Below are 576,716 nucleotides of genomic sequence, written 5' to 3'. Positions count from 1 at the left end.
GATATTCCTTTCCGTATTTGAAAATTTTGTCGTATATTTGAGCACGTAAACAGAATACAGTTTTAAATATTATTGTAACGATTTCTCTTATCACACAGGTCTTCAAACTACGGCTTACATCTAAAATAAAATTAAAATTATTTTCTTGCAAACTGTACGTTGATGAAACAAAAATTCAAAATTCAAGTGCTGAAATGTTTCATTAACTCATCAGTTACTTTACTAACTCACTCATTAACTTTGTTCTATTCTCTACCAACTACTATAAAAAACATTGTTTAGAACAATACAATATAAAAATTATAATATCACCCTTTATTGTTTACAAAAATCGAAATAAGCCGCAACCATCTTTTTTATATAGGTGCTGGCGAGAGAAGATACGAGTAATAAAGTTTTTTTGTCCACTAGTTATTTTTATTTATTTTTAGTTCCATCTGCTTGAAAACTACAGAATTTACCAGGAACGTTATAAATTTTCGAACATTACAAAACGTTCAACTTCAGTGAATTATTTCGGACGTTATTATTTCTACGAGAACATTAAGTATCCTTGCTAGAAAAAGACAGCTCGTATCCGGTGTGAGGTCAGCTAAGAAAGGACTCATCAACAGCAGCATGCAACAGACAAAGTGCGCTGTTGAGATGCTATTTCATTATTCTAAATGAAAAGTTATACAAAGTGAGAAAGAAAAGATTTGTTAAACATTATTATAGGTCTTATTGTAATGTAATTTCACACAAACAATTGGGATACTTTATCTTGATCAAGATCTCATTAGAAATATTTAATCTCTTCTCTCAGCACTGTGATAAAATTGCTAACAAAATAAAAACTCGTAGAAGGAGTTAACTCCTATTATATAAAGTTTATATTTATAACATCTCAACTTCTACGTTTAGTAATATATGACAATGATTAAGCAAAGGTTTTGTTTTGTTTGTACAGATTATCACATTGGTTATTTTAAGAGTATAAGGCTGTTTAACTTTTTATCACGTAAATTCAACAAATCTTTAATAGTGCAGTGCAAGCTTAATTACCTTATTATTATTATAATTAGTATTTTTGAATTGTATTTATCTGGTTGCTTGTTTGAAATTAAGCACAAACCTACACAATGGGGTATATATTCTCTGCTCACCAAAGGTGTCGAAACCCAGTTTCTAGCGGTGTGAGTCCGCAGACATATCAGTTTTACCTAAAACTGTCAGAAATGTGTAGGTATATACAGGTGTAGTCTATATTTACTTCATGAAATTCTGGTTATATACTAATTCAAAGATCCAGTGATAAGTTACTTTAATACATTCATTACTTTGTACTGAATTACTATAATTACAAACATAAGTACTTACAGATATACTAATCACAGTAAAGGTGCTATTGTCAGGCAATCTACTATTTAAATTTAATGTTTCTGTTCTTGTTCTCACTCTCTCTATATATATAAATATATGTATATACGTGTGTATGAATAAGGAGGCTGTAATATTGTCATGTTTTGCTTAGAAATTTCGTTATTTAATCACGGTTCTCAATTAAGATCTGGGACAGTGATAAGAGCAGAAGAAAGGCAAGGCTTTCAGAATGATACAAATAGATAATTACAAAAATTAAACATAAATAACTATGTGAATTGTATGTGTGTTTCACTTTCTTGAGGCAAAATAAACAATAAGATAATACTGACATCTTCAAACTGTTTTAATACAAATGATTCGATCTCTACATGAATCAGTATGTTGACGCTTGTCCGTGATATTTAATTCAAAATCACGTTGGACAACTACTGATGATAGATGTAATATTTCATCAGCATCTTACTGATCATGGCAAAATTTTCTGGAGCACTGTAAAATTTCGAAATCTAGAAGCAATTGAAAATAAAAATAAAAAGTCTTACATTTCTGTATAATTTGATTAGTAACAGTTGTAGTAAATACTAGTAAGACAGTTTGCCGATGATTTGATGGTAATCCTCAGTTAGTAGTATTGAAGTTTTATAAATATATACTACAACACGAAAAGAATTAAGAATTTGAAAAACATTATATTTCTACTTTAACGTTGGGTTTGGTTTGTTTTGAATTTCGCGCAAAGCTACTCGAAGTCTATCTGTGCTAGTCGTCCATAATTTAGCTGTGTAAGACAAGAAGGAAAGCATTAGTTATCACCGCCAACTCTTGGGCTACTCTTTTATCAACGAATAGTGTGACATTATAAAGCCCCCACGGCTGAAAGGGCGAGCATGTTTGGTGTGACGGGGACTCTTGGATAACGAGTCGAGTGCCTTAACCACCTGGCCATGCCGGACCTTTAACGTTGGGAAAACACAAAATTATATGTGAAAGTTTTATTTTCTATAATTTGCATATATAAATGAAGCAAGTTTGTTTGAAAGTGTGAAATATCTATGCCATTTTCAAGTTTTGTAACTGTCTCAAGTATTGTGTGTGGACCATTGATTGTCTGTCATATTTTTCATTTTCGAACTATTTTTCCCACAAAACTAATCATATATTATTACATTGTTACATAGTTCTTACATGTGGTGGTAGTAGTCATGTCTGTTTTTCATTGTAAGAAAGCCATTCTCTAGAATGCAAAAGAAATTTTTGATATTCACATGTGCTTCCTTAGGACTCATATTTTCTGTAAGTTTGGAACCCTTCATGATTAAAATCCGGTTTCGCTTGACAAGTCCGTCAGAACTTGCTCCAAGACATCCATGTTCGAAGTGTACAAATAACCCACATTTTTTCCACAGAAACATTTTAGTTCGTTTTTTATAGACTTCTACAGCTAAATGTTTGCAGGCTGTAACATATTTCATACCTGATATCGGTACTGTAAAAATTGTTTTTGTTCTCATGGCCAGCTGGTTAGGGCGCTCGACTAGTAATCTTGAGACTCGTGAGTTCGAATCCCCCTCACACCAAACATGCTCGCTCTTTCATTTGTGGGGCGTTATAATGTGACGGTAAATCCCACTATGCATTGGTAAAAGAGTATCCGGAGAGCTGGCCGTGGGTGCTAAATTAGGGACGGATAGCGCAATTAGCACTTGTGTAGCTTTGCGCGAAATTCAAAACAAACAAACTTAGAGCCACAGTTGGATTATGCCTTTTTTTCACCAAATAACATTAATGATATTTCTTCGTTGGTCGTGACTTTTTTAAATAATTTATACCGTTGTTGTATGGATACATACAACTGTTTAAGTGTGTTATTCATTTAATTTGGCAATTAAACCTGGTGTTTTATATGGTTGATTATCATATTTCTTCTAATCCATATTATATATAACGAACTAGAAGTTCTAGAAAATAAATGTTCTTTTCACTTTTAAATCCCTTTGAGATATTTTTACTTCTGTAGCTGTTTCATTTCCTTTCAGTTGTGCAGCAGATATATTTTTTGTTTTATAGTGCAAGCCAAGAACATGGTAAGATCTATTTCTGAGATCTTCTCCCAAACATCTATAGTATTAATCAATTAGATAAGTATGATATGTTATAGCTTGTTTCCAACAGTATATGGTTACTTTATTCTAGGAGTTGAAACGACATGAGCATTTTCAGCATTCTCTTTGGCAATTTCTTACAAAGATGGATGCAGTAATGCACAACATGAATGGTATTTTCTAATTTCTGAACTTTATAACCGTACTTTACCTTTTCAAAATGTTTGTGCACATTAAAATAGCCAACTTTGTAGTTTCTAAGAAGTCAAACTCAATGCATTTCTTCACGTTGTCTGAATACCTTCTCTACTATATCTTCCCTCATGACTTAACTTAGATTTTGTAGCATAAGTGATCCTTCTTAATATTTCTTTATTATTAACTCCACAGCACCAGTTATTTCTCATTATTTTCCCAGTAACAACAACCAGATATTACATTGTGTCTGCGGCTGCAACTTCCCTGACTTCTCCAACCATCAACAATGGCTGTAATGACATCAGTATCAATTATATTTCCTTGCTGCTGGTTCTCTTCCTTCTTTACCTGCTGCAGGAATCTGTTGATAAAGAGTATTGCTCCAACTATATTATATTTTTGTTTCATTCTTTAGAAGTGTTTTCCAACTTATTACAAATAAGTCTGTCACAGAAATAGCTTCACTCACAACTTTATCGTGCTATTTCGTTTATATATCTCTTGCGTTTTTAGATTTCGTTGTACAACTAGTAACTGTAAATTATCCTTTAAATATTTCCTGCTATAAAGTAAAACAATTCGTTGGTATTTAGCAAATACATGGTATAATTCGTTTTAAGTAGGATATATGTTTATGATGCAATTTCCAATCCAAAATAAATATCTTTCGCTTGTTTCTTACGTCTGTAGTGAAGTATTTTTTAGGCGTCATGTTTACATTTAGCTACCAGCATGAACGATGGTTGTAGAATCAAATGTAGGATTGTTTTGACGTTCGATGAAAATATTTGAATGTTTCCTGTTGTAATACAATACAATTATTATAATGACATTACCATTATTTTTATATATATTAAAATAGATAATAGCGACATAACTGACTAAACTTGTAAAATACTTATAGTGAATCATCTTATTTCTCGACTTTAAAAGTTTTTTAACATTATAGAAATTATTCCACCTTGCAAATGGTTTGTCTTTCACAATGTTCGACATAACGCCCAATCTAAATGTACATCAGAAGAGCCTGATGAAAATGTTGTTGGAAGTTGGACTCCAATATCATCTCATGACTAATAATTCCACTCTTTCTACATGATCTCTCACATCAACTATTGAGACATCATCCAGGAAAGTCGAAGGTACGATTTTTTGCAGACTATGTTGTGCCATAAAATATACTTATATGCGTTTACATATGTGTATATGTTAGTTTAATGCATATTCCAAACCAGCTTATCCGGCATTGTGATAATTATTCCATATCGTAAAGTGTCTACACAGTGTAAATATAGTATACCAAAAATGTGCCAAGACACGTGTTTTGTTGTGTTGTTTTTTTGTATCTACATCTCTCCCTTTTCTGCCATTCTCTTGATCTAAGAGTAATCCATGAGATGTGATTTTAAACATTTATTTCATTGGACTTCTCTCATTATTTCAAGTTAATAAAAATATCACTTATGGGTAAAGAATTATTTTGCTGTTACATGTAGAAAACAATACTTTTAATTTTTTGAGAGCATTTTTCTATATTTCAATTTTATTATTTATATACTTATTACATAGAGCATAAGTTGATATTCACGTCTTTTGTCTGGGTTATAAACTTAAAAAATTGGAAGTGGATGCTTTGATATATAACACAAATATCCTAACTTTCACACTTATAACTTTATAACTTATAAAGTTATAAATACAAATATGCTAACTTTCACACTTATAACTTTATACCTTTATAAATTCCTTTATAATTTAACGAATTGTCACACCAAAAGGTTTTTTTTTATATAAGCTTTAATAACTCAGTATATTTATACTTGGAACATGGTATGCACTATATGATGGTCAGAGCGACTTTGTAGGAAAAGGAAGTGGCCAAAATAGGGGAAGTACAGGTAGTACTTTCTGTTACCATTTCAAAATTCCAGCTTTCAACGTCATTCCGCACTGTTTCATGTAATTTATTAATTGATGGTCCTTGGCTGTAGAAGTGTTTTATAGGCTGAAGTTGAAAGGTCATGGTTAAAATTACGAAGTTGGCATAACTCTAGAAATGGTTCTTGGTATCAACCTTATGGTGGCAATTAGAGCAGAAACTTTGGCTGAATTTATGTTTTATTGCAATAGTGGAGATCACTAGTGCAAACTCTGAAATATACGGGATGTTTATGTGCCCTCCTTCACACACACTGTGTTTATTTGTTTTATAGAAAGTTTAATAAAGCTTTTGGTGACATGGAATCATCTGTGAATGCAGTTAATGTTAACATATCAATTAAAATAAGCGCTAAATATCAGAAATAATAAGTTCCTTTATGCATATTTTTCACAGCTAACTTATTTCTCTTATCATTTTGCAAGTTTTATAAGCTTAAGTAATGTTTTAAGTGCTTACTATGATTAACTATCTTCACATGTTTTGAACATTTATCTACAATTTTGCATGTTTTCTGCAACTTTGTATATTTTACAAGAGAAACTACATTACCTACTAACAAGGTTCTTTTGTACATATCCAGATGTTCTCTACATGATACCTTGAGGCTACGATCAGATACAAGTCCCTGAAGATTTTTCTGCCATTAACCAATAAGAGGCTTGGTATTGTACACCTTTTAATCATCAATATAACTTTTATCTAAGATAACAAACTATTTCAAGAGTTGCAAACATTCTTTCATTTCTACTACACAATATTGGCTGATTAATATAAAAACATAGGTTTTTATGATTGTAAATTAAAAGAGTCTAGTGTGATAACGTTTCACAACGTTATGTTATTTCTGTCATTGTAATGAACTTTATTAATTTTCGTAAGTCTTAAAACAGTATAATTGGCATTTAAGCTGTATAAACTGTTCTTGGAGCTAATATGTTGCATTGTTGAAAATGAGAGCCAAGAAGTCACGCATGGTGCTTCGATAGAAACAATTCACTAATCACATATTTTAGATCATTTCGTGTGATAAGATGATGTAGTTTATGTTGAGGGGCCACAGAAATAGAATTACCAGATGAAGACGGAGAAAATGATTCATCTTCTGTTTTCCAATTCGCTGATTGATGGCGCAGTGGAAGACCATCCACATGAGGTACTGGCTTCATTGCAGATGCAATGTTTAAATATTTAGTGTATATTGTAGTTTTGCCTGGATATCTGAAAATAAGCACCTACATCTCGTTAGCTTCAGTCAGTGAAAAACAAGTTCGAAACAAAGATTTGTGAAAATACTACAGAAGTGTGCAACACATACGTGTGCTCATTGTTTCTGGCCGCGAAATTTTATCTCAAAATAGTTGTAGTAATTTACCTTTACCTAAAAGGTGAGATTTTTCATTGGTGAAAATGTAATGTATTTTCGTCAAATATGGCAAAAACTGTTTGGGAATTTTGCACTTTCGGACCTTACTTAGACTGGAAACAGTTAAATGATTTTTTTTAAATCATTTATATTTGCGTAATTAAAGTTTGATATATTTTTAAAAGAAAGCTTTGCAGAATTCGATTATATTGTAGATATGTCGCGAAGAAGAAGACCGGGCTTTGTTTTGACTGTGCACTGAGCGAGGCGAGGAAACACACTGTGTGAATGAAAGGCAACTGAAAAATCGTCATCAGGATATGTCCACTTTATTCCGAGTCGAGTAATTTCACGAATGTTCGAGCAAACTGAGCACGAGAGAATTTCGCGATTCCTAAGTTAAACAAGTGAAAGTGTAAATGAGGGAAAAGTGGAGCACTTTGCTACGAATACATCGAGAAAGGATAACATATATGAAAAATATATTTGGAATTTTAAATCAATGAATACAGTCAATATTTGAAGCTATCAAAAAATTATGGCTTTTACCCATTAAGCATTCCAAGCAAACATAATTCACATCATAAATCTATTGTACTGAGTTGATTGCATGGTAGTTCACATAGTGCTGATAAAATATTGAGATATTACAATAAATAACTCCAAATCTAGAGCTAATGGGGAAGTTCCGACTACAATTCTGAAATCAATACCATTAAATTCTTTCAGTTTTCCTCAGGAGTTAATTTTTTGTTCTGTAGTGCAATGATTACGTAACTTTCAGGCAGCAGTATCCTTTGATCTTCTTTCACCACGATGACCTCCACTAAAGTGCCTTCCTTTTGACAGTGAGAAAGCGCTCTAACTACTCGCTACTTTTTATTTTTTAAATTATTTTTGTAGAATGCATTCGTTTCTAATTCTTCAAAGTTCCATGAACAGTTCGTGGGAGATGTAGGATTATATATCAAGCAGCAAGCTTCTAAAGAGAGTTGTTTTTTGTTGTTGAAGAATTTCCCTGGAATTTCTTCAGCTTATTAGAAGAGATTAATTTTGGAAACACTTCGTATTTAATGATAATGTGGGCAGGTATATGATTGTAATAATGATATTTCTTGATAATATAGAATCTTTCAATAGGACACTATGTGTTCACAACACTTAACCTCCTCTTTCCTTCATCCTCTACTTTCCTAATGGATGATGTAGTCTTGAATATCAGAAATAGCTGCACTATATCTGCAGTTATTAAACTGGGTTTCAACTGTACAGCTTGAAGAGATGGCGGTTTCTTGCTTATAGCAAATGCGGTTACTGGCAGCTACATATATTCATTTTTCACTTTTATCTTGAAGAAGATTAGGTCAGATCTGAGAACCATGACGACCATTGAATATCGCTCAATATCGTTTAACTGCCAAAAAATAAAATGTTCTCCTCTACTGAAAGATCTACAGGTAGCCAAGCAAGTAAACAAACAACTGTAAATCCCGAGCTAGTTGAGTAAACAAGACAGCCTAGAGGATTGAGAATTTAACCTTAAACAAAGAAAGTCAAGATTAAGGCTTTCTTACAGGTTAGAAGCTCAGCTGTAAGTGTGGCTTTAATATAATATTGCAGTTAAAGTTACAATACGCTGTGAAAGCAGATCAGAGACATAAAGAACTTAAACTGAGGCTTTGCTCTAACAAGCTTTCTTTTTACTCAAATAAGCGTGCCTCTGTTTACATTGCTTGCAGAAAGTGTCTCCAAAATCAAAGTCAGCGTTTTTATCAGGTCATCCCTTATGTATCCGATTTTAGGTTCGAAAAAAAGAAAGGATTTCAAATGCTTTTAATGTTATTCAATCAATAATGTATGTTCCGTTATAATTAATTACTTCCTGCCAACAATTCACAAGCTTCTAAATGCCACTTCTATAAAATTCTTGGGGTTTGAAGGAAAAGAATGTAGAGAGGGTAGTTTTGACATCTTTATGTGTTCCAAGCTTTCTCCATCAAGATAGACAGCAAGCTTTGGAATACATGATAATCAGATGGGGCAAGGTCTGGAGAATAAGAAGAATGTGAAAGTTTTTCCCAATCTAGCTTTTCAATTTTTGTAGATGTGATCCTTGCTGTATGGGGCTGTGAATTATCCTGGTGTAAAACAATATATTTACGATTGATCAAAGCAAGCCTCTTTTCTTTCAGTGCAACATTCAAGTGCTGTAACTGTTGACAATAGAAGTCTGGTGTAATTGTTGTATTGAATGGCAGCAACACAAAGTGGATCATACCAACAATCCCACCAAACGCTTAACAAGACTTTCCTAGGGTGGAAGTCCATTTTGAGCTGTACTTTAGCCCAATTTACCTGAACTGAGCCATAGTATGCGACGCTTAACATTTTTACAATATATTCATTTTTCATCTCCAGTCATTAACCTGTCCAAAAAGGTGAGTTACGTTCACGAGAGTACAGAAAAGTGCAAACGTCTATTCTTGTTCTAAGGTTGCCTTTTGTCAAATCATGGGGGACTCACTTTCCAGGTTTTGACACTTTTCCAAGCTGTTGCAGATGACGGTGAACTGTTGAATGGGTTGAATTAAGCTTCTGTGCTTGTTCTTCAACTGTTACAGCACAATCAATCTTCACCATGTGCAACCAGCAAAAAGTCATCATTAAACTCAACAGGACGACCAGAACATGGCGCATCACTTAAGCTGTAGTTACCTGATCTGAACTTCTGAAATCACCTTTAACATTTTCTTTCATTGAAAGACTCCGCACTATAAACACCTTGAATGTTTCGTGTAGTTTCTGCTGCACTATTGTCTTTTTTAAACTTATGAAGCATTTTATGCCTAATATACTCCTCAGACACATACATCTTCATAATGGTTTATTTGGTTAATGATCTGAAACCGTAGAGTTTGGTTAGTTTCTTTTATTTATCTGAACACTTGTATACACGTCCTACTACATATTTTAGTCATTAAAGCAAAAGACAGAAATGATGATGCACTTTCTGTATTAAATTTTCGGACATTACTTATATGACGACCTAATACATTAAAAGGGTTAAACTTCTTAGAACTTGTGTAAATATTTAAAACGTTCAAATTATCAATATTGCTTAGTACATGACTAAAATTCTCAATTTAAGACCGATTAGCCATCATAAAAGGCACTCTAAATGTTTCGACGTTCATTCACGTCATTCTCAAAAATGTAAAAATAAAAACTGTGTAACCATATAAATACAAATATCGTTGATCATGTGACTACTTAGTTTACATACTTGAGAAAGATCACGCCATCTATCACACACATTTTCTAATTTTCCAACCCTTCATTCTTATTTAAGATATGATAATTATTTGGTCTGATTCATAAGCCATTGAATGAATTTACTAGAATATCAAACTAAATATGAAATCAGTTTAATATAGAAAACTTGTAATTTTAATATCTTATGTGAATGTGATTGTGTGTACGTTAGTGAACCTAGAAGAAATTTAAAACTTAGAATAAAAGAAGAGAACAAAATAAAAAACTGTGCTCCAGTTGAACATCCATTTTGTTTTACTGGGAATGCCCATCCAGTGTATTATTTTGTCTCAGCCAAATAATAAAACAGCAAGAAATGTTAGAAAAACTACAGAAATGAGGAAACTCGGTTAAAAATAATGAACATAGCTTCAGTAAGGATGGATTATTGAAAAATCAAAATGTATGTAGCTACTGTAATCGTTAAACACGTAAGCTTAGTAGTAATCACATCATAGTAAATAACGTTAAGCGTTTGAGTATTCTGATCACCCAGGGTTTGTGTGGGACACATATTTGACCAGTATACAGCTGTACTTCCCACTATACCTTTACCAACAAACTATAGATAACACAGCTCTCATTCCAAAACATAAATCTACGATGACTAGCTAGCTATTGTCGTTACAGAACAGTACTACCATCTATGTGTGAATAAATTCAACTATCCTCTCTCCGCATCATGAAATAGGTAATTACAAGCAGAATATAGTTGCGCTAGATATTTTATCTAAGATTTCTTCAACTTTTGTTAATACTCAAGCTGTCCACTACGCTAATACACATACAGACTGGAAGAAGCTAAAGATTTAACAATGAAATAAATTTACTGTTAAGAAATACCAGCCGCCAAAATACAACTGCATTTTAGAAAATCCATTAGCGTAATACTCAATATTAAAAACACCCTTTTTAATAAAAGAACGATTTTTATACATAATTCAAAAAATAAGACTATTTCTACTCTCAAAATTACAATAAAATAGTAAATAACTTATTATACAGAATAAAAGAAAACTCCAAAAGACTATAAACAATCTCATTTCACTCAACATGTTTGACGTATTTTACTGTGTTGTCCTCAGAAGTGGAATGTTTTACAAGAATAATATTTATTTATACGCTTACAGAATCACCCTCATATAATTCTCATATTAAAGAATTTCAGGCCATTTGCTGGCAAGATTTTCTTTAGATCCGTCATTTTTATTACATTTACTTTTTTTACATTTGATTATCTTAATACTTTCATTTATTTTCATTCTAATAACATGTTTTAGTTTTTCCCATTCAATTATGTGTTTAGTTGCATTAATATGATCTGTTAAAGGCAAAATAATGATAGTATTGACTTCAGTATTCATTTCGTGTTCATTAATTTTGAATTTTAAACTTTTCACATTCACATTATTTTATATATATATCATTTTTTCGCCCCCCCAGAGTCTCAGCGGTATGTCTTACAACGCTAAAACCGGGTTTCGATACCCGTGGTGGGCAGAGCTCAGATAGCCCCTATGTGTAGCTTTGTGCTTAATTCAAAACATCAACAACAATCATTTTTTCTTTAAATTAATTTTAAATTTAGTTATACTAATTATTTTGGCTAACTTGTTTATCGGTTTATGTATCGGAAGAAAATATTTATTTGTTTACAGAATTGTTTCATTATATGACAAGATAAAACAAGGTGTAAATAACAGTAATAAATATTCTTTTTTGTTTTCTCATCTATGTTTTTATATTTTCGACAGTTGTGTGAAAAATATGGAGAGATTGAAACCTCTATTTACAACTATGCACTTAATTAATAACAACTCATTACAAATATCATATTCTTTACAACCTAACTTTAGTATCCTATACACATAAGAAAAAAAAAACAGTAGTTTACTGAGATTTGATGTGGCCGATTATTACAGAGAACAGTTTTCGATAAATAGTGGTTTCCAATTTACCATTATTTTCAGAAGTTTGTAAAAAAACAGTTTTTTTACTGAAAAGTGAGTTTTTAACATTAAGCATTACACAAGCGTCAATGAATTTCATCATGAATCTAACAACGGGATATAGGTTAAAATGTTTTACTTGACAAAAGCTGAAGATAAAGAAATCATTTTAATAGCTAGTATTTTTAAGGTGTTAAAGAACTATGATAATCCCAAAGTTCATAAGATTAGTTTGTAATAACAGAAACCAGAAAGTGAGATGTCGGCTTAAGAAAACTAAAGATATTGAATATTGTGATCCGATAAAAAGATGTTTCGTAAGCTTGTAAACAAAAATTGAATGAACATTATAAGTTAGATCCATTACCAGAGAAATATAACATATATTTAAATAGCCCTAAAGCCATAAATAAATTGAAGTTTATACTAAATAATAAACAGCTAGATGCTTTAAACGGAGATTTAAATCTCTCATGCGGTCCCAAAAAGTTACAAAGAAGATATCATAACTAAAATTCAAACTAACTTAAAAAAATAAATGTTGAAAAAATGCATATTGTTAAATCCATAAATAATAACCAAAAGGATTTTTAAAAGGTTAAAGGACCAAAATATATTTATTTACAAGACTGATAAAAAAGATGAACTGAAATTTTAACGAAAAGTATTACGATTCTAAAGTTACAGAAACCTTGAAAGAAGGTCCGTATAAGAACATAAAAATTAGTCTTACAAAAAAACTTCATGTAATAGCTAAAGAAAAATTTAAGAATTTTATAACTTTAACACCTTATGAAAAACAAAGTTTGATTCCAAGTAACTTTATCTTACCTAAGTTATATGCATTGCCTAGCGGTCATAAGATTGGGAAGAACTTTAGACTTATTATATCTAATATTAATAGTTCAGCTTATAACGTAGCAAAATTTATATCAAAGGATTCTCATTTTTAAGAGATAAAAATAAATATACAGTTAAGAATTCCTTTGAATTTGTGGAAAAAATTGACATATAATTTTAGATCGAAAATATGTCTTGATGACTTTGGATGTTGCGTCAATGTTCACCGACGTATTTGTGAAAAAAAAAAAGACATTCCATGTTTTGAGAAAAATTTGAAAGAAAATAATAACTCGGTCTTAGAAATAACCTAGTTGAAGTTTGTGTTGAAATGTTTAAAGAAATTGAGTACAAAACACTTGGAACATTAGTTATGAAATTTCTGAGTGTGTGTGTGCATTTTCTTAGAGCAAAGCCACCTCATGTTATCTGATGTGTCCACCGAGATGAATCGAACGTCTGATTTTAGCGTTGTAAATACGAAGAATTACCGCTGTTCCAGCAGGGAACTATGAAATTAATCTGCAAAATTACATGATTTACATAAACATTATACATTTTTTATTCCTTTCATTTTTATATCTTGTAATATTTATATAAAAGATATAAATTTGCGGAGAAATTTTATAATTAAGTTCAAAATGTTATGTACGTAATTTTCAAATTCTGAAAAGCCACTATGTTCAAAGCTTAACTATCTGAAGATGAGCGCTACCTTGAAATGAAAACAGAAAACAAAAACGAAATATAGGTTGATGGTTTGTGATTTCCTTTTTTTAATTTCTGTATTTTTGTCTCCTATAAAGTTACCATAGTTACATTTTAAATTATTATTGCCAATATACATCACAAAAATCTGCCTTAGTGCTTGGAAAGCAAAGATCAAATAGTCACTTCAGCTTATAGGAGTATTAGAAGACCAAATATCTATTCCTATTTATGCCAAACACAAATGTTATAGACGTTATTGCATCTAATAACATCAGTTATACCATTTATATCGTAACAAAGTGGCTATCAAACAGTACAGTACATTTTAACATGAAACACCAACTGATAGCTCAAAAACAGTGTCAGAACATCTTTTTAGCTTACACATTGTAGCATTCATTGACAGTAGTTCAACCTGTTTCTGATTCAGCAATTACATATACTAACTCCAATGGTTCTAATTTTACAATAATTTAGCAACTATTACATAGTGTTACCTAGAGTTTCATTATAAAATTCTTTTTGATAGCCATGTTGTTTCAGTTACAGTAATCAGCGAGCTCCTAACTTTATAGTAATAAAGTGGCGTAATTGCATATATTATGTCATGAAATGCCACTTGATAGCTCATGAAAGTAAAAAAAGGCACTTCCTTTCAGTCGTTGGTCTTTCAATCAACAACCAGTCCTAGCTGCAAGTCTAATAGATAATTTTAACCATCAGAAGGTTGGCATCAACTTCTTGGCCGATTCTCAGAACTATCACATAAGTCCTCCAATAGCATATTTTGTTCATCTCTTCTTTTACAGCAGTTAAGTTCTTCAGATATCTTCTTCTGCGTTAGTTGAGTCGAGATCGTACATACTAAACAGTATTCTATTATCTTGTGAATTATCATGCTCAGCTTCTATTTCATGATCCAACCAGTTAATGAGAGGTTCATCATATATCTTCAGCTTTAGTTTGTCAGTGTGTTCAGTGTGCTTCAATATGCCAAATAAACATTGCAGCTTGTTCTTTCAAGTGAGTTTTCTTAAAAATAGATAAGATCCAGTAGTCAGCCAGAACCAAATCACATACCAAAACCATACCCAGTCTTCATGTTCAAAGTTTAGTCTCCTAACCTTTTATTGTATATTTTTTGTAATAGAGAAACCTTTTCTAGCTGCTGATATGCCAAGTTATGTGCATCACCTAAAACATATCTCAGCCAGTCCACATACTCTTACACTCTGTATGGCTCACCTGTTCTGGGGGCTAATCGTGTATCATATTAATAATCAGTTGTACCTTTTGATCAAGCATCAGCATGTTCAGCACACAATTAGACAACCTCAGCATTGCTGCCTGATATTTCATTATGACATACAGTGGGAGGTCGTCCAAGTTGATGTTTTTGGATTAATAAACTCTGCAAATATTTTTTAGTAAAACCTGCTGCAAAACGTTGTCACTTGTAAAAAGTACTAACTTTCTAACTAACAAAAACATTCCAAGTATAGATATTTATCCTATTTATACACTACTTTAACGTTGCCAAGCATTATATAAAATTATTTTGGTTCAACAATAATATAGTAACACTTTTATCGCTCTTCGTCAAAGAGTTTTGTATAAGCCAATTGAGCATCATGTTATTTTGCATAAGTCAAAAGTTAAAATGTAAATCATATTACAATAATTCCAGAAAAGTTCTTCACGTTTCTCATTGTTATCCTAGTTTATGATTTGCACATATGAATATACATATTTTAGTTTTAACTTAAAATCAGTCAATCAACTAACTTAGTAGGTATTTTGGTTGGAAAATCTAACAAGCCCCAAAGAGATTTGAGAGACAACCAGAGATGCTCAGGAACCGTTGTTTCTCGTCACTTAGGTTTAATTCTTTAGTAAGAATGATACTTTAGAGCTAACGTTCAGGAACTGAAAGATGAACGGGCTTAGCAAGAATTAAGATTATCCACTGCTTGGAATATCATGGAAGTTGTTTTTAATTATAAACGTGAAGTTTAGTGGTAGGCTAACTTGTGCGACTGCTTCAAAGTATCAAGAAAGTTGTGTTCATGAAGATTCAGCAAGAAAGAGAGTTTCTTGAGAACTCAGTTGTAGTGTAACTGAATAAGTGATATACATACAAAATGATAAAATCCTATAACAGGAGCGCTTTCGGAAGATGGACCTTTATTCTTCAGGGTCAAACTGAGAATGTTGGTGTAATCAAATGAGTGACGTCACGAAGGTAACCTTGTGTTTTTGTACTTTTTTTTTTTTTTAATGTAGTGCTGTTAAGTTTGTTTCATTTCCAGTGCAACACAACTGGAAAGGAGAGCGTTATATAAAAGCTGTTAGAGATATTTTGCTTCACCAATGGTAAAAAAAGCTGTAGTTAAGTGTTGTTAAAATAAATAAAGGTGACGCATAGAGACTGATCGAAAAAAAAAGTTAAGCAAATCAATTTCCAAAGACAGGCATGAAAAATAAATAAGTGTTAGAAAGGTTTGGGTCAAATATTCTCAGAAAAAGTTAGTACTTTTTATGAACTGGCAGATTTGACAACGAGTTTTATTACATGAATGACAACTATTCTTTGGTGAAGAGTATTTCTCTTTTTAATGAACAATAGTATCTTTTAGACTTCTGCTTTTCTGGAAGAACACAACAGGAACTAAAGAAAATATCTGTTTAAGGCGACCATTCGGTTGTAGGAATATTTCACAAAGTTATTTCTTGAGTAAAAATTGAAACCTTTACTAAAGAGACTGAGTTCTGCTTTAAAGACAGTTATGTCTTAAATATTACATGAACAGTGTTCGTTGTTACCTGTGAGATTAACGAAGTTATACTATCCTTATCAGATTTGTTAATTTGAGCGCATGTATCTGTATGAAGAAATAAACTGTTTTTAAACATATTTTAGAAAATGTTTATTTCGAGATAAGGATTTTTTATAGTACCTGGAAAGTGCATGATACGATGACAATTTCTTTACGATAATAACAGGTGATTGGAAAGAAGCTGTTAGAAGTGATTTTTGAGTTGGTGTTGTTGTTAAAAGACTTGTTTATGTTATTATTTTTATGAAAGAATGTATCAGTTCTCTTTGTAATTAGTGTAGTTCTACCTTTCTTCCAACGAAGATTGTATAGGTGATAACAAATAAGATCATTATTATTAAGATATTGAAAAGCTACACGAGGGCTATCTGCGCTAACCGTCCATAATTTAACAGTGTACGACTTAGAGAGAAGACAGCAAGTCATCAACACCCACTACCAACTCTTGGGTTACTCTTTTGCCAACGAATAGTAGGATTGACCGTGCCATAATAACGCCCTCACGGCTTTAAGGGCGGACATGTTTGATGTAACGGGAATTCGAGTCAACCACGACACTCTGCTTGCGAGTATAGGGTCATAACCATCTGGCAATGTCGGGCCTCACTAAGTTGTAGTATCTTGTATTCAAAATTTGATTGAATTACTTTTTCTTATGTTATACCAGGGATGGCGAACCTTTCTGACAACGTGTACTCAAATTAGGGATAATCTTCTAAAAAATTATCTAGCGTGCCCATAGTAATTTTTAGCAGCAGATTATTATTTATTATCATTCTGAATTATTTTAAATGAGAAATAAAATTAATGAATTAGTAATAATAAAAAATGAACTTTTTTAACGAGTCCTTGTGCTTATTTACGTTTATTTATTATTTTATTATTAAAAGAAAGCATTTTGTGAAATAATTAGCTTTGGTTCATATTATGTAATATAAAAAATTAAAACCAAGGAAAGGAAAAGAAGCATATTTTACTCTTAGTTGCTTTTGCTGCTACACAAACGATGACAGATATTTTATATCAAGCTTGTATTTGGTTGTTTTAAGAGCTATGCATGTAGCACTAGTTTCATCAGCAAGTTTTGTCTTATAATTACACTTTACAAAGTTCATCATTGAAAATAATGACTCGCAAAATATGTTGATGAAAATACTGTTAATATTCCCATTGTGACATTTTTCAGACACTCAGAAGTTTCAGGAATAGAAATCTAGAGTTTCAGAACCTTATTTTCTGCGTTATTCTAGTCACTAACCGATCACTTTTAATATTTTCTAGTTCAGTTCTTAAGACGACAGATTTTTGCCTACAAGTTGAGTTAGTTTGTAAATCAATCAGTTACATTTCAATATTATCCAAGTCAATTCATTGCAACATTTCCAAATTCAGTTTGTCTAACATTACACTGTCTGCATACTTCATAAATTTTGCAGTTGTTTCAAATAGCCTGAACTTATTACCTCTTATAGAAAATTGCTCAAAAGTTGAATTAATGATGCTTGAAAATTGCATTTGCAAGTTTCGAATGTATATTTTCTTATAAATTTCAAGATCATTCACGTGTTTTTTAGGTTTGGGAAATACTTAAAAGTGCCACTGTAAACATCAAGTTTAAAAATTTTGAGTTTAATTTAAAAAATTTTGTTATCAAACATAACATCAAGTGTTTTGCCAGATCCCCGAAATTTAGTGTTTAAGTAATTTAAATGTAAGGAAAAATCTGTAAAAAACATCAATCCATAAATCCACACAAAACAGATAATTTTTGACAAGAAAAATTTTCATTTGGCAAAAACAGACGAATTTCATCCAAACACTTAATAACTCGTTTAAGGACAGAACCTCTACTTAGCCAACGAACATTGCCGTAGATAAGTAGTCCCGTGTACATCGAATTCTCCTCTCTTAGTAAATTCTGCAATTGTCTTTTTTTCAAAGCAGAAATATTTCAGCTCCTGTGGTATATTCAGGTAACGTTACCAAGTTAACCAGTTCTTCACAGATTTCATCACTCATAAAATCGAGTAATAATGGCTAGCCTAGCTGATGATGTAACATCAGTGCTCTCATCAAGACGAATGGAAAGGAATTTACACAAACCAATATATTTTGTTAGCTGTTCTGCTGTGTTTGTTTCCATGTTTAATATTCTAGCTTTTATTATGTTTCTATTCACTAGCAATTCCTTAATGCGCTGAATAATTTTTATTTTTCTGAAAAATCGTCAAGAATGAAAGAAGTACATTCTAACCGTGATTCTTTGCTATACTAAGTGGTTTTCCATGTTGAACAATAATCTTTGAAATCTCAAAACTAACAGCAACTAAGTTGGAATTACCTGAAACAAATTTCATCACAACACTTGACTGCATGTTGTTGTTGCTGACTTCTCGAGAAATGTGTTCTTTTTGTTCTTGTTCACTCTTATCACAAGACCGTTTATGAACAGTTTCATAATGCTGCTTTACAGAGGAAGTCCTGCACACCACTGTTTCAGAACATAAGATGCATAATGCTTTATCACCCTTTTTGATCATTCCAAATCTTTCAATCCACGATTCTGGAAAATCTCTGCTGCTGCTCCTTCCTTTTGTATAATTTTAGTTTCTTTGCTGGTTGACTTGACATTCTGACAAGCTGAAAAAGCTAAATACAATTTTAAAATATCTCACGAATTAACTAAAATATGATAATTTAACTTACTGTAACACAACAGTTGGTGAAAATTTGTTATTGATATAAAAATAAACCTATAATTAACTAACTGATAAACAATTTACGCATGCTACGCCAAATAACGTAATTTTAACAAAATAATTCATATATTTACTGCGAAAAAATAAATTAAAAATAAAAATAAATAAAATTTACTCTTATTGTAACTAAATTTCCAGTATTCACTCACAAACAACAGAAGTAAAATGCAAGCAGATCAAAGCAAATACCAACAGTTTACTTCTATTTTTACTCAAATACTGGGTCTGCAAGGAATTCAAAACGTGTCATCCGGTGTCATATGTTCCCGCAACCGCAAAGCTGGCGCTAAGAGAGCGTGAAACGTCTCCTGTGAACATTCCTTACCGCTCCCGGGTTGGAAAAAATCATTCATTGCTGCATTTGGCAATAATGATAATCATTATATATATATATGTATTTATTTATTACGGGTTAGAGTTAGGGTTTAAAGTATCAAGAGGCGGCACTGCATGTCGCGAGCCACCTAGGGCACGCGTGCCATAGGTTCACCATCACTGTGTTATACTAATTAGAATAGCGAAAATCTTAGCTAATAACCCTTATTTTAATCGTATATAAGTTTTAAATGTTTAATTTGACAAAATAATATATATTTTTTAATCCTGAATTTCCATTATTACACATTTTCTTTTAGCATGTCGTCATTCCTATTTGTGGCGGATATGAGGTTGTCTGAAGAACTGATAATTTTTGTGGGCTCTACATTCCATGTAATTTTACACAGAATAAAATTATCAGTGGGCTCCTATTAAGATCAAGAGCCATGGGGTGAAAACCCTCTATTCCCTACCTAAAGTACGCTAGTGATCCCTATATTATCCACAACCTTCGAAAAAATACCAAAGTAAACGTATATTTCTCACTATACTCATTGCTTAGATAAATCACATTTATTATAGGCTTCAAATTTATTTAGCTACAAAACTATCAAATCGGAAACATTGCACAACAAAGTTTTTGCTTCTTGAACAGTGTTGGGTGTTCCTTATAGATTTTTGGCTGCTGATCACGAAAATCACATCCAAAATTGCCCATCACGTACCGTTTCATCGAAATCTTCAGTTTCACCAGGACATTGCTACAATGGAAAAACGATATCAGGGCAACTGGAATCCGTCAATGCTTGCTGACTACTGTTGAACACTGCAACGTGATGCACCGAACATTGAATACAAACTAAAATCAGGAGCAAAACACTTAATTATGTTGAACATAAACGCAATTAAATACGTTATTGCTGGTAAACAGTTAACTGTCTATTTCTCAGAGTTTCTACGTGATGAAGCAAAACCAAAACTATTTTTATGCATACCCACCAGGTACCTGTCACAATCAGCAATAACTTTCAGGAAGCAAAACTTTTAAAAATGATTGTTGTGCAATGAAATCAGACCCTTCTTGCTACACGCACCTGTCACATCCTTTCTTTCATAATTCGTTAATAGTTCACTATTACGTTTAATTATATATAACCTATAACTAATAAAAATCAATGTTTATATCTATGAAATGACGTTTTGCATAATGTTATGTTTGAACGATTCAATGTCAGTTTCACTCAAAATATGAACATCGTTCCCGTAAGAAATTTAACGACTAGCTTGGATGAATTTATAATAGCTATTGTCGCAAAGTTATAAAAGCAGAAAAGTATTGAGAGGTAAAGAAATTTGTCTACTTTTTCATGTTATTGGTCTATTTTGTTTAGAGCATTACTGAATTAATTGATTTTGATTAAACACAAACTGAACAATAGATTTACTCACTCGTGATAATGCAGGTTTCAAATACAACCAAACACATTCATCGTGGTTTATAACACAATAATTAGGAATCTCACTGGGGTCGTAGAATTTAGAAGGTGCTTTATACTTTTCACTTTTCAGTATTATTCCTCCCTCCCTCCTCCTTCGCAGTGGCACAGAGGTATGCCTGCGGACTTACAACGCTAGAAACAAAGTTTCAATTCCCATAGTGGGAAGATCACAGATAGCCTATTGTCCAGCTTGTGTTTAATTACAAACAAACAAACAAAATTATTCAATAATTGTAAAGTAGGGTACACATGTTTAGTATGTATTTTAATAAGCAGTGATTTTCTTATCAGCATAAGTATCAAAAATAACAAATAATAAAGATCAAAATAATAAATTGATCAAAAAGTGTCATATTAAATCTGAATTTCCGACTTTTCACACAGTTGACGATACATACTGAAAACAATGAATAAACATAATAAGGCATTGTTTAATTTTTACCAACACAAGTCAGATAAATAGATGTAGAAGGCAATAGACAGCATTACTTTCTAATCACAAACGCCTGCGATGACTTTATTGTCTTGAATTGAAGAATGTTATATTTAATGAAACATACCGATGTGAGTAATTGATACCAATTAGGTTCGTACGCGAACTATTTGAAAAGGACGCTCTGATCTGTGACATCAAAGAGCGAATCCGAAAAAGATATGAATTTTTTACTTCGTCACGTAAAAATTTGTCACAAAACATCATATGTACTTTTACATGACTGAATTATTTTCACTGAAATTGTGGCACATTTGTGTTTAAATGTTGACAACCACTGGCTATAGAGTACTCTAGAATTTAGACCAATCACGACGAGAGCGTCTTATCGATCATTTAAAACCGTCAAGAGACTGTCAGTTTATAAATGGTTAACAGGCCACACGAGGTGTCATTTCTGGGTAGTATTTGTTTTTGCGTACACTTTGATATTGTGTTTTTCTTTTCAATATTACTTATTCGTCGCTATAGAACAATGTTTTTTTTTTTTAATGACCCAAGCATATTTTGTTATATTTGATCTAAGTAAGAAATATTTCTTTCCGATTAGTCAAAACTCCTTAAGTGTTAGAAGAAAAAAAAGAATATTATTTTCGAAATACGCGTAGTTAAATTATGGAAAATCTTTTATTAAAACCAAAACAACTTTTATGAAATTTAAATTTGTAGGCCTGTGCTATTGATTAAAACGTTTAACATATATAAGATTTTCTAAATTATTTTTCGCATAATTATCATACGTATCTTCTATCATATAATAGTTTGAGTATCGTACATAAACTGTATATATGGTTATCGGGGCCCAGCATGGCCAAGCGTGTTAAGGCGTCCGACTAGTAATCTGAGGGTCGCGGGTTCGCATCCCGGTCGCGCCAAACATGCTCGCCCTTTCAGCCGTGGGGGCGTTATAATGTTACGGTCAATCCCGCTATTCGTTGGTAAAAGAGTAACCCAAGAGTTGGCGGTGGGTGTTGATGACTAGCTGCCTTCCCTTTAGTCTTACGCTGCTAAATTAGGGACGGCTAGCACAGATAGCCCTCGAGTAGCTTTGTGCGAAATTCAAAAACAAAAATATATGGTTATCGGAGAGTGCACTAATACATTCTATGCAGGAATGGCACAAACACCCGTACTCAAACAATATACTAAAACAATATGAAAGGCATCTGCATTTTTCTCTATAGGTCACGTGTGTGTGTGCTTTTTTATAGTAAAGTCATACCAGGCTATCTATAGGTCATCAGAAGCTAGGTATGCTACCTGACATAATCATTCTATCTCCAGTGAATATGCCACTTCAGCTATCAAGTTCGAAAACCGACGACTAACCAAAACCAAGATTTCTTGTTTCCGTTCATCTTCTGTCTTCAACAGACATATCGCCTACCTATTGTTAGCAGTAATTATAATTTTATTGTCATTTGATGGAGCAAAATATTTTTCACTATATTTGACTACCTACTATATTATGGAAAATATGTAAGTGATATACATGTATATGACACCTTAGTCTTCAACTGTGACAACACATTATTGTGTTATTGTATGTGAGTCGCTGTTATATGAACTTCCCTTACATTTAGATACACCTTTAATACCAAAAAAAAGTTACTAAAACTATTTTACATTTGTTTGACAATTAAAAATATTATTTTGAATGGTTTAACGTGGAATTTTCAGAAAATGTTGGAAATGGTCAGATATTACTTTTAAATATTTTGTATTTAATGCAGGTTTCATAAATTTAAATTAGGTTAAGATGAGAAATTACAATTAGTTTTCACAAGAAAAGTAAATACAAAAATTGTGTTCTACGAAACTAGAAACATGTCACTCCTGTATTGCATATTGGATTAAAATATGTTACATTTAATATTATCGATTTAAAACGAAGGACGCTTGTATGCGAAGATAGAATCATATGTGAAATGTTGAAAAATAGAAATTGCTTTGTCTTAATTGATTGTTTTAAAATGACAGCAATTATTAGACATATGCTTGAAATTATAAGGCAAATTTTTCATCTAAGTTCATTTGTTAAAAAAACTTAATCTCTATAAGCTATAAAGAAATATCATTGTCGGTTAGTTAAACTAATTAGTTCAACAACTGAACACTATTAATCTTACAAACTTGTAGACCAGGTGGCATCTTTATTGTACTAACTTCATAAAAAATACAATTATTCGATCAGAATTAATAAATGTCTTTTTTATTGTAAATATCTGTAATTATAAACTTACACAGTTAGTAAATGAAAATCAATGGACTTTTCTTGGAAAGATATTTTAAGAATCTCAGATAAATAAATAAAGTTTTGTGATTCCACTTTTCTATGTTTATATATAAAAAACGAAGGCCGAATAAAGCAAAAAAAGACTTTTTAACAACAAAAAGTTTGATGAGATGTTTGTCGATTTCAGAAGCTTCAATTTACTAGGGAAATTTAATACATTTTATATTCCGGTAACCCTAATACAATATAACGATGTGAATAATTAATACCAATCAGGTTCGTACGCAGACTGTTTGAAAAAGGAGCTCTAATTTGTGACATTAAAAGCCAAGAAATATTGTGCAAAACACAATCAACATGCAAAGTATGATAATATCAGGGGGATCTGGGGGAATGTTCCCCATAAATTTTGTTAAAAATAGATGTTATAAGATTAAATATGTTAAATATACATGACTTTTTCAGTTTAAGTTTAATATGAGAATTATGATTTGGATAATTTATATAGCACTGGTCTCCTATTTAGTTAATTTTTAGAAGCGAGAGTTTATGGCAAGTTTTTTTCTTTGTAATTGCTTATGAACCATACGTTGTGTAATGTTGTGTAATAATACGGTCAATTATTATGATTTAGCTATTTTTATGTTGTTAAGAGGGGAAAAACCTTACGATTAAATTGTTAGAGAAAATCTGACAAAATAAAAGGAGATAAGAAAATTTTTTTCCGTCTGAAAGTAGTTCTACATTAATGGAATAACCCTGAATGTACTTTGACAAAAAAAACGAAGGATATTTTGAAGAAGATAAAACAATTACTGGAAGAACAGTATACAACTACAACTGAGGTAACTCGCATGACATTTTAAGTGAATAATACACTGAATACTATTACAATAGAAATAGAGAAAGGCAGTTCGACTTACCAACTGAAATTCTAAAGACAAGAAGACTTTTGTATTTTTTACAAGAAGAAGGAAACCATATAGTGTTTATGATATCTTTATTATTTCCATAGTGTAAAGAATTTATTGTACATATGTTATACTAGTTCCGAATATATATATTACTTTGAAAACAAGTGGAGTAGGTGTGTTCATTTGTCGATGAATTTATTGCCAACAACTCATAAACACCTAATATAGAAGAATTCTAAGCCCAACATCAACAATACAGTATATATATTTATATTATCAAGAAGTGTAAGTAAAACCTTGAATTGATAGTTGACAAACTTAATATGTGACAATATATGAATTGCACATTAGTTAGCATAAACTGTTAAATTCTTAATATTAGGTCTAACAAATGTGAGAAAAGTTACGTCTAATTACAAAGGGCTTTTACATGTATTTTAAGAGATTCATTTTAATTATTAAGTTGTAGATTTTTAATCAGAAGTGTGAAAAATTCTTTTTTAGTCACAAGTCACTACCAAGAAGATTTTTTCTTTCATTATCAAAGGGGTGCTCGTTTATTGATATCTAAGATCGGGATGCCGTTTGATAGGGAGTTTTTTGCTTATTCTTTTTTTTTTTCAATCTTTGGGGCTGGATATTCATTTGTCATCCCAGATAGATATTTTTTTCTATCTTCCATTCACTTATTTTGAATCCACGATGCCTTGCTTCTGGAAATTTTAAATATCTTATACTGTAACCTCCTTGTGTTTGTCTTTTCAAGTGACCTTCACTCTTATGATTATCATGTTATGTTCACACGCACACACACAAGTACATGAAAGCTCTGATAACAGAGATGTTGATTTTTTTTAAACTGGGTTCGTGTGTGCATTATAAATCATTCCATATTTAGTCCTTTTCCTTGTTTTGTTTCAAATGCTTGCATAACCAATCAAACACGTACACAATGCTATCAAATACATTCTAAAGCTACACCTCTTTTTAGGTAGCTAATAAAAAGGTGATTACAGTAGCAGCATATGCTTCTATCATAAAGAATACGGATAAAACGTCAAGTGAACTTTCTAAGCACCGTTTGTGGATTGAAATCTGCATACTTTAATGCACTTAAAAACAAAAGATCCAACATAAATTATTGAATCTGAACATGGTAATATTTCTAAATCAAGTAAAAGAATTGACTTTTCCTCTAATTGGGTTTCATTTGTAAATTAAAATTGACATTATCAGTCTGCTAAACTACACTAACCATATGATGTGTCCAAGTTTGTCCTACTAACTTGACAAATCGCACCCTGATAATAACTCACACTTTCTTGAGTGTTCACTGGATGTTTCCTTATGATGAAATAGTAAACGTTTCGATTATTCGTAACTCTATTTTTTTAATAAATAAATATATAGGTGCTTGAACCTTCTTGTCTTAAGCGACCTCGGTAATATCTAGTAACTATAGCAATACTCTTCAAGCCACAGCCTTTTCCACCTGTAATTTCAAATATACACATTATGTTGACATCTGCTGAGAATATAATAAACGCTTTGGTAGGGAAAGGGCTGTTTTAGTATCACGTAATTGAAGTTATTATTATTATTATTATTATTTATGCCACTCGATTCCATGAAGGAACATAGGGCCGCAATCGCTTGCGGATTCATTAACAAGGTGGTTTTTTAAGTGAGCAGATTGTTAGCCTACTGCACAACCCCCAACCAGGAGGAGAAACCTGAGCCGTCCCTAATTTTGCAATGTAAGACTAGAGGGAAGGCAGTTAGTCATCACCACCCACCGCCAACTCTTGGGCTACTCTTGTACCAACGAATAATGGGATTGACCGTCACATTATAATGCCCCGCGGCTGAAAAGGCGACTGAGACGCGAACCCGCGACCCTCGGATTACGAGTCGCACGCCTAACGCCCATGCCGGGCACAATTAAAGTTTTAATATGTATAATATCTGCGATGGCGCTTTCGGATTATTAGGTGTGATAACAGATAAAAAAGTCTTAAAATAATAATTATAATAAATAGTTAAAATGCTAATACACTTTCTTGTTACTCGAAAGTCAGGAATAAAAGATAATTATGTGATTAAAGTTATTGTCACGCTCGGCATAGCCAGGTGGTTAAAGAACTCGACTCGTAATCTGAGGGTCGCGGGTTCTAATCGCCGTCACACCAAACATGCTCACCCTTTCAGCCGTGGGGCCGTTATAATGTTATGGTGAATCGCACTATTCGTTGGTACAAGAGTAGCCCAAGAGTTGGCGGTGGGTGGTGATGACTAGCTGCCTTCCCTCCAGTGTTACACTGCAAAATTAGGGACGGCTGGCGTAGATAGCTCTCGTGTAGCTTTGAACGAAATTAAAAAGAAACCATTCTTGTTGTGATATTTTAATCATTACTTTAACTAGTATCACTTGGTTATTTTTGCTTATTTATCAAAAACAAAACTTTATTATCGTTTTTTATCATCCACAAACATTCTTTATGTAGTTGTTCAATTATAACGAAATATGTTAGGTTGTACGTTTTTTTCCTTTCTGTGAGTTCTGTTCGTTTTAGTATATATCTTTATCGAGTATAATGGTTTCATTCCCACTTGTTGTCGTAATATGTTACCAATAGATGGCAATAGTGAAATAATCTACAGATATTCCGTTGTGCCACTTGGGAGCTAAACAGTTCTAATCGCAAGACGAAGTTATTTTCATGTCAAGAGATTGTCTTATCATTCCGTTTGTTTAAAGCGTTTACAGTTTAATTAAATTCTTTCTTTTTCTCTCTTTCTCATTAAGCAAAATAACTATTTTGACCATGCAGTACACACACATAAATACTTCAAATAACATCATACAAACAAACTAAGAGTATCCAAACCACATATCATAGCACACATTGCATAAAAAAAATTCTGATTTAGGGAATATTTGTTACCTATAACTTAACGCTATTTTCCTTCAGAACATATATTTCTTTTACAAAACAAAACTTTCCACTTTTATTTCATAGTTGAAATAAGCCTTCTTTATTCCTAGAAATTTTATCATTTTTTAAATATAAACTAGCTGAGAATACCCATCAAGGAAACAAAAATTACTCAAAGGACATTGTTTGATAGCTTTCCACTTTTTTTTATTATTAAATCTCTAATGATCTCATCAGATACTAACTGCATACTCTGCTTTGTAGAAGATAGTAATTGACTCATTTATGTGATTAACCAATTACGTCTTTAAATTCAAAGCCTAAAGTCTATATAAAAGAAAAGAAATGTGCACTATTTTCATGTATTTTTATTCTACTTCTCGGGTCAAAATCCTAAGCCAAGCCTCTCAGTGGCACAGCCGTATGTCTGTGGAAGCACACCGCTAGAAACCGTGATTCGATACCTGTGATGGGCAGATCACAGATAGTTCATTCTTTTGGTTTGTGCTTAATTTTAAACAATCAATCAATCCTGCAACAAAATGGTTCATGTACGCCGTCAAACAGTTTTCAGTTTTCTTGTGCAAAATTACGATAATTAACTTAGCCAATTCTTGGTTAGGAGTGCTAATATACATACACATACATACATGATGGATAATCTTTATTGTAAAAAATTCGTGATAATATAACCTCCTCAAATAATTCAAATTAAATGAGTGAGAAAACACAAGTGATTTAGTTATATCTCACACTATTAAAAATTGCAGTGGACGTTGAACGAGTCTCCGGAAAAAAATAAAATCTGCAGTAAGTCTCAAGACACATTATAGTATCTTTGTGTATAACAAGATACGTGATTGAATTAAATACACAGCAACCTTTTCACTCCATGTTTCTTTCCTTAAGACTTTCTTTACTGATTTGTTATTGTATTTTTAATTGAACTGCATACGTTTGATACAACTTAGTTAACACTTACAAAGAAAGATACAAACTTCTCCATTTCTTATCAGGCTGGCAAACATTATTTTGAAGTAATATGTTACGTGGCTTATTAAATTATTCATCATTTTTAATCATGTAGTTTTTACAGATACGACAAAATACTTAAAACTAAAATTATTGTTAAATATCATAATCCTTGTTTCACAATATATATAAAAACTAACTGAAAATCTAAATGTATCTCAAGACGGCTAGTATGAGTATTAAAACTTTTATTAAAATAAAATAGAGAACAACGTTTTGACCTTCTTAGGTCAGCTTCAGGTTAACAAAGAGAAAATACCCACACCAGCCGTCTTGAGCTACATTTTTACTTGAGGTGTTTCTCGTCATCACGAATAAGTAGAGGTTTCTTCTAGTTATCATGAGAAATTTTACATAATGAATAAATAAATGAAGATTTTGGTGGGATAGTAGCTATAAAAAGGAAATCCACTGATTAGAAAGCCATATTGAGAAATTAATTCATATTGTTACAGTTATTAAGTACATATACGTTAAGTTCGTTGTATCAAAACAATTTTGGCACATATCAACTTTGTTACAGTCCATGTCGTCACTCGTTTATTCTCTGTCTGGTAACTCTACATCGTAAGGCTGTCATGCCTAAAGTATATCTCTCCTCCCTGTGTGCTTTACTTGATGCATACGGTGTAATAGGATGACGATTTTCTATCACCTGTTTCAAAAGTCTGATGATACATAAAACTGGTATGCCTTTGTATAGAATATCAAGAAAATCTGTTTCATTCTTTAGCTGCATGAAATTTTGATGGTTGAACAAATACGGCATAGAAGCAGCTTGAGTACACAAGCATTGTATCGCTTTTCTAGACGGAAATCCTTCTTGATTACGTTGCATACTGTTATGTGGGTCCCCTGGACGACTTTTGCCTCTGTCCTTAGTGTTCGTGGGATACTCGCTTGTTTCAAGGCGCCGCACCTTACTTACTACAAATGATGTACGACTTGTTGTATGTCTCTTTCCGGGTGGTCTTGAAACCCAAGTTGATCCACATTCTTTTGTGTAAGAGTACCATTAAGTACGATATATATCCCTACCTAGAAAATTTTAAATCCTTCCGCTAAGCATACAGTTATGATCTCAGTGTATGAATTTTTTGCAAATGAAAGGGTTTTTACATATTGTTATAAAAAGTTATCAGTTTTGGGTGATATAACGCCAAACTATGTCAAATTTATAGTTCCACTTGATATCACCTCCGGAAGTCCTGTTTTTGTTGATTCACCTACTTCAAAATCATTAAGTATAATGTACTCCACCTTGTACTAATTTTCATCAGAAAAACTGATTAGACAGTCATCCAGGTAAGTGATAATATCTATATAGTAGCAAAAAAAAAACTGTCAAAAATGACGAGAAACCATTGTTGCATGAAAATTATAGAATTTAACAAAACGAATTTCTCTGTGCCTCCAAAATGCGCTTACTCTTCACTTCTTTCATCAGTCTCAAATTAATTCTTTAATCACCACATTTTTAATAAAAACTGCGCAGAAATATGAAAAATGAAAAAAGTTATTTGTGCACTCTTGAGACTTGTTAACTGTTAAAAAGAAAGCAATATTCTTTTTTGCATTAATTTAGAATTTATTGTATTCTAGTCATGAAGTAGATAACATAGTGCGGACATTTTGAACAATATTTTAGATCACTCGACTGTATATAAGGGCAAAAAGTATTTGGTAGTAATAAACGCTTATTTTTCTTTATATTTAAAACTATAGAGATAATATATGTGTTAAAATATCGAATGAATACTTATTATTTAATATTTACTCGTCACTTAAAACCTTTTAAACACTAACTCTATAATGTTAATATACAAATAGTAGGCCTATTGTAGTTTAATTTAAGTATTAGGCGCAATATACAAACATAACGTAAATCTTTGCCAAAACACTACCACGTAAATTTTACTTTGCTTTTGGCTAAATACAACCCAGTGTCATAAACTTTTGAATTAAACTATTTTTCTGTTACATCACCGATGTTATCAGAAAATAAAAAATGAAAAACAAACCTTTCTAACAAATGCACAAAAATATTGATCATTCAACAAAAACAAATTTTTTTGTTGTCTTTCAAAATTTGTAGTGTAAATCTGATGGATTCTCACGTTTTTATAAAAGGTATGAACAAATGCCCTTCACTCTCCAGAAAAATATAAGATAATATATTTTATTTAAACCAACATTTCGCCTGGCGACATCTTTAGTGTTAATATGCACAATATATTTTACTTTCAATTGAATTATACGCTTTTTATATAAGTAGATTTGAATTTTTCTTTCCATTCAGTTCTACGCTTCGTTGCTTATAAAAACTAAAAAACTTAATTTAGCAATTAGATTACCTTCTAATGTCTATTACCTCTCCACATTAGACCCTCTCACAGTCTTCAGTGTCGATGTAACTTAGACTAGTAGGAAGGAAGTCTATTGGATGTTCTGTTGGTATTTCGTTGAAAACTGATCTTGTTCTTAGGAATCAGTCGACTCACAATGTCAACTATTTCTGAATCAAAGACGCTTAGTTTTAAAGCTTTAACTTTCATATTTGCTAGTTCGATCCAGAGGCAAATAAAGAAAAAATGGCCTATTAAACTCCTGTGAGTTATCAGTCATTACTTTCTAGGCACTGACAAATTATAGTTTGAAAATACATCAACTGTTGGTTGTTCATTGTAATAGGAACTTACATAATATAATATGACAAAGAAAGCGATCTGGTTTCAGGAGATTAGCCTGCTGACAGGAAAATGGAAAGTGTTGGTTTTAAGACATGAAACTTCTTAATGTTTTCCAAAACAGTTTACATGCAAGAGGGTACAAAATTGAATTTTACACTACAGTGGACGTTTTCTTGTTAACTCCATCTTTAACGATCGTTTCTTAAGCACACAATCTTCATTGGTGGATCCGTATATATAAAAGTCAATCTTCCAGTTTTTTCCACCTTGATTTTTCTTCCTGTCTTCACACTTCTTCATATTTTATCTTATCTTACTTTTCTTCCCCTTGTATTTTAAGTTTTATTTTCACTTTCTAAATACTCTGATTATCTAAAAACTTACACTTTTCTCAAACGGATTGAAGTATAAGATTTATTCATGTTCCAATTTCTTTATCTTTCACTCATTTTACTTGTTTTTACTCACTCATTATCTTAGTATAGCAATTTTATGTTTTGTTCGTATTGAACTGATATGCTTTCTTTAACTTTTCTTATTTTGCTTTAATTTTTTTGTTGATACTTTTTTCCTTTCAAGTTAATTCAGTCAAAGTAGATATATTATTTATTTCAATTTCGGTTTCACATTTCAACTTTCTATTATTTTGCATTTCTGTTTTGTATTCTTGTTTCGATATGAAGTAATTCACATTGTGTATTGTCATCTTTATAGAAAACAAATGATTTTTAAACACAGAAGAACCTTTACTCTTCATCTGTACAAACATAAAAGTGTGTGATTAACTGAAATAAAATGAGAAGAGGAAGCTGACGTTCAAAAAGGAATCTGTAAAATATACAACAATTCCAATTTAGAACATCTGAACAAGAGAGAGATTCATGTGTTCACCGCGAGTATTGAAAACCTAACTTTTAGCATTATATGCCCTCAGACGTACACGTATACACCAGGAGCTCAAGAGTGTGTGTGTGTGTGTTTTCTTATAACAAAGCCACACCGCACTATCTTCTGAGCCCAGGAGCTCGATTTTTTGCGAGTAAAATTTAGAATTTACTAATATAATATTTTATAAATAAGTGTATGTATAGTGCAAATTTGTCTATCAATGTGCTATTAACAACAAATACATTAGTAACGGCAATATTAAATGAAATAATTATGTTGTAAGAAAATAGTTAAATTCACATTTATGTTTTCAGTACACTTAAACTAATTTTGAAGAAATATATTTATTAAGACAGTTTATTTATTTTACTTAAATGTGATGCCAATAGGCCAAGTTTTAAACTAAGACGGAGTATTTTGATCAAAATGTTTGACTGTTGAGTTTACTGCAATGGTAGTCGAGGGCTATCTATACTAGCAGTTCCTACTTTTGCATTAATAGACTAGAAGACAACTAGTCAGTACTACTCACCGCCAACTCTTTGACTACTTTGCACTAACGACTAGTGGGATTGTTAGTCACAAGGATAAGCTGAAAGGGAAAGCATGTTCAGTGAAGAGTTTCGATTGAGTAACCGTCAAAATGCCATGTAAGGCTCTGATAAAAATAAAGACATTTTGTTTTATTTCCTGAAATACTTTATTTAAAATAGTTTGTTATCTGTGCTTATGTATCTTAAATATAGTTCTCATATGAATTTGTTTGTTTTTAAATTTCGCGCAAAGTTACACGATAGCCATCTGCGCTAGCCCTCCCTAATTCAGCAATGTAAGACTAGAGGGAAGGTAGCTAGCTATCACCACCCACCGCCAACTCTTGGGCTACTCTTTTACCAACAAATAGTGGGATTTACCGTCACATTATAATGCCCCTCAGGCTGAAATGGCAAACATGTTTGATGCAACGGGAATTCGAACCCGAGACCATCAGATTACGATTCGAGCGCCTTAGCCACCTGGCCATATCGGGCCTCTCATATAACTTATATCAACGTTTTGAATAATTTCTCTTTTTCTGTTTATTTTACCCTTACCACTTTCTAATTCTCTCATCGTATTATCTCTCCATTTTCTTTCATTTTCAATTTCGCCCTTTCAGCCGTGGGGGCATTATAATGTGACGATCAATCCCACTATTCGTTGGTAAAAGAGTAGCACAAGAGTTGGCGGTGGGTGGTGATGAGTAGCTGCCTTCCCTCTAGTCTTACACTGCTAAATTAGGGACGGCTAGCGCAGATAGCCCTCGAGTACCGTTGCGCGAAATTCAAAACAAACAAATCATTTTCAATTTCAATGTTTTAAGTTATTAAAGTTGTTATATTCTTCGTTATTTGTTTTTTATTTGTTGCTCTTTTAGCTTACTGAACTGTATGTTATATTCCTTGGTGAATGCTTCAGAGCGCAAATATACAGCAGTTAACTATAAAGAAAACTTCAAAGAGAAGGAGCGCTTATTATTATTTTCGTTCATTATTTGGAATTAAGCACAAACTACGCTATGAGCTTTACCCATCATGGGTATCGACACCCGATTTTAACGGTGTGTGTCCGCAGGCATATCAATTTGCCACTGGAGAGCTATTATTTTCATTTCAGGTGAAAACAATTAAAAAACACACAAAACGAAAGTTGCATAAGGTTTGATTGAGTGCCAATATCATTTATCTAACAAGACTCATGAGAGTTGAGATCTTACTGCAGTTCACCAATGGTAATGGTATTATATTTGCTATATAATCTGTACTTGTATATTTTCACATGTTATATATAATTTTTGTGTTTTTTTCAATTGCTTTTCTCTTAAATATTTTATTTTTTCTTGTATAGTTAAAACATACTATTGTTCTTCCTATTATTTTATTCTATTTTGTCCTTATTTCTCTACAAGTGGTTCTGTATCTCTTTCAGTCACTTAAATTATTAATATTATATATTCTGTTCATCTATTAATTTTCTCTTTCTGTCTCTTTTGTAATTTTTCCTCTTCTTTACTGGTCTTTTTTTTCTGTTTCAGAAGGAACAAATCTACCATGTTTAACCGCGGTCAATGAAGTTCTTGACGGTGGAAAATTGACTCATATCAGATGTTCAGTAATGTGACGGCAAACAATTTACGTTCAACAAATCAAGACCTTATAGGTTTCCGTTTAGCAGTCAAAAAGGAGGAAGATCGTAAATGGTGTGAGCGTCGAAGGATGTTGCTATGATATGCTCTAACGACATTAAAACCTCTTACAAACCCCAAAATGTCTTGTAAACATCAAAACTTAAAACATTCACAATTATATGTTTATATTTTAGAACCTAAACAGTGTTAGATACCGCGTTTAAGTTAGAGAAAAACAAATAAATTCATTCGGCAAAATATTAGAGAAGTTATTAAGTTTATATCCTCTTTTCTAAATTCTTATGTATCAAATCTGCAATTGAAATATAACCTGTGTGAAACAATAGTGTCAACTATTTGGAACTACCGAAGACAGAGATCATTCTTTATTCAAAATTCATAAATTTACTTATTTTTATTTTCTAATCTAAGCATGCACTATTGTTTACTTTACTTACAACCCGGTACAACATCAAAGAATTATAAAATTTAAAGAATTGTAACAACAATAGGAAAAGTAACATAATACCTATGCTCATAAACACTGGATTTCCAGCAATATGTGTTTAATTTAGAGTTAATATTAAACGAAAATAAAAGTTTCACAGTGGTTCAGCGGTAAATTTACATATAATCTGACTATCTGTGGTTGACAGAGCGTCCCCAGCATTGGCAAATGGTTAAGGAGTTTGTCTCGTAATTTTAGGCTCACGGGTTTGCATCCCCGTCTCACCAAACATGCTCGCCTTTTTAGCCGTGGGGGCGTTATAATGTGAGGGTCAGTCGCACTATTCGTTGGTAAAAGAGTAGCCCAAGAGTTGTCGGTGGGTGGTGATGATTGGCTGCCTTCCCTCTAGTCTTACACTGCTAAATTAGGGACAGCTAGCACAGATAGCCCTCGAGTAGCTTAGCGCGAAATAAAAAAAACAACAACAACCTTCTTCTATTTAGTTAGACATCCTAGATTTTTTTTTTTTTTTGCAAGTACATCTCGAGAATGTATTTAACGACTTAACCCTTTTTCTACTATCAAAGTCACTTATTTAATTTCTTGGAGAAAGAGGCTATGTACTGGGACGCTGTATCTGTTGTTATGTAGTGTTTTGTTCTCTAAAGAAGCGCTGACTATTTCCTATTATTTTATGGTTCTGTTCACAGAAGTATTAGAATTGATTTCAATACATCTGCCTTCATCATCCTCGATGAGTCAAGAGAATAGCATCAATTCTCTATTAATTAGTTAATAGTTTACATGAATATCTTGTTCTTTGCAAAACTTTCAGACTTTACAGTATATGTATTGCCTCCAATAATTCGATTCGCAGAAATCTTTAGTCATTGTACAATAAGTATAAACAACTGTAATAATTTTAGTCCACCTGGTTTATTGTATAAATGGTAGAAAAAATGAATAAAGTAGCTTTGTTTTGTTTCGTTTTAGTTCTAAACTAATGACAAAACAATATTCCGTGATGTAATCTATAACAATGGGGAAAGATTACTGTAAATTATTGTTGTAGTAGCAAAACAAATTGTAGGAATTATCTTGTAGGTTGCATTTATCGAATACTTTAAATATTTTATGTCATGTTTTAGATATGGTCCAGATTATTTACAGTAAGTGTCTGTGACTTGTATGAGATAAATTTCATAAACAAACAGCACACAGTCCACTTGATTTTATATTAATTTAAGATGAAAGACCTAGATGCTGTTTGTTTAATGTAGAAAGTTATCGCCAACAAGTCACAAACATCTATTGTACAGTATCAGGCCCAAATATAAAAACTTGACATTTTATATCCCTTTAAAAGGCTCGCTAAACTTTGAGTAACTGAAAAAATGCCTTGAGAATTATTGGCAGTGTACACATACATATATATGTTTATATCATAATGAGTAATTAAAAATAAGAAATCTGACAAATATTTACAGGTATGTTAGATGAGCTGAACCTTCTAAATAATATTTTTAATCTATCAAATGTTAACGGTAGTGTTAATATTTTCTTGAAATAATTTTCATATTTCATGTAAAAAGAAAATGCATTTCTTGTGGTTATAAGAATAGAACCGTGTACCATTAACTCAGCCGGCGTCCTATTTTCATAAATAAATTATATTTCCAGTTACTCTGAAATACACCAAATGTTCTCTTCCCGAAAATCACTAAATATTAACAAACAATATTTTCCACAGAATATCTCTGATTCCAGCTAATCAGCGTGTAGACAATCAACAAGAAGTTGGCGTGAAATTTTTCCTGTTGATGTGAAAACAGGGTTGAAGTTTGTTTTTTAAACCCACGGTCCTATGATTGGTTGAGATCTGTAATCGTAAAACTGATATCAAACACTAAACATTTCAATCTGCTTTCCGATGATGTATTTGTTTGTAGTTATACTTTTATATGAGAATTATTACATGACGAAGATTTTACAAGTCGATAACGGGTAGGTGATTAAAGTTGTTTCTCCTACCAGTCACATAAGGGCGCTTTATCTCTCATAATTTCTAGCGTTATTGAAAGTATTTTTAGAAAAACCACAATTTCAAAATTATCAATACTTTTTATTGGATGATTACCTTAATTAACTGATTTAGTGTGATAACAGTAACTATTGAACTGCCTCTATTGACTGTCATCGACAGGTTTTGGCCCATCAGTAGTCACTGTGTGCTTGGTATATTACAGTACTTCAATTGCAGAGAAAGTGTGAACATATGTCCCAACAAGTGGAACTTAATGATTACGGAACGTTGGACGTTGTGGTGTAAAACTCTGATAGCAGACACTTGTGTGAGAACAGAGGCTTGACGTTCATTCTTCTTAACTGCTGACTGGCCCATCGATTGAAAAGAGCAAACCCACAATACCGAATAGGCTTTAATGGAAAGAGGGGGGGAGCTTTCATACAAAGCAGCGCATTTAAGGGAGCTCATTTTGAAAAGAAAAAATGACGTCATGAACAACCTATTCTGACTGTGTTTCGATTATACTTAAAGGTTCTTCACAAAACAGTGATTTCTTCTTCAGCTTCCAATTGATAGAAACACTTCGTTCATGTCGTCATGACCAGCTGCTTTAGTTCGCTCACCAATTTCAAGTTCTTGAGGAAAATTTATTCAACGTATTTTTCTTCAGACTTTTCTTATCTGTGCACACTTTATCATTAGATACCAGTTGAAGCGCAAAGACATTGTACTACTATTTTTACTAAAAATTAATTACTTTTGATATTCTATATCCATCTAACCGTTAGGTAACTAAAAGTATCTTCAGAATTATTCATAACATGTTTCAATCATAATTTATAATTAAAAATCAAACAATAAAAATGTAACAAACTTTTAAACTTATATATCAAAATATTGTTGATCATAAAGATTACTGCTTCAGGCAGGGCCGAATTAAGGGCAACTGACGCCCTAGCACCGTAAGTTTAAAAATTTACACCCCTTCTTCAGTCTTCTTCCAGAACAGACCCCACAACTATATTAAATAAAAACTTTTTTATTATATTTATTTAACAGATTTGGTATGGGTCAAAAGCAAACAATGACTGAGGCCTTTTATTTAGAAATGATGAGGGAAATCACTTCTTTTATTAATGATAAGTAAAAATAATTATTTATACGGTATATTTGTTTTCACTCTGAGTTAACAATTCTCACTTTGATGTTAACAAATTCACACTTTAATGTTCACAACCTCACACTTTGATGTTAATAAAAATGAAAAATTTACTCAAAGCCTTTTTATTCCAAAAATATTCTCGGCCCGACATGGCCAGGTGTGTTAAAGCTTTCGACTCGTAATCTGAGAGTCGCAGGTTTCTATCCCCATCGTACCAAACTTGCTCGCCTTTTCAGCCGTGGGGGCGTTATAATATGACGTTCAATCCCACAATTCGTTGGTAAAAGAGTAGCCCAAGAGTTGGCAGTTGGTGGTAATGACTAGCTGCCTTCCCTTTAGTCTTGCACTGCTAAATTAGGGACGGCTGGCACAAATAGCCCTTGAGTAACTTTGCGCGAAATTCAAAAACAAATAAACAAAAAATTCTCACTTTGATGTTAACAGTTTCCCACTTTGAACTTTAAACCCTATAAGCAAATTAGTTACTTCTACCTTGATATTTATTTTAATTTTAAACAGTTTTCTTATAGATTTTTTAATTGCAAAGTCCTCAAAACTAATTTCGCGTAACAAATCTGCTTCTATACTTAGCAGAGACAAGGCATCCAACCTGTCTTGTCGCATAGTTGTTTTGTTGGGAGTTTTAATATGCTTGAGTTGAGAAAATGAACGCTCAGCTGTGCAATTTGTGACTATTAATGTTAAAAATATACGCAATGAAATGCATACCTTTGGAAATGCACAGTCAATTTTGTCTTCTGAAATTATTTTATAACGTTCAGCATGACTGAATCTGGTTTTTACAGTTTTTGTTGCACTGAACTTATGGCGCAATTATGAGTGACCCTGTTGAAGATCGGCAGAGAGATTACTCTCCAAGTCCTCTGGGTAAGCATAAATTAGTTTTGGGAACACTGAGAGTACCTTTCAGTTTCAGGAGATGAAGTGATATCATTTGGCACAACACTTAGGAGATAAAATCTGTTTGCTATTTCTTTGTATACCTCTTCTCTTGTAGAAGGTGGTGATACGAAATTTATCTCCGGCATTCAGATCTAGTTCTTGTACATCTCCGTCATTGAGTACCTTCCTTCTGACACATTTGCCAGTATGAGCTGCATTGTAATCAACATCTGGTAATATTTCCTTTGCAATTGCTTCAAATCTTTCAAAGTCATCACTTAAAGAGCGTAGTTAGTCAGCTAATGGATCGTACAAATCTGCACGTTTTTAAGTTCACATCCTCATTTTGCAGAACTTGACTTGCTTTATAAACCTTTTGCAAAATCTCATCCCACCTGATTAACATAAAAACAAATTCTAGCTCTTGCATCTTATTTGCAATATTGTCTGCTTCTCTTCTAATGTCTCCCTTTTGTGACTGGTCTTCCACTAGACATTCTGAAGCTTCCAAAATCTTAAAGAAAGACTTCAAAACTGCTGTTGTTGCCAAAGCATATGGGTCCTATATGGTATCAGAGAGGGATTTAAACACACTTTCATTTCCAAGACAAGCTTTAAGAATTTTCCACCAGCTGGTTGAAACTGAAAAAAAAAATGTTTAGGGCAAATGCATTGCAGAGAAAAAAATAAGTGCTAACTCTTCAGCCTACCAGATTTGGTGAATGGGCTGCACAGGACACATATATGTTAAACTTATTTTCTTCTAAAATCATTTGCTGCATCCCCTTATAACGCCCAGGCATGTTAGCAGCATTATCGTAACACTGACCCCTATATTTTGAAAAATTAAGTTTGCAAACTTCACGTAAGTACTGCAATACCTGGTTTGCCATTTCCTCACCGGTATGGCTTTTCAGTTTCAGAAAGGTTAATAAGCGTTCAATAAGCTGACCCTGTTTTAAGTATCGAAGTACAATACGTAACTAATTTATGTGTGATAGATCTGGCGTCGAGTCAACTAACAAACTAAAATAACCAGAATAATTTACTTTATGAACAATGAACGCGTAGACCTTCTGAGCCATTAGTTCAATGAGTTCTTCACAGGTGGTTTTGGACAAGTAAGAAGGATTTCCTTTTCCAGAATTTCCATATTTCAAAATGTGTCCTGCAACAAATGGATAAAACTTACTTATGAGCTCAAGCAGCTCTAAAAATTCACATTCTGCAGTGAACCAAATTTTTCATCTGTTCGTCGTAAAGCCAGACCATGTTCAGCTAACGTATGAATAACAGCTATTACATGTTCCAAAACATGTTCCCAGTAACTGCACTCTTCATTAATTTGTGTTTCCAACTCTTGTCGCAAACCAAAACCTAGTCTGCGAGTTAAGTATGTTAGCATAGAGTCTCGGTGAGTAATGCTTCTTTCATGTTGATCAATTACAATAGTATTTTGCTAGTCACTGAACCCTTCTCTTTCAACAAAACGCGAGGAAGATTTAGGGGCAAAAAGTTTACAAACAAGCAGTAAACTGGCCCTGTTGATGGTGAATACAATGACCACTCTCTCTTGTATTGTTCATCATTACCTTTTACCCCAAAGAAATGTTTTTGCGAAGAGTATCTCGTTGGTTTGCCATAATTGAAAGTCCGACAAGATTTGTCAAATGGCCCATTGTGGTGTTGACAGTCAGTTGGTCTACAAGCAATCCAATAAGCCACATCATCAGCAAATATAGCGAACCACAACCCTGGATCTTTTGCTTTAATTTCTTAATCTTTAGTAATTTGACGCATTTTACCATAATCCAGTGGATTTTCATGTTCAGCAATTATTTCAATTTCAGACTATGTTGTAGAGCAACTTGCATCAACATTAACACTAGAGATACCAGGAGGATTTATAGGCAAAGTGAGTTCAGTTGTAAGACTTGTGCCAGTCGAGCCAACCTGCGACACTTCAGGGTCATCATGATGTTCTGACCTTGAAGTGGACAAAGTGGTACTTGTAGGTCTGGAGCTTGATTCAACTTCAATCTTGTCAGACTCAGATGCAGTACAGGTGACTTTGTTGACGGAGATGGGTTTTGATTAGGAAGCTCACGTTGTGGTAGTTGAGTGAAAAAATTAGTCAGTTTTTTAATCCTGGCCAGTAAATCCAAAGCCTTTTTTATGATCTTTTTGCCAGTTTTCTCTTTCGTGCACCACTTAATTGAATACGTTTCGTCTTGCAGTTTGAAAAATACAGAAACGAAATTTAAAAGAAAAAACACAAAATAATATGAATTATATATAGTTATAATGATTAGAAAAACACTGAAATTCATAAAGAAAAACGTTGGTAAGACAGACGAACATACTAAATTATAGTTCTACATTTAGACAAAGATTGTCAGAAAGTTATCCTAGGACCTAGGCCCATTAGCACATAAACATGAATTCATAAATACATTTATTGATTTACTGGATTCTGATTGTTGAAAACCATTCGAGACCAGTCACGTATCGACTCGAATCTGGCTTCAATCCATTTTAGGAGAATGTTCAGTCATTGCAAAAGTTTCATTAAGGTTGTTGCTATGGTAGCTGTATGCAAGAAGCAATGTCAATGGTAATATGCATTGTGAGCCAAAAAGTATTCCAAACAATTTGTGATCAACAACACATACTGTAGTAGCCTATACACACAATGCTCATTCTATACTGGTACACATACATAACATATAATCAACTGTAAATTGCACTGCATACTGAACTACTAAATACTGGGTTAGGCCTAGGCTAGAGTACCTTAATCTTAATCAAATATCTGAAGAATGAGTTGTAACCTCAAGGTTGAGCTAAGTTTTGACCTGGGGACTTTAGATGAGCTAGCAAACCATACATCAACAACATAGGCATATGTCTGAAACTTTATTGCATGCCTGGATGTGAAGGCAAATTCAAAACGACGCCTTAAACTGGGAATAGTCCACTACCTTATTCCATGCTACAGTATTACAGTATTTAGCCCTTATGTTATTGTCACTCAGTTCTCAGATAACAACACTACCGTTAGGTCTAATGCTAATACATTGCAACTGAGGCCACTAACGTTAAACCTATAGTACTCAGTACTAACCTTGTTCACATGAACTTGTTCAATTCACACACTTTTTCAAACAATCCTAAATTGATTTTGTTGATTTGTCGGTTCTTTACAGTAAGAATCATGTTGTCGTACCTGTCGAAGTCTTAAGCAATTTGACCTAAAAGGTCGAATTATCGCCTTTAGGCTGCTTTTATCAGTCAGTTGTTTTCCCAGTTTTTCAGGAATGTAATAGAACGCATTTTGATTTGAATTTATAGTCGCAAAGTCGTTGAACTTTAGTGAGAAACACACTTTTAAAAATATTACAAAACACACACGAATAATGCAATACTAACGCAAATAACACTAAAACAAACGAGACAATAACCCAAATATAAGGTACAAAAACAGAAGCAGAAAAAAAAACATGAAACTAGCCACGTTTCTGTTCACATCTGTCACCATTTCGTTTGACTTATGTTTCTGTGCTATTATACTCTTATTTTTCTGTAGACTGAGTAACGCAGTAAAATGTAAAACAAAACAGTTCTACTGTCTATAATTTATTATAAATAGCCACAACAGAAGGAATGATTGCAAAAAATTTCATCTTCAAGGTCAAACATCATAACATACGATCATTTTTACATGAATTTTTATCAACATTTTGTATTGCTCTTTACAGTAATCTTTCGCAAATCAATGACTTCTTACTTTAGATACATAGTTTAGTAGTTTCTCGGAACTTTAGTCACTCACCGAGCCAAAGAAAACATTTTGTTAACAATGTAGAGTGAAGTTGAACAAGGCAGATAAGAACAGTTACAAAAAATCAAATAAAGTTGAATGTGACAGTGAAAGAGTTAAAGGCATGATAGCTAGAGAGAAATTTCTGTGGTGCCTCCTTCCCTTGGTGCCTTAAGCACATGCTTATTTTGCTTAATGGTTAATCCAGGGCTGGCTTCTTGAATTTAATTCAGACATTGTCAAACGTGCGAATTATAGCGTTTAATTGTGGAAGTAAAACGGCTCTTTAAAAGTTATGATGAAACTACTAAAAACATTACAATATTTCACAATGCAGCCATGAAATTACTGCAATTTTCTCTCTAAAGGAAACCAGTTAGTTATAAACAAATTGTAAATTCTTGCGAAAATGTACAAAAAGATTAATATTGAATTGAAGAGTATTTCATTTCAAATCTCATGTTTAAGCATTTGCAAACAACGGAAAATTAATCCCAAGTTTCTGAACTTCTAAACTATTAACGTTACCTACAGGGTTCTAGGTTTTACCGTTTCTGTCTTTGTCAACTCCTGAATGAAGAATTAAACATTTTAAAACAAAAACAAACTAACTAAGCAGCTGTAAAAATCATACTACGAGATCATCATTTCTGTCTTTACTGTAACCACTTTCTGAATTTGATTAATAATCCTAATATAAAAATTACTCCCTATTTGAACATGTTTAAAATGTGAAACTCAACAAAATCTCTCCTGATACAACTGCGAATGATACCTAATAAACAGGCTCGGTTATAACTTTAGCGACAGCAAACTAAGTGGTCATGTTTGAACTGCACTAGCTATGGGCTTGAAAGACTGTTTATCGCCTTGAAAACTAAATATAATCAACCTCTTAATTCCATTCAAATGTACCTACAATACCCTAAAGTTCTCTCCCATATTCCACAGAAACAAGATTCAAAATTTAGAAAGTTTTATTAGAATAAAATCTTTAATAAGAGACGCTTTATCTTCTTTTCACAAATTCAACTCTCATGAAACCTCTTTGTTTCTTATCTATGATGAACTTTCTGCCTCAAAAGAAGTTGATAATGACAGGAGCAATGTTGTTATCAGACTGAACAAAAATAATGGCTTAATTATGTTAAACAAAGGATATCATACCTATATAATGAATTATATTATTGGTGACCAAACGAAATTTACACTTTTAATTTCAGACAGGCAAAATATTATTGTAATGCGCAAAAAAGCCACAACGCACTCTAAGGGGTTTCAGTGTTCCCTGATAGATGTTTTGGAGTAGGTGATTTCTCTTCGACTTAATTGTGGTTTAAAGGATTGTCGAACACGTAAAATGTAACAAAAATGAAGAGAAAATTCTAAATAGGTAAAAGAAAACCATTACACGATTCTTATTCCTGCTCTAAGTAGACTGTCAACTTTTATATAAGAATTTAAATGCCTTATACAAGAATCTAAGCTGAGATCTGTAAATCCAATGTCTGGAATCAGATGTTGTGAGGGGGTGAGAGAACGAGAGTAGTTTTATTGGTTGATCGCCCAATATGCTAGTTGGCCTAGAATGGGAGAAAATATCTTATAAGTAACGTTATTCATCTGTAAACTATGTTTGAGAAATATACACCAATTTTTAAAAACTAGACTACTGACCCGAGCACTCTTGCATAATTACACTACCTCTAACAGTTTGCACTGTCAGAATAATGTATCACGCTTCCAGGTCATAGTGTAGATTCTAAGCACCATAGAAATGGTTTTTATTAGCAAGTGAAGCAAACGGTACTTGATTTAATTCATCAAACCATAGCTTTAAAATTCTTGCATTACATATACATATAGATAGTACAGCCAGACTGACAACTCCTGGTATTGAATAAAAAATTTCATCTCTTGGGCAATTACTTGTATTAGACAAAGGATAGACCCCAGAATTTATTTCCACACACCTCGATTTGAAATTCGTAATAAGTAAATTAAGAGAAATGTGGAAAACAACAGTGCAGTCCGTTATCAACTTGATAGTTTTCCTTATAGCAGAAACTTTTGTATACTCAATCACAGATATAGAACAAAGCTTACCTAGAGACATATGTCAACAATCCAAATATCTGACGAGTTACCCCGCGCCAAAACTTAAAACCAACATATTTCTCATTTCATCAGGATTGGGGTTGTTTTCTGTTTTTGGTTAGACCATTAAACGACAACTGTAGTGTTGAAAGGAAAGCTAATTTTCACGTTATATTTTCTTCTCAACTTCAACAGCATCCGTTGGCAGACAGATCTCAGTTCTACATTTCCTGCTAACATGTACATTAGAGTTAGCGAATAACAGTTTAGAAATTCCGAGTGACTGAAAATACGTATTTAGATAAATTTCTCAGTATTTTCTATTATTTAAAACTATTTAACATTTTATATTTCAAGCCTTCTGCAACAAAAGTATCTGTATCTGCTTATATAGTATGCAAGAAAGTAAAACACATAAACAGAAATATGCTTACCGCATATTGTAGCATATATTTCGACTTTGTTTATCGGAATGTTATTCCAAGAAACGTGACTTGACTTATATAAGGATACAAAAATGTAGAAAAATTCTCTACTCTCATGAAACTTTATGATTGACTGAATCAATACATTTAAGCACAGAGAGTTCTTATTGGTATTTTTCAAATGATGTCGCATGTGCATTCTGGTTGTCAACGTGTTATTTCGGTGATATATGTTCAGCAGATAAACGTAAAGATTCTTCCAGAATCACGAGATACGAAACAAAGTTCAAGATTCGAGTAGTGAAAATTTGCAGAAAAGACAAACAACTGCACTGCGAGCAGTGTGCTGCTAAATGATATTTTAAGTGTGTGTGTGTGTTTTTCCTACAGCAAAGCCACATCAGGCTATCTGCGGAGCCAACCGAGGAGAATCGAACGTCTGATTTTGGCGTTGTAAATCCGTAGACTTACCGCTGTACTAGCGGGGGGCAATATTTTAAGTTTTGATTTGTCTGTCCAATATAAACCCTTCTACATTCATATTCAATTTTATAAATTACAACGTTTTTCCGTTAACTGTATATAACTTTTAGTATTATCTACAATTTCCATTATCTTATTTACCAATTTAAATATAAAGCAAAATAATCATAGTTTTTAAAATAATTTAAATAAAGTAAAAGTTAAACTTGGAATATATGGCAATACTAAACATTTAGTTTTAATTTTATCGTAACTTGATGTTAAGGTACTATTTTGATCTATTATTGCTACATGAGCGAATTTCTTAACTGTTCTATCTACAATAGTTGAGTTAAATAATTTAGCAACTGTATGTATTTTATTAGTAACAACTCAATTTTAATTTCTTTTCTTTTGTACGTATCTTCAGAATTCTACGAAGTCTAAAAAGAAAACATTTTTTTTTGTGACATGATTTCTGGTGTAATGAGAGTTTTCTATAAATAGGTTTGTTAGTTTCCTTGTTTGTTCCTTTTCTTAACACCACATCTAAAAACGCCATACTACTTTTCTCAGTTTCATAGTTAAATTGCATAAAAGGTTCCAAGCTATTGAAATAGTTTCAAACCTTGTTAATGCCTCATTACAATATCTCCACACCAAGAATGTATGATCTACATACTTTATCCAAATATTAGATTTACATCTTGCATAATTTATGGATTTTGCTTCGAATACATCCACGTAAAAATCAGACAACAATAATGAAAGTAGACATCCCATTGTCAACCCATAATTTTGTTTATAAAAAAGCATTGTTAACCTGAAAAAAAGTGAATTTTTCACTCACATCATTGTTACATTCATTATCTCTATAATTTCAACTACTGAAGTTTTATTTTGTAACAATGTATTTTCGAAACACATAAGTGCATTTTAGTGTACCTCGTTGGGACAGTGGTAAGTCTACCGACTTACAACGCTGAAATCAGCGGTTCGATTCTCCTAGGTGGACATAAAGATACCCTGATGTGGCTTTGCTATAAAACATATACACGCGTATTTTCCATTGAACCTTTTGTAAATAACTATATTTCCTCAAATGACACTAACAAATTTTCCTATTTAAATGTATATTTTGATTTTCTCTACTAATTCTATAACATTTTTAATTTTATATTTATTATTATTTCTCAAACAAGAAATCTTTTGAGCTATGTATTTGACCAATTTACACGATAATATACCCATAGTCAATACTATTAGTGTAAATCTGTTATTAATTTTACACATTGTTGGAAGTGTATAAAAGTTTGGAATAATATAGTTATCCGGAATAAATCTAGTCTTTTCTGTATCTGTTTGATGTTAACAAGTTTTTAACATTTGTTTTTGTTCGTTCGGGATACTTGTTTGTAAGATTGTGCTTACGTTTTTCATAAATATTGTCATTTAATATGAGAACTATGATTGCTCTTTGCCAATATTCGAGTATTTGCAGCTGATTCAAAGCTGCTTGAAAAATCCTTCTTAAGCACTTTGTACCAGATTCTCCCGTGGCCTTGATCAGTTCTGAAGCCAAACTGTTTTAGCTAACTGCCTTATTACTTGAAGCTGTTTTAAGTGTCTTTTTTACTTCTAAAAGTAGTAGACATGACTCAAGTGTTGTTTCTTTCTGTTCTATTTTGCATTCTGTTGATTCATTTAGGTTGAGCAAATCATTGAAATAATCTCTCTATATGTCGAGTGCCATTTCACTATCAAGTATGGGTTTGCCATCTTCATCATTAGTGATTTCAGTTGGGTTAAAATCTGCTTCCCGATTCTGCATTGCTTTAATTTTTTGTAGAAATTTCTGATTGCTGATCGCTTCTCTCTCGCAAGATTTTTTCTAAAATGTTCCCATGATGTTTTTTTCTCTTTGACGTTCTTTATTTCTCTGTTGCTCTATCTTCTTGATATTTTGTAGCTGATGTACTTTTCTCCAGTTTTATCTTTTAGCCATGCTTGGAAGGCCTTTTTTTATTATTTTCCTTGTTTCTTTAGCCCACCAAGGTGAGATATTTTGCCCTGTTTTCCCTTTAATTTTTGTTTCACAAATCATAATTATAGTTTTAAACATATTTCATCCCTCTTGTACTTTTACTCTTGAAGAGCATGATATTCTCCTTCGATGGTTTGTTGAAGCTGATCTTGGCTTCCTTTTTTTTTGTTAATTTTTTGTTGATTATTTTTTTAGTATCGTTCGTTTCTTTATTTCAGTTTTTGTTACTTCTTTTACAGTAAACATTACCATTTTGTGAGATATATCTATGGCAGTATTACTCTAGAATTATAAACTTTGATTTTATCACTAGTCCTTGTCAGTATGAAGTGAAGTTGGCTTCCCATTTTCAAGTAATTCCACTTCTACCGTGTATAAATGTGGGATTTTCTAAGCATGTGGAAAGTTATTGTAATAAACAGGTTATGCTGGGAGCAGACTTTGAGGATCTTTACTCCATTTTTTCTCCAGACATGGTGGAAATTCCCTACACGTTTATGACTTTCAGTCCTAATTATGGTTTTAGAGTTATCCAAATTAATTTTTATATCTGTTATTAATTCTTCCTTTTAAATACTTAATGTTTAAAGCAAACTTTAAACCTTTATTTAATACCTCCATCTGATTGTTATTAAGAGCCATATCTGACTTGTTTATTATTTTAGGATTCTTCAAGAACATTTTATATCTTGTAGGTAAATTATCCAGTTTAATCAGTTTTTCATAGTTCTTTTTGTTTATCAATTTGTTATATTTCAGATCTAATTCATACTTATATTTATCAACACCTCTCATTGCCTGTAAACCTTTTTCATGTAATTCAAGGTTCTTCATAGTTTTTTGTTGTGTTTTTGCGCTTATAAGAGTATATGATACACCACCTTTTCGAGGACGGCTATGACACTTTTCTGTTGAATCGCAGTGCGCAATACTTGTGTTTGAGTTTTTACACACAATCGTCCACTTTTTGTCTTTTGATATATTAAATTTCTCTTTATAAGTTTGGAAATAACCTTCTTTCTTTTGCATTTCACCAAAGAGTTAATTGAGATATCCATCATTTTTATTTACTTACTTGTCTTGCAAACTTCTATGCTGAGGGTCCCATTTCTAGACTCATAGATATTATTTTCTTGGCACTTGTGTATAATGTTAAAATAATAAATAAACAACACATAACATTGAAGTCGATACAGAAATAAGAATATTTCTAAAATGTGGATTCTACTTGTTTCAACGCTTTCCACGTCATCATCGTGTGAATGTGGAAATGTTTATATTACACAGATGAAACGTAATTTAAAACATCGTTTAGCGGAACATAATGGATGTGTGAAAAATGAAAGGCCTGAAAATTTGGCCATAGCAGAATACGTACAAAACATTCAATATAAGATGTTATGGTTGAAAAAAACAGTAATAATGACTCAAAAAAGGATATTAAAGCCAATGATATTCGTGAATCCTTAGAAATAATAAAGTTGAGAACAGAACATGAATTATTAGAAAGAATCGAAAGTTTGGTGAATGTCTGCTTAAGAATGTGGCGGGACCTGTACTGAGAATTAAGGAGAAATGTAAACTTACATGTAGGTCACATGATCTAGCTAAGAAGATATAAATATGACACTTAAATCGCGCAAATTCACTTCTGATGATGACATGGAAAACAACAAAGCATGCAGAAATTGTTTTAATTGTGTATCGATTTTAATCTTGTGTGTTTGTTGTTTATTATAGTTACGTAATCAACAATATTTGATAATGCTTCTATTTTTGTGAAGCATGAGCTGGTGTTCTTCGTTGTGGGTTATTCCGTAGTGGAATTATTTTTATTTATTTGTATTTTGAATTTCGCGTAAAGCTACACGAGGGCTTTATGTGCTATCCGTCCAAAATTTAGCAGTGTAAGAGTAGAGGGAAGACAGCTAGTCATCACAATCTACCGCCAACTCTTGGGCTACCCTTTTACCAACGAATAGTGGTATTGACCGGCACGTTATAACGTCCCAACGGCTGAAAGGGGGAGCATGTTTGGTGTGACGGGGATTCGAACCCGCGATCCTCAGCTTACTAGGTCAGTGCCTTAACCACCTGGCCATGCCAGGCCTCAGGAGTAGAATATTAACTGCTTGTTATATAAAGTCCATGAAGTTCTCTGAACTCTTAAATCCTGGCATTTGTGATTGTGTAAAAATGCTATTAATTATACTAACTAAAATTTAATGGTCGTTAAACTTAAATTTTTGTGTTTTTCAGTTACAAATTTAGTTTTCTTTACAAAAATTAAACATATATTCAAAACGTGTTGCTGTGTTTAAAAGTGAGAAAAATTATTGCAAAGTTATGGTATGTTTCTCTTAATTTTGAATATCTAGTGTTTTACATTCTTTTCTGTATTAATGGGAATTTCATTTTTTTGTACAATAGTGAATTCATGTACTTTCCTACTATACATATGTACACTAATCCCTTTTAAGCACTTTCTTGCCCTGAAAACTAGTGATAATTACTAAACAGATACTAAACTGGAGTTCTATTACTAAAATGCAGTGTATCACTTGAATTGTTTGTTAGTAAAATAAGACTTTACCAACCAATGTTAATTCTGATTTTTATCTAATGATAACGAATCTGTTGACTTAGAAAATTATATTCGTTCTTTGCTGAGAAGCACCAAACATGGGACGTAGAAAAGTGGAAAAAGGTTTTGTTCTCTGATGAAAAAAAATTTAAGCTGATTGTCCAAATGGCTTCCAACGTTACTAGCACGATAAGGATATCCCACCGGAGGCATTTTCTACACGACACAGTGGAGAAGGTTCCATCATGATCTGATGACTTTCTCCTTTCATGGAACAATGGAGCTTCATGTTATACAGGGGCGTCAAACAGCAGCTGGCTGCATTGGAATGTTATTATTGACTAAAGGCCCTCGCTTGTAGGGAAATGATTGTATCTTTCAGCAGGACAACGCTGCAATCCACAATGCTCGCAGGACAAAGGACTTTTTCATGGCAAATAACGTGATTCTTTTGGACCATCCAGCGTGTTCGCCCGAGCTGAACCCCATTGAAAATGTTTGGGGGTGGATGGCAAGGGAAGTCTATAGAAATGGACGTCAATTCCAAACAGTGTATGATCTTCGTGAAGCCATCTTCACCACTTGGAATAACATTCCAGTCAGCCTTCTGCAAACGATTGTGGCCTGGCATGGCCTAGCGCGTAAGGCGTGCGACTCGTAATCCGAGGGTCGCGGGTTCGTGCCCGCGTCGCGCCAAACATGCTCGCCCTCCCAGCCGTGGGGGCGTTATAATGTGACGGTCAATCCCACTATTCGTTTGTAAAAGAGTAGCCCAAGAGTTGGCGGTGGGTGGTGATGACTAGCTGCCTTCCCTCTAGTCTTACACTGCTAAATTAGGGACGGCTAGCACAGATAGCCCTCGAGTAGCTTTGTGCGAAATTCCAAAACAAACAAGCAAACGATTGTATCGACCATCCCAAAGCGAATGTTTGAAGTTATTCGCAATGACGGCCGTGCAACTCACTACTGAGATCTCTTGTTGGGCATTTCCTACCCTGTTTAGGACTTCTTTTTGGTTTGATCTTAAACTTTTGACCAGCTAGTATTTCGGCTAATTTCATTGTGTTCACATTTTCCCTATTAAATGCTAAAAAGTTTTTTATTTTTATTTTCCCTTTTCTTATTTTCATCTTTTAAAGCTCTACTCAAATAAGTGGTCGAGTCTAACAATGCAAAATCCATATTTTTTCTTTATGTTCATTGGCCTTAAGATTTTGGCCAGCAGTGTATATTCAACGTAAATATATGTCAAAGTATGAAAAACAAAAAATTATATATATGTATGCTTTATTCTTGTAACTATGTAATTTCATTAGTCTTCGTGTAACAACATAATAAAATATAATGTTTGATACAGTGTGGTTATGAGTAATTCTCCACATTGATATACAATAACTATAAAAATGTAGGGAGAACAAATATCGCTAAATACATATGTTATGTAGGACTGACAACTAAACTTGAAGCAACCAGACAAGATCGGGTATAAATGGACATATCGGCTGATCATCGCATAGCAAACTGAATGGTCTCGGCTGTATATATAGCATATAAATTCCTACATTACTGGCTTCCCCACTTTGTCTTTGTGGTGTTTGAATAGAAGTTCAGCTTTAATCATTACACTTTCATTTAGTTAACTTTAGAATGCTACTTTTATGACTCTTTTACAATAGTGTAATAATTTACGATTGCAAATTCTGTTTTTATTTATTTTGCCCCTTTAGAAGCCAGTAATGCAGGGATTTTATTCTTAGTCTAATGTTGAGACAGCTTAGTTTGCTATATGATCATTAGTCAATCAAATGATATGTATATTTACATCTCTGTCTTGTTTGGTTCAATTTTTTAAGTTTAGTAGCCAGCCCTAAATTGACTTTACGTTTAGCGATTTCTCTGCCCCTTTTTATACTTGTCTGTTTATGTTTGCATGAATAATAATAAAATGATTAGTCAAAGATCGTGAAAACTGTTTTTCTTTTTCAAATAATGATATAATTATAGTTACAGTTAGAACTAGGTAGACACTAGGTCTGATGAGGAAAGATGATGAACGACAATAAGAAATCTTGGTTTTGGATAATCGTCGATTTTCGACTTTGGAACATTCTAGATAGCTGAAAAGTGGCAAATTCACCGAAGGTATAGCGACTATTCCAGGTAGTTCTTCATATCTAGATTTTGATGACCTGCAGAGAAGAAAATGCAGATGGCTATTGTGCTGCTTTAATACGGCCATCCGTACTAACTCCACACAGAGAGTATTAGTGCACTCTCGTATACTTCAAATTAGTTGTCTTATGAAGCAATTTCGTCAGGGCTTTTATCTGCGCTAGTAACATCTTTCAACCATTGTAAGAAAAGATACATTTGGTGATAACAGAGAGGACAAATTACTATAAGTATTTATTAGTTACATATGACATCTCTACCAGAAGCGTTATCTCTATTAATAAACTTTAATATGTGTTCAAATTAAATGTACTATATATGTATACCAGAAACATTATTTCTAGCTACACGTTAATTTATATTTGTTAATCTTATGTGACATCTATACCAGAAGCGTTATTTCCATTAATACAACTTAGTATATGTTTGCTAATTAAATGTGACATCTATACCAGTGATACACTATAGTATGTATTCAGTAATTAAACGCGACATCTATGTTACGACATGGAATACAAAATACGTATTTGTTGTAGACATTCGTTCATTTTCTTTTCTTGTTTTAGACAAATATTTCCAACGCTAGATATTTCTATGTATTTTATAAATATAATATTTACTGTCTGCCATATAAAAAATATTAGGTAGGGACATGATGTCACTCAAATTTTATGATTTCGAAATCTCAATTTAAATGTTTACTCTGTTCTGCTTAAGAAGAAATATTAAAACGTAGGCACTATTCATCACTGGAACAGTTTGTATTTAAGTGATAGCTTTCTATAACGTTTCATTTCTGGATAGTTTATATTTCAAAATATCATTACTATTATCACTTTAAGGCCTAAAATAGCTCTCTGCTGATTCAATTTGTTAGACTAAAATAAAATTACAGTTACAATCGTGTGCATGTAAGTCTTGTCGTGTGACGAAGTGAACACACTCAACTTGATTGGAAAACGACATTGCTTTCACTTTGATAAGATACGTTCTAATCTTAAATGCATGTGAAAATGTATATAGACCAACTACAGGCACGGCTACTTGTAATTGAAGTGACCGTTTGCAGAAATTGGTCGATCTGGCCATTAAAGGATTACTGTCCATCGAGTTCCTCCGAATGATTGCACAAAAAAGACGGCATGCTTTCTTTTGAAACGTGAAATGTACGACCTGTTCATCTAACGTACAGGCGGTAAGCTCAGCGAACCGCTGCTTATTGAATACACTATTAATTTGAAAGCGGTGGCTTAGTGGCATTTTACACAATAAGTAATTCTAGGTAAGCGATTATTTCATATATTAATGAACATACGTTGATCACGTGTATACGGTTATCCGGTAACTGATACCATGCTAATCTTTTATCTTGTCATATAAAAGACAACAGTTGTCTCTGACTCGCTCAATACAAAATATTTAATCTTGGGTGTATTTTTCTGTGTCTTCTCTAGATAACTTAACCACTCGTATACAACTAGAGCTATTAGTTTACATTTTAGCTGATTACTTACTCTCTTTGTTTTATTTCTATCTAACTGTTTAAGAGTTGTGTATCTTTTTATCAGACTCTTATCTCATGCGTATCTTAACCGTTCATGTATTTTCTTTCAATGTCTACCTTTTAATGCTACTAATAGCCAAATTTAGTATGTGAATCAAAATTACATCTAAATTTCTTATTCTCTGTTTGTTTCCCATTTTAATAATAAGAGGTAGGCCCAGCATGGTCAGGTGGGTTAAAGTGTGTCGACTCGTAATCTGAGGGTCGCGGGTTCAAATACCCGTCGCACCAAACATACTCGCCCTTTACCCCGTGGGGAAGTTATAATGTTACGGTCAATCCCACTATTCATTGGTAAAAGAGTAGCCCAAGAGTTGGCGGTGGGTGGTAATGACTGGTTGTCTTCCCTCTAGTCTTACACTGGTAAATTATGGACGGCTAGCATAGATAGCCCTCGTGTAGCTTTACGCGAAATTCCAAACAAAAACAAAATAATAAGTGGTTCATAGGTTTTTTTAAATGCTATTTGGTGTTTCGGTATAAATGAGGATCTTAGTTTTTCTTACAAATTTTACCTCTTAAAGTATATATAAGATAATAGGTTGAGAGAATCGGTTTTTGCTCGTACATTGCATTAATTGAAAGTGAGTTACTCATTTGCCTAAAATGTTTCAAGCACAATTTTCTGGTATTGTTTGGAGCTTTTGCTCGAGTTCGACAAAAAACAAAAGTATAAATAAGTATTTCCAATTTTTCTGTTGCACTTATGAATAATTCCTTCTTTCCCAGATACTGTTTGGATCAAATTTGTATAACTGTTATAAAGTGCACTGTTAAAGCAGTGTGGTAAAACATTTGTTCATTAACAACAACTACGCATATTATTTTCTATAGGCTTAATTTGAGTTACTAATTATATTTCACTCTCCTTTTTTCAGAGTTGTTTGTTTAATATACATTATTCGAACTGAAGCTGTCTGAAACTGATTCACTCTGAGGTTTTCCATCGTATTTTTAGAGATATAGCTAGTCAAACAAATGACAAAGAAACGAAAGAAAAGACGTGAATATAAATATGAGCATGCAAACTTTCAGCTTTACACGTCTTATTAAAAGTGGAAATGCACGCTTTACCAAAAGTTTCCTGAATTAATATCGGTTTTTCATATAAGTGAAATAAAACCATATAAACCGAGCGGTTTTGAAAGCTCCATCTTTCGAAAATGCTCGTATTGTAGGGATTTTATTTCATTTCTTTGAAGACTTCTTGAACCTACGTGTTTTTCTAACACTATTGGTGTTTAATATACATTACTCGAACCAAAGCTTTCTGAAACTACTTGATTTTGGATTTTTTTTTATAGAAAATTACTTCATACCACCAGAAAACCATTGCAACCTTTTCTTCGATGAAAATGTGCACTAGGTAATTATACTCTGTTATAAAATAACAAAGTCAACTTTTGGTCAAATAAAAATATCCATAACAAATGAAGCCTTTTCTATAAATATATGTGTTTTTTACACCATACTGATGGCTATTTAGATTATAATATTGGGTTAAGAAATAATTCGTGAGCGTTTTTTCAAGTTAACAAAATATATTCATAAATGAAACGCTTTCGCAAAATATTTCATGTCATTTGGTAGATAATTTTTTGCTCTAATAGATGGTTTGTTTGATTTTCATATGTCTTTAATTTTTGCTTTCGTTTTCAGCTCATTAAATGGAATGTCAAGTAGACAAAATCGAGCATTTTCGACACCATCTGCTTTTCGCATTTAATTTCTTGCAATTTCGTTTAAAACAATGCATACTATATACCTAGGTATTACATGAAGTAAAGTATCATAATAAATGTTTTGGGTGTAATGTGTTCATGCATTGAAGTATTGTATAGTCTTGCATGTAATGCTTGAATGAAATTATTTAAAAACGCTCACGAATTATTCCTCAACCTAATAGTTGTTGTTATTGTTGAGAAAGGCAGGAAATTTTATACTATTTACACCATTCTAGTCGATATTTGTGTCTTTTTACACGTTTTTTTGTTTCATCTGTTAGATTAACAATATCTCTGAGATAAAACATCTTCCTTCTTAACTATTAATATCAGTCTTTTGCTTTTATCTTCAACTTTTTTTCCAGTTATACTTAAAAACACCATCGAACTATTTATCAAATTTAAATTCTATAGATAAACAGAGTTAAAAACATAAAAATTAAAACAGGAGCCAGACTTAATTATCTGGTGAAATAAAGAAGGGCGAAGTTCTTAATAAAACTGTATCTCAGAACTGCTGGTATGGGTATTAACAATTTTATTGGTAAGCAGAGAACAACGTTCGACTTCCTTTCAAACCTACTTGTCATATTATAACTGAAAATTATGTACTTGATTGATGGCATTATCACTAAACAAGCAAATTTCGTTTATTACAGATTATAAGCCTAAAATTACTTATATGGCATTAACTTTTCAAATACTTTTGTCTGAACTACTTATGAAACTCAACTGCTTTGTTTGTTACAGGGGCACTGATAATATATGAACACATACAAAATTTAAACAAAAACATCTTTAATATTACTCTCAGTCCAACTAGTTACTTTTGGAGTTATCTGCTTACGTATTTAGCTTTTTCTTTACACAGAGTTTTGTAAGAGCAAAACCCAGAATTACTCAGTATGATACTATATGTGAACCTTACCGATGGTTAACAATAAAATTATAGAAGGAATATGAAAGTTGAACCTTATCATTAAAATGAAATTTGATACACTTTATCCCATGTTGCTAAGCTTTCATCATTATCTATTCCATATTTCTCAGCTTTTATGATTTAAGTAAGATCGCGTAACACCTATTTCATATTCCTAAACTTTCTTCCTTAAAATAAAATTACTTATCACCTATTCTGTATTTCTGAATGTTCAATATTTTTTAGAAAATTACATATTATACATTTCTGAATGTTCAATATTTTCTAGAAAATTACATATTATACATTCCATGCTATTAAACTTTCATTATAAATGTAAAAATTCTTATGTTTTACCATGGGTTTCTTAACCTTCATAATCAGTATAAATCTTCCTATAAGCAATCTTAGATTTCTGAACAATTAACATTAAAAAAAAATATATAAAATTTAAAAAAAAATTATTGTTATCATAAAATTACGAGTCCTCTCTCATAAATTTCCAAACATTTATTAATAATATAAAGGCCCCCCGCATGTACAGCGGTATGTCTACAAATTTACAACACTAAAATCAAGGGTTCGATTCCCCTCAGTGGGTTCAGCAGATAGCCTGATGTGGTTCTGCTACAAGAAAACACACACAGAATAATATAAAACTACGTATTATTTACCTCAAAACAGCGCTCGGTGGGTTCAGCAGAGAGCCCGATGTGGCTTTGCTGTAAGAAAACACACACACACAGAATGATATAAAGCTACGTATTGTTTACCTTAATATCCTCAACCTTTCATTATTAAACTAGAATTTACTATACTTCAGATTCTTAACCCTTTATCACAGCATAACATATTGTGTATTTTGCTCCAGGTTCTTATAACTTTACACTCAGCAGAAAACTTCGTTTTCTTTAACTTAGATTTATTAACATTCATCATTAGCATGAAATATTGTATTCTTTATTCCACATTTCATAAAGGATGGTTTACAGCATAACAATCAGTTGAATGTTATTTTATAAGAACGCTGTTACAAACCCCTTAAAACTACTTTAGTCTTCTATTTGTGTTTACACTTTTATTGTACAAAGCATAGTTTATTGTAACAAACTTCTACAAAATATGACAAGATTATTCTTGGAACAAACGTAGTGAACAACTTTCCTCAGAAGTTCCATTGTACGTGATAATTAGTTTTTAACAACGAACTTTTGAATCAACCGGACCAACTATTTAGTTTTTGGTAATTCAGTAGTGTTCACACGAGGTCCGAAAATCCGAAAAGGCTGAAATAGGATATAGTGTCCTCTACGACGGGATATGAGAAATGTTTTGCTGTGGCTTTTTTAATAAATATAAAGATCCCAGCGGTTTTCTATCTCCTAAAGTGATCCAGTCTCACAGCTCTAGTAATGATTGTCCACGTCCTCCGAAAATTCTGTGAAGAAAAGAGGTCTCAGTAGATTCACATGTTTATTTTCACCCTTTTGATATCTGTATTTTATATAAGGAGCTGTAACTGAAGTTCTTCTCTCATCTCTTTTAAGGATCGTCTTCTCTGCGTCTGATATTCCGCCATGATCACATCCATATCTGTTATACTCGTAACATGTCGAATATGTTGCTACATTACGCTTGCAAGAAAGCTTTAAATCTGATGTTTCTGACATCTATCTTTTTAAATATGTGAAATCTTGACAGTAAATCTGTTAGTTGTCTTTACAATTCCCAATCATATCTGGCTTCTCAAAAATACGTTTATCAAGAAATCATTGTATTTTTATCTATCTAAAAAAGAAATCATTGTATCTTCTCATGGGTTGAGGATCATAATTTCATTCATCATACGACACATTTTATAAAATTTGAAAGTATGGAATCAAATGAAATTACTCTGAATTCATTATATTTGTTTCTTTGACCATCTTTTGTACAAAAAATCACTACCAGTTTTAAAAACACGGCTGAAACCTTGTGAACGTTTTACTTTTTGAGCCTTCGTTAACCCAAAATGTTTTTTTTTTTATTTTACTTTAGATGGTACTTGGTATGCGTGTTTCTTTTTCTTTTTTTTCATTTTCTTGAATAGCGTTAACATTTTCATCATTTAAATATCATGTTATTTGGTTATAAGTTGTTTTACAATTTTACAATCCAAATAACCTTCCTCGAAAGTTGATGTGTGTATATATTCCTTCAGTTATAGTTTTATCTGTGGAGACATTACACTGATGTAAAAACACACTACTGTTTTCGCATATACAAGTGAGTCTTCATGTTATTACACGTTTGAGAAGTATAGAATACAGATTCGTTTTAAAATATAAAAAGTATAAATTATATTTTTATATATCAAAAGATAGCCACGTTTCTGATCTCAAATTAATCACATATTTCTTTCTAGTATATCAAACGTATTTACCTCGTCTCTTCCACATAATCTGATGGAAAGTACATAAAGAACTTCCGAGTAATTTGTAATTGAGGCAAATTCCTTAGTTTTAAACATTTTGGAAAATATTAATATCAAATTCAGTGTCATTTGATAATTTATAAGCCAATTTGTTTTATTAATAGGTTTCTTGAATCCTGTTCACAGTTATTAATTAAACTGAAAATTAATGTCACTTTAGCTCTATGACTATTTTTGTAACCAATAAAAGGTGTTTGTTTGTTTGAAATTAAGTACAAAACCACACAATGGGATATCTGTGATCTGCCCACCACGGGTATCGAAACACGTTTTCTAGCAGTATGAGTCCGCAGTCACATGACTGTGTCACAGTTATTTATAATGTGACTTTTCTATATATTTAGTTCTTCTCTCTTTCATTAAGTTTTTTTCACTAATGGGATGCGATCAAGCTAAGGGTGGCTGCAGGTTCTTGGGAGTTTCTCAGCTGGATCTGCTATCTTACATTTTATTAAAGTTCTAGTTATTTTGATGATGAGTTACTATTCATTGTGTGTGCTCATATTTCTTAAGTAATATTCTATATCCTAGTTTGAACCGTTGTTTACATTTGAAGGCCATTTGCTTTGACCTAAATAATAATAATTTCAAATTTTCAGGTAGTTTTATTGCATTTATATTTAATATCATGATATAATTTTTCAAATCTACCAAATGAACTGAAAACTTCATTTATTTAATCATTTTGATAAAAGTTTCTCTCTCTCCAAACAGGTTTACTCCCAGGCCATTGACCAGAGCTAGAGATATCTGTCCTTTATGATGATGTGGTTATTGTATCACTTCTTATATATGTGTATATGTTGTATTTAATGATTAAACAAGTCCAGGCTCCCACCAGGGCGTATTTATCAACACTAATAATTGGGATAGCTGTTTCTCTTCAGCAAGTAAAAATAATTAAAAAATAGGTATGATTATAGAATTTGGCTTATGTGTGACACTTAAAGATATATATATAAAGTTTTACTGCCTCTCATTTATTTTAATACTTGCGTGATGTGACCTTTTAAATCACTTATCTAAAATAAGTGTATATTCATTCACAAATAAAACTAATATATGAGAAATAGCTTCCATAATTTAGTATTCTAAACTATACTCAGTTTTTCTACATATATTTTATTTAACATTTGATTAACTTTAAATAAAGGTAAGTTTTAAACCGTTTTCTCCTTAAAATTAGTTTTACTATTTAATACATTGAAACTCTATTTCATTCTAACAAAATTCGATAATTATTTCACAAGTTCTAAAGTGTTTTTATACTTATCGTATTTTATACAAATATTCATAACAAAAAGAAACAAAACATTGTCACACATCGTGGTGGTACCATATCATTTTAGTAGAAACCTTTAGCTGAACTCTATGAATGTCATGATATGTCCATTACGCATCACAGTTCCGGTTCTTCCTACTCTACACAAACACTTAGTCACTCTAGCTTGACGTGTGAGATTACAACGTATACTTTTTCATATCGAGTGATTTACTCGTGACTCATTCACTAGTCAAACAGATATAAAACCAGAATAAATTATCAAAATATATTTCTAAAAATTATCTAAGCTTGGTTTATTCTTAAGCACAAAACTACCTAATGAATTATCTACTCGATGTCAAACGCACAATAAGCCCGCAAACGTACATATAAGATATTAAGTGAAATTATGTAAGAATATAAACATAGTTTACTCAGTATTTACCGAAACTTAAATTAAATTATCTAGAACTACATATTAAATATTAATAAACCCAGCAGATCCAAACAAACAAAGAAACTGAAGATACTGCATAATTTAAAATCATTTCTAACGTACAGGTCATATTGTGGGATAAGATCTGCTTTATGTTTCTGGAGATGACTGATGAAGGAAGACCGACAGCCTCAACTATTTGCCAGTCTCCAATGTTGAAGAATACAAAACAAATTCCTTAATCATCATATATATATATAAATATTCATATATTTGTTTCAGAGAAAATTAATGCAGATAGGGTTAAGTAAACAAAATCAAAAGGAAGGACAGCGTTAAAAACAATAAATCCAAACCTCTGACTAATTATATTAGCTTGTTATAACCAAAACTAGAGGGTGGCATGGCCAGGTAGTTGAGGCACTCGATTTGTAATCTGAGGGTCGCGGGTTCGAATCCCTGTCACACCAAACATACTCGCATTTTAAGTCATGGGGGCGTTATATGTGCCGGTCAATCCCCACAATTCTTTGATAAAAGAGTACCCTAAAAGCTATCTGCCTTCCCTCTAGTCTTACACTGTTAAGGTATGGACGACTAGGGCAGAGAGCTCTCGTGTAGCTTTGTGCAAAATTCAAAACAAACAATCAAACCAAAAAAAAGAGACCGAAACAAAAATAAATTAAAAAATAAAAACACGCTGCACTAATTGAAAGGATTCCAGGGTACAAGCTATAATGGAGGATATAATACTTACCCTAAGTTTTGTAGATGACTGCGTAAGTAGGACCCACACTACGGTAGAGATACACCGTCTATCACTTTCAACCTGCATTCGCCAATCGCACATAAAGAAATAAAATAAAGTAAAGGAACAGCAATAGAAATAACATGAAGTAAAGGAATGGTAATGTGGGTCCTCCTTCTGCAGTAACCTCCAACACCTAGGCTACATTTTATATACCACATTATATTTTGTACCCTGGGATCCTTTCAATTAATGCAGTGTTTTTAATTTTATTTTTGTTTCGGCTTCTTTTGGTTGTAACAAACTAATATATATAGATGTGTATTTATGTTAGGAAATCTAAATATATCTCACCCTTGAGATTAGGCCCGGCATGGCCAAGCGTGTTAAGGCGTGCGACTCGTAATCTGAGGGTCGCGGGTTCGCATCCCCATCGCGCCAAACATGCTCGCCCTTTCAGCCGTGGGGGCGTTATAATGTGACGGTCAATCCCATTATTCGTTGGTAAAAGAGTAGCCCAAGAGTTGGCGGTGGGTGGTGATGACTAGCTGCCTTCCCTCTTGTCTTACACTGCTAAATTAGGGACGGCTTGCACAGATAGCTCTCGAGTAGCTTTGAGCGAAATTCAAAACAAACAACAAACAAACCCTTGAGATTATATTAAGCTTCTTTAGGTCGGTTTTTTTGTTTTTGAATTCTGCGCTAGCCGTCCCTAATTTAGTAGTGTAAGACTAGAGGGAAGGCAGCTAGTCGTTACCACCCACCGCCAACTCTTCTACCAACGAATAGTGGGATTGACCGTAACATTATAATACCCTCACGGCTGAAAGCACGAGCATGTTTAGTTCGACGGGGAATCGAACCCGTGACCCTCGGATAACGAGTCGAGGGCTTTAACCACCTGACCCTGAGGGTGATAGTATTCCCTGTTTATACATAATATAGACAATATAAAACCATCAATGAACTACATATAATAAGACTGATATGTAAATAATACTTAATTTTTCACAATAATAGCTGAGCAACAAGAAAAAAAGATAATTTGACAAATATTGTAAGCAAACTATTACTTACAATTATACTTTAATTCACAGACGTGAAGTTAATGCTAAAAGGAAACATTTAAAGATCAAAACTGTGAATGTCTTTATATTTTTTATGTTTCACAAAAATATTTGTAATTTTGAATTTGAAAGAACACTGATCATTCAAGTCAACATTGCTCATAAAATAGTGTCTTTAAGCAAAAACAAAAATGTTTGAATAGTTTCATAACAGCTCCAAAATAAAGGTGTCATAATTCGCGAAAAAATAATACTATTTTATTTTTATCTTATCAGATATTGTTATATTGTAGAGTTAGACACTGAAGTTTGAAATCATAATATTCTACAACTTAATCTACACATTTTTTTCATTAAAACGATATTTTTTATTCAAATATATTTTGTACATATATTTTAGGCTACAATTTAGATAAATTGAAAATATTTTTATTCCTGTTTCGTAAAATCAATAAAAATCAAATATGTTCAGAATTCATTTCAGGGTAGATTAAATGAAAATTTCATGGAAAGGAATGGCATACGCGATTTCTATTTATCAAAATGGTTTTGATTAGTTTTTAAATGTTATTCGTGCATGAGGTCAATACAGCAGTGTTCAATAATAAAGCATCATTTATTTTAAAAATAACTCATACTTAGAATATGAAATCCAATTATTTCTCAGAAAAAATTAAAATTTTTGAGATAATGTTTTTAAAATATTATTTCATTGTGTATGACAAATTTAAGAGAAAGGCTCAAACTGCTATATCTGTTAACACTTCAGAGTTTAGTACATTAATTGATAACACTAATAAAGTAATTTATTACACAATTAGAGAGTTTTAACTTAACTGTTATATTTATTATAATTGTGTAGCAAAGTCAGGGTCTTCAATGTATTATCATTATTCATCCATAAAAATATGCAATCTTAAATTATTTTCCCAAATTCACACAATTGCATTTATTAAACTATCTTCAAGGTAAGATTGCCAAAGGCAATTTATAAGTTTTGTTATTGAACTGTCCATAGTTTGAAATTAAACATTAAAAGTCCATCGAATATAGCCAACATATTCATAATAGTAATACTAAAAAAAAAAAGAAGCAGTATTTAACACATAAGAAATTACAATTTTCCTTACATGATTATGTTATAAATTAACTATTGATTACACGACTTATTATCTTGGATAAACGAACAATATATACTTACTCAATTTAATGGGATTATACTGTGGTATAATTAAATTTCACGTGATTAGTTAATCAAGTAATTATCATAATATTATTCAATCACTAACTGTTTCCAATAGTAGATCTACGAAATGCATTTTGGCCTCTAGTGATAACATCTAAAACTATTTGTAGTTATTCAATTCGCTTTCTCAAGGTCAAGTAATCTTAAACACTTACTTCGGGTATCTAATTGATCTCTGTAATTGTTTTTATTAATAGAAATTCTATATTCTTAAAACGTTTATTATATAGAATGTTATATACTTAATATAAGTCTTAATATGTAGAAGATATCTCTTAGAGCGCACTTAAAAACTATGTAAAGAGACCACATTTAAAAATTAAATGTAAAAAGACTATGAGAGTAATATTTTGAATTTCTATAGAGAAAGGTAATAGTAAACATATTTGAGATATGAATAGACCACTTAGGAGAGGTGTACTTGAGATATAAATGTATTTAAATTATCAATACGAAACGTATTGTGAAATATAACTTTAAGAAGCAATGACAGGAGAAATCATCGAATTTTGCGCTATCTTAACTAGCAAGCACTATGTTTTTTCAGGTATATTCATATTAACTTTTCGAATTCTTTTGTATCGAAATAGATAGATCATTGTAAATTGCTAGCACAAATAATATAAATTTGGGTTCATCTTCGAGCTTAAGCAAATGTAACATATAATCATTGTTCTCGCACCTATTTACCTCGGTTTCTGTATCATGCATTTGGAAAATGGGGTCATACGCACTTTGAGGGTGTTACAAAGACTACGAATAAATCACTGTGAATTGCAAATTTGTCTCCTTTTCACATATGTAAAAGGAATTATTGGAATTTTGGTATACCGCACGAGGGAATTTAGTCTGGCTTAACACTGTGGTATTATAGTTATTCTTGTTCTTGTCTTTGTATCTTGTTTACGAAGAAATAATTTTTCTCAGCTCTAGCAGGCAGAAGCCTTTATCAGGAACTTTGAAGCTTGTGAATAGTGGTAAAGTCCTCACTTGTGTTTTTCTTTCACTCTCCTTGCTAGTTTTGTACTTTGCATAGTATTTCTAAAACGTGGATTTATTTTTAACATATTTTTTTCGTTTAACTTTCTGTTGTTGTAAGATTTGTAAAATAGGTTAATCAGTTAAGGCCACTTTTAATACCGCATAAAACTTAAGTTGGAAACGAAGTAAGAATATAATGTGAGAATGTGATCCAAAGTAGAAAAGACACCATCCGAAACGACAATCTTTCATTGGTCATAGTATGAGGTATATTCAAATTAATGATCCATCCACCCCGCAGAAACAGTAGGTTGATAGGTAGTTAGGAGAAACCATACTGCTTCTGTGTAATGTATACTGGTTACTTCCTAACTGAAAGAGTGTAGATTAGTGATTACAAGTCATAATGAGAATGATAAACCTTAATGACTTACTGAGGTGACCTCTGAGGAACTCCAGGACATTCATTAATTCATCTAAGCATTGCCAGGTGTTGGTTTGAGCAAGAAGAATGGTGGGCATTTATCATGTGAAGCAGTCAGGATATTGATGCAATTCAATGAATCCTTGGGTGTCAGTAATAAGCCTTCCTATCTGACAAGACACATTGATGATACTCCGTTATACTCCAGACTTCATCGAAGGATGCTATATTCTTCACTATTTGTGCATCTTTTAATTTCTGGAACATGAGAACGGCTTTCCGTGAATACTAACAATATATCAGCTGTTCCATAGTAAGAAATTTAGTAGTAGACACCCAATCATTCAATTATGATGTTGAGATGAAAAGAAAAATTTGCCAGTGTTTAAAGGGATAGTATAGGAAAGGTATTTGGACCATTTTCTAAAACATTTCGAATAAGTAATTGCTTGGAAGAAATGACTCAGAAACCAGTAGTGCAATATGTAATGCGAAGTTCAGATGGCTTGCCATTGGATGCCTTAGAATGTTTGAATAAGGGATGAGTTAATGATTGATATGGTTATCAGTGTGTTGTGACTCAAATTTAACCATTTGAAGTGCTAAGAAGTGCATAGTTAAGAAATGAAAGGTAAAGACCCATGTAAACTTGATCATTTACAAAAATTAACTAAGGTGGTTGCATAGAAAGTAATTCCAGAGCATATTGATGAGACGTTGATTAACATGTTTATTGATGGGATGATGATAAAACCTATTTAGCACTACGTGGGTTTCAGAGACATATCTATGGCAAAACAGTCTAATGTAGTAAATACGAAACGTACACTGGAACAAATAAAGAAAAAGACAAATACTGCTACAGCCTGTGCTCCGATGCAAACTATGTTGTCTATAACAGCTCGCATAGCTCAAAAAAGTTTTCATTTATTAGTGGAACTAATAAATGTTGCAGTGTGTCATGTTATAAATGCCTTAATTCAAAATATGAAAACAGCGCTTTCTTGGCATATTTACAACAACCAAACCATCGATGCCAAAGATTCCAGAAGCATGAGGAAACGAGTAACTGCTTTAAATGTGGCTTCCATCTTTGCAGACCATATGCTGTTTTATGAAATACAAATAACTTCAGCCCATGTTTTAACATTTACAAAACTGAAGAGATTATTCAAAAGTTTTATAAAAATTTAAAAGTTATTCAACACTTTTAATAAACAGTGCAATAAGACTGGTTTAAAGTAAAAATTTTTAGTTTATCATATGCTTTAGTCATACCCACGGTCAATTTTGTTTCATTTCCTATCCAATTAAGTCTCTGGAAAATATTGTTTATCATTATTAGGCAATATTAGTCTCATTAATACATTAAAATTTTCCAATATAAAGTACATGAATCCTTGCAATTTCAGTAGAAAGAAAGCAAAATCCGATAAGTGGGAAAATGTTTAGAAATTATTAACATTTGGGTAAAAATATGTTTTCCTGTACCACTAGAACTAAGACAATAAAAATTATTTGGGAAGTTAATTTATATATTATTTTACTTATTATTAAACCTGTTACATATAATGACACAACAAGGATACCCAGGTGGTGACGCAACCAGAACAGAGTTTTGATTTAATTTTTAAAATGTAAACTAACATGCCTACGACTACTTATTTTTCTACTCTGCAAACGACTTTGTTTTGAAAATAAAAAAGGAATCGTTTCAGCTTTAAAGTTATGTCTTGTTTAAGATGTCAAAATTAACCAATCAATGTGATTAACCCTCAAATTGTCAGTTAATATACGGTAAGCTTCAATATGTATTAATAACGAACTAGTTGCTTTTCGTGACATATTATATAACATCCTATTTTTACTACTTTACAGACAATTTTGTTATAAATAGAAATTCTTCGACTTTAAATGTACATCTTATTTAAGATGGCTTAATCAGTATGTTATTTTTACTTATGTTGTAAATTATACAAAAATTGTTTTTGAATCAAGTAAAATCTTAAAAGGGAAAAATTACATAATAGTAAATGAATACCAAGTCAGTAATAGAAAAATAATGACTGAGACCAGTAAAATCATACATATCTGAAATAGACTAGCAAGTGTAATACCAAGTCAGTAATAGAAAAATAATGACTGAGACCCAGTGCCAGAGAATCACTAACGAAATTCTCCGTGAAGGCCTGACACAAATAACCGTGACCAGCTCATTCGATATTTAGTCATAAAATTTACAATAATACTGTGTTTACTGGGAATGTTTTTGTAAAAGGTGAAGTTTTAATAAATGGACGAAAAAGAAAGTTTTAAGTGGATACTGAGAGAAGCCACCACTTTACACAGTTAGCAGTATTCTAACATATTGTAATATTACAGGTGGAAATGGAAAAGCTCATCTTTTACTTCATTTTGACTAAATCATTCACCAAACAATGGTAATAGACACGAATGTGGACACTAATATCTTAGAGGTGGACCTGCTGAGAAAAGTATCAACCTATTTCACAGGTAAAATAGGTGAATTGCAATACCAAGCATGAGCTTGTAATGTTATATATAGTAATAGATCCAAAATACGAAGTGTACTTTTCTCTATGGAAAGCAGTTTGCACTTGCTAAAACAGTTATTTATTGGCATAATGCTATGCCTGTAGCTACAGACATTCAGTTATTTAACTCCCTGCTGGAATGTTCACTGGAAAGCTAAATGAAGCAGAAAAGGCTGAGTAGCTAGTGATGCAGTCACTGCACTTTATCTAAAAAATGAAGGTATAGCTTCCAGTGTAAATGAAATACCTACGTAAAGATTACACTAACAAATTGAGTTTGACACAAAGCCAAAACTTATAGAACTAGTGACAGTATTTGGCAATGTTTTAATGGGATGAGAGAGCTAATTGGGTTGAAAATCAATTACATGTCATTATATACGTACAACTGATGCATGTTCGATAAAATGACTGCTGTCCAGGCTTCTTTGGTGCACTAGGAATTTTTCCAATCTTAAAACTGAGCAGATGCTAAAATATGGAATAAGTAATCGACAGTATTTATTTTCGGAAAGAAGGGAAACAGTGTGTTTGAATCTTAATTGTGTAACGTCCATTAATACTTTTTTGCTGCGATTTATGAACGGATGCCAAATATGTCGTGGAGAATGAAGTTCAGGGATGACCATAGATATTTACAGGGCTGTGAAAGGACTAGATGAATTTGAGTTCATGTCATTAAATCTGTGTAATGTATCCGACTTTTTCAAGAGGAGGATAAATCTTTTACAAATAGGACTGTAATGGGAAAGGTATCTTATTTCTGTGAACGACTCTAGTGTTCTTTAACTGTTTGCTTCATGTCACTGGTAGGAATCTGAAAATTACATTCAGTGCTTATAAAGAATGCCAGTTTGAAGTTGAAACCGGGAAAGTGCGTTCATTCACATAGTAGCAGAATCAGAGTCTCCACTGACTCCCAGATCACAGTGATCATAGACTGCCTCCATTTTCAAATAAAACAATAAACCTGGAGAGCTAGTTGTAGGTTCCAAGTTATATTATTCAGTCTGTGAGCATTTTCCTCAAGAAAGCTGAACCTCTATGTGCTTATAGGTGCTTTGTGTGTATACAAGAATGTAATCGTGCATTCCAGATATTTAAAAATAATTTTGTCAAAGGACTGGTGCTGGATTATCCTTTTCAGGACTGTCCATTCATGCTGGATTCAGACAATAATGACAGTGGAAATTTGAATAGATTATCAGAGGTACATGATGGTATACATGGAATGTGTGACTGAATGTACAAGCCATAAACTAACAACTGCTAAGCAACAATATTGTGTGATTAGAACAGTATTGTTTGCAGTTATATTTGTTAAACACTACTGACTCAGCCTGTATAATAGATAGTTCACCAGTCACGTGAACTATACTTCAATTAAATGGCTTATGAGGTTCAAAAATCTGCAAAGTGAGTCTGAAACAGTACATCTTTGTTATTCAACCCACTATAGAACCATTGATGAATTATAGTTCAATTAATAAATTAATTATGGCTTTTTATTCAATGATGGATTCATAGACACTATGCAATGATCCAAGACATTGTATTAACAGTGAAAACAAATAATGAAAGAAGACACACTTCTACATTTGAGTGTAATCAGAAGCTTTAACTGAAGCAGCTGAAGGACTCAGACGAAGATTGTGTCATACTTTCCGTGTAGCAAGGTGAAGCAAAACCATCACAAACTAGTAAGTATAATAGTGATGCACTTAAAATACATCATTTAATAGTAAATAAAGACTGTAATATGACACATTTTATTATTATTAAGTAACTCAATAACTGCAAATGTTCTATAATTAAATTTGTAGGTTTCTTTATTTATATTCTACAAACTTTGAAACCAAATTCATCTTTTAGGTATGTTGTAATTATTAAAGTAACAATGTTAAATTATTTTGACCGACGCACAATACACCTTTTATAGAAAAACAACAAACACAGTTGTCTAGGTGAACATATTTATTGTGTAACTGACAAATCTACGCTATTGATCAACTTCATTGAAGTCCGATTTTTCATTAAAGCGTGTATTTTACTTATTCTGAAGTTATTTATTTATATCTTTTAGTACAAAACATGTAACATCTCCCTTTTGTATGCACAATTTGTGTTGTATAATAATTTATTTAATAAATACATAATTACGATAGTCTTAGCTAATAATTTGTGTAGTAACCCTTTTATGTGTTTCATAAATCTATGTCTTTGAAATTAGAAAAACAAAAAAACTAACGTATGTAGGTCACTTCTCCAGTATGTTCATTACTAAATAACAAACATTAACCCATCGCATACTATATTAATTTATCTTAATATATATATATATATTTTTCTTTACAGTTGTAATATATGATAAGAAATTTCTTCTAATTTTCATTCTAGGAACACTCTGAAGTTGATTTAAAGGTCATCAAAAAAACGCTTTTCTTGCGAAGATTATAACGATGCAACCATTTCAAACTTTCAATCTGATATTTGTTGTACAAAAGATCTGAATTCCGTAATATTCTGAAACACATTTCCTAAACAATGATATTCTTCCATCTTAGGTGCTAAGCTATACAATGGGTTTATCTGCATTGTATTCGCGATGTATATTAAATCCCGATTTAGCGTGATAAACTCTCAAGGTTGCTGCGTAATCACTAATAGTGAAACAAATCCGAGCAAAAAGTAAATTTTATAACATATAAACGTATTTGTTTTGTTCGTTGTTGTTTTTAGTTCAATTATCACACTGTTAAGTCTCTTTCGCAGTTTCTGAAGTGTCTATAGAAAGTAATTATATACGGACACTAACATTCTTACAACTCAAAATGTTTACACTAATAGGCTGACTAATAGTTCTCTTGGTGCACTCTTTGTTCCCACTCCGCTACTTCAGCAGAAATTCTGAAGGTTTATAATTCTAAAAATCAGGTATTGATGCTTGCAAGAAAACACAGGTAACCCATTGGGTAGCTTTGCGCTTAACAATAAACAAACAAACAAAAAAAAGACACTAATAAACGATCACTAAAAACTGTTGTACAAACAGAATCATTACGTAATATATGTATAAAAACGTGTGAATTTGTGTGTATATGTGTATTATTATATTTGAATGTTAAATGATATCTCAATAAATAAATTATAATACAAGGTTACCCATGAACGTCTTAAAAATGTCAGTTAAAAGCAGCCTAACAGTATATCGAAAACAAAATTATTGCGCTTTCCTATTTTTTGTTTCTTATAATAAGAAACTAAACTAAAAATAAAACAATTCATTTAACTAGATTTGACTAAAACGTATTATAGAATGTTACTTATGCAATCGTTTAAACTTATTAAGTGTTTTGATAAATATAAAATCACATCTTTCATGAGTTTCACGATTATTTACACACGATCTTTTGGCAGCAAATCCAGATATCAACATACAATCATACGACATATTGATTTCTAAGAAATTTCGTGTTCGGTATTGGTGTCTGCTCTGAAACTGGAAATATACATATTTTTTCTATTACCGTTTTCGAGTGGAATTTCACACTGAACACAGAAATAGTTTTGATCATTAAAACTAGCAGCTTTTAAGTAAGAAGAAAAAATAATACATCTAATTGCCACTTTTTAAACCATTACCGTCTATTGCTTAATATTACCTAGATGTATTTGGATCGATTGGGTTACATTTCCTTATATAACAGCCATTTAATAAGTGTTGTAAGTATTGTATTGTGAAGTTCTGTCTCAGTTCTTTTACTTTGGATAAGGTTTTGCTTCGCTAGCTTCGATGTTATATAACATGCCATTTCTCATTCGTTTTCCATATTATGAAAAGAATAGACAAAATTATTATGATCAAACAAGCTTATGTACTACATCATCTATAGTTTGAATCGTTGGACTTATTTAAGTACATGTTCTGGTTATTTTATTTTTGGTAAATAGTGATATCAGGAGATATTATGATAAGTAGGAAAAAAGTTACTTCATGTTATTTTTTACTTTACTTTCACTTCCAATCCAAGATATTGTTTACTGATTGTATCCCCTCAGCCACGGACAATAGAGGTACGCAAAATTAAAGCCTGGAATGGGGAAAGACGGGTACAACAGCGGAGGGCGCACAAGATCTTCCGGTCTATAAACCACTTTGTCGTCCTTCATCACGACTTTCACGGCAACCTTCTTTCCTGTCGCTATTGGAGTTGATAAATCCTGCATTTGCCGTCGTTTTGTCTTGTAGCGCCTGTTTTGGAACCATATCTTCACTTGGGTTTCGGTTAGTTTCAGTGCCTTTATGAATGTGAAATAAAACGTTAATAAAACGTTTTACACCTCGTAAAACAAATTGTTCAACTGCGTTCAATGGATAACAGGCCGATCGGCCTCATTAAATGAACACACTCATAATTATTTGATGTGTTAGAAATGTTTCAAAAGAAACTTCAAAATATCTCAAATACATGTACTATTGTATATTGTGGAACCAGCTGAAAGTTATCTGGACATAAACAATATCGAAAATTTAAACTGACTTTACTCACTGTCAATTACAATAAGTAGCATAACAAGAAATGCTTTGTTTGTTTGGGAATTTCGCACAAAGCGACTCGAGGGTCCCTAATTTAGCAGTGTAAGACTAGAGGGAAGGCAGCTAGTCATCACCACCACCCACCGCCAACTCTTGGGCTACTCTTTTACCAACGAATAGTGGGATTGATCGTCACATTATAACGCCCCCATGGCTGAAAGGGCGAGCATGTTTGGCGCGACGGGGATGCGAACCTGCGACCCTCAGATTACAAGTCGCACGCCTTAGTTTACTTTCGTTAAATAGCCTATATTTATATTCATAACTATATTCATAGTTTTTAATACATTTTTTTAGGTTTTATATATTTTCAGTTTGCAGGAATTTCAGTAAAACAATTTAAAAACTGAAGCATTTTAAAATCTTAAAAATACAAGGTTAGATTCCTGTGGTTGACACAGTAGATAGCCTAATGTGGTTTTGCTCTAAAAACGAGCAAACAAACGTTCAAAGTAAAAACCTAAACTCTTATTTAACAAATCGTGAAAACAATATCACTTCATGAAATTCATCAGATAATGAAATCTGATTTTCACAAAATAGTAAATTTAAAATTTCGTTTAGCAAATTTTGCAGACCGACGAAAAAATCTTCAACAACTAGATGGTTGCTGAGTTTTCTTTTGCTTTAAGTATTCTTAAAATAAGTGTTAAACCTTGTTATTACTCAAAGCTACAAAGAATTATCATTTAAATTAATGTATTTTCTGTATAGGAAAACATGTTTAGAAACACGTTTACTGTCAACATTTAGATGTCCAGACAGCCTTAACCTGCACTAATCTTGCACTTTCGGATTTGACACGGCTAGACAGAAATGTCTGTTCTAATATTTGAGCGGTTGTTAGAAAATCGGTAGGTTACTCTTAACAAGTTTGTGATAAGATAGTCACCCAGTTTGTTAATAAAACTTATATAAAAACATGAATAGCTTAGCATTCTAGAAGAGTTTGCAGACACTATGGTTTACAGTATTATGTTAAAAAAAAGTTGAATCTTTCAAAATTGGCAAAATGTTTTTTTATTGTGTAAATATCTTGAAATTTGTTTCTTATTTTTGTGTTAAACATAAATAATGGCAAATATCCGAGTAAAGACTTGTGTATAAATACCCGCATTAATTAGTTCACTTGTGTGAATAGCATTTGTATTTATATTCAAACCAGGTAAAAAATGTCCATGCTTTATTTGTAAAACTTTATAAGTATCCTGTTATTGTAGAACTTACCGGCTGGTTCAAGTTCTATCTGATACTAAATTATTAAGAAGTTTTGTATCATGACAAGAATTTGTCATCATGGAGTTCAAGTTTAACATGCATTTCAATATTCACGTATATTTGTGATTTAACATTAAGTTCGAAACTTTGTTGCTATAAAAATATGATTTCCACAATGATGTTGAAGAGAAAGAGATAGATACTTTCTATGACCCTTCAAGAATTTAGAAGGAACATCTTTAATTTTTTCAGGTTCACTCTTCTATAATTATACTGCTCACAACACTCGAGGTGGGTGGAAAGTCTGTGGACATTCAGCGCGTATCATATATTATCCATTTTCGAGGTGACTGATGATTTACACTACAAGGATATGAAAGAGGAAGAGATGTTTACCCTATATATATTACCTTTTAACGTAGATGAAGCATTGAGAAAGATATTTCAGGAAATAACGAAACAAGATTTGAAACTGGAGAAGGGAAAATGGGTTCTTATACGCTCACCTGTGGAATTTATTAGTCATGTTATAGGCATGAATGAAGTTTCTATTTATCATGCAAACATTTTCAGTAGCTGGTGGATGGACTCAGCCTATGAATAAAGAATTAGTCCAGAGCTTTATACACTATGTGTTCTTTTATTAGCATTTTGAAATCAAATTCTCAAATATGATTGTACTTCTACCTAACTAACCCAGGCTGGTATTTTAGATTGACTAAAAACAGTAGCAAAACATTTTCTGATTATAAAGTACTTTATAAGTCTCGCGCATTAACTCGTCCTATAAATTATCCATTCATTATGCATATAGATGCTAGTGAAAATGGAATTAGAGTTCTCTTGCCACGGATGTAGGAAGGCGTGAAGTACATAATCACAAATGTAATTCATATGGTAATGGCTCCTGAGATAACCTTCATCTTCAGTGCATGTTTACATGTATACGTTGTTGTTTTTATTCAATAATTTTGTGTTGTTATTCGCGGCTTCTAACTATTTTGTGATTCCATCTCTTCTTTTCCTTCTCTTTCCTTCTATCTTTTCGGTTGTTTGTTACAGTGCATTCACCTTTTCTTTCCTCCTCATATGGTATACGGATTCTGCTTGTCTGTTTCTTATGTTTTTGATAGTGTTGTGTTTTGTGTGGGCTATTAGCAGTATTCTTTTTAAAATACATTTAAGCGACTTCTAGTTTTCTCTCAACTTCCTTTGTCACTGACCAGGTTTTGCAATCTTACATACGTATGGGCTCACTGTAGCATTGTAAGAAATGTTTTCTTACTTTTTATATTTTATTGTTTGTAAATGCAGCGTACATGTTTTCAAAGGAGTCTGTAACAAGCATTATTATCATTTTAACTTCTTCTATGTACCTACCATCTAATAGTCTTAAATGATAAACAGTGGAAAGTTTAACAGTTGAAATGATGAACTTGTTTGGTTTTTGCCTCACCATTCGTAATGCTGAATGTTGAAGTATTATTTTTTTTTAAATTACCATACATTCTCTTTTATTGTTGTTGAAAGTCATTCCTTTTTCCGTACTTTCATCAGTAATTATATTTATCATTTCTTGAAGATCTTTCTGATTTTCAGCATTTAACACTGTACTGATGTTATGTTTTCCAACTCTGATTTTAGTCTCATCTTCTATATCTCTGAGAATCATTTCACTGTATCTTGAGAAAGGATCCGAGAAAAAACACATCTTTGCCTGATACCTCTTTTTATTTCTTGAAAAATGCTAATATAATTTATTATCTTTATAGCGGCAATGCCAATGATTCTGAGGTCTTCAACATCAAAACTAAGTTTGTCCAGTATTTTTAACATGTCCTCGTGTCTTACACTTCTAAACTTCTTAGTGCAATAACATAAATACATGTATAATATTTTGTACTTGAACTGGTCCTTTTCTCGGTGTTGTAAATATATATGTATATATAGCATTTATTGTTCTTTTAGCTTCCGCTAATTCAAACATTTTCGTCACATACTCTAGTCATAAGTATTCTTAGTGAGATTTTGGTTATGTGTCTGATAATGCTTTGTTTTGTTTTTTTTATTTATGGAGTAAGAATTGATTTTGGAATGTGCTACTACATAACAAATAAAAATACTTGTGGTTGAAATAGTTACTGAACATGCCAATCCGTATCTAGTTTAAATTTTATTTTGATTAATGTACAACTGTTGATTTGTCTTTCATGATTGAAAAGGACCATCTTCATCCTCATCCATTGATTTTGTGTATTCAGGGGTGACTGACTGGCTAGATCCTGATTTGAAGGTGTCTGGTGCAATGAAGGTAAGACAGCAGTGAGGCTGATGTGTTCTTATGGTTCATTCCAATTATTTATGTGCAACAGCACTCCTTCAGGTTGAACAACTTTGGAAAAGAGTTTCTCCGATAGTATGATCGATGTTGCAGCCCTTTAGTGCAACCATGAGTGTGTCCTCCTAGTACTTCTTCTGGTGGTGGTGGTGGGTGGTCCAGTCTGTAGTTCACCAAATAGCATGCGTTTTTGGATGCGAGTGTCTGGCATTCTGACAACTTGACCAACTCAGCAGAGTTGTGTCTTCCTCAGCATGTCATACCTGTTTAGAACCTCATAGTCAGAGACCTTGTTTTGCCATTTGATGTTCATAAGTTTGTGTAGACAACAAAGATGGAAGCTATTGAGATTTTTGGCATGCCGTTAGAATATCTATGTTTCAGATGCATATAAGAGAGTAGTAAGTGCAACCGCACTGTAGACTTTCAGCTTGGTTTTGAGTGTCAGTCCTTTTCAATCCCAAACTGATGAACTTAACATAGCCCACCAATAGCAGTGCTTACTGTTTCTATTCTAGAGTCGGTTGCGCCGTCAGTATGAACAGGATGAATTTATTTACTATTGTTAGCTTCTATTTGTTGTTAGGTTTTTTTACGATTTTCCTAGAGTTTTCACTTCAATTTTTTTTTTTTTGTGCTGGTGGTAAAGTTGAAGTTGTCAGATAAAGTGTCAAATAGGCCCATATATTGCTGCATGTCTGCTTCACTTCCGATGTTCAGGACACAGTCATCAGCAAACAAGAAATGATGCAGTCTATCAGTAATGTCATTGCAAAATTATAATTTTGTTGTGCATTAGTGTTGAAAGTAAAATGTGTTGCTACGCAATGAAAGCTCGTCTGTTTATTAAATATCTTAATCTAAAACATTGCATAGTGGTGAGTCACGGTACTTTTAGTGACGTTGAACAAACTAATTGACAAATATTACAACATGGAATGACAAATCAGAAGACTGGAAGAATAAACTGCAGAATCAAGATGTAACGTAGGCCCTACTTGTACAGCAGTATAAAACATAACCTTCATACACTAGCGGGCATAATATAAATGCACATAACCTCTGTCCATTAGATGAACAGCTGAGAGTGCAGAATGATGTGTTTTTATGCTCCAATGGCAGCTAAAATACAGTTAGTAGTTCTGAGGTTTTGGAGACTAGAAATTCTTCAGATTTTGCATAAAGCAAGGACTTAATCAGGGTTTTCATGAATTATTCCTGATATGTGAGAGATGTTTATCCATATAGCTCCCAGATATGTATCTATAGGTAGTGTAAGTATTGTACTGTATTGCTCTAAAGAAAAGCTGGTCGTTACTGGTAAAATTCAGACAGAAAACTGTTGGCTCCTTTTTGTAGAGAATAACCTTGGATATAGCCAGAGTTTCCTTAGAAACGCATCATCTGTTTGATACGTGCTTTATTAAACGTGGAGATTTACAGCTTAATTCGTGAATAAATAATAAGGAATATGTTATTTTACTGATAGTTTAAATAACTGATTAATTTGTGTATCTAACACTTAATGAAATGTTCCGAAGAAAAAGTAAATTATGTAAAAATAAAAACAATGAATCTTTTGAATAAAACTTTCGTAGAAACAAATATCATACAATGTTCAAATACCATGTCATGCGACAGTAGGTTTCTTTATTGAATTTAGTGCAAAAACTACTAAAAGGTTACTTGACCTATATATTTTAAGTCAATTTTATTATGAATTTTTGAGTGTTCTCTTTAGATTGTATTTCTGATTTTAGCTTTGTTAGCCTACTGAGTGGAAGAAACATGCTTTAAATTTGGCATTTTCAAAAACTGAAATGTGCTGCGGGTAAAATATTTGGGTTATTATAGAGTTGTAGCAGAAGATTCCAAATGAGCAAACTTTGGTGATAGTATATCAATGTGTTTCCTTTACAACCAAGCAAAGGTAATTGTGAATTTCGACCAATGACTTTTATTTTAGTGTATCAGCAGCACCAAGCATGGGGCACACGTGTACCCTATTTGATTTTATTACTCGTCATGATATCTAAATGCTTAGAGCAGCGTCGTCGTTTTGAGCAAGTATATTTTTTGTGCATTATTTAGTAAGTAATTATAGGAAAACTTAATTAACTGCATGAAACCGACATACGTCAAAATTCTATAATCATGATTCACTTTCTTTATAACGTTTCACACATGTATATTAGTAGTTATTGAGTCACTTCTGTGTAAACAAAAGGTGCAGCTTTGGATGGGAGATTATCATCTTAGTGGAGGTCAAAGTATACTGCCATAAGGTTACACAACTATTATGTAATATGCAAAAGACGCCGACACTTTAGGGTTACGTAACAGGCGCCACTGTCTTAGGGGGAGGCACGGATGACGTTCTAGTGTCAGTGTTTGTATATAACGTCACTAGCAAACTATTAGTTTATATCTGAACATATGATTAAGTCACACACATTGTAGTTTTCACTCATATGCTTATTAATATATCCTAAAACTATTTAATACTTTATAAATGAAACTAACAGTAAAATGAAAACATGATAGAAATAATTATATTTTCATTTAATAATCAATTTGCATGTATTACAAAAGTTTTGAATGCGTTTCAAGTAAAACCACCATTTAAAGCCAGTTGTGATTTTTATGATGTACGTATTAATTCAGTACACATTTAAAATAATGTAGTATGTGATTATGATTTTTGTTTTAATATTAAGATTAGATGACATGCTCTAACGGCCCGGCATGGCCAATCGTGTTAAGGCATGCGACTCGTAATCTGAGGGTCGTGGGTTCGCATCCCCATAGCGCCAAACATGCTTCCCTTTCAGCCGTGGGGGCGTTATAATGTGACGGTCAATCCCGCTATTCGTTGGTAAAAGAGTAGCCCAAGAGTTGGCGATGACTAGCTGCCTTCCCTCTAGTCTTAGACTGCTAAATTAGGGACGGCTAGCCATCGAGTAGCTTTGTGCGAAATTCAAAAGAACAAACAAAAGCACTTTCTAACTTTTTTATATGTGAAAATTTTATCAATATTGCTTGCTCATTTGTTTTATAGTTTTCGTTTCTTTAATTAATATGTTGTATAATATACTTTTACCTCTATTCACATTAAAAAGAGCATTTAATTAAACGTCTAAGTAATTTATAATATAAAATCATTTACATTTCATGTTTAGTTTCGTAAGTTAATCTATATAACTGGGCTACTAAAGATTAGCTTTAATGAATCTACCTAAATAGTTATGTTTAACCACTGCGATGGTAAAAATGAGTATTTATGGTTTTTCTTTTCATCTCATTAGGTAATTGCATAAACCTTTATGCGCATGCTGATAAATCTCTGTTAAAACGAAAAACATTTTTGCTTTTACCTTAGATTGACATTAAAATATACCATGAAAAGATCATACATACAAACACCTGACTTCTCATGGGTTTCTGCTATATTGAGCTTTAAATCCTTTGAACCCAATTCTCTTAGTAAAAGATCAATATGCCATCAGTTATGAACTTTAGCTTGACAATAGTCTTGAAGTTTGAAAGCTTAGATACATTGATTGAGATTTTAGCTTTAAGCCAAGAAACATTTAACACATAAGAGGCCATCTTTGTCAACATGCCTTCAGCTGTGATGCATCAAAATAAATAAGCTATAGGGTGAAGAGACCACTGTTTGGAGTTTGTATGTGTGATCTTTCCACAGTATATTTTAAATGTGAATCTCAGATAACAGTGAAATGCTTTAGTTTTAATACGGATCTGTTAAGCATAAGCCTAAATATTTGTGAAGCTATCTGCAGAATGGTAAGAATATCAATTTCAATTTCTTCAATAGTAATAATTAAACATAACTACTTATGTAGACCCTTTAAACCTAAACTTTAGTAGAACAATTATATAGATTAACTTATGAAACTAAACACGAGATTCAAATGATTATAGACTATAAATTATTTAGAGGCTTAAATAAATATCCTTCTCAGGGTGAACAAATGTAGAAATATACTATACAAAATATTAATTAAAGAAATAAATAAATTACTGATTTTAATAAGTGTTTTAACTAAACTACAAAAACCATGCCATGCAAGTTAAATACATAAACAAAAATTATAATCACACAATGTAATAAAAATTACCAGTGTAATGGATTTATTGTTATGTATATATTTGTTTTTATGTATATGTTTGTTTCAGTTTAATACATATTGAAAATTTAATGTAACTTATATTATTAAATGATTTTTGCAAAATTTTTGCCTCTTTACTAAATTTCTAGAAGATTCTCGAGCTTAAGAATCAACAACGTACTGTGTGTGTTTGTTAAATACTAGTGGTTGCCAGTGTTATTGTCAAATGCACATTTGAGAACCTCGCCTTAAAGTTTATAAATGGACGCTTCAAGAGACAGTTTTATATTGATGGTTTGTTGTAATTAGTATACTATTAACCTCGGTAGCTATAACTGTGAGAAATGCTTATCAATTTGCAAAAATACATATATTTGATCAGGAACGTTTATAGATGTCTAGCATTATAACCTTTTTAACTTCAGAGGATTAACTTGGAACGTTGATATATTTACAAGGACATTAGATATTTTCGTCGGTGAAAAACCTACATGTACTTAATGAAGCAACTAGCTAGCTAGTCGTTAAGGGAACCGTACTGATGTCAACTAGAAATTCATTAGCTCATCATGGACCATCGATAAAACATTGAGTTCCAGACCAGATAGAAGATTCAATAGTGTTTGTAAGTTTATAAATATTTTGTATGTAAATTATTATTTGTAATATCATCATTATAAATTGTATTTTTTAACGTAATTTTATTTCAGAAACTTGTTGATGTAGATTAGTGAAAGCATAATTTTTAAGCGCTTGTAACATCTACAGGTTTCTAATATCTGATGTTTAAAATGTTCACTTGTCATCAACAAACCTGGGCTAAATCCGCTCGCTCAGGGCCTGACAAGTAACGCTGAAGGTTGAATCTTCTTTCCAGCTCGAAAACTTGGGCGTGGGAGAAGGCGGCTCGTGAACGTTTCTTACGAGGCTTGGGATGCTCTGGTTGGCGATCCTCAGGCTGTGTGTGAGTTTGCACATCGTCTTCATTGGTCGATCCTGCAATAGAAAGGTGTTTTGATACCGAAGTTGATTCCATTGTAAGTTTTATATTATCATATTTATTATTTATTACTTCTACACATGAAAAGTGTCTAATGTCAATAATTATGATGTTATTTACTTATAAAACTACTCCTGTATCAATTAATTTTATCATGCAATACTTCTTATGGAGTATATATGGAAACGAAAATGTATACTTATCTACGTACTTCTTAAGGGATATATTGCATTACATTGTATAAACTATTAATACCTTTCCGCGAATATGTTTTACCATTATTTCAAAGAAGAACAAGTGTTTACAGCTGAGTACATGTATTTATCACTTATTACTGATCGAGTATCGTTTGTGTTTTTCACCCGTCTGTACTCTTTCCCAGAACAGTTCTACAGTCTGTTAGATGTATAGATGGTGTGGATACTACATTTCTAAAATAGAAAAATACTATTTATTTTCTCATTGGTTAAAAGCTCTTTTTACATTTCTCCATCTCTTCTCTTTAAAGATCAAACTGATTATATACAAAATTACACAAAACAGCCAAAAAGTCTTACTAGTTTATTTAGAACTTATCGTGCGAAAAATACAATGGTTTAGAAATTTGTGTGGTATCTTAAATAAATATTGTGTGATTCATAATACCCGAATTAATGTCTATAAAATCTGACGTACTACATCCTTATGTTAGTTTTTAGAAATATATTGAAAAGATAGTATTGGTTACGGATATGATAGTACCTCTAAATAACATTACAGATGTTAAAATTAGCGTCATATTAGTGTTGAAGTTAACGCCATTGACTGCTATACATGAACACTTGGTGTTGCTCTACTAAACATCCTATGTTTGAAAAATCCATCACATTGGATATAACTGAACACATTATGTTAAAAACTAAAACCATATATTAATTAAATACCATTAGTGCTATAAAGGGATGAATTTTGTCAATTCTACCATAGAAAACTTGTAACTGGAATGAATATGTTCAGGTGTTTAAGTTTAATGTATTCACTTAATATATAGCATTTCTATAAGAGCATAAAATCTAATGCAACATCGAAAAAATCAAACACAATATATTAAATATCCTTAGAATTGGGAAGATTGAAGGTTTTATCGTTCTTAGGCCCGGCATGGCCAAGCGTGTTAAGGCGTTCGACTCGTAATCCGAGCGTCGCAGGTTCAAATCCCGTCGCACCAACATGCCTGCCCTTTCAGCCGTGGTGGTGTTATAATGTGACGGTCAATCCCACTATTCGTTGGTAAAAGAGTAGCCCAAGAGTTGGCGGTGGGTGGTGATGACTAGCTGCCTTCCTTCTAGTCTTACACTACTAAATTAGGAACGGCTAGCGCAGCCCTCGAGAGCATTGCGCGAAATTCAAAACAAACAAACAAACAAATTTATAGTTCTTATAAGCAGAATGTTATACGAGTTTTACAATCTTATAAAATAGTAAAATATTAAAAAAACTAATGCATTAAGTAACATTAAAATGTTTCAGATGTAGCTTTTACGGGCTTAGAAAAATATTTGCTTTTGTGTTTGGTTATAGTTTACTTTAAATTTACATCTGTAGTATTAATCCACATGAATAGCTTACCGTCGTGATAAGCTAAATTTGACCTTCTGCAGGTTTAACTTATATATCACAAGTTTTATAAGTACATGCAAATAATGTCTATAAATTATACGGAGGACACAAAAACATATACAAATATATGTCTTTCCAGCAAATTTTATAGTACTTTCACGTGACCTTTGTCGACTTCAGCGCACTTTTGGCGTTTTCGATAATCTCTCTAATAAGCATGTGAGGTTTAAACCGAAGAGATTTTGTGCCAACCAAAACTCCAGCGCATTACGCTTGAGAAACACACGGTTTACATCAAACGTACTACGTGACCTTAGCGAAACTTTAGTATGGGTCTCACTAGTATCTCATGAACATACAAAATTTTGTTTATTTGCTGCTAAGCAAAAAGCTACTGAATATATTATCTGTGTTCTTCTCACCATGGGAACTGAAACAATTACAATGTTATAAATCTACAGACTTGCCCCTATAAGAGGCAACATGAAGCGGACTGATACTGGAACAAATACGTGTCACTAATATTGCCAGATTCCAACAACGGTCCGGTAAACATTCTCCGGCATACAAGCCTAGTGACTGAGGCGACAGTGTTGTTATATGGTTTTTCACGACAGAAAGTTTCCACTTATTAAAAAATTCCTTTGCTATCACGTAATTCAGCTATTCAATGAAATCCTTGCTTAAATGTCTTTAAGGAGTTACACGAAAACAACAGATTTAAGTTTTCATAACGTTTGTACTCTCTGTTTACGAGACCTTGATTCTTCACTTCAGCCTAAATTAACGAGATGGCATTGAATTTGAAGATTTTAAGCCAATACATTAGATATATGCATTACCACATATATTTATATTTATTCGTTTAAAAGCTTTTGCATTTAAAATTGACTAGAAAAGCATTTGTGGAGAACTTTGATGCCAAAATATACATATATGTCCAATATAGCTTTATTAATTGCTTTACACAACTATATAACATTGAATACGCAGGAATAGTAAAAGTGTTATGCATTATGGAGTGTGTTTTATAAAAAAACAACTTTACCCAACACATCAACAAAATACATTTCATTTTAGAATATATTTTAAAGTCGTTACTTTTAATTAACTTATGAAATTGTCCACAGTTTGTAAAGGTATTAATGTAAAAGAATTTGGATAAAATATTTTGTATTTAACAATTGATATACAATTTTGATTTATATTTTATCAAAGATTAATTAATTCGACATTTCATTTCTGTATTAAGGTAGTTTATGCAATAAATACTCACCCAATTTCTCCTTTGAAATATTTAAAACTGTTTCAGGACACTTCATAAACATTTCTTTACGTTCATTATTTATCATGGACTCTTCTGAGTCAATGGAATCTTTCTGATGATTTTTCATGATTTTCTTTAAGTCAGGAATGTCATCTGAAATGTTATAATGAAGATCTGCTGTACTGAAACAAGACATTTCTGTTTCGAGCAAACTTGGACCTGGGAAGTTTAGAAGAATGGTGTTTTCTCCGGTAGAAATATTAGTATTTGTTGTGCCCCTTTCAGTAGGAATCTTAGAATCTTTAAGATGTGTAAGGCAATTCGTGGCAGCTTCTTGGTAGTTTGCAAGTTTGTTGAGAAATGTGGGATGTGAAGGAGTTTTGGTCGACACATTAGGGTACAAATTATTGACAATCATGGATGATACTGACGTCGTCTTTGTTTCTGAACGAATATGTTTCGGCCTAGTTTTTGTTAAAATATTTGAAATTGAAAACGAAGTAATTGATGTTTGTGTTGATTTAATTCTATTTTCCATTTTCTATTCAATTTATAAATTAATTTACAAATTATTCTTAGAACTTTCACACTTGCTAAGTTGGTAATATTTAGAATTAAGAGCAGACAAAAAGCGAAACTGTTACACACATCTGCAGTGTTCACTTTCAAGAGGAATGTCGTAATTAAACAGTATTATGTCAGTTTCAGGTTACTTACACCATACTGCTAACAGATCTTCACAAGTTGGTCATTTAGAAATTATCATCATGGGCTGACAATGTTACTACAACTGCTAGAAAATAGTACCAGCTGTTCAACCTAAGTTTATAGTGCTAATACAACACTCTCACCAACTCATCCTGTGAATTAACAGAGTTTGCTACAGTCTATATTATCATCAACTAATCGTAGTGTTACTAGAAATTTTAAATGTTAACACCTACTGGCTATTTAGACTTGCCAAGTTCACAGGATTGCTATAACCTTTAGATATTTTAACCATCTCGTTGTTGTGAGTTGATAGTGTTGCTATAATAACGTATACGGATTATCGCCAAGTGGCTGCAACTTTCATATATTATCACCATCTTCCATCGTAAGTTGACTGTTCTGCCATAACTTTTAGATATTATCACAAACTGCCGTCGTGAGTTGATGATGTTGTCACAACCTTTAAAGGATGATACCAGTTGGTTATTTTACTTTCTGGTTGTAACTGTAATCCTTAAGCTCTATCCCTATGTCACCTTATGCAGTATTGACGTGGCTGTGTTTTTAGACAGTATCAAGAACTGACCTTTGAAAACTGTCACCAGCTGTTTTACCACAGTTTAAAGTGTTTCTGAAACCTTTAACTGTTATTAGTCCTTTTGAACTTGACACTATTTTGGCTGATTAATCAAATTGACATTGCAGTCTGAAATTATAAGAGAGAGAGCTATAGAGGTAGAGGCTTAGAAGTCACAATAACGATATCATTAGAAGATATCTTTAAACTTTAATTTTAGAAAATATATTTTAGGTAGCCGACGAAGATAAAAGAGCGTCATAACTTGATAAAAACAAACGAAAACAAAACTGTGAAGGCTGACTGATCAGAGGTGACAAGCTTAATGTTAAAAAATAAAGATAACCACAGAAACACTGCCTGACTATCTTATCTGTTGCTAAAAGTTGTTCAACGTATTGCTAAGCAGGTACGTGGCGCCGAACGTTCACCAAAAATTCGCGAACGAATTTGACGTTACTCGTGGTTATACACTTCAAGAGTAGAATGGAAAGAATCTTTCATGATCATTGGCTCAATGTTAGCTGTTCCTGTCCATCAACTTGTTAGGTTATTTTAGTTCTGCTCTTTTCAGGGGCTTATCACGTCATTCGATACGATCAAGCCCTGCCTGCGGAGGCGGGGAATTTATTTGTTCTGACGCATAGACAGTCGCAGTGGTGCCATCATTGGGGTTTCGCCCAGCATACGCGCCAAAATATTAATTTCAAAATCACTGAATTTGTTGACTCTTTCGCACAATTCATAACACGATATAAATCAGCTTTATAATTTTAGGTATATTTATACATAACTATGAAAAACACTTGGTAAACGGCAGAACTATCATAATGTTGAAAATGCATAACATCAAATATGACGCTGTATTAGATTCAAAGACAATTCAATATTCATCCGACATCTCTTTAAAAACAATCCATATTAAGATTTAAAGCAAAAATAAATAACTATTGTTTAATAAAATCTGTTTGCAATAGTCAAGACTGCTTTAAATATAAAACGAAATCACCTATTTTCTTATTAAGTGAAATCTCACTTATATTTGTTTATTTAAGCCTTAACTACGACATGCCTAAATACAATACATACGATGTTAGAAAAAAACAAATCCCAAAGTGATGTCGGTAATTTTGTTTTCTGCATTGTTTCATGAAGTATAACAAACTTTATTTTCGGTTGTATAGTCGTTCATGTTTCTTTTTTTATTATTTCACAAAGTTTGAAACACTACTTTTGAATATATGAATTTTGCAATTAGCGAATCTGTTAGTTTAATTGTTGAATGTAACTAGAAATAGAGTTTCAGGCAAGAAGCAGAAGAAACATACCATATTTATCAGATATAGTATCGCTACTTGAAAACAGCTGGAAATGTTCTTATGATTATACGAAAGGCTACATTTTCAGCTTCCTGGACTTTAAGATGTAATAATTTTATAATAATATTATGATACTGCTATCTGCGAATTCTTCAAAACTATCAATCATACTCTTACCTAATGTTTGATTAATTCTATTCCTTGAAAAAAGAAAACTGTTCTTTATATTCTAATTTCTAGACTACATAACAAGAATGAAAAGTTTTATTTTAAATTAATCGTGTTTCTGAGTTGGTAGATTTGGGTAGAATGCTGGGTCAGTCTTATCACTAAACAATGCTTAGAAGTGGTCTAAATCCTCAGAATACTAATAATAACATAATTATACAAGAGTTTAAATTCATGGACTTTGAAGTATCTTCAAGTATATCCACTAAATATGTTGACACATACTAAAGTCCTATGCATTTTAAGTAAGAAATAGGAACATATTAGTATCAACGGAGAATAATAATTACTGATGATTTGCAGAAGTAAGAAACTTCAATTTTGTATATATTGCAATCTATGGTGTCTGTTCGAGCGTTCATCTGTCTCTCGTTTGCAAAGCTGTGCACGCAGACAAAGCTCAACATTCACTTTTGAAATAACGGGAGAACAAGCACAAATAATGTTGATGCCAAATTTTACTTCGCAAACAGGATATTCTACATTAATTTGTTAGGAAGAAATCACGCTATCATTCATATTTCCAAATTTGAAGTAACTTTAACTAATAAAAATGTAAATTTGTTGTATGTTACTGTTGAGCTGCTTTCAGCATGACTAAACTGCTCAACAATTATTTCACTCAGTTTGAAATATAAATAACTCAGAATTTTGGCTCTCAGTGAAACCAAAATTGCAACATAATTAATCTAAAATAATTTAAATTGATAGATTAACTTTTTTTCCTGTCACTGGGGATGAGTACGTTTGTTATATTCACTATAAAATTTACTGCTTAGTAGAAATTGCCGAAGATAAATAATGGAAAATTAATTCAAGAACTATTTTTCTAAAAATGTTCTTTTGTTACACTTTAATTAAAAAATAACAACAATAAATCTCTAAAAGGACTATGACAAAATTAAAAGCTAAGTGTAGACCAATTTCATGTGTTTGTGTTCATGTGTTTTAAGGTGTAATCCATCTTGGTGTATTATCATGAGATAAAAGTAAGATTTTAACCCAGCTTTGATGTTGTTAAGTGAACTGATTATACTTACGAACTTCACTGGAGAATTCTGCTTAACGGGAAATTAAAAATACCTGATTATTGCTTCCTGGTTGTAACTGAAATTTTTACGTTTTATCACTAACTGATTTTCAGGGTTTTAACATGTAATAATCTTATAATAATAGTTTGATACTACTATACATAAACACTATTATCACAGAATAGTGTAGAACTGATTTCTATATTTATTACGTGTATAACCAGGTATAAACATTACCCTAACCTTAAGAATTACTGTGTGCAGCAGTATGTTCAGAGGTTGGCATTAGATATCTCCTAGCATTTAGAATGACAAACATGGCAAAATGACGAGGTAATAGTTTTCTTAACCACGTGTTATATGAAAACTTTCACATATTCAGAACATAGAATAAACATTAATGCTACAAAGGAACAGACATATACGGTATATTCATATGCAACACAAATACTTTTCTACAATGGAATGAATCAAGCAAAATATCAAACAAATATGCTTCTTCATGGTTGTATTTCCAGTGAATATATTGTAACTAATTGTCCACAATTACACTCTCATCGTTCTGCTATATCTTTTCGTTACCAGTTTTAAGGCCAAACGGATAACAGCAATTTTTATTTCAAGGTGAAAAAATATTTTGATATTTATAAAATTAACCTGATAAGAAATTATATCAGGCTCCAAAACTTTTTACTATGAGGTTCTGATATTATACATATTTGTTTCGTGTTTTGTGAAATTTCCAGATGAACAACTTTTATTTTCAGAAATATTCCTCTAAATTTCAAGCTAGACATGAAATAATCCTTCAGTCGCTTATACCGATGCAATAATTTAGATTTAAATTTTATTTTTTGTTGAACAAAGCTATGAACGATGTTTGCAACTTTATAAATGCATACAGACATCTGTTGTAACTTTGCAACTTAGTGAGAGTTCTCTATTTAAATTACATTTCCATGCAGTCGGATACTAGCACAATGTAAGACAAAAGAGGGATTGCTTTATTAAATCACAATAAAGGCGAAAGTATCGAATCAGCGTTACTGAAGTTCATGTGAAGGAGTCAGTTTTCCGATAACGTAATCAGAGACCAATGTTTTAATTACAATGTATTAATTATTTCTGCGTTTATTCAATAAGGAATTTTAAATATTACATAATCATCATATCAAACAAAGGAAGCACACTTCAAACAAAATATATGAGAGGCATATCTTGATGCTATTAGAAACAAATAATAAGTATTTCTAGGTTCTATTACACCATATATCTCGATCTCTCAAGCTTAAAACTTTCTTAGAGTTTGAATGAGGACATAACTAATAAAGGTATCGGAATATCATATGATAAACTTTTATACCATCATCGAATATCGTGCTATGTACAAATTTAAAAAATTACAAAATACAATGTGTGTGATACAAATGCTTTAACCTTATTAATGTGTTAATACTTTTGTAAATGACAAATTAAGGACTACAATGTGATAAGTCGAAAAGGCTAGTTACCATTACTGATAAATGCATGTGGTGTCTGTAGCACCTCACTATTGAGCCTTACTACGCATGAGTAAATATGATGCGTATAGCTTACACTATTCAAAGAAGGCCAAGAAAAGACGTGGGTGAATCGTGTGTCGTCTGTGACAGGAAATAGTGTGTTATTTTACAATTGGAAAACATCAAGATATTGCAGTATACTTATAATGTGCATAATCAATAGTCTTAAGTAAGACGTGCATGCTTGAATTAATAAGTGTTCTGTCCTATGTATTTACATTGTAAACATGTTCTAGATAAAACAAACAATGATAAATCGCGGGTTGGTGTACAAAAATACATTACACTAGAAATCTGCGTAAAGTATATTCACAATGAATGATGAAAAGAAAAATATGATAACACGTTTGGTATACAAAACCATACAGATTTTTAACTCTTTATTACAACGTTTCAAATAAGTGGTACGCTAGTTCGTATTAACATGTTAAAACTGAGGGTTGAATGTTTTTTTAGTGCCAGCACTTTGCGATTTGTACAGTACAAAACATCGTTTTGTTTTGGCTCTTTGATTCGACGAGGTCCACGGCTGACAATGGTTTATTTAAATTGTTCGCTTTTCATAAACCATCGTAGACTGTAAACAGCATTATTGCCTACATCTGCTTTCGTTTACACAATAACGCTGAGATATATGAAGGTTTCTTGTTGTTTTTCAGTGCTAATCAAAATTATTCAGATCGTCTCCATATAATAATTTTTTATTATTATTTGAAATCTTGTATAGATGAAGAAAACCACATAAAGATTACAGATGGTGATGAATTAAAATAAAATACTGTGTTATAGAGTTTGGTGAAAGTTGGGATCCAGAAAGGTAAGAAAACGATCGATTTTTGATCAGTCTGTAAGGGATTAAGGCATTGCATCATTTAGTGGTTAGAAAAACATTGGAAGAGCGGCCGCCTTTCTAAGCTCATCGGATTTGAAATCTTCAACAACCCTTATAATTATGGGACGTTTTAATCTTACATAAAGAAAAACGTGTGTTTGGCGTGGTTTAAAGAAATATATATAAAAGGCAAGACCAACAATGAGAAACGAGAAAGATCTGGAGAAGTGAGAATAGAAGAATAATCGGAGAGAGAGGTAAAAGAAAATATGCTGCCAGTAAAAACTAAAATTAACTCTACCCTATTTGTTTATGTGTTATTGTCATGGTAATAACAAACCAACAATTTCTGAGAGAGAGGGAGAGGTCTATGCTGAATCTTACCCTCCCTGGTCCAAAACATGGACCGAATCAAGATGATGATTAAAAGTGAAAGTGTACACATCAAAGGAAAGCACAATCTGTTTACGTGTAGAAGCACAACACTAAATTACCACTATAAAGTGTATTCACAATGTAAAATTGTAATAGAGGAAAACAAATAATGTTGGTAACACGCTAATGGTGAACAACGTACAAGCTGAGGTCATGGTGTAATTATACAAGGTTAAGGAGACACGTTATGCTAACTCCCTATCCTATACTTAAAAACGATACCAGCAGCCTATATAGCATAATTGTTGAATACACAAGTAAAAAAATCACGTCATACTAACATAATGTAGTGAACAACAATACAACAATTGCAGTCTTTTTCCTTTATATTAACAGAATAAACATGCATGATGAAGAAAACATAATATTAATATATAATATTTACCAATCTGTGCAAATTGTATTCAGAGTGTAAAGACACATACTGAAAAAAGACGCCTAGTACTATAATGAAATAAGATAGTGGAAATCTGCTTAAAATATATTCACTATGTGAAAACACTGTAAAGAAACACTATACCAAGATATTTAACTTTGTACAGTTTATTCAAAGCAAAAACGTACATGATAAAGGGAAAAAAAATAGTACTCTTAAGCTTTGTTATAAAACAGTTTACAGTTATAAAATCAATGTGTTCAAAAACAAACGTTAGGCCAAAAACCACCTTAAAAAAAAGACTTATTTTTGAAACAACACACAAACGCTTCCTTTTCAGCGGTTTAAAAACATGATATTAAGTAAAATAAGAGATTTCACGATTGTAGACAAAATCAAAATACATCCATGTGTTCATGTTGTTATTATTAATAATTAAGACTATATATTGTGTCTTCCAGTAGCACAGCGGCACATCGCTGGATTCAACCAGTTCAAAACCGGGTTTCGATACACATGGAGGCTATTTGAGTTTTCTCCCCCTCCCTATGTGTATCGAAATCCGGTTTATAGCTATGACTATAAATAAATTGCACGCAGAGGTCCTGTGTAATTTTGTGCTTAATTCCAAACAAATAAACAATACTGTGTATTGCTTCACAAGCCTACACCAAAATCTTCTGGATATTTTGTACCAAGATCTAAACAGATATACTATATGAAGAGCTGCGAATGTCCATGACCTATTTAAAGTTAACTTACTTGTACAAAATAAGTAATATATACAATATTGTTCTCAGAATCTGCTTTTGTACTTGATGCGTGTTAACATGAAACCTCAGGCACAGTTGTTAAAACACACGAAGCTTTGTTAAAAATTACGTTTTAAACGTATTTATTTTATATTAAAAGGCTTCTTTTCTACCCGTAATTTTTTTATGAGATTAGTATAGTTTGTTTCTTACTCTAGTCATACTGTGCATGAAAAAGTTACCATACAGGACAGTTAAAGATTGATAATTCAAAACCTACAAAGAGGGATTGCATGTCAAGAAACTAGACTGGATACCTACTGCAGGAAGTTTGTTTAAGCTAAAAATTCCTACTGTAACATATAACTATAAAATATAAAAAAATATAAAATTATTGCAAGCGACATCTACTGTAGTGTGGAATCACACAGGAAATTTGCAAAACTTGAGGTAATAGCTTGAAAGTTAATTCGATCTCCTTAACTTTGTCGTGCTACAAAACTATTCAACTTTTTATCATCAAAAAGTCCGTTGTTTTCCTAACGCGCACGTTCGTGTATTTTCTTGCGCATTAATTGGAAAGGTTCCCGATTTTTCTGTTGTGTATCACTACTCGAGTCGCTTCTGCTCATCCTCACTCGAGTTTGCTGCCTGTACGTGGATTTCAGCGACTATATTTCAGCAAGTTTTTACTGTTAGATTACCACTGCATATTTTTGTACTCAGAAAGCGATGTTGATTCTTTCTACTGTTTTTTATACTTTGCTGAAATTTTGATTACATATTCAGTATTTATTATTCCTGCGTATTGCAATGTTTCATATTGCTATTGCTATTTTTAAACAGTTGATGCTAAGGTAGCTGTTGTGTATGTTGTCGCTAACGGACAACTTATGCTAAATGTTTCACTCTTATCTATTTTACATGGATTATTTATGTTGCTTTATTTTAGCGAACACTTGTGCACAGCAGGCTGTTCGAGAACGAACTATTCATACTTGTCGTGTGGATCTAAGAATTTACGGATGTTTCTACGTCTTCTTACATTGTATTAATTTGAGTTGTTTATACTTAAGAAATAATACCCCAATGTTATTAGACTGTTTTGTTACTGCTCGTCTTTTTTACAATGCTCTGTGACACTAATAAAAAACAATAAATAAATCTATGATTATATAATCTTTACCTTCACAATGGTCCTTTGAGAACACTTTTACATTTTGTTTTTGTAATTGCATACTAGTACATATGTTTATTCTTTGTTATATTATACATTCGTTATTTGTCTTATGGTGGTGGTGGGTTGGCTTTTTATGGTGCAAAACAACTAGGCTATTTTGGCATTTATCTTATATAAATATACGTATTGCAAACCGTGGTGTTTCATCCAGCGTTTTTTGCCTCCTGTTTGAAAACCTGTGCAGACAAATAGACTTCAACATTCGCTTTTTTAAATGGTGGGTGAATACACATGAATAACATTGATGCCAAACTTTATTTCTCAAGAAGGATATTCTACACTAAATTGATAAGAAGTAATCACACTATCATTCGTGTTTCAAAATATGACGTAACTTACAAATTAAAAATGTAGATAAACCGTAATTATTATTGAGTGTATTTTAGCATGACTTAAATGCTCAACAATTACTTTTCGTGGTGGGCGGTATAAGTAGTTCAAAGCTATAGCTCTGAATGAAATACAAGAATGCAACAGACTTAATATTTTTAAAGTCCACAAAATTGTTAATTTAAAAGGAGGAATAATTAAGGACTTATAACTGAGATTTGTAGTTCGAAAAGATAATGCAGACACTATTTCCAGTCTCGTTCGTTTTCTTTTTGTAGAGTTCCTAGTTTTAGGCTTGAATAAATAATATTTTCATTTTGATTCGACTCGTTTCTGTTGTTTTATTTATGATCCCTTCTCCCCCTTTTTAAATTATCAATTTTTACTAATTTTATATTTCTAGAAATAAAGTATATGCAATCTTTATAAAGTGAATTTGCAATGTGAAAATATAATTTAATACATATGGTATACAGAAGCATATCATGAGCAACAATATATTATAATCTTTATGAGTAAACTTATTTAGTTAATATTTTTAATATTTGATTAGCTCTACTTATTCCAATGTTGATTTTTTTGTTTCTCTCTAAACACCTACCTTGTTCTGATTGAAAGTGAATATTAATATATATACAATATACGCTAAATTAGGCATACAATAAGGAAAAGTTTTATTACAACAGACTATATACAGGAACAAATAATAATAATAATTTACGTACAATGTATTTACAGCGTAAAATGAATACTGAAATAAAAATTGCAATCATAACAATGTTTGTAGAGAACATGACACTAAGCAACATGTTTTCATTGTTTCTACAGTGTAAGCATCTAATAAAAGAAAAACATTATGACATAAACTGTTATGTAGTGAATAACATCGCTAAACACCCTGTGTATTCACAAACGTAACACTTATAAAAATAACGTTGGCCTACTATACGATACGCTAGTTGAGTGTGGCCTAGTGGCTAATGTGTCCGAAGTTTAGGTTCCTTTCACCTTTAACACGACCCTTCACTTTGAAATGTGGGAGACTGTAAGTGCTATAAAAAGTGAAATAAAATAGGAAAAGATAAGTTTAGAAATGAGTGGTGGCTATCAGTGAACGAGAATAACAAGTACGTAAAAGTTGACCTCGCTGCTCAATATATTGTTGTGAACATAAGATATATGTTTCAAAATTATCCAGCTGCTTATGGAAAAATGAAGGTATATGTACTATCTTTCATATACCCAAAGTGATAAGATAAAAAACTCTGCATTATTTTGTTTTTATCTATATAATTCGTGTATACATTTGTTAACGTGAACCAACTGCGAGGTCTAACAGAAAGTTAGAAGTGAACGATCAGCAACGAGACGCAAGAGAGGTGCAAGCACACTTTACAGAGTGTTAAATATACGTTTCTGCCTTAAGTTTATAGCCTTAAGCTGTATTTTCGTGAACTTCTTTACGTATATATAGACAAAAACAATTAATATTTAGGAAAAAACAAACAAATCACTCTAAATCATATCAAATATGTTTTTGCTCTTTTGCAAATTAAGCCTTAAAATTGGTAGACATAGATAGAAATTTGTTCATCAGGTTTTGGTTGTCAAATAAGTATAAAATGTATTCGAATTCATGAAGTTTACTTGTGTAAGAAAACAATTGTATCACTTATCAAGAGTAAACGATCCATGATCATATCATTGTTGGTAACGGGAGTCTTCTATGTATTTGTGTGTGTGGTCTCGGTCACCAAAACATCCAGCTGATTCGTGTATTCATACTCGACATGTCGGCTTACAAGCAGTAATCCCCACAATCTAGGACGAGGGCGACAGGGGAAGAGGTATTGAGTGACTAACCCCCCTTATCGTTTTCTCTGCGGTGCACGAATCAGTGAACCAATAACATATCTATCCTTTTTAAATGTTTTCTTTCATGTACATATCGCACTGCTTAAATATTGTTATCACAAATTATTTTTAATAATTATAACTTTACTGTTATTTGCTATAAATGTCATTGAAAATACTGAAAAGGAGATTAGCTTCTGTTAAAAGAAATATAGTTTGAAGATAAACTGTTATCTTTTTCTACAGATTGCATTTGTGAAGTGTGAGTGTTTATTCACTCTTTGTCTTACATGCAGGGATTTAACATGTTAATTAATCATGTTAAAAATCTCAAAGTATTTAAAGCAAAGAAGCAAACAAAAACAATGTCTTGTATATCTTTAATATATTTCAATCGCAGTTTCAAAATTACAGTGTAATAACAATGTGAGTCAGATTCTTGAGCTGCATAATGTTTTTCTGGTACTTCCCACACAAATAATTATTTTCATGCTTACTATCAACTATTCGATTCACGTCAAAATGAGGTACTAACCTCTACACATGAAAATGATAAGACCATTAGAGGACATGAAAGAAAAAGCTCGACCTTTTCGGACATTCCTTTTCACTTATTTGTAGATATTCACTGTAAATCCTTCCAGTATTTTTCAAGATGAAAAGAATTTTATATGAAACATACGAAAAAACAAAGAAACGTGATGAGTACCTGTAATACTTAATAAAAAAGACATTGCATTAATATTTTTATACATATGTTACTTTAAACGACATACAAAGCTGAACAGTTAAGCATTCTTGTTTTACAGTGTTGTATTTACAGATACCGTAGAAATTGTTATAAACATGCTTTGTGCACTTACGGGTATGATACACATGTGTTACATAAAGTATTTAGTTTAATATAATTAACACCTAAAACATTTTAAATTTCCTTCCTTTGAATGGCAAACTAAAAATAAATTTGATTTGATATTCTGTAAATGTTTCTGCTTACGACGAAGGAAAAGAAACTATCAAAAAATTCTCAACGTGTACCCTTTTATAATTTATACTTCAATGAAGAATGAACGTCTACATTAATTTAAAACTAGGTATACAGACGGATATACAACGATAAGTAATTAACATAAAAGTAGCAGAGAATATTTTTCTTGGCAATAGATTACATTTCCCCATCACAACTGTGTAATCCGTAACATATTTCCCCATTGTTTATTTACAAATATAAATATAAATAATCGTTATGAAAAATATTTGGGGAATCGGACCACTAAAATATTATTGCTTTAAACCAAAGGACTATTACATTCTTTTTTAAACAAAATTAAAGCAAGATTTAATGTTACGTGCTACATGAATAACTTAAAATAGAACAATAGTAATCTACAGCAACATAAACAAAATATTTGGACTTTGAAACAAATATCAATCTGAGAATGGAAGGACACACACACATATATATATGTATATACATACGTATATTCAAGCAATTAAAGAGAAGAGACTGACTTGAGTACTCCTTATGCGATGAGACAATACTATTACTTCTTATAAAATGAAGCCCTCGCTACTTCAAAAATATATAATCGATTAATTTGGGTTTTGTAAACAATTCGTAATCGATACTTTGTAATGAAATCGTAATCGATTAATCGCCTTTCAAAAAGGTCTAACACAATTGGGGACATAATATATTTACTCACAATCTTAAATTTCGGGAATATTCGCGGTCAGTTTGATGATTACGGAAGTTTTGTATCGATGTGATCAACATATTTTAGTATAAAAAGCATTCTCTTAGCAATAAAACAAGACAAAAATGTGATTTTATCAACGATTTTAATAGAATCATCAGATAATCAAAACATTAGAACCTAAAACAGTCTAATGTCTTAAATAGAACTGCTACATATTTTTTAATCTTTTGCCATTTGATCTAAATAGTTATTCATGGTTTCCAGTAATTGGTAATTGTGATTCAGAAATGTCAGTTAGTCAACATTTTCTAAATCCAGACACGGCCACAACTTGGAAATAGTGAGCCTAACAGTTGAAAATTACTAGCTACCTTTGAAGAGGTCTGCCTGAAGTGACTGAAAAACTTTCTTCATCATTTTTCACCATATCAGAGGATCAGCAGTATAAATCAGCTCTGCATGGTGGGCGCTGCACTCTTTCTCTACTGGATTGACTACTCCGTTGATTGGATTGACTCCGTTGGATTGACATGTAGTCGATTTCTTGGCCAAGGTTTCATTGTAGATCTCAGGATCGAGTAGATTATCCCAAATATAGATAGGATCGTCATTTTTTGTCAGAAGTTGAGTGACTTCAACACTGACAAAATTTTCCTCGTTATTTGTCATACGTTTTCCAGTAGATCTAACATTACCCTTCCTGAAGGCTATGTTATAGCCATCAGTGTCACTCTCAATTCAAGCAATTGCTTCGCCTTCACTCAACTCGAGTTTCGTCGTGTTACAACATCTATAACGAGACTAAATATTTTTCTAACCACCTCTCATAGTGATATTCGAGGGTCTTAGTGACAACTTTAGAACGGTTGATATGGTCTACAAGACGTTTAACCACTGAAATTATCTTTATAATGTTTGTCTGTTCCAAGCCGTCAGTGATGGCGATGTGCAGTAAGAGAGAAAAACAGATGAGTCATGGCAGATCAGTCTCCGTTGGAGCAACGTTAATACTGCTAACATTGTCTGTTATAATGCATGACACACGGAATATCTTGAACTCTTTGATGAGTTTATTTATATACTGGCAGTGTATCCTTCATTGATCTTACGGGCAGAAAAAAAATCTGTTCTTCAAATTCAATCACTGATTTCATACTGGCATGTCATGGTGATGTAGCTTTCAGTTACTACACTTGTTCACTGTTCTGTTATTATAAATACAGCTTGACCTTCTCAGTCAGCGATCACATCTTGTTTTACTCATACTTAAATTCTACGTACTTCTGTGTCATGGAGAATTAGAGATCTTGAAGTCCAAACGGCATTGACACCAAAAGTTATTTAACCCCTTAACAATGACTAGGACCACATGATAGTTATCAATCCAATAATATTCTCGAAGTTTCCATGCTCCAGTGCCAGTGTAGGTTTTCTGTACTTTATCAGTGTCTTCTCACATTCAGTGAGCCCAACTTCATCTGGATTAGTCTTCTCATGGACATGTTTGAGATGATTTCTCGTATTTATTGTTTCACCAAAACAGAAGAATGAAAACTTGTAAAACATATATACTGCCCTCGTCATTAATCAAATCAAGGTTTTTCCACGCATGTTTTTTTTGTTCTTGCACATTTTTCAGGTTAAAGCATAATTGCGACAGATCAGTAAGATGCGATACCACATAACCTGAATGTTTTCGAAAAGTGGACGTTTTTATTTCAGAAACCTCTTTTTCTACTAAAGAAAAAAGGTCCATCTTTCGAAATTGCTCGCGTTATTGGATATCATGTCTTTGTATTAAACCGATTTCTCGATTATTCGTTGCAGAAAAATGATACAACTCGAACACGTGGCTTTACAAAATGTATGAAATTCAAGGAAACATTGCTTATTTTAATAGTTAGTCCTAACCAAAGTCTCATGTATCACGAATTATTACGACTTCATTTTTTTATGAAGAATGTTTATTTAGTTTAAACTGAATCAAACTACTTCGGGACCTAAGCAGCGCATTAAGTAATTTCTTTAGAACTTGTCTCCCTCCCCAGTGGCACGATATAGGTAACCCACTGTGTAGCTTTGTGCTTAATTACAAACAAGCATATGAACAAGATCTAGAACTTACTCATGTGTAATGTGCTCTTTACATGAAAAGGTGATGTTCGGTGTAAAAGAAAAGACTTTTCGTTGATTCACATGTTGTAGTTTCCACAGGAGAATAACTGAGACAAATTATTATCAAGTGACGGAAAATTAGTTGTTAGAAGAGTGTTTGGGGTGATTCAGTCTTTTTGGGCAGCAACATGCAGAAAATAACACTAAATAACACAAATTTTGTTCCTGGATAGTATGTGTTATTTGTAATTGCTTATATTGTAAAAGTACAGAAAATGGTCATTAATCCCTTCAAACTTTGCTTTTGTGACCTGGATAATAAAATTTAGAAATTAACTTTTTAGAAATAGAAATTAATTTTCTATGTAAAAAAGGGCAAATTTGCACATTTTCATTTGCATAAGATCTGAATAAAACAACATATGAATCAAGATTTACATGTATTTATAGTAAAGTTATACAAAAATGTTTAGAAGTGAGTAGTTTTTCGAGATTTGCGACTGTAATGTAAATCACATTCACGTATCAGCCCCTAAATGTAATCTCCCATCATGTTTTTGTTACATGCTCCCAGGTCACAAAAGCAAAGTTTGAAGAGAAAAATAGGTCTTTTCCATTTTCTTTGAACATAAGCAGTTGGAAAATAACACTTTCAGCCCAGGAACAAGAAGAAGTAAAAATATTGGTATATAGTGTAATGAATGAGGAGAGAAGGGTGAGTAGTTAACAGACACCAAACCAGGAACTTCATTCTTCTTAGCCTTTATATAAACGACCATATGAGTGCACAAACACAAAGAAATAAAACTGATCTTATCATAGATTAAGATTTAAAATTGTATAGAAACGGTTAATCGATTGTTGAATCAGTAATCGATTAATTGTTAGAGCCCTCTTTAAAAAAGGGCTACTGTTTTCAGTATTCCTGTTTTTAAGCAATTATAGACTAGCCTAACAAAAGTTCTACCACCTTTTAGGTGGTTAGAGTGAAGCAAGTGACACAATTTTAATTTAAGTGAATGACATCACTTTAAATGATTAAATAATTAATTTTAATTTATTTTATTTAACGCAAAGCTTGTTTGTGTGTTTGTTTGTTTTTTCGAATTTCGTGCAAACCTAAACCTACACCATGGTTATCTGCACTTGCCGTCCCTAATTTAGCAGTAAAAGACTAGAGGGAAGGCAGCCAGTCATCACCACCTACTTTTGGGCTACTCTTTTATCAACGAATAGTGGGATTGACCTTCACATTATAACGCCCTCACGGCTAAAAGGGCGAGCATGTTTGGTGGCACGGGGATTCGAATCCGCGACACTCAGATTATGTGTCGAACTCCGTAACTACCTGGCCATGCCAAACTTCACACGACCTATTTGAACATTGACTACACTGGCGAAATTCAAAACAACCCTTCCTTATTTAGCAGTGATAAACTAGATGTAAAGCAGTTAGTCATCACTACCTGCCGTCAATTGTTATTGTTATTTTTTGAATTTCGCGCCAAAGTATCCGAGCATTATCTGTACTGCTTGCCCCTTATTTCTCAGTGATAGACTAGAGGAAAGGAGGATGGTCAACGCCACCCACCGTCAACTCTTGAGCCACCCACTACTAACGAAGAGTGAAATTGACTGCTGTCACATTATAACGTCCACATGGCTGAAAGGGCAAGCATGTTCGACGATGGGTTTCTATCCTGCAAGTCGCGGATTGTGAGTCGAGCGTCCTAATTTCTAGGTCAGCAATTAATGTAGAGTTAGTAAATTATACATTTCTTTTCTTCAAGCGGCTTAAGGAAAGTAATTGATCGAGTTGGAGTGTTAAGTGTGTAAAATGTCATTGTGATTCACAAGGAAATTGTTAGGTTTTATTCGGACTTGAATGTTACAATTCTGAAACTTTTGGACTTTTTTAGTTTTGCATTGGCTCTTTCAATGATCTTAGTAAGTTTATAAAGTTCTAAGTACTAAATGAAGTAACAAATCATAACTAGCTTCTGTTCTCCTTTGGTGACACATAATACAGATGCTTTCAAAGAGCTTGTTATCTATTCGTATTAAAATTATCATACGAAGTAACAACTGAGCATTTACTAGCCCCCAGTAGAACAACGATATGTTTGCGGACTCACACCGCTAGAATCCGGGTTTTGATACCTGTGTTGGGCAGAGCACAAATAACCCAGCGTGTAGCTTTGTGCTTAATTACATACAAACAAGTATTCAGTAAACTATATACGAGTACAACGTATATTATTAAAAATCATAGAATAAAACAAAACCTAACATCACATAATAATCTAAAAAAATTCAACTTTATAACAATCCATTAGTTATCTCGCTATTTCATCAATGTAACTGTCAGTGTGCACGACGTTTTCAGCTATAAAAGAATTTCTTTGTATCAGGTTTTTAAACGACTAGATTATTTATAGTAGGTGTCTGTGGTTTGTTGGTGAAAACTTTTAACAATAAACGACGAGCATAAAATCCACTTATTTTAAAATAATATATTCAAAACAAGTCAAACGTGTGTACAGAAATTCGTGAAACTATTTTCGTATTGCACAGTTGTACGAGTATTCATAACTTTAAGTAACCGTTTATTTTCTGTCAGAGTACATACAGATGGGTTTATTTACTGTAGAACACCTTTTGACAAGATAACTTATTCTCCTCTATCTCTGTTATTACAATACAAGCTATGAAGCTCACTGTAGAAATTGCCCTTTAGAGTCAAACTGATAATCACGCAGTCTATCTTTACTTTTACTTTCACTAACTTAAATTACTCTCTCTATCTGCACATATTTATAGCAAAAGAGAGAAAAATCAACAAGCATCTAGCCCTCCAGTAAAATAATATGACACATAAAAAAAAGCTTAGAAACATACAGAAAGATGACGTAAACAGTATTACAAAAGCCTAGTAAAACATATAAACACCGTGCATAACGAAGGACTTGTACATAGATACGAAACAAAACTTGTCATAACTATCGTTTTTGAAATAACTAATTTTTAACAATCTTGTTGTGAAACCAAATAATGATTGAATATTTAGAGAAAAAACATCAATCTTCTCGTCTCAAATAAAATTATTTCGCAAAATTACACTTATTTCAACTTATTAAATCAGCAATGATTTGCTCAAACGAAATATGTTATTCTTCAAATCTTATATATATTGAATCTGGTTTATTTCTTAGAGTTTGTAAAAACATGTTAGATAACGTTATACTCAAATGCTTTTTGAATACTCTAAAACCCCAAGTAGCACAGCGGTATGTTAGTGGACTCCAGTGCTATAAACCGGGTTTCAATACCCATATTTGGCAAGACAGAGATAGCCCATTGTGTATCTTGTACTTAATCCAAATCAATAAACACTCTAAATTAGTGGGATTTGTTTATTTATTTTCAATGTAAAACAAATAAATCATTAAAGTTATGAAATCTTTAATCATCAGCGATGTCGAGAAATTAGAGAAGCCTTACTTATACAACAATTTAAGCCCAAAATAAACCAATACAAAGGAACACCTTTATATCTATATTTAAAATATTATAATAAATTATAATAAAATAAATAATATAAAATTATATATTCAAACATCTAAGTCCACCCTCCACATTCCGACACTCAGTTACACAACCCCTTTCAAACATGTGGTCAGCTTCCGGTCAGTTACCTCTTTCTTTCTTTGTGAACCTGACGATGACCGAAGAAGCTCGAAACGTTGTTCACTCCTCTACGTAAAAAAAAAAAAAAAATCTCAACCCAAACGAGCCGTTTTTACATATATAAATCTTTAATCACTAGGAAATTGTGTTCTGTCTATTATGAAGAATCGAACTCCACATTTTAACATTTTAAGTCAACAAATTTACTGCTGACCCACTAGTGAACAACCGAAACACTACTTTAAATCACTAACGTTTTCAAAATCGAACTAGGTTTTCCAGATATTTTACTTACTTTGATAAGAACCCTTGAAAAAGAAAGGGTTGCATTAAAAACGATTTAATGTTCATTTAACTTAAGCAACGCGGTTTAAGCAACATGGATTTGTGACTTTCAAGTACTTTATGAGTGTTATTCAAAAATAGTTGCTGAAGTACAAGAATTCCTAACATTGTGTTAGAGTTATATCAAATTTGTAAAGAATTTGTAGACACTGTGCTTAAACATTGGAAAGGCCTTGTGGTTAGGTGGTTCGACTTGCTATTTGTGAGTTGCAGGCTTGAATTCCATTACAAAATGTGCTCGCCCTTTTAACAATGGGTGAGATTTTATAATGTTACAGTCAATCCCACTTTCTGTTGATAAAGAGTAGCCCAAGAGGTGGCCATGAATAGTGTTGATTCTTTGCTTTCTTTCTCTTCTAAATTGGAGACGGCTAGCAAAGCTAAATTCAATAAACAAACATCCAAACTCCTTGTATAAACATAACGCAATTGTTTAACTAACTCGCCCAACTAGGCATCTTAAGTATATGTTATATCATTTGAAGTTGAACTGTTGTCATAAAGCGTTAAGTAAATGAGTATCCTCTATCAATTAAGAGAATAAATATATATCTTTACATGTCACTTTCGTAATTCTTAGTACTTTATTTCAAATTATTTTCATGCATACTTGTTGTGAGGAAACATATTGTTTACATTATAATATTGTCTTAATACTAAATGATTTGCTAAATGAAAAGTATTCAATAAACACGAGATTTGAGCACTTAAAATTGTTCACACGTCAAACATAGGACGCTCTACTTGCAATCTGAGGATCAATGGCTCTAATCCTCGTCACACTAAAGAGGCTCGCCCTTTCAGCCGTATGGGCATTATAATGTGACGTTCAATTCCACTATTCGTTGGTAAAAGAGTAGCCCAAGAGTTGGCGGTGGGTGGTGATGACTATCTGCTTTCCCTCTTGTCTTACACTGCTAAATTAAGGACGGCTAGCGCAGATAGCCCTCGTGTAGCTTTGTGCGAAATTCAAAACAAACCAAAATACTGAATGTAAATTAAATTACTAATTTAATTGAATAAAATACCAAATGTTTCTTCCATGTTTTTAACGTTCCACCGGACATTGTTTGAGAACGAGGAAGCTAGTGTGTGTTGGGGGGGGGAGAGAGATCGAAATGAAGTCGCGTGTTTTTATTCAGACACTAACTTACCTCACTTCCACCCATGCGCGTGGGTTGGCATATGGCTTTTGATTTAATAGCTTATAATGGAACTTGTCTAAATTTGTCTGCTATTTCCCAGTTGTGGAAATCGATAAAGTTCTGCTTAAAATACAATGAAGACATAGGTTTGTGGATTTTAAGGGGCCGATTCGCTGCTGAATAATTTGCCAGAAATGAAATAGCTAATGCTGAAACTTCGCTGTGCTGTAGTGCATTTTAATAAAATATATTAAACTCACTGTAAGGGAAATCGATGACTAGAACACGTGAAATAATAACAAAAATTTATTAAGAGTCATTCTCATATTCTTGTAAAATTCGAAGAGCATTATATTTTATTCATATTATAAACATTCTTATGATATCTTAAAGGTTTAACTTAACTTTAAGAAACAACTATTACAAACACTGTATGTAAGTTTTCATTCGTAAGTTCAAGAAAATATCAATAAGACAGTGAAAATAAACATTTTATTTTAAACGTTTCGGATTATATTATTTTATCTTATTACTAAGTCATATGTCCACTCCAACCACAATTATCCCATGTCTTCTTCATCGTGACTCAGTTCATGTTGTAGATCAGCGAGACTCAGGTTCAGCGAAATCCTATTGTTCTGCCTCAGGAATCGTTATTTTGTTTGCCTTCTTACTAAATCCAAAGTAATAACCCTTGTTACTTTATTCTTGCATCACTCATAGTATCTGACTATTGTCTACAACTGTAATTAATTCGTGCCATAACCAGTTTATGGGATTAATTTTATATTATATAAACATTATTTTTTATATTTTTACTAGCTTCACTTGTGTATGACCGTACTATTAGTTTATGTTCACAATATAATTCCGCTTAGCAGTCATATACACATGCATAATCCTGTTTTTATATACAAAACCCTTTTCAAAATATATCTACGTTTGTGTCTAAGATTCAGTTAGTCTAGCACTGTTTGGCCTGTAATATTTATGATATTAAAGTGGAGAAATACTTAGGGCTTGGTTCATCATGTATTATGTAGTTCTCTAGTTTCCTCATCAGTTATTTTTATTAATATTGTTTTTATAATATTGAAGCGAGTTATCCGGAAGTCTGTCTAATAGTGTTTCTTAGCAGTAAATGTACAGAAAGACTTATTCAAATACATCATTTTCCAACTACTACTTTCTGCTCATAAGTTGTGTATAAACATATGTGTGGTGATTGTACACCCACCTGCATTGCCAAGACTAAACGATATCTTGTTGTGCGAAGTCATCAAACCTAATTAGTTTCCACAAAAACTGGATCTTCACCATAAAATCTGTATAATTCCGCCATTCATAATTATATAGAAACATTAGACTTGTTATGCTTGTTATTTTGAATTTCGCGCAAAGCTACTTGAGGGCTATCTGCGCTAGCCGTCCCTAATTTAGTAGTGTAAGACTAGAGGGAAGGCAGCTAGTCATCACTACCCACCGCCAACTCTTGGGCTACTCTTTTACCAACGAATAGTGGGATTGACCCTCACATTATAACGTCCCCACGACTGAAAGGGCGAGCATGTTTTAGTGCGACCGGGATTCGAACCCGCGACCCTCGGATTACGAGTCGAACGCCTTAATAGACTTGGCCATGCCGGGTCCTATAGAATCATTAGTCCAAGAACGCAGCTAATATGTTTTAATTGTTCATTTCTCTTTAAACAGCCTTATTTCCTCTATCTTTGTTTTTTCTTCATATTGTATGTACTTGTATATTAGATGTTATTTAAATTTTCATTTCCTTTTATTGCATTAAACTTACAACTCCATTGTTATCACAAAAAAACTCTGAAAGTGAGTTATATACGGCCCGGCATGGCCAAGCGTGTTAAGGCGTGTGACTCGTAATCTGAGGGTCGCGGGTTCGCATCCCGTTCGCGCCAAACATGCTCGCCCTTTCAGCCGTGGAGGCTTTATAATGTCATGGTCAATCCCACTATTCGTTGTTTAAAGAGTAGCCCAAGAGTTGGCGGTGGATGGTGATGACTAGCTGCCTTCCCTCTAGTCTTACACTGTTAAATTGGACGGCTAGCACCGATAGCTCTCGAGTAGCTTTGTGCGAAATTCCAAAACAAACAAGTGAGTTAAACGAAAGCCGAAATGTCCAAAACAAAATGTTTATTTTCTCTATTTCTTAATCTTATATGTATGCTTAAGTTATCTCAAGAGCATTAATATAAACTTCACGTATACAAAATTGCATTAATAAATGTTATCAGCGTATATATAATTTTATAATCGTATGTACTATCGAAAAATCTATTAACGCGTTGGTGTAACTTCTTTTATTAAACATACCATTTACAAACTATAAAAATAAAGGTAGTAAAGTAATTTTGTATATTTAAGTTTATTTGATGTTCACTGTAGCATATCGGAATATCCTTACAAACGTGAAGTAAAAGCTTGTAACACTCACACTCGAAACAGTGTACTTAATTAAACTTACGTTTACTGTTGTATTTTGATATAGTTCACTAACTACAAGAACGAAGTTACGCGTGTTACATCTTATTAAGCAGTTTCGTGTTTTTACTTTTCACAATATTTCCTCTAAGGAACCGAACTAACAATCTGCGAAGTCTCGCTTTTTCTAAGAAGAATACATTGGTTACCCCAGCAGTAATTTGCGGGATGAGCTGCATTATTGATTGCATTTTCTTAATATTTTTGTGACACATAAGTTATTAGGAACCTTACAATTAATAGATTCACGAACAAACGAAAGGTCTGGTGCATAATTAGTTTAGAAAATTAGAAAAAAAAAAGTATGAGGCTGTAAAACTTTCAGTAACTCTGGGGTTGAAGTATTTCTATTGGAAACAATGGAAAGGTTCGAGTTCTGCTTAGTAATAATTTTCCTTTTTTTTTCAGGTATCTTTTTAATATGCTACTTAAATCAACGAGAACTTAGGGAACTGCGTTTCAATCAAATTAAATGAAAGAAATTCAACGAAAATGCGTTAAATCTTTTTTTAACACAACCATAAGTAGACCAGGGGTAAATCAAACACTGAGGTACGTTTTATATTTAGTCATGAAAAACTACACTACGTTCTTGTAAAGCAAGGCAGCTCGTGGCATTGCGCCAAGTCTCGCTTTGCTACTATAATGGCCTGGCATGGCCAAGCGTGTTAAGGCGTGCGCTTCGTAATCTGAGGGTCGCGGGTTCGCGCCCGAGTCGCGCCAAACATGCTCTCCCTCCCAGCCGTGGGGGCGTTATAATGTGACGGTCAATCCCACTATTCGTTGGTAAAAGAGTAGCCCAAGAGTTGGCGGTGGGTGGTGATGACTATCTGCCTTCCCTCTAGTCTTACACTGCTAAATTAGGGACGACTAGCACAGATAGCCCTCGAGTAGCTTTGTGCGAAATTCCAAAGAAACAAGTAAAAAACAATCTACTATAATTTTCTGGTTTATTATTTAATAATTCTTAGCATCTCAGCATTGTCTTTTATAAGTGACAATAAATCGTTCACCATTTCTGTTCTGAAACCAGAAAACATAAAGCAAGTACTCGTGATTCTTATAAGCCAACTGTCAATAATTAGGTGGAAGTCTAGGCTGCTCAGGAAGTTGTTTTCTATTTTTCATTTAAGCATCAATATGCCATAAAACGTTTTCTTTCATTTAAGAGTTTTAATGGAACAAAAAAATTGTGGAAGGCAATGGTATTGGAGTGATGGTGGAAAATGAACCATAGTTGTGACGACCTGTTATAAATTAGCAGAAGATCTCGAAGGGAGGAAAATGTGGAGGACAGAAAAGAGTGAAGTAATAGTTAATTGTCCTGAGATCAAATGGTACATAAGTGAATAAACTGATATGAGAAAAAAGAAACGGTGTGTTATTACTGCAGGTTCAGGAGCTTGTAAGGTTGGTGATTTTGTCTTCCGAAGTCACGAAAGAGTAGAAGATAAACGTGGCTTTCGATTGATGTTTTTTATAACAAAATGAAGCTTGCTGGTCCTGTCACAAAAATATCCAGTTACATCACTGAGAGCTTCAATCAACGCACATTTGTAAAAACAGTCAGTACACTCATTTTAAAGGCTACAAAGTAAAAACAAAATAAAAAACAATAGGTATTCGTCTTTTAAAATCTTGAATATGATTTTTAAAGAAGCAAAAATCAAATTATACCAGTAATTGTTACAAAAAGTGCAAGTAAGTAAAGCCCACGACCTTAGTAGTGTAGTGCTCTAAAGTAAGTAAAGCCCACGACCTCAGTAATGTAGTGCTCTAAAGTAAGTAAAGCCCACGACCTCAGTAGTGTAATGCTCTAATTTCACATATTCTTAGTGTGAGCTCAAAACCAGGATCTCTTACACTTCAGCTGAGGGCTCTTTCACCTGAACTAATGATTTACTCGATCCACCTTCTATAAGTAAAGTAATTTTAGCAACTCAACCTATTGCCGAATAATACTAATGATGTTGATTACTTTGTGCGAATGATGTGCCATTTAAATAACACAATGTTTTGGTTTGATTTTACTAGTATTTGTAGGCAATAATTAAGTTGTATTTGCTTGCGTTCATAAGACGTGTTTATCATTACAGGTTGTCTTCCGACAACGATCTATGTTCCAAAGTTTCTTTGTTTTTTTGTATCAAAAACCGAAAAACTCAACTCTTCAACAACCAATTGACAAAATTCTATTTAAAATTCGAGATTACAGAAATGATGATTTTGTAATCGTTTGTTTTTATTATTGTGCAAAATCACCTTTAAATAAATTTCTGCTGTTTTCTTGTTTGTTTGAAATTAAAATCAAGCACAAAGCTATACAACAATGTATTCTGTCACCTTAGGATCAATATATAAAACTTACAACACTTACATACTTCATTAATACTTATTATATATTCCTAATAATAAATGCACTTTGTTTTTAAAAACAGAAGTAACTTCAGATCCTAAGAAATGTTTACTTAATATTTTAATATTAACATCATTATTAGACACATGGACAAATGGCCGGGTAAGATATCCCCTAATTTAGAACCGTTGACAAGAATAAGAGCAACCCATAAGCAGCGTCCGTCGCCCACACGGCCATACTTAACAAAAAAATATGGTTTGTTGTCACTTTTATAACACCGCAACATCTGAAATACTCTTGGCATCCCTTACAAATTAACACATATCCTGAAAATATCCTCATAAACTTTTACTGATGAATCATTTCATAAAACAAAAAGCCCACTGCATTAGTTAAACCTGATCACATTATTAAATATATTGGTATTTTCGAAATGCAATATGATAGGACCTACTTTTTTGTTGAATGAACTTGAATAACTGCTATAATAAATATAGTTCTTTAGAGTTAGCATGGAAATGTAATTACAGTGGATCATTTCTAATTATAAAATATCTCTTAAGACTTATTTACGCTTGTTTTCTATTATTCTATAAGTACTTATATAAATCCCAATTCGCTACATTATGTGGTCAAAACACACTGTTGCTGTTTCGTTCAGAAACATTTATAACTTTTTTTTCTCAGCTTAATACAAGGATATTTGTGCTTATTTGTTTAAATGGTTTAATGTTTTTGAATATAGTCTAACTTTTGTTTTAAAATTCCTAAGTTTGGCTCAGAAAATAACTGTTTCTTAATCAATCAACCAGTCCTTGAATATGCTCCAATTTGTTTTAGTTTTACAAAAGTATGCACAACTCTGATTAAAGAATGTCTTTCAATAGCTAATATCAAGACAAATCTATTTATCAGTCTGTATTAAATACTAGTACAATAAACTATATTTCAGAATTCGGATTTCGGAGCTAAAAAGCAAGATTCATATCCATGAGATACCACCAAATATTCTCCACATTTTAAGATGTGGAAGTGTTATAAGAGTGACAGTCAATCTCTTTGCATGATTTTTTACCTGTTTCCTGATTATTAGATATACACAACTGTTTCACTTTATGTTTAATTTGAGACTTATGATCTAGAATGTTAAATTTATTGATTTTTATAAGTGATGGTTTATAGAAATTTGTTTACATAACTGTTTACGAACTATTTATTGTGTAGTTCAATAGTTATGAATTGTTCCTTGTTATATTAATGCATCATCTTTTAAGTTTTTTCTCGTTGAGTATTATTGTCTCATAATATCTGGTAGTGTGCAGAACGTTCCAGACTTCTGTCAGGGTATAAATATGCATGAAAGATTTAGTTCAATGGAAGATCAAGACTAAGCAGTTATGAGTTTCAGCCATATAGTGTGTATGGTAGCGATTCTGAAAATAAAGTTATCACAGCTTTTATTGTAATAACAAAGTAAAGAAGAAATGACTTATCAAATCGTATTCTAAAATAACTGAATCAGCCTGTGTGGACTTTGACGATAAAGAGATAATTATTTAAAACTCTGGATACAACTGCGATAACCAACAGTTATAATGATGATTTTAAAGTGAAATTATTAAAGATAACATTGTAATAACAGAACAAGAATAATAATTCGGATTGTCTCATGTTCTGAAGTAACTGGCCCAGCCAGTGTGGATTTTGACCGAAAAGACAATCATTTAAGGCTTCGGATATAACTGTGATAACTAAAAGTATAACAAACATGTAAAGCCCGGCATGGCCAAGCGTGTTAAGGCGTGCTACTTGTAATCTGAGGGTCGCAGGTTCGCATCCCCGTCGCGCCAAACATATTCGCCCTTTCAGCCGTGGGGGCGTTATAATGTGACGGTCAATCCCACTATTCGTTGGTAAAAGAGTAGCTCAAGAGTTGGCGGTGGGTGGTGATGACTAGCTGCCTTCCCTCTAGCCTTACACTGCTAAGTTAGGGACGGCTAGCACAGATAGCCCTCGAGTAGCTTTGTGCGAAATTGAAAACAAACATGTATTTTTATTTTAAAATAATTCTTTAAAACAAGTGGGCTGTATTTGTTTATTTATTTTAAATTTATCACCAACAAGTCACATACAACTACTGTGAACAATCTGGCCCATACATAAAACCTGACAGCGGCGTGCCAGTTTGACAGTAGTAAGCGGCTTTAAAAGTAGAGGCAAATAACAGCTGCAAATAGACTTATATACACACAAACACAGCTGTGGTAGTGGCAAAAATATTGTATGGAAAGGTCAAAACCATACTGTATAGCCAAATCAAATGACTTTGATAAGTGGACAGTGAGGGCTGAGTAACTTGGGCTCAAAATGGCAATCTATGAAAGTTTGTTAAACAAAGACAAGATCTAGAGAAAGAAGAGTGTGTAAAGATTAAAAGAGAAAAACATCAACATGAACATGAAATACAACTTGAGAAAAAAGAAAAAGAGAGAAAGGAGAGACTGGAAGTAGAGAGAGAAAATAAGATCATAAATTAAAATCACCCAACAAGAAAATGGAGGACTCGAGAACGACATTGTAGTCAGGGCGAGCCGATCCAAGCTGCCTAAATTTGGTGAAATGAAATATGACGTGGATGTTTTCCTGATGAGATAAGAGAGATTTGCCAAAAGTCTGAACTGGGACAAAGGTGACTGGGCAGTCTGTCTCAATCTCTTTCTCACAGGAAAATATCTACAAGTGTATGTGAACACGACATCAGAAGACGTCATAGATTATGACAAGTTAAAAACACCTCTGCTGAAATGCTATGAATTTACTGGAAGTTCAGAGAAATCAAACAGTCTCTGTAAAAAATGTTTTTCAGTTTGTGGTACGTCTACAGCGTACTTCGCAATGTGGATTGGCATGTGAAGAAAGTTTCAATAAGTGGGTAGATCTACTAATGCGTGAACTGTTTATGAGCACGTGCTCCACCGACGTAACACCGTCTCTAAAGGAGAGAGAGAACTAAAAGATGTGGATGAGATGATCAAGATAGCAGAAAAGTATATGAATGCCCAACTGGATTATAACTGGAAAATCCAAGAATAAACAGTTAAGTTGAAACCAGGGGCGACTAACCAGAAGCAAAGGTGGCAAGAAGTCAACAGACAAAAGGGAGAAATTTTATAAGCTCTTTTGTTATGTTCAAATTAGAAATGACACTGAAGGTGTAATACAAAATAATATAAATTTAAGCTACCATCATCAGCTTTGTTTTACAGGTTATTTATGGAGATACTATAAACTCCATATATAATATATATGCTCCAGAGTTTATAGTATTTTTTAGTGTTAAGAAGTATTAACTGTGATATGTTAATTGATATGACACATCAACTTAACTCTCTTAAGCGAGTTTTCAACTATACTTGTGTCACCTTCAGGGGTAAGATGAGTATAGTATCCACTGGCGGGTTTTGCAGCATGTCAGTCATAACAGTTAGTTAAATACTATAAGTTATACATTACGGATGTAAAAGCGAATTAAAGAAGCAACTGATATTTAGTCTTGTTTGTCTGATTAAATATAACTTTATTGACACATATAACAAAACACATTAGATTCCGTATTGCAATAACTCTCCAGTCAAAATTAAAATATTTTATGATTTATGCAGGTTTCAAAATCTTTGAACATTTAATATTTTACATAAAATCGTAATATTTAAATTAACAAATTTCAAAAGTTACAGAACAAAAAAAACACCTTCAATTTCTAAAACTGTGCCACTTATTGACTGTCTTGAAGAACAGATGGATTTCATACCGTTATACTTTCTTTTTTATTTTCACTCATAAGTTTTAGAATTAGGAAGTTTTTGGGTTAAACCCAACATGAACCCAATAATTATCAAAGAGTATTTAATTAGTTTCTAAATTTCTATTTTTTTTCCATTTCAGTGTTAAACTTTGTCTTTTTTAGGGGGAAGGGAGTATATTTAGAAAAAATTGCAGAGTTTATTCATTTTAAATGTTTGTTTGAAATACTTATAGCTTGTATTATGAATGTATTAATTTTATTGTTGATTTATATATATATTCTCCTTTAATTTAGAAGTTTGTTTCTGATATTACATGTTTTGTTATTTCAGTTTACACTAATATTATCAATCAGGTGGAAATACATTTAGAGCACATTTATCATTGTCTTTTAGAGACTATGTTTATATCTATCAATTATTCTTCTGACCTCCAGTGACACAGAGGTATGTCTGCGCATTTCTAACGTTAGAAGTCGGGTTTCGATACTTATCGTGAGCAGTGTACATATAACCTGTTGTGTAGATTTGTGCTTAACTACAATTAACTATCTATACCCATTTTATGTCCTAAAATAAATAAAATAGTCTGCTGGAATAGTTATTTTTTCGTTTAATAAAAAACAATAAAATAAGACAGCAACTAACCTCTTATCTAAAAAATAGGAGTCAGGAACAATATGAAAAATATCCGGCTCGCTAAAATATATGAAAGAATGTTTTATTAGGTCGTATAAAATTCATCTTCTTCTTATTTTACAACTATTTCAAGCTTTTTATTAAGATTATTTTAAGCCTATGATGTTCTTTGTTAAAAAACTTGTGAGCTTTATTAAATATACAATAGATTATTTTTCCTGTCTTAAACTATGCTTTTCTGCTTTTTAGCATAAAGTAAAACGTTGTTTCCAGTTTTAAAAATAGTTGTTTTTTTTTGCAAAGATAGTATATCATTTATTCTATAATTTAAGAGTGTATTAATAATAAAATAAAGACACATGGGCGCCAACTATCTTACACATATAGCAGAACTTTATTGAAAATGTTTCCAAAAGAAGAAAGGTTAGACGACGACGTTTCAAGTCTTCCATCTTTAAAGCAGCAGATAGCCTGATGTGGTTTTGCTATAAGAAAACACATACACACACACACACATCTTTAGGGTTTTTCTGTTTTCTTCACTGTACTCTTAGTACAGCTGTAAATAACCCATTCAACTTGTCAATAAAACTAGTTTTATTTATTCTGCAATTCGTAATATTGAAGAAGAGATAATAATAAATGTTTTGTTTAAAGTACTGGATCGAATCATTTGTTTATTGTTTTATCAAACACTTATTCAAACTGTATTTGAATATAAAGATATAAGAGATTCACCTTCTTCATCCTGGTGTATACATTGAAATATTTTGGCAATTTATGAAGATCAGTTGAACAAAAAATATGTGAAGAAATTATATTACATAAAACTAAGCGTGATTAGTAGTATGAAAATGAATTATTATCATTATACCTCGTCCCTCGCTCGTACAGCAATAAGTCTACAAATTCAAAACGCTAAAATGCGGGGTTGGGTTCCCCTCGGTGGAGTCAGCAGAGAGCCCGATGTGGTTTTGCTATAAAAACACACACATTATTATACTTTGATTGAATAACTTTTTACTTCCTTGATATATTTTTTTTATTTTTCACATTGTGATTTATTTTGTACGATTCAATAATATTTTCTATAAAATGCAGAAAGAAAGTACAAACCTTAAGTAATATTCCACACAACACATTATGTAAGTTCTCTTTCAATGTATAACAAACACTTTATAAACGGTATCGTTTTCATATGGGTTATGCACCATACACTAGTCTATCTTACCTTTGTGTAAGCGATAATCTCCTCAATTTTATTAATGGTTGTCCAGGGAAACTAATATACTCAGCTTTCGTGTGGTAAAGACATCATTTCTGTAGAGGGCGTGTCTTTCTGCAGTTTACGTTTACTGAAAGTATTGTTGCTTTTCGTGACACAGTTTCACGCATATATCTAATTTTCGAATAATTGCTTAAACGCCAAAATAGACACCATTTCTTGGACGAATACGTACCTAAGTTTTCTTTAAAACTTGGATATTTCGCTTCACTGCAAATGTAGGGGCTTGTGATGTCACGATAACGTATCCACTCATACTTTACTTTAGTCTTGATTGACAGTCAATGCACGTTTAAAATCTGGAATATCGAATAGAAATGAAAGATTTGAATTTTGCTTTTGCACTGTCAGTTATCTCGCAATTCTTGTGTCATATCAAGAAAAATTACAGTTGTTTTACTTTTACATATGCATATGACAAAGCAAATTATTTTAATCTGTAGTATACAAAACATATAGACTATATGATATGAACTAGTGTATGTACACAGACAGTATTATGTTCAAATTACAAATAAATGAATATTTGTCACATATATACTCATCTGTATAACATTTTTCCGTGACATATTTTTTTACTGGCAAAGGCAGATTAAAGTGAACGAGTATTGTTTGTTGATTATTATATATTTTCAGCTGTGTCAGATATACAGCCAATTTCAACCAATGCTGGTCGAACGAAACTGACGCGTTACTTGTTGGTAATAAAAATGCTTATTTGAATTTTCTCCTGCAGCATAATAATAAAACAGTCTAATAACGTATTTTTGAGAAATGAAATATCAGATTTTGCACACTTATTAAAAAAGGAAATTGATATGACACACTAACTTAAATCTCTTAAGCGAGTTTTTAACTATACTTGTGTCACCTTCAAGGGTAAGATGAGTATAGTACCCAGTGGCTGGTTTTGCAGCATGTCAGTCATAACAATTAGTGGAGAATAATTAAATACTATAAGTTATACAATATGGATGTGAAAGCGAATTAAAGACAGCAACTGAAATTTAGTCTTGTTCGTCTGATCGTCTGATTAAATATAACTTTATTGACACCATAAGAAAATCCCGGCATAGGCAGGTGGTTAACGCACTCGATTTGTAATCTGCGGGTTCGAATATCTATCATACCAAAAATGCTTGCTCTTTCACCTGTGGGGCGTTATAATGTCATGGTCAATCTCACTATGCGTTGGTAAAGGAGTAACCCACGAGTTGACGATGGGTGGTGATGACTAGCTGATTTTCCCCCTAGTCTTACACTGCTAAATTAGGGACCGCTAGCGCAGAAAGCCTTCGAGTAGCTTTGCGCGAAATTAAAACAAACAGAAATCTAAAGATATTCAATATTATATTTATCTGAACTTTTATGAACACCTGAATGAATGAAAGTTTTGACAGTTTTATTTAATATATTATTTATTTTGTGTAGTTATAGAAATTATTCAGAGCATAAAAAATGAAAGCTTTTAGTTTAAATTGTTTCGTCATACAATTAATAATATTGTTATTGCAGGAGTTGTCACTTGTTTCTTCGTTACAAAAGCTAGTTTGAACTATATAAACTCAATACTCTGCAAGAAAAAGTCTTATTTAGAAGAGCATTTTTGCAGCAAACATGATTTTATTGAATTAAATAAATAATAAAAGGACACACCATGTTTTCACATGTGTAATAATTTATTTCTGTAAGGTTTAAAGTTGTTTGGTTGTTTTTGAATTTCGCACAAAGCTACTCGAGGGCTATCTGTGCTAGCCGTTCCTAATTTAGCAGTGTAAGACTAGAGGGAAGGCAGATAGTCATCACCACCCACCGCCAACTCTTGGGCTACTCTTTTACCAACGAATAGTGGAATTGACTGTCACATTATAACGTCCCCACGGCTGAAAGGGCAACATGTTTAGCGCGATGGGGATGCGAACCCGAAGGTTTAAAGAAAAACATGTTTCAGTGGACAACATAATCCACCATCTTCAAGAGAGAAAGAAAGACGCGTGATTCGTGTATTCCGTAAAGGTACGTGTAGAACTGGCACATAAATCAAGTCTTTTTCATTCAGTCTTAAACAAATAAACTTCTCTGAATGTATGAAGATTGGTGTCAACATGTAATGTTTAATTTTATTGAAAGTATGAACAAAGGCTGTCATTCTAACGTATTAATCATTTTTGTTGAAGTTTTTAGAGCATTCGCCTGGTATGCAAGAAGTCTCGGGTTGGAATCCCAGCAAAGTAAATGATAAAATTTAAATTTTCACAAGGCAGCTGGTTTACCTGTAACAAATACAAACGTGATGCACTTCTACTGCCCTTCCTGCTGTAGGCTTCTTTCTCACTTACAACTTATTCGAAATTACAACTTTGAGCATCGTTATTATAGAAACCGTTTACTTGAAGATAAGAAAGCCTCTCACAATAAAGTCTTCTGGTATCTTCAAATTAAACTGACTTCCCTACAAGTTACTTTGGTAGGAGTAACATAACATAAAAATAACACAATCTAACATTAAAGAATAACAAGGGATATTTTGGTCCATGTAGGCTATCTTATCCACAAAATTAAACTAAACACTTTAAAAAGAAATTAAAGAAAACATCAAAGTCAGCTCTTATCATTCAAATATTTATTCAACTTTCAATATAAGTTCAGAAAAGTAATGTAGGTGAACTTTCCAAGTGAGAGTATTCCACTGAAGTTTAGAAGATGGTGTAAGTGAGAAAATCTGAACACTTTAAATAATATTGATTACACCACAAAAGCACAGAAGGCTGAGTACGTGTGTGCCAACGAACAGTTCTCACTCCAAGCTATGCGACCGACTATTAGCTCTGAAGTTTTCCTTCCTGCAGGATAGATTACCTTAGCGCTAAAATGCTTAATTCATTTCCAAAGCTCTTCTTTCTGCAAAACTAATACAAAGAAACCATTAGGGTTTCAAGTATCAACCTTCCATCTTTGTCCAACAAATAGCATCATCTCTTGACCTCTGTTCCCTTGCAGCAACAGGCACTGTTAGATTCAGTTGATATCATATTTTGACCAGCTAAAACTATTCCAGTTACAAGTAGTTTTAGTCCAGTTTCAACATACACTGAAATATCTTTGAGATCAAAAGACGTCATCTAACAAAAGAACAAATAGCTTAGGTGGATAGAACAAGATTTTAGACACTTTGGCCCATATATTATTGTGGTGACAATAGAAAAACTACATAATCAATAATTTAAATATATATATATATATGTATATTTATGTATATATGTATACATATATACATATACATATATATATATCTACAGTAGCCCTACAGTGAATTTGTCTAAAAACATATCCTCATAATTTAATAAACCTATTCCACAGTGTATATTCCTACGTTAGTGGGGAAACTCGTACGCATAATGATCAAGGCCCCTTAAGACCAGACTCCTCTTTCCAGCCTTGAACGCAGGTCAATAGATGGCTTTATTCTCCATTGGTTCAAAACATTGTTACAACTTTATTATTGTTTCATTCTAATCTAAAATATGATCCACACTCAAGTACTTGATAGAAGCAAGGACTGGACCATCCAAACTTAAGATCAAGCATTTCACTACTTGTTTCTGATTCCTTGTAGTAACCTGCTTGAAAGGCTAGAGGAAACCATCTGGATCCTCTTTATCTACACCTTTAAATATCAGGGAAGAGACTTGTTTAGTATTACTTACAGGAACCTGTAGTTGCAGGCTAAATATTTATTCTACAGACTCTTGGACAATACCCTGCTGAGATATTATAAACTGAAGTGGGCATAATAGAGAATCTTACAAGATCAAGGATTATGCCCTTGTCGCTGGGTGGCAAAACAATGAGTTACTAATGGAAGCTTGTTCATATGTTCTTCATAATTTCATGTCTCTCCTTAACACATGGTTATCTGGCCAGCATACATCCCATTATGAAGATCTATATAACTGTTTCGTTGATCACCATCTTAACTAGCCAATCTTTACTGCCTCTCCTTCTGTGAATCAAATTGTACCTAGTGGATATTATTCACCAGTAGGACGTCCAGTTTGACTTAGCTGGATTTGGTTGGTCTTGAACAAAGCCACTATTGAATTACACTAGGTGGTGAATGCCTGGGAGTCCTGAAGAGCCTGTCTTATTGACTCTTAAACTCATCAGATATCATGAGATTGCAATAATTCTCTTTTATATTTGTACCTCCTACATATTGAGTCTAGTTCTAAAGAGGAGAACTTAACAGTCCACTCGAATATGTGGTTGCAACTAATGAGATATCAGAGACCTACACGGCATCAACAACATTGCAGTGTCCAGAAGAAGATATTTTGAGAGCCAGTTATTCTCTTAGATAGCTATTTATTTTTAACGACTAACTTTTACTCTTGGTCATAATTTCTTTGCTTTATGAACATTTTCTTAGGAACAACTTCTTGAGCTTAATGCAACAAACTCCAAGAACAACAAATTATTTTACAATGACACCAAAAATTTCTTCTTTCCAACTACTCTAAGATATTATAAGAAACACTACCTTCCCTTAGAGTATTCAGGTAAAACTTATTGAATAGCTGGAGATTTAATAGAAAAATGTTATGCAGACTTAGACTGTATTCTTTGACTTTCATATTTGACAAGTATAACAAAAAACATTACCTATGTTAATGCTTCCAAAGTTTTTTGAAACCTAAAAACTCCTGACGATTTCAGAAGAAAATATATCCCAGACTGAAAAACAAAGCATTATATTTACATAAAAAATAAAATCGATTTTTATAAGAGTCATGGATGACATTCTTCCAGCACTCACTGATACCAAGTACCAGAACTCACTTTTTATATTGGTGCCAGTACTTGAATTTATTTGCCTGATTTGTGTTTCTTTTTTTTTACAGTTGGATTTTTCCTATGCACATTTTGTATGAACTGCAAATTGTGATATACTACACTAACCCATTGATCTAACTGACCCCTTGTACAGTGAAATTTGTCTTCCTCCATGTTTCAATAGTCAGAAAATTTGAAATGCCATAGAAAACGGACAACTAACAAAGTAAAATTATAGGCAGTATCCAATTCACAATCAGACGTTTTTAGTGTATTATTTGCTCTCATATACTGAACTTCGCGCCGCATCATAATAGCTTTGATAATACAACTCCAGTTCCACTATCATTGGCATAGTCATCCACAAAGTATGAGCAGTTTTTATATAAATAATCATACACTAAAGCCATACTTTGTGAAGTGAAATTCTTGCTCATATTTATACGAAGTGCTTACAGCCTTAATTACTGCAAACAGTTGTGAAGCTGTCGTAGAGTAATTATCACAAGCTGTTTCTAGTACAGGGTAAAGCCTACAAAGTTATGGATATTCTTACATGAGAATAGGGTTATTTCATGCCCATTGTATAGTTTAAGGATTAGTGTACACCCTGTATCTACTTGCCAGAAACACCGTTTAATATTCATTAACAATTATTTCTTTAGCTCAAATTTAATCCATCATATTTGATATACTGAAATACCATTTTCAGTGGTGACCAGAAGAAAACGATCAAAATGCCTTCCGCATTGATGAAACATTTCTGAAATATCAGATGTAAGTTCCAACAGCCTCTTGAAAGTGATGGGTGCATTACACACGTTGAGTGATATGTCACATAATCCACACTGTAGTTCCCAAACACTTAAAGTCACCCTGTTTAATTTGTTAGATAATGATATAAATTACATAAAATGTATTGATTGAATCAATGGATGCCTTCAATAATAATAAAGCCTTTATCTGTCCACAGCAAGGAAAAGGTATCAAAGCATACTATTATATTCATCTATTTAAAGTCCACTCAAAAGTGCGGCATTTATTATTTCTTCATTATCAATAGAAGAGACAACCAAGCACTCTCTTATAGTTGAATTCTTCCATCTTTAAATATCTGCCCAATCTAAGTGCTTCCCTTGCTTCTAATGCTTTAAAGAAGCCTACACAGTGGCTGTTTTGACTAACACATCTTCCTCACATTGGTGTATGATATAATATTATTAAACTTCCCAGGTGGTCATCTGCTCAAACATAAAATTCGGCAATGTGCATGAGCAATTTACTGCATTTTTGTTTCTATGTTGAAGTGAGATTGTTTTTATAATCCTTAATCTGTGAATTCAGATTCTTGGGAAACTGTGCATATAATTACCAATGCACATTCAAAGGCACTTATTTTCAACATGAACAGATGATGTCAACTGTTTTTAAGATAAATATGTTGGCTTTGAGTAGTCTATATCTACAGTGCAACAGATTATTTATTGCACAACTACAATTGTTTGACAGTTTTAACATTAGGCTTATTAGTAATATTCTAATGCCTGAACTATGATCAAAGAAAACTACCTTTGTCTGATGAGCAACAGTGCCAATATCCTGTCTGTTACAATGATCACTAAGGTATCAACCACTAAACTATATATGATCAGAAAATCATTTATACATTTATCTTGTTTAATTTATCTCGGGCGAGTCTCCGATTTATTATGTTACCTTTTACGATTTTAAATTACTGAATTCAATGTCAATACGTATCAAATTTATAATATTTGCCAACTAGATTGATACACTAGTTTTCAGATATATTTTAATATACAAATAGTAATACAATTTATAATAATGGTTATCACAAATAGTTATTACAAATAATGATTTATATACAAAAGCTTTACAAACTTACGAACAGTACTGAGTCTCCTTTATGGTCTAAAACTGAATATTTTATCGACGGTTCATGACAAGTGAATTAATTCTATGCTGATACACAGGTATACTTTATTTGAAGCTAGCTAGCTTCTTCAGTTGTGAGCTTTTCACCGATGAAAATATCTAATCCCTTCGTAGAAATATCAAAGTCTGAAGTTAATTCACTGAAGTTAAACGGTTTCTGATGTTCGAAATTTATAAACCTTCCTGATTCAATATCTGTAATTTTCCTATTAATAAACGTTTATTACAGTTAAAGATTTCGATGCTTATAGTATACTAACTGTAGCAAACCAACAATATTAAACTGAATCTTCGCGTGTTGCAATGGCCACCTTTTTAAAAGCATTAAGTGGGATTCTCGAAATTTCAGTTGGCAATAACACTGGCAATCAAATCGTACATTCTTGATGACGAAAAAACTCACTTGAAATAAAAATGTATCTCAGAAGATACCTGTTAACCTGAAGATGATCTAAACTTTGTTCTCTGCTTACCAATAAAAGTGTCCCATACCAGCCGTTCTGAAATACATCGCACATTGTTAATTCTTACGCTCAAGAATCTTTTACAAATTTGGAGAATAGGTAGGCGGGTCTTTGGCAATACACATTTAACAGTATAAGTTATATGCATTTCTAAGTATGTATTAAACTAAAACAAACATAGATACTAAAATAAATATATAACAATAAATCTGGTACAATACCATGTAACATCAGTTCAAATAGTTCAAGTTAACAACCATACGAGTGATGGTTAAGATACCAAGACCTGTTGGAGTTCTTTGCTCAAATCAATCCTCACATCATACAAAATGATGGCAATCTTCATCCAGTGAACTGATAAGCTACATTTAAAACAAGGGCTTCATTCCTCGTTCTCTGGATTTTCTCCTTACGATATATTATTCTGCTACAGTGGTAACGTAGTTATAAAAACTAGGCCTGACAAACCTTGTTATACCAGACTGTAAATAGTAGCAAACTTACTTTAATCCTCACTTCAAACTAAGTAGTGATTATTTTTCAACCTTAATTATATATTCCTCTGAAATAAAATTCTCAATTTAGAAGAACAGTGCTCATCCTACCTTTGATTAATTATTCATATTTATCCTTACAGATAAATAAAACATCTGTTCTTCACTTAGTATTAAACTATCCTCGCTGTCTTTTCTTCAGTCAGCTAAGTCAATAATTCATATTCAATTTCATCGTACATTCCCTGAGATTCTAAGTTATTGTGAATACTTTTCTTGTCTGAAAATGATCACTGAAATTGAAAAGATCACAGAATAAGCTAGTGAATGTGAAGTTTTAGTGCTAAAAAACGAGAAACGAAAGATATTTGAATCAGAAATGTTCTCAAAAAATGTTTCATTTAAAACATATTTTTCAAGTAGCTATGTTCAGTATTAATTTGTATAAAGGGAAAGCTATAATGTAAGATGTATTACAATTACTTTCAATATTCTCTGTTAAAAGCTTTAATGTTTGCTTGCCCTATATATGACAGTGCTGTGAAGTATATTTGTCTACAACAACGATAAGATATTATGATGCACAGTTGGTTCACTCTTTTATTATTTGATTGATTTTTAAATTGTGTGTTAAAGAGAGCTGACTCAGTCTGAAGACAAAGAGAATCGTTTAGTACTATAAAAATATTTTCTTTCTTTTTGCTCAAAAAGCAAAAAAGATTTAATTTATAAAACATTTGAAAAAAGTATTATTACATGCAACTGGTACACTATTCTATTTGAGGTTAACTGACTATGATATGTTGCAAGCTTATTATTACATTAGTCACATTTTGCCATAGGTCATTCCTCTTAAGTGTTACTTTCCATCAGAAGATGTTGCTAGAGAATTCTTTTGTATTGTGTTAGTACATGCTCTAGTGATTTCATTCATGTAAAGATTGAAGAATATTTAGAAGCTCTTTTATTTTACTTTCTAACTTATTTAATAACCAAATTTTATGAGTCACAAGTGAATTGCCCTACTGTAATATACATATATTCTCAGTCTTATCCAGATATTTCTACGAGTTCAAACTATCTTTATTGCCAGAGGTAGTATTGTATTTTCATTTAACGCACTCGTTTTATTTATGAAGATATGTGTGTGAATGTTATTTACATTGTCCAATCACTCCACTGCATCAATAATTCAAAGATAACTCTATAGTACATTTTTTGCAGTATCTCTAATTACTATTTTTACTATTCTTACCTGAATATGTTCAGTAAACATTAGTCTATCACATTATTACTGTTGTTTTATTCATAACATAATAGCTTACACTTAATTCAATATCAAATTTTAAAAATATAAATCCTTCATTTATGTTTCCCCGCATGTACAGCGATAAGTCTACAGATTTACAACGCTAAAATCAAGGGTTTGATTGAGTAATAAAACACCTCTGATGCCACACAATGCCTCGTGTGAACTCCTGCGTAATTTATATTTAGCGCCTGGGTAAGTGACTGGTCTAATATTGTTAAAACTTTTAACTGTAACCAATCTCGTTTTCAAAACCTGTAAAACATCAAGGCCGAGACCTGCGGAAGAGGAATTTCGAGACTTACAAACTTACAACACTATTGATTACTTGGCTGAAAAAGTTATTCATGTGAGCTGTCAGGTGTATACTTGATAAATTTATTAACATTTACTTAGCTGATTAGGATGAGCTCATAATGACATAACATGAAATTAAGCAATAGTCGCCTGGGTTTTTTTCGAATCTTTTGATATTTGGCAAGAAGTAAAACTCACAGTAGATCTAATGTGTGATCGTCCACTCATCCCAAGAGCATTACATTACACATAGGAATATGTGAAGTGGTTGCATTATGCGGTTTTTAACGTGCATAAATTCATACAACAGAAAATCAAAAGCAGCTGAAGGTAAAACAAAATTTAAGAAAACAATAAAAGAACGAAATTTCAAGCCTGTTTACTGTGTATGTTTGTAGCACATGGATACAGTACAGAAATACACAATTCTGGCTGGATTGGTTAATATCTTATCAGTTAATATCTCAATAAAGCGAATTACGAGTCCCAGCATTTGTATAATACATGTACGTGCATAACACACATAAACAATCAATGATGAGCCTTTAGAATAATGGTTTCTCCAGGAATCACAAATGGATGAGTAAGCTGGCTGATGATGAGAGTACTGTGACAAATTAACTTCTATCAGCTGATGAAGATAGAGAGATTGGTAGTACACATATTGTGTTTCTGAAATCAGATGAGAAATGACCGTGGAAAAGTCTATCTACTTTAAATCAGTGATGACGAGAAAACCCACTTGTAGAGAAAAATATATATGTAAAAATGACAGGTTTGGGTTGAGAAAATTGTTATGTAGATGAGCAAACAACGTTTCGACCTTCTTTGGTCATTGTCAGGTGAACCTACATAAAAATTTTCTCAACCCAAACCAGTCGTTTTTATATATATATCTATCTGCTTTTGATGATCAGCTGAATGTTGACAACGACCTTACTATTGTTTTGGTTGAGATTAAACTACTTAAGCAACAACTGGATGGTGATTTAATTGAAAAATAAATTACTGAAAAAAGTAATCTTAATAACTTTCTAAACTATTTAGTAGTAGTTTGAAGTAAAGTGTATCATAATAACTCAATTATTGTACAGTTAAAACGGGTCTGTTTTAAGAGTATTGTGGACTTTAATAAATTGCTTTTGATTGTTTTTACAGCCATCTTATTCTACAAATAGTACATTGAACTCTTCAATGGTCCAGCAATATATCTTCGGACTTACAACAGTAGAAACTGGATTTTGACACCCATGATTGACAAAGCACAGATAGCTCTTTGTGTAGCTTTGTGCTTAATTCCAAACAAACAGATTAGTTATATTGATTAAACAACAGTTATGTTAATAAAATTTTGATATCTAAAGAAAGTTGCTTTGTTGTTGTTATTTCACTTGCAGGGGTACTCTATCGGCTGTTTTCTTACAGTGGTATCACTACAGCAGCTAACGTGAGAAATATTCAGCGTCAAATACTTGTTCTTATATATAATCAACACATCATTGCTAATTTGTATTAGCATAGTACTTTATATAGGTATTGTTTTGGCGATTTAACCCTTTTAATGAAATTTGTATCTTACAGCCATGCTATATTGTAAGAACAGAATCAACGTTTGCGGTATTCAAGCCAACTAGTGTTCGACATGTATTTTCAAATATCCGAAAAAACTCAGAAAATTATAATGAACTTAAATAACAAATGGAAAATACATAAACACAACTGGAAAAACAAAGGAAATTCTTTTATCACAAGAACGTTTATTGTAGCTTACTGATCGGCTTCTATATGCAAAGTGATTTCATCTGGATGGTAGGGTATAAAAGCCCTTCCAGAAAAAGCCTGAAGAAGAGTGATACCGCAATTTCAAATCATATCATATGTTCTGAGTGTGATATCCCACAATCCTTAGAATATTCACGTCAAGGAATTTTCCAAATAACATAATCAAGGTAAAAAAACTTCCTTGTCTACTCATAACAATTGGTACAAGTCACCCTTTGATATGGGCTTACCTTCCTTAAGAAGTTGACACAAACACTTGCAGAATCGTTCATGGAGTGGCTATTGCCATATGTATCTTTTCACTAAGTAAAAGCTTAATTCATGTTTATGGCCTTTCTTTAACTACTTAACAATGATATGAAGAACACTTGAATATACCTTACTAAAACTTCATTTTGAAGTAGTTTTGAAACGTTGAAACTAATATTATTTGAACTGTAATAACACCTCATTTTTTGAACTGGGATGTTTTCTACATTAGAACACTAAAATTGAACTTTAATGACCAAATCAGAAAGTTAACTGCAGATCAAAAGATGTACCAATCACCTCCCACATATAACTTTCAAGACGTTATGATACCTGCAAAAATACAAATGTTCCAGCAATCAATTAAAGTAAAACGTTTGATTATTATTCGATTATTTGTAACTAAGCACAAAACTAGACATGGCATCAACACTGGTATCGAAAGTTGTTAGAGTTGTAAGTCCAAAAATACACCACTGTGTCAACTGGGAGACGAAATAAAAAGGCACTAAAATCTAATGAAGTAAACGTAAATAAAATAAAAGTTCAATAAAAACCAGATGTTCAAAATGAAAAAAAAAAGTTCAGTAAATGAAACAACAAAGACATTAAAATCAAATCAACGTTAATAAAATTAAATTACAAGGCAATTGAGAACTACTTTTCAAGTGTGTTAAGGCGTTCGACTCGTAACCTGAGGGTCGCGGGTTCGAATCCTGATCGCATCAAACATGTTCGCCCTTTCAGCCGTAGGGACGTTATAACGTGACAGTCAATCCTACTATTCGTTAGTAAAAGAGAAGCCCAAGAGTTGGCAGTGGGTGGTGATGACTATCTGCTTTCCCTCTAGTCTTGCACTGCTAACTTATGGATGGCTAGCGCAGATAGTCTTCATATAGCTTTTCGTAAAATTCAAAATATACCAGACTGACTAGAAGGAGATATTATAATATCATCGATCATTATTTCAACTGATATGAGTACCTAATATTATCCGCATTTCAAATCAAAATCTATCAAGCTATCATGCAGATTTATCTATGTGTAACTCCTTCTAAAAGGGACTCAATTATATACTTTGAAACTAGATGTAAGCATCCACTCCTCTTCCATGTTGCCATCATGTCTCCAGCGATGTAGCTCACTATAACTTAATATATTATTCAAACAGAAAAAAGTTTTACTTATTTGTGGAATATATTACCCTCTACTTTTGAGTCTTGTTTACAGTACGAGTAACAGTTAATGGCATGGCACTGTGTTTCCTTCGTTTTTTCGGGTCTTGACTTAAACAGAAAACTCACTCTCAGCCATTTTACATTATTTGCCTGTTCTAACATTGCAATGGCAATCGCATGCACACTTGACCCTCAGTGATAAAGAGTAGTTATTGGCTAGATCAATATAATCTATACCTATGGTTTTAACTACTCGCACCATTAAAAATAAGTGTGTTTACGATTTGTTTACTGTTGTAATTTGTACTGTTATGACATCAGTAAAAAAGTGCGCAAGGCAAAAACCACGAGAACAATTACGCTCTCTGTAGGCTGCAACACAACACGGCATACATACTACTAAGGCAAAAATTAACAATATTTGTTACTCCTAATTTTGGTTTTATTTACTCTTGAAACAAAGCACTTTTGGGGATCATGCCCAACTACATTTAATCATAATCATTCTTTATAATAATCAGCTTAGAAAATGCGTTCACACCGTAACAGTTATTAATAAAATAATTAATATGTTTAATAAAATATGTTCCCCGCTGGGAAAGCGGTAAGACTAAGGATTTACAATTCTAAAATCAGGAATTCGATTTTCCTCGGTTGATACAGCATGTAGTCCGATTTGGCTTTTCTATAAGAAAAACTCGCTGTTTTAATTTGTATAACTTTGCTGTTTTCGTCATTTTTACTTTTGTACATCTTTGCTTTCTTTAATTGTTGTACATTTTGCTTTGTTTAACTTGTATAATTTTGCTGTCTTTAATTTTTAAACATTTATACTTTGTTTAACTTGTATATTTTTGCTGTCTTTAATGTTTGTACATTTTGCTATATTTAACTTGTATACTGTGTTTTGCTTTTAATTTCTGCTCACTTTTGTACATTTTTCATTGTAAAGTTCACATGTTTATTAAAATTGTATCTTTTTTGTTTGACTTTAATCTACTTTGTTTAATTTTTGTGCATTTTTACTTTGTTTTTTTTTCACTTGTATAATTTTGCTGTGTTTTTCTACTTTTGTATAATTTTGCTGTGTTTTATTTACTTTGTATCTTTTTGTCATTTTGTTTTGTAATTTCTGTACATATTTCTCACTGTCACCATTTTTGTCATTATTTCATTGTACATTTTGCTTTTTGTACAGTTCCTTGTTTTTTCAATAAACACAAATGGGCTTTTCTATAAGAAAAACTCGTACACTTAATAATATACACGTGACAGATGACAGTTGCTACCTAACGGCAGTAATAAATATTATAAACAGGAGGTGTGTTGTGAAATAAAAGAAAAAGGAAAGAAGTCTTGGGATCAGTTCATATGTTTGATTTAATGTTTTGGCTATCTCTTTAACTTTTTAGTAATTTACGCCTTTACTGCTGTTATTGAATGTTGACCAGAAAAAAAAATGGTGAATAGGAAACACGTTGAGGGTTACTGTTCACTAATAAAAGAACTAGATCAACTAGGAGATGATAACTCAGTCTTTATCCTGTTTACCGGATCTAAGGGTAGCGATGGGAAAAGTTGGTGCCCTGATTGTGTGTTAGGTAGGTTTAAATTTAAAAAGTGCTTACGATTGTGTAAGTTAATATCAGTATGGTAAGAAAGAAAGTTTGGTACTTCTACAGAATTACCCCAGTAACATATCGTGTGTTAGAGACGCATCCATTTGTAGTAGTTTAGTTGATAATTCAAGGATATTACAATTTTTGATAATAATGTCAATCACAATGCCATGAACGTTATTATAGTTACACTTGTTTATGAATCAAATAACTAAAAATATTAAAAGTAAAATACTGAACCATCAACTATACTACAAATAGATGCGTCTTTAACACTTCATTTGTTACTGCGAAAATTCTGTACTCTTACCGAAAGTTCAGTATGTCACCTACCTTGAAAAGTTAAGATTCTCAACATTAATTTTGTTCTTGAAATTGATCTGATATATATATGTATATTTTTTAACACCTCATTTCTTGCCTGTTCTGTTCATTTTAGTATTTTATCACCTTGAGACGACATGATGCAGCTAGATAGTTTAGAAAAATACTGTTAATGTAAATACTTCATTTTAATATAAAAAAAAGTAATAAAATTTTCACAGCATTCACATACAATGTACTGATGATACAGTGTCTAATTTTCAAGTACTGATTTCATAAGACACAATGTTCACACCAGTGATCACTTTACCTGTAAAACTTTTGTTTTACATAAAGCAATCATTTCAGAAACAAAATTTGAGTTTGAAAAAGCAGCATCATAGCTCATGCACAGTGGCATACTGAGCAGAGGAATAACCAACACTATCATGTGTGAGTGTGTGATCTTTCAAGTGATGTATTTAAGTCTAAGTGAAAGTTGTGAAAAAAACAAAGTATTCAAAACTTCAGACTCAAGCTTTTATTTAATAAAAAAGAAGATAGTGGACTTTTTGCACTTCTTATAACATTGACTCCTTGCTGACTTTGCTCCTGTCCAGAGGATTTCTCCTATGCAACTTTAGTTATTAAAAATGTTGAGGTTTTTTTTCATAGATATCTACTTTAAAGTTGGCCATTATCCTGTAAATAAATTCAACCTAAATAATATGGTATATGAATATACCATGCATTTATATGTTATTCTAACATTATAATATTTATTTTGTTCTGTACATGTGCAGGTTACTTCAAAACAAACAGTTGAGAAAGCTGTAAAATTTTTTTGTTGTTTATTTTTTGCTACCATTGTTCTTGAAATGGATAACAAATATTCTACCAGGTAAGGATATTGCTCAATATTAGACAATGTGAAAAGGTTTCAACCTCAGTGTCCTTCAATGGATTTCAGATGATACCTAGAAGTTAAAGTCTCACCTATGTTGTCATAAGAGTGAACAAAGTACATGGGTAGTGCTGGTTGCCCTGGGTAAGATGAAAGGTTTCTTTTTTGAAAAGAAACATTACATTGAGTTAGTTTACCTGGAACATCATCTTGAGTAAGTATAACCTAGAATATTATTTGAGTTAATCTAGTTAAGATGAAAGATTTGTATTGCACTTTGTGTTCATTAACAGTGCTTCCATTGTACATTGACTCAGTAAAGGATTTAGTAATCTATATCTTGGGTGAATGTTATGGTTTTGCATATCTGTAAGATACAGCTGCAAAGTTAATTTGGTTTTGCCTGAATACACCAAATGGTGGATAGGTGGGGAAAAATTTAGTGCTATAAGTATAGGATACTATTATTGAGGAATTTGCAGTATCTGCTGAAATTTATGCCATCCTTTGCTTAATAAATCAATTAGTTAAATAAAATGTTATTATCTCTAAGTAGAAAAACATAAAACAAGAGGAAGAGTTGGTAACCATGGAATGATTGTCATTTGAAAGAGTTGTCGAGTCTTGGAGAAGTCCATGACTTCAATTGCATTACAGCTGATTACTCAGGAAGGAAAGTCATTGAATTATAATACACCCAGAATGGCTTGTAATGCTTTTCCCTTAAGGAACAATCTCAGTGTGAAGGAAAAAAAAAATGAAGGTCATTGCTGTGCTATGTTAAGTGTGGGTGAGGAGGTCATTATAGGATTCCCAGATTAATCTAGCCCTAGTAATGTAGCTTCAGTTTTGATCAAAGCTACCTGAGGATATCAGAGAAAAAGAGACTATAAGCATCATTGGTGAATGACATTCACCAACTAGTGTTATTTCACTGGCAGATGAAGTAGCAGGTGCCAAATGACAAAGTAAGTCATGGGACAGTAATGAGCCTTCCAGAGCCAGGAGATACATTACTGATGTAGAAATGATTCATGGTCAAACAGAACTGACAGGTAAGTTGCCAAGAGAAGCTCATTGTTCTTCCATTTAAGATCAGGAGCCTACTGGTTATTAGAATCTCTTAGTTCATGAGAGTCCCTACCATTGTGTGCTCTCATTGTCACAGATATGTTGGTCAGGTGATGACTAGGAAATCAGAAAAAGAGATCATTTGGCCACAGTCATGATTTCCTGTGAGTGAGGTGAAGTAAATCACTCTGCTGACATTGAAAGGCATACCAAAAAAGAATGGTACCATTTTCTAGAACATTTCAGGCAGTTAAATACTTGTAGTGTCTAGAATTTGGAACAGGCTGCAAAAAGTCTGTTTCTGGTCCAACATATTATTAAGGACTTGAATGAAAAGCAATTTTTAAAATTTAATTTGTTAAAAGAAATCTTAATTCATGTTAGGCATTTGCATGCTATCAGGCAGCAACCATCCACTTATAGGAGCATCACACAGCTCCTATCATCACTAGAACCTTCTTGTATGTGCAGTCCGTAATCACTTCTCGATTAGCAGTCCTATTGCTGTGACATGTTTTCACTAATATTTTCTGACAGAAAAATTTATTAACTGATCAGGTTTACTAATTATTTGTCTGTCCTTACTTTTTTAAAAAAAATTATGTAAAACATTTGCAGGTAACTTTTTAAGCCTGGGCTCAGTCTCTGGGACTGACTTTCTAACCATTTTGTGCTTGTTATAATTTTTATGACTTAATTTTTAAATTAGCAAGCACATGTTTATGAAATTTGGTAGATTATCAGTAAACAGTACAAGGCTTTTGTGTACAAAATATCAAGGTTTTTTTATTAAGTCTTAAGGTGTATTTATGTAAAGTTTTTCTCATGCTTTTCTTCTTTTCACATATTGTCTATTCAACATGCAAAGTAATTTTCATTTGAAGATTAAAAACAATATGTTTTACAATTTCATTGTGAAACTTGTATAACCTCCAGATTATTATCAAATGTCTTTTAAGGAAGAACATTAAATTTTATCTGCTATTTTTGCCATCAGACTTTTGTATGGACTAAAAGAATTGACCAATCTCATAACCAACATAAAAATTCAGGAAATAAATATAAATTATACTGTTTATCATTTAAGAATGATTACAAATTATAACTCAAAAACACAAATGTTGCCTAAATAGTTAAAATATCATAACATGATATATATATATATATATATATATATATATATATTTATTATATTTACTTGCCTGGCCAACATCACAAAAGTTAAAATAATGTGATGCATGTGCACTCATGTTAACCTATCCACTATTACAAAGTTACGTGTTGTGGCTGTGATTTAGTAGACTAGTATTTCATTTGTAATATGTCTGTATTATACATTATTGCTGTTTGTAAATAAGTTCTTAAACTTGTATTTCTTAAACATTAAACAGTAAATAAATAAGTGTAGAAAACAATTATATCTCTCAGTTATGACTTTTCTACTTGCTGCTTGCTGTAAGTTGCTAAGCCTTATAAACTTTTGCACAGGTAGAGTGTGAAATGAAATAATTTTTTTAAAGTTTTACATAAGCTCTTGAAATTACCAAAATGTCATAAATTAATACATCAATACCATAGAATTCCATTACAATTTATCATGCTTAGTAACTGAGTTGTACTTGGGTCTAAAAAATATAAAATTTCAAGCAGACTAAAGATTCAACTTACTAACTTGAAATCTTGTATCAAAAAAATAAGTTGATATCATAATACTTGAAAGTGGCTGAGGAAGTTGCTATAATGATATTTTGAGTTTTTGATTGGTTAGTCACATTTCACATATTGAAGTAAGTGTATATGAGGGACCAGTCCCAAAAATTGAAAGAGGCAAGTGGGGCTACTATGTTTGATTCAATACATAAGCCATATCTCAGCAAATTAAAATATCTCAAAGTTATAAAGGATTATAATAAAAAAAAAAAAAAACAGTCTTTAATATCTACACAACTTAACATTTTTCACTGGATATTTGTTTTTATCTCCTATAAAGGATGAAAACATTTGCCTAGTCAAAAATTGTATAGAATTTGTAGAAAAGTTCAAAAACATAAAATTAGAAAAGAAAATTTGCTTTTATCATTTGATATAATATCATTATTTACTAAAACCTGTGATCAGATGTTATATGAATAAATTAATAGAAAACTAAATCCCAGTAGTTGAAATTATGGCCATAATGAAAGTGACAAGAGTATATGGAGAAAATCCATTCTTCCAAGTTAACCAAAATTACTGTAAACAAAATGAGGGTTTATCTGTGGAGTCCCCCTTGTCATTGTTGTTATATAGCCTTTTCACTAATAGGTTTGAAAATGGAGGCATTGAATGATACTAAATTTAAAACAGAAGTTTGGATATGTAGATGATACATTCTTAGTATAACAACAGTAATGTATAATAATTTTCTTTTTTTAAGAGTGAAGAACAATCAATTAAATTCATATGTGAAATTGAAGAAAGTAATGGCATCAGTTTCTTACACACACTAATTAGAAATGAAACAAAAGCTAACATAGAAACATCAGTTTATACAAAATCATTTACTGTTATTATGCTGCCACACACGAATCATGTTATATAAAAACTCAAGAAATCTCTTGAGAAATCTGTATGTTTATAGAGCTTTAAAAATATGTTCAAGATTTAAATAATTAATTGTTATTAAGTATATAACTATTGATAGAGGATTTGAACCAAATATAGTAGACAAAATACTTAAGAAATTTAACAAAGGTGCAAAGACAGTTAAAAATACTATATTAAGATCTATTTACAAAATAAAAAAAGAAACTATAGATTTACTTGTGTTTCAGGTTTAACAAGTCATTTATATAAAGTATTTAAAAACCATCAGAATTTTATTCTATCTTGAAACCAATAAATGAGATAAAAGACATCATAGGGAATATTAAAGATAAAATATAATAAATAGATAAAATGTATTTACAGAATAGAATGTAAATGTAGTATTATTAATATTGTACAGACTAAAAGAAATTTAAAATACAGATTGCAAGAACATAAAGGTTATGCAAGAAATAATATGATTGAAAACCCAGCTATAGCCAAACGTATAAAAACTACTCATCCTACAATACTGTGGAAAAAAAAATAGCCTCAAATATTATAGCATGGAATATTAGAGAAACATTTGAAACAGTGAAATTTAAAAAAACGGAAAGAAGTGTAAATAGAGATGAAGGGCAAGCAAGTCAGTATGTTGATATATGGTGAGATATAAAATATAAATAAATAAAAGTAGACCAGGGAACTATGCAAGTAACAGTGAAGCAATGCAAAAAGGGGTAAAAGTATAAAATTTGTCTTTGTAACATGTTGTAAGTAACTCCTGATGAAATATATCACACTGAAACTTATGAAGTGCCATTTTAAAGCAGAGGTCTTATGGCATGAATAACATTATAAATTATGTATTATTTATTGCAATTGTAAATATTACACATTTGCTGATGATTTATGTTATAAAAGTTTTAGATAAGGTTGATGCATAATCATTTTACATATTTAATGGTAAAATCAGTAGAATTAAAAGATATAAATTTAAGATTTGCATGGTATAAATCACCTGAATGTTAGGCAATTGTATTTTTTGAACATGAGAATCAGATAATCTTGAGATGTAGGAGAGTTCAAAAGAGAGAGCTTTATGAGCAATTGGGGAATTAAGGCTGGAGAATGGTGTTTGAGAAAGCATGAGGTGCATTGTTGTCCCTTAAGTCATATAGGTGTGTGTGTGTTTATATATATATATATATATATATATATATATATATATGTTTGTTGTGTGTGTTGATCCCATCATATAAGTAGTTAAACCATCTGGTTCTATTTTCATGGCGTGAAACCTAAGATTCTGATACATTATATTACCTCCTCTTATATAACAGCTTCTCTCCTTCACTGCTGACCTATATGCACAAATTGTTTCACTCACCACTGGCCTTGAATCTCTCACCTACCTCACATTCCACATGGTTCTATTGCATCTTTGGATGCAAATAAACTTATGGTAACCCTCCACTGAAAAATTGTCATACTCTCTTCTGATGCAGGTTACTTCCCCTATATATACTATTTAGCCCACTTTTCATTTATGCAATATCATGTTCAGAAGTTGTTGAGTGGTTACCATCTTTTTGTTTTTTGCATATTTGCACACAATTTCTTTTTGTGTTGTTTCTCTAAGCAGTAATTTGAAACAGTTCAGTATTTCAGTTACACTTTGAATTGGTTGGAATAAACTTAGCTGTATTGGTTTTTCATCACTATTTAATGTGGTTAATCGGTTTCAGTTAGCTCATGAATTCAGAAATTTGTTTTACAAATACTCCTTGTATTCTATTTTGAATGTCTTTTCCCAGGCTTCAGTTTTTACACTTTTGCCTGAGAATGTCTCAGCCTTAGTTTGACAGGAGTTTCACTAATACATGAGATAACTGGATTTTTCTGAACCTGGACAGGATATTTCCTTTCCTAAAGAATCTGGTCTTGGTCATGAGGATTTGAAGAGCTTTTTCTTCCTCCTTCTTCTCATGAATGCCATAAAATCCCATATGTTACCTGTGGTTGCAACCAGGCCTCTCTTAATTTTTTGGACATGATTTGTCTCTCATTATCTTTGGACCTTTTTTCTCTGACCTATCACCAGATAGATTTCCTTTTTATAGACTTACCTGAGCCTTGATGGTCTTTGAGGTCTGAAAGATAACCAGAGGTGGTCAGAAGCCCCTACTTTTTCACCCCACTTTGCAATAAATGAATAAACATTTTTAAAAAGATTTGATTCTGTGAGCTATGAGAGTTATATCATTATTGGGTATTTGTTAACTTGTAATAATAGTAGCTGAAGCCACTGGGAAGAGCCAGGAATATATATATCAAGTTGGAAACAAGAAGCATGAAAAAAGAAGCAGCATATGTAATTGATGATATCCCATTACATGTTGACCAACTGGGTCAAAGATTTATACTGGAAGGTGATGATAGCACAATGAGGCTGGATCAAGCAAACAAGTTCTGAGTTAGAAGTAAATAAAAATATTTCTGGCTGAACTGTAAGAAGCTTTTACTAAGACAAATTCATTAATGCTGTAACATTTTAAAATTACATTTGATTTGAATTTTGATTATAATTTTATTCATTGTATCCCTAATATAATTGGTCCAGTTGGCATCTTTTTGGCTGAATACTCCCATCATACCTCCTCCATCAACTCTTTGGGAGTTTGGGATTGCAAGGAGCTGGACTAAGTGATGGGTATTATGATTGGCTAAGGTACCCCAAGAATTCTACTTGCAGGCTGTGACTTATAAGTTCTGGTTGGTTTTTGATTTGTTTAAATCATCACATATATATTTCTTTTCCTACATTCATTAGGATGCCAGGCTCCCAATTGGCTGGTATTGGTTGAGGATTTTTGCACATGCTCTGTCTAGATAGATGAAAGGTAACATCTTCCTTTCTATCTCACAAGCTTGAGCTGAAAAGGGTAAGGCCTCTCCTCCAACTGTGTAATGGATGATAAATACCCAATGCCATCTAATTTTGGACTGAACTTGACCACCAATTAATCTGACATGCCCTAGACATTCTATACAGTGGAATGCATCCATTTAGTTTTCCTCATCACTTCTGTATTTGGTTGGGAAGTCCTTCATTTTATCATCTCCTGGATGTTGATTCCTGAGTGTTTGTGTTAATTGTTGAGCTGGACCAAACAACTGTATACATTAATGGATTTTCTCTAACTAATATCTGACAAATTGTGTGGTGCTCACTGGGTGTAGAGCTTACCTAGTTATGATGGATGTCACAGAGATCATGTTCCACAGGCATTCTTTGGATGTTTTCCAAATGGTGCTAATGTAGGTAATGTTTGCACTGACCATTCTGTCTTTTTAATGTTGTTGAATTCTAGCTATTTTATGAGAATAGTTAAGATACCTGTTAGATATACAAGAGTGTTTAGTGTAAGACTTATAATTTAGTTCATTTAGTAATTTAATATTTAATTATTATATAGTTTTTTGTAACAAGAGTATTTAAAGTGAATTATTTTAAAAGTGATAGTTATTACAAGTTTCATTATGCAACCTGGTACAAGTTGTATATTATATATGCAATTTAATTATTGTACTATGCTTTAGTAATATTGTTGACATTATCTTAAGTTTTCAAGTTTTACTAGTTATGTATAATGTTGTTGCTAGGGGTCTCTTTATTATTTTGTTGTATGTTATAAATATGTGCAGATAGAAAAAAGTAAGTTAAGTGAGAGATAATTAGACAAATCTACACTGAGTAAGTGGCAGTTTAACCATGATGATTTCTTTTTAAAAGAAGTAAGAAAAAAGTCAAATTTTAAATTAGTGAAAGTGAAGTTAGACTGCATGATTGTTAGTTCACCTGTAATGGCCAATATTTTAAAGTGAGTTCCACGGTTTAACAGAGGTAAGGATAATAATTTGTTTTGTCGAAAGGTATTCTCAGGTGTTCTCAAGTAATTTAGCCTGTTTGTTTGGATTTTTATGAAAAGGAGACAATTATTTAAAATTTTGAATGTGACTATAGTAACCCATTGGAAAACATTAGTGAATTTATCACAGAGTAGTAGAGGAAAATAATTCATTCTTGTGAATTTGATTCCAAAGTATTTGAATCAGCCTGTGTGGACTTTTGACAAGAAAGAGAATTACTTAAATCTTTAGATATAGCCATGACATCCTGTAGTTTAAAGAATTTTTGTACATACATTGGACTTGTTTTTAATGTATTTTAAAACAAATGGATTGTGTACTTGTCCATTTATTGTTTGAAGTTATCACCAAAGTTGCAGATACTTACTGTAAAGAATCTGGTCTTCAAAACTTTGACAGTCCCATACTGGAAGTTAATATTTTCTTAAACTGAAAATACATTTCTGATTGGTATTTTCTCCATTTACACTTAAGTAAGGTAATTACCTACTGGAAATATATTTTCAATTTAGGAAAATATTAATTTTCCATCTGAAAACAGCTTAAACTTCCTGCTGGCATTTGCTGAATTTTTCAGCACATCTTCTTTGAACCCTTTCCAGTATGTCATTTTCCATTCTTCTAAGAAGACCTAACTTTACACTTGCTACTAATTAACACTAGAGCACTTTTGTATGTTTTTGAAAGAACTATTATAACTTCTAGCAAAATGTATTGAATCAAAACTAAAATAATGCTGTGTATTATTTGTCACCTTATTTAATTCTGTTGCAAACAAATTAACTTCCTTTACCTTTTGAAATATTATAAGATTTTTTAATTTACATGTCACCATACACTGAGGACTTCTTACAATTTACAAAAATACAGATATCTTATTGATTAAGAAAAAGAGTTTTATTTTTGCTAGAGATGTTTTGGATTTTTGCATTTACAAAGACAGATTGATATTACTAAAGTTCCACTGGAAAAAAAATCAGTGAATATAAGAGTGTATGGTGCATGTGATATTGCATGTAACTTCTTGTACTGTCATTAGTAACTGAGATTCATAATTGCTAACCTTGTTTTTCTTTTTCCTCACTTAATCTGTTTTAGCAATTTTTTTGTATTTTGCATATTTACTTGATAGAGGGGAACATATTTAAAGTTACTGTAATGTATATCCTTTAATATCTTTTCAGCTGAACCTGTTATTGAAGAAGCATTGAAAATTATTGATGAAGAGGTGGTTTTTATTGTCTGTGAAGTGGGAAGTAGAGAATAGTATGTATATGGAAATGATTTTCAAAACATTAATATTAGACAGTGCATACTGGACACCTTTTTCTAAATTTAAATGTGATTCTAACATTGAAAATTTAGTTGCTAAGTTGTAAATGAAAAATGTAGGTAAACAGTGTTTGATGGTTTTACTTAACATGTTATTTGCTCTTGCAGTTTGATGTTTTGAAGTTAGCACATTTAAGTATAGTATTTCACATAAAATATAAAAAAATCAGAAGTTACTGCAAATATTATAATTTGCAGATGTAAGCTATCTTGTGTGAAATTTTCATTTTCCAGATTTTAATTAAGATGAATAAAAGTGTTGTATATAAAACTTTGGAGATGATTTATTAGAATAATTTTGGAAGGGTGAAGGAAATGCAAAAAATTAGGGGTACAACAATAAAAAAGTGGTACAGAAAAATAAAAGAAATTTGAATCAGTGTGTACAGTGGAAAGACAAACATTGGCATATTTATGTATAAGATATTGTGTACTTCCCTGATTGGTTAATAAGTATGCAATTTATTGTAATTGTACTTTATAATTTTATGTATAATAATAAATGTGAGTGTACTTCATGAAAAGGTAGAACTTTCAGTGTCGAATTAGTTTAAAAGTACACAAATTTTTTGTTAAAAGTAAAATTGTCATGTAAAATGTGTGAATTACTTATTGCTTTGCTAACACAGGTGATATTATTTTTTTCTCATTTCTGAGTTGCTATTTCTTTCAGGGGAATATTTAAATTGTACAGTGTGGTTGAAGCTGCTTAATTTTCTTCAAACCAGCCACAACATATTTCTTCACTAATATATTAGAGATTGATGATGATTTTCATGTGAGGTTCTGAAGTGATGGACCTTGACCCTGCATTACTGGAGCTTCACAACAATATACAGTTCATTTTAAAGACTTTCATTCCAAAAAGTTCAGAATGCTACGTTATAATGATCCTTCCTATTTTGCTGTCATAAAATTAAAATATAGAACACATATCAATTATAAAGCTAATAGGTATTATGTATTATAATCTATTTTGGATGATTATTCAATTTGCTGTGTTATATACATTACATATTACTGTTTGAAATAACTGGAAATTTTAATTTTAATTTAGTAATTGGTTAAATGTTAATTTGTATTAAATTTTTTAAATGTATTAAACACAAATATATTATAATATACAAGCATAAAAACAATACAATTTATAATAAAGGTTATTACTAATAGTTATTACAAATGATAGTTTATATAGAACAGTCTTACAAAATTACAGACAATACTGAATCTTATATCCTGTCTAGAACTGAATATCTTATTGCTGGTCCAAGTCTACACCTAGCAAACAGCTTACCCCTGAAGAAGAAAGGTTCACCTTTTAAAAGTACTTGGGTTATACATTTTTTTTTCATCTATATCATTCTTGAACTTGTTTTTTTAACAGCACAAAGGTATTTTTACAACATACTTTCTGAACAACCTCATAGGGACCATGGTACCTAGCTTTGTGTAGATGTTCTACAGTGGGTAACATTATTAAAACCATGTCACAGGGATGGAATTCATGCTCTTTAGCCTTGTAGTAATAAGTGTTTTCCATTCTAACTTGGGATGACTAAGTTTTCTCAAGCTAGTTCACAAGCATTTAACAATCTGGACTGAAACTTGGAAACATAATGCAGTAAGTGAATTTCTTTCTGGTCATCTTCCAACCACTGTTCATCCTCTGCTGGTACAGCAGTAAGTCTATGGATTTACAATGCTAAAATTAGGGGTTCAATTCCCTTAGTGGACTCACCAGATAGCCCCATGTGGCTTTGCTATAAGAAAACATACCCAGCCACTGTTCCTTCATCAACTTTAAAGGACCACACACTGAATGGCCAAATACCAATTCAATTGTGCTAAACCCTAACAACTCCTGAACTGACTCAGAAACAGTAATAATAATAAATTAATTTCTTCATTCTATTCCTTCTCATTATCAAAACAGTAAGTCCAAATAATATTTTTTAAGGTAGAATGTAATTTCTCAAGAATATCTTGTGATTTGGGATGGTATGCACTATATTTTATTTGTTTAGCTCCAAGCTGGTAAGTAACCTGTTGAAGCAACCCAAACATAAAATTTGATAACTGGTCAGACTGAATTTCTTTGGGTGAGTCAACAAAAGTAAAGATATTAATCAAAGCCATAGTAATGTTTTTGGCTGAAATGTTTCTTAAGGGGATAACTTCAAGGAAGAGTGGATGCACCCATAATAGTCAACAAATACTTGTTCTCTGATTGAGTTTTGGTAAAAGCCCAATACAGTCAATAATCACATAACTGAAGGGTTCTTTAAAAACTGGTATAGTTTTCAAAGGAGCAGTGAGAATTTTCTGGTTAAGTTTTCCAACTAATTGATATGTATTACAAGTTTTACAAAACTGAGAAATATCTTGACTAATTGTTGGCCAAAAGAAATGTCTATAATTTTGTTACATGTCTTGTTGGCTCTTAAATGACCTCCCTTGGGGAGTTCATGGGCCACTTTCAATATATCAGAATGATATGCTTTTGGAACAAACATTTGATAAACTGTAACTCAGTCCTCTGAGGCTGATATACTTGGTATTCTCCATTTTCTCATGAGCATACCATTTTTGAAAAAGTAACTATTTGGAACTTTCTCCAGTTCATTTTCTGGGAGTGCATATTTATACAGTGATGAGATCTGTGGATCCTTTTCTTGCTCATTGATAAGTCTTCTTCTAAGAAATGGAACTTTACCAGGTGAACCAGATCCATCACATCCATCATTGTCACTCACCAATGAATTGCCAGTAAGATAATTATTCACAAGATCCCTGTCAGGTTAAAAAGAAATGTCTGAGGCAAATTCATGATGTTATCCTCTGAACAAATGTCTACTATTTCTTTTAGCTTAATTTATTATCCTGAGTTTGAGTCACAGGACACTAGGGAAACACTTTTGAATTTTCCTCCAAAACATCATCCTCAGATGAAACAGTGATTGGCTCACTAACCTCATAGCTGCCTCAGTATCAAGTAAAATATGTATGGGTGTGGGATTAGCAGTGTCATTACTCAGAGACACAGAACCAACAGACACAAAAGGTCTAAATTCCTCACTAACTTCATCAGCCTTTTCATCAGTAGCCAAATAAACAACATTGGGTGATCTGGCAAAACTATGTCCATATGTGGACACAAATAAACTGGGTTTTGTTTCCTTTTTCTTTTCAAACTCCAGTTGACATAACATGACAAGGCTTTGTACAGAAATAACAGACAGGCTTTGATGGTTTTGATAAAATTTTATTCCATCTGTAATAAGATTTCGAATTAGAGAAGTTAGGCTTTTTACAACAATACTGAACACTGTGTGATTGAAGAGATACACATTTTTCTCATAATGGTAGGAATTTCTTTTCATGAAAAGTAGTTTTATGTATTAAATTGTAATCATTGGAAGAGAAGCTGCTTCCTGTAGTATTTCAACTTTCTTTTCATAAGTTTTGAGGTTGTCACTTATACAGTGTTTAACTTCTTAAATTAAACATAATTCTCTTAGTTTTTTGAAACTGTTGCCACTATGCATAGAATTATACCATTGATCAAAATAAACCTCTTTTCTTTTTGTGGGAAAATTCCATGTGAGTTTGGCTATTTTGCTTGCAATAACCTCAAAATGTTTGACAATAACCTTCCAGTACTAACTCATATGCTTTGAGGATAGCTGCTTTAACCTTATTATAATTGGTGCAATCTTATAGAGAGAGAGCAGCATAAGCTTCTTGGGCTTTACCAGTCAAAACACTAACAGTAATGACCATTTTTCAATGGGTAATTCCATGGTTTGGGCAACTTTCTCAAAATGTTAGAAATATTTATCAACTTTATTTTTGTTAAATGATGGTACTTTAATATACTGATTGAGTTCAAAGTTGCCATATTGCCTTGGTCAATCAAAGTTGTCTAATTACTATTTCTTTCAGCCTGTTTTCCTTTTCAGCTTCAATATGGGCTTGCTCGGCCTTGAGATGTTTTCTTTCTCTTTCCACTTTGATACAAGTGTGCTCTTTCTTTTTTCTAACTTCAGTGTGTGTTTGCTCAGCTTCAAGACACTTGCATTCTCTTTCAGCTTTGATATGGGGTTTGATGCTGGCTTGTTCAAGCTCAATTTGTTTGAGTTTTAATTGGATTTCTAACTTATCTTTATCATTCTAGTAGAGATGCTAGAGTACTCCTCTAATACTTCCTCAGACAATAAATCATCATTTACTAATATTTCAACAATACACTTCTTTAGTTCATTTCTTCTCATTACCTTTTTAACTTGTAATTCTAACATTTCAGCAATTTCAAGTAATTCATTTTTGTTATATTTTTCTAGTTCTTCAAGGAAGAATTATTCAAGAAAACCTTGATAATCAAACATGATCAAATCTTTTTGGCACAGATAATAATAAATTGAATGATGATTTGATGCTTAATTTATTTTTAATTTTGTCTCCAATTCATATCTCGGACAGGAACCCCCAGTTTATTATGTTACGTATTATAATTTATTTCATACGAGTCTCTAATTTATTCTGTTATGCACATTGAGTATTACTATTTCAAATAACAGGAAATTTTAATTTTAATTAAGTAGGTGATTAAATATTAATATGTATTCAATTTTTATTATTTACCAATGTAATTGATACACAGTTTCCTTTTTGTAGCATAAATATATTTTAATATGCAAACATAAAATCAATACAATTTTTAATACTTATTACTAATAGTTATTACAAGTGATAGATTTATACAAAAGTTTTACAAACTTACAGACAATACCGAGTCATACTTGAAATAATTCACTGAAGTTGTACAGTTTTTAATGCTCAAAATCTATAATTTTTCTGGTCAAATCCTGTAGTTTTCCAATGAATAGGCATTAATCACAATTATAGCTTCTTAGGCTTATAGCACTCTGAACGTAGCTGTCCTACATATATTCTCCTCTCCTTTGACTTGCCACTTTTTATAGGAATCACAGGAGTTTATAGACCTTTTGACAATATTCTCATGCACTCTTGTTAAACAAGTATTGTTCATATTTACACTTTTAAGAATTCCCTACAAATTTCAAGAAAAGGTGGGTCTTGCACAATACACATTTAAGAACATACATCACTGTATGTATTAGTTTGTTAAACAGATTGCATTTAGGTTTTACATTTATATTTTAATTATTTATGTATTATTTATGTTTATAAATGCACATCTGAAAATTTTATGATTGTATACACTTAATGTAGTTTGACTTGTGCAAATGTTTAAACAAGATAGCATCCTTTGGGTGAGAAAGTATTAGTGAAAGAATTTGTGGACAACATTTTGCATATAATAAATACAGAAACAACTCAGGGTCATGTCACCATGCTTGTATCAGGAATAAAACAAATGGAAAGAAAATTTAAAAATACATTAAATTATCATGTGAGAAAAAGAAGATTACAAAATATTTTAGGAAAATTTAAAAAGTATGCACTGTACATTGATGATAATATCCAGAGTTAATGATATAATTGAGAAAACGAAAAATATTAACATTTACTTTAAAAAACATTTTATATTCATCTAAGAGGTTCTAGTGATTAAGAAAATAAAATGTGATGCATGTGCACTCATGTTACTGGGTCCAGTAACATAAAACTGACTTTTGACTTTACAAAGTGACACTGTCTTGCCTGTGTTTTAGTGGACTAATATTTTGTAATATGTAATAACTTTCATATATTATACATTATATATGTATATACATTATTACTGTTTAGAAATAAGTTATTAAATTTGTTTTTCTTAAAATATAGAGCAATAAATCAAGAAGAAAAGCAAACAATTATCTCTTCTAGCTATGACCTCTGAACTTGATTGCTGCTGGACAAGGGTTGCTAACCCTTTTAAAATTTTTGCACATGCAGGATATGAAACAAAGTGTACTTTGTTTACATTTTATATATATATAGTTGAATAACCAAACAGTCATAAATTGCTATATCATTACTATAGAATTCCACTTTAATTTATCAAGCTTAATAACTAAGTTGTATTTAGGTCTAAAAAGACATGAAACTTGGAGCAAACTAAATACACAACCTATCTCCTTTGAAATCTTGGTTCTAGAAAATGTTGTAGTCTTTTAACAGACTAAAATAGCTGAGAAAGCCACAAGGGGGAGACTGTAAGCTGTCAATTGGTTATTCATGTCATACATGAGCATATGAATATAAGGGACCATTTCCAAAATTGAAATGGGTGGTGGGGCCACTGTGTTTGATTCAGTAGGTAAGCTATGTCTCAGCAAAATAAAAAGATATGAGGTTTTTATTTTATATTCCAACCTGTCAGTATTGGTAGTTTTAGCTTCTAATTCATAGACTTAGTATTTTGATATCACAGACATGTAATTTTAACCTGTGCTGCATTCAGCATACCATGTGACTCACAGAAATGAATATAAAAGTGTGTTATTGTAATATTTATTTTTAAAGTAAGAAATTATATATCATATATTAAAGGTTGAATTATAATCTACAATTTGATACTAAATATATTGACATAGATTTGTAAAGTAGTATTTCAATAAAATATTGAATGTAAGTCAACAATTATGATGACATGGCTTTTGACCCTTGACTCGTCCTTTTAAAATAAAGGAATAAAACTTTAAGTTGTAATTCACTTGATAATAGTAATTTCATTAAAATACATTCATACTAAAGTGGCTTAATTAAATTCTAAATGTAACTCAGTAACATGTACAGAAGTGGTTTAAAAATGACATCACTGATGTGGGGTTAAAGCATATTTTCTTCTCCTGTATGTCTGTGATTGTTGATGGTCTGACTTGTTTGCTACTGACATTACATGCACACTTTACCACCACATCTATCGTTTTCTTTATTTCGATTGTTCCTTTCTTCCAAAAACTGTGTTACACAAAGGTAACTCCTCTTTGCCTATATCTCTTCTCTCTATCTTTCATCTATACCCTCATTCTGATCCAGATAAATTTCTGTGTTCAGTGCATGCCCTTTGTTGCTCACACAACTTCCTTCTATGCTTCCCATTCCTGACTCTTTATCCCATGGCAGTCTTCTTAATCTAGTGATCTATCTCCTTCTACCCTCACCAGTTGAGTTATTGTTTATTGTTTCTTTTCCACAGGAATTTGTTCATAGTAACATCTCATGAAATTCAACACCTCAACTTTTCCCTCATTCATTACATTCCTTGTCTGTTAGAAGAAATCCTACAGTTGAGCATATAGACTACATCTAACACATTCATCTCCCATTATTTACATCATATTGAGGTTTTGGCATTTTTAGGTATTCATCTTCTCTTTCACCTGTGGCTCTTCTTCAAACTTTGTAACTCTAATAATGGTTAAGTGTATATTAAAGTTCTCTATTATTTCAGGGACCCATCCATCTTATTTTCATTACATATATCCTCTTCTATTGCAAGTGGTTTCTGGCCAAATTTTCTACAGTTCAAAAGCCACATTGTACAGATGTTGATTCATGCTTTCCATTCTGTGGCTTTGCAATGATCATGTTTGAGATTGGATGTTTCACAAGATTGCTTGAAGGTGAATAACCTTGCAATGTTACTTCACAAATTTGCCTATTCCAGTCTGTACCACTCATGGGTAAAGCAGAAAAGGATAGCTGCCTATCTCTGTCATACCTTGATTGAATAAATTGGGATTGTCTACTTTTCAAAATAGGGTTTTGTGATGTCCAGTTGCATTGTCTCAGGTGATGATATTTCTCCAGGCTCTTCTACACATTGCCATCTTCCTTTATTGAAGTGAAGTATGGAACTCCTTACCACTTACCAGTTCCAAGCCACTTGAGTGGTTGAGCATGGAGATACCCTGCTGAATTCCACACAAAAAAGACAATACCATTCAGTATGGAGTATGGTTGTGATGTTCTGTTGGTGTAGCTGACATGCTATCCTCCAGTATGCATTATACAATTACTACGGAATGAGGAGTCAAATTGCAGTTCATCCCTTTGACTGGGATCCCTCATCCTACCCCTGTGTGGCTGTGGGTATCCTGTGGCTGGTTTTAGAGTGAACCAATCAGCATAAGTCCTCATGCATCTTCTTTCATTGACTGTGCTCCTCCTGTTTCATTAATCACTGCAGGGGAATGGGAACCTCTTCCGGTTCTATCCTTTAGCTATCCCATTTATGCCTTCGTTTGAAGATTTTATTGCTTATCTAATGATTTTGGTCAGTTTCATTGTTTGGGGAGTAGAATTTTTACACATAAATATCCTTTTGGTACTAGATGTCAGGTCCTTGATTGAGATACTCCTCAGATAGCATGCCATAGGATTGGAGTGTTTCCAGATGTTCTAGATTCCCTCTTGTCTCTGTGGCTTCAGGTGAAGATGGTACAATTCTCATCATACCTTATGTGAATGTTATTTTCTAACAATATGAGTTCAGTCTATCTTCCCATGGCTACTGTACACCATGAGGCTCATTCTTTGCTTATCAACTTTTCTGCTTCATGGGATGGACTTGCATTTATCTACTTAATGGTTCAGATACTTATTCTTCCTCAATTTTTTCCAACTTGGATGGGCTCCTTTTTCTGATCTTTTTCTCCACTCTTTAAAGATGGGCAAAGACTATACATGGTTAGAAGATGAGCAATTCCTCTCATCCAATCTTTTGATCTAACTCTCTTATCTATAGAGATATCTTTTGAATGCTGTCTGGGAGTTACCTTTATTCTTTCCTCACACTGGACCCTCCTCCTAATCTGAGTGTAATTTATGAAAATTATAGTACAGAATTTAAGTAATGCTAGAATAGTAATTAAATATTATTTTAAACAAAAAGTTATTTTTATTTTAGGGTTTTTATTATCAGGAAAAATAATATTTTATTAAGACAAATTTATCTTTAATATTCAGATATAAAATTATAAAAGAAACTTCTTCTGTGAAACTAACAGTTTAACTTTTAAATGCAAAAGTAGTTAGAAATAAAACCTAAAATGACTACACACAAAACTAATCTCTTTAAATACTCAGTTTTGGGGTTTAACAGTTTTCAAAATAACAGTAATTTGTTTCTGTATAATTACATAGTTTGCATAAGCTACATCAACAATGACTTACAGAAATGAAACAGTGTTAAAAATTATAAAATAGTTATTCCTTTATTTTTGTTAAAATTATTCTCATTTGTAGCAGTAGACCAGATTTAAAGAAAAAGCTACATTTGAAGATTAACTTGCCACTTTAATGGTCTCCACTAAAATTCATAGAGCCTTACTGTGCTACTGTGACACATACATAAAAAAGTGTTCTAGGGTACCCATGTTCAACTAACAATTTTAATGCAAGTCAGAATTAGATAGATCCTACTGGACACTGGTGCTTGACAAACATATTTGACTACAAGAAAGATGTTTTCAACATTCCTGGGAAGTCTACACTCCTTTCTGTGGCTGTTGAGCAGTCTGCAAATCAACCTTGCTTGCTCTTCTCTGGTAAAGAATTCATTCAAAACTAAATTGCACCTGTCTCACATTTTCTGTTGATTCCACCACTTATTTAAGTTTCCTTACCCAATACCCTGACATTCAACTTAGGTTGTTCCAAGGTTCTCACAAGACCTTGGTTCAACTGTGGCTTGATAAGCATCATAGTGACCAGTTCTCATAGCTGCCTGGGTATTCATACTCATCAAATTCAAATCCAAGGAATCCCTTATCATACTTTCCCACACTTAAACTTTTCTGCAATATACTTTATCAATAGCTGAAATTATGCTATTAACTGTCTTGCTGAGGGTAGGTTAAGATACAAATGTTACAACCTTTTAAAGAGTTGCATTCTAAATTTAAACTACTTTATAATAAATGTATATGAATAAATTTGGTATCACATTTAATTAATAAATCAAATTTTAACATTTTATTAGTAGTATGCTCTAAATTTTATGAAGAAATATCTAAAATAAATTGACAACTATGAAAATTGTGACATTTGTTCTCTAGTGCTTCTATCTTCTGTAATTAATTTACTACCCCTTGAATTACAGACTTTAATGTAAGTTACTCATTATAATTTAAAGATGAATAAGTCAAAGTCTAGTAGTTTTATAGCCTTCAATCTTACATGTTTATGGAATCATAAACTAGACGGTCAGGCCCATTTGTCACATCCTCTCTTTTCCAAATTGCCAGTATTTCTCAACAGAGTTTTTTTTTAGTTTTGTTTTTTTAATTTGAAAGCCTCTCTCAAAATGTGGAAATCAAGAAGATTTCAGAATGTTTGTAATGTTTTTATGACATAGATAGAAAGTCAGTTAAATTATGATAGTTATAGGACACAATTTGTTTTGTGCATGTTATTATTCTGAGTTCGTATGTGCATTATTTAAGTAAATAAAAATTATTTAGTGTATTAGTACCATTATTATATAAAAAGTAGATTTAAATTTTATTGGAAACTGACAGTAAAAAGCAAAAGTTCAAAGGTGAGTACTATGTCTGTGATGGGCTTCTGTAAATGTTCATTCATTTCTCTGTGTAATCTGTTTCATGTCTTCTACTTTGTCCCTCCATGATTTGTTCTCATGCTCTTGAAACTCTATGGTTTGGGTTACATTTCTCTTTACTGTACTCCTTCCTTCTTCTTGTTCTTACTTTTTGTCTGGATGTATTCTATATGGTTCTGTTATTCCTGGTGTCTTGGACTGTTGTTATACAGTTTCTGTCCTTGTTGTTTTCCCAGGATTTTTCCTCTCTGTTTCAACTGTATCTTGTACTCTTCTAGATCTGTCTACTCCTGACTTTTCCATTCTGGATTCTAGGATCTCCTCTTTTTCTTACCCTCCCTCCACCATGAATCTGGTTCATCACTCTTTGTCTGTGACTTTCATGCTCATGTTGTTGTGAGTATGTATCTCTTCTGCAATCAGCTTCACTTTTTCCTATCACTCATTTTTCCTCCTTGGTCTTTTCTTCTTCTCTTATTTTTTTTTTTTTTCACCTCTTTCCAATCTCATCTGTGGTCCTTTTTGTTCAATTTGCAGTTAATCATGGTTGATGTGATGGACATATTCCTGTACATTACTCTTAACCAGGGATGAATAAATAGTGGCAATCAGTAATTAAACACGATTATGAACATAGCAAAAAGGCTAAGTTGTCAAATACAAATACATAGGAATATATTCATGAATACTTTATCAGGTAATGTGCAATAATGATAAAACAGCAGATCATTTTATTGTATGAAGTAAACTTTAGAAACTAAACCAAATTTGATCAAATATTAACATTTTAATACTTTTATTTTTCAAAATGCAATAACACAGTTTTAGAATTAAAAAGGTATATTTTTAAAGGAAGTGTATGTATATATATATATATATAATATCACTGCCCATTGTTCTTTATGAACATCAGTCTCTTAAACGTTTTGTCTGTGAAATGGAAGCAGTGAGGTCTGAGGGTTTTACGTCTAATGCTAAACAAATGTTCGAAAAGTGCAAGGATGCTGGAACACTTGGCATTTGGCTAGTAGAGATCAAGTACAAAAGTTATTTTCATGGATCTTTTACTAATCTAGAAGGTTGCCTTTCTTGTTGTTGTTGTTTTTTGAAATTCAAAGACCACTGAGGTGGTTGTTGATCTTTGTATCCTCTGAAGATGAAGTGGCTTGTTTTTGGAGGCAGCAAATAAACTAAAAAACTTATCTGTTTGTGATGGGTGATAAACAGTCCTCTATTGGTTCTATGGTTATAGTATTATTTGTTGAAGAAACTTTCTTCACTTCTTGCTGCAGAAACAGTCAATTGGATTCATAGACCATAAGTATATTGACACACTAGTCAAGTTTAAATCTGGGTTTCAGTGCCACAGTCAAGTAGAAGACATTTTGTTGTTTGTACTGAGTCAGCCAAGAGTGAACAGATTTGTTCAATGTAGAGTTTAGATTGGAATTATACCTGGACTGCATGCTGTCAATCTCGGTCATCAGCCTATAAACACATGGCTCTATGTAACTGGAGGGAACAATGTTCTGACCCTAGCTGAAATTTGCACACACAGTTTGATTGATTGTGAAAACTTCTCCTGGGGAGCCTTCAATAAAGGCTTAGTCATTTTCATTTCTGAATTCCACTGTGTTGGTGTTACCAGCTGAACTCTGGCCTCTTCATCAAGTAGATCAGTTGCTTTTATTGATTTTCAAATGAAGGACACAATGGTTGATGCCTTGGAAATTACTTTCAGCAACAGTCCAGCTTGTTTAATGTGATTCTTGACCACAACCTGTAGCATGTGAGAAAAGCAGGGGTCATGTTCAGGAAGAAATTCAGATAAGTTAATCTTCCAAGTCACTATTAGGCGAGCAATGACTATCTTTCACGTAAGATAGTGTTTGTGGTTGAAATTATTAAGTTTTATGCATTATTGAATGCTATACATAATGCCTTATTATTGATGTCAAAGAGATTTATTATTTCATCATAAATAGATGCAATGTTAACAGATATGTGATACCCCTTGAAATACTGATATACTAGCATGACTGTTTCCATGTTTCATTTGAGCATAAAATAACCAGTGGCACCAAGAAAACTATGCATTTGTGTGCTTCTACAAATATTCACAGTGACATTGATGTTGGATAACATTGAAGTAGGAATATAGAAATGACTTTTTGTTGGACTTTATCAAACCTGCTCTTGATTGTGGATTATTGCAACTGGGAAGAATATATCAAAAAGCCAAAGCTGCTATTAGATCTTGAAAATCTTTGACTCTACCACTGAGAATGGTTGTCGTGTGTTGGCAATAAAATTGGCAAATTTGTTAGTGATGTGCTTCTGATATGGGTGCTTAGTGTTTTTACTTAGTTGAATCTGTAAAATATGGTTTATTGTATGCTAGAGCATGATTATGCTAGAAATACAATAAATAAAATAAAAATGATAAAATCATAACAAATAAATAAAAATGATGAATATTGTTCAAAACATGAGAAACTGAATTTAATTTACTATAGAATATCCGTGATGATGAGAAAACCCACTTGTAGAGAAAATTATATCTGTAAAAAATGGTTGGTATGGATAAGAGAAAGCACTATTCTCTACATTGTGCTTTATCTACCCATACTAGCCATTTTTTATATATAACTATAGAAAAGTTTATAAGAAGAATATATAATAACATATAATACTAAATAAATGAAAATAAAGTTTAACATGCATAATAAATTTAGTTTGCTTGTACTCTGTTGTATAATTTATCTATAAAGTAGTTCATATTACCAAAAATAATGAAAAAGGCTTACCTTTAGATATGTCAGCAGGTTAGAAATTGTTTTTCCTTAAGTAGAAATAGTCCACTGACCTTGATGTGACCAGATCTAGCAGTAGAAGTGTTCATGTATCACTGAAGGCAGTTTAGTAATAATATGAAATTATTTAATGTGACTTAACTGGATTAATAACTGTGTAGTACAATAAATTTTTAAGATAATTGGAGAGTTTTGAACTCATTTAATCCTTTTGCCATGATCATTCTTTATTGTTCATGTCATGATGTTTTTAGTAAGTTACTTTCAAAACTTAAACTATTTTTTGTTAATATTATACCAATTAATATAGGATAAAATTTTAGGTAATAGTATATATCTTAATAGTTTGTAAATTTAAGCCCTTAACATTGTAAGGCAATATTAAAAATGAAAATTTATGGATCTGTCCTAATGTGGGAAATGTGACTTTTTCTAAGTACCACCTATTCTCTAATTTATTTTTCACCCCTTCATGAAGTTCAAAATTTAATGTAAATTATTCAGTATAATGTTGTGATTTCTCAGGTAAAACATAATTTTCATTGCCTTCAATATTGTTTGGTTACATAGCCATAAAATAGAAAATTAAATCCCTCTTAAAACATCCACCTTTCACATCCTCTATTTCAGAATTTATCAATAGGTTTCTCTGATTTCTAATGGTATAGCTTTTATAATCAATAGAAACTCTAAGATTTTATCTATAAAATGATGTATCATATTATGTTGTTTTCTGTGCAAACTTCATTCCCACAGGAAAGTTTTCCATGAAAGAAAATCTTATACTGAAAGTGAAAATAATGTGCTGCAGAGGTAGTAATGACAGTTTAGAAATGTGATGAGTACAAAAGTTGACATTTACAATATTAAGTATTCACTAAATCATCCACTGGCTACAAATACTATGCCATTGAAATTTGAATATGAATATTTTAAGTTTTCTTACCTTCTATTCAAATACAAGTATGAATACTCCCAAAGCTCTGTTTTAATGTATTTAGATACTTCATGTCTACTCTTGATCTGTTCTCCATTGTTTCCCATGTTTCATCCATTTTTTCTAATCTTCTCTTCTCTTGCTTTTGACTTCAAATTAGTAATGACACCTTTTCTATTCATTGATATTGTAAGGACCTTTATTTGCCATGTTCATAGCCTAGGGATAAAATTCATTTTTAAGAATAATTTCTTCTGTTTTTGTCAGGTTTTTATATATGCACATTTTGGCAAGATTTTTGACAGTAGGTGATTGTGATTTCTTTGCAATAAATAGACAGTGCACAATCCATTTGTCTTAGAATAATATACTCAAAGCAAGTCAAATGTATGTACAAATATTCAATATGCTATTAATTATAACAGTTGTATCTAGATCTTTAAATAATTCTCTCTTTTACATCAGAGTCCACACATGTGGGTTCAGTTACTTTCTAATAGTTGCTACTATATGCTGTTTATTGGTAAACTTACAATCTCACACTTAAACTTCATTTTTGTTAACTTACTTTTTTGCAGTAACTTGATCACATATGTATTGTTTGATTGAAGCCTAAAACTATCTAGAAATAATGAGAAATTATGATAAAACAGTACTCAACAAAACAAGAGGAAAAACTTAGAAGGTTCTAGTTACATGACTGTTAGGGTTTTAGTATAAGTAGATTTGAAACTTTATAATAGGTGTCTATGACTTGTTGGTGATTAATTCAAACAGTACATGGAAGCACACAATCCATTAGTTTCAGAGTAACATATTCAAAACAAATCAAACATGCATACAAAAAATTTTTACACTACAGGATATCACATTTGTATATAAAACTCTAAATAATCCTCTTTTCTTGTTGAATGCCCACACAGACTGATTCAATTGTTAGAATCCAATTGATAAGACAAATTATTTCTCTCTACTGTTTCTTACTACACAATCTGCAAAAAAATTCACCTGTGTGTAATGGATTTACTATTATATATTTACATACAAAACTTTATTGAATCTCTTACAAATCAGAATATTGATGTGTTTGTATTGTACATGTTAATTCTAATTGGTAAGATATTTTAAGAGGAAAGATTGAGTTATTTTTTAATTATTGTGAAGATAATTTGTTGTTAATGCATTTACATTATTGTTGGTATAAAACTGATATTAGTTGTGGCTTTTTTTTGTTACAGTTCATCATAAGATGATGAAGTTATTTAAAATGGCTAGTATGATTTTTTTTAGCTTAAAAATCTCATTGAGTGAAACATTTCATATGCTTTAGTTGTTTGAAAGTTATCATTACATAGTTTATATTTTGTAAGGTATTTTATTTATAAAAGGTTTGATGTTTTCTATACATATGTTTGATTGGAGTTATTTGGCCAGTGAGTGAACTAACCTTTGGAAACTGTTAGCCATATTTTTAAATTCATTTAATATTTCTTAGTTGAAATACGTATGTGTTCTTCTTACCAAATTAATTCATCTGTTCTGGTGGACATGAGAAAGTTTGGCTACCTGGATTTGTTTAAGAAAATGCAGTAGAATTTTCATGGCTTACCTGCCTTAAGTTTTTATGATAATAAATAATGGTTCCATTTATAGGTTGTGTATTATCTTTATTATTGTTGTTATAAGTTTGTTAAATATCAGAACTCTTGTGTAAACTTTCAGCTGGAAAAATTTACAAAATGATTTCCGCATGGATGATAGATTAAAGATAAAGTGTGTGCCAACTGTGATCAAGTGGAAAACAGTAAGTACTACATATCTTATACCTGTTTTTTTCTAGGATTTACAGAACATGATGTTGTCAATTGAACTGGTCATTATTACTTGTGTTAATATCTTAGTAGGATAGATGTACATAATGCTGTCATCTTTTTATGAAAGTTATAACTGACATTGTGTATTTAAATAATACACCAATATAGAAAAATAAACAAATATATAACTCATACAAATATGCAATATTTTAAATCTTTAAGATATTTACCAGAAAACCTATTTTGTATTTACTTTAATGTTTAAAAAATAAAGTTACTGCCACTAAATTTTATGCTATTAAAAAAGAGTAAAATGAATTAAACTTGTTGCAAAGAGTTCAAATAAAGAATCTTTAAGGTAAAAAAATTATTACAGAAATTAAGTAGAATATATTTTTTATTGAAATGTGAAGTCATATATCCTAAATAAAGTATCAAAAGACTTCATGGTGCTTGTAAGATTCAAATTTATCTGTCAGTATCCAGATAGTTCATTAATAGCTGATGTATCCATTTAACATTTAGAGATCAGATACAACACTGACCTTCCACCCAACCCATGCCACTCATGGGAAAGGGGTTTCTGAAACTGTATGCTGTGATTACTGACAGTAAATCAGAAGTTTTCCAGTTATATGTGGACACATAGTCTTTTATCAAATAATGGTTTAGATTATTCTGTTTTCTTTGAGCAAACCTCTGATCAAAGTGGTGCCTCTAACTTATTAAAGACTTAGTTTTTGTGATACAGTAAGTGTCCATCCAGTGCCTTCTTGCAAGATAGTCTTACTTTTTTAATTCTTAGACAATGTCCTTTATTGCATTGTTATCTTAGTGTCTTTTTTAAGTGTATTATAGACTAAATAAACATGGAATTTATTTTTTGTATTATAACTTTTTGAATTTGTTTTTTTTACATGTTTATTTATATATTTTTTACAGCTATACACTTTCATCTGTTTATTGTTAAGCTTTCTTATTGGATCAAAGAAAAATACACCTAAGTTTCCAGTTTTATGACTAACACTTTTTTTGCCCCTTCTAACTATGAATATTTTTTCTTTCACATTTTTATTCTTGCACCTAAAAATTCCAGTTTTGTAGTTTCCTTTAAATTATTCACTGCCTCTGTGGAAATGGTACAATGGTAAGTCTACAGATTTGCAACACTAAAATTAGGGGTTTGATTCTTCTCAGTGAACTCAGTAGGTAGCTCAGTTGGCTTTGCTATAAGAAAACACACATGCTGACTTAAAGAGCAGTATTTGAGATACCTGTGTTTTTTGTCTTGGATTTTATATCTGTATAGAGACTTGTCTTTTGCATTCTTTTGGATGTCTCAACTATGATTCTGTCCGGGTGTCTCTAATATAGTGTCTGTTAATTTAATCTGTTGTAATTCTACCTTCATGAACTTACTAATCTTTAATTTTGCATTTAGTTATTGTCTTATCTCTGGATAGTAAATGTATTATGTCACCTGTTGAGTTTGCAGTACTTATACAAATTTACAGTGCTAAGATCCATAATTCAATTCTCTCTCTCTTGTGTACAGAGTGAAGATACTGCTTTGTGTAGCTTTACATGAGGAAGGGAATTGAGGTGTAACAGAGCGATTATGCTAAAATTCTTAAACTTCAAATTAAAAGAATTTATAAGCATACATTGTCCAATATTGAATATTTTGCTATGTGGAACTCACTTTTTTAGCTTAAAGATTTCAGAATATGGTACATATACAATTTATTCAGCCTTCTTAACTATATGTGTTGTTTGCTTTTAATAATTTAAACTGCATAAGCAATTTATAAGTATAAAATAATGTTCTATGTCACTTGGTACTCTTTAACTTTTAACCTTTTAGTATGTATGTGATTGAAAATTTTCCAGTTGCTGAGTTCACTCATTAACTCTTTTGCTGCCAAATTCAACTGTAGTTGATCCTGCAGCTGTAGTAGAATTTTTATCGTGTCTTCCTTATTCAATAGATAACATCACTTCAAGGACAAATGCAAAGCTCCCACTTAATATTCATGAGCCTTAGATGTTTATCTTGAACAGTTTACCTATCTGTGAACCTGATCACATGATTAATATTGTTTTCGGGACGAGATAAAAGGGAAGAATTTTGTCAACAGAGTTTCCAAGATGGTTTTGCACAAGTGTTCATCATTCACTGCAGCTCAAGTTTTAGAAATAATTCAGCAAGATTCAGACTAGGGGAGTAACCATTTTGAGTATGAAAGCTCAGAAGAAGACTCGGGAGACAGGACTGGCTACCTGACTATGTACATTCCAAACAAACTCTGAAAATTTCATGTTTATATATTTATTTGCACTCAAGTTATAAAATTTTTATGTAATGCACCACATTTGGTACTAACAGGCAAAACTTATGTGGCAATCATCTTTAGTTAAAAATAATAACTTTGCAGTGACAGAGTTAAAGAGAACAAATGTCTGATAGAGCCATTTACTTAAGAGGAAGCTGAACCATATATGTGGCAAGTGCAGTACAGTGTGGATATAGGAGGTTTTCCAACATCCTGAATTGTCCAATAAATTAACCGTAATGAAATAAGCCTCGTCATACACAATAACTGGAAAGTATATAAGTACAAACTTCAAAATTGTATTATAAGTACTGTATATGAACTTTAATAAGCATCTTGGAAATGATCATAGAATATGTTGAGATTTATTTGCCCTGCACATTATACATATTAAGATCTACTCTATTGGATATTTTGTTTTTTAGAATTTTGCTTGAAAGAGAGAAAGTCAACTTTGTAAAACTTTTTTTAAGTAGTACATCTGTCTGTTTATTTTTTATAGCAAGAACGGCTGGAAGAAGCTCAGTGCCAGGATCCTAACATGCTGGAAATATTATTTGAAGATTGTTTTAAGGGAATGTAAGATAAGAATATAAAGAATAATATTCATGAAGTATCCTAATCATGTTTCATTTTGGTAAAAGGTGATAGAATTAAATTATTTAGGAAAAGAAGGGCTATCTATGCATTTGCAAATTGTTGGATTTGCTACACACTTTGGTAATGTACTTAAAGTTGAGAAAATAAAAGGTGATCTCTCAAAATTTTAATGTCATGAAGTGAAGTTTGTCAAAAAAAAAAAAATGTATGTCCTGAGAGATACCACATAAATACAAATAGCCTACTTCTCACAATATGTACAGCACCAATCATTTATGAAATATATCTGAAATCAGACTTTGATAATGTATTTATAACAGGGTTATGTGTAAATGCAGATTTGTTAAACATTCATACATGTTCATTGCTCTAAATTTATGCAGTTCAACATTTTTATTAAGAGGCAAACCTGTCAACCCTTATGATTTAGGTGTAATTCTTTTGATTTTTTTTCATTTTATACCTGTACAAATAGTTATTTTACAATTTTAAGAAACATTCTGGAACTTTCTTTCTGATCTATTTTTCTACTAATAATTTTCCAGAAATAATTCACTGCTCCCTGCATTGATTCTCAATTTACAAACACCTGAAACTGTTAAAAAAAAATGTGTAAGGAGTAAGTATTTACTGTGTGCTGATAAGTTTTTGGAGGAAAGTAATGGAAAAATATTTTTCTGCTTTGTCCCTAACAACTTCAATAAAGAAAAACATTTATAGTGAGCAGAAGTATAAGCATGAGTATTCAAAGAAATTTAATGATCTTGTATTATCTATCCTCAAAGCATATCAATCATGTGAGATTTACAGTTGCAGATGGAGGTGAAAATGACATCAAAAAACCATCTGAACACAAGTAAACACCAGCAAAATAATTAGAGAGCTTCTGGAATTAATAAATTAGACTCATTTTTATCATAAAATACAATTATGAGGTTTATACTACATTAATTGTAGCAAACAAACTATATATACACACACACACACACACACACACACACACACTTCTGGACAAAATCTTAAGGCCGATGAACATAAAGAAAAAATATGCATTTTGCGTTGTTAGACTCAACCACATATTTGAGTAGAGCTTGGAAAGGGGAAAATAAGAAAAGGGAAAATAAAATAAAAACCTTTTTAGCATTTAATAGGGAAAATGTGAACACTATGAAATTAGCATAAATACTAGTTGGTCAAAAGTTTAAGACCATACCAAAATGAAGTCCTAAACAGGGTAGGAAATGCCCAACAAGAGGTCTCAGTAGTGAGGTGCACGGCCATTACTGCAAATAACTTCAAACATTTGCTTTAGCATGGTTGATATAAGCGTTTGCAGAAGGTTGGCTTGAATGTTATTTAAAGTGGTGAAGATGGCTTCACAAAGATCATGCACTGTTTGGAATTGACGTCCATTTTTATAGACTTCCCTTGCCACCCACCCCCAAACATTTTCAATGGGATTCAGTTCGGGTGAACATGAAGGATGGTCCAAAAGAATCGTATTATTCACCATGAAAAAGTCCTTTGTCGTGCAGGCATTGTGGATTGCAGCATTGTCCTGCTAAAAGATCCAGTCATTTCCACACAAGCGAGGGCCTTCAGTCAATAAGGATGCTCTCTCCAACATGCCAATGTAGCCAGCTGCTGTTTGACACCCCTGTATAACCTGAAGCTCCATTGTTCCATGGAAGGAGAAATCACCCCAGATCATGATAGAACCTCCTTCACTATGTCGTATAGAAAATGTCTCTGGTGGGATATCCTTATCATGCCAGTAACTTTGGAAGCCATCTGGAACATTCAGGTCAAATGTTTTCTCATCAGAGAACAAAACCTTCTTCCACTTTTCTACGTCCCATGTTTAGTGCTTCTCAGCAAAGTTTAACCGAGCTGTTTCATGGTGTGGAAGGAGGCATGGACTTTACAATTTTTTAAAGCTTTTCTCTTGTAGGTGCCATCTTATTGTTCTTGAGCTGCATTCTGCATCCATAAAGGCTTTAATCTGGTTTGATGATCAGCTGGTGTCTTGCCTGACAACCCATCGAAATTTTCTTCAGCTGACCACTTAAAATTCTCATTCTGATCTGTCAGGGTCTTTAAAGAAATTTCCAACAGCAGTTTTACTATGCCCAATCTCACCAGCAATGGCACGTTAAGAGAGACCTTGCTTCTGCCACGTTCAAACTCTGTCAAATTTTTAGCCTTTACTATGTTTTTACCCAATGTAACACAGGAGATGTCAGTGGGAGATGTTGAAAATGCTAATGATTGAACACAAATGACTAAATTTTGTTATGTGTTAACCAGTTAACGCTTCTTTTTGATTTAGTCCTAAACTATCAACCAGCTAGTATTCAGACTAATTTTATAGTGTTCACATTTTCCCTATTAAATACTAAATTTTATTTTTATTTTCCCTCTACTCAAATAAGTGGTTGAGTCTAACAATGCAAAATGCATATTTTTTCCTTATGTTCATTGGCCTTGAGATCCTGGCCAACAGTGTATATTCTGAAAACTGTCTCTTGGTATATCGATTTATAAACTTTAAGCAAGGTTGTCAAAAATTCACTTGGCAACAGTGTAAAACATATATTGTTGATTTTTACATTTGGAAATCTTCTACAAAATTTAGAGAACAAGCAAGGCTTCCATTACACATTTAATCATACAAGTTATATGCATTTCTAAATATATATTAAAATGTAAAAACTTTGACATTAAATTCAGTATATAAGGTTAAATCCATTACAGAAGCATGTGTACACACACACTGGCTATCTCTTGTCAAATTTGAGAAGTTATTTGAGCAGTGGAGAACTTTACAGTCAAGCATGATGAAGAAGAAAAAAAAAGAATAAAAACCAAAAATCCATGTGAAAGTAAAGTCTGTTCCATTATGGATTAAGAGTGTCAGTGGACAAAGAGAGTGATTGTGTGGAAAAAATGCATAGACAAAGCTTCCAAGCAGAGGTAAATTATTTGTATGTTCCCTGAGCAGAGATCTGGATTTTTTATGGATGGTTTTTCTCAGAAAATAGCAGACAAACTTGCAAGAGCAAATAAGAAGGTACAAAACACACCTGACACTAAATCACCAGGAAATGTGTATTTGCATAAGGAGAGAATTTTCATGTTACTTAACTTAATGCAAACTCACTCAACCATTGCTTGCAGAGAATCCTGCTTGTTCTATTCAAGGATCTATTCAGCAGACTTGTGACACCTCATGCAATTTCACATTCTTCAAATATTTTGAATTTGAATTTAAAATATATAAATTTTCAGTTACAAAGCTCTCTTTCTATGAAGATATAAAAAATTACTATGAAGATGTATGAAACTGCATTGAAATATGTAAAGTTCCCACTTCAGGACAACTTTGAAACATGCAAGAGTAGCAGACATATCTGTTAAGAAAAGTTCTTTGGAGTTTGTAGAATATTTATTAGAAAATACAAGCAATTCATTCCATGAATGCATCTTGGGCTAGTATTTTGAAGTGTTTTCAGCAGCAATTTCTCACTTACCTTGACTGGAGTAGATTTCAGTGAATTAGTAGACAAGCATTAGCTGAGTATTGAAAAAATTAAAATGAGCTGGATAACTTTTAACTGAAACATTAATTTTTCAGGCTGATTCCCAGAAAGTGTCAATTATCTACCAAAACGTAGTACACAGTAATTAGTAAGTATTAAGTAAAACATTATTAGTAGAGAAACTATTTCAGTTTACATGTTTTGTTGTTTTCCCTTGTTCTGGTATGGATTACTGTTTCTCAAAATTTACTGTTGGTAGGTCTGAAGAGGTATAGTGATGGACCTGACAAACCAAAATACATTCCTTCTGATTAAAAAAATGTATGTTGTGAGTTTGAAGAACACTTGTAGATAAGGAAATGAAACAAGTGACAAAACTGAAACATCATAAACACACATAAAGTAATAGCATCCTAATACAAATATAAATAGTGGTTTATGTTGGAGTTAAAGGAAAATTTGACCACCAGCAAAATGTTTAAATCTGTTGTAAACATTGAAAACACATAAATGAATTTCATTAGTTAAAATAAAATCGCTATATCCAACATGTAAGTTTTTCAAGTGAACTGAATGAAACTGTTTTCTGTCTTAAAATGATTTTTAGGATTTATATAGGTTTTGGAAAGCTTGGAAATTTTTGAAACTTGTAAATTCATTTTTCAAGCTCTGAAATTCCTTGAAATATGATTATACCAAGGGCCATAGAAAAGTAAAATACCTTGATTAAAATGGTTTTAATCAGTAATTTGAAACTGTCAGTGTATATACATTTCTATTTTCATTAATCTCTTACAACTTGCCAGAACAGAAATGTATCCAATGTAATGTCCTTTGCTCTAAATTCAAATATTGTTAAAAAATAAGTAACTTATCATAGGCTACAAAGATTAGTCATTAAAAGAGTTTAAGTATATGTGACACACTACTTTACCGAATGGATATGCATGCCACAAAATACAATGGTAAAAAATAAATTGCATTATTTATCCTTGCATATATTAATAGCTAATAAGTTACTTAATAATGTAACACTTATACACCTATATGTTGAGAGTGTTGATGCATTTTGTACAAAAGTTGTTGATGCTTACAATATTGCTACTAAGTGCAAAATCTGTCAAGAAATAGTTCTATTAGTTATACTGTATAGAAAATATACATCTTATCTTATGTAATTCAATGTAGTAATAATGAGCTTGGATTAAATAACTGAATGGTTAAACTGTGATGAATAAATGACAATTAAAAACACTATACACAGAATATACAGTCTCACTGTAAGGAACCAAGTCTTATTTTTTTTCTTTTTTAACTTACCATTGTACATGATTACTATGATGTGTAGAATTTCTCAAAATTGGTATAATTCTGACTGGTTTCATTAGTGTTAAAGGCCTGGTGGTTAAGGCATTGATTTACAGTGTCAGTCCAATGATCAAATCCCATCACCAAACATGCACGTCCATTCATTTGCAAGGCCATTATAGCATGTCAATCAATCTTATTAGTCATTGATAAAGGGAAGATTAATAATTGGTGATGGGTGGTGTTAACTAGTTATCCCCTATCTAGTCTATCAACATAAGGGACAGCTAGTGAAAATGGCCTATAAGCAGGTGTTGTAAAATGTAACAAACAGCTTGTCAGGGATTTAAATATGTTTGGGCTGGGGTTCTTCTACAGTAGATGTCTGTGACTTGTTGGTAGTAATAAGCTTGAGTAATAAATGGACAGCATAAAATCTACTTGTTTTAAAATAATATATTCAAAACGTGTGACATTCAAAAAATGCATGGCAAACTTTCTTTACACTGTAGGATATCATAGTTGTATCTAAAACTCTAAATAATTCTATTTCTTGTAAAAAGTCCATACAGGTTGATTCAACTTTATTCTGAACTTTATCTGATGGAACTTTACATTTTCTCTGCTTGTACTTGCATGGCTGTTTATATTTTTATGTTGTTTAATAAGACCTCGAGCTATGTATAAACTATGCAGTTGATGATATAACAATACTCATATAAAGTAATGAGAAAAATACCAAATATTGGAGTAACTTGGCATCAACGGAACAACCACAATTGAACAACACATACAGTGTATGACTCTTATCAAATTATAAAACCATATTTGCCATCACTATCACCTTTAAAATAATTACTTTTAACTCTTTTGTTAAGAAAAGGAAATATTACTTTAATATTAGGTTGCTAAATAAACTATATAACTTTTACAATAAATTAACTTTTATATCCAACACAGTTGTTCAGTTTGTAGTTGATCTATCACTTGTACAGATCAGAAAATCTATCTATTTAGTCAATGCAAATGATGAGAGAGAAGATAGTGTAAATAGCATATAATGTTTTTATAGGGCTTCTCAGATTAAAAAAAAAGCTGAAGTTTTTAGTTTTGATAAATTTTTATATATTTATTTTTTGATAAACATCATTTGAAGTTAAATTTGATTTAGAACAAGACTAAAGTTGCATCATGTAACTTATAAATTGGCTTTAATAACTTACTATAAAAAAAGAATATATATACACACACATGCACATAAAATAAACAAAAAACCAAAGACAATGTTGGAGAAAGAATAAAGTCTTGTTATGATGGGGTAATAACATCTTTGAAAACTTTAATGTGACACAAAGTTTTGGGCCTAAACCATTTCTCATGGGATATTTGTTAAAGTGTGATCTCAAAGCACATTTGAATGACACTGAAAAAAAAAGGAACAATAAGAAAACATGTGAAACATAGCTTGAAGTGTGGTGTAATTACAGCCAAATCAATTGTTATAAAGAAATGACAAATGAAAGAGAAGTAGTAAAGAACAGTTAATTGACAGATTTAATGTCTCTACAAATTATTCTGTCATGATCTTCACAAATGACATCTTTTTACATTATTATTCCTTAAATGTGTTCTTAGTGTGGATATATGGAAAATCAGTTGTTTTTTTTCCAGTTTTGGAAAGAAAATTTTCAATTTGTACACCAGGTAAGTCAATGACATTCTCAGCATGTGTATTGTTAACAGTGCTGAACTTGACAACTATTTAAAATTCTTTTTCAGTCTTTTAACCCATCTTTAAATTTCATCTGGCAACTTTATACTAGCAATCTGCCATTTTTGACATAGGAATAATCACTGTAGATAACAAATTGATCACTACTGTTGTTATAAGCATACAAACTCTTATTCTTACTTATTTATGTTTTGATTAATCTCATCCACTACTTTACAGTCAATCCCTTTCTACTTATGTTGCATTTGTTGTGAAAATGATGATTTCCTCTTCAAGTCTCAAGAATTGATTAATTTCTTTACCTCTCAAAACTATCCTAAACAAATCAAAGACTTTCTTCAAAACTAGTCATAAGTCTCATAAGAATACTTTAGAGACATTGTTGCAAAAGACAGAATGTAATAAATTTACTTTAACTATTCCTTATCACCTTATTATGTCTCCTCAAATGAAAATATTCAGGGAAAACTTTCACATTCTTCAAGCCAATACCAACAGCAAGAGTATTTTCATTGAGGAACCTGTTATTGCTTTTAAACATAACAAACACCTTCAATATACCCTTGTTCATGCTAAATTTACTAATTATCCTCATCCCAACCCTCCTACTACTTATTTATCCTGCAAACGATAAAGGTTGTGTGAAATATCAACACATTGACCATCAGATGTGAATGAAGTTTCAAAAAATTAATTTTTATCTTAAAAGTACCTTTACCTGTTTATCAGAATTCATCATACACTGCACTGTTTATGATCTTAGTAACTTGCTGTACATTAATGAAGCTGGTTCCAAATCGATGATTTTGAAACATGGATGACACATTAAACTGTAATCTTGAGTTACCAGTCTCAACACACTTCAAATTACAAACATGACTTCTCACATTTTAGACTTCTTTCAAGATTTACACTAACGAACCATAATTCACGTGAACACAATGAATGCAGCCTATTTGTACTCTGGGTACAATTTCTGCATTTGGTCTAAATGACAAATCGTTTATTTTGTAGCTTTTGACATTTTCAAACTTTTCCCATTGTTAGTCCTCACATATCAGCTTTGTAATTATTTGTACCTTTTTTCTCTTCTTCTCTTTTACTTTCTTTATAGTAGTTGATTTGCCAGTATTGTAAGTCACACTTTGAACCATGTTTTTCAGCATCCTTTCTTATTGTTACCTTTTTTTAGTGATATTTGAATGTGCTTTGTATATACAGTTTTACCAAGCATCACCTGAAAAGGGGGTTTAGGCCCAAATGTTCTGTCAGGTTAAAGTTTTCTAAAATTTTATTGCATCATGTCTAGTATTTCTTCTTTCTTAAATTCCTGTATGTGGTGACAGGACCTCCTAGGAAAGGTTCTGTTCTTTCTGTTTACCTCCTCTGGGATCTAAACATCCACCCACGTGTTTGCCGTGCGTGGCGACCCGTGAAGGGAAGGAGAGGATCCTGGTGGTTGAGGGGTCTAACCACTTTGGCCTTGAATTCCTGTAGACGGGCGGCCTTTTGATGGCCCCCCTTGTGTCAATCGGCTGGTCCACTTGGGCTAGAGTCAACCAAGTACCAGTGTTGGAAGTTCTCAACAGGTGTTTTGGACATTGTGTCTGATGCTGATGTTTGGGTATAGTGCTCACGAAACCCTGGTGTTGCTGCAATGTCCTTGCATGACATTGTAGTGCGTCCCCTCGTAGGGCTCCATGGTGGGTGGGGTCAGTGGGTACCAAAATTTTCCTTTTTTCCTATGGATCCTCCAAAATGTAAATAAAATAGTGAAAAAACAGTCAACAGGTAAACGACCACGTCTTGAAGACTGTGAGCAGCAATCTTCAACATCTGTAACACCTGTACCTCATTTTCTTATATTACATTCTCTTTCAGAAAAAACTTTAGGGCAAACGTCCCCATTTTTTATTCGGAAGGGACTAGAGGAATTTGCTGGCTCTCCAAAATCTGTAAAGAAACTTTGATCTGGAAACATATTGGTTGAAACATCCACATCCCAACACAGTGAACTCCTCTTGAATTCAAAGGCAATTGGGGATGTACCTATTGAGGTTACCCCTCATGCTACCCTGAATTCATCACGAGGAGTTATTGTTGAGAGGGATTTGAAGAACGTCCCCGAGTCAGAGATTCTCCCTGGTCTCCCCACTTAAGGAGTTTCTGCAGTGAGGCGCATCTCCACTCGCAAAGATGGAGTTACACTGCCGACAGATATCCTTGTTTTGACATTTACATCACCACGTGCACCTGCCACCATCAAGACAGGTTATCTAATTTGCAGGGTACGACCGTACATTCCAAACCCTCTCCGATGTTTCCAATGTCAGAGGTTCAGCCACTCAAAGACATCATGTCGTGGTTCCCTGACATGTGCTCGTTGTGGTGGCAAGGACAACGATGCCTATGAGTATGACATGGACCCACATTGTGTCAACTGCAATAGTCCCCACCCTTCCTACTTTCGTTCTTGCCCAAAATTGTTGGAGGAAAAAGAAGTGCAGCATTTGAAAACGACTCATAACATTAGTTATCCTGAGGCTCGGAAATTGCTGTCTGCCACTCCATCTCGGACATATGCTGCTGCACTTCGTTCCACAACTACAGTGGTAGTGCAGACAGGTCTCTCTGTACCTCCAAGAAAGTCATTTTCAAAACAAATGAAAAGCCTTTTGACCTCCATGGTTAAAAAAGGTTGATGAATCAACTTCTACACCCATCTCTGTTCCTCCCATACATTCCAACAAACCTCAAAATCCACATCCTTCGGTTTCAAATACAGGCATTTCTTCTGATACATCTTTTTCTCCCACCCCACGATGCAAAACAATCATTCGTTCGCATCCTCAGTCACTGGAATCCCCTTCCAACAACAAAGACCTGCCCAATCGACCCAGGGCAGGATCCATGGAGATCGACAGACCTTCCTTGAATAAGGACAGTGAAGAAAAAAGGCGTGGTCATAAACAGAAGGGTTCTCCACCCAATTTGCCTACACGTCATTAAAAATGGCCACCTTGATACAATGGAACTATCAAGGTTTATGTTCTAATCTGGATGACATCAAAACACTGATTGCTTCCTACCATCCTGTATACCTTTCCTTTCTGAAACCTGCTGATTCAGTCACCTTTCAGCAGTTTTCTTCGTACAGAAATGACAAGCTGTGTGATGGACAAATGCATGGAGGGGTGGCACTGTTGGTTGAACAGCGTGTGCCCATCCTGTCTTTGCCACTCAATACACACTTGGAGGCCATAGTCATCCGTGTTTCCTTGGGTCATACTATCACTGTTTGTTCTCTCTACCTGTCCCCTGGAGAGACATATGATCAATCAGACCTTGATGCTCTCGTTGAACAGTTGCTGTCTCCCTTTCTAATCCTGAGGGACTTTAATGGACATCATTTCCTCTGGGGAAGTGCTGTTATTGATAGGAGGGGTCGCTCTGTAGAGCGTATGCTCTCTGATCACAATCTTTCTCTTTTCAACACTGGTTTTTCCACTTATTTTCACACACCTAGTCAGTCCTTTACCACTATTGATCTCTCGGTTTGCTCCCCTTCATTATTTTCCCATTTTTCATGGAGGGTTGACAATAATCCACTAGGCAGTGATCATTTTCCTATACTTTTGAGAGAGACTGGCCGTGGTCGATGCCACCCTACCCGCGTGCCCCGGTGGAAGCTGGATCAGGCAGACTGGTCCACTTTCACAGCTCTCACAGAACTTGGTACTGCCATCGTGAATCAGCCATCAATAGACGACTGTGTGGCAATGGTAACTGACTGTATTATACAAGCAGCTGCTCAGTGTATTCCTAAAACCTCGACACGTTTTCCACGATATCCTCGTCCGTGGTGGAATCTTGCTTGCCACTTGGCACGGAAAGCTCAAAAACGGGCCTGGGATACTTTCTGTAGATATCCCACACTTTTGAACCGCATCGCTTCTACCACCAGTTCCAAGGTCATATGGGACAGTGTTAGAAAGTTCAGTGGGCACTACAATTCTGTCCCCTCTCGATCTTACTCTCTGGTGGCCAAGAGGTAGCTGATATCCGGAGCATCACCGATACTCTAGGTGAAAGCTTTTGCCAGGTATCTAGCACTTCTGCTTGTTCCTCCACCTTCTTGGCCCTCGAGACTCGGGCAGAGTGTTCACCTCTTTCATTTCGACCTGACTGTCTCTTTTTCTATAATTGTCCCTTTACACTGGTGGAACTGAAAATGGCCCTTCATCGGTCTGGCAGTACATCTGTTGGACCTGACGATGTACACTACGACATGCTGCTTTATCTCTCTCCTGCTTCTCTTGATATTCTTCTAATTGTTTTAACCGGATCTGGCAGGAGAATGTTTTTCCTGATACCTGGCGCCAGGCTATTATCTTACCTTTCTCTAAACCTGGGTTAGATCCCAAGATTCTTTGAAACTACCGTCCAATTGCTTTGACCTGCTGTCTCTGTAAGACCTTAAAGAGGATGGTTAATGCTCGTCTTGTTTGGTTCCTCAAATCAAACAACCTCCTCTCACCCACCCAGTGTGGGTTCTGACGACAGCACTCCACCATGGACCACCTTATTCGACTTGAAACATCAATCAGAGAAGCCTTTCTCAAATGCCAACATCTTGTATCAATATTATTTGACATTGAGAAGGCTTATGACACAACATGGAGGTAAGGCATTTTGCGAAACCTCCATATATATGGGTTACGTGGTCATTTACCCATGTTTATTTAAAAAAAATTTTAATGGACAGGAGATCATCATGTGGGTTCGACACTTTCCCGTTCTTTTGTACAGGAACTTGGGGTCCCTCAGGGCTGTGTTGTGAGTGTCACACTTTTCAGTATAAAGATAAATGCCATCACTGAACAACTCCCTCTCACTGTTGCAAACGGGCTTAATGTCGACGACTTTCACATCTCGTGTCAGTCGTCAAACATGAGATATATTGAGCGGCAACTACAAACTGCCCTCAGTTGTGTACTGAAGTGGACTATAGAGAACGGCTTTAATTTTTCTCTCTCTAAAACCATTTGCATGCACTTTTGCTGCCAACAGGGTATTCACCCTGATCCTCAACTCCGTATTGGTGAAGTTTCACTGCCAGTGGTCCCTGAGACCAAGTTCTTGAGGCTTATCTTTGACCGTAAGCTGACCTTTATACCACACTTAAAGGAGCTACGGGTCAAATGTACAAGAGCACTGAACATCCTCCGTGTCCTCTCTACCGCCAGTTGGGGAGCAGATCGATGTTCTTTGTTAAAGATATATCGTGCTCTTATTCGTTCAAAACTCGACTATGAATCAATGGTCTATGGCTCTACCAGACCCTCGGCCTTAAAGATGCTGGACCCCATTCATCATCAAGGACTTCGACTCTGCACTGGGGCTTTCCACATCTCCCCAGTTCAAAGCTTATAGGTAGAATCTCATGTACCTTCTTTGCACTATCGTCGTTTGCAACTGTCTTTACTATATTCTTCGAAACTTTGTTCCCTACCAAAGCATCTCACCTAGGGATGTGTTTTCCTTCCTCAGTGGGCTTTACTTTCTCAGAACAGATGATCTGCCATTGCTCCTTTTGACCTTCGCATCCAGGCGCAATTGGATGAATTGGGTCTGTCCTTGGATAACATTGCAGAATCCACTGGTCAGCCCATCCCCCCATGGCTTATTACAGCCCCCAAATGTGACCTTTCTTTAAATCATCTGAAAAAGGCAGATACTCCCGATTGGAAGTACCGTCTTTTATTTACTGAACATCTTTCGAACAATCATTCCATTCCAATTTATATGGATGGTTCCAAATCAGGTAATTCTGTGGGCTCTGCCATGGTTTGTTGCAGTTCAGTGGTTGTGCACAGAATCTCCTCTACAGCTTCTGTGTTCACTGCTGAACTGTATGCCATATCCCTTGCCCTGGATCATATTGAAGCTGAGCAGTACTCCAACTGCACTATTTATACTGACTCGCTTAGTTCTCTACTGGCCTTGGAATCACTTCACGTTGGCTCACAGCCTGTTCTCGCTGATATTCAAAACCGACTGGCCCATTTCTCATTAACATCTACTTCTATCCAGTTTTTCTGGATACCAGGCCACGTTGGTATTCACGGGAATGAGCTTGCAGACACAGCAGCTAAATCTATCTGCTCTGGCACTATCACCACTGTGCCTATTCCGTTCATGGACTATGGTCCTGTATTCAAGGCTCGGCTCCATGCCAGCTGGCAGTCCACTTGGAGTGAGCAACGCAACAACAATCTTTTTCAAATAAAACCCTATATTGGGCTTTGGCCGTCTAGCTTCCGTAAGGTTCGAAAGGAGGAAGTTGTTCTAACTAGACTACGCATTGGTCACAGTTTTTTAACTCATCATTTTCTTTTATCTGGAACTGATGCACCAGTGTGTAGTTTGTGTAACACTCAAATCACTGTAAGCCACGTTTTACTTTCTTGCCATCGTTACGACTCTCAATGACGGCACTATTTTAAACATGTTCTGTCCCAGGGTTTGTCTGTAACATTGGACAGTGTTATTGGTGATTGTGACACTGTCCACCTTGATAAAGTTTTTTAGTTTTTTAATGGCCATTAATCTTTTTAATCTCATTTAAGTGTTGGATATTTGTTAATTATACCTTTTTAATTGTGGTTCCCTTTTCAGAGTCTCAATCTCTCTAGTTCAATTTGAAATTGGAAAATGGCCAGAACATTAAATAACTTGACACCAGGACTGGAAAGGCCAACTTCAGGTGACTAACGCTGCTGTTTGAACTATCCGTTTGAACTACGCTTTAGACGTCCTGGCGAGTTGTTATTACAATTTTGCTGCATGTCTTTTAACACTTTTATTACTTTACCTTTTGGTACTGGCCATAATGACACATAACCTGGAACCAGGACTGGAAAGACCAACTTCAGGTGACTGACGGTGGTTCTTGTACTTACCTGTTAGTCTTCCTGGTGGGTTATGATCATTACCATTTTGCTAGAGAAAGTCCTTTACAACTTCTCTTACTCTGCTTTCTCTCTTAACATTGTAGACTAGGTGTCAACATTGATTTTTTGCTTTTTCTATTTTTCAATGATGTTTTGTTTTACCTTCATTTCCTTTTATGTATTTTACTACATTTAATTTATTTTTACCTTTTTTACTGGACGTTTGGTGCAGATAGCCTAGCTGCTTTGTGTTATAAAACACTAAACCAATTAATCAATCTTTCTTAAACGTTAATGATTCACTGTTAACTATGGCCCAACTGCTTACAGAAAATATTTTAAGAGTAAGATTTTTGAACCAATTTTCACTGTTTGAACAGGTAACTTTATTCAAGTGGAACACCAGCTGGCTCAGCAGTTAGTTTGAAGACTTATAATGCTAAAAATCAAGTTTTGATACTCACAGTAAGCATAGTACAGACAGTTCATTGTGTATTTTTGTACCTAACAAGGCACCAATATACTTCAGAAGTAGTAATGGTGAGAACAGCCTTTGAAACTTGAATTTGTTATTAGTCTGTGACATGTAGGATTATCATATATTTTTTAACTGTTTTAGTTACACATAAATATTTAAGTTATCTTGATTATTTAGTTTTCTTGTAATATTAGCAAAATGTGTTCCAGACAGTTATGAAGGTTATCTTATTCTAGTTATTTTGTTTCTTTAATATGTCTTGTAGGTAATTTTTTTACTACCTGAGAGGATATTGCATTCATGTTGAAAGGATTAATACAATAATATTTTATGCTGGTCAGGTTAATGTTGAATGAATAAAGAAACTGAGATCAACCTTTGATTTCAATCATGCTTTTGTTTAGCCAGTTATGCTATGAGGTTAACAAGGGAAGACTTACTTGAAGGCTGTTGAGTTTAACTCTACAGAAAGCAAATTTGACAAATAAATTTGTGGTGTTAAATGTACTTCAGTAAAATCAAACTGGCATTAGCATTATGCCTGTGCATGTACAAACACTTTGTTCCTTGTTTATCTGTGATAATAAATATTTTGTTTAACATTAAAGAAACTCTGCCAAATTATATACTACAGAATACTTCCCTTATTTCTTAATTAAATATTTTATTTGTAGAATTTCTTATTTGATACATTTTTGGAAATTGTTTTTTTATCAAAGTTCCACAAGTAGATATGAGAAAGAAATTTTGGTGCTATACCATTAGAACTTATTTCAGTTTTTGCAACAGTACCATGAGTACTAGCCCTTCTATGAACTCTAAAGCTTGCAAAGTTTTAAGAAATGCTTCTTAACAGTGGCATTTTCTGGATATATAAATACACAAGAGTGAGAAGAAAAGTTTACTAATGAAAAGAAATAGTTGTACAAATGAGACAATGAGTTCAGAAGTCCTCTCCTAGACATAAACTTTTACTGATGTTCCAAAGATCTTTTATATCTAATGGATGATTTATTTCAGTTAGAGTTGTCTCCCTAACAGGTGAGGCAAAGGACACCTACAGATAAAGACTATAATCCATGGGGCAAGGTACTTTTCAAGATTGATAGTTTCTCTGTTACTTTGATGGTCACTTGTGACCAGAGACTGACTATCCTTACTGAGTGGCTTTCATTTATAACTGAGGTCATCAGTAGGATAATGAGATACACAGGGTTCAATGGATGTGGCCAAGCAGTTCACACTAGCAATGTTCAAGGGGACAGCAAGAAGGGACATGGATCAGTTTCTGAAACGTTTTAAGGCAGATGACTGCCTGGAATGGAAGGACTGATTAATAGGTTATGCAACATCTAGTCTTGAGTTTATATGATCCGGCCATTGACACTGATCAAAATTTAAATAAAGAGCAGCAAGTCAAATAGAAAATTGTCATTTATTAGCTGCCTTACCAATTTGACCTAGTAGAGAATCAAGAAGTTCATCAGGCCAAATTTAATGCTTAGAAATAGATTGTCACTGGTCAAGTATGTGGATGATCTAAATCATTTGCAAATAAAGGCATATCTAGCAATAGCTTGTACAGTTTGTGAGGAATGTCCTAATTGATGAATTCATTGAGGAATTTCCCAATGAGCTTATGCATAAGACTTCACTTTCCCAGTAGTTGTACTGATTATGGCATGCTCTTAAGTGATAGTTACCTCAAACTGATCATTGGAGAGGAATAAGTGGCAGCTTAGTGGCATTTCCACTGATGGATGGTACCACTTGGATACTATTAGGTGTGGTGGGTGATATGCAAGTGGAAAGTTAAAAGTCATGCATATCCACTGTATGTAAATTTAAGGTAGCCACCTCATCTTCAAAGGATGAATAGAACCATACAGCTACTACAGTGGGAGATATATCACGGAATATTTGCAGCAGCAAGGTCTGCTCATATGGTATGTTCCATCACAAGAGTACCTCCAATCATGAAGTTCATCCATGGGATATATACTGCATCCTGGACATCATTTAGGATTGGAAAAGTGAAGCATCTACTTCACCCACGAATATGTGGGAAACTGGTGAAGGAACCGCTCTTACATTGCAGCACAGCAACCAACAACAACAACACTTTGTCAAGTAACAAAGTATGTTAGGGCCACAATCAACAATTATTACATTTTGTGGCAAATGCTCTAATAAACTTACAGACCCTGAGTTAAAAGTTAGCTATGAGTTTGGAGTAGCACAATGGACAATTTCATTCAAAAGGTTTTTTGGTAAGCCCAACTTCATAAGGATTGGTCAATGAGAGCACTGTGGCAAGAGGTTAAGTTTCTGGTTGACAAGATAATGGCAAAAACCTTAATGGATATCATAATCTTTCAAATCCTTGGAGTAAGAACACTATGACTGAGAGTGAATACAGACTTCATTTTAACAAATAGCAGTAGAATAAGAGAAATGAATTTCTGCTTTGGTATAAGAATGAAAGTTACATACCTTTGACCTAAGATTTAGGACTGGAATCTTCAGGTGGACATACTGTATAGATTAACAGCCATTTTTTCCTGTGCAGTGAATGAGCTGACGTTTCATGGAGAAGTCATCCAGTGCCACCTAAATTAAGCCAGGAAGAGCAGTGAAATGCATGGGTTTATGTAGTAATGGGAATAATAGTAATTCCTGATAAAATCTAGGTTAAAATGTACTTTTAGTGAGGATATCAGCCAAGATGTACAACTTATTTTCAGATTGTTCAAGTAAGAGAAGTTTGAGTTTTTTTAGTAGAGTTGCAGAGGTGGAAAGGGAGAAATGAAAATTACTTGAAGTGGAAGTGGTGGGACTTAATGAAGAACTTAAAGCTTCTACACACAAAGGGTACAGTCGACAAACAGGATTTTAAGGGAGCTAGGAAAGGAAACAGGGCTAAAAGCTTGTAAAATAATGCATTTAGGAGCAAAGATGGGCTTGGGTTTAGGTTAAGTAACCAGTTTCAAGCACTTGCTAGAGTTGAGGGGGAGCAGGTAACAGAAACAGATGCGATCACAATGGATGATAGTGATGTAAAGGATATGGAAATTATAGTTGTAGGTGACTGTCCAGTTTAACATGTAGATGAGTAGTTTGTGAAATAAATAGGAACAAAAGAGTATGGTTATGTTATCCAGGAGTAGGGGTATAGAATATAATTGATAGAACCAGAGAGATAGTTAAGCAATGCAGTTTTTGTGGTACATGTTGGAGTTGATGATATAGAAAAGAATGACCAGGGGAGCTTATTGATATGTACAAAATATTGATAAAGACATTTAAGGAAAGGCATCGTAGCTTGATTTTATCTGAAATATTGCCAAGAATAAATTGAGGGGATGAGACACTAAGTAGGTTACTAGGACTGAATGCCAGGTTTACTTCAGTATGTAAGAATGAGTAAATAGATAGTTGGATTTCTGGGGTAATTTTAAGGGAAAGTTAGCCTTTTTTGGAATAGATAGCTTACACATAAATTTAAGCTGAGGCTAGCATGTTAGCAAGAGCTATTAACTCAACTGTAGTGATGAATTTAAATTAGGGCTAGAGAAAGGTGACGTCTATGGTATCAGAAAAATAATTAACAGGAAAACATACACAACAGGCATAAATTATGAACATAATTTAAAATTATGATTAACTGTCACTGGTTTAAATTTTAGATGTACAGATTTTTAATCTCAATTTTAACAATACTGAGAGATTATAGGAATATAACTAAACAATTAAAACTGAAGAAAAGACTTTTCAAGATCTTCTGTAAATGTAATTCTACAAAAATGCATATTCTAACTGAGGAAAAAGTTAGGACACCCCCACATTTATTCCCACTTAAAATGGCTCAACTCACACACAGGTATATCAAGCCAGGTGCACATGATTAGTAGATCGTTACTCAGCATTTTGAATGAGGCTTGCCCTATTTAAACCTCAGACATTTAGTTTGGTGTGCTCCTGACTGTTGAAGTGAGAGTGAGCACCATGGTGAGAGCAAAAGAGCTGTCTGAGGCCTTCAGAAAGACAATTGTAGTAGCTTATGACTCTCATAAGGGATTTAAAAAGATTCCAAAAGATTTTGAAATCAGTGATTCCACTGTCCAAAAAATAGTCAACAAGTGGAGAGCTTTCAAAACAACTGCCAACATGCCCAGGTCTGGTCATCCAAGCAAGTTCACCCCGAGAGCAGACCACAAGATGCTAAAGAGGTCTCCAAAAACCCTAACATTTCATCACAGGACCTACAGCAGACTCTGGGTACTGAAAGGTGTGCAAAGAGGAAATCTTTGCTCTCTAAGAGAAACATCAAGGCCAGACTGAAGTTTGCCAGAGAGAATGTAGACAATGACCAGGACGTCTGGAATAATGTTCTTTGGACAGATGAGTCCAAAATTGAATTATTTGGACACCAGAACAGAGGACATGTTTGGCATAAACCAAATACAGCATTCCAGGAAAAGAACCTCATACCAACTGTGAAGCATGGAGGTGGAAGTGTCATGGTTTGGGGCTGCTTTGCTGTAGCAGGACCTGGACAGCTCACAATCATAGAATCCACCATGAATTCTACTGTGTATCAGAGTGTGCTTGAGAATCATGTGAAACCATCTGTAAGAAAATTAAAGCTGAAGCAGAACTGGACCCTGCAACACGACAATGACCCAAAACATACCAGTAAATCCACCAAGGACTGGCTGAAAACTAAGAAATGGAAAGTCCTGGAATGGCCGAGTCAAAGCCCAGATCTTAATCCCATTGAGATGCTGTGGGGTGACTTGAAATGGGCTGTGCATGCAAGAAACCCCTCAAACATTTCACAACTGACAGAATTCTGCAATGAAGAGTGGGTCAAACTTTCTTCAGACTGATGTCAGAGACTGGTAGATGGCTACAAGAAGCATCTCACTGCAGTTATTTCAGCTAAAGGGGGGAACACTAGCTATTAGGGGGTAGGGTGTCCTAACTTTTCCTCAGTTAGAATATGCATTTTTGTAGAATTACATTTACAGAAGATCTTGAAAAGTCTTTTCTTCAGTTTTAATTGTTTAGTTTTAGTCTATAATCTCTCAGTATTGTTGAAATTGAGATTAAATATCTATATATCCAAAAATACACAAATACACAGGCTTTCATAGGGTGTCCTAACTTTTTCACATGACTGTAGCTTTGCATGAAATTCAAAAAATAAACAAACTATCAGATCAGAATGTGGAAGTTATTGAAAAACTGTATAATAATATCAGAATGGTAGCTCAAAAAGATGTTAACATGGGAGGTTTTAATTTCAGGCATTTTGATTGAGAAAATTTCAAGTCTTACAGTAAGGGGGATAGGTTTTTGGAAATTGTTCAAGAAATTTTATACACCAACTGGTGATGGAAGCTACAATAGAAGAAGCTATATTAGATTTAATATTAGCATCCAATGAGGATAGGATAGGCAGAGTTTTGGTTGATGAGAATTTAAGCACAAGTGATCATTGCACTATTAGGCTTGGGATTATACTACATTTAGAATTGAATAATAATAATACCTTGATTTCAAATTTCAGAAATGCCCATTTTGATGGAATGAGACATGAGCTGCTTCTGTACATTGGACAAAAGAGTTTGGAGGAGATCTTGAACAGATGTGAGAAGTATTCATGGAACTTTTGATATGCATACAGGACATACATATTCCTTATTCCCTACAGAAAGGAAAAGGGTGACAGAATGGAACAAGCCACTATGGTTTAGTAAAGGTTTAAGAGCTGATTTTTAAGGATAAACACAATAAATTCAAGAAATTTAAATTTACTAAAAATAATAAGGACTTTGAGGACTATAGAATATTAAGAAAGCTGATTAAAGAGGAAGTTAAAAGGGCAAAAACTGTATATGAAAGGAGGTTTATTAAGAGTTACATCAACCAATAAGGAATTATTTAGATATATTATGGTTAAGCGAAATTTCAGGATGGAGATTTGGTCTCTAAAAAATGATAGTGGAAAGCTGATCTCAGAAGAATACGAGATAGTAAGTTTATTGAATTATATGTTCTCTTCAATTTTTACAAAGGAAGCTGCAAGTAATATGCCTCCATCACATAAAAGATGGGGAAAATATTCATGTAAAAATATCATTTTAAGGCAAAAGTTGAGAAACTGAAAAATTATTGTTCCCTGTCCCAATATTTAAAGAAGTTGATAAACATTATCCAAGCAATCAAGGCCAGATTAAGGGTTTTATTAGTGCTGGGCTTTTCAACTTATAGACAGAACTTCTACATGCAATAAATTTATAATCATAGCTATAAAATGGGTTTTGATATCCATGGGGGGCAGAACACAGATAGCCCCTTGTGTAGGCTTGTGAAGCAATATATAGAATTGTTTGTTCGTTTGGAATTAAGCACAAAGTTGCATAAGTCATAGCTTGAGTTTCCCTAATTAGTGTGAGGTCCTGGACTTCAGCATGATAAGCACATGCCTTAATCTGGGGTTGCAGGCACTTATAAGCCAGTTAGTCTTACAAGAGTATTTGGAAAGGTTTTAAAGAGTGTGATCAAAGATGCACTGCAGAGTCATTTAAAGCAGTTCAATATGGTGTCAAAGAGCAGGCATGATTTCACTGAGAGAGAATCTTGTTTAATACATTTTCTGACATTCTCTGAAAAAGTTACTGCAAAGGGTTTGTGAAGAAAATACTGTGGATTTGGTTTATCTTGATTTTCAGAAAACATTTGAGAAGATGCTTCACAAAAGACTTGTTATAAAAATGAAAACTGTGGGTATGCAGGAAATATTATTAAAATGAATAGAAATTTGGCTGAAGAGTGAAAAGCCAAATGAATGGAATTAGATCTTACTTAACTACATTACTAATAATGTGCCTTGGGGCTCTTTGCTAGGCCTTCTGCTGTTTGTGTTTTATATGTATGGTATTTATTCTGGAATGACTAACAAAATATTGGAGTTTGTCAATGACATTAATGTTTTTGGGGTGGCTAATTGTATCAAAGATAGTACAGACTTACAAAGAGATTTAGATTATATGATGTTTTGGGTCAATACGTAACAGATGATGTTTAACTATCCATAATATAAGGTGATGTAGGATGAAGGAATGATAGCATGTTGGATAACCATATTGCAAGAATAAGATTATCAATGTTAATTGCCTAGACTTGAAACACAGAAACATGGATAAATTGCCTTGCTACCCTATCTGTTCATAGAATGTCCTAACCCTTAATACAATATGACAAAATAGCATAATCTGACCATAAATGAGATAATTCTCCCAATGGATCAATGGCAAACGTCAAGCTTCTTGTGCTTCAAGACAAGCAACTGAAGGACTCTGGTGTAGCATTTGTGCTCTTTGCTATTAAGAAAGGTCAAACCAGACTAGCGTTAGTACAGGAGTGTAATGTGAACAAGTATAACCCGTGGCTTGTAGGTATGAACAATTACAAATGCAACATGTGCTGTACCACTGCTCTTAATCCACAAGGCATGGTGCTTTAACAGTGTTGCAGTTAGAGTTCTTGAGAGCTGTACAGCAAGAAATACTCTGGACTTTGTGTGACACAAAGACTGAAGTGCAGCAAGGTATTAACCCACACTTGTTGTTACATTTGATGGTAGTGACTCTGACCAAGAATGAGTCAAGAGGTTCAGTACTGGTGTAATTGTTGTATAGTGCATACTGCTTAAAAACATAATTGGGCAAAACAGGGTAAACTCCAACAGTGAATTATTGATTCTCTCCTGCATAAAATTTCTTTGGTTCATTCCTATGGACCACAGGAGGTCATTGCTTCATACTCATCAAAAGTGTACCAAATTTTATACATTGGTCACTACCCTAGTACATGCCATTGTGGATGTGTTAGCCAGAAATGGGATGCACAAACAATATCACAGTTAGCAAGTTAACTTCCAGAGCCAACTGTTTACCAAGTTGTGTAGTGTTAGGTATGGTAAAGACTTAATTTGCTTTATTAATACCAGTTTGTTGGTTTATCAGATTAAGTAATAGAGATTACCAAGCTGGGAAGTTTGCTAGTAACAAAAGAACTGAATGTAATGAGCACATATTCCCTATATAATAATGGCATATAGAAAAACAGAACACATGTTGGGACATTAAGTATTATTACTTTCTGTAGACATTATTTATGTTTTTTCTGTGACTTCAAGATATGAAGAATGGAAAATATTATGGTCTATGCTTATGAGTTCACCAAACAATCTGGGGAGATAATGCAATGACAAAAGAAGTGCTATAATCATATGATGAAATAATGGGTGTTCTAATGTAGTAGTTAGATGTGGTTGTAGCATGTGACAGCTGCATAGAAGCAACTTGCATCTGGTTGGATTAGTCCCTACTTAATAACATAACATTTTGATTTCTATTGTATGAACCTCAGCAAACAGAAGGCATAAAAAGGTGTGGAACAATTAGATAATTTATATTCATACATCACATCACATTGCACTAGCTTGACAGGGGTCTATAGAGGAAACCAGTAAGAAGGAGGAGACCATTTTGATACATTTCATCCTTCCTGATGGTGAAAGAAGGCTTTAAATAGTTATTTGGCAGCATTTGGCAAACCAAATGAAGCATCACTAGAAATGGAAGTGACTACCAGCAAATAAAATGCTAACAGTGTTTTATCAATTGATGTGTAAGAAATTAATTATTGGTAGCTAGGGCAGTCATTTGGTCAAGTGCCTCATGATTGAAATTAAGTAGAGTTACTTGATTTCTAAGTTATTGATTAGTACAGTTCAGCAGAATCCATTAATTATATTCTAACTCTACTACTCAGTCATCAAAACAGTTTTTTGGAAGATCATAAACTGAAAGGGCATCACAACCCCTTGCTTTCCAAATATTTTTGGAAGCACACTATATGCACTACATTGTGCATATACTGCTCAAGCATAAAGAAAATTCTCAGTTTGTGAAACTAATGATTGAAAGGAAATAGAATTATTAGATTTATGAGCTGTTGGGTAGTAAGGTCTAGGAGAATGCATTAACTATATTTTGCAGCTGCTACTTGATTACTGACAGGACAGCTGCTGGTCTATATGATCATGAACTGAGAAGAAGTGTCATTTCTTACTTTCCAAGTTACTGAGTGATAGTGGGAGAGGGTATATATTACATTGGAGGATTATCACTCGTAGCCTGCCAGTTAGGATGATCGTGTGATATTAAAGTACATAATAAAAACACAAACTTGGATCTTTATAAGTAGCCTTAATCCAAAATTTACCAGTGATATTTTGTTAAGTCTAAAATAACAGTTATGTTTGTTTGCCCTTAGTTGATATAGTTACAATATGTAGCTCCAAGTAACTTGAACATTATCAAAGTTGGTCATGTGATAGCTCAAGGAAGCTGTATAAACTATTGGTATACCAGCCAAAGTACAATGGCAGCATATGTATGTACTATATATGTCTAAACAAATATGCATGTCTGATATCATACAGGTATTGAAAACATTGTTTTAGGCAATGTAAAGCAAATGAAGCAACCACAAACAAAGAATAATGATAAATAATAAAATTATATAAAATAAATAAGAAAATAACGAGGGTGTTGAGACAAAGGAGTTGATACTCATTCTATGGCAAGAGAAGAAAACATGGTTTTCCCTGGGGTTTTAAATAACAGCTTTACCTTTTGTTTCTTAAAAGCATGGTACAAAGCTGTATTAGCTTCATTGAATGGATGAAATTGTCAGTAGTAGATTAAATTCAAAGATGATGGCTTAGATATAATTACAAACATATACAATGTACCCAGTGTTTTATCTGGTTGTGATAGAAATATCATTTGTCCTATGCAGATCGAGATATTTTTAAATAAAAACAAAGTTTTACCAAATATTTTAAACTTTTTCCCATGATAAAATATAGCTTGTAAGCATGAAGATTCAGGCTATACATATAACAGGAGAAGAAAAAGATGCCAACCACACATGAAACCTCTTAATTCATGTCATTACTATTACAGAAATTATGAATGGAAGAAAATCCCCAAGGAAAGACAGCAAAAGTACTGAAAGAATTATTGGTAAAATGTGAGTCATCTTGATTACATAGGACCAGAATGAACAATTTTGACCCCATTTCTTCTTTCTATCTTTCAATTCGACAGTAAATTAGGGATGAGGCCATGTCAAAGCATTTGGAATATCTGTTCACGTTGTCCAGCAGAAGTAAAAGAGGACAGTACAATGACAGTTACCTGGTAAAATGAAATCCCAGAGAAGTCTTCAAGCTCCTTGGGAATGTGTTTTATAAGAGAGGATAAACATGAATATACAATAAGCTTGTAGACATATTGCTTGAGTAGTACCAATTTCTACTACACTTGGCTGAACCTTTAACCAGTTAAAACTCATTCATCATTTGCATTTGAATTCAGGTGTTAAATATTTAAAATTAAGCTCTGGTCTAGATCAATCTTCTTCTCTCAACAATAAAGTAGTGTTCCCGAAGTTAGCCAGTGTTTCATGCTCAGCATGACAAGGTGGTTAAGGCACTCGACTCATAATATGAGGGTTACAGGTTCGAGTCCACGTCTCACCAAACATGCTTGCCCTTTCAGCTGTGGGGCATTATAATGTGATGGTCAATCCCACTATTCATTGGTAAAAAAGTTCATGGTGGTGATGACTAGCTGCCTTCCCCCTAGTCTTACACTGCTAAATTAGGGATGGCTAGCGCAGATAGCCCTCGTGTATAACACAGAATCATTATAGTAGCTTCTGATCTTGAAAAGCTTAAACCAAGCTTGTAGCCAGTAGGAGACTGGAGGTGTTTCTGTAGAACTAAATTTGCTAGTCACTATCAAACAAGAAGAGAAAGTGATAAGAGCACCATGGGATGGAGATCATGCCTTAGGAAGAAATTATGATCTTCACAAAAAGGAAAAATGATTTGTTAACACCATTAAAGGTTTCCAAGTTCAAATTCTCATCTAGCTGGGATTGTTTAAAAAATAAGTGATAAAGTGTTTAATATTGCAACAAATTGGTTTCTCAGCTTATAACAGAGGCATATATATGCAGGAATGTTGAAATCCTGGAGCATCAATTTGAGCCTCTATCTGAGATATCATTGGGATCTAAGTTATTTGTTGGTCATGTAAGTATAAAAGGTGATCTTGTCATATGTCATTGTTGGTAAGGATAGACAGTTAACTCTCATTATAGCATTAAGAATAGTAAGGGGAAACATGACAATTTCCTGTAAGTGCTGAAGCTGAACAACCCAACACCTGAATCAATTGAGCATTTCTGATATAAATACAGCTGTTTCCAGTTGCACCAATGTTTGAACATTGCACAAAAGTATATTGTTTATGTTGCCAAGTTAAAATCTTCAGAGAGAAACCCAAGAGACTTCAATTAATATTTTAGTTAATCCATACTACCTGTATGGTAACTGCAAATATTGTGCTTACTGTTATATAAATATTCATCATAGATGCACCCAATAAGATACTACAGAACTTCCATTAACAAACATTTTCTGTGGCATCGAAACTTGAGGTGATCACTCCAAACCAGTTGATTAGAGAGAAAAGTCCACACCAGTAAAAACAGTGGTTCCACCTTATTTAGAATAACCAACATTGGTGTTTGCAGTTTGGGAAACTTTACTATTCAAGAATCCACTACTGCAAGCACATCATAGTGTCTCAACACGGATACATTATGTTTCAACAAGTGCTTAAGGCTTTAGAAGACCACCATTATAGTTTAACCACAGCAGCAAGTTCATACTCTGGATAAAGAAGGGGTGAATTCAGATAAAACTGTCTTATATCAAAGATGCAATCAATTCAATTCAACTCCATATCATATGCACAAAGTGTTAAATAAAACATGGTTGCCATAACTTGGAACCATTTAACGTAATAAATTGCAGTTTAAGTTTAGCCACAAATCAATGTGGTAATCAACAAAGCATGTATATAGCTATGTAAGACTTGATAGGGAAGAAGTGAGAACAAGTTGTTGGTTAGTTTGAGAGCTCCTAGAATATCAATTGTACTGGTAGTGTTCTAGGCACTCAATAAGTCTTCATATGGTTAATAGTGGCAAGGCATAAATATAAAAGCATATTTTTGAATTAATCTTGGTTATGTCACTTACAAAACAAAGGTAATTGTCCTGGGTGTTGTTTTAGTCTTTGTTATCTTTGAGATAGAACTACTGTAGAAATTAATAACCATTTATGCTCATACTATAGGTGGACTGCAGTACTGAAGAAAACTAACCAGTACCAGCCATAAATGTCTCTTAAGGAGATAGCTTAATATTCTCATTCAACTAATGAAAACAATACACATAATAAATTGTTTCCAAAAATCAGCATTCACTTGCTTTCTTTTTTGTTGTTATTATTAACCTGAAGATGACCTAAGAAGGTTGAAATGTTGTTCTTTGCTTTATTTTGTTAAAAGTGTTAATACCCATACCAGCCGTCCTGAGGTACATTTTTACTTCAATTTAGTTTCTCGTCATCACGAATCACGTCTCTTGCTTTTCACTACGGCATGCAAAATATTTTGTGTGTATGCCCTAACGAGAGAATTAGGTACTAAACATCATTCTCGAGAATAGAAACCTTATATCGAATCATCTAAATTTAGTGTGAAAGCTCAATGGGAACACAAAGCTATCAATTCCTTTTTCCTTGCTGTGAATATTTGCTCTTTGTTTAAGAAACTTTCAAGAAATAGTAACTACTTAAGCTCTTAAATAAGTCTGGCATTTTTGAGCCACTGGGAAGAGCACCAAAGCAGTTTTGGTTTTTAAATATAATTTTTAAAGAATGAATGGAGTTTTTAGGGGAAAAAGTTATTTTTACAAACATTTGAAAACATTTTGAATAAATCTGTCATAACTCGCAAACTAGGAGCGATCGGTAGTTTTCACCATGAATTTTAAAATCAATATTGTCAAATTACCCCAAAACAGTTGCATTTCTTTTGGTACCACTGTGTTTATGTGATTGTTTAGTACAGACTTATTTTTTGTTTATTGTTCGTTTTTCTTATAGCAAAGCCACATCAGGCTATCTGCTGATCTCACCAAGGGGAATCGAACCGCTGATTTTAGTGTTGTAAATCCACAGACTTACCTCTATACTAACATGGTCTCTATTGTTATAACAAATACTTTGAAGAAAAGCTTTATGAACAAAATGGAAAATATATTCATAAATATATTTCTTGTTTCTGTCTAATCAGTCTAGAGATACAAATCTGATAAGACCATAAAAAAGTTAATAGTTTTTTTATGGGTTTGTATGGTATTTATTCCAATTAATGAATATAAATATTCCAAGAAGAATACTTAAGTGTGTGTGTTTCTTTTAGCAAATTAACATCAGACTATCTGCTGTGTCAACTGAGGAGAATAGAACCCCTAATTTTGGCATTGTAAATCCTTAGATTTACTGCTGTCCCAGCGGGAGAAAGCTATTAAAAAATATAGGAATATCATTCGCCATTTCTCCTTGTAATAAACTAAACCTTATTAAATACTCAGACAGTTAAACCTGTCTTCTAATCAAATCATTTTTTAGGATCTTAAATAGAATAACTTTTTTTCCTGAGGCATTTCATGAAACTGTCATTCTCCTAAAGTGATGTACAAAACTGAAATTTTTAATTTTACGATTATAAAGCACGCTTGCCAAAAGACAATATCAGTCGCATTTCATCACATTTATGCACAATTAATATTAGGTTTGGCATTTGTTTGCAAGTTATAAAGAATGACAGGAGTGTTGTTGCACTAGAGATGTCAAATTTTTGGTGGCATTTTTGCTGGATGTGGTCTCATGAAGGGAAACAGTGTAAAAGGGATGAAAACTACTCCAAAAATTTGTTATTCAAAAAGTGTTCAAACATTTTCAAAGTCGATTAAGCAAGGGAACAGATTGTTGTAGACTGATGAATGGATATCTACATTGCTGTCAGTGCTTTGCATATGAGGCAATAAAAACAAAAAAGAACAAATATCTTTTTGTAGGGCTGAGTATTTTTACTTTGATCAATTTGTCGTACAGTAGTGTTGCTTTTTCAGCCATTTGTAGATCAGAAGACTGTTTGCTTATTTCAAAATAACATGAAGAATGTTCCCCGTTTCACTTTTCTCAAATTCTCGATTGTCTTCTTTATACCAAACAAAACCATGTTTTGGATCCAGAACACTAGCCATGGGATAAATCATGTTGCCATAAATTTCAGTGTGAGAGCATGATGAGTGTCTTATTTTATGAAGTGTCTATCATATAAATAGCTGCAAGAGCATAGTTTCAGAGAGAATTACAGGAATGAAGCTACAACATTTCATTCCTACATTACAGGGTGTGGATGACTATTTTATTGCTATTTCTTCTCATCAAATTGTAAGGAAAAATGTTATTTTATGCTCTTGGTTTTAATAAAGGGGGATTGGCTAAAAAGTGTGTCATACAAATATATAGCTCTGTAGATACATAATACTGTCCAACATTTACTCTTGCTATGATATTATAAAAACTTCAAATGATTAATTAGATTGTATAATCATTAAACAGGTTTTTCTCTAAATATTGTTATATGAAAAAACAGTAATCATTAATTTACATGTGAAGTAGGTAACCAGAACTTTATTCTGGTAGTAATGTCAACATCAAATAGTGGATAAATTTATTCTCCCCTAAATTATGCTGTAATGTACTTAAATGTATATATCATGTATAGGGTTGAACAACATTTATTTTAGCCTTTTGATCTTGGAAAATAAAACACTTGAGTGAGGAAAGGTTTATGTAACTATGTAAAATCTATTTATTCTCTACAAACATTAATCTTAACCAAACACAATAAAATATATGTACACTATAGAAACAAAAACCATAATCCTAACATTAAAAAAAAATCAAATATACAAATAAAGTCTGACCCAAACATTGTACACTGTAAAAGGTATACGGAGTGCAAAAATTAACAATATAAATTTATTAAATTCCTTGTGGTTATATAATGCCCAAGCCTCCATCTACCTGTTCGTAATGATAGTGTTTTAATACTACTATCTGTTGGAATAAGAGATACTCTTTCAACTTCATTTGGACCTAATAAAGAGTGATACATTACCTGTCCTTACCTCTAGAACAGTGATAGGGACTACCATCAATGTCACTACCCACAGTGGCAGTGAGATAGTGAATTAAGATGTTGGATCTATGAATCTATCTTCCTACTTAACAGATATTTTAATGTGGCAAGATTCCAGGAAGATCTTGCCATAGGATGATTAATGTGGTGATCCCATATATAGTTGCCTTATATCTTGTGATTGTTACTTTATTTATCAAAACGTCCTCTAAGGGGCATTTTTTTTTCACGATGCTCCATTTTCTTGTCTTTAGACTTACTGTTAACTTAATTCATTATTAAGTAATGGTAGAGATATTTATCTGGAGCTTGGGGAAATACTAGTAACTCCAATTAACAGAATTAGACAACAGCTAAAAGGTTTAAGAAATTGATACCAAAGATGAAAGAGTAGATGACCAGAAAACATTAGTCAAGGGTGTTGGTTAACATCGCAACGTCTTCATTAAGGAAGTGATTTATCCTAAAAGTCTCTTCAGAACCAAAGTGTCAAATTATCAAAAAATATATCCATTTCAAACTTTGTGCCTACAAGCATATGTGTTCACACTTAAGACCACTACAGAACACAATCCCATATATATAATCAAATGAAATAGCTGGTATACCAGAGTTACATTTGTTCTATTATGTTCGGTGATACTGTTCATGTCATACTGGTAATTGGCTTCCATCTGTGAAAAGTGAAACTCAAGAGTGTTTTATAAGCTTTCCAAAATAAATAACTCCTAGTGTAACTTAGCCAAACAAGACTGCAAATTTACTGCTTGGAAAAGTTCCTTATCTCTGACCAGCAGGATATTGCATCATCTTACACAAGACTATCCACTTGCTTTAGTTGGCATCATAGCAAAGTATGAGCAACCCCAACAAAACAATACACATTCCATTGTACTTCAGTCATCCAATCTAATTTTTGTGAAAAGTTGAGAAATATTTCTGCTAGAAATCTTACACATATCCTGTTCAAGAGAATTACTGCTACACTGGTGAAGAAACATGATTTTCAAGAAGCACTGAACTATCATTTCTCTATGGACATTTACTTAGTTGCTCATAACACAAGGACCACAAAGCCTTTCATCTGTTGGCTTTTGACTAAACTGCTCCAGCTTGGAATTCTTGAGCTGACATTACACAAAATTCTTATCCCCACATAATATTAGACTAAAATACTCTTGATCATTCAAAAAAAAAAAAGTTCTTTCGTGATGATGGCTTCCAGATCTTGCCATCTTACTTATAGGCTACTCTACTTCAGTTCCTGCTTCAACATCAAGATTGTACAGTCTAATTCATGTTATTCAAGGTTATTTCTGTACTTTTATGAATTTTGGGTATTCACTGAGTAACAGTGCAAATTTTCACAAAAGAATCCATTGGTTGTGTCACCAAAGATTATCCTTTTCTGTATACTGTATGGTAATTTCTAGTGCACAGATTTTCCTCATAGCAATCTGTTAGGGTCCACTAACTAAAGTTTCAGAGAATGTTGAATTATGAAATATGTATTAATTGCAAACAAATAGATGGCACACAAGTAAATAAATCAAAATATTTATTTAACAAACAGTTAAAACACATAAAGGCCTGTATTTTATGAAAGGGGTGTTTGGAACTGGTAAGAGATATGTAATGAAACTTTAATATTCTTTTACAGGTTTAGTGTAAATTATCTGTAAATGAAAATAATTTCTAGTGCCGTATTTTCAAACTGTTACACAAAAAATTTAACGTAAGAATGTGTCAGAAAACAAACAAACATTGTTATCCTCCTCATTAATGGGTTTTAAAAATTAGTTTTTGGTATTAGTTTTTAAAAATTAAGCTTGGGTTTGTTCTTTAAAAGGTTTAAACAAAAAAGTAGTATTCAAGTCTAAAAAGTTTAAAAACTACTTCCCTTGTGAATACTGAAGTGAAACATTTGAAAAAAAAATATCAAAATAACAGTTCAAATTGAGTCAAAGTATCGTTTAAATCCAAGAAGTTAAATCTTTCTTTGAATTAACTACACACTTCACAGTTAAAATAAGGAAAAATCATCAAAGTTACACACAAAACCACCAATAAAGCTAGGATTACATGACCTAACCTTGTGTATTTGACCTTCATCCATTACAATCATTAAAATTGAGTTGCAACTGTGTTCAAAGTGAAATGAAAATATAAAAAAAATGTTGAAAAACATACATATTAACTAAGGGGGAAGGCAACTAATGCATGGTACAGTTATGTACTACTTTACAAAAAAAACTTTATAATGAATCATTTTTCAATGTATAAAAACAAAATAAAACAAGCAAAATGAAATTTTCTGAATAAATTGAAATGCATCATGTTACTTTTATTTTAAGAGTACATTTGTATCCAAGCATTACAGAAGCATAGTCAAGAGAAAGATTAGCAAACTGAAGAATATATGTTCACATACATAATAGGTTAGTTTAAAACAACTTACTCACAATCATTTTTTAAATGACACTCCATAATCTTTTTTTTCTATAAAGGGATGATTACTTTTAAACAAGAATCTGAGGATTGGTTAACATGGCCAATGGTGTATCAGAGTATGTTAATGATATTAAAAATAGTCAGTATCCTAACCGTATGTCATACAGCAAAGTGTCTATTGACAAAGTAAGTTTTGAGAAATTTTAGCATGGAAGACAAGCATCTAAATAATTATTAACTGTTGAGATGCTGATTGGTTAAATAAACAGTCATCAATCTATCTTGCTGTTCATATCTAATGAAAACAGTTTGATTGACTAAAATTAAACACAAAGTTACACAATGGACTATCTGTGTTCTGCCCACAATGGGTATTGAAACACAGTAGTGATAATCTGCAGGCATACCACTGTGCCATTAGGGGTACTGAAAACAGTGTGACATAGCAACTATCCTGAGTTCTTGGTAAGGCTCCAGGGATAACATGCTACATATACATGCCTGGAAAAATTGGTTTAATCTAGTAACAACAAATACTTATTATAAGATTAATAGTAATGCTTGCATTAGAAAAATATATATAAAAAGTGTAACTAAACCAAGCTAGTTAGCTACCAAACTAATTAGATAGTCAGCCAGAACCTCATGTCTATACCACAAATAATCATCACACTCATCCCCATAAATCAATTTTCTGTATGACCACAAAATATCACAATACCTTCCATTAATTCCATAGAAACTAATTTGAAATACCAATGCAGATAAATATATAAAGTGAAGTTAGAGGAGAGTTTCATATAATGGCAAACAATAATTCCTAATTCCATAATTACACAAAGCTAAGAATTAATATTCATTTGTTATTTCTTTAAGAGACTGTTTTCATGTTGTTAACGGAGTAAACAAGATCTATTTTCTTTATGTTTTATGGCTCATTCTCTACATTTATTAAGCAAACTACAAACTGATGGCCCATGTAAAATATAACAAGTGTATTTTTCTTGTATTTTAAATGAATACTATGTGTAACTGTTCATTATCCAACATTAAAACACCCTTATACAAGTTATTCTGTCAAATACTTTCATATATCCTTGTTCTGATTAAGACTGAAACTGGAACAGAATAGTCATATTAAATTATTTACTATTCAGTCAATCTACAAATAAACAGCAAAAGATATAAATTATTTTAGTCAGGATTTTTACTACTGCAATTTAAAATTATCAATGTATTACTAAAATACTGAATAGTTTACATTGACCTTTTAATGATGAAAAATATTTAAGTAGGTATTTTTCTGACACTTAAGCACGCAAATAACAAAATCAGATCAACATTTAAGAATAATTAACTTCATTTTAAAACCACAACTTGGAACAATAAGGAGTGATAAAAAAGTCTCAATTTATATCCTCTTAAACAAACACATGACATTATTATACTGCTACAAGAAGACATAAAACATACTTCAATCATCCAAGCAGTGAATATAAAACTACAACAATATTCCTTTTGTCATATGAGTTAACAATATCTTAAGAATTGTAATTCTAAACAAACATTACCTTTACACAAATTCATGAACATTAAAAGGTAACATAGAAGCTCTACACAAGATCTACTTCAACATTTTATACATGAGAATCTACCTTTACTTCAAGATTACATATAAGTCATCATTTAATTCAATATTTCAAGAACAATTAACTATAAATTTACACACATGACAATCTACAGTTTGCCAATTGAGTTTCCAAGTTACATATAATCTTGCAAATAAACTTTTAAGTAACAAAACATAAAAGGCTTTTAATATGCTAATTCCAATTTAAAGCTGACAGTGTAGCTTAAACATAATAATCAAGGAAGAAGCTACAAGTTGGGATAGAGCATACCAGATCTTCAGTAAGTGTATCAATTTGAAGTTGTACAAATACAAAATTTATACTTAAAAAAATCACAATCATCTGAATGTTCAGTGAGACTCTCACCTATTTTATAAAAAACTACTCTTTAAATGAAACTCCTAACATAACTTGCTATTGTAAATACAGTGTGTAATGCATTTATCATTTTGCCTCACAAAATGCTGATGTTGTACTTTATATATGTTCTTTTAAGCTATTTTTATGAAGAATTTTTAGATCTCAAATGATTACTGTTTTCATAAGAAGCTTATAATGTATTCAATGCACTTATGACATTTGCTATTACAAAAATAAGTTTTTTTTGCATGAAGCTCATAAGTAACTAAATAAGGTTTTTTTTATAGGTTTTCCTCTTTAATATTACATATTATCAGTAGATGGAATTTAATTCTCACACATAAACCTAAAAAAAAAAAAAAGTCATAATTCATGCTCTGTTGAACAGAAGAAATTATTATGGCAGATAACAGCAGATAGACGATGTTTGATTTGTGAGAGGTAAACAGCTAGCCACCAGGTCAATAAATGTAGCTTTCACTAGCTTCTGCACAAAGTAGAGAATCTGTTTAAAAAAAATTAATTAAGTTTAGTCACAATAGTAACAAAAAGCAGTAGTTAAAGCCACAGGCACAACACCGAGGAAAATATTATTCACATGATGTATTTATTATGTACTTTGTTTTAAAATGATTCCTTACAGTTTTAAGCATTTTTTATTTAACTCTTTTGGAAGAGGGGAGGTGGTGTTCATTACCTTGGTGAACATCAAAATACTAGTTAATAGGGGTTTGTTGAGTAAGTTCTTAATTGTGCTTGTGCATATAATATTTTATTTGTGCAAAGTATTTCGAATTTTTACCACTATTGGACCACAATAGAAAAGCAATGTATTTTTAATAAGAGAAATATCCTTCACTAGAAGAAATAACTCCTTTACCATTGTGTAACACTTCATAATAAAAACTTTACTATATTTATACAAAATGAAAAACCACAAAAAAGCACATGCATATACAGTTAACAATAGTGTTACGACAGAAAGCGTTCATACCTGTGCATCATGAGTAGTGTTTTCCTCATAACTTAAAAAGTATCACAATTAGGATAATAAAAATACAGTATATTATAAATATTAAACTAACACAAATCTACATAAATTTTTATATAAATTGAATGACAAATAAACTGTTTATAAACAAATAACCAAACATAGGAGGAACATAAAGTGTTTGTGTGTCTACTTTAATGGTCAGTTGTGTTGCCTTTCAGGTGAATTACTTGGCACAATCTCTCCTCATAGCCCTCCATGATCGTTTGACAGCACTCGACTGGTATTTTCTTCCATTCTTCTTTACAGGCCTCCAACTCTTGCAAGTTTTATGGATGATGCTGACAAAGTCTGGTCTTCAACTCATGCCAAATGTTTTTAATTGGGTTGAGATCGGGTGACTACGATGGCCACTCCAGAATGCTTATATGGTTACTCTGCAACCAGGATTGCACACATTTCGATGTGTGCTTAGGGTCATTGTTGTGCTGGAAGATCCAATGACACCAAAGCTGCAAGTTCTGAGCATCATTCTTGATATAAGTGCCTAATATATCAACGTACTCTTCTTTTTTCATGATCCTGTTATGCGGTGAAGGCTGCCTACACCAGAAGAGCTGAAGGAACCTCATAGCTTGATCAAGCCATCTCCGTGTTTAACTGCAGGGATGGTGTTCTTTGGAAGATTTTGTTCTCCCTTCTTACGGAAAATATAGCGAACATCATTGTGGCTAAAAAGCTCAATTTTAGTCTCGTCTGACCAAAGAATACTCTTCCAATAGGTAAAGGGTTTATCTACATGCTTTCTTGCATACCTCAATCGTGCTTCAATGAACAGGCTTTAAATATGGAGTTCTATGAGGATGGCATGTTTTGAACCCAAAAGAGCATAACATGTTTGTAACTGTAAAGGTGCTTACTTCAACCCAGTTTCCCTTACCAGTTTCTGTATGTCGTTACATGTTAAACGAGGGTTCTTACTATCTTCTCTGAGAACCTTCCTCTTGGTTCTTTCTGGAATTTTGGTGGGGTGTCCGGAATGAGGGAGGTTAGCAGTTGATCCTGTGAGCTTAAACTTGGCAATTATGCTTTGAACAGTAGATTTTGGCACATGAAGTTGTGTAGCAACTTGTATTTTACAATAATTCGGTTTTTTAAATCACTGGACAGTTGTTTCCTGTTCATCATGATGACCAAGCAGATAATGACAGAGATGGCACTAAATTGCCCGAAGTACATTTTTTGCCGGCTAAATTCCAATAATTATGATCCCAGTGTCTAGTTCTGGAATGGTATAATGTAGTTTATTTCCCAAACTAAACAAAATTTTTATGGAAATATCAGTTTTTTAACATGTTCTGAAATGTATGAACACTTTCTGCTCCTCCTATGTTTGGTAATTTGTTTATTTGTTGTTTAATTTACATAAAAATTTATGTATATGTGTGTTAGTATAATATTTATAATATACTATACTTTCATTATCCAAATCATGATACTTTTTATGTTATGAGGAAAAAACTACTCATGACACAGGGGTACGAACACTTTCTTTCGTAACTGTACATAGATTAAATAGTTAAACTCAATCAGGGCTCAGTTTCACACAAACTTCTTAAGATCTTTAATAAGTTCTTTTTTAATCAAACCTTAATAATTTCATAAGTTGTCTCATAAAGCTATCTTAGGAATTTCTAAGATAAAAATGATTCACGAAGCATCTCGAGAATAAGATGTAATGGAATATGTGAATCATTTAAATCAGATGTAATGGTTGGTTAAACAGAATTTGTTAAAAAAAACTCCAAAGTCATATTTATTTTTCAAAGTTTTTCAGTTGCTTGTAAAAAAGTAATAATCTAGAACACTGTGTCACTGCATACTTTTTAAAGATGCAAGGCTACCCAGTTTTGTTTAAATTAGCTATAAATAATAACTGACCACTGTAAAAAAGCAAAACAAAACAAAAACAGATTGGTTATAGCCAATAAACTGAATATCCTATTATTCAAGATCAGTTTTAATGAACAGTCAGAAGATTTACTGACATTGTCTTACATATTACTTGCATACTGTTTGACAAGACAGACTTTATTTTAAGAGTCACAGTTAACCAAAATTTCATTTTACAAAGTTTCAATATATTGATCACACTGTTCCATAATTATCAGAAAATACACAACAAATGCAATTTATTCATTTGATTATGGTACTATTAATTAATTACACTTCTTAATGTTAAGTTAAATCACAAAAACATACTTATGATACAAACAATACTACAGTTTTTAATGTTTACTATTATTATGTTTCTACTTTTTAACACATGGAAGAAACATGTTGGATGTTGTAAAATGAATAGGTCAGATATGTACTAAAGTAACTCTTTCTGATGTGCATACATGTAAAAATCTTCCAGCTTCTAACCATATGCTGCACTAAACTCAAATTTCTGACATCTATAAGAAAACTACACATTAATGAGATCATCAAGAGAATACTGCATTATTTATGCACTTACTTGGAAACTTTATTTATTAAGTTAAGCTTTCTTAAAATTATTGAAAGATTTAAAATAAAATAAACCATATACTTATCAGTCAAACACATTATGGAAAATATTTGCAGATTTTCACAAGTTGTGTTCGTTCACAAGATTGCCAGACTGTACTCAGGAATAATAAAGTTGTATATTCTAATTATACATACAAGACACTTCACACACACACACACACACACAGAATTAAACCTGCTAATAAACGTCCACACTGTTTTAAAATTGCATTATTCCATGGCCATAATGTTATAGAATCATACTCATAGAGGTGTGATATATGTCACAGATGCAAATACATTAGTTACTCCAGGTGATATTCATTTAAGTATGAAGTTTACAATCAGCTATTATGTAAACCTTTTACTAGATATATTCATATGATATTTATTTTAGCATGACCCTAGGGTTTAGGCACTATGAAAAACACACTAATATATCAATTATAATTGAATATACTAGTACCACACAATCTCTGTAATAATTCATATCTCAATTTTAAAGCACAGATTGCCTTGTTGCTTTGAACCAAAAAATTCCAACCAGCCTCATTTGTAAGATCATACCATGGTCTGAATGCCCACAGTTTCAAAACAATACAAAAATTATTAATTTAACTTTGTCAATCTGTACATTCTCATCTTTATCTACAGTCTTTATTCCTTCCTGTTCCTGGCATCTTATTTGTTACTTGACAAACACAAAGCTACCATTTATAAATCTGTTTAAGTGAGACTTTTGAAAAAATAAAATTATAGAACATACTGCCAAAGTCAGACATCAATCAAGCAAAGTGATGCGTGTTCAAGACCAATGTAATGCTGAAATCAACTGGTAAACTAACCCACAAATCATTGTAGAAATCTGGTAATATGGCCAAAATAAGTCTTTTGTTTAAAAATGCAAGTATGAGAACACACATTACTGAGTCTCACTCTCAACAAGTAAGTATTGATAACTTTGCAAACAGTAAATTTTTCTAAAATTATTAGGTAAACATTATGCATTCAAGCTATTCACTAATGCAAGTTCAGCTATTTCTAAAGTGATTCATGAATATCAAATAGTGCCATATTTTTGTAAACCCTCATATGTGCCCTATCTTTAGTTATTGTTAATGAAACATTCTATATTTTAATATTTTCTTAATCTGATTTTTTCTGAAACATGATCTTATCTACTAATTCCTAATATTGTCACCCATTTTCTGTTTTATATCTGATAATATTTACCTCCCTCTTGGAGATACAGCAATGCCTCATTTTGTATATTTTGATTTAGAACAAATTAAAACAAAATCACTGATAAATTGTTATTTTACATAATTATCATAGTTATTTTATTACCTAACTAAATGACTTCAGATACAAAAGAGAAAGAAAAACTCACCAGAATTGTGTAGATTTGTTTACCTTTGTATTTCCAGGCCTTATTAAAATAATCAAACTTTGTTTTTGTTCTTTCCTAAAAAAATATCTCAATGACTTAATACACCCAGAGTGTTATGCTTCCTTTTATCTAGTGACATTGGGACTTATTTATTAATACACTCAAATATTTAAGAATTAAATAACTTTTTAATGAAAATAGTCTATTTCCAGATGGTAATTAGTCAAAAGCTTTTATGCTGTATTAAAACGATCCTCCATGACCAAGCTTTAGGAAGATAAAATGAAGATTCTTCTAGAGCCCTTGGTAAGAATCTACATACATCTTACAGAGCTTATTATGACCATCTTCACATTCAATGACAATTAACAATAAGTAACAAAGATCAATGAAAATAAAACAATATTTCTGCATAAAGTACATATTAAATGCACTAGAATGAACTTGTGTGTAATTTTTCATTAGTGGTAATCATTTTTGTTCCATCAGTGTCCTTGAAGTATCACTGAACAGCATTAAATTCACCAACGTTTCTCAGTTTTTGCTTATAAAATGAAACTCCTGATGTTTCCTAGGCCAGAAAAGCAATGTATAAAATTTGCTAATGCTTATCTTGTTTTCCTAACCCAAGAGTATTACAGAAATTTACATCTCTGATGTTACTATTTTTGTACATACTGGTCAAGGTAAAGTTTATTCACAGTTTGTGATGACTAAAGTGCTGATCATATTTTTTGGTGGAAATACATGATAATACTGATCAACTTTTGCTGAATGAATGCTCACATTCATTAACATTGTTAATTTAACACTAAATGTATTGTGATAAAAGAGTGGAAAAGAATAATGTCTTGTCATTTGGGTTCTAATGTAACTGAATTATTTAAAGCTCTGGATTCAGCTGTGGTAATTAACTTAATCTAATTTACTTTTTTATATTTTGGTTACTTTTATAATAATAAATAAAGAATACATGCAAAACAAGAAATCAAACATCTTTTTTCTTTGTGGTCAACTGTTGATAAAACTTAACCCTACTTCTTTGTAAATGGTACTACTTCATTAAATAACTTTTATTTAATCATATAATGCATCAACGAACATACAATAATAATATGCAAGAAGCATAAATGTCTCTTAATTGTCACAGTTTTTCTAGGCTTTTTAACTATGCAACAAAAGCTGTTAAAAATTCAGCTACGCTTACTGATGTGTTTCCCTCAGGAATATAGTTTGAACTGAAAGTAAAATAGACAACCATCTGTAGAGAAAACAGCCTAATACAATGCATGATTTTATAGATTCAAACTTTGGCTTTTTATTAGTTATAAATAACATAGTATTAACTATCAGAGAGAACTACTACCAATTTGATGAAGAGGCTGATTTTTCTGGCTTATAACCAATCAAATGTGGTTAAAGGTTATAAAACTATTTTTGCCTGAGTGATGACAACATTATACTGAGTAATTTACATTAAATATCCTACTTCTTGGAGGGGTGATAAATAAATTGGAGAAGAGTGATACCTACAGAGCAAATGTCACAATTTTCATACCAGGGGAAACTGAGCTTTTGTTTTAATACTGCCTTATCAAATATAGAACTTGAACTTATCAGAGAATGCTAATATTCTCTATGTAGGGATGGCATAGACTTTTGTATTAATGCAATACAAAAAATATCATCTAGATCTTCTTATCTAAAGGTCATCAGAAGCTAGACATGAAGATATGGTACAATCATTTTATCTCTGGAGTATATGCTACTTTTTAGCAATCTAGAATGTTCCAAAGTCGAAAATCAAAGAATAACCAAAATCAGGATTTCTTATCTTCATTTATCATCATCTTTCATCAACGTGCAGAGCACCTACCTAGTTCTAGAAGCAACTATAATTGTATCACCATTTGATAGAGCAAAACACTCCTCACAATTTTTAACTACCTATATTATTATTTGATGCAAAGTTTATAATATATTCTATAACCCAGTATTCCATATGTGCCATCTTATAGAAAAATTAATCTAGAAAATACAAGTAAAAAAATTATCACTAAATAAAAAAAAATCTATGTAGGGCTGACTACTGAACTGTAAAAGGGGAACCAAACAAGACTGAGATAGAAGTGGATATATTATTTGCTCTGCAGACTATGCCATCTCAACTTCATGTGATGTGCTCATAATAGAGTGGTGGTGAATTTTTTTAAGTTTGTTGAATGATTGTTTCCACGACTGGTTCTCCAGTGAAACTCATGTTAGTTTTCAATTTATTTGTGTGGTGAATAAGCTATGTCAAAGAATGATTTTACAAAATAACAACAGCAAGAGCATAGTTCAAGAAATATTATACCTCACAAAAATATCTCAGTGTAGGCCACTTCTGAATAGATTCAATCTTAGAATGATTTGTAGGCACTACCATCTCTACTTATAAGATAGAATAAGCATCTGTTGATGGAACAATTCAGACTTAAGATTCTGCTTCAGTTTCTCTTTCAGAAATTGCTTTAGCCCATCATAAACATTATCAAAGATATTCCCATGTGAGTATAGATCCAAGTAGATGAGAATAAAGTTACACAGTAGTTCAGGCCTAGACTATTAATCTTTTATATACAACAGGTGCATTACACCAAATCCAGTTCCTGCAGTTAAATTAGTCTTCTTTCTTTCTCCCTGCTTCATTGACTTGCACTTGCAAATATTAACACTCTGCAGATACAATGCTGAAAACCACTTCAATTCAGATGGATTTCAAAGAGTCAGTCCTTGCTAGTGGGTTGGCAAATATCCACACTCTTCAGATATAATGATGAAAACCATTTCAATCCACACAGATTTCAAATAGAATCAATCCTTGCTAGTGGGTTGGCATCCTTCTTTGAGACTTCAATCCTCTCCTAGTTGTCAACACAGAACCTTATGAACCCATTCTGCTTCTTCAAATGTATAATAAGTAATGCAAAAGGACTATAACTCTATTATATTAATCCTTGTTTTCTTCTAACTTCTATTTATCAAAGTCTTAGTCTATTTGCCAAGAAATTCATCTAGGTAACTGACATATTGACACTGTATCCCCAATATCAACCTCATGAGAAATATTTTTGTTTGGCCTGAGATAAGAGATCCACTGAAAAAGGTGTCTAGATTTTCTATGCACTCCTTAGCATTCTTTAGCTATAAGTTTTGATTATTCTGCTCTTGCAGGTGAAGTGATAAGTTGCACTTATGCAAGGATGTGACACTGGACTTCTTGCATCTTTGCTTCCAAGGTAACTACTTGTGTTGTTCTGTGATGTGAAAGTACTACCTGTACAGCTCTTACAATTTCCCATCCAGATTAATTAAAGTGCATGGCTCTTGTTGGTGATCATGGAATTAAAGATGAAATTCTTATTCTTCATGTCCACAAGTGTTGTTCCAATCAATAATCCTTCAATATATGCTGAAATGTTAGTAAATGTAAATTAGTTCCTAATAAATTCAGGTTTGTGTACTTCAGTTTTTGGTTGTACAGTAATCACCATTCTTCTTGTCAATGGAATTGTAACTGTCATGTTGTGTACACTGATTTCCTGGTCATGGATTATGATAATATTAGAAGCTACTTTAACTACACATTTATGTTTTCACATAAAGTCAATTTCCAAAATAAACTATTCATCAATGTCAAATACATATGCATCATGTAGTGTAAAATTTCCTTTTTTTTTCTGGAATAAAGTCAAACAATTGTAGCCTGTAGAACAAGTGTTTATCAACATATTACAAGGAATACCTGCAATAAACTTGTAGCATCATGAACTGGTACATTTAAATAACGAATTTCATATCTCATTTAAGGCAGATGGAGTATTTTCAGTTGAGCTGCATCCATAAAGGTGGCCAATTCATGTTTCCCATTGTCTGGTCAATTCTGTTGTTACTTTGATCTGGATAGGCTCAGATATTCATGATGTCATTGTCACCTTGGTTTGAAATCAGCTGTTGATTTGTGAAAGTTCTGTCTCTAATAGTAATATTTTTCACATTTATAGCATTTCCATTTCTATGACAACCTCAGGGAATTTTTGAATATTTATAGGCCTTTGCCAGCAGTTCCTGGCTTTCCAGCTTACACTTGAAATACTTTACATTTTGTGGTTTATTTTTTTTCATTATGTGTATCTTGTTGACCAACTTGTCCTTTTATGTATTTTTAACTTGTCAGGGGAAGTTTGAGTTTCAATATTACTTGATCTGATGATACTCTATCTTCTAGATGGTACCTTTAGTTGTTTACTTGCAAATATGTGTTCAAGTTCTATCAACAACTGTTACAGATTTACATCCACTCTGCTACAACCTAATTCACATATTCTCATCTGTTATGGTATCTACAAACTGGTTATGTTCTCATGAATTCATCACTTTATATGGAGCACCAGGGTAAGATAATTGGGCAAGCCTTTACAAATCTGCATATTCAGTTAAACCTCCTTCCTTCATACTTTACTCCTGAAGTTTGTTTTGGTAACATCTTTCTGGTATGTTCCTCTGAAGTTATACTTTTCTTAAACTGAAAATATATTTCCACTCACATAAGTAACTAGAATCCCACACTGAATAGGTGGTGACACCAGTGCAAGGGGGGAAAAAAAAACAAAACATTTCTCAAATATGTCTGAAGAACACTCTAAAAGAGTAGAAACACATACTTGGGAGGCTGTACTACATTTACACCAGTGAAATGAGGTGTCACAAACATGGGCAGAAAAAGGAAGGAGCACATCCATACAGGAGACAACAATGGTGGGATATGGATCTGAAACACAACAAATCTCAATCCCACAGAGTAATGGAATGTTGGTGAAAGTAAAAGAATGTGCCATATCATTTAGAATAACTAGAATGTGACAACCCATACACAAGTCATATGCATCCAAAACCCAGCCATCAAAAACCAACATCCACATGGGGGTAGAATAAGGATCATACTATCTATATGTCAACTACAATCCAAAACCCAGTCATCTTCACCTCCAGTTCAGCAGAACAGAGGGGATGCCAATCCCTCATGTCATTTGCAGTACACATGATAGAAAAGCAATTAATTATTTAACTGACTGAGAACCCCACTTCCAAATGATCAACATAACTCTCTTTGAACCATCCAATAGGAACCTCTCCAGTACAATAACATCCTCAGGATATGTAAATATTGGGGGATAGCATATGAGGAAGAACTGTATGAATCTAGTACATATCCAGCCACTGTGACCCACAACATGAATGGGGGGGATAGTATAATTGAGTGAAGCACAGAGACACCCAGAAGAAATGTGGAGCACTTATATTTATTGGTTCAGCAATGAATTAAAAACCATGAAGGATCCAAATCAGAGATGAAATCTAATTTTGATGGCTCACTCCACAATAAAACACCCCCTCAAATAGACATACAGATATAAAGCATGAGCTTGGAAGATACCTTGTCAATTACACCACCACATCACTACCATCATATTTTCAACTGAATGAATTAACTATTTTTTTTGTATTGTATATCACTATCACATTCAGGAAGCTTACCTTCATTGTTCCATGGTTTGGAAATGGAAAGTGGTAAGCACTCCCATACTCCACTACAAGAAAAATGGGAAAGAAAATGCAGTGGAAAGTCTGGAGGAACATCAACACCAGAGACAGTGCAAAGGGAGAACATTAAAACCCTGGAAACCTTATTTGAAAAGTAGATCACTCCTGATTTATTCAATATAAGGAATGTCATAGATAGGCAGCTATCCCCTTACATAAATACAAAGAAATAAAAATCAGAGAAACTTTACTAAAAATTACTAATAATTATTTTTAGTTAAAATAAGGTCATTTACAAAATTGGCACTACTTTATGCAACTGTACACCTTGAGCTGCAAATAAAAGCATGACAGTCACAGTAAACTTAGTATACTGATATGGTTCAATGTCACGTTAATTAGCGTGTCTACCATATTGGGGGCAGGAATGCTAACTTCAAGAGGCAGGTTTTATCTTGCTTACTCCCATGTGGTAGTACCTTATTTCCTTAGATTTTATTTTTATTTTTTTCTTATTTTACCTTGAGAGAGCAGTCACCCTCCCACAATTGTTTGCAGGCAGTGAAGGGTGATATAGATGTGGGATATCATGGGCTTGAGCACCCATATCTCTCTCTTCTAATTTGTAGCCTAATTGTGTCTTTTTCTTATGTGAGACTAGCGGATTGGAGGTTAAGACTGAGAGGCAGTGTATCCCGATTACTACAGTCACCTCCAAAACTTTGGATACATTTTATAATTCCACATTGTAGCTTGTACCCTAGGATATTTTTTTAAAAATGCAGCATATTTAGTTTAATTTTAACATGTTTTGTTTGGCTTAAAAAAATTATGGTTATAATATAATTAATCAGAGGTTGGGATTTGCTGTTTCTAATGCAGTCCTTTCTCATGATTTTGTTTGCTTATTTAATTTCATTTACATCTATTTATAATTTCATTATATACACACACACACTTACCCAGTCACAATCTTACCAAAATATGAAAAATGGCTACAGAATGAAGGTAGTGAGATATGACTGTATGTAAGGTATTCCACATGTTCAACTGAAAAATTTCCTTCAAGGAAAACAGAAATGAAACTCCTGGGAAAAGGTAAGGTGCCTCATCATATGATAAGACACCCACAACAAAATATACAAAGACGAAGATAAGGGAGAGAAAGTAAATTAAATCAAAAGCCAAATCCAACTGGACAGGGTAGAAAGAGAAAGGAAACATACAGAGGATGTGTGCCAAGGAATAAATAGCCATCATAGAAGGAAGCCATATAACATACAATGAAGAGCATGGATGAAACATAGTAGCCTATATGGATCTGACCAAGGATATATGTGGGAAATGGAAGGAATGGAAATTAGCCAGAAGTAGGACTTATCTTCCTGAGCCACCACAGTTTTGAAAGGGAAAGATCAATTTGGATAAAAGAGAATATAAGTAGAATGACAAATAAAACTGACTGATGACATTTACAGGTTAATAGGAAAATTAAATAATTATTAATCGGTAAGTGAAACATTGAGCACAAGAGAGAGGTTGAAATGGAGGGAAAGTGAGGCAGTGAAGAACAACATTAACATTCCAATTTGGAAGGATTACATGCTGAAGTGGACAACAAATCCAGTAGGATTGTTTGTTTGTTTTTGAATTTCATGCAAAGCTACTCAAGAGCTATCTGCGCTAGCCAAACCTAATTTTGCAGTTTAAGACTAGAGGGAAGACAGCTATCACCACCCACTGCCAACTTTTGGGCTACTCTTTTACCAACAAATAGTGGGATTGACCATCACATTATAATGCCCCACAGCTGAAAGGGCAAACATGTTTGGTGTGATTGGGATTCATTCCTGAAACCCTGAGATTATGAGTCAAATGTCTTAACCCACCTGGCCATGCTGGGTCAATCCAGAAGGAAAGCAACAACACAGGAATGGAAGGAATAGTGAAAACTTTATGAAAAAGGAAAAAATTAAACATGTGGGGTAAGGTAGTTTTTAAATTAATGACCAAAGAGACAGAAGACTCCTGATCAAACAGCTAAGGGAGGAAATCCATAATATGAGGAGCAGTGGGTCAAGCTGGGCAGAACACTTGATCCAAAGACCAATGGAGAAAAAACATTACAATGATGTTGATAAATGCTTCTAGACAGCAGGTAACTGACCCTGCCCACTATGGAGCCCAACAAGGGGAAGCACAAGTGCAAACAAGGACACTGCAGCAATGCCAGGGTTTTGTAAGCACTATACCCAAACACCGGCATCAGATACAATGTCCACAACATCTGTTGAGAACATCCAACACTGGTACTTGGTTGACCCTAGCCCAAGTGGACCAGCCAATTGACCCTATCCTAAGGTCCACCCCAAGGCTGCTCATCTACAGGAATTCAAGGCCAAAGTGATGTGCTTCAGTTGGACCCCTCCACAGCAAACACATAGGTGGATGTTTAGATCCCAAAGGAGGTAAACTAAAATAACAGAACCTTCTCTGGGAGGTCCCCTCATCATGTACAGGAATCCACACTGAGGGTGGTCAGCTGGGAGAGAAAATCTTGTACCACCTCAGACAGACATTGACTGGTGGTAGGATCCTGAACCAATGGAAAGGAAATGGGTACTTGAGATAACAAAGGAAGAGAAAACAATGAATGAAAAATCCTTTGGATAGTATTCAAATAATCCATAAACTTGTGGCAAAAACCACCAAAGGAGAATAAATTGGTGAAGCAAGCCCCCACTGGATTCTCTGAAGTATTGTTGGTGACACATCCATCTGCACTGAATAAAATGATGAGACAAGGAATCCACAGACGTAAGGAGCTGGACAGAAAACAGTAATAGGGGCACAATCTATGTTCTGAATAAGAAAATGATCCACCAAAGAAGCAAGGGTAATTTGTTGTCACATCAATGCCACACAGACTTTCCAAGCCTCAGGAATATTATCAATAATATACTGCTGTAGAAAAGGGTTCAGATGTAAGTCCTGGAGATTAGAAGGTGGTAAAAAAAGATGGTGCAATGCAGTATCCTTCCCCAAGAGATCCCAACAACATAGAAACGACGTATGTAAGGATAAAGCAAAATAATAAAAAAAGGTCCAAAATGCCAATATGCAGGTAATTAGAAAGAGGCTATGCCTAGAAAAACCCTCAGAATCACTATGAATCTCCTCGGAAAGGAAGTGAATGGTAGAGAAGTTCCACAAAAGAGTCAATAGGGTAAGGTGGTGGTGAAAAAACTGGATATTGGATAAATGAACAGAATGATCAGGATTCACCATTCACATGGGCAAAAATTGATTCTAACTTTCGAGAATCAAGAAATGGGCATTCAGCATGATTGCATGCCAAAGCACACTGATCTGAAGCCCACGGAAGGTAAAGCAAGCTGGTTGTGAAACAAAATCCTCAGCATGAATCCAAATGTCTGGGAAAAGGGGAAAAACAAATACTGAAAGGAGGAAGTATTGTGCAACAAAAAAGGATAAGGATAATAAAAAAATTGAGGAAATTAATAAAATAGAAAATACCCAAGAAATCATGACTAAAAAAACATCAGGCTTATCCATTTCTACAGTAAGGGCACAGAAGGACACAGAAAAACTCAGGTGGAGGAAGAAGGCTGTCAAAATCCTCACCAATCCACTCAGGCTTGCAATGTTCAGGAAGAATAGGTATAGATCACAAGAAGCAGGTTGACTCGTATCAATCTCAGGCAGATAATAGCTGATAAGTCCAAAGATGAGTCATCTCCACCTGTAGCCTGTATGAATTTGTTAGTAGGAAATACAATTTCCAAAGTAGAAAACTGAACTTTGGAATTCATTGTGTAACAATGAAAAATCATACAAAAGTGTTTGATGAGGAAATATGAACAACTGGAAAAATACGTTATCTGAAAAGTCATTAACTGTTGAAAAATAAATCTTCTTCAGAATAACAAAGAAAAGAAAAAAAAGACTGAATAGCACTACAAAAATACCTTGACAGAATTATTGCAAAATGAGAAGTGATAACTTGGTTAAATCGAATAGAGGGAGTCATATGCATCAAAAGAGTGCAATGCACTCTTGCTAGTTGAGGGTTGTCACATGATGGTTTACATGCAAGATGCAGTCCGACCAGTTAATTGTAAAATACATGGAAGCTTGAAGCATGTGCCATGCAGAAAAATTTATTTTTCACTAATGAACAATAATAGCTATTTATGAGAGTGGAGGTAATGTACTGTATCAAGAACTTGTTAGATATGGCAGCCACCAATGCTTGATAGTTGCTATGGCTTTCATAGAGAAGATTGTTTAATGTCATTAAAAACTGTCCTTTTAAACTGGCAATAGGACAAATAACTTTTTGTTCATTATTACACTCACTACTGAATTTCGAAATTATTTTGAAACATGATTGATATGTTTCCCACAGTCCCTTTTCTTCACAGCCTATGGGTTTCTTGATTGGCTAATGTTGTTGAGCTGCCCAGATAAATTATGAGATTCAATTTCGTACTGTCATGGCTGAAGCAGTCCAGGTTGGTCTTGTAGTCATAGATGGTACAGTTGTACTGGTAACAAGTGTAGAATAAGAAAGTTGCACTATTCCATATTTTAAGGTAAATGATGTTTCAGGTTGGAATTTTTTAGCACATGCAAAACTCAGTGTGGCTAGTTTGATCATTATATTTACTAATATATTTTCCAAATAATCTAATTTGTCACTGATGTTCTTTTTCACTTTAATGATCTTGCTATTGGAATATTTATGTTCATCACTTTTATCTTTCTGTTCTACATCCATTGTGATGTTGTAATCCCTCCATACATTTAAAATAGCTTTACTGATCTTATCTTAGTTAGATTTATTCTTTAAATATTCGTTTTTCTTTTAATTCTTCTTTTAAATTCCTGTGACTGATCTCTTGATCTTTTAATTTTCAGAATATTTTTTCTCAGTCTTCTTTTAAAGCTGTTTCTTTCTACAGTCACCTTATTTCCAGAAAATTTACAAACTAACTTTGTGTTAATTTTGCCATCTTATGGTTTAGTCTAACTTCAGCTTTACTTTCACCAATATAATTACGTTTCTGACATTAATATAGAAATTTATTTTATTTTTTGGCATATTATTTAAGATTATTTAGTAAAAATAATGCAAATTCAGTCCACTTGAGGATAACAAACTTTTATAAGCATTTTATACATATAGGCTACATGTTATGTTTATTAGCAGGCCTAATGGCACAAGCAATGTTTAAACACAAATAATTTCTAAGTTAATGTATATATAACTCACAAATGAAGTCCAAATCATTTAGCTGAAAACGATCCTCAATAATCAATCATTGCAAATGGACTTACTAAGTCTATCAATTGTGAACATTCACAATATTTCATTGTCTAACTCACAAAAACTATTCAGTTGACAATGAACTGATTAATTAATTTTAACTTGCTCAGTCTGGCATTTTTATATTAGCCTCTTTGAATCTCAGATTTTCATGAAATAGTGTTTCATGAAATTTCAGATTCACAGAGGTTTAAAATTTCATGAAACTCATAAAATTCTAAATAATGTAAAATCTTCCTCAAGTGAATAAAATATTAAAAATATATCCTACAATAATATTACATGTTGTGATGTACAATTACATATAGAAATTATTCATTCATAAAAACTACATAATTATATTGTTTTGTATCCACTCACAAAAATGTAGAATTTTTCAAGATTTTAATTTGATTAACATTTAGTGGTGAATCTTGTATTCTTGTAATTATTTTGGCCTGATGACTGCTATTTGTTGTGTATTTATGATTAATTTGTTTTAAAGCTAAGTCACATTGTGCTAGCTGCTATGTCTACTGCAGGAAATCACACCCCAGATTTCCCTTACTGCTGTCCTACTGGGGACTTCAAGTTATAGGAAACAAAGATTATATGAAACAATAGTTACTAAACATTCATAAACATGTAAATATACATACGTATATAAAATCACTGTGGGAAATTGAAAACTACATTAATGACACATATGGGAATGGCTGAATAGAAAAAACAAAAACATTGTACTGATTACAATTTCTTGTAAACAGTAAATGTATCTTTATAGAGTTGTTATATGCAAATACTAGAAGTATTTAAAGATTTAAAAAAATAAGTGAATTATTACTTGTGTTACTTTCACTTGTTATTAAATGTGTTCAACAAAACACTTAAATTACAAAGTATTTAAAGATTTAAAAAAATAAGTGAATTATTACTTGTGTTACTTTCACTTATGTTATTAAATGTGTTCAACAAAACACTTAAATTACCTTTGATTTATGCTTCCTCATAAAGAGATTGGTGCCTGAAAACATGTGGAACAAAAGGAGAAGAAATTTTCATGACAGATTCAGCCAGGTAGCCCCACAGATCTGTGGGTAAAACAAAAAGGTGTGTTCTTAAAACTGTTATCAAACAAAATAAATAACGAAGTTAACGTAATATATATGTAAAAATGGCTGATATGGGTTAAGAAAATCTTTTATGTAGAGGAGAAAACAACGTTTCGACCTTCTTCGGTCATCATCAGGTTCACAAAGAAACCAGAGTTAACTGACCGATAGCTGACCACATGTTTGAATGGGGTTGTGTAACTGAGTGTAGGAATGTAGTGGGGGTGTTTACCTAGATGTTTGATTATATTTATTAATATAGGTATAAAGGTGTTCCTTTGTATTGGTTTAATTTGGGCTTGAGTTGTTGTATAAGTAAGGCTTCTTTAATTTTGCATTTGTTCATGTTTGTTTGTTTGTTTGTATAGTATTTGGGTGTTTTCTATGGTTATGTTGTGTATATCTGATTTGCAGTGTTCGAAAACGTGTGAAGGTGACATTTTGTGTTCTTTGAATTTCGTTTCCATTTTTCTACTTGTTTCTTCAATATAGAAGTCATGACAGTTATCACATTGTATTTTATAAATAATTTTGTGTGGTGTTTGTCAGTGTAGTTTTTACATAGTATAGACTTTAGTTTTGTGCCTGGTTTTTGAATAAATTTGATATTAACTGGAATGTCATATTTTGCTACTAGTTTTTGCCAAATGTTGGTTATTTTTCTACTGATGTTGGGAATATATGGTATGCAGCAATATATGGTTTAATGATTTTTTAATTCGTGGGATATATTTACTTTTGTTAGTTGATTTTGCTTTTTGTCTAGGTGTGTGCATATAATGTTTTCTATGGTTTGTGGAGGAAACTTATTGATGTTGATGAACTATCGTTTTAAACCAAATACAAAGGAACACCTTTATACCTATATTAATAAATATAATCAAACATCTAAGGATGCCCTCTACATTCTTACACTCAATTACACAACCCCCCTTCAAACATGTGGTCAGCTCTCGGTCATTTACCTCTTTCTTTCTTTGTGAACCTGATGATGACTGAAGGTCGAAACGTTGTTTGCTCCTCTATAAAAAGTTTTCTCTACCCATACCAGCCATTCTTACATATACATTTTTCTCCACAAGTGGGTTTCGTTGTCATCACGGATTATTAAGTTAACGTAATGTTACTTATTTCAGAAGATGAAGATATACATACAATACCACTTGTGCTTGTAATGTTCACATCTTAATTTTTGGTTTTAACTCTAATTAATGGTCTGTCCTGTTGCTATGTTAGAGCTTTAAGTAACTTCAAACCACATCTATCCCGAAAACTATAACTGAACCGTAAGTACGTTAGTTTTGAAACACTTGTAATGGTTGATATTGAAATTCTGTTAATGACATGCTACACTTATCTACAGCCTATATTTTGTTGATATTGTATGGTTCATGCTTAATAATGGTATTTGTGAGCTATGTCTACATTTTTTTTTATACTTAGCGTGTTTAGGTTAAAATGATTATACTCATGAACTCTTGATAATAACAAACCCACCTGACCTGAAGATGACCTAGAAAAGTTGAAATGTTATTAGTAAAAGTGTTAATACCCATACCAGCTGTTCTGAGATACTCATGAACTCTCTATACAGTATCTAGTTTAGTGACACTTAACATGGTTCTTATTATACTGATGAAACTAATGAATGTTGTTCACATGTAGTTTTCTGACCCTTGTGATTGTGGCTCATGTACTAAAGTAATATACTTAAAGCATTCACTATACTATAACTTACCATGTTCTTTGATGTGTTGCGCAATGTGTGAAATCCACTGAGAATGATGCTGGACTGTATTCGCAGCTAGCATAACTTCTTCAGTTAAATTTACTATTTTAAAACAAAATGAGTTGATAACGTTGAATAGCCTTGTCTCAAGCTTCGTATCCTAGGAAAAAAAATGTAGGTGAAGAAATATTATGTTAAACATCATAAAACTAACTAGATCTGTACTCATAACACTGAGGAGAATGCAGAATCAATGGAAAAATTTAGAACCAAATATAAAGCCCCAAACCCACGATATTTCAGAAAGTGTACTTTCCTTCATCAGAGGTAAATGGTTTTTGACCATTGTATGCAGTTGATTAGCTGTCTGGTAGCTGTACTGAAAATAAGACATCACAAATTTCTTCAAATATGACCAAATTTCATTTCAAAACTTTCCTTTACTCTTGTTTCCCATCATTTACACATCACCCAAAAATCTATTTCATAATTTGGGTTATGTTTTTAGCAATACTTGATGTCTCACTTGTAGTACAATGACCACTGATCAACATGCTTACTCTGGTCTTTGTGATTACCTTATGTGAAAGAAACTCTGTTTTCTGAAAGAACCTAGGTTAGTACTGGGTTTTTCTTCCAGTTTTATTGGACATCAACTGTTTTAATGCTTGCATATAAAGCTTTATTTAGAAGATATGTTATAAATAAATTACATATTTAGCACATAAAAGCTTTTCACCTATATACTTATGATAAAGACATATAATGACCAAGAGAGAAAGGAATCAAATATCACATTAAAGAGATCATATACTTTCACTAGACTACGAATACTTGATAGAGATAATCCATCCAAAAATGCTTAGATAAAAGAACAACAAAAACCCAACATTTTTCTTTAGCTCAAAATGTAGAAGACACAGCAAAATGAAAACAGCTTGGCATTACTTTCATTATAACATTCTATTCATGTGCTGTGAAATTGAATTTACTTTTTGGGTTTGGCTCCTAATTCACCAACAAGTCATCACCAAGCTATCTAAGCAAAATTTAACATGGTGAATTAGATGGTAAAAGAATGTAAATTAAGTTTTCCAGCACTAGAATACAATACAATGTGGATAATGTCAAATCACTCCATTTTGCTGCATTTATATCACATACAGTTTGAGCACAAGAAGTTTCTTTATCTCAAGTATTTTTGGACAGTTTGTATGTATTTTGTATGTTAAATCAATCCTAGATGGTTGCTTAATCTGTAATTGTTAATATTTCATGAAACCTTTAAAGGAAAGTATCTCACAAATGTAAATAATAATGAGATCAAGATATTACTAAGGCTGCACACATAACCAAGTAGATGATGTGTGAAAAAGAGCCAGCAACAGCAGTGACACTGGATGGCACTCTTATTCTACCCTGAGCTAAGAAAAATGAGCTTTTGGAGCAAGTGTGTTTATCTGTAGTTAATTACAAAGCTACACAATGAGCTATTTGTGCTCTGCCCACCATGTGTATCAAAACCAGGTCTCTCTCAATGTAGACAGGTGATGGCAGGAACAAGTGACTCAGTGAAGAGTATTTTGTTTAGTTTTATTAACCTTGTTATTATGTATAGATAGATCAAAGTGCAAATATCAGAATCATTTATATAGTTACATTCAAATTTTAATTTTGTACTATATTACTGATGTTATCCAATAAACATTGAACCAAAACCTAATTATCAAATAAAATTGTAATACTATACATATTTTATTTTATTAATTTTAATACAGAAAATACAGAAAAACCTGTCTAAGGCAGAATTACACAAGATTGTATAAAATTTCTGGCTTAAGCAGGTTTTACAGCTTAGACAGTCAATATGCATTTCCTTAAATATATATAATTTTTTAGCAAACGTTATACTTGCTTGACTCAAGTAAAGTAAAACATTTGTGAATAAAGTTATTCTACTGTTTATGCTATATTTATTAGAATAAGAACAAAAACAGACACTCAAAATATGCATAAATACACATTTTAATCAAATTTATTTGAAAAACGTGTTCAATTTCAACTGTTTCATTTTTTTAATGGGCTTTCTCATGTGGTTAAAAGAGAATGCCAATTCTACAGCCTTTTCATGAAGTTCATTTTCCCCCTTCATATTTGAATACAATTTGATAATGTTAATATAACTTAACACTTGCAATGAAGAATTTCTATTTCTTCACTATCTTTTCCATTCTCTTCATCTTCTAAATCTCTCACACTGTTACCATCTTGCAATTCTATTATAGATTTTAAATCAATTTCATCAGTTTCTGTTAAAACATTCTTGTTAATGTTCACAAAATTTTCAGCATTCACAGAATCATCTGCATCAATCTTTTCAAAGTTTGGATTTCACTAGAATTGTCCACAATCTCTGCCATTATCAATAATAAATTCACAGTTTCAAAAGTACTTTATTACACATTTGATTGAATGACTTAAAAATGCAATTTCATCTAACACATCAATTTTTATGGTCATTTCAGATGCTCTCTTACAGTCATCCATGTTTGCAATAATATGCTGAAGCATCAATTTTCTGTATTTCAATTTTATACACTGTATAATTCCATTATCTAGTGGCTGTAGAACTGATGTTGTACTTGGAGGTAGAAAGACTAAAAGAACACTTGAAAACAGAACTTTTGGGTGACAAGTTGCATTATCTAGGAAAAGTGGAATATTCATATTTTCTTGTTCCATTCTTTTGTTTAATTTGTTAAAAAATTCCTCAAATATAGCATGTCATCCACACTTTATTATTTACTTTCCATTCCACAGGAAGTTGATTCTTTCTTAAATTTTTGAAACAAAGTGAATTTTCACTTTTACTTATTACACATGGTTTCACTAGTTTTTCATCAGCAAATGCGACCAAAAGTACAGTCAGTCATTCTTTCAAATTGCAACCTCTGGAGCAATGACAGCAGTAAAAAGAACGGAATATATTTAACCAATATTTGCTGTAACAAAATGTCCAAGAATTTATTAATAAAAGATATTATAAATGAAATAAGAAATTAATATTTAATCAAAAGTATTTTTTCTGCTTTACTCAGGTTCTAATCCTACTTGTTGATAGATGAGGTAGGTGAAAGACATTTCTTCCGTCTGCGTTACTCAGGTTCCACCATATAGAGGGCCTTTCATAAAAAAAATCTTAAGGTAATGCTGCAAAATTTTGATATTTCCGACTTGTACAGGTTTCCACCCTATGCAGCTTCAGGCTTAGACAGGTTTTACTGTATTTAAGTTAATGTTCAATCTTCCCTTTTACTGTATAATTACATTTGTTTGCTCCAACTTGCTTATCCTCTGTTTTTAATAACCCCTCTTTGATGCATTGGGTTCAATGTAAACTATTCATCATAGTATAGCTATCACAAAGTCATAGTATAATTTTTATAACCTTTCAATCTTCTTTGTTTACAAAGATATCCACTACTAATTCATACTCAGTGGGTGTGGCAAGTGAGTCTGAATTTCTAATAATAATTCTCTCTCTGATATCTTTTATTACATTACATATAAAAAAGATAAAGTTTTAATTTAGCAGTTGGTATTCATGCTACCTTGTTTTCGTTCGAGATCTTTAGTTATTGTGTTTATAAACTAAAAGTTACTGTCACTGAGTTCAGGTCAAGTAGCTAAAAGAATTAAATTTTAAGATGCTTATTTCTTAGTAAGAAAGCTAGTTAAATTATAATTAGAATACTGTTTGCTTTGTGCATGTTATTATTCTATGTTGTTAAGTGCATATGTGAAATACATAGGAATTATTCAATGCACTTGTACCTTCATTACAACAAAATAGGCTTAAGTTTCACTGACAGACTGACACTAAAAAAGAAAACAAAATAAAAGATCAAACATAAGCACTACATTTTTTGTTTATGTGTATATGTTTTATTTATTTCTATGAAACTAACTAAAATGCAAACATTGGGGATGTTTATCAGATTACATAATGAAAAACAAATGATAATAATAAATTTTATCCACAAGTTATGCTTGCAAGTAGCTTGTGCATTATATAATTCAATATTATAACTAAAGCTACACCTTTTCAGTGTGATTTATAGCTTGCATTAGTTAAACATGTTTCAAAAAACAATAAAATAAAAGAACTAAATTAAGTAGAAACAGATTTAAATTATTGCAAGTCTGGGGCTGTTTAAGATAAATAAATATAAGTTTCGGTTACAACATTTATGAATTTCTACAAGTTATGCAGATGAAATTTGAAAACTATAAAATGAAAAACATGTTTTAATTTTAACATGAAAAACACCTTGTACTTAGACTAGTCAATAGTCTAATTCCACATATTCATAGACAAATTTTTAGTAAAAATTGGTTAATGAAAAAATTTAATTTTTTGGGTACAAAAGACTTTCAATATTTACTAAAAGCTTGCCAGATTTTATGAAGACAAACTCACTATATTAAAAGTTATATTGTAGATACTTTTAGGATACCTAATAGTTACTAGGTCATTTAAAATGAGAAGTCCATATTGAAGGAAATAATATTCTTCCTTATTCACCACTGATACGAAAAGCTTCTGAAAAATAAATATTTATCATTTCAAGGAAGTAAACTACCTCAACTAAGTAGATGAGGCTGAATTCACTGTTTCTTGCTGCTAGTACTAAGGTTATTATACATTGTAAAATCTGCAAGGTATATATAAAGGATATACTGGCCATACCTGATTAGTGCTCTGGTTGAAAGACTTAAGTGCAGCATTAATTACAGCACTTGACTAATTTTTGAAACTACATACCTTATTGCAGGATAAAGACAAAATATTGATTGTTTCTTAAAAACCATTTTAAAGTAGCCTTTACATTTCTTGCAGTCATACCATGCAAAAAAAGGTGTGCAGTGAATTTTCTTATTCACATTCATACCTGGTGCTTGAAATTTTGTAGACCTGTTTTCCATGTGCATAATGTTTAGAACAAAGAAAAATATTTACATTTTTTTAAATTTTGGAAAACAATAATAAGCATACATAGTTTATGAATAATAACAAAGCTAAAAAGACTAAAGAAGTTTTTGTTTCTCTTTTCCTCTTTTAGTTTTAGGCAACAAAACTATCATACTGTGCTGGTGGAAGTGAAAAGTTTAACTAAACTATAGTTTTCTCATGCTTAATAGCATGTGTGATGATGGTATTAAGAATACTTTTCAGTAAACACTTTGTTTCCTGAAACTGTAATGATGAAGTAAGTATATTGTAATAATACTATTTAAAGTTCCGATTAAATATCGGAAGGTTATGTTCTGATGATCTCAGTAATATACTGTTATTTGAGAATCAAAACCTATTACTATATATACAACAGACTTTTTCAATGCTCAAACCAAGTATGAAAGGTGTATAATCTAAAATCCTTTAGATCTAAAATACAAATTAGGTGAATAGCTTGTTCATAGCTTCAACAGTAATAATGTGAGTGTTCAGATTATACAGATATAAACTGTAATGCTTTTATATATTAAAACTGGTACCCTTTATTGAAAAAATGACATTTTTAAGGACAAGATTTTAAGTACTATATATGCAAATTACATCTATATATATATAAAAACCCTTACATACAGTTCTAGCAAAAGTTGAGCATATTACTTTTATTTCAAATTGTGTTCTATGATAAAGATTGGTTGTTACAAATACCATAGTTATTTTTCTAATTGTCTGAATCTCAAATATCCAAAGTGTGAATTTCTTTATGGAATTTTGTTTGTGGTGTCATTCAGTAGATAGCATCACATCGTATTTATCATTTTGGACACCTACAATGCCTTACAAAAGTATTCATCTCCTATCAATAGTGTCACACTTAAATGAAATGCAAATAATATAATTTTTTTAAATTGTTTTTATTCAAATTTTAATGTTCAAACTTAACATTGTTATGTGTGAAGGAGATTTAAATCCACCAAAGCCTGCAAAGAAAATACACAAACTTCAATTTGCTGAGTGCATAAGTATTCAGTACTTGATGGGAACACCTTTGGCAGGACTTACTACTGTTAATCATTTAGGAGAGGTCTCTGCCAGATTTGCACAATGGGACTGGGTAATCTTTGCCTATTCTTTCTGACAAAATTGCCCAATTCTGAAATTTGTTGCAGATTGTTGATGGACTGCAATCTTCAAGTCCCACCATACATTTTCCATTGTATTTAAGTCTGAACTTTAAATGTGCCACTCCGAACATTCACTTTCTTCTTTTGAAACCACTTCAGTGTGGTTTTGGCCTTGTGCTACAAATAACTGTCCTGTTGAAATGTGAATTTTTGGCCCCGTTTTAGATTTTCAGCTGACTCAAGCAAGTTTTCTTCTAGTATTTATCTGTACTTTGCACCATTAATTTCCTGCTTATTCCTGAAAAGCTTTTCAATCCCTGCTGATGAAAAGCATCCCCATAACATGACAATGCCACCACCATGCTTGACAGTTAGGATAGTGATGACTGGGTGATGTGTTGAAGCCAGCTGAACTTTGCATATTTTTCAAAGTCACTATTAGCTTCACAGGGGCATTCCTAACCAGTCTCCTGCCTGCCTGGCTGCTTAGTTTGGAAAGGCAGCCTGATCAGCATAGTAACTTGATGGTTTAAAGCACAATCCACTTCTCAATGATAGACTTCACTGTACTCAAAAAAGGTAATAAGTAATTTTGGAACTTTCTTGCAACCTGCTCCTGATCTGTGCTTCAATACCATTTTATTGCTGAGTTGTTTGTAAAGTTCCTTGGTCTTCATGGTTCATTTGTCATACCACCATATGAGTTATGGCTTGAACAGATAAATGTACTCCGAAGTCAAGTTAAATCTCTTTGATTACACACAGAGACCATAACACTAATTTGCTGACCTTTTAAACTAATCTTTTGCACCTGAAATGATTTTGGGTTGCTGCAGCAAAAGGGAGTTGAATACTTATACAACTGAAATTTTTTTTTTTGAAAATCTAACTTACATAATATCAGCTTTTTTTAGTTTTCTAAGTTTATGGAGGATCTTGTGTATACTCCATACATAAAGTCTAATTTGAAAGTTTCATGACAGCAAACTTAGATAACAAAATGGGGAACTTTGCAGGAATTAATATGTTTGCAAGGGACTGTACATAGATACATATATATACATGTTACATCCATTATAGTAAGAAGATGGAGGTTTATTTCACAACAGTAAACATTTAATTCTAAATTATATACATTGATGTTTCCAGAAGTGATATAAAATTAAAAATGTTTTCAAACCTTATTTACAGCCACAGTAATAGCCGGTGGCTTGCAAGAGCTATCTTCACATTTCTGCCAGAAGGCCAGTTGAAGATTTTTTAAAGAACACCAAAATGTTCTAGTTTTACTGGCATTTCCTTCATTCTAAGAAAATAAAAACATGCAATAAATGAGTTTAATACAGTATCCATAATTTTAATGAAATGAACATATAAAACAAATAGGCTTCACCAGCATTTAAACTATTCACAAGAAAAATAAACTTCTGTTACAGAATTAACAACAGTAGTTGACAGCCATTTTTTGACCTTTAACATTGGAATTTCTAATGAGATGCACATGGAAAGATTAATCCTATATGTATTGCAGGGGTCAATATACAGTCATGTGAAAACGTTAGGACATTCTATGAAAGCCTGTGTACTTTTGTAACATTTTTGGATGTACAGATTTTTAATCTCAATTTTAACAATAAGGAGAGATTATAGGAATATAACTAAAACAATTAAAACTGAAGAAAAGACTTTTCAAGATCTTCTTTAAATGTAATTCTACAAAAATGCATATTCTAACTGACAAAAAAGTTAGGACACCCCCACATTTATTCCCACTTAAAATGGCTCAACTCACACACTGGTGTATCAAACCAGGTGCACATGATTAGAAGATTGTTACTCAGCATTTTGAATGAGGCTTGCCCTATTTAAACCTCAGACATTTCGTTTGGTGTGCTCCTAACTGTTGAAGTGAGAGTGAGCACCATGGTGAAAGCAAAAGAGCTGTCTGAGGCCTTCAGAAAGAAAATTGTAGCAGCTTATGAGTCTGATAAGGGATTTAAAAAGATTCTAAAAGATTTTGAAATCAGCCATTCCACTGTCAGGAAAATAGTCAACAAATGGAGGGCTTTCAAAACAACTGCCAACAGGTCTCGTCCAAACAAGTTCACCCCAGAGCAGATCGCAAGATGCTAAAAGAGGTCTCCAAACACCCTAACATGTCATCATGGGACCTACAGCAGGCTCTGGCTACTGTTGATGTGAAAGTGCATGCCTTTACAATCAGAAAGAGACTGCACAAGTTTAACTTGCATGGGAGGTGTGCAAGGAGGAAACATTTGCTCTCTAAAAGAAACATCAAGGCCAAATTGAAGTTTGCCAGAGAGAATGTAGACAAAGACCAGGACTTCTGGAATAATGTTCTTTGGACAGATGAGTCCAAAATTGAATTATTTGGACACCAGAATAAAGGACATGTTTAGCATAAACCAAATACAGCATTCCAGGAAAAAAACCTCATACCAACTGTGAAGCATGGAGGTGGAAGTGTCATGGTTTGGTGCTGCTTTGCTGCAGCAGGACCTGGACAGCTCACAATAGTAGAATCCACCATGAATTCTACTGTGTATCAGAGTGTGCTTGAGAATCATGTGAGACCATCTGTAAAAAATTAAAGCTGAAGCAGAACTGGACCCTGCAACATGACAATGACCCAAAACATACCAATAAATCCACCAAGGACTGGCTGAAAATTAAGAAATGGAGAGTCCTGGAATGGGTGAGTCAAAGCCCAGATCTTAATCCCATTGAGATGCTGTGGGGTGACTTGAAACAGGCTGTACATGCAAGAAACCCTTCAAACATCTCACAACTGACAGAATTCTGCATTGAGGAGTGGGGCAAACTTTCTTCAGACCGATGTCAGAGACTGGTAGATGGCTGCAAGAAGCATCTCACTGCAGTTATTTCAGCCAAGGAAGGTAACACTAGCTATTAGGGGATAAGGTGTCCTAACTTTTTCCTCAGTCAGAATATGCATTTTTGTAGAATTACATTTACAGAAGATCATGAAAAGTCTTTTCTTCAGTTTTAATTGTTTAGTTATATTCCTATAATCTGTCAGTATTGTTGAAATTGAGATTAAAAATCTATATATCCAAAAATGTTACCAAAATACACAGGTTTTCATAGGGTGTCCTAACTTTTTCACATGACTGTACATATCATGTCTTAGTTTTATGTAGTAATATTCTAAATTTAATTGAATAACTTTATCAACATATGTCAATAAATGTAGCATAAAAAATTTGTAATTCAATGTTTTATATTACATAGGTTTTAATTTCTTAATTTCAAAAGAAAATACGTATACGAGTTCTTAATCTTGACTGATGTGTGTCATATTCTGTATTTCCTCTCTGATTCTCTCCATTCCTTCATAAGGTTGTCAGAGAAAGCAATTAATCAAAATGCTAAACTATAAATGTTGACAGGTCATAATATAAAATCTAAACTTTTTACCTAACCAAGAACAATGATCACTTTATTATAACCTTGCCACAGAAAGAACTATATTTATTAAACAGATTAAAACCAACTATAATACCTGTATAATATTCAGATATCCTGCAAACCTCTCCACGTTAACAAAATCAGGTTGTGCAACCAGTCTACAGCAAAAACAGCCAAACAAAGGAAGTTGGTGACATGGATCCTCTAGGTTTAGCTGAAGTAAATCATGAGTTTTTATGCTATCTGCAACATCTCTAAGTCGCAGGGTAGCATAAGCCACTAAGTCAAACCTGGGTCCACTGTTATAGAAACATTACAAATGGCTCACTGTCAGTTACTAAATAATAACAAATTAACAGAAAACTAGGAATATTGTGTCAAATTATCACTCAATAATTACACTGAAACTCAGTAAGTAAGGACAAATTTACAATTATTAAGAGTTGAGCTATATTATTATGGAACAAAATTTAATTGTAATGATTAGTCCTACTAATACAAAAGTTTGGATTAAGAATTATACACTAAAATAATGTTAAGATAAAATTTTCTAACAGTAGTGATCTTGTAACTGGGAAAAATACTTGTTAAATTTTTATTGAAATTCTCAGCTAAATTTAACATGAGCAAAACATTCTACATTTTAAAAATTAAAATGGAATTGTACTACAATTACTTCCTTACTTTCTTCAAGATACTAAAATCCCAACACTAAAACCAAAGATAGAGTGCAAAAGCAAGCTCTATCCTCATCTAGAAGAAGCTATGCAGGAAAAGATGCACACATACACAGATATGTTATTGGTCCTAATAAAAAACATTTGCTAGTTATCTACAATGTAGTTGGTGCCAGTTGAGCAGGAATGTTATTACTAAAGATTGACTAGTGTATTGCATTTATAAAAGATTAGCAACAGCAGAAAATTTATCTGCTGCTGAAAAGAACTGGCCTCCACCCTTTAGTGAGTAAAAATACATCTGGGAGGCTTGTAAAGAGCAACATACATTAGGCTATGCTCCACCTGACAGATTATTTTAATGCTAGTTAGGATCAAATAATCTCAAACCATACCATGAACATTAAGAAAAGGTGCTATATGGCAGAATACAAGTGTATCCAAAACTACTCATTGTTAATTAAAATAAAAAAGCACTGCTTAAATTATGCCTGGTGCATACATTATGAACCATGAATGGTTAGAAGCATGTGATAAAGTCTACTGACTTTGATCATATAGAGTAAGCTGTTGAAAAATTCCCACATAAAGATATATATTATATACACAACAAAATAAAGAAATACAGTCACGTAATTAGCATTATGGACATACCAAACAGTGTGGCTAGGAACAGCACATATCTAGTTATTTATTTATGTTAATGAGAGTGACTGTTCAATAAATTAATCAGTTTAAAACTAGTAAGAAGTTTCTAGTTGCTATTATACGTTAATCAGCTTGATAAACATCTTGGTCAGATGCAAATGTGAAAATACCCAGTTATTTCTATAAATTGCCAAGGATGACACTGACAAACATTTTTGTGAAGAAGTATTTGTTAATTTAATCATGAAAGACCAATTACAAAGGCCTACAATGGTTTTATTAGCTTGAAAAGTTTTACATGTTCTAAATTAATTCCTGTATGCTGAATCCAAAAATGATATCCATTTTCCTCCATTATTTACGGAAAAGAAATAATAATTTGATCCGAGTAAGAACTTTTTTTCACAATTTGTAAAAAATCCTTATGTCATACATAAAATGAATATTATTTTATAAATCTGCACAGCTAAATTATGGAAAATCCATTATTAAAACAACCATTATGAAATTTAACTTTGCAGTACTGTGTTATCAGAGTGGGTGATATATGCACAAGTAAGCTTTTGCCAATTTGGATTACTGACACAGCCATTTCAAATGTTGAAATGCTACAATTATTATGCTTCTGAACAGACCTAAACACTCAAAGTGGTAAAAGTGTTGTTATTCTTCTCCTAGTTGAAGAAACAAAACTTAATAAACAAAAGTTGCCCATACAAAAACAAAATTCCATTGGTAGATATTGCTCTAAATTATGGTTTTATAACTTTCATAAATATCATGAATTATGACAGTGATTCATAATAGGAATTTATAGAAATTTGCTAAGAGTTCTAATAAAACATTCAGGACAAAACCCTTTAAAAGCAAAACTGTCCTTAAAACACCACAGGAAACCTTCCTTTTCCATATAAAGACTACCCAAACAGTGATAATAAGCAAAATAAGTGATTTCACAAATGTACAGAAAATTAACACTTTTAAATCAAATTTACCTGTTTGTTCATATTGTTATTGTTTCACAAGACTACAATAAAACTGGCTAGCTATTTTACATCAAATTTCCTATTATGATTGCACTACATAGTTATTGTACTTAGTGTGAGATTGCACAGAAATTTTGCAAAATCTGAGAGAGTAGCTTTAAACCTAATTCAACATCTAGAATTTGTTGTGCTGCAAAATTTTCCAAGTTCTTTATTTTCCACCCTCAAAAAATCTGGTGTTTTCCTAGCATGCACATTAATTGGAAATTACAACTTGCACAATTTGTAGATCAAATGGAAACTACTGAATGAAATGTTCCTGATTTTGCTGTTACATATGTTACTTGAGTTTGCTCTCCGAGTTGATTTCTACAATTATATTTCAGCAAGATTTTACAGTGGATAATTACCATAACAGATTTTCCTACTTGGACAACAGTGGCAATTCTTTCTGTTTCTTATGCTTAACAGAAGCTTTATTGCAAATTCAGTATTTATTAACACTGCATACAGCCATACAGCACTATCTCATGTAGCTACTGTTATTTTTAAATAGTTGTTATCAAGGTAAGAATTGTAGATGCTGTCTACTTTGCTTGCATTTTTGTGTTGCCTTATTACAGCAAACACTTATGCACAGCACACTGTTGAAGAACATACATGTCATGTTGTCCTCACCAAAAAAGAAGGTTAACTGTGCTTGTTTACATTGCATTATTTTGTGTAGTATTATCTCAGTAAAAGTATTATTCTGCTGTAATGAGGTTGCTTTACCACTACTTGTTTTACTGTGTCATTGTTGAAAGCCAGCCATTAAATCTATAACGATACAATTTTTGTCTTCAAGGTGGTTTTTTTGAACAACTTTACATTTTGTTTGTTGTAGCTGCAAACCAATACAAGTCTTTATTCTTTGTTATACACATTTGTTATTTATTTTGAATCAGCTCAGTGTGGTGTTTGGATGGAAAAAGTTAATGCAGCAGTAAACTGTTAAAAAACATGCAACATTCAATTGAACACAAATGCACACATGAAGCTTAAATATTTTCCATAAGCAGACATAAAAAATTAAACAAAAATACAGAAAAACATTAAATCAAAATGCAAAGATTATTTTTTCAAGTCTACAACTAGGGACTCTAAAAAGAGTAAACAAAAAAGTAGAAAAATATCATCTACATTATTTTCTCAAGTTACAAATCCCTACTTCAGAAAATAATGTAGACACTATTTCCAACCTTGTTTGTTCATTTTTTTTAGACTCCCCAGTTGTAGACTAGAAAGTAAAATCTTGACATTTTGATTCAAACTGTTTATTTACTTTTTTGATGATCCCTATTACCCATTTGTAAATTAACAAATTTTACCAATTTTGTATCAATACTTTTTAGGAAATTTGAATTGCCCTCCAAGCTAAAATTGATAATCTTAGAGCCTTGTAGTATAAAATGCTGCATCAGTATTTACAGTTTACCTCAACAGGTGAGGTTTGAGCCCTATTTCAGGTGGAATCTAATTTCTAATTTTGTAATAATAATTGAAAAGCAATAAAAAAAAAAAGAGAGTCAAGGTTTTTCTCTAGTTTTTGTAATTTAACTTACCCACATTGGATTTGGCTCTTTATGTAATTTGACTTTTATTACATATGACATTTTTATATGGCTGACCACTTTGTAACTGAGTTGGATGATTTTATACATGTAAAATGATGTGATAAGATATAATAATGGATACATATCAGCAGAACTCTGAAATGAAATCTTTAGTAAATTCAGCATTGAATACAGAAATTAATTAATCATATAGACATAAGAGCAAACATTTGAAGAGTAAAGATGTTAACTGACTCCACTGAGGAAAGTGCTGCATGACAATTACAAATAGCTCTTGTGAAAGGATTATTAGATGAACTGTCTCATCATACATGAGAAAACCAGTATACTTTTAAAGAACTAAAATTAGAAAAATATATGATAATTTGAGATGATTAATTAAATCAGAAAGCTCACAATAAGTTGTTTATAATACCATGTTATTCGTAAGCCAGTAACTCACTAGTTAACCTTTACAGTTTTGATTTCCATTTCTGTTAATATGGAACAAAATTCTGTTTTACCATATGCAATTTATCTATTTGTCTGAAGAATATGTGGAATGCCAGACTAACTTAAAGTAATGAATTATACTAAAGAAATGTGAAATTAAGGCAAGTTATATATTTTTTAAAACTACTGTTTCATAAACTATGTATCCTGACATTCTCTCTCTTTGATTCTCATATAAACTTTGAGCTACTGATTGCATATTCCTGGTATTTAAATAAACACTACTTGTAATTTAACACTAAAATGAACTGTTACATACTGTTAGAAAACAAGTATTAAATATTAAATGTTTTAAGAACATATTGCTAGAAATTAATTAACAGGAGAGCAACAAGAACAAAAAGTACAATGTTTTTTATGTAGTTTAGAATGAACCAAGGATGTACACACTCATGATATTGTTAATTTAACAAAACCCAGGATGTTAAAAGAGAGTTCATAATGTCAAATTTGGAACAAGTTGTAGCTAAAGTAATAAAAATGTGATTATACCTGGAATTATGCAACAGAGCTAAAGGTAGTTATGATAGTAGTTGTTAGTCAAGCTGGTGTGTGTTTTAAAGATTTCTGTAATAATTAATTTATAGATATATAGTAAAAACTGTTGATTATTAATTCAAACAAGCACTGAACCCTCATTACCAATTGCAAAGTTAATAATCATATCAAGTACTTTTAGATATTCTGGGGAGAAGAGTTATAAGGATTATAATAATTTCAACTACAAAGTACTCAGTTAAACCATTAAGAAAATACATCATAGAAATTTACAGTTTGAACATTCCTTTTGGGCCTTTCAAAAGGTATACTTAGAGACAGAGAGTACAATTTAGATCGAGATTTTTCCAGAAATTATGAAAATGATATATCCATTACCAAAGATAAATTAAGCATGATATTAGAGATCTTAAATTTTAAAAAAAGTGCATTTTCCAACTTATGTGCTAATTTAGATTCATGATCAACTACAGCCATGCAATAACTACATGTTTAGTTAGCACTGCAAATCAAAAGTTAAAACACAGTAACATTAATACAACTTACAGTGATGTGTGACACACAAGTCAGAAATGGTAACTGATTCAAGTGGTATAAGAAAAACTGATTTAGAGATAATATAAAGAAAAATCAACAGTGTAATATGTGAATTTATAACATAATATAATAACACTGCAGAGAAAAATAATTCATTTTGTCAAATGTTTTCTATGCTAACTAAATCAACTGAAGCTGTGATAATCAACAGCATAATAAAGATTTGTATAACTGTAGATTTGTTTGTATATATAATTTTAAAACAAATGAACTGTGTGCTGTTTGTTTAGTAATGAAATTTATCATTAAAAAGTTACAGACACCTACTGTTAATAATCTAGCCCATACATAAAATATGCACTGAAATTCTAGGATGATGTTAAGCTAATGTTCTTTGTTCTGTATGGTTGATGTGAACACATAAAAGCTTCTAACTGTGTCGCTGACTATTAAATAACAATGTTTCAAAAATGTTTTTTAAGACGTACAATGTAAGTAAATGAATATGTAGAATTATACATGGATTCTTACCTATATTAGAAAACTTTTTATTTACAAATATTTAGCCCTCTTACCACAGCCTTCATCAGGCAACAACTTATTGAGTGATAAAAAATCTGTTTAATTGTGGAATACTGCTTTAAAACAGGTACCTAGACAACTGTTTCAAAAAATAACATTTGGTATTAGTTATTTTAACATATAGAATCATGATGAATATAGAAGACAAATCAATTACTTCAATATAATAATTATAAGTAAAATACCATTAAAGGTATTATGTGCAGAAGTAAAAATAAGAGGTTTCATACTTCAAATAATATATTGTAAAGTTAACCCTATCATGATGGATATCCTTTACTGCACAGAACACAAGGTTTCAGTGATTTACATTCAAAATTTTATAAATGAACATTTTGTTTATGTTTTGCCAATAAGAATAAAATAAAATCTTAACTATTAATTCATATTTTAACGGTACACAAGTTTTAGGTTCTTCATTTCATAAGGCAATATTTTAAAAAATTCTGAATTTCTCCTAGAATGACACATTTTCTCTAGGCATGAAATTAAATGTAAATTATTCATTATAAAATCATCATTTTTCAGACAAACCATAATTTTATAGCCTTCAATTTTATTTGGTTTATCAAATATGAAATCACCCATGTGTCATATCCTCTTTTTCAGGATTTGTTAATATTTCTCTCTAATCTCTAACTTTATATTATCTATAACCAACAGAAAGCAAAGGTTTTTACCTATCAAATGATATTTTATAATATTGTTTTTAAAAGGAAAATTTTCTATTTCAATGTTTGTTCAAGCTTCATTCCCACAAGAAAGATAATTACTAGCTTCAATCAATTTGTAATGGCTCTTGTCACAGTTTGAAAGCCAGAAAGTGTGATAATTAGAGGAAATTGTCTATCTTTTGTATGTTATTAGTCCACATAGGTACATTAATAATTAAATAAAAATTATTTGACGTATTACTACAATAAATATAAAAAGGTAAAGTGTCATCAATAATCTAAAGTAACAAAAAAAGGAGATTAAGGTATGCACTTATTTTTATTTCTTGTTTTCACATTTATTCTTTACTTATTATTACAAAAGAAACAAATTTAAAAATATGGATCTCTTTAAGTTAGATAAAATTAATAATAATATAATGAAAAATGTTTCACTATACACAGATGTAAGTAGCTCATGGGTAGTGTAAACTAATAGTGTAATGTGACCTCCATGTTCCCAAGTGATTTACAAGTTATAATGGCATAACACAGAGATGCCAACTATTTCAAATGACTGAGCGTAATGATTGTAGACAGAGCCCTTTATCATTTGTGGCTACTAGGCCTGACCAATGTCTCTAAGCTGTTTATTATATTATTATTATAACTATTATTATTTATTACTGCTATAGATTGCTCATTTATGACTGTGTTTTGTGTATTTAATAAATAAATTTAAAAAATTCTTTTGAAATCATGTCTTTTATTTAGTTCAGAGTAACAAACATACTGGTAAAACAACATTGAACATGCATAAACAGTAAGCAGAAAAAGCCTTTGTGTAAGGACTAGTTTATATCATGTTTATGACACTTATTGTAATAGTTTTGCAGCTGTTGCAGCCTTTGCTTTCATGAGAATGTCTCTGGATGGTTGGGAGTAATAACAACATTGTCCATTTGACTGCATACACATCTTGTGTGTTATAATACTGCTCAAAACTGAGGTGCTCAAGTTTGGTCTGAACGTGCTTTTGTTTTTAGTCACTAAACTAAATATCCTTTCACTGTCAGCATTAGAATGGAAGATTGTAAGAATTCCAAGCATAACCCTACACCGAATGCCATATTTCTGGTTGCTATTTCCATCCTTAAATGTAGACAGCTGAATCCAAAACTTGTCAACATTCAACTGAAGGACAGTTTCTAAGAAAGTATCAATTTGATAGTTCAAATATTGCCCTTCCAACTTGTCAATAGTGTTGTGCTCATGTGTATTGACAAGGACAGGATACCTGTCTGTGAAGAAGCGTAGAGAAGAGAAATCTTTGCTGATTTTCAATTTTGAATCAGCAACCTCTGCATGAATCAGAAGTTCATCATTTAGAGGGAAATGTTTCATCATGTAATTTGTAGCTGCAATATAGTATTTCTTGACACTGGTGTAGAAGCTGATCAGGTCCAGGTCCTTTTCATATTTAACAATGTATTCCTTGGCAGCATTTCCAATATAAACTGCCTCATCAGATTTGTGTAAGGATTCATTGTTGTAGTCAAGTTCAGTGATGTTGCCTTCAAGATATTCTGGCTTGATGTATCTGACAAGTATATTTTTAACTTGTGTAATCAGAGTTCTATGCATAATGTGTATGCAAGGTTTTTCTCTTTGCAATATCAAATTGGCTTGCTCAAATAGAGGAATTGCAGACTGAAGAATAAGACAAAATAACAAGTTCATTTTGTTATCCAAGAAAACTTTAACTTATCTAACTTGCTCTGCACATAACTTTTCTTGGTTACTTCCTTGCTATCTTTCGTTTTCTTCCTTTTTTCATTGTCTCTTCTTTAGTTCAAGGTCAGACTGCCTAAACATATATTGAGTTGTATCAAATGTTTCTTTGTCTGCTTTTGGAAACTGTTGTCTTGTGTCCCTGTGTGGCTGAGAGGATATCCTGACTGTTAAAGTCTTGCTGCCTGACTGAGCTGCATGTTTAGATCCTTTTGAATCTAGTTTTTCCTTTTCATAGTGAAAATATTTCTTCAATGGCTTCCACATGTACAATATTCTGTTAAGACACACCCCACGTGATAGCCATCTTGTGTTAACAAGTTGTAGAATTTTTTTCGTTTCTTTGTTATACAATCCTTGAAACTCTTTGAAATGTTGTTTTCTGCTAGTACTTTTGTCCAGAAAATAGTAGATATCTATCAATATATCAGAAACTGGGCAGGGCAGTTCTCTGGAAGCTTTCTGGGCAGCAATATTCATGAGGTGACAGGCACAGCCCATGAGGTAAATGCTAGGCTGTCGTCTTGAGATGTGTCCCATCACACCTTTACCTATACCAGACATAACTGAAGCATTGTCTGAAAAAAAACTAAGACAGTTTTCCCATGTAATTTTCCTCTTTGTCAGTTCGTGGTCCAAAAGCTTGAAAATATTCTCTCCTGTTGAAGCTTCTTTCTATTCCACCATTGTCAAAAGAGAACAAACAATTTTTCCAAGCAAAGGGTCAAGATATCATACAACCACTGGATACAGTTTTGAGTCATCCATGTCTGTGGATCCATCTGTGGCTAAACTGTAAACACTGTAAGTATGCTTGAAATCATTTTGTCATCTTCACAACCCAACATTTGTACAATGGCTGTAGTTTTGGTTCTAGCACAACCATATTTTTTTGCTATATCAGAGTCTGGGAACATTTTTCTGAATAGATTGTCATGATTGGCTACAGCTAGGGGTAAATTATGACAAATTGCATGAACATCACTTTTGCATTTATGGTTTCATATTCTGAATTCCTACTCATAAATGTCGTTTTCTGCATTGTTTTTGTCTTCGCCTCAGCCTTTTGTTGGTGAGATGCCAATTTTGTATGTCTGAAACAATCGTTTATCCCGCCATGCACCACAAAAAAAAATCAATGCGACAAACTGTACAAAACGCATGACTGTCACTGACTTTTGATGCAATGACCGGATATTTTGCACTACTTTTTCCTAAATTTTTGATTCACAGTTTTAGTCCTTCTAGATTTGCCAGAAACAAGACAATCTGGTGAACGATTGCATTGGTGTTTCTATGCCGCTTAGAAAACGAGAAATACCCATCCACGCGAGAGCTGATTGGCTGACAAGCACTGATGCCGTAACTATGGATTTCCCCCATGTACCCAATATGGAGAAGCACCACACTCAAATTATTGGTAGACATCGAAGATACAAATATTTTTTATTATTTCAAGCACAAACATGATTATCGCAAGTAGCCATTTGGACCATGTCTTTTATTTATTATCAAATTTAGTTTTATCTCACTAGAAATTTTCTTTTCACCCTTTTCAAGCCCTGGGGGAACAATTTATCACTTTATTGTATAAACCTATATAATATATAATAATTTGGGAATTGCAACAAGTCGTAATATTTGCCTGTATGAGCGTATAGTCGTAATGTATACACCAAAATTGTAATAATTATGCTCAAATTGTAATGGTTGGCATATCTGATAACAGTTAAACATAGCTCAAAGGGCCCCAAAAAAGTTTAATTATAAGTAGATGTATACTTTGTGAAGTTCACAATATATTAATGAAGTTTCATGTTACAATTTGAAGCTATTTTAGAAAGAAAAAAAAAAGAAAAATGGGTAAATTTAGATTTATTTCAACTTTTGTTGTTTTTTTTTTTGGTGGTTATGAGGTCAGTCAAATTGACCAATTTTTGTTATTCTACCTTTCATAATTAAGATTCAATTTTAATGAAATTTACTTATCAATAAATTGAATTGTGATCCTGTCTTATAGTTTGGTTTCTTTAGAAATTTGTATGGTTCTGTAGATTTGCTTTGCAAGATGAGCTCAAAATCCAATGACTCTTAAACATTTGCTCATATACAGTTAAGCACAAAACCACACAATGAGTTATCCATACTGTCCATAGAAACATCCAGTTTCTAGCATTATAACTCTGCATGTGCCACTGGAAATAAGCTTCACAAAAATTATCATATCCTTTTATTCAGCTGTATGAGTCAGACTGTTGAAAACTTTCATTATACTGTTATAAAGACAGCAAAGGTATGCTTCCTTTAGGAATTGAGAGTAATCCAACTAGAAGTTGAAATATTTAAGTTTCAGTGTGTGCATCAGTTTTATGTGCACATGGGAATGCTATAATCTTTGTATTCAATCACAAGACTTATTCCAAAAATATAACACAATACTTACATAATATGGAGAACAAAAATTTTGATGTAAAGCCAAAAACACCCTTCAAAATAACTCATTTAAATATAAAACTATTTCACTACTGCAAAGAAAACTTTTGAAAATAAACAAAATTATTACTCATTAAATTTTCTACTTGTATAATGATTCATTTAAATGATACATAACCTGAAACCCAAAACAATCTTTAAAAGAACATGAAGTTTTCTGAAAATCAATATACTAGTTGAACACGTTATACATACAATGATCTCATCAAATGCGTAATCTGGAAAATTACTGGTAAAGAAGGCAGTTGTATAAAGGAAGAATTAAGTAATCCAGACTAATCAGGAATGACTAACATATTACACACTAAACACCTATGAAGAATAATGGCCCAAAAATAACACTAGGAACCAAGTACATAAACATACAGACTGAAAAAAGAACATCTAACCACTATTTCATTACCTGGCAGGTTATTTTAAGTTACATCTTTCATCTGATTGCTACCCACTAACTATGCAATAAACATTAAATAATTATTTATGATAATCTTCCTATTCAGTTAGTACACAAAAGGTTGGCTTTAGCTAAGATCCTGAATAACATAATATGCTGATACGTATTTGCTAGGTATGTGTTAAATAATTACTTGACAATTAGATATCAGTCTACCTAGCATAAAATCCATTAATGACAATCATATAACTGTTTATAGTTGGTCAATTTCTAATAAAAGAAGAGAAAAAAAGTGACTCTTAAGTAGCTAAAATTTAAAAAGTGTTGTTATGTCAACATACACACACACATATATATATATTGATAAACCTAGTTTCTCTACTTTTCCCATACTTCAGCTTCCTAGAGTTTATGGAAGGATTTAATTTCAAATAAAATATTAAACACTTACATCTATTCATCTATACAAGTTTAAAATGTACTTACCTTTCTCCGTTAGTATGATTATCATTCTGAAAATCAAACAAAGCAAACGTAGAATAACATAGGAACTTAAGAATATTTTAACAAAACACAGGGTAAGCTAAAATATATCAAGTTAAAAAATAAAGTCTAGGAACACATCTCAAAACTTTCATTGCATGATTTGCAAAGACTTCAAGTTTAGCACTTCACCAGTTAAAATAGCTAAAAGTATAAGAAACTAATGTTTTATAAACTTGAATTAATGTCACCCATAAAAGTTCTAACATTTTGTTGTTGCAGTGCAATTTCTTGGGCAATTTATGAAAATTCAATTGTCAAAAATTATCACAATATATAGTGTTCTGACTCTGGCTTTAAAAAGAGGCTAAACTAAACCACTTAAAAATTTCTCTAAAGTCTCATCACAACCAAGTAATATTATCATTAAACTTTCTAACCTTACAAATACCATTAAATGTATAGGGTATGATAGAGTTCACAGCCATATGCTTCCCCACTTGAAACAAAAACCCACCAGCCAAATGCAAAACGGTGATCTATCCAATAATTTTATTAAAGCAATAAATCTTGTTCCTCATTATTGTTTAACTACAGCCTGCCATACACACAATAATATTATACTAATATGTGAAAGAAAATATATGTGATATTCACAGCTGACTGTGAATGCATTAGTAACTGGATGTCTTTGCCTACAAACATGCTACTTCTATATATCCCTGTTCAACAGTGAAACATTTTAAGCTTCTAAAAAAACCTTTGTTAGAGATTTTTCATGTAAAGATATGAAAATGGATATCTGTGCATGGATGTCCCTCATATTAATGTAGTAGACTCGGATGGAGGGGATGGGATAATCATTAGAACCCATTATTAACTCCTGTTTAATTTAACAGTGGTTTTGACCATCACCCTTATAGGAAACCCATAACCATAAAAAAATATGTTTTATTGTGTCACAGAACACGTATCAAAAACCTGTTGTTTAACAGTCAAAGCACCTTAACAGTAGTTCACACCTGGTGCAGCATTATTCACATAATATTGTACAAGTCAAAATTACAAAGGCAGTTGAGTATAAGAATATATACAACTCAGAGCTTTGTAAATTACACATATTGCTGTGATACAATAATAAGCAAAACTGTGCAATAACTTGTACAACAAACATCTAATTCTTTACTTTCTATACTAATTTAAATTTTGAAATTACTTTTCCTGCTCATAACTTTGTTATCCAAAGTCTACAACAAAGTGTAATAGTCATGACATTTTTCATGTTTGTGTATTGATAAAGAAAATTTTCCAACTGTATCTTATTGACACTTACATTTTTACTACAGTGTTAAACATCATAAAATTTAATGAAATACAGTTAACTTGTAAAATATATGAAAAATGTGTGGAAAATAAACTTATTATATTAATAATATAAATATTATATATACCTTTTAATATCATATTAACATCATAAATATGTATTAGTCAGAATATTTGAATATTTTCAGTACAGAAAATTTGAAACAACACTAATTATTTCTTGTACAAATGATAACACAGTCATTAAAATATTAATGTGTCATTCTCTCACATTTTAACATGGCAAATATTTGCAATTGAACAGATATATCTATTAAAGTTACAACAAAATGGACAGACTATATGAATTTAACATAATAGCAAGCAACAAGTGAAAAACCTATTGACATTACAGAATATTAACACACAAAACAAATCCGTGATGATGAGAAAACCCACTTGTAGAGAAAACTATATATTTAAAAACAGCTGGAATGGGTAGAGAAGGCACTAATAGAGGAGCAAACAACGTTTAAACCTTTTTTGGTCATCGTCGGGTTTATTTGTGAATCTGATGATGCCTGAAGAAGGTTAAAACGCTGTTTGCTCCTCTGTTAGTACCTTCTCTACCCATTCCAGCCATTTTTAAATACACAAAACAAAATTTATCAAATTTCTTGAACCAAGATTTCTCTAAAGAAAATCTTATTCAAACTACAATTTTCTCTCACATTATGTGCATTAAATCACATCATAAATTGCACATGAACAAATACAGCCAGCAAGTGCACACATCTTTACTGCAAATAAAGAAGAACAAATATACTAGAAACTAAATGAGTCATAAAATGAAAAAAAAAAAAGTTATTTCAAGATTTTTGTTTGAAAATAAATAATGATATTGTGTTATTCATCCTTTCTATAGTTCTTATTTATAAATGACTTCTTGTTGCTTGTTATTAAGCCCAAAGAGGTAGAAAATCATACAGGAAAAGATACAACCATTCCTAGCTGAAAGATAAGGAACAGAGAGGAAGCTTGTAACTGTGAGGTGTGGCAAAAGCACTGATGAGAGGAGTCCTCATGAGAGAACACATCTAGTAGAAAACCCATAAGTTAAGAGACCATTAAAGAATGTCAAGGGTTTAAAAACAAAGGATCCTGCACCTGGTACAACTCTGATGGATGATATAGGAAACAATCATGAAGTTATCAGAGTGAATCATAACTAAATAATCCACTAGAAGGAGTATGAAATGGAAACATGTTTGGTGTACTGCTAATAGTTACAGCAGTAATTAACTGTACTAGCAGGTTGTGTCACCCTCCTATTGGTGGAGAGCTTTCACTGCATAATAATGCCCTTATGTAGTAGCACAAGTCATAAGAAATCTAAATTTAGGTGAGAGTTGCCTAAAGGCTAGTGACATGGAAATTTCTTAACACATATGCACAAAGAAGATAGCCTCGTGTGTGAAGAAATGTTCATTGTCTCAGAAAATTATACTTTTTAACTATTTTTTCTACTACATATTTGTTGGTTAGATAATGGAATCACAGTCTTAGTACAACGTAATTTAAGTTGATATACTTGTTTTTCATCTTACAATTTTCATACTTAACTTGTGTAACCTCCATAACCACCTATATGAATAAAGTTTTTATCAGCAAAACTTTATTAATTATTTATCCTCAAAAGCCATTAACAAAAGCTTTACAAAATAATGTATATACTACTTCCATCCAAGTTTGTTTACATTTTTCAGAGTTCCTAGTTGCAGGATTAAAAATATTATCTTTGCATTTTGATTTATCTTCTTTCTGTATTTTTATAACATTCATCTTCTTTTGACATACATTGACAATAAAGTAGTTTAAATAAGTTTTGAATGTAAATATAAAAATGTTGATATATACAATTTTACCTATTCACATTCATACAGTTGTCATTATATACAGTTAGTTTGATTCTGTAACATTTTGTGCTATTAAGAAAATGAATATACTGAAGGTTACACTTGATAAGAGAAAAGAAAATTATGATCTAAACATGATGTGCAGAAAAGTATGTTAATTTGAAATTTGTATGTTCTTGAATCAGATTTGAAGCCACCTTGTAATTGTTTCAATACAACATAAACATTAAGGGCATTTATACTTAAATACATTTGAAATTTTGAAAATAAATATTCAACTTTGAACCTGAAAAGTTTAATTTAAAAAAATACAAAAAAGAGCCTAAAGTGACTTGCTGTCAACACAAATAAATTAAGATTTTTCTCTCATAGATTTATGTTGGCAAAAAAAAAAACTTACCAAAGAAACTGCCAACTTTCTACCTACAGTTCGACTGATAGATCTGGTTATCTTCCTCTTAATCTTGCATGGGGTGCTTGCAATACTAAGATCATTGTGAAGCATATGACTATACACCTCTATCCTAACCTCAAAGTCAGGAGAAACCTGACTGCTATAAAAATAAAATAAGATTAAATTTATAATTTTCATCAAAGTGTGAATAACTCTTAAAACTCCCTAAACCTAATCCTATTGCACTACCTGGAACACTTTAGTTATGATAACAAATAAATGTATGTCTAAGTAAAAACTAAAAATTTTACTCTATCAAGAACAGTACTAACCAAGTTAAAAGCATTTAATAAAAAAATGAAAAAACAACAACAAAACAATTAGACTTGGATGGTTCATGATATTTGGCAATTAGTTAATTTAGTTCACGACACTTACATCCCTCCCTCCCAAACAAGACAATAATAATAATAAAAAAATCAAAAACGTGTTATCTTCCTAATCTTTCCAACCACTGTACTATTCTAACATAATATTAACATCATTTTGGCTTTCTAAATTAATTGCCTTTGGTTTTACATAATAGACCCATTTCAAAAGTTGTTGTTAGTTGCAAATTTTGCAAAATATATTTTTTTTAATCATTATAAATTACTTTTAAAGATAATTTGGACATTTCCTATTTAGCAAATGCTTTGCTAATGTTGACTAAATACCACAATACAGTTGCCATCATACTTGTTATTAAAATAATTCTACAATGATTTTCTGTAAAATAAATAAATTGCCTATTACTGAAAAGGATAATGCTTTTATTTAGATTTAAGACATATTACAGCTGCAATTGGAAGTATTATGTAACCATTTAAACAACTTAATTATACAGATTGCCTGACACTGAATAGGATAAACATAAAATTAATTACATTACACAAAAATGTGTTAAAATTTATTAAAATTGGGATATAAAATAAATTATGCTTTTTTTTCTTTCTAGAATAACTACAGATTACAGCATGCAAACAAATGTTTAGGTCTAAATATGTTAAATTTCATAACATTATACATTTATATATATTTATCATCATCATTACACTGACCTTTCAGACACTGCTGGCTAATGTTACAGAACTGTTATCATATCCAAGAATACAAAACTGACCTTTACAAAGCAACTTGTCTTGGCTCTATTTTAGTAAACTAGTAATAGTATTTTACAAAATATATATATGCACTACTCTCCAAAATTTTAAGGCCAATGAATATAAAGACAAAATATGCATTTTGCATTGTTAGACTCAACCACTTATTTGAGTAGAGTTTCGAAAGGTGAAAATAAGAAAAGGGAAAATAAAAATAAAAAACCTTTTAGCATTTAATAGGGAAAATGTGAACACTATGAAATTAGCATAAATACTAGTTGGTTAAAAGTTTAAAACCATACCAAAAAGAAGTCTTAAACAGGGTAAGAAATGCCCAACAAGAGGTCTCAGTAGTGAGTTGCATGGCCGTCATTGCGAATAACTTCAAAAATTTGCTTTCGCATGGTCGATACAAGCATTTGCAGAAGGCTGGCTGGAATATTATTCCAAGTGGTGAAGATGTCTTCACAAAGATCATGCACTGTTTGGAATTGACGTCCATTTCTATAGGCTTCCCTTGCCATCCACCCCCAAACATTTTCAATGAGGTTTAGTTCGAGCAAACAAGCCGGATGGTCCAAAACAATCATGTTATTTGCCATGAAAAAGTCCTTTGTCCTGCGGGCATTGCGGATTGCAGCGTTGTTTTGCTGAAAGATCCAGTCATTTCCACACAAGCAAGGGCCTTCAGTCAATAAGGATGCTCTCTCCAGCATGCCAATGTAGCCAGCCAGAGTATAACCTGAAGCTCCATTGTTCCATGGAAGGAGAAAGCACCCCAGATCATGATGGAACCTCCTCCACTGTGTTGTGTGGAAATGTCTCTGGTGGGATATCCTTATCATGCCAGTAATGTTGGAAGCCATCTGGACCATCTATGTTAAATTTTTTCTTATCAGAGAACAAAACCTTCGTCCACTTTTCTACGACCCAAGTTTGTTGCTTCTCAGCAATGTTTAACTGAGCTGTTTCATGGTATGGAAGGAGGCATGGTCTTTGAAGACGTTTATGGTTTTTAAAGCCTTTCTCTCGTAGATGCCGTCTTATTGTTCTTGAGTTGCATTCTGCATCTGTATGGGCCTTAATCTTGTTCAATGATCGGCTGGTGTCTTGCTGGACAACCCATTGAATCCTCCTGCTCAACGCCAGCGGAATTTTCTTGGGCCGACCACTTGAAATTCCGTATCCCTCAGGGTCTTTTATGAAATTTGCAACAGCAGTTTTACTTCACCTAATCTCACCAGTGATGCCACGTTGAGAGAAACCTTGCTTTTGCAGCTCGACAATTCTGCCACGTTCAAACTCTGTCAACTTTTTAGCCTTTGCCATGTTTTTACCCAATGTAATACAGGAGATGACAGTAAGAGATGCTCTGATGCTTGAACACAAATGACTAAATTTCGTTATGTGTTTACCGATTGACACTTCTTTTTGGTATGGTCTTAAACTTTCGACCAGCTAGTATTTAGGCTAATTTCATAGTGTTCACATTTTCCCTATTAAATGCTAGAAAAAAATTTTTTAATTTATTTTTATCTTTCGAAGCTGCACTCAAATAAGCGATTGAGTCTAACAATGCAAAATGCATATTTTGTTTTTACGTTTATTGGCCTTAAGATTTTGGCCAGCAGTATATATATATATACACACACACACATTTACTCCATTATTGTGTAATAGCCTGATTATTATTCTACCTAATCATAATTAAACTTTTTTCACAGCTGTTTTCAATGTTATTTAATTCATAAATAGTCAAAGAACTTAACATAGCACCATAAAAAGCTTTCAACCAAGACCTGTACAAAAGCTAAGAGAAACAGTTCAAAATGAGTAATACATTCTTAGCAAAAATTGTTGCAAGTTTTACTTTCAGTGCTTTAATTTGGATGATAGATTAAACGCATGTGATGTTAGGGTCAAAAAGTTTATAGAAATATGCCTAGAGCACTTAGAATATTCTAAAGATAATGTCATAAGCATCTAGTAACTTTGACAAACATCTAGAAGTGTGACAATGTATAAATACTTGTGAGCAATTCAAGTAGTAAGCTAGCAGAGAATAAGTTTCATTTTCAGTTGGTAAAGTTCTGATCATTCACTGAAATACTTGGATCAGTGTTAATTGTCACATAAAATCAGTTTTAAAGTAGTCCTAGATTCACTGTTAAATATACATCGCTGTAACTTTAATGTGAATATCATAATTTAAATAGTTCAAGTATTGTGAAAGTATTAAATTGAGTCATTTTTAGTGGCAACTTTTTCTGAGCACATTATGATGTTTTAAGGTAGTTATTTTCAAAATTTAAACTACTTTCTTATCATAGTATACCATAAAAATATAGCAAATTGTCCATTTTATAATATTATAGGCCCGGCATGGCGAAATTGTCCATTTTATAATATTATACGTTTTAACTTCTTGATTTTGAAAACAATATTAAAAAATATTTAAATTTCACTTAGTATGAGAATTGTGACATTTTCTCTCTAGGCACTCCCCCTCTTCTCTAGTTTGCTTTACCTGAGGGTTCACAACATAATAATGAGTAATTTACATTAAATCGTGTAGTGCTTATTTAAAAAAAAAAAAAATCAGACCCTTCTCACCATACCCACCAATCTCTCTTTTTCAGAAACTGCCAATACTTTTCTCTGGCATTCAACAGTACATTTATTTATTTTTTCTGTATAATGACTTGACCAATTCTATTTCAGTTCAAGCTTTATTTGATGAACTTAGCTGAATCTTGAACAGCCGTTGTTAAATAGTTAAAAAGCAAAAAAATTGTGATGGTTAAGAAATTGTCTGCTCTTCGCATATTTTTATTTTGTGTTATTTGGGGTTTTATTTAAATAAATAAAAAAATAATTAGTGTAATAGTACCGTTAGTATAAAAATGTAGATTTAAATTTCATTGGCAGTCAAAGTAAAAATAAGAGACCAAGGTAAGTATTATATTTCTCATTTTTCATGTGTATTCTTTACTTATTATAACAAAAGTAACTAAAATGTAAAAATTAGAAACTTTGTAGGTTAAATAACATAAAATAAATAATAATAAAGCTTTTTTCACAAGTTACACTTGTGTACCTTGAGTTGTCTGTGCATTTGATAAGGTAATATGAGCTGTATGTTTGTCAAGTAATTTACTAATTTTGTGGTGCAAATATCAGCTATACACATTCAAAGGCAACGAAATAATAAAATTTATGTGAAAAAAGATGTATAATGTTACTAGTTTAAAGTTATTTAGAATAAAGAAATGTAGTTTTATATGATTATTTGAAGTGATTCAGGAAAGAAAAAGGAAAAACATTTTTTTGAGTGGTTACGAGGTTGTTGTAGAGAAAATATAAAATTTTCGTCAAAAAAAAAAAGAGAGAAATGTTTGATATGTATTTAGAAGATTTTAAAGACTTGCAAATGAAACTTGAGATTTTTCAGGTGAAGAAAAGTATTTTCAATCTTAACACGAAGACCACTTTGCACTTTTCAAACACAGAAAAATATTAAATATTTATGAACAAATGTTAATTAAATAGCTTATAGAATACAGTTGAAATTATTTGTACAATCTACATGTTACATACAGTAAACATAGTGCAAAACAAGTGATCTTTCTTAGCATATTACATGTTCAACAGGAATAAATTAAACCTTTTAATATATAATCTAAATTACCTTAGAAGTGTATAAATAATAGCATAGGTGGCATTTAAAAGTTAAATTAGTAACATGGAGACACATTAAAAAATTTAAACTTACAAAACTGAAACACTGTCAAACGAGATATCCGTCACATTACGGTCAACATTCCAAACTATTTCTGTATCAACTATCTTACTTCCAATTTTAATTAGACAGAAGACAGCAAATCTTCGGTAATCTCCTTTATTCTTGAAGTGATCACTATCTTTCCACATCAGTGGCATTCGGATATCTGTTAGAGAGAAGAACAAATATTGTCATAAAAAATGTCACAAGTGATAAAAATACACAATACTGAAGTATAACGATCAACTAAATCCTTAAACATGATAAAAATATTATGTTTCAGTTTATTCACATATCATGTTTTTATAAAAATGTTGCACATAATACCCTAGTCTGATGTATACCAATATTAATTAAAATTTATAGATAAGAGGTATTATACTTCTTATCAAGATTAATTAGGTTTGATAAAATACCAGTATTATGAATACACTGTATGATGTAGAGAGAGAGAGAGAAAGCAGAAATAAGTTGGATTTAGTAATGGTCTAACATGATGTTAAAAACTCTGCACTGATTGTGGTTCTCACTGCTGATTCTTTACAAACCAAAGACCAGGAACTTACACACAGCACTTCAATCAACCTTCAACACACATCATTTTTCAACTTCAGGTGCAATCACACATTAAGACAAAGTACAGTTGAACTGAGTTTGATTTGTTAAATATTCAGTTTAGTTAGTTCTCATGAGTGAGACAACCACTAACTAGATACTAATATAATGTTCCACTATGTTAGGAAACATGCAATTATCAAGTCTTAAATCTGACATTCTTGTCTCATAATGATAGTTTCAGGCCATTGGTCCATTATAAATAAATTACTGGGAGTTTAAGAAATCAAGCATAACTACTACACAACAGAATTATGAAATTCTTCACTAATATAAGGAGGATTTTTATATTAAAAAATTATCATCTCCTTTTAAACACAATTGCTTGATTTACTAATACACTATAGGTGTATACACTATTAGAAATAATTAAGGAAATGCATAGGTGATAAACAAACTAGAATTATAATCAGTGAATAATTGTAGCAAAGTGGCAAATTTATTATTAGAACAATATATTATAAGAAAAAATTAGAGAAGTGAAGTTGTACAATGTACTAGTATTTTATATTTGATGTATACAGAGCAGCATGCAATGATTTTTATCCATGTGCAATTGTGAAATATTGTCAAGTGTCTCACATCAATCTCCACAGTTCAGAAACTTGATTAATTGGCATTTAATCTTCTCAGTTTTCATATAAGCCTCTGCAATCTTAGTAATATTCATAATGGTAGTTCATACAAGCCAAGCTTAGCTATATTATTTTATTATTACTTTTAGGTATTGTTTCACCATAACTGTAGCATCCTTGGAATAAGTGTCTTGTAAAAGATGAGACACTGTCCATGGAAACAAGATGATGGATAAAGAAAATAAAATTACTAATTTCATAATTCTCTAATTAGTTTAAAATATATTTTTATTCAGACAAGATCACATTTTTTTAAAATTTCAATACAGTTAATTTCATGTATGTTGACTGGATGTCTAAAGGTCACAAACAGGTTAAAAAAGTTGCATGTTGTAGCCTTTGTTTTTTAAGTCTTGAGCTAATATGTTTGCATTTCTTTATGGACTTCTAAGTATACAGCTTATTTAAACAGGTACTACAGCAACCTATACAACTGTCTTGTGCCCAGAGCTGAAAAAGAAAAAAACACCAGATATAAACATATAAGCACCTTATTTATAATTATGTGTTTTATTGAGTGGTTTGTGGTTGTTGAAATATGTTATATGGTGAGATATATTTGGTAGGAGAACTGGCCAATTTGTATAATGATGCAGTTAATTTGTTTCTATATTCTACTTAAGTAATATTTGTATGCTATTTCAGTTAGCCTATCCCTAAGGGTGGGTAGATTACTGAATTTGTGTACATAGTTGACAGGTGTGTTATGTTGATAGTTTGCTTGCTGCTCTTAGTATTTTATTTTGTTGTATTTGGATCTTCTGTAGTGTGTTGTTAGTCATGTTGTATGTTGTTTGACATCCATATTCTATTAATGGGCAGATGTAAGCCTTGTATATTTTAATACAATTAAAATTTTTGGGTGAGCAGTTTGAGTGCTTGCTAGTTATGGTCAGCAAATGTGAAATGGGTTTTCTGATGGATAAATGTGTGTTGTTGACATGTTTTTTCCAAGTTAATGTGGAGTCGAATGTGATGTGCTTGCTCATGTTAATAGGCAAGTTGCTGAGTGAGATGTTTTTCTGGTGTTTTTTTTCTGTGCCTTTTTAATTTCATGTAAAAAGTGATTGCTTGTGTTTTGTGGGGTTTAAAACCACTCTCCACTTGTTGCTCCAACTCACGACAGTATTTACATCACTAACAAAAATAATATAAAGGTGTGGCAAGAGAACAGATCCTTGGGGCACTTCTGCAGTGATTTTGAAATACTTTGATAAGGTCTTGTTAACTATTATTTGAGTTGTTCTATCTGTAAGGAAGTTTGATATCCATCTGATAACAGTTTGATTTATTTTCAAGTTGGTTAATTTATACTTGAAGGTGTTGTGCCAAACACTGTCAAATGCTTTTTTAACATCTAAAAATATGCCTATGGTTACCTTATTGTTATTGAATGCTTTGTAAACTGATTCAGCGAGTCGTGTGAGGTGATCTATTGTTTGTCTATATTTCCTGGAAGCATTTTGAGGTTTGGGTAGGATGTTATTTGTTTCACAAAAATGTTAGGAGACGATTTGATATTATTTTCTCCATCAGATTGCCAAGACAACTTAACAGGCTGATGGGACAGAAGTTTTCAGTAGTAGTCCTGTTTGTTCCTTTGGAATAGTGGTGATAATAGTTTTTTTCCAAGTGTCAAAGTAATAACCTGTTGTTAGTAAGAAATTCACGATGTTTGTGAGATGTTGTAATAGGAGATTGGAGCCATTTTTAAGAATAATATTAGGCATTTGATCATGTCCAGGAGAAGAGTTTTTTCAAGTGTTAAATGTTAATTTTGAGTTCAGTGGTGTTCATTTTTCTATTAATTGAACTGGAATAGCTGTTTAGAGCATTACTGGGGAATTGTCGTGTGAAGCAAGATTTATTTGTATGTATGTAGTTGGTGTTGTGTGTCAAAGTCAAGAGAGTTTAGGTCGCTAAAGGTGGATTCATAATAGGCAGCTTTCTCTGAGTCCATCCTTGCAATTGTGTTGTTATGTGTTGGAGTAAATAATGTGTGTTTTTGTCTAAGGAAATGCTCTTATATTTTTTCCAAAATTCTTTTGGGTTATTCTCAGTTTCTCTAAGTTTTTTACAAAAGTTAAGCCAACTTATTTCTTTTGCTATTTTAATTTGTTGCTTAATTTTTGCCTTTGTTCTGTTGATTTGTGTTTTGATGGTTGGGTCGAGTATTACAAAGTGAGTTTGTCTTAGCTATTCATGTTTGATTATTAGATCGTGAATTTCTGGTGTTAAAGTCCAATGATTGGGGGAGTGTTTTTCCTTGTTTGTGGAATTGTGTTTTTAATGGCTTTGTGTATGGCTTCAGTAACTTGCTTTACATAGTTGTCTCTGTTTTATTGTTGGCATGTTCAACTAAGTGTGGTAGATGGGGAGTGTAGCATCATATGAGACAGATATAGGAAGGTCAATGTGCCTTTTCTTTCTGGGATACATAAATAAGAGATTTATATTTCTAGATGGATCCAAACATAAAGGCAATTCAGGTTTCAATACCCTTGCAGTTTACTTGAACAATTTTCATAAGAATTGAGAATTACCAGAATTCATCCACTGGACATGAGCTTAACACAACAGTTGCAAAAAACTTGTAAAGACAACAAAACAAAACCAAGTTAACTTCTCCTCTAAGGCAAAAATCAAAGCAAAAAAATAAATCCATATGCACTATTGAAAAACAAATCAAGCAGGCTTCAAATTACCAACACCCATAAGAAGTTAACTAAATGCTTCTTGTGTAATGAAGTAGTAAAATCTGAAGTACTACATCAAGCAAGTACTTTTAATTTTGACAATAAAATCAGATCAGTTGCTACCCACATTAGTTAAACTTAAGCAGGTGATGTGATTTGTATCACAATGAAAGAAACCATCTATAGTGCTTAGCATCATTATGTGACAGTGCAAAACTTTCCAGAGTCCCACTAGTCATTTCACATTTTACTTTTTTTAGGAAGAGTGTATATGTAGCCATTGTGCCCCAGCCAACAAGTGTCCTTTAAAAAGAAAACAGAGCACGACCCACTGTAATTTGGTGAAAATGTGCTGACTGCAATTGGGAAAACTTGGAATTCATAAAGGAGGATAGATTCATTCAATATGGCTGAACAGAAAGCTCTACAGGTGTGCACTTAAAGACATTCTGTTGATCTGTATTTCAGCATTAGGGTGATTTCTGTAAGAAGCTTTTGATAAACAAGAGTAATAACAGTGATATGTGTGGAGTACAACCAGTTCCTATGGCATGTAGGTTTTTTAGTGAATTATTCTGTATGAAGGTTTATTCACAGCAACCTGACAATATGTTTTTGGTCAACTAGAGAAATAATGAAGCCTACAAAAATACACAATTAGAGATATAAATTTTGATTAATTGACTTAATCATAATAAAATAAAGCTGACAGCAACTGATTATTTTTGTGACAATTGGAGACATTAATGCATACAAATGCAAACAGTGGTATTTGCTAATAGACTGATCAGCAACTTTAATAACTGATTACATTTGATTTATTTCCAAAACTTTGGTACATATAAACAGAAAAGGAAAAAAAAAGAAAAAAAAGGGGGGTTGACATGGGTGCTACTAGCCAGTCAACTTCTTTCTGTCTCTCTAGTCAGTAGTTCAAAATTAGTGATAGTGGGAAGCAGCTTTATCATAATAAATATGAGGTAAGCAAAGTTGGTGATAATATTTCAATTATTTAGAAAGTTGAAATAATTAAAAATGCTGAATTCAATTAGTTCTTTACTTTCATGATAATCTATTTAATTATAATTTGCTTTGGTTGATTGTTGGAATAAATGTAAAAAGTTGAAGACATTAATTTTGATTAATTGACTTAATCATATTCAAAACACTGCTTGCAATTAGTTTATTATTTTTGTGACAATGATTTAATTAGATACATTAATGCACATGATGCAAAAAACTTGTACAACTGGGAAGTTAGTGGTAGTTGTAACTAGATTAATCAATGACCTGATTAACTTTCAACCTAAAAATTGACTCCAAATCTTATATATTGTTAATATAGATGTTAATTAATTAATTGATGACCAAATTAATTATTACAAGTGATTAGTACAGTCTTCTTCAAACCAAGAAATGTACAAAATGAAATAGGTAGCCAACATTGCTAACCAATTACTTTCCCTCTGATAAGCAGAGAAAAAAAACAATGTTAGTAGTGGTCATTAACAGATATCTACATTCTCTCTAGTCAGTAGATAAAAGAGAAGAAAAAAGATTGATAACAAGTGTTGCTAGCCATTTACCTTCCCTTTAGTTAGTAATTAAAAGTAAAAATAATAACTACTGTTAATAATAATAAAACTTGGCAACAATTTCTGCCAGCCAATTACCTTTCTTTCACAAGCAGTTCAAAGTTAATGATAGAGACAGACAGTCTTAGCAGCTTGCCTAGCAAAAGTCAAAATTACAAACATGTTCACCAGACACCAGGAAAGCAGGTGCCAGCAGAACAGCATGAACTTGGCAGACAAAAACAGTGCACACCTTTTATCATTTGAAAGTAATGAAAGACCTGATATCACAGAATTTTTTCTGTAGTTCAACTGAGTCACTGGAAACTATAGCAAACACCATGTATAAAGAAACTATGGAGACTCTTCCTGCAAGAGCTTCTATGAACAAAAATTGTCATTTTGCCAACTTAGCATTTCCTTAGCAGGTCTGGGATCAGCAGACTCACTGTAATCAACTGCAGTGAAAAGCAGATGATGCAACATCTGCTTATTTGTCCACAACTCCAGGTCTCATGCACAGCAAAAGGCCTTACTGCAGTTAATGAACATGCAATCAGATGTGCTCAATACTGAATATAGGCCATACAGGGATAAGTGACACAAAAGGATGAGACCTGAAGAAAATAAAAGGAAACATACCTCTTGATCTGCATACCAGGAAAATATCCAGTACAGGAGAGCAATTAGAAGTATCTGCTAACAAATTAATCAGTAGCCTCATCAACTGATTACATTTGATTACTTATTGTAACAATAAAAAAACACTAAATTCAATTAGTTCTTTACTTCATTAAGAATCTATTAAATCATCATTTTCATTGATCAGTTGTTGGAATAAATCTCAAACATTATATTTAGAAACATTAATTAAGTAAACTGTAATCATAATCAAAAACACTGATTGTAATTAGTTGATTATTTTTGTTATTACAATTTAACTGTCATTTTGTTTAATTTACTGTCAATTTAACTAAAAATGCTAATTTTGATCAGTTTGTTACTTTCAGTAGAACTTAATTATAATTTTCACTAACTGATTGTTGGAATAAATACAAAAAGTAGTAATTACAAAAATGAACTTCAATTAATTGATTTAATAATAATTTAGATTAATCTATTACCTTACATGATACCAACTGATGAAACTGCTCTTCAAAAGTAAGTGATAATATTGCTCAGGTCTATGAAAACAGTATCCAGCACTAATGCCTAAAAATCATGTCATTATGCTTCATGATAGGAGTGACTGGAGTCAGGAGATACCACTCCCACTTGCAATGAAATAATGGTGTATGCATATACTACAAAATGTGATTGACTAATAACATGTTTGAACCTGATTTGCATCTCATGTGACAGAGTACTACTGAAACCTGTGTAATTGTTCAAAATAACTTGCAAGCTGAAGCTTTCACTACAGGGTCTATGGTCAATATAGATCACAATCCATCATGTACAATAAGTTTATTTCTAGCACTAGAATTTCACTGTTTCAGCACCTGAATTTGCTAAATGAGATGGGTGTGAACATCATCACTATCAAAACCAGCTCTTCAAAACATGTGAACCCTCTACCACACTTTTACATGAATGCTCCATCCCCATTTCAACACCAGCATAACATCCTCTTTCAGCTCATGAACACAAGGCAGAGATGTAAAACCAAAGAAAATAAACTTCCCTAGGAAAATTTAAAATTTCATATACATGTTCATCTGATGAAGATAAAATGCAAGACAGCTTTATACCTGCTTATGATGCTACCAGCAAGAACCACTGGGCAGTTAGTGGTACTTGTAAACAGAATACTCAATGATACCTATTAACTTTCTTTTTGTAGGCCTAGTCAATTCAATATAAAAAGTGACACCCAAATTGACCTTTAGTTTCCATATTATAATTTCTAATATGTTATGTGTATCTTCATAAATTTTACAAGCTTTCAGTTGCCACTAACATTCCTTTGTATACAAAAAAATACAAATTTTTAATGAAATATTTTTATTAACAGTTTTCAATTTGAACCTCATAACTACCACAAGAATTGGAAATAAAACTTTCATTTTTTCCTCTCTAGAATGACTTCAAATTGTAACATGAAGCTACATCTGTTTATCCTAAATAACTTTAAAACTTGTAACAGCATACACCTTTTTTCTACTTAAACTTTTATTGTTTTATTGCTCTCTGAACTGTCTCTAATATTCATGCCACACAAGTTGTAATTCACTTAGCAAATGTGTAGCTCATATTACCCTACTGAATTATATAGCACAAGGTTACTAGTGAGCATACTTCATAAAAAAAGTTTTTATTGCTATTCTTTATGTATTATAGCCTAAAAAGTTTAAAATTTTTACATTTTAGTTACTTTTATATTAAGCAATAAAAAATATATATGAAAATCAAGAAATATAGTATTTTTTACTATCAACTGTTGACTAAACTTAAATCCTACTTTCTTATACTGATGGTACTACATTCTACTAATTTTCTTTTTTTTTATGAAATAATATACCAAAGATCACAAAATAATAACATGCACAAAGCATACACTGTCCTTTAACTGTCACAATTTTTCTGGATTTCTATCTTCATGACAAAAGCTATTAAAAATTCAACTAAGCTCCTCAAAGTCTTCCCCACTGGAATAAAATTTGAACTAGACAATTCTCTGTACAGCAACCAATGTAATACACAATTTGATAGACTAACACTTTGACTTTTTATTGGTTAGAAATAACATACATATTATTAAATGTCAGAAATAACTACTGGCAATTTCTCGAGAGAGACAATGTGACAGGTGGGCATAACAAGTGGAATCTGATTTTATAGTTTATGGCTATGTAACTAAATAAAATTGTATGCTATAGCAATTATGCTTTGCTTGAATGATGCCAACATTATCAGATTAATTTATATTAAATTTCATATTTCAAACAGGTATGTTAACTAAATTAGTGAAGAGGGGATACATAAAGAGCATATGTCACAATTTTCATATGAGGTAAAGTTCAAGATTTTTTTAAAGTGCTGTCTTATAAAACTAAGAACTTAAAACTTATATAATAGTAGAAACTTGGATTACTAGCTATGTTTTATGCCAACTTTATTTATATACCATAATAAAAAAGTAGGGATATTATATGTTAAATGGAACAGAGTAAAATCTAATTACATACACCACAAAGGATGCCAAGAGTGAAAAGGTTAATTGGTTACATTTGAGTTATAGTACCTACCAGCACAAAATAATATAATGGTGGTACTTACAGTCAATAATTCAAAATTAGTTTCACTTGTAGTAGATAGCACTCGTAGTTTTTGCCATAACAAGGATGGGGCAAGAGTTTGGTGTCAACATTTCAATTATTTAGAAATGCTAATTAATCCACTAGTTTACATAACACTAATCAATGTAATCTGTGCTTATGGACAATCAATTAAATGACTTAGACCAAACAGCCAGTTTCCTAATATTTTTCTCAAAATCTCTGGTGTTTAACTACCACAATTTGGAAACTTAGTGCATTCATTTGCAATAATGCAACACTTAATGGTGATTGTATGAAATGCAGTACAATAACACTTGAATCCAGGTCAGATCCACAATTTTGTTTGTATCAAGTCACTCTATACAATACCAAAAACATTTAATAGACATGACCAAATACATTTAGTGAAGGATAAATTTGTGTTTATGTCTAGCAGTTGGCATACTATAATGGTAGCAACAAAAGCAGCTGATGTTTGCTTGGAAAGAACTGGATGACAGAACATCTTGCTCAGACTAATATTACCACAGATATGTTCATCATGTTATAGCAACCATCCTATACATCTGGTAACATCAAGCCTATGATGAATATGTTAAACAGCTACAAACTTGTGATGTATGGTGCCATGTAAAAGTAAGGTAAAAGTCCCCAGTTCAAATACCAGTCATTTACTTAATTCTGTACTAAAGTTAGCAGTCTTAATGTTTGTAAGGTCTCTGAAGTCATGCTCTAAAATATAAATTATTGTTCTCATTAATCTCATGCAATGGTTCTTCACTTTGAATCATACAAACTATTCGCAATGGCATTTAATTGAAATTGGCATGATAAATCTGAATATTGGCATTATGATTTTCCATTATTAAAATCAATTAATTCAGATCTGCTCAGCATAAATATTGTCACATCTCACAAATGTAATCAACTAATTGAAATCAGGCTTTCTGATTATTACTATTTTCAATTATTTCAACTATTCAAGCAATCAAAATACTGTATTACAATCCTCATGATTATGTTTTTATTACTTCAAATATGTTCAGCCTGGTAATGAGGGAATGATTGCCTCCAACCTTACTTGCCATTTCAGCTGTAGGGATATCATACTTATTCCTCTTGCCTACTTCAGTGTTTAATAACTTGTAAATTTAGTGTCTTATTATATTATGTTGTGTTTCTAATTTATAATTGCACAACTGTATTCATTTACATTGAATAAAGTGTAAAACCTGTTTTAACATTATGATTTATAATTTCTTTACTTTATTCTTTATTATTAAATAACTATAAATGTACTTTTTCTACACTGTTTATGTATTACATTTGCAACACTATATCTCTTACCTCTCTGAATTTGTGCTCTTGATAGAAGTTGTGACAAGTGCTGCTAGGTCTAGAATCTACAACTTTCTGATTACAGGGTAAATGATCCTGGGTCTTTATTAAAACTATCCATGAAATCAAAGAGATGAAATTCCAGCAACACCAAGCATTTATAAAATAAAAACTTGTTGAATGTATTAAGTCAACCAGGAAATTGTATAAAACTGCCAAAATATCCTGAGAATGGATGAAATGAAACAGGAACTATTTTATCTGTTCTCATAGCATGTCATCCAGATAGCTAATATGTTAGAAATTATTTAAGGTTTTTCCATACTTACATGAAAAGTGATTAAATGCATTAACAAAGGTCATGGAGTCAAATAAATCAGAAAAACTTCTTTTGCTCCAAGCTGTTACTGTTTATGACACTAAGTCCAGCTTTACTTGATTATGGTAATAAAACAGTATGGGATGTTTATATATTTTATGAAGTTCTATCTGTATTTCTATAACTGGCTGTGATCACCTGATGACGTTCTAGGTGACTGTCTGTACTGGAAATATTCATTGAGCCCTTTCATGATCGTATCAGTGGTCTGGACAAAGTAAGCATGACTTTACTATACACATTCATTCAAAGGTGAGTTTTAAAAATGAATAATACAATAACAACACATTATCATTCATTATTTTATAACTAGTAAAACTGCAGTATCTCTTTCACACAACATGTGAATGATTTCCAGAAACATCTTTTTCTTATACAGAAAGAGCCATCTAATATCATGTTCCCTCCTACCCAAGTGGCACTAGTACAACACTTGCTGAACTAGTACTTCCTGACTCTGTTTGATGGGGCTAGAAACTTTAGAGGAACATTTATTACTCTTTCTGTGCAACATTACCCAAAGCAGCAAAAAGATGCCTTGAGTTGGTCCTCTGTGATTGCAGAAAATAAAACTCCAACCTGTACAGGTGTGCAAAAACAAGGCTTCAATGCATTTCCTCTGTGCATATGATGGGCAGTGTATCACAGACGAAAAAGAAATGACTGTGAAAAGTAAAGAACACTGTAAGAACTGCAATGCAATGCAGTGACAGACTCATGATTTGCATAAAGTGACATACTAATATTCCTTAATATATATAAAATTAATTTGCTTTTTCTCACATAAGTGAAAGGTAATCTATAAATATGACCTTTTGACATTACAATAATAAATGTAATATTTTCTAAAGCTCTCATTTGATCAGACAATTTTTGCATGGTTTGTTCCATTTTGATCAAAAGAAATAGGATGGGTAAAGTCTGATGGAATATCAAGGTACATACTTTTGAAATAATTGTATATGGAATAAAATGACAGGTATTAAAGCAGTTTCACAGTTCATTATAACTACCTAGAACTATAACCTAAAATCCCAGAGGCTAAAATTTATGTGAAACAGATATCAAGCAGTGATTTTTCATTCATTCTTGTGATTGCTTTACAAGCCATTTCAACTGTTACTTTACTGACTGATGGCTGTATGATACATCTTATTTTCATGTTGACATTTTTGCCATTTTGACCCTTGAGTAATCACTAATGAAACCGTTCAAAAATCATTAAACTGGTACATTACCCATTCATGTCAACCATGAAGTGATAATATAGGCCACCAGTGGGGCTGATCAACTGCCACTATATCAGAAAGTGTTAGCTGAAGAAGTTGTATAAGTCTGGAAATTTCACATTTCCAGGAGATATGCACAATAACTGTGTTTATCTGCAAGACTGCTGCAATGGGTTTGAACTATAATGAAATAAGAATACAAAATGAACTATATGTTCTTTATATAAACAAAGAATATTTTCATACTTTAAATTATCATTTCATGTTTTATCTTCAAGGCAAGTTAGCCATAATTCACAAAACCTGTGCTAACTTCATTTGACTGTAGTATTATGACAATTTATGAGGACAACATGAATATAATTCTATATTTATTTGTAAAGCTAGACATGATTTTATTTCTGTACTTATGTTTAACTTGTACAAGGGAGCAAGTTACTATGTGCACAGACAAAGTGCACAACCTTCAAAATCAGAAGCACAGGTTACTGTAAATCAGTGAGCCTAACTTCATTTGAAAAGTAACTTCTTGTTATCTTACTTTCTCTTTTCCCTGTGGCCCAAGGCTCTGCCTCTACAACAACCAAACAATAATGGAAGAACTATCATGTGACATAGCATGGTCAGCAGTCTGATTAAGTCAGTTGCAATTATGTTGTTCTGTAAGAAGCTGTGTGGATTACACATTCACAAAAAGTGTATGAAACAATGATGTCCAGATATCACAGTGACAAATGCACTCATCATGAATAATGTAAAACACTGAACATGCACTACATATACATTCAACTGTCATTTTCCAAGAAAGGATTTGAGGTGTAAAATCATAACTACAAAGGTTGAACGAACTGGAAATTTGCAATCCTATCTTGTGAACCGATTGACAATCTACTGCACTTAAGAGAAAACAACACTAATCTACCCAACAAAGTTCTGTTGTATGCATCAAAAATGCACATCACTGCAAATGTTAACTTCTTGGAAGAGACAGCCAACAACACAATTCCAAGAATTTACCATACTAACTTTTGATGGATATTTGAACACTATTGTGAACACCATGTGTTACAAAAAAGCTGGGGTTTGACTCCCAGAATGTGAAACCTAGGCACTGACAACCATATCCAGATATAGCACTTGAACAACCCCTACAAGCTACAAGGCATCCTGTGTTTCAATACTATTTTGCATTTAATTTATTTATATATTCATTTACTTATTCCACTGTCAATTTGGAGTTCTTATAAGTTCAGATTAAATTTTTGAATGTTTTTTTACTTTTATAATTTCTGGTTTCTTTGATTTTAATGTTTTAAAATTTTATTTCTGTATGTTTTAATTTTGTTCTGAAAATTGTAACTTGCTAGTTATTGTAATTTAACTTTATTATTATTATTTTGATTTTAGAAATTATTCATATAATATCAGATGTATTCACCTTATTTTGATTTGCATTATGATTTCAGTTCATTATATGATACTTCTGAAATTCATGTGTTTGATTGTCATTTTGTTGCAATAGGAATTGATTACAACATATAATTACCTTTAGTTATCTTTGTAATTGATCAGTTAATGCTTAATTTTAATATTTGGGAAATTATGGGAAAAGGAATAGGAAGTTTTTCATAACTAGAACAATTTATAATTTCACCATTCTTTAAATACTTTAGGATAAATTTTTATTCAGGTACATTCATGTAATTTTTCTTAAAATTTCCATGCAGCTTCTGCATGTAGTTGATCCAATCCATAATGACCTGATGTTTCAGTGTTGTAAACATGTGCTAATCTTTTTACACAGATAAAGGTTGCATATGAATGTCCTTATGTCTTAAATTAGTATTACACATTTTCTTATGGAATTCTATAATTCAGCATATTTAAACAAGCACTGCAGAAACCTGCACAAATGTTCCAGGATAGCAAATAATGTATGCAAAGTATTAAATGAAATATGTAACCCATAGCTTTGAGGGATATGTTACTAAGGCTTTAACTATATATAAGAATTGGTACTTCCATAGTTCTCTTGCTTTAACTTGACATTCCACAACCAAATAACAGCCACACAGATGACAAGCTGTCAAAAGTATGGTAATGTTACAAAATATTTTGTAAACAAAGGTTTGATTTAATGTATAAAAGTGAGGAATCCAATAGTAAGCTAAATAAATACATTTTTAAACCAGCTGCAAAGGAAGAAGAAAATAAGAAAAAGTTAAGACATTTCAGGAAATCTACTTGTATGCCTACAAATATTTTCTGGTTGTGTTCTTATAGATTATTTTATAAGTATGTCTCAAATGGTGTAGTTTAATATTACAAAGGTTTTTTCATATCAAAAGTTATCACCTCAAAATAAAATCTTTATTTTGCAGAAAATTCAGAGTGGAAATATTGAGTTTAGGGGTGAACATTTATATTCTCTCATATGGAAAGAAAACCCTGACTTTTTTTCCTTTGTTGTTAGTATTCAGTATTTATTCAATTAACTATCTTGATTTTGTGTTTTTGCAGACATATTTGGCTTTTCTGTCAGATATTAGTGCACCTGAATCCCATACTTGTATCCTTCAACAGTCAGGATGCCATGAATTTTGTACAGATTTCCAAAACAGTGGCTAAGATGCAGCCCATATCTGCATTGTTACCCAGCATGTCCCACATAAGATTTACTTTCATCAAGTTACTATTCTACTTTCTGTTGTTGGATAAATTAGCACTATTTGTTGTAATAATAAAATTTGGATTAATTTGTAAAGATCATACTCCTCTCGCTGTCACCATTCCACAGTTTGAAGTCTGATGCTCCTTTGAGCTTTTGGGTTGTCTCTCATAAGCAGTGACATCTAAGTAACTAAACATCCACTGTAGAAACTTCAGGCTAATACGCATCTTACAGTAAGTTCACACCTGTACTTACATCCAGGTTATTGGAAAGACCTCTACTGGATTGCTTTTTATTTCATAAGGAGCATATTGTGATTTATAGATTATAACTTGAAGAGTTTGGATTTTCCACTTCAATTACTTCTGTTATCAAAAGTACCAATTTCATGAACACTACAGTTTTCATACAGTGCATCCTGTATTAACATGAAATTCTGTTTCAAGCTATCACATGGAATAGCAGTGTAGCTAAGACCTCTGTGTCCAAGATTGAGAACTTGTAATAGATAACACAATGAAAAATAAAGCATGAAAAATCAAAATCACACACATCCAACAAACTTTAATAACATCTTAATAGCAAATCTTTTACACACTAACCCCACAGTCTTTCTTTTAATATCTCATCCAATGAAAAAATAACAAAAACGTGAATTAATAAAAAAATAAAATAAAAGGTCAGCAATATAATATTTATGATCTTTGTAATCAAACAGGACCACAGCAGATCTATTAGAGATGTTGAATATCATATATAATCATTAATGTTTCACATAAATAAATCCACTATATGAAGTTTATAAAACAACGTATAATCTGTTAGTCTTGAATAGTGTGATAATCACAAATTCAAGCACAGGCAAAGGTTTATTGTGGTTGGTAACATAAAGATGAATAAGGAAGGCACTATAAATATCATTGCAAAGGTATAGTACCAAGGAAATTTACTAGTAGAACATCTTTAATGTTACACTGTATCTCACATGAGCTACTGTGTAATCAATATTTAGCACTTAATAATCCTGAGAAGGTGACTGGTCTAATACTGTTAACTTTTAAATTTAACCAGTCTCATTTTTAAAACCTTTAAATAATTTAAGAACAAGATCCAGAGGGTCAAGACCTTGAATAAGACTATCTTTCAGGTATCAATCAAGATCTTGGGACCTATGACACTGATGTGAAACAGCCATCACTAATCAAAACTTCAACTTCTACACATTTATCACATGGTACTTCCATTCTTAGAGCCTAAGTTTGTTTAGCACATTACCTATGTCTGTATTACTATTACTACAAGCATTATGCTACTGAACTGTCTGATTAGCCAATCACAGTTTAATCTGTTAACAGATTTCTTGGGATTAAATTTCTTCTTTTGGAATATATTTTCACTTACTGCCTTTTTCTTTGAAAATTTTATGTGTAACTTCTTCATGAATTAGAAAAAGATATGTTAACATTTTTTTTTACCTGAAAATGTATTTCATATAAATATTTATTCTTTAAAATACAAAACTAATACATTGTGCATACTGCCATGTAAATTTCTGTGAATGCCACAAGTCTTAAACAAAGATCTCACATGTCACATGTAAACATCATCAGGCTAGACTAAGGAAGGGAACATATCCTTTATATGCTCATTATTGACAATTCAATCGAAATGCACTAGAAGTGGGGAGGATGGGTAGAAGGTTATGCAAACATGTACCTGGTGGTTTGGTTGTTTGGCACTTTTTTAGGTTATCTATGCTAAAGTACGTACTGTTTAAAATCTTAAAAGTAAAATACTTTAAAATGTAAGAATAAATAAAGTTAAAAACTAAACAAAGACCAAAAATCAGGTAAAAAAACAAATAATAGAATTAAAAAGGCCTATGACCCACAAAAAACTAAACATCACAATCAAACTTAACGATGTCGTCACCACTAAAGGCACTGTCTAGAGTCACGGCAAGCCCCAAGAAAAAAACATGCCTAAAATAGTGTTGTCATTTGTAATTATAATAACAATGGCATGAAAGCAACACATAGATATTTGTGACTTGAGTGTCACAGAGTCACACATTGACAGATCTGTCCCACATAAAAGAAAATAATGGATTGATAAAGTGTGAATAAGGCATGGTCTAGTCAGAATAACTTCCTCCCATCTATTGTTACAGAAACTAGACAGTTAAACAACAACATTTGGTTTGATTTGGAAAAAGGCTGTTATGAAGTTGCTCACCTTAAGCTGGCTGTGAACTAACGAGAAGCCACGCCTTCATTACAGGACTATAGTCCATATATGGGATAAGCATGAATGTGATAGCAAGCTCATAACCATGAATACCAACATGGCCAGATATCCAGAAAAACTAGATTTAAAAGTAAGCCATTCATTTCTGAATATCAACAAGAACAAGATGAGAACTTATATTAGGCAATTCAGCACCAATATAAAGCTAAAAGAGTCAGGATAAAAAGTACAGTGAGTGTATTGCTTACCTTCTATGTGATCCAGGGCAAAACCAATGACATACAACTTGGCAGTGAACACAGAAACTAAGGAGAATACTCTGGAAGCAACAACTAAGCCACAATAAACCACAGCAGAGCCCACAAAGTCATTTGATTTTCAACCATCCATAAATATAGGAGCAGATTAATGGTTCAAAAGATGTTCAGCAAAAAAAGATGGTACTTCCAATCAGGAGTATCCACCTTCTTCAGATGACTCAAAGTAAAATCACAGGTGGGTATAATCATAATAAGCCATGGGAGGATGGGCTGACCATTGGAATCAGCATTGTCAACCAATGACAGATCAAATTTAGTCAGCTGGGGAGAAGGTGAAACCATTTGCTATGGTCCAATGTAAAAGACAACTGCTACTCAGTAAATCTCATTCTCAATGACCATCACAAAATATGGAGGTCAAATACATACAGTGTGTCTGCAACAGTAGGAGGAATTTGTTGAGTAATAACATTTAACACTGAAAAGTGCAACACTCAGGACACAGCCCTGAGAGACTCTGGTTCCTGTACAAAAGAATAGGAAAGGATTGAACCAATACAGACTTGAAAGCTACTGTCAAGGGAAAAATTACAAACAAAAATACATAAAAAACCATGCAACCTAAAGAAATGAAGATCCCCACAACTTATGTACCTCAATATAGTGTCATAAGTCTCATCAAGACTGAAGAAAACAGGCACAAGATGTACTCTCTTGAAGACTTTCCTGACTGAGGTTTCAAGTGGAATCAGGTGAAGCACTGTCAATGGAATTGATATTGAGTACTTGAGAGGAGATTGTTTGATTCAAAAAACATTAATCATCCTCTCCAAAACCTTACAGAAACATCTAGTTAAAGCATTAGGACAATAATTAGAAATAATCTTGTGATACTTCTCAGGCTTAAAAACAAGCAGAAAAATAACCTTGTGGTAAGCATATGGAAAAATGTTCTCCTGCCAAATCTGGTTAAAAGCTACCAAAAAAAGAGCAAAAGAGGCAAGACAGATGACACAGCATCTCATAGAGAGAATCATAGGGTCCAAATGATGTACTACTAGACCAATGAAGAGCAAGCTTAAATTCCATCAGTGTAAAAAAGTGATTAGTCATAGAGACAATCAGCCTAAAATAAGAGGCAATTGCTCTTCCAAAGACTTCATGGTCAAGAAAGCAAGAAAAGAAACTGAAGTGCTTTAGAGATAAGTAGAGCATTTCCCAAGAATATCAGTGATGCTATAAACATTAGGAATTTACTGCCTTTGTAGAGCAAAATAGAAAGAAGATGGGAAGCATACTTCACACTGACAATTGTTGGTGAAGAAGATATCATAAGAAAAATATCAAGATTTTATGGATTTCAAGAGCCAGTACTGAAGAGAGGAAAGTTGTGATCTGAAAGCACACACTCCACACAATGACCCACCTTACCAATATCAGCTCCACCCCAAAGTAAATTGTGCCCATTAAAATCTCCCAAGAAAACAAGAGAGACAGCAGTTGTTCTAAGAAAGTATCAAGGTCTGATTGATCATAAATCTCTCCAGGACACAGGTAGAGAGAACAAACAGTGATAGTACAACCCATAGAAATACAGATGGCTACAGTTTCCAAGAGTGTATCAAGTGGTACAGACAAGGTAACCAACAGTGCCACACCTTCATGAACTCATCCATTGCACAGCCTGTTATTCTGGTACAAAGAAAAGTGTCAAAAAGTGACAGCATCAACAAGACAAAAAAAATGTTTCCTGTAAGGAGAGACAAACAATGATGGGAATCAATCAAGGTCTTAATATATTCCAAATCAGAGGAAAACAATGACAGTTCCACAGGTTCAAAGTAGCTATTCTTATTTAGGTGGAAGAAAACTGAGTAAAGAACCCTTCTGATTCCATCAAGCCCCTTTTTTTCAATAAAAAATGGAGGCATTTGCCCTAAGGGTTTGTCAGATACAGAATGCACATGAAAAAATTAGGTATAAGTACAGAATGTTGAGAAACTGCTTATCAGTCTTTCAAATATGATTGCTTTCCTATAAACACAGTTTTTTTTTCTTGGGTCCCTGGGTGTAGGATCCAAATAAAAGAAAAAACTTTAGTGTCCACTGATCCCACTCACCATGGAACCTACCAGGGGATGCACTACAATGTTGAAGCTGAGCCTCAGAGAAACACCATGATTTCGTGGGCACTATACCCAAACACCAGTATTAGAAAAAATGTCTACAACACTCACTGAGTATACTAAACACTGGTATTTGGTTGACCCTGGTGCAACTATACCAGATAAATGGCCATGGGTAAGTCACCCCAAATCTACCTGTCTATAGGATTTCAAGGCCAAAGTGGTATGTTAATGTGTCACTAACATAAAATGACACCCTGAAATCACCAGGATTCTCTTTCTCCTGTTTTGATCCCAGAGGAGGTAAATTGAAAATACAGAAACATTCCTGGAAGATCCTCTCACCACGTACAAAATTCCTCCACGAGGAGTAGTGGTACCTATCTGAAATATATTTTTTTATGTAAGTAAAATGTTAACTTCAGGAATGCTAGTTACCATTATGCACCACAAAGAATCTCAAATAAAAAATGGTTGAGCGACAGTGCAGAGAAAGAAATCACAAAGATGAACTCCCTTCTGAAAACAGAATCTGAAAGAGAAAGCCTTAGACTGTGATATTCATAAAGTGAGGATAGCCTAGCAAGTAATGCTTAGTGGGAGACAATATCCACCTCAAGTACATAATAAATACTCTTTGGCCATAGTTACTGTGGAATCATTGTTGGGAAAAGTAGAGCAAATGAAAGTATCATAAAAACTACATACTGCTAACGTGTCACCAAGATAGACAGAATATAAGATTCACAAACTGGCTACTTTATCACAGGCAAGCAGCTGAAAATGAGTTTGTAGTAAGGCTAGGGTTAAAGTCAGGCCATGACATGTAAGAGAAATACTTACACACTTTAAGTGCACGGAAAAACATCCCAGACCTGTACCCTTAAGTGAGCTCAAAATCCATCTGATGGACTGAGCTACCAGGAGTGGCTTGCTTCATAACAGAGCCAAGTGTCCTGTATGACAATACCAAGTAAACTCCATCCCTACTTCCCAAATAAAGGGAGTGTCCGCTTGGTCTTATACAGTTGGATTACATGGCTTGATGATAAACTCATCACACCAACTTCTTTTGGGATGGTAGAAGCAAGGATACTCCCATACACAACTAGAAGAAATAGGGAGAGAGAAATTAACAGTTGGGAGACAACAACAGAGGTGCTTGTACCTTGCCATCAAGCACAATCATCTAGAATCAGGGAAAACAGTGCAATGGGTCACTGTAACTAAATTCAATAGGTGTAAGAGCCAGGTGTGATAATAGGTACACACCTAGTTCTGTCTGTCTTTTTTCTCTCCTCCTAATGAAAAAAGTTTTCCCTTTATTGCTAAGTTTTTTGTTGTTTTTTTATTACTTACCAATAAAATGAGCCAGGTATAATGATGGTGCATAAGCTTAATAATGACCTTAAAGAGTATTAAACAAAACCTTTATTTTGGATTAAACAAAACAACAGGCAATGTTTTTCAAAAAATATAGACAACTGAAAGAAAGTCAAAGTGAAGATAATTCAAAAGAAACCAAGTGATAAGTTTTTTCTTCATATTATCAAGAAATTTAAGAAATGACTACATGATAAAGAGCTACAAAAGGTTAAAGTAATAAGTGTAAAAATTCAGGGAAAATGTATGAAAAAAGAAAAACAAAAATGTCTGAAGACAAGCAGTGATAAAGAAAGAACTAGCCTTTGTTCAAATGCTATTGCTCATGAGGATTACTGCACATGGAGGATACGTCATCATGCTATTAGTTTCAAAGCTACAGTCCAATGATGATTACATCATAGATAAGAAAAATACAGATTGACATATATAATGGTAGGAGTTTCTTTTACAAGCTTGTGGCATGTTCAAGATTTAAACTGTAGAACACAGGTGTAATAACTCTTTGAGGTGCAAAGGTACCTGATAATGGCAAAACCTTGTCAAAACATCATACATTTGTTAATATATTAAACTAGTAATATATTTTCATTCGTTACCCAAAGGTCCTCTAACTTTATTCTCTTAAAGTATATTACTTTTCATCAAATTTAATTATCTTAATTCAACATAAAGTTTGATAAAAGTTACATCATATTCAGTTTCAAATTTCAATCCATATACTAATATCAAATTAATATATATTTTGAAGAAATGAAAACTATGAATAAAGGTGTGATAATCAAAAATGAAATTTTTAATGGCCAGACTTCAATACACTCTTATACAAGTTAATGTTTCAATCAACTTTTTTGTTAGTCATCTTATTTATCAATTTTTACCCATTAAATGGATTTCCATACTAAATTGTTTGGATGGAGGTATCCCTTATCTTTCTATACTGTAAAAGTTAAATATAAATCATTAGTATTTATAAATATACCACTTACATTAAAAACAAAACAGCATTTAATATTTCAGTAATAATCAGAAAAGATCTAAAGGTTTGCATGTTTTCTCAAAGCACAGTGGAAAAAATTGGGTAGTGGAGTGATGCACACATCCACTGAATTGATATCATTAGTTCTCACTTAATGCTTTATTTTACATGCTTTAATGTTTAGCATAACCAGTTATTTCTTAAGGCATTAATCTGTTAAAAATTATATTAAACAAAATTCAATATGAAAATGTATAACCCAAATTATGTCCTTCCAGGTCCACTACCTTAAACCTATAGATAATTTTTATCAGTGAACTATTGCAGAGTTTCTAATTCTATAGTTACTGTAGCACTTAAATGCAAAATTTTGAACTTTTCATTTTCATTAATTTTCATTCATTTCATTTATTTGGTTATTATTTATTACAAGTTACTCATATTTAAAATCTAAGAACGTTTCTTACCTGATACAGAAATTCTGCCCTTACTTTTCATTGCTTGCCTTACAGATCTAGAAAAGTGACAAAAAAGTTGGAGGAGATTTAATGTTACATTCGGTTACTGTAAAAACATTTTTTATGAAATTTACTAAATAAACTATCACAAAAAATCATCAACTGATCAAAATAATGTTTCTGGATATTTACTATTTTACTCCAATTATCCAAGTAAATGAAATTATACCATTATGTTTGTTGCTGTTCAACTTAAAAGTACGTCACAGGGTGGGGGATGCCTCAAGATTTGAGGCTCTCAGTTTGGTTTTCATTATTACAAAACTTGCTCCTCCTGTCATTGTCACTGAATAGCTTCTAAAATTATCTGTCACTTTCACTAATTTTGAACTGCTGACAAGGAAGTCAACTGGCTAGCAGTACCCACTGCTAAATCTCTGGTTACTTAAGTGTTAAATGATATTGGCAAAATTTACTTTGTTGTGTATTAGGGTAATAAGCTTTCTGTGGTGCAAAGGTACCTGATGATGATAAAACCTTGTCAAAAATATTGTACATCTGTTAATATGTTAAACCTGCAATACATTGTTCTTTACTGTCCCGAATTGGGTTCTATTATTTCAAATGAAAAACGTTAATTTACTTATTTATGCTACTTTAGAATTATATGGTCAATAAGGATTAATCTAAAATACAATATCTTTATTATTATTTTAGTGAAATTCTCTAGTTTTATGGAATAAATATTGAAAATTTGGTAACAGTGCTATTCAACTGTTGCACTGTTTTTTTTTCATTTTAATTGTTTAATATTTCTACTTTATACTGTGTAATTGTATTATTTAATGTTTTATAAGGTGGTACAATTCTATGGGGTTTGAGCATCTTCCATATTTTTCAGCCAAACATCCTTAAATCATCATATAGTATTAAAAAGAAATATTTAATATCAAGTGTATATATTTCATTGGGCTATTAATTACCTTTAAGTTTTTAGTGGTTTTTCTCATGTCAACACAATAATCTACAGCACTGCAGTTAAATTCAAAGTCAGAAGTTGGAATTCTCATGATAAAATATTTTTAGGTATTGTTGATGTCTAACATAAGTGAAAATACAGATAAGTTTTTACAAAATTTGTTAAAGCAAGAAAGTTGTTCAGTAATTCTATAACATTCTTTACAAATATAATAAATTATTATAACTTTAATTTCAATTAAAAGTTTAAAATGTTTGTTATTAACTATTTTATTTTCACATCATTACGAATAAAGAAAAAGGTTCTAAAATGTTTGGATTATAATCTGACTCAGCTAATCAGTTACAAAATATACTGATATTATTTTAACTTTGTTCGACTTACTTAGGCTACTTTAGAACTAAATGGTCAATAACGATTAAACTAAAACACTATACTCTAACATTGGAAGTCTCTTCTTTCATGTAAAGAATAATAAAAATTTAAAAATAGTGTTATTCAACTAACAACTAAGAAGTTAAATGATATCATGGTTTGTTTCTGAATTTTCCACAAAGCTACACAAGGGCTATCTGCACTAGTCATCCCTAATTTAACAGTGTAAAACTAGAGGGAAGGCAGCTAGTCATCCCCACCCACACCAATTTTTGAGCTACTCTTTTACCAATGAAATGTGAGACTGACCAACACATTATAATACCCCCACAGCTGAAATGGCGACCATATTTAGTGTGACAGGGATATGAACTTGCAACCCTCAGATTACGAGTCAAATGCTTTAACCATAGGGCCATGCCAGGCTAAAATGATATCATATCATCATTGTAAAAATGAAACATTACTGCAGTAGCATGAAAAGTTAAGACATTGTTATTATTAACACAATAATATTCTCATCTGAATACTTTCTAACTTCATTCTTATTCATTTCCAAATGGTTTTCAAACATGGTAACAGTTATAACTATCAAACGTGCTCTTTACTTTACACAATAAATTGATATTATTGTAATTTTTATGTTGACTTAAATTTAAGCTATTTGAAGAATATAAAAAAATTATTAGTTTTTTTTTTTTTTACTGAGAACTCATTTGACGAGTAAATAAAATAACTTATAACTACTTATTTCCTATGTTTGGTTACACAGCATATGAATAACTGTAGCTACAGACACAACACTTCAGGCCTAAACATTGTTCTATACTGAGGGTTCTAGATTTTTCTTAGTGCATTAGACATTTAAACTATAAAAAAGTTTTAACCCTTTCGGTGCTGAATAACAATGTGTAATGTTTGCCATGGTGCTGAATATATATGTTTGATACTTCAACTAATTACGGTATCAGTACTAAAAGCATGATATCTCAGCAATAACTCAACAAAAGTCCCTGAAATATTCAGTGATTGTACCCAATACTATATATGTTAAATTCAATACATAAGAATAACAGGAATAAAGGAAGGTCAGCTGCCACGCTGAGGCTTCAAATCGACTGCGGTCGCCAACCACACCGAAAGGGTTAAAATTTACACATTATGTCAATTGAAATAACAAACACAATGAAAGAATGCTATACAATTTTCTTTCTTGTACAGATAAGTTTTACTTGTATATAAAATGCAGCACATTTCTGTGAATTGTATAAATATATAAAATTATAGAAGTAACATGAAAAATAATTGCATCTAGAGTACTACACTATTTCAATCAAAAAGTGAACATTCATTATACAATTACAAAAATAATATACTAGCATAAGTTTACAAAACAGCTTGTTTGGGCCCCTGTTCACTGCACTATACCGAGCAAGATGCTTCATTTTGATATGATTTAACATCATTCTATACTAACCCTGTAACTAAGCTCTTCAAACCATACTGCATTCTTTAATTTTTTGGTCTTTCTTCATATCAAAATATACCAGACTAGGAACCAATTTATTTGTGGCTAGCTCCACATCAGTCTGTTGTTTCTGTGCAGCAGGTTATGCTGGTACCATTTCTAAAAAGTAGTTCTAATTTAAAGTGATTAAACTAATAATTAGAAATTTTTGGGTAACAAAACAACTTTACCAAAAGTTAAACAGTAACAAACATACAATGTTTGCAGAGTCACCTGATAAGAGATTGCTTAAGAATTAAGGTATTTTATTATTCATGTTTGGTAATTTGTTTATCTACAGTTTTTACATTTTTTTAGTCAATAAGCTTTGGTTTAAGTGAACAACAATATTTTTCAATAAGTTTCTTTTTCTATTTTTCTTTTTACTCACCAAATATGATTGTCGTTAACCCAGTTAACTTTATTCAACAAGCAAGGTAAGAAACTGCAAAATATTCTGTTGAAAAATCTTTATTGAATATTATTTCTATGTTTATTATTTTCAAACAATGCACATAAATAAGTTGTATAACTTGCTACGTAATTATTTTCAGCCATATAATTACGGAGGTCCAAGTGAAACAGCTATCCCTGGCACAGCCTGGAAGAGAATCCAGAACTCTAGCTGTTTTAACAAATATTTCAGAACTGCACCTGATTATAGGGTTCAAAAACACCTAATGTCAGGCTTTAGACCAGATTCTTTAAAGTAGGTGTTTGTGACTTGAGAAAAAATTTCAACAACAAACAAATATGCACAATCCATTCATTTTAAAATCATGTATTAAAACAAGTCAAATGTATATATGTATACAAATTGTCATTTCATTGGTGGTTATTACAGTTATATCTAGAAATTTAACTAACTGCCTATGTTGATTCAGTTACTTCAGAACACAATTTGAAAAGATTAATTATTCTTCCCTTCTCTGTTCTTACAATACAATCTGCAATAATTTCACTTTAAAAATTGTCACTAGACACTCTTTATGACTAAAGTCACAATTATGCAGTCTAGAACTCAGTAACTAACTAGAACAATATTTTGAATGCATATTTTAGGCCGAATTAGACCTAAAACATTCCACATGCAACAAGATATTTTGATGCAAAAATTCAAAATTAAAATGCCATCTGCTTTGGATGTTTCCTTTTCACCTAGTTGGGTTGGCCTTTCTTGGTCAAGTAAGAAAGTAGTGCAGTGACTTCAGCATATTTTGGGATGAATCTTTTATAGTATTCTGCTAACTCCAAGAAGGATCTGACTTGCTACTCAATTCTTGAACTGTTTTCATCTTCTATGGCTATTTGTTGTTTGCTCACTTTGTGCCCAACAAAGTCTAGCACAGAATAATCAATATAGCACTTAGATGGGCTGACAGTGAGACCTGCTGCCCTCACTCACTTGAAATCCCTCAAAGTTTCTTCAGATGATCTTTCCATCTGGTTAGGTAAGTCAGTGTTGTCCACATAATGCTCACTGTTGATAGTTTTGTGCTATATCTTCCTCATCATGCATTTGAATGCCACTACTGAGTTGACCAATCTAAATGGCATCTTCCTAAATTAGTAGCATCCATCTGATGTCACAAAATATATATACCTTCTAACCAGAGCACTTTCAAAAGGTGGACCTTTCTTCTTCATGGGCAAACTAGGAATGATGATGTAATCAAATAAGTGATATATAAAGGGAGCTGAGTAACATCATGAAGTGCATCTAGTCTTCCAAAAAATGTTTAGTACGTGTTTCCACACAAGTGTTCCATTTTCAATACAATGCAGCTGGCAACAAGAGTTTTGTGTGAAAAGATGTTAGAGATATTTTGCTATCAAAATGGCTGAAAAAGAAAACTATACTTAAATGTTTAAGTAAAATAAAGGTGACACATGAAAATTGCAAGAGAAAAAGATGTTAAGCTGCTTTACACAAATAAATATGTAAAATTATCTTAAATGGATAGTATTTTGAAAAAAATTAAGGTTCAAGCCACATGAAAGAAATAAACAAATTATAAAAATTATTTTTCTGACAGAGCTGAAACCAATGATCAGAAATCACTTATTCCAGGATCCAAATTGATTCTATGAGGTTGAAATGTGTTTAGATTTGTGATCCAATAAGCTTTTTTTTATCTCTATCAGCTTTAGTTTTGAGTCCTGTTTCAAAACTGCTGAGAGTAACAAAATTAATAGAATGACTGGTTGGTTCAAGTGTTGAGCAACAAGAAAAATGTTTTTAATGTTAATCTGCTAATAATCTTTAGTGAGATAAATCTTGGAAATTAACTTAGCCCCATCTGGTTTCACCATCCATGTAATTTGCCCATTGATTCAGAGTTGAACTTTGTCACAATGTTCAATTTCCAGAAACCTGTGCAGAAGCAGTTTAAACATTCATGATTACCACTAATGGAGAGTAGGCTGAATCAAAAGGCTTACTGATTTTTTGCTTCTAACATTACCTTGATTTACTGCCTGATCAGATCTCTCATCATATAGGGCATCTAGTAGAGCTTTACCTTGACTCAATCCCTGCAACTTATTGTAATAAATATCCACAAAAAAACAAAACACAGTCAACTTGTAGTAAAATAACATATTTAAACAAGTCAAAGGTATATACAAAAGTTCCTTATACTACTGGTTATTACAGTTGTATCCAGAGTTTTATATAATAATTTCATTTTCATCAAAGTCCACATAAGCTGGTTCAGTTACTTCAAAACACAATTTGACAAGACAAATTATTCTTCTAGATTCTCTTACTACAATACACTCAGTGATAATTTCACTTAAAAAATTGCCACTATATGCTCTTTAGGACTAAACTCACAATTACACAGTCTAGTTCTAACTATTTATCCAATTAACTAAGTTACTAACTCAAACTACATTTGTGATGTATATATGGAGCCAGATATATTCCTAGAATATTTCTCACACTATGACACACTTTGATGAAATAAAATAACAAGAAGTTTGAAGGTTCTAGTAACATGACACAATAATATAACACTAATCAATTTATAACTTTGAAATATATATATGTATGATTTGTTAAAGGTTATGTAAAAAACTTGCAATAAACTACTAATTTTACAAATAACAATTTAATGCTCTCAAATGTAATTTGAAACACACATGTATATCTAACACCTAGTTAGACCACTGATTATTTTAAAATTACAATTGTAATAGGTCTTAAATTCTACAATAATTTCCATTATCAGGGATAATGACACAAGTTTTTCACAATATGCCTATATTTAAAAAGAAATAAAGAAAAATCTGGTGGTGGTATTTTTCTGGCTTTAGCAATTCATTCACTGAGTAAGAAATGTCCAAAATATCTTTTAAATGAAAGATTGTGGCAAAATATTTAAAATATAAAAAATGCTTTTCACAAAATAAGAAGATGGCTACCTTCAGAAGAGGTCACTTATATAATGTTTATTTTTAAAAGCAATAGTTATGACAAATTTTGTTACTTAACTTAGTAATAGCCACATAATGTGCATGTAGCTCAATTCTAGAAAATTTGTCACATCACTTAAACCTTCTGTATTTTTATCACTGTCTTAAGTGAGTATTGTTACATCATAGTAGTTTGTAAAAGTCAGTCAGAAAATGTCAAGTTTGTGAAAGTGCAGTTAGACTGCATGATTGTCAGTTTAACTGTAATAATGGGCAACATTTAAAAAGTTTCAGGGTTTAACAGAGTTAAGGAGAATAGTTTATCTTGTCAAAGGGTGTTCTAAAGTATTTGAACCCACATGTATGGACCTTTGACAAAAAAAAATAGAATTATTCAGAGTTTTAGATATAACCATGATACCCTACACCATAAAGAATTTGTGTACATACATTTGAAATTTTTAGTACATTATTTTACAAGTGGATTTGGTGTTGCCCATTTACTGTTGACTTTTATCACCAACTGTAAAGAATCTGCAGCCCATATTCAAAACCTGTTTCACTATTTAAAAGTTTTGAATACCATACAATATTCAAAATATATAAAGGCATTTAAATGGAGCTAAATATATGTAGATGTTTGGGTTTCACTTACTTGTCAATGAAGGTCTTATCTAAAATATTTCTCTTAGAAATTACAGTTGAATAGACTTTTATGTTACATGTGCTCAAACATATACCATGAAAGACAGGTGATGACACACACACAACTGACATCATTTAAAAATTATTGATCATGAAAATGAATTGTAGCATACTTATACCTACATTATTTATAATAATTCTTTAAGATTTATAACAGAATATTGTTTAGAACACCCTAAGTGTAATTTTCCTTGAGCAAACAATATCACTTTGCCATAAAAAAGTAAAACCTAACAATAACCCTGCTCATAAGAAGAAGCTTAAGATGAAATTAAAGTGTCTTCCTTCAACATGGAAATTTTTTCCTAGAAAAGTAAATTTCTATAGACACTATCTTGAAGTCTAGAAAAAACTTAAGCATTTTTTTGTGAAATTTCTCAAACACACTATACTTTGAGCAGGGAGTGGGATATAGTTTCAAAGGAACACCTATAAAGAGGTGGTTCCAATGGGCAGCAAGAAGAATGGTTACCCACCCAAAAAATACATCTTGAAACATGGATTCAGGAGCATTAGCATGTGCAGAAACAACTAAATCTTTATCAGACTCAAAAATTATCGGTCAGGAAGCTGTCTACTGTATACAAATCCTTACTTTTGGAATGGACAAACACAGAGCTCATTTTGACCATTTTTTTAATGGGAGTAGAAAGTATGTATCTTATAGCACTTGATGAATGATGATTGATACATGGGCAGGACAATGCCAAAGAAAACTATGAAATATTCACAAAGATTCTTCATTAGGACTTAAAAAATATTAAAAAATAGTCAATAAGTTTAATCTGCATGGTTTACATTTAAGAGCTATAAAAGTGTAAAGTTATTAATTGGTAAGTAATACAAGCTTCCTGATCTAACAGATGATGTTAATGAGAAACTGCAAAATAACTTCAGGCTGTTACAAATAAGAATACTGATGTAATGATCAATAGAAATTAACAATTTTGACACTGAGTGAGTTAATATAGTCATGTAGTGAAGAAGAGAAGTTTTGAACCTTTCATGAAGATTGTCTAAATTCAAGGGCCAGTGAGTTAAACAAAGATGTCATTATTAGTTTATTGTTAATGTAATAATGATACTGTTATAAATTACAAAAGGAGAGGATATTTGGGGAACAGAGATGATTGCATAAAGAAAAACACTTTAGTTCTTAATTTTCAGAAACCTAATTCCAAGGCCAGAAGTTAAACTTTATAATTAGCAAACTGAAATAGTAATTAAAATTCCATAGCTTTTAATTCAAGACAGACATATTCCTAAAAAATAAAATGTATAATTTGAAATATTAAACTTTATTGACTTATTAAAGACATAAAGGAAGAAATCAGTGATGAATATCAAAAGTTTAAATTAACAGGTAAAAAGGAAGATTCACAAGCCTATAGGAAAACTAGGAATATGATTAAAAACAATTTGAAAATCAAAATCCATTACAAGGAAGCACTAGTTAATATTATATATTATAATTTATTACAGGTGAGTCTCTAATTTATTATATTACGTATGTTACATATTACTATTTCAAATAACAGAAAATTTGAATTTCGTAGTTCATTAAAATGTTAATATGTTTTGCATTTATATTTCCAAACAAGATTGATACACAATTCTTTTTTTTAACACAATTATATTTTAATATACAAACAAAAACACAATACAATTTATAATGACAGTTATTATTAATAATTATTACAAATGATGATTTATATACAACAGTTTTTAGAAACTTGCAGACAATACTGAGTCTTATATCCAGTCTGAAACTAAATATTTTATTGATGACCCAAGTCCACAAGATGCAAATTATGTTTAGGTTGGTATACAACTATACTTCACTTGATAGGAATGTTGTCTAGCTCTATTCTTTCTTGGCCTCACAACTTTACAAGCTGACTTTTCCCAGTAAAGATATTTAATATCCTCATAGAAGAACATCTGAAGTAATTTACTGAAGTTGAACAGTTTGTAATGTTCAAAATCTATAAATGTTCTTGATCTCTTTCTGTAGTTTTCCAGTTAATATGTGTTAATCACAACTATAGATTCCTAAGCCTATAGCATACTGACTGTAGTTGTTCAACAATAATCTTCCTCTACTGTCTCTTGGCTACAAAGCTGCTTTTATATGAATCAAGTGAGTTTCTTGAACTTTCAACTGTTCTGAAAGAGGCTACTATTTTTATAAAATAAATATTATTGATTCTTACTCACAAGAATATCCTACAAATTTTGATAACAGGCAGGACTTGCACAATACACAGCCAATAATATACATCACATGCAAAAAAGAAAATTATACTCAAACAAGTGTAGGTATAAAAATAAACGTATATTGGTAAACCTGTTATTGGTAAACATTAATAATATTAAAACTAACATGTTTTACTGGACTGTATTAATAACTATCTGTCTTTCCCCATCCAATCACACTACAATTCCATTAATTAGTCTTTCCCAGCACTTACCAATGTAACTTTTGTAGCTATTCTTGTGTATGGTACCTTACCAAAAGCTCTTTGACAATATAAATACCTGAGGTCTACATTGTTTTCAATGTTCATATAACTAGTAAAATCCTCAAAGGAAGGTAAGGTTAGTAAAGCAAAATCAAGATTTATCTTTAACAAATCCATATTTGCTTTCTTGTAGTGACATACAGATGTATGGCCATTTTGAATGTACTCTCTCATCCTTGATGCAGGAATGAATTACGTAGCAGGATCTATGGTTTTTATTAATTATTATCACCAAGTTTTGCTTAGTGCAACATGCAGGAAGGTTAAACTAGTGAATAATTTTCAGTGCAAGATTGAATCATATACTGCATATGGGTTCTACTTATGTTGGTTAAGTAGGGAGATTTTAGGTTAAGTAGACAAGTTCAAAATTTATTCATTAATATTAGCTTAATCTAAACTGATAGGATAATGAATCTTTGAAAATTGAGAATATATACACACACACACATAATTGATAGGGTAGCTATGGTCATGGAAATACATTATTCTATATTCTAAGTCTAAGAAATATGAACTTTTGAGAAAAATAAGAGTCAAATTTACAGTTAAACAGAAGAGTAAAGTATATGCTTAACTGCAATTATTATAATGTTAGAAGCATCAGGGAAAGTAATCAACTGAAATGGAAGATTATGATAAAATGAAAATTAATTTTAAATTTCAGGTTAATTATAAATTTCAAAAGATGGTGTAGGGTGGCTCTCTATATAACAGATGAATTGCAGTTTGTTAGGATTGATGATATAAATTTGGTAATCAAGAGGTTCAACCTGTATGGGTTACAGTTAATACTTTCAAGAGCAAAAGTTTTTATTTACTTTTTTATAGGCGAAGTGATCAAACAGAAAACATCAATGAAAAATTGTAGAGAGATCAGGGTTGTTAGTAAGTGGTGCAAGAAATATGAGAAATTTTTATTTCAGACATGTTGAATGGGATTACATGGAGTCAAATAGTTAGGAAACAATTCTTTAAAAAAATTCAAGATGGTTTCCTGTGTCGAATAATCAGAAAACCAACCAATCTAGATGCCACTTCAGATTTACTGTTAACCAATAATATAACTTTATGTTGAGATAAAAAATAAACTATACTTAAATCCCTAATGCAAATAAATTCAATTCCTAGGATATTAAACAAGATTTATCATTAGTAACTTGTACAATTAAAGTTGATGTGGGAAATACATTTAAAAAATTGTCTTTAATTCAAGATAGGTATGTTCCTAAAAAGAAAAATATGAAATATCAAATCTAACTGGATCACCAAAGACAAAAGGGAAAATCAGGAGTAAGTGCAACAAATCTCAATTTTAAATTCACAAATAATTTGAAAAATTTTACAAAATTTTTGGTTAAAGAAAAAAAATTATCAAAACTAGGTTTACAAAAGTAGATGACTGATGATTCTCACTTTATCAACAAGTATGTTAAAGGTAAGCAAAGCATTACAATTGGGAATGGTTCCTTAAAAGCTGCAATGATTTTCTTAAAGACAGATTGTTAAGCTTTTAAATGTTCTCTTCATTTTTACAAGCAACAATATTTACAATATTCCTGTCATAGGAGATGCATAATTATCATGATCAATTGATGGCATAATCAATTACCTATGAGAATTGATTTTGCAAACTCATGGAACTTAGCACTTTTGATTATTACTATTTTGTAATTATTGCAAGGAAGCAAGATAATGACATTATGATTTATTATTATTATTTTTATTTAATTAAAGTTTGTTCAGCTCAACAATTAAGTTGACTCATTAAATTAATAAATTAATCAATAGTAGTGTTATCACTACTGTTTTATATTATTATAAATGCCCTAGAAATCAAACTATTGCCACTATAGTATCTCATTATTATCTGATTAATTCTAGTTTTTTCAGCTTTTACCTTTATGTAAGTCTCACTCGGTGTACACATTACGAAGCTAACTTAAATGCTATTTAATCTATGATGGGTTAATGAAAAGTGACATCACTGCCTAGCCACTTTGCATGCAGAAATATGACAGTGGATGGACATGCAATGCTCCTAAAGCAATTATTCAATTTTTTTAATAACAAAACCCTATGTTATAGTTAAAAGCATTGTTTGTACTATATTATGCATTGATGTTTTTGTAATCTCAGATATGCTAATCATTATGCTGGTCAGAAAATCAAAGCAAGACAAATGCCTTATAAATTACTTCCAAAAAGGAAAAAGCAGATTGATGATCATAAACATAGATTTAAATTTTTAGAAAATGCTACACAATGTTAAAAGGACACACAACAACAAAAAATACTAAGAGCAGTAACTTCACTAAAAAAATATTCATCCATCAATTTCATATATCATAAAATGTTGACCATATCTTTTAGACATTATATCCAATATATTGTTGGGTTTGCATAGGATTATATTACACTACTTAGGTTTTATATAATAAATCTAACTGAAATATTAGGTAAGTGAACACATATGTAGATTTTTATCTTAAGTTATCAGGTTCTGCAACATTTTGTTTTTTTGCTAGGGCCTTAATACTTTGGTACCTTGTTGCAGCATTTAGGGTTTAAATCCTTAATATTTCTTTGTGAAACAAAGATATTCTTGCTCTTAAAGCAGCTATTATCTTGTTTGTTTTTTCATTTATCATCTTTCTTTGCTTTTCAGTGGTAGCTCCAAGTTCCATCACTAAAATGTTTTCATTTCAACATTTATCTCATGTCTCAATATCAGCTTCAATATGAGAACCAAAAGCAGCTGGAGAATGTATGTTATTTATGAGGTTTTTTCTTTTGCCATTTTTTACATTTTAACCACATATTTACTCAGCAACATTTCATTGTCACTTATATTTCTTGAAGTTGATGATGGCAAAGTGCTTTAATCTCCTTTTGATGCTTGCAAGATCAGTTTTAAGCCTCTTTCAAAATCATCACTACTTATGTGATCCAAACATACATGACTGATCTAACTGGATGGATCAAATATGCTCATCCTTTTGCATATATCAATCTAAGTTTTAAACAACCATTATATTCCACTGGAAATTTATGAAACCAATGTTATTATTTTTATTACAATTAGCATATCTAAAATCATCTGCAATAATGACAACTTTTTTTGTTAGCAAGGGCAAACAAAAACTAAAACATAAACAATAGCAGATTTTGATTTAATCTCAAATACAATCAACAAGGTGCATAAGATGTGATACAGCAAGTTGCCATACAGTAAGATAATATGCTGTGAGCTACAAGTCATGTAACAGAGGCTAAGAGGAAATGTTGTAATGTAATAGTTTTGGATCACAGCATTATTTTCTACTTATTTTGAAAATAAAAAATACTTTGTAGTGTGTAAACCAGTACACATTACAATAATCACCAAACACCAGACCTCCCCAAAGCAATGCATACACCAAATGCAATGACATGACAGAAATTTGTAATCTGCATGTGTATTGCATACAAGCTCTGACTGTGTGAACCAATCCAATAGCATGGTTGAATAAAATGGAATTTGGCCAGTGGTCGGTGTTCTATTGCTAGCAGTAAAGCAATTACACATAATAATTACAATTAAGAAGAGGGAACTATCGTTTTACAAAAAATCACTAATGAAACCTTTTCTGGAATGTTGTATAAAATTTTGGGGCTAGTAATTGTATGTTTTGTACTGTCATTAACATTAAAAATTATTGGAACAGATTAACAGCAGCAAAGAAAGTGATGATTTCAAGCACATATAATGATCCAGAACTAAAGTGTAAAAACTGTAGTGCAAGCCTCTCAAAAGAGGTGAGGAACTATGTGTACAGGAACATAAACATTCTATGGAAAAGTACAAATTTAAAAAGATTTATAAACTACTATACAAATATTACTACTACTTAGCAATATAGTAACAATTAATATGCATAATGATATGTACAGTGTAAACACAAATAAGAATGGGGAATTGCATTAGCATGAGAGTTGCAAAAGGAAGAAGTAAAGATTAATTCCACATTGAAAAATGTATAGTGAGACACTACTCTCTTTTTTCTTAATTTTCAGTGTGAAATTAATCTCTGACACACATAAATAATTTTATATTTGAAAATTTCCTACAAATTGGCATGTTTTTCTTCACACCAGATACAGGAAATCTAATGCATATTGTTTTTGTTGATTGCCCCAGAACACTGAACTAATCACTGTCTACCAGTAATAATTTTAAATCTGTAAATTATGAAATATGGTAGTTGCCCCTTCAAACATGACTGTTGGTAAATAAGATAATCAGTCATCCCTGAACCTGTTTAGTTAATATTTTATTTCTCCCACTTAATTAAACCTCCATAATACTTATTGTCTTCTTTTAGTGCATTTGTTATTTCTGAGGATAGATAGAGATTTAATTCATTCACAAGTGCAATGTTTAACAATTCAATTTTATTAAAAGCATTCAAACACCAAAGAGGCAATAACCTTCCTTAACTAGGGCACAGAGATGCATTAGATATGGTAAACTGGAAACCATAATAAACATGTCATGATACTTATAAACCAATAACATGGGAATATAGCCCCTATTCTTGATTGCATTCCACACAAAAGCCAATGTGACTGTTGACTGGATTGCAAAGATATTATGAGATTTTTTTTTTTGTACATTTGTCACGGTGTTGATTTTTAAGTTTTTGATGTTTTTCCAAAAACATGGAAAAGAAGGTTTAACATATGGGTAATAAACAAACTCATATTTCTTTGAGTAACAAATCAGAAATAAATAAAAAGAAATCATTGGTTTCATGTAGAATTGTTACCAATGAGGAACAACTGCAGTACACTATTTATTTTGCACATTTCAGCTAAATAAATTTACAAGACATGTGAAAGCCAAACAACCTGAACATGTGGGTAAAATTATCATGTTCTTTAAGCAACAAGAGGAACAAATGAAAGTCAAAACAGCTTCCTTGAAAAGCATGTCACTATTTCATTAAAAGGCTTGAAATCTTTATAAGCATCCTGTTTCATTGGGAAAAGCATGAAGTACATAATATAAGGGATACAATCAGTTTTCCCTGTTGCCACAAGAAAATGTGTGACAGGGATGGTGAAGTTCTTAAGTCTATCACTTATCATGTGATACCCCCTAGTGATATAGCCAATCTCTGTTGCTATAAAACTTCATTTGATAACATGCATCGAGAGACGTTCAAAATTATCATACAACTTTATGAAACCACAGAAGTTGCAAATTTTGTTTAGCTTCTGATATTTGTATGATACTGTTACAAAGAGGAAGTGTGTAACAGCTTCTGTTTTGTCAAGCACAGCAAGGTAGAGCTACAGAGGAAGCCATCTTTTTCCCTTGTTATAAGTTTTTCTTCAAAAACAATCTTTCACACATTAAGTCGGAGTATGTACTGATGAAGCAATTGCATTATGGGAAACAAAAAAGGATTGTAGTAAATGCTTTTGCTAGAAGTATAACATTTACACATTGCATCATATACTAGCTTCAAATAAGTTGCAACTTCTTGCAGGAAGAACTGTATTAGAAAAAGCAAATCCCAACCTCTGATTAATTGTATTATAACCATAATTTTTTAAAAGCCAAAACAGAATGCATTGAAATTAAAAATTAAACAAAATATGCTTCATCTTTAAGAAAGAAATTCATTGGTAGAGCTACATTGTGGGATTATACAATATATCCTGGGTTTTGGAGGTATCTGCAGAAGTATGACCCACATTGCAGTGTTGATACACCATCTATCAGTCTTAAATTTCCAATTAACTAGTTCACATGAGAAATAGACACAATTAGACTAGAAATTAGGAGATGTGGATGTTCAAGCCCACAATGTCCCACATCTATATCACTCTTCACTGTCTACAGACAGTTGTGGGAAGATGACTGCTCTCCCAAGTTAAAATAAGAAAAAGATAAAAAATAAAAATAAAAAATAAGGAAAGGAGGTACTACCATTTGGGGATAAGTAAGATGAAACTTACCTCTTGAAGTTAGCATTCCTGTCCCCAATATCATAGAGGCACTAATTAACATGACATTGAACCATATCAGTATACCAAGTTCACTGTGACTGTTGTGCTTTTATATGAGGCTCAAGATGTACATTCACATAAAATAGTGCCAAGTTCTTAAATGACTGTATTTTAACTAAAGATAATTATTACTAATTGCACTCAATGAAAAGATCCCAGGATATAAACAATAATGTTGGATTATAAAATGTAACCTAAGTTTTGGTGGTGTTTGAAAAAGTAGCACCCACATTGCAGTGGGGATACACTGTCTATCAGTCTTAACCTCCATTTGCCAGTCTCACATAAGAAATAAGAGTAGCAATAGATATAGAAATAGAAATTAGGAAAGCGAGATGTGGGTGTTCAAGCCTGCAATATCCCAAATTGATATCACCCTTTACTGCCTGCAGACAGTTGTAGGAAGGTGACTGCTCTCCAAAGTAAAGAAGTTAATTGAAATAAAAATAAGAATAAGAAGATATGGTACTACAATTTGGGGGTAAGTAGATTGAAAACTTACCTCTTGAAGTTAGTATTCCAGCCCCCAATATAGCAGAAAAGCACTAACTGATAGCACAAAAGATGAATTATATTAGTATAAAGTGTCCCATCCAGTTGTCTAAACAAACTGTTATAGCTCCCAACTACAACCCATTTATTATGGGTAGTGTGACTATCGTGCTCTAAACAAGCCTTCATATGCAGCAAGGTGTACATCCACATAAAGTAGTGCCATGTTGTTAAATGACCTTATTCGTCACTAAAAATAGTTATCAGAAATTTTAAGTAAAACATCTCTAATTTTTATTTCTTTATTTAATACATTCTTATATTTGTTACAGAATAATTTAATAATTTTATTTAAAATTTCCTTATTAAATCCATTAACTATTAATGTTTTTATCAGTATTTCAACATTACTGATAAAACATTGTAAATTATTACAAATTTTACAATATCTGAATAATTGTGAAGTTATAAGGTTTATAAAGGAAGGGTATGGTACATTACTATTAAATGAGAGTATACCATAAACTGGAAAGGCAAGTGTTTTTTTTTCTTTTATCAAAAATATTTACATTGATATCCTTATCAATTATTTTAATTTCTAAATGTAAAATAATGTACTTCTGTATTAGATATTGAAGTTTTTCAATTTTTAATTCTGCTGGATAAATAGTGTTAATAAGATTATTTATACAAATTAAACTTACAGATAGATATACATAAATGATCCATTTTGGTAATTCTGCAGTTGTTGCTTACTTCAGTAACCAGGGTGGCATTTGTTTGCATCTCCTATGTATTATTATATTGAATCATCTTCTTTTAGGCTCACATGCGAGAAATTCACATCATTATGTCATGTATCAGGAGCTTTTAATCTTGTTGCAGGTTGGCTTTTCTATCTAGACAAAGGTATACAGTGGATGGCCTCTTAACCTTTTTGTTTTCCAGTGAATTTGATTTTGGTAGGGTGCTATTCTCATTGATGATTTTGCTACATTCCTCAACTACAAATTACCTATGTTTTGGTCTCTGGTCCCTTTTTCTCTTGCTCTGGCTGTTTATTCCCCATTTGACTTTTAACTGGGTAATTTCAATCAACCATATCACTCTGTGTTAAATCCTTCTGATTGCTTTGTACTGGCTGACTCAGCTGTGGTTTCCACAGCTTCTCCAGCTTCAGCATACCTCTTTGTTACCTCTTCTGTTGTCTCCATTCTTCAGTCGTCTATTGATGGTTGACAGACGATGGCAGGATGAAGTTCTGTGACAGCAATGAAAATGGGCCAGTCTGCGTGATCCAGCTTCCACCAGGGTACCCCGGGTTGGGTGGCATCGACCACGGCCAGTCTTTCTCAAAATTATAGGAAAATGATCACTGCCTCATGGATTATTGTCAACCCTCCATGAAAAATGGGAGAATAATGAAGGGGAGCAAACTGAGAGATCAATAACAGTAAAGGACTGACTAGGTGCATGAAAATAAGTGGAAAAACCAGTATTAAAAAGAGAAAGATTGTGATCAGAGAGCATACACTCTACAGAGCGACCCCTCCTATCAATAACAGCACTTCCCCAGAGAAAATGATGTCCATTAAAGTCCCTCAGGATTAGAAAGGGAGACAGCAACTGTTCAACGAGAGCATCAAGGTCTGATTGATCATATGTCTCTCCAGGGGACAGGTAGAGAGAACAAACAGTGATAGTATGACCCAAGGAAACACGGATGACTATGGCCTCCAAGTGTTTATTGAGTGGCAAAGACAGGATGGGCACATGCTGTTCAACCAACAGTGCCACCCCTCCATGCACTTGTCCATCACACAGCTTGTTATTTCTGTACAAAGAAAACTGCTGAAAGGTGACTGTATCAGCAGGTTTCAGAAAGGAAAGGTATACAGGATGGTAGGAAGCAATCAGTGTTTTGATGTCATCCAGATTAGAACATAAACCTTGACAGTTCCACTGTATCAAGGTGGCCATTTTTTAATGACGTGTAGGCAAATTTGGTGGAGAACCCTTCTGTTTATGACCACGCCTTTTTTCTTCACTGTCCTTATTCAAGGAAGGTCTGTCGATCTCCATGGATCCTACCCTGGTTCAAATGGGCAGGTCTTTGTTGTTGGAAGGGGATTCCAGTGACTGAGAACATGAACAAATGATTGTTTTGCATCTTGGGGTGGGAGAAGAAGATGTATCTGAAGAAATGCCTGCACACAGAACCAAAGGATGTGGATCTTGGGGTTTGTTGGAATGTATAGAAAGGAGAGAGATAGGTGTAGAAGTTGATTCATCAACTTTTTAACCATGGAGGTAAGAAGCATGGTATGCTTTTTATTTGTTTTGAAAACAGTTCTCTTGGAGGCACAGAGAGATCTGTCTGCACTCCCACTGTAGTTGTGGAACGAAATGCAGCAGCATACATCTGAGAAAAAGTGGTGGAGAGCAATTTTCTAGCCTCAGGATAAGTAATATTATGAATCGTTTTCAAACACTGCACCTCTCTTTCCTCCAACCATTTAGGGCAAGAACAAAAGTAGGATGGATGAAAGCCATTGCAACTGACACAATGTGGGTCTGTTTCACACTCATAGGCATCATGGTCCTTGCCACCACAACGAGCGCATATCAAAGAACCATGACATGATGTCTTTGAGTGACCAAACCTCTAACACTAGAAATATCGGAGAGGGTTTGGAATGTATGGCCGTACCCTGCAATTAAGATAATCTGCCTTGATGGTGGCAGGTGCACGTGGTGATGTAAATGTAACTCCATCTTTGCGAGAGGAGATACACCTCACTACAGAAACTCCTTGAGTGGAGAAACCAGCAAGAATCTCTGAAGCATGTTACACTTTTACTGGTGGAGGGTTGTTGCATGATGATTTACATGAAAGACACATTTGAATTAGTCAATTCCAACAGAGGAGAGAAAAAAAGGTTTGTGGCATGCATTATTTTTTTGCACATAGATGGCAGCACTGATAAAGAGCTTTTATTCTAGCAGAGGTAATGTACCCTACTGGAACGTTTCATCACACATTTAAAATTAAACCAACATGTAGCTCATTTCTATTTTAATTTCTTTCCCTTACAAGAAGCATAATGTTTATCTGTACAACTACCTGGAAACTAAAACAAAGTTCAATAAGAACTCTGTTGTAATAATCTTAAATTGAACAGTGCAATTCTTTCCTTACTCAGTAAGCAAAAATAATTACTTCCATCACAAGTAGAATTCAGGAAGGATTAGACACTAACTAGAAGCTTAGCAAATTATGGTACGTGTATTAATAGTTCCCATGTAAATTCAAACTAGTGTTTAAATAACAAGAATTAAAAAAAAAAGACAACAATTCTTCACGATTTCTTAGTTTAGTTGAATGCTTAAGATATACTTAGAGGGTGGACAGTTTAATACATATTTTATATGATCCTTCAATGAGATAACTAACTACAAAACGTTACTCACCCACTCTGTAGAGATTGATGTTCTCGTTCTGCCTTGTATGCTTTAATTCGTTCAGTACAAGTTAATAGAGATTTGGAAGCTTCTAAAGTCTGAATAGAATGTTTAGATACAGCCAATAGCTTCATAATACCTTCTTTCATCTTCATTTCAAAATCAATCTTCTCTTCAAGGTCACATTCCTAAAAAAGCAAACTACTATTATTTTCTACATAATCAATTATTATACCTAAGACTCCAATTTTCTTAAATGCTACATAGAAACATAACACTTAATATATTCATACTTTTGTTTACACATCAGTGTTAAATAAACTTGCTTAACCAGAGTTTTATCTTTTCTCAAATTCATGGCATGTGAGTGTCTTTTTTTTCTTTTCTTTCAGTTTTAGCCACTTGTACTTTCAGCAGTAAAAATCTTCATGATTATACATTGAGATAATATATGCAAAACAATGTCACTTGGCTAATACAAGTAAAATAAAAACAATAGTTACAATTGACTTCTTTAAAGGTGAATTTTCAAAAATGTAATAATTGCCTTAGAAACTGTACTTTGGTTAGGTAGAATTCCTGTGTGGATGCCATATTTTTAAACACTTTAGTTTTTGAGTGAAAATTGAAACAAAATATGCGGGTCCTCGAACTTAAGTTCCTCTTGGTCATTCAGCTGTTTCCATGACGTTTTACATCTATGACGTAATAGTTGGCAAACACGCTTCATTGCATGCCGACCAATTTGTTCCTTTCAGTGCTGGTGTTTTATGTAAATCTATCGGTGCTATGGTTCCATCTATCGTGGAATTATTGGTCCTTATAGATACAAATTATCTGGAGCATTGACATAATTTATAACAAAGGTATTATTTATATACCTTTTATTTCTTTCATCCAGTTGCCTAACAATTCTATTAATTAGACCTTCTGCAACCTCCACTTCCATGATTTAGGTTATTATGAAGTTTTCGATAAGGACTACTGATGATAAACTATGTATACTTTTTTTAAGCTTACAACTGACAAACAATATCTTGAAAAAAATTTTAGTTTCAACATTATCAACAAGTTGTTTCTCATTTATAAACTAACTTGGATTTCTTAGTTTTTAAAAATCATATTGAAAGCTTTCCTACAGTTTTGTAAATCTTCAAACCTATCAAGTTAAACTTTTTTAAAGTAATAACATTTATTTGTTTCATGAGGTAGCCATCAATGATTGATAGTGTTACGACTTAACATTGTTAAGGCTAGTCCTTTTAAATGGATATTATGATGAATAGCTTTTTGTTCAATATTCCATCCTGTTCACCTCAAAATGATATCAAATTAAGGCTGGTATGCTCCCATCATAGTTTGTTAGTTTCTAGATTATTTAAAATAGTTGAATCAGTCTGATAAATTCTATAACCTGATGAGAAAATGATATAGATGGATCAGTTTTGGAAGATTTTGTAGTCATTACAGATATAGATCAGATGGGTTCTCCTATTCCTTACTTCACAGTTAATGATGTCTGAGCTTACAAGTCTTAGGCTTGTGCAGAAAAATGTGTGGATATTTTTCACCTTGACTTTACAAAGTTATATTACAGATATTTTATTTGTTCACTGATATTTTTTTTCTTCACTGATTTTGTTGTTTTGTTCTTTTTGTACTTCATAAATTTTTTTGTGCTTTGTTGATGCTATTTTATCTTTGTTCTTGTCATTACAGGCTTTCTGCACTTCAGATATATTTTATGCTATTCCAGTTTTACTCTTATAATTATTCTACACCTATCCAGTACCTTCTTTCATATTGCCTTCAATAAAATCAAATTTTGCTCTTAATCCTTCTATAAATCTCACATCTCTTTCTTTTAGCTCTTAAGTTCCTATGTCTTACCCATTGGTCTTTTAACATTTCATAAATTTCTTATTTTTTTTTTTATTTTGAACATCCTCTCTCTTTCTCAGTTTTGTTTTTCTTTCTTCTTGGTCTTCTTTTCATTGTTTCATCTCCTTGAGCAAATTTCCACTCTCCCTGAAAGCAAGTCTGGATTGTATTTTAATCAAAATAAAACAGCTCCCAACAACAATGTTGTAACTGTTTCTTCATTTGGCAAATTCTTTTCAATTATTTGATAAAGAAAATACAGAGGCCAGTCTACATAATGATAAGGAAACTGAGTTATTTTTTTGGTTGTAAAAGCTACATGTGTTTATAGACCTAATTAAAAAATAAAGCTTAACTATCATTTTCTTGTTATATTTCCTCTTGTATCTAAAAGACAACTCAAAATTGGCCAAATAATACTCAGTAATTGATAAACAAATTTATTAACATAAACACTTTTTAATGTATTTCTGATAAATACTTATCTTTCTTAACAACTAAAAGCAACTGCCTTGAAATTTTTCTGCACATGTGACAAGCCTTGAACAAATTCCTTCCCCAACACACCTGTAAATGTATCACACAGGCCTGTGTTGTAATTGTGAAAATGCTGTACTCTTCTATCAATAGGAGGTAAACATGCCCTCCATATGCGAGGATTCTTGTGAACACTATCATATGATAAGACTATTTTTTGACAAGGGAAAAAATGCACTGGGATAGGGAAGAATAGATGATGCAAGAAAAGTGTCTATCTGAAATACATTTTCAGACAAAAAACAAGTTAATTTCAGAAATGGTACTTACATCACTATGAGATAAAATCCTAAAATAACAATGATGAAGGGACTATTCCTGATCATTTACAAAGATGAGCTCTTTCTTGAAAAACTAACAGAAAGGAAAAATCCACAAGATATGGCTTCTATAAGATTGGGGTTCAACTACAGCAGCAGCAACTGATAAGACTGCACCCTTCTCAAGCAGGAAATGTTCTTCACACAACTTGTTATTTTTCATTTACATATTATATTTACATCACAGTGAGGTTTACAGTAAAAGATATTGGAAAAATCAAGTGCCAGTGGTAACATGTCACAAAGGTGGGTAGAATGTGAATACATACTGCGGCTATGGCATTATGTTTTTCGTCTTGGGGAAATACAAGATAGACGCTGTTACAACAGATAGAACAGGAAGAAGCACACACTTCTATCCAAGAGAAAATTCAAGTTCCATTTAGCTGGACGTATTCACAGGAACGTGTTTGAGAGACATTGTAATCGGTGTCCTGTATTACACACTTCAAGGGAGCTCCCTAGTCCTATGTCTCAAATTAGGGATGGATTCAACCTGTCTCTTACTAAGAGAAGACACTATTTGCAGAGAAAACTCTCCAGTAGTAAAAAACATTAAGAAAACAACATATGTTGTAGTTCCTCGTGTGACCTTTGGTTTTGTGTCTCTCCTTCAGTTTAGCTTGCGTTTTAGTTTTGCATATTTTTTTTTGTTTTTGAGAAACTTATAATGTGTCGGAATATACAAAAAAATCATGACACACACATATAAGGGTGCCATGAAATGTATTAATTAACACAGAGATAACTGTGATACAACACTAAACTAGAGCCTCTGAAAAATGCAACTGGAGGGAGTTGAAAACCTAAGGCACTATAAACCACACAAAAATGTATGGTAACAGGAAAAGAATTTACCAGGTCTAGTTCACATACTAACCTAAAACCTCTGACAAAGCTCAGCAAAGAAAATAGGCAAGAGAGGATGTAATAATCTGAAACTGGTACGAGAAGATGCAAAAATTGTTTTCAGTTTCCTTATAATCTGTACCACTATTTGCAGTCTCCTTGATAATGAAATTACTAAAACATGCTAAAAGAAATTGAGTTAAAACAAAACAATAGCCAAATTTTGGATACAAATCTTAAATAAAATTGAAAAGACCAATAGCCCTTAAAAAGTTAAAAATATAAGGTGGACAGTGTTATCATCACCAATGACACTGTCCAGCATCAGGGGTAAACTCATGGTAAAAACATATCTAAAATAGTGCCGTTGCTCATGGTCGTAATGAAGGCATGATAGTAAAGCATGGGCTATTGTGCCTTGAGTTTCACAAAAGCCACACATTGGTGTCTCAGGCCTAGACAAAAAAAAACAGCAATGGGTTAAAAACTGTGACCAATGTGTAGTCTCACCAGGACAACTTCCTCCTTCCAATTTTTACATAAATGGGACTGTCAAAGAACAATAGAGGGTTTGATCTGGAATAGCTTATTATCATGCTACAAGCTCCAAGTCGACAGCCAACTGGCACAGAGACAGCCAAACCTTTAATATAGGACATTAGTCCATATATGGTACAGGTACAGCAGTGATAGTACCAGAGCAGACAGACTTAGTCTATTCTGAAAAAGCATGGTCCTATGACACAGGAAGACAACCCCAGATGGGATTCTGTGGTAAGGATAAAAGCTTTGAAACATACAGTAAAGAAAGTTGCAAATGGCAAAAGTGTAAAGGAAGATTGTGAGACTTAGTGTTCAAACTCTGGAATGATGAAGTGCAAAAAGTCCCTGTGCAGAGCCAAAGTCCCAGATGGTAAATGGGGTCCAATATCTTCAAGGCCAAGATCCTGGCAACAGAGACCAATAGCTCAGCTTTAATCAAATGAGGACACAATAGGTCTTTAGAATAGAACATTGATTTGCTCCAAAAAAGGTGGAAGACAAGACATGGAGGATGTTCAATGCCCTTGTACACTTGATGCCGAGCTGCTTGATAAGTGAAACAAAGATAAGCTCCAATAACTTTGCCCCAAGGACCACAGGAAGAGCAACATCACCAAAACTGAGCTTAGGACTGGTGTGAATATTCTGGTGGTGTCAAAAATGCATGCAAATGGTTTTAGAAAAAAATGTAAAAGCACGAACTGCTGTCCACTTCAATAAATGACTGAGTGTGGTCTGAAGCTGCCTCTCAATAAACATCATGCTCAATGACTGACATGATGAGTGGAAGTCATCAACATAGATCCCATTTGGAGGGACTCTTAAGTTCTTGTGAAAAAGAACAGGAAAGCATCAAGCCCACACAAACTTGCAATCACCTGTCCTTTAAAAAGTTCTCAATAAAAGTGGGTAAATGGCTACACAACTCATGAGTGGAGGTCTCACAAAATGTCATGCCTCCACGTAGTATTGTAGACCTACTCAAGTTAAAAATACAGACACAGATTGTTGTTACTTGAGAAAAGCTTCTCTGAAAAAAATTTTAAATCAAATCAGGTGTCTACAGTGGAATGCTGTCATCAGAACCCACACTGAGTGAGCATGAGGAGGTTGTTTGAATCAAGGAACCAAACAAGATGAGCATTAACCATCATTTCTAAGATCTCATAGAAACAGCTCATCAAAGCATTTGAAAGATAATTTGAAGGAATCTTGGAACCTTTCGCAGGCTTAGAAAAAAGGATGGCAATAGCCCAGCACCAAGCATCAGAAAAAGCATTCTTCTACAAGATTTGCTTAAAAACAACCAGAAAAATAGTGAGGAGAGAGATGGCACAGTATCATGTAGTGAATAACATCAGGTCTGACCAATGTACTGCTAGGCCAATAAAGAGCAAGCTTCAAATCCACCAGTGTAAAGGGGTGATTATAGTCACACAGATGATTAACCAGAAAGGAAAGAAGTGATTGTCCTGCCCGAGTCTTAATGGAGGCTAAGCAGAGTAAGGAAGCAGAAGTGCTAAATGCATGAGAAAAGCTTTTGCAGAGAGTATTGGCAATGCTCTAGGGATCAGCAACTTCCTTGCCATCAGAGACAAAGATCGAAAAAAGAACGGAAGTATAATGTCCACTGACCTTCTGAATCTTGTGCCATATTACTTGAAAACTGGTGGTAGAAGATATACTGGTTGTGAACTTAATCCAAAATTTCTTCATACTTTAACATCTTACCTGCTAAGCATGTGCATGGGCCAGCTAAAAAGCTGTGTGGGATCCCTACAAAAGGTATCCCAGGCCTGTTTTTGAGCCTTCATGCCATTTGGCAGGCACGATTCCACCACGGAAAAGGATACCACAGAAAACGTGTTGATGTTTTAGGAATAGACTGAGCAGCTGTCTGGACAATGCAGTTAGTCAATGTTGCCACAGAGTCATCTATCAATGGCTTACAAATGACAGCAGGATCACATTCTGAGAGAGCAGTGAAAGTGGGCCAGTTGGCCTGGTCCAGCTTCCACCAAGGCACGCAATTTAGATGGCATTGATCACAGCCAGTCTCCCTCAAAATGATTTGGAAACAAACACTGCCCCATGGGTCACTGTTGACCCTCCAAGAAAATTGAAAGGAAGCAAACAGAAAATCAATAGCAATAAAATACTGACTAGGTGCATGAAATTAAGTATAAAGACTGGTATTGAAGAGAGATAGGTTATGATTCAAGAGCATACATTCTACATAACACCTCTCCCATTAATATCAGCATCATAAAGGAGATTGTCTATTAAAGTCCTCTAGGATTAAAAAGGGAGATGACAACTGTTCAATGAAAGCATCAAGTTCTGATTGATCATAAGTCTCTCCAGGAAACAGGTAGAAAGAACAGTGATGGTATGAACTAAGAAATATTGTAACAGTCCTCTTAACATGTAAATATTAATCTCTTGGTCACAAGCAAAAAAGCTTGAGATTTAACATTGATATAATACATGGTATAAAGCAACTTTTCCCCAGGGCTTTAACAGAAATCAAAAATCAAACACTTAAGTCTCTCATTTTTATTTTTGGCATATCAATTCTAATAAATATATAGTTCATCATGCTTCTCTTATTTTTAAATAGGTTGATAAGAAGTTGCCTAAAAAATGAAAGGAGGCAGTAGTAGACAAACTTGTCTGATTAAAAACAAACAAACTATACATAACCTTCTAGGGAAACAGGATATAATAAATGAAAACCAATATATATTTACTATAGGGAAATCTTATATTGCTTATTTGTTATCTATCATTGAGAATGTTACCTATTACTTGGATGAAAGAAGTAGTGATCTTACATTCTTAGATTTTCAAAAAAACATTTCTGCATAAGATGCCATACAATATATAAGCTAAAAATTCACAATGTTAGGGGTTGGGAAAAGCTTAGTTAACTGGGCTATAAAAAAGGGTTGGATAGGAAAACACAGGGTCCTTGTTACAAATGAAATAACTAAAAGTTTAGTGCTAGTGCCCTTGCTTCTTTGTACTTACATTAATGATACTGATAGAGATACATAATTAAATTAGAAAATCAGTAATTTTTTTTATAACAGCAAACCTATGAGGAGTGTAGCTGCACAGAGGATGTTTACATTATTATACAATGATTTAGATCTTTTGACAAGTTGGGTATATATTTGGCAAATAACCCTCAATCATAATTAGTTCAAGTTAGTGCAACTTGATTGGTTCATACATAATACAGATACAAGGAATAATCTGTGATGTTGAGAAACCCACTTGTTGAGAAATTTATATGCAAAAATGGCTCGTTCGTTGAGAAAATATTTTACATAGAAGAGCAAACAATGTTTCGACCTTCTATGTAAAATATTTTCTCAACCCGAACGAGCCGTTTTTGCATATAAAAAAAAGGAATAATCTGTTTGGAACTGCATCATACTTTTCAATTTAACCTTAAACTTGCACCTAATATCTGTAATTGTTTAATAATGCATAATTTGTATGATTTACTTCATAAAGATAATAAAGGAATGCAAATTTCAATTGGGAGATAATTTGGCAATTAAACAAAAAGATTTTTAAAGAGTTAGACCTACATTACTACCAAGGTTTAAAATGTTTACAAGATTTGATTTGTATGTTGCAAAAAAAATGATATTTTGATTGCTAAATATCATACAAAGAGCTCTTTGCACCAGTTATCCCTAATTTGAATGATAAGCTAGAAGAGAGGCAGTTAGTCAATACCACCTACTTCCAACTTGGGCCTTACCTTTAAGTAGTAGAATTTGATAGAGTTAGTCTTCAACTAAGATAATTTAATTTTTGTATGAGACTTTAAACTGGTTGCCTTCAATTACAACTAAAGCAGTAAATTTAAGGGAAGGCTTGATAAATATCTGAATGATAAAACGTGACTTTGAATATTTATTTATTTTTATTTTTTGTGAATCGGGCCACTTAGAAATTAGAATGACCAATAGGTTCCTTGTTATTTTCTGTTAAAACATTACCTATCTACCTTACAAGATATCATGATAGCTCTATAACATTATTCGAGTTCATATTCTGTGCATGTCTGTGAATCAATTTTTTAAATTAAAGTTTCGAATATCTGTATTATTTTATGATAAATGAAAACATTTTATTTCCTAGTATTATAGAATTATAAAGTTTATTTTACATAGCTGTATATTTAACTTTAAAATGTGTTTAAGTTATAGTTACATCTTCATGCCTTCAAGGCCACCTAGTCAGATACTGTCCTGTATTTATCATCAAAATATCTCAACTCTCTCTACCTGTTGTCTTATTCAGTTATTATCTTCATGATATAACAAAGAAACCACAGTTCTTTATCCCATGGGTCAGTGGAATAATCATGTGATCTAATTAGTCGGTCTACAAGTTAGTAATAGTAATACGTTATACTGAATACGAGTAATACGCGCATTATTAGTTTATATTATTCATAACTATAATTTTAAGTACACTAAGTATCTCAAGAGGCTGGTATGGGTATTAAAACTTTTGTTAAAATAGAGAACGTTCTGGCCTTCTTAGGTTATCCTCAGATAACGTTGTTCTCTACTTTTATTAAAATAACGTTTTACTACCCATACCAGTCGTCTTGAGATACATTTTTACTTCAAGTGGGTTTCTCGTCATCACGAATTGCAAGTATACTAGAAATTAGAACTATTATTAATATTATTACTAATACTATTAGTACTAATTAATATTAGTGATACTAATAAAATAATAGCTTGATTCTTCAAATGAAAATAGGAATAATTAATTCTTAATATTTACTGTTACTATTAGAGAACTTACATTTTTCGTTTTTGACGAGTTTTTAGTGCGTTCTTTACACAACCGTTTTTTTTTCGTGTCGCTCAAAAATCGTAAGTAATCAAAGTTATTCGAAAAAGTTGGTAATGATTGAAATGCCCGCCTTTTTCTGGGAGCAGAAGCAGCACTACGCAACGTAGGCGCCATAACTATCGCTTTGAGTTCACAGACTTTCTCTCAGTTCCATTACATTTTCCACTGCCCATTTTTATAGGTAACTAAGTAGCATAAAATAATATTTAAATTGTAAATATAAAAATACAACGTATTATTTCTTAGCAAAATAAATTCCAAAACGAAATTTTTAAAACTGATATCATTATAAATCTGTTAAATTGATTTATATCTCTAATAGCCTCCAGTAGCTCTGCAGTAAGTCTGTCTCTCTATTAACCTATAACGCTAGAAACTGGATTTCGATACCAGTGGTGGTCGCACCAATATAATATCCTGTTGTGTAAAAACATGCTTAAAAAGAAGAAACAAAACTTTTACTAACAAAACAAACTGAAATGAGAGTAATGAAAACGAGGAGGTAGATTTAATAGAAATGTATGTCATTTAAAGAGTGATTAAAATGATCACAATTAATGTGTCCCAAAGTCTGGAAATTTCCGCATAATAGATAATATAAAGAAGAAAGGGCATATTATTAGTGGATATAAACAAATGTTTAATATAAAATTGTATCAAGGAATATAATATAAGTAATATAAATGTTCGTCACTTAACCAAGAACTTAAATTTTCTGACTGTTTGTTTTGAATTTCGCACAAAGCTACTCGAGGGCTATCTGTGCTAGCCGTCCCTAATTTAGCAGTGTAAGACTAGAGGGAAGGCAGCTAGTCATCACCACCCACCGCCAACTCTTGGGCTACTCTTTTACCAACGAATAGTGGGATTGACCGTCACATTATAACGCCCCCACGGCTGGGAGGGCGAGCATGTTTAGCGCGACGCGGGCGCGAACTCGCGACCCTCGGATTACGAGTCGCACGCCTTAGGCGCTAGGCCATGCCGGGCCAAATTTTCTGTCAGAGCAACGCTAGATGTTATAAATACATTATTGCATTTCGGTCCAGTTTTAATTCATTCATTTTGTGATATGTAGGCATATCATATATGTTTTGCTTGTTTTAGTAATTACAAATTTTCAGAATTTTAGGTTGTTCAGTTCCGTGCTGTAATAGCGGCAACACATGGTCCAGAAAGTGTTTGAGATTGCATTGTTTCAACTGCTTTGTTTTTGTGTTCTCTGTAGTAATGCCCACCCTTACAGATATAATATTTTATTAATGTCTTAATCGAAATATTAGCTAGATAGCGCATCAGTAAATCGTAGTAATTTCTGCAACATTCTGAACGAGTACTTTAGTTATAAACACGACTGTGTGCCTGTCTGTTCAATTCCTTCACTGATAGTTTGTTTGTTTGTTTGTTTTTGAATTTCGCACAAAGCTACTCGAGGGCTATCTGTGCTAGCCGTCCCTAATTTAGCAGTGTAAGACTAGAGAGAAGGCAGCTAGTCATCACCACCCACCGCCAACTCTTGGGCTACTCTTTTACCAACGAATAGTAGGATTGACCGTAACATTATAACGCCCCACGGCTGAAAGGGTGAGCATGTATGGCGCGATGGGGATGCGAACCCGCGACCCTCGGATTACGAGTCGCACGCCTTAACACGCTTGGCCATGCCGGGCCTTCACTGATAGCGAAGATAGTGAAGTATCCAGGGTTAATTATCACGTATATTTCGCTACTCGATCCATTAACTGTGAAACTGTTTAAATAAGTTTATTTATACATTAATCGCTGTTCCTTTAACGAGGAACCTTCATTGTAACGTTATTTTTGAACTTAGATTTTAAATTGAACTTTAAAACTTATTTTAAAGTGAACTTATCCTGTATAAATATCATAAAAGAAATAAACTAAGTCATTAACGTTAATGGGGTCGACTTCGTATTATTTTCAACAAGTAATCCAAAATAATCCACCCATAGAAACATGAAACCCTTGGTTTCAGATGTGAGATTATTTTGGTAAAAATAAAATAAAACATTGATTAAATTTCAATTTTCGAAATCACCTCTCGAGGCAATACTGAAGATTTATTAAAGTTAATGAAATAGTTTAAACAATTCATAAAGAGAGAGAAAAAATATAAAAGATAATAAAAGAAAGAGATAGAAAATCAAAAGAATATTAAGAGGAAAGAGATATGATTTAAGAAAGAAGTTAAAGAAACATTCTATTTTAAAAATAATTTAACTAAAAAATTTACTGAAGACAAAATCAAAGACATTTTTGGAAATCTACAGAGAGGTTACTAGAACAAGTTTGAAATGTACGAAAACTATCAGAAAAAGTCAAAGGTGAAATACGTAAATGTATCTATAAAGCACAAGAAAATTATAAAAGGAGAATTAATGAAGTAGAAAAGAACATCTGTGACAGAATAAAGCGTTTCTAAAATGAATTGGCAAATGCAAAGAGTAAATTACCTATTCCCTTTCCTGCATCTGCCCAAAAATTCCAAACTAAAAAACATTATGACAAAACATGGAATAGGAGAATCGTTTAATCTACACCTGTTACTTTTACTGTTGTACAGGTGGTTTACTCTTCACATATCATGTAATATGTAATTCAAGATATAACCAACTAAAATTTCAGAATAAGCTGGGCAGTCTAGCAACAGTGTTCGATTGAGAAATCAACAGAGTATAATGAAAACTTTCCATTGAAGGCATACTAGACTCAGTTTTAAGTAATTTCCAGAGTAAATGGGTGGAATAGTGAACAACAAATTATTCATTTTGCTGCCCATTTTAAATAATCCAAAAAGAAGATACCTTAACGACCTTGCATAAGGTTTAGAAATGCTTCTTCAGTTACTTTACCACATAGTTCACATATAATGGTGGATTAATTGCCACATAGCCAGTTTATAGATAGAAAAACTAGTTAAATGAAATGAGAATTATGATGAAGCAAGGTAGGCGTGCTTAAATCAATTAAAGTTGCAGATAATCGATTAAAGAATTTATGGCATCATGAGATTCAGTAGTATTGAAACATCAGTTCCATTTGGCCTGGCATGGCCAGATGGTTAAGGCTTTCGACTCGTAATCCGATGGTCTTGGGATTGAATCCCCGTCACACCAAAACATGCTCGTCCTTTCAGCTGTGGGGACGTTGATAAAAGAGTAGCCCAAGAGTCGGCGGTGAGTGGTGATGATTAGCTGCCTTCCCTCTAGTCTTATACTACTAAATTAGGGACGGCTAGTGCAGATAGCCCTCGTGTAGCTTTGCGTGAAATTCTGAAACAAACAAACAATCAGTTTCATTTAATGGCAGGATTAGTTATACAACTAATAACACAAATTGAAGGAAACAAAATACAAGACAATAGACGTATCAAGTAAATACTACTAGAATCTGCTGACAGCGTCCTCTGTGGAATAGCAACTCCTTGTAAAGATGGATTTTTCTTCTTCAAGGGCACTTTGGTTTTGAATAAGAAAGGTCTCCCTTTCGAAAAAGCTTGGGTTATAAGGTTTTTATTCATTTCTTTCAAAACTTCTTAAACCTACGTGTTTTTCTAACGTCATGAACTCCCATGAATCTTTGAACCCAACTAGATCAAAGTGGAAACAAAGAGCAAACCAGGCGTTGTAAAATACGATTTATTCAACTTTTTATGGCACAAGGTTTTGCTGAGAATACTCCATATACCCCAAAGAAAATAAGTTCACTAATTAAAGCAACCAGTCCACAAGTCCAAGAGTTATTGGAAGCCTTATAATATGTTGATCAGCACTAGTTCTAAGCTACAATTGCAAAATCTAATTTGGTAATGAAATATGGGAAATTGCTTTAATTAATGATGAAAGAAAATAGAAAAATGCATAAAGAGAGGATATAAAATTCTGTAAAGAGGGAAGATATTCACTGTGAGCAATTTCTTGGCACCTCATTACATGTGGATGACTTACATCAAAGAAAAGTGCATTTGGGAATTCACTTCGTGCAGAGACATTGCGTAAGGCCAGGCTAGCTTCAATCAGTTTCATAGCCTATGAAAAGGTAATTTCTGTACACTACATGATAACACTATGTAACAAAATTTTTACTTTTTCTTGTTCCTGAGTGGAAAGTGTTGTTTTCCAATTGCTTATCCCTAAAGTAAATGGAAAAGACTTATTTTACTCTTTAAACTTTACTTTTGTGATCTGGGTAATAAAATTTTCAAATTTACCCATTTTCCAGAACATTCCAGGTAGATTCAGTGCTGAGTTGCTGATAGAGAATATTTTCTAACTTACAAGAATTTTCAAGAACTTTCTAGAATTTTGTAGACCTTAGGAGAATTTTTAAGAACCTTTTAGAATTTTCTAGAACTTTTCATAATAATATATATACAGGGACTCACCACTTACCACTTCAATTTAGTTCTAGCTGCCTAAGTGAATACATAGACCTATCTGATTTTATCAGAGATGGCGTCAATAAGCTGCAAGCATTCTCCAGACGCCTTCTGCTATGTATGTGGCCGATTTATCAAGAAACAGCGAAAAAGTACTCTGTGACAGCATCTGCTAAAATGTGTGGAGCCTACAAGGCATATTTCGGCATGACTGATGGGGATCAAGACAAACCATGGGCACCTCATTTTACCTGCGAGCACTGCAAAAACTCTAGAAGATAAGACGGACAATTTTTGCTTGCTTGAATTGTAAGATTTAATATAGAAATTTTATACTTTTTAAAATTCGGTGCACCTCAAAGAAGAATACAACAGCGTCAAGACCTTGCTAGAAGCCTTGAAGTATGATGAGTATGGCTGGGAGACTATCCTAGAATTCAAAATGGTGGCATTCCTGATGGGTCTCCAAGGAGGCTTTACCAAGTTTTCTTGTTATCTTTGCCTTTCGGAGAGCAGGGACACTGCAGCGCACTACAACAGGAAGCACTGGCCACAACGGACCGAGTTCTCTGTGGGGAGGCACAATGTCGAGCGTGAGCCACAAGTGGACCGCCAGAAGGTGTTGTTCCCACTTTTGCATATAAAATTGGGTCTTATGAAACAATATGTCACAGCTCTTAATAAGGAGTCTGTAGCCTTCAAGTACCTTTGAGACTTCTTCCCTAAGCTATCTAAAGCAAAGATCAAAGTTGATGTCTTAGTTGGACCACAAATAAAGAAGATCCTGGAGTGCACAGAATTCCCCAAGAATCTCAGTAGGATGGAAGAAAAGCTTGGGGCAGCTTTGTCGCAGTGGTTCGGGGCTTCTTGTGAAATTACAAAGCTGAAAATTATGTAGAACTGGTTGAGGCTCTGATGAAGAATTACGGCTGCAGGATGTCCCTGAAACTCCATATCCTTGACGCTCATCTTGATAAATTCAAGGAGAACAAGCAGGAGAGTATACTCAGAGAAGAAAGACGAGAATTTCCACCAAGATATACTGGACTTTGAACGCCGCTACCAAGGAGCGTATAACGAAAACATGATGGGAGACTATATTTGGGGTCTCATACGTGAAAGTGATTTGCATTAAAGTTTTTCTCTATGTAAGGATTATATATATATATATGCTACGAATTACGTAACGAGTAACTAACTATGCATAGAGAAGATCATTAGAATAACTTCAGATTATAATTAGATTACCCCAGTGGCTTAGCAGTAAATCAGGTTTTTAGCGCAAAAAAAGTCGGGTATCGGTACTAGCTGTGGGCAGAGTACAATTATCCTGTTGTGTAGCTATGTGCTTTGATACAAAAATCAAACAAATACAATTAAATAGTTAGTGAAATTGTTCGATACATACGTATACATTGCAAAAACAAAAAACATAAAACTTCATATTTTCATCGACTCTTCTGCTAATGCATTAAAACAACTTATAAAAATTCTCACAAATATTGTATTGTTCTTTCAGCATAAGTGATTATTAACACACTATGATTTCTAGGTAGAACGTGACATTGAAACATTACCAGAACAGCAAAACAACATCAAAGATGAAAATTATAATGTAATTGTTTTCTCTACTAAGGATAAAGATTTGAAGTTGTTTGCTGCACTGCTAAGTCTGTTTCAGTCCAGGATCTCATTGTACAATAAAAAACCAGATTATAGTAAGATACCTGATCTCCCTCCAAGTAACCCTCAGGCTAGGGAATTGTATGTATATTCGTTTACTGATGCGATTATCCATGAATACTGGAATATGGTGTAATTTCGTGGGTATGCACTGGAGTTAAAAAGCTACCATCCAAATTTCTTAAAGTAAGGCAAAAATATTACGTTTTAAGACACGAAGGTTTCTAACATCGTTCTTTTACCCTCATTAGTTCTTAGACCAACTACAACGACGATAATAATATCGTCGTAAAGAAGCTCAAAGGCAAAAGAAAAAGTAATTTGGACAGAATTTATTATAGAATTTTCCCGTACACACTCATTGCAGTGATGCATGACATGCGAGACAAATCGAAACAAGTGTACACAAAACAGGTGGGGAAATCATGTACGTCATATACAGGTAATATTGTCTTCACAACATGTGAGAAATAAATTTAAAAAACTGAAAAGCGAAATTCACGTTTCAGTAATGATGATGTATGTGCTATTTATGAAATAGGTTGTACACTTAAAAATGTGTCTTAGCAATATCAGCTGTATATATATTTGTATGTAGTTTTCGGTATAGCCATTTAAAAATTAATTGGGAAACATTGTCTCCAAGAATTCTCTTGGGTTTTACTCATGATACAATATTATTTTCAGTTATGGTGGTTTTTTATCTCAGTGTTTTTCATCTTAGACGAATAGGTTTTAAAGAGAGACCTATCGTTCATCTCGCATTCATATTGCACGATAGCAAAGGGAAAGAAATATATTCAGTTTTCTTTGGAACTTTGGAAAACGTATTTCCTTTTATATGTAACATTCATTAATCATTATTATTATTAAAAAGTTGTACTGACATGGTAGTCGTTAAGAATTTTCCGAAATGGAAGAACTTCATCTGCTTGAAACAAATCCTAAATGATATTAAGCATTGGTTATGTGATCTACAACCTCAGATGTTGAAAAAGTCCTCGTCAATAATGTTTTGTACCTAATTTATACTAAAACTTAAAAGAATGCCAAATAAATTATGATTACAAAACGTTTTCTAGTCTTTTATGAATGTTACAGATGTAATATTCACGACACTGTTGTTACGAAAGCAAGAAGATGCTAATGTTTATACATCTGGTAGCAGCATAACGACCAACCATGAATGCATAACTAAAAATAATACTTGATTTTAAAGAAGTGAAAGCTCATTATTTACTTCTAGTTCTGTACTTTTTAATTTAAAAAAAGATACTTCTTGGCCAATGTGATGTGCGTGATTAGAATCTAAAGAACAAAAGCGTATGAAAACAATGTGAGAATGATGCCAGGTGTCAAGACGACATTTGTGAAGTCATTAAAGGTGTGTAAGCATCAGAACCTAGACAGAAAATGTTCGAATACAAGAGTGTAATAGAACTGGCATAATACCTTGTGAAATAACACAGATCATTCCTGCAAGAAAAAATGCAATATTTTGTTGTACATTGTTAAACTTTATCTTAAAGAAACATGTTCATGTCCATCTACAAGAAATTGTTGTCATACTTCTGAGAGAATCAAATATCCTAGTAGAAATAAGGCTTGAAGGAAAAAAACAAACAAGGAAAAAAGATGTGTTGAATATCACATCAGCTACAGATTCCATTTTGACAAAAACAAAACTAGAAGTAAAAAGTCAAATTACAAACAAATTTGATTATGTTAAAGTTCAAGTGAACACGACATGGTCAGTGATGAGCCTCTTTTTTGTTTTGCCAAATTTCTATTTGGTACCTTTGCTATTTACACCTATACCCTCATTGAAGATATAAGTACCATAGTCTCAAATATAATTTCCAAAAATTGTTACTGAAAGAAAAAGTAAAATGACTATAATTGGAAGTTTGTCTGTTAGATGAGAAGACAAATACACTGTTGCCAAAAGCATGGTTAAATGTGTGTTCTCTTTGATTGTCATTGTAAAAACGAAACAATCTATGACAGATATTTAGTTTTGAGGAAAGGTATTTCACTTTCCTAACTGGGGTGTTCAGGGATAACAGTATCCTCCTTTGCTCCGCTCACGAATATGTTGAGGATTTAATGAATTGAATGTTTTAGCAGTATAGGTACAAAGGTCAGTCGGTATCTGTTACAAGATTTGGTTAATGTGAATGTCCGGTGGTTGTTGAGCCTGAATAAAGTCCAGGGCTGTTGATGGTGATGATGATGATGACGACGAGGAAGAGAAGCCGGTGGTACGAAGAAAAGAAGAAAGTCGATAGCGCTGAGTCGAACCATCAAATCAACGGGCCTTTAACAGGACCACTTGGTGTGGAGATCTATAAATCAACACCTTGGATGAACCGAATGAGCCAGGGAATTAGATGTGGGGAAAACGGGAGAACCCCGAGAAAACCCACTTTCACAGGCCATGCGCCGAATAATCTATTTGTCCTGCGCCCGGAGCTGAAAAAGAAAACATGAAAATGTCGGTAATATAACTTCATTGTGATTGTGGTTGTTTTAAGGATAAATATGTGTTGTAAGGGGATATTGTTTTGTATGGAGCGTTTCTAAATGTGTATGAGGTGGCCGTGAGTGAGTTACGTTTTTCTGCTTTGTTGTAGCATTTAGTTGCTGAAGAAACTATTCCTTCGTTAATTGTTTCAATATTGCATACTTTGTGTAAATAGTCTATAAAAGTGTATTTCGGGAATCTCGTAGATAATCTTAAAACTCTGTTTTGCTGCATTTGAATTTTGTCTTTTATTCTTTTCGCGCAGTTAAAGGTCATTTGGGAACTAAGTTCTAATACTGGGCGAATATATGCTGTATAAGTTTTTGGGATTACATCTTTTGTTCTTGCCTGCAATGATGCTCAGGTGAGCAATCCGTTTACTGATTGATTTGTTAACACGCTTGATATGTTCGGCCCATGTAAGCCCAGTATCAAAGGTTATACCGAGAAATTTGGCAAATGAACTTATTTTTATTTGAACATTCCTAAGATGTACTTTGACTTTTTTAACATTCTTAAAATGTTTGTTTGACTCCGTCGGAAAATAGCCCCTGTTTTGAGAGTGTTGGATTACACTCCAATCTTCACAACATTTGAGAATGGTATCGAGAGATTTTTGAACTCTAAAACCTGCTATTAGGGGGTTTCGAGAGGTGCTCCAAACTGCAGTATCATCTGCCTATTGCGAGAAAAAAAGTGTAAGGTAGACTCGGGAATAGTAGATTACTGACAAACAGAATGTAAAGTAGGGGTGACAGAACAGATCCTTGTGGAACACTTGCGGAGATGCTGAAGGTTTTAGATACAATGTTGCTGATTTTAACAGTTGCTGTTCTCTCTGTAAGAAAACTAAAGATCTGTCTAAGGATTACGGTGTTAACTTTCATTTCTTGCAAGCAGTATTAGAAGACATCATACCACACAGAATCGAATGCTTTTTAAACATAAAGGAAGACCGCAAGAGTCGCTTGATTATTATTGAATGCTTTGTAAATAGACTCTGTTAGCCTTGTTAAGTGTTTTATTGTTTGTCTACCTTCGCGGAAGGAATTTTATCTGTTATGGATAAGACTGTGGTTTTCACAGTAAAGGAGTCATCTATTGGAGATGATTGTTGCTAAAAGTTTACCTAAGCAACTGAGAAGATTGATGGGCTTGAAATTGTCGGGATTTAAATTATTTGTATTGTCTTTAGGTATTACTGTAACTATTGCTTGTTTTCAGGAGTCTGGGTGATAGCCTGAAAACAGAGATAAATTCATGATGTTTTGTAAATGTAAGATAAGGGAAGGTGATGCATTTTTAATGATAATGTTTTGTGATCCGAGCCAGTGTTTCTTAAAGTTTTAATGTTTACTTTATTTCGCCTGCAGAAATTTTTCTATTGAACTGGTCACGTTCAGTTAATGTTGTTTGTGAATTTAATTTAACTGAGAATTTCGGGTGAAAAAGACTGCGGTGAGAGACAATGTGACTGTCAACTTCGTGTTTAAGTTGTATATTGAAATGTGGTGAATCAGTGTTTGAAAAGAAGACTTTAAAGTAATCAGCTAAAAGATTTATCATTGTATTCAAGAAACATTTTTGTAAGTAGCTTTGAACTACAACAGTTGCCATGGTGTTTACAAAAGTATTTTCAACCAGACGAAAGTTTATACTTATAGACATAATAACACGTTAAGAAATGCCTTATTATTTTTTCATAACAATAGTTTCTTTATGAAGTGTGCCCCCCGCTAATACAGCGATATGTCTACTGATTTACAACGCTAAAATCAGAGGTTCGATTCCATTTCGTGGGCTCGGTAAATAGCCCCATGTGGCTTTGCTTTATATAAGAAAACATTCATCGTTAATGCTAAGTTCGCACGTCTTCAGAAATTTTTTTTTATATAAAGCTAAGTTTATATAACTTTAAACATTCCTGTAAAGGATTTAGTACGTTTCTAACTCGTGGTTATTGCTTTTTCATACCTCACTCTTGTAAAGTGTAGTTGTCATCTATTGTGGATTTAGAGGTTAATTTACTTGTTTTCTAGACAATGTAGGGTAATTGTTATAACTTTATTGTCTCTTTATTTATAGCTATTTTTTACGTGTTTAACTGCTTATTGCTACTCTATTCGAAAAACATTTATACGTACTGTTTGGAACTACAATAGCTGTTATGGTGTTTACACAACTATTTCAACTCCAGAAAAAAAGTCTGATGTCATAAGAAATTAAGAGAAGCCTTATTATTTATCTTAACAATGGAGTCCTTGTGCAGTGCCCTGAAAATCTCGCAACAGAACAGAAAACGGCTTCTTTTCGAGATTTTCACAGTTAATGCTAAGTTTGGAAAATGTTATTTTAATTTGTTCTATGAAGGGCTTTTTATCTTATACTAGTAGTCCTGTTTATTTCTTGTTCATACCTAACTATTTCAAAGCGTGTTTCTCATTTATCGTGGATTTGCGAGTGATTTTACATTCTTTATATAAAATTTAGTGTATTTGCTTCAGTTTTGTAACTTCTCTAATTAGCTACAGATTTACGTGTTTTCTCTGGTTGATACTATATTCGAAAATCATTTATCATGATATATAAGCCGTTTGGAATTAAAATAACTGTTATAGATTTTATGAAACTATTTTCAACCAGAGAAGAAAGTTTTAGTTACAGATGTCATAAAACATTAAGAAGAGCCTTGGTATTTTTCTTTATATTGGATTCTTTGTGTAATGTCTTGAATATCTCGAGACATACAATATAAACAAGTATATTGCGTTATAGAACAAATATGTGTTCTTTCTGTTTTTAAAGTTGATGCTGAGTTTGTTTGTCTCTATACTGATTCTATGAAAGTCTTAACATGTTTTGCACTCATACTTATTGCTTCTTCACAACAAACTATTTTAAATCGTATTTACCGTTTCTTACAGATTTGCTTGTCAATTTATGTATTTTCCATAGTATTTAGTGTATTTGCTACAGCTTATCACTTTTATAATTAGCTATACTTTTACACGTTTTCCGTTTGATTGCGTCTGTATCCGAAAATTATTTATATAATCTATTTGGAACTGATATGGTGTTGACAACTATTTTCAACACTAGAAGATAGTTGGTAATCATAACAAATAAAGAAAGCTTCGGCTACTCTTTTACCAACGAATAGTTGGATTGATCGTAACATTATAACGCCCCCACGGCTGGGAGGGCGAGCATGTTTAGCGCGACGAGGGCCCGAACCCGCGACCCTCGGATTAGGAGTCGCACGCTTTACGCGTTAGGCCATGCCGGGCCCTTTAGGTTAACAAAGAAAGAGTTTGCACATGTCTTAAGGAGGAGAGTATAAACGGGTACGAGATTGTAGGGGCGTTGCAATTTGATGTTAGGTTATTAATTAATATGAGTATAAAGGTGCTCCTTTACACTGGTTTAATTTTGGTTTTACTTGCTGTACAAGTAAGGCTTCTTTGATTTTGCGTTTGTTTATATTTCTTTCCCTACTTAGTATCTAGGTGTTTTCTATGGTTATGTTGTGTTTGTTTGATTTACAGTGTTCAAAAACGTGTGAAGGTGTTGTTTTTTTTTGTTATTTGAATCTAGTTTCCATTTTTTCTGCTTATTTCTCCAATATAGAAGTCGTGGCAGTTGTTGCATTGTATTTTATAAATTATATTGGTGTTATGTTTGTCAGTGTAGTTTTTACATAGTATGGACTTTAGTTTTATACCTGGTTTCTGAATAAATTTGGTGTCTATTAGAATGTTGTGTTTTGTTATAAGTTTTTTCTAAATGTTGGTTATTTTTACGCTGATGTTGGAAACATGATATGCAGCAGTGTAATGTCTTCTAGTCTAGGTGTATGCGTATAATTTTGTCAACGGTTTTTGGAGGAAGTTTGTTGATGTTGACGAATTGTTGTTTTTTTTTATTTTGTTGATTTCATCGTCAATTTTATCAGGTGAGCATAGTTTTATGGCTGTGTTTATTTGGTTTATTAATATATTGAGTTTTTGTTTTGTTTCATGTTCTGAATCCTAGGGAATGTATAATTCAGTGTGGGTGATTTTTCTGTGGATTTCTGTTTTGAATTGTGTGTCGGTTCTAGTGATCTGAGGTTAAGAAATGCTATTTGGCTAGTTGTTGGTTGTTTTTTTCCCTGTTCACAGGTGAACTTAATGTTGGAGTGTATAGAGTTAACGTGGTTGAAAAAACTAAGTCTACATCAACGTAGAGTCTAAGTCTACAGAACACACTTACAAGATGCACAAAGATATTGCTCTAAAGAACGGAAAACAGCATGTTTCCTTGTTTTTATAGTTAATGCTAAGTTTGTATGTCCTAAGACTGTTTTTATGAAAGACTTAACATTATTTATAATAGTTGTCATTGCTTATTTACACCTAATTGTTTTAAAGCGTGTTTTCAGTCTTTTCTATAGAACATGTGTGTGTACTTTCTGTCTTTCACATATAACGCTGAGTATGTTTAACTTTAGACTGGTTCTATGAAAGATTTTATATGCTTCCTTCTCTCGCTTATTCCTTTCTCACATCTAACTCTTTTAAAGCGAGTGTGTCATCTACAGGTACAACACCGATTTTCCGTCACCTTTATCACAACTGACATACGTATCATGAAAAGTAAGCGATACTTTGCTTTCATAGAGCGTAGTATTCCTTGGTCTTGAGATTAGATAAGGGATGTACATTTTGCTGGTAAATACACTGTATAAACATTTTCCTTACATAGAAGTTCAGCTCTGGAGTGAGCTGAATTGTTATCCAGAAGAATAATAATTTTGCAATCTTTCCGTAGACCTACAGATGTGTAGTGTGCTCGGACTTTAGGCACAAAAAACTTTTAAAACCATTCTAAAGTAATCTCGGCGTTAAATTAGCCATTTGTGTTTGCATGATATTTTAAGGGGTAAATTTTAATGCCTTTCAAGTTCCTAGGACATTTACTTTTTCCTATCTTCAGTGGTTTACATCTGTGTGTGCCTGCTGCGTTTGAGCACCATAGGATAGTAACTCTATCCTTAGACTGTTTGGATCCTGTACGCCCTTCTTTGTTTTCTACTAATGTTAATGTTCTTCGCTGTGTGCACGGTCAATATAATTCAGTTTCATCTGCTTTACACTTACTTGGGACTGAGATGCTCGTTAGATATAAGCTTTACAATTTGATCCACATACACGGCAGCTCCTTTATGGTTTGCAAACAGTTTTCACCACACACTTTACGCATGTAAATTCCATGATGCTTCTTAAGCCTTTGAAGTCATTCTTCACTACAGTAACACTTATGTTCTAATTAAAGTTCTTTATGGAACAACTTAGCCTGTTCTATTAACATGCTACCCGAGAAGTCCACCCCATCACTCCGACGTTGTCAAAACCATTCCATGATTACTCGATCATACCCAGTACTCTTACCATCTTTCATAGTTTTTTTTAATGCTCATCTGCTTCTTAGAATCACTGTCTGTAAAGAATTTCATTATTTTGTCTATTTGCTTCTTTATATCGTAAACAGTTGACAAACCAATACTATAAATGTCACATACAGTCATGTGAAAAAGTTAGGACACCCTATGAAAGCTTGTGCATTTTTGTAACAGTTTTGGATATATAGATATTTAATCTCAATTTTAACACTCCTACGAAAAGACGTTTCTAGTCCTGATTTCTCCAAGCCCGTTCCCCTGGCTGTGGTTACGCTAGATAGTAGATAGGGACAGTGGGAATCTCGTTAATCCATTCATTAATGGATTTAAATGGCAATTTCGTTTAAATACAAAATTATTAGCCTAATATTAATAACCTTTCAAGTTGCTCTGGGGCCTATTAGGCCCCACTTTTCGTAGGAGTGTTAATAATACTGAGAGATTATAGGAATATTACTAAACAATTAAAACTGAAGAAAAGACTTTTCAAGATCTTCTGTAAATGTAGTTCTACAAAAAAGCATATTCTAACTGAGGAAAAGTTAGGACATCCCCACATTTATTCCCACTTAAAATGGCTCAACTCACACACAGATGTATCACAGCAGGTGCACGTGATTAGAAGATTGTTACTCAGCATTTTGAATGAGGCTTGCCCTATTTAAACCTCAGACATTTAGTTTGTTGTGCTCCTAACTGTTGAAGTGAGAGTGAGCACCATGGTGAAAGCAAAAGAACTGTCTGAGGCCTTCAGAAAGCAAATTGTAGCAGCTTATGAGTCTGGTAAGGGTTTTAAAAAGATCCCAAAATATTTTGAAATCAGCCATTCCACTGTCGAGAAAATAGTCAACAAGTAGAGAGTTTTCAAAACAACTGACAACATGCCTAGGTCTGGTCGCTCAAGCAAGTTCACCCCGAGAGCAGATCGCAAGATGCTAAAAGAGGTCTCCAAACACCCTAACATGTCATCATGGGACCTACAGCAGGCTCTGGCTACTGTTGATGTGAAAATGCATGCCTCTACAATCAGAAAGAGACTGCACAAGTTTAGCTTGCATGGGAGGTGTGCAAGAAGGAAACCTTTGCCCTCTAAGAGAAACATCAAGGCCAGACTGAAGTTTGCCAGAGAGAATGTAGACAAAGACCAGGACTTCTGGAATAATGTTCTTTGGACAGATGAGCCCAAAATTGAATTATTTGGACACCAGAACAGAGAACATGTTTGGCATAAACCAAATACAGCATTCCAGGAAAAGAACCTCATACCAACTGTAAAGCATGGAGGTGGAAGTGTCATGGTTTGGGGCTGCTTTGCTGCAGCCGGATCTGGACAGATCACAATCGTAGAATCCACCATGAATTCTACTGTGTATCAGAGGGTGCTTGAGGATCATGTGAGACCATCTGTAAGAAAATTAAAGCTGAAGTGGAACTGGACCCTGCAACACAACAATGACCCAAAGCATACCAGTAAACCCACCAAGGACTGGCTGAAAACTAAGAAATGGAGAGTCCTGGAATGGCCGAGTCAAAGCCCAGATCTTAATCCCATTGAGATGCTGTGAGGTGACCTGAAATGGGCTGTACATGCAAGAAACCCCTAAAACATCTCACAGCTGAAAGAATTCTGCATTGAGGAGTGGAGCAAACTTTCTTCAGACCGATGTCAGAGACTGGTAAATGGCTACAAGAAGCGTCTCACTGCAGTTATTTTAGCCAAAGTGGGTAACACTAGATATTAGGGGGTAGGTTTTCCTAACTTTTTCCTCAGTTAGAATATGCATTTTTGTAGAATTACATTTACAGAAGATCTTGAAAAGTCTTTTCTTCAGTTTTAATTGTTCAGTTATATTCCTATAATCTCTCAGTATTGTTAAAATTGAGATTAAATATCTATACATCCAAAACTGTTACAAAAATGTACAGGCTTTTATAGGGTGTCCTAACTTTTTCACATGACTGTAAATTCCGAACGAACACACCACAGCTGAGTTGTTTCAATAGTTCTACCTTGTCTTGTATCGATATAAACTTGTGCTTACGCTTGACCCCACGACTGTCACTTGGACCTTGCTTAGAAGCCATAGCTAGGGTTAAATGTAAGCAAAATAAGGTAAGAATCGCACAAAACTTAGGAATCATCAACAACAACTGCAGATGTAAGCAATTAACTCTTTCGGAATGGAATCACATGACACTATCTTTAAATTATCTCTGTCGACATAAATAAAAAAATTAATTAAACAACTTTTTTAAATTTTTTTCCAGAAACGTTGTTTTCAAGTACGTTATATTTTGAATTTTCATACACTATTATCAACATTATGGGTTGTTAACCAAAGAAAAAATCTAAACTAAATATTTGTATGTTGTTAAACTACATTTTCTTGACAACATTTATGTAAAAATTCAAGCAATTTGAAGATTTTCATGAGAGTGACATACTTAAAATGTACGTATCCCATTCAGAAAAGTTCCCCACTGGTAGAGCGGTAAGCCTACGGATTTACAGTGTTAAAATCAGTGGTTCGATTCTCGTCAGTGGACTCAGCAAATAGCCCAATGTGGCTTTACTATAAAAAAACAAACACTCGTGCTGAAGGGACACCCTCCACATGCAATGCCATCTGTGGCTACTCAGTGAACTAATCTAGCATTCGGGGAAGTTTCAAGTGCGCTCCTATGATTTTGTCGGAATTATATTAGTCACTCAAACTGCAATAGTTGCAGTGTTAACAACCCACAGTTAACAATCCAAAGTACAGAAAGGAGGAAAAGGTTTAAGAGAACCTGACCATCACTCACTGAAATATCGGTGATGCACCTGTATTGTGAATTTGCGTGTCAATTTACGTGTTTTTTGTACGAATTAGTGTATTTGTTACTGTTTTATCATTAGCTCTCATTTTACGTGTTTTCTTTCTGATTGTTACTCTATTCGAAAACCGTTTATACGAGTTATTTCAAACTGCAATAGTTGTTATGGCATTTACACAAGTATTTCAACCTTAAATGAAAGTTTGTAATTATAGATGCCATAAGACATTACGAAAAACCTTATTATTTTTCTAACAATGGATTCCTTGGGTAGTGTTTTAAATATCTTAAGATCTACAATATAAAGACGCATATTTCTCTATAGATGAGACGTGTGTTTTTTATGTTTTTCATACTTAATACTAAGTTTGTACATCTTCAGACTGGTTCTGTAAAAGAACAACTATATTTTATACACTTCTTCACCACAAACTCTTTTAACGCGTCTCGTATGGATGTGAGTGTCACTTTATGTTTTCTTTAAGACTTAATGAAGTGGCTGCAATTTTATCATTTCTATAATGAGCTACCGTCTGTTACTCTGTTCGAAAACTATTTCTATGACGTGTTTGGGACTACAATTGTTGTTCTGGTGTTTGCACAACTATTTTCAATCCTAGAAGAAAGTTTTTAATAATATAGATGTCATAAGAGATTAAGAAAAGCTTTATTATTTTTTTTAACAATAGATTCTCTGTGTAGTGTCATGATAATTTCAAGACATACAAGATGCACAGAAATATTTCTTTACAGAAGAGAGAACAGTGTGTTTTCCTGTTTGTTTGTTTTTCATAGTTAATCTTATGTTTGTATAATTTTGATTTGTTTTATAAAGGACTTAACAAGTTTTCTACTCGAGCTTATTGCTTATTTACTCCTAACACTTTCAATCATATGATTCATGTACTGGTCGTTTTTTGGAATATGACCCAATACTATCAACAAACATTCTTAACTCCACATTTATTTTAGTGTCATTGAATTCTTCTGGAATTCTTTATTAATATACTGAAGTGCCCGTATCTTGGATGAAAGTATCGTAAATTAATGAATAATGAAAGGTTATCTTAGGAGATGAAAAATTGCTTTTCTTATATATAATTGTAAAAACGCAAAGCAACCATAAAAATGTAAAATGCTCAACTGAAAACTTGTTTTTGTCTTGCTATGGTCTGAACAAAACTTTATGCTAATAATAATAATGAAGTTTCATCTACAGGAAAAGAAGCAGTGATTTGAAGAAAAAAAAACACCCATAAAAGTCGAAAAACTGAACATTTGTGGGCACCACCGCAACTCGCTAATTACACTTCATACCAAATTTGATAAAAATCCATTTATATGGCGCAAAGTAGTAGTAATAAACGCGAAAACGGAAATACCCATAAAAACTGCAAAACTCAATTTACAAAACTGAAAGCTTGTAGAAAATATAATAAAACACGATATTTACACTCCAGATAAATATAAAAATATATATCTTTATTTCAACCAACGTTTCACCTTTACAGCTTCTTCAGCACACAATATAAATTTTGAAAGACAATGAAAATTTGTATAGTAGGGACAACACTGTTATATTTATGCTGATATTGGATTGAGTAACTCGTTTCTGAATGACGATACTGCAAATTTATGAACAATGAAAGATTATACATGGACATCAACTGTTACTTCATTTATTTGAAAAAAAAAGCCATAATAACCGAAAATTGTAAAACTGAAAATTAGTATGTATTTTATCATTGATCTAACAAACATTCATGCTAGCTTTGGGGTAGATCCATCAAAAGGTGATGGAGTAGAGGTAAAATTTTCCAAAAATCCTTAAAAACAGTAAATTCTACAATACAAAACTGAAGTTGTGTATGTATCTCTCCATAATGATACTAAATTTGCATACCAAATATACTGAAGATTCATTTGTAAAGGAAAACGTAGTTATAAAATACATGAAAAAGATCATAAAAACGACATAACTCAAAATACAAACTCGCAGCATTATAAGTACATCCGCATAGACCCCGCAATCTTTTATATCAAATTTGGCAGAGATCCATTAAAAAAGCAGAAGTGTGTGTGTGTATCTATTTTCTTATAGCAAAGCCACATCAGGCTATCAGCTGAGTCCACTGTACTAGCGGGGTACAAAAGCAGAAGTAAAAATTTCCCCAAACGCAAATACGACCATAGAAATTAAAAACTAGAAATACAAAACTGAGAATGTGTATGTATTTTTACATGGATTAAATACATTTTCCTGCCAAATGTAGTGAAGTTTCATCTACAGGAGGTGAAGTAGTGGTTAAAAACTCGCATAAAAACCTAGAAATGCAAAATGAAGATTTGCCAATACCACCGTATATAAATAATAAACCTTCATACTAAATTTGGTGAACATTTATCTATGCAGAGTGAAGAAGTGGCAATAAACGCAAAAAAAAAAGAAAACGCCCATAAAAATCGCAAAGCTTAAATTATAAAATTGAAAATTTATATATACCCCAGCACGGAACTAATGAACCAAAGTAATTTTTGTTAAGATTAATCCACACTCTGCGAGACAGTTATATGGACAGTCAACAGACAGTACTATTATCTTTATAACAATTGCACATAGACTGCTCGTCCTCTGGACAAAAGTATTCTAAATTCATAAATAATGAAAATAATCCTATGAAATGAATAGTTACTTTCTTATGCGAAATGGTCTGGCATGGCCAGGTGGGTTAAGGCGTTGTACTCGTAATCTGAGGGTCGTAGTTTCGAATCCTCGTCGCACCAAACATGCTCGCCCTTTCAGCCTTGGGGGCATTATAATGTGACGGTCAGTCCCACTATTCGTTGGTAAAAGAGTAGCCCAAGAGTTAGTGGCGGGTGTTGACGACTAGCTGCCTTCCCTCTAGACTTACACTGCTAAATTAGGGACGGCTAGCGCAGATAGCCCTCGCGTAGCCTTGCGCGAAATTCAAAAAACAACCAACCAACTTATGTGTCATTGTAATAAACTGAAAAGACGCCTATACAAATGAAATAACACAAAACTTAAAACTGAAAATTGGTATATATGTCAATATGGATCGGTAAACCTTCATGCCCTACTTGTGACGATTCATCAACTAAGAGAGAAGTACTTCTAAAAACAAAAGAAAACGAAAAAAAACGTTTCAACACCACAAAATGCAAAATACACAACTGAAAATTTCCTCCACATGAACAAAGTAAACTTTCACACCTTGCAAAGTATTTATATGAATAGCCAACAGACAACACTACTATATTTATAAAGATGCTAGGCTGACCTGTCCCTGGATGAAGATACTGTAAATTGGTGAATAATGAAAGGTTTTCTTTGGACATTAAAAGTTGCTTCTGTTATATAAATTTGTAAAAAAACTCTAAAATGGCCATAAGAAGTACATAACACAAAATGCAAAAAGTGAAAACTTGCATGTGTTTTATCTTGGACATAACAAACCGTCGTATCAAAAGTGGTGAAGATCCATCCCAAGTGGACAAAGTAGAGATAAAGGAGTACAAAACGACATAAAACAACAAAATGCAATATAAAAAACTGAAAATTAATATGTACCCCTTCATGGACCAAATGAAGCTCTACACCAATTTTGGTTAAGATCAGTCCATATCCAGAGAAATAATTATATGGTCATACAACAGAAAACATATAGTATTTATTATATGTTAATAGATACTAAGTACAATACCCCTCAGCTGAATGGAAGTTATGTATATTTTTAAATAATAACGGTTATCTTAGGAAATTAACGATTGCTTTCTTTATATGCAATTGAAAAAAAAAACGCGCAAAAATGCCTATAAAAATAGCGTAATGCAAAACTGAAAGTTGGTATGTATCTATATATGGACTCAACAAACTTCCTTGCCAAACAGTGGGGAGAAACAGCTATAAGTACAAAACACATTTAAACCGGGAAATGCAAGATACACAATACTGTGTAAAAACGTTAAGACAAAATCAAACATTAAATTACAGGCTACTTTCAAAGAACAATGGGAAGAAAAGTACAGGTGAAACATTAAAATTTTATTAATCTTCATATATGATGCACAAGAACTCAGTGGAAGTGTTTGAGTTGAACAAACACTTCATAGTTTGTGTCTCCTTTTTGTTTTAATAACAACATAGATGTCTTTGAGGCACTGTTACAAATTAATCAGAGTCCTATAGGTTTTTACTCCAAATATCTCTAATAAAAGCTTATAAAGTTCTTTAGAACTAACTTTTAATTCGTCAAGGTTGTGATCCATCAAATCCTAGATTTGTTTAACTTGATTGGGATCGGGGATCTCTTAGGGCCATTACATCACTTAGACGATTTCAACAGTTTTGTTCTCACTTAGGTAATTTCTGCTTATGTGTGAAGAGCGTTTAGGGTCATTATCGTCTTGACAATAAAATCCTTTACAGTAGTATGATAACCATTGGGTAGTCCATGACGGATCAATATTTGATGGTACTTTCGCTGGTCTATTATTCCGTCTATTTTGTAAATATCTCCTGTCATCTCAGCAGAAATACACTACCAAACCAACACACTGCTTCCCCCATACTTTATGGTGTTATACATTGAGGTAAGTATTTTTCACCTTTTTTTCGCCGAACTACAACATATGTTTGAACCATCCATAACACCCTTTCCATTCATCAACAGTCTAGTTTCTGTACTTTATTAGCAAATTTTAGTCTCTCGACAATATTTAGAAATCAAAGTAAAGGTTTTTTTAACTGCTACACGATCAAATATTCCGTTCTCTTTGAGCCTTTTTGATACTGAACACATGGACACTTTTTGTCATTTGGCACATGATCGTTTATTTCAAGCTAGAGATAAATGGCAGTTTTCTTCTATCCTAAAGGCTGAATAAACGAAAATTCTTATCATCAATATCGTTGATTTTTACATGTTCTGCCTCTTCCTTTCCTATTTTAAAATTTACTTATCTAGGTCTCACTCTCTAGGGTGTACATGAAATCGTCTTGGGAGAATTTCAATCTGCAGCAATTTGTCGGAGAGTCAAACCAGCACCACATAAAACGTTTAAGTGAACTCTCTTCTCTGCAGAAAATTCTCTAGGCTTTTTGGGCCATGCCATGACAACGAAACCTAATATATCTTGTGTTTAACACTGTTTTTATCAAGGTGTATTTGTGGAATGCTATTAAATTGATTTTCTTTCGCACATACCGGTACCATATGCTAGCTCCTTACTAGATTCTTTCTCCATGGTTAAGGAGATACCACGACGTTTATTTCAGATCCTAAACTTGATGTGTATGTACATTCAAGAACAACTGTTATTTTTGAAACAAGTAAATGAAAATTCTAGAGAATGATAAGTATTCTCACTCTCACCGAGGGGAATCAAACCCAAATTTGAGCGTATCTAACTATAGACGTACAGTACCTCCTTACGAAATTTAGTTAGGATCCGTCTAGAGGATTGACGTAGTAATAAAGGACGCAAAAACAAACATAAAAACCGGAAAATAAAAATGCAATTCTGAAGGTATCATGCAGTGGACAAAACAAACTATCGTGCTAAATTTGGAGAACATTGATTGAAAGAGGGCGAAATAGAGAAAAAAAACCAATAAAAGCGAAAAACGACAAATGCAAAATTGGGAATTTGTATGCATCTCCAGATTGACGTAGTGAAGCTCCATTCCAACTTCAGTAAGAATTCATCTACATGGAGCTATGTAGTGAAAAAAATCCCATACTAAAACTGTAAGATGTAAAATTACAAATTTTAATGGTTCTCGACATGGATGCAATAAATCTTCACATTAAGTTTAGAGATCTATCTTTAAAGGACGAAGTTGTGCTTAATCAATCAAATAAAAACGCCCACAGAAACAACAAAACAAACATACAAAATTGAAAATATGTCTGTCTTTCCATGAACATAGCAAGTCTTCATTCCAACTTTATTCATCTTTAGAAGACGAAGTTTTAGAAAAATAAAAGACGAACAAAATGTCCATGAACACCGACAAACGTAAAGTGCAAAACTAAAAATTTGGTGAATATCAATCTAAAGAACACTAAATAGAGATAAGGAACGAGAAAACGTCCATACAAGCAACAAAGCGCAAAATAAAAACTAAAAATTTGTATGTAACCCCGGATAGATATACTGAACCTCCACACCAATTTTAGCCAAGATGCATCTCTACGCTGAGGAGAAGTTATGTGGAAATACATAAGTTAACTGATAGTACTATTATATTTATAAAGATTCTTGGTGGAGTACCCGTCTTCTGGAGGGATGTATTGCAAATTCATGGGTAATGAAAGCTCATCTTGAGACATGATTCCCTTATATGTAATTGCAAAAAATGCAAGAACGCCCATAAAAACAGCAAAACACAAAATTGAACATTTCTATTTATCTCTAGTTAGACGTAGTAAACCTCCAAATGAGATTTAGTGAGAGGGTAATGTAGTGGTAAAACACGAAAATACAAAACTGAAGGTTCGTATGTATCTTTCAATCGACGTTACGAGCTTCATACAAAATTTAGATAAGTTCATCTACAGGGTTCGAAGTAGCTGTAAAAAAACAACGTACACAGAAACCGCAAAACGTGAAATAGCAAATTTGGATGTTTCTTGGCACAGTCACAACAAAGCCTCATACCACATTTAGTGAAGATCCATATATTGTAGTAAAGGTAATGATGAAAGCCGGAAAAATGCTCATATAAACCGCAAAATGTAAAGTGCAAAACTGAAAGTTTTAATGTATCTTCAAATGGAGATAAAAACCTTTATTAAAAGCTTCGTAAAATCCGTCAAAAGGTTCAAAGCAGTGAAAAAGAGAAAAATGCCCTTAAAAATCGAATAACATAAAGAGGAAAACTATCTTTTCATTATCATAATAAACCATCATGCTAGATGTGGTGAAGATTAATTAATAAGGTTTCAAATAATGGTGAAAAACGGTAAAAACACCGATAAGAACCGTAAAATGTAATATACTAGACTGAAAGTTTGCATGTACCATCGCATGGACAGAATGAGCTTCCAAACCAAATTTGAAGAAGACCAATTTACAGGTGTTGAGGTTGCGCGTAAAAACACCCCTAAATATACAAAATGCAATATGCAAAACCGGAAATTTGCATGTTTATCGATGTGCAACACACCAAACCTTCACATAAAGTTGGTGAATACTCATTAACGTCCCCCGCTGGTATAGCAGTAAGTCAACGGATTTACAACGCCAAAACCAGATGTTCGATTCCCCCAAGAGGACTCAGAAGATAGCCCGATGTGGCTTTGCTACAAGAAAACCCCTACACCATATCCATCAACGAGTGTAAATTAATGGGAAATAATGCAAAATTGACCACAAAAAAATGCAAAACTGATTATTTGTATGTATTTCATAATGAACCCAATGAAAATTCACAAAGCGCCCATAAAAAAACCATAAAATGGAAATATAAAACCGGGCATTTGTATGCATATCCCCAAACTTACAAAGAACCTTGAAGCATAATGCAGTGAAGATCAATCTGCCAAGAGAGAATTGATGGTGAAAAATACGAAAACGCCCATTAAAATAAAAAAAAAAAACTGGAAATTTCTACGTAATTTTATCATGGACCCAATAAACCTTTCATTCCACTCAAATCTGGCAAAGATCTATAAAAAAAGAAAAAAACAGTAAATAAGTTCTTTTTACTTCGAAAAGTGAAAATGCAAAACTAAAAACTTTTATGCATCTTCCCCTTGAAACAATATAAAGTTCTAGCAAATTTTGTTAAGACCCATCAAACGGGATGAAGTAGTGGAGAAAAGACAATGAAACATCTTTAAAATAAACAAAACGCAAAATATTCAACTGGAAAATTTTATGTAATCTCAGCATGAACCCAACACAGCTTTCAATCGCATGAGCCGAAGTTACATCAAAACAGGAATGAAATAGTAGTGAAATATTCAAAATCGCAAAAACGACCATAAAAAACAAAAAACGATATATATATATATATATATATATATATAACTGATATTTTCTATGTAACTTCACATAAACAAAATAAACTGACATCACAAATTTGATGAAGGTCTATCCAGATGGTTCGAAGTAGTAGACGAAAAGTCGAAAAAAGTCCTTTTTATTCCGCAAAGTGCAAATGCAAAAATGAAAATCTGTATGTGTTTTCCCTTGTTTACAAAAAAAAATGTCGTACGAAATTTTGTGAAAATTCATTAAAAGGGGGAGAATTTGTCGCAAAAAACCCTTAATATTACAAAATACAACATGCAAACCTGAAATTTGATATGTATTTCAATATGGAACCACTAAACCTCTTTACCAAATTGTTGAATTAATCAAAAGAGCGTGAAGTAGAAGTAAAAAACCCAAAGATGTCTTTGAACACCGCAAAATATAAAAATTGAAATTTTTATGTGTTATCATCCCATAGACGCAGTAAACCTCAATATTAAATTTACTGAATATCCACCTTTAAGTGGCGAATTAGCGGTAAAGAAAATGAGAAAAAGTGCAAAGCACAAAATGTGAAACTGCAACACTGCAAGTATGTCTGCATAGAAACAACAAACCTCAACACTAACTTTGGTGAAGATCAGTTAATAGAAGTTAAAGTAGTGGCAAAAAATCCAAAATCACTCCTAGAACCAGCAAAACGTAAAGTGCAAAAGTGGAAATGTGCATTACCTTCATATGGACAGAATGAGATTCCAAATCAAATTAGATGAAGATCCATATTGTGATGTTGAAATAGTGCAAAAACGTCCTTAAATACACAAACTACAATACGCAAAGCTCTAAATTTGCAGTTTTACAGTATGCAACCAAGCAAACCTTCACATCAGATTTGGTAAATATCTAAAAGATTGAAATTTCGTACCACGTTTGATGAAGATCCATTTGTAAGGGCAAGGTAATATGCTAAAAACGTCCTTAAATACACAAACTACAATACGCAAAGCTCTAAATTTGCAGTTTTACATATGCAATACATCAGATTTGGTAAATATCTAAAAGATTGAAATTTCGTACCACGTTTGATGAAGATCCATTTGTAAGGGCAAGGTAATAGTAAAAACGCCCATTAACCATAACATGCAATACGCAAAACTGCAAGATTGCGTATTTCTCTAAGTTCACCCAAGAAATCCTCACAAAAGATTTGTAAATGTCCATCAACGAGGACGAAGTAGTAGTAAAAAATTCATAAAGGCCCATAAAAACGGTTAAATGCGAAATAAATAACTGAATGTATGTAATTTCAACATGAAACGATTAATTCTTCAAGGCACACTTCAATCGAAGCGGGGTGAGGTAGTAGTAAAAATCGCAAAATAACGACTGTATAAACCAAAATACGAAAAACGTAAAATGGAAAATATATATGTGTATCTCTACAGACGCAATGAACCTTCATATAAATTCGATGAAGATCCATTAACAGGAGGCTAGGTGGTGGTAAAAACCCCCTATAAAAATCCGCATAACGAAATATGCTAAACTGTAAGTTTATATGTCTTTCGGCACACCCACAAGAAAAATTCACACTAAATTTTTTAAAGTTCTCAACATGTGCTAAGAGAGTTAAATAATTCAAAAACACCCAATAAAACTGCGAAATGGAAAATTTGCAAGTAATCTCAACCTGGACTCAACAAACCTACCAATCAATTTTGGAGAAGATCGTCCATACCCTGCGATATAGTAACGTGGACATACGACAGATAGTATTATTATATTTATACAGATACTAGCTAGAGTGCCCTTTCTCGAGGGCTATCTGCGCTAGCCGTCCTTAATTTAGCAGTGTAAGACTAGAGGGAAGGCAGCTAGTCATCATCACCCACCACCAACTCTTGGGCTACTCTTTTACCAGCTAATAGTGGGATTGACCGTAACTTATAACGCCCCCACGGCTGAAGGGGCGAGCATGTTTGGCGCCACGGGGATTCGAACCCGGGACCCTCGAACGCCTTAACACGCTTGGCCATGCCGGGCCCACCGACTTCAAATAGCTACTTATTTTGTTAGGCTTAGGCAATTTGATTATATAGACGTATCTGTACTTGGTTGCCGAAAGTTTACAATAAAAAATGTTTAACAATGTGTACTTTTCATTTAGTTTGAATATTTACCAAGATAAAAAAAACAAAACAAAACACGAACTTACATTGCGGAACGATGGCCACAAACACTTTGTGGTTGCACTTATTAGAAACCATCAAGTGTTTTAATGTTATTCCGCCTATTTCACCTTATTTCCTTACTTTTTGATGTTAATGATTTATTTCTAGGCCTGGCATGATCAAGCGCGTAAGGCGTGCGACTCGTAATTCACGGGTTCGCGCCCGCGTCGCGCTAAACATGCTCGCCCTCCCAGCCGTGGGGGTGTATAATGTGCGGTCAATCCCACTATTCGTTGGTAAAAGAGTAGCCCAAGAGTTGGCGGTGGGTGGTGATGACTAGCTGCCAGTCTTCTTGTCTTTTCTACTAAATTAGGGACGGCTAGCACAGATAGCCCTCGAGTAGCTTTGTGCGAAATTCCAAAAAAACAAACAAAGATTTATTTCAATTTTTTCTTGTAATAAATAATTCAGTCTCCAAAGCAAACTCAAAAGTAACGTTATTAATAATGTTAAAAATTAAAATGTAATAATAACAATTATGGTAAAAAAAGATCATAGAAAAACTGATTCTTAAGATGTGTTTACAACACTAGACAGTTCTCAAAGAAATAAAACTAAGTCAAAATAAAGTATTAACTGAGAAAATACTTGTAATAAAATATTACAACAGGTTAAATATCTCAGGAAATTTTATTATTTTGCCATGTCATAATATTACAGATTCAGGTGGTATGAACTTAGTATCGATACAATACCACCAGAGGTACGTTGTGGTGATATGTTATTTATTGAAAAATAGTATTAATATTTTTTTAATGGGTATACGCACAACAGTCTTATTATGATTCAAGTGTAAATGTTTTTGACTAGATGCTACCAGCAAAAATAAATAAACGATAACTAAAATGATATAGAAATAACCACCTGAAATGTGAAATGCATAAAAGCAGGCAAGGTATTTGTTATGATTTTAGAAGAGGAAGCGCTGTACTATTGTGTCTTAATACCTGCTTGTATTCCAGTAATTTTATTTTTTATGTTTTGGGCTTGGATGGGATACGAACTTATGGTTAACAATTGACTTCGAAAGAACTGACATTGGTAAGTTTGAATAAAAATTCCTCTTATCGAATTGCTTCTATTTTATTTACGCGGTTTAATTTTTAATTTTACTTCTAGGCTTTCATGGTTCATGAAAGTTGACGTATGCTAACCAGCCTGACTGATAAGTGTTAGTATCATCGAAAGGATATAGCATTAGGCAGATGTGCAGTTCATAACAAAGTCTGCGTTTGGGCATAAGTTATTTGCATTAGTATGAAGTTTAAGTACCAGAGTGTCTGTAGGTACAGCGGGTATAATCATAGTTCATAACTTAGGTTCTAAATCTATACTACAAAATCAGTTTCTTCCATATTAGTTAAAAATAATCACTTAAGCGTAAAAAGTAAATGTTATGTTAGTATTAAATCATCAATGTTAGGCCTGTATTATTAACCCAATGTGCACGATTATTTCAAAACGTGTATAATATGACGTTTTACAGAATGTTCAAAATGGTATGTATTTGAGGTCGGAGTTATCAACTATTAATTTTATCCTGCACTGCTGAATGAGGGGCAGTTTGTTTTAGAGAAAAGTATGTACCACTACTGGATACAATATAGAAGAATATTGAAAATATTTTCAGATATGCATTTTGAATGCTTTAGAGCAGTGGTTCCCAACCAGGGGTGCGAGATAACATTTCAGTTTTTTTTGTTTATATTAAGGGTACTGTCCTATATATTTAAAAAATTACTGTGAGGGGTGCGAGAACATATTAAACTTTTTTAGGGGTGTGGGGCATAAAAAAGGTTTGGAACCACTGCTTTAGAGATTATACAGATACAATATGAAAACTATATGGTAGCTAAAACTATTTTACACATGGACATCACTTTTCACTCCAACTTTTCAAATCTTAGTCAGACTGATGTTAATTTTCAGATGGATCTTGAAAGTAAATATGTTTTTACCAAACTGTTCTCTTTATAAACAGATTTGTACATTTTGTTAAAAGCTTGTCACAATTTATGTAGGTACATACAATAAATTTTGTATTATAATCAACATTCTTGATATGATCCACAGTTAGACTAAGGGATCATTTAAATGACTGTGTGCTGTAGTTCATGTCCTTGATTAATTGTATGGAGTATGTATGAAAACTAAAGAAACTAACAAATAAACTTCCAAAACTGAAGGAAAATTTTTAAGAGTCCTGTACATTTCCCTTTGGACATAATGTAAGTTATATGCGTGTGCATAATTATGTATTTCATGTTGAAATACAAGTCATAGTAATTTCAAATATATATGTAAATCTGAAGCTCATTTTGAGCTTTAGGATGGTGCATTTTACATAAAGTTGTTTTTAGATGGAATTGCCCTTGGATACTGCACACGATCAAATGCATAGGAATTTTCAAGTGGAGATTCTTCTTTTTAAGGAGAAGTAAAAACATCCAGCATGTAGCATATTATTCTAATAAATAAAGTAAAATATTAATTCAAGCAAAAACTTTGTCATTCACACAAGCTGTAAAGTTGTGAAATTATTATTTGTTGTTTATTGCTTAAATACTCCATTTTTTTTACATTGTGCTAAAATATCAGTTGCTTTTCTCATACTTGGGAGGTTTGTAAGGTCACATGTATTAAAAAAAATAAAAAGATTATTAAAAGTTTTACAGTATGATGGCCTCCATTTACTAGAAGTTGAAAGGTTGTGTAAATTCCAGTGTTTGTAGCAACTAGATTTTTAACAAAAAGTGCTCAACTAAAAACCATATATTTTGGTTAGTGTTTATCAAATATTATAAGACATAAAAAAACTAATACTGAGTTTCCTAACATATTATAAGTAAACTACATGATACATATGAAGGAGGACCTACAAAAAACAACAACAAATATTGCTTAAATCTTCATGAAATGTACAGGTGAAAGTAAGTTATGATTTGTTAATAATAGTTATCAGTGTAACGTGTATTTATGAAGAAAAATAATTTATATGTTTACTATATGTTTATAATAGTTTTATTTTTACATGAGCTATACTATATCCTTTCAGAAAGTGTTTAATTTTAGTTTCTTGTATTTAGTATAATAGATCCTGTAGAAAGCATAAACTATTGTCAGTAGTTAGTTATTCATAATTATGTAGAATTCATTAATATTAATGTTTATATTTATAATGGCAACCCTATCTAGTTAAAGTTGTGATATGAAAAAGAAATCACAATGATTTTAAGCAATAGTGGCATGGTTGAGAATTTGTGTGAACCATAATAATAATAGTAAAAAGAAAAAGTTTAACTTAGAACAGAACTCTTACTAGTTTGTGTTCTGGAAGAATGAATAATTTTTTAGTAGCAGACTTTTAATATGCTATTATTGTAACAATCTAGGAAAGCACAAATATTTGTTTTAATGATTTATTTTGTATGGTACCAAAACTGTTGCTGCTGTTTACATTAAATGTTACACTATTAACCTTAGACTAACTTGGTGTACCACAATGCATGATAATATTGTGATTTGACCATCTGAAACTCAATCATCTTGGGAACACTATACCATCTGATTTGTCTTTTCCAAATTCACTACTAGGTAATTTTTAACACTTTTACAAGACAGAAAGAAAAGGTCAAAAACTGGTACATCTGGTAATGCTAGCCAGTAAGTCAATATACTTTCTTTGATATGGAGACCAAACCTTTACACAGTATTTGAAGTAAGGTTTGATTAGTGAATTCTCACTTATAATCAGAATACCTATGAAAACACTATGAAATTCTATTAGTATTATTACTAGTAATGGGGCATTGTTTTGATGGCCTGAATGACATATTGTCTCTGTGCTAAAATAATTTTTGTTTAATTATACTGTTAATTACATTACCACCAGGGAAGCAATAAAAAATCTTGACATCCTTTTATATTTGTGAAATTGTGCTGAGCTCCAATGATTAGCATTGTACACCATAAATGACAAGTGATAACCATTTAAAGTGACAGCTTACACATGAGGAAGTTGATTTATGGCTCAAAGTTCAAAATACACATGTGACAAAGAACAGATAATTTTGTATTTTTTTCAACTAAACCTGATATAGTCCTAAATAAGTTTATTAAAAACCTAATTTTGGTCTCAGAAGTAAAAAAATCAGTCAAATTTTAAGAGTTGAAAATCTTTCGAGTTGAACAACAGAATAATTGTACAAAAACTATAATGTGGCAAGTATGATTTAAGAGCTACATGTTTATAAATGTAGCTAAGAGAACCTATAATTTCTAACATAATGTTTACCTCATTTAATATCCATAATTTTTTCACCTCTTGCAACAACAAGATTGGATTAAATTTTTTTTTATTTTGTGAAGTTTAGAAATTGTTGGTTAGTTTTCAAAAAACTGTATTCGTTTTCACACAAGTTGGCACAAAAACAATAACAAACATTATATCATATAAATTATTTTTAAAATGCTTCCAGATAGTGAGAAAAGATAAATGTGATAGGAAATAATAGATAATTGGGTGAAACCACGGTGAAAAATTTAAAGAGGTTTATTTAAGTTGGATTGGATTCTTAGTTATTGTAATTTCACTACTTCAGTTATACTTTCATGAAATGCATAATGTAAAATGTACAGATGTAAGCTCTTAATAAAATGTAAAAGTGAAGTGCTTAGCCTGTTAAAATGCATTTTTATATAATTTAACTGATATACATCATTGATATTAGGCTATATGTAGAATGTTTGGAAGGAGAGTTCTTATGTGCAAGATCAAAATCCAGCACATTATGCTAAGTATAGTCAGGTTGTTAATGCTAGAGGTATCTGGGGGCATGCAACTACTTCAAGATAAACAGTGGTAATACTTTATCAGAAGAACATGGACTATGTTGAAAATGTTAGATACCATATGCAGTTGTGCTATAATTTTATAAATATATTTTTTGTTTACTTTTCAGAAATAGGGTTTTGCCTAACCCCTTCCCCTGCATATATGCATTGGTATGCATTGCAGAATGTGGTATAGTTTCCTCTTAATTTAAACATCTAACCATTTAGGGCCATTGGTAGTGCCACCAAGTTAGTAACACACAAAGTTGTGTACCACAGTAGCACCTCTTCCTAACAAGACTTCTGGTTTACATCAGTACTGTACAAGTAATCCAGTTTATGATAACCTAAATGTACTTACTATAAATGTTATTTATCAAAATTTGCCAAGTAATCAGAAACGCTAACAGATTTACTGTTGCACTTTTATTCCAATATGTACATTTGTTCAAGTATAGTTTTCTTTCTTGCATGTGTGTTTTATTCTTGACTGTAAATTGCACAAATCCCAGCTTTTCTCAAAATTTGTAGTAGGTAGCAAGGGACAGAGTATTATTATTGGACAGCTACAGTCAGTGTGCTATAGGCCTTGAAAGCTATAGTTGTGATTAATGCCTCTTAATCAGAAAACTACAGAATTTGACCAAGAACATTTATAGATTTTGAACATTACAAACTGTTCAACTTCAGTGAATTACTTCAGATGTTATTATTTCTATGAGGATATTAAATATTTCTGCTGGGAAAAGTCAGCTTGTAAAATTGTGAGGCCAAATAAAAATAGAGCTAGCTAGCATTCCTTACAAATGAAGTATACTTGTGTATCAATATAAAAATAATTTACCCCTTATAGACCTGGTTTGTCGATAAAATATTCAGTTCTTGACCGGATATAGGACTTATTATTGTCTGTAAGTTTGTAAAACTGTTCTATATAAATCATTATTTGTAATAATTATCAGTAATAACTGTTATAAATTATTTTTTGTTTGTTTGTATGTCTATTAAAAATATTTGTGTTAAGAAAAAATTAAATTGTCTATCAGTCTTGTTGATAAATATAAATTTGATATATATTAACATTTAATTAACTTCTAAATTCAAATTTTTGTTCATTTAAAATAGTAATACATGATATAATAAATCAGAGACTCATCCAAGATAAATAATATGTAACATAATAAACTGGAGACCCATCTGGAATAAAAGTTAATGCACAACACATTCTATAATACATCAGTGTCTTCAAAACAACTAGCAATACTCAAGAGTTTAATTAGTTTTCTAATTATGCCCCTAAAAAGGTCATCAGTGTAAATAAAAACTAGTGCCCACCCAAGCATTGTTTCATGGAAGCACTTCAGTTGGACTTAATGCAATTAATAACAACTTTTTGAAGTTTTATTTTCTTGAGAAGTAGAAAAAACTGGGTGGAATTAAATGTGAAAAAAATAATAATGAAGGAACCATGTTTTTGTTAACTTTATAATTTCATATGTGTAGATGTTTACTTGGAAACAAATTTTGCTCACCAAGTTCAGCATGCAATATTGTTTTTTGTTTTTTTTATTAAGGATAAGTAAGATTTCTGTTGAATAAACTTTGTCGATAAAATAGAATGAGGAAATTTTGTTTTGAATAATGTAAAAACCTTAAGGTTTCCATTTTCTTATCTTTAGTTTTTTTATTATTATTAACAATGTATTAGTTACTAACATACTTACCTGTTGCAGTCTTGAAGTTGACTGTTGTATATTTTTACTGAATAACTTGGGAAATTTTTGTCCCTTATTTTAAGACTGTTCACATAAGGTTATTCAGTTATTCAAACAAACACTCTTGCATTTGATAAAATAAAACATTAAAATTCACTGTACACGACCAATCATTATATAATATATGCATGTACACAAGATTCATATTCTATGCATAATAAATACAATGGATATATATCAAAAGAAACCTTTATTGCTAAAGATTTTGTAATCACTTTCAAAATAATACCTCTTTCACAGTACAACTACACAAGAGGCAACCTTTACAGCATACGTATTATTTCAAAATGCAAAATTGCTTGGTAAACAGAACATTCGGATACTTATGAAATATGACAAAAAAACTTTACCATAAGCGAATTGAATATATGTGAAAAGAAAGTCTAAACAGCAAAGTTCTTATAACAGTATTTTCTTACTGCTCAGTGCAAGTTTGTTGTATGTTTAAGAAGGACAACAAGCAAATTATCAACAAGAAGATTAAAGTTTACCTTTAATAAAAAATATGTGATGCATAAATGAAAACGAGTAACATGTTTTTTTTTTTTACTTATGGATCAGTTGAAATAACAAAAGTGTAAAAAAAAAACAGGAAAAGAAACTATATAATATGCTGTATTCACGTGGCGGTACCATGCAGTGTGCAGGCTATGTCTTTCTAAGTTATTTAGATTGTTCAAGTTCTTCTGATACAATCATCCTTTTTTCTTAGTCCTTGAACTGCAGGGAATATCTGCACAATAATGTTCATTACTGGCTGGAGGTTTTTTCTTGTTGCCTTCTCTTTGGCCATAGTTGACTTTGTAATTAATAGTATCCTGGGGTGTGTCACTCCATAATTGGAATACAACTTTCCTTAGCAAATGCAAAAATTTGGACACTTTAGCACACAGTAGAATAGGATTCCACTAGAATAACAAGATCCATAAACATAAAAAATGTGATCTTACATAGTAAAGGACTTTACTGGATAATGCAGTTTAATTTAATTCAAATTAGTCAGTAAGTGAGCTGCATGTATACATTATAAGAGAGCCCTAACCAGTTATTTAAGACCATTATTTTTGTTTTAAAACTATCTTTAGTGACTGAGCAGTGTGTGGATTACCCTGATCAAGTGATACTTCTATTAGGTTCTCTTGTATTCTTGCTGTAATCGACGTGGCAGTCATGAGCTATCAATTAGGCTTGTGTACTTGATTTGACCAATATCCCTTTTAGCTGTGGTGTCTTTTGTTGCCATTCCCATAACAATAGACATCACCTTACAGTAAAACCATACATTGACTTGGATTATGCAATACTAACCTTTATTTTTTACCATTATTGCTGTTGCATGGTAAATGTTCAAGTTTCATGCATTACTCCTCTTCTGAGCTTAACTTAACCAAGTTGGATTGCTTTTTTCACATATTTCAAACTCTAATGGAACTTGATAATGATTGTCTGGTAGTCCCAGAGTCCCTCTTCTTTTGAGTCCATTGTATAGTGTGATTTGAATTCAGTCATTTCAGACAATTACTTGCCTGAAAAACTTTAGTAAGTAATCCAAATCCTCTTTTGTTAAGCCTTTCATTGTTAGGGTCAAACTAGAAGAAAACGTTAATTTTATTTTCGCCTGATTTTACTACCTCTTCTACCAACTTTTGATCAAGCCAGTTTACAAAAGATAGATTGGTTACATGTAGATGCAGTTGATCAATGCCACTAACACCACTCAGCTGCTGTAGTTCGTACATAAATGAACCAACTTTCCAGATCAAAAGATAAGGTTCTGGATCCAAGAGGCTATCAGACAACTGTTGAGTTAATTCGTTTTACTTCTTAATAGAAAGCAGCTTAATTTATGCACGGGGTCTATAATTCATATGTTACTGACACACATGTTATCTTCTCCATAATAAACCATGCAACACCACTTGCATACATGAGGGTGCTGTGATTTTTTTTCTCACGTGCATTCATGCATTTCGCTGTTTCTTGGATCAATTTGAATGAAATTGATTAGCTATATTCTGATCAGCATACTTATTGCACCAGCAAACTTATTAATAAACTCTGCAGCACATCCACTTCAAAATTCCAGAGCCAAGGTTGGTAACAACTGCCTTAATTCTGTAAGCAAAACCTCCTAGACATAATTAGAGCATAACCTCTCCAGTCTCATTTAGTTTATTATTATTTGCTAAAACAAAATTTTTATCAATTTGTCCAAGTGGCAGATCAGCGTTTTCATTTGGAAAGTCTAATATACTTAGAAATCGACCAGTGTTTTGGCTTTTCCTCTATCAATTATGAACTCTTTCTCACAACAACCATCACCAAAGCCACAGCATTCACTGCCTGCTGTTATCTCTTCTTAATCTGTTTCACTGTCAGTTGAAATTTTTAGTTGTGCACCTTGCTGCTTGTAAAGGTAGGGGTATTTCACTTAAAAGGCAAAACATGTGCTTTTCTCTCCCCTTCTAGAATGATGTCCCGAGATATCAGTGGTGTATGTTGCAGCATTTACACCATGGAAGGGCTATAACAGTTCTGTCCATTCACTGGATACCACTGTGGTTGTATAATGTTATCAGGATGTGTGGTTGGTTGGTTGAGTTTCAGGTCAGTTCAAACCTAATACAAAGTGGATACCTGGTAGGATGGTCTGTCTGAGATAAAGCCACTGCAGCTGCTGTTACAGACTTGTTTCATGAGACTGGCTCAATGTTCAGCATTTCGTAGTACATCATTATAGAAATTGCCTCAATGAGGGTGAGAATGTCATTTACATCAAGGTAATTGCTTAATTATTTCACTGGATGGACTTTTCATAAACTTTTAACAGGGATGTTCCAATGTTCTGCTGATGCTTTCATGAGATAAGTTGTCAAGCTTCCTAAGTTTGAATTCGATCAGATGGGTGGTTCTATTTTTAACTTTGTGAACCTCTAATGCAACATTAATTATTTTCTTGTAGTTCCAGAATTATTCCTCTTCTGAGTGCACACTGAAGCCTAGAAACTTCAATGCTCCATGCAGCTTAAAGTCAGAACCAGATATAATACAGTATGTTATTGAAATCAATCAATCTAGATAATTACCTCTCTGAAACATTTTACGAATTTGACCAAATTTTTCTTAGTTGTGCCTTTTAAGCAGTAGCAAAATGATCTGATTTATTTTGCTCTTAGGAAACTTTAAGATCATTCTTCCAACTTTCTAGCCATCACATGACAGAAATCTTCTCAACGTTGTAGACACAGCATAGCGGGGACTCTCAGGGACCCCAATAATCTGAGTGATAGGATCTTAATCTAGAGTGACGTAATAACAAGTTACTCCGGGCAGCTTGTCCATTAGCTCTCCTCAGTTGGTCATTTATACACTAGCAGTATATTTTATGGTTTGCAGAAGATTACTAATGACCAATGACCCACTGACTTTTCTATTCCATGTCTATTGTCTTACATGTTGTTGATATAGCTCTAGTTGACAAATATTGTGCACCAGCAGCACTTCCGACCTCTCTCCTGTGATCTAGCAGTGAATTGAATTATTCTGTGGGACATCATTTTGGGAAACATATACAAGCCACCACACCTGGCCTCAGATTCACAAAATGAAGCACCACTGTAGTAATGCTTAGTCTATGTTTCTCTTGCATTGTGGTAAAAGCATAGACAACTGAACTGAATATGCCAAATACTGGCAGCTTTGCTACCTAAGTGACAGGATGTTTTGAGGAAGAAATCATGGACATTTGCTATATCAGTGAAGGTCGTATATCCAGGATGGGGAATTTTCCTGTAATCAATAACCCTCTCAGAAAATTAGCTTTTCCTTTTGTTCATACATTGTAAAATATGCTCTTCTTTAAGCAAGAATATAAACAAAGAACAGTACTATTCACTTTAGTTTATATTAGCAGACTTTACAATAATGATACTTTGTAGTCACGATACCAAGCTTTTTTCTACCTATCTACTATGCCACATATGCATTAACTTCAGAATTATATCGAATATATGTGTTAAATGACAGGAGATTCATTCAGGATATCAATTGAAACGTAGTAGTAACTTTCTTACTAATTACGTTCATCTTAAAATAAAGTAAGGACACGGTGCAATATGAAAGTAACAATTGTTATTAAAACAAAAATGCTGTATTTAGTTGATATGGTGATCATCTTATCTGGATCCATTATATTCAACTGCTTAAGTTGAGTCTGTGAGCTGCATTGCTTATGATGATGTTACAGATGGACTGGACAAAAATAAATGTTCTTTAGCATGCAAGAAACTTTGCATTTAGTAAAGATGACTACAGGTAACACATGTCTGGTCATTCTCGTTACAATGGGAGTGAGAACTTAACCTTTAGATATCACATGAAGACACACACTGAGCAAGTATTGTATATTTTGAAAACAACATAGAAACAAACGTATTTTAAAACAAAAAGTATTAACTTTCTCGACCACCACTCGTGAAACCTGTGCATATACAAGAAATAATAATGATGATCAGATCAAAGAATATCATATTAGTAGAAGACAGAGGGGAGAGAGATTTTCAAAACCATGCAAAATTGTAAATATATAGCATTTTGTTAAAGTATATTATGTTCATTTTACATGGTGAGACCACTCTTATACATAAAAGTATCACTGTTTACATGTGTTTAGTGTACTTTTGTCTAATTTTGCTCTAATTCCTATTGGAGCCTGTGTGAACTACCTGTTAGTCATCCTGACGAGTTATTATTGAAATTTTGCTACAAGTCTTTTAAAACTTTTGTTGCTATACTTTCTAAAAATGGCCGTAATGTCAAATAACTCAGAACCAGGACTGGAAAGGCCTGACTGACAGTGGTTTCTGAACTTACCTGTTAGTCTTCCTGGCGAGTTATGATAATTACAATTGTACTACAAAAAGTCCATTACAACTTGTATTATTGTAGTTTTTCTCTTACCGCTGTAGACTAGACGTAAAAATTGGTTTTAATGTTGTTTATATTTCTTTTTAACTTTGTTTTGTTTTAACTTAATTTCCTTTATGATTTTACTAAATTTAATTTTAACTTTCTACCGGATGTTTGGCGCAGATAGCCTAGCTACTTTGTGCCATAAAACACCAAACCAACCAACCAACCAGCCTATTGGAACGTTCACAGTTGAGACAATCTGCATGCTATCATTATTTTGAAACAGAGCTTATTGATGGATAAATTAAATTAACATACTCTCTTTTGTTTTCTTTCTACCCATCGCATGTAACGGTGGTAATCATTAACGTTGCAAAGTGCTACAATTAATTACATTTCATTATTAATTTATTTAAATTGTAAAGCTGTCTCAAGAGAAATAAGTTGTACGTTTTCAGAGATGTAGCAAGCAAAAAAAAATTCAAAAATCACAATATTATTTTTTATTAATTCTTAATGATTTTATTTAATGGAACATGGATCAAGCAAATTTTTTGAAAGCTGAATTTAAATAACACGTAAAGGTGTTTTTATTTTGCGCAAAGCTATACCAGGGCTATCTGCACAAGCCATCCCTAATTTAGCAGTGTATACTAGAGAGAAGGCACCTAGTCATCACCACCCACCGCCAACTCTTGGGCTACTTCTTTACCAATAAAACATGATTGATTGTCATATTATAATGTTTCCACAGCTGAAAAGGCGACCATATTTGGTGTAACGGGGATTCGAACCCGTAACCTTCATGTTACGAGATGAGCACCATCACCACCTGACCAGGCCGGGCCAACATATAAAGGGAAAATTATTTTTCAAGTAACTTCTGTCAATTTTGTAATTATTGTAAGCATCGCAAATTATTATAATACAGACAGCTAGAACTTTTCGTTCCATTTTACTCGGATGGAAGCGGAATTTGTGTTATTATGGCAGAATTTTGGGGTTTAAAAAGTAATTAGTTTTAACTATGAATTATCAATGAATGATGTTTTGGAGACACTGAAACTTGAAGAGAACATGTTAGTAAGTTGAACGTTATGGTACAATTTAGTACATGTAGTATGTCTGCGACCTTACAATGCTAGAAACTAATTTCGATTATCACAGTGTGCAAGAGCACAGATAGTCCAATGTGTAGTTTTGTGGTTAACTTCAAACAAACATACGAAATGGTACAATACAGGAAAAAAAATGAAGGCAAGCGTTCATTGTGGATTATTGTATACAAAACTCTTCTTTGACTGAAGCACAAAGATTCAGAATTCAAAACACGGCTGTCATTACAGCACAAGAACATTTAATTCGTGCTTCTTTATGTTGGAGAGTACAATACTATTAAATGTTTATTCGTTTGGCTACCTAAGCAACATCATATGCACAAAAAGGGTTAAATGGCTAGATCAGAAACTCTTACGATATAGGCATACCTGTAGAAATGTAGAAAGCGGCTACTGTTACCTGGCTTGGGTGATTTATTGTAACTCTTATAATTCACAAATTTATGAAAGTAAGAAGTGTCATTGATAGTACTACATCTCAAAACCAAGACCTTAGATCATCAATCTGACATCTTGGCAAATAGGTTACCCTCCATCTTCAAATTTAGTGACTATATATTCTGTACAGTATTATTTTCAGTGATTTGGGTGGCTATCACTTTGCCTGTAATAAATACACAATTGAATGGTAGAACATCATAGATCAGTGATGACGAGAAAACCCACTTGTTTTTTACGTATATACCATAGATCAATGCTTAATTTCATAAATAATTTTTATACATACTTTTAATATTAACAATATAATGTATGAACATTTCCATGTCACAACAGCAATTTTTTTTCTTTTGCTAAAGAGGAGATATATAATAATGCCTAATAAAAATAACAAAGAAAAGATTAGTACCAAAAATTGTTCAATATGAAAAGGAGTGACATCAAAAGAACAAATGCCGAAATGAAAAATATTAAGTACGTTTTGGTTAAAGTTTTCTTTCGAGCTTATTCCTTTCGATTCAAGTTCTTTTCAGCATTGTGACTCCTTGATACAATCTATTTGACGTTATTACAGTGCACTAAGCAAGATAAAGTTGCCCAAAAATATTAAATAGTTAACTCCATGAATTTTCTGCTAACTCATATAAATTATACAAGTATTAATGTAGGGAGATTGCAATTAAACATTACAAGCAGACCATTAAATTAATTGTTAAGTCGTTGGCTTTACAGTCCTGTCATACCTCCATATTAAGAGTATTTACATGTTAACTCTCTATTTTATTTCAAATGATATACTGGTTCGTTCAATGGAGAAGGGAGAACTGCCCAAAGAGAATATTTCTTTGTTGATGAAGCCATATTTGAAATAATCATTACGAACAAATCTTGTAACTAAAAAAACAAAAATACGTTAATGGAATTTTTGAAACCAAAACTGTAAAACTCAAATAGTGTTGCTCTTAATTCCCCTTTTTCAGTTAGTGCCAATGATTCTGTCCATCAATCAGTTTATCACATTTAGTCATTATAGAAAGCACTATATTCAAATTTCTTGTTTGTTTTGAATTTTGCTCAAAGCTACACGAGGGCTATCTGCGCTAGCCGTCCCTAATTTTGCAATGTAGGACTAGAGGGAAGGCAGCTAGTCATCACCATCCACTGCCAACTCTTGAGCTACTCTTTTACCAATGAATAGTGGGATTTACCGTCACATTATAACACTATCACGGCTAAAAGTGCGAGCATGCTTGTGCGACGGGGATTCAAACCCGTGACCCTCAGATTAGGAGTCGAACGTCTTAACCCACATGGCCATGCCTGGCCTCAGATTTCTTAGCAAATAAGATTTAGTACCAAGAAGCCATTCTTCCAACACGCAAATAAGTTGGGATAGGAGAACTCGGCCACATTAGTTTTAAATGTGATTTCACCAACTTAAAATTTTTTATGAATATCAGGAAAAAGGTAAAAGCTTTTAAAATAGACTTTGTTTTGTTAAAAATTTATCTTACGTGAAACAAAGATCAAGCATGTCGTTCTTAAATACTGAAAAATGCATTTCTTTTAGCTGGGGTAATTTTGCCTATAATATTGAATAAAAATAGACCCCCAAAAATTGGACAAAATGATCCTGTCTAAGTCATAACATCTGCAATTTAAAATAAATGTTGTTTGTAGTAACAGCATTTAAATCACTCAAATCATTATGCTCCAACAAAGCATTTAAATTACTACATTTAAATTAAAACATAAATAGATGTATATTACTTCAGATGGGTTCTCAGTAACCGTGATTATAGAGCACTTGTCTGGTCTTAGTTTGTGCAGTTGCTTTAGTTGGATTAGTTTACATTAATACTTTTTGCCTATTTTGAGTCTCAATGGCTTCTTTTAAATATAATCCAAGTGACTAAGATGTAATTTTGACTTTAAGATGCTGGATATAAATGATTCATGTAATTTGCTTTCAACTCGTTTTTTTTTCAGTATTTCTTTATTTAAAGTTTTTCTATTTTCTGGGCATCATGATATTGTTTACTAAACCTTATACTGAAATTGGAAACTTTGGAATGCAAAAAGTTAGGACATAGTTCAAAAGTTTTGCATTATTTTAAAAACTCGATGTGTAATGTTCTTTTAAATTTTTGTGTATGATTTTTCAGCATTTCTATGTAATTTTAATGTGTGGGTACCATAACGGCTCACTATAACAGTTAGCAGGCGTTTCGGAAATAATGAATATAAAAACAAAAATGAGAATGCGTATCATTATAGCACTTAAGGGATAGGTTACTAGATACATAAGCAAAATAAATGGAAATTTACGATAAATCATGTGAATATACAATTTACTCCACCTTCAACAATCTGCTAATATTATTTCAAATCAAAGATAGAAAATTTGACAAGATTACGAGTCGAACACTCTAGCCCCCTGGCTGTGTTGGATAGTCAATGTGAGAAAAAGAAAATTGTAATTTTTTTTCATTTTTATGAGATAATAAAAACTGAACTTCTTCCGTCGATTTATTGAAAGTGATCTTTCGACAACAGGGGCATATAGGAAAGAAAAACCTATAAAAAAAAAAAAAAAAGGGAACGTCTTTTAGTATATATCTGTTGTTGTTTGATTTAAATATATTTAGTTTATTTCTCTTTGATGTCGGTATTATATAATATTGTACAACTTTATTGTATCACATATCAAATAAATTGATGTAAATTCAATTGGATCTCTTTCTTTAGACACTTCCAATAGATAGTGCTTTTTTATTTTGCTGGTTGTAATAAGTAAAATGATAAAGAACTGAGAAAATCATACCTGATACTTAGTGAAGCTGAGAACTCTTGCTGTGTTGGATACATACATTGCATTGAAAACCAAATAATTTTACCACAAATTCATCGTATTCACTCTCCTTTGCTTAGAAACAAAAACAATGAAAATTTAACTTTTGAAATAACACATGGGATGTCTAAAGACATAAACATCCAACTAGACAATTATATTGCATATATGCCCTGATTCACAGGATTGGATTGGCTGCACTTTTTATATTTATTTACTGCTATTTTAAGGATAATTACCATTGAATTGTTTTAATTAACATGCTTCTGCTAGATGTTTATGATAATTGTTTGAAGATAACTCTTAAGGTTTCAATTACATATTGCAATGGAGTTTTTTGTTGTTTTTTTCCGCAAAGCAATCTCGTTCGATCACCTATCGTGTAATTTCCTGGCACAGCTCTAATAGACATTTATCTCTGACTGATGATCTTGGAAACTCAGTTCACATCAGTTGTAGGTCTGTGGAAAGGTGTTTAGCCCAAGATTAAGCTTTTAGTTCTTCATTAACATTTATTACGATGTTTTTCATAGTTTGCCATTGATAGTTGTAAAGTTGTAACTAAAAGTTATATTTCTAATTTTGGGGCATTCATTTCTAGTTTCAGATAAAAAAACAACAACATTGACACTTGTAAAACTGTAACTCTAATTTTTTGTTTTGTTTTTACCAACAGGAAATATCTGATATTCTTAAGTGTGCAGATTTCTTACAGGCAACATCAGTACCTGCTTTAGCCAAAAGCTCAACAGAATGAGTATTATGCAAAATTAAATCGAGTGCCTCACTTTACTGAACTGAAAGAAGAGACTGGAGATGAAGTGGAAAAACCTGCTTCATTGCCCTTGCACACAATCACAACTCAGTATGAAGATATGTACTGGATAAAGAACCACCCTTCTCTCAAGACCCAGCTGAGAAAACTTGACGAAAATCATTCTCCATACCAAGAAAATCGGAATACAAAAAGAATAACCATTATATAACCTTTTGAAATAAGGCCAATTTTCCCAGAATGTATGTGTCACCTTATTTATTCTATAAATTAAGATAGTAATTGAATGGCCAAAAGAGATTTCAGTGGATTATCTCTGCTATGAAAAGGCAATGCTTATTTTTCATTTATATGGGCACTCTGCAACACTTTAAAAGTGGTCAACATTCTAAAAAATCCACACAATGTACATGTATGGTTTTTACCTCCAAATCAAAACGATTTAAAAATAATCTTTATTCCACTTCAGTGTGCCACTTTCATTTTTTTTAAATTATTTTTATTGCTAAATGGTTTCCAATTTCTTTTCTGTACTTTTATACAGTTAAAAGAAATAAAATTGGAAGTTAAACTTATAGAACTATATCAGACTTGCATAGTAAGTTTGTTTGTTTTTTAATATAGTTTAAGTGAGAAAATCTACATTTCTGCAAGTTAACTTGAAAAACAAACTATGATGTGAAAGAATGTCTCATGAATTGCTTAGAACCACACTCCACAAGAGTCCTATTCTAATTTCACCTAAAAGTTTGAAATGTCAAAAGCCACATTGGGTAAACTTTATATGAAGAAAAGGGGGGGGGAATTTATAATGAGGTAAAACAGTAATTTTAGCACCCAGATATTACTGCCATAAAGTTAAATTTTCCTTGAAGAGAAATGGAAAGTATCTAAAAAATTAAAGTATTGAAAATGTATATAATCTTAGTTTTCAATACTTGAATTCTTTATCATGTTCTTTTTAAATCAAAAGCCAGTAATGTGTCTAAAAGTTAGATCGTTTCAGAGCTAATTCTCTCGCATCACACATAATGCAATATTTAACTTTTATACATTTAGAGAAATGATCACCTCATGATTTATGTTAATGTAATAAATATTTTAGTGCAAATGCTTTGATAAAACTATAATACAAAAATAATAACCTTAAAATATTTTATCTTAATTTATTTGTAATTATTTCTTAAATCCTTATCATTAAAATAAAATAATTAAATGGCCTTAAACAGTTGCAAAATACTTCAGTTTCTGATCAAATAGAAAAAGAAAATATTGATGAAGGGATCACAAAACTGGTATTTAAATTGAATAATTTAATTCAGCTGTATAATCTACTGATAAATAAAGTGATTGTGAATCAAGAAAGAACAATATCCTAGTACACTGTTAAAAACTGTACAGCATGTATGTAAAAGTTTAAATGGCAAACTATTCTGACCCCTACCAAAATTGTGAAAATAAACACTAATGCATAGACTGAATTTCTAAAAACTTGCTTCAGTTGAAAACAAGTTCTAGCCACATTACATCCTCTGAAAGTTTGTGATGATTGTCTGATTACAACTATTAAATTAATAAAAGGAAAATGTTGAAATTCTCATTTCACCCCTTTGTGCAAAGTTTAAATAAGAGTGAGTAAACAGAATGAGCTAAATGAACTCAAAGAGAACTTTAGTTCACATTCAAGTTTCAAACAAAACCACACTGTAAATTAAAAATAAGGTTTTCCTTTTGAGCCCACATTTTGCTGAACTGGCTTCTAAAATGAAGGATTGAATAAGATGCATGAAAATATAATTTTTTCACAACTTAAACAAACTTGATAAAATATACAATTACATAGCCAGTGTTTCTTTTTACATTGAAAAACACATTGTATACAGTCTTTTATTTATTTTGAAGAATTTTATTACAAAAATCATTCATAATACAATCCTATAAGAGTAAACAATTTAACATTTTGAGTAGTGGCAATTCAATATTTACTAATTAATAGAGCTGTTAGTTTGCCCAACATTATTAAAAATTTTACAAGCTTAAATTCTTGGCACATAACTCAAAATGGTAAGATTTTCCCTGTGTCGCCCCAAAATCTACTCAGGTACATAAAAATTATATGGTGTCGAAAGTAATCTCTAAAATAAAATGCAACAAATTCAACAACAATACTGTACAAGCATAAAAAGAAATTTTGTACGTGTAAGTTTGTATGTGTATATTTATATTAATAATTAGATCAATAAACAATTATGTACAAAAATGTATGAATGAAATGCTTCTAGTGGCCTCATCCATCCTTTCATGGAATAGCTTTAACATTTGTGTGCATGTCCTTCTACACTTCTTAGGAAAGCACATTAATTCTGTAAAATGTTCTATACATTTATTCTAACCAATCAAAAGTAATTTAACAGCAGTAAGTAAAATAAGCTGCAATCATTCTAGTTCTCTGTACAACAAATAATTTGTGAGCCGTTTGGGAATAAGTAGATTCTCAACTGTCTCAGGAGGGGTCTGTCGACGGATTACCAACCTGCAGAGATAGAGTAGTGGCTTCACTGACATAGCAGCTTGCCAAAAGCTCACCTTTCCTTCTCGAGTCCTAGAGAAAACAAACCTTTGAATAAAACTATAGATTAAGAAACACAAAGCATAATTCTAGTTTTTAATGTTTTAAGCAATTTAATTTGATATTTATTTATTTTTAATGATAGGCTTAAAAATTATCTGTATTGATAATTTCCCATCTACTTTACTTTTAATTTCTTGCTAAAACAAACCTTCTATATGTTGTTGCAATTAATCATAAGTTTTCAATTTACCTTTTAAACTATTGGTTGGGTGTAACTTTTGAAATAACATGGAATATATAAAAAAATTTCCATCAGAAGTAATGTCAAGAATAAATACTAGAAGCAATGTAAAAACTATTAAAATGCATATACTAATAGAATTAATCATTTTCAATGATGCATACATTAATCCTGATAACTTAATAAGATAAATATTTATCTATTAATTCTTTTTTAACTTCCCTTACAATTGTAATGAAGTAGTTGAGAATTTACAAAATAAAGTTGTTACATAAATTGAGTAAAAAATTAATGTATTTTGAGATATAATACATTATATATCACATATGCATATAAATAGTTTTATTTAAAAGAAATTCATTACTAAATAGAATTATATTTACCATAAGCATGTTGCAAGTTGCATCTAAAAAATATGTAAAATGTCCTTTTCTTAAGTATTATTTTTTGGACAATGAAAAGTGATTTGTTATAATAGGCATCTGTACTGAAGATATTAACAAGAGCTAAATGAAACATTAATTTTTTTATCCCTAGGACATCATAACAAAATCAGTATCTTGCATTGCATACGACAATATAATATAATAATAAATATTCTACATGGAATACAACATAAAGAACCATAACAACCTCTGCATGACATGCAAAAAAGTAGGCATAATAACAACAAAAAACAATGTACTCACAACACTGCTGTGGTTTTGGGCTGTCTTTTAATGTAGATAATCCCAGTATTGTTTGCTGTTGTTTATTAAATCATAAACCCTAGGTCTTAGATCCTTTATTTTGTCTTTTTGAGCAATAAATAACAGATGCTTGTCCATATGCCCTTAAAGTCCCTGGTTAATAACACTATGTAACAAAATTTTTACTTTTTCTTGTTCCTGAGCAGAAAGTGTTATTTCCCAATTGCTTATGTCTAAAGCAAATAGAAAAGACTTATTTTTCGTTTTAAACTTTGCTTTCGTGACCTGGGTAATGAAATTTTCAAATTTCCCCATTTTCCTGAACATTCCAGATAGATTCAGTGCTGAGTAGCTGATAGAAAATTTTATTGAACTTACAAGAACTTTCTAAAATGTTGTAGGACTTACAAAAAAGTGCAAGTCGCACATTTTTCAAGCTCCTTCGCTCGTCAAGATGGGCTCTGCTTCTGCCACAATGCATCTGGTCTGTGCAAGGCAATTGGAATTGCCTGTAACCCAAATGAGTGGCACTTCATTGATAGCTCATTCCGAAGCCTCAAAGCTGTGCTGCTCCATGACGGGAATAAGTATCAGTCTCTCTCTCTGGCTCATTCGGTGAACCTCAAAGAGGAATACAACAGCGTCAAGACCTTGCTAGAAACCTTGAAGTATGATGAGTATGGCTGGGAGATGATCCGAGACTTCAAAATGGTGGCATTTCTGATGGGTCTCCAAGAAGGCTTTACCAAGATTCCTTGTTATCTTTGCCTTTGGGACAGCAGGGACACTACAGCACACCACAACAGGACCGAGTTCTCTGTGGGGAGGCACAGTTACAAGTGTGAGCCACTAGTGGACCTCCAGAAGGTGTTGTTCCCACCATTGCACATAAAATTGGGTCTTATGAAACAATTTGTCACAGCTCTTGATAAGGAGTCTGTAGCCTTCAAGTACCTTCGAGACTTCTTCCCTAAACTGTCTGAGGCAAAGGTCAAAGCTGGTGTCTTCGTTGAACCACAAATAAAGAAGATCCTGGAGTGCACAGAATTCCCCAAGAAGCTCAGTGGGAAGGAAAAAAGAGCTTGGGACATCTTTGACACAGTGGTTCGGGGCTTCTTGGGCAATCACAAGGCCAAAAATTATGTGGAACTGGTTGAGGCTCTGGTGAAGAACAACAGCAAAATGGGCTGCAGGATATCCCTGAAAGTCCATGTCCTTGATGCTCATCTTGATAAATTCAATGAGAACATGGAAGCATATTCAGAGAAGCAAGGTGAGTACTTCCACTGCAATACACTGGACTTTGAACGCCGCTACCAAGGAGTGTGTAATGAAAACATGATGGGATACTATATTTGGGGGCTGATACGTGAAAACGATTTACATTACAGTTGCAAATCTTGAAAAACTAATCACTTCTAAACATTTCTGTATAACTTTAGTATAAATACATGTAAATCTTGATTCACATTTGTTTTATTCAGACCTTATGTAAATGAAAATGTGCAAATTTGCCCATTTTTACATAGAAAATAGGTTAATTTCATTATCCAGGTCACAAAAGCATAGTTTGAAGGGAATAATGGCCATTTTCTGTACTTTTACAACATAAGCAATTAAGAAATACACATACTATCCAGGAACAAAATTTGTGTTACGTAGTGTAATCAGTCTTGCAAGTATGGGACAAACTTGTGCACATACACACTTTTTATAATAATTTAGTTTTCAAAAAGTTTGTGAAAAGCACAGATTAAAAATGTTGGAATAAACAAAGAATGTTTATCAACCTGACTGCTACTTTTCACTTGCTCTACAGCTTAATAGAAGGAACCAGACTGTTAATTTTTTACTTCCACTCCAACGTAACACTGTGATGGAACCAAAATGCTATTATTTACTTGCTCTACAGCTTAACAGAAAGAACAGACTGCTATTTTTTTTGTAACTTACCCTACAGCTAATACTCGTCCAGATGGAGAATATGTACAGCACAAGGCCTCTTCCACAGTTCCTACAGCCACTGGATCATCTTCAGATAAAATGTCCCAGAACCTCATGTATCTTGGAAAATAAGAAATCATGAATTTTCTAATCTCCATAATTAAATAGGAAGTCATTTAAATAGTGGTTGGTAATATAAAAAATACTTAAAACAGGAAAACTAAATGACTGACATTTTAACAACAGTTAACTACGACAATTTTTTTAAATATTTTCTTGAAGCACAATACATCATGGAATGAAGGTAAAAACAGAAAAAAACATTAATGCAGATGTTCACAGTCTTGTTAAAAACTACAAAAATAGTGGATCATCATGTAATTAATAACACAGATAATGTTTACTTGGAAAGATTTATTTTGTTAACAAGAAAAAATTCAATCAAATAATTCAATATATAGATACATGTAATGTCCTTGTTTAGAGATATTTTAAAATGTAACAAATTTTAAATGAAAAAAAAAGATGTTGGTCTAAAAACAGTTATTTCTTACAAGGTTTGGTCCAAATCAACATTCAAGCAACATACGATACTAAAATGATGATTTTTGCAGGAAAAAGTAAGATCATCTGTGGTACAAAGAATTCAAGTTTGCTACTCTTACATAATGACTATTCTAACATGATCACTGACATCACCATGTAATTAAGCAAAGGCAGAAGCAGTTCAAGTAAGTAAAAACACTGTCATGTATGTAACTGAGCCATTGGATTCATATCTGAAGATATTGAGGAAAAGTTTTCTATTTGTGAGACATTAGACAAATGTCCTAACAAACTAATGAATTAGATATACTAAATCACTACCATAGACAATAGAAAAATTTTGTGAAGACTTCTGCAGCTCACTGGAAGTGATACAAAAATATTAGGATACATAGACCACCATGTACTATATTCCTTATTTATCTTTTTCACATTTAAGAAATTTTACAATTATTTTAGATGTCTTGAATTTACAGCATCATTTATAGTAGTATATTTTGGAAGTTCATGTGATTACTCTGACAAATTAGATATTTATTTAACTCAGTAGCTATAGAAGAGTATGTTTATGAATATAGGAAAGTGTTTTTTCTTCCATCTGTTTACACTGATGGCTACATCAAGTTCTCACCCATCATCTGCTACTGTTGCTATGTGGGATCCATCAGGAGAAAATGATAATCCCCGTATCCATGTTCCGTTGGCTCCAGATGCGTAGATGAGCCTTGGAGGTGGAAACAGGTGACTTTAAAGTAAGTAAAAGCACATTTCAGAATTAGGCACTGGATTAGAGAGAGAACGCTTGTCACAATTACTTTTAAAATAAGAAATATACATTGAATTCAGGAGAGAAAACATTTGTTTTAAGGCTAGCTGAAGTGGCTGCCCCTAATTTTGATTTGACAGACTAGAGAGCAGCTAATCAACATCACCCACTGCAAGCTCTTTGGCTATCTGTAACAGATCAATTAGGATAATTTGGCCACCACCCTTATAACACACTTATGGCCCCAGAGTGTAGAGAGCAATTTGAGAAGGGTAGAATGGGGTAACAAGATACAAATGATGGTCCATAGTCTAGCACACTAACAACTGGGTTACACTTGGTCTGGGAAAAAGGAGTGCAAAATAAATGATAATTTTTTCTCACTTCACACGAAATTTATTATAAAAACTATACAACTGAAAAGATGAATACAACTTCATACTGGCAATTCAAGTTCTACATTATTCAATTTCTATGGTAATGTTAAAAACATTTTAATGTTGATTCAAGTTTTAACTTAATTGTAAAAGTTGAAGTTCATTTAAAACACCCTCCAGGTTTGCCATATTTTTTGTTATGGAAAGTTCTACAGTTCTGAAAAATAATATTTGCATTACATAATATTCACCTGTACAGCTAGAATTAGAATGAAAATATAAGAAATGATTTCATTAGAAACTTTATAATCACTTAAAAATTCACAAAAAGAAAAAACCTACATGTATGCAACTTGTTTTACATAATACACAGTTATACATAGCTTTGTATTATATATTACTGTAGCATAAAATTTCAACCTTAACCTACGTGTTCTGTTGGGGGGACAGTCTGCATGTTACAACCTTACACACTTGCATTCAAATTTCATTAAACAACACTAATCAACACGTCTATGAACTTAACATCAAAACAGCTGATAACTTTTAATATTACATAAATTTTAATGTTTTAATTTTGAAAGTAAATGCTAAAATAAATTCTCAATCTTCACTTTTTATGTATCACATGATACTTCATTCCAAGTTATCCAGCTCAGACTTTCGTTCTAAACTTATATGATCTCCTGAGTTTGTCATCAATCACATACATATATTACTAGTATTGCAAGCCCTAATGTAAACTTATAGCCTCCAAGACTATTGCTTTATTGAGATATGTACAAGAAAGTCAAACTCGCATGTCCTACTCCTTCTATCACCTTGTCCTTCAAAAAATGTCAATACGTCTTTGTGACATTTGTTATTTGATTTTCATTTATTTAATTTATAACCAATAGAAAGAATAGTTTGCTTTTCTACACTCTTTATGAAGTTAGTTCATTCATGTGAAAAGTTTAAAAATACTTGTCCTCAGATTCACTGTCTGTAGTATTTGTCTTGACCAGCTCACAGAATTTTCTTTAATCCATTTATAGCTTAGTTAGAAAGCCAATTAAATTAGTTTAAGACATTCTGTTTTTACACACTATATTTTGTATCATAAGTTGCATATTTGAATTTTCAAAAAGTTATACTTTGCATCCAATATTGTTAAAGAAAAGTAGGCTTTCAGTGTTTCATCTTCTGACAGCAAAAGACTTGAAATTTGCATGTAAGTATTAAATTTCTTGCTCGTGATGGATATTTATTGTAACTAAAATGTAAATATTAGAAATGTATTAATTAAGAAAACTTAAAGGAAAACATTAAGTTAAATTCGTTTTACTTGTAGTTATCTATCACAATACACTCATTGCAAAGCATAATTTTATACTATGACTATGGCATGCTTGTAATCAATCACTTGTTTACATAAGTTGTTTGCTGTAATAACTAGTTTTCAGCATATTCTGAAAGGGTCTTAGTGCAGCTATAAAGAAATAAAACTATACTAAACCATATATGAAAGACTATTAGTTTGATTGTAAGAATAAATATTGTGTAATTATCTATTGCAATATGTAGTCATACCAGAAAAAAAAAAAGTGATTTAGATTTATTTCATATTTTCCAACTTCTAATTTTACACTGCTTATTTTAAGAAAGAGAAAAAAAAAATCACAAATAAACTATGGTTTCACTGAAAACAAACTTTTGATATTCATTTAGAATATTATAAAGATTATGAAAATGAAATATGAAAATTTTAAAATTAAGACAAAGTATTTTTTTTCTTAAAATGAAGATAACCTTTCACTCAAACCAGTCTCAAAAAGTCAAAGTGATTGAACATTCAAAGAGAAATATTTTGTAAAAATATCTTATTAAAATAACAATAATTTTTTTGTGTACAACAGATTTAATGTTTCTTAAACACATGCCAAATTTCATGAAAATACACAGCAAATTTATAATTATAATACACTGCTATTTACAGCTAAACAGAAATGGAGGATTGTGCAAACCAAAAATGCCATTCACCTAGGGTTAGTGTGTGTTTATACAATAACTTATTTTTATACACATATACAGTTTGTAATGAAACATAAATATTAATATTGGGCACATATTTTGACATCTAATATACACAAAGATATATAGCTTCTTAAGTTTTAGGCATGGCCTAAAAAAATCTTGGAAAAGCTGAATATTTTACACATCTGAATTTTCAATCATTATAAATAATAATAGTTGCTGAGGAGATAGAAAAACATTAATAAAAGTTCACTGAAAAATTAAGGTTTACAAAAACAGGAAAAGTTTTTAAATAAACTGCATGTTCCATGTCTAAATCAACATGACTTACCCAAAACACCTTAGCTTTTTTCCAGTATGAGCATCCCACAGGAAAACCTGTGTATCCCACGATGCTGTTGCTATGAGACAGCTGTCAGGAGAAAACTCACAAGCAACAACATGATGTTTGTGACCAGTGAGGCGTAGCTTCAGGATGAATGTGCTAGTATCCCATACATATACCTAAAAAAATGTATTTGACAATGATGTACAAGACACTGAAAGATAAACATATAATTCTGATAACTATGTCACAATTTTACATGTTAAACTATTACTAAGTGAATGGTACAGAAATTTTACTTTTGGAGAGTGCACAGTTACAGCTGAAGAAAATTCTTAGTAGCTTGTTCTTTGGAAACTGTACAGAGCTTTATGATCTTAATAAATGCTTCTGTAAATTTTAATTTAATTCCATGTGTTAATATTTATCATTCTAAAAATACTAGAATTATGAATATTTGTAGAGCAGAAGCAAATTTAATTTTTAAGTGACAAATTTATTGATTCTCATACAACTAAAAATGCTAATTTTTCAACTTACAGATGTACACATTCCTACTGTTGTTATAATTTGGGAATCTGGAGACCAGGCACAAGAATACACTGCTTTCCCATTCATCTTGAGAGTTTTAAACATGTTTCCATCATCATTCAGATCCCAAAACTTGATGGTTGTATCTTGTGATACAGATGCCAAAACTAGACTACCATTTGGAGCAAAAGCAACATGAGTAACAACACTCTTATGGTCCATAAGCTCCAATATTAAATTCCCTAGAAATATTCAATAAAGTATTGATGAATACAAGATACAAGTTTCCCACTTTTTATTTACTCTACATAAAGTCACTTAAATTCTTATTTGTAAAACCAGTGAAACAAGCTTCAGCTGCAAAATAAAAAATAAAAAAGTATTAACTAAAATTAGTTTTTATGAGTAAAAGTTAAAATTAAGAAATGAGTAGCAATGATTTACTTCAAAACTCAACAGTATTAAAAATGCATGCACTACATAGAATACATTTAAAGTTGTTATAATCTATATATTATTTTTAGAGCTCACAGGTTATTTAAAACAGAGTCCTTTAGTAAAGCAGTTAGTTTTTGTTAGATTTCTTATGGATTTCCACATAATAGTGAATTCCCCCCTGCACCAATTATCAAACATAAATAAAAGACACTAAATGACTAAAGAATATAACTGATTTAGAAGATTATAGTTATTTTTGCTCTACATTACTCAAATTTAAATAGATTAGCATTATAGACTAATGTATACAGATGTAAAAAAGAACAAATATATAAACTGCACAGAAGATCTAAGACAAAGTTTAAGAAACAAACAAAAAAACCACTAAATATGATAAAATCTAGGAAAAGCTTATAAAAATACTCTTGAGACACTGTCCCAAAAGACAGAATATAATGAGGTTATTTTAACTATTTCTCATCACCCAACTATATCCTCTCAAATCACTAAAACTATCCAGGACAACTTTCACATTCTTCAAGCTAATATTGACACTAAGGATATTTTCACAAAACAACCTGTTATTGCTTTAATACACAATCAATACCTTCAAGATGCCCTTGTTCATCTTAACTTTATTAACTATACTCTACCCAATACTCCTCCTGGTTATTTTTTCTACAACCAATCATATTGTGTAACTTGTAACACAGATGCTTCAATTTCAGTAATATTTCCCCAAAATCGTTTTTACATTAAAAGTACTTTTACCTGTTTATTACATCTTTGTAACTTGTACATTGGTGGGATTCATACAAGTGATTCATTATATCGTAATCTGCACACTTATCAGTATCAAGACACTCTTCAGATGACAAATGACTTTTCAACATTTCAAATTTGTTGATCTAAGATCTTCACCACTGGACCATTATTTATGTGAATATAAAAATATCTTATTTAGATTCTAGATATAATGTCTCCACATGGTTTAAACAAGAAATTTTCTTTTTCATAACATTAACTCTAAAATCTTCTGACTTTTCCCACTATTACCATATCAACTTTATATTTCCTTACACCTTTTCCTTCTGCTTCTTTTTCACTTACATCATTTCTTTACAACCAATTCCCCAGTATAGTGACATCACAATTCCAATCATGTTGCACATGTTCTCCTATTGTTACCTTTTCTAGTGATGTTCAAATATGTTCTGTATAAAGGAATTTAGCAAACCTCACATTATGTCAAATTAAGGTTTTATTACATATTATTACTATTGTATCTAGTGTTTTTATTTTCTTTGTTAAACATTGCTTTTATAGGCTGTAATGTAATGTTCTAATCAGGCTTAAATTATGTTAAACCTTTATAAATTCACTAATAGTGATTAGCCTACTTATCCATATAAAAGGTTCATGTCTTTAGACAAAATTCACTGTTATAAAAAAAAAAATCCCCAAATTAAAAAATAACATTTTTCCCTTATTAAGAATTTCTTTATATCAAACGAAATGAGACTGTAAGTAAAAGTAAAGTCCTATAGAGAATCCTTAAGAAATGAAAGTTTCTCCAGAGAAAGCCTTTTCAAAACATGATAAACACTTCATTTTAGAGTTTGAGAAGAAAAGTGGCAACATTATCAAATTTCAATTAAAAAAAAAAAGACTAAAATTATTCACAAACCAAAAACCATCAAAGACCATCTGCTTCAATAATTCCAGTTACTTTGCTTTTACAAACATAAGAAAACAATAGTAAAAATAGAAAAAAGCAGAACCAAAACAAAGAAACACTATAAATGTGGATTTTTCTAACTTAGAACTTTGTAAATTCTTTACATAAACATCTTTTACTCTAGCCTCACCCGTAAATATATCCCATGTGCGTATGCGACCATTGTTAAGGCCAGTAGCAAGGACTAGATCTTTAGAAACACTGAAATGTGTCCAGAAAGCTCTTGAAGATAGATGTTTTTTATCTGAAATGGTTGACCCAAAAGCAACAGACCTTACCAAACTCCCACAGTTAATAGTGATGGTTTTATGTAGAAGTTTACGACCTTCATCATCAGTATCATCAGTTGATGCCCTAAAAAAATTTAATAAGAATAAAAGACAAGTTGATGTTTTTGCTATACTAGTAAGCTAGTTTACTAGAATCTATTTAAGTACATATTACTTATTAAATTTGGGCTTTACACAGAAAATTTCAAACAAAAAGAAAATTTTGAATGACTAGCCAATCAGAAGATTTTGGAATGACAAATACACGATTTGAATGGAAGTCAGAAACTGCCTTTCCGATTTCAAAATTCTAGAATCTTTTCCCATTCCATCAAAAAATACATTATAATTTTTTGTTATAATCATAACCTAGAATGATGACAAATGCAACAGAAAAAATTGATAATATTTCACAACTTTCATTGGAAAGTAACTAAATATTTATTAATACATTTTTGGGACAGTAATTTAAATGCCAGATTACATCTGATTAAAGGTGCCTTTACAATCATAAAAATGATCATTAATTTTACTTTATAATAAACATCCAAATATATATTGATCATTAGTTTTATTTAAAAGTATTACAAAAACTGGAATCTCAAACTATAATTTTTTTTTTAATAAATGAAACTACTGTGCAGTCTAATGACAAAAACAATAATAATGACAACCTCAAACTCAACTTTTAAATGATTACTTTTACAATGAATACAATAAATTAATATAGAAGACAAATGTTATTTTCAGTCTACATTAAAAGTTACACAAGTATCCAACTGACATTTCCATGTGCATGCATTTTATTCCATTTTTGTTTATATGTATATGAAACACCACTAACAGCATCAACTTGTGCAAAAAAAGAACAAAATAAAAACTGGAAACAAATTTCACAAACAAAATAAAATCAAAATATTTGAAAACTTGTATAAGCTACATACCATTTATGAGGTTTAACCAATATAGATTGTATATATTCAATTAACTCTATATTCATGAAAGGGGTAAAGTGTGCATGCTCTGACTTTGTACAGAGTGCCATTCAACATGGTATTATGCATTTGATTTCAGAGTTAAACATTTCACATTACCCAAAGTTTCTAATTTTGCAAAATTTCATGTTAGAGAAAATACCAGATACAACATACAGGGTTACTGAAACAAAAAACTATAAGATGTGTTTATGAGGTGTACAAGTTAAAGCACATGAAATTTTCAAATTGTATGATAGGAAAAATCATATTTCTCATACAATAAAAAACTTTTAGTAGCACATCTGATTTTTTATGTACAATAGATTTGTACTGTTGGTTAAAATTATTAGATTTCCTGAAGATACCTTTGTAAAATTCATAATTGCAGTCAATATTAAACTGAAAAATCTGATGCAGTTGAACACACAACACTGGTGATATGATCAAATGAAACTATCAACAAATCTACAGTACTGGAAACCAAGGAAATAACACATCATTCAGCTTTAAACCAAGGTCTATAATCCAGTGAAATATGAATGTATATTCTATACAAGTAACTTAAACATGCTGTTGAAAGAAATTCTGTAGTTTGGCAAGCTTTTGCAAATGTATCATTATTAATTGATAATGCTGCAACAACATCCAACAAACTATATAAATAGGCACATTACAATGACCAGATAAAGTTTTGATATACTGACCAAAATGTCTTTTGTCATAAGACTGACAAGATGCAATTAATTAATTCTAATGCTAAAACTACTAAAGTAATTCCAAAGTAGCTGAATCAGATTATTTACATTATCACATAACTTTTTAAATAGCTCTTAACTTCAATATAGCTTTAGCTTTAAAAAAAATGAAGAAAATATTTCCTTTTTTATTTGCTTTACAAAAGTTGTCATTAAAAGTACAATTAAGTCAAACTCTGCTGAAAACTGATATGTTTAACAGGTAATAATAACACTGACTTAATGCATTAGCTTCTTAAACTGGCAATTTCACTGATGTTGCCCGCTTGAATACAAAACTTTGCTAACATTTTTTTAGATAAAAATCCTCTTTCTAATCAGAAGAACAGTTTAAAAATAAACATATATATATATATATACACACACACACACACACACTCGATAATTTCCTAGAATATTTTGCGATGTTATGAAAACTGATTAAATTGATGTTCAAGACTTTGTTCTATAATATTGAGATTTAAAAAAAAAAAAGGTTTATCATAGTACTGGAAACCTGTTGGCCCCAAAGCACTAATTTATATACGGCCTTGGGTTTTAAAGTGGACAACAAAGGGTATAGAACAAATTAATCTGACGTAAAAATTGGATAAAAGTAGTATTCAAACCTAAGGATAAACTTATTGAGTATCATGTAAAAAAAATGGATAACTGATGTCAGGAAAATAGCACAACCTTCCCAGGACAAATATATGTTCACTGTATCATCTCCACTTAACAAGTATTCAGTAAATGTATACATATAGCTATCCCATAGTTTCTAGTTCATCAGCTACTATGAGAATTGTTTTTCAAACATACAAGCACAAAAATCATGTCTTTTTTTACATTTTTGAAACTTGAATCTGTACACAACATAAATATGTCATCACTCTCACTTAACACAAATTACTAGTCACGAGTTTTAATACACGTATATTTATGGAAAAATGTTTATCAATCAAGAGATTAAAAAAAACTTTGTTAAAGAGAAACTTTACCATGTAAAGGGTAATAAAAAACAAACAGTTCCAAAAGTGAATACACTGTCGATAACACCAGTTGTTTCGGATATTCGTTCAAAACTACACTAGAACTATCTTAGCTAAATTTGCCCACTTTTGAAATGATAGAACAGAAGGAAAGTAGTTAATCAAAAACACCAATTGCCAGATCTTGGTTTACTGTAATTGAATAGTAACATATAACACACCCAAGATGCCACAAAATTCTGGTTGTGTGTGTGTGTGTGTGTGTTTACAAATGAACTCTAGTTATTATGAACTTATTAATTTGGTTCAAATAAAATACAAAATTTTAGCCTAAATAGTTCCTCATCCAAAATAAACCCAGCTCACCCTTTCAGCTGTAGGGCCGTTATAAATGTGATGGTCAGTTCCACTATTCGTTGGTAAAATGAATAGCCCAAGAGTTGGCGGTGGGTGGTGATGACTAGCTGCCTTCCCTCTAGTCTTACTCTGCTAAAATTATGGAAGGCTATTGCAGATAGCCCTCATATAGCTTTGCATAAAATTCAAAACAAACCAAACCTAATCCAAAATATAAGGATCATCATTTAGTTTTATGCTCACTAGTTATGAAATTCAGCCTTGTTGTCATGGTGATTGCATCAATATTGTCCCGATATACAAGCATGCCAACAAAAAATAAAAATGGCAGTACCTTTCCATTACACACTAAATATAATAAATATTATATATAATTATAATAAAAAAATACATATATCAAATGCATAATTACATATATTATACATTCTATATGTAAATTATATCAAATATTCTAAAAAAATTTTAAAATATTAATAAGCATTGTATTCTTATCGTAAGAACTTTTCATTTTCAGGGATATAACGGTCTGTGCCTAGAGGCAACTGTCCAGGAGCAAGGGCAAATAAAACCTAGTTATGCCGTAGAGCCTACAAGGCATCTTTAGGCTATACATTCATTTAATCAGAAAAAAGAGTTTGAACTCTTTTCTTTGTATATAGATGCTTGATACATTAAGAATGACTGAACTAATTATTTAAGTAATAATTAATTAATATATTATATGTTACTTCATTAACTTATGCTGTAAGCTAAAAACGGCTGCTCCCGTGGTTTTTCCTTGTTTATGAGGTAGTTGTTGTCGTAACTTTACGATCTTTTTAATAAGTTGTTAAATATTTTAAAACAGAGAGAAAGAGGGCTCATGCTCCTGCTGATGTGCGTGTTAAAAAAGCCAAAGCTGACAATGTGTAATGGTAATATTAAACTCACGTTTTAATAAGATTATATGCTTTTACAAGTACTCCTTTAATATGTGACAGTGTGTATGTACGATTATTTTTAAAACTGTTGAAAGTCAACAAAACAATAATAAAGAATTTACAACTAGAAATCCAAAGGAGACTAAACAGTGATACAAAACATTCATCGAGTGTTGGAGAATGCTGTCATAACAGTTGTTTCAGTGGAGTGGCATATACAAAAAGAAAATTAGATTTACACATGTGATTTGGCCACAACTTTAATACTTAATGATGAGATCTTACACCTTTATAAGTAATTATATGTCACACATCAGTGGTGATCAACTTACAATAATCCTAGGCCCATTTGTGGGACCCTCAAACACCATAAGGGTTGTGAGGCCTTCTTTACCAGTTAAGAGCCAAACTTGCATATTAATATAAACAAGTATTTAAAAAACATATTTTAGGATGTGAGGGGTTCTCAGGTTGTTAATTACCCACAACCTTTACACATGAATAATTAACTGATCCACTTTCGTGGATGTTCTTCTGCCGATTATTGATCACTGGTTTCCTTAGTCTTACCGTAATGGTTTCAAGAGTACCTACATTTCTCTCAACCTGTGTTCTGTATAGTATTTTGCTAGGTGTGTGTAGTTAACACTTCTGAAGTTAAGGAGGTCGTTGATATGTTCTTCTAGTCAATCCATATACTTTTATTTGGAGCTCATGCACTCGAACGTGGGATTATGTAAATAACTAATTTGATATATTTTACACAATGTTTCTCATTGGGGTCTGAAAACACAACAGTTTAATTTACTGATAAATTATGTTACATTCTTAACTTTTTTTTATCATAAAAACATATATCCTAGATAGAGTAATCCTTAGGCCAAATTTTTGTGTACATTATAAACCATCTTTCACTAAAAATGTGTCATGAAGGTGAAAATATTAGAAGATATAGCAAATATAATCAAACTGAAAGCACATAACGGGCCCTACATCTTGTCAAATGTTACATAAAACATTCACATTTTGGTAGATGCATTCTCAAATACAATCTGCAAAAGGGGCTGTGACAAGTTGGTGAAAAACGAAATGGACAAATGCATGGCATATGTATACAGCTGTAACGATAAGTGTTAAAAAAAACATAACTTTTGTAAAGTTGGAAAGACTCCAAGTTTCTTAACACATATAACAGGTTCTCTTGTCCTTGGGAAATCAGAAACTTCCCAAATTGCCATAATCAGCCCAACACCTTTATGTTTTAAGAATGAGGTCAGTATTACATTGTGAATTATCTTAAGAACGTTGTTCGTCAGTCATTATCAAACAAATCTAAATAATCCTTTTGAAGACACTACAATAATAAAATTATAATAGTACAAGTACATGAAAGAATGGAAGTAAAAAAATAAAAAACGTGTGCTTAAGAAAAAATGAAAAAAAATCTCAGATCATGGAACAGACACAAGTTATTATGACATGTTATTTAAATTTGTTTTTTTTTGTTTCGGTTCAAGGCTACACCAGAAAGTTGCCCTAGTGCGTGTAATTCTTTTAGTGGAATTGGAGTAATTCGAACTGAGAGACCTTTTCCTATTTCTATTAGCTATGTTATTGTGCACCAACAATACCAAGTGATTCCATCATTTCAAAAGGAGTTTCTCTGTGAAAGGAAGTGAGCTTACAGACCCCTATACAAGAACACAATGATAAAATTAAAACATACTGTAACTGAGAGTGATGAACAAAAAATACACAGAAAGCTACAAGGGCATGTTACAAACATTTGAAACTACAACTTATATAACTACAATTCGAGAAGAATGCACTTTTGGGTTCAGCTAATATTGTAAACTGAAACTTCACATGTCTGTAAAATTTAGTATAAACATTAAGTGATGATAGAGTTAATTTTTCTGAAAGGTGTGAAAAAGATGTCAATCCATATGAAATTAAGATACATTCATTTTGATCCACCTTGAGACTATGTGACCTTGAAAATTATTTACAAGGTCAAAATTGAAGTCAGAGTCCATCTACAACTTTTTTCTTCATCCTGAGAGTAACTGAAAAAGAATGGATGCCTACTTTTTGTTTAGAGGAATATCTTCTGTATGATTGATCTACTATAAAGCCTTATTAAATGGATCATATTTCAAGTTTTAACTCTATCTTAAATCAGATTTTCCTCAGTTTTAGCACAACAAAAATGCTGTTTGAAAAACAGATATTACAGAGGCAGTATAATTACAAATTTAGAATATTTCCTTAATGTTGAAGAATCACATGCAACCATGCTCTTAATTTTAGGTTATTGGTGGCCATGTGCTAGTTAAACAAACAAAATGATAATTACATAAATGCAAAATTAAAAAGAATTACTACTATGAACAAACAAGCATCTAATTTTTATAGCATTAGTCATACACAGTTCTTCATAAAATAGTCTTACCTGGTCCCAGGCTTTGGAAGAACTAGCCGAGCCAAAACCTCTGATAAATGTGGCCTAATTGATGCATGAATGGACAGAAAATAATTTTTTTAAACTCACCTGTACCTTGTTTTACCATGAATACTAACTGGGTTTTATCCTAATGTTAGCTTGTAGTAAAACTTTTAAAAGGAATTACTTGAACAAATACTTCATTCAAATTTAGTCAATCAACAATAGCAGTAATACTTCATATTTTGTTGTTGCAAAATCTAAGCCATATTAAACATATCTCTTTGTTAGTACATATTTTGAAAGATTAAACAATATTAAAATGTTGAAATTTACCAACTAGCAAAATCATAAAATAAATTAATCTTTATTGTTTGATTATGTTGGAACAAGTGTACTTTTAATAACTGAAACAAATGGAAATTCTGAAGCATTAGTACCAGTAGGTTGTTAATTCATGACACAATAATATAATAACCATTTTATGAAAATAGTTACGTTCCAATGAGCAAGAGAATGGACATATTGTTATCTTGCAGAAGTGTGAGCTAACAAGTAAACAGGTATTAAATAAAAGTATTAGGTAAATAACTCAAAATGTTATCTTGCAGAAATAAAAATATATAAAACTTTGATATTTTGTAACCTGTTCTTTAATTTTCATCTTTGCTGCCTCTGCAGTCACTCATATTTACTTATTTCTATAAGATTTCTGCACTGAAAAAAATAACCAAAGCCAGACAGTTTTATAATTCTCTCAAAGAGAAATTTTACTTTTCTTTAGGGTCATTAAAACAATCAGCTTTAAATAAATGTAGACCTAAATAATAGTTTGGACCAACAGAGAATCTTAGGACCAAATATGAATAACATAACAACCTAAAGAATCTTCTCTCTCCAAATCTTTTAAACTTGCACATACAAAAAAATACTAAAATATTAATAGTCCATTCTGCTTTACTGACAGCTTTCACTCTGTACTTGAATTATAAACTATAGAAATAGCATTATCATCTTCAACATCACTAAAACAAAAAATAAATACAATTCTCACACTGTGTTTGGTAGAAAATGTCTTAAAATATCCAATTCCTCAAGAATTGTAATTAAAATTTAACCCTCCTAACTGTTAGGAAACAAGTTTAAATGAAGATTTGAATCATACACGCTATGTGCCAACTTCACAATATGGCTTCTAACAACAAAGTATAGCACAAACAGAAAACCTACAAGAGGATCCTAAAAACATCTTCAAACATTCATGAAGTCAACCATAACTATCACAATTTTCTAAAAACCTTAGTGACAAAATATAACATTACAATGAAATAATATGCTGAAAACCATATGTAAGTTTACACCAAATCTAACTCTTCAAACATGTTTTTATCATGCTCCTTTTGTGAATTTATACAATGACCTTTTATAGATTAAAAACAAAATATCCAAATTGCAAGTCTACAAACACATTAGAACTCCTACAAATCAATCAACATTTTCCGAATTCAGTTTCTCTAACAATTTGAAGGATGAATCTTGTAATTCTACAGGAAAGGTTTCAGACATCAAATCTAACAAATATTTCTCCACTTGAAGACAATATACCAGGAACTACTACTTTTGCTTACAATTATTCATAATATAATGAATCCATCTAAGTTATTACAATATCCAGTAATTTAGAACTCTCACCCAGTGAAATGAACAGTTTAAATAAAGGGCTTAAGTTTGTCTCATTTGCACAATGGAAACTAGCAAACAATTTTTTAAAGATTAAAACTGAAAACTTGTTTTTCTATAACTTTTCACATACATTATTTAAATTACCCACCCATTTGATATTTTCACTAAGTTATCTTCAAAACACTATTCATGAATGACACCTTCTTATGAGTTCATCACACTTAACTACTTCCTTCAAAAATGTTGGAATGAATTAAAGTTAAACAAGAATACAAAGTCTAAGAATATCTCACAAGACAAGCAATTAACCACAAATAATGTGTGCCAAGCCAATAGACAAAGTTGGATCCATCATAATTTGGATTAAGGGTTTATAAATAAAAGAAGCTTTAAAAAAAGCATAATACTTTCTACATTCCTCTTCAAGAAAAACCAATTCCCAATTTTAACAACCTAGTAAAATCCTTAATGAATAGATCACTGATACAAATGAATTACCTACCACAGCCAAAATTTCATTTTAATTGAGCATAGAACACCTATTTTCTATGTTCTCCCCAAAATCTGCAAAAAAAATATATATGGACCAACTTGTTTTATCTGCATGCAGTTGCTCAACAGAACAAATATCTAGTTATTTGGATAAAATTGTATCACCCTTTGTCAAAAATTTACATAACATCCAGAATGACTGTAGAAAAAATTAACATACAATCTGTGAAACCTATGACAGCCTGGTTTAAATGAAAATTGTTTCTTTCTTACAGAATTTAACTTTTTTCCATATTTTATTTCATTTTTTAATCTTTACCTGTATGTAACATTTAAGTAAAAGATTTAATTTTACAAATACATTTGCAACTCAACATTCAAAATATTTTATACATTATTTTTAAAATTTACACAAGTTTCTGTTCTACAGAAAAAGCAATGGCTTTAAAATGACACCTTGAAAAAATACAAAATATTGAAAATATGTTGTAACTAGTCTTTACTTCATTAGTGCAAACAAAGCCGACTTCATGCTTGTTACAATGATGATAAATTCCTTAGTTCATTCACAATGACCCACATCTTTCCAGCTGACAGAAGCATTACTAGATACTTAAAAAGATTTGGAACTTGGGCCAATAGGTATGAGAATTTTTGGAGTTTCTAATTTTTATAACTTTTTCTACTCAGAATTTTCCAAACACCAACTATATATGTGGGGCACTATGAAATAGAATTGAGGCACAGGTCTTGTGTGCCAGCATGCCTCACAATGACCCATGTCTTTCCAGCAGATAATAAGCTAAAAATAATTGGTTTGGAATTCCATGCAGTTTTAATTTTCTATAAAAACAATTTTCAATAATTAAAATACGGGTATGATACATGCGTGCTATTTTTCCGCTGAAACGCGGATTTCCGAGGTTTTCAAACGGCCAACGATCACCCATGAGATTCGTGTAAATTCGAGGAGAAAATATGAGCGATTTGGGGGCTGGGTAGGTGGTTTTTGAGGAGAAATCGTATTTTTTCAATGTTTATTGCAGAAAAAAAAAATCTGACCGCCATCTTGGAGGCAGTCTCGTTTCGTCTCGTGTCAGGTCTCGTGGTCTGGTATCGTGTGCATACCAGACGATAAAATATTCTCTTCGGTCCAAAGAAACAACAGCAATTGAAATGTTTAAAAGGAAAGATGTTCATTTTGATCCTGTAGACAAGAGAATGTGTAAGGACATTAGATCAGCAGCTTCAAAGTATACCTCAAAGCTGAGGGAGAATCAGAAGAAAAGGGCAGAAAGGTTTGAGGCCTATGGTTCTGTGAAAGCTGGCCCAGCCACCTTGGCTAAAGAAAAAGTCCAGAAAGCCACAGAGGCACAGAGAGCTGCCCATTCAGAGAAGGAGAGAAAAAAAGCTCGGAAGAGAGCACTGGAAACCCTTGTCTCGAAAAGAGGAAAGTAGCCAAGATTGATTAAAGGAAATTAAGTGATTTGAAATTTGACTGTAATTTACGCAGCAGAGCAGAAGTTGATATCAGTGACTCAAAAACATTTTATTATTATCTGCAGCATACAGTGCCAGTAGTTTATTTTAAAGCATATCATTAATTTTATTTTGAAGCAATGTCAAAGCTTTCCTTGATTTGCTGTTTCAGTTTGTATTGTGAAAGAATGAAAAATATACTGATATTGAGGTACCAGTAATTTACTGACAAGATTGTATAGATGAACAAGTTTTACTGTAGGTAGTCATGTAGAGTAATTTTAAGTAATTTGAAATTTTAATGGAATACATGCAGCAGAGCAGTAGTTGTTGATGTCAGTGACTGAACAAAATTTAATTTCTGAGGCATATCACTGATATCAGTAGTTTAATATTGAACCATATCAGTAGTTGAATTTTTAAGCAATGTCATAGCTTTCCTTCATATGCTGTTTTAGTTTGTATTGTCAATTTGTGAAAGAATGGAAAATTCACTGACATTAAGGTACCAGTAGTATAATGACAAGATTGCATAGATGAACAATTTGAACTGTAGGTAGTCATGATTAGTCAAAAGAGTAATTTTATGTGATTTGAAAATTGTATGGAATATATGCAGCAGAGAAGTAGTTATTGGCAATGACTGTAAAACATTTAATTGGCAACATACCAGTAGTTGATGATGATGATGTTATTGATGACAAAAAAGGATAATAATGAAATGATTTGTATTTGAAATATTTACTGAGTTATTTTGGCTTTATTAACTCATATTACTAATATATTTTGATTTAGAAAAAAATTAAACTGAATAAATAGCAAATAAACAATCTTAAATTTCATTTATTTACTTTTTATTTTATTTGTTAATTTTAGATATTTTGATATATCTTCTAAAAAATGAATGCAAATTAAAAGAATAAATCAATCTGCTAAAAACTGTAAATGAAAGTTATAACATGCCCCCGGACCCCCCTAGTCAGGCGTGGCTGCGCCTCGCTGTGGCGCCAGGCTATATACCTTTTCCTCTTTTTTTCATAAATGTCATTGGCATGCCTGATGATAAGAAAGTAATACCAACTGAACTAACACAAAGTTCACTATTTTCTTCTTCAGTACCTTGCATATATATCTATAAACTCCAAAATAAATGGTATTTAAGTAAAATCACTTGTCTATAATTACTACTATCAGCAGTTATTCATGTTTAAAAAATGGTTGTTTGTACTGAAAAAAGTAACTAGGTTAACAAAATATGAGCATGTGACTTGTGTTAATCTTACAGTCAAATAAGAATAAAATTAACCACAAAGTTATTTCTCTCCTGTACTTCTATAATAAACTATAACAATAGCAATACCATCTGGAAAATTAATATGCTTTTAAATTAATACATACACTTTTATAAGGAATAAAAGCACAAAGTAAGTCAAACCACAATCTAATGCTTTGAAAAGAAAAAAATGGAGAAGCTTAAAACTAGTTTTTAAACTTTGCAGAGCAGGCTGGAGTTGAAACAATGCTTACAAAGAAACAACTAATAAACAAAAATTTTTATTCAAACTTGACATTTCACCTTTCTAGGGAGTTATAGTTTCATATTAAAAACTGATAACTGAATTGAATACTGAAGAAAATTAATAACTGAATCAATAAGAGCAATGCCATATGTTATTGGATGCACTTTAATAGTAGCTGAAATGACAAAATAAACAATCTCATGAAGCAGAGTACAGTGGATAAAGCACTATTTAACATTAAGCTCTCAGCAAAATATAATAGTTTTCTTGAACATAAATTCAAAGTCTCTCCTGATTTGATCTTATAAACCTAGAATACATAGAAATAATTCTTGACCTTTCCAATTACTTTTACCGTTTTTGTTTGATAGCTTGCAATTTTCTTTTGGTTGGTCCTTCTAGTTATGTTTAACTTGCATGCAATAACATAACATTACTATTGTTACCTCCCAACTGGAAGAATAGGGCCAGAATAATCCACATAAATTTTTCAGGTCAATAATCTAACTCTGCTAGTGTTGCTTTCTACCTGATATTTCCTGTACTCTATTCTCAATCAGTTCTCAAGTGTTGAGCAAAGTGGTTGTGTTATCGCAATTCTCTTTCCTACTGTTTGTTTGTTTGCCATTTGCAAATCAAATAATTTTTTAAGTTTATTACATATGATTATTTGACCCACCCTACCACTTTTATAATACAAATGATAATTAACATTCACAAAATGACTTACAACAGAATACAAAAACATCGGGTACAGAGCAGCATTAACAGAGTTATAATATTGACCTGAAAAATCAACATGGGTCATTTTGACCCTACCCCATCATTTGAAGGTTAAGTCATTTTTTAATTATCATGTGTTATTTTCAGTTGTCAGTTTGTATATGATGCCATAACTACTGAAAAATAAATAATCCAAAACATTCAGTTTAAATAAAATAGTCTTTCTGGAGTGTGATTTAGTGGTTTTTTTGTAAATATAAAATTTCTATGAAAATAATAGAAACATTGGACCTGGCACAAAAATCCTAACCATTACATGAAACGAATGGTTGTAAGGATAATAAAATTAGAAAAACTTACTTTGAAAGGCTTCAATAACTAAAAAATGTCAAACTAATAATTACATGGTTGAAGGAAAGAAAACATTACAAGAACTGACAACAATTGGTTAGAAATATAAAAAAACCCATCAAATTACATAGACTATACAATACAGTGAAGGAAATGGGAGTACAGAAACTAAAAATGGTTTCAAAGAATGTCAAATACCACAAGGCCTAAAAAGGCAGAAAAGGCCAACTTACAAAGTGGACTTGCACCTGTTCCAAGGTACAAGTGTGACTAAACGATTTCCACAAGACCATGCAAAGTACGATTCATCGGGTGCAAAGGCACATTGCCATGTTTCCCTACCTGGATGATGATTCTCATTCACTTCAGAAGACTTCAGTTGGGCTAATAAACTGGCTGTTGCTGTCAAAAGATAAATACTCACAGGATATATTATAAGTATTACAGATGCATTAAAAATTCAAAGTAAATAAGCAATGATTGACAACATAAAAAAAGACAACAAATTGAAACTGTTTGACCTATCAAAATTACTAATAAATAAATAATTACAACATAAAATATTTAAGCTCATTCTGATTAAACTACACCACTACAAAATATTGATTCACCAACATACAAAACATAGGAGAAAGAGTGAACACCATTTTATAAATTTTTTTAAGTTTTAATTGTTTGGTGAGCAAGCAAACATAATTTTTACATTTTCAAAAATATTCACATTTTCATGTTACTATGTGCTAATTCATGCATCCATGTACAATCACTTTTAATGTAACTACAAAAGTTACAACACTGAATGAAGTTGCTTTAAAGACAGATTTTTCTACTTTGTTTCAAAAGTCAAATTTTAAAACAATTGTGTATAGTCTGGTTGAACCTCAGTATGGCATAATATTAAATCTACAAATATTCAGGTTTTCTTATTAACATTTCTTATTTTAATTTTTAACAGAAAAGAACATTTAGTATATAAATTAACATTCAGCCAATGTAAACAAAATTGTAAAATATAAATATATACACTTAGTTCGTAAGGAAACTCAAAATGAAACTATTACCATTGTTTGATAGACACAACTGTTCAGCTTAAGTTATTATTTTATTTAGTGATTTACTATGTATTGGTCATTTAATTTGCATAACAAGTCTTTAAAAATTAATTATTTTAAATGCGATAGTTATAACAAGTTTTATTACCCAACTCTATACGAGCTGCATCTTGTAACATTTGGTGATATCATCTCACTCAAAGTTTTCTTGTTATGTATAATACTGTCCTTACTAGAGGGCTAAATATTTCCAGATTTTTTTGTCACTCCCATTATAAATACATGCAGATATAGAAAGTAAAATTAAGTAATGTGAAAGAAAAGTGAAATTAGTCTGCATGAGTAAGTTTAGCCATAACAGTTGATTTCTAAGGTGAGTTTCACTGTTTGTATTGTAATAACAGATAAAGATTAATATTTTGTTTTGTCAAAGAGTGTTCTAAAATAGTTGAATCAACCTGTGTGGACTCTGACAACAAAGGCATCTCAGTCATTTTAAAGCATGACAAATTTAGAATAGATTCACTTCAACTTTATGTCAGACTGTAATATCTTGAAAGCAGTGCATTATTATGGTTATCTATCATGCACAAAACTGTTTAGAAATGAACTAAGTTGGGACTTTGATGTAGTATCCATTTCAAAAGTATTTGTATGAATACAAGTAAGAAGGCTGTCAATTTCTGACTTTATCTGCAATCAATGAGCATGAAGTTTTATTTCTGTTTTTCAGTACTGCAAAACAATCAAGGAAAAATAACCAATTAAGTGTCGGATCTACTTGCTGGTAGTTGTATACACTATTTGGAAGATAGTAAGAATATCAGAAAGAGATTGTATAAAAAACTAGTGTCTGAAATTCAAAATTGGATTCTTATAAGCTTAAAGTTAGTTCTTTCCAAGTTATGAATGAAATCTCAAGTCAGCAGGAGTCAAGGCAGGTGCAGCCACTGCCACTTAATTCTCTGAAGCTGAAAAACAGTCATGATCACTCCAAGAATGAGTCTATCACACATTTATTGCCTACACTCTCTGTAAGTAACTTACTGCTATTATTCCTAACATCGGATTACATAGTTAAAATACAGTTGAGTTGGTACAGTGTGATTATTTAGTAATGTTATGGAATGTATATTTAAAGAACGTTTTGCTAACTGTATTAAATGAGTTTTGTTAGTTTAGTTAAAGTATTCAAAGTTATTCTGCTACATTGATTGTAACCTAGAATACTCTGAAAGCATATTAAAAGTGCTTTATTGTGTGAGTGTTAATCTTAGAGTCAGATTCTTTACTTTAACTGTATATACTTCCAGTTAGAGCTTGTGTGCTGCACTCACCATTGTATTTCTCAATTAATATAAATAAAGTGTGGACTGGCAGAATTAGTTGAAACTTCAATGGCTATCCTTCCTGTCTGCCTATCTTATGCTATTAAGATCAGTGAATACCAACTTCATTCTGGTGAAGATTAGAAGTTAGAGAAAAGGTAAATATTCAGCTCAATCTAGGAGGTGTCAACTACTACATAAGGTAATTGTTTAAAGTCTCATGTCTGGAATAAACATTCTTAGGGTGAATGTACACAGAAAGTTTTTGCCTGCAAAATGAGTGAATTACTGTTCTGAGGAAGTCACCTAATGCCACCCTGATTGAGTCCAGAAGTATTAACAAGAGTAGCATTTGTAGAAAAAAATTAGTAATATCTTCCTGTACACAAGTGGGGTTTTGTTGTTTAGTACAAAGTCTTATGCATTGGTGGTGCGTAACATGATTATGGAAATAGTGCATGAAATAAGTCACTTTCTGTTCCAAAAACAGACAGCATTAGTGCAAGCAATGACGTCCCACTGTTATTTTATAATTATGGATGACTGGCTATTCAGGAAGATGGTAGGACTGGCATAGGTATGGTAAACATAGTGCAAGTGATGAAAATTAGCAGTAACACTAGGATTGCATCCACTGGACCATGAACAAAAGCATGAACACCACCACTGACATCCAAGGACACTGACTGATTATTATGCTGAAAATCCTGATCCAATATAGTGAAAGCAACTCAGTGACTTGTTAGGTAAACATGCCAATGTGTTTGTGTGTCCCCTTCAAGACATTAACAACAGAAACAATGGAATCAAGGTGGTGTTACTGTAGTTACACAATGTAGTAGTGCATGTATTCATGTGTGTCAATCCTACTCTCATGGCTTCTACATGAAGACATTGTACAAAAAACACCAACAACAACTGTGCATTGTGGTTGTCTTTCACCACTATTTGTATGGTAGGAAATTCACCATCTAGGTGGACCATACTTTGTTGAAGCGGTAAGTGAAATTTTAAAAAAATATGGAGGGGAATAGTAAAATGCTGTGTATTAATTCAGCAAGAATATGAATGTTATAGTTCATTGTCTGGGCCTGTTACATGCAAACACAGATAGACAATTTAACTGTACAGTGAGACCTTGATTGTTCATGGAACGTTCTAATACTGGACATTGTGTAGGAGCTCAAACCACAGACATTTTAGCTAAAGTTAAAATCAAGCATGAAACAGATGATCCCAAGAAGAGTAACTCCTAGTTGTCAAGTGAGGTAAAGTCTGACTCAGTACTGATATAAAGCATAGCATGAACGTAACCTATGACAACTGTATGAATAATTACAAAATGCAAGAAGGTGTGCTACATGATTGTTACCAACCCACGAAGTGTGATGCTGTGACAGTGCTAAAGCTAATGATCTGCAGGTTTCTGTAGTAAGAAATATTCCAAAATGTGTACAACATAAGAATTGGGAGGTACCAAGATGTGACACTCATCCTAACATCTGTAAAAGTCTTCTAATCATAAGTAAGTTGAGGTAAACTCCAACAGATAATTGTTGGGTCTCCTCTTATGGTGATAACCATGGATGTCACAGATACATTACTAAAGACTACAGAATGTTATTACTACACAATAGTTGTCATTAACTATTTCATGAAGTTGGTTAAAAGTTTTTCATTAATCAGTATGCTAACATATACCATAGAGGATGTGTTAGCTGAAAACTAGATAGCATCATTCAGAGACCTACAAGAAATACACACAGATCAGGAAATTAACTTCAACAGCTAAATATTTACCATGTTAAATAAGGTGTTGAATATTCATACTCCATTTTTCACCTCCAGTCTGATAGTTTGTCAGGATGGGCCGTATAAACTACAAAGCAGATGCTTGCAAGATGTTTTAATCCAAAGAGAAGCAACTGGATAAACAACTGCTATATGTAATGATGGCATATAAAGCAATGAAACAGGAATTAAGCTCATTTTTGAATAGGAAGGCTCACTCACTGATGTGTGGACCCCCACCATGCAAAGAAGCTTCCCATTGTCCCTACCAGTATGTGGAATGGCTATAGTCAATGATGCCTGGTATATGAGAATTTGCCCAACCAACAGAACAACAAGAGATGTATTATGACAAGATGAAGAAAAAACAATGTTCTATGATTATGGTTGTAGTACATGCTAACTACCAAGTTGATTCTCTAACATGAGTGACAGTGGAGACACAAGGGTGAGTGTAACATGTCAATAAGTTCCATCCATGTGTTTGAGAAAATCTGTTTGTGAGCTGGCTTCACTAGGAATCTTGATACAAAACCAATGAGTCAAATGAGGGCAAAAGTACTGTCTCGAATCACCCTGATCTGCCTGATGAAGGAGAGTAAGCTGCATATATTTATCCAATAGGTTTTGACTGAACTACAGATGAAATGCCAATGTCAATATTTCAGCTGGTATGGATGGGGTTCACCAAATCTGGGATAGCTAAGCCATCAAGTAATAAGGAGTGACAAAATGTATTAAGTAAATTTTGTAGTTGCTTCTCAATTATAAACAGTTAAAATGATCGTGTGATTGAAAAATCAGTAGTCAAAAGGGCATTGTGGCCTTTTGGTTTTCAAGATAGAGAGTAAAATTTCTGATGCAAAATATCATCTAATGTTTCAAGAAATTAATTCCAACAACAGCTGAATGGTAAGAACTCTGTGGAGCATATCAACCAATACTCACTAGAATTTTTATCAATCTTTGTGAAAGATATGCTAGATCTACAGTCAGTGAGGGAGTCAAGCTTTCTCTGAATGTATATGTACAGTAGTAACACAGATTTCAAATAAGTTATTTCTAGTTGTCCCAGACAACTAATATTATCACTATAGAACTCAAAAGTACCACTATGTTGTCTCTAAGACAACAGAAAAAAAAAATCAATCCCATGGTGGTCCATGTTGGTAATTTAAGAGTACTACAGTTATGAGAAGTGCATCTAAATACACCATGTTACAGTTTCCATAGGAATGTGATCACAAAGAATACAGTTTACAATATTCATTGTATTGTCTTGAAAACCTATCACAAGACCAACAATGGATCACAATCCAAAAGAATTTGATAATGTCATATTTGTTTCCACAATTTACATTTTGTATGTTTTGGTACAGACAAGAATTTTTGATATTTTTTCTAGTATATGTTATTGATATGGATTGGCTAAATAAGCTTTGTTTTAACTTTTTGTATAGACAAAGTATTTCTGAAGTTTTTTGTTTTTTTTTAAAGAGGCTGATTGCAAATATAATCAAAACAAATACAAAAAACATTCCAATGTTCATGTCAATTTGGCTATCCATAACTGAAATATAACATTGAGAAAGAGATCATTTTCTTCTCATGAAGTCCCTTAATAAAATCCTGATTTTCTATTAACTTATGCCCTTTCTTGTAGGATATGTGATTTAGAACAAGGTTGCACCAAGTTTGTAATTTTAATTAGCCATCTAGCTTACTCATTCAATTGTGAAAAACAGCAGTATATTACAGTCAACCATATTTGGGCTGAAGGTAGTCCACTAAACAACTCAGTCTGCGAGCTTCATTTCAAGTAATGGTAGCACTATGATCTTAATCTTACCAAAGACTTTTAGTTCAAAGTCTTCATTCATTTTTAATTTATTAGTGTTTAATTATTTTATGAAGCCTGAAATAAAAAATGAGTTGAGTTTGCTAGCTCGTAGATAACACTGGCATTGCTACTGAGTGTAGCTTTGGCTGGTAACCAACATTACTAAAGTTGTTCATGCAATAGCCAAAACAAGTTGTATAAACTACATAGTGACAGCATATACATCTAAATAAATATGTGGCAACACACATACACACTTATTGAGAACATTGTACAACCTTTTATATATATATTTAAACAAATTAAAAAAATGAAGTAACCAAATTTGTGAATTTTCATTAAAAAGATAAGAGTGAAAAACTACAACTAGAACAACTGGTTATTTTCAGAACAGAGTTTTGCATTGTTCTAATCACATGGATTTCACTGTTGTTTCCCACAGTGTACAATACTGTGGGAAAGTGTTAGGAAAAGAGAATATTTTGTCATTCTTTCCATTTTATGGAGCTAATTCTTCCATGCCATTACGAAATGTAAATTTCAACACTATGGTAATGCTTTACTGCACTATGTTGACAATTCAATGAGCCAGAGTGAAAATACTTATCACTCTTTAGAATTCCCATATACTTGTACCAAGGGCATGTTTGCTTGAATGAACATACTGATAAAATTTAGAGTCTGAAATAACTGTCATGGTGCCATATTCAATGTCTTAGCTACAAAGAAAGCTAGCAAGCAGCAAACATATGTTGGAATAAATCAACTTAATAGCACCCCACAAATAAACATTGATAAAAACAGTGCTTAACAATATATACTAAGTTTTATTGTCATGTCACAGCCCAAAGAACATAGAGAATTATCAGTAGAGTAGAGAGTTTGCATAAAAGCTTTACATGATGCTGGTTGCACTATCTGACAGATTGCCGCAGGCTTGAAACATTCCCCAAACACTGTAAAATGTACTCTAGATCATAAAATTGAGAAAGGTAAATTTAAAAATATGAAAGAAAGAGGCAAAACATTTAAACCCAATAATGGTGATGTTAAGTTGCTTCCTTTACATAGTCTTCAGGGTAGAAAGAAGACTGCCACTGATCTCAAGCATGAAGTAAATAAACATGTACCAAATGACAGAAAAGTGTTCAGGTCTACAGTATTAGGAAGACTGAATGATAATGAAATATTTGGTCATGTAGCAGTTGAAAAACCTTTACTTCAATCTTCATATATTGTCAAGAGACTGAAATTTGTTAAAAAGGTACAAAAACTGGACTGCTGATGTTTGGAAAAGGGTGTTATGGATGGATTAGTTGAAATATTTGGTTCAAAATATAGGTTCTAAACTCAGCAGAAGAAAAGTGAAAGATACTTACTTCAATGCATAGCACCTACCATAAAACATGGAGGAGTAGTGTGATGATTTGGAGGTGTTTTTCTACCAAGGCAACAGGATATATTTGTAAAATAGATTATAACAGCACAAATCGTAATCTTAGCAAAGAGACTTAGTTCAAAAGTCTTGATTTATTTGAAGTTTTTTTTAATCTGTTCTAACACTTTTGCATAGTACTGTGCATTGTGGTTGTCTTTCACCACTATTTGTATGGCAGGAAATTCACCATCTAGGTGGACCATACTTTGTTGAAGTGGTAAGTGAAATTTTAAAAAAATATGGAGGGGAATAGTAAAATGCTGTGTATTAATTCAACAAGAATATGAATGTTATAGTTCATTGTCTGGGCCTGCTACATGCAAACACAGTTAGACAATTTCACTGTCTATTAATGGGAACATCCAGAGAATGTTTCAATATTCCAAGTAATGGCCTAAAAATCAAATACATATATATTTACCCAGTGTTTTATTTGGTTACAATAGGAATAGTCTGCCATGTAGATTGACATATTTTTTTAATATGGAAACAGTTTCAATGAATATTTTACTGACATTGTTCTATCACAAAATGGAGTTTGAAGCATGAAATGCTTACTCTAAATGTAACAGGGTGAGGTGGAAGGTACTGCCCTTTCAGGACAAATATGTAACTTGCAGCATAAATGTTAAACAATTTATAATTTACTTAATTTATAAGTTTAAGAGAGTCCTTCAAGAAAGACAATGAGAGTGTTACCACAGACTAATGGTCAAAGGTGAGACAATCAGTGGTAAAATCAAGTTTTGGTGCAAGTGTTCCAGTTGTCAAGTAGGGCCACAAGTAGTATATTGTCAAGTTCAAACCCAGAAAAGCTTGAGAAATGGGAAGTCTGAGATGTTGATGGGTATGAATATGCATTAAGCCTGTAAACATGCTATCTGAATACCTGATTCACAATCAAATCTGAATATTATTAACCTATTTACTTAGCTGGACCTTTGATTAGCTAGAACTTGGTAAATCTCTCCATTTGAATTCAGACTCATTGCAAGACTTTGTAGTCAACATTCAGAACTACAGCAACTGAAGCACAGAGAAGCCATATGATTATTGTTGTCAGCAGGGGAACCACCAACATGAGGATTGAACCAGAAAAATGATCCCGTGGGAATAATGTTGCTATGGTGAAGAAACGACTGTCAATCAAGAAACTATTACAGTAACTTTCAGAGTTAAGACATTACTGTCAGGAGACAGCAGTGAAATGAACTTAGGCCCGGGTCCTTCACAACTAGGAAATGAATCAGATAAGACTAAGGACCACTCCTTCATCAAGATACAAGAGGGAGATTCAGCACCAGTTGGACAGGCTAGCCAAAGATTGAGAAAAACAAGCACACCTCAGGGTATTCAAAAGGTGACAGTGATACTGAAAGCTCTGCAAGAGAAGCTAAGGTCAGCAAAATGAAGTCTTGCCCATTTACTCTAATGAGTATTTTTTTATACATATATTATTTCTATTAATTTAACTTGGAATGATCTCTGCCTCTGCATTAATAAGTTAATGTGGAAAATGGGGAGTCTAGCAATTTTGTTTATGGAAGGTGGGGTTCCATTAATCTTTTTGTGTACACATTGTAAATTTTGAGTTTATCTTTAACCATGTAGACTTGCTCTTTCATGCATGAAAGAACAGGAGTTCAAACATATTCCTTTTTTTCTTTGTTTGAGGGTTTTTTGTGTTATTATAATTACATTTTATGTTAAAAGTTGGTTTTCATTTAAACTTAAAAGGCTTTCTTTTTGTTCAGTTAATTTTTGGTATATGATTTATTGTTTTGTCTATAACAAGAAATTTCTTAACTGTTACAATTTCCACTGAAGTTGATATTTTTCAAATGTTGTATTGTGACTAACCCTTGCATAATGGGGAACAGCTTTAAATTTTTGCTGAACTTAATATCTGTTAAAGAGTTCTTTTCTATCTTGTTTGTTTTATTCTTATTTGTTAGTTTTCTTTTTGTTAATCTGTCCATTCTTAAAGTGAACAATGAATCCACTATGAATTTACTTGCTCTTTTTTTTTTCTTTGGTTTTATGAGTATGTACTTGCATATTGTCTCTTGTATTATATTAATCATTGTTAAAAGAGTGTTTTATGTACTTTTCATTAATTAAAGAGTTTTTTCATGTAATGCTTAATCACAAATTCTGAATATAACCCATGAATGCTAACTTTAAGCACAAGGCTATCTAAACATTGAAGTTACAGGATTTTTTTTAATGCATATAATCATGCTTTCTTGAGTTCAATCAAATTCAAATGATTTTCTATTGATAATCAACATTAAACAGTTTGTGATTCACTGTTTAAACATTGTATCATCCATATTTCATGCATTTGTTCTTAAGAATAGAGTAAACGTTAAACTATTCATTAACCATGTTATTAGAGTTAAGATGAATTATTTTAAAGTTAAATTTACAACTGGAATTTTGTTTACTCCAGCTGCACCATTAAAAAGTTCCAAGTATTTTAATCATTAAAAAATTCCAAGTATTCTAATCAAGCAGGCCTCTTCTGGGAAAAACTGAACTACAGAAGAATTAATAACAACATTAGATTTAAAAAAGAAAGAAAGAAGTGGTTTAATGAAACCATTTTTAGCAATTCTTCATCTCCAAGCTAATTAAACCAAAAATGTGCACACATGCATATATCTAAAATTGCAAAACAAAACTTTTCAAAAACATTTTAGAATAAAATATTGTCTCACCAACTACAACACAACTGTACAAGTTAAATGCACACATGCAAACCTACCACTTTCTTTAGCCTAATAATTTATTATGGGAATTAGTTTTGAGATGGAGAATAATGGTAAGAAAAAGACCTTTTAATGAAATATCTTAAGGATTATACAAGTAGAAGCACTTACCAATTTCATCTCTCCTTTTATTCTTGAAACTTGCCATGAAATGGATAGAAAAACAGATAAATAAGGTTCTTCAAGTCCAAACTCTTTATTCTGTCTTTAGAATAGATCTGAAAGCATATGCAAAGCATCTGTTTTAAGTAATTAAAATATAGTACAGGTATGTAAAAGTATATATTTATATGCTTAGGCATGCCTTTAGAATGTTTACAATGTCAAGTTAACAGTCATATAAATTACTAATAAAGAAAAATGCAAAAGTACAAATATGTATATACTTTTAGAAAAGGAAAATATTTTGTCAACAGTAAGTTGATCTAAAATGGCAGAAGGATAATAGAATTGTATTCTTGAAATGTTACCGATTTAAGTTCAAAATGATTAAAATTATGGACAAAATACTTAAGTTCTACAATAACTTCTCTACCAATAAAAGTTGATTGCTGTCTTTAACAAAAAAGGAAAAAAAATATGCAAATTTATACAAACCACTAGTTTCTTGTCTACTGCACAATTAACAGTATTAGTAATGACTAAATAAATAACAAAGCAGCTACTGTTTGTCACATCAATCAAATTTCAACTCAAGATAATTATAAGGCCATTACAGAGAGCTCAGTTCAATGCCCTTACAATCCAAAATTTCTTTAAACCACACACAAACATCTGTTATTAACAGAAGTTTAGAAAAACATTTTAGTTAAAATTATAAATTTCTTGTTACCTTCTCCTAAGTGTTCCTTTAGAATAAACAAAATATGATCCAATATCAAAAGAAAACTTTTGGAAAAACTAAATATAAGTGACAAAATCATTTCTTGGCACTAATGTAAAACTTCAATTCTCTTATAAGCTTTATCTGTTACTAGTAAAGTTTCTTTCATTGCACTTATGAAAAATATCATTGCTGTTGTTATTATACTCTCCCCCAATAAAAAGATTGTTATTTTAAATAAGTAAGACAATGTGTAGTGATATCATTAAATACAAGTTAAATCTAATTAACTGATATAATGGAAAACTAATGTGCTTTGAAATTATACATTGTTTTAGCTCAAGTAAATATTTTTGAAAAACTTTCTGATTTCTGACTGGCCTATAATTATGTCTGGATTGTTCAAAGCTTACAGTAGCAAATTGTTTTTAGATCCCACTTATCCAGTTATGTCTGATAAAGAACTGGGTATTTTATTTTCACAACATTTGAGATCTTAGTAAATTTATTGTATGAAACTTGTTTGCATAATATGTTTTTAAAATACTATCATTCTTATATAGAAGTAGTTTAAAAATAAAAGATAGTTTAAAAATAAAAATGGAATTTCTACACACTTCAGAAATATACAAGATAGTTATTTCAATGCATTTATACACTATAAATATTTAATTGTTTGCTGCTAGATAGCACTTTTTCTTGTGAATTGAGGCAAAAATATTTTGGACACAATGCACATGTCATTAATCATCTGAAGTGGTAGGTATTACCAAGTTTTATGCTTTAAAACTAATTACTGAGAAGTCTCATGATAAAAACATGCTCAAATGTCTTGGCTGAGAGTAACCACAACTAATAGTTTTGAGTGACTTTTCTTCCATTAATTTACTGGAAGAAATGAAGAAACAGATTATTCAAAACATATGTTGATGAACTAGTGTAAACATTTGAAAACTATACTTACAACTTTTCATTTAAATTTGTAAAAATGTACTGAGATAAATTACTAACACTTCTATCCATTGAAGTGAAGCCTTCCTTAAAGTTATAACTCACTTAGAAAAGCTAAAACAGAAAACAAAGAGAAAGTGATCATGTGCAACAATGCTATTGCCCAAAGTTGGTGATAAATATAATGAATAGAAATACACGTATAGTATCAACCTTTTGTTATAAGCTTAAGAAGTTTTAGATAAAACTCATTTTTGATTTTTTTGTTACTCAATAACAAAATACCTTTAACATTCTATAAAATATTTTTCATTTGAGTCTAAGTAATTTGCTGTTGCTAGTTGTAGGACAAATAGGATGTTAGGTTGTATATGTAGAAATATTAAATATAAGTCTTAAAAGTCTTAAATTATATTATTGCAGAGGCCACTGGACACAGGTTAGGCCTTACATGGAGTACTGTGTTCAGTCTAAAGCTACTTACCTCAAAAATAGTATTGTATTACTGAAAAATAGTCCAGAGTAGGGCTATTTTCACCATACCTATGGAAAAATTGTTATACAAGAAAGGTAAAAACCCAAAATTATCTTCTACTAACAAAGTTAGAAGAGATCCAACTGATGTGTTTAAGATTAAGGGAATTAATAGTGTAATCACATTGTCTCTTTTCTTACTTAATAGTGCAAATGTTAAACAAATAAATTTTAGCAGGTCATCTTCAACCAAGAAAGTCTTATTTTACTAACAGGGTGGTTAACCTTTGGAATGGATTGCCTGATATGGTGGAAATGGGGTGTTTAAGAGAAGAATTCATAAAGGCTGGCTCCAATGTTCAGTCAATTGATAGCCTTGAGGGACCACCAATCTCTTTGTCCTACTTAAATGTAATGTTTTCTAACAAGTTACTCCATAAAAATAGTTTACTTTTGTAGATCCTCATTTGACTTTTACTGACCTGTTGAAAGTCTCAAACATAAGCCAGGTATAAAAAGCACCATGTGTAACTGAAGTTTAAAACCATTACTTTTTAAATAACTATCAGTTTTTAAAAGGTTGGATACTTTACTTGCAACATGCAAGAAAGAAGCTCAGGAATCAAAATACTGTAACTGAAAGTGTACTTTTTTTATTATTATTATTATTATTATTATTAAAGTGTTACCAAGTACATTTGTTTCCCAACTATTTGTTACAAAAATTGTCCAGAAAGTTAATACCCTTACATTCTCTGTCTAAGGCTTCACTACCTGTAAATAGTGAAAAAATGCTTTATATCCTTAAGACTGTCTATTTTTAAGTTATTTTAACTAAACAGTAGGAACTTTACAAATCATATGTAAGATAGTAGAATCATGGATAAATGTTTGTTGTTTTTTTTTGCATATCACTGAACTACCAAAGGTACCTCAAAGTGTAAAATTCCCTTGAATGAAATTTTGTGATTTGTACAAACTGACAGTTCCTTCTTCCTGAAATATGACTTAACTCTGTAAATCCATTTTTGGCAAGATGTTGCCAGTTTGTTGCCAAAAATCCTGATTTATCCATCAGACAGTGATTGCATCTGATAACATTTATGTCACTTTGGCTGAAAACTAATCCAAACTATGCTATTATGTACATATTTAAGAAAATTGAAATTCTATAAAAGTATGGTGACAATTATTATATGATAATCATGAAAATAATTCTGGCAAAATAAACCAGAAAGTAATGGACTTAAAAGAGTAAAAAGATGTTAAAACTAAAACAAATATGATTTACTGTGTCTACAAAAATGACAGAATGCATGACTGCATTACTTGGCCATAAAAAAAAGAAAAAAAGGGGCATACAAAATAAAGCATGCAAGTCATACAGTAATTGCAACAAGTTTCATAATCTAATGACTAAGCTCTTCCTGTATGAATCTGTTCCAAATTAAATTTTATTTTCATTTTCACACAATTTTGATTATTACAAAGTGGCAATCTAAATGCAGGTTGACATATTGCTGATAGATACGTGTATAACATATTTCCCTGAGCTTACCTTTTTAAATTTTGAGTACTTACTCTATTTTTCAGAAAAAATCTATAAATTAAGAAATAAAAACTGAAATCCTACAAGTTTCATATGTTCAATGTTGTCTTCACAAAATGTTTTTTTCAAAACACTTTTGTCTCTTTTGTTTAAAAATCAAATAAGAGTTAGGAATTAACAGAAAATTTCTATTTACTTCAAAAATATACTAATTGTTAATAAATCATATTAATCATTATGTGTAAAAAACAATTTAATCATGAGAAAGAGCATCCCATTAGTCATCACAGCAAACATATCTATCCTAAACTTTTTATATCATACTATAACTAATTCCACAAGGCAGTTTTGAGGTATAATTTTATGATGTACATATTTAAGACAAAATAAATTAGCCTACTTGAAGAATGAGTAAAGGTAGAAGAACACATTTCCTAGACAAGGTACTAAAATAGCCCTAAAAGGCCATGTAGCATACATCATTTGATGACTCAACTCTCCCCTTCAATAATTAGGCAACATTATTACCTAATCTATTATAGGTTTTCTGAAATATTAAAAACCTTTAGATCAGCAAACAGTTACTTGGAGGAAACAGTTAATATAATGACATGTCAATAGATTATCTACCTCTTTCCTACAGTTAGGAGAGAAAAATAATTTCCAAATCTTCTATAGTTTTTCTGCGACATCAAGAAAAACCTCTACAAACCAAAATGTATTTTCTTGAATGTGGCAGATAATTAACAATTGCACAGCAACCACACAAGTATTGAAATGTACAATTTGGAAAATACAACTTGAAAATAACTGGCTTAACATTTGTTATTAAAAACACTTTATGAATCTTGTGCAGTGATGGTTTCAAATAATCAATTTATACAAGATAAATAATACATAAAGATTCAGTAAAGTAAATTACAATTTACAATATTAAGGATGGAAAACTGCTCATAACGTACTTTTTTTACATTATCGCAGAAGAAAATATGATTGTTTTAACTTAGACACAAAGTCTTTATATAAAATTTATCTATAAGTGTACCTTTCATTTGTCTGCTCATATACTTAGCCGACATTCTCCACTGATGTTCTAGTTAAAAGGAAAGCCATCAATAAGGTGTCAGTAAACTGAACTTCGTCCAGTATAGGAGATCATGTTTTTCAGACTAAATGCAAGGTTTATATTTTCACATCTTCAACCTTCAGATACTGTCACACTTTACCATGGGTTTCTTACTTCTTTAAGATTTCTGAGTGGACTTGTTAAGAATGGCTGTTCACAAGTATACACTTCCTTCTTCTCACAAGTTTTCCTGGAAATGGAGTTTCAGCAAAACTTTGTTTCATAGTCTCCATTTGGTACGATGACTCAACTGTTTCCAGCATTTATTTCTGACATGCTATCTTCCTTCCAAAACATACCATAAATTGTTTAAAAGCTTTAAAGTCTTTCTTTAGTGACAGAATCTTCAAGGCAGACAATCTTGCATAAAAAATACAGAAGTATGTGCAAGTACTGATGCATGAGCAGTTTTCCTGGAGAAAATACATCATCACTACATAATTCTTGTTTTTCAAGGAGCAAACGAGGAATAACCAGAGAGGATCTGACTAGTTGATGTATCCCTTCTAATACTTTCCAATGCTCCATTCCAAACTGTAAGTATCTAAAGTGAAAAACTATAAACTGAAATAATTTCAAAACCTAAAATGAATTCACATTTGATTTTACTGTATATATATATATATATTTAAATAAAATCCAATCACAAATTTAAATTTCATATTTTAAAAAATAAAAATATTGATATACACCAATAAGTTCAGTTATCACCATTAGTAGCAAAGCCACTGATCAACTTCTTAAAACTGAATGAAAAGGACAAAGTTGGACAAGAATGGAACCACTCACAATTACAGGCCATTGCACAAGCAGTAAATGAATTTCTTCTATGCACTATATTTCATTCTAAGTTTGATCACATGAAGAACAAAAATCTGAAAAACTGACATGACAAGATCATTTCTGCACATACAAAATTTCATACATCAGTGGAGTAGATGAATGGCATGTGGTATTTGTCATTTAGTGTTCCTCTATCAGGGCAAAAATATGCTTATCTGGACTTTTTTGAGGAATATACCAAGACTAGTAATCAATTTTGATTAATTATTTTGTTCTGTGTACGAAATAATTAGAAGAATCAAAAGACATAAGGTACTAAGTGCTATTTAAGTGCTCCATCTGGACAAATATACAATGGTCTGGAGAACTGTTCTGATATACCAGCAAAATTATGACAGACTTTGAGATAATTCTTTTCTGGTTATTTATGGAAACAATAGAAGTAATTGAATAGCATGACACTTTGTGTGTTACTTAAATGTCCCATCAGAGCAAAATACGCTGGTCTGGAAAGTTTTCTTTATATTACACAAAAGCTATAATAGATTTCATACTATAGAAAAACTATAAAGGATTTGAAAATAATTTCCTCCAATTACTCATTTATTGTAAGGGAGAGCTGAAGTTACCTAAAAACATGACACTTGGTATTAATTACTTGTTCTGTTTAAAGAAATATATTGTTTCAGTTTTGTTCTTTGACATTACAAAAAATGATACAATTTTCTCCAACTACTGTACGAGGCAGTAAATGTAAACAAATAATATATGACATGTAGTATTTTGTCTCTCACATGTCCTGTCCAAGCAATAATATACTTATCCAGTTTTTACCCATTCTCACCTTGGCCAATTTCTTAGTCTTCTTGTGTATTCAACATGAAAAAAGTTTTATTTAGAATTTTTTATTTATCCTTTTCTGCATCTATAAACTTCAGTTTTGAATTAATTACTCCATTATGCTCTCTTCACAAACCAATTTAAAAAACGATTTACAATGCATAGTATTCAAAAATTAACAAAACTGTTACTATTATAAATATTTGTTATTATATAATAGTTATTATTACTAACAGAATTGAAACTCTAAAACTATACCATTATGTATTTTAGTATTTAGTAACTACAAACTGAGTTAACCAATTTAATGAACTGAAGAATGGAAAACTATTTTATTATACGTTCTATCTGAATAAGTTTGTGTCCATAGGTGAACTAATTTTATGTTAGTATAAATGATATTATATATATAAGTAAGCCCAAATTCATAAATAGGTAAATTTATGGTTTAAGTAATAATTAATAGTTAATAAGCATTAGTCTGTACAACCATTTCACTCTCATGAGTAAAGGAGCACGCACAGGCCTACTGAGTATTGTTATTGGTAATACATTTTTAAAGCAGTAATAAACAACCTCAAAAATTACAATATTCTTCTACACAGTATTTTCCTATCAGATTTTAAGCTTTTCACAGAAAGAATGTAAAATATACTCATGTAGTGTCATATCTCGATCAAAACAAGTCGTCTATGTTACCGCAAACAGTACATACAATATCGAAAGTTTGATAAACTTAAATGTGAAAATTTTCTCAGTATCAATTACAAATAAAATATATGCCTACTCATAATTTAGACTATTAATAATATTACATTAATAAAAAAAGATTACAACCTAAAATATATTTATAAATGTAATTATGCAAACGCTTACTTCTTGTTCCTATATACTGTATTTACGCAACAAGTATTCAATCCTTTACCTTCTCTTTTCTTTTCTCGTTCCACTTCCGAAGGTTAACTTAGACCAAAACTATATATCCATATCAGTGATGACTGTTGTAAACACTTCAACATTGAGCCTGTTCGTTATTCGAGGTCACCAACATATAAACGCGTGTAACTAACTTTACGTATAATTCTTATTCGTTATATGCGAAATAAGTTCCCCTTTCATCAAACGTTGTTTCCCATTGCCCTCTAGAAAACATTGTTATGATTATTAATCCTATTGATTACTGTGTAATAAATACCCCCAGTGGATCAGTGGTAAGTTTAAGCTTTCATACGAAAAAATCCGACTCAATTCCCGCATTGGACAGAATAAATAACCCCATATGGCTTTCGTTAAAACCACACTTGTAATAAAAGGCTATTTCTTTACCCCGAGTCGCGCCAAACAAGCTAGCCCTCCCAGCCGTGAGGGCGTTATTATGTGACGGTCAATCCCACTATTCGTTGGTAAAAGAGTAGCCCAAGAGTTGGCGGTGGGTGGTGATGACTATCTGCCTTCCCTTTAGTCTTACACTGCTAAATTAGGGACGGCTAACACAGATAGCCCTCGAATAGCTTTGTGCGAAATTCCAAAACAAACAAACAAATTATTTACCCACAAAAAACAAACAAAAAACTTTTAATCATATAATGTATTGAAATATTATTTCATCAATATAACTCTACTTTCTTAGACATGTTAATAATATTATTGTAAAACCAGTTTTATAGATTATGTGAATAGGGCAAAAACTATAAAACTTGATTTGTGTTATATTTAATTTATATTCTTTCCTAATTAAACATTCATTATCAAGTAGCATTCTTGTAAATAATTTTTATCACATAACCCGCAAAATGTGTTACAAACGATGTTTATTACCTTTTGAAAATTATTTTACATATATTACTTTATATGCTAAATATATTAGTTTTAATGTTGAACAGTAGACTTTTTTTTCTATTTAGAAACAAGCTTTCTAACTTGATTTTTCTAAAACCTAGTTTGTACAGGTATAGTTTATTTAGGAAAAACCAAAAAAATGAGGACTCAATAAAGCAGCTAGCAAAGAGAAGATAACTGGTAACATTCGTAAATGAACTGCAAGGCATCCAGTCTTCACATGAGAGGTCAAAACCTTTTGTATAAGGTATTATACACATTTTTTTGTTATTACTGTTGTCAGTGTTCACATGCTTATTAATTAAAAGAGGAAATGTTTACGTACAGTCTCTATTTCTTTGGCCGAATTTAACTTATTCACATTCTGAAGACGAATTATCAGAACTTCCCACTAATTGTGGTCTTATAGCTCACTTAATGGTTAAAGTTCCTGATAATATATTTTATTACTAGTCCTAGTGGTGGTTCATTTATTTATGAAAGAAACGCAGAAAATTTGTTTGTTTGTTTTGTAATTTCGCACAAAGCTACTCGAGGGCTATCTGTGCTAGCCGTCCCTAATTTAGCAGTGTAAGACTAGAGGGAAGGCAGCTAGTCATCACCACCCACCGCCAACTCTTGGGCTGCTCTTTTGCCAACGAATAGTGGGATTGACCGTCACATTATAACGCTCCCACGGCTGAAAGGGCGAGCATGTTTGGCGCGACGGGGATGCGAACCCGCGACCCTCAGATTACTTGTCGCACGCCTTAACACGCTTGGCAATGCCGGGCCAAGGCAGAGAAAGAAGAAAAACTAATTACCCAATGGAATGCAGGCAATAGAGGAAAAGAAACACTTAGTATATTTCATATATCACTAAGGAAAGTTGAGCAAATCACCAAATCTTTCAAGAGGTTTTATCACTTTAAAAAGATTCAGCGTAGTATTCTGATCAACATGTTGATATACAGGCTATGGAATGTCATGATCTTATTCCTCAAGGTAGTCATATACTGTAAAGGATCATGACCACTTTCGTATTTCTGGACTTTTGCATACATTGCTCATATATTAGTTTAGAAATAACTTGGCTTTCGTATTTCTAACTTTGTTAATAAAAGTGACCAAGTGACAGATATACATATGAAAATATGACTCCAGTCAAATAAGTATAAAGGAATAAATTTTCTCAATCTTATCGAGGTTTAAGATCATGACCTGATACAAAGTTCTTCATGTTTAACAAAAAGTACATCTGAGTTCCTCAGAAACTCTTCACAGATATCATGCCTGCGTTCTATTTATGAGCTTTTTCTGCGTTACGAATAAATTAATTTTATATTTATACATTATATACATATGTTAAGTGTCTTCTCTCAATCCATTGAGGTCAGGTTCAATTTAACTTCGTAGTGAGCCTCTCATTACCGTGGTTTTTCATTTCGATATTTGTGCTTGAACATGGTCATATTTGTGGTAGAAACGCTGTACTCTTCTCTTAATGAAAACTTCATACCCAGTTTTAACTGTTTTATTTCATGTAACACGCTACTAGTGTGTTTAATATATTATTTGTTTTGTTTCAGAACAAAGACACATTGGACTATTTGTTGTGTTCACAGCGGGGAATCTAATCTCGTAATTTAGCGTTGTAAGTCCGTAAACTTACCGCTGTCCCACCTGGAGACGTTTAATATGTTGTTTTTATTTTTACCTAACAAGGTTATACTTAAACTTCAGTATCAATATGTTGGCTATTTATTATATTACCCATCGACAACAAAATAAAGACCAGTAAGTATATATGTCACGAAGAGTTGTATTATCCAGGTATTCTGGTATAAACTAAGATATGTTTGTTTGTCCTTTAGCTTCTCCTAGGCTTTTGCACTTGGACTTGTTAAATACAGTTAATCAAGTAGGAACGATTCGAGATGTGCAAAGAAATTTTTTTTTAATATGCATAGATTTCATAACTACAGAGCTGGCTAAATATAGATCAATATTTGGGTGCAAGGCCGAATCTACAACTTGCGGAATCTTAGGCGAATGTGGCGTGCGGGGCACCTTTGGCTTCTTATATACACGATTCTATCCATGGAGGTTGGTAGATGTTATGTTTTGCAACACTAATTGTTGCTATATGTGACTAGAATTTGAAGGAAAACTGACAACCAGTCTAATTCTTAAACATTCATTTTCAAACATTCCTTATACAGCTTATTTATTTTCAAAAACAATTTATGAAACTCATTCTTTGACACTTGAAATAATTATGGAATAACTATGGCTTGGTTTGTTTGGTTTTGCTTTGAATTTCGCGCAAAGCTACTCGAAGACTACCTGCGCTAGCCGTCCCTAATTTAGCTTTATAAGACTAGAGGGAAGGCAGTTAGTCATCACCACCCATCGCCAACTCTTAGGCTACTCTTTTACCAACGAATAGCAGGATTGACTGTCACTTATAACGCCTCCACGGCTGAAAGGGGGAGCACATTTTGTGTGACGGGGAATAACCATGGAATAAAAAATATATAATTATATATCTCAATAAATGAAATATATACAAATTGTTATTCCAATTCACATAAAATTAATTTATATTATTTATTTTATAATAATGATTTTTACCTTTCTGCACATTAAAGTATTCGATCAGATCAGAATACTTTAGAAAGTTTGATACATCAGTTTCTATAGATGACATTGCCAGCGATTCTAATTTCTCTTGAGACATGGTATAACGAAAGAAAGTTTTACATAAGCTTAAGACAAGAAAGCTTTCTTTCTGTCAAAGCAACATGGATTGAATCTTTGTCTCACCAAGCAGGCTCGGTATATGTAATCTTTACTATTCTAGTCTGTTTTGTTTTTGAATTTTGCACTAAGCTATTCGAGGGCTATCTGTGTTAGCCGTCCCTAATTTAGCAGTGTAAGACTAAAGGGAAGACAGATAGTCATCACCACCCACCGTCAACTCTTGGGATACTCTTTTACCAACGAATAGTGGGATTGACCGTCACATTATAACGCTCCCACGGCTGAAAGGGTGAGCATGTTTGGCGCTACGGGGATGCGAACCCGCGACCCTCAGATTACGAGTCGCACGCCTTAACACGCTTGGCCATGCTGGGCCTACTATTCCAGTCATCGTTGCTTCGGTTTGGTTTGAATTTTGTGCAGAACACTACACGGGCTATTTGCGCTAGCCGTCCCTAATTTCGCAGTGTAAGACTAGAGGGAAAACAGCTACTCATCACCTTCCACCTCCAACTCTTGAGCTACTCTTTTATTAATGATTAGTGGGATTGACCGTTTCGTTATAACGCCCCACAGCTAAAAAGAGCGAGTATGTTTAATGAGACGGGATTCGAACCCGCGACCCTTAAACTGCGAGTTAAGCATTCTAGCCACCATGCTGATGATGACTAGTTGCCTTCCTTCTAGTTTTTCACTGCTAAATTAGGGACGACAAGCACAGATATCTCGCGTGTTGCTTTGCGAAAAATTCAAACCAAACTGAAGCAACAATGACTGGAATAGTAATAACTACATATATATTTGGATAGATCTCTCGTAAGCCGTTTTCTATGATACATTTAAAGACACAGTTTATATTGGTACAAACAAGAGTATCCGTCCCATTAACGAGACAAGTTTAACTTAATCTTTCAATTTAAGTTATTTCACAGACTTTAAAAAGTGTTAATTGTGTTATACTCTTGGTTTCACTCAGAGCTTTGGCTCTGAGCTATTTTTGTTACACACCGCAAAATATAATGGTTGAGCAGTTTAGTCATCATGCTAAGAGCTGCTCAACAATAGCATACATGCAGTAGCTCTGCATTTTAATTCTTTAAGTTACATCATATTTTGAAATGTGAATGATAGTGTAATTAATTCATATCATTTTAGTGTAGAATTTCCTGCATTCAAAACAACATTTTGCACCAACATCATTTATGCCTGTTCTCCTGTCATTTAAAATGTGAAACTGAGTTTTGTTTTCGTACGCAGCTTTTAAAACGCAGTGTTAGTAACAGATGCAGCAAAAGGATACAGTACTACTCTACTGCTAACACAATAATACAAAACAGAAATATTCCGAAAACATATGATAAACACGTACAAAACAGCAAACGAACTGATAATAATACATCATTCTACAATAAAGCTAATAAAAGTTTTAACACAAACAAAACTGCCGGACTGACCTCGAGACGTATAACTAGTAATCAGTTACAGTCAACAAAATTTGACTTTTTTGCGTATTATAATATATCCCGCACCATGTTTTTTCAAACTATGCTCCGCGGAGCCCATGGACTCCACCATAGTTATCTAGGGCTCCGCGAGGAAATTTTAAAAAGTTAATATTTTTTCTCAGAACTATAAAATTGAATCAGAATACACTGTATAAAAAAGTAAAATATATCTTTAATACAACACGATTATCTAGTATTGGGCCTTTTAATATTTTATTTTGTCTAACGCCAGACGATTTTATTTAGCTTAGGAGAAGTTCTCGCGATGAAAGTATTAACACAATCTCAGTTAACTTCGACAGTAGCACCATTGGTTGCCAGTAGACATGGCACCATCTCAAGGTCGCATGCGTCATTGAAGATGCAAAATAGCCTACTAATTTTTGAATGAAACATTGGTAAACCCTAGGTCAACTATCTGTTAAAAGTCAGATCTGGATTAGCGAACGAAATGAAACATGACGTCATAAAGCTCATTGGTGCTAAGTTTGTCTAAACTACAACGAATGTAACCTAACAATTACCAATTATAATTTTCATAAATATAATTATATTTCATATAAATATACTTTGAAATTGAAACAATTAATACTGCATCTAATTGCATCACAATGTTTCAAATTTGGACAAGTTTTGTTTAGAAAAATGTATTATTCTAGTGGTCTAGCCTTTTTTACACAAATATTTATTTCTGACTTAGTTATGGCAACAATGATAATAGGTCAGTATGTCATTTTATGATGATAAAACTCAAGTGCTTGAACGAGTTGCCCTGGCATGGCCATGTGGGTTAAGGCGTTCGACTTGTTTGCCTATTTATATAAAGTTAATGCTGCAACGCAGAGTAGAAGGGTAACGTACGTCAAAGCTCAGAGTAAAATAATAGCGCTTCAACGTAAGCCAAAATTTGGGATGAATGTATACTCATGGAAGAACTTGATTGCTTCGAAAATGTTAGTGTTTTTTTTTTTTTAAATTATGAATGAAGTTTCCTCCAGTGAAGATGCAATAGTTTCAGTCTTGCAGCACATATCTAATTTGTGCACAATTATTGGAGAGTACTTCTCTCCTCATTTAAAAAAATTACTGAGGATTCAAAATCCCTTTGTTGACTCTGCAAATACCAACGATTTGCTTTTGAAAGAGAAAAAACAGCTTGTAGAAATTTCAAGTGATTACACCCTAAAAACAAAATTTCAGTTAGAAGAAATAACACAATTTCGGATTGAAATGGCCATGGAATACCCTGAAATGAATAAATTTTGAATATTTTGATGCCTTTTCCAACAACATATCTTTGTGAGCAAAGACCAACTTTAGAAACGGGTTAAATATTGAAGATGATTTGCGCTTACAGGTGAGAACCATAACTCCAAATATTGAACTTCTTTGTGAACAAAAGCAAGCCTCCAAGCCACTAATAAATAAATAAGTACACTGTACTTTAACTGATATAAATTTTGCAAGTAGAAAATTTTGAACAAGTAAGTATACGAGGTCTGTTCAAGAAATACTCGGACTGACGTCATAAAACAAAATGTACTTTATTTAGAAGTTACAGGTCTGGGACCCCTTCAAAGTACTCTCCTCCCCAACGCACACAATTTTCCCAACGGTGTTTCCACTTGTTGAAACAGTCCTGGTACGCTTCTTTTGTAATGCCCTCCAGCTCCTTCGTCGCATTTGCCTTAATCTCGGGAATCGTCTCAAATCTTCTTCCTTTCAAGGGTCTTTTGAGTCTGGGGAACAAGACAAAATCGCAAGGAGCAAGGTCAGGTGAGTAGGGGGGTGGGGAAGAACAGTGATCGAGTGTTTGGCCAAACACTCACTAGTTCTGAGGGCTGAATTTCGCAGCAACACGGTGCATCTTCAATTTTTCGGTCAAAATCTCGTAACAAGATCCAACTGATATCCCACACTCTTCAGCAAGCTCCCTGACAGTCAGACGTCGATTTGCCCGCACCAGGGTATTGATTTTGTCGACGTGTGGGTCGTCAGTTGACGTGGAAGGGCGTCCAGGACGCTCATTATATTCAATGGACTGTCGACCATCCTTAAAACGTTCATGCCACTTGAAACATGCCGTACGCTTCATAGCGACATTACTGTAAGCCGTGTTAAGCATAGCAAAAGTTTCAGTCGCAGATTTTCCAAATTTAACACAAAATTTCACAGCAAGTCGTTGCTCCTTCAGGTCATTCATTCTGAAATCCGCCAAACGAAAAAAATCGCACTTCACTTAAAACCGCGTAGCTAATACACAAATGAAGATATCTGCAATCGGGAAATGGCGTCGTAATCAGCTGATCTGTGCAAACCTAGCGACACCAAGCGGATTCCTCTGGAACCAACTGAAGCCGCGCAATTCAAACAGTCCGCGTATTTTTTGAACAGCCCTCGTAAATGAAAACTGTTCTTTAAATATTGATATTTTTAATAAATTTATATTCTAAGAGCTTGAGGTAAACTTCATCTTGTGCTAGCAACCAATTATTTCTATTTTTAGTGTATGTTTTTTATTAAAGCTCCAGAATGTTGTTTTTTTCTGGTGTGAAGCTCCGCAGATCTAAAAAGTTTGGAACCCCCTGTTCTTTACTGTAACGTGGCGTTATCTGGTGATAATAATCAGACATTACACTTTTCGAAAATGTAGTAAGACGGAAACGAGTAATCAGCGACATTCCTGACATTGTTTCGGCAATTGTCTGCTGTTTCAGTATGAATTCAGTTGTTGAAAAAGTATGTGTGGAAGACGTTTATGACTTAGCTTCTGAAATTGGAAAAGAATTCGAAAAAATAATTGATATTTATGGCATTGAGATTATTACCAGTTTGATGCCGAAAGTTATATGTGCATTAGAACAGTTGGAATTTTGTGCAAGTAGAAATGATAGCGTGGATTTAGAAATTTCGGATCTAAATTCAGTTATTGTCCAACTTCAGTATGAAAAAATTGGAAAGCAAGAATATAAGAGTAAATTAGAAAAGGTATGCTGACGTTTTGATAATAAAATGCATCTCAGCACTAGTAGTAGTAGTAGATGGTACAACAAATTTACCTTTATACCGGTAGAGCTGTGACTAGTCTTGTTTCCTTCGTACTAACCAATACTATTATTGTTACGATAGTACTATTACTACTAGAATGAAACAGAACATTTTGATAAAGGATTAAAGCTAAGTTATAACACAGGTTTTAAACACTTAAAAATATAAATTAATTGACCCAACATTATTTAGTAAATATTTTTACTGTTAAAATTTAGATGTAAGGCTCAGTTTAAATTTAATGATATTCTCTCTCTGTCTTTTTTTTTTTTTTAATTGTACAACGTGACACATTACTTGGTTTGAAGTACAACAATAAGAGTGAAACAAATTGTATACAGTTTAATTTTGGTGTCAACTTCTGAAAATAGTAACCATAGCCGGTATTTGGCTTAACGAATGCATCAGTATTCTATAGTATATTGTTGTGAAAATAAAGTATGTTAGTAAGAATGTGAACAATACATAACTGTACATATAATTTGTTGTAACTGGCTATTTGGCAGTTATTAGTTTTTTAGAGCATAAAAGAGAATGATGAAAATGTTTTAAACCTACAACATTTTGAGAACAGACTAAGTCCAATTCTTAATATTTAGTGGTTAAAAAAAATATTGCATTGTAATTCTTCCTCATGATAAATTTCTCTTGTGTGTTGTATACAAAAAATGTTGACTGAAAATCGAAACTGTTTCATAATAATGAAATTTGTAAACGTAATTCAACGGAAGAATAGAGTTATAACAATTATGGATTTATTAGATTGGCAAGGATGTTGATTGGCAGCTCAGATGGATTTAGTAGCCTTCTCTAACCTTTCAGTTCGTATGTGTTTAAAAAACTTCAAAATGAACATAAAAAGTATCCAGATCATAGAATTTGAATGCCATATATCTTATGAAGGTCTCCATTTAATTTTCTTAATATCAACAGATATTCAGATAATTAAATGAGGAGGAGGATATATATTGCATCCATAAAATTCTCTAAAAAGTATGAAATGATCTGAACTATCAATCAAAAACATCAAAATAAGAACAAATAAGGTTCTCTGACCAACCAGTCTGTACTTACCAATCCTTTGTGAATGAAAACAAGAAATGTGATAACAGGAGGCTATTTAATCTACTTAGGCTAGTTCTGCCTTCTATGATTGACCATTCAAACACTCCAACATAAGCTAAATATGAATAAGCAAGGTGGTATAAGATCATTCAAGTCAGCACTACACTGTTTGTACATCCATCTCAAGCTAATTAAGAATATAAGAAGTTAGGTGATAGAGGTAATTTACCATACCAAGATAACTTTTTTTTTTACTTTCTGAAGAACCACTAATGTTGTCAACTCCAAACCTTAACATAGTTTTTCACATCTTTATGCCTATTAATTAAGTCTGAACTTATTGATACTTAAAGTACATGCTTTATCATCAGCCAGATATACAACTATAATTACAAGTCAAATATTAGTGAAGCTGTAATGTTGAATCAGTATTCTGAAGAATGTTTTGTTTTCATATTGTAAAGAAGTGTGCTGTAATTTATTTTATAGTGTTGCCTGTCTACTGTCAGAACATAGTTCAAAGTTAAATGATAGTAATGCTCTATCCAACTCTAATTTTACTTCTCAAACTATGATGACAGAATTGAAATATCAGTATAAAAATATATGTATTAAATTAGCTGAAAAGCTATACAAAAGAAAATAAGTTTTTGATGTAGACAAACAACATTCATCAGGATTTAAGAGAAGAAACAAAGTGTAAGGAGTTGTAAAGAGTTAGAAAATCTTGTAACCATCTATTTTTTTAGTAACCTCAGTTTATATACATAACTTACTGCATTTTCTAGTCTCTCCAGTTTTTACCAAACTTGTCTTTACATGTAATTGTAGTTTATTCTATGGTATGCTGTTTACAAGTCATCTCTGTCTGTTATATTATCTTTTATATTTCACATTGGTTCTGTTGTCTGTATAATTCTAAATAATATATTATCTTGAGAAGCTACTTCAGATACGTAAGCTGTAATTTGCACACATTTATTGCAATGTACCCAACAAACAAAACTATTTCAGTATACTTTGTAGTTAGCTTCACTTTGCAAAGAATAAGGTTATGGTTTTGATAGTTTGTAGCTAGTTTCATGAGAGACAACTTTAAAATTAATGTTTTGTTTTTTGCTGTAGTACTATATGCATTAAAATATACATGTAAATATTGTAAATAGTATGTTTTTTTTCTCATTAAACATCCTTGTTAACATTCTGATGTTAATAAAGAAATAATTCCTACTCACAAGTGTAACTGATAATTAAACCAATTTTCTGAATTAAAATATTTTATAAAAACATTTGGAGGAATTATTGAAGGTGGGAAACAAATCTTCAAACTTATAGTTAAAAAAAGAACATTCCAGTTTTAAGAATAATTACAGGCTTTTATGATTTGTGCTGGTTTCAGAGAACTTGTTATTTTTCTTGTAATTAACAACTTTTTTGTAGCATCGATGCTGCAGTTCCCTGATTACAGATTATATTCAACCCAGAATTTATAAAATGTCAGAAATCATTCTACTGTGATCATACTTTATTGTGATTAAAATTACAGTGCCAGGTTTGTAGTTCATATTACATGCATGCTGTTTAAAAACAGAAAAAATGGTTTTTAACCAGGTCGTACATGCTCTAGTCTTCCGTTATTATAATAGGTTGAGGGAAAAGCATGCTGTAGAGTGTAGATGAATACAGAGGTATATTTATTTGCTAAGTATTTGTCTATGAGACATGCACCACTAAGAAATGTATGCTGTAGCATGGATGCCCACAGAAATATTGTCAAGGGGGGGACACTTATACAGTGTTAGTCAACAGACTAAAAGAAAATGTATGTTTAAATGCAAACACAATGTGCTGTTTTAATAAAAAGTACTAAAATATTTAGGTTCACTGCAATGTTAATTTACATCATAATACCATCTTTTTTTTTTTTATCAAATGTCTGATGGTTGAATACCCCCTATCGCCACTTCCTGCAAACACCCAAAACAGTTAGCAAATTTTTTAATTAAATTTTGGAATTACGTGTATTTTAACAACGCACCAAAATTTTATAGCTTATTACATTAATAAGCAACATTTATATCTGATATGGTACTTTATATTTGTTCTTAATTTAATGTCATTGTGTGATTAATGGGGTCGTTTAGCTAATTGACTGTTATTTTGAAAGTGTGTCGTTATCTCAAATAATATCGAACAGTTTTATGATCCAATTATTAGTACATTCTTGACGTCTGCATGTGCTGTTCGTTTTGACTGTTAAACCAGCCAAGTGTAAGAACTTAAGATATGGACGTGTAATAAGCAGTCATGTAGACCTACTACTTGTTATATAAGAGGCATATCTGCAAATAATCGTACCTGAAGTGAGCTTGATTTGGACATGAGGCAAGGCTGGCATGTATGTATTATTGTGCTACTTAACTTCTTTTGTCTATGGATGGGCCGTTGCTGTTATCATAAAACCACGGGTGAGGATATATGTGTGTACGTCTGCATTGCCCATCAGATTTCGATATATTTTTAAAAATTGTAATTCAGTTGAATGAAGTTATTGCCACGGAAGTCGGCGATACAGGTAGTTCTTGCCGCTAGAGCTTATTAGTCTCATTACTTTAGCACAGGATAATACACATCTTTTACCCTGATTAGTTGCGTATCTTAAATTAGAGCACTGTGTTTTAGGGCCTTGAAGCGTCTCGAAAGTATAGAAAAATAAATACGTGACAAGCATTCACAGAACTGTTTTTTATGATTATAAGTAATTGTTTTAGGTTATTTATTTTGACGACTGACGTAGAAAATTATCATGATAATTTTAAAGATAAATTGACTCTTATTATATTAATACCCATGAAAATTCAGTTAAGAAAAACTTGAATAGGCCGTAATTAGCAAAATGTATCTATTTTCAATTTATACGTTTCAAACATACGGAAGAAAGTTATTAAAGATTTCAATTATCCTCCATTCCCAATTTTTCTCTAACTAATTTTTTTTTATTTAAGTTGATAAATAAGTTTATTAATTGCGCTCTTATTCGTGGAAAGTAATTGTAAGAGACAATGATATTGAAAGTTGAGGGATATTAGCCTAAATGTTTTTAAGTACATAATAAACATTTCTTGCAAGAACGATATCATTACAACATTATTTACAAACTGATTAAAAAAATGATGCTGAAATTGAATGGTAAACTGACTTCACTCACCACATCAAAACACTAACGTTTTCTAATTCTTTCAAAGTATAGCCGTGAAATTGTATATTTGTACTGTATTAAGCTATACCCATTAAACTTTGACGTTATAACCCTAACATGTTTCGGAATATGACAGGAGTTAGTTATTGTGCTTTCCTGACCAAAGCTTTTCTTCATTTAATTTTGTTTCAACAATTATAATTTTAATATTAAAATGTTCATTGTCCCATTTGAAAAAATCCAGAGAATTTTATACTTTTGAAACACCTTTGCAATTTTTCAAATAATTTTTCAACACCAAATGGCCCCTCATTGGCACAGTGGTATGTCTGCAGACTTACACACTAAAAACCGGGTTTCAATACCTGTGGTGGGCAGAGCACAGATAACCCATTGTGTAGCTTTGTGCTTAATTCAAAACAAACAAACATCAATACCAAATGTTTACTTGCTTTTATTTGGAAAAATGTTAGTGAAAGTGGAATATAAATTTCATATCTAGTTACTTCATTTCCAAGTAATGTAGACTAGTGATGCTCAAAGTTTTTTAGTGAAAGTTGACCTTTGATAAAACTCTTAACATTAATCCATTGAAGAAATGAACCTGGTGTAATAATGATTCTACATACAGAAAACTGTTTTGAAACTGTTCCATAACTTTAGATCACTCATTTATAAAAGCTTTGTAGTATGTTGAGCATTCTTAATGTGTGTTGTAGACATTGTTTGATGCTAATGTTTGGGTATAGTATTCACAAGACCTTGGCTTTGCTTTAGTGTACTTGCTTGGCATTATAATGCACCACCTCATAAAAGACTCCATGGTGGGTAGGGTCAGTGGGCATTGAATTTTCCTTTATTTATTATGAATAACCCAATTCTTGAAAAAAACAGCTTATAGCTAATGACCACATATTTGACTCTGTTACACAATCACCACCACCATCAGATCCTGTACCTTGATTTTTAATCCTTCATCCTTAGGACAAATATCTCCTTTTTTCATTCAGAAGTGATTAAAGGGGCTTTGTTGGCTCTCCCAAGTCTATCAAGAAGCTATTTTCTGGAGACATTTTGGTGAAAACATCTACTCCAAGACACTGAACTCCTTTTGAATTCTAAGGCCATTGGGGGCATACCTATTGAGGTATGCTATTCTGAATTCCTTTCAAGAAATGATCATTGAGAGAGATTTGAAGAATATCTTTGAGTCATAGATCATCACTGGATTCTTCAGCTAAGATGTTTCTGCTGTGTGTTATATCTCAACTTGCATGGATAAAATTATGCTGCTGATCACTGTCTCAATTTTGATCTTTACATTGCCATGTCAAGGCAGGTTATTTGAATTGTATGGTTTAGTCATATGTTTCTAACCCTTTCCAGTGTTTCCTTTGCCAGTAGTTTGGACATTTAAAGGTATCATGTCATTGTAGGTTGTAGAGAGGCTTGAAAGTTATTGTTCACAATTCTTTCTCAGATGTATGCTGCTGCACTATGTGCTACTGCTAGAGTGAGAGTGTAGACAGATCTTTCCGTGCCTCCACCAGTCATTTTCAAACCATGTGAAAAATCTTTTGCCCTCTTTATAAGTGAGTTGACAAGTCAATGTGTACTCCTGTATCTGTTTCCACCATTCCTTCCAGTGACTGCCTGGGCCCACTTCCTTTGACCCTCTCTTTCTTGCTGTTCTTCTGGTAGTTTTTTAACTAAGTCTGGCAGGAGAATGTTTTTCTTGACACTTGGTACTGGGCTATTGTTTTTCCTTTTTCTAAGCATTTGGAAGTGTTTCAAGATTTCTTCTAACCATTGCCCAGTTGCTTTGACTAGCTGTTTTTGTAAGGTCTTAGAGAGGATGGTAATTGCTCAACTTGTTTGGTTCCTCAAATCAAACAGTTTCCTCTCACTCACTCAGTATGGGTTCCATTGACAGTGCTTCACTGTGGACCACCTAATTTGACTTGAAATGTCAGTCAGGGAAGCCTTCCTTTTTTCCATCTTTTATCTTAAGAAGGCTTACAACACTGTGTGGATATATGGCATTTTGTGCAATCTCCAATTTTATGTGCTGTGTGGCCATTTATCCATTTTTATCCAGAACATTTTTGCTGAACAGATTATTCCAAGTCTGTGTGGGTTTTAGTATCAAGATTAATGCTATCATGACACAGCTTCCTCCTGCTGTTGCAAAGATGCTCTATGTTGATGACTTCCATGTTTTGTGTTGAGCAGCAGCTTCAGTCTCCCATGAATTGTTTGTTGAAGTGGATCACAGCACACACTTTTGTTGCTGTTGGGGTATACACCCTTGTCCTGAGCTCTGTCTCAGTGATGTTATTCTTCCCATGGTCCATGAAGCAAATTTCTTGAGGCTTATCTTTGTTTGTAAGCTGACTCATTTCTTGCATTTGAGCAACCACATGTCAAGTGCACAAGGGCACTGAATATCCTCCATGGATTGATGTTCTATGTTTAGGATATATTCTGTCTTTATTTGTTTCAAATTGAACTCTAGGTCTCTGGTTCTGCCAGAACCTCAGCCTTGAAAATGCTGGACCCCATTCACCATGAACCTCCACTTCTTTCATTTTTAACTTTCTTTGTAGTATGCTATTAAACTTCAGTCCCTATCATATCATCCTATGTGGGGTTGTGTCTTCCTTCCTCTGTAGACTATGCTCTTTTAGAATAGACATTCTGCCATTCTTCCTTTTAACCTTTTATATTAAGGTGCAGCTGGATGAGTTGGGTGTATCATTGGATGACACTGTTACTTCCACTATCAGCCTATCCTGCTGTAGTTTACTATCCCCACTTTCTCTTTGAGTCATCTGAGGAAGGCAGATACTACCAACTGTCAACTATTATGCACAAGAAATATAATTTGTATGCATTATAGTTGGTAAACTTAAATATTAAAATGTTGTTTACATTTTTCACATTATTTAATTGTACCAGTTTCATGTAGCAGCTATTCTAACTTATTTTAGTAACCCTAAACTTTATAGGAAAAATTGGTAACAACATAAGTTGTGTTTTGTTGTTTATGAGTGATTTAAAAAACTGTGTAGCAACAAATATGGTTCAGGAAATGAATGATTAGAAATAAGTTTTTCACTTAGGAACCTGTTCAGCAACTGTTTGCTATATTATTTTCATAGAGATGTCAGTAACTTACTAGAGATAGCATATAAACATGCTCCACACATTACTAGAAATCGTTAACTTCTCATAAAGGTAATGTAGAAAATAGTTCAATGTCCTGTCATTTCAACTGTAACCACATTAAGGTTAATGTGTTTTTCTTCCACTTAAGCATGTCAGTTAATTGACCAAAAACACCAGAAACTTGCATAAACAAAAACAAATAATTTAATAAGTTAGAACAGTTGAATTGATGAATATTCTACAAAATAACATTTCTCAGAAACCTGCATGTAATTATGAGAAGTTGTGGTTGTAAATATTCAAAGTATTTTATTCTTGTGGAGAGTTGAACAAATTGGTTATGTCTGAAGAAGTTCAGATGAGTACACTGTGTTTGTAGGATTTTGAATAGGCTTGTTGTATTTATAGAAACTTGAAGTTATTACATGTATATGAACATAGCAAGTTTGTTGTATTATTAAGAAACTTAAATAGCTTATTTTGGTGTAGACTGGAAAAAGTTTATTTATAGGAACTTGAACAAATAGAAGATATTTGGAGAGAAGAAACCAACAGGCTAAGTGAACTTGTAACAGAGCTAAAGGAAGAAAATTTACGACTGTACAGTTCATTAAAAGAAAAAGAAAATATTCTTTCTGAAAAGTCATCAGGTAAAAAGAAAATAATTGTATGTCATATATAAAGTTGTTTTGTGTGAATTTAAAATTGCACCAATTTGTTGTTTAGCTTTTTATCAATAAACTTGTATTATGCTTTTTAAGTGTTAATTTTAAATATAGAGGATAAGAATAATTTTTTACTCATCTTAAAAGTTTTAGTTTTTAAAATGGTAAATTATAACTACAGTGTTTTATTAAGTCTAAAATTTGGTCAAATTCCATATTCATATTTTAAGAAAATCAACTTTTTAGCATTTTTTATAGAAAAGGTGAAGTAAGTTAAAAAGTGACAAGTTCTGTATTTCTAATACAGAGTAATATAATGTTTGACAGTAACTTAAATAAAGGACATACACAATGTGTGTTAGTGCATCATTTACTAACAGAAGCATGGAAGGAAAAGTGAAATAGCAATTAACTTGTAAAAATGAAAAAAAAATTAAAACAAATGGTATTAGAACCCTTTGTGGTGTACTCAAGAATCATGGAGAGTTGGGAAATTGGAAATGTTTTGTTATGAACAGATTCAAACTGCTTTATAGGATGGAATTCTTCTAGAATTTCATGTTGGATGAAACATTTGTCTCTCTTTCTTGCACACACAAACTTCTATAACAACTTTTTACTATGCAACTGGTAGAAATCTGCAAAAGATTTGCAGGTAAATTAGTATCTATCTGTGTTGTAATAGTACTTTTTCAAGTACAGGATTTCTAGAATAATATAAAAGAATTATAATTGCAGACACTGAAATCTTTAAGTCTACTTGCCTTAGACCTAACATTAGTTAAGCTCTTATTAAGTACGTCCTATATTCAATAAAAAGATAAATTAATATTGTAACCCATGTACATTGCTTTAGTTTAGTTAAGGCTAAACTTTATTATATTTAATAATATCAATAAATAAACTTGTAATGTTATTCTACAACCTAACATTAGATCTTTTTTTACAAAAGCTTTGGTAATATTTTACTGTGTTGTTATATAAATTTGTACTAAAGTATATTTACTTATGCCTTTTGTTCATATCTATTGAAATGAAGAGCATAGTGCATGTGCATTCATAGTAAGGTGCATGCATCTTTTCAGGACAGGTAAAAATTGAGTAGTATTATAATAGATATTTTAGTTTTAGGAAGCAGCAAAGACAGTTAACATTGTGGAACAAAAGTCTTCTTGTAGGTGTATGTTTTTGACAATTCTTTTATATAGTGATAAATTTATTCACTGTTTTTAATGATTAATAGGAAAACACTGTCTTCCATTTATGGATGATTAAGTGTCCTACTATTAAAAGTATCACTTAGTGTTATATAAATCATATTCTGCCTTAGGTTGTTCATACAGAAGACTCATTAAATGTATATTGAACATTTAATTTGTTTTTTGTTTTATACAGAGAAAGAGAGAGAGAATATGTAATTCTCAGTTACATTAACCCTCAAGTATATGTATGACAAATATATATTAAAAAAATAGTGTCCCAAACAGTGTTCCAAGTTGATCACATTGGATATACACAAACTGTATATTAGAATTGTACAATACAAATTAAATCAGCATATGCAGAGCTCAAAATTAACACAAGCAAACTGATAGTTAGTGATGTAGTTTTGATAATAAAGCTTAGAAATCACTAGAAAAAAACTGTTATTATACATTACAGAAGGAAAGTTTACAGATTTTTACTGTCAAGTGCCAACACATACATTATATAAAGTTCAATCATTGAAATATTGCCACATAAAAAGCATGTAAATAAACAACTCTATAGGTGAGGAAGAGAAGTAAACTAATTGGATAGAAGAGTGGTTTGATGGAAAGAAGTAGAGGGTTGTTATGAATGGAGTTCATTCAAACTGGATTAATGCTGCAAATGTTGTACCTGAAGGCTAAGTCTTAAGGCCATTACTCTTTTTGATTTACATTAATGACATAGAAGAAGGAGTGGTTAACGAACTACTCACATTTGGTAATGATATCAAGGTATTGGGTGTTGCTGGCTGTGAAAAGGATGCTGCTGCTTCACAAAAGGATTTAGGTCATTTAATGAGTTGGACAGGTAAATGGGTTTTAATTATCATAAATGCAAGATATTGCATATTGGTTAACATAATCTGAATTGTAAGTATAATTTGGATGGGAATGATCATAACAGTGTCATGAAAGCAAAAGATCATGGTACAATGGTTGATCAGGCTCTTAAGCCATTCAGGCAGTGTGCTGTTGCTAGTGATAAGGCAAATAGGATTTTGTTGTATCTACAGAAATATTGAATACAAGACTAAAGTACAGAATGCTACTAAAATTGTGATTGAAGTGATTGTTTCACTTGCTAGTTCTATACCATTTTAGTAATTCCCATTTTAGTTGCATGGTATCTAGGCCAAGTTTCAGGAAATGGGTATAGTAAAACCATAACTTCAATATGTTTGATTGTTTTCAAAGAATTAGCACATTGGCCAGTCTGCTAGATTTACAACATCTACTATTTGCAGTGCAGTTTTGCTGGCATCATGATTAAAAGTACTATGCCCAAGTGACTGCTCATTGGAGGTAATAATAAAATAGAAATTGTGTGAATTTCAGTTGTTATTTTCTGAATTCCTCTTAATTTGTTTATGATTAACACAAGTACTAAGCCTATAGGCTTCTAATGTTTTACCAGCATTTGGCATTTAAACCATAACTTTCAATAATAAATAATTTTAGCTATGGTGTAGAATGGCTTTAAATTGTTTTTTTTTCTTTTTTTTTCAAGTACATAGTTTTAGCTTATAGCTTTATAATCTTTTTACCAATTTGAGGTTTAATTACATTTTTGAACTCGGAATGTTAAACTCTTTTGATTGATATGTTTGATCTTGCCCAAGGTATTATAGATTAGTTTACTCTAATTGTGCCTTAAATAATTTCAGTTTTGGGGTAAGCAAGTGTATATTCTAATGACTTATGAAATTGAATTGGGTATATGCAAGCCCCATGCTTGGTGTTGCTAACACACAAAAATATACCTAATAAAAAAGGAAAATAAAGGTCTCATAGATTAGTTTACTGTAATTCTGCTTTACAGTATTTCAAGTGCTGCAGCTATTGAGGATTCTCTTTTGTTTTAGTATAGGGTGATCATCAGAAATATGATTCTGTAGACACTTATGGCCACCAGTTTCTACCCAAATAAAGTATATTTTAACTTTTGTGAAACAGTTATAATAAAACCAGTGGTATGTGCAATTAAAATGAATTTTGATATTCAAAGATATTCGAAAAGAAAGCATGACACTGAAGATTTATACATATAATTAGTATATAAAATATATGTTTATTATACTTATTAACTTTTATTACATTTAATACTTTTATCTAATCCAGGTATAAATTTAATTTTAGAAAAGATCAAAAGTTGTCAGTAGCAACTGCAAATTTGCTTGTGGAAAAACTAGCAATCATTTGCTAATGCTTTCATAAATTAAGCAGTGGTCTTTTATTTATTGTATTAAGACTTCTTTTATGTTAAAACTTGTAAACATTTCATTACACAGAATGTGTCTGCAACTTTTAGGTTGTGTATCAGAACAAGATCTAAAGATAGCACAGAAATTAAAAGAAATCGTAGATAGACAGAGAGAACAAATAGAACAAAAAGACCAAGAACTTCATCACAAATGTAATGATGTAGAAGTGGTAAGTAAATAATAGCAGTACTGATGTTGTTAATATTGCTATACATTAAGTTACTCATTGATTATTTCTCCAAAAGTTGGTTGAAAGCCTGGAATGGTCATCTGTTTTAACCACCATACAATAGTGTGTTGTCTGTAGTCATAAGGCATGCTTGATGTTGCAATTTGTACTGTTGTGATGTCATGAGAAAAAATTATGCATTCTATAGGCTATAACACAGCATGACATACAAATTTCAAAAGTCCAAAATTATTTTTTACTATTAATTTTATTTACTCTTGAAACAAAGCACTTTTTGAGACTGGAAGCACATCTAGTGTTAATTTGTCTGTTGCTATATGAATATTTCCAGTTATCCACCAATCGTTAAGTAATTTCTTGTTATAGAAATGTTTTAATGTACTTACTGTAGTACTTGCTTTAAATAATCTATAATGATATTGGAAATACCTTTGTTTTGGTACTGGCACTGAAGTTCTCTTTTGTAGTATACATGCATGATGCTTAAAATTAGTTTTAATGATACTGATGCAGTAAATATCATGTATTGATTTTTTTTTAAGTACACTTTTTTTTATAGTAATGATGTAAGTGGTTCACTGTCATATTGCCATTGCATCTTGTTTCTTTTTATGTTCCTGCTTAAGTAAAATATATTGATACTGATGCTGTGAATATCCTGTTATTATTCCAATGCAATTAGTACCTGAGAAGATATATTAATTTTGGTAATTAAATATTGCATTATTTTTCTTGATATTCAATGCTATTGTTTCATGCATTTCATTTTTATTCCAGGCACTGGTAGATTTATTTAAGTACAGTTACTAGGATTATACTAATATATATAGTTGTGACTATGCCAGATACTTGTAGATATAATTAAATACAGTTATTAAAAGTATATTTTGTTTTACTAAAAGCATTGTTACTAAGACTTGTGAAAATGTAGAAATAAAGGACCTCAGTAGCGTAGTAATAATTCTGTTACAAAACAAGTTAAAGGTATTGATAGCTTGGGAGTTAGAGAAGGTTAAGCTTTATAAATAATTTTGTGTTTGTTTGTTCAATTTTCAGTATTACATATATTTCATTAGTATGTTTCAGGTTCATGTTTCTTCAAGTTGCATGTTGTCATTAAAACTCAGGTTGTTCACTATCATATTCAGATGCCTAGAGAGCACAAACAGTGGTGTCTGTGGTGAATTTGTTAGATTTTAGAAACCCAGCCATATGAAATTTGAATAGACTAAAAAACTACAACAACCATTCTTTGAAAACTGCAGTAACAAAGATTCTTATTGATGAAAAATATAACTTCATAGAAACCAGTGAGTTATAACAGTTATTTTTTATATGGTATATTTCATTAAGATACTGTTTAATCAGTTTTACCTAAAAATGTGAAATGTTATGAACTGTTTACTTACACAACTTGCTTTTCTTGTTGTCTTAAACATAATTAAACAGAAACTGTATAGTTAAATTCTTGATGACGAGAAACCCATTTGAAGTTAAAACATTTCTTGGAACAGCTGGTATGAATATTAATACGTTTATTAATAAAGTGTTAATACCCATACCAGCTGTTCTGAGATACATTTTTGTATGGTTAAATGCTTTACATTTCATCAATATATTCATACTCTACATGATGTACATCATACACACACACACACACACACACACACACACAGATCAATTCCACCACATCTTTTAAAGATGTAAGCTAAGGTTCTTCATAAGCTGTTGTGTGAAGTTGTAATTTTATCATAGAACATTTTAATACTTATTTGCATTCATTGCAAACAAATGCTTCAGTTTAAAATGAGTTTATCAAAAATAAGGACACTGATTAAATATATTGTAACTGCCTTAAAGACTGTTTGTGGTCATTAAAGCAAATATTAACTGTTTGCTGTACTTCAGCACTTTCACCAAGTTTCTGTTATACTAAATATGAAGATTCATAAGATTTTGGTGTTTCACCTGTGATTTACTTTCCATTGCCCTTTAAAAGTAGCCTGAAATGTAATTTTTGACTTTTTCCTAACACTATTGGCACATTTAAGTTAGAACTTGGATTTGAATTATAAAAATCTATCCCTAAATTTATAAATTATAACATTTATCCCTAATAATCAAATTGTGGAATTCTGGAACATGTATTTTAGAGTCTGTGACATGGTTTCTTTGTCAGTACTTGTTAACCCATCAAATGGGTTTCATTAATCACTCTTCCATATCAGCATCATGATATTGACTAAACTCTGTGCCATGAACATTTCAGGCTCACGTTAGCCTAAAATACAAGAACAGAAAAACCTAATTGGTTTCATGGATCATTTAAATTTTTATATCTACATTTTTGACAGTCAGTGATATTTCCACTGTTATGCACTAGGATTTCTCATCTCCTGTTACTTCAGCTGAGTCTGTTCCATATTTAGACAAATTTGATTGAATGTTTTTCCACCTACTTTTGTTTCTATTTCCCTCTTCTCAATAATAATCCCACCTTCATTTTTTGCTGCTTCGGTTATACAGGTATGTAACAATTTGGTATCTTTTTTTCCATTAGTTTTTTCCTGAATCTCAGGCTATCTTGTTTGTTAAGCCTAAATCACTTGAACCTCTGTTTTTCAGTTAGGGGGATTTTTCTCATTTCTTCCTCTCTCCTCATTCTACTTGTCTTTGTCTCTTACTTACTCGACTTCTTCACTATCTGCCCACACTTTACCTTCCATCAGAGGCTTTTCATCGTGACCTTGACAGCTTTATTATGAAAGTTTGGAAACACACTGGTCTCTACTTTGGCTTTGATTTTCTCTTTTTGTTGAGTCCCAGTTAACTTTTTATTGTTTAAGGGAATTACTTTGTAAGGATGCCTCACTTTTTAAAATTTGCTACCTTTAATCTTATATCAGGAACCTCTGTGTTTCATCCTTTCTTTGTATTGAGGTTTTTTGGGTGTGCTTATTATATCTTGTAGTCAAGAGATGAGGCAGCTTATCATCAGCCACCTCTGCTCATTTTTTTCACACTTCTCAAACCAGGGAACCCCACCATGTTTCATAACCATTTGTGCATAATAACAGAACAAACTTTTGTCCCTTCCCTTGCTCAAACCTTTTTTGAATAGTTTATTTAAATGTTTTTTGCAACAATTAGAACATGATTAAAACAATCTCATCATTTCTAAGAAGTAGAAAAGAAACTTGGGCATAAACTAATTTATTAACTAGAATTAGAAATTTTATTTTTAACCTTTCTAACCATTATATTCAGTATAGCAGCTTCTAACAGAATATTTTCTGAGTTATTAGGTGTAATTTCTTTAAATGTGTAAAATGATCTTTTAAAACTAGTAGTTACTCATTGATACATCAAGTTACATTTTTATAGAAAATATTGCATGTTGAAAGAGACATGTATGGAAAATGTACATTTAAAAACTTGTAACTTTATGACATACGGTGAATAATACAGCTAGAGAAGTTACAAATAATAAATGTTTAATTAGACCTTTATTTTGATGTACATGTTAGGAACAATAAAAATCAGTTTTATTAAAAGTGGTTTGGAAGGCATAGTATAAAAAACTGACTGAAATATTTTGTTGAGTATTATAATTTGCTGTAAATTATTGTTCTTTCACTGGCATATCATCATAATTTCTAATAATTACAATGTTTTGCAGAGACTGTAATTTACTTCTATGTAAAATAAGTTAATATGAAGTTTAGATAACTTTTGTATATGTAGTTTTCTATCAGCTTCAGCTACAGCTACAGGAGCTAGTACAGTTTAATAAGGACTTGCAAAGTAAACAGAAGTACCAACAGTGTCAGATGAAAGCCTTGGTTGAGGAAAAGATGGAACTACAAGTGCAACTGGAAGAATACCAGAGAAAGCTTCAGCAGTTAAGAAGCCAACTAGGAGTAGCTGTGAAAGAAAATTTAGAATTGGCACAAGTTGAAGTATGTTGGCAATATATAAATTAATTTACATGACAGCATGATAGCTAACTACAATACTTTTTGTTAGTTAATATGAAATAAAGTAGTAAAAGATGCAAAAACATTGTTTACATTAAATAAATGTATTTTGGCAGGACAGGATGCAAAATAATTAACTTCAAGTTATATATCTTTTTCTCCTCTTCTACTGGCACTAGTACAAGAAAAATGACTTACCTGTCTTTAATAAGGTAAACTAAAACAATAAACTTATCTTCAAACATACTTAAGTGATATTAAATCCATAAACTTTATTTTTAAAGAATGAACTTGTTCTGGACTTGCAGAGAAAAATTGTGATTGACCTAGATGATCCTGAAAGGCTGCAACTTACAGTAGATGAGATAAAAAGAATCATGTGTGAGAGAAATGACCTAAAAGCCAAGATGAATGAACTTCAGGATGAGCTTACTTTATGCAAATCCCAACCTCCATCAAAGTAAGATGTTCTGCTACCTCTTTGTTGTACAGATTGACACAAAACTATGTAAATCTTTTATATCGTGTACAGAAACACTTCTAGTTGAGTTGTATAAAATGTTTATGTGGTGAAGCAGCGAGGCATTTAAACCTATACTTGACTGCAGATATATTTTTCTTAATTACTTTGTTATTAATTTTGAATAAAAGGTTTGTTGAAACATTACAAAAATTCCCCTTTTTTTGCCACAATTCAATGTCTCGGAAGCCTTTCATTCCATGGAACAACTTATTTGTTAGATATCTGAAATTATTATGAATGAAAAGTAGATTTAAAAGGTTATTTTTATACACTTTTGGTTTCAAGTTATTATTAGACTAATAGAAAGTAATAAAGCAGAGTTCTGATTTTAACACTCCTACGGAAAAGACGTTTCTAGTCCTGATTTCTCCAAGCCCGTTCCCCTGGCTGTGGTTTCACTAGATAGTAGATAGGGACAGTGGGAATCTCGTTAATCCATTCATTAATGGATTTAAATGGCAATTTCATTTAAATACAAAATTATTAGCCTAATATTAATAACCTTTCAAGTTGCTCTGGGGCCTATTAGGCCCCACTTTTCGTAGGAGTGTTAAACAAAAGCCTCTTGGGCTGTGACTTGTAGCAGTTATTTATACCTATTAAGAGAAATGTATGGAAAACATATACAATAAAATATTTGTGGTTAATTGCATAATTTTATGGATGTGAAACTTTACAGAAATGTGGTAATTCAAATATAAAAGAAATTGTAACAAAGATGGGGAAGTATATTAAACTGATAACGATAACTTGTAATCAAACTTAGATCAGATGTTGTAGATCCAGTGCAAGGGCCAATAAATAAAGAACCAGAAGAAAAGTTGTTTCCACCAGCAAAGCCTTTGGGAATTCGTCGTTTGTAAGTATATGTGAGCTTTGTTTCTTTATATCAGTTCTTGCTGTAGTTTGATGTAAGCTGTTTTCTATCAGTAAGTAATTATTAAACCTGTTTTCTCAACTTTTGAAACTGCAACTAAAATTCTGAACCGAGTAGGCTATGTATTTGAATCACAACTACAAATTATAATGACCATCACTATAGTTAATTAAGCATGCTTTTATTACATATCTGCTGTAGACCCCGAATGTTAGGATAATCACACAATATTCATCTTAGTGTACTTGTTTCTTTAATTGTTATTTCTTGCAGGTAATCTGTAATGATTAGAATGTCCTGTGAACATTGTCAGTATCAACAACAGCAATATTGCTGAAAATCCTGAGGCTCAGTTATGTTAGCACTAACCTTGGTTGAAGTCCTATTTATGCTTAGTATAGTCACCAATAAGGTTGAAGAAAAGGCACTCAAGACGTAGTACATTACTGAACAATCTATTGAGGTTAAATATTTTTTCTGCATCAACATTATAACTAACTAAGTCATACTTTAGTATACTTTCTAGCTAATTCAAATTATTATAAAACCTTAGTGATTACATTAGGTTCCTGAATAAGTGAACAAATATGTTTGATAAATTGAAGACAAATTTTACTCATTCAAAGCTTAGTTTTAAAGAATTTTATATTTTTAACCTTGCAGAAGAGCTACTTTATAGTCTCGAGTTAGACCAGAAATAAAATCTGTATTAACTCATATTTTGCACTCAGTTTTCAGTTTGTTTTACGAAGATGATCCTGATTAGAGGCCATTCTTGTTTATCTTTACCATGCACTAGCAAGAATTTCTATAGTGATGCCATCTCTTGCCAGAGAAGAACAATGTTTGAGTTAGGTAAAAACAACAAAGTGATTGTGATATATGCTTAATAGATTATCTCAGCAAAAACAATAACTGGGTGAGATGGATATATATTGTGTGTGGGGGAATGAATAGCTTGGAGAAGTTAAGTATGTTACTTTCTAAAAACATGTGATATGCTTACATTATTTTTGTTAAATAACAAAACTAATCTCATGTTGAAATTATAGGTAATAGATGTTCAGTGTTGTGATGAGTATTACTTTATGATATACCAATTTATCTCAATTGTACATTATGGGTCTGCCAGAGGAGAAAATAGCAAAACTTGCATGTTAAATATCTGAGACTGAGGTGTAATAAAGCAAGTAAAGAAAGGTGCTTAAATTATTGAATATTTTCTTAATCTAACATGTTTGAACAACCACCCAATGTTGGAGGAAATGGAATTGAAAAAGTCTCCTGGAGTTTAGGAATGTGAGCTGCTTTTGTAACAAGTTCATGCATAGTCTGTAACCAATCAAGATATCCTGTGGATTATGAAATCTACTTTAATAAAATATATGCTTCCTTTATCATGTGATGAGGTGCAATGTTGTCTAAGCTAACTTTCCACAAAATGCACAAGGCTGGATTGATTTTAAAAGATTTCTGAAATATTAAATTAATTACAACAAGAGCATACAAGTTTTTAGTCTCTTGCAGAGTAAGATTAATATAGAAGCTAGAATGTGGCAATTAAGAAAAGAACTCTCCACTGTTGACACAAAGCTCTGGTCCCAGATACATAAAAACCATTAATGAAAGATGCAGTTTCTACAGGCATAAATCAATTACTGAGAATAACTTAATATTCCCATTTTTGTGTAATACATAAATTTGAGTTTATATCACCATTAGTATAAAGTTATTATAAAATGATACATTTCATACCAATCAAGAACTACTACAACAAGATTCTTCTACATGTTTTATTGACTTTTCTATACAGACAAGCTTGCTGGAGAAGGTGATGCTGAAATAAGAATCATTAACTTCATTACATTATGTAAATAAAGAAAGAGCAATAGGCTCTGTTTATCACAAATGAGAGATCTACATCAAAGACAAATCAAATACTAGAAGACAAGTCTATGCTACATAATATAAATAAAAAAAAAAAGGCTTTGCAGTTTTTGTTAATATACACATAGATGTATCAAAGAAGAATCTAATGGAAAAGTTCAACACTGGAGCACGTGAATGGAAGAGTTAACTTAAAAACTAAGAAGTTCCTAAAGTTCTTTTGTTTCAATTCATTCTTTTCAGTCAGTTGCTGGTTTTAACCAATACTTATTTCACCAGGATCTAATAGGTTCTGACGAAGAAACAGTCTAAAGATTTATCACAAAAAAAAAGGCCCACTTCTTACAAGAAACGGTACACACGTTTACAATTACAGTGGTCATGGTGGCATCTGTGGTTTAAAATAAATCACCTTGATCAATATTTGTCACAGTAAGCTTTAATGGAATCTTCTGAAAGGATGTTGATGAGGGGAGCTACACAGGCTGGTGGAATGATGCTACCTGTAAAACAAAGAAACGTTACTTTTTGGTCAAGTGAGCATCAATTTTCTTTGCATACATATATAGGCTGTAGAAGTTGAATACTTGTTTTTATGAGATAAGACCATTGTTGTTATCTTTTAGATACATTTTTGTGAAATACAAAAGATCTTGAAATCTTCCCCACTAAATTTACTTATTCTTATAGCAAAGGAAAACTTTGTGTACGTAAACTGTTATAGTATTCTTAATAAAAATTCCTTTTGAAGGGTAACAATACAACTTCAGCACAGTGACATCTGGATTTACAAAATATAATATTTTGGCAAAATTACTAGTTACTAAAGCTACATAAACCTAACAGTCTTGTACATATTCTCATCCATTACTTAAGTATAATACAAAGTTTGAGTTGATCATGAATTACTCCATTAGATATCACACTTCCCATAACTTGTTTGCAATTACGTGTAAACTCACCTACTATACGTTGCCCGTCCTGTGTGCGTAGTCGAACAACCTGAAGCTTGGAATTGTGTGAACCTTGTACAGAAAGAAGTACACTTTCCACTTTGGGCCAGACAGCCAAAACTGACCCACTGAGAACATAATAAGTTCGTCTTCTCAGTCCTATATCACAAGTCAAGCCCATAGTTTTTCGTCTGCAGCTTCCATACCTAGTTATAAAATAAGCTATTTTATGATACAACTTTATCAGTATCATAAGTTAATTTACGTACTGAAGTGTCATCCAACAACTGAACACTTATATTCTGCCTGTTAATTACACTGCACAACAAAGTTTTTGCTTCTTGAACACTGTTGGGTGTTCCTTATAGATTTCTGGCTGCTGATCATGCAAATCACATCCAAATTTGCCCATTCATTGAAATCTTCAGTTTCAGCAGGACATTGGAAAAACGATATCAGGGCAACTGGAATCTGTCAATGCTTGCTGATTACTGTTGGACACTACAATGTGATGCACCAGACATTGAATACAAACGAAAATCAGAAGCAAACCACTAAATTATGTTGAACTTAATAGCATATTATAAACAAATGCAATTAAATACGTTATTGCTCATAAACAGTTAACTGTCGCAGAGTTCCTACGTGATGAAGCAAAACCAAAACTATTTGTGCATACCCACCAGGTACCCGTCACAATCAGCAAAAACTTTTCAGGAAGCAAAACGTTTAAAAATATTGTTGTGCAGTGTTATACATTTTAATAAAGTGAAAGTGGCAGTATGAAATGTGCATTTGCAAGTCATTTTGAGCTCCAAACAACTATCAATTACCATACTTATATAGCTACATTTGTAAAAAATGTTACACAAAATACAGGGCTATTTCCCACATGGAAAAATATCTACAGTTTATTTATGTGCCTTTTTGAAACTAATATTTGTGAAAATTAGTTAATTTAGGAAATATATTGTGAAAAGTCCTTCAGACACTGTCCCTGTACAAATGTGAAAAAAAAGTATTTACCAGAATTGATGACTACAAAGATTTTCTGAACCTTTGTAGTTGTCTTCCCAGTGGGGTTTTGCATCATCTGGCAACACCTAATGAGGTTAGATCAAATAAAGCAATTCAACAGGTTAAAGAAAAAAAAAAACTAATTCATAATAAAAGTTGTAGAAACCAACATGTTAGGAAAAAATGAATATCAAGACAACCAACAATTTGAAACAGTTGGAATAAACATGAAAATCAAAACTGTTAGGAAATATTATAAGCATATAAAATTCTTAATTTATTTTGAAACTTGTAAGAAACTGCAAAGACTGAACTCACCCGCTTGTATTTTGATTTCAATTCTGATAAAGTTTCTTGTTTTGCTTGCAGACCAGTGTTGGGTCTATATACTCTGAAGGTAACTTTTTTCTCACGTTTATCCTTTAGTCTTTTTGCAGAGTCACAAACAGCTAAAATTGCTGTGTAGTGGTCATTTCTTGCCTGAAAGTAAGTTTTCAACTTTGCTTTACCTTCAGCATGATAAATTTTTACATATTATAAAATACAAGGTTTTTAACCATTTTGATTCATGTCAAACTTGATATTATTACTGATCATCAAAAATAGGAATACTTTTGCATAAATTACAAACAGAAATTACACAAACCTGTCGACTAATGTAAAAACCTTCATCATCTCCTTCAAGTTCATTACACAAATTTGATGCTGCCTCCCAACTCATTCCTCGCTCAACAGCAACCTGTAAAAGTAAATTCCAGAGGTTTGTATGCTTTTTAATACTTTTCAATTTCAAAGTCAAACCTTCCTAAAGCTGGGAGTTTGAAAGTTATTTATTTCAGAAAAAGTGGTCCTATAACTTAAAGTTGCTCCCAAAATATCCATTTGAGTATAGCATTAAACATTGTGGTGTAGCCTATGAAAAAACTTAATTTACAAAAAATGTTGACATTTTTTACAAAGAAATATTTCAAAGCAAAGGTACACTTTTCAGGCCTGCAGATGCACATATGTAATAGTTTGATATTTCAGCTATTTCTTACAATTACCTCTTTATATTAGTCTGGTTATAATACTTATAAATATGGTACCACACTAACTTGCTGGTAGACAATAAAGTACTGCATTGTTATTCATACAGGAATATTTGTTTACATTTAGCATCAACTATGAGGTTGAGGAATAATTCGTGAGCATTTTTAAATAATTTCATTCAAGCATTACATGCAAGACTATACAATACTTCAATGCATGAACACATTACACCCAAAACATTTATTATGATACTTTATTTCATGTAATACCTAGGTATATAGTATGCATTGTTTTAAACGAAATTGCAAGAAATTAAATGCGAAAAGCAGATGGTGTCGAAAATGCTCGATTTTGTCCACTTGACATTCCATTTAAATGAGCTGAAAATGAAAGCAAAAACTAAAGACATATGAAAATCAAACACACCATCTATTAGAGCAAAAAATTATCTACCAAATGACATGAAATATTTTGCGAAAGCGTTTCATTTATGAATATATTTTGTTAACTTGAAAAAACGCTCACGAATTATTCCTCAACCCAATACAATAAATTATAAAATTATTGCCACTTAAAATAAGGTTGACTGACCAAGTTTAAAATACTAATATTAATAACTAGCATAGTTAAGTTCCAAGGTTTGCATACATATGCAGTTTTTCAATTCAGAGGAGCAGACAATGTTTTGAAACTTTCAGAATTTTGGATAATTTGTAAATTTCCAATGTTTGTGGCCACCCAATATTATTAATACGTTTTAATTTTGATTTTTTAAAACTAAAATTGATAGAACAATATTTTTGTTTTACTTTTAAAGTACATATTTTCTGTATTAAACTTTAATAACTTCTGTGCACTTTACAGTTAGCTGAAACCATTTTTTTTTTCTGATAATATATACTGAATACCCATTTCAGAAACAAGAATGAATGTAGACACTGTAAAACTGATTTATATAATTATACCATAAAACCATATTTCACTATTATAGATAGTAATAAAACAGTTACAAATAATAAAACCCATGTTTTCAGTAAAATGTATTTCAAAAGGCTATATCCATTTGATTTTGATCTCAAAGTTAATTAGTATTTTGTTTCTCATTACACCTGGTTCACACTGACAAATCTTGAAATTTAAAAGAAAATGCATACTTCAATAGAAAAACGTTTATGTACGATGCTTCCATTGAAGAATATTTTATGTATTAACCAAATGGATTGACCCTTTGGCAGTAACAATCTTCCTTACTTGTATTTTTTGCACTAAAAATATATCTGAGAAATGCCAGTCATTCTTATTGAGACTTGAACAAGTTAGAATGCAAAGCAAATGTTCTTGTAAAGAATTAATACTTTTGTCCATTGTATATCTGCATAACCTTTTAAATGAATATCCAAGTTTTTTGTCAATATTTCTGTATATTTTAGCTGGTACTTTCTCTACTTTACGACAAACTGTTGTGAAATCAACAATGTGGAATAACCTGAAATGCTAACTGGTATAATACCATGTTGAACGGCACTATATATTAGGTTAAGACATGTACAATTTCATCTAAGTTGCTCTTTTTTTCTATCATAAATACACTAAGAGGAAACTACAACTGTTTATCCCAAATAGCTTGCACCTCATAACAGTGTACATCTGTTACTGCTTAATTGTATTGTCACACTGCCCTTTGAACTATGCCTAACTACTAATCCCACAACACAAATTGTAAATCACTCAGTGAATTTAGTTTAAGTTACTGCACTGAATGACAATTTCATTTGTCATCTTACACAAATTTATAATTCTTACATTTTAGTTACTTTTGTAATAATAAATAAATATATATTAAAAAAAGTACAGTAATTACTTTTGACTTTTTCTTTTGTTGTTAGTTGGCAAAGTTTAAGTCTACGTTTTACAGTAATGTTACTAGTACATTAAATACTTCACATAAGAACAGAATAATAACATGCTAAAATCAAACAATGTCCTATAATCAATTTTTCTGGCTTTTTAAATAGGAGATGAGTCATTGAAAGTTCAGCTAATATTCTTGATGTGTTGGAATGAAGTCTGAACTGAAAGTGAAATAGACAATTCTCTGTACAGAAAACAACGAGGTAATTTGATAGATTAAAATATTGGTTTCTATTGGTTATAAATAATACAGTATAGAATAACTGAAAGAATTACTGGGAATTTGAACAGGTGGGTCCTATTTTCTAGTTTATAATTCCATAAACAAATAAGATTGAAGTCCATAAGAATGGCTCTTTGCCCGAGTAATATCTATATTATAGTTATTAAAGTATGTTAAATTCTGTCCTTTTCGAAGGGTTGGTAAATAAAAAATAGAAGGAAGACCTAGAGAGAAAATGCCATAATATTCATACTAGAGGAGGTTCAGGATTGATCTACACATTTCCTCTTAAAATTATGAATATGAAACATATATGTCAAATATTGATTTACTGACCACTTTACTTGTTTAACCTATTGCAACAGGTCAAAGGTCATGTCATTTCATTTGTTGACTTCGAAATTTTATTCAACTACTGTTTTATGAATTTATAACATTAAGTTTGGTTTCAAAATTTTATACTATAAAAATATTTAAAAAACACATCTAAATATCAATTTCTGTGTGTCTTGTTATACTGAATGCAGCACTTGTTCAAATTTGATACTTGTGATGTCAAGACAGTACAGCTTTGTAGAAATCAGGAACTAAAAGTACTCAATTTTATATTAAGTAACTTGCATTAAAATTCATACTTATTGGAGGGAAGTGAATAGATTAGAGAAGAGGATGCTGAGAGAGAAACAGGGGCTTTAAATGCTACTTTAATAAAATTAGGAACTTAAAACATACTAATGAAATACAGATTATCAGGTACAATTTTATGCTATACTAACTGGTATAACAAAAACGTAGGTTAATTAAATTTTGAATGTAAGAATCACTAAAACCCTCATGATGTGTAGCAAACAATGCCCATGCAGAGAAGGTTAAGTTTTGAATGTGACTACTAACTAAAATCTTAACTTACTTAGAATTTAATCTTATTACTTTTGACTGTTCACTGTTGTAAAATTACTAGGATTTAGCTGAAATTGTATTAGTTATGTTAAACAGACCTTATTATACATTTAGTAAGTTTTTTTCATAAAATTTTAACAACTCACTAATATTGCTATTGAATATATAATTACATTATTCATCTAATTTATTATTATTAATTTCTTCAGAAGCAAGTTTTTGCTAAATTACCTGTACTGTAGTTTATGACACAAAGGGACACTGCAAAAGCCATTTAACCCTTTCCAGCCAACTTTTTTTTTTTTTTTTAACAGGGAATAGTTTGTTTTGGAATTTCGCACAAAGCTACTCGAGGGCTATCTGTGCGAGCTGTCCCTAATTCAGCAGTGTAAGACTAGAGGGAAGGCAGCTAGTCATCACCACCCACCGCCAACTCTTGGGCTACTCTTTTACCAACGAATAGTGGGATTGACCGTAACATTATAATGCCCCCATGGCTGAAAGGGCGAGCATGTTTGGCGTGACTGGGATGTGAACCCGTGACCCTCATATTACGAGTCGCATGCCTTATCACACTTGGCCATAACAGGAAATAAATTATGATCTTTTGAAACTTCTGTCTGATCTCTCCCTTCAAATTTCCTACAAAATAATGCAGTTGATTGTTGGTTTTATCTTGTTTGTACATAATGAAAAAGGTCGTACATTTATATGATGGGTTTTTTTGCATGTCTATGGAAGTAATTCCTTTAGAAGTTAATGTGCAACAAACTATGGAAATGGAATAAGATATTTTATGTTATTTAATTAATTACATCACTTTCACTAACAGTATTGGTTAGGATATTTAATATATCTACTTTAATCAAAATTATTTTGGATTACGAGCATAACACATAACTTATGATTAACATAAATCTTAGCTGGATGAACCTCACAATACTGAAATCATTACCCCAAAGTATTGCTAACAGCAATTAGGTGTACTAATTACTCAGTTTATTTCTCTTTGGTGTAAACAGCTTGCTTTGAACAGGATTCAATATTACATATTTTACACAGTTCATAAATTAGGTCCACATACCGTGTGCAGCTCTGTTCTAGTGAGTACTGTTGCATTTTTTCTGATGAATACATTGCACTTTATTCTGCAAACTTCATCACCCGTTGTACCCATGTCTATGGAAAACCAGTAAGAGTCAATTTCAGTTAAAATATACAATGTAAAGTGTGCTTTTCTAAAGCCCCTAATTGTAAAGAAATCCTCTACAAGATTTTTTTCCCAGTTATTCAGGATAGGAAACATTTCAGAATTGTTCTTTTTAATTTGTTTTCTTTATTTTTAAACTGAATGAAACTTAGTGAAAATATTTTAAAACTTTAAAAATTGCAAAAAAATAAATTTGAATACCACATATTAACCCTTTATCATATCTGAGTTGTCTTGTTCAATTTTACAACACTTTGCAAAAACTTGTATTTCTCTACAATTATTAAATAAATCTTGAAATTGTGTTTAATATTCATTTCTTTAGTTTAAAAGTTCTTGGCAATTTCCATGAAACTTTATAAAAAACCTTCTAGACTTTCTTTACTATTTTATTGTACTGATAAAATCTTAAGTCAAAGTTTTATTCAACTAACACTACTACAAGTTTATGATTCATTAAAATGGCATTACACGTAAAACTTGTCTATACAATAGATCACTGATGAAATTTAGGAAATAAACAAAAACGTTAATATTACAAAATTTTACTTTTACTTTTTCAGTTGCTTGAACTTGTTTAACATACACAAATTATTTTTATTACTTTACTTTATTCAACTGAAAAAGAAGTGACAAAACTGCTGTAAAGTCAACAAACTCGAATATACTTTGAATGTTTTAAACACACCTTACTTCAGAGATATACTGCTGGTAGCCTAAAGTATTAAGCCAGTTTTGGGAAATGATTCATTTATGGAAATAAACATAACATTCTGAAATACTAATGAAGTATAAGGCAAAATTAAAGACTAGGACACACTAAATTATTAAGAAACTTTTGTAGTGTGACTTGTTCTTCACACCAAAGCCCCACCACTTTTACTTATGATATCCAATGCCAACAGCTGTTCACCCTGTTTTAATACTTAGGCCAATAAATTCCTCATAAACAAAGTTTCAAAACAATGTGTGGTTCATGTAAGCATTTTGTTAGTAGTATGGCCACTTCAGACTACCTTCTTGATAATACACACTACTAAAGGCCAGGTGAACAAGTTTTTAATAAAACTGCATAATTTTATCACATTTACTGCTATTCTTTGTACTTTCTTAAGTCTGATATAGATTGGCAGAAGGTTTTGCTCAAAAATTGCTAGACAACTTCAATTTTAGCAGTGATGGTTATGTCACATGAATGACAGATAACAAGGATGTTGGCCCATTTTGTTTTTGTATGAAGCACAATAAAAATGCTGGGTTGAAAAAAAAACAAAACAAATTCAGATTCTACAAATTACAAAAAGCTGGAATGTAATATTCTCTTCTTGTGCTGAAAGTCTGAAATGAAGGGGTCCATAAGCAAATTAAAATAAAGTTTTTCTGAATTTATATAACAGTTTAAAAAGTTCAACAGTTTTTATTTTCTTTTTTCAGAATTTAGTGACAAAATTAATTCAGATTATATTTACACTTACCCATGATTCCCAGGTCATAACGCCCAGTTTTCTTTGCTTGCGAGATAACTTCATCTAGAGTATCAGTGAAATATTTGAACACTTTGTTCTGTAGTTTAACTTCCATTCCTAAAATCCTGTTCAAGAACTTGCTCATGTTATAGGCATCTGAAATGGTAGGAGTCATTACATTCAAGCAAATAATAAAGAATTAATAAACAGGTCTTTTCAGTACAAAAGGGAAAATGCTAACATGTGCCTAGCATGTTTCTATATTTTCAGTGAATTTCGTTTTCATGAGTGCTCTCAAATCTTAAGCCATACCTGATAAGATAGAAGTTCAGTGTAATTTTAATTGAAGTAAAATTAATTCCCAAACAGAACCAATATAACATGGACTATGAAGAAATTTTCTTGAATATAAGTTAGTTTAAAACAAATATTTGAATACTAAAAAACACATTACACATTAAAATAACTGCAGATTACATTTCATAATACATTGTATGAAACTTTTTAAATGACTTATGGTCTGAACATCTTTTGCCTGTCATAATAAACTTCACATAAAAAATTTTTAAATAGTTCTTCCATATCCACTATTGTCTAAAATATAAAGACCATAGATTTATTCTTTTATTGCATAGTCAGTTTAGAGTCAAGCAAATAACATTAATAATGTGTACTTTAAAATTACAGTGTAAAAAATACCGCACAACATCTTATGTTTGCACACTAATACCCAGATATTCTACTCAGTTTGCATTTTTAAAAAACACAAAATTCACTGTTAAGCAATCTTTCAGGACATACATCGTGGATTATTTTTTCTGCTGTGTATTGTTTCCACAAAGTTGCTAGGCACATAGAAATTCAGTGGTTGCCCAGTTGAAGGTATCTCACTTTTCTGCATCCAGCTAAGATGTATTCATGACCACTATATTTTATACTTTTTTCCAAGCAACTGACATGCTATACAAGGTTTTGAAAGTTTGTTAATTGGTTAATATGATATTATAAACTCAAACTATTGAGATCAAACTTGTTTTTAAGATACAGCTAACAATAAGAGTTTATGCTATTAAAGTAGAAAGTATCATGCAACATTACCTTTCTCCAGATTTTGATACCCTAAATAAGGATCTTCAGTAGCAAGCCCAACTCCTACAAGAGCTTTTCTGACATCTATATTAATAAAATATATATCAAATAATAAGTTTTGTATCAAATGTTTCTGCTACCTATAAGAAACTAGTGGGTAATAAACAACACAGCAAATGAGAAAACCAATTTGCTATTGCATCTTAAATGTTTGAAAATTGTTTGGTTATTTACTTAAAAGAAAAAAAACTTAACTGAAAAGTTGTTCAGAATGACAGTTTTCAATTTTATCACTCTCCTGCTTATCACATTCTACAAAATCATGTTAAAGCACAGATAAAAAGAACTAGCCCTAAGCTGATTAGTTAACCCTCTCATTACAAGTTGAGTGGAATTCACTCAGCTAGTAACCATGGAAATATGAGAATAATTACACTACAATTTTTGATAATGTAGGCATATGTCTATACCATTTTGCAGGTTAATGGTAAATACTACAAGGCTTTTATACACAATATCAGGTTTTTGGATTAAGTATTATGATGTTTTCATTAAAGGTTTTTTGTCAAAACAATTTTTTCAGAATCTGACAATAACATGTAGAGTAATTTTCACTTTAAAATTTAAAATACTTTCATGCATTAAAATTTTCAAAATTCACATGTGATATCTTCATGAACTCCAGATAATTATTGTTTTTTAAAGAAAACATACGTTATTTTCGCTATCAAATGAGAATCACTGTACACGTTTGGTAGATCTGACTGATCTCAATCACCATAAAAAATTAGGAAATATATACATTATGCAAAATACAATCATTTAAGTTATAAAACATTACATAGGTATATCCATTAATACTGTTTGCAAAAAAAGTAAACCTAGATGTTCTGTCATTGCTTGTCATAGGTTACAAACCTTAAGAAATTTTGCATGTAGAGAATGTGAAAACATTTCTTAGGCTTTATATATTCTCTTGAATAACCAAAAATCATAAATTACTATATCAATAATACCATTGAATTATATTGTAATTTATCATGTTGAGTCTTTAAGCCTTTTGAAATTCAAAATTTTTAGCTTAATTAGTAAACTTACTACCATGAAAGTGTCTCAAAAGAAAGAGACGATACTATTATATTTAAAAATGTCTGAGAAAACTAGTTATAGGGCATTCTGAGCTTTCATTTGGTTATTCAGGTCATATATAGAAGTGTATAAGATGACCATTTCTAAAAATAGAAATATGTAAGTGGGGCCACTGTTTGATACAGTGCACAAGCAGTATCACAATCAAATAAGAAAGATAGATTCTTAATTTATATTATAGCTTTTCAATGTTGGTAATTCAAGTTCCCAATTTGTGCAAAACTACAGATTTCGTATTTTGAAACAAACATCTAATTTGAATCATTCTTGCATTCAACATGAGACACAAAAATTGACGTTTAGGTGTTTTTTAAATTTATTTTTAAATCAAGAAACTAAATAATGTATAATATGAAAATTTCAATTATAATTACAGTTTGACACTAAGTGTAATGACAAATTCATAAAATAGTAGTTCAATAAAATTTTGAATGCAAGTCAACAAATCCAATGACATGGCCTTTGACCAGTCATGATAGGGTTAAATAAACTTGTTCACAAAAAGCCTTTTAATACTTATGAATCAAAAGGTTTCAGTTTCTAACTAATCACGTTTTGAAGCTCAAAATATTTTTTGTAGTAAAATAGGTTGTACTAGATAAGTGGCTAGTATTGAGCACCTTCAACTTGTTTGTCTCATTCTCAAACCAGACATTTTACTCTACAAATTTATTTTCCACAGTACTAAAAATTCTTGTACAAATCTTTGAACTTACTTTTTGTTTCTTTCAACCTGATCTGTCTGCACAAGGTAGCAACATGACATTGTTTCAAAGGCATAAATTCGACACATCTCATTCACTATTTATTATAACATTTTTCTAATTACAATTTCTTGATATGTGATGTGTAAGAATACTTTCATTACACTTTGAAAGCAAGAATAAAATTTTTGTATCTGGTACTCAGTATTTTATGAAAGCCATCTTTACCAGTAATACTAATAATTTGTACAGAAAGAGCTTTACCTACAATGCAACAGCCTTCACATTTAATTGTATTTCAAGATGTTACAAACTTCTATATTCACAATAACACAAAATCTCTCCTTTTAGAATGCTTCAAGATCAATACAACTTACTTTAAAAAATCTAATAATAACTGGCATGACCTAGTTTGCTGCAAGTTCACGTGAGGTTTTGGTCATTCTATATTATGTTAATATTATACATCAAGTAAGATATAAGTAACTCACCAGCAAAGAAATCTCCTTCGTAATCCTCAGGTGGTGGTACTTGTGGAATTTCCATTTGCATTATAGCCCTCATCATTGACTCTAAAGCTACCCTTCCATACTAAAATGAAAAACATTATTACTAAACCACTATATAGCAAACTAAGACTGAAAACAGATCTCTAAAGATAAAAGCTTGTGCTAAAATAGAACTTTTCCTAGAAACAGTGTTGCAAGAGAAAGTGCTGTTGTTTACAAATAGCATCAACAAAGAAAAACAATGTTCATGAAACAAACAAGAAAGGTAGATATGTTTTATACAAGAGTATAGAATGAATATTGATAGGAAGAGGTGAAGATACTCATAAGGATTAGATGGATTTCAATAGTGAAAGTCATAAAAGTAAGCATAAGGAAAGGAAGAGATGATCAAAAGGTAATAAAAATTGACATTAAAAGGAAAAGGGCAAATGTAAACAAGACTTCAAGTTGAATACCAATCAGGAGAGTGATGTGTGCTCATGAAGCTATCAACAAGGAAAAACAGATGCTTATAAGAATGCAAACTAGATGACCATAAGACTGTACAATGGATATTAACTGGGGAAGGAATAATAATGCTTATGAGACTAAGATGTTGGTAGTTGCTCATAAAGCCGAATATAATATTATGAAGAGTAATACTTGAAAGATTATGCTGTTATGATGAGGTAGTACAAATCAGTATAGTTATTTCTTATACTCAGTTATATATGTATTTTTTCTAATATTACATACTTACAATATTTTACTATTAATGTTGAATTACTGATGTAAAAATTAGTATTTAATGGATTTAATAAAGGAACTAAATAAAAGTAGATAAACATTCTGTGATAAAGATGAGAATATATTAGATAAACATAAAGAAGTAAAAATTAAGGAAATTACAATGACGGTTTCTGATAAGTATTTATAGTAGTTAATAAAGTAATTTAAACAACTTGGCACTACTACTTATGCAGATAAACACCTTATCTTATATAAAGGCTTGTTAAAAGTCTGAAAACTGGTAGTTAGTGAACTTTAAAACCTCCTAAATACATTTCAAACTTTTTTTTCAGTAAGATTTTATATGTTATTTTACATACCTTATTTATGTGTGGTCTGTCAACTGACCAACCTCGTAACAATCATAAAAACATTAGGAAATATATACAAATACTTTTTCTTGTGCTAAAATGAATATATATAACAAAAATACAAATGTTTAATCTAAGTAACTTAAGTTTCGTAACATTTTAACAGGTCATCCCATAAGTAACGTCATTTTTTGGTATAGGATAAGTTTAAATGCATATTTCTTGGCTAAATGAAGTTATTCTCAAAGTCATATGGGATGGCTTGATAGCATTTAGTGTAAGCCAGTTTGTTTCTTTACTAGTTTTTATTTATTTTAGAAGCCCCAGTTGTCATGAAGGTATCAGGAGTATGTAAGGCATATAATGTTTTAAGAGTTCAGAAAAGGGAAAAGTGCTACTGAAGTTAATGCAAAGCATTCAAGAGGTGTACAGCAATAACATTCTGAATGTGAGGAAGTGTCAAAAATGGTTCAATAAGTTTAGAACTGGTGACTACAGTTTGATAGATGCAGATCACACTGGGTACCCTTGTTGAGTTTGATAATGAACTGCGTCGAGCAACACTTGAGAATTTTGCTGTAACTTTTGAAGAAACTCAATTCATTACAGTTATTTGAGTTCTTTTTCTCCTTTTAAATCTTAGTGTTACAAACAACATTACTTATGGGATGACCTGATATATTTATATATATTATACTGACCTTTCAGTTGTGCCTAGCTAACATTACATAATTTACACTGATGTTGTGTATGTGCAGTCCTGTTACTGTATCCAATAGCATGGAACTGACCTTTAGTTTTCCTGTCTTGGCTGTGTTTTAGTGAACTAATATTTTTGTAATATTCAGTCACATTTCAATTATACATTATATATGTATTCAGGTTATTACTATTTAGAAATGAGTTATGAAAATTTAGAATAATAAGTATTAAAAAAAACAGCAAAAAACTATCTCTTCCAGTTACAACCTATAAACTTGGTTCCTAAACCTTTTAAAATTTCACATATGGATATCAAACATTCTCTTACGTATTGTATACTTATACCATACAATTCCACTACAATGTTATTAAGCTTAGAAACTAAGCTGCATTTAGGTTTAAAAACATACAAAACTGAGCAGAATAAACACAACCTACATTCCCGAAATTTTGATTCAAAAGAACATAGTTACCTTTTCACAGATTAAAATGGCTGAGAAAAACACTGGGAGACATTTTAAGAGGTCGACTGGTTATTCATGTCATATACTGAAGTAAATGTATATAAGGAATCATTATTATTTTATGTTCTAATTTGTCAGTATTGGTAATTTAAGTTCCTAATCTGTACAAAACCACAGACTTTGTATTTTGAAATCACAAACAGTGTTGTATTCAACACAGCACGTGACTTACTAAAATCAATATTTTAGGTGCATTATTTTAATATTTACTTTTAAATTAAGAAATGAACTCAATATTAAAGTATGAATTATAATCTATAAGGTGGTACCTTTGTTATTATTTTTTTTTCTTTACTTTGGAGAGCAGAACAACTTTCTACAACTGCCTGCAGGCAGTGAAAGGTAATATTAATGTGGGTCATTGTGGGCTTCAGCACCCACATCTCACTCTCCTAACTTCTATTTCTTTTGATTATTTTATTATTTAGTTACTATTATTATTTATGAGTTTCTGCATGTGAGACTGGCAAACAGGTTAAAGCAGATAGACAGTGTATCCCCACTGCAATGTCAGTTCTACTTCAGCCACCTCCAAAACCTAGGGTATATTTTACATCCTGTACCTGAGATCTTTGTGTTTGTATATGTAAAAATGGCTGGAACTCCTCTACAAGGTGCTTTCTCTACCCATACCAGCCATTTTAACATGTATAATTTTCTCTACAATTGGGTTTTCTCATCATCATGGATTACTTTTTTTTTGTTTGTTTGATTTTTATAAGAACTCACAGTTCATCAGCTTGAACTTTGTCGTATTAAGTTTACAGACAGCAAACCCGTATAATAGTTCACAGAAAATACTATTCAGTCATATGCTGGCAATATGATTCATAGATGGACTGAAATATTAAATAAATAAAAAAACTTAAAGGTCAAGGCTTTCAACTGTCAATTAAATGATATTTTGATTTTCATACCAAAATGGATGCATGAGAGCAAAACTACCACTGAATCAACAAAATTATAGAAAATAAAGTTGAAATTAATCTTCCATAAATTAAATTCACAATCAAAACTTCATGAACAAAAGTCAACACAAAATTCTAAAGCAAAAAGATTATGAATAAAATTCCCAGCAATTTGACTTTTCCACAATAACCAAGATACAGTAATAAAATAAAGCACTTCAGAGAAAAAGATACTGCTGCTTTTTAAGTTTCCCACTTTTATGATTCACATCACTGAACCTCCAGTTTATACTATGGTTAGAATAAGCTAATCTGACTTAGAGAAATATTTCATGATTAAAAATTTTTAGGATATTTCTTACTTCCTGATCAAAGTTTGTGTATTAAATGTACACAAATTCAGACATTAGAAATCTTGACCACCTCTTAAATGTAGAATACACTGCTTTGAACAACACAAAAACTGCTTTACCAAGTTTCTTGGCTTGACTTCTGATCCTCAACTTTTTCAGTGAATACAACTGAAAATCCTTTTAGAGGTTTAGTTGTTTTTTGGTTTGTTTTTTTAAGCAAATTTGTGTTTTCCACATTTTCAATGGGAAAAAGATGTGCAGTCTCCTTAAAATACCATTAAACTTTTTATGGTAGGATTTTTTTTTTTCCTGAGGAACATTATGAGGTAGGGTTAGTTAGATCATTCTGCACTTAAGTGTATCAAGCTTTGTTTTGCAAACAAAGCTGTTTACATTAGACTTTACTGACTTAAATAACTGCCTGAATGAGCAAAGAAAATGACAAAAAGAAAAGTAAAAGAAAATGACAACATATAAAATTTAAAGCATTAAATATGAAAATTTCTGATTAACATTTTAAATTAGCTGACTATAATTTTGGTGTGGAAAATTTTTATTTTATGCTAGTGAAAAACGGTGAAAGTAAGTTAGTATTTTAAGTCAAGAGGAAAATATTAGTTTTATGACAGACATTTCACAGGAAAGTTTTACATGAAATGTGTAAAATCAAACTTACAATCTACAACAAAGATAAGCATTTTTTATTATTATTTCCTTAAAAAACAAAACAAAAAACATCACAACGAAATATTTTCAAAATCTCAAAGCTACAAGTTCCCATAAATATCAACATTTGAAAATCAGGTATTTCAAGAAGCCATATAATCATATGAAAATCACCTCATATGTGAGCTATACAGAGTGAGTGCAAATAACTACATTAAATAACAAATGTTTATTAGAAATAGTACAAAAATCAAAATTAAATATTTTTCTGAACTTGCATACCTTAAGGAAAGTTCTTAGGAAATTTCAAACATTCATTCATTAGTTTTATATTTGAAACAAAATATCATGAGAGCAATGTTTTCTATGCACAAAGAACTTGAATTTAGAAATGGCATCAGGTTTCATACAGTTTAACCAAGTTACAAATGGTAATTAGTATGCCCAATTATTTGTGCTCTAATGTAAATCAATACCAAATTTAAGGTTTTCTTTCAAGGAATCCCTGTAAAATGTTTTGCAAAATACCATGGTTTTCTTATGGGCTGGATGTTTTACCTGTATGCAAACCTTAGGGCCGAGACAATTTGTTTAGAAATTCAGGAGTTACTTAACACATACATACACACTGAATCTTATTTTATACGTATCCCTTAGATATAGCTTTGTTTTTTATTTTTATTTCAAGTTCTAAATATCAAGCCCAAATTTAAACAAAAACAAGATATAATTTAATTAATGCAACACAAGGTGACCTTAGGAAATGATCTATGAATAATGAGAAGAGGTGTAGAAAGAAAGTTCAAAGCTTACCTTGGTATCAATATTAAATTTACTGAGATCTCTGGACTCTGTGGCTCTTCTATCGCCATGTGTTAGAGCTCCCTGTAGAATTTGTAAAACATTTACATTTTGAGGAAAAGAACTTATACATCACTATCATTAAATGTTATATTTACTATCATCCGTCTTACACAACCAGCTTATTGAAAGCTGGAGTAAACTAATCTAGCATCTTTAAATATTTACAAATTGTGTTTTACTTTTTGTTTAAAACTTAATTTTGAAACTGTAGCTTTGTCTCATTCCATAAAACAAGTTCTAATTACAAGTCAACCTCCTATTATATTGTATGCACCAATATTATTTGTAAATTACCTAAACATTATCTATTTTATTTTAAAAATAAAATAAAATCAAAAGTATTATATTGAGTGAAATTAAATTAACTGGAAAATACAAACAATATCTTCCCATAACTTCTTTTATGTAATTACATGAGCACTAAGATCCATGTCTCTTCCAGTGATACACACAAAATGTGGGCAGCAGCTTTATCATTCCATGCAAGATTTTTAAAGACATTAAAATAAAGATGAATTAGGATTTACAGTTTTGTGTGTTAAGCAATTACCTTTTCTTTGGTATCATGCTTCATATACGAAGACAGACCACGAGCATTTTAGATTTATGAAATTGCTTGATACTGAAAAGCTATATTATAAAATAAAAACCATTTATCTTTTTCTATGTGATGATACATCACTAATGTACTGAATAAAACAGTTGCCCTGTTCACCTCTTTGCATTTTTGCAAATGGTCCCTTTTATACCCTTTACTTCTGGCTATGACATGTGAATAAAAAATAAGCTCAGAATGTTCCCTTAATTATAATGTAAACTATAATAAGCACAAAAATGGTTACAGTATCAGTCCCATGGACTGTGCCCATACTGAAAAAGTTAAATACCAGAATATATGTCTACAAGGTAATGAAATACCAAAATATTTTTTAAAACAGCTTCCAATTATAATTGCATTGAAAACTTCACTGAAATTCAAAAGCACTGTTTATAATATACCTGTACTTAAACTGTGTGTCTGTCTGTCTGTCTCTCTCTAAACATAGGCAATTGTCAACATAAAGCAAAAAATTAATTTAAGAAAGTTTCACTTGCTTTAGTAAGGAAGACTTAAATAAACTGAATGACAAAACTTAAGCCATTTTTAACATCAAAATCCCTATGTAAACACCTTTCATTCACTGCTGTAATAAGCTGTTTACAAAAAAGTTTGAAGGCAGCTTGACTGGGTAATGAAGTATTATACACTCATGTGAAAAAATTAGGACACCGTATGAAAGCCTGTGTATTTTTGTAACATTTCTGGATATATAGATATTTAATCTCAATTTTAACTATACTGAGAGATTATAGGAATACAACTAAACAATTAAAACTGAAAAGACATTAAGATCTTCTGTAAAATCTAATTCAACAAAAATGCATATTCTGACTGAGGAAATAGTTAGGACATCCCCACATTTATACCCACATAAAATGGCTCAACTCACACACAGGTGCATCACACCAGGTGCATGTGATTAGAAAATTGTTACTCAGCATTGTGAATGAGGCTTGCCCTATTTAAACATCAGACATTTAGTCTGGTGTGCTCCTGACTGTTGAAGTAAGAGTGAGCACCATGGTAAGAGCAAAACAGCTGTCTGAGGCCTTCAGAAAGAAAATTGTAGTAGCTTATGAGTCTGGTAAGGGATTTTAAAAAGAACTCAAAAGAGTTTGAAAATAGCCTTCCACTGTCGAGAAAATAGTCAACAAGTGGAGGGCTTTCAAAACAACTTCCAACATGCTCAGGTCTGGTCGTCCAAACAAGTTCACTCAGAGCAGACCACAAGATGATAAAAGGTCTCCAAAAATCCTAAAATGTCATCACGAGACCTACAGCAGGCTCTGGCTACTGTTGATGTGAAAGTGCATGCCTCTACAATCAGAAAGAGACTGCACAAGTGTAACTTGCATGGAAGGTGTGCAAGGAGGAAACCATTGCTCTCTAAGAGAAACATCAAGGCCAGACTGAAGTTTGCCAGATAGAATGTAGACAAAGACCAGGACTTCTGGAATAATGTTCTTTGGACAGATGAGTCCAAAATTGAATTATTTGGACACCAGAACAGAGGACATGTTTGGCATAAACCAAATACAGCATTCCAGGAAAAGAACCTCATACCAACTGTGAAGCATGGAGGTGGAAGTGTCATGGTTTGGGGCTGCTTTGCTGCAGCAGGACCTGAACAGCTCACAATCATAGAATCCACCATGAATTCTACTGTGTATCAGAGAGTGCTTGAGGAACATGCAAGACCATCTGTACAAAAATTAAAGCTGAAGCGGAACTAGACAATGCAACACGACAATGACCCAAAACATACTAGTAAATTCACCAAGGACTGGCCGAGTCAAAGCCCAGATCTTAATCCCATTGAGATGCTGTGAGGTGACTTGAAACGGGCTGTACATGCAAGAAACCCCTCAAACATCTCCCAGTTCACAGAATTCTGCAATGAGGAGTGGGGCAAACTTTCTTCAGACCAATGTCAGAGACTGGTAGATGGTTACAAAAAGTGCCTCACTGCAGTTATTTCAGCCAAAGGGGGTAACACTAGCTATTAGGGGGTAGGATGTTTTAACTTTTTCCTCAGTTAGAATATGCATTTTCGTAGCATGACATTTACAAAAGATCTTGAAAAGTCTTTTCAGTTTTAATTGTTTAGTTATATTCCTATAATCTCTCAGTATTGTTAAAATTGAGATTAAATATCTATATATCCAAAAATGTTACAAAAATATACAGGCTTTCATAGGGTGTCCTAATTTTTTCACATGACTATAAATGTACAAAGTTTTAACAAGATTATATTAATCAGGTACAGGTAATTTACAGACAGCAATATACATATATACACACATACAGTATAGAATAGAGGTCACATGACCAGGGATTGCATTACAGCTTGGTAAAGCTATCTTGTTCAATTAAGATAGCTCCTTTATATTGCTTTTCTTGATGGTTGTTTCCTTGTTTGAAATCAGTGTTCTACAAAGTTATACTGTATTCCACAGAATTGCAATGGTGGTAAACATAGGAGGGTTTTTTTATGACACTTGATGAATCTGGTTTCCACATTTAGTTCTAACTTGAAGAAACCATAAAAATAATTGAAAACCAGATGTGTTAAACATAATAAAACCTATGTTTACCATCATTGCAACTAAAAAAAATAACAAAAATAATATATTTATACAAAACACTAATTTTAAACAAAGTACCAAACATCAATACATGCATAACAAAGGAAGCCATCTTAATTTGACTAAATAGTTTCTCGAAACCAACACCTAGGGTACCAAGACATTTACGTTGTTAAGCAGTCACTAGTTATGTGTTCTATATTGTACATATGTACTGTTATCTATGTAAACTACTCATAGTTGATGACATTTATAAGGTTTTATTTTTCATTCAAGCTGTCTCCTAAAAATGAGTTCCTCGACATTAAATAAAGTTTTTCCTTCTTTTTAAATGAAATACAAGATATACTGATATGTTCTTTTAGACTCACCAAACTTTCCAATCTTTTAGCAACAATGGAAGCAAACCTTCGCTCTCCAGCTAGGTCAGAGATAAGAAATAAATACTCTGGAGCACTGACCTGGTTAGATCTGTGAGTTCGACCTATAATGAAAATGATGCATTAAAGGTGAATTTTCAACAAATTTAATAATTGCTAATTGCCTTAGAAACTGTACTTTGGTTAGGTATAATACCTGTGTGGTTGCCATATTTTTAAACACTTTAGTTTTTGAGTAAAAAATGAAACAAAATATGCGGGTTCTCGAACAAGTTCCTCTCGGTCATTCAGCTGTTTCAGTGACGTTTTACAACTATGACATAATAGTTGCCAAACACGCTTCGTTGCACACCGACCATTGTGTTCCTTTCAGTACTGGTGTTTTATGTAAATCTATCAGTGTTTATTCTCAGATTACATACTTTTTGAGACTATTTTTTGTCTTGATATTGCTACTTTATGTTTGTTTTATGATAACATGGTTTACTGTGTTGCTCATAGTTGTAAAAACGGTTCGGCATCGGGCAAAGCTTCTTTTTGTTTCCGTACAAGAAGGAACTGGCAAGGTGGCAACAGTGGGTGCAGATGGTCAATAAGAACTGGACTCCTTCACACCATGCAAAGCTTTGTCAAGGTCACTTTGAATGCTCATGTTTTGTGTCGGATCTCACTGTTTTGGATTCCGTGGGTTTCAAGTCAGGCAGGTTGAGACTGAAAAAAACCATCGGCAGTAAACAGGATCGTCCCCACCATCTTTCCTCGTGTAGAGCTGAGGACTGATCTCAGCCTGTAGCGTATAGTTCCACCCCTCTGAAGCCATCCCTTGCCATCATGAAAAGAACAAACTTAAAGGCATGTGTGCAGTGATAAACAATAACTAGTATAATATAATAATTTAAAATGTACAAGTTTTTGAAGAATGTAACTAGACATGCACTTCACATTCATAAGCATGTTTTGCATTTGTGGCACCTGAAAGTCAGTGAAACCTTGATTTCCTAGTCTAGACAGTGAACAAATCTATAGAGTATATTCCAAGTTTAAAAGCTGGTAGATCATTCTGTAGATGTTTTTGTATTTTTAAATATGGAAAATTTGAAGAATTCCATTTTTCAAATTTAACATTTCAAGATAAATTAACTATTTAGACTGCTACATCTAGTTTGATTTTACAGACAGAATTATGATGTATAATTGAAATTCATTTTGTTACGAGTCAAATACCTAGTACAATGATTGTGGAAGAGCCGAGCATTTGCTACCATAGTCGACAAAGTATAAACAAATAAAACCCAGTCTGTGATACCAATAATTTATAAACACCAGACAGGTTTCTAGATGCTTAAAATTGCACTTGAAATAATACAGACCATATTTTTTGTCACGACTTAGGCTTACCATTCTTCCACTGGAGGCATGATAGAATCGCAACCGGCCTGGGCGCTATCTGTATCACTCACAGTTCCGCTACTCTCGCTCATGGAACTGTCCTCATCACTAGAACTTGTCAGATCTGTGTCAAAAGTAACTATTCTAGGTTCGTTCAGAGTAGGTTCGAATTGATATGGAGCTACTTGACACTGTTCAGAACACAAAGCCAAAACAGACTCCGCCTCTGTTTCTCCGTATGCACTGGCCATGTTTATTTACATTCAACACGCTGGCATTGGCAGTTTGTTTGGCAACAGTACTTTTCCCAGCAGCAAACGTAAAAACTAAAACGTTCGGATTGCCGCTCGGAAAGTGTTCTTTCTGCACCAAGTTCTGTTTCATTTATTAGCACACTTTTTATAAAAAATGTGAACCTGCAAGATTAATCAGTATAAGTAGTTCTTTTGACTGCAAAGTTTTCTTTTTTCTGTAAAATTCACCTTTAAGATTCTTTACAAAAGTGGCTTTGATCAGATTCAAATTATATATAGTCTTTACAATCTGCAATGTTGTTATAACAAATAATTTATCCTAATTTAAGACCAAGTTTGAATTATACATTATAAATCTTTAGATCTGTCACTTCAATATGCATTAAATTTTATACTTAAATATACTGACACAAATACTGAACTATCAAATGTTTGTATGCATTAAAGTAATAATCTGTGTGATGACGTACAGCAAGAAGGAAAATACCAACCTTTTAATATCAATGTCTACTTGAAGAAAACATACGAAACCATTTAAAGGTATGGTTCCATATCATTTGAAAGTCAATTCTAGATAAAGCTGTTTTACAAATAATATTAAGTACACAATACATTTTTATGGATAATTCAATGCATCTCAAGACGGCTGGTACAGGAATTAAAACTTTCATTAAAATAAAGTAGAGAACAATGTTTCAGCATTCTTAGGTCATTTTTATAAAAATGATACCTATCATATCATGAACTGTTAAATGCTTCAAGATACATGACCTAGAATAGTATGGGGTAAGTAATTTGTTAAACTAATATACCAGTGTTGGTATAGGAGACCACAGCCAAATTGAAACACACAGAGGGGCTTTTCACATACAAGGAAAGGGGCCCTTCTCATTTGTACAAAAGTAAACTATCATCCTGTCACATGATTTATGTATTTTATGTAAAATGTTATAACCTAGGATTGAAGATAAAGGCACCTTTAGAAAACTGGTTAATGTGATTTTGCTTAATGTTATCACACAAGAAAATGTCCATACACAACTGCTTTCTCTTGTAGAAGTTTAGTGTTTTGAATTGGTTATATTTTTCAGGTTTTCTTCTTTACAAATTAAGAGGACAGTTCATAATCCCAATTTCATATCTTTTTGACAAAAATGACATTTTGTTAGTTTCCATTTCAGAAAATTAACATTTTAGCAGCAGAAGCAAAAATAAGATTTACAATGATTGATCAAAGTTATAATTGCAGTTAATGTCGAGTAGCATCAACAGCTGAGCTAAACAGATTATGAAAAAGTAATTATTACAAAAGCGAACCATGTAATTAATGGAGATTTATATATACATGTATAAGGTTGGTCAATTTCACCAGCCTTGTAACCATCAAGAAACAAAAATAAATCTAAATTACCCTTTTCTTTCTAAAATGACCTCAAGTTGCAACATGAAACTACATTAATGTATCCTAAATAACTTTAAACATGTGATAGCACACACCAATTTACTTATATTTTGTTTTACTGCCCTTTGTATTGTGTCTAACTACTATTCACACCATTACAAGTTGTAAATGACATGGGAAATGTGCAGCTAAAATTAAAATACTGAATTACATTACTAATTTACAACTCCAAGCTGCTTTCTCACATTCTTCTTGAAACACCTAACTTTAACTTGTTTGCTGTTGACTTTCAATGACACTTAACCCTATGTTTTTTATACTAATGGTAGTAATACACCAAATAAACAACTCTTATTTAATTAAATAATGCACCAAAGATCACAGAATAATGATGTGCAAAAAATAGACAAATTCCTCACTATCTCAAAATCTTTCTGGCTTTCTAGCTCTGCAACAAGAACTTATAAATCCATCCAAGTTAGTTTCTTTCAGAGAACAACCAGTGTTCCTTAATGACTGACACTTATCTGTCCACAACACATTATACAATATTGCATTTAACAGATGAAAACTTTGGCTTTCTACCAGTTACAGCTAATATATAATTAAATGTAAAAGTGAACTGTTAACAAATCCTGAAGGAGAAGATTAACAGGAGGGATCTGACTTTCTATTCAGTTGCCCTGTAACCAAAACAGAATTGAAGATTATAAAAATTAGTTTATCTGGGTAATGACAATTACACAGCGAGTACCTTTTCACAAGGTGGTGGATAAAATAATCGTCTGGAAAAAATATGCCGTCATGTCACACTAGGGAAAATTAAGGAATTTTATTAAAATATCCATGTAGAAACTTAAAGCATGTATACAATTAAAATATTGTATATTAGCTAATATGTTATGCTATAGTTATTAGTATAACACAAGCAAAATGTAATTTAATAAATTTTGAACGTAAGACACTAAAGCCTTACATAATAAAAGGATACCTAGGGAAAAATGGTTAAGTTATTCACTAGAAAACACAGAATAATATGGAAAAAAACATACAGCACCCTATAACTATCACAGTTTTCTGGCTTTCCTACATTACAAAAGTAGTTTAAAATTTATCTACCCGAGTTCAGTGTGTTTCCTGTCAGCTTAAAACGAACTGAAACTGAAATAGACAATTCTGTTATGCCATACAATATTTTATTTGATAAAGTAAACTTGGTTATAAATAATACAGCATTAAGCAGCAAAAACTATTGGCAATTTATGAAAAACAAATTATGACAGATGGGGTATGGCAAGTGGATTGGTTGGTTTGGTGTTTTATGGTGCAAAGCAACTAGGCTATCTACACCAAACATCCAGTTAAAGGTTAAAATTAAAGTAAAATTATTAAAATTTGTAAAAGGAAACCAAGGTAAAACAAAAGAAAGTTCAATTGTTGAATTAAAAACTTAAATAGCATTATATCCAATTTTTATATTTAGTTTATATAAGAGAAAAAACTACAATAATACAAGTTTTAAAAGAATTTTTGTACAATAATTTTGATTATTATAACTTGCCAGAATAACTAACTGGTAAGAACAAACATCAGTGTTCGTCACCTGAAGTTGGCTTTTTCAGTCCTAGTTTCAAGTTATTTGACGTTACGGCCATTTTCTAATTTCTTATCGAACTAGTTGTACTTTAATTTTTAGAAAGAAATCATACTAAAAAACAGGGCGGGGATGTTTTACATCCGATGGGGGGGGGTGGGTGGGGTGGATGATTATTGCAACCACTTATGTGGACTGTTCAATTTGCAAATTGGTAATCTCTGATTACTTGAACCTGAAAGCTGTAAACATGCAGTCACAGAGTAATCTTGTTGCATCGATACTTGCATGTATACTTAGGCCTACTGACTGATACTTATGAACTATTGCTTAGATCAAAAAGCTTAGAATAACACATATATTAAAGATGTACATTTCAGCTACTGAAAAAGCCTACATCTAGGCCTAATTATGTAATTTGATTGGTAAGAATCACAAGAACAAACACACAATTTGTAGGCCTGTGATGCAATAAAACAATTCAACAGACAAAACTGTAGGGGGGGGATGATTGTATGCACTATACCCCCCACCTAAAATGAAGGGGGGGATGTATACCCTCCACATGTTGAGGTTTTAGGAATACACTGAGCATATCTGCCTGTATAATACAGTCAGTCACTGTTGCAACACAGTTGTCTACTGATGGCTTACAGACAATGGCAGGATCAAGTCCTGCAAGAGCAATGAAAGAGGGCCAGTTGGCTTGATCCAGCTTCCACCGGGTCACACAGGTCAGGTGGTATGGACCACAGCCAGTCTCTCAAAATGATTACTGCCTCTTGGGTTATTGTCAACCCTTCATGAAAAGTGGGAGAATAGTGAAGGGGAGCAAACTGAGAGATCAGTAGTGGGAAAAGACTGACTAGGTGCATAAAAATAAATATAAGAACCAGTACCTTCTCATGGAATATGATGTCCATTAAAGTCCCCCAGGATTAAAAAGGGAGATGGCAACTATTCAATGAGAGCATCAAGATCTGATTGATCACAGATCTCTTCAGGAGATAGGTAGAGAAAAAAAACAGTGACAGTACACCCAAGGAAACACAGATGGCTACAGCCTCCAAGGGTGTGTCAAGTGGCAAAGACAGGATGGGCACATGCTGATCAACCAGCAGTGCCACCCCTACATGCACTCCATCATACAACCTGTCATTTCTGCCAAAAGGTGACTGTATCAGTAGGTTTCAGAAATGTTTCCTGTAAGGAAAGGCATACAGGATAGTAGGAAGCAATCAGTGCTTTGATGTCCTCAAGGTAAGAACGTAAACTTCAACAGTTTCATTGTGTCAAACTGGCCATTTTTATTTATGTCTAGGCAAATTCAGTGGAGAGCCCTTCTGTTTTCAACCATGTCTTTTTCTTTATTTGAGGGAGGTCTGTTGACCACCATGGCTCCTGCCCTGGGTCAACTGGGAAGGTCTCTGTCATTGGAAGAGGATTCCAGCCACTAATGGTTTGAATGAATGATCGTTTTGCATCTTGGGGTGGGAGAAGATGTACCGAGAAAATGCCCGTACCCAGAACCAAAGGAAGTGGATCTTAGGGTTTGCTGCAAGGAATACAAGGGACAGAGATGGGTGTTGACATTGATTCATCAACTTTTTTAACCACTGAGGTAAGAAACTTTTTGTATGGTTCAAGAATGATTCTTTTAGAGGCATGGAGAGATCTGTCTGAACTCCCACTGTAGTAGTGGAACAAAGTGCAGCAGCATGAGTCCCAGATGAAGTGGTGGACAGTAACTTTCGAGCCTCAGGGTAAGTTGTTTTGAATTGTTTTCGAATGCTGCACCTCTTTCTTTCAACCACTTAGGGCAAGAATGAAAGTAGGATGGGTGAGAACTATTGCAAGTAATGCAATGAGAGTCTGTTTCACACTAATAGGCATTGTGGTCCTTGCCACTGTAACAAAGATATGTCAAAGAACCATGACATGATGTCTTCGAGTAACCAAACTGCTGACACTACAAACATCTGAGAGGGTTTGGAATATATGATGGTGGCAGGTGGACTCGGTGATGTAAATGAGGACATTAGTCAGCATCATAATTCCATTTTTGCGAGTGGAGGTATGCCTCACTGCAGAAACTCCTTGGGTGAAGAAACCAGCAAGAATCTCACTTGGGGATGTTCTGAAATCTCTCTCAACAATAACTCCTTATAACAAATTCAAAGTAGTATAGGGTGTACCCTTAATGTGCATATCCTCAATTGCCTTTGAATGTAAGAGGAGTTCAACATGTTTAGATGTGGATGTTTCCACCAACATGTCACTAGAGCAAAGCATTTTGACTGAATATACAGCCAGCAAGTCCCTCTAGTCCCTTCTGAATAAAAAAAGGGAGACATTTGCCCTAAAGGTTTGTCTGAAAGAGAATGTAATACGAGAAAATGAGGTACAGGTGTTAGAGATGTTGAAGATTGCTGATAATTTACCTATGGACTCTTTATCTGGGGGATCCATAATAAAGAATGTTTCGGTGCCCACTGACCCCACCCGCCATGGAGATACATTACTATGCTAAACAAGAACATTGTAGCAATGCCAGGGTTTTGTGAGGACTATACCTAAACACCAGCTTCAGATGCAATGTCCACAACAGCTGTTGAGAACATTCAACACTAACACTTTGTTGACCCTAACCCATGGCCACCTGTCAACAGGAATTCAAGGCCAAAGTGGTGTGTTAGGGTTGGACCCCTCAACCACCAAGATCCTCTCCTTCTCTTCACCACAGCAAACAAATGGGTGGATGATTAGATCCCAGAGGAGATAACCTGAAAGAAAAGAACCTTCTCTGGAAGGCCCCTCACTACATACAGGAATCCACACAAGGGGATAGCAAGATGGATCCGTTTTTCTATTTCACAGCTCTATAACCAATTAAATTGAGAGTATAAAAATTAAGCTTTGCCTGAGTGATGGTAACATTGAGTGAATTACTCTAAGTTTTGTACTTCAAAGGGATTAGAAATAACTTGGAAAAGGGGGAAAAGCAATTCTTATTACAGAAATCAGGAGTTTTCTTAATATTGCCTTGCAAAAGTAAGAACATAAAACTTGTATACTATTAACATATGGGTTATTAATTACATTTTTATCCTACACTTATTGGTATACCATTAAAGGAAAGTAGCTGAACTTATTTCAAATGTAGCTCACTAAAACCTTATGACATGAGCACAAAAAAATGATACCCATGAAAATTAGTTTAAACTTTTCTGCTCATGTCAGTTTTATTGAGTTACATTCCAAGTTTAATTAAACTGTACAACCAACATATTTAATTGAAATTAGTTTTATAATACCCAAGTTTTAATTCCTTTATTTCAAAATAAACTTCATTTTTTGTCTTGTATTCTTTGAATAACATATCTGCAGTGTATGTGCAAATATATAATCAAAAGTATGCAAACTGGGCTTTTTTCTTTTTATTTGTCACTTGTTTCAAATTCCTTTGGGCCAATTCAAAGAAAGAAACAAATGTTCTCATCCACTGACAATAGCCATGTCCATCTTCCATACTTAAGATTTTAGATGTACAAGCTAACAGTACTTATTTGGCATACATTTGTTTTAATAAGCAATAGAGAGAGTTAATTTTAAAGTACAATGTCTCAATGGTTATTTTATAACTGGCAAGTAACATTCATTAGCAAGCATCTCAAATAGCAGGAACATTGTTTGCTGATTTTGTTCTTGCTAGAGCTTAGTGTTGTTTATCACCTAAAACATATTAGTTTGATACAATTAAATTGTATTATTTAGGTTTGACTATTTATATTTTAGTTAATTATGCATTATATGTTTTAAATTTCAAATCTGAAAGGTTTAATAATTTTTTAAAATATAACCCAAACTGCCTTGGTTTGCAAGGCTTACATTACATTGCAAGAACACTTTGTCAAAGGTTAAAACATTCCTGTCAATACTGTAATATAGTTCAAGAGCACTTGTTGATGTGTGTTGAGAGAGTAAGTGGTAAAGGACAGGACAGGACAGGAGCACAGAAATTGAGTGAAAAGATAAAGACATGAAAATAAAGAAGATATTTTAAGATTGTATCTCAAGATATCTGGTTTGGGAATTAAAACTTATTAAAACAAAGTAGAGAACATTTTGACCTTCTTAAGTCATCTTCAGGTCAACAGATTTTTTTTTTTGTTAACCTCAAAATGACCTAAGGTTTAAACACTGTTCCCTACTTTATTTTACATAAAAGTTTTAATACCCACACCAGCCATCTGAAGATACATTTTTGCTTCAACTAAGTTTCCTGTCAATTATTTTAATATTATTCAAGAGTTAAAAAGTATATACACATTCATATTTATTAACTTTTAAACATGTTATTGCACTGTACATTGACGTTACTAGCTACTGTTAGCAATCTGGAAGAAAAAATGACAAAATACAAAAAAATTCCTTAAAAGAACTTTCAATATTCATTTAGAAGGTTCTAAGGTTTATGCAAATGTATTTTTACACTTAACATGAAAATTCACTTTGCACATGAACTGTTCAGAGTTTTAGTGCAAATAACCACAAGCTGTAATGAAGTTTTAGTGAAAAAATCCAAATTAAATATTTCATTTTTCAAAAACTACACACTTTTAAACCCCCCATTTAGTTTCACTTTCATATTGTAGATTTACTTTTGAAGTGAAATATGATGATAGTTACATTATATTCTTATGATATAAGAATGCAGTAACCAAAGATTAAAGGAACAACACATACCAAACTGCTGAATTGCTCTGTCTGCACTCCATGGTAACTCAAGAGTAATGTGAACCCTTCGTGCTTGGTTTTTGGCTCTTCTATCTGCTTGAAGGGAAATGCCTGAACTAGCTGCTTCTGAGATGATGGCTATATGCTACATTACAGCAAAAAATTAAAAACAATTATTCAAACAGACTCTCAAGTAAGAGAGAAAGCTGATTTAACTCTTTACCTATATACAAAAATGCTATAACTCTATCCAGTAAATAAAGAAAAACAACCTTTTCACCATCCATGAACCTTTGTTTTTCTGTGATGTTGAGTGTTTCTACAGGGACATCAATTTCAGACCGTGACTCATACTGAATAGAACCATCATCATTGCTAACAACTCTTCCTTTCCTACCTGTCATCTGTCAATATAAATATTTAAAGGTGAATAAATAACAGACTTCACTATTCATGTTCCTTGAATAAATGGAACATATAGACCATTCAACATTTAACTATTACGAATATGGAAAAAATAAAATTGGTTACTGCTGTAAGTATCTAAAACAAAGTAAGTGTTGCAGTAAAAAGTACATAAAGTAAATTGATAATAATTGTATGGATTTTAAAATGAGTTCCAATCTCTACTCTGGTTGCTATTGTGATTCCTATAGTTCAGCAGATCCCAAACTTTGTGCCCACTGCACACTAGAAAAATATTAACTTTGCAGTTCACTCATTTGACCCTACACCCTAAAAGAGGATAGTTTTTCTTACTTAAAACATGAAACACTAATTTTTGGGATATTTTTCTCTATTTTGACATCCTGTGTTAGAATAGTAAGGCCATGTTTGCCTAAATAAACTTAATTATTTCACACAGACATGAAAAAGCATACTTGATGCCATACAGTTCCAACCACTGGTGTAGCTAAATGAAGCAGTTTAAATTTTCATAGCCAGTTAAGATCAAATCATTAGTTATCAGAAAAAAATAGCACAGAACTTGTGATATCATAACCCTACTGACACAGGCCATCCTACAGCCATGAGTCAAGAACCAAGCTATTGTGTTTGTATTCACATTCTAAAGTTTATTGAACTACTATTGTATGAATGTATGTCCATAAGTTTGGTATCAAATGTTAGTATAAAAGATCAGTTAAATTCTTGATTTAAAAGTAAATATTAAAAACAATCCTAAATGTCAATTTTTGTGTGTCAAGTGGTATGTTAATTGCAGCATTGGTTCAAATTAAATGTTTGTGATGCCCAATATTACCAACATTTACAAACTACAAGAGTAAGAGCCCCCTATCTTTTGTTTTCTGATATAAATATATCTATTGAATAAACCATAGTAGCCTCACCCACCTCTTACATTTTCTTAAAAATTCTTGCTTATAAAAACATTTTCATTTAATCACTTGTACAACCAATCAGAAACTCAAAATGTCCTCTTTATGGTTTTTCTCAATTTTTGTAAAGTACTTGCACAGGAAACTAAGTTAAATTCCAAGCAGTAAGGTATGACATTAGTGAGCCTGAAAAACCAGTTTTTTTGTGTTTTTTTTTTGAGAGTCAAATACAGCATAGTTACTGTCAATAAAACAATAACTGCATGTGCATATACACACAGACACAGATACACACACACAAGATTTAAGCTTTTTACAATGTGTGTTTATGTTAAGTCCTCATTCTAGGATGAAAAACTCAATTTATGTTTGTTTCCTAAGTTTAATGGTAATCATAAGATACATCCAGATACAACAGTGAAACTAACAATTTTTTTTTCCTAAATACATTTTGACAATTACTTGACAGTTACAAAGATTTCATGTGAAATTTAAAAACTGATACATAAAAGTAATTTTAATCTTAAAATTAAAATTACTTTGCATGTTGGATTTTCAACATTGGAAAAGAAAAATGTACAAAAAACATTACTCAAAAAAACGTAAAATTTGATAAAAATCTGATATTTTGCGCAAAAGCCTTGTAATGTTTGATGATAATCTGCATAATATCATGAAGGTGCACTCACTGTTTTAAAAGTCACAGCACACAAGCTGTAACAAGCACAAAATGGTTACATCAGTCACTGGGACCATGCCCATATTGAAGGAGTTAAGACTATTTATTATCACAGAAGAAATTTAAATGAAACTTCTAATGTCAAGGTTAATTAAGACTGTCTTCAATCCTCTTGCTACAAGTAGGTCAAAGTGCACGTCACAACCTCTTAGTATTACATTCAAAACTTAATTATACTACTTTATCATTAGCATATGCAGCAAACAAACTTGAGATCAAATCATGGTTAATCATATTTTAACAATGTACATATTTTAAGTTCCTAATTTCATAAGGAAAAATTTTTTAAATCTCCAATCTTCCCAAGTATGAGAATTGTAAAATGTGTTCAAGGCGTTTTTCTTTCTCTAGTTTATTTACTGCTTTTCTCTCAACTGTGGGACTTAATGTATGTTACTCATTAAAGATGTTAAAGCAAAGCCTACTTTTTACAGCCTCCAGTATTATTTATTTACAGAGTAAAACTAGAAAATTACACCCACTGCCACATGTATCCCTCATCACATCTTTCTTAACTTATTAATATTTGATATTTCATACATTATTTATAACCAATAAAAGGCAAAATTTTAATCTGTCAAATGAATGTTTTCGCTACAATGTACTGTCTGTTTTGTCTTAAATTTTAAAATATTTCATGGCTTTCAGATGAAGAAGCTTTGGAAAATATGTTAAGGTTCTTAAACCAGAGTTAGAAAGCTAGTCAAACTACAACTGTTATGGACTAATGTCAGTTTGTGTGTTTTATACTGTTTTTAGATGCATTATTTAACACTATAGTTACAGGCACTACAGTTCTACTCATGCCACAAGATTCCATTTTGTCACATCCAAAATTCTATTAAGCAAACTTATGATTAATGTATACCAACCAAATTAGCATTAATAATTTATATAATAATAGTTCAGTTGTATATTTTCTAAGTTTTAATTCCTTTATTTCAAAAAAAAATCTAGCAGAAAAATTCTTAAACTTCACTTTGATGCAAAAGTTCACAGAATTTAAGTACTTCTTTGAAGCTCCTTAGGGTATTGTCTGAAGGAAATAAAATTCCTTAAAAGTCTTGATAGATACAGTTACAATTTTTGACAATTATACCTAGTTGAGTTAGATGTTTATAACCAATAGAAACACCCCATTTTAAAATACAATCTCCCAATAGTTACTTTGAAACTGGCATGAATTGAAGTATCTGTCAAACCATTCTCAGCATTGTGATTCTTTGTCCTTGTTAGCAATTGAGCATTGTTTCTCACTTATATGAATGTCAGATAATAAATTAATTATATTCATATTTAAATTAACTGTTGTGCTTTAAAATGCATATTACAAAAGCTTATTTTTTTTTACAAATATAAAGACAAACTGCCTCAATTAATCAAACTTAGTGGCCTGGTGATGCAAGTTGCAATATGTCTAGGGACAGTAAGGGAAAACATCAAAAATACACTTATAATTAGGAATGTAACAAAAAGAAGATTTAAGATTATTTGATAAAAACTGAAAAGGTGTGTATGCTTCTTCTGTTTTTAATTTTAAACATTTCACTGCACAACACACTGATGATACTCAAAATATTAAGAGTAAGTGCAAATAATTACAATACAAAAATAAATCTTTAGTTAAAATACTAAACTAAATCTTTCATTCTTTTTGTACAAAATACTTGTAACCGTTAACACAATCTTACCACTGTAATGAAGACATGTTAAAAAAGCTCAGTTATTTTAAACATTGTTGAACTGTGTATCATTCCATACTAGATGTAACCAAACTGGTTCAATCCCATAACTGTAAGGTTAAGCTAATAAAGAATAAAAAAGTAGGCTTAAATTTAATGAAACTAAAAGCAAAAAGAAAGGTGAGAGGTAAGTACTGTATTTCTTGTTTTTCAAGTATTTATTATAGAAGTAACTAAAATAAGTAAATTAATAAAAAAATTAATCACAGGACATGTTCACAAGCAGATGTGTTTGTTAATGTTTTTTAACACAGTAATGCGAGCTATGCATTTGCTATAGATTTACAGCTTGCATGTGAGATTAATAGTTAAATCTGGTTTGTAGGGTAATAAAAACAAAATTACATATAAACAGATGTATACTCTTACAAGCTTTAACTCTTTTGCAATGGACTTGGTATAATAATGAGTTCATCTACACATTTCCACTATAATTTTTCACACAATATGTGCATCATCAAAACTTGGTAGACATTTAGTAATGATCAGTTTTTTTTGTACACAGAAAAACCAGATTTTTTTTATCTAAATATTTTTATTAAAAATTTGTTTGGGAAAATAGCAAAACTTCAGTACTAGTCTGTGTGCAAAGTAATTACATGTTATGATTAAAAAGAAATTCTTCATTCCAAAATCTCATTATTTGTGTAATCTCAAACCTAAATATATCTCAAATGTTTGTTTTGAGTAAGACTATATTTTATGTTACTTTCTATACCCTTTTTATGTGGGTCTGTCACTTGTCCAACCTCGTAACAATTATATATATATATAAAAAAAAGGAAATAATATGTAGTCATTTTAGCATGTAAAAAGGATAATTTATAACATGAAAATACCAATGTTTAGTAGTCTAAGTAACTTAAGTACCACAATGTTACATACCGTATTTTCCGCCTAATAAGCCGAATTTCTGGCCCTAAATTTTGGACCTGATTGGGGGTCAGCTTATTGGCCGATCACTCCTTTCGGAAGTTTCTTCTTCTTAGGAAATGTTTTTCTTTTGAAAATTACCATAGGCGGTAATTTTGTCCCATCAGCAAAGCACGTTAAGACTACAGTGAAACGTTTCTGGAATTTCATTGGTTCCCTAATTACAGTAAGTAAAGCCAATAACGAATGACATATTGATTCCATCTCTGTCTCAATACGACACGTTCTGCTTTACTACAGAATGCCAATGATCACACACAACATGCATGCTGACGCTGAAACGAGACTAAGAAATCATTTTGAAGAAACTTGTCACTTCTTAAAATGGCTTCGGCTTATTGGGCGGTAATAAGCAAAAACCCTCATTTTCAGAGCTGAAAATTGGCCTTCGGCGATTCGGCTTATTAACTGGAAAATACGGTACTTAATTTTTTATTACTATTATATTGACCTTCCAGTCATACTTAGCTAACATTACGTGACTTACACCAATGCAGTGCATACACACTCGTCACGAATCCAATAACAAACTTAACCTTAGTTTTCACTGTTTTGGTTGTGTATTAACAAACTAGTATTTTGTAATAGTTACATATATAATAATTGAAATTATGTATGTACATATATATTATTACCATTTAGAAATTAGATATGTCTTAAAATACACAACAATAAATACAAAAATAAAGCAAACATATTACTTCTAGCTACAACCTATGAACCTGGGTACTGCTGGACATAGAATGTTAAACCTTTTAAAATTTTGCACATGGATAATATCAAATAATTTTTTTTCAGTTTTATATATAGTTGAAAAACTAAAAAATTATAAATAACTATACTGATACCACAGAACTATATTATAAGTTAAGCTTAGTAACTAAGATGTATTTAGATTTAAAAAATATGAATCTTCAAGCAGGCTAAAAACATGACCTAATTTTTTGAAACTTAGTTTCAAAGAGCAGATAGCCTTTTCACAGATTAAAATGGCCAAGATAACCACTAGGGGAGATTCTGAGGTTTCAATTAGCTATTCATGTCATATACTGTGGTATATAAGTGACCATTTCTAAAATTGGTAAAAGGTGAATAGGCCACTGTCTGATTCAGTACATAATCCACATCTCAACAACATAAAAAAATTACGAGATTCTTATTTAATATTCTAACTTGTTAATACTGGTAGTTTGAATTCCTAATGTGTATGAAACTATACACTTAGTGTTTGAAATCACAAACATCTAATTTTAAACACTGCTGCATTCAACATATCACAACTCACTGAAAACTATATTTAGGTGTGTTCTTTCAATATTCACTTTTATAATTAAGAAATTAACTCATAAAATATTAAAATTTGAATTATAGATTATAATTTGATTATTGACAAATTCATAAAAATAGTAGTTTAATAAAATTTTGAATGCAATTTAAAAAAATGCAATGACAGCCTTCGGCATGCGATTTGTTATGAAAGAGTTAAGCTACTTAGGATAAACAAATGTAATTTCCTGTTATTTTGCAGTTATTCATGAAAGAAAAAAGTAATTTAGATTTATTTTGTATTTTTTATGGTGGGTTATTCAAATCAACTGAATCTGTGTAGTTAGGGTAGAAAAAATGATATACAACTTTACTAAAATAAATTAATTTATTTAGAAGATTTTAAAGATTATGCAAATGAAATATGAAAATTTTAAGATAACGAAAAGTATTTTTAATCTCAATAAGAAAATCACTTGGCATTCAGAAAAGTCAACACTGACTTCATATTCTTTGACAAACTTACAGTAAAAATAGCTAAGAAAAGAGTATCAAAAGCTTGCCAAATTTCATCATGATGAAGATGGACATAGAATATCAAGAATTATAAAAATTCTGATGGTTACTTTGTGGTTAAAAGGGCAGCCACCTTAACCAACCCCATACAGAAAGTTAATTATCAAAAAGAACTTGAATTAAAACAGAGTTAACAACAATTAGTCATTGCTTAAGTGTTTATAACATGTAATCTATAAGAACTTATCTTTCCACACTTGAAAAAGTAATATACAATCTCTAAATAATTATTAACATCACTGAAATAATGTACAATGCCAAAATAACAAAAGTATTCAACAGAAAAAGTTGAGTTCAAGTGTCAATTACCCCTTTAAACAGGGGATCAGCTGTTTTAAGAGTTTGAAAATTATGATGCTTTAACATAGAGCTTTTAATTTACTACTTTTTTTTAAAAAGTACAAGATTTTAGTTAAATACAAGTTTATTGTACTTAAAAATTCAGGACTTCATCTATCTATAGTAAAACGTTTTCAAAATTTCTAAATTCTTTACTGAGTCAATTTGATTGGCATGTGATTTTCATACTAAGAATACAAATATTTCTTTTCATTTTACAGTTTTTATCTTTCATTTACGTAACTTCGTTAACCCTTGAAAGGAGTATTAAGTTGTTTAAGGTAAAGGTTTACTTTTGAATATGTTAATGTATTTACCTAGTATTTATACTATAAGAAAATTATCAATGTACGATGATATGAAACTGCAACAGTTATTTATTACAATATCTTTAATTTCATTAACTTTGCAATTTCAACTGTACCTTTACACAAATGGTTTATTTTAATTTCAGTTTTATTGCCTGGCTTATCTGTACCATACAGACCAGTAAAAAGGGAAAACATAACCATCAAAACAGAAATCTAAACTATGAAAAACAATAGACAATACAAAGGACTAAAGCTTGCCATTATTTTGTTGTAAAATAATACTAAAAAAAAATGTAAATGGAAGCAAAAAGGCCTATGACTCAAAAAACAAACCTGAGCAGCATCACTATTGCCAATAACACTGTTCAACATCAGGTTAAGCATTTGGAAAATTTTCTAAAATGGTGCTGTCTCTCAGTTATAATGAAGATGGACATAGAATATGAAAAGCAAAATTATAAAATTAGAAAGAACTGATGGTTACTTTGTGGTTAAAAGGGCAGCCACCTTTATCCAACCCCATAAAGAAAGTGAATTATCAAAAAGAACTTGAATTAAAACAGAGTTAACAACAATTAGTCATTGCTTAAGGTGAAAGGACAACTTCCATGCCTCTGGATAAAAATGTTTATAGTCCCTTAACTGCTGTACCTCTTTCCTCCATACATTTAGGGCAAGAACCAAAATATTAAGGGTAAGAAACATTACAATTAATGTAATGTGGGTCCATTTGACACTCAATTGTCAAGAACTATCACCATAAGCAGCATACAAAGAACCATGACAAGCTGTCTTAGTGTATACAAACTGCTGGCATTGGAAACAGGGGATTTAGAATGTAGAGTTTCACCTCACAGTACAAATAACCTGTCTAGATAAAGGAAGATGGATGAGAAGATTTAAATATCAAAAATTTGGGAAGACTGCATTATTCCATCTTTACAGGTGGAGTGCACATTGCAGAGCAGAAACTTCCTGGCAGGACAAACCAGCAAGAATCTTCCACTCTGGGATGGTAGCCTGGCATGGCCAAGCTGTAAGTGCACAAGGGTTTAGTTAAACATGCTCACCCTCCCAGCTGTGGGGGTCAATAATGTGACAGTCAATCCCACTATTCGTTGGTAAAAGAGTAGCCCAAGAGTTGGCAGTGGGTGGTGATGACTAGCTGCCTTCCCTCTAGTCTTACACTGCTAAATTAGGGACGGCTAGCACAGATAGCCCTCGAGTAGCTTTGTGCGAAATTCCAAAAACAAACAAACTGGGATGGTAACCGAGTCCTGAAAGGTTACTTCTCTTGAAGAATTCAAAGAAGCACTGGAAGTAACCACTTCACCATACCAAATACACAAGTAAACATCTAGTTCTCAAAAGAGGTAAAATATACAAATAGAACCTTCCCTGGAAAGTCTCCTCACTACATAAAAGAATACATAGAGGAATATGGTTTATTTACCCCTGACACAAAAAATAGTGAATATATTCACAGGTACCAATAAACTTACATACATGCATGTGAAGTTCTAGAATTGTGCACTTGTTGTGGCTTAAATCTTACTTTTCTTTTTCTCTGAAATTCTATTCAAACAATACAAGGACCTTTCAATTATGCATTTTGAAACATAAGTAACATGCACATTATTAAAGCAGAAATACCAAAAACACTACAGTTTAACCAGTTTTCTAATCAACTACAAGCATCAAGTCTGCTTTTCAATATATACCAATTAAATACTCTATTCTAGCATCTACTGCCACCAATTTTAAAAAAACAAAAGAAAAAAAAAACTATAGAAAGCTTAAAATATGAAGAAAGCCATTTCTGTTGGTTATAAACATTTAAGCTAAATATCAATCTGTAGTTATGAAAACTGCCTTGAAATTTAAGGATAGATTGGTGAAGCTATTTTCATGGCTTGAGAAAATTTATTAGTACATCATCTCACTAAGTTAGTGTTAAAACTGTACATCAGACCTAGAAATTGTCTACAGACTACACACAAGACAGGCAGTATAACACTGAAATTATAATAATTAAAAGATGAGAATTTAGAGTACAGATACATTATGACAGAATGGTCACATTTATATACTGCATAGAAAACATTTAACACTCCTACGAAAAGACGTTTCTAGTCCTGATTTCTCCAAGCCTGTTCCCCTGGCTGTGTTTCGCTAAATAGGGACAGTGGGAATCTTGTTAATCCATTCATTAATGGATTTAAATGGCAATTTAATTTAAATACAAAATTATTAGCCTAATATTAATAACCTTTCAAGTTGCTCTGGGACCTATTAGGCCCCACTTTTCGTAGGAGTGTTAAGATCCAGTAAATGTTTTATTGTTCTATATCTTTTAAAACCTGGCTCGTAATATGATGAAAACATCCATAATTTAAATGCTACAGTTTTCATCGCAGCAGAGAAACAATGAATATTCTCTCATTTTATTTGATCAACTAGTACACATTTATCTTAGTTTCTTGATAGAGTTCAAATGGACAAAAGGTGAGTCAAATGATTTTTAAAAAACTCATGAAATATGCATGTACTTTGAGTATTAACCTTCTTTATCCTTAAAAATAAATTGAAAAATAATGGACTAATGAATCAATTTTTTTACCCCAAGAAAATCTTACTTTCACTCTTTAAGCAGTTTAATGAAATGAAGAAAAATATTAGTCGTTACCTCTGCAACATTTTCAGGTCCCCCAAGCTCATCAATTAACTGATCTAGTGTGTTTGGTGGCAAGTGATCACCAAATGTGTTGAGTTCTTTGAGCAACTCTTCTTTCATTGCTTGAGCCTTTTCTACAGCATCAACAGGAGGAGGAACAGGTGGAGGTGAGTTACCTGTAAAATCATTATACATTGCTAAAATGGATTAAATTACAATAAGCTCTGTACTGTTACTAAAAGTACTACATGAATTGACTATTTAATCTAAACAAGTAAGATATGCAATACATACCAAAACCACTTATATTAAACATTAATGAAACAGTTTCTCACGCCTACAACAACAGACGTAATCCTTCTACTACTGAAACATCATTCTACTGAAATACAAAACTGTATTTATATATACATTAATATATTGAACCTCCCCTTTACCACCATTTTGTGCCCCTTTACATACAAAACGTTTTTACAACAAAATATTTAAAACAGTTTGTAATATAACATATAATACAATTTTTTTCAATTAAAACTAACCACTATGAAAATGCTTATTCTCTGAGCCCAACTGTAAAAAAAGGTAATGATGCACAATGTGGAATAATATACATAAATATATTGAAATGCAACTATATTTCATTATGTGCAATGCATTTTGCATTAAAAATATTATATTAAGAATAGCTGTTCAAGTATAAACAGAACTTAAAACATAGGCAACATTCATGCATAAACAACTACAATGTAAATAGTATGAAATGAACAAAATTGCTCTAACAATACTTGTTGGTTCATCAATACTTAATTTTTTTTTACATGACCAAATTCTCAAAATTTCATAAATGACAAGCATCATTTTATGCCTTTGTTTATAAATACTTTAATTATGAATGCACCAAAATGTAACTTCTGTAACACAATAAAAACTGTTTAGCAAATCAAAACACCAAATTTGAAGTTTTTTTCATTTCATACATTAAAATTTGTTTCATTATTTAATCATGCTTATTATACTATATATATATATATAAACAAAAAACCTTACCATTAATTTGTGATTTGGATTTATGTTTTTTTTTAGTTTTCGTTTGCTTTGTTTTTTTCTTCCTTGATTTTTTCCTTCCTAGCCAAGGACCACCTACAGAAACAGGAATCTTTTATAGATTTACAGCAATGGAAATAAATGCACTTAAATTTTTTTTTTAAGAAACTTGTTTCTAAAATTAAAAAAAATTTCAACATATAAAAATTCAAAACACTAAATAATAACTAATCTATCTAAAAAAAGAAAAAGGTAGACTGCACAACATAAAAATAACCATGTTTTCATGCCAAAATAAAGTATCAATCATAGCCTATAAACATTATGCCACAATAAGCAAAATTTGACTGCTAGTACTTTCAGGCATTTGAAATTAGCCTATAGCACCATAATTTAAAGTCCAAAATCTACCTTAAGAGTAAAATACGCAATATTACAGCTTAACTTTCAGAACACAAAATTGTGCCATGATATTTGCAAGTGTTCAAACATTAAAATCAGTTGTTTTGTAGTCATTCTGGTGAAAATCATTTGAGAACAATTTTTTGAGGGAAAATTAAGTCTTTAATATTAAAGTTCTTTACAAATCTTATGCTGCTTTACAAAGTAATTGTCTAGTTAGTGCTTAACAGCTTTACAAATTTGAATACAACATCATGGATTCATAGAATTACAGTAACTGAAAAAAAAACTACTCATGAGATGTTCACTGAAAAAATGTGCATTTTGTGAAACTTTAACAAACAAATAATTTATCATTAGTAGGTGAAAAAATAAATAACTTTAGAAACTGTAAAACTTAATTAAATCTATATAACCCTTAAGACTTTTTTGAAAGTAAGGTCAGTGCCACAACTATAAATAGAATCTTCTACAGAGATAATTCAGGCATGATACAAACCAATGAATTAATCCTATCAAGTAGGGTTTGATGAATCTTATGTTCAGAGTTCAAAGGCATGTCAAATTTGTATATTTATTTTCAAAATTTTACTGAACTGCTATCTTATGACTGTATATCAATAAGTTTGGTATCTAACTGTAGATTATAATTCAAACATTAGTATTACATGTTAGTTTTAAAAGTAAATGCTTAAAAAAATCCTAAATATCAATTTATGCATCACTTGTGCACTGAATGTAGCTCTGGTTCAAATTAAATATTTGTGATGTACCACTACAAAGTCCAGTTTTATGAATTAGAAACTCAATTAGTGATACTGATATGCTAGAATATAAAAACCTCCTATCTTTTCTATTTTCCGAGATATTATATTTAATTAATCAACTAAGGTGGCCCCACCTACCTCTTCCATTTTTGGATTACTTGCTTATGTATACCTACTTTGCCCACTGACATGAGTATAACCAATAGGAAGCTCAGATAAGGTTATTGTTCCAAGACTGACTTAATACCAATCTCTAACATCAGGTCTTAGTGAGGAAGAAGGACAGGAGAGTGTAAGAGAAGATAAATATTATTGGAAATACATTTTATGATAACAAAATACCTCCCTCACACTTACAATTAGAACATCATACTGATAAAGTGGGGGGACAGTGAGGGCATTATCCACACTGACAGATCATGGGAGTGTCAACAGAATATTGACATTATTGACAGAACCACACTACAACTTGTGGGTAGACTTTTACCTAATTTAACAATACTATAGGCCAGGCCTCAACCATGTAGATGGATAAGGTTCCACTGCTTTTGGTTGGAATTAAAGGGCTACTGTCCCTATATCCCACTTTGGTGGATAAAGTCATGTATATATACACAAATACAGTGGTACCTCAGTTTTCGAACGACTCCCTTCTCACACAATTCGGTTTTCAAACATATTGATTGAGAAAATAAAGTCTCGGTTGTCGAATATAAGCTCGGTTCCCGAACCAAGCTGTCCTGGCACGAACCTCCGAAATAACCCGAATGACCCTTCGACCATTTCCGGCCCATGCCAAGATTGCCCAAAACATTTTACCCACACCTGTCACTCAGTCCACACCCCTGCTAAAATCTGCTGTTAACATTCTCATTTTTTTTTCTTCTAAATATTCTTATTAAATGAGCCACCATGGAGTCAAAGAAGGATAATAAAAGCAGCAAACCAATAAGAAAAGTTTTTAGAGCCACAATAGAGGTGAAAAAAAGATCTCATTGTGAAGTATGAGAGTGGTGTTCGCGTGTCTGACCTTGTTACACAGTTTGGTATGGTGAAGTCTACAGTCTGCACCATACTGAAAAATAAAGAAGTCATCAAAGGAGCTGCTGTTGCAAAAGGAGTGACAGTGCTTATGAAACAAAGATCACAAACAATGGAAGAGGTAGAAAAACTGTTGTTGATTTGGGTAAATGAAAAACAGTTAGCTGGTGATAGCATTTCTGAGACCATTATTTGCAAAAAAGTAAAGCAGTTGCATGCTGACCTCCTAAAAAAACACTCCTGGAACAAGTGCTGCTACAAGTGATGGCTTTAAGGCTAGTAGGGAGTGATTTGAAAAATTTAGGAAGAGAAGTGGCACACAGTGAGACATGGGGAGGGTGCCAGGCTGAAACAAACTTCATTAGACAAGTTTTTAGTGAGAAATAGGTCCAGTGAGTCTCAAGCAGGTTGTAGCAGTGCAAAGAGACAGAAAAGAAAAAGAACCCCAAGAGAATTACCTGATGTTTTTATGGAAGGTGACTCCCCTTCCAAACAATAATAACCCTCCTACACTCCACGTTCCTCACCACCTTTCACTTACGCCATCAGCTATCCTCAGCACAGGTAAAGTGCAGTTAAATTTTCATTTATTGTGTTTTTACTGTTTATACTTTTTGTGGTTGACTTTATACATGTAAGTATTATTATACAGGTATAAATAAGCAATATTTTTAGTTAAAATGCTTCATAATGCGTAATTTTTCGAGGTCTGTAACGGATTAATTTAATTACAGTATTTTTTATGGGATAAATTGATTTGGTTTTTGAACAGCATTCTGGAACAGATTAAGTTCGAGAACCGGGGTACCACTGTATACGAGGTCTGTTAAAAAAAATACGCGGACTGTTTGAATTGTGCGGCTTCAGTTGGTTCCAGGGGAATCCGCTTGGTGTCGCTAGGTTCGCACAGATCAGCTGATTATAATGCCATTTCCCGATTGCAGATATCTTCATTTGTGTATTAGCTACGCGGTTTTAAGTGAAGTGTGATTTTTTCGTTTGGCGGATTTCAGAATGAATGACCTGAAGGAGCAACAACTTGCTGTGAAATTTTGTGTTAAAATTGGAAAATCTGCGACTGAAACTTTTGCTATGCTTAACACGGCTTACGGTGATGTTGCTATGAAGCGTACGGCATGTTTCAAGTGGCATGAACGTTTTAAGGATGGTCGACAGTCCATTGAAGATGATGAGCGTCCTGGACGTCCTTCCACATCGACTGACGACCCACACGTTGACAAAATCAACACCCTGGTGCGGACAAATCGACGTCTGACTGTCAGGGAGCTTGCTGAAGAGTGTGAGATATGAGTTGGATCTTGTTACGAGATTTTGACCGAAAAATTGAAGATGCACTGTGTTGCTGCGAAATTTGTGCCTCAGAACTCGTGAGTTTTTGGCCAAACACTCTATTACTGTTCTTCCCCACCCCCCTACTCACCTGACCTTGCTCCTTGCAATTTTTTCTTGTTCCCCAAACTCAAAAGATCCTTGAAAGGAAGAAGATTTGAGACGATTCCCGAGATTAAGGCAAATGCGATGAAGGAGCTGGAGGACATTACAAGAGAAGCGTACCAGGACTGTTTCAACAAGTGGAAACACCGTTGGGGAGGAGAGTACTTTGAAGAGGTCCCAGACCTGTAACTTTTAATAAAGTACATTTTGTTTTATGACGCCAGTCCACGTATTTTTTGAAGAGCCCTCGTATACAAACCTGTAGTCATAGGGTGATGTGTTCTGAGCCACTGGCATTACAACAAGAAAGCAAGCAACATTCAAATGGACAGATATTTTCATTAACCTGAAAGGAAACATTCCAGGCTCAGAATGATGGGATCATGTATGCTTTATTCGACCTGAAGAAACAGAACTCATCCTCTCTTCCCAACCTTGTGGGCAAAATATATTCCATTTACCATCAGAATTATAAGTCAGTGGACCCTCTTCTATGAACAGTATACTGGACTCATACTGATAAATAAAAGAAGAGAGGCACTCAACCAAACCAGATAACCAAGCATCAAATCTGAATCAGTTACAAGTAGGTTCACATGTGGGTTGGTATCACTCCTACCAGTATCTGGGAAAACAAACATCCATAAACACAGATAGGAGGGCCACCAACTTCACCTTCACCTTGTTTTCCAAAGGTGGAGGAATTCACTCTTACACTATGGAGAAAAAGCTTCTGTCTACCACTCCAGTTACTGAAAACTGGGTGTAGTAAAGACTCTCTAGTAGAATCTATGGTATAATGCACTCTGGGGAGTCCTGAGGAATGGTGCCCTGAAAACAGTGCAATAGATGAACGAGGTTCCCTGTATTTTTAAAAACAAAATGACCCTTATTTACTCAATAGTGATCAGCAGGATCCCCTTTAGCTTAATTCATGATAGTCCATAAGTGACAGTTCAGCATAGCATGGTAATAACATTTAGTGAGCTCCTAAAGTGATCTTATGGAACACCTCATTTCTACAGAGTCTGTTGAATAAAAAATACTCAACCCCCATATAAACTAGCAGAAATGATTAAGACAGCTAGAAGGAGTAAGTGGAAACTTAGATGAAGATACTGCCAGATCATGAAAGTAATGCAAAATAAAAGTACTGGAAGAGACCCACATACAGGTTTACACAGTATTCTAGAGCAGAAAATTCAATTAGGGTGCTAAGGACACAGAAACATGACAATTCCTGCTAAATGTGATTCACAGAAAATTCATTTCCTCCAAATAAGAGCCCAGAATAAAACTCTTTTCTAGCATCTTGACATGCATTAGTAATGGAAATAAAACCTTTAAGACACCTACTTGAGCATGACATGATCAAAACCTGACTGGATACAGAAGAAACAGCAACCAGATGAACTGGTGAAAAGGATTTATTCCCTTCCCTGAATGACCATGTCTTGGGTAAGAATGAAAAGTAAAACTTAAAATATACTTCTAAAATTTATTTCTCACCATCACTGTCAGATTCCTCTCCAAAAGGATTAAAATCACTATCATCTTCAGATTCAGTTGGAGACGGACTGGGCTCTCGATCACTTGAGTTGGAATCAGAAGGAGCAAACTCACTGTCATCATTTTCTTCAAGTTCTGCTTCACTGTTGCTTTCATCTGTTAACTTTGACTCTCTGTATCGTTTCACAAGCTGCCTTGCTTGTCTTGCTACAGGAAAAACAATTGATTACTTCTTTCAATAAAATTAACATTCATATCATTTGTTTGCCATCACAAAAAGAAACTGGAACTGAACTCACTGAAAACAAAAGGTAATAGATGGTCAATGTCTTAAAATAATTGTAGTTTATATTATAGTAGAAATCTATGTTGTATTTGTATACATTTTCTGTATTTATTATAGTACTTATTCTAAATTAATCACTTATTCTGTACATTTTATTTTATATAACACTTAACTGAGTAAAATCATTACATTTCTATTTCAGCACTCTTTGTTTATCATTCTTTAGGAGATACCTATTTAGCCCATGAGAGATACTGCTGAAACACTGCAAATTATACAGTCAACAGCTGTCTTTCAACTGTAGTTAAGGTAAAATTTCTAGGTTACAGCCTCACTCGCATTTGAATTAGTAGTAGTAGTAGTCATGGGGGTATTGCTAATTGTTTTGGGTAAAAATAAAGGTTCTTGTGAAGTACAGAACACTGGATGTAGTTAATCTGATACATAGATTTAGCCTTATATGTTAAAGATATTGGAGCCAGAAAAAAAGTGATCCTCCCGTGCACATAAAAGCATGTAAGCCGTGTTTGCTGCATTAACCATATTTTAATAAAAACTGTCCATTTCATGTCAACTTTGAATCTAGTCTCTATTTTATTTATTTTCCAATTTCTGTTACTCATTAGATGTATTCAACTATTTTATGTTAATTCATTACTACATGGTTAGCACAATACAAACAAACGCATTCCACAAGACAGAGAAAACATGCAACTTTTAAGTGTCAACCTAATACTATTCAACCTTACAGTTCAAAATGCTTTTACATTACACTAACAGCTGTACATTAACTTGAGCTTCAAAACACTACTTTGGTCCCAAGACATTTTAATTTGTCCTGACAAATGTCAGTACACATTTGCTGAGTGCCTAAAACTAATGAAGAGGAAACAAATTATATTACAAATCTTATATTTGACCAATTTTATTTGGTAATAAATTAAAAAATGCAGCCTACATCTACCATAAATTTTTCACAAAGCTAACAAATTATTCCCATAAAGTATAACATAGTATAAAGCATTACCAATGTAACATACATGAATCAAAACTGAAGATATTACAGTATATGGATCATTCTCAAGAAGTGCACTACAACTACCATTTGTTATACAAAGCTGAATAATTCTTACACAACTAATAAAAGCAAAGACAGTGGTATGTTTTAGAAGTATTCAATTTATTACTATCATGGCTTTGCCTAAAAAGACAAAAAAGTATGGTAATAAAAAAGTTGTGAAACATTTCGGCTTTCCTCAATTCTATAATTATGGATTTTAACCAAGTACAAAAGATCTTAAGTATTAATTGAATAATTTGTTTATACAAATACTTTAGGGATTTGTCTATCTGCCTAAGTTATGTATTTAACACTGCTGCTACAGGATCAGTTGAATACATTTGTCACCCCAGATTGACCTCTAGTTTCCTTACTATAACTTCTGTTTTTGGTAGTTCATGAAATTTCCTAAGCTTTCAGTAAGCATCAAGTTTTGTGAACAAAATATCAGATATTTTTTATAAAGAATTTCCACTAAACATTTCTCCATGAATATATACATTGTCAAAATGTTAACTGCTCTGGGTGCAAAGTAATTTTCATGTTAAGACTGAAAATACTTTTCTATATATGAAAAGTATGAAATTTCATTTCTAATCTCAAACCTCTCAAACGAATTTCTAATGTTTTTTTTCAGTAAAACTATTATTTTCTTTATCATAACTGTGTATGAGGTTGATCAATCTAACCTCATAACTACCATAAAAAAATTTAAACTTACATATTTTTTCTTACTAAAATAACTTCAAATTGCAACTTCAAACTACATTTACCCTAAATAGCTCAAACCTCATAACAGGATACATCTTTTTCTAAACTTATTTTACTGCTCTTTAAACATCTAACTAATAAACCTGCCAAACAAATTGTAAATCACTTAGCAAATGTGTAGTTTAAAAACATACTTTGTCGAAATAGATTTTATTTTACCCAACCTCACTTAAAAATTTTTAATTTTTACATTTTAGTTACTTTTATAACAATAAATAAAATAAATTTAGTACTCAATTGGATCTTTATATTTGCTATTAACTGTCAATAAAATTTAAACACTTTATAAATACACACACCGAACGGGTAATACTGCACTACATTTTTTTTACTTAATTAGATAATGCACCTAATAACACAAAATAGCATAAATAGTAGACAATATTCTAAAACTTTCATAATTTTCCTGGCTTTCCAATTATAAAATAGCCATTAAAACTTTAGATAAGCTCAGATTTGTTTTCCACGGTAATAAAGATTGAACTGGAAGATAAATAGAAATTTCTATGTTCAGAAAACCATATGTCATTTGAGAAATTAAAACTTCAGCTTTCTACATTTATAAATTATACGGTATTAAATATCAAAGAGAACTAGTGGCCAAATTATAAGAAGAAAATGTGACAGGTGGGTGTGGCAAGATAGTTCTGATTTACTAGTTTATAACCCAGTAAGATTAAAAGATTATAAAACCTATACTCTGACCTAAGCAATAACATTATCATGATGAGCAATTGTTTAAATCTGTACTTCTCAGATAATTAATAGGTAAATAGAGAGCAAGGATACCAAAAACAAACGTCAGAGCTTTTATACTAGAAAAGAATTAAATTTTATAAAAATATTCTCTTACAACATTAAGAATTAAACATTTTATAATATTAAAATATGGATTATTAGATATGTTTGATGCCAAATTAATTTGTATAACATGATAATAGAATAGTTTAAATTTTGAACATAACTCAGTAAAATCTCATGACATGTACAGAAAAGGACACCTGTATGGAAAGTTATTTAATTTGGACCTAAAATATTTGAACATTAGTTTTGGTAAACTGTAGTCACACAATATAATAAGTAATACAACTTGACAAAAGCAGACTTGTAATCATTGGATTTTGCAATTTTAAAAAAATCATTAACTTCTTAATTGCCCATTTAATAGTTACTAAAACAAATATCCTGCAACACACTTCTCCAATCTGATACATCTCACTGCTCACTATTATTATTATAATAAAATTTTAGGAATATTTAGTCACCATCTTAAAATAATATAACTCATAATATGTACAGAAATATTTTCAAAGAATAGTGAAATCAATATTAGGCTTAGGCTATTTGATTTTAGATTTGTTTTAAACTCAGCTCATTATATTTGTTTAGTAGCAAAAATTTTCATTATCTTGTATCACTATGATTATTTTCCCATGTTACCATCATACAACTGAGTGTATTGTCATGCCCTGTATGTCTCATTCAAGTAGTGATAATAAACTACAAGTAGATATATTCTGCAATATAAAATTGTAATGTATGCCTTCTTGAGCAATCAGTGGACATGTGGCATACACATGACCTTCAATGAGCCAGTGACTAATTCTTAAAATTAATACTATATTAAAAAAACAAACCACACAAAAATATCCTTTCTTGTTTATATAAAGATGTAACAAATTAGTATTGTTTTTGTTTTATGAATTTTGCACAAAGCTACACGAGGGCTATCTGCGCTAGCCGTCCCTAATTTAGTAGTGTAAGACAACTCTTGGGCTACTTATTACCAACGAATAGTGGGATTGACTGTAACATTATAATGCCCCCACAACTGAAAGAGCAAGCATGTTTGGTGTGACGGGGATCCGAACCCACGACCCTCAGATTACAAGTCAAACACTAACCCACCTGGTCATGTTGGGCCAACAAGTCAGTATCTTTAAGAAAAAATAGAACATAACATGGTTAAAGTATTATGATATCAAAATTTTAACTAACCACTTAGTAGCTATGCATGAATGAAATGAATATAAATCTAAGACCATAAGTTCACATACAATGACTTGATAAAGATTATGAAAAATTAGGGAATTACACAAACTTATTAGTTGGAATCTGTATATAATCAAAACAATTGAAACCTGTTAGTTACAATAGGAAAATGCAAACATACCTGACTTTCTTTTGGTACCACCACAAGAGGAAGATGCGACAGGAGAGATAGGTTGCTTGATTTCTTTTACTTCTTCTTTCATGAAACTTTCTAAACCTAAAAGACGGCTCATTTTCTTACGATCTGGAGCTGGAAAGTGTTTGTCTATCAGAGTCTGTAACACTCCTCTACATTAAACAAAAAGAAAAGGTAAGGTTTATGCAATTTTAATTCAGTAGAGCAAAAGTAATTTTTCACTTTGAAACAGGAAAAAAAAACCTCAAGCTTTTCTTAATTCTAGGGTATCCCCCCAAAACAACAGTTCTAAATAAATAAATTATAAAGTTATATTATTAAATTGCAATTAATTATCACCTGTTTTATAGCTATGTCCAATTTTATTTTGATTTCAAAATAATTTTTAAATTTCATTTTCTTTTGCCTAGTTCTTAAAACACAAAGCAAAAATGTTAAGAAATTGGGAGAATAAACAAAGCCATTGACATTTTTACACTCAATTTCTTATAAAATATTGTATTTCAGTTCATCTTAGATTAATTCCTACATGAAGCCCAAGTACCTTTTAGGAGTTCAATACAACATTAGAATTTCATTATAACCATAAAATAAAATACATACTTAGCTGTAGAAACAAAATCTGTGAGTTCTCCACCAGCTTCCTCTAACTGTTCTAATGTACGTGCTTCACCAGTTGACTGCAAGCCTATCACAATGCACTACAGTGCATAAAAACATCCTGCTTAATTGAAATTTCTCAGAATGCCATGAAGTGAAAATATAATTTCCTTAATATAACCTTTCATCCTACATAATAAACATCTTTAGTTTGCAGTCAAAATTTATGACCTAAACACATTTCTTTCACTTGCATTTATTTAAATACATTAACTATAAAAACTGACAATATTCTTTAAAAAATACAAAAACAATCACACATGCACACACTATATACTATATAATGATTTTCATATCTAATTTATGAATAATTACTGTAGCACAAAATCAGACCTAAAATAAACAGTATTACATGCTTGAAATATGATCAGGATACAGTCTTATAATATGCTTTTTTACTCAATAACTTTTAAAAGTTAAGCTGCAGATATAAGACTATTACAGTAATGCAAACATTTTCTATGTTAGAAATCAAATTTTTTTTCAATTAAAGTTTTTTTTGGATAAATTAAACATCACAAAATGTTTATGTTTACAGAGTTCTAAACTAATTGTAGTTTTTTTTTTTTTAAACTGAGTTGAAGCCATAAGTGCCAGGTTTCATTATCTACTGAATGTATGCATCAGACCTAAATGCCATTCATGTGTAGTTTATAGAAATCTAAAAAGCCAGTACAATGTACTCTAGTTAAAATTAACTTTTAATACTAAAGTCCTTACAAGTTTTAGCACTTTGATAATTTTAACAATATAGCTCAATTTTTGTATCTCGTATTTGATAAATTTTACATTCATTAATATTATTCAATTATTTACACCCAAAATAAAATACACAATAAATATGGTATACCTTTCCGTTTTTAACAGCTTCCCGTGCCAAGGCTACAGCTGGTTTAACTTTTGACGCTATACATAAGTACTTAAAGAACCTCTGATGTGATCCCCAGAACTGGCTCCACATGGACTTCTTTATTCGTTGATCCCCTTCTAAAAGTTCAGCAGATTTTTGAAACTTTTCTCTTGCATCCACCCACTGAAACAAATGTATTATTTTAATAATAAAAAATGTACAAAAATTAAGTGGTTTGGGGAAGCAGAAAAAAAATAAAAATAAAATTTGAAACTTTTCAGGAAGGAGTACCACATTTAAATATTTCATCTTTAAAATTTAAGTTTGGTTAATCTAAATATGAGGTTGCTGTATTTAGTGCTGTAAATTTTCTTGAACATTCAAACACTACACATACATAAAAATGAAGCATCTAACCAGAACATTTCAACTATGTACTTTGGGATGTTTTATGCAATTATATGACATTCAAACTAAAATCAGTATCTGGACAGCTGATATTTTTATATTTGTTAGCTAAGAAAAAAAAAAGTTCATAATTCACAAGATTAGTGACCACAGACAATTTACGTTTTTTATTCTCTTATGGTTTGTTACTCATTCTGTTTTTCTGTAAGATGCAAAATTCATCCACTTGTGTCCTTGTAAGAGTGTAACATTTTTGCAACATGAAAAGCTACTAGTAAAGTTTATGATACATTAATTATTAAGTATTCAGGAATGAGAATAGTAAAGAATGATAAAGCCCAAAATTTGTAATGTCATTGGTGGATGATTTACATTGTGAACACCCCCAAAAAAAACACCAAAAAAACTCAATCTTTGCCAATTCATAGCTATCATCAAGACTTGATGGAGAGGTACCTCACTCTAAAAGTTAAGAAATATTTCAGCTATTTTCAATTATGTGTTCAAAGATTCTCTTATATGAGCCATCCGTGTCTTCAGAACATAAAAAAAATGTGGTCATGCAATACAGTTTGTGTGATGAGAAAAAACAGTTTGTAGAAAAGAAATAACTACAACATTTCAGATAAATATATGTTACTCCTGCCCTTCCAGGAAAGTAGCTAAAAAGATCAGGGTTTAAAAATGAAAGGAATAATTTTTCTTTATTTAACACTAAATGTTACATTATTCTCTAACTACCCTCTAACTTTATCACTTAAGTACATCAAAGTGATAAACCCATTGCAGTGGCATGGTTTTATTGCATTGTTGAAAAAAATATATATATTGGTTAAAATAGTCTGGAAATTCAGAACACTCCAGAAGTTTAGATTTTATAATTTTATACATGTATGAAATCACAGAAATTTTCAAAAGACCTCAGTGTGATATAGTTTCCAATTCATATCCAAAGACCAGAATAACAATATTTGAAACAGGTACAAGTTCTCCATTTCATCTTGTTAATCAAACAGGCATTTTATTTGCATCTTATATTTTTATCTCTGCAAGAAAACTTTGACATCACCATATTACTAAAACAACACTGCAACATATACTGCACAAACACTAATACATATGTTGTAGTGACAACTTAATGTGGAGCTAAATTCACTACTTTTTGTTTTGTGTACTGAATGTATTCTGTTTGCTGGTCAGATATATGCACATTAGTATGAGTGATAAAAATATGTATTTGGATATGACAGACTGAACAGGATCTTTTGTTGAAGTTAAAAGAAAAAGAGTAATATTATAATTCATTATTGCTAATGATGTAAAGGGTCAGCAAGTACAATACATTTTACTCCAATAATTACACTGTAAAATAATATAACATTAATATGAATCTCAAAACACTCATCACACCAGTTTTTGAAGTAAATGCTCCTCCTAAACAGTTTGACCAATAAGAAATATATACTGTCTATACAGTAATTAAACTGGCAAATACTGTAGTGATAATGTGATGCTTACATATATTCTAGCATGTCAAATAATAAATTCCATCAGTGAAATAAGAGCAAGAACAGAATAAAGACTAACAGAAGACAATGTTGAATATACCATGTAGCTGTGTCAAATTCTAAACAGAATTAATAAATGGTCTAAATAACTAATCTGACACAATTTATATATACATGTGTGTTTGTATATACACACATTTTCTGGTTTAGTAAAATAGCAGTAATAAAGAGGGCAAAGAAGAGAGCCCTGTAAACCAACTACCAGTGATCTTGCAACTGTCTATAGCTGCAGTTAGCTCTCTGCCGTGAAAAATTCAAAAGTAATATGGAAATAAAAGATGAAAAGCGTGTTTCAGTTTGAATGGAAGAATACCTGATCATGATTAGTTTCTAAGAAAAGCCAGTCCAAGGTGGAACCAGTCACCAAAACATACTGTGAGGATTACTTGAAATATTCTACAACAATATCTAGTCACCCTAAATCAAAACAGGAATGCTTCTTTTATCATCAAATAGTTACTTGAGCCAACAAACTAACACATGCCTTATTGGTGAAATGAAACTTGATACAATCACATACTGTGCAGGTGCCTAAAGAATTGGACATCAGCTGATGTAACTCCTCTTTTTCAGAAGTGATTACAGTCCAATTAGTCTTACATCAGTTGTGGGAGGTTTTGGAAAGTCCAAGATGCTTTGCATAGCCATTTAACAAAGTTTAGAATTTTATAGGATAGTAAACATTATTTCACTACAAGAAAATCTTGCCTTACAAATCTTTTGACATTATTTGAAATAGCTACTATTTATATGGATGAGGGTAAAAGTGCAATTTGGTGTATTTTGATTTTCAGAAAACATCTGACAAGATACCACATAAAAGCCTAGAAAAACATTATCTCTAGACAGAGTACAACTTAACTGCACTGAAAATTAGTTGAATGTAAAAAAGATGAGGGTTTTTATAAATGGAGTTCAATCAAACTGGATTAATGTCAAGTGGTATACCTCATAGCTCAATTTTAGGACCTTTGCACTTTTTACATCAGTGAAAGAATGGTAATTACTTAAATGTGCTGTAAATGCATAGGTCTTGGGTGTTTCTAGCTGTAAAGATACTACTACTGCTTTACAAAATAACTTAGATCATTTATTAAGTTGAGCAAATGGGTTTTCATTATAAATACAAGATAATGCATGTGAGTTTATTATAATTTTATTTGTAAGTATAATTTGCATGGACATAACCTTAACTGTGTCATGAAAGAAAGGGATCTTGGTGTAATGACAGAGCAGTCTTTTAAGCCATCTAAGCAATGTGTGCTGCTGACAGTAGTAGAACAAATAGGATTTTAAGTTGTATCTACAGAAACACTGAATACAAGTCTAAACACAACAATTTCATTGTATAGATCACTGGTTAGGCCACCTTTGAAGTACTGTGCTCAGTCTTAATCACCTTACCTCACAAAGTACACTGAATTGTTAAAAAGGTTTCAGGTTAGGATTGCTAGACTGGTGCCTAGGATGTAGGGTTTATGATGAGTAGTAGTTAAAATCTCTAAAATTGTTTTCAAAAAAAGAAGAATTAAGGGGATATGACTAAGGTGTTTACATTAGGAAAGAGAACTAACAGTGCTGATACATCATGTTTTTTCAAACTTAAGGAAAACAATAGTAGGACTAGAAAACAAAAATATAAATTCTGGCAAATTAAAGTCACCTTCAGCTAAAACAGTGTGTGGTTCATCTCTGGAATGGATTGTCTTTGGATGGTTTAGAAGAACTAAATTTAAGAAAAAGTTGATAACTATATAAATAGCAAATGTTTTTTAAAAATTCATTTAATAGTTTTAGTTTTAACACTTTCTACATGAACAGTTCAATCAGCCAAATTTATAAACCCAAATTCACCTTTAGTTTTCATACAACTTCTATGTTTGTATGTCATGAAATTTCATAAGCTTTTAGAGAGCACAAAGTATTAGAAACAAAAATGTTAATGAAATATACTCTGCACTCAAAGTAGTCAATACTTTGACTTCATATATCCAGTGATTTTTCATATCAAGATTAAAAATACTCTTCACCTGAAAATTATCCAACTTCATTTCTGTGATCTCTAATACCACCTAAATAAACTTCAAGTTTTTTTAGCACAGCTTTACATTTGTTATTTTCTATACTCTAATTCAATACAAGGGTTTTCAGTTTGACCTCATATCCACCATAAAAAAAGTATGAAATAAAACTAAATCACCATTTTTTAAATTTTATTAGACTGGAAGTATCTTCCTTTATGTTAAAAATTTGGTTATTCATATACAGTTGATTTCAAAAAAGGTAACATGATAAAATCACTGTAAAAATATTACCTCAGTTAACATGAAGAAATAAAATATTAATTCATTCTATAATGTAATGGTTTTCAAAATAATATAAAGCTTTAGCTATTGAGTTTTATTTCACACAATAAATTAATTTCATACTAATTTTCAGTAATGTGCAAGGGCTTATTAAAAAAAAAAAAAAGGTGCAATTTTTATGGATCATATACGTCTTTTTTGTAGGCCCAGAGTGTAAGAGAAGACTATGTGGTTGCTTCTAGTACACACAGGGTAAAAAGACATGATAAGCATATTGACCCTCTTTTGTTTCTATTCAGTTGGTCTTATACTTTTAAGATCTAACTTTAGGCATATTAACCATAAATACCACAAAATTTTCAATACTGAAGCCATACAAACTGTGTGCCATTCATTTGAAAGATAAAATATTTATTTCCTCTAATAATTCACAGCAAGTATGGTATGGAGTCAGGAGTATCTTTTGATAGTCATTGAAAATTCTTTAAGACTGAGAAAAAAGGTACTTTTGAGGCATAACAGTAGCAAGGCCAGGCCTTAAAGTCTAGCCTGCCAGCATGTTACTACTAATGTTTGTTATTTAACTTTAAATTTAGACTACTTGAGAAATATCAAAAAATACTAATTTTTTTCACTTTGGCTAAGTCAAGACTTAACACATCATAGTACCCAGTATTTTCTTCTAGTTTATTTGTGCATATGGCTGCACTAAATAGATCTTAAATCTTAGAACAGTTCTAGACTCCTGGAAATCCAGAACTTTTTGCATTCTTAGAATCTTGAATCAAGCTTTATTTCCAGGATTTTAACAGCAGTTCAAGCAGAGTTTTCCAGGAATGAAAACAAGCAGTTGTTGGTATAACATGAATATCAGAATGATACCTTTGTTTCTGTGAAGGTAAATAAATATACACTGGTGCCCTGACTATATGTGCTGGTCTGGGGAAAGCAAAAATAGCAAATAAAAGAAACAGCAGATAATCAAGACAGTGTATCTCACTAGTTAGCCAATTGTTTAATCTAAATAAGATTTCAGTATATTTAAGTTCCTTGTTTAAAATATCATTTGACTGTCATTTAATCACATTATATTCAAAATAACTCATCATAATCATAAAATTAAAGCATCACTCAGGAAGTCACATTCTAATTCAAATTTCACGAGTTAAACGGATCCAATTCCACTTTCTCTCCAACAATACTTATTCTTTTAATTGCTCATTCTTGTCTTAAAAATTTAAGCTTATGTTAGTGATTAAATTCCACTATCTTTTTCTGCATTTGCACCCTATAACCACATGTGAAAAATAAGTAGTGCATATATGTACTTGGGAATTATGACAAAAAATATTTGTTAAAACACACTAAAGATATCAATTATATGTAGGGAACAAGAAAAATGTGTAACTGGACAGCACCCCACATGAACCTTAAAATGCATCTATGGTTAATGGGTGCCTGCTTTTCATCACCAGATGGTGGATGGCAACTGAAGTTGAGTGAAATCTTCAAGAAACCTTAATGTAAATTGTGTATTTGTATATTACACTTTTAATCACTAATCAAGTAAAGTTAATTCTCTTAATATGGGCCCAGTTTATAAGATCAGCCACAATCTCTATGTATTCATTTAATACTTCTAACTTTCAGTATAGTGTGTATATCTTAAAATTTAGCAGTCTTTCACATACAAAAAAATTATTTTTAGTGAAGTATGTTTAATAAAGATTTGTCCATGCATATACTGAGTAGTTGTTTTGTAGAGTCTGGGTACAAGATAATTTCCATACAATTAAAATTAAAAATCTTTTCATCTGAAAAACTTCAAATTTCATGTGTCATTCCTAAGACCTCTCTAAATGCATTTCAAGCGTCTTTTTCATTAAAACTTGTTTATTTTCTCTACCCTAGATCTAAACCGAAGTGGTCAATTTGACCAACTCCTATAACCATCAAAAAGAAATAAATCTAAATTACCCTTTTTTTCTTTCTATATAGACTTCAAACTGTAATATTAAACCACATTCATTTATCCTAAGTAGCTCTAAGAGCATAACAGTATGAATATATTAATTTTTTTTATTGCCCTTTGAACCATGTCTAACCACCATCCTTGCCATTATAAGTTGAAAATAACCACTTTGGACACGTGCAGCTCACAATACACTACCCATAAGCTATTACAAGCTGCTCACATGCATGCCTAGTGAAACATTTTATTTTACTTAATCTAATAGATCCCTACTTTTACATGTTAGTCACTTTTATCATTATACATAAAGAATAAACATGACGAACAAGGAATAAAATACTTAAATCTTTTTTCTTGCTCTCAACTGTCCTTCATTTTTATACTATTCATAGTATTACACTTAATTAATGTAAACTAATAACATGAAAAAGACATTCTATTATTTCTAAAAATTTTCTGGCTTTCTAACTATGCAACAAGAGTTGTTACAAATTCATCCAAGCTAGTTAATAACTTTTCCACAGAAACAATGTTAGTACACCGAGTGAAATTGACATTTAACCATTCATAACAGTACATTATACAATACTTCATTTCGCAGATGAAAACCTTAAATTTCTATCAGTTACAAGTAATATATAACCATAAGAAAGAACTATTAATGAATTATGAAAGGGAGGATGTGACAGGTGTGTATAGCAGGAGAGGTCTGATTTTATCTTCAAATAGCTCTGTAATAAAAAAAACAAACTGAAAACTACAATAATAGGTTTTCTGAATAATGACAATTTTATACAGAAATTATTTGCTTGATTTCTTACTTTTTGTAGTGGTGAATCAAATAGGATTGATGACATGCTAAGAGCAAATGTGTCACACTAGGGGAGATTTAGGATGTTTTTAAATATTGTACTGTAGTACTAAAAACTTAAAACTTGTGTACTACTAAAATATTCATTATTAGCAAACAATTTATGCTATTTTAATTGGTATAAAGAATGAAAATTAGTTTAATAAACTTTTGATTGTAAGATACAAACTTTGTGTCATACACAGTAAAGAATATCCATGGCAATAGGGTTAACCAAGCTATATTTTGTATTATTGCTTTAAGAGCAAAAAATAAGAGGCAAGGTTAGGCTTGAACCTGCCAACTTGCAATTTGAATGCATGCCAGGTTCTGCATGTGAAACCTACCTAAATACATAAATTACTATTTAAAACTGCAATGGCAAAATTATCTTGAGAAAATCTGGGGAAAAGAAAAAAAACATACAATAAGATAGGATTGTGTATAATTGAAATATAAGTGTAGCATCCACTTCTCATTACAAACACACCTGGCTCCCAAGTTCTTGGGAGCCTACTTCTTGAGCATACTTTGGCTAAGTATGCCTTGGCCGAAAATAAAAGGAGTTATGATTATTTGTTTACCTTTGTTGGTTACAAACATCGAGCCATTATGTAGCTACAGATACAATACTTGGGCTTGAACATTGTCATTAATACACTTATAAACATACAACAATACCAGCTCATCTGCAACAACAAGTTTGAAACACTATGTACAGCATTCTTACAAATTGTGTCTGGTAAGTTAAAATTCTGCTTTGTTTCTAGATGTTAATTTATGTTGTTTCATTACATTTACAATGTATTTTTAAGTTTCAAAGTTCAGACTAAAATGTAACTCAGTTTTACATTATTGTACTTGAAATATGAAAATACTTTTCTGTGGTGGTTTTTGTATATTTTGAAATTTTGTAAAATGTTCCAACCCATTTCAGCATAAGTTCTATATAACAATTGTATTTCAAGAATTAACTCAAATTTTTAGAATCAATATTTTGTTTCATTTTCTGACATAGTTAAATGTAATTCACAAGGAGAAATTTTTTTTCAAAGTGTTTTGCCTATAAACAAAATCATGTAGATTTTTGGAATTTTCTGCCCACTCCAAGGAGTAATTTCATTTTTGCTAAGAACCTATCATCCCTTGTTGAAACTTTGTTATTCTGGCACATCAAGCAACTTAATCATTTATTGATAAAACAGTTTATGAAAATAAAAAAACACTGCTTATTAGGTTAGACTGCATAAAAACTGTTGTAATTTATTTTGCTTTCCAGTTAGTCTATACGTATTAAAATTTTTCATTACTATTTTGTTCCACATCTTCTATCTAAATCTATCAAGTTCAATCAGCGAATTGACTTTTACCACTTACATAAAAAAAGGCAATTGTTATTTAAGCAAACTTCCTCTTTTACATTAGTTATAAACAAAATTAGTTGCAACCTCAGAATAATTAGATGGTTGGTTTGGTGTTTTATAGCACAAAGCAACTAGGTTATCTGCATCAAACATCCGGTAAAAAGTTAAAATTAAAGTATTAAAATTCATAAAAGAAATTAAGGTGAAACAAGTCAGTTTAATTTTTGAATTAAACATATAAATAGCATTAAATGCAATTCTTAAATCTAGTCTATAGTGGTAAAAGAAACACTACAGTGATACAAGTTGAAAAGGGCTTCTGTAGCATAATTGCAAATATTATATCTCACCAGGATGACTTACAAATAAGTTCAAAAATCAGCATTAGTCACCTGAAGTTGGCCTATCCAGTCCTGGTTTTAGTTATTTGATGTTATGGCCATTTTAAGAGAAAGTAATAAAAGTTTTAAAAGACTTGCAGCAAAATTTTAATTACAACTCACCAGGACAACTAACAGGTAGTTCAAACAGCAGCATTAGACACCTGAAGTTGGCCTTTCCAGTCCCAGTTTTGAATTATTTGATGTTACAGCCATTTTCTAATTTCAAATCAAACTAGATGTACTTTGATTCTTAGAAGGGAATCACATTAAAAAAGTAATGTATAAATTAACAAATTTAAGTAGCATTAAAAAGATTAATTACCTTTAAGAAACTAAAAACATTTCTAAGGTGGACATTGTCACCATTGCCAATAACACCGTCTACCATTACAGATAAACCCTGGGACAGAACATGTTTAAAATGGTACTGTCGTGAGAGTTGTTATGACGGCAAAACACTAAAATGTGGCTTATTTTGACCTAAGTGTTACACAGACAATACATTGGTGCATCTGTCCCAGATAAAAAACAATGAATTAATAAACTGTGACCAATGCATAGTCTAGTCAAAACAACTTCCACTTTCCAATCTTTACAGAAGCAAGATGACCAAAGTCCAATAGAGGGTTTTATTTGGAAAAGCTTGTTTTCACATTGCTTACTCTAAGTTGAATGCAAACTAGTACACAAAAAAATTGGATAGATGTTAAAGAGAAATGGGCTAGTTGGTTTTGATTATTGGTGAGAACAGAGTGTGAACTAACGTGAAGTAATTCAAGGGCTAGTAGAGAACTGAGTGAGTCAGTATAAATAGTGCAGTTTGAATTCTGCTTAGCTTTTATGTGATCCATGGCAAGAGAAACAGCATATAGTTCAGCAGTGAACACAGAAGCTGTAAAGGGAATTCTGCGTGCAACCACCAAACCACAACAAACTATGGCAGAGCCCACACAGTAACCAGATTTCAAACCATCTGTATAAATAAGAATGGAAGGATGGTTTGAAAGATGTTCAGCAAATAACAGACAGTATTTCCAATTGGGAGTGTTTGTCTTCTCAGATGACTTAAAGATATGTCATATTTGGGAACTGTAATAAGCCACGGTGGGATGAGCTGACCAGTGGATACAGCAATGGTTTCCAAGGACAGACCCTATTCATCCAACTGCACCTGTATATGAAGGCAAAAAGGAGCAATAGCAGATTGCATATTCTGAAAAAGCATGACCCACTGAGGAAGGAAAACTTAACCCCAGGTGGGAAACTTTGGTAAGGAATAAAGTTTCAAAGCATACAGTAAAGACAGTTGTAAACAGCAGAGGTGCAAAGAACGTTCATAAGACTGTGTACAAGCTCTGAACTGGGGAAGTGCAGAAGGCCCCAGTGCAGAGCCGAAGTCCATGATGATGAACAAGGTCCAGCATCTTTAAGGTCAAAGTCCTGGCAGAGCCAGAGACCAGTGATGCATAGTCTAGTTTCGACTGAATAAGAGCACAATATCTTTAGCACAGAACATCAATTTGCTCCCCAAATAGTGGAAGAGAGGACACAGAAGATGTTCAGTGCTCTTGCACATTTGACCTGTAGCTGCTTCAGTGTGTGGTATAAAAGTCAGCTTACAGTCAAAGATAAGCCCTAAGAACTTTGTCTCAAGGACCACAGGCAGCACAACTTCACCAATATGGATCAGGGTGTATACCTCATTGGCAGCAAAAGTGCATGCAAACAGTTTTAGAGAGAAATAAGTTAAAGCTGTTTGTTGTGGTCCACTTCATAAACGATTGAGGGCAGTCTGTAGCTACTGCTCAATATACCCCATGTTCGGTGACTAACATGAGATGTGAAAATCGTCGACAAAGAGCCCATTTGCAACAGTAAGAGGGAAGTGTTCAGTGATGGCATTAATCTTTACACTGAAAAGTGTGACACAAAAACACAGCCAAGGAAATCTTAAGTTCCTGTAGAAAAGAATGGGAATGTGTTGAATCCACATGAACTTGGAATTGCCTGTCCATTAAAAAATTAATAAAAATGGGCAAAGAGCAACATAACCCACATAAATGGAAGTCTTGCAAAATGTTATACTTCCCATATTGTATAAGTCTTCTCAACGTCAAAGAATATTGATTCAAGATGTTTGACATTTCAAGTTGAATCAGGTAGTCCATGATGGAGCACTGCTAGCAGAACCCACACTGTGTGGGCAAGAGGAGGTTGTTTCATTTGAGAAACCAACCAAGACAAATATTAACCACCCTCTTTAAGGTCTTACAGAGACAGCTCATTAAAGCAGCTAGACAGTAGTCAGACGGAATTTTGGGATTCTTCTCAGGCTTAGAGAAAGGTAGGACAATAGCCTGGAGCCAAGCATCAGGAAAAACATTCTCCTGCCAGATCTGGTTAAAAACAATAAGAATAACAAGAGGAGTAGTAGATAGGTGGTGCAGCATTTCATTGTGTACATCATCAGGTCCAATGGATGAAGGGCCAGTTTGAGTTCCACCAGTGTAAAGGGACGATTGTAGTCAAAGACAATCAGCTCGAAAGGAAAGAGGTGATCGCTATGCCAGAGTCTTGACTAAAAAAGTGGAGGAAGAAGCAGAAGTGCTAGATATCTGGCAAAAGGTTTCTCCTAGAGTATCAGCATTGCTCTGGGTAGCAGCTACTTCTTGGCCATCAGAGAGCAAGATCAAGAGGGGGGACAATTATACTGCCCACTGACCTTTCAAATCTTGTTCCATATGACTTTGGAACTGGCGGTAGAAAATATGCTGGTTTAAATGTTTTACCCACAGAGCACGTGCATGAGCCTACTGGAAAGCGATGAGGTGCAAGAGTGTGGGATACCCACAAAAAGTATCCCAGGCCCGTTTTTGAGCCTTCCGTGCCACATGGCAGGCAGGATTCCATCACAGACAAGGATATCGTGGAAAACGTGTTGAGGTTTTAGGAATACATTGAGCAGCTGCCTGTATAATACACTCTGTTACTGCTGCCACACATTCATCTATTGATGGCTTACAGACAATGGCAGGATCAAGTTCTGAGAGAGTAGTGAAAGGTGACTGTATTGGCAGGTTTCAGAAATGTTTCAAGATCATAGGAAGCAATCAGTGCTTTGATGTTGTCCAGGTTAGAATGTAAACCTTGACAGTCCCATTGTATCAAGGTGGCCATTTTTATTCATGTGTAGGCAAATGTGTGGAGAGCTCTTCTGTTTATAGACACGTTTTTTTTTCTTTATTGTCTTTATTCAATGGAGGTCTTTGTTGTTGGAAGAGGATTCGAGTGACAAAGGACATGAACGAATAATCGTTTTGCAACTTGGGGTGGGATAAGATCTATCCGAGGAAATGCCCGTACCCAGATACAATGGAAGTGGTTCTTGGGGTTTGCTGGAATGTACGTAAGGGACAGAGATGGGTGTTGAAATTCATTCAACTTTTTTAACCATAGATGTCAAAGGACTTTTCATTTGGTTTGAGAACAATTTTTTTGAGGCACAGAGAGATCTGTCTGCATCCCCACTATAGTAGTGGAATAAAGTGCAGTAGCATATGTCTGAGAAGGGGTGGACAGCAACTTTCAAGCCTCAGGGTAAGTAACGTTTTGAATTGTTTTTAAATGATGCATGTCTTTTTCTTCCAACCATTTAGGTTGAGAATGAAAGTAGGACAGGTGAGAGTCATTGCAATTGATGCAATGAGGGTCCGTTTCACACTCATAGGTATCGTGGTCCTTGCTACTGCAAGGAATGCAACACCAAGGAACCATGACATGACATCTTTGAGTGACCAAACTGCTGATACCAGAAACATCTGAAAGAGTTTGGAATGTATGGCCACACCATGCAATTAAGATAGCCTGCCTTGATGGTGACAGGTGGACACGGTGATGTAAATGTCAGAATTAGGACACTGTTCAGCATCATAGTTCCATCTTTGCGAGTGGAGATACACCTCACTGTAGAAACTCCTTTGGTGGAGAAACCAGTGAGAATATCTGACCCTGGGATGTTCATCAAATCTCTCTCAACCATAACTCCTCGTGACAAATTCAAAGTAGCATGAGACACAACCTCAATAGGTATATCCCCAATCATCTTTGAATGCAAGAGTTCACTGTGTTGAGATGTGGATGTTTCCACCAATATATCACCAGATCGAAATTTCTTTACTGAATTTGGAGAGCCAGCAAGACCCTCTTGTCCCTTCTGAACAAAAAATGTAGACATCTGCCATAAAGGTTTGTCTGAAAGAGAATGTAGTATAAGAAAAGGTTTTAAAGATATTGATGGCTGCTGCTTACAATCATGACGTGGTCGTTTACCTATGGACTGTTTTTCACTATTTTATTTCAGTTTTTATTTGGAGGATCCGTAATAAAAAAAAATATTTTGGTGTCCACTGACCCCACCCTCCATAAAGACCTATGAGGGGATGCACTATAATGCCAAATAAGGACACTGCAGCAATGGTAGGGTTTCATGAGCACTATACCCAAACACCAGCATCAGATACAATGTCCATGAATGGGAGGAGAGGATCCTGGTGGTTGAAGGATCCAACCCTAACACACCTCTTTGGCCTTGAATTCCTGTAGACGGGCAGCTTTGGTTAGTCGACTGGCCCACTAGGGCTATGGTCAACCAAGTACCAGTGTTGGATGTTTAGATCCCAGAGAAGGTAAACTGAAAGAACAGAGCCTTCTCTGGGAAGTTCCATCACCACATAAGAATCCATACTGAGGGGGAGAAGAATTACAGATTTTTTAAAAAACAGAATTTGACAAAGGACTAGTCAGTTATTTTGACTTTCATGTTTGTGTTTAAGTTGGGAAATAAGCTTAAGGGCTACAAGTTTACATTATGATTAAGTGATGTCCTAAATTTTGTGTTTTATGACAAACAGACTATATAGAGGTTGAAAAAAAATTGCAACTTGGAGTGAAGAAATTCCACATGATAATGAGGAAAGGAAATTTATTTCAAAGTTTGTCTTGAAACTAAGAAGTTCAACCAAAATATCAGAATATAAATTAGAAAATTTAAATGTTTAGTTTATTTATATTCATTGATAATGAAGTGCTTCAATAATTAAAAATATAAAAGGTTGTAATATGTGCACTTTGAACTACACAAAATGTTAATCAAATAACCCATTAACAACCTGCCAATTAAATGATTAGCCAATATCACTAATTGCCCAGCCATAGCACTTATACAGTATACCTTATCTGGGCACTTGTGATGAAAATGCAACAAGTTATCTTGGCTGAGTAGCAGTAGTATCCAAAATTACAAAGGTTTAATATGACTGCTTCACAGGAAACTTATGAAGAAAAACATGGTACTCACTAACTTAACAGAACGGTCATATACTTCAATGAAGTCTTGTGTAAGAGGTATTTCTTCTATTTTAAATGATACTCCAGCAAAACTTAGTTGTCGAGCTATGTACATTCCCCTCTGCTTCATCTCCATGGCAACAAGCTCCATGGCTCCAACACCTCGTTTCTCAACAGCAGAGATAAAATCAGAAAAGTCATTGAAGGTTGTTCCTTCACCCCAGATACCCAGACGTGTCATGTATGCCATGTTTTTGGGTTCTGAGGCACCTAAGGGAGAAAAAAAAAAAAAAATTGTTCAAGTGTTATGTATATTGATTTCTGCCAAATACATTACAAAACATTAGTGTGAGTAATTCTCAAACTAATTCACCTGACATGAAAATCAAAACAGTAGGACAATGTTTGTTTTTAAACATGCAGATTTTAAGATAAATATATTAAAAGTAAAGTTTTGGATACCAATTAATGCTCCACAGAGAAGAGAATATTTACCAAAATGTTAACCATTCCCAGATGCAAATAAATTAGATAACAATTAACAATTAGAAATTTGATTAACACATACAAACACAATAAAAAGAAAAATTGGCCAAGTCAAAATCTTCAGTCAACAAGCTCTAAGTAAATATACGGACATCATGCAAACTTTGTTTTCAATTACTCATAACAGTAATAGGTCTGATGTGTAACATTATTAAACTCCATTTTTAATTAGACAAGTTGGCAGTTTCTACAGTTTCATTCAAATGCTGAAAGAAATTTAAATTTTAATTTATTAATTTAGAAAAAAATTAACTGATATAAACTGAAATTATATACATACAAATTTGTTTAATTTTTGATAATTACTAATTAATGGTAATTACAGCTTAATTAAACAAATACAAAAATTAAAAATAATCCAACAAGGTTGAATTTTATGACCATCTGTCTCATGAAGAGAATGTTTTAAAAACATGCAGAGGACTATTGTGGGTTTACAGATTTTAATAGCATGAAATATCTTTCACTTCAACAGCAAAAGCAGAAATATTAAGAAAAAACGTTTTTCTCAATTCATAAAATGTACAAAAACTAGTCCACAAAATCTTTTTGTAACTTAGGTTGATTTAATAATTTTTCACCAAAATACCTGTTGCACTGGCATACACAACCCGAGCCTTTGGCAAACTATTCTGTAATTCCAAAACAGTCAAACCCGTTTTTGTTGGTTTACTTGATCCAACAGGACACAAGTTCTTGGCCTTGTGACATTCATCAAAAACAATCTGCACTGCATAGGAAACAACCTTTTATTTCTTGAAAATATGAGTTTGTTCATTTTTTCAATTTACACTTTTATACTTTCTAAAGTTATCAAATTATAACTGAAATTTCAAATAAAAAACAACCAAAATCTATTCACACATGCAATTTCAGATATTTTCTATCATTTTACAAATTTTCTGTTTTAAAGGAACTATTTCATTTACATTACTGCACATTTTTTTCTTTATTTCTCACTTTTTCCTATCAAATTATGTAATACGATTTTCAATAAACTTTCATGATTCTACTCTAAATTGGCAAGACTTAATTTTTGAAATTACATACAAGTATTCTGCTTCGAACAGATAACTGTGGCAGTGTCATTTGGCCAAGAAATGCTCAACTAAAGTAGAAAGTAAACACAAGTTTACCATTTACCAAAACACAAGTACCAAGGTTTAAAAGGATACCACTCCATCAAAGTCTTCTCCACACCAATTTAATAATTGTTTCAACCTGGTCTTGTACTTTCCCCCAGACTGGCTTTCACCAATCAAAGAAGAGTATGTGGCAAAAATTACTCCTTTTTTGACACTTCCATTCACTTTTGAAGATATCTTTGCATATTTGAACTACATAGAAAAATCTAAAGTTATATTTTCTTGCCTATTCTTAAGGAAAACATTAAATTTAAAACAACACCACATGCACAAAAGTGCATGACAAAGTGACAAGCAAACCAACCAAGTTTTAACAAAAATTGTTACTTCAAAGACAAAAATTTCTAAAGAAAACTTTTCACTACACTTATTCTTACTAAAACTTTGAGAATTAACAAGTTAATGCAATCATATGCAACTTAAAAAACACAAACTTATTAACTTCAGATCAAGTTTTAGCTCCATGGAATTTGAGAACTGATGTCAGCCTTGGACTTTTTTTGAGGATCACAAACTCCTTCACCAGAACTTTAGACTTCGACAATGTGTTGGTTAATATTCAAAAGTATTCATTCTTCTTTCAAAATTAAAAACTTGAATGATTTTTGAATCCTGAAAATTTCAGTATGAGGGTTTGTATATTACATACCTAAGTATTTTATTTCTTATCCAACATCATGAGAAACACCAACATTTAAATATTACCTGACAAGCATAAGCTAGTGATGTATTTTTAACTGACACTACCTGACTACCTACCACTTTCCTCCAATCTCAAACACTTATCATTGGGTATAACAAACATGCATGCATTTAGTTCCATACAATTTTTACCACTGTATGCATTTCAAAAGATGTGACCATCCTTTATTATTTGATGAGATGATAAAAATTGTCTTACAACCTTGAAAAAAACTTTCATTTTAAAAGATCTAACTGACTGACTTCGATAAAATGTTAAATCTACCAAAATTAAATATTTAACCCTTTTCGAATGGGGTCGGTATAACATACAAAATTCATATACACATTAAGTATTTATCCTACAACTTTTTGATACATGCACAAAATTTGGTACATTTCGTAAAGATCAAATTTTTTTTGTACACAAAAAATCAGATTTTTTAACAAAATATTTTTACCAAAGACTTGTTTGAGAAAACAATGTTTCGTTACTTGTCCAAGTGCAAATTGATTTCTTGTTATGATTACAAAACTATTATTTGCGAAATCCCTAAAAACTCCTAAATACATTTCAAATGTTTGTTTTCAGTAAGACTACATTGTTATTTTCTATGCCCTATGTGTGGTCTGCTAACTGACCAACCTCCTAACAATCATAAAAAAACAATGTTTTTTTCATGCTAGAATGAGAAACATTTAGTCTACATAGCTTAGGTCTCATAACATTATATATTTATTATTTCTCATTATACTGACTTTCCAATCTTGCCTAGCTAACATTTAAAAAACTTGCATTGATGTGGTGCACATGCACTCATGTTACTGTCATAGTTCACTTGTATTTTGTATTATACAGTGACATTTAAATTATTATACATTATATATATATATAATTACAATTTATAAACAACTTATGAAACATTTTTATTAAAATACAAAATAAAGTAAAGCAAATAATTATTTCCTTCAGCTATGACCTTTGAACTCCATTGCCACTGGACAAATTGCTAACCCATTTTAAAAGTTTGCTTGTTGAGGATTTAAACAGATTTTTTACACACATACACAATTGAATAACCAAATAGATCATACATAACTACACTGATACCATAGAATTTCACTTAAATTTAAGCTTAGTACTAAGCTGTATTTAGGTTTTAAAAAGTATGAAACTTCAGGTACACTAAGGACATAACCTACCTCATTGAAATTTTGAATTGAAAGAACACTGTAGTCTTCACAGATTAAAATGGCTGAGAAAACTACTATGAGGATATTCTGAGCTGTCAATTAGTTTATTTACATCATACATTGCAGAAACAGTATATAAGGGACCATTTCTAAAAATGGAAAGGGGTGAATAGACCACAAAGTGTTTCAATACATAAGCCACATCTCAGCAAAATAAAAAGATACAAAGTTCTTATTTTGTATTCTATCTTGTTAATGGTGGTAATTTCACTTCATAATTTCTACAAAGTTATATATTTAGTATTTTGACAAACATTTCATTTCAACCAGTGCTGCATTCAACATATCACATGATTCACTAAAATCGATATTTAGTTGGGTTCTTTTAATATTTACTTTTAAGTTAAGAAACGTTCACATAAATACTAAAGAACAAATTAGTCTATGATTTGATTCCGAACTTAACATAACTTCACAAAATAGTAGTTCAATAAAATTTTGAAAGCAATTCAATAAATGTAACGACATAGCCTTTGACCTGGAACCCATCAAAATGAGTTAATGCTTTATTGTCTCAAAAGATGACCTAGGAAGGTCAACACCTTGTTTTCTACTTTATTAATATAAAAGTGCCATACCAGCTGCTCTGAAATACATTTTTATTTCAAGTGAGTTTTTGTCATCAAGAAATGCTTTATTTCATATAAGCACAGCAATAACATATACAGTGCAATGCAAAAACAATTTTTCCACAACTGTTTTTATAAATTTTATGCCTACTACCTCCCATAACTCCTTTCTTATAGTAACCATTTTCTCCACAATATTTGCATAAAAAAGTTACATATAAAATTTAATAAAGCTATTTTGTAATCAATGTTTGTTAATGAAATCAGTCTTAAAAGTTACATTACAATTGCATTTTATATGATCTAAGTTTTAAATCCTTCATTTCAATAGAATTATGTATGAAAATCATTTTTTTTCTAACATGATCCATGATCCACAGGTTTACAAAATAAAATTTGTATCCTTGTAGTTTTATACATATAAAGAATCTGTTAATTGCTGTTTGTAAATTATTCTTCCAAGTTCCATAGCACACATTTGGAGAAAGAATTTTCTGAACTTGACAGATGCTCATTTTCTACTAAGTTGTGATTTCTCAGCTAATTATACTTAGATGGGCTGGAATATAACTAATAGAAAGCTTTTAAAAGGACATTTGCTTAATTGTTATTTTAAATTGCCATGAAGAATTATATCAAGAACTAGTCAAACCTCTTCTGGCATTGCTGCTGCCATGTCCCTGCCACTTTAGCATCAATTCTCACCCAGAAGTATATTAGATAGTTGCAATTTATTTAAGTTTTAGTTCTATATTTTACTTACTGTTTTAAGGTACATATTTGAATACTTTTTTGAGTTCACAAGAAACAGTATAATATGCAAAAGCCACTAGATTCTGCCAAGGACTAAATCTCTCTGCCCACTATATGGTAATATTGGCAGGGAAGTCCCATTGATGTGTGTTGTGATGAATAACAGCATTGAAACAAGAATAATAAACTATTAAAATGAATTATGTGAAAATGTAAAGATATGAAAAAAAAATTTTGAACAATATTTTACCAAATATTAAAAGGTATGTACACTTTTCATGTGTCTTAATTTCAAATGTCTTTGTAATTTACTACAGACTACACAATACAAGTTTATAATAGCCAGTTAGTAATATATAGAATGAAGAAAATACAAATATTTAAATGGAAAAGAACTTTTGATATACACTTTAGAGGTTCTAGGGGTTATGCAAATTAAGCTGGAAACGAATATATATATATATATATATATATATATAAATACACATTTAGTTGCTTATGCAAGAGGCAACATTGATAGATACAAGGTTATAGTTTTTTTTAAATTGAATGTTCTCAGTTTAAACCTATTTGCTTGAGCATCATTTACTGTGCAGTTCATGAGGTTTCAGTGAATTATATTCAAAACCTTTATTAAACTACTTTTTCTTTATGTTATACCAATTAGTATAGCAGAAAATCTTAGCTAATAATCTACATTTTAATAGTATACAAGGTTTAAGTTCTTAATTTTATAAGACAATATTTTCGAAAATCCTGATTTTCCTATAGTAAGACATTTTCTCTATGCATTTCCACCTCTTTAATTTACTCATCACCTATCCAGTAGGTATGAAATTAAACAAATTACTCACTATAAAATCACCATTGATCAGACAATCCATAACTTTCATATCCTTCCATTATGTTTGGTTACAAGACAAGCAGAAAATTAGGCCCCTTTTGCCTCACCCATCTGTCATATATATATCCTCTCTTTCAGGATTTGTTATTAGCTCTTGCTCTTTATCCTAGATTATTTGTAACCAACAGAAAGCAAAGATTTGTCCATCAAATTTGATAGTATGATGAAAACTGCTTGTTCCCCAAGCAATTTTCAACTTGTAATGGTAAAAATAGTAATTAGATAGTTGAAAGAGCAATTAAACTAAAAAAAGTTTATGTATACTGTTACTAACTTAAAGCTACTTTGGATAAACAAAAAGTTATGTTACATTTTGAATTCATGCTAGAAAGGAAAAGAAGGTTGAGTTGTTTCCCTTTTCTTTTGGTGGCTGTGAGATCAGTCATACTGATCAACCATTATAGAATTACGAGTATAAAAATAACATGGTTTTAACTCAAAACAAACATTTAAATGTATTTGGGGTTAGGTGGTTTCAGAGATTGCAAAAAATATTTTTGAGATGAAGGCATTTTTAATTTTACAAAAAAAATCACTTTGCACACAAACTATTCAAAAGTTGAAATACTCAATGTATTCATGAACAAACTTTAATAAAAAATGAGATTTTTTGCCAGAGAACCAGATAAGTAAACAGATCTCATATGCAAGGAGACTTTCATGTGCAAATCAGGCTTTTATTACTTTTCATTTATATTTAGTCATGTTTACCTTTGAAAGATAGGTTTGTACCATTAAAAATATTAAGGTTATACCAATTTTGAGGCTATTCAGAATTTTATTTTTATTTCAGATTAACATTTAAACTTTCTGATAGCACATTCTTCTGTTCACTTGTAGGGCTAAAGTGAATATACTGTCCCTTATTTTAAACTAACTTTTATTTCACTTTGTAAAGTTAATGTTTTAGTGAGGAGGTCTAAACAGTTGATCTTAGTTTAACATTTGAACAATGTTTTGATACTATTGCTTAATTTTAAACTTGTATTTTTAAAAACCTTTGATAGTTTTATTTTCATTGTGTTTAAGCTTAACCTGGGGTTTACTTTAACTATTCGACTGCAACCTACTTACACTGTAAGTAGGTATGCAACTCTCATGAAAGTTCTTTGTAAAAAATGAAACCAGTTGATGAAAGTTTTGGATTTGTCTTGTACAATCTTAAGATTATGTACTTTTAGAAAAATAAGACAGTTAATTTTGTTTTCTTATAAACAATAAAAAACCATCAATCTATTTAATGTAGTTATATGCACCAAGAATCAGAATAGTTCACAGGCAATGTGGTTTTCATTGAGTGTAAAAATATTTATCTTACTTTTCAAATTTCATTTGCATAATCTCTTGAACCTGTTAAAATAATATCAAATGTTTTTTAAAGTAAATGTTTATATTTTATTTTCCATTTTCTCTATATCATGAACTAGATATCAGTGTACAGCATAATGAAATTATTAAATTTAAAAGAAACATGTACACACCTTATAAATGTTTACATACTGATTTTGAATAATTTTTCTTTATGCATTACTTTATGCCTCTATCTTTTCATTTAGTTTATTTTTAATTTTCCTTTCCAATTCTTTGTCTTGTTCATGATTCAGTTATGTAAACCTGTTCCTGCCAACATGATTTTAATAGTTATTACAAGGTAAAGGTTGTCCACAAACTCTTTCACTAATGCTTGCACACATGAATGGTGCCATTTTGCTTATACATTTCTGCACATCAAACTACATCAAGCTAAATGTATACAATCAAAATTTTCAAATATACATTTATAAACACAAATAATACCTAACTAATTAAAATATAAATGTAAAACTAAATGCAATCTAACTGTACAGCAAACTAATACATATAAGGCAAGAAACTTGACAAACACTACATACACTTCAAGAGAACAATGGACTAAGCTTTTTTTTTTATCTTGTGCTACAAATCCATTCACTGATAGAATTTTAAGCTACAATTAAATAGTGGGAATTTTTTTTTTTTTTATTGGTAATAAGCATGTATTTTAAGTTCAGTCTGTCACCTTGTAACACAGCTTTGACTTTGCAAGTGGGCATGGCTGACTAAGTTTAGAGACATTAGAATGTAAAACCTGCATTGAGAAATTATTGGAAATTTAAGACACTATTGAAAGACAGGTGGAACTTCAATTTGACCTTGTATGCAGTTTTTTATTCTATTCTCAGTATCACATATAATAGTTTGTAAAGTGTAGACCTGTAACTGCAAGTGGATCATGCGACAGCAAAACCTGCAGTTTTAAGTCTTTCCTTTTTAAATAAAGGAATAAATCTTAGATAATATAAAATTATCTAATAACATACTTGATAATATTAGTATTATTAAAATACATTAATATTAAAACAGTTTGATAAAATTTTTAATGTAGCTCAGTAAACATGTAGTTAATGTTTTTGCACAGGTTTGATTGAATTTGTGATTTCCACACTAACTTTAACATGTTATACGTATCTTCACAAAATTGTGCAAGCTTTCAATAATCTTTTTTTCTTGAATGGCTTCACTTTTTAACACAAAATTACACTTACCCTAAATTGCTTTAAACTCCTAGCATTAAACATCTGTTTATGCTTAAATTCTGTTTTATTGCCCTTTAAACCATGTCTAACTAATATTTCTGCCATAAAATTTGCGAATAACTTAAACATATAAGCTCACTTTAACCTACTCTTTTTAAGGTACAAATGTGTGAAAGTTATAAAAAAAATACTTTAAGTAGTGCTATTATTACAAATAATTTACTTTACATTTACACTTCTCACTAAATAAGACAGGATAACAAACTTCATACTATTAGCTGTATTTTAATACCAATTTGATTCATATACCATGACGAGAAGGTGGTTTAATTAAATTTTGAATATAACTCACTGAAGACTCATGACATGTACAGAAAAAGTTACCCATAGTAAACATGTTAACTTAAAAGGAACATTTTAAACTGATCAGTTAATTCAATAATCTTCATTCTTATCAGTTCAAACAAACAAAAACACTAAATACTTGCTATGTGTGTAATTGTAATAGTTTTAATTGATTTTATATTATTAATAAACACTGTAAAACATGTAGAAATTTTGGGCATCTGAGTTGTTCTTATCAACAACCTTGTTGCAAAAAATACCATCTTCCTCAGTAATCTAGTAGCCATTGAATTATGCTAGAAAGATCATTTTATAAAAAAAATATTACACAAATATTTTGTGGATGTTCTAGGAGTCAACTACCATGTGTGTATTGATATCCAGCCTCAATGGATTTCCACATCTGTGGCTTTGACTATAATTTGGATTGTTGAAAATCATTTACTTCTCTCATCCACTCTAAAAACCATGAAACAAACCAGTAACAGAAATTGTAAATGACCATGTTACTGAACAAAAGCACCAACAAATTCTGTATCATTTACAGTCCCCCCAAGTATACCTCAACTTTTCCCAACTTCTACCTAATAACAATGAATAGAGCCTTGTATCCTTCTTTCAAATACTGTACTTTGGTCAAAGATAAAAGTTAACCTATAATGTAACCAAAGTCAAATATTTATTGAGTATATTATTTCAGCTTGCAAATAGATCAATTCAGTATTACTTGATTGCTTGACAACAATCATAAGTAACCAAGGAAAAAATACATACACTTAAAAATATTTTTAAACATTTTTAACCGTTTGTGGTCAAGGTTAACGGTTGGGCATCAGTTAACATGAATAATAATTAGAAGTAAAATGAGTCAGATTATGAGTTTCATTTATTTTACATCTGAAAGAAAGGCAAATAAGAACAAAAGAATAAACTGACTCGCATACATTACAAAAATGAATTTACAATGCTGATTGCAATTTCCCCACAATGTTTAATAATGGAGCTCATAATGCCACTAGAAATATCCTGGCATAAACAAAATACTATATAAAACAGGTTTTGTATAAGGTTATGGGCTGTTTATTTCATGAATGGTTGTTGGGTTAGAAACTAATTCAATTATATATTATTGATTTTAATTTGCATTCCTTGATTTCTTTGTATTAACTTGCTAACTATGGATAGATGCTTTGCATCTACTATATAACCAACAAAGTAACCATGAGATTACTAATTAATTATTGGTACCATGTGTGAAAATTTGTGAAGGCAATCGGAAAACATATCAAGGTCTCTAAACAAAAATTCAGATTTTTTAAAATTAAGTAGTTAAAGATTTGCTATGAATTTATTTTGAAATGTTGACTATCCACAACATACAAAATGATTTTGTTTTAAAATTAAAAATATTTGTCAATATTGTCAATTTCATTTGCATAATCTCAAACCTCCTAAATTAAAATGTTTTTGTTTATCACAAAACTTTCTATTTTATTTTCTCTACCCTACCTCTGTATGGGGTCAGTAATTTAACTAACCTCATAACCACCATGAAACTGTTAGAAAATAAATCTACATTAATTTCGTTTTTTTAATTTTATCTAGATGACTGCAAACTGTCTCAAGAAACCACAACCAAAATTACTGACTACACAACTTTAAGAAACTATAACCAAATATCTGACATAATACACAAGGAGGCAAAGACTGAAAACAAGCTTATTGAGTCCCTTCACTTTATATTCAACTGAAAAACAAAAAATCTTAGACAAGATAGTTAGGAATGTTAGCCCACTGATTATTTCCCCTTTTCACAGTGGAAATCCTGAATTGAATTATGCAAAAAGTTGGTGCAAACCTACTAATTTTTGAGATTATTTAGAAAACACTTCTAAAATCCTTTATTCACCTTAAAATTTCAAATTTTCTATTGCTTATCAAAAAGTTCCATTTTATATATGCAGTAAGTAAATTTAATATTCACTAATTCATTCAATACAGGATTTTCATCTGCACAAGGTTTTAGCGAGTGCTATTCAAAATTTATATTACTTTATGGTATATCAACAGGTATAGCATAAAAATATTTAACAATCCATATTTTTTGTATACAAGTATATATAAATATTTTTAAAAAATACTAATTTTCTTAAATATGGCAACTGACTTAAAGGCATACCCTCTTATTCAATTTTGTTACCATCCTTCCATGATGTACAAAATTTAATATAAATTACTCATTATAATGTTTTCATAACTTGACCAAAACACAATTTATCTTCAACTGCACTTAGTTACAGACCTATACCAAATAGAACAGACCTTTCATGCCACGCCCACCTGTTACATACTCTTTTAGAAATTGCCAACAGTTTGCACTGACATTTAATACAATATTTTTTATAACTAACAGAAAGTAAATGTTTTAATACATGAAATTACATATTATATCTCAGTGTTTTACATATAACAATTTGTCTATTTCACTTCCAGTTCAAGAAAGTTAAGTACAAAGCTACACAAAGGACTATCTATACACTGCTCACTAAGTGTATTTAAACCCAGCTTCTACTAGTACAAGACTGTTGCACAGCCTGGGGACCTTCAAGTTCAAACTTTATTCTCACACACACACATTGGCAAGTTTAACTTTTTTTTTTTTTACAGCTCTTGTAGCATAGTTAGAAAACTAGAAAAATTGGGGTAGTTATGAAACATTGTCTGTTTTAGGCATGTAATTCTTCTGTGTTCTTTGGTGCATTAATTAATTAAATTAAAAAATTTGTAGAGAGAGAGTTTTATTTTGACTAATAGATTTCTTTGTTCACTCTTGCAGGAACTACATCTTAGAAAATCTATAAATTACTGCTCAAATCACCATTTTCAACACTGATGCAAGTAGTTTATAATTTAATTGTATTTAAACACTGGATATAGATATTTTAAAAGACAGTTTCTTTATCAATTTTTTCAAAACCTTTCATCTTTAATTCAATGAAAGGTGCAATGCTCACACACACATATACCCACATTCATTTTAGAATTTAACCCTTTCCATACACGTCACAGGTCAAAGAACATTGTTTGTTGACTTGTATTTAAAATTTTATTGAACTATTTTATGAATTTATTCCATTAAATTTTTTTATCAAACTGTAGATTATCATGCAAATATTCATATGGTAGATTAATTTCTTAATTTAAAAGTAAATGCTAAAAAAACTTAAACATCAATTTTTGTGTCACATATGTTGAATGCAGTACTGGTTCACATTAGATGTTTGTTAAGTCAAAATACAAAGTTTACAGTTTATGAATCAGTAACTTAAGTTACCAATATTGAAAAGCTAGAATAATAAATAAGAATCTATCTTTCACACTTGGCTGAGATATCTCTCATGTACTGAATCAAACAGTAGCCCCATTCAAGTACTTCCATGCACACTATATCATTTCTATATACGACATCTAAGTAACCAACAAAAGCTCGGGATGTCCCACAATTGGTTTTCTCAGCCATTTTCAAATCTATCAGTGGTGTCTTTCTTATAAAAATTTTTACAGTGGTGTTTCCCAACAAAATAGTGTGAAACTTTGCAACTCAGAAAATTAAATACACTTTATATCCCTATATCACTTAGTCATTTTAAGTTTCATGCTACTTGGTTAAGTGCTTCCACTGTGAGAAGGAAACAAATCAAAGGATAGTGATACCCAGTCCTCTAGGCCAAAAAGGGTTAAACCACATATTTCTGAAATAGTATGACTAGTCAATTTTCTTGGATTTTGTCATAAAATACATTCAAATCTCTAACATAGGTAAGTGGAGAAACAATACCCACATACTTCTATGTCACACATTTAACTTTCATATGTCATGAAGGTAGGTTTATCAAAATATTATAGTTCAAGAAATACCTTATTCAGAGGATACACTTCTATCTTTCCAGCACCAATATCTTGAAGATCCCGTTCTGAATCATATTTCAAGTCATTTGATACACTTAACCTGAAAAGATTTTTTTTATGAATGCTTCAAATCAGTTTTGTTTTTTGAACACATGGGATCAAGGATCTATGAAATCAGAGATGAACAATAAAAATTTTATTATTTTAAATAAATTAATAAAGCAAGTAATAGGTCACAACATTCTTTATATACAGACAATGTCATCAGATGGGAACTTTTTCTAAAGTTGTTTCATCTGTAATGGAAATACCAAGAAGTGCATTTTTGAAAACAAACCTGTATTGTCACATCCTTATTTTTCCCCATACATAAAATACTGTGTAGACTTAGTTATATAATTTGGTTCAATTTAAAGTAAATTTTCTCCCACTTTTCATGAAAATTTTAATGGGGGTGGGGTACAATTTTTAACCGAATTCAGTTTTCAGGATGGTTTCAGGACATCTTATCATAATGAAATATTGATTAAACAAACAAGACTGTTTAATGACGTTTCTTGCAATTTCATAAAAAATCCATCTTTTATCATATTTCAAAGTGTAAATTTTTTTTGTAATGCAGTTGTGCAACATACAAAAAATAACCACTAAGCAAATCCATAACAATCTTATTTACATATGTATCACCCAGTGATCATACAACTTGGCACCAATAATATTTTGCTATAATTTACAGTGATTGATAAGGCTCATACTGAATATTAACATGACATCTACCATAAAATAATACAGATTAACTGTACACCATGTGTAATTATGCATTTTAAAGGAGTAGACTTATCAGGTCCACGTGATGGTGAATTAAAAAGGTCTCTTCAAACTGATGATTCACTCTTCAACAATAAAAATAATATAATTAAAATTATAGCATCCTTGAAATTCTATTTCCAGTATATTCTTGAGCACACTATATTGTGAAAACTTGAAGCATTTAAAACAACATTATGCCAATTAGCTAAAGTAGTGCTTAATGTGTTATGTGTCTAAAATGTACTCAGTTGACTGCTGTACCAATTGAAGCAGGAACCAGGTATTTGTGATAAATCTTTTGGAAAACACATGTAATAGCACAAAGATCAGATGAAATAGACTTTCAAGGGTCTCATATCCTAAGAAATGGTAAATACTTTAATCTGGGTATACTCAAATCTCAGTTTAAAAACCTGTTTTCTAGGGTTCCATCTTCGAAGAAATTCCAATAAAATTTGTGCAAGCATTTGAGGGGGGAGGGGGTAAGCTCTACACCAAACAAATTAACATAAATCTGTCTTCAATACATCTGTATTAAATATAGCAAAATGCATACATCACACTATTCTGGTAAAAAATTATTAGTCTGCATCTTGGATTTGGAAACACTATAAATCAAGAACTGGTACCTGACAACATCTGCACTCTTGCATGGGACCTTTCAACAGAAGGGATTAACCAACACTACTGATCTTGGATGGCACATACAAGTAATATACAGAAACATGTCAAATGTGTATTCTAGAGGGAAACTTGCAGTATCCACTCTCAAAATGATTGTATCTACTGATGAATATCATTATCTTCGTTCTTGATCCACATTTTGATCATAATCAAAATGATGCAGCAATTAATCATGATTTGAAGTTATGTTGAAAATATTTGCTTCTAAATACATCACAATGCAGTCATTGTGAATAAAAAAATTTAGGAATGCACCAAATCTCATTTGCAAACTTATTATTAATAACAAGATGTTTTCTGTAAAAAGATCTGCAACCATCATCCAATGTAACAAAAACATCCAATCCTTAAAGATTTGTTACAAATGTACACTGGATGGTAGAAGACAAATGGCTGCATAAAAGAAAGGAAACTAAACACAGTGTTTAATAATCTGCAAAATTCTTTATAGGGGAGATTTTATAAAGAACACTGGCAATTTTCACACTCCATTGGTCTGTCCTAAAAAAATATACAAAGTTCCCCTGTTGCATAATGCATAAGTGAATAAATCTGACAGACAGATGAATCTATAGGTTTACTGTGAGAAAAACCACCATGGAAAAAGGTTGAAGTAAATTATATGGCTTTTTATTTTCTACAGTTGTCTGATTACTACCTGTGATTACTAATACTGGATATATACAAGCTAACACAGGCAGAATTATAAACCAAAACATTACCCGTTGGTGGACTGAAATACAAATTCTGATTATTTTGGTAGTTGACACTGTATAATGATATAAAGCTAATCAAATTAAGTCTATGTCCAAGTTTTTCCTAAACTATTTGCATCAAAAAATACTTAACACAATAGTACATCTTTAATGGAAAACCATTAAAAAACAATAGTAAGTGCAAATATTTAAAATGATTGTTATAAGGTTTTATTTATGATGTCTTTTGTATTAACAATGTCAATATTTTGTCTACATTTATGTCTTTGCCAGGTGTAGTTTAAAACAATCATTTCATATGACTGAAGTCAGTTAATACTGAAATTATCATCTTTCTGCTGAAGATCACTTGTTTTTCTGATATAGTAAAAACATACTGGGGTGTATGCTGTGTCCACTTAAGAGAATCAAGTCCTTGATTTTAGTGTTTTAAATCTGTAAGTAAACATACCACTGTCCAACTAGGGTCAAAGATTACTTAAAGTTGACATTAATCTTGTTCTATAACAGGTTTATATTTCAATAACTCATAAAATACATTATAAATTATACTATCCAGTTCTTTTACAGCAAATATACAGGAACATTAGTCTACTCGTTAGTACACTGATAAAATGAAGGCTTCAACAGATAACAAAACATCTATATTTCAGGCAGATGTATCTTGAGATGAAATGCCAAACAATGAATAATTGGTGTTATGAAAAGTTAAAAAAATTACCAAATGGCTCTCTTTCTTCCCAGCATATAATTTTCATAGATAATTCCTGCAAGTGTTCTGCCTTTGCCTACACCAGCACCATCACCTGTAAAGGGAGCAGTCTAAAATTGCAATTATTCATAAAACAGCTACTGTTCCATAATAACAGAGTTAGTTATTTCCATCACATACACAGTTAATAGATGTTTTTCCTAGCCTAGGTTATGACAATGTAAATAAGCAATATAAATAAACATTGAGGAATAAAGCCAACCTTGCAAATATTAGATTACAAAAACGTTTTAATGACAACAGCATATTTTTAAAAATATTGAAAAATTCTATTAGTATACCTTCAGATATGAAAAAGCATGGAAAGGGAATTTTACAAATATTACCTATTAAAAAACCAGCTCGAGAACCATCTGGGAGAAAGGTTTCATGCTGTTGACAAGCATATACAATGGCTTCAAGCTGCAAAGCAGACAATAACCCTCTATCGATAATTTCCTCATCAAGTGAGACCTTGTAAGTGACGTCTGGTGGCGATATGCTGGAAAGGGAACTAGTTTCAACTACTGGGTCTGGATGACGTTGTCCAATTTTCACTTTTGAAAAGATACAAATAAAGGAGAAATTAATGCAATAAAATACTTCAAATGACACAACATAGCATACTGTAAACAAAGGTTATTGGAGTAACAAGATAAATGGGAGTTACTACACTGAAAACAAAGTGCAGCAATAATACAAGTCATTGCACATACCCAATCAGTTTTAATTCATTTTATATTTAGTAAAAGAACAGATTATCTAACTGAAACAGGTAATTTCCCCCTATAAATCCTACTAACATGGCCAACACTGAAAAATCTATCAGTCACCTTTCAAAGTGACATATCTGTTACTGTTGAGTATAAGTATAGTTTGACACGTATTTGATCAAGATCAATTCATTTGCAAAAGATGTATTTGTGTGCTGTTTGAATACACAAAATTTGACAATGTAATTCAATTGTAAAAATATTCCTATTACAGTTTGCCATCACAAGCCTATCATACCATACTCTCTAGATACTATCAATTTTTAAATATTTTTTTCTCCTTTCATAATTTTCAACACTTATTAATTTGTCTGAAAATTCATAATCATGTATGAATTATCATGCAGCACTTTGCCAGCTAGTCATCACTAACATTGAGCACTTTTAAGGAAGTTCAAGGCTTTAATAGCATAAAGAAATGTTAGTGCACTGCCAGCATTACAAATGCTGTACATCACTGACAAAATGGAAGGATAGTATACAGACAATATAGAGAAAGAGTAGTGTACTGGCAATAAAATTATCAGTGCACTTAACAGTAATTAAAGGTCAGAACAATGGCAATAGATTAGTACACTTGACATTAATGAAAGGTTCCTGTACTGACATTTTCAAAGGGATAGTGTCAACAGTGTTAAAGAATAGTGAATTGATATTTTCACAGAAGAATAACACACTAAAAAAACCAAAACAGATTAGTACACAGGTACTACATCAGATTAACATGCTATCATTGCACAGACACTACAAAGGAAAATTAGTACATTTACAATTTTAGGTTAAACTGCTAATAGAAATGTTAATGTTAATGAAATTTTTGCACAACAAAGGGTATTCACTTACATTATGGAAGGTTAGTATACAGTGATAAAAATTAAGATTAGTGCACTAATGCTACAGAAGTGAACTGAACGTTAAGTATACTGACAGCAAAAAGTTAATACAAACTCAACAGTAAAGGATTTTAGTAGAGATAACATTACGTTTAGGCAATAACAATTTAACAGAATGCAAGTACACATAAAAATGCCAGTACACGAGCAAAATAAAGGTTAATTTGGAGCAGTCAGTGCATTAGAAACAAACATTAGTGAAGTAAAAGCATAAAGCTCTATTTAAATAATGGTTTTTATACCCTAGAGTAGATGTTTCACTGATTACTTTGGTAAAAAAAAGAACTATACAAAAAAATAAAACTTAAGCTCATTTGTTAATATGTTGATCACATGCTGTGGTTAACTCACAACATGGTGGCATACAACCTCAAAATATACAAATATACAGAACTTATATAATATCTAACAAGTTTTAAACACATGCACTGACTAATAAAATATACACACTTTTGTTTTATACAAGTTACAGCTTCTACAGTAGGGAGGAATATTTTTTTAAAAGGGCACAATGTTTCAATCTCTGGTGTGATCATTCTCATGTACATTATTTAACAGTAAAGACAGATTTCTGTACTTAAATCAACAATGTAACAAAATAATTAAATTAGAGAATTAGTGGTTACTTATGCATGTACATATATAAATTGACAGATTATAGCTGAACAAAAAAAAATTAACAGAAACCAAAATAAATTTGCTTATATTGAATACATTGTGTGAAAGAAATGCATAAGATTAAGAATGTCTGGGAAATTCATGATCACAAACAGAGATGTTCCTAGGTATTTGTTAGTTGTGGAATTGTTTGATTTTATTAATAAGGCTTCTCTGATTTTTATTCTGTTAATGTCAGATTCAAGGCTCAGCTTGACAACATTCTGTTCAGACAAACTGTGGTCATTTTTGTTCACATGTTCAAGGGTGCATAAAGTATTCCAGTTATATATTCATTTACTGTTTTTCTGTTCAGCTATAAATAAGCTGTCAATTTAGATGAAATTATATACACACATAAATAATCACTATCAATTATCTAATTTAAATGCATTGCTAACTGTTGATTTAAACAAAAGCCTTTACCATTAGCACCTATGTATTTAACAACAATCACACCAGCAATCAAAGTATGACATTCATTTCAAAGAATATTCTTCCTCACTGTAAAAGCTAACTTGTCATAATAAAAAATAAACATTTGTAAGTAAACTCAAAATCAAACTACTATTTTACTTTGATACTGACAATTCTTGTTCTAGTAGTCAGTTTTATTTTCATTTTCCCTCATTTAATGAATTTAATTGAGGGACTGAAAAGGCACAAAAACCTACAAAACTAAATGAGGCTACTGCCAACAGTAAGAACCTAAAATTGTGATCAGTAAATAATACTCATGTACTGTCTAGTAACTTTTGACTTTTCAGAAATTCATTTAGAAATTTAGAATAAATTCAGTCACCATAACCCAAAAAATCTTGCAGGATATGCAAGTAAAATCAGTCATAATTAAAATCAATAAAATAAATGTTAATTGATTTTTTCTTCATAAAGCCTCAATATGTTCAATCATCACCTCTAGACAATATTAGTGTGTGTGTGTGATATATATACACACACATTCTGTTCCATTATATAACAGTACTTATTTTATAATCTTCAACAGAATTTATTATACTGTTTTACTGCAAGATGGTTTTCCCTAATTATTTTCTGCCCTTGCATTTCCTTTAAAAAATATACAGCTTGAATGTATTTAACCCAAGATCTGTTTTAAATGAAACTAGTACCATTATTAAACTGCACTTTCTTAATTTTAACCCTTTCTCCCTGCACATCATTTACTGTGAATGTCAAATTTACCTTTGTATCATTAGAAAATAATAGATAAAATAGTTTTACTAAAAAAAAACATTTGAAGTGTAATTAGGATGTTTTAGATATTATATAAATGAAATTTGTGAATTTTGAGATGAAAAATACTTCACTAAAAATAATGATTTTTTTTTATTAAACACTTCTGATGTTTACTGAAATTCAGCAAAATTTTTATGAAAATATACATACTATAATAAAAGTTAGTAGTATCAAAGCTATCAAGACTTTAAACAAATACAAAGAGGTTACATGATTGGTCAAATCAATCAAGCCTGTGTTGAGTGCTACCTCATTATCATTATTAGGATCTTTCTGTTGCAACCACATGATCTTTGAGTTTATATATTCCTACACTGAAAAGTACTTGCCTCTTCTAACCTAAAGTTATCTTGACATTGTTAAAAATTTTAAATCATCAACAGCAATCAGACTTGTATGCCCTTTATTTTTGCATCATTTCAGAGAATGTTGATCATGTGAGTACCCACCACCAATCATACTGTGCCATTTATACCATCACTGGTAGTTTTCTCTACAATTCTAGAAAGTTCTCACTTTTGAGAACTGGCAGCTACAAGCTAGAAATATCATCACATAAATGGGGAGGAAGGGTGGGAAGTGGGTAAAAGGAGGCAAGCATATATCAGAAATACATTTTAAGTGCAAGAAAATGTTAGCTTCTAAAACAATCACACCTTTTCTTACTCAAAGCTAAGATCCCATACTGCAAAGGTGAAAGTGGCTAGGGAAAGCTTGATAGTATTCAATCAAGCAGAGAACAACCACCTTGAAAAAACAGGCATGCCATAATAAGAAAAGAAAACATCTGTGTGGCACAGTACTGTTTCTGAAATAGGTATGCTCTTTGCCCATTAATACATACAGGGCAGAATATAATTAATAGGCAGGTACCACAGCCTCAGTAAAGACATGTACAGCATCATTTGTTGAAGTAATTATAAATTATATGAAACAACACAGGGTGACAAAACTGGAACATCTAGTGTAATCAACAATAAGCCCAAAATAAATGTGTAAAGGGTAGAGTTTTGGGGCACATCAGAGCATGCTATTTGTTGTCCAAGTGAGCAAAACATCCAGGGGAAACACTGTATAGAATTATCTTGAATCCTGAATAAGTTGTTTTTTGAGAAAGTGTCAGGTAATTAAGAATCATCCCATTGTCAACAAATAGTGATAAGTTGTCTGCATTATATAGCAAGCATTAGCATGGCATACAGTGATAGTTATAGTAGGATGCCTGATAAGTTGATATAAATATACGTAGCTAGGGCTAAAGGACAGTAAATTGTATATGAATAAGCCAAGTGTGGTACACCCAACAAAAAACATCATCAAGGAGAAGCACTTTGGGATAAATCAGATTACATGCACTGAATTCAGGCTAAAATATTCAGTTGAAGTACATTAATTTATAAGATCAATAATTGCAGTCTGGCAGTCATAAACATCCAGGAGAAGCAACCTGGGATACATTGTATTACGTCAAGTGCAATCCATCTAAGCAGAAAACATCCAGCAGAAACACAGTGCATAAGAAATTTATTTTGTGATCAACAACTGCAGTCAATCCAGGAAACATGTGGGGAAAACCCTTGGATCCATAATTTGATGTCACAAATGATCAAGTTTAATGATGACAGCCCTCTTCCGAGTGTACAAGAGTCAAAGTTTGACTCAGTTTATTATACAAACCTTACTTAGGAGGAAATCCCATGGTTTATCACCTCAGCAACTGGGAACCTGATGTGACAAGGATTCCCATGTTCTACTACAACAACAGATGTGCACTGGGAAATCCAGAGGTACAACACACTGAAGCCAGTGCAATGAGTGCCTGCAATTCCTTAATTTGAAAAAAGACCCCAAGTCAAGAGTCAGTAGGGATGGATAAAAATTCCCTATCTCCTGTACTAGTGAAGTCCATGAATGACAGTCCTTTACACAAGCAGCAATGATAAAAAAAAAAAAAAACATATTTATATATACACACACACACCATCAGGGGAAGCAGCAGAAAATCACAGAAATACCCCCTATCAACAGTGAATGTTGTAGAGGTATACTTTTAGTGCAAACAAATTAAATTAAGCACATATGACCAAGCAACACCTACAACTAGACAGAACCTGAAATATAAATACACACCAATTAAAGATAAAAAAATGTGTTGCCTCACCACATTCAAAGAGAACAGATGTGCATAGAACTGCCACAGGAGGAAGATTTCTGCCTAAAGAAGTCACAACTAAGTTGTGCAGAAAACGTACAAATTCATTGGAAGTTGTTGCATTGAGACCTAAATGGTTTCTTCCAAAGCAACTAGACATAGTTAGAGGATGAATTTGGTGCAAAGAAACATTATGTAGACAGCAACCTTCCATGAGCAATTAAGAACATGTCAGTCATGTGTTGATGAATGCAACCAGTGAGCATAACAGGTAACAGAGGAATTCCATGAAACAAATAGATAACGAACTATGAAAGGAGACAGTACAAGCCACATAACATAACATGGAATGAACTGAACAAAACAGTCAATCTGGATCTGAATGGGAATACAGGTGAGAAATGAAAGGGAAAGAAACAGGAGAAAAGACACCCTTCCCTGGCATTTAATGCCCCAGAAAGAAAACATGAGGAATATCAAAGGATACAAGAAACAAATGCATAAATATAGGAATGATAATGGCCAGGAAGAGAAGAAAATAAGTATGAAAGAAAAGATGGTACAAGGAACACATTGCAATGGGTTCTAAAGGGGAAACTAAACAGGGTGTGAAAGACAAAACTGAGACCATAATCTGACAGAACAAAGAGACAAGGCAGACATACCAGATGAATGGAAAAGAGAAATAACTGAGAAGAAAAAGGCTTTTTGAAAAAGGAAGAATAGGTGTTTGACAGGAATGCTCTATAATGAGTAAGAGTTGAAACAGACAAACCCCTTGGTTATTCAACTGTATGTATAAAACCTAAAAAAATATTTTGTTCCATATCCTCCATGTGCACAATTTTAAAAGGCTTAGCAACCTATATCCAGCAACAACCAAGCTCAAAGGATGTAACTAGAAAATAACTTTGTTTTACTTTATTTATTGTTCGATATTTTAATAAAAAGGTTTAATAACTTATTTCTAAATTGCAATAATTTATATACATATAATTTGTAATATCTGAAATACAACTAAAACACAGTCACCACAAAGTCACTTTGTAAACACTACTGAAGGTCGATTTTATACAACTGGATAAGGTAACAAGTGCATGTGCATCTTGTCAATGCAAGTATGCAATATTAACCATGCATGACCATTAGGTTAATATAATAAAAATAAATACATAACATTATGAGACTTAAGCTACTTAAATTCAAGATTTGTATTTATAAGTTGTAGTCATTCTAGCATGAAAAATAAAGCAATTTATATATATATTTTTTTTTTTTATGATGGTTATGAGGTCAGTCAAACTAACAGACCCCACATGGTTAGGGCAAAGAAAAAATTTAAATGTTTTAATACAACTTTGAAACATTTAGGAGGTTTTAGGGATTACACAAATATTCAAGAATTTTGGGATGAAGAACAGTTATTTTAATCAGATATATTGCTGAAATATTAACACTATTGTTATGGGTTCTATGGTCAGAGGTCAAAGAGCATGTCATCAATTTGTAGACTTGCATTTAAAATTTTACTGCATTATTTTATTAATTTATAAGTTTAGTGTCAAATTGTAGAGATAATTTGAATTTTAGTACTATACATTAGTTAAATATTTAAAAGTTAATTTTGAAAAAAACTATAGATTTTATGTCACATGATATGTTTAAATGCAGATTTGGTTCAAATTTGATATTTTTCATGTCAAAATATAGTCTACAGTTTCTTCTGGATTAAAAATATTGAAAAGCTACAATATAAAAAGAACCTCCTATCATTTCAAATTAAGATATCACTATTTAGTAAATCAAACACTGGCCCCACCCACCTCTTCCATTTTTGGAAATACTTCCTTGCATACATCCACTTCTATTTACTGTATGTTTAAAACGAATTAAAACCTCAGAATCCTCCCACCAATGTTTTTTCTCAGTCTCTTGAAAGTGGGAAGTTCAAAATTATATTTTGTTGGATCTCAAATCTTGAGAGGAAGGAACAAGTGAGAATGTTGTTCAAACACTTAAACCCAAATACAAATTAGTTATTAAGCTAGATAAATTTAAGTGAAATACTGATATTAATAGAGCAATTAACAATTCTTTCTTATTTCCAAATGCATACATAAAACCAAAAGTAATTTTGTTTTACAATGTGCAAAGTTCAGCAAGGCTTAGCAATGCAAGGTATTGTAAACAAGAACAAACTTCTTTACAAAAGTGGTAGAGAACATTTTTTTAACTGTTCTAAGTTAAGAAAAATAAATGTAAATTTATTTAAGAACATGTTATATACATATGTATCATTACAGAAATGTGATTATTTTACAAAATCCTGGTCCACTAGAAAAAAGCCATGACGGTTCACTTTATGAGGCTAAATAGTTTTTGTACTATTGGATAAGGTAACACAAGTGCATGTGAGCCTAGTTATTGCAACTTCTGCAATTAGACATAATTAAAAGGTCAATACAAAATTGATAGATACATAATGTCTTGAGATTTAACTTGTTTAAACAAAACATTTGTGGTTTTATGTTATAATCTGTAATAAAAACAATTTATATCTATTTCCAAATTTTTCATGGTGGTTATGAAGTCAGTCAAATCATCAAAATCCGTATAGATACAACAGTAAAAGTAATAGATTAAATAGTTCTATTTAAAGTGAAAGATTAGTAATTATTTAAAGTTTATGAAAAGGTTATAAAGATTTAGCATTTAAAAATTTTCTAATGCGTAAAAGTATTTTTATAGTTTGCATTCAAAAGCCTCAATGTTTACTGATAACATGCAAACTTCTGTGTAGATATGCATACTCTTAAAAGTCAGTATAAAAATAAAACAAAATGCTTAATGAGGTTGGACCCTGGGACCAAACCTGTAGTAAGAAAGATCAGGAGTTATTAAATTAGGAATTATGAAAATTCTCAATTTATTTTTCACACCTTGAGCTTGAAGTATTAACGTTGACAATTTCACAAGAAAAACCCCTTAAATTCATGATTTACTCACTATTATCTTAGAATAGGTCTTGTCGTTGTCAACTAGCCTTCACTGTATGAATTATTTTTCAGTCTTTTCAGTGATGTATAGTTTTATTATTAATTTATATAAATAATACTGTCTAGGGCTATGCAATTAATCTAACACAATAAACCACCTATGAGCATTCATTACAATCATACCAACTAAAGCCATGAAAATAATCAAGTAACTAAAGTTTTCAATTATTATTTTCAGTTATCTATCAGATTCTTATGAAAAAATTGCCTAAATGTAATTGATTAAAAATGACCTATTGTACATGAATGTAAATTCTACTTATCACTAAGATCTAATATTCTTTGCTCATTCGTTGCAATAAGCATTTTTCATTACTGATTTTGACTGCGCAGTACTGACAACTTGAATGTCAATAAAGCAATTTTTTTAAAAGATTAAACAAGTTCTATCTGGTAAGATAAAATATATATATCAATTTAAAACATATCATATTCAAACAACATACACTTGGTTGGAACGTATTCATTATATGTTTCTGCATGAACAAGTTCTTCCTCTTCTTCTGCTTCTTCTGTCTCAGCTTCAGGTTTCACAAATGGGTTGTGCTAAGAAAAATTAATAGTTCAGATAGTTCATGACTTTGGAAGGTTTACTACTTCATTTTATTGTTTGATATACAACAACTTGTAGGGAATTAATATTTCCCCCTTCAGATGTAGATGTCTGTTGGCAAAATCATTATGTACACATAACTTTATTAATAACTCAAGTTTCCTACTTTTTGTGTAATCACCTCATCTACTTTATACTATGGTGTATGATGTAACTCAACATAATATTCGATGAACAAGGTGTTTATTGGTAGAATTATGCCAATTGTTGCAATCATGATACCAACATATACTGAGCTGCAGTAATCAAAAACTTAGTTAAGACAAGTTTTTTTTTGTTAGTGTTGCTTAAACAAACATTTCCATGTACTACTTATTCTACTGATGCCCATACAGTAAGTCTTCATGAGCTGAGCCAAGTTATCTTTGTCAATACGTCTTAATAAACAATTCCCTGGAATTAACTATGTTGTTACTGTCATAGAAAAGGCTACTGCAGATGACCTAAAGGCTTAATGAAGATGGCCACTGGAATACTTATAGAGGATCATCACAGACTAGATAACAGTATATAAATCACTATTTAGTAGTACAGTATACATTAATCGAGTAAACGGTATTAAAAGCTAATTACCTTTTGAAAACGAGCACAAACATTGATATATGGTTGTAAGCGTTATTCGTTAAATGTAATTAAAAAATACATAATTAACCAATAGCTTCAATTAATCTGGACTTAAAAACCCAATTTCAATGTACTTATTAAATGTTAAATTATTCTGGATGAAATTAATATGATCAATGAATGTTACATATTTTCCAAAGTCAAAAACTGATTGAATGCACACTTAAATAAAATTTATACATTCCAAGTAATCTTTCTAATAACTTAAGATAAATTGTTAACTTAAGTAACCAATTTTAATTTTAAAAAACAAACAATGTCTGGGGTTTTAAAACTTTCTTAAAAGGTTACACAAGTTCCATATACAAACACAATTATTAGAGAAATAGTTCAATTAATGTTCAACACCAAAAAAAAAAAATTTAACATTGTAGAAGAAAAAATTAAATACAAACCTTAATTCCTTCATTTAACCAGAATTTAGATAAATCTTTACTTGTGAAATTTGGTATCATAGCAGGGTGTTGCATGAAGTTAGGAGGAAATGGATTGTGACTATTCCCCAACATGCTTGCCAAAATGTGATGATTTAGCGCTGGCATGTCACATACAGGCATCTTTCCTGGGAAATAGCCTTGAGAATGTGACATCTTATCTGGAAAGTAGCCTTGATCAGTAGGCATTTTTCCTGGGAAATAACTCTGAGATGACCCTGATGGAAAGCTGTATGGGCCTCCAAAGAAATTGTGTAAAGACGGTTGCGTAAATCCCTTTAAGGATACACAAAAGTATGTTGACATTAAAACACAAAAACATACTTGAAACAAAAATTTATTAGAAGATTGAAAGTGAACCCAAAACAAAGAATCCACCAAACATACATCAGTATTTATGCTTCCACTTATTTCTTTATTTATGTACATGAATAATACACATCTTAGAATAAATACTCACATAAACTGAATTCTTTCAAAATACGTTTTACATAAATGTTGTAGATAAGAGTTTTTGAAATTAGAAAAATTTTTCTCAGCAAATGGAAACTATACAACACTTGAAAAATATCTTTTACACTTAAAAATAAATAGTTTTACACTTCCCAGTAACTAAGTGTAAAATTAAAAACAATTACATTATTTGAGTGTATTAAAATAATGTTACATGGATACTTACATGTACATATCTACTGGCAGCATGGTGACGACTCACATCATTTGTAGCAACATCTTCAGAATTTATGCCAGATTGATTAAGTGCAGCAGACAAGAGGTCATGAGCATCCATTATTCACTTTAAGCCCTCAGAAGAAGAAAAAAGTAATGAAAATAAACATTTTCACAGACCTATTATATTTAAGAACATATTTTACCCTTTTACTACAGGCTTGGTATAATAAACACAAGTTCATCTACATGTTTTCATACATTAAGTATTTGTGCTCTTTCATATAGCACATGTACCTTCACAAAATTTGATAGACTTTTAGTAGAGATTACTAGTATTTTCCAGTCATGTCTAGCTAACACAACTTGCATTGATGCTGTGCATGTGCACTCATGTTACATACCCAGTAATATAAGACTGGGCTTTAGTCTTGCCTGTCTTGGTTGTGTTTTATTAGACTAGTATTTTGTAATATTTAGGAAAATTTAAATTATTATACATTATATATGTAGAAAGGTTATTTCTATTTTGAAATAAATTATTAACCTTATTTTTCTTAAAATATAGAACAGTTGAATAACCAGAAAAATATTAACTACAATGGTACCATAAAATTAAACTAATTTATTATGCTTAGTAACCACAATGTATTTAGATTTTAAAAAATATGAAACTTCAAGCAGACCACAGAAATAACCTACTTCATTGAAATCATGGATTAAAATAACTTGGTAGCCTTTTCAAAGATTAAAATGGCTCAAAAATCACTCTGGGAACATTTTTAGCTGTTCATTGGTCATTCATGTCATACATTGAAGTGTATATAAGGGACACTTTCCAAAAATAAAAGGGGTAGGGAGTGGTCACTGTTTGATACAGTACATAAAGCTACATCTCAGCAAAATGAAAAGATACGAAGCTCTTTTACATTCTAGCTTGATAACATCCATAATTTGAGGTCCTAATTTGTACAAAACTACAGACTTGGTATTTTCACATCACAAACCTCAATTTTAAATAGTGCTGTATTCAATATACCACGTGATTCACTAAAATTGGTAACTGGATGTATTCTTTTAATATTTACTTTTAAATCAAGATATTAACTCATAATATTAAGTTTGAATTATAATCTACAATTTGATTCCAAACTTACTGACAAATTCATAAATTGGTACTTCAATAAAATTTTGAATGCAAGTCAACAGACATAACATGGTCTTTGACCCATAGCCCATCGCAAAAAGGTTAATGCTGTACAAAAGCAGTCTCCATGACAAGTAATTTTACAATACTTTGGCATGTAGTTTGTATTGTACACACAACTAACCTGTTAGTCTCCACAAAGCTAGGTTCATAGAACAAAATGAAGTTTCTTTTATGATCTCCAAGACCGTATTTTCATTCTTTACACATACAATCAATGGAAATTGTGCAAAAACAAGCAATACACATACAGGAGCCATAAACAATGAGTAACAACAAGTAGATGGTGAATTTATTAATTCTCCAAAACATTAACTCAAACCTGTGACAAAAGTGAATAACTTGTACAGTTTACTAGAATTATAAATAAGTGCTTTCCTTTACACAGCTTGGGACAATTGTCATGCTAGAAAATGAAATTCCATCATGTTCTTAAATAACATAGTGGATCAATCTGCCTGTATCACATTTGGAAAAACTTTAATTTTCTACATCAGCAATTATGTTATTAAAAATCCAGTGTCTTCTATCCTCTTCAGAATCTTGCACATGGCTTTTTGTGAAGCACAAAATCTTGAAACAATTTTTTTTTTGGTATAAAGAGCCCTTGACCAGCAAAAGATTTTGGTTTTTCTACACCTTTTCCACTTGATATTTCAGCTTCAATTTTCAATGGATTTATACTAGCATGGCACACATTAGTTGGTTCGATGACAGTTTAAACTATCAACATACAATTGTACTCTGCTGTAGTTCATTTTCAGATAATAAAGGAATGGTATTTCTATATTTTGTATAACCTTTTCCTTATTGTTCCCATAATTAGTTCCTGTGCTATACATTTCAGATTTTTTCTCCCTTTCAAAGGATGAACATTTTAATAATAACAATAACTCCTGCAAATTCTGGCACAATAACTTGAATTAAAAATCTGTGCCTCCTGGTCCTATCATTTTCATGAATGATTATACATTAATACACATCACTTCACAATACAAAAATAAAAACATTATTTATAACATAAGGAGACACAGGTAAATGCTTCAGAATTCAACAGATTCAATCTTCAGAATTTAAAACAAAATAAAATAATATTCCTAAGTACCTAATTAAAATATATTGCTATAACAGAAATTTAATCAAAATTACAACAATGAAAATTAAATTCTTAATAGACTTAAAAACTAGCCAGAAATCAACTTTGGTTAGTAATGATCAATTACAGATTTAAATTCTTAACATCAAGTTTTGTTTTAGCATTGTATAGAAGACAAAAGTGTAAGGCAAGTTTGGATACAGTTGGTAGTATAGGTAGATTAGAGAGTTGCTTAGAAAAGTTTAATATTTTGTAATAGATGCTTTGAGTAGCTGTTACATTTCAATATATCCTGTATAAGCAAAATTGAAAAGTATAAAGTTCATAGAACACAAGTTATAACCTCTGTTTTATAAGCATGTTACCAGATTTTTTTTATTAAATCACCATTATTAATGTATTTTAGTTACTCAGAACTAATATACTTCCTTTATTTTGCATCAGATACTGAAAATGGAACTTACTGAATGCTGAAAAGTTTATCTGTATGCCACTCTGTTATAAATAATGTTTAGCTTAAGTATCATTATCCTTTACTTTGTGAAACTTTTTCCTCTAAACACCTTCACTGATAACGTACCACTTCATAATTTTGAGCCCTTCTCTTTTTTTTTTTCTTGAGAAAAAATATTGAAGGATCTTAACATGTCTTCATACAACAGCCTCTTCATCACTGAAATCAACCTAACAGCCTTCTTTTGAACCCTTCCCAGTAGCTCAATGGCCTTAAAATAAAAGTTAAAAGCCCAAGACAGAAGAGAAACAAGACTAACTTGTAAGGCTTAACCACATACAAAGAAACGACAAATTACTGTAAAGATAAATTGCAGTTTACATACTGAATTAAATAGGTATACACACGCACATATATATATATATAATGCCTTAAAGTTAAATGCAAAACAAAAATTCTATAAGCTATATCGTTATTTCAAACAAGTATACAATTTTCCAGACAATCCAACTACATCGTTAGGCCTAACCGTGCTTTAAATAAGGGCTACTGAAAACGGGAAAAACATACTTTGACTTCGTTTAACAAACCCGGCTATACGTATTAATCAGTCACACAATCGCACTCTATCGTACCGTAGTGAAACTTTCAACCACTAGTAAAATATAAATTTCAGTTATAAAACATTATTTTAATTATTATAACTTACCATACAACACTTTTCCTAACCTGTTACTGTCTTCTAATGATTATCTTTATTTTAAATACACTATTCAACCCAGGATTTTGACAAACAAATGGTACCTCTTTCCACCGCAACTCTCCCACAGTGTTAAACTGAAATGACCCACCAAAGTGCGCGTCATCTTCACGAATCAAATGTATCCCACAATGCCTAGAATAATATGGTCGAGAACTACTTCTAGGCTATATTGGATAGCCTTAAACTATATACGAACCAGAATACATTTATAATGGGGACGCGAGTCACGCTTTAATTTGTGCTGAAAAGAGATGGTACTGAGAGTTTATTTTCTCAAACGAATTCGAAATTATTGACGACAATTCATTCGTCTAACATTTTTCAACTTATTTCGAAATAGGATTAGACTATAAAAAAATTGGTTTAAAACGATTGTACGTTATTCTTTTAAGTAAAAACAAAAAAAGATTTGCAAAGCGCAACTAAGGGCAACAAAAGTATGATGAGTAATTTAAGATTTTTTAAAAACTTATTTAGGAATATCTTAAAATTTTAAAAATAGTACGCTAGTATTTTGAGAGTAGGGGATGTAATAGGCTTAGCAGTTGTCTAGGGTATTTTATATTTACTATAATATTAAATACTTGTATACTATATTATAAATTTATAATACGTGGTAGTTACTAAGTTAGATTTTACTGGATGTCATTGATATTTTACTGATTTTGTAACAGTTATAAGCTTGTACAGTCTAACAACAGTAATATAACCATTATGAGAGCAGTTATATGTAACTATACTCATATGCATTATTAATATTGTACTTGAATTTGTAAAAGTAATATTGATTTATCACTAGAAATAATTATCGAAGTTATAAATATTACGTGAAAGTTATGTATTTTGGCTTTATTCTTTGCCAATATTAGTAGTATATATACTTCTGAGAAGTGCATATTTTAGTAACTTCATATTATAAAGGAGGTCTCATTTGTAAAATTCTGTCCAACTGTCTTGCATGTTCATGTTCACCTTTAAGTTACTTCAATTAAATGTTTCACAACATGGAAATTAAACTGTTGCTGTGAACAGTGCCTTTCATTTACATTTAACTGTCTATCATTTAGTATGGGATCATTCCATGGCAACTCACCCAGAAAAAAGAACTTTTCCCAGTTCATGTCATAGATTTTCTTGAAAAAAATTAAGCAAACCCTTCATTTTGATTTATTCAGCCATGCAAGTTCCTAAAACTGTACTGCGTGGCTGAATAAATCAAAATGAAGGTTTTGCCTAAATTTTTTCAATGAAATCTATGACATGAACTGGGAAGCCCTAGGTGAGTTGGCATGGAATGACCTTATGTGCAAAATCATGTGCTTAATGATGTATTCACTAGTTACATCATGTATCTGTTGATTCATGGTTGTCAAAGGAACAAAATATGGAATATAAAAGTACAAAAATATTACAAAGGCAATGTATATCATTCCAAGCTGTGTAATAAATTCCCTACTCATTTGTCAGAGACTCAAATTACTAAATATAAGCATACTGGAAAAAATGAAAACCAGAACATTTAGGCATCCATGAAGGATAAGTTGGGACATATCCCAAAATCCAGGGTGTTTAGTCACCTTACTGAAATAATGGGACAGTGCAGAGAATGAAATATATATACAAATTATACTTGAACAATTTATCATATATCATGCACTCATTCAGATTTACAGTATGAATACTCTAGTTGAAATTATGTGATGTCTACTGGAATACAAAACAAGTTTCAAAGGAAGTTATTGTTTCTGTGTATAGATTTCTGGTTCATCCTCATTTAGGGTATTGTTTCCAGTTTTTGGCTCTTCAATTTAAGGATATTTATTGTTGTCTCTAAAGGAAGGCTAATAAGGTGATTCCCTGCATGAAAGGCTGCCGTATGAAGATAGGTTACATTCCTAAAATTATTTTATCATGAGATAGGAAGGAATCTGATTCAAGTGCTGAAAATTGTGAAAGAAATGAGATTACTGCATCTTCTTGTAATTTTTGTAGATTTAAGGTGAGGGTATAAGTGGTCTGCAAATTAGGCAGATTTATTTTTCAAGCTTTGGGGAAAATTATCTTCAAAAGTGGTAGATGCAATAGGATTGGGAGAGTTCAAGAGAGGGCTTGATCAATACTTTGGGAACTGGGGCTGGATGTAAATCAATGGGTGTTTGTAAAATTGGACAGAACAGGCACAATGAGCTAAGGAACTCTTTACTGTCTCTTAAATCCTCCATTATAATACTGTAGATTTTAATAATGTGGAAATATAATTATATGCCCTGAAAACTTAAAATAGGTTTTCATAACTTGTATCCTTTAATGCTTTATATAATTTCCCATCTCTTGCATTGAAAGCATCAGGTTGACACTTTTAATGAAATACATGAAAATAAGCATTTCAAGTGTGTAGAAATATAAAAAAATTATACTTTTTCCAAGTAGTAATTCTTTTACTAGCCATAAAATCTGCTTTTCAGGGGAGGTGGAATTAAGTATTATTGAATTATGTTAATTCATGCTGTATGTGGTATTTATTAATCAAATGTCTTTAACAGGTTTTTCTGTATACATATTTGTATATTTTGTTTTGCTGCCTATAGTCTCATCAATACTTGGAAGAGAGTAAAATATTTCTTTAGGATAATCAGGTGACACTTCTGCTAGTAGTTACCAGAATAGGAACTTTTTTAAATCAGTAGTTTTCTACCTTTTCTATCTTGATACTTCAAATGTAAATATTTTCCCTCTTTTCTTCCCTCTCTCCACCAAATCTGAATTACATTTTTCACCTAATTTGTACAACAGAATGTTATTTATCTGAAAAACAAAAATCCAGTTTGTGTTATTCTCCTTTTTTTTTTTCTAGCAATACAAATATGAGAAAGTATATAAGTCAATTATCTCTTCAATTTGTCACCAATGTTGTCAGATACTTCAAAATTTTAGTTGCCCTGGGTAATGAATTTATTTAAAGGCTGTTCTAAGATATTCAACACACTCCATAGGTTGGAAACCATTTTTACAAATGGCTGTACATGTAAGATGTAACATCCTAATGTATTTTGTTAATTGAAGTTGTTTCTGTAAACTGTTTGCAACAAATTCTTCTCTCACTAAGTTTTGAGAAGTAATGTCAACACCATTAGTTACAATCATCACATTTTATTGATTTGCACCAAGATATGGAATTTAAATGAAAATAACTTGTAAATTTCTCAGTAGATTTCTCATAATGATACTTTAATGTCTTGTTATTAGTTTAACACTTTTTTTTCTAATTGTTTAATACCTGGAACTAGCTAAAGAATTTTAAATGCCGTCAAGAAATGCTTAAAGTGTTGACATTGGAATTTTAGCAAGTTAAGCAGTTTACATGGTGCCTTGCACCAACATTTCAAAAAATGATGATGGAAATACAGTTTATCATTTTCATTCTCAGTGTACTTGAGGTAATTTTGTACATTAATGAGTAAATGTTTTGATATTGACATTAACAGTTTTTTTGTTAAAGAAAAATTGCAGTTTTCTTGTTATGAAACATCAGCTTGTAAAGAAAAACTTGGATATGATTTGCTAAAATTCACAGTGATTGCATAAAAAGAAACCTGTTTGTACATCTAGGCAATCACATCTACTAAACTATTATATATTTATGAAACTTCCTTCAAACTCAGTTAAACATACTGATTCTACAAAATATAATGGCAGCCCATACTAAAGCCAACAACCTTATTTCAAGCTCTCCAAAGACTCAGTGGTAAGTCTTAAGGCATGTAATGCTAATAACTAGGTTTTGATATCTGTGGTGGAAATAACTTAGATATATCATTGTGTAATTGCCAAAACAAACAGTTATAGCTGAAGATAATTCTTAACTCACAAAAATTGTATATACATGTCCCCTGAACTTTCAATTCTCACCATTAAGTACAAAAGAAAAATGATGATGCATTGATACCACCAATTACCTTAACGGTCGTAATCTCAGTCAGAACTTTTCATTTTTTAACAAGAAAAATTTCAGAGACCTCAATATATCCTCTTATGACAACCTTTTCATCTTGGGTATCACATTGCAAGCCTTTACAACAGTTTGATGTCCTTCTCAAGAAGTCCAAGATTGAACACAATACTCCATATGTGGATGAACTTGTGACCAGTATTTTACGTTCTCTTACAATAAGAATGTTTATAAAACTCTTAAGTGTGTAATACATAATAACCTATAATAGTTTAGTAAATATCTAAGGATGTTTTACTGTGTTTGTATAAATTGTTTGATTTCACATGAATATAGCATGTTTTCAAATTTACATATTTTAACATACCAGTTAGACATTGCCAAATGTCACTGCTGAAACAGATTTACCATTGTACATTTATTTTAATGTCTATGTTTGTTCTGTATATTTTTTTTTAGTATGTGATGTATATTCTTGACTGAATATTGCACAAGTCCTACATGTTCTTGAAACTTGTATAGAATTCTTGAAAGTGAGAAGCAACAGTATTCATTTATGAAAACATGTTAGATCATTGTTGTTAAGCAAACTTTGGTGAAGATCCTAGAGACTTGTGTGATTTGTATAAAAGTTAAGTGCCAAAAAGAAAATATTACTTGTCACCTACAGTCAGTATGGTATAGGCCTAGGAAGCTATAATTGTGATTAATACCTATTAACCAGAAAAATTATAGATTTTGAACATTACAAAATATTCGACTTCAGTGAATTACTTTGGATATTAATATTTCAATGTGGACATTAAATATCTTTGCTGGAAGGAGTCAGCTTGTACCTGGTGTGAGGCTGCCCGATAAAAGATGTCATTAGCTTAAGCAAGGTGCAATAATATCAACTCAGAATTAATTTGTTCATCGTGGACTTGGATCATTGATAATATATTTAGTTCTAGATTGGATATAAGACTCAGTGTTGTCTGTGAGTTTGTAAAACTTGTATATAAACCATCATTTGTAATAGCTATTTGTGGTAACATTGTTATAAATTGTATTGTTTTATGTTTGTGCATTCATATATATTTGTGTTACAAAAGGAAACTGTGTATACTAATCTTGTTTGCAAATAACATGAATTTGATATATTTTATTAATGTTCAAATTCAAATTTCCAGTTATTTGAAGTAATGATACCTAATGTATGTAACATAATGAATCAGAGGCTCATCTGAAATAAAATTATAATATGTAACACTATTGTCAAGCCTCATTATCAGATACTGCATTTGATCTAGTGGTAAATATTTTAAACATTTTCTGTTTTGCACAATAAAAACATTTTATAATTTATTTGAAGTATTTTTTTTTCTGATGAAAACATTTTTGTGTTATTGGTAAAGGTGTATTTTCTTGAGCACTTTTTGGAAAATAAAATTTACTTTCTAAATTCTTTTAAATTGTATTTGTACTTAACTTGTGACTTAGCAACTATATCTTTGTCATCAAAATATGCTCAAAGTATTAGAAGTGCAGTTGTGTCTAATTGAAATCTTGGGGTAAAAAAACCAAATAAATTTTAAACTAGAATTAGATAGTGGTTGGGGAAAGTTTAGCATAGGAAATCAGGACAGAAGTAGGTATAAGAATAGGCTTAATTATTACCATTGTAATGCTAGAAGTATAAGATATAAAACAGGTTATCTTAGGACATTGGTAGGAATGGAAGAATGTGATATAATGAGAAAAACTGAACCATGGATAAATGTAGATTCTTTTGGTGACAGAAAATTTTTGAAATATATGGTTGTTGGGTTAGTTAATAGGGACAAAGTTGTAAAGAGAGGGGTAAGAATGATTATATATGTAATGTGTGAGTTGCATCCTATTGAAGTTGAGAATATTAAGTATAATTGCAAGGAGGTTGAATACATCTAGGTTTCTGTTAGTGGATATAAAGGGGAAAAGCTCTTAGTAGGAATTTGGTGCGGACCATCACATGAAACTGATGAAATTAGTATGAAACTTTACAGTGAGTTAAAATTTCATTTGTTAATGAAGTCATAATTATGGGTAGTTTTAAATTCAGACATACAGATTGGGAAATTCTAGAGTCAAACCATGAAGGAAAAGGTTTTCTGGAAACTTTTAAAATGAGTTTCTTCACCAATTTGTCAAGTAATCTACCTGAAATTTAATATGAATGGTATTATAGAAGATCAAGAAAGTAGATGAAACATAAAATTAGGACATACAAAAGTATGTATGAAACGGTGAGGCTTAAAGCATAAAAATTAATAGTAAAGATTTTTCTCAGTACATTAGGGGTAAATAGAGTGTTGGGATAAATGATAAAGGAAGGCTTGTATATGATGATTATGGATTGGGTAGGTTATTAAATTCTGCATTTTCTTCAGTTTTTACTTGAGCAATTGATAGCTGAAAACAAAGTTAGCAAAACAATTGCATAAATTCTGAGCTGGTTAAAACAGAAGTTTAAAGAATGATAAGCCTCGTGGTCAAGATAATATTCCCCAAGGAGGTCAAGGATTGAATATGTAAACCACTTGCCACAATTATTTGCAAGTCATTGAATAGTGGACAAGTACGAACAGATTGGAAATTAGCTAATGTTACTCCTATCTTTAAGGGAGGTGATAGAAATTGTCTGTAACTACAGGCCTTTTAGTCTTGCATCAGTTATGGGAAAGGTTATAATGAGTCTGATAAAAGATATTTTATAAAGTTATTTAACAAAGTTTAGAATTTTATCAGATAGTCAATGTGGTTTCACTAAAGGCAAATCTTTTGACATACTTTAAAAAAGTAACTGCACATGCAGATGAAGGTGTATGTGAATTTTCAGAAAACATTTGACAAAGGGCTGCACAAAAGGCTTATAAAGAAATTTATCTTTAAAGGTATGGGAGATAAGTCAACTAATTGGAGAGAAGAGTGGCTTGATGGAAGAAAGCAAAGGGTTTTAAATGGAGTTTAGTCAAACTGAATTAATGTTGTAAGTGGTGTACCTCATGGCTCAGTCTTAAGACCATTGCTCTTTTTGATTTACATTAATGACATAGTTGAAGAAATTGTTGATTAATTAAATTTGCTGACAATATCAAGGTTTTGGATGCTGCTGTTTGTGAAAAAGATGTTGCTTTACAAAATGATTTAGATCATGTAACGAGTTTGGCAAATAAATGACACATGAATTTTAATTATTTTATTGCAAGACAATGCATGTAGGCTATTATAACTTGAACTATAAGTATAATTTGGATGGAATAACCTTAATAATCATGAAAAAGGTATCTTGGTAAAATGGTTAACCAGTCTCTTAAGCTATTCAAGCAGTATGCTGTTGCTAGTGGCAGGGAAAATAGGATTTTGGGTTATATCTACAAAAAATTGAATACAAATCTAAAGAGGTTATAATTTAATTATATAGGTCGCTCGTTAGACCACACTTGGGGTAAAGTGTTCAGTCTTTGGCTCCTTTCGTTAAAAAAGACATTGAATTGTTGAAAATTATTCAGAGGAAGGTTACTAAAATGGTACCTGGGATAGAGTGGATGTCATATGGAGGAGAAATAAAGATCCTTAAAATAATTTTTTCTACAAAAGAGAAAAGTGAGAGGGTATCTGATTGAAGTGTTTATGATTTTAAAAAGAATTGATTATGTTAATACATTTTTTATACTTGACAGTGAGAAGTATAAAAATAGGGGACACAAATATAGATTTAGGCAAAATGGAGCACAATTTTATTTTTCAAATAGGGAGGTTGGCCTATGAAATGGGTTGCCTTCGAATGTTGTGGAAGCAGTAAATTTGAGCGAGTTTAAAAGAAAGTTTGATAGATATATGAGTAATAAGAGTTGACTTAAAAAAATTAACATTTTTAGTTTGACTTAAGAGGACGGGACAGCCAAAATTCCTTACTGTCCGTAAACATTATGTCATGTTAAAAGTAGCACTCCCCCATCATAAATTTCAGTCTATACCGTGTCACGTGATATATATATTTTTTAATATTGTCTCACTAAATCATTTTAAAGTTGCCCCTGGCTTCTGATTTCACGTATGATTCAATAAACAATTACTTATATACGAGAGAGTTATATCTTTACTATAAAAAAGCCCAAACATCTATTATTACTAGGCACTATTAGGCAGAATTGAAGTATACAGTATACTAGAAAGTAAAGTGGAACTGGTATCTATACCAATACTTAAATAATGCAGTATATGAGCTGTGAACATCTTTTGTTTCAGAAAAGAGATTACAAACAATTATATTTGTTTGATTTAGATATATGGCCCTTCACTCATTACTAATAAGTACCTAAAATACTTTAGGTTACTTATGGCGAATAAAGTTATTTACATCTAAACTAAACAACCTGCACACATTCCACCGGCCCGGCATGGCCAGGTGGGTTAAGGTCGCGGGTTCGAATCCACGTCACACCAGACATGCTCGCCCTTTCAGCGGTGGGGGCGTTATAATGTTACGGTAAATCCAACTATTCGTTGGTAAAAGTGTAGCCCAAGAGTTGGCGATGGGGTGGTGATGGCTAGCTGCCTTTTCTCTATTCTTACACTGCTAAATTATGGAAAGCTAGCTCAGATAGCCCTCGAGTAGCTTTGCGCGAAATTAAAAAAATAACACATTCCACTACTATATGGTGCTCGCTTTATTCACTTGCTTCATTCTTCTATTTCCAAGCAGCACTGATGAACCGCTAATCCGGCGCAACTAGTTCTTGCAGTGAAAGTAAATAATCAAAGACAGCATTATGCCGCAACTTCACTCAAATTCATATTTTGGTAAAGAAATTATATTAACAAGTAAATTAATATTTGTAAAGAGTGCAAGTTTCCTTTTGGTTTTTCTGAGAAGAATAGAGTAATTAATTAAATTACGCTTCACAATACAAAAAAAAGCGTTCACACCATAACGGTTGTTATTGTAAGCAGTGTTTTAGAGGACAGGTTGACGACATTAGAAGTGTTCTTGGATTTGGGTCGATCAGATGCGGAAGTGATTGAATTACTGGAGTCAGGAGTGAAAACTAATTCAGGAGACAGTTAAATGTACATGCTTACATTGTTGGAGTTATTAACCAGCGGCTCACTGATGGTATTAATATTAATCTGTTTAAAGTTACTATTTTGTTGTAATTAGGGTTTGAGTAGGAGAAACCACAAAAGAACATGATTTGTTTTATTATTGTTATTGTTTTTGCGTTATTTTTGAAAGCCTTTATTGTTTTGTTAATAAATGCATCAAGTTTTTGTTATTCTGTGGAATATATTGTGTTCTTTGAATGTGTAGCAACAGTTTTCTTTTCCTGGTTGTCAGTTGTGGATTTGCAGAAGTCTTGTGAGAGCTTTGTAAGTGTAAGTGAAGTGGAATTAACAGTTTTATTCCATTGTGAACAAAACAGTTTGTCTCTGGCGGATTGAAATTAAGGGATTTAGACATAATTTGATTCTGTAAATTATATCCCGGTATATCAATGTGGTGCGTGTACTCAGTTCTTTTTCATTCAGTTTCCTGATTAGTCTGAAAGTCTTACTTGAGCTTAAGATCACAGTGCATTTGAGTTACTGTGTTGAAGGAAATATTTATTTCAAGGCCAATGCATGAATTTGATTTATGACAGGGAGAAGAAAGTTGAGGGTGGTGGTTTCTTTCAGAGGTTGTAGAAGATTCTACGTATGGATGAAAAAACGTCATAGAGGTTGTGTAGTTTGAAATGTCGTCAAAATAAGGAGTTACTAGATGGCTACCAGGAACAAAAGTGGAAGTTTTAAAATCTCCATAACTACTGCATTCAGGAGAAGGAAAAGTAATGATAGGAAAGGACTTTGTAAGTGTAGAAATGTGACCTTTAGTAGTATCGGGGCTTGTGAATTCTTGGGTTGTCTCTTAGGTTTAGAGCTTAGGAAGAAGCTTCCAGAAACAGGAGTTGAAGCTGTAACTTCTGTATAAGTACTACCTTTAGTAGAATAGACATATCAAGTTCCAGGTAAAGCAGCGACAGAAATGTGATTTGAAGTGTATTGTACGCTTGACATACAGAGATATGCTTTATGGTTTAGTAAGCTTTGTGGCTTGGATATGGGGAATAGAGTAGGTTGAGGGAGATTTATCACTAAGAGTGTTTGGTGGATCTAGGTTGGGTTGTTCAATGGTTGTTTGTAGACGAGGGAGAATATAGTTAATGATAAAAAATAGCAACATATAGGATAGGGAAGCGATTCCTTTAAAGGAGAGATGTAAACTATCATCAACTAAGTAAAGTCTTGTTTTCAAGTTTAAAGTTGCTGTTGTAAAGGAAAGATAAGTGTGAGCCGCATTGACTGATGTCATGTGCGCAATCTTTAAATTTGTCAATTTCCTGGTTTAACAAACCAGTAGTACAGGTGTGTTGCTTTAGAAGTAAATCACTATGCCTATTGACATCACGGTAGATGATGTTTGAGAAATAAACACGAAGTTCAGTACGGTGACTTATAATAGGCACTAATAAGGTTTATTAATCATTAAAACAGTTAAAAACCAGAATGTTTTCATAACTACAATTCAACAGTCAAAATAAACAAAGTACTTCTGGTCACAAAACAATAAAAGCACAATAAAAGGCGGCATTGAAACATAAAATTTCAATTTGCATCTGATATTATTCGGTTTAAAGTTCTTAAAACAGAAGACACTTTGTTGTGTATTTCACTCTTTTTTCATCCATAAATATAATTTTATACTGTAGAACAATTTTAAAACAGTCTAGGAGGGTTTGAAAAAAAATTAAATAAACTATTGTAATATCTTTTAATTATCATTGTCTAGAGAAGTGTTTTATTATTTAATGTATAAATTTCCAGGTTACGTTTGTTTTGGAATTTCGCACTAAGCTACTCGAGGGCTATCGGTGCTAGCCGTCCCTAATTTAGCAGTGTAAGACTAGAGGGAAGGCAGCTAGTCATCACCACCCACCGCCAACTCTTGGGCTACTCTTTTACCAACGAATAGTGGGATTGACCGTCACATTATACACCACCACGGCTGGGAGGGCGAGCATGTTTAGCCTGACGCGCTTGGCCATGCCAGGCCTCCAGGTTACAGTTTTACTAGGAGAAAAACCAAAATATATAGCTATGATCACGAATTTTCTTCAGACATAAAACAGTCTGAAATCGGTGTTTTCGTCACTTCTATTATAACATAATTAGAAAAGCGCTCGTTACAAGCAGAGGTAAAATGCAGAAAGTTTCGTCTAGAGGACGCTCTCCGTATCGATATTCTTTCCAAAAACCAGTAGCAGCACACGAAGTAGTGTGTGTAGGTGGCATTTCTTGGTTCTGGTAAGGGTGAACTATTTGTTTTTATTTCTAGTTTAGTTTACGAACACAGTGATTTAAAAATTGTGCAATATTTAAAATATCTTAGAAGCAGATTTAATTTTATGTAACTTCTCGTCCGTAAAACAACTAAAGCAATAGATGTTGCTATTGTATGAAAAAAACACGAGTTAAAGAGCGCATTTCACAAAATTGGTGAATATGACTTTTAAGAACATTTGTTGAAAATTAAAAGATCTAGTGACTGAAATTTTTAACTACCAAATATAATCTGTAGTTAGAGAGCAATCCCGTTATGAAACGTGTTTCCATCACTGATCCTAGTAAAGACCTGTCCAACTAGAATGGTTAAAATAACTCTTGTTCATAGTAACAGTTGAAAAAAGTTGTTCTCTGATGTTATTAGTTTCCTTTCAGGAGTCGCTTTAAGATATGTTATTCATTCTGATAACAACAAAAATGCTAATGACTGAACTGACTACTAACATCTGAATTACAGCTACTTTGTTAATCCTTAAATTACCTATTTCTTTTTATATTGTTCATTACTGACGGATTCCAAACATCGTTTCTTGTCTGTTGTACATTCAGTTTAAAAACATTTAACAAATATTTTGTGAAATAACGTATATTCGTAAGGATCCAGAGCGTTAACTGGTGATATTAATTGTAATATTGATGATATTTTATTTTTTGGGGTGTGACTCATATGTCATAAGAGATCCTGCAACCAACAAAGGCATGGACCCACAAGCAATTTAGTGAATAAATAAATCATACATATATATTTTTATATGTATTAGACAGTGTCGATATGACACAATAAGTTAAACAGTTAGATTAGAGACCCTTATGTTTAAGAGTAGCAGTACTTAATTTTTAACTGCAGGCTAGAATGCATACAGTAGGGAATAAGCGCCGCTTACATAGGTACTGTTAACCAAATAGCGAGAGCCACTGTCACTCTCATAATGCACCCATAAGAGAAATTGTGTTTGGAGGCATTAGATCTCGAACGTGAGACCTTCAGATCCCCAATCCAATACCTTCACCACTAGTCCATTTTTGGGGCTTTTATTTTACTTGAAACATAGTTACAGAAGTAATTAAATGCTTCGATTAAATATTAAAATAAGGAATTTTTTATTTCTTTAAGTCGGTGAATAAAACTAAAAATTATGTTACAAAAATTATAAACAATAACAGCAACAAAATCAGCAGCAATATTTATTTTCTACCATAAACATCTAACTTTCTGTGAACTTGTCTGTCGGCCCGGCATGGTCAGGTTGTTAAGTCACTCTACTCCAAACCTGAGGGTCGCGGGTTTGAATCCCTGTCGCACCAAACATATTCGCCCTTTTAGCCGTGGGGCATTATAATATTACGGTTAATCCCACTATTCGTTGGTAAAAGAGTAGCCCAAGTGTTGGTGGTGGATGATGATAACTAGCTGCCTTCTCTCTAGTCTTACACTGCTAAATTAGGGACAGATAGCACAGATAGCCTTCGCGTAGACTTTTCATAGTTATCTCACACTTTCACACTACATCGTTTTCCAGAAGGCCCCTTCATATGCTCGGTGGGTAAGACATCAAAGCCAGAAGGACTCTTGGATTAAGTTCAAAATCAGCAAATCTTCTACCATCAGTTCCAAAATCATATGGAACAAGATTCGAAAGGTCAGTGGGCAATATAATTCTGTCTTCTTCTCAATCTTGCTCTCTGATGGCTAGGAAGTAGCTCATACCCAGTGCATCATGGATACTCGAAGAGAAAGCTTTTGCCAAGTATCTAGAACTTCTGCTTCTTCCTCCACCTTCTTAGCCATCAAGACACGGGCAGAGTGATCACCTCTTTCCTTTCGAGCTGATTGTCTCTATGACTACAATCGTCCCTTTACACTGGTGGAACTCAAACTGGCCCTTCATCAGTCGGAGCTGATTATTTACATTATGAAATGCTGCGCCATCTATCTCCTATTTCTTTTGTTAGTTTTCTGATTGTTTTTAACTGGATCTGGCAGGGGAATGTTTTTCCTGATGCTTGGCTCCAGGCTATTGTCTTACTTTTCTCTAAGCCTGGGAAGAATCCCAAGATTCCTTCGAACTACCTCCAATTGCTTTGACGAGCTGTTCCTGTAAGACCTTATAGAGGATGGTTAATGCTCGTCTCGTTTGGTTCCTTGAATAAAACAACCTCCTCTTGCCCACCCAATGTGGGTTCCGACGACAGTGTTCCACCATGGACCACCTGATTCGACTTGAAATATCAATCAGAGAAGCCTTCTCAAATGACAACATCTTGTATCAGTATTCTTTGACGATGGGAAGGCTTATGATGCAACATGGCAATATGGCATTTTGCGAGACCTCCATGTATATAGGATACATGGCTATTTGCCCATTTTTATTAAAAATGTTTAATGGATAGGTGATTCGAAGGTTATATGGGTTCGTCACTTTCCAGTTCTGCTAAATTAGGGAGGGCAAGCGCAGATAGCCCTAGAGTAGCTTTGCGCGAAATTCAAAAACAAACAAGCCTTTGACTTGAACAACAGTGGTACATATGCATCACCAACAATACTAGGTTCCACAACATTCAATCAAACATAGAGCGAATAAAATCCACCATGCATGTTAATTAAACAGTATATGGAGCTATAATGGCTTTGTAATCGTGTGGTTAGTATCCAATTCAAGCATAACCGATAGTACAAGATAGAGTGTACGACGAGGCATAGCCAGTTTGTTAGAGCGCTCCACTAGCAGTCTTAGGGTTGCGGGTTCGAATCCTCCGTCACATCAGACATGTTTGTCCTTTCAGCCGTAGATGCTTTATAAAGTTTTGGTCAATCCCACCTTGGTAAGAGAGTAGCCTAAGAGTTAATAGTGGGTGGTGGTGAGTAGCTGCCTTTTATCTAGTCTTGCAGTGTTAAATTAGGGACGGCTAGCGCAGTTAACCCTCGTGTAGTTTTATGCGAAATTTAAAAACAAACAAACCATCATTTACGCTCACGCTTACTTCTCGGATGAACGTATGGTAAGTAAATATATATTCATTGTCAGGTTTAAATAGTGTATCTTCTACTTTGTTTAAGATTGTAAGTTAATTTTCAGGTTATTTTTAGTGAGCTGGTCTAATATAATTTATTATGGTAGCAAAATGAGAGTCTGAAAACTATGATATCCATCCTGTACCAACAGGCACGTTATGCCAACTATGTGGAAACTCTAATTCGACCAAGGCCACTTCCTGCAAACCTTCAAGTTTAATAGATTTCTGAGTGATGAGTGATGTACCGTGTCAGAGTATTATTAGTAAAATAAATCATAGGACTGTTACTGGATAAGGTCACCTACAACTGATCTATGTCGAATAGCTAGAAATATTGTAACATTTTATAAAAGCAGACGATTCAGATCTGTTTGAGGAATCCATCTATTAAATTTATCAGGAAATCCTTTCCATTTTATTTCGTCAACAATATAAATGTCATCAGAGGACTTTATAATTCTTTGTAGTTCAAATTCATAAAATGTTCTGTTTAATGTTTCTCCTAGATAGTCTCGCATTTAACAAACCGTTACATTTACTTCTTTTCTCATATAAATCCTAAACATTTCGTCTGTACATCCACACATACAACTTTTCTTAAATTGACACTTAACTTTAATAATACGTACTATATCACCTACTTTGAAATTAAATTTAATTTAATGTGTAGTTTGTAAAGTGTTTTCCACACCCGCAAACTGATTAAAGTGATTAACGTCTATGGGACTCATTTTAATGTTAAGGTTGATCACAAACACTGACCAGATGTTTTAATGCAATGATATACATTGCTGGCCAAAACCTTATGGCCAATGAACATAAAGAAAAAATATGTATTTTGCCTTGTTAGACTCGACCAATTAGTTGATCAGAGCTTCGAAAGATGAAAATAAGAAATGGGGAAAAAAACTTTTTTAGCATTTAATAGGAAAAATGTGAACACTATGAAATTAGCCTAAGTATTAGCTGGTCAAAAGTTTAAGACCATACCAAAGAGAAGTCCTAAACAAGGTAGAAAATGCCCAACAAGATGTCTCAGTAGTGAGTTGTACGGCCGTCATTGCGAATAACTTCAAACATTCGCTTTGGCATGGTCGATATAAACGTTTGCAGAAGGCTGGCTGGAATGTTATTCAAAGTGGTGCCGAATGGCCTCTTGAGGCCGCTCACCCCACATCACAGCGATGTTTGTCAGAATCCAACAATCTCTGCTGCACCAAAGAATCACCAAAACTGAAGGCTCGAGAGACTGGGAAAGCCGACGAGGTAATCGAGCGAGTCCGGTGAGGGCAGTTCGTCCACCGTCGGGGTGGGGTCACCAACGTTGATGGAGGATGGGGCCAGATCTCTCACAACACCAAAGGCCATGTGAGTGGGCTCCTCAAAGCCTCGAACCTCAGCCTCACTGGTCAAGGGAGCGTGGGTCACCATCTCCTACAGCTAGCCCACCCATGAACAAAGGGGGCCTGATCTTCCACAGAGGATCCCATTCCTACACATCTACACAGGTGGCTAGAATGTTGGCGCAGACGCAGACCCCAATCCTCTCCCCACTAGATACAGAAAAAATATGCATTTTGCGTTGTTAGACTCAACCACTTATTTGGGTAGAGCTTCGAAAGATGAAAATAAGAAAAGGGAAAATAAAAATAAAAAACTTTTTAGCATTTAATAGGGAAAATGTGAACACTGTGAAATTAGCCTAAATACTAGCTGGTCAAAAGATTAAGATCATACCAAAAAGAAGTCCTAAACATGGTAGGAAATGCCCAAGAAGAGGTCTCAATAGTGAGTTGCACGGCCGTCATTGCAAATAACTTCAAACCTTCGCTTTGGCATGGTCGATATAAACGTTTGCAGAAGGCTGGCTGGAATGTTATTCAAAGTGGTGACGATGGCTTCATGAAGATCATGCACTGTTTGGAATTGACGTCCGATTCTCTAGACTTCCCTTGCCATCTACCCCCAAATATTTTCAATGGGGTTCAGTTCGGGCGAACACGCTGGATGTTCCAAAATAACCACGTTATTCACCATGAAAAAGTCCTTTGTCCTGCGGGCATTGTGGATGCAGCGTTGTCCTGCTAAAAGATCTAGTCATTTCCACACAAGAGAGGGCCTTCAGTCAATAAGAATGATCTCTCCAATATGCCAATGTAACCAGTTGCTGTTTGACACACCTGTATAACCTGAAGCTCCATTGTTTCATGGAAGGAGAGAGCACCCCAGATCATGATAGAATCTCCCCACTGTGTCGTGTAAAAAATGTCTCTGGTGGGATATCCTTATCGTGCCAGTAACGTAGGAAGTCATCTGAAACATTCAGGTCAAATTTTTCTCATCAGAGAACAAAACCTTCTTCCACTTTTCTACGTCCCATGTTTGGTGCTTTGCAGCAAAGTTTAACCGAGCTGTTTCGTTGTGTGGAAGGAGGCGTGGCCTTTGAAGACGTTTACGGTTTTTAAAGCATCTCGTAGATGCCGTATTATTGTTCTTGAGCTGCATTCTGCGTCCGTAAGAGCCTTAATCTGATTCTACGATCGGCTGGTGTCTTGCCGGACAACCCGTCGAATCCTTCTACTTAACGCCGGCGAAATTTTCTTGGACTGACCACTTGAAATTCTCGTTCCGTATCTCTCAGGATTTTTTAAGAAATTTGCAACAGCAACCACACCAGCGATGGCACGTTGAGAGAGACCTTGCTTCTGCAGCTCAACAATTCTGCCACGTTCAAACTCTGTCAACGTTTTAGCCTTTGCCATGTTTTTACCCAATGTAACACAGGAGATGTCAGTGGGAGATGTTGACAACGCTAATGCTTGAACACAAATGACTAAATTTCGTTACGTGTTTACCGATTAACGCTTCGTTTCAGTATGGTCTTAAACTTTCGACCAACTAGTATTTAAGCTATTTTTATAGTGTTCACATTTTCCCTATTAAATGCTAAAAACGTTTTTAATTTTTATTTTCCCTTTTCTTATTTTCATCTTTCGAATAAGTGGTTGAGTCTAACAACGCAAAATGCATATTTTTTATGTTTATTGGCCTTAAGATTTCGACGATGAAATAATAGCGCAACGTTTTAGTTTTAAGAATGCGATTAAATCTTTCTATTATAGATTCTTTTGACTCATTATGTGTAGTAAAGAGGTGAATGCCTTGTCCATTGAGATATTGCTTTGTCGAAGCATCAGTTTGAAGTTTACAAGGTTTTCGACTCTGCTTTAATATCTATTTAAAATATCTTGTACGTTTTACACCTTTCTTATCCTTGAATATAACAACCCACGAATATTTAGCAAATACGTCGATGCACTTGAGTAAATATTTAAACTGATTTTTATGTTAACTTAGGCTAGAAAGATCCATCAAATCAACCTGTCATTGTTTATTGGCCCCTGAAACGATAATTCAGTTTCTCGAAAAATTGTATCTTATTGATTTATGCCAAGTGTATGTATCATGTAGAATTAATTGGTCTTTAACCCAATTTAGACTTATGGGGTTACCTAGCTGTACTCCACCAAAACTGATAGGACGATGAAGATTATAACGGAGAGATTTTAGGGTTTTCTTAGACAGTATTTCTACGCCATCTATGTTTATTTAATTTTTCATCATTAAATTTGTTTCTAATAGTAGTAATAATTTGACTTTTACAATAAACAATGTTAATTCTTAGACGATTCAAGGAATTACTAAGCTCAAAAGGCTAACAACAGCCCATGACGACAGTCAAAACACAAATGAATTAATAATACAATAATACATTACTGAAAATAATCCCATTTAAATACAATACGTTTAGGTCTTTTATCATGTGTATCGTGTTTGATATATTATCTGTCTACATTTCTGGCAACTTCTTGGGGAATATTCATAGCTGATAATCGTTCTGCAAATTCCCGCCTGTAGGGTTAAAAGTCTTTCGTTTTCTTAGCATGTCGTTGATTAGGTCGATTATATTACTGTTTTGGACAAATCTTCCACTACGATCATTCCACATTAGATCACCATGGGAATGTATGGAGTTTAGTGGAATTTCAGCTTTTTTCTTATATTTCTGGTGAACGCTTCGAAATGTATTTCATTTCAGTGATGGCAATATTTTGTTTATTAGACTGTAAACAATTAGATTTTTTTTATGTAAACCTTCGACAAATTGAATGTGGTAATATTTTGTATTAATTTTTTATACAGTGGTCATAAATGTCTGATTTTTCTCCTCCTTTTATGTTCAGTGGCGGATTTAATGTTGTATGGGCCCAAAGGCTAATAATTTTTGTAGGCCCTACATCCCACGCAATTTTACATAATATAGAATTATCAATGGGTCTCCATTGAGACCATTGGCCCTGGGGATGAACCCCCTTTAGCTCCTACCTAAATACGCCACTGTTTACGTTGTATAAAAGCCTTGTAGTATTAATTCTTTCTTCGTGGAAAGAGTCTTGTACATACAGGCGTTTAATCTGTGTCATTAGTTCTTTTCTTGGATTCATGATCTCATACTGTTACGACTTTGTATCCTAGACTCTGGTTGTTTTGTCGTTCAATAGTACGATTCCTTACAAACCACACAGGTCTTTTCAAAACTATATTCTTTTTCTGCGTCGTAACATTTATCGCTACTATGATAATCAAAAGCTCATAGATGGTGGTTTGTTCCATACAGAAATCGTCTACTCTGTAATTCAGAATTTGTTTCTTACCACCATTAACCTGTTGACTGCCAAGTATTTCAGCTGCTACAATACAACTCTAATGCTTATTTATTTTGTAACTTTTTTCGTGACGCCATTTTGGATCGAAATTGAAACAATTTGTAAGTAGGTCAAATGCATGTATGGTGCTGACATTTAGCGTTGAAGTTAGGTATTATTGAGAATGAATTAACTCGTCCGTGGCACTGTGTCACCGATTGGCTTGGACGAGTTATCTCGTCTACGGCACTGAACAGGTCAAGCGCATTTATTTTCTCAAATTTTAGTGTATAGTCTAATCATTGAATACTTGCTTGACTGTAGTTGTTGATAAAAATATACATTATTAGGTATTTGAGCTATTGATCGTGGTGGTATCAACTTGCTTCTGTAAACAGACATGCACACGACAGCAATCATCGCATACCGAAGTGGGTCTACATCACAGACTGTGAAAAATTCATCTCTGAACTGGAGACCGCACCATCGAAGTATATCTGCAATAGATCGGTAGTATGTAAAGAATGATAAATATAACATTCAACTTCAGTAAAACATATTTAATAAAATTCAATAATGATAGTGTTATTTTCAACAAAAAATCTTCAACACACAATTAATAAGAATTTACAATGACGGTACATTTTAGTACCTGTATATTTCTTCTTGGAAATCAAAGATGTACTCTTCTTCTCGTAGCTCACAGTGCCAATACAGGAACTTTTGTCTTACCAGTGCTGATGTATCTCAAAAAAAAAAAAAAAAGGCTGAGCTTTGACACCTTTGTCCTGTAAAAAACACAAATAGTTTTTCAGACATACAATTTACATCCTACACAAATGTACTCACCACGATGATGAAATACAGGATTACGTTACTTTCTGTCTTTAATAATTAAAAATTCTTGGTAAAATGTATCATATGAAGATTTCGTTTCGCTACCATACTTTGATCTTTGTCAATCGTAATATTCTATAGATTTACAAATTCTGTTACACTCAGAACAGATCAAACATTTATTACTATAACAAACGTTACAGTATTCTGTATGAAGATGTTTATTTAAATGCTCAAATAATTTATCGCATTTTGAACAGTAATATCTTACTCCGAAGAAACTTTTCATTGACGTTATAACACCGTGATTTTCTTTGAGTATGAAGAACCTTTATATATTACACGGTTAAAGTTTCCTAATGAAACAATATGTATTTGAACATATAAATGGCGTTCAAATTTACTAATAGCATCTGTGCCACATGGTCCTCCTGGAACATTAGCAGAAGTATGTTAGTCTTTAGACATGCGAGTCAATAGGTTGTCGTTCATCTTCAATAGAATTATGATTTGAATATTTTCTGCGATACGCTAAGCCTAATACTACTAATTTAGTAAAACAAATATCGTCGTTGTTGCTATTTCGAGAAATAACTGATTTTTTTTCGTAAGTCACTCAAGACTGATATTTGATCATCTGGATTTGGCGTTACATACTGGTAATCCTACTGTTGTAACTTCAATTTGAAATGAGTCACTTACAGGTTTATCTTTTTATTTTGATTTACTTTTTTTGCTGTAGATAAAATCATTTCAGCTGTGAAAAAAATCATTATTTTGTAAGCATGTGCTTATTGGTTTATCTAAATGGTTTGGATAAGCACATACTTTTACCCTATCTTTACTGTTTAGATGTATTATTCAGTATATTTTGAGTATTACGAGTGTCCAAAATATTTGTAACTCCGTGTGTTTTAGGATTAAATGGAATACTGTAAGTAGTAGAAACCGCGTTATACTTTTTAAAACTTTTTTTAAACAATAAATTATCTGTCTTCCTTCTGTAAAATACAGAAAATATTGCTGAATATAATTTGTAAAAGAAGATACTTTCAGATATGTGGATTATATATAAGTTTGAAACTTTTTGGGTAGGAATTATTTCTTAATTAATTTAAATGGTAAAAAATCAACTTACAGTAGTCAGAGCTTCAGTCTCTTCAACAAATTGAGACCACAGAAGGAAGTAAATTTCGCCAAATTGTGAACAAGAATTTCTCTCTACTTCGTCGAGATCTTCACTGTTAATCAATAATGGGACAATATTCTACAGAAATATAAGTTATCTGTGACAGTATTTATTTAGTTAAACAATATATGTTTCATTTAGCTCACAACTATATTGAAAATAAATTTGTAACAGTATTCGTTTAGAAATATATTTAAAAATCATACTTACATTAATTGAGTTGTCAATGGTTATTGCTAATAGAACTATAAAATGTAGTAATTATAAGTGATTGTAGACCAATTGACAAGTACATGTCACCAGGTCCGGCTGTTTATTGCGAGATAGACTTTGTCAACTCACAGCCTTTGTCATGTGGGTCAATGTTCTGTTCTAATATAGCGTGAATTCTGCATTTACTGCTTCAAAAACATTAAATTTGCTATGATAATTATTGCTAAATAATTAAGTAGAACACAGGTGTCATTTTATTCTAAGCCAACAGTCTAACAATATGACGGGCTTAATAACAGATGTTTTATCATTAACAATTACATTTTATAAATATACAGTTTAATTAAATACAAAGAATCTATTTTAACTGATATGCATGACTATATTTTTTACACTTTGTAAATATTTTAATTAGATTGTTATTACATGTCCGGCATGGTTAGGAGGTTAGGGTGCTCGACTCGTAGTCTGAAAGTCGCGGGTTCGAATCCCCGTCACACCAAACGTGCTCGCCCTCTCAGCCGTGAGTGCGTTATAATGTTACGGTCAATCCCATTACTCTTTGTAGCCCAAAAGTTGGTGGTGGGTGGTGATGATTAGCTGCCTTCCCTCTAGTTTTACACTGCAAAATTAGGAACGGCTAGTGCAGATAGCCCTCGTATAGCTTTGCGCGAAATTCAAAAAAACAAACAAACATTGGTATTACACAGCCACAATGTATTATAATTGACTTGTTTACAGGAAAATGTTATTAACATACATTAAATACATTATAAATACATAGATAGCGACAATTTGTTATAATCAACTTTAATTTCAGTAAAAGTTTTTTGTTTAAGTAGAAATTTCATTTCATTCCATTGATTATTTGGAATTAAGCAAAAACTACACGACGGGCGATCTGTACCCACCACGGGTATCGAAAGCAGGTTTTAAGGAGTGTGAGTCCGCAAACTTGTCGCTGTGCCCCTGGGAGCTGTTTTAAACACTCTGAAACAATCTGATAGTTTGTCGTAATAATCTATGGTGAGTAATAAATTAATCATTTAAACGTTATGCAAATAACTTTTAAGTTTCAGTAATTAAAGTATAAATGAATGTTAATAATTATAGTAATATATGTTAAGTAAGTCATTCACTTACTAATAGGCCCGGCATGGCCAAGCGCGTTAAGGCGTTCGACTCGTAATACGAGGGTCCCGCGTTCGAATCCAGCTCCCAACAAACATGCTCGCCCTTTCAGCCGTGGGGGCGTTATAATGTGACGGTCAATCCAATCCCACTATTTGTTGGTAAAAGAGTAGCCCAAGGGTTGGCGGTGTGCGGTGATAACTAGCTGCCTTCCCTCTAGTCTTACACTGCTAAATTAGGGACGGCTAGCGCAGATAGCCCTCGAGTAGCTTCAAAACAAACACTTACTAATTTTAGTTGTAGTAAATTGTAATTATACAGATATTAAAATATACAAAATAATAGTTTTAGCATAATTAAATCTAGACATTGATGACTTTTAGAAGCGCTGTCGCTTGTTAAAATCCTATGGTAATATCAGTTATTAATTACATGTGAAAGCCCACCTTTGTATAACATGAGTAAATTATTTTGTCACAAATTAGTAAAAGTGTTATTACACAATAAACGTCTTACTGACAATGTAACTTGCTGTATAAAATATAGTTTTGATTATTGTATGATATTGCCCTTTTTCTAGGGCGATAACATGGCACTTGGTGATTATAATGAGTATAAACCTTCGTTTCATTAAGTGTGGAATATTTAGTAAGACTCTTAACTATGCCAATCTGGTTGTAAAGGCTATAACAGTTAAGAATGATATTTTTTTAAAAGCTGAATTAGATTTTGAAAATGTTTGTTCACTTCATACAAAAATATATAAATGTCAACTCTCTCCTTGTGAAGCCTGTTAGTTAGGATTGTCGACATGTAATATGCTAGTTGTGGGATTGAAAACCATCACCGAACCTACTCATTTTTTCAACTGTGGGGGCGTTATAATGTGACAGTCAATTCCACCATATCTATCTTTCTTGATAGGAGAATAGCTCAAGATTTGTTGATGGGTGGTAGTGACTAGCTCCTTATGCTCTTCTCTTTAGTTTGTCTCTATAAGAATAAGGACGGTTAGAGCAGATGAAAAGCTTTATGAAATATTTAACAAAGACAAACAAACTATTCTTTTGCAGTTAATCTGTTTTCTTTGGACGTAACTATTTACAGAAACACCTCTTTTTTCTGTATTTAAGTAAAAATCTGTTTTGTTTTTCCTGGATATAACTTTTTCAAAAGTATTATTGATATAAGTAAAAGGCTATCCATCGATCTCAGAATATAACAGTTTACAATAAAATTATTTAAATAAATAACTCTTTTGTTTAAGTAAGTAAGCTATCCCATGTTTCCAGAACTTAACGATTTTAGAAATGTTTGGATTTTTTTAGTGAAAGAGCTGACACATGTTCTCAGTTATTCTTTGCTTGACTGTCGAAATAATGTTTTGCTTATACACACACATATAATTTGCTGGAGTGTACTCAAGCTTAGGGTCAGAGCAAGCATATGTAATTATTTATGATAACGTACTCTCTTGGTGATTCATGAGTTATGAACTTAAAACGTGATGCTACTAAATACACTTCGCATTTTCGGTTAAGAGTAACTGTTTCAGGTGGCATGTGTACTGCTGATTGGTTGCATTCCTCACGCACAAAAAAACACACTCGCTCACTGGTCTGCGTTTCAAAGCTAAGTAGGGCTTTGCCTGATCTATAAAGGTCTGATCCAGAGGCTTAGACCATTGCGAGTCCTGAGCTAGTCACCGAGCAAGTCAGACGTGCCAATATGCTATTCAGAACGAAACGTTCATCCTCGCCAGTCAGGCCGTTAGTGCCGCCTGTAATCGTCGACGGCTTACCGCCGAACCTCACGCCGTACCAAGTCGCCATGTTGATCGCCCGAGCCAAGCCTGGGGCAACCATCGAACCGTCCAGGACCCGTATTTTACGCCGGGGAGGAATCCTCATCCAACCAGCTACTACTACAGACCAAACCTATCTGTGCCGGCCATGGAACACTGAATTTAAAGTAAGTTGTTCCCCTACGAAAAGTCCAGTCAATCTTTATTCTGTATTCCTCAGGGGCGTCGACCCATCAATTCAACCAGAAGAAATTAGACAAATCATAGAACCCCAAATACAAGCCAAGGTATACGCAGTTCATTGAATTTATTCTAAGAACAGTAATCATCCCACACACTTCATGAAGATAGTGACAACATCGAAGTACAGTGCCGACTGTATTTTACGAGATGGCTGCTATTATCATATATTTCATTTTAGAGCCGAACGCCCACATCGACGACCACTCAAGAATGGTTCAAACCAAGCACCCAGATATCGCAAACAACCAACGGAAATCTTCCAACAGGAAAATACCAAAATACCGCCGAGTCCAGACCGTATTAGAAGAAACATGAAGACGGATTCAGTCAACCCGACTCAGAAGAAGACAACACCCATTGTTAGCAACACGCCAAATTCCAGTAGTTCAAGAAAGAAAAAGGACAATTCCTGCCAGACTTCAATCCTAGTTCCGCAGAATTCAACAACCAGCCAGACCCAAACCATTACGAAGATAACCATCGACGCGACAGCACAAACTGAAAATCAAACTACCTCCACGCAGAAAACTCAAACCAAAATCTCGAGAAGAAACAAAGCATCACAGACCAGCGAAGAAAAACTCACCGAAGAACAGCCAGTAGTTCCACCACCAAGACCACGTTTCTCAGTTGCACCAATGGGCTTCAAGTGTGGAAACAAGTTTATGATGAAGTTACCACCCGATCTACAAGACTGCAGCTAACAGTTTCCACGTACACCATCAACGTAGTTCATCAGTATTTTTTTGTTTTTTTTTAATTTTGTGTTTGTTTGTTTTTTCTTTCCCAGCTACTTCCGGGCACGGTCTGTAGATTATTCGGCGCCCAGGCCGTGAAAGTGGTTTTCTCGGGGCACTCCCGTTTTCCCCCACAGCAAAATCTCTGGCATAGGACCTGTAGGTCCCAGCCTCATTCTGAAAAGGGCCGTTTTCCCAGTCAAGGGTATCTATTCAATTACAGTAAATTTTAAAAACCAATTCGCCAGCCGCCAGTGTACTCCATCCTCGAGCCAAGGTTTGGCTCACTTCACTTTCGCTGCTTTCGTCCAGTTCTCCCGTCCTTCCTCTCACTCACAAATACACCACTACACTTTTTTTTTTGAAATGTTAAAAATAAAGTTCCACGAATATCTTAAAACATTTCTCATGTAAGGGGACGAAGAGGAACTACAAAGTTCCTGAACACCCCAGTCGGGGAGAGAACTCTTCTGATTTCTCTCTCTCTAAACTGAACCCCTGCCACGTTAGTTTAGTTTTTTAGTTTTTTTTTTTAGACCATTGTGAACACAAAGCACTTTTCAGGTGAACAACATACGATGCTCAATGGCTGAATCGGCATGAGGTCTAGTTGTTAGAAGCAGATTATTCACAATAACGTTATGGTGGTTAATTGATATTTATATGATTCATTATAAGCAAAAAACAATGCGTGTGGTCAGTGTCTTGAAAGAAATTACGTGTATCTTACAGCTGATATCTAGCAGTGCAAATATAAAATCAGTTTTTAAAACGACGTTGCAGAGTTTATTAAAATATTTTAAGTCATATGGTTTATTCAACTTCATTATTTTGTTTCTCAGAGTGATTGGGCATCTATCTACCCACAACTTTAAACATTAGGATGGATAACTTGAAACCACTTACGTTTCACAAATGATGATACCGAGCTTTGGAAAGTGAACGAAGTATTTACTTCTTGACATGTGTAAACCCTCTACTCTGATACAACTTATAGTGTGATGAACCCATCTGACTGGCTTCCTTTTGTTACCATCCCATCCTGACGGTGGTTGCCTTGGTAATCACTCTTGCTCTTTTCGGTATTCATATAAATGATTAGACCGTGCGGTGCTTCCCCGACTGTGTATGACAAAGACTTCACATTCTCCCTCTTCCTTTTGAAGAATATTGCCCGGTTCAGCTACCCCTACATGCCACCATGCTGAACTAAGCACTCAGCTATTCAGCGAATTTCTTAAGATGAAGGATCGAGGAGTAATAGCTTTAGGCTGGGCCTTGGGGAAGCATCAACCTGCATAATGAGGAAGTCTCGGCCGGTGATCATTCTGCTACCGGATTTTGTAACAGACTCCTGTAATCTGGTTTATACATGCCAAGAGGCTGTACACCGAGGTTTTCAAGCAGTAGTCTTGAACAGACGAGATCATGGTGGTAGTCCACTGACTACTCCTTGACTACAGTCCTACGGGGATCCTTCTGACTTTCGCAAAGCGGTGAAATAAGTTCGGGGAAAACTACCTCATGCCCATGTGACGGCCATCGAGTACGGTGCTGGTACTGACCTCCTTTTGTCCTACCTAGGAGGGTTTGGTTTGTTAGCGCACCTGACAGCTGGAATAGCCGTCTCACCTTTTTTTAACTCTGAGTGTCTTTACATAGGTTTCATGCCGTAACCATACGAAGTACTTAACCTTCTAGCTGACAAGAAGTTAGTGGCTACCTACGGAGAAAGACTGAAAAGCGTAGTTGACATCGGTCAACTTTGGCCCTTTGTAACCGAAAACTGGAAGAATTAGAGTAACACGTCTATTGGAAGATAGCTAGTTGCAAAAATGCTGAACGGTACTGAGAGAAAACGATTCCTTGCAAGATGCTGATGACATCTCTACCCCAGTGCTATGTATCATTAGCTGGGATGATCCTTTGATGGTAGATCAATCTATCCCATATGACGTATTTCAGGTTTACACCCAAATGTTACTAGTCACTACAGGTTAAGGCGGTCACTGTAGGTTTTTATGATGGAGTTTGGAAGATCTTCGGTCCTGGGCTGATTTATTAACGCTGGATTTCTTAGAAACTGTTTTGGATTTCTCTTCGAAAGAATAACATAGGTTTAAATCAGCTATAAAGTGGACGAACGAAGGTTAAGCCTACCCAATTACAGTAATAGTGAAAAGTTTGTTTTGTTTTGTACCCCAAAGCTACACGAGGCTTATCTGCGCTAGCTGTCTCTAGTAGAGTCAGACTAGAGGGAAGGCAGCTAGTTAAAACCATGAACCACCAAGTCTTAGGGTACTCTTTTATCAATTAATGGATTGACCGTAATATTATTATTTCTCCACGACTGAAAAGGTGAGCATGCTTGGCGAAGGGTATTCGAACCTGCGATCGTCCTAACGTTCTGTCCAAATGGTGAAGGGAGTGATTTATGTGTTTCAACTGACTTTCTACCTAGCCAATCTTCAGAGTTCTCCTGATTAACTTAAGTGACGAGTAACAATAAAAATACTAAACACGATTGTAATGTTTCATGAAAGTTTACAACTAGTGACGTAATAATTTCAGTAACTAAAAGTTAATTTAGCGATTTCTTTTTCTGTAGAACAGTAATGATGTATTATGTTACGTCGTAACATAAATAAATATGATCAGTCTCTGAACAACTCTGTTCATGAACTAACATCTATAAACAAGCAATAATGTTGACTTCGATTTACATTGTTTTAAATGACATTTGTTTACATCCGATATGCATCATGAAATAACGTTCTTACTTTCTACAGACACACAGTGTAGTGATCAGTCATTGTCTCTTAGTATTACCTTATCAGAAACATTTGTGTCATGAATGAATTTTTGAAAATAACGTCTCCTCACACGATTTCTTTTCAATTGCCCGACAGTAACTGGAGTTTTTGTAGACATTTAGAGAGGTAACTGGTTCCCTTGAGAAATATTTTTATAATTAGTAAAATGAATGTTTATGGTTACTAATACTTCAACCCAAACAAAAATATCTTATTTCAAAACAGCAGAAGAAAACTGTGAAAACGTCACTTCTGTCTAAGAAACCGGTACTTATCAAAGTAACCGTTGTAACATAATTACTTTCAGAAGATTTAGTTTTACATTTGTCATATTTAGCTGGTTGATTCTTCCAGCTTTAGTAGTGTAGTTACATCGTACAAAGTCTCTTGCTTTAAACTGTGTATTTTACCAACAGTATCACGAGTCAATTATCAAAGCTACAGTAATGTGATGTTTTAAGTATTATACTTCTCCAATACTGTCGCGATCACAGAAGTTAACTTACAATTAAATGCACAACTGCTTTACTTGTTTTTACCTTTTTACTTCAACCAGACATTTTATTATACATCAAGACTTGTCCGTCTTTACGTTTCTAAAACACATTACTCTGCTCAAACAGTTAACGTTCTGCCAGAACATTCTTGTCAGTCTTTAAGCGTTGGATGACCTGGTGACTAGGGCGATCAACTTGTAAATTGGTGTTTGCTGGTTCATATATCGTTTCCAAACATGTTATTCTTTTCATCAGCTCTGGGAGATTTATAATGTATCAGCCAGTTTCATTTTTCTTTGTTAAAAAATTGCCCAAGAGTTAACGGTTGGTGATGTTGACTAGCTGCCTACGCTTTAGTCCCTATTCAAATTAGTAAATGCTAATACAGATCACCCGACTCGTGAAATTCAGAAACAAACAAGCAAGCAAAAAATGGTCGTTTCGTAACTTTCTTACATTTCGCTGCTCAAATAATGTTTTGTTCTACCTGAAGATTCGTCTCATTCTTTACCTTTCTAACTCACAAATTACTCTGTTCAAACAACTTTTTTTTAAAACAACAGAATCCTTATTAACCTTCTCCTTTTTAACCATTATATGTTTTTAAACATATAAAAGCTTGCTTGCTTTGAATTTCGCTTATAATACTTGGTTTGTTTGTTTTTAGAATTTCGCGCAAAGTCGTCCCGGGCCGCTCACATAGAAGAATGCTCTTCCCATTATTATAATATTTACATCAGTGTCATCTTTCTTATAATAATCAGACGCATGAAACTTCACTGACTGACTTAGTCTCAGGCCCGGCATGGCCAAGCGCGTTAAGGCGTGCGACTCGTAATCTGAGGGTCGCGGGTTCGCATCCGCATCGCGCCAAACATGCTCGCCCTCCCAGCCGTGGGGGCGTTATAATGTGACGGTGAATCCCACTATTCGTTGGTAAAAGAGTAGCCCAACAGTTGACGGTGGGTGGTGATGACTAGCTGCCTTCTCTCTAGTCTTACACTGCTAAATAAGGGACGGCTAGCACAGATAGCCCTCGAGTAGCTTTGTGCGAAATTCCAAAACAAACAAACAAGACTTAGTCTCAATGTAGGTAAGTTTGTATAGCTAAATCGTAGTAATTTTTTCTACGTGAAATGTTATCTCCATTAAGCATTGGTAAAGTTGGATCGTAGTTTGCTCCAAGTTTTGTTTTATTTAATTGGTGATTGATTAATAAAGTAATGAAATTCACGGTATCTATATAAAAGTGAGAGTACCCTTACAGTGTACATTTATTTAATCTTAGGTTGTAATACTTCAGGCACTGCTTAACGATGCAAAAATAATTCTGTTTCTCAACATTCTGGGAATAACTCAGCTACGATATTGAGGATTCAAAGATAACGTGATTACAATGTCTTTTCATTGTCGATTGAACTCCTAAAAGAAAGCCATAACTGAAACTGTGATTCTCATAAATAAATCTATAAAACCTGTAGCTTTAATTGATCCTTGGGCTTGGAATACGTACTGTTGTTTATCGAAATAACAAGTTTCCAAGTGGTAGTGCTTGAGAGGAACCAACTGTAACATTGGGCCGAGCGAAGCCTAGTAGATCCCAAGTTCAGAATTAACATCTCATTAACACAAAAAATATAAACAAATCTCGCATTGCTCTCTAGGGCTTTGGGTGCGTTATAAGGGTAACAGCCTAACCCCACTATTCGATTACAAAAGCTCACGAGCTGACAGTGGGTAATATCAACTAGATGCCTTACCTCTAGTCTATCACTTCAAGATCAGGAAAGGCTAGCGCAGACTGCTCTTATTAAATACCTTTGTGTGTAATTAAACAAATAATAAAAGTATTTTATACTAATTGTTACTTGACTTTTTTGAGGGAATTTTAATAGAACTTAAAATAATTTAAGAAAACAACAAATAGTATTAAGAGCAAAGTTGTATAGAAATCATGAAAAATAAATATTGTGATGTATGAAATACATACTTTCAATTTACACAAGTCAGAACATGCTACATGTGTGAGAGTTAGCTGAGAAACTTCGGGAGCTAGCCAAATACTGTTACATCTTTATACCTAGCTAGACCTGTGGATCACCACACCAATATTATGTTCCTATACGTAGCTATACCTATGGTTCGTCACACTAATATTATGTTTCTATACGTAGTTAGACCCGTGGTTCGTCACACCAATATTACGTTCCTATACGCAACTAGATCTGTGGTTCACCACACCAATATTATGTTCCTATACGTAGCTAGACCCGTGGTTCACCACACCAACATTATGTTCCTATACGTAGCTAGACCCGTGGTTCACCATACCAATATTATGTTCCTATACGTAGCTAGACCCGTGGTTCGTCACACTAATATTATGTTCCTATACTTAGCTAGACCCGTGGTTCACCACACCAATATTATGTTCCTATACGTAGCTATACCCGTGGTTCACCAACCAATATTATGTTCCTATACGTAGCTAGACCCGTGGTTCGTCACACTACCGCTACATTCGTATACGTATCTAGAAACGTGATTGATCACGTCCCCATTATATCTCTATGCACAACTACACATTGGTGCATCCCATAAGTAATGTCCGAAAATTTAGTACATAAAGTGCATCATCATTTCTGTCTTTGTAGAAGACTTTAATGGCTGAAATATGTTTGGTTTGGTTTGGTTTTTGGAATTTCGCACAAAGCTACTCGAGGGCTATCTGTGCTAGCCGTCCCTAATTTAGCAGTGTAAGACTAGAGGGAAGGCAGCTAGTCATCACCACCCACCGCCAACTCTTGGGCTACTATTTTACCAACGAATAGTGGGATTGACCGTCACATTATAACGCCCCACGGCTGGGAGGGTGAGCATGTTTGGCTGAAATATGTAGTAGGACGTGTATAAAAATGTTCAAATAAATGAAAGAAACTGACCCATCTCCACTTTCTCAGATCATTAATCAAATAAACTCTTATGAAGATGGATGTGTCTGAGGAGCACATTAGATATATAATGCTTTATAAGTTTGAAAAAGATAATGGTTCAGCAGAAACTACACGAAATATTCAAGGTGTTTATGGTGTGGAGTCTCTAAATGAAAGAAAATGTCGAAGATGGTTTCAGAAGTTCAGATCAGGTGACTACAGTTTAAGTGATGCGCCACGTTCTGGTCGTCCTGTTGAGTTTAACAACTAATAACGACTTTTGGATTTTAGAATGACATATATGGGGATCCCCTTTTATCCTCAGTCACTGCACAAAAGCTCTGTAACACATTGTATTCGTATAAATAAACTGAGAAGGTTCTACTCGGTGTTGAAAAGATATTCTGTGTGCATGGAATATTTTACATTTATAACTTATATCCAAGACCCTAAATTCACTCAACTAACTAGTATCTTGAATGTCCAGTATCTAAATGAAAGTATGCCCATCTTATTTATCCATTGAATCATCTATTAGTTAACTAAGTTACTTGTTTAATAGTTTTGGTCTGACAACTATTCCACGACAAAACAGAATTAATTCGTTTGTAGAAGACAATATGTTGTGCTCACTTTTTCATTTGTGTTTAAACGCATAGTTACGCAATAGGCAATTTGCTCTGTGCCCGTCATGACTACAGAGCTCCAGTTTTTAGCGTTATAAGCCCTCAAACTTATAACGATATATATATATATACACACATATATTTATTTATTCAAATCATAACAATGCTACGAACAACATGTGTTTACAAATATATAAAATATAGAATTATTGTCGTGTGTGTATGGAAAGCAGTACATTTTCTTTTTAGTTTGACATCTAATTCTATAAAATTATTTTAAATATCGCTTAATATTTCTGATAAAAGTACTTGGACTGCACACGAGGTTTATATTTAATTTTTCAAATCCTTCGTAGTTAGTTCATTTTGAATATCGAATCAGAAACGTGTAAAAACTTCACACAAGTTTTTTCTTCTTTTACTCCATTAACTAGAAATATTTTACTGCTTATAGAAATATAGTTTCAGATAAACTTTTGTCATCCAACCTTACTGACGAGTTCTGGTATTGAAATCGCAAAAACCTCTTTCAAAGACGTCATTTGTTACTTTCTCTTCTTAAAACATGTTAAGTACTCGCACACAGTGGCGTAGCTAGGGAGGCAAGTGGGTATATCTGTCCCCAGGCGCAGCATCGGGGTTGGGGGCGCCAAATTGATGCTACATAATTAGAAATTACGGTCCCCTTTATGGCCTACATTTTGTCACGAGGGGGCGCGAAAACTGATTTTGTCCCCGGGCGCTAAAAACCCTAGCTACGCCTTTGCTCGCACATTTATTTAACTTCATATAATTAACGGTTAACTTCACTCATTTGTTCCCGTATTAAATATTTCTCCCTGCAGTGTAATAAAAACCAACTATCCAGATGTCCACGTTTTTGGTTTTTTTTTTCTGTCTATCCATCCATGAATTTACCTACTTATCAGTCCGCTTGTTCGTTCGTTCATCTAGTCATTTATTTATATCTACACTTGGAAAGCTAAACTAATACAGCTGTTGTCTGGAGATAGTTAATGTTAAATATGTTACTGAAACAAAAAAAATAAATAAATTGGAAACACTCCAAGTTCAGCGCTATTTATTAAGTGTCTAAATACATTTTAGATGCTCTTATAAAGATTAAAGTGTTTTTAAAGAATATAATGAACCGCCCGACAAGTCAGAAATAAAAACGAAACTCATGTGAGAAAAGTAAAAGAAACTATAATCTCTAAGAAGCTGGTTGTTAGCGTAAGATAAGATTGTTGAATTTGGCAGGAAGTTACTTATACGTCAAGACTTACAAATCACATGCTTTCATGATAGTGGAAACTATAATCACTACCTATACAAGAAGAAATGTTTACGTACAAAATTGAGAATGCTGCGAAGAAATGCTCCTTTAGCTAAACGACTAAAGAAGGAATTCTGATGAAGATTCGTGGAAAGTGATTTGTACTGTAATTAAATGTCATGAAATTGGAATGTATTCGTGATATTGGAACACTTGAGGCGTAGATTGGTACTACGTTTCCTCAGCGTATCAAAGGTACCAACAGCAGACTAGTTTCATTTTTTTTTGGAAAGCTTATGCTGCACCGAAATTCTCTACTGACAAAAACAGTATCTGGGTCAGTAAATTTATAATATCAGTCATTTTATATTAGTGAAACTCTCGTAAGTTTAAAGCGGAGGCTTCATCACATTGCAATCACCAGTGTCTTGATTCGTGATGACGAGAAAACCCACTTGTAGAGAAAATTATATATTTAATTTTTTTAATTATTTTAAAATTTTAATATATTTAATTAAAGAAAACACTTTCTCTACCCATACCAGCCGTTTTTAAATATATAACAGTGTCTTGATTGTTTGTTTATTTGTAGTTAAGAACAAAGTAACCCAACTGGTTATCTGTGCTGTGCCCACCACGAGCATCGAAATCCAGTTTTTAACCTTATAAGCCTTAAGACTTACTGCTGTATCACCAAAGAACTATTTGAACTAAAATCGCCTTAAGTGATACACAAAAGCCCTCGTTACTGAAACTAAAATTTCAATTACTGTGTAGACTAAATGGAAAATTTTAAGACATGTTTTAGTATTAAGTTGTTTCTGAATACAATTATTTCATGCTTATTGTTCTCTAGTGAACCAATGGTAAAACTGAAGGTTTGTAAAGATAAGCATAGTAAACACAGCACAGATATCTCATTGTATTGCTTGCTTCATTAGTTAAACAACCAAATAAAGCTTATCATAATATTTAATAGTTGCAAATCTATATCTCGTATCTATCATATAAAAAGTAGTTTGTGTATGTAGATTGTGAATTACTTGAAATGAATTTAAGTTCAGATAGGATGGATTAAGATCTTTATGCAAATTCAAAATCTGTTCTACTATACACTTATAACATATTTTCAAGTTAGTGTCAAGACTACAAGCACAAAGTTTTGAACACAGTTTTTAAAATAATGTTACACTATTCTAACCTTAATTAATTAATTCAAGTACTCTTTCCTATTTAACATCCTGTTGTACAAAGCTCCAAGGTATTAACCAGTGTTTATAAGCTTAATATAATCATCATATAATTGTTAAGAAGCATTGTAAACTTCATTTAGAACATGCTTATTAATAATATTCTCCCTATAAAAATGATAAATTGAACTTTTTTTAAAGAATTAAGTGCATGTCTTCGTAAGTTAAATTAATGTGTTTCAATTTGCATTTGTCTTGTACGGTCGCATTTCCTTTACTCTGCATGAGTTTGTTACAAACAAAGTTATATTAGTTCGTCGTGCTTGAATAATCGTAACTTTTTTATTCATTCAGTCCATTTAATGATGTTATTCTAACTTAAGTCTATTCTCTTGGTTATGGATGATTTTAACAGCATGCCACTCGTAGTTGTCCCGGTTTTCTTATTTGATTTCGTTTACTTTGCTTATCTTGCTCTCTTTTCTCATTTCATTATCATTTCCTCGGTCATATATTCACAAGTTAATTTTTCAGTCTTTCATCTCTTATCACGTTACATTCATTTGTGAGGGCCCGGCATGGCCAGGTGGTTAGGGCGCTCAACTCGTAATCTGAGGGTCGCCGGTTCGAATCCCCGTTAACACAAACATCCTAACTCTTTCAGCCGTAGGTGCGTTATAAAGTTTCGGCAAATCCCACTACTCATTTTTAAAAGAGTTGCCCAAGAGTTGGCAGTGGGTGGTGATAACTAGCTGCCTTCCCTCTAGTCTTACACTGCTGAATTAGGGATAGTTAGGGTAAAGAACCATCGAGTAACTTTTCGCGAAATTCAACAAACAAACAAGAGTTCTACAAACTTGCAAACTATACCAGGCCTTATATCTGGTCTAGAACGGAATATGTTATTGATAGTCCAGGTTCTACGTCCACGACGAGCAAATTATTTCTTAGTTGATATTGTTACGCCTCGCCTAAGCTAACGCTGTCTGTGTCTCGGCTGACTCCTTCCAACCTGAGATATGTAATGTTCTCATAGAAATCATAACGTTCGAAGTAATTCACCTAAGTTCAACGGTTTGTAATGTTCGATGTTTCTGTGGGCAACACGCTTACGCAAACCCTACCTAAAATTTACCTATTATTTCCTACTTTTTTCACGTCATCTTCCCACAGATGTTTGCTTTAAGCACGATAGAGGCTTGGGTGATGAAGATAGCTCTTTGTCACCTAGAACCCTGTGCTAGAAGAACTATTACATATTATTATTTTATGTACTACATTTGCCAGTTACATCAATTTTTTAACTTTAAATGTTGACTTTGCCGTTGGAACTTGGCTGTAGTCTACATTCGATTTCTGCTCGGAATTTAAGCTCTTACCTATATTGAGCGATTCGTTACTCCGAGTCATCAAGTTTGTGTGGTCGCTATTCGCCGAGTCAGTACTTGACCATGTAGATCTTTCCTTTTTCAGAGAGTCGGCTTCCATCACTGACATGAGTATTCCGGGTTTACCTCCTTGTGAACACTCGCCAGTATGACGAAGTATCCACTCGACAGCTAACATATGGCCGTTCGCCATCCGTCAGGCCCCCGGATACGGTCTGTACCTTAGAGGTAGGCTTCCTAACTCTATCTCCTATATCCCGCCTCCATTCCTTCAGGTTAGAGAACACACTAACTATTTTGACTAAACCCTTATTGTGGGAAGAGGATAGGGCATATCTCCAGCCTACCATGCAACCCCAGTCAACACAAAGTAAGTTATAGAAATTACTTACCTTAGTTTCCTTTTTCCCTGTTACAGTAGCATTCCTTTGTCGTAGTTGCCTCTGGATTTCCTGTCGTCTGTTGATATCTTGTTGAACACGTTTGGGGAACGATACACAAGTTCACATGTGTAGTCAAAGTCACTATTTTTTACGGTCCATGAGCCATTTGTCCAAGCACCTACACATATGAAGTACACAAACACACTCACTAACCAGGTTTGCACCTCCAGCGTTGGCTGGTCCGCCGTGGTTCCCTCCTCCGTCGTCCATTTGAAGTCAGCGTGTGACGTTTGCTTCAACATAGTGAATTTTAACGTTTCAGGTCCATGAATCCGCCTTTCATTTCCATTATTTTCGACTCTTCCGGGGCCCATCTCTTGTTAAATTCTTCCTTCGTTAATCGATGCTTATCGATTTTTAACCTAATTCTTATATTTGCTCTGATTCTTCTCATCTTCACCGGAACACTTTCCTTTACGTTTTCATAAACGGCTTTGCATCTTGCGAACCATATCTGGTATTTAAATTCATTCACCAAAAAAGAAGGAGAATTTCTAATTATTCTTTACAGGTAGTGGAGTGTTAAATAGGACTGTTGCGTAACTTATCAAGCCCGTGTGGAAAATGTCGGATATCTTCCGCTAATATACTTTTACGTGTGCGCAGTCATAGAAAGCATGTTTTGTTGTTTCTATGGACTGGCAGTTCGGACATTTGTTTGATTTCATAACTTTCTGTTTGTTTAATCTTTCTTTTGTACTCACTATATCATGTGCTATTTTATAATTTGGATCTCTTCTTTTGTTTTATATTTTCCTGTTGCTTGTTGTAGTCCATGCTGTCTTCCAGTCAATATGTGAATATTCATTCACTATTTTGGCTTGTATATTATGTTAGATTTTCATATATCTTTTCTGTTGACATTTTATATAGTTGAACTGCTGGGTTTTTATTTGTCACCTTTTTTGTTTCTGCTATCATATGTTTTAGGTAAGCTGGTGGAGTTTCTGCTCGTAGTGCTTGAGGTTTGGTTTTATTTACGCAAAATTTGGCGATGAAATCAACTGTTGAGTTATAGAAAAGAACACAGTTGTATTTATACATCATAATGTTACACGTGTTCTGTATAGTGACTGCTGTAAGGTAGCTGTCCAACTTGGGTAGACCTAGGCCTCCTTCGCTAGTTGGGAGATTAAATGTTTCACGTGACAGGCGTTCTCCATTGGAGTTCCATATAAAACTGTAAATTATTCTATTTACTTTTTTGATTTCCGTCTTCGGGGGTGGAAGTGTTCTGCTTAGATATATCACGCTTGGATATATGACTTGTTTTATAGCTTGTGCTTTATCTTGATAAGACAAATCGTTTTCTCTCCAGTTTTGTATTTTTTCTTCTATTTCTGTAATTTTGAGTTTCCAGTTGTAGACTATTGGGTTGTATGGACCCAGCCATTTTCCTAAAATTTTTATGGTTTTTTTTGTCCAGCTGATATTAGGTAGGAAATCATTTCTGATTCTCTATCTACCCAGCCAGAAACCTTTAGACTTTTCTTTATTTATTTTCGCTCCACTCGCACTACATTAGGTGTCCAATGTCTGCATGCTGTTTCTGTAGTTAAAGTCATGGTTACGTCATCAGCGTGTCCAAGGCATTTTTGCTGAATGCCGTAATTACATGGAATGTATGCTCCTGTTATTTCAGTGTCTGCGTTAATACTACTGAGAAGAGTTTTAATTACTAATACATATGAAGTTGGAGAAAGGGGACATCCTTGTCTTACTCCTGTCTCAATTTCTAACCTGTCTGCCAAGTGTCCGTTTATATTTATTTTTGCGGTTACCTTTTTATAAAAAGCTTTATCATTGAATAAATTTATGAGGAAAATTATACTTCTTTAGGGCATAAAACAAAAATTTATGATCTATTTTATCAAAGGCTTTCTCCTGATCTAGTGAGATCATACAATTAGGAGTGACTTTGGTATTGGATATTTGTATTATATCCCGGAGCATATTGACATTAAAAAGTATGTCTCTTCCAGGGACTGCAGAGGTTTGTGCCGATTTAACTAGTTTATTTAGAACACTTGAAATTCTATTATTTATACATTTAGTAAATATTTTGTAGTCTACATTGCTGAGTGTAAGAGGTCTGTAATTTTTTATCAGATCCGAAGAGGCCTTCTTACACTGCAAGCTGATTATACCTTCCGTAAAGGATGGAGGTAACTTCAGGTCGAAACGTTGTTAGCTCCTTTACATAAAAAATTTTCTCAACCCAAACGAGCCGTTTTTACATATATATATATGGAGGTAACGTACTTCTTTCTAAACTATTGTTTATCATGTCTGTAAAAGGTTTTCCTATTATTCCCTCAAACGTTGGTAGAACTCAACTGGGAGTCCGTCCGGACCTGGAGCTTTTTTCCTACTGAACCGTTTCATCACAACAGTAATATCTGTTAATTCAAACGGTTCAACAAGATTGTTTGCTTCTGATGGAAGGGAGAGGAGGAATTTTGTAACCACCGCCACTTACTTTCATCTGTTTTTTCGGATTTATATAAAATTATAATATTATTTCCTCTATTTCTTTCTGGTCGGTGGTAGTCTGTCCTTCTGAATTTTTTAGTACTGCTATGTTGGATTTTTTAAGTTTATTATTAAACTGTTTGTAAAATTCACTGTTGAATGTTTCTTCACTGTCTAATTCCTTTATTCCTGTTCTTATTTTAAGTCCTTCGATTCTTTCATTATATAAATCAATTTAGTTCATGTTTTGGGATTTCTATATATTCTAAGGAATTCAGGTCGCCATTTGAAAATCTTGATAAACTAGTCAGCTGTCTTTCTATTTTATGTATTTTTTTTCCTATTGTCTTTCCTAGATGTTGGAACCTAGTTGCTATTCTGGTTTTTAAATCTTCCCACCAGTAAGCATCGTATTCTGTGGTGTCACAGAGCTTTGTCAGCAAAGTGCTAACTTCCTCTATGATGTGATCTTTCCCTAACAAAGATACGTTAAGCTTCCAACATCCGCTACCTCTTTGTTGTGTTTCTCCTATTTCTGATATAAATAAGTGCTAACTTCCTCTATGACGTGATCTTTCCCTAACAGAGATACGTTAAGCTTCCAACATCCGCTACCTCTTTGTTGTGTTTCTCCTATTTCTGATATAAATAAGTGCTAACTTCCTCTATGACGTGATCTTTCCCTAACAAAGATACGTTAAGCTTCCAACATCCGCTACCTCTTTGTTGTGTTTCTCCTATTTTAAATTTTAATGTTACAAAATTATGGTCGCTGACATAATTGTTCGGGGTCCCTATCGGACTAACCGTTATTCCGTCTGTCTTTAGGAGTAAAGCTTCGGACAAATAAAATCTATCCAATCTACTTTACACTCCATTACGACTCCAGAAAGTTAAACCTGGGTTATCTTTCTCCAGATGTCTCCATGTGTCTTTAAATTGAAAAGTATCAATAATATCTTTTAACGATTTTGCTCTGGAGTCTATTTTTTCTCTTTTACCACTTATTTTATCTATTCGAGGATCTAACACACAGTTAAAATTCTCTATTAGAATAATTTCATTTGTTGTATATAAGTATTGTTTAAGGTTCTTATAGAAAATTACTCTAATTGTATGGTTTGCTAGTGCATATACCTTATTAGTTTTATTTTCTGTCTATTGTGTTCTATGTCTATATATATATTATTCTACCATAGTGATCATATCTTACTGCTTTAACTTTACCTGTGTAGTTTTTATTTATTATAATGCCTGCACCTGCTTCTTTAGGTTTTCCCAATGACCAGTACGATAAGACATTATGTTTTTTATTGAATTGTCGAATCTGTTGTATGTTATTGAAATGACATTCTTGTACCACAAGAATGTCAGCTCTATTTTTATTCATCATATCTATTACGAACTGTTGTTTTGTGGTTTTTAGAAAACCTTGAGTGTTTATAGTGATTATTTTAAGTTGCATTGTACGTATATATATAATTTATAATGAAACATGGAGTGAGCAGTAGATTAAAGAGAATAGGATATTAGAGATACTTACAATTAAAACTTTGACAATGAGGCTCTTACGACTGCATAAGGAATTATCTCCTTACGTTTCTCCTGCATTTCTTAGTGCTCTTCTTGGTCGATGTTGCTAACCTTGATCTTTTTGTCCTATTTTCTTCTTCCATTCCGTCCTCGCTGTCCGAAGATGACTCTGACAGTAGAAGGTCTTTGTCCAGTAGTTCGATCCCTGGTCTGCATTGTTTGTACTTTTCCTTTGTGTTTTTTGGCTGTTGTTGTTCTTTGTTCTTCTTCTTGAGAATCAGCCATTGTTTCCCTGTGTACACTTCGGTTGCTGTTTTCTTCTCATTAGCTTTCTTTTTCCCGTTTGTAGTTTCTTGTTTCTATTCCAAGATATTTCCGGTTTCTTTTCTACTTCAGTTGTTTCTTGTTTCTCTTCTACTTCAGTTGTTTCCTGTTTCTTTTCTACATTTTCTGTGCCTTCTTTGTTTTCTTCTGCTGTCTTTACAACATTTTCTGTCTCTTCATCCACCTTCATGTTAGGCCTGGCATGGCCGAGCGCGTAAGGCGTGCGACTCGTGATCCGAGGGTCGCGGGTTCGCGCCCGCGTCGCGCTAAACATGCTCGCCCTCCCAGCCGTGGGGGCGTATAATGTGACGGTAAATCCCACTATTCGTTGGTAAAAGAGTAGCCCAAGAGTTGGCGGTGGGGTGGTGATGACTAGCTGCCTTCCCTCTAGTCTTACACTGCTAAATTAGGGACGGCTAGCACAGATAACTCTCGAGTAGCTTTGTGCGAAATTCCAAAACCTTCATGTTAGTATCTTCCTTTTCTATTACTTTCTCTACCATGTCGTTGACTACTTCTTCCACTACTTTCTCTACGTGTTCTTCTTCCTCACCCGATTTAAGGCCTGCAGCGAGAGATTTATTTTTATATAATTTGTGGAGGTGGTCTCCTCTACATTTCTTCCACCCTTTCTTACATTCACTGGATGAGTGCCGACTCCGTCGAACTTAGGGCATACTATCGCTGTACAATCGGCCGCTAAGTGGCCTTCTTCTTTACGTTTTGCACATAGCCTTTTCATTCCAGGGTAATTTACAGGGTAATGTCGATCCGTAACCTTCTGGCACCGTTGAAAACTTTCGTGTTGACGTGGGTTTCTCTTATCACATTCAAGACTTTTCCGTAACTCATTAGGAAGCTGGCTACATATTCATTAGGAACTTCATGTGGAAGGTTCCTAATTCTTATCATGATTACATTCGAACTGGCTGGGATATACTTGTATTCTTTACCTTTTAAGGTAAAATACCCAATACTTAATACTTTTACTGTTATGTTGTACGACAAGAAACTACAACCTATCTTCTTTCCTAACGGCTGCAGACACTCAACGCTTCGGGACCTAACTTTTCTTCTTCCGTGTTGATAACATCATGCGGTAGAGCTCCTTCAGGAATATCGGTATATGCCGAATTCCTTCTATTGATCTTTATTTCCTGTGCCATGACGACACTAAAGTCTAATTTCTAAGTCCCAGTGAATTAAGTTCTATCTGAGTAATCTTCCTTCCAACAGAAAAAAAATCACTTACCTTACCGTTGAACTTCTCTAGCTTCGATTTAGCTTTCTTGCGATAGTTTAGTTCCTTCCGTGCTGTATTACAATACTACACGTACGTAGAACTACACTCTTCGGCTTCCGTGCTGCGAATGTTTGTAATGTTCGAAGTCTATAATGTTTCTGGTCAAGTTCTGTAGTTTTTCGATTCTATTAATCGGAATTAACACTTATTGCATTAATCATAATTATAGCTTCCTAAGCCTATAACACACTGACTGTTGATGATCAATAATAATACTATTTGTCCCTCAGCGCGTCGGTTTTAATATACTAATTACGCAAGTTTCTAAAATTTTCAACAATGATCGAGCACTAGCGTTTTCGTAAAACAAGTATTGTTGCTTCTTACACTCAAGAACGTCCTATAAATTTCGAGACTAGGCGGGGCTTGCGCAATACATGGTCAAGAATATACGTCAGATGTACATACAAAAAAAGAAAACTATACAAAAACAAGCGTAGGTATCATAATAAACGTGTAACGGTAAATATTTTATAGCTAATATAGGTGGGTTAAGCTTGTCATGTAAAATTACAGTATCTTATTATCTGCCATCAAGTTGTAATATATTTGTTTGAAGTTCATTTCTTTTTGGTACCGCAGTTTGAGGTATGTTCGGAGATTTTAATTACCCTTATAATCGGGTAATAAGCCAAAATGGTTTCAATTTGAAAGTATTATGAGGAAAACTTGAAATACCACTGTTTCCATGCGTGTGCAGGTCCTAAAAATCTGGGAAAAAAATAAAAACGATTTTTAAAGGATGAGGCTATCCTGAATATACTAACATACTTAACGTGAACATTATGACATTAATATAACTTTTATAAATACAAAGTAGTTTGTAATTTTAATTTTTGCAAGATATAAAAAGTCAAAGTATGGACTCTTCTAAATTATAACATTGATTCCACCACAATATGAAAATAATCATTATGTTGTTCTACCATATAAATTAAATGTAAAACATTAGAAATAATGCAGGACTGTCTGAAGCCAAAACTTGTGGACTGTCAAGATGATCAGCTTTAATGAGAGGGAAAAAAGTACTAAGATCCAAGAGCGACGACGTATCATATAACATCAGTTCTGCCATTTTGATATTTTATTCAGCAATACTCTAATTTTAGTATAAAAGACAGCTTCATGGTCCACCAGTTGCGACATTATATTCTCCCACTCAACAATCTATGACTGACGTATTTAAACATGGATTGGGCAAAATAATGGAAACACCTACTATCTTCTATATTTTATTATATGAATTTGGTCTTCTTTCGATAGAGAGTACAACATTTATTTATGCGACGTGAAGTAGACAAAACAAGGAGTTGGGCATCAGACACCAGTATTATTGACTGTTGAAGTGATGTTCGTGTTGAAAATACATTTTGAAGCTTGGTTAAGAACTGACCATAAGGCCAACAACAATTAAACCTGGTGACTGAGGTGGTCAAATTAGGTACAGAAATTCTTCCTTATGTTTCTTAAACGAAATATTACCCACTTCAGTACCATGCAAAATATACTGTCTTACTAAAAGCTGGCCCGGCATGGCCAGGTAGGTTCTGGTGTGCGACTTATAATCTGAGGGTCGCGGGTTCGCATCCCCGTCGCACCAAACATGCTCGTTCTTTCAGCCGTGGGGGCGTTATAATGTAACGGTCAATCCCACTGTTCGTTGGTAAAAGAGTAGCCCAAGAGTTGGTTGTGGTTGGTGTTGACTAGCTGCTTTCCCTCTAGTCTTACACTGCTAAATTAGGGACGGCTAGCCCAGATAGCCCTCGAGTAGCTTTGCGTGAAATTAAAAAAACAAACTTACCAAAATCATCTCTGTTTCAGAATAAAGTGTTTATGGTAAGGTTTATGCAATAATTTGTTGCCACTTTAACTTTCAGTGAGATCAGAGATCTTAAAATATTCCAACCAAAAACTATACATACCATGGAACAGAAAGCACTGAATCCGTTTATTGTACATTATTAAGCAGATGTGTTTCTGGGCAACAAAAACACATACCATAATTGGACTATAGCTCTATTTTGAAATAACTTATTTTATTTAAGCATAAAGGGTTATCTGCGCTGTGACTATTTTAAACGTCAAACTTTAGTTGTTTTTTGTTGTTTTTTTTGCGTTATAAGCTTAAGTTCACTGTTAAACCGTCGGAGGCCACTTAGAAAAAGTGAAACTTGTCTGAAACTTAACAATCACAATATGTAAGATCAAAAGAGACACGGCTCGGCATGGCCAAGCGTGTTAAGGCGTGCGACTCGTAATCTGAGAGTGGCAGGTTCGCATCCCCGTCGCGCCAAACATGCTCGCCCTTTCAGTCGTGGGGGCGTTATATGTTACTGTCAATCCCAGTATTCGTTGGTAAAAGAGTAGCCCAAGAGTTGGCGGTGGGTGGTGATGACTAGCTGCCTTCCCTCTAGTCTTACACTGCTAAATTAGGGACGGCTAGCACAGGTAGCCTTCGAGTAGCTTTGCGCGAAATTCAAAACAAACAAAATCAAAAGAGACATTGTTTTGGAGTCTGTAAGGAACAGCGTTTTTAGAATACAGAGATGTATGACTAACTAACAAAGAAATTGTTTGTTTGTTGAGCTTCTTTTAAAGATACTCAGGTACTCCCGAAATGTCGGACTTTAAAAGTTGTCACACGCACTCGTATATCTTCTTGGATACTATGGGTAGATATTGATATTTTCAGTGTACTTTCTATGCAAATTGAATTTCCAGAACTTCTTATACAGATTGTTTTTGCTTTTATTGTCGTTGTTTTGTTCAATTTATTAATCGGCCTGGCATGGCCTAGTGCGTAAGGCGTGCGGCTCGTAATCCGAGGGTCGCGGGTTCGAGCCCGCGTCGCGTCAAACATGCTCGCCCTCCCAACCGTGGGAGCGTTATAATGTGACGGTCAATTCCACTATTCGTTGGTAAAAGAGTAGCCCAAGAGTTGGCGGTGGGTGGTGATGACTAGTTGCCTTTCCTCTAGTCTTACACTGCTAAATTAGGAACGGCTAATACAGATAGCCCTCGAGTAGCTTTGTGCGAAATTCCAAAAAAGAAAACAAACAATTTATTAAACGTAATGGAGATTATTTATTTTTTCTTAGTATAAAAAGTTTCAGATAGTTATGGTATTATTTAATAGCGTCACATAGATATCTACATATCTTTCACACTTTTATTACATATTTTTTCCATACAATACCTTTCTAACGACTGTATTGTATGGCATAAATTGTTGAAATACACAGTTCTGTTTTCAGCATCTACAGGCATGAGTTGTTCTTACAACATTTATTGTAAGGAGCTTCAACAATGTGTAATAAGGACTAAGTAGAACATTCGTTTAGAACCCATTACTCTCTTTTCCAAGTTGTCTTGCAATAATTATGAAAGCGAGCCTTTACTGTTTAATTCATTTCCTGAGAACATGCACTGGGCATTTTAACGACACGTATGATTTACTTGAAATTCAGGATATCTGTTTTAAAGCATTGCCAGTATTTTAGTTTAGGTAACAAGCGACAAAAGCTAAGGTTGTCAAAATTACCAGTATACAGTCATGCAGTTACACGTGTAGTAATTTTGAGTTTAAAATAAGTTATGGGCTAGCAGAAAGTGTATCTTGAGTTGTTGATCTGTATGCCAAATCTATTTTGTTACTAACAAACCATGCTTGTTTTAATATGACAATTTGAATGTGATACTTCACCAGGAAAACAACTAATGGTGCCTTAAAATACTACAAGAGCTTTAAATAAACCGGATTTTTGCCCTTTCATTAGTTTTGTATTTGTTTTCCACCTGTTTGTAAACTATGACTGCTTCACGTAGGTCTTGCGTTGTACTTGTAGGTGTGACGAACTCCTGCCTTGTGTTAACAGGGTGATTCTTCGTTTTCTTTTGTAATTCTTTCCCTAAACCAGTATTTCAAATACTCCATTATTTTTTGTTGGGAAAGGTAAAAGGTATTAACATATTGAATGTGAAAAATAGATGGCATATTCAGAATAATCGTGTTCTTTACTTTTTTTTGATGTGTAGAAATCCGTTTTAGCGTAGATCAAGTCACGAAATCTCCTTGCAATTCAACACTGCACTAAAGGCAATATCCTTTAAACCTGGTACATTATAACCCTTTTATTATTCATGATTTACAAAGTTCAATTAATTATTTATCTACGATGTTTACACAGAACCACATAAGCACTTGATATATACCCAACAAATCGTTTAACTTCTGGATTTGGTTTTTAGCTTTTTTTCTGATGATTATTTAATCTGGATGTTGGTTTTCCAGCTATCTGTCAATAGAACTTTCTCATTAAACTACATCTTTGAAGAAAGAGCCTCATTAATTTTTTTACTGAAGTAAGTGAAAATCTAATTTGCCGATGAAATAAATAGATATTTATTAATCTTCTTTTGTCTTTTCTAGCTCACAGGTATATTAGAAGTAGTTACTTTAGCTCTCCTTTATTTCAGCACTTTTAAACGCACTGTAATCTATATTGTCTATATTAATATTTATACATACTGAATTTTAATATAGATCAACTAACTCCATAAATTTCATCATTCTGGCTGAAGATCGTGAGAAAAAAAAAAACGACAACAAACAATAGGCGTCACTTCTTAATATGCCATCCGATCGAAATAACAGCAGTGCTGCCAGAGGTAGCGGAAGAACCAACCCAAACGTTAGTACTAACGCTATAACAAGAAGTGTAAGTTCTAGTCCTTCTCAAGAACTGGTAAGAATAGTATTACATTAACCCTTAAACAGCGGAAATATTGTACGAGGTAAAATCAACTGATGATGGCCGCCGTTTAAGAGTTAATAAAAATATCTTATTTTAGGTTTGATGTGAATAAAAAATAACGTTTTGCATAACAACTATATATTCATAAAATAATCGATAAGATATTTCACGAAGTAAGGGACTGATAAAATAGACAGGTAGATACTAAACAATAATATTGAATAAAAATATATAACCGTTTGTTAAAATCTCGTATGTTAAAAAAAAAATGTTACAAAGGAAAAAGAAAGAAAAGGCAGTTCACAACAATACCAATTCGAAGTCAAGGATTACATTATTTTATGATTGTATTACCATTTTGTTTCTCGAAAGTGTTGTTTGTTTGTAAATATAAACGAATATGTTCTTTGGGAATATGATAAAATTTGTGAAATACATGTCGAAGCCAAATTATTTCGGTCTTTTATATTTTGTAGTTTTCTTGTAGAAAACAAGAAAGTAAACAATGTTAGACCGTCTTCGAACAAATAGCTTAATATAACTGCGAAATAATAAGACAAATTTATAAGCATAACAAAGCTAGAAATGTTTTTAACCGACTAACCTTCATCATCGGTTTACCTTGTACTGTAAGCAGTTTCAGTGTGTCAAATTTTTTTATATGTGAAGTTTCTAGAACACTCTTAGAGAATCTGACTTTTGTTTCATACTCGCTTGAAACATTTGGATTTTTTCAGTGTAGTCTTATTTCTTTACAAGGTCTTTTAAAACATATATATATATGTGGGGAATATCAATGTCGGTATCGAACTGTGTTAGATACGAGATACATGTTAATTAATTCGTGTACGTATAATTAAATAAATTAAGAACATTTTGCCCGAATTTAGGAAGTATTCTGGGAAATAATATTTCATCAATGAGAATGTGCCATAATCATTAAATGTTAGTTTTAACATACACTTATGTTTGACCGTAGACTAGCTCAAAAAGTGTGTTTCATTAAGTTCTAACTCCACAAACCCCTGTTTCAGTATATTTTAACAACACAAAACCGCGTTTCATTATAGTCATCCACGAGTCTATTTCCTATATTGGTGCCCCACAGATCTGTGTTTCCTTAGTGTCTGTTTTTATAGATATATGCTTCATAACGTCTGTCTTCAAAGCCTTGCGTTTTGTTACTGTACTTATAAAGCCCTTTGTTTCACAAGAGTGCAATTATACGGACCTGCATTTCCTTAAACCTATCTCTATAGACTTGTGTTTCACAACCCAGAATTTAACTATACAGACCAATCTATTAAAGCACGTTTCATGTCTGTCAAAATAGACTATCAAACGCTATGTTTCACTACTTTATCCCCAATGACTTGCATTATGCTTGAATCTACCTCCACAGACCAGTGTTTCACTAGTGTAGCTTCACAAACGTGTTTCATTTAAGTGTAGCTTTACAGCATGGGTTCCACCACAATCTAGTTCCTTAGATCTTTATTTTACTTGAATCTACCTCCACAGACCAGTGTTTCACTACTGTAGCTGTTACTGAAGAGTAACATTTCTATTGATTCGAGTGTGGCGTCATAATTTATGAGTATTATTTCTTGGCACTTGTGTATAATGTTAAAATAATAAATAACACACACAATGTAAGAATAGGTATACAATGAAAAACGTATTAAAATCAATATATAACCACTAAAAAGTCGTCTCGACATGTTTCGATGTTTTAACATCATTTTCAGAAGTGTGTTGCAAGACATAATCGTATCTTATTGAATTTATTTTTCCTTTTCTTAAACAGGTCATTTGACCTACATTGAAATTTACAATATTATGTGAACATTTCAGAAAAGGCCACTCTACATTTTTACGTAAATATTCACCGGACCTTTTTCTGTAGTTAATAATACGTGATCTTCTTTGTGTTTAATTATTTCCAACATTCTCGAATATTATTGGCCATAATACCTTTTGGCTAAGTCAATATAATAGCCTCCCACACACAATACCGTATGTTATGTTTCATGCACATGTATTACTATGGTTGAATTATTTTTTTTTGCTTTTTTACATATGATATTTTAAATTACGTTTAGTCTATTCCATATAGATATTACCACATTCACATTAAATTTTATAGATTCCTGTTTTTTTTTTCTATTAAGTGTATGTTATATTTTGTATTACTTAAAGTTTGCATTATCTTATTAATCGGTTTAAATATAGGATGTAAAATTTGTCGTTTTCTAAACACTTTAAATAAATTGTTAGTTAAATTTGGAATATATAGCAACATTAAAGCTTCCTTTCTCATTTTTTCATAACTAAGTTTTAAAGTATGTGTGTGTTTTTTATAGCAAAGCTACATCGGACTATCTGCTGCGTCCACCGAGGGGAATCGAACACCTGATTTTAGCTTTGTAAATCCGAAGATTTATCGCTCTACCAGAGGGGGACAGTTTTAAAATAATAGTTCGATCAGTCGTACCACATTAGTGACTCTACTAATAGCTCTATCTATAATATTGTGTTAATTCCTATTTGAGTTACTGCAAATTTCATTATCAAGAACTTATTAGATAAAATGTTCTTGTTTAAGTTTAAAACGCAGATGTCTTTTGTGATCAACTATGACATGATTCTCGGTGTAGAAGCATAATAACAGAAAAGGGTTTCAAAAATAGATGTTTCTAGATTACCTTGTAAATTCCTTTTTACCCATAGATCTAAGAAAGACAAGCTATTATTTTTACCAGTTTCATAAGTAAATTGTATGGATGGTTCTATACTATTCAAATAGCATGTAAACTCAATTAATGCCTTATTACCATATTTCCACACCAATAATGTGTTATCTATATATTTTATCTAAATATCAGGTTTACATTTTACACCATTTGTGGTTTTAGTTTCAAATACACCCATGTAAAAGTTACACAACAACGGTGAAAGTGGCGATCCCATAGCTAACCATTAATTTTGTTTATAACCATTAGTGTTAACTTGAGAAATATATCTTTCATACATACCATTGTTAAATTAAGTGTAATTTCAGCTGCTGGAATTTTATTTCATAATAATTTATTCTCAGACCACTTGGAACTTTTGTAAACAGCGATATCACATCAAAACCTACAAATCGTCTTTATTTAATTTAACATATTTAATTTTCTCTAGAAACTCTAAAACATTGTTTAATGTATAGTTGGTTTCACTTCTCCAAAACGAATTGTTTTGAGAAATATGTTTGTTATTAATTTTACGTATATTTGGTAGTGCATAAAATCTGGTAGTAATAAATCTAGCTGGAATTAACCTTCTCTTCTCTCTCAACATCTGTTGAAGTCAAACATTTTTAACACTTGTTTTTACTAATTCATAATACTTATTTAAAGGGTAATGCTTAAGTTGTTCGCATGTACCCTTCTCCAATAGGTTTTCAACTCCTTTAACATAGCCATATTTGAGTTTTGCAATTTGACATCCTTTATCTGTTTTACAAATAACACTATGTTTATTTTCTCTTACTGACTTTGTGGCCTACAAGTTGATGAAATTCTGTTCTAATTATGTTTTTTTTTTTGTAAAGTTATTACTTACTTTATCCAAGTGAGTTTCTATATCTGTTATAAATTCTTCCTTTTGAATACTCGATAGCTTACAAGCAAACCCTAAACCTCTAACTGATTATTAATAAGAAGTACATCTGACGTATTCGCAATCTTAAGATTCTAAAAAAAAACGTTTATGAAATATAGGTAAGTTATCTAATTTATTTAGCTTCTTTCTTTTTATTTATCAAACATTTATATTTGATTTAATTCAAACTTATACTTATCAGTGTATCTCATTGTCTAGTTCAACTTTCTCATTCCATCCAGAGTTCTTCATATATTTTTTTGTGCTTTTAAAATGTAGTTGGTATATTTTAATTATTGCTCGACTGTAAGACATCGTTTGTTTCGAATGGTAACGTGCAATATCCGTTTTAATTTTTTCACACAATAGTCCATTTTTTTACCTTTTACATTACATTTCACTCATATAAATTATAGAATAACTTTCTTCCTTTACATCTCATCAGAAATTTTAATTGAAATGTCCACTTTTTAATACACTCCTTTGTCTTGCAAAATTCTTTGCTGTAGTTCCAGTTTATAATCCAATGAGTATTATTTCTTAGCACTTGAGTATAATGTTAAAATAATAAATAACACACAATGTTAAAATAGGTACAACTTAAACATATTTTAATTAAGGTCATTATATGACCACTAAAAATGTGACTCATGTTTACAAGTTGCATCGTCATCTTCAGGAGTGAGTTGCAAGACATATTGTCTTATTGATACTTGGTATTATAATCAATAATATTCAAGAATCCTTGAAAATAATTAAAATATCACGTATTATTAAATAAAGGTTAAGGTCCGGCGAATATGTATATAAAAATGTGGAGTGACATTCTCTAAATGCCCCCCAGTGGCTCAGCGGTATGTCTGCTGACTTACACGCTAAAATCCAGGTTTCGATGCCCGTGGTGGGCAGAGCACAGATAGCCCATTGTGTAGCTTTGTGCTTAATTCAAAACAACAACAACAACCTTCTGTAAATATTCACGTAGGATTGTGAACCTGCACATAAGTCATACATATGACCTATTCAACTACATAAAAAGAAGTATGAATAAGACACGATCATGTCTTGCAACTCACTCCTGAAGATAATGTCGAAACACACAAGACAACGTTTTAGGGGTTATTTACTGACTTAAATAAAACGTTTTTCATTGTGTACCTGTTTGAACGTTCTGTGTTACATTTTGTTATTATAATTTACATGCTAAGTTTGGACTAAGAATATAATGAATTAAATTAATTCTATGTATTTTGTCTGACAGAAGAAATAACCATCTGTCGCAAATGTAGTAAACCACAAAATTAAACAGGTAAGTTTTGACAAAATTACCCAATGTATTTAATTTTTTGATAGTGCAAGTTCTGTCCTGTCATTTAACTGGTAAATATTATGACGCGCCACCTGATTTATGAAGCTACGAAATGGCAGAGTTTAGATAATAAACTGCTTAAAGAAAAAAAGAAGTCTCTGAGAGCAGTACTTCATTGTTAAAATTAATTTACAAACAAATGATTATCGATATCTTTGTTAAAGCTTTATGTATCGGTATGTGCATATATAAATAATTTTAATCAGTAAATATAAATTAAGAATACTGTCATTGCTTCGGTGACATGTTCCATATTCTATTCATCATGTTGTGTGATTAATTTGTACCATAGAAATGAATTTGTGTTTCAGATGATGTTAATTTTGTGTCTACATCACAGATATAAACGAGCTTAGCGCCAACTGGTGTACGAAGATGGAAACATTGTTGTAGATAGTGGACCGCAAATTACAACAAAACCAACAGAAGACATATATATACAAAAAAACGGCTCTTTTGGGTTGACAAAATTTTTTATGTAGAGGAGCGAACAACGTTTTGACCTTCTTCGGTCATTTTTACATATATATTTTTCTCTACAAGTGGGTTTTCTCGTTATCACCAACAGAAGACAGTTGCACGGAGAAATTTGAAAACGCAAACGTGAGTAATTCCGCCTTAAATGTTAACGGTTATACTATTCACAGGTTTTAAAATTATAGGAAATGTAAATTTGTGGAATACGTTTTACATTACTACGAGAATTATTACATATACATATAATAAAAATAAATTATTGAAATTAAGCTTCCGTTGGGTCAATTGCATGAAATAAAATACATTGTTTTTATTTTCAATAAAATATTTAGTATTATTACTTGTATAACGCCTGCAGGTTAGACGTTTTAGTGTCACGTGTTTGTAGTGTCGTAAGGGGAGGTAGACAATTACATTGATGAGAATATTTTACCTCGATGCTATTTATAATATAAAAGGCGAGGCTAAACCGTAATAAATTATTAGGCGATGGAGCGACATCCCCCCCCCAGCAGCAGGTCTGCAGGTTTGCAACGCTAAAAATCGGATTTCGATATCCAAAGTAGGTAGAGCACAGATATCTTACTGTGTAGCTTTGAGGTTAACAAAAACCAACCTAAAGTGAGGACACTAGAAAATGATATTTTTTTCTATTGACGTTTCAATAAAATATTTAATAATTTATATTCGTTGATCTTAAAGTTTAACTTCCTGTTTATTGTTGTTTGTTTTTCACCGATTGTTTCATGAAAATTATTTAAATAGTTAGCTGTATCAATACCTTTCGTGAAAATCTTAAGGGTTGATTTGATAATTGTTTTTTAAATTTTTGTCCCAGTTTCGCGAGGAGAGCTGAATAATTCATATTAATCACTTTAAACGTGTCTGCCACAACTCGATAAAAACGTTTAGTTTGTTTGTTCTTTGTCCCCACAATATCCCAGCTGTTTACTTATAATGTCAAAGTTCAAAGTCAATCAATGCATGATAACTAAGTAATCATTCGCTCCTTCTTTGTGGGTATTTGGGTATGTTAAATTTTAAATACCCAGGAGGGTCAAATGCATAAGACCTCTTCCTCCATCCTTATCTTTCATGTCGGCTACTACTACTATTTGTAGTGCTTTTGGGACAGAGTAACTCACAGTACCCTGGCCCTTTTCAGTGCAACGTCCATGTATTGTTTTTATTTGCCCTTTTTTATTTTTTTTTATTTTTTCATGTTTACTTTTATTTTTTCATTTTATTTTACTTTATTTTATGTATATATATTTAACGGACAAAGAGAAAGAAGGAAAAAGGAAAAAAACACATTAATAATAATACGCACAAAGAAAAAAACTATGAATATTATACTAGTTTTAAGCGTCTAGTGCATGGTGGCCAGCTTGATTTATATTTCTTAACTATATATTCAAATGGAAAGAGGTACTTTGGACTGTGTTCATCACATACGTAGATCACAGAATAAATTATTTTTATGCCAATTTTTATTAAAATAATTTAATGCATTATGCAAGAGTTTTTCAGATACTGTCTCTATGTTTTCATGCTTGTGCATGAATGTGGATGAAGTACTATAAGCTGAAGTTAAGATTGAATTTTATATTTTTTGTATTTTGTGTAATTGTTTTTGTGTTATGTTTATCCAGGGTGGACATGCGTATTCTATTATAGGTCTAATGTATGTTTTGTAAATTTTTATTATATTATCAGGTGATGTGCCTTGATTTTACCTGACAGACTTCTTGCATAATTTGCTCTTTTTCCAGATTCTAGTCAGGATAATGTTAGTAAGCTGTATCTACGTTAATTTGGTATCGTAAGTTAATCCTAAAAATTTAGCCGAGGTAGCAGTCTGTAAAAGTGATCCGTTAATGTATAACTTTGGTGGATCTTTTTTTCAGTTTATTTAATATGGTGAATAGTATTACTTGGGTTTTCGGAATATTTATTTTTATTCTATATCTCTGATAGTATTCTTCTAAGTTATTCTGGACTAACTGGTTGGAGGTTTCTTGCTGCTATTGAAGGAGTGGAGGCACTTTACCAGACCACTACATCGTTAGCAAATTGTGATGATAAACCTAAATTTAGATCCGACAGTGGCATATTATTCACATACATGATAAATAAGACAGAGGTAACTACCCCTCCCTGTGGGACTCCTGCCTCAGGTGAAAAGGACCCTTTGTGGGCCCCATTCACATCTACTTTACACGTTCTATTGTCCAGAAAGTTAGATAGCCAGCGAATAATTCCTTGGGGTAAATCCATTTCCGTTAACCGGTGGCGTAATCCGTTATGCCACACCGTGTCAAATGCTTTCTCAATGTCGAGAAAGCAAGCTACAGTGCATTTGTTTTTGTTAAAGCTGTCTGTAATTGTTTCTGTTAATCAGAGTAGGTGGTCTGTAGTTTGTCTATATTTTCTAAATCCGTTTTGAATTTGATTCTAAGTATATAGATAGTCGATTACTAATTATTCTTTCTAAAATTTTGCTGTTGAAACTAGTTAAGCTAATCGGACGATAATTGTTTGGTTTAGTTGCTGGCTTTCCTTCTTTCTGGAACATTAAAGTTACTGCTTCCTTCCAAGAAACAGGGATATATCCAGTTGTAAATGATAAGTTAAATAAAGTTGTTAGGTGTTCATATAATTTCTGAGTACCATTTTTTAGGAGGATGGCTTGTATACCATCTTCTCCAGGAGCTTTGTTTTTGTGCTTTTGATGGCTATTAATACTTGTATTACTGTTATATCTTTTATCAGTCAATGAGTGCTCCAGTCTATTGTTTTATCTGATTTTATTAATGTGTTTACTGGAAATATTGGCATGTATATGGTTTTGTTATGTTCAATGAAGTTATTGACTTTATTATAGAAGTATCTGTTCATGTTTGGTTCATGATGTGTTTTGTAGGTGGTCTTTAAATATCTCTGCTTTTTCAAGGTAAGCTGTTTTGCCATGTGATTCGAGTGGTGGTTACTCTTTGTCTGTTTTTCCTGTGTTGGTGTATCATTTCAAGTGTGTCAAGAATTGTTTTGGATCTGTTTTATGATTTAATTATGAGCAGAAAGTGTCCCAACTGTCTTGTTTTTGTTGTCGAATTTGATGTCTTATTTTATTTTTTATAGTGTTTATTTGTGTTTTTAATGTCGGATTTCGATTTTGTATGTACTGTTTGCGTAGTTTTCTTCTTTCTTTTACTAGGTGTATCATTTCTTGATGTGGTTGCCACGTGTGTTGTTGTAGAGTGTTTTTGTTTCGGTATTGAGCTGTTTGCTGCATGTTTTAGGCACTCGGAGATTATATGACTATATGCATCTACAGTAATGTGAAAAAATTAGGACACCCTACGAAAGCCTGTGTATTTTTGTAACATTTTTTGATATATAGATATTTAATCTCAATTTTAACAATACTGAGAGATTATAGGAATATAACTAAACAATTAAAACTGAAGAAAAGACTTTTCAAGATCTTCTGTAAATGTAATTCTACAAAAATTCATATTTTAACTGAGGAAAAAGTTAGGACACCCCCACATTTATTCCCACTTAAAATGGCTCAACTCACACACATGTGTATCATACCAGGTGCACATGATTAGAAGATCGTTACTCAGCATTTTGAATGAGGCTTGCCCTATTTAAACCTCAGACATTTAATTTGGTGTGCTCCTGACTGTTGAAGTGAAAGTGAGCACCATGGTGAGAGCAAAAGAGCTGTCTGAGGCCTTCAGAAAGAAAATTAAAGCAGCTTATGAGTCTGGTAAAAGATTTAAAAAAATCTCAAAAGAGTTTGAAATTAGCCATTCCACTGTCCGGAAAATAGTCAACAAGTGGAGGGCTTTCAAAACAACTGCCAACATGCACAGGTCTGGTCGTCCAAGCAAGTTCACCCTGAGAGCAGACCGCAAGATTCTAAAAGAGGTCTCCAAAAACCCTAACATGTCATCACGGGACCTACAACAGACTCTGGCTACTGTTGATGTGAAAGTGCTTGCCTCTACAATCAGAAAGAGACTGCGCACGTTTAACTTGCATGGGAGGTGTGCAAGGAGGAAACCTTTGCTCTCTTAGAGAAACATCAAGGCCAGACTGAAGTGTGCCAGATAGAATGTAGACAAAGACCAGGACTTCTGGAATAATGTTCTTTGGACAGATGAGTCCAAAATTGAACACCAGAACAGAGGACATGTTTGGCGTAAACCAAATACAGCATTCCAGGAAAAGAAGCTCATACCAACTGTGAAGTATGGAAATGGAAGTGTCATGGATTAGGACTGCTTTGCTGCAGCAGGACCTGGATAGCTCACAATCATAGAATCCACCATGAATTCTACTGTGTATCACGTGAGACCATCTGTACGAAAATTAAAGCTGAAGCGGAACTGGACCCTGCAACACGGCAATGACCCAAAACATACCAGTAAATCCACCAAGGACTGGCTGAAAACTAAGAAATGGAGAGTCCTGGAATGGCCGAGTCAAAGCCCAGATCTTATTCCCATTGAGATGCTGTGAGGTGACCTGAAACGGACTGTACATGCAAGAAACCCCTCAAACATCTCGCAGCTGAAAGAATTCTGCATTGAAGAGTGGGACAAACTTTCTTCAGACCGATGTCAGAGACTGGTAAATGGCTACAAAAAGCATCTCACTGCAGTTATTTCAGCCAAAGGGGGTAACACTAGCTATTACGGGATAGGATGTCCTAACTTTTCCTCAGTGATCAAGCATAGAGAAAAACAGTTATGTGTAGTCATCATCTGGATACTAGTCATAAATCTGGTAGTCATTGGGTTTGTACTTATTTTGGTCGAAATGAAAAAGGAACATATTTTGATTCATTAGGACTACCTCTGTATAATTTCACGTTAGAACATTCATCAAGATGAATAGTCGAACATGTACTGCAAGGACCATATTCGTCTGTGTGAGGACAATATTGTATATATTATACTTATTATCGTTGTTGACATGTGTCGAAACGAAAACTCCTATCTGAATTTAGATTCCGCAAAGATTATAATGATATGTTTGTTTATGGTCTAATTGTGAAACGTTTTCACAATTAGCCAATATCCAGAAATAAAACCATATTGCCTGGCTATCCGGATAGTTGTGTTAAAGAAGTGTGGATGGATGCATAATTCATTTAAGGGCTCATAAACAATAGTAAAATCTGCACATCACACAGGAAATTGACATCACACTATGACACATAAAGACAACAGTTGGGAGAAAGAGATATATTATTAAACATAGGTCATAGTTCCATACATTGTCACCAGGGATGCGTTGTTAGGCTGTTGTGACAGCTGGATATGATGAACAAAGTAGAGACGTGTTTTTAAGACTAATACAACACATGTATCATCATGTCGATAATTAATCAATTAAATTGTCCTAAAAAGGACGCTAAACATTAGTTTATAATAAGTTTGTTATAAAAATTATGCTTAATACTAATTTATATATAATTAATTAATTAATTTATAATTAAATCATCATGAAAAACAGTGAATGCCGATTCATTAGTTAATTAATAAATAAATCACTATACCATGAAGTAGAGAACGGGAGTATAGGTCGCCATGACTCATACAATACATGTCTCATCATCTCGATAATTAATCATTAATTCAGTTATATTAAAAATCATCATAAAAAGGACGCTTATTAACTAATCCATTAGTTAATTACATTTCTTGTCTTAAAAAGACTATATCTTAATCAAATGATTCAAGATTTTCAGTGACATAATAAAATGTCAAACACAATATTTAACGTATCACAATTATAAACATTTACCACGCACACAATACATGATGTATGTTTAAATCGCCCTAAAAAGAGCGATATCATACAATAATTGAAACATATACTTTATACAGCAATTTACATCGCCAATAAAATGTTTTTATGAAATAACACTTAACTTGTAAAAAGAGTAATTTACACGTGTTACTTGATCTCTTGTTTTAGAAAGTCTTAAAAGAAACATTAAATTTTCTTACCATTTACATGTCCTAAAAGGACGGTATCTTAATTAAAACTTATTATTTTAATTATCAATCAATGTTTAGAGATTTTCAGTATTACGATAAAATGTGAAAAATAGTATTTAACGTAGCATGATCAAAATTATAGTTGTTTTAACATGCCCATAATTCACATCTGTAGGTTTAAATCGCCCTAAAAAGAGCAATATCATGCAATAATTAAGCCTTTTACTTTTTACAAGTTACATTGTCAATGAAATGTTTATTATGCAATAACACTTTTACTAATTTGTGACAAAATAATTTATTCGTGTTTTACAAAGGTTCACTTTCACATATAGTTAATCACTTATCATCGTAGAATTTCGACAAGTATACAGTACGTGTTATCAACATATACATATCATTATGCTAAAATTAATTATCTCTAATAAATATAATAAGTGATTGACTTACTGTATTCGTTCGCTTTCTCTACAGTCATCAATTACCAGTAAATGTACACAAACTTATGAAAGTATGGAATGTATTTCTAAACTGTCTATATATTATTCCAGACAATGTTCTGTAGGACACTGTAGAATCAATAATCATTCCTACAGCTAAATGAAGGAGTTACTGATTACTAATATTTAAGATACTTCAGCTTTCATCAAACTGTCTGTCATGAAACACACAAATTTCTACATATAATTTCTAAGTTCATAAAATAGTTATTTGCGACAACATGTGATCAAATGTAAAGCTTGGATGTCTTGGAAGGTGGTCACACATACACTGTAGGGCTGCGAGATATTTCAGTCAATGACATTTACTAATTTGTTACATTTAAAAGAAAATTCTTTGTTCCTTTCTCCATTTTTCAAAATTTTATGTATTTTCAAACTTAGTTAGTCTGAGACTATGTAAGTACTGTATTGTAATGTAATAGTTGAGAAGAATAAAGAATGACAGTGTTTAATATTCTAGGCCACAGATTATTATATACTATAGTGGAAAACAATGAAAAAACACAATGAAGATTATACTTAAACGTGCGCCAATTATATTTATGGAAACTTTTAAAATAAAATAAAAGTTGTTGTTTTCTACGTATTTATAATATATTTAATGTTTTTTTTACTTGAAAACTTTTATTAATATAAAAATCAGTTATAATACATTATTGCTATCTATGTATTTACAATATATTTGAAATAGATGGTTCACCGTAAATATATAATGACAAATATAAGTTAAATGCAATTTTTGTATTTAATTAAACTGTACGTTTCTAAAATACAATTAGCAATGATGAGACATTATTGCCATCTATGTAAGTTCGTTACATAGTCATACAAAATATTAACTATGTATTCTCAATATCTGAGAGATTTGTGTACAGTTATATTTTATTGTGGCCAACATAGTATTAGGCTGTACCACTAATACTATTAGTCAGCTTAGAACAAAATGAAAGAATGATTCTACTTCAATATGGAGATTTTGTTATTATTTTAATTATTTCATGTTTAAAAATATGTATCTTAGAGGAAGATTTCAAATCATCGACAGCCAGTTTTAGTCTATCTAACAACAGCGTTAAGTTTATTTTATGTCACGTTTTAAATCAAAAACAAGACAAAAGGTTTGCTTGTGTAAACAATTCAATCAGGATTTATTGCACATAAAATATGCTAATTGTCTAAAATATCATGGTAAAGATTAATCACTATGTTAATTATACAAATAAAACACTCTTTCACCTTTATGTCAGTTCTCTATTAATTTAATTTTGCTGCAATTAAAAAAATAAAGGTTTGACTTACTATTTCTGTTAAAATTGCACGAAACACCGAAACAAATGCGCATCGTGTGGGTGTTTTGTTATAGCAAAGCCACATTGGGCTATTTGCTGAGACCACTGAAAGGAATCGAACCCGCTGACGGTTGCGTTGTAAATCCGTAGTCTTTCTGTTGTACCAGTGAGGGATACGAATATGTCGATCCATACAATATTGAACTTGTGGCAAACATGTTCACGTGGTCACTAATCTTAGGAGCAAAGTTTAAAGATATCACTGTCTCAATAATGTAATCAATAGTTAAAAAGAATAGGCTGTCACTATATTAGGAGATTGCCACACATTATTCTTTAAAAAAAATAGTTTATTAATACTTAAAATAGCAAAACTTACCTCCTTCTTTAGATTCCTCACTTTAAATTATACAATACAAATAAAACACACGAAAATTTGCAGCCATAATTCTATGTTATTGAAAACCATTAAACATACTCTCACTTTCAGCCGTGGGGGCGTTCTAATATGACGGTGATTCGAACTCGCAACTCTCGGATTACGAGTCGAGTGCCTTAAAAACTTGGCCATGCCGGGCCTGCGCAAGTGGGAACGAGCAGTTTAGTTTTTAAATGTTTTGTATAGTTTACAAAATTGATTATTTTCCTTTTATGTTTAATTTATGTTAATCTACTTGAACAAGTATATACGACAGGTATTATTACATTGATGTGTATATATATTATATAAACTAAAGAATTTTCTTAAATAGCATATTAGTATATCTTGAATATTTGTTCATGAATGTTTCAGTAAGGTTGTTAAATATGTGATTTGAAAAACATATAATAGCCATTGTACATTGGGTTATGATGAAACATGAGATTTCTGTACCAAATAGAGATTTGTTAGAAACCAATATTCGTGTGTAATTTGACTCTAAACTACTAAGCTTGACAGTTATTTATAAACTAAGAAATTTTCGTTAATATTATCATGGTATATTTTTAAGATTTGTTAACAAATGTTTCATTATGTGTGTCCGAGATTTTACTTACATATACTAAAGATATTATATTAGTCTATGATGAGAAGTGAATTTCAAAAGATAAGTAAGAGAGCTCTAGGAATTTTTATACATTTGATAAAATTAAAATAATAGAGATAAAAGAAACGCTTAAAGACCAGAAATCCATACACTCGTCTCGAAACAACTGTAAATAATATTTGAACAGGACCTGGCCCACATCACGGTGACTATGCATTGTAACAGATTTACTAATGTATATTTATTTTATTATCAATGTTTGTTTCAGTTAAATATATATATTTAGAAAGGTACGTAAGTTATATTGCGAAATTCTCACCTATTCTCTAAATTTTTAGAAGATCCTCGAGTGTAAGAAGCAACAATGTAAGTTCTACGAAAGCAAAAGCGCATCTTCAAATACTGTTGACAACTGAACTTCCAAGAACGTCGCCTTAAAGTTCATAAATCGATGCGCGTAGAGACAGTTTTATGTTGCTGGTTTCTAACAGTTAGTATACTATAAACCTCGGAAGCTATAACTGCGATAAACGCTTATCAGTCAGGGAATTATAGATATATGACCAGGAACGTTTGTAAATTTCAAACATTAAGAGACGTTTAACTTCAGAGAATTAATTTCATACGTTAGTATTTCTACGAGGAGAGTAGATATCTTTATTGGTGAAACGTCAGTTTGTAAATGGCGTGAAGCCAGCCAATAGTTGTATGTCGAGAGTTATGGGACTATTTAGGTTATACCGGAAACTCATCATCCCACTGTTTAGGAGCATTGTTTAAACTGTCTGAATCTATAAAATCTTTCCCTTCAGACACTGGATCCACCTCTTTCTTTATTCCAGTAGCAGTTGCTTTAGAAGAATAAATATTTATTACACTTTGCACAACAGCTGGTAATTCACCCGTGATCCGTTCACGTGCGGTGGCTGGTAGTTTAGATACGTTTCTACAAAACTGAACCACGTGATCTTGTGCATGGCAACTACAATATTGAAGTAGTGTGCTATCTTGATACAGATGATCCTCCTTAAGACAAAGGTTGTGGATACAACGTAGTTGACCGTGCTTCACACGCACAAACACAGACCTACCTAATTGTTTAAGAGCTTCAACACAATGGGCCTGGCATGGCCTAGCGCGTTAAGGCGTGCGCTTCGTAATCTCAGGGTCGCGGGTTCGCGCCCGAGTCGCGCCAAACATGCTCGCCCTCCCAGCCGTGGGGGCGTTATTATGTGACGGTCAATCCCACTTTCGTTGGTAAAAGAGTAGCCCAAGAGTTGGCGGTGGGTGGGGATGACTAGCTGCCTTCCCTCTAGTCGTACACTGCTAAATTAGGGACGGTTAGCACAGATAGCCTTCGAGTAATATTGTGCGAAATTCCAAAACAAACAAGATTCAACACAAAAAGCAAAGAAGTAGGGGTGCCTGTAAACACAACCCAAACATGTTTTGTACCAATATAAACGCCATCAACATATGGATGTCACCATTATCAAGAACTAAACCTGCATCCGATTTTAAAACAAACGTCACTTCACATACACCTGGACGACACACTACAGATGGAATAGAAGTCTCTCCATATTATGCATATACAGCCTGTAACACGACTGCATCACTTATATTGTCTGTATCCATAAATATCGTACCCTTCATGATATCAGTTACTTTGTCTTCTTTCGATGATCCTACTCGTAGAGGGCAAGACATTGTGAAACACCAAATGTTGTTCAAAAAAAAAAGTTCAAAGATTAATATGAAGCAAGCGTAAAACAACTTTAAAAAAGAGAGAGAAAGAAAGACTATGGCTAAATCCAATCAAAATCTGTGACAGTAATATTGGTTTAAAAGTCGTTAAAGCCATAAAACAAAAAATACATTAGTGTTTAAACAACTGACTAAGGGAGCTTATAAACTAAGGTTTATTTTCACCCAGAAGTACGTGTAAACAAGAAATTGAAAAGTAAAAAGAAAAAAAAAGAAGGCCACCATTACTGAAGGCAAGCAGAAACCAAATCACGGGGTATTGTTATGAATGGGACGCAAGTATGTGTTGTTGATTTGAAACATGCATAGATGTGTGAATCAAAGGAGGTTAATCACGTGAAAACGCAAAAAATCACATGTATGGCTTTAGGCATTCGTTGTTTAATCGATGAGGTGAATTAAAGTATGTTTGTTTTTGAAATTTCGCGCAAAGCTACTCGAGGGCTATCTGCGCTAGCCGTCCCTAATTTAGAAGTGTAAGACTAGAGGGAAGGCAGCTAGTCATCACCACCCGCCGCCAACTCTTGGGCTACTCTTTTACTAACGAATTGTGGGATTGATCGTCACATTATAACACCCCCACGGCTGAAAGGGCGAACATGTTTAGTGCGACCGGGATTCGAATCCGCGACCCTCGGATTACGAGTCGAACGCCTTAACACTCTTGGCCATGTCGGGCCGAATTAAAGTAGCATAGTCATGATCCGAGGTTACAGCAACCGCGGTAAAATTTCAAAATTTATGTTTTATAAAACGTTTGACAAACTTTAAATCAAACGGCCCTTTTCAGGGTGAGCCAAGCTCAGTTGATTTCGTGCCCAATTGGAAATAGATTATTATAGCCAAATTCTATCTACCAGTTCGTGTTTTTTTTAACTCACAACATTGATTCATGTAGATGAGTTCGAGCGATTCGTGTTATTCATTTGGTTTTCAACAAAAATAGTTCCTAATTCTAATGATAAATTTACGGATCGCTGTGGGTTATATTTGCTGATAAATACTGCACAATAAAGCATGACTCTTGTTTGTTTTGTCAAGACATATTCACCAATGAATTGTAGAGTGCATTACACACCTCCGTTTAGGAACGGGAGCTATGTGAACGAGCCCCGTGATCATTATTATATTTTAAATACAAACCTGAAAACATTACAGTAAAGTGAAACGCACATTAAGAAAAAGGCATATTTGATCATTTGCAAAATTAATCTAGAAAATATTGCATTTTAGTTGCTTTTATAATTTTACATAAAAAATAAACATGAAAACAAGAAATAAAATACTTATATAATTTTATTTTTACTTGCGTTCGGTTTTGAAAGAGGGTAAGCCCTAATTTTGTATACTTTTCATACCGCTACAATTAATAATTTTTATTTAATTAAATAATGCCCCAAACAATATAGAGTAATAACAAACAAAACGTTGATCAATTGCATTACCTTTCAAAAAATTTCTGGCTTTCTAATTTTGCGATAAGAGTCGTTACAAATTCAATCAAGCTGGACGCTGGTTTTCTCACAGACACAATGTTGATACTGTGAATGAAACTGACATTTAACTTTTCAGAACATAATGTTATACAATACTTCATATGATAGATGAAGGCCTTGAGTTTCTGTTGGTTAGAGGTAATATATAGTTAAACAAAAGATCGAACTATTATCGAATTATGATGGAGAGGCTGTAATAGGTGGGTGTAATAGTAGGGGTGTGATTTTCTATTCGATAATTCTGTAACCAAACAAAGCTGACGACTATAATAAATATAGTTTTTCTGAGTAATGACGATTTTATATAGAATAATTTACTTTTAATTTTGTACTTTTTTGAGGGTTGGTAAATAAAGTAGGGATGATTACATGCTAAGAACAAAATATGTCACGTTAGGGAACTTTCTGGATTTTGTTTTAATTTTGCTTTGTAGAATTACGAACTTACAAATTATACCTTATTAAACTATGGTTTTTTTTAGTTAATATGTTATGCTATTGTAACTGTTATAACATAAAAAAAAGGTAGTTTAATAAAATTGTGAATGTAAGACACTAAACCTTTGTGTCATATGTAGTAAACGACATCCAAGACAATATGATTAATTCATTTACAATTAAATTGTTAGAAAAAGACCACTTAACGCCAATTCATTAATTAATTATTTCATTTTTAAACGAACGCTTAACATTAATTCATCAGTTAATAAAGTTTCCTGTTCTAAAGGGGCTATATTACAATCAAGTTATTAAAGATTCAAAAGTAATATTTAGTATACACAATTATATAGACTAGCCGATTACCCGTGGTGCAATTGTTCACTAATGGTGCCAACAATTAGTAGCGACGACAGTTCATGGTGGCTGTAAATGATTTACAACCTTGTATAGTAATCTCTGTTATATTATTTATTTATTGTCCAAAGATAAAGACATATCAAAGACAAGTGACATTATTCAGCTATTAATGAACAACGTGCTACTTTATGGTAATACCTACAGCTTCAAGAGCTTGGACCTTACCTCACACCATTCATTTGGTGGTGTTCACGTTTTGTTTTCTTGTTTTTGAAGTCCTGGAATATACTTTTTCCAGAATACGATTTTTCTCAAGGAAGGATATAAGTTTGAAGGGTATAGTAAACCGCATAAAGATGAAGACAATATAAACTCAATAAATAAAGTAAAGAATATCCAAAATGCTAATTTTCTTACATTGTTTGTTTAACTTCCATTTTATGTTACTTAACAATGATTTGAGTGGCAAGTGTATTGATGACATTATCTGGACTTGCAACAGGCTATGGCCAATTTCCGTCCTTCCCTGCCACACTTGTAGGTAAATTAACCTTTATGTTTTATCAACAATTACACTGATCATATGTTTTGTACGATACAAAACGAAACTACAAAATAAATAAATGTGAATAAATAGGCCGGGTCGAGTATTCTGAGAAACATCGTATTCAGTAGAATGTAAAACTCAGCCGTTTTTCGAACCTCAAAACGCATCACCAAAGAATCGGAAAAGTCGTTTCTTGACGTCATAGATAATACAAAACTGTTTCTGACGCTGTTCATCGCTTTGTAGTTCTGTAACTCGTGAAAAACAAGTAGATCAGTATGAGACTTATTCATATCTCCACTATCAGTGTTTGTAAACAAATAGCATCGCTTTAAGAACATTTTTCCAAGTTGTTTTCAATTTCTGGCCACAAATGACAGTTTCTCGCTTGAATACCCGGTAGATACTTCAAAACTGATAATACAGAACTGTTTCTGACGCTATTCATCGCTTTATAACTCAAACGTCGAATCTGCGTGTAAGCTCTTCACCTTTGATTTGCTCCACCACGCACAGCAAATCAGGCTGTCCGATTTTATTTTTAATGTACTTTCCAAATGGAGAAAAGTAAAGTTTTCCGTGACTGAAAATAGAGACGAAACGGTAAAATCATGAATGACCCTTATTTCTACAAATCTACAAGCACACAGGAAAAAAAAAATTCCAGAAGTTGAAGTTGCACATCGCGTGATAAAAAATATCCAGTATCAAACATATCGGCAAGAGTTTAATTGTTGTATGATTTTCCACGCTCACAATACATGTCTGTATGTTTAAATCGCCCTAAAAAGAGCGATATAATAAAATAATTAAAAGTTGTAATTTTTACAACAGTTTACATTGTTAATAAAACCTTTATTATGCTAAACCTTCTTCAGCTCCAGCGTTGGAAAATTTCGGGATTTGGTGAGAAAAATATACGTTCAAATACCTTCTTTGTTTTGGTTTTTTTTACTTGGTATCACGCTATCTAAATATTATATGGTATCTGAATGTTGTAATGACATGTTCAATAGCACATGACGACACCAATAAAGCATATGTGTGACAAACTTAAAATATCAGGTACTCATGATTAATACTTGGTCTTGTAGAGACACCTAAAGGTTAAAAATACAATTCATTTTTGGCACTTTATAATTACTTATGAATTACAAATACGTGAGTTTTATTAGTAAGTAACACTCTTTAAAAAGTTCAGTTGTACTATTAGATAAAATTCGGAACAGGAACAAGAATGAAGCTTTCTCCTGAGGCATCTAATTGGAGTTTGATCATAAGTAAATAGTTGTCAAAATTTCCCTTTTCCTTTATTGTGACATAGTCATCAAAACAAGTTGTGGTGTCACTATAGTTTGCAATCTTATTTTGTAATTCTACATTGGTGAGATTTTTCGCTAGCAAAATGAAGATGCTAATTCAAAATTATATTATTGTGTAAACAGGGTGTAGTATGGCCTTGTGGTTAGAGAGGTTCGATTTGCAACTTGTAGATCGTGAGTTTGTATCCCATTATGGAAGGTACTCGCCTTTTCAGCCATGAGAGCATTATAATGTGAAAGCAAATCCAACTTTTTGTTGGTAAAAGAATAGCCCAAGATTCTGCGATGAGTGGTGTTGGATATCTACGTTCCGTCTAGTCTATAACTTTTAAATCAGGGACAGCAGATAACCAGAACAAACAGGCGAATTAACGATTACATGAAACAAATTATGCTTCCTTGTTTAAAGAATAGATCTCTGTGAATCAGACTAATGACTAACAGATGGAGAAAAAAAATTTCTAGCGTAACATATTTAGGTTTGATTTTTCCCGAAAAAAAAATGTTACATTTCTTATATTAAAATTAATAAATTCTAGGTATACTGATTGATTTTTTGTTTTTTTTAATTTGGCTTCGAGGTGACTTATAGTTAGCACGTTGGACTGCAAATGAAAACGGTTTTGGTTCAAGACGTGAATACATATCGCACTTTGAAGAGTGGCACTTATAAAAATGACAGTCAAAGCCCTTATTCCATACAGAAAGCCCGACAGAACCCTTATGATAATTATTTCTAAATGACGGATGGCTATATCTTAACTCTATAGATCTCTGATATGGCCATTTAGACACTTAGCCTTGTGGTTAGGGATCTCGATCCACAAGTGGCAGATTGTAAAATCGAAATCCGGCTGAAAAAATCCTGGTCCTGTCAACCTAGAAGCCTAGAATACCTATAGTTGTATTCTCCTTGAGTTAGGTGAGTTGCGTTTGAGATGCTTCAAACTTCACTCGCAAGCTTCAAAAATACACTTGTAGACGAACGGAAATGTTTTTCATAATTAAATTTAGTTATGACAAAAATATACTGAAATATGTACTTGTTCCTTTTTGGAGCAGTATATCATGTATCAGGTTTTTAGTTGTCTAAAATGTCAGATCGCTTGGTATTGTGACATCTTAAGAATTTTCGGTAAAGAAGAGAAGTTCAGATTCGTAAAAAATAGGTTCGCAGATCTTGTATGCGGTTATGTTTATCAGAGTGCGAACAGCTTTCGTGTGGGAAAATTAACAATTAGTTTGGATAAATTGCAGCGTTAGAAGGCAAAAAACTTTTTGAGTTTGTTTGTTTTGAATTTCGCGCAAAGCTACACAAGGACTCTCTACGCTAGCTGTCCCTAATTTAGCAGTTTAAGACGAAATGGAAAGTAGCTAGTCATCCCCACCCCCCGCCAACTCTTGGGCTACTCTTTTACCAAAGAATAGTAGGATTGACAGCCACATTATAACGTCCCCACGGCTGAAATGGCGAGTATGTTCGGTGCGACGGGGACTCGAAAGCCTTAACCCACTTAAGAGGTAAGGGGATTTTTGTCTATTTTCCGGATATTTGTAGTCTTTATTTTTTTAGCATTGTTTAATTAAATAAAAATTATTAATTGCAGTGATATAAATAGTATAAAAAATTAGAGTTCACTTTTTCTGACGGCAAAAAGCGAAAAAAAGATTTTTGCTCGTTTTTCATGTTTATTCTTTATGTATAATTATAAAAAAAAATCATCTAAAAGTAAGGATATTTTGAAGATAGTTAAGATTAGATTACGAAAAAAAAATGTTTCACTAGTTTTGGTAACTCATGGGCAATGTAATTCGATAGCGTAAAATGGGTTGTATGTTCCAAGAGTGTTTTACAACTTTATAATCACATTGGACAGTGGTTAGTCACGGTTCAAAGGGCAATTTAAAAAATATATAAGTAGATATACATTATTACGAATTTAGAAGCGATAATTAGAATAAATGAACCTGGATTTGTATTACAATATAAAGTAACAGGGTAATTTATATTTGTGTGTGTGGTTATAAGGCAGGTCAGATTTGCAATTTCCGTTTTGAGTTAGAGAAAACAAATTGTAAGCTATAATTATCCCATTCTTGCTACAATATTTCTATCATAGCCCCCCAGTAAGAATTGTACTCACGACCCCTGGTTTACAAGACCAGTGTTCTAACCACTGAGTTATGGAGGCAACTGATAATAAAAACAAAAAATTAAAACACAAATTAACAACATTAGAAATAAAATAAGAACAGAAATTAAACAGCTAAAACAAGAAAAATGGGACAACTTCTGCTCTCAACTAAACCAATAAGCCGACCATAGTAAGTTCTGACTACACTTAGAAAGATTCACAAATGAACTCACGACAAGAAAATACCCAACACTGGAATATAACAATACCTTAGCACAAACCAACAAAGAAAAAGCAGAAGCCTTCAAACATCAATTACAAAACACATTTAAAACACGTAATGACACGCTCATGAACAACTATTACTACAATAAAATAAACAACCACGTAACAAATAACATAGAATTATATAAACCACACTTTCCACTCAACATCACGAACAGCAACACTAATATTTCAAATGACTACATTACACAACTACTCACCAGAAAAATCAAACTTAATGAACTTGAACAATCAATCAAAAATTCAAAAAACAAAGCGCTGGGAAATGATGGAATACAAACAATACTTCTCAAAAAAAAGGCACTCCAAAATTATTTGACCACCTGTTAGCCATATTTAAATTATCTCTATACTCTAGATACATCCCAGTTACTTGGAAGCTAGCTAACATTTTAATGTTCCACAAAGACGGAAAACTAGCCAATAAACCAAACAGTTATCGGCCAATCAGCCTGACCAGCTGTGTAGGCAAAATTTTGAAAAAACAATAAGCAACAGACTCTTCACATTTTTGGAGATTAATTCAAAATTACCAGAAGAGCAAAACAGATTTCGAAAATATAGACAAACAACAGATTACTTAATTAGATTAACTGAAACAATAATAAACAGCTTTAATAGAAAAGAATGCACTGTCGCCTGCTTCCTTGATTTCGAGAAAGCATTCGACACTCTATGGCACAATGGTCTTCGGTTCCGTATGTATGAAATGGGACTACCGCGAAGAATTATTCGCTGGTTATCTAACTTTTTGGAGAATAGAAAATGTAGAATAAACGTAGAGGGAACATTCTCGGAGTTCTTCACTCCAGAAGCTGGCGTCCCTCAAGGAGAAGTGGTAAGTCCTATTCTCTTCATCGTGTATGTAAATAACATGCCACTCAAACACCCAAACCAAGAATACGTGTCACAGTTCGCTGATGATGTATCACTTCCTCAAAGTTCATGCGCAATAATCAAATACACAAACTATACCAGATAGACTTCTACATAGTACAATAAAATATTTTGATAACAATTGGCGAAAAAAGGAGTTGTTATGCGAACTAGACAGATATTGCACATATGGTGAAGAGAGACCCAAACACTTCTCCCCGTTTAACTTGTTCATCAGATCTTTAAGATAAAATTATTTAAAATAAAATTTTTAAAATAATAATAACAACAGTAATAATTAAATAGAACTAAAATAAAACAGGCCACCTACATTCTAGACTTATTAAAAAATATGAAAAAAGCAGTATAAATGGACATTGCCCTAAAAAGGACCAGACAAAAGTTATCATATTATTCGAGCCATTCAGTATTTACTCGTAAGATATTAATCAGGCCACTCCAACAAAGAAATGGAAGGAGGAAGACATCTAGTGTACCTGACCCTCCTGGGTATACAAATATACCTAAACACCAGAGAGAGAGAGAGAGAGAAAGAAAGTATGAACATCTACTAAAAAAACAAAAACATTTGAAATGCAATTAGGAAGTTTGAGGGATTACACAAAGAAAGTTTTTGAGATAAGGAAAAGTAGTTTTAATTTCAACATGAAAATTACTTTGCACACGAACTATTCAAAACGAATACTCGAAATATATGGATAAATATTTTATTTTATTTTATTACAAATAATTCACTAAAAATTGATTTCTTTTTTTTGTATGTTAAGTGAAATACTGCCAAATTTTGTGAAGATGTACATACTATATTGAAAGTTAGAAGTATTAAATTCAAAAGAGGTCACGTGGTTGATCATGTGTACCGACACCATGTTGAAAGAGTTTTCACGTTTTACATTAACAGCTGATTTTTCTTTTTAAAATAATCGCAGTGATGAATATGCTCTTGAATATTTTTTTATCCTGATTTGTACTTTGTAAATAACCACAACATATGGCAATAAATCTTCAACTTTATGATTGTCTTCAATTCTGTACAGCTTGTTTAGTTTAGAAAGTGTTATGTGTGCAGAAAACTGTTTTGCTTTATTTTGTGAAGCTAACAACAATATTCTAATAATTATATAAAAGGTTTTGTTTATTTCTTTGGAGTTAAGTCCAAAGTTACATCATGGGCTACTTACTACTCTCCAATGGCATGGCTGCGGACTCGCAGTACTCGAAACTGGGTTTCTATTCCCATTGTGTAGCTTTGTGCTTAATTCCAAATATTCAATGAATCAGCAATAGACTACCTGTTATCTTCCCATTACGACTAATGAAACCAGATTTCTTGTTTTGTAAGTCTGCAGACATATCGCTTTACTACTGGAGGCTGTATGAAGGGGAACGTAAGTATATTAAACTCCAGATAGACGTTGAATATAATTAAGCACAGCGATAGGGTGTTGGAATTCTAATCTAAAGTTCTCGGGTTTGACCATGATTGGTGTGATACTTGCACTAATTAAATGTATAACTAAAGGAAGTAATCTTTTAGCATACTTAAACTCGTTAATTATAGAATTGTTATAACGTTTCACTAATTGGACATTGCACGCAGTTATACTCTGTTTGACCGATAACAAATGTTTTTCGTGAGAGTTTTCTTTCGCTCATTTAAATTTGGTTTCTTTTTGTTCAGCTATTAAATTGCACGAAGTTCAAGTCGCACCTAGCGTCATTTGAAAATGTGAGTAAAGTCTATGCTAGTCTCAAAATGACACAGAAGAGTATTGTTACCTTCGTTGTAAAAATGTTGGTTGAAACCAAAATATTAATATTGGGTCTGCAAGGAATGAATATAGAGCTAGCAGTAAATTCTGGTATCTGTGAGAAAGGGAGATCTTTTAAAAGAGAGCTGGAAGCTGTATTGGTATTTTGTGGATTTGATATAATGCTTCGAGATATTGTTTATTAACGTCTCTGTAGTAAGATAGGCTCGGAGATATTGGTAAGAATAGTAAAAACAATGTGTGAAGAAGTAAAGATCGTATTAAGAATAGGAGAATATTGTAGTTATATCTACTTAAGTTGAGCTAATAAATTCGAATTACTAACAAGCTTACAAATGTAGCAAAAACTTGCACACGAATATAGAGCTGGATAAATGCAAACATGATGTGGTTACTGTCCCATAATCTCAAAGGCTTTGAGGACCCACCGACGTTGAACATTTTAGAAAAATACATAAATTCCACCTATTTTTCCCAAAAGGCTTAACACGATCCCATGTAAATATAAAACTGACAGCGGATTGTCATAATTAAATGGTGTTTATGTATATGAACTCTCAGAGAATGTGGTATAATAACGCATGCTGTTTTTTCGTGTCTCTAGAAAAATTAACTTTCCACCAGTTTTGAAACTTTATGGGTTTGAAATAAAAGTTTAAATTATATAGCGTACAATATAAAGTTAACATATAATATGTACGAAGTAGTAAGTACTGATTCTGTAATATATAGCCTCACATCTATCAAACCCTGTAGGGTCTTCCCATTCATTTACTAGAATGATAATTCTTAAGTATGGTAGTATTTAGTAGTAGGGAACAACAAATATTCCAAATTAGTCACATGTGGAAAAACTACCTTATTGAATTCCTCAACGAAAAGGCCCTGCACAGCCAAGGTGGTTAATGCACTCCACTCATAATCCCCGTCACACCAAACATGCTCGCCCTTTCAGCCGTGGGGGCGTTATATGTGACGGTGAATCTTATTATTCGTTGGTAAAAGAGAAGCTTAATAGTTGGTGGTGGGTGGTGATGACTAGCTGCCTTCCCTCTAGTATTACACTGCTATATTAGGGACGGCTAGCACAGATAGCCCTCGAGTAGCTTTGCGCGAAACGAACAAACAAACTAATGTGACTTTGCTATAAGAAAAAAACACACCCATGGGAAAAGTACTTTTCAGTTGCTTTCTGAGTGCAAACCTATATAACTGATTTTCTAATCAACGAATCAAATCCTTTCTCTTTTTTCTACATTTTAAGCCTTTAAACCTATTAGTGAACCACTCGGAAACGTATATTAAAATAAGTCCTTTTATATATAAAGCCAAATTCAAACATGTTTTCCACTTATTTCCAGAAAACCAATTTAAACTAAGCTGAACCATAACACGTAACACTGAAAATGCATAATAGTTAATGTTCGCATAATTATAAAATATTCAACAAGATTACAAAAAACAATCGTAAGACTGATCATTATCATATTAACATTCATTCAAATTTTTGCAGTCTGGAAGTGACAAACAAAACATTTAAAATTTGCAGTAAGAAGTTAATACAATAATTCTAGTATAACTATTCTCTAGTTCTTCTGTTTAAAGTACATGAAACAACGAAAAAAAAACAAAACAACAGCGCGTAGATTTTTTGTTAATTTCAGAAACTTTCAAAATTTTATTCAATACATTTATTATACATAAGTGCATTTTATTTTGTATTCAAAGACTACATTTTCCAGATGTTTTGTTATTTCACTGAAATCACAATCACATTCTAGGAAATATGACATAACTACTCAGTCGTTTGGCAGCCTGTACAGATGCTAACAGTATTGATTTTAGTCGACCTGCAAAACAAAAGGTCTATTTTATTGGCTAATTAAGAATTTAAAACATAAACAATACTTTAATAACCCTACATCGCACATATTCTATATGACACTAATTTGTCTTATTCAGGTTGTTTGCTTTTTTGTTTGTTTCCTTTTAGCACAAAGCTTCTCAATGCATTATGTGCATTATGTCCGACACAAGGAATCGAATCTCCGATTTTACATTTGTAAATCTACAACTTTATGGCTGACACATCGTAAAGCTGTTTTATTCGTATAATTTTAAATTCGTAACCATTTTTATAATATACGATCATTAATATTGTCACTGTTAGTTAGACCTTTCACATGACAAACTGTCTACTTAGTTGTATTTTCGGAAATAGTCTCCGAGTCTCAACTAACATATTTCTGCTTGACTTTGAATGACTATTATATCTAAAAAACGTCCTACTAAAGTTTAATAACACTAAACTGTGGCATAATTTATTTGGAAAACTATTCATCTTAGTCCTAATTTCACAATGAATATGAAAAGTTTATCCTACTTTCGTGGTTACTGAGAGATTTTTTTTTAAATTAGTGTTTATCAATAAACTGAGTAGCCGATTCAGCTTCTAGTTCTACTATCTATTTCAAATATCATCCACTTAACGATTTTTATTAATACACAAATTTCAGAATGATAAACACTTTGTTTATCCATTACAAGTATCGTAGTTGTTGGCTGTTGCTGCACTTTGTCGTATTCACCATTAACTGCATGAGTGCTTTAGTTTATATATAATTATGTTTTCGATTAGTTAAAAATATTTTACATTTCAGACAAGGTAATTTTGAAAATAGGTGTAAAAATGTTACAAAACGACAAATAAATGACACTCCTCCTAAAACAAATGTTGTTAATGAAATATAGTGACAAACTCAAAACACTTTAGTACATGATTGTCAATGCAATTCATAATGTCGTACAATCATAACCACGAACTAAAAACATAAAATATATGTATGAATTTTATCATTAGAAGCTTCAACAAGCTACAAAAATATATCTACGATACACAGCATACAACTGCCTGATATGACTCTCTCCTTGATTGTTAAAGACATTC

The 576,716-nt window shown here is 32.4% G+C and overlaps 7 protein-coding genes and 1 long non-coding RNA gene across 28 annotated transcripts; 3 read left to right on the top strand and 5 right to left on the bottom strand.

Moving 5' to 3' along the window:
• Positions 1–71,279: 71,279 nt before the first annotated feature.
• Positions 71,280–86,006, bottom strand: LOC143239675 (uncharacterized). The gene is made up of 3 exons (XM_076481031.1): positions 84,257–86,006; positions 81,196–81,377; positions 71,280–72,394 (listed from the first exon to the last, which is right to left on the bottom strand). Exons 1-3 carry the CDS (start codon positions 84,783–84,785, stop codon positions 72,134–72,136), a joined length of 972 nt encoding a protein of 323 aa, XP_076337146.1. The 5' UTR covers positions 84,786–86,006; the 3' UTR covers positions 71,280–72,133.
• Positions 86,007–128,932: 42,926 nt separating this feature from the next.
• LOC143240242 (thioredoxin domain-containing protein 17-like) lies at positions 128,933–158,564 on the top strand. Its single transcript, XM_076482377.1, has 4 exons — positions 128,933–129,246; positions 139,225–139,306; positions 155,376–155,457; positions 158,303–158,564. The coding sequence occupies exons 1-4, from the start codon at positions 129,105–129,107 to the stop codon at positions 158,381–158,383; spliced, it is 387 nt and encodes a 128-aa protein (XP_076338492.1). The 5' UTR covers positions 128,933–129,104; the 3' UTR covers positions 158,384–158,564.
• A 30,599-nt stretch (positions 158,565–189,163) lies between these two features.
• On the bottom strand, positions 189,164–291,508 carry LOC143240241 (rhotekin-2-like). 2 transcript variants are annotated; one of them, XM_076482375.1, is made up of 11 exons: positions 291,081–291,508; positions 282,124–282,302; positions 262,608–262,654; positions 240,719–240,893; positions 235,811–235,964; positions 232,196–232,221; positions 220,437–220,641; positions 218,073–218,198; positions 210,764–210,914; positions 208,903–209,004; positions 189,164–192,569 (listed from the first exon to the last, which is right to left on the bottom strand). In XM_076482375.1, exons 1-10 carry the CDS (start codon positions 291,243–291,245, stop codon positions 208,910–208,912), a joined length of 1,323 nt encoding a protein of 440 aa, XP_076338490.1. In that variant the 5' UTR covers positions 291,246–291,508; the 3' UTR covers positions 189,164–192,569; positions 208,903–208,909. The 2 variants fall into 2 exon arrangements, with proteins under 2 accessions (XP_076338490.1, XP_076338491.1); XM_076482376.1 differs by lacking the exons at positions 232,196–232,221; positions 235,811–235,964 and having other exon boundaries at positions 291,081–291,501.
• A 27,399-nt stretch (positions 291,509–318,907) lies between these two features.
• On the top strand, positions 318,908–337,190 carry LOC143240820 (uncharacterized). The gene is made up of 2 exons (XR_013021980.1): positions 318,908–319,270; positions 334,832–337,190. It is a non-coding gene; the product is annotated as an uncharacterized LOC143240820 (long non-coding RNA).
• LOC143240819 (WD repeat and SOCS box-containing protein 1-like) lies at positions 336,816–378,312 on the bottom strand. 10 transcript variants are annotated; one of them, XM_076483946.1, is made up of 11 exons: positions 377,696–378,312; positions 375,116–375,740; positions 370,385–370,491; positions 360,287–360,455; positions 353,815–353,868; positions 347,244–347,467; positions 344,947–345,179; positions 344,413–344,585; positions 341,554–341,667; positions 340,386–340,496; positions 336,816–337,532 (listed from the first exon to the last, which is right to left on the bottom strand). In XM_076483946.1, the coding sequence occupies exons 3-11, from the start codon at positions 370,419–370,421 to the stop codon at positions 337,367–337,369; spliced, it is 1,281 nt and encodes a 426-aa protein (XP_076340061.1). In that variant the 5' UTR covers positions 370,422–370,491; positions 375,116–375,740; positions 377,696–378,312; the 3' UTR covers positions 336,816–337,366. The 10 variants fall into 10 exon arrangements, with proteins under 10 accessions (XP_076340061.1, XP_076340064.1, XP_076340060.1 ...); XM_076483949.1 differs by having other exon boundaries at positions 377,745–378,312; XM_076483945.1 differs by lacking the exon at positions 375,116–375,740.
• Positions 378,313–385,534: 7,222 nt separating this feature from the next.
• LOC143240817 (RILP-like protein 1) lies at positions 385,535–404,525 on the top strand. 11 transcript variants are annotated; one of them, XM_076483935.1, is made up of 7 exons: positions 385,535–385,893; positions 393,897–394,035; positions 397,609–397,730; positions 401,507–401,710; positions 402,037–402,188; positions 403,018–403,112; positions 404,367–404,525. In XM_076483935.1, exons 1-7 carry the CDS (start codon positions 385,624–385,626, stop codon positions 404,429–404,431), a joined length of 1,047 nt encoding a protein of 348 aa, XP_076340050.1. In that variant the 5' UTR covers positions 385,535–385,623; the 3' UTR covers positions 404,432–404,525. The 11 variants fall into 11 exon arrangements, with proteins under 11 accessions (XP_076340050.1, XP_076340049.1, XP_076340052.1 ...); XM_076483934.1 differs by having other exon boundaries at positions 385,536–385,893; positions 402,013–402,188; XM_076483937.1 differs by lacking the exon at positions 404,367–404,525 and adding an exon at positions 403,402–403,834 and having other exon boundaries at positions 385,536–385,893; positions 402,013–402,188; positions 403,018–403,110.
• A 382-nt stretch (positions 404,526–404,907) lies between these two features.
• Positions 404,908–501,769, bottom strand: LOC143240816 (protein strawberry notch homolog 1-like). The gene is made up of 29 exons (XM_076483932.1): positions 501,586–501,769; positions 498,130–498,255; positions 497,412–497,726; positions 496,226–496,325; positions 487,339–487,548; positions 486,962–487,046; positions 484,040–484,130; positions 473,091–473,252; positions 472,505–472,640; positions 471,380–471,639; positions 457,173–457,355; positions 456,266–456,363; positions 455,648–455,814; positions 451,358–451,564; positions 446,187–446,279; positions 445,152–445,315; positions 435,492–435,623; positions 435,229–435,364; positions 425,835–425,947; positions 422,227–422,298; positions 417,161–417,260; positions 414,826–414,900; positions 413,737–413,883; positions 412,136–412,230; positions 407,632–407,724; positions 407,304–407,465; positions 406,995–407,071; positions 405,978–406,174; positions 404,908–405,518 (listed from the first exon to the last, which is right to left on the bottom strand). Exons 2-29 carry the CDS (start codon positions 498,238–498,240, stop codon positions 405,433–405,435), a joined length of 3,867 nt encoding a protein of 1,288 aa, XP_076340047.1. The 5' UTR covers positions 498,241–498,255; positions 501,586–501,769; the 3' UTR covers positions 404,908–405,432.
• A 17,256-nt stretch (positions 501,770–519,025) lies between these two features.
• On the bottom strand, positions 519,026–561,933 carry LOC143237462 (uncharacterized). Its single transcript, XM_076476735.1, has 4 exons — positions 561,733–561,933; positions 522,692–522,820; positions 521,369–521,504; positions 519,026–521,213 (listed from the first exon to the last, which is right to left on the bottom strand). The coding sequence occupies exons 1-3, from the start codon at positions 561,913–561,915 to the stop codon at positions 521,445–521,447; spliced, it is 372 nt and encodes a 123-aa protein (XP_076332850.1). The 5' UTR covers positions 561,916–561,933; the 3' UTR covers positions 519,026–521,213; positions 521,369–521,444.
• Positions 561,934–576,716: the final 14,783 nt, after the last annotated feature.

This window comes from Tachypleus tridentatus, chromosome 13 (assembly GCF_004210375.1).
Source record: "Tachypleus tridentatus isolate NWPU-2018 chromosome 13, ASM421037v1, whole genome shotgun sequence".
Classification (NCBI taxonomy): Eukaryota; Metazoa; Arthropoda; class Merostomata; order Xiphosura; family Limulidae; genus Tachypleus; species Tachypleus tridentatus.
This window is presented reverse-complemented; position numbering and strand designations above follow the sequence as displayed.

What these genes read in the sequence shown, in the direction of transcription:
- LOC143239675 (XM_076481031.1), bottom strand. Translation starts at nt 84,785, where the DNA reads ATGGAAAATAGAATTAAATCAACACAAACATCAATTACTTCGTTTTCA. An exon ending in TATTTCAAAGGAGAAATTGG is followed by an intron (nt 81,378 to 84,256) that starts GTGAGTATTTAT and finishes TTTCTATTGCAG; the next exon opens with GATCGACCAATGAAGACGAT. An exon ending in AGCGAGCGGATTTAGCCCAG is followed by an intron (nt 72,395 to 81,195) that starts GTTTGTTGATGA and finishes ACATTCATAAAG; the next exon opens with GCACTGAAACTAACCGAAAC.
- LOC143240819 (XM_076483946.1), bottom strand. Translation starts at nt 370,421, where the DNA reads ATGGCAAGTTTCAAGAATAAAAGGAGAGATGAAATTG. An exon ending in CACATGGGATATATTTACGG is followed by an intron (nt 345,180 to 347,243) that starts GTGAGGCTAGAG and finishes GAATATTTCTAG; the next exon opens with GGAATTTAATATTGGAGCTT. An exon ending in CAGTAGGAATGTGTACATCT is followed by an intron (nt 344,586 to 344,946) that starts GTAAGTTGAAAA and finishes ACATTTTTTTAG; the next exon opens with GTATATGTATGGGATACTAG.
- LOC143237462 (XM_076476735.1), bottom strand. Translation starts at nt 561,915, where the DNA reads ATGGATCGACATATTCGTATCCCTCACTGGTACAACAGAAAGACTACG. An exon ending in GTGCAATTTTAACAGAAATA is followed by an intron (nt 522,821 to 561,732) that starts GTAAGTCAAACC and finishes ATATTTCTGTAG; the next exon opens with AATATTGTCCCATTATTGAT. An exon ending in AGACTGAAGCTCTGACTACT is followed by an intron (nt 521,505 to 522,691) that starts GTAAGTTGATTT and finishes TGTTTTTTACAG; the next exon opens with GACAAAGGTGTCAAAGCTCA.
- LOC143240816 (XM_076483932.1), bottom strand. Translation starts at nt 498,240, where the DNA reads ATGGATGCTCATGACCTCTTGTCTGCTGCACTTAATCAATCTGGCATA. An exon ending in TGAATACGTTCCAACCAAGT is followed by an intron (nt 487,549 to 496,225) that starts GTATGTTGTTTG and finishes TCTTTTCAAAAG; the next exon opens with TGAAAATTGGACAACGTCAT. An exon ending in CAGAGCAATTCAGCAGTTTG is followed by an intron (nt 425,948 to 435,228) that starts GTATGTGTTGTT and finishes TTTTCATTATAG; the next exon opens with GTCGAACTCACAGATCTAAC.
- LOC143240817 (XM_076483934.1), top strand. Translation starts at nt 385,624, where the DNA reads ATGAATTCAGTTGTTGAAAAAGTATGTGTGGAAGACGTTTATGACTTA. An exon ending in ATAAGAGTAAATTAGAAAAG is followed by an intron (nt 385,894 to 393,896) that starts GTATGCTGACGT and finishes GTTTATTTATAG; the next exon opens with GAACTTGAACAAATAGAAGA. An exon ending in TCTTTCTGAAAAGTCATCAG is followed by an intron (nt 394,036 to 397,608) that starts GTAAAAAGAAAA and finishes TGCAACTTTTAG; the next exon opens with GTTGTGTATCAGAACAAGAT.
- LOC143240242 (XM_076482377.1), top strand. Translation starts at nt 129,105, where the DNA reads ATGGTGAATAGGAAACACGTTGAGGGTTACTGTTCACTAATAAAAGAA. An exon ending in GTGCCCTGATTGTGTGTTAG is followed by an intron (nt 129,247 to 139,224) that starts GTAGGTTTAAAT and finishes ATATCTTTTCAG; the next exon opens with CTGAACCTGTTATTGAAGAA. An exon ending in GAAGTGGGAAGTAGAGAATA is followed by an intron (nt 139,307 to 155,375) that starts GTATGTATATGG and finishes GTAAACTTTCAG; the next exon opens with CTGGAAAAATTTACAAAATG.
- LOC143240241 (XM_076482375.1), bottom strand. Translation starts at nt 291,245, where the DNA reads ATGGCGCCTACGTTGCGTAGTGCTGCTTCTGCTCCCAGAAAAAGGCGG. An exon ending in TTTGACAGTGTTTCAGTTTT is followed by an intron (nt 235,965 to 240,718) that starts GTAAGTTTAAAT and finishes TTATTTTTATAG; the next exon opens with CAGTCAGGTTTCTCCTGACT. An exon ending in GATATCTGAATATTATACAG is followed by an intron (nt 218,199 to 220,436) that starts GTATTATAGTTG and finishes TTATTTTCTTAG; the next exon opens with AATGAAGGAAATGCCAGTAA.